This window comes from Theropithecus gelada, chromosome 20, assembly GCF_003255815.1.
Source record: "Theropithecus gelada isolate Dixy chromosome 20, Tgel_1.0, whole genome shotgun sequence".
NCBI classification, from domain to species: domain Eukaryota; kingdom Metazoa; phylum Chordata; class Mammalia; order Primates; family Cercopithecidae; genus Theropithecus; species Theropithecus gelada.
Window position 1 is genome coordinate 58128555 of NC_037688.1, and position 557954 is coordinate 58686508.

General features: G+C 42.0%; 1 protein-coding gene and 1 pseudogene across 1 annotated transcript; one reads left to right on the plus strand and one right to left on the minus strand.

The window, feature by feature from the left end:
* Positions 1-43819: 43819 nt before the first annotated feature.
* On the minus strand, positions 43820-482146 carry HS3ST4 (heparan sulfate-glucosamine 3-sulfotransferase 4). Its single transcript, XM_025370729.1, has 2 exons — positions 481030-482146; positions 43820-45897 (listed from the first exon to the last, which is right to left on the minus strand). Exons 1-2 carry the CDS (start codon positions 481764-481766, stop codon positions 45261-45263), a joined length of 1374 nt encoding a protein of 457 aa, XP_025226514.1. The 5' UTR covers positions 481767-482146; the 3' UTR covers positions 43820-45260.
* Positions 112709-113066, plus strand: LOC112614303 (annotated as a pseudogene).
* Positions 482147-557954: the final 75808 nt, after the last annotated feature.

Consider the following 557954-nt stretch of genomic DNA (forward strand, 5'->3'; position numbering starts at 1 on the left):
ACCATCTTTTCCTCTCATTATGTCTACCTGATACGCAGCAGCAGTACAACAACTATTGTTGACTAAATGAATTAAAAGCATCAAGAAAGGAAGTAGATTTTTAAATGTGGATTCAGAAGACAGAAATATGGACACAGGTAAGTGGTAGGATTCTGCTCCAAACAACAGGGAACTTGGGAAAGCATTAAACCACTGTTTTTTACCTTTTGCCAGTGATATTACCGAGAGGAACCCTGCTCTGCGCGGGGAAGGAAGAAATGGACTGATGACCTCTGAGGTTTCTTCCTATTTGGAAAGCCTATAACTCAGCTATTCTACAAAATATCTTTGGGCAGAGACATTCCTAGCATATCTTAGAGCTCGCATGTGGCTGGATTGCTAGTCGTCCTTTTCTTCCAGCATTCTCGCTAAGACGCCTGGGAAGTACGATGATTTGGAATGTGGATTTACCCTTCAAGATTGTCTTCAGTTAGGAGGGGTTAACAAGCATGCTTAAAATGAATTCAGTTATGGCAATTTATTCTTTCCAACCCTAGAAGTCATCATGACAAAATGACGTGCCTTCCGGCATTGAGAAAGGTTCCAACCATTAACAATCTCTTGCCCTAGGAATCGGGTCGGAATACAACTAGTAGCTGGTAAAATGAGATCGTCCTTTTGATTCCAGGTCTACTGGTTAAGATATAGGGCTGGGTTAAGATGAGAATCCTGGCAGACGCAGTGGCTTACACCTGTAATCCCAGCACTTTGGGAGGGTGAGGTGGGTGGATCACCTGAGGTCTGAAGTTCGAGACCAGACTGGGCAACATAGTGAAACCCCATTTCTACTAAAAATACAAAAAATTGGCCAGGTGTAGAGGCGAGCACCTGTAATCCCAGGTACTCAGGAGACTGAGGCAGGAGAATCGCTTGAACCCCAGGGGGCAGAGGTTGCAGTGAGCCGAGATTGCGCCATTGCACTGTGGCCTGCCCAACAAGAGCAAAACTCTGTCTCAAAAAAAAAAAAAAAAGAGAGAGAGAGAGAGAAAACCTAGCTTACCTACCCAATAAGTGTGGGAAATTTATAATATTCCAAGACAGTGAACCTCAATGTTTTCATCCAGAAGATGGGGAAATAAAGCCTGTCTATTCAGGAACATGGTAAGGATGAAAGGAGGTAATTTTGGTGAAAGGATTGGCAAAGAGCAGGCCACCTAGTAAGTGCTCAATATGTAAATCATTGCTGTTGTTATATAAATGGCATTAAGCTGTTTGGGCTGACTCTCTACACCTGTTTCACTGAATACTAATAATACTTATCTCACATGGTTTCGTTGAAGATTCCGTGCACTGTGGCACGTACGAGTTCCTAGCATACTGACACATTCTAAGGAAATGCTCTGATATGCTGGTTAAAATTTAATCTGATATGCAGCAACCTATACAAGAGGAAAGTTTAGGTTTTGGCAATGTGATGTTCTTTTAATTAAATTCTCAGACCAAAGATTAGCAAAATATATTTTTTTCATGCAGCTTTTCCATTTACAAATTTACAGCAGACAGGACTTAATTGAAAAATACTTCTTTCTATTTGGTTTCCAAAATAAGCAAGCAGCTAAAAAGGCCGTGACATTTTTGAATATTTCACATCAAAATGGAGAAGTATTTTTTTCATGCAAAGTGCTTTGGGCTTCTTGTTTTTACTAATGAGACTGTATGGGTGATAGGAATTGCTTTTGTGCAAATTCAGGGCTGACTTGTTCTAACCTACTTCTTCTTGTTTTTTAGACCTACTCTGTGCACAGAGTGCCCTGGATAATTCAACAGACAACTTGAAATTATACTTTAGGTTCTGTATGTCAGTGCGGGTGCCATATGTCCTTTAGATCTGATGTAATCCTTTCCCCTGCAGCAACATTTTGCATGATTTGTCAGCAGCCTGGAGTGTCCACTGTCATTGCCACTTGACTGACTTCTTGTCCTCCTGAAAAACCACTACTGTTTCAAATTCAAGCTCAAACAACTACTGACTCTCTCTCTGGTTTATCAAACTAAGTAAGAAATCTAACTACACTGTTTGAATGGGCAGGAGAGATTAATGGAATTACCAAGGATAGTGATAAATCTATATTGGAAAATGGGAAAGGGGATAGGAAGTTCGTGTTGGTGGTGGCCCATAGAGCTAACTCACACTCTCTCACAGTAGGGAGTTAATCACAATGCGTAAAGTTGGTGCATCAAAAAATTGTAGAATGAGGGTATTATTTTAAAATATAGAGATAACCACCAAGAGAATGGAGAAAAGAAGTAGTTAAAAGTGAAGGCAACATGAGAAAAAAGGTTCATCGTTGTTGTTTCTTTTTATGAACTGTCCTATTATTTTCCATCTATTTTCATCTATTGTTTTGATAAGATAGAGAAAATGAAATCACTACTTTTGTGTTCCTGGGCATTCACTCCTGAATGCCTAGATATTATAACACAATACCTAGAATTATGGTTTTTTTTTTTTAAATGTTTATCTCTTTTGTTAAACTATGAGTGCCTCAGGGGCAGGTCCTATTGCATAATTTTCTCAGTAGCCCTAATGGGTTCAGTACATAGCTAATCTACAGAAGAGGGTTGTTGAATAAATTCCAGGGTAGGGGGGTTATGGAAAGGAAGTGAAACTGACATGAAGCTTACATTTAAGAAGTCATCATACTAGTGCAACAACAAACTGATGTCAGTGCCCTGAAGAAAACGTAAATGGTGCAGGAGACCGTGGGTAGAAGGCCCACTGAGTTAGAATAGTAGGGGTGGCAGGAAGGTCAGGGAGGTCGGCAGGCCTTTCTTAAGGAAATGATGCTGGTGCTGAAACCTGAAGTATTGATAACAGGTGTTAAGGGGTGAAAATGAATAGGATCTACTCACGTACAAGTAGGGAATAAAGAAATGAACACTAGTTTAGGCTTGACATTCTGTTCATATTGCAACTTCAAGCCTTGAGACACAGAACAGGAGCCTTCAGTCAGATGTTTACTGAGTTCAAGCCAGAAAGAGATTCAGAAGTCACGCACCATGAACAGCAAATCTATCAACAACAACAAAAAAATGTACCATTTCAAAAACGTTGAAATAGGAAGGAGGCTGGTATAGGAAATGGTATGAAATGCATCATGAATGCCATTCAGAGAAAGGAGAATCGAAGAGGTGCTTACAGCTGAGTATGTTGTTATGTCTCCCATTTAAGAACAAAAGAAAAGAAAAATATGTTTTGATGCCACTTCCCCTGCCAGCTCCTGCTCTTTTTCTTTGGTCTCTTTAGCTATAAATTATGTAGTTTTCTATGGTTTCCGTCTATAATTCTTCTTTCTTTTCTCTAAACTTGCTCCTCAAAAACTTCTCTTTTCCTTATCACTAGTGACCTTTTTAGTTGCCAAATCCTGTGACAAATTATTGGTCTCATCACAAATAAGCTATCAGGTGACTTCACGTTGTTGTTCATTCCCTCCCCAAGGCATGCTTTCTTCACTTGACTTTCCTGGCTTTGCCCCATCTCCTTGGTTACTCTTTTTCAATTCGTTTTGTGGTTCTTCTTTCCGTAACTTATTAATATTGGCGTGCCAAGTCCAAGAGTACTTGCACCTCTTCTCTTCTCTTCTCTATGTTCACACACTCAGTGCCACATTCAATCTCATGACTTTCCCTAGTGATTCCACCTACTGCTGAGAATTCATTCCTAATCTTTAGACTCCTAAATCAGGCTGCTTATGCAGCATTTCTGCTAGGACGTCTAAAAGACGTCTCAAACTTACCACGTCCAAAGCCAAAATCTCGACTTGCCCAAATCCTATTCCAACCACAACCTTCCCCAATTCATGTGAGGGCAGCTCTATTCTTCCAGTTCCAAAAGCCCGAAATCTTGACATCACCCTTCTTATGTACACCCCCATCATCTCTTACTGAAAATCCTGTTTGCTTCACTTCCTGTATGTATCCAGAATCTGATTACCATTCTAGAATGAGCAACCACTAATTTATATAAGATAGTTTCTAGATTATTATAGGAGGTTTCTAACAGTTCTCCTTGCTTATAGTCATTGTGAGAGGTGACAACATGCTAGCAGCCCTTGCTTGCTCTGGCACTTCCTTGGCCTTGGCGTCCACTCTGGCAGCACTTGACAAGCCCTTCAGCCCACCGCTGCACTGTGGGAGCCCCTCTCTCGGCTGGCGGAGGCCAGAGCCGGTTCCCTCTGCTTGCGGGGAAGTGTGGAGGGAGAGACGCAGGAGGGAACGTGGCTGCGAGAGTTCCACAGGTTCCGGCCCCAGGCAATGAGGGGCTTAGTACCCTGGCCAGCAACTGCAGAGGGTGCGCTGGGTCCCCCAGCACTGCTGGTCAGCCGGCGCCACCCTCGAATTCTCCCCAGGCCTCAGCCCCACCCCTCTGCAGGGAAGGGATTGGGACCTGCAGCCAGCCGTGTCCAAGTCCCCCACTCCGTGGGCTCCTGGGCAGCCTGAGCCTCCCCTATGGGCACTGCCCCTTGCTCTGCAGCAACCGGTCCCATCTACCGTGCAAGGGCTGAGGAGTGCGGGCGTGTGGTGCAGGACTGGTGGGCAGCTTCTCTCACCGCCCCAGCATGGGATCCACTAGGGGAAGCCAGCTGTGGTCCTGAGTCAGATGAGGACTTGGAGAACTTTTATGTCTAGCTAAAGGTTTGTAAATGCACCAATCAGCACTTTGTGTCTAGCTCAAGGTTTGTAAACACACCAATCAGTGCTCTGTGTCTAGCTAATCTAGTGGGAACTTGGAGAACTTTTGTGTCTAGCTAAAGGATTGTAAATACAGCAATCAGTACTCTGTGTCTAGCTCAGGGTTTGTAAATGCACCAATCAGCACCCTGTCAAAACGGACCAATCAGCTCTCTGTAAAATGGGCCAATCAGCAGGATGTGGGTGGGGTCAGATAAGGGAATAAAAGCAAGCTGCCAGAGTCAGCAGTGGCAACCCACTTAGGTCTACTTTCCTGGTGTGGCAGCTTTTGCTCTTAGCAATAAACCTTGCTGCTGCTAACTTTGGGTGTGTCCACCTTTACAAGCTGTAACACTCATTGCGAAGGTCTGCAGTTTCACTCCTGAGGTCAGGAAGACCACGACCTCACCGGGAGGGATGAACAACTGTATACACACCATCTTAAGAGCTGTAACAACTTAAGAGCTGTAACACTCACCGGGAAGGTCTGCAGCTTTACTCCTGAAGCCAGTGAGACCACGAACCCACTAGAGGGAAGAAACTCCGAATGTGTCAGAACATCAGAAGGAACAAACTGTGGACACACCTTTTTTAAGAACTGTAACAATCACTGTGAGGGTCCATGACTTCATTCTTTAAGTCAGCAAGACCAAGAACCCACCAGTTTTGAACATAATTGATCCTATTGGTCTATTCTGAAAAAGGGCAGCATTATCATCTTAAAATGTAACTTAAGGAATGATAACTATCTTACATAAATTACTTAAGGAAATAGATGAGTGAACAATTCTCAATACACTATAAGAAGTCAGAGTTATTCTGATACCAAAATCTGACAGAAAATTTGTAATAAAATTGCAGACCAATACGCATAATAATGTAAACACTGAGATCAACTGAGAAATCAACAAATTAAATCCAATAATATATGAAAAAGATAATGCACCATAACCAAGCAGGGTTTACTTCAGGAACACAAAATTGACTTAAAATCCCAAAAGCTATTAATAATAGTCATCATAATGAAAGGATAAAGGTGAAAAGTACATGCAATCATTTTAATAAATGAAAAATAATTTGACAAAATCTAACATTCATTTGTAATTTTAAAAACTCTTAGCAAGTTATGAAAAAAAATCAACCTAATAGATGGGACCTATGTAAAACCTTCAGTGAAGATAATTTTGAAACAGTGCTTTCCTTCTGAGTTTAAAAGAACAAGACAAGGATATTTGCTCAAATCAGTTCCATTTAGTACTATTCTAGAGCCAGTGTAATATGGCAAGAAAAATATAAACGTATTGAAAAGAAGAAATAAAACAATATATTTGGCAGCTGTAGAAAATCCTAAGAAATCTGTAAAACAATTACTAAAACTAAAAATTAAACAGGTGCAGAATAAAATTTATTTTAAAAATTATATGTATATATTATTTATTTATTTATTTTGAGACAGGGACTCACTCTGTCACCTAGGCTGGAGTGCAGTGGTGCAATCTTGGCTCACTGTAACCTCTGACTCTGGGGCTCAAGCGATCCTCCCACCTCTGTTTCCCAAGTAGCTGAAACCACATGTGTGTACTGCCATGTCTGGGTACTTTTTGTGGGTTTATTTGGTAGAGATGGAATTTCACCATGTTGCACACGCTGATCTCGAACTCCTGGCTCAAGCCATCTGCCCACCTTAGCCTCCTAAAGTGCCAGGATTACAGGCACGAGCCACCGCATCTGGCCAGGATAAAATTTTATATACAAAATTTAATTTTATTTTGGGATAGCAGCAGAAATTAGATGACAATATAATTAGAACAACAATTTCATTTGTATTAGTGCAAAAAACTTAAAGGACTCAACACTAATTTTGGCAAAGAACAATTACTAAAGGAATCTATAACTCCTTCTGAGTTAAAGAACAAGACAAGGATATTTGCCAGGATAAAATTTTATATACAAAATTTAATTTTATTTTGGAATAGCAGCAGAAATTAGATGGCAATAAAATTAGAACAGCAATTTCATTCGTGTTAGTGCAAAAAATTTAAAAGACCCAACACTAATTTTAGCAGAGAACATGCAAGATTCTTCTCTGAAAACTATGGAACATTGCTAAAAGAAATTAAAGACAATGTAAATAAATGAAGAGGTATACCATGTTCATAAATGCAAAGGCTCAAAACTGTTAATAATTTATTTCTCTCCAAATATAATAGAGTTACATGAAATCCCAATAAAAATCACAGTAGCCATTTTGTAGAAAGTGTCAAGCTGATTTTAAAATGTGTATGAAAAAGTGAGGAAACTAGAATAGCCAAACGAATTTTGAAAAAAATAATAATTGGAGGACTTGTCTCACTTAATTTCAAGACTTAATATAAAACTATAATAAGCAAGACAACGTGATATTGGCAAAATAACAGATATATGTATCAATGGAAGTAGACAGAAAATCCAGAAATAGAACAGAACTACATGATCAAACAATTTTTGATGAAGTTGCACATGCAAATTAATTAGGAAATGATTGCCATTTCAAGAAATTGTGATGAACCAACTGGAAATCTATATGGAGGAAAATGAATATTGATCCTTATCTAATGCCATATACAAAAAATAAGACACATAGTCCAAAATATAAAAGAAAAAACTATTAAACTTCTGGAACAAAACATAAGAAACAATTCTTTACGATCTTGGTTTCCACAAAGATATCCTAGATAGAACACAATAACTCAAAATCTTGAGAAGCAGTGATTTAAAAGAACTGCTCATCTCAAACACTCAAAAAAAAAAAAAAAAAAAAAAGATTACCTTCCAGTTGGGATTCCCAGACAGCTTAGGAAGCAGATAGGGCTGAGATATAAATGGAACGATCTTCAGAGGAATTTAAAGAAAATATCAGCCATCCCCCAATGTCTTTTCCACTTTCATCTTGTTCCCTGAAGGTGGAACTAAGACTACTTGGGGTTACACTTGACTTCAGAGATAACACTCTCTTAGTAAGTGTCCATTCAGTTCAGTTTGGTTCAACAAATATTTAATTATGCCAATGTAGTGCTGGTGCTCTCCCAAATAAAGGTGAGGATGCACAAGAATCACCTGCACTGCTTGATAAATCACAGGTCACAAGGCTCCATGCCAGACTTTCTGATACAAGAGATCTGGGGTGGTCCCCAGTCATTTACAATTCTAACACATTCAGGGGGTGATACAATGACTTGTCTGGGAACCGCACTTAAACAACTATGGCTGTAAGCGAAGGATTGACAGCTCTTTCTCTCTCTTTCTCTCTCTCTCTTTCTTTCTTTCTTTCTCTCTTTCTTTCTTTCTTTCTTTCTTTCTTTCTTTCTTTCTTTCTTTCTCCCTTTCTTTCCTTCTTTTCTTTCTTTATTTTCTTTCTTTCTTTCTTTCTCCCTTTCTTTCCTTCTTTTCTTTCTTTATTTTCTTTCTTTCTTTCTTTCTTTCTTTCTTTCCTTCTTTTCTTTCTTTATTTTCTTTCTTTCTTTCTTTCTTTCTTTCTTTCCTTCTTTTCTTTCTTTATTTTCTTTCTTTCTTTCTTTCTTTCTTTCTTTCTTTCTTTCTTTCTTTCTTTCTTTCTTTTCTTTTCTTTTCTTTTCTTTTCTTTCATTTTGAGACAAGATCTCTCTCTGTCACCGATGCTGAATTGCAGTGATGCAAACACAGCTCACTGCAGCCTCGACCTCACAGGCTCAAGTGATCCTCCCACCTCAGCCTCCCAAATCGCTGGGATCACAGGCATGCCACAACAACCAGATTTTTTTTTTCTTTTTTCTTTTTTTTTTAGTAGAGATGAGGTCTCACTATGTTGCCCAAGCTGTTCTCAAACTCTTAGGCTCAAGCTGTCCTCCCACCTTGGCCTCCCAAAGTGTTGGGATTACAGTTGCGAGCCACCATGCCCAGCCGAGCACATGATTTCTTATCAGGTTAATTCTATGTTAATTCTAATGTTGCTTGAATTCAGCTATAATGGAAATATGTGTACCGGAGAAATTAGCAAGCTCACCAAAAGACCTATTTCTGCTTCCTAAAGAACCTGTCATTGACATGTATCAATATGCTACTAAATTGGACACACCTATGTGTGTTGAAATATTCTAGTTTTCTGTATTTGTTAATACATAAATCCTTGAGCAAGGCGTGTCACATCACTAAGTGTCAGTTTTCCCATCTGAAAACAGGCATACTTCCTACAACAAGATTGTTATCAAGATTAACTGATAATGAGGTAGAGCATTTAGCACAGTGCATGGCACATATTTATGTCCCCTTAACAGAACTATTTTTTATTTTTAGTAGGAACAAGCTGAATGTAAACCCACAATGGAGACACAGTTTGGTATATATCCTGATAGAGGGATGGCAGGGTGCAAAAGGAAAACCCCCAGCTTTCAGACTGGAGGAGGACAATCAGGGGAATTTCCCTTTCCCATTTTTTTAGAAGCCAGCAGGGTATATGTAGAGGGAAAGCTGTAAGGGACGGATCAGAGCCTGCACTATCATCCAGCAACCTTATGAAATTAGTCAGTGGGACTTGATCCCCACACAGCACAGTCCAGGTTCTGCACATTGTTAAACATGTGTCAGATTCAGTTTGTCATCTTTGATCCCATCGAGAGCCCTGTTCCTGTCAGCTCAAACTTCATAGCTGGTTGCTTTGGCATTACAGCTGTCCACTGAAGACATCAATAATGAAAATGAGTGGGATATATACAACACTTTACAGTTTGCTTAGCATTTCCACTGTCTTATCTCATTGTCACAAATAATATTATAAGACATATAGGTTTACTTATTCACTGATTTATTTATTCAAAAAGTATTCACTGAGTATCATTGGCATACCAGGCACTATCTAATGCACTGAAGATGCAGTAGTGAGCAAAGCAGATATTGTTCTTGTATTCATAGAATATATAGATTTTTTTAACCCTTCATTCATTTCCTTGTTTAATTGCTATTGGCAAAGTAGAATGTGAGCTCGTAATTAGGAAATTCATATAGTCTTAGAAAGTGACATTTACCCTGATAAATATAAAATAAAGAAGAATTAGTCAGTAGTGTTGAGTGGGAGACAGAGAAAAGGATCACACACTTAGAACTTTATAGCAAGGTAGTGAAGTAAATGAACTAAAGTAAGGGCCCTGTGGCTAGAGATCAGGAAACAGAATGGAAATGATGTGACATACGGATGGAGAGAAAAGCTGTGGTGTGATTACACAGGGCCTTCTAAGCCATGTTAAGGATTTGGGCCTTTATTCTCATAGAATTAAGAATTCAAAGCAAGGGAGTGACATGATCAGATGTGCATTTTGTAAAGCTCTTTGTAAATAAAGGAAATGTCTGAGGCAAAATTTAGATAGAGAATCTGCAAGATTGGTTAATTCTTTGGATGTAGGTGGTGAGAGAGAGGGTGAGGTCGAAGATTAATCCTAGGTTTTAGACATGAATATCTGGTTGTGTGGGACACTATATACCGAGACTCAGAACACTGGGGGAAGATCAGTTTGGGAAGTGAAGGTGTGGGGGAACTGGCATCGTGGGTTTTCTGTTGGCTATACCAGGGAACTGTGAGGTCTCTAAATGGTGATCTCAAGTAGTCAGTTAGATATGTGAGGATGGACATCAGAAGAAAGATCTGGGCAAGAACTATAGACTTTGGAGTTGTCAGCAAATAGATGACAATAAAATCCATGCATGTGGATGTTATCACCTGCCACATGGAGACCAGGAAAGGACGGCAGTAAGAACAGGTGTCTGGGATCATTCCCTAAGTAATTACAATTAAGGAGCCTGAGGGTGCTGGTGCAGTGGCTCACACTTCCAATCCCAGCACTTTGGGAAGCTGAGGCAAGACCCTATTTCTAGAAAAAATAAAAAGAACCTGAGGAGGAGGGTCAGAGAAGTAGGAGAGAAACATGGAGGGCAGTGTGGTAAAAAAAAAAAAAAAGAAGGAGAAGAAGAAGGAGAAGAAAAAAAATAAGCCACGGAAAGACAATGTTCCCACTTTCCAGAGAAAGTGATCAATTACTCCAAATAGGTTAAGCAGTAAGACAGGGGGAATAGAGAGAGCTCCTTGGGTCTAGCCAGTTGGAGTAATTAATGACTTCAGAAAGAAACTGGCTGGTGGATTGTTGAAGGCAGGAGCCAGATTGAAGGCATGCATTGTGAATGGAAGTGAAAAAATGGAGCTAACGAACTTACCAAGACTGTTCTTCTGAGTCATTTGGGTGTGAAGAGGAGGGGAATGTGAGATTCAGGGCACCTTTTGTTTTACGTTTCTATTTTGTATCAGTTACCATGCTTTCTGCATCAAGTAACTGCGGCAAATCAGTCATTCAGCGAATTGATCTTTTTTTCCCAGTTTGTCTTTCAGTGAATTGGCTTTTTGGAACTGATTTTCAGTGAATTGACCTGGAACCAAATTCAGGAGTCCATGTCAATAAGGGCTATCAACCATTGAGTACTGACTACACATCAGAAGCCTTGGTGGATACTCCGTGTTCTTTATCCCATTCATTATCTTCTCACGGATCACTAGGAAGTGGGGTGGTGTTAGCCTCACTCTACCTGCCAAAGAAAGTGAAGCCCAGGCAGGGCATATACCTCAGCCAATGTCATACAGCTAGTAAGGGATGAAGCCTGGATTTAGCTTGGATCTGCCTGCACCAAATCCAGGGCTCCTAACTACCGTCCCTCAGTTACGTTCCAGTGTATCCGAGAGGCTGTAGCATGCTGTATAAAAAAAGTATCAACCTGAACTGCAAGCAGCAAAGAGCTACTTTAGATCCTTGAGTGAGAGTTTGATCTTATAAAAGCAATATTTTAAGATTTCTTAGATCACTGAGAAGGGTGAGCTTAGATTGGGCAACTTTCCTTCCTCTTTTCACCTTTGCTTAAATACACTATTTCATCTACCAGATTTCAGTGTAACTGTCGTCTTCTCAGGAACACCTCACTTAACCTCACTAAGTATGAGAAATCCCTTTACTAGTGTGGTGTCTCATAGCTCTGTAGTTCACTCCTTTCTGGCACTTGCAGTTTTCACTGCGTATTGGTAAGAGCAACATTTCTTCTACCAATCCCCATTAGAAGATTAGATTGATAAGGCTGGGAATGGGACATTCCTACTTTGCTCACTGGTGTACCCCCAGCACATTACGCAGAGCTTGGAATATATTCTTGCTTAATAAGCATTTGTTGAATAAATGGAGGAACTGCCAATGGCTGTGGGAGTATCTCATCAGGATCACAGGGAAGGGGCTGTAGTGCCATCGCCAACTCTACCCTCATCCTGAATATACTAAAATGCTGGGATCAGCAGGACCCAAGTTCCCTGAGAGGCAGACAGTCTTGGGGATAGAAAGGAGGAGGGATGGTTCAGCCGCTTGGGCCTAGGGCTCTAAGCTGGTGAATCAAAGAAGCACAATGGCCAGGCCATGCTTTCAATACCCTGCTGAGGACTCCTGGCTGATGAAATTTGCCTTTGGATCACAAGGATATTGAAAGGGAATAATCAGAGGTTTCTACTGTGCTTTTTAAACTGAAGGACCTGTGGTATATTTGGCCAGCTCTATATAGATGTCAAATCAAGCTTGCTTGTCTCTATTTAAGCAGGCAGTGGGGAGGGCACCATTACCAGGTGTCCAAGTCATGCTAGACTTCTCCGGTGCCCTACTTCCCCTTCCCCTGCCTCCCTCTACATATATGTACAAGCTCTCAACTATGGGTTCTTTCTCACAAATCTCTTGCCAATTCATCCATTTTTCTCCAGTTCTGTTGCCTTTGTTCAGGATCTCATTATTTCTTACCTGAGCATGTAGCTCAGTGCAGCATTGGTGTCATCTGCCACTAGGCTTCAGCCATCCATTCACTCAGCAGGCATGATCTTTCTAAAACACCAGTCTGATCATGTCACTCCTCTCATAAAATGCTTCAGTGGCTCTCCATTGCCCTTAGGATAGAGTGCAAACTCTCTAGACAGGCAATAAAGTCCCCTGCAATCTAGTTTCATCAGATCCCTCCCATCTCATGTCCTGCCATTTTTCTAAAGGAGCTCCTCTGCTTTAGCCACAAAGTACGTGGTGCCTCCTGATTGTGGGCACTGTGAATATTCAAACCACTATGCCTTTAAAGAGGTTATTTTCTCCACTTAGAAAGCCAGATCTGTGTGGCAAAGTCCTGCTAATTTTTCAGGATTCAAATCAGATGTTTATTCCCTTTGTCAAGCCATCCCCAAAAGCCTAGGATAATTCAGTCATATTCAATTGATATTCCGACAATAATTCATTGTTTATGATCCTGCTGAATCTGACACAACAGTCTCAGAGCTCTTAATACTGAGACGGTTGTGTTTATCTGCATAGCTGCCTCCTGCACTCAACTATGAGAAATGAAGGGAGGTTCAAGGCAATGTAGCTCTGAGGTTGAGAGCTCACACGACGGTGTCATACAGGCTTTAATGGTGTTACACAGGTTTAAACCCAGACTATATCACAGTCTGATCCTGGGGAGAGGAGTTATTAAACTTGCTGCACTTGAGATATTTTTAATCTATAAAATGGGCACAACTGCAACCCATTAGTGTTCTTCCCATGATATGAATTAAGTGTAAAATGCTTAGCAATGCCATTTAGTGGTTTAGCATATAGCACATAGTAAGCGTACAAAGGTAATCCAATAAAAATCATGACCAGAGGCAGGTTTCATGAACACCCATCTTATCACTACAACACAGTGATCGGAACAAAAGTGGCATGAATTCTTGTTGAACGAAGGAAGTAAGTAATTGTGTTAGGTTGTTCTTACCTTGCTATAAAGGAATACCCAAGACTGGGTGATTTATGAAGAAAAGAGGTTTAATTGGCTCAAGTTTCTGCAGGCTGTACAAGCATGGCACTGCCATCTGTTCAGCTTCTCAGGGGCCTCAGGGAGCTTTCACTCATGGTAGAAGGGAAAGTGGAAACAGGCATGTCACTTGGCAAGAACAGAAGCAAGAGAGAGTGCAAGGGGGGAGGTGCCATACACTTGTGGTTTGTTTTTTTTTTTGAGACAAAATCTTGCCCTGTCACCAGGCTGGAGTGCAATGGTGTGATCTCGGCTCACTGCAACCTCTGCCTCCCAGGTTCAAGCGATCTTCCTGCCTCAGCCTCTTGAGTAGCTGGGATTATAGGTGCGCACCCCCACGCCTGGCTAATTTTTGTATCTTTAGTAGAGATGGGGTTTCACCATGTTGGCCAGGCTGGTCTCGAACTCCTGACCTCATGATCCACCCACCGCAGCCTCCCAAAGTGCTGGGATTACAGGCGTGAGCCATCGGGCCCAGCCACCACACACTTTTAAACAATCAGATCTCCAGTGAACTCACTTATCACCAAGGGGATGGCATTAAACCATTCATGAGGAATCTGCCCCCATGATCCAAACACTCCCCAACAAGCCCCACCTCCAACACTAGAGATTACATTTCAACAGGAGATTTGGAGAAGACATCCAAATTATATCAGCATTCATAGGGACGTGCAGGGACTGAGAGATAGCCCTTCATTACTTCCTTTCTGCTCACAAGCTGGAATTTTGCCATCCAGCTTTGTGTTCCCCCAAACACATTGTCTGGAAGATTTGACATCTTCCTAGTTGACCGTTATTGAGCCCTGTCTGTGTTCCACTGTGCCAGACGTGTGAGATCAATGTGAATATCCCCATTTTCCAAACAAGAAGACTGAGCCGCAGAGAAGGTGAGTCAGTAAATGGCACTGGAAGGGTCTGAACAAAGATCTGCCTGATTCCAAATTCCACACTCTATCTCCTGCAGCCAGCAGCAGTGGTATTATCCCCAACTGGAAAGCTGTCCCAGGTTTCCTAGGCAGCCCTGGCATTCCTTTCCACAAAAATGATTCAGAGGATAGTCCATTATGCCGATGCTGTTGCCTTGAAACATGAATACTCACTCACTGTAGAACTGTTTGTTATGAGGAATGCGCGGGCTGGAGAGAAGTGAGACATAAAATCATTATTTCATGCAGAAAGACATTGCCAAAGGGATGGAATTACTTACTATATTAATTCTGTCCTTCAGCCCCCAGCTCATCTCTCTGCATAATGACTTAGTCACAGAATGTATTGTTGGCAACATTTTGGGACATTTCCACTATGATTTTTGCAGAAGTTGAATAATCTAAGACTTCTCATTTCATTTCCTTTTCCTCTAACTCTCTCCTCTTTTTTTCTGCTGGTCTTTCAGCTCTGCAACTTCACCCCTCTGCCAACCCTATTTCTTCCCACTAACTGTCATTTCTTCCCATTGACTCTCATTCCTTCTACTACTCACACCCATGCCACCCTTAGTCCCCCTTCTCTTCCTGAAAACCCTTCTGCCAACCCTCAATTCATCCCTATTCATTCTCCATCCACTAAACATCTCCTTCTACAACAGAATAGAGGGGCTCCCAGTGGAAATTCTGTACTAGTCTTAAAATAAGTACCTTAATAAAGTGCTCATAGGCCATCGTTTAAAATTATCATATAAAATCATCATATAAGTCATCCTTTAACATCAACACACAGACCCATCATATAGGACTATCAGAGAGAACCACATGATGGAACCATCATATAGAATCCCAGAGTTAGAGTAACTAGGATCAGAGGGTAGGAAGATAAACACCATCCTCCTTCCTCGCTGACCCCCCTCTCTCTCTCGTCCTTTCATTTGCTTGCTCTGATGAAGCAAGCTGCTAGGCTGCAAGCTTGCCTATGGAGGAGACCACATGGCAAAGACCCAAAAGAGGCCTTTAGTCAACAGTCAGTGAGGAACTGAGACACTCACATCAACAACCTACAAGTAACGGAATTCTGCCAACAACCACATTCATGGTCTAAGAATTGGAACCTTCCCAGTCAAGCCTTGAGGTGAGACCACAGCCTGAACACCTTGATTACAGCCTACCTAGCAGAGACTCAGAGGCAGAAGACCCAGCCAAGCCACACCCAGATTCTTGACCACAGAAACTGAGAAAGAATAAATGTTGTTTTAGGCCATTAAGTTCTGGGGTAACTTGTTACACAGCAATGGATAGCTAACAAATAGCTTTATTTATAATAATACAAAATTGGGCAAAATAAAATGTTCATTAAAAAGAGATCAAGGAAACTCTGGAGGATCTGGATGATGGTATTCTGTGATAATATGAAAATATTACTTTAAATACTATTTATTGCTAAAGGAAAAAGTTTATGACACATGGCAAGGGAAAAAGCAAATGCCAAATAGTGGCGTTTCGCTCTTGTTGCCCAGACTGGAGTGCAATGGCGCGATCTTGGCTCACTGCAACCTCCGGCTCCCGGGTTCAAGTGATGGATTCTCCTGCCTTAGCCTCCTGAGTAGCTGGGATTACAGGCATGCACCACCATGCCTCGGTAAGTTTGTATTTTTAGTAGAGATGGGGTTTCTCCATGTTGGTCAGGCTGGTCTCGAACTCCCGACCTCAGGTGATCCGCCTGCCTTGGCCACCCAAAGTGCTGAGATTACAGGCATGAGCCACCGCGCTCAGCCTATGGCACTATTTTTGTAAATTAACTAAACCCATATGAAAGAAAGGGTACGGACAGAACACAAACTTTTTCCTTATCTCTTTTGGGAAGACTTTCTTTTAAAACAATAAATCTGTAGGTGGCTGGAGATAGCAAGACTCTAAAACAGTGGATCTCTCACTCATTCCTCCATTTTCATTGGACAAGCCATTGGGATAAAGTGGCCAACAAAACAAAGTCCTGTCTTCATGAATCTTACAGTTTAGAGGGAGATAAAATTAATCAATCCGTCTATAACATAAAGCCAGGAAGTCAGGAATTGGTAAGTCTATACAGTAGAATAAGGGAATATAAAATAAGGGAGGGTGCTATTTTATATAGGGGAGTTGGAAGATACTGAGATAATGTTTGTGCAGAGACCAGAGTGAAGCGAGAATGACCCACCCAAATATCTCCAGGAAGTGATTTTGAAGTGATAAGAACAGCAGGTCGGGCGCAGTGGCTCATGCCCATAATCCCAGCACTTTGGGAGGCCAAGGCTGGAGGATTGCTTGAGTCCAGGAGTTTGAGACCAGCCTGGGCAACATGACGAAACCCCGTCTCTACAAAAAATACAAAAATTATCCCATCGTGGTGGCACACACCTGTGGTCCCAGCTACTTGGGAGGCTGAAGTGGGAAGATCACATGAGCCTAGGAGGTCAAGGCTGCAGTGGGCTGTGATCACACCACTGTACTCCAGTCTAAGCAACAGAGCTTGACCTTGTCTCATAAAAACAAACAAACAAACAAACAATCAAAAACAGCAAAGGCCCTGTGGCAGAATTATGCCCCTGAAATGCAAACTTGATTTTGCTACAATAGCACACAGACTTCACAATCCCAAGCCACGAAGTAAAGCTACAGAGGCCATTGAGAGAAGCTGATCAGACAGTTTCTAAGACCCATATTTTCCTAAACTCCCAACTGCTTTTAATCTCTACTTCTTCTCCACCAGGCTCAACGTCATTGCAGGCAATTTTGACCAGCGGGAGTTTATCACTGGCAGCTGGGACCTGGAGTCATTACTGGGGACTGCAGCATGAACACAACCTGTACAGTTTCTCCCACTCACATGAGTTTATGGGACATCTCTCCTGCAGCGGATGCTGGGTGATCCAGCCCCATAGAGGGAGATCAATATTCTCCCACAGGTGATTATTGATCACTGTATGGAATTGGACTTTTAAGTCATTCTCTGTGTCCTGCACTTGACTAGCCCAATGGCCAAGCTCGTCTCTCTGAATCCAAATCTATTCAATACTGGCCGTTTATTGAGCTTTTGCTCTGTAGTGGCCCCTGGGATGAAAGCATTGTCAACATCAGCCCACGTAATCCTCTCTGCAGATGTGTGAGGTTGTGACCACGAGATCACTGAGGCCCTCTGCAGATTGAACTCATCTGGGGTCATGAGCTCATGAAGTGTCAGGACCAAGATATGAATCCAGATGTGCTCGATTTTAGAAAATTTTACCTGTCTTTCCCCCCAAAAGTCACATTTTGCTTTGCTTCTCTTTTTTCCTTCTTCCCTCATATCTCAGGGTCTGATTTTATTCTTCTGTCACCTGGCAGCTTCTTGGTGTTTTTTACTGTGCCCAGGGAGAACTGTTTCTTGATCCCTACAACACTGCAATTCCCACAGTGCTGGCCTCTCAAATGGAATCTGCTTCCCACCCCGGAACTGTCTCACTCAGGCCTTGCCTTCCTTCCTCCCCCATGGAATTGCTGTGCTATGAAATAATAGTGATGAGCTGTGCAGCAAATTGTAAAGTGACAAATACGTAAGTGTGATCCTATGGATGATGTGGAACTCTTAGGACTTCTGCCTGGGCCGCTTTTTACAGCTTCTTGTTTAGTGCACAACCTGTGCAGCCATAGGAGGTAGCCCTGCCTCTTCTGTTGTAGGTTCGGAGGCCTAAAATCCAAGTTATAACCTGAAATGTTCCTTGTTTTGTTTTGTTTTATAAAATGATCCCCTGGTCTCACTTTCAGACTCAGAGAATGAGAACTGGAGAACAGAACTGGGAATCTCTACTTTTAATAAATATTGCAAGGAAATTTCAATAAATTTTATGTGCGTAAAAGGAAATTCCTTGAAAATGTCTATGGTCAAAAATTTCCTTTGACTCAATTGGTTATGTCCATAGCACCATTCAATTGATGAGATGGCTGGGACGCAGGCTCCAAAACTAGGTTTTCAGGAGGTAAATTGTCCAGTGTCTCCTCTGTCCTCCAGCCTTCATTGCAGACTGAATGAACCACAGAGGATGAAAGTCCAAGCTCAGTTAGTGAATCTGTAGGAAGGTCATGTTACAGTGCTCAGAACTTTTGCCATTAAGGGATGACCACCGAGTAGTCTATTGGCTTTAACCTTAAGCTGATCTTGTTCCTGAGCCCAGCCAGACCTTGATTTAAATCATCCATGTTGCTTGCAGACTGTATTTGATGGCTAGGGCTGTGTTACAGGCTAATTTGTGTTCCCCCAAAATTCATGTACTAACACCCATAATAACCTCAGAATATGACTATATTCAGAGATAGGGCCTGAAAAGAGATGGTTAAGTTAAAATGAGGTCTCGAGGCTCCAAAATTCATGTATTGAAGTCCTAATACCCATAATAACCTCAGAATGGGATTATATTCAGAGATAGGGCCTGGAAAGAGATGGTCAGGTTAAAATGAGACCTTGAGGGTATGGCCCAAATACAATCTGACTTTTTTTTTTTTTGAGACGGAGTTTCACTCTTGTTGCCCAGGCTGGAGTGCAGCGGCGCAGCCTCAGCTCACTGCAACCTCCACTCACTGCAACCTCCGCCTCCCGGGTTCAAGCGATTCTCCTGCCACAGCCTCCTGAGTAGCTGGGATTACAGTCAGGTGTCACCACACCCGGCTAATTTTGTTTTTTTAGTAGAGATGGGGTTTCTCCCTGTTGGTCAGGCTGGTCTCAAACTCCTGACCTCAGGTGATCTACCCACCTCGGCCCCCCAAAGTGCTGGGATTACAGGCGTGAGTCACCGCGCCCGGCCCGGTGTCTTTTTAAGAAGAGGAAAAGATGCCAGGGATTTGTGTGCGCCTGGAGAAATAACCTTGACTTGAGGTGCTCATCTGCAAGCCAAGGACAGGAGCCTCAGAGGAAACCAACTCTGTCAAGATCTTGATCTTGCACTTCCAGCCTCCAGAACTGAGATCATAGATATCCGCTGCCAGTCACCCAGTCTGTGGTATTTTGTTATGAAAACCCTAACAGATGAATACAGGTTGCCATCACAAAATACCACAGAGATCTGATGGCTAAAACGACAGAAATGTATTGTCTCATGGTTCGGGAGGCTGGAAATCTGAAATCAAGGTGCCAGCAGGGATGGTTTCTTCTGAGGCCTCACTTCTTGGCTTGCAGGTGGCCATTGGTTCCCTGTGTCTTCCCTTCATCCTCCCTCTGTGTGTCTGGGTCTTAATCTCCCCTTCTTATAAGGACAACAGTCACATTGTAATAGAGGCCACCCCAATGACCTCATTTTAACTTAATTACCTCTTTAGAGGCTCTCTTTCCCAATACAGTCATATTTTGAGTCATAATATTTGTGGGGACACAATCCAGACCATAACATAGGCCAGGTTTGTCCAACCAGAGGCCCGCAGGCCCAGAACAGCTTGGAATGGGGCCCAACACAAATTCATAAACTTTCTTAAAACATATGAGATTATGAGATTTGGGCTGGGTGTAGTGGCTCATGCCTGTAATCCCAGCACTTTGGGAGGCCAAGGTAGGCAGATTACTTGAGGTCAGGAGTCAGGAGTTTGAGATCAGTCCCGCCAACATGGTGAAACCCCATTTCTATTAAAAATTAAAAAATTAGGTGTGCACCTGTAGTGTCAGCTATTTGGGAGGCTGAGGTACAAGAATCGCTTGAACCTGGGAAGCAGAGGTTGCAGTGAGCCGAGATCACACCACTGCACTCCAGCCTGGGTGACAGAGTGAAACTCTGTCTCAAAAAAAAAAAAAAAAAAAAAAAAAAAAAACGAAATTCTTTTGTCTTTTTATAAATTATTTTTTATTTTTAGCTCATCAGCTATTGTTGGTGTTAGTGTATTATGTGTGGCCCAAGACCCTCCTTCTTCTTCTAATGTGACCCAGGGAAGCCAAAAGATTGGACACCCCTGACATGGGCTTTAAGAAAGGTTAAGTTGAGAGAAGAGACCTGGTTTCTCTGGAGAATGTTCTTTAGGTTAAATACTGTGCTTGACCTATCTAATTCTTACAAACACACTGGGGAAAAGGTGAGAAACTGAGGCCTGGAGATTAAACATCCAGTCATCTCCCCAGGTGGGAAGGAGAGGGCAGGAGGAGTATGAATTTCTTCACAGTGTAGCCCAGGGCCACCTAATCAGCCTCTTTTCTAGCCATTTACAGCTCCCAACCTGAATGAATTTTGACAGAATTGGCCAAAATTGTGATACTAATGGAACCAAGCTCTTAGGCCTGTTACCTGTGCAGAGCACTTAGCAAAATGCTCAGAGTTGGCGAAGGCTCTAAGAAGTGATGGCTTTTCTCATCATGATGATTATGTTTACACCTTGAAAACTTTAAGTGCAGGAAAAAGAGGCTATCAAACTGGTGATGTTACCATCTGATTCCAGGTACCCAGGCCAACGCCCAGACCCTGGACCGGGGTTGTTTTCACACATATTAGCACCCCTGGGAAGAAAGCATTATTATTTTCCTCTGGGTTGAACTAGGTGGTCTTGCCGTTGCTAACGCTGTGGGAGGCCCAGAGGAAATTGAAAAGTGAAGATTTATGAGTTCACCTGAATGGGCTCATTTAAATGGAACTAACCACCAACCTCCACCATCTCCCTGCCCTCTCCGCCCTCGCACCCACTGGAATTCCAGGCTGCCCACGGTGCTGTTGCTCTGTTAATTCATATCCCTGGAAATGATAACTCACGTTAAGAGTCTTCTCATCCAAAAACACAAATCTTTCCCTCTGCCCCACCTAGAATTCTTCTTCAAATTTTCACTGGTCAAAGATTCTTGGTCTTGAAAGGTCAGGCTTACAGTTCTGTTCCAGGGGTCTGCTCCAAATCCACTAAAAATCTTCAGTATTGAGGGGAAGAGGAGACATGTGTAATAATTGTTAGGCCTATGATGGACGCTTCACACACCATATTCTTTATTGCTCCTAACTAGTGTATGATGAGGCAGTCTGGTAGGCCATAACTTTACAGTTGCAAAAACTGAGGCATAGAGAAGTTCAGTAACTTACCAGGGTTCCCTGGTCACTAAGGGCAACCTTGAGACCAGACTGACTTCTAAACACCTGCTATCAACCAATGCCTTCTGGTCCACATGCCCAGCATGTAGTAACCGACCACTGATATGGCCCAGCACATCTGTCATACACATACACAGGTAGCCCTTGAACAACATAGGCCTAAACTGCACAGGTCAACTTATATGCACTTTTCTTCCACCTCTGTCACCCCAGAGACAGCAAGACCAACCCCTTCTCTTCTTCCTCCTCCTCCTCAGCCCACTCAATGTGAAGATGATGAGGATGAAGACCTTTATGATGATCCGCTTCCACTTAATGAACACTAAATATATTTTCTCTTCCTTATGATTTTCTTAATAACATTTTCTTTCCTCCAGCTTACTATATTGTGAGATAAAGTTAGTTCTCTAGCTTACCTTATTATACAGTATATAATACCTATAACATTACAAAATATGTGTTAATCATTGTTTATGTTATCGGTAATGCTTCTAGTCAATAGTAGGCTGTTGGCAGTTATGTTTTTGGGAAGTCAAAAGTTATGCCTGGATTTTTGACTGCACAGGGAGTCACTGCCCCAACCTCCATGTTGTTCAAGGGTCAAGTGTATACGGTTCTTAAACCTTCAATGAATTTTACTGATAAAAGAACCGAGTCTTAGAGTGTTTTGATGGCTTTCCAAGGACAGTTGTCTTCCAAGGCAGAGTTTGGTTCAGAAACCAGATTTTCTAACTCTTAGCAGTCCAACAGTCCAATCAGGGGTCATTTACTTCTTCAACAAAGATAGGTGGAGCACCAGTTGTGCACCAGGTAATCTTCCAGGCAGTGGGAATTTCGTGCCGTCCCTGCCTTTTTGGTGGGTAGTGATGAATGATTAGCAATAAACATAAAAAATAAATAATCTACATATAGTAGGTTAAAATTAAAAGGTATGGTAAAATGGGAAACATGAAACAGAATACAGAGGCTTTGAAGGGCAGGAAAAGAGGCTACAGTATGAAATGCATGAGAAGGTCAACGCTGAAGGCGGTAAAGGAATGAGGCTGCAGATATCTGGGAGAAGAGCATCCCAGACAGAGGGAAGAGAGTGGGAACACTGAGGCAGAAGCAGACTGGCATGTCTGGGGAAAGCAAGGACATTCATATCAGGAAAACAAAGAGAACTGAGACTGTAAAACAGTGGAAGGAGAGGACGTCGGACAGGAGGACAAGTTGTGAAAACCATTAGAGTCATGGGAACCATTGCAAGGAGTCTGTCTTTCTAATACAAGAAACACAGGAAAACCCATAGTCAGAGACTCAGTGGCCCGCATGGGCCAAGCAAGTAATGTTATGAGCAGTGTGGTCAGAAGGGACTGGAGCACAGATGTGCCTGCCTTGTCTGAACTGGCCCAGATGTGCTTGCTTCATTGTCCTGCTCACCTCTGTTGTCCCCAAAAGAGAAGGCAGAGCCAGTGAGGCCTGATCTACCTTTTAATTTATTTTTAAATTTTAATTTAATTTTTATTTTTAGAGACAGTTTCACTCTGTTGCCCAGGCTGGAGTGCAGTGGTTCAAATACCGCTCACCACAGCCTCAAGCTCCTGGGCTTGAGCAATCTTCCTGTCTCAGCCTCCTGAGCAGCTGAGACTACAGGCATGTACCACCATTCCAGCTAATTTATGTTTTGTTTTGTTTTATTTTATTTATTTTTGTAGAGATACAGTCTTGCTATGCTGCCAGGCTAATCTTGAACTCCTGGCCTCAAGCAGTCTTCCCTTCTCAGCCACCCACAGGTGTGAACCACTGTGCTTGGCCCTGACCTGCTTTTCAAGAGGAGCCAGGAACCTGGATTTTCACATGAAGCTGCCTGATTAAAAAAAACAAATAGCAACGAATTCCATTCTATCAAATGGAATGATAGAATCATTGCCTATGCCTGTATCAAATGCCTATGCCTACCCCTTCCCCCAACCAACACCTCCGATTATAGAATTGTGACAAATGGACCCAGTTTGAGTCCTTTGCATTATACCACATTGTCATAAGGTCCTAAAATCATCAGGCCTATTTGATAGATTGTGGAACATTAAGAAGAATCGGGCCATTATCTGCATCACTTGTATTCAAACATGAGAATTAACCTCTATTAGTGCAATACCTCTTTGTGTTGCAATGATCTGTGCCTGTGTCTGTTTTATTTACTGAATTGTGAGCTCGCCAAGGCCAGGGACTGAACATTCCTTGGTTTTGACCCCCCAGCAGAAGGCTACACACATAATAGATGTCCAGTAATTTTTTATTGAATAAAGTGATGATGGTAACTTTGTAAAAATAAAAAAGCCTGCATATGTATTAGAGCTGGAAGGAAAAGAAAAGGTACAAAAATAAAATTTGAGTTGTGTTAAGGTTGATATTTAGAGCGGTCATTTTCCTGTTTTGCAAACTCCCCATACTGTTATTATATTGATTTCATAATTTTAATGGGAGAAAAATGTTATAATGAAAAAATCAATTAATCTCTGTCTGTCCTTTCATAGCTGTTTTCCCGGGAATACAGACCCTGCTGGGAAAAATTCACTACAACATTCTACCCGCTGGCCCCAAGCACTTACACCACAGAGCTCGCAACCAAGGCATTTACAACTAGATATTATGATTACCTTTGGGAATTCACATGCTCTCATTGCATTATTAAAACCAAACATCTCTCCTGCACCAAGAGCTAGGCCAGCCCAGCCCAGAATTTCCAGGCTCTTTCTGGGGGGAAAGAAAAAAAAAAGAAAGTTATGTTTAAGAAATGGTTGGAGTTCTGCAGTAAGAATCGATCAAAAGAGAAGCAGTGCCTGGGTTAAGAGACAAAAGGGATGACAGGTTGGGCTTACAGATCATTGTGGGTGATTCAAGCAATGCATCTATGATGGAACACCCAAGTCCTCATTCCAGAATTGTGTGGGAAGTCCAACTCAGCAGCTAAGGCCTGGCACAACAGAAGCCAAGAAATAATCAAACACACGGGGGGTCAGATGCACAGTAAGCATATGTCCACCCCTCTCCAAGTCTACCACTCCACACAGTCCCATCCATTGGGAAAATGATGTGAGTTGGGCTTTTGTAAATGATGCCATGCTAGGCAAATGCCCTATGCATGGTGAACACGTGGGCTCTGATGCAAGAACAGAGGACTGGTGTATTGGGCAGGGGAATTGATCAGTCCTGACTGGGAGCACCTATGATGAAATTCCATTCTGTGGATTGAGTCAAGTAGAGAAATTCTATTCTGTGGATTGAGTCAAGTAGAGAGGAGAATGAAACCAATTTGCAACGATGGACTCTGGTACCTAAGACCCATTTCTATACTGCTCCAGTGTCTGACTAAAGGAAAGAAAGAAAGGAAATGTTAGCCAAATGGGAACTTAACCGTCAACTTTATAATACTCAAACCCTTTCCTTGACCCATTCCCTCACAGAAGAAGGCCATCTGAAGAGCATGGTTTGGACCTGACTCTAGAATGGTGGTTTCCAATTCTATCCACCATGCTTTTGGGGCCATATTGTTCTGTAGAGCAGTCCCAGAGTTGACCCAAAAATGAATGGAAAGAAGCCAGAACACAGTTGATATCTCTGCCTTCAGTTCTTCTAAGAACAGACTGGTCCAGAAGAGCTAGAGACCATGGTACACATGAACAGTGAACACATCCACCAGCAAATGCTGCCCAATAGATAGCATAGCATGTTCTCATCAATTTCATGGTTACTCCATCTCACTTGGGGAGGAACACAAAAAGACAAGTGGAAGCTCCCTTTTCATGTTTTCTTAAAAGGTTAGAAGTATTGACAAAAGCTGTCTTTTTGAGACAGAGTCTCGCTCTGTCACCCAGGCTGGAGTGCAATGGTGCAATCTCGGCTCACTGCAACCTCTGCCTCCCAGGTTCTAAGCAATTCTCCTGTCTTGGCCTCCCATAGCTGGGATTGCAGGTGCGCGCCACCAGCCCGGCTAATTTTGTATTTTTAGTAGGGACACGGTTTCACCATGTTGACCAGGCTGGTCTCAAACTCCTGACCTCAGGTGATCCACCCGCCTTGGCCTCCCAAAGTGCTGGGATTACAGGCAAGAGCCACCGCGCCTGGCCAAAGTTTTCATTTCTGTGGAAACATAAAAGTAGAGAGGAACATACCTGCTGTGGATCAGATACTATGCTCTGTGCTAAACACGAAAGCTGTCACTGATGGAGCCTCTCCAGTGTTCTAGGCATCCTTTTTATATTTATTCATTTAATCCTCCCAACAATCTTACAAAGCACCTCAGATGAGATGAGAAACTGAGGCACAGTGAAGTGACGTGATATGGCTCCTAAGTGGCAGAGTCAGGCTGAGAGCCCAGAGTTTTCACATCACAGTGTGTTTTCGAACCTCTGCATCAGAGCTGAGGCATGCCAACCTCATACCCGCCCTGTGTCCCTGTTTGACAGGTGAGGAATGTGCGGTTTGCCTATGGTTTCTGGGCGCGGAACCCAGGCCTGGCTGAACCCACAGCATGTCCAATTGTATCATGAAATGAGTGCTGTAAATGAGCAGTTATAAAGACCCCAGAGCCATGTGTCTAATTCGCAGGTAGAGACCCACCAGGGAAGATCCCATGGTTAATGCTGATCCAAGGCATCGTGGCTCTGGCTTGCTACTTATTCCTAACTCCACCCAATGACAGGCACAGGAGACAGGAGGAAGACAGTGTGCTCCTACCTCTCTGATCTGGGAGGCCTGAGTCTGCCGCTGGGGGTGGCTGCAGATGTGGCTGCTATCCGTGGCTGCAACATTAGGATCACTTGGAATACATTTTAAGAGAAAAATTTAAGCTCCCAATGTAGTTAGTCTGAAAGGAGGCCCTGACAGATTTTTTTTTTTTTTAAGTTCCCAGGTGATTCTCATGCGTAGCAATGGTCGCAAAACAGTAGGCAAGGAAACGCATCCTGAACTGGCAATTAGAATTAAAATCTCCTCCTAAACTAACCTTCATCTAAGACACCTGGGACTTGACTGGGCAGTGACACTTAAAATGGAAACACTCTGCCATTATTTTTGGCACTTGGTACTAATGCTGTGTCTGTCAGGAGGGTCTGGGGAGGGGGCTGTGGGTGGGGGCTGAACTTGAATGATGAGGCCACACAGAGGGGACAAGAATCAGCAATGCACTGCCCTTGTTTGGTAAACACACCCAGTGCTTAATGGTGCCTAATGGTGCCTGTAATTGATGCCTAAAGTTATTTAAAAGTAAATTTACTAGAAAATAATTAGCAATTTTATAGCTCACTACTTCCTAATTTTATGGATAAAATTTTTTTTCCATGGTTTTATCAGGCACCACAATACAACGTGCAGTGAAATCATGTGCCCAAAATGGAGGTAAACATGGGTCTCATAAAGAGGTAAATAATTTTGAAAAAAAAAAATTGTTTGCTGATGCAGCCTCACCAATTGGAATGTAGGCCTTCCTTCTTTCCCTTCACCACCATCACCCCCCGACTCTCAATCTTCAGATTGAATCTGCAATAAATTATCCTTAATCAACATCAAGGGAAAGTTGTAGAAAGGCAGCTTGGGGATGGCTTAGCTCTCGCATTGGGCTCTCTTAACCTTAGCAGTGAGAGTAGAGAAAAAAATTGTGTTCTCATTAGCTCCGATGTGTCTTTCCTTAATGAGCTTGTAGAAATACTCATTACAACACATTAGCTCACCTCTCACTCTCCCCACCCAGCTAGCCCAGAGGTACAGGAGAAATGGAGTAATAGAAATGAATTTACCAAACATTTTGCTGAAGTTTTACTCAAGCTCGAATGGCCCTTTCTGGGGCCCTGTATTCGTGACCAGTAGAGGAATGAGTTGTTCTTTTTTGCTGTACAGAGGCTCTCAGTGTCTTTTACAAACCTTCTGTAGATGATAACCAGTGTCTGCATCTATGAAATGAGCATGATAATCTTTCCCCTGCTTGTTACTAAAGTTGTGACTTGTGAACCAAGAGCATCTGCATTCTTGAAAGCTTTTAGAAGTGCAGAATTTCAACCCTTGTCTCAAAACTATTAAAAGAGAATCTCTAGGGGTATGGAGCAGATATTTGTGTTTTAATGCATTTTCAGGTAATTCTTCTGCATGCTAGAGTTTGAGAACCAATGTCTTATAGGGATACTGTGAGCAGCCAGTAACAAAGCAAGTGAGAATATACGCTGGAAAGAAAATTGAAAGATGCGACTGAAGTTCTGGGTGTTACTGTTTCTTTTTATAAATATGAAAATTAAATATGTAAAAATATAAAATATATAAATTTTTATATTTATATATAAATTTACATTTTTATTTTATATTTGTAATTATATATTACTGCATATAATATACAAATTTACATATTATATATTTATATATTATAAATGTATGTTATAAATTTAAATTATAAATTATATATTATATAAATTTTGTGTATTTATTTATATATACATTGTGTATTTATTATATATAACATTTGTATTATGTATTACTATAATATACTATATGTAGTATACTATATATAATATACTATATACTATATATAATATCTATATTATATAGTAATATATAATACATATGTAATACATAAATTTATATATTATATATTTATATATTATATAATAATAGTATATATTACTCTATATAGTATATAAATTTTATGTATATGTATATGTAAAATTTGTATAAATTTAAGGGGTACAAGTGCAGTTTTATCACATGGATATATTGCATAGTGGTAAGGTCTGGGCTTGTAGTATAACCATTACCCAAACATTGTACATTCTACCCATTTAGCAATTTCTCATCCCTCACCTCTCCCACTCCCCCATCTTTCTGAGTCTTCAGTGTCCATTATTTCACACTCTATGTGTATGTGTATAATAGTGTATACATACACAATATATTATGTATATATGTATATATTGTGTATACATACAATATATGGTATGTACACACACACACACACACACACACACTCATCACATTTTCTGTATCCAATTATCTGTGGATGAACCCTTAGGTTAATTCCATATCTTTGCTATAGTGAATAGTGCTGCAATACACATGCGAATGCAGGCATCTTTTATATACAATGAATTCTTTTCCTTTGAATAGATACCCAGTAGCGGGCTAGCTGGATCCAATGCTAGTTCTTTTTTTTTTTTTTTTTAAGACAGTCTCACTTCTTTGCCCAGGCTGGAGTGCAGTGGTGCAATCTTGGTTCACTACAACCTCCACCTCCCAAGTTCAAGTGATTCTTGTGCCTCAGCCTCCCAAGTAGCTGGGACTACAGGCACATGCCACCATGCCCAGCTACGAATGCTGGTTCTATTTTTAATTCTATGAATGATAAACCTAGAAAACTCGTTATTTTGCTTCATCAAAACTCCCTATCTATATTATTAAATCATGAACCCTTTGGGGCAGACACATATTGTAAAGCAGGTTGGTGTAAGAATCTAAGAGCTTGTGGGGATAGGGGTAAAGTGGTAGCCTGCACCTTCCCTACAAGCAACTCAGTAGAAAAGCAACAGAATGGTGCAGGCCATACACAATAGTTCTGCAAGCTGAATTTGGTCTGAGGACAACCATTATGTACCATACAAATGTTTGGACTGTCCAACCCAAAATGTATCCCCAATATCCCTTGTATTTCTTAACTTCAATTTTTGAAAGTATTGGAATTAATTGTTTCACAGTGGTACACTCTAGTAATCTTCCTGAGTAACAGGTTATTTGGGCCATTCCCCCATGGTCTAATAAAGTCATCTCTGATAAGATGTGGTCATTTCCCTCGGGGTGATGTTCACTCTCTGAAAACCAAGTGCATAGTAAGAGCAAGGATCCAGGGAGCATTAGCTAGAATAATGTCATCTGGGGGCCTCTTCCCAAGGTCATCTTTAGCAATGCTGGCTGTCCATGAGAAATTGCCTCTCTGTTGGAATGCAATATACAATGTAATGACTGTTTGAAAGGAGGAGAAGGCATTCTGCAAATGGAATGGGCTTTATCAAGAAGGTTAAGTAAGTTAAGTACTTTCAAGAAATTCCATTGGGCAAAAATGGCCAACGGCCTGTGCCGTCTGGATGGCAGAAGCTACTGGCTCTAAGTCCCCATTGTTCCTGCACACTCCCCACTTGGCTATATGCTGTTCCCCATCTGGGAGAAAGGGGGCAAAAGGAAACCAGGCTGGGTTGGAAAACTTCCTGAGACAGATTACTTAACTCTCTATTCTGCAGAATGGGGTTCATAACCTAAATCGGAGTCAAATGACATCATGGATTGAAAAACGATTTATAAGCTTCAGGCTGCAAAGTTAAGTCAGTATCATAGCTCAGCTGTGTCAGTCCAGCAATAGCTCCGTACATCTCTTTCCTCCATGGTGACAGAGAGTGGATGGCTAGTATAATGGACAAATGTCCCACTATGCACTTGAGATGGATGCAAAATCCCATCTCTGCTTACCTAGTGAAGCCCAGAGAAGCCCCAAAGGGAGAAATGCTCAACTAGACCCTGGAATGGAGTCTTGACTCTGCCACGTCTTAGTTACGTAACCTGAAGGTGATGTCTTAACTCATGTGGTTTGCAGTTTCCTCACCTGTAAAACGGAATGACATTACAGCCTACCTCATAGAGTTGCTGGGTAAAATAGAGTTCCGTCATCCGTGTAGTGTGTGATATTCTTCATTCACTTGGCTAATATTTACAGAGTGCTTACTTTAGGCCAAGCACTACTCTAGGAGCACAGAATAGAGTGACACAAGAGCCAGTGGGTCCCTGGCCTCCTATGGCTTATGTTCTAGTGGAAGAGACACATAGTAAGCAATTTTTTTTTTTTTTAAACAGGGTCTGGCTCTGTGACCCAGGCTGGAGTGCAGTGGCATGATCATATCTCACTGTGACCTCAAACTCCTGGCCTCAAGGGATCTTCCCACCTCAGTCTCTCGAGTGTCTAGGGCTACAGTTGTGTGCCGCTATGCCTGGCTAGGTAGAAAGCAATTGAACACATAAAGGTAATGTATGCTGTGTTACAGCAACAGGTACTATGAACAAAAGTACTCCAGGTTAAAGGAACAGCTGTCCAGGGTGGAAGGGTCATGATGTTACATGGAGTCAATGGGGAAGGCCTTTCTGAGATGGGAACATTTGAACAGGAACCCGATGGGGTGAGGCAATAAGTCACAGGTATATCTGGCAGAGAGCACTTCAGGTAGAGGGAAGAGCACCTGACATTTGTTAAAGTGTTCAAGAAACCCACCTTAAGATAAAGAAGTTCTACACACTGATGGCATTTAGTTAGACATAAAGGAGTTCTTACCCATGATGATAAAATGCTAAAAGGAGCATCAAATGAGGTTGTGGAATCTCCAAAGAGTTGCAAAAAGAGACAAAAACTGTCTTTCCCAGACTGTTTATCTTACCTCTTGAGGCCTTTAATGAGGTTTTCAGATGAAAAGTCAGATGCCCATCATAACCTGGAAACATATACAGTGAAAGTAGGAAGTTTCTCATTCTTCAGAAGTGTGAGCAGCTCTTCTCTTTCATTTGTTGGTCATATTACCTCTTTATAAGAGATCAGTAAGCTCAGTGGATAAAGAGGCCACAGCTGGGAAAGCTAGATAAAGAGGTGGGAAGGAGGGCTTAAATGAAGATTGAAGACTCTGCCTGGTGCTCTCGTCATTAAATAATGCATTTACTTGATTGGTAAACCTTTCATTCGTCCCTTTGTTCAACAATTCCTGTATCAATCCCAGCGCCAGGCATCAGGGAGACAGAGATGAATGAGACATTCCTACCTCCAAGGAGCTCACAGTCTAGTGGAAAACGATGGCTCAGAGAAGTGGCGTTGCATGATCTTAAGTGGTATGGTAGAGCATTTAAAATGCAGAGGATGGGACAACCAGTTCAGCTGGGGAATCAGGGAAGGTATATTTCAGCCAGCTCTTAAAGCATTAAGGGAATCACGAAAGGTATATTTCAGCCAGGTCTTAAAGCATTAAGCATGAGTAATGTTGTGCATAGAAAGAAAGGATTGGTGTAGGGAAGATATTACAAGTACAAGTATAGCAGAAACTGTGTAGGGTACGATGAAGAATCAGTGTAGCAGGAGCATTGAGTAGGCAGTAGTTGCCAGAGAAAAGGCTGGAGGGGGATGGTTTGAGGACAGACTGTGCAAGTCCTTAAGCACTAAGCCAGGGCATTTGGAATCTATCATGCAGGAAACAAGGAATCATGAAAAATATTCCGTTGGGCAAAAATGGCCAACAGCCTGTGCCATCTGGATGGCAGAAGCTACTGGCTCTAAGTCCCCATTGTTCCTGCACACTCCCCACTTTGCTATATGCTGTTCCCCACCTGGGAGAAAGGCGGCAAAAGGAAACCAGGCTGGGTTGGAAAACTGGTTGGAAAATTGGTTTTTCCAGGATCTCCTTTTGGAATCATGCACCTCCATTCAATAATTATGTTTCCCAAGTCATAAGGATAGGGGCTGGCTCTTCCCAGTCCCTGAGGGTGACTTAAGCCAGACTCTGAGAGTGTTCCAGATCCATGGCCACAGCGATTAGTTTCTGAGTGACCACGTGACCCATTTTTTTTTTTTTTTGATGGAGCCCTTACAAAAATGCTTTCTTCTGTGGAATTGTTAGGAGTAATGCAGGTTAGACTACAAGCAGCTGTAATGATCTCATGCCAAAAAAAACGCTAAGAATGAAGTAAAAAAGAGATCATCAGAGCTAAAATGCCGAAAGACAGAGGGGGTAAAAAGGATGGGGTTGAAAAACAGAACACTTGCTGATATTATTAAATTATTAGATATAATTATACCTCAAGCCAGCCACCTTTTGTAAATCTGTTCCATGAGCCAGTCAATTCCCTTTAGTCCTGAATCGTAGTTGAGTTGTGCTGCCTGTCACTTCCACTTAAAGAAGTAAGTGACTAATATAGGTATTACACAAGTAGTGTGTTAGTAAGGGGATGATATAATCAGTTTCCCTTGTCAGTTAACACGGCCCCAGATGCAGAATAAATTACAAATAGAAAAGGGACTAAACTGGTGAAAGGTGGACCACTATGGGGAGACCTCAAAAGAACCAGGAAGATAAATGCAAATGTTTAGCATAAATATATCTTATGCAACTATTTGCAAAATCTAACAGCCCTAAATGGGAGTGATGAGAGGTAGCTGGATTCTGGACATATTTGCTTTTAAATTATATGCAAAGTATAAGTGAAAGAAAGGAGCAAGAGTGAATACAGATTTTGGCTTGGAAAGGCAAAGTAGTCATTTACTCAAATGGAGAAACATCGGGAGAAACAAGTTAGGATGATTTAGGACGTCTGAAATTTGATTTGGATGTATTAAGACTGAGATGCCTATGATATTCCCAAATGGTACTTCGATATAAGAATCTGGAGTTCAAGAGAAAGCTCTTGGCTAAAAATGTGCAATTTGTAGTCACCAGCATAGAGAGTGTCTAAAACCATGAGAATGTTTAAGGTTACCTAGTAATAAAAATGCATAAAGGACTGAAGAACCTGGAAAGTGAGGTGTAACCAGCATGCAAGGATAAAGAGTAACCAATGGTGTGGATTAGCAATACAAATAATACACGTTCTTGGAAAGTGAAGTAAGGCGGGTGTTGGAGAGATGGATGAGTGATCAACCATATAAATGCTGCTGGTAATCTAAGTACCATGACTACAGGATCACTCCAGAGATATTAGTTGTTACTCTTCTTGGTATTTGTCCTTAACTCAAGATAGAGCCTTTGGAGATTTTTTACCTTAATGGGGCTTGTTTAGAATCAGGTATTGAATAGGATTTAGGTAACCTGGGATTTCAGATGTCTTGAGCCTGAAATTTGGGAGAAGAACATCTGTAGGTTGGATGTAATATGTTCACTCTCCCAAATCTGAGAAGCCTCTGGGGGAATTTGTAACTTGCGTAACTGTGGTGGTGCAGAAAAGATGCTGGATCCAAAGATGTGTTGCGAGATGTTACTTTTAATGATAGAGGAATAGAATTGCAAGGGGATAAAGCAATGCATCGCAATGTGAAAAACGAAATAGGGTCCACATGTGTCTGAAACCAGTGCTGCTTTTTAAAAGATACGTTTGATATATGCTTGCCTGACCCCACAATGCCAGTCAACATCATGAGGTCATAATGATTTCCCCAGATGCTGAGGTCTAATATCCGTGCATTCTCTCTTCTGTCCTATGGACCTTATATATATAGTAGTTCTGGGCTAAAAATGTGCAATTTGTAGTCACCAGCATAGACAATGTCTAAAACCATGAGAATGTTTAAGTTTACCTAGTAATAAAAATAATATACATATATTTATATTTATGTATTTTATACATAGTATATATGTGTGTGTATATATATATGACAGCAAAGATTATATATATCTTTATGTATATATCTATCTATCTTTTAAAGATTATATTTCTCAGAATCTCTGAGCTGACCACTGCTCAGGCTCCACTGGCTATTAGGAGCTCACGTGAATTGCTTAGATTAGTGGCAGGTCATTCCTTGGGGATAGAGAAGAGGTCCTCTTTCCCTCCACATGTTGCCATCACTTACCAAAACAAAAGCAGGGTTCTTTAAACAAGGGAAAAGGGAGAAGATAGTTGTTGGATAGGCTATTAACACCACCTGTGTTAGGAACTATGGCCATTCACAATATAAGCTTGGGATTTAGCTGTGACATTGTTTAAACCATGGGAGTGAATGACACCATTCAGAACATCTGCATGAAGAGAACTGATCCAAAGACAGCCACCTCCCCTATTTTTTTTTAAAAGAAAGCCAGGCGCGGTGGCTCATGCTTATAATCCCAGCACTTTGGGAGGCCGAGGTGGGCAGATCACCTGAGGTCGGGAGTTTGAGACCAGCCTGACCAACATGGAGAAACCCCATCTCTATCAAAAATAGAAAATTAGCCTGGCGTGGTGGTGCATGCCTGTAATCCCAGCTACTTGGGAGGCTGAGGTAGGAGAATCGCTTGAACCCCGGAGGCGGAGGTTGTGGTGAGCCGAGATCACACCACTGCACTCCAGCCTGGGCAGTAAGAGCCAAACTCCTGTCTCAAAAAAAAAAAAAAAAAAAAAAAGAAGAGAAGGAGTCTGTAAGGGTGAGACAGGATGAGAACAGAGCTGGGAGAGGTGTCTGAGAGGGGAATGGTATGGAAACAGAAGTGGGAGAGCTTCCTTGTGTAAGGAGATGGCCAGCAGTGTCAAACACTATGGAGAGATCAAGTAGAAGAGGGCTAAAAATGCCCTCTGTATTTAGCAATTAAGACATCATTAATGGTCCTATGAAGCATTTCATTAGACTTATGGGAGCAGATATCAGGAGGCAGGTGTACGAGAAGAGGAAAGTAATTCAGAGAGTTGAGAGAGGGTAAAATCTACTTTCAAAGACTTTAGCCATGACGGTGGGATGTTGTACGGTATTTTGAAAAGTGCTCCAGAAAGGTTTTTTATTTTTGTTTTTTAAATTAAGGATGAGATGTTCTATTTTAGACTGATGTTTATAGAGACTGAGTGGAGAGGAGGATACAGGAATAAAGTCCATGATCCTGGAGGTTAAGAGAGAAGAATCTGATGCAAAAGTAGGAAATAATGAGATGTGGGTGGAGGATGAAGGATTCATGCCACAGCTAGTATTTTTAAAATTTCATAATAATAACAGCAAACCCACTGAGCTCTTTTTTTGTTGTTGTTATTCTCTCTTTTAAGCTCCTTATATATGTCATCCTATCCTCACATGTGCTATGAGGCTGGCGCTATCACTGAATACATTTAATGCATGAGGTAATCCAAGGCCAATGACAGGCGGAGAGAGACCACCTCACCTTTCTCCATGAAACCAGTTCCTTTGACCAAGAGAACAAGAGGGAGAGAACAGGGATAGGGATAGAACATTTGACAAAAGGGGGAGGTCTCAGAAACGAATACAAGGGGCCTGAAAAAATAGTTTCCCAGGGACCAATAAAAGGAATGAATAACAGAACGGAGGGCCCAGCCGAGGTTAGAAACCAGAAATTTATAAGGACCTCAATCTATATTCTCTGTTGTGAGCGCCAGACCTGAATAAATGGATAATGGGATTCATCCCAGCTTGGGGACTGGTCCGTGAGTCTGTGATTTAAACTCAGACCTCGTCCTGGTGCCTATGGCATAAACACTTCCTATTTTATTGCTTGTTCTTTCCTTTCCTCTCAGCGGGAATCCCAGGGTAACAAAAGCCCTTATTTCCAAAGGCCTTTTCCCAAGCATTCACGGAAGCAGGTCCTCTCCCCTGACACCCTTTACAGGTGCTTCCACTGGGATGAAAACTAAGAAATGTTTTCTTCCCTAAATGACAGAAAAGAAGCTATCTCCTGCTTGATCAAGCTATCTCTCGCCTTCGATTTGCAGAGTCACAGTGGAACCTGCAGCCTCACCTTCAAACACGTCCTGCTCTTTTCTCTAGGGAAAGAAGGAACCAAATTGCTAACTATTGCTTTTTCCATGAGTTGTCAGAAAGAACATCCACCACTTCTTTTTTTTTTTTTTTTCTGTTTTGCCTGTAGATTTTTGATTATCCCAAGGCTGTTCCCATGATCTTAGACACAAACTGGTGACAAAAATTCAGCCTCTAAAGACATTTAAGGGTAAATATCCTTTGTTACAGAGACACAGGTATAATTGAGTTGTAAGCAAAGATGTGGCAGAGGTAGATCTGCCAAAGAGATTGGAGCTTTTCAAAATTTGGCCGGGAAGGAAGACCATGTCCTTCCATGGTCCAGCAAAGAACCATGTTAAGGTTGCTGTGTATTAGCCCGTCTTTGCCTCTGTGGACCCACTGTAGAGGTAAGCAGGACATGAGATAATGGTCTCTTAGCCTCTCATGAACCATAATTTGTCATTTCTCCAACCTGCTTCTGGTCTAATCCTGCAATTCCAGTTCATTTCATTCTCTTTTGTTCCAGGATATTTTATGTTTCTTCCAGGTAGAAAGGAGCGGGGAAAAATAAGTTAGAAATTTTCAAAAAGCTTAATATCAAATCTCTCAAGTTGAGATATAAAGGAAGGAGATATCCAATATCTTCTACAGCCCAAGCTCCCTTTAATTATCAAATTCCAGATTTTTGTGTTTCCCAAGAAACCATCCCACCCATTCCTGCTTACTGGCTGGACAGCTCTTGTACTAACAAGAGAAAGATGGGCATCTTTCTCCTATTAAAGTTTCATGAGGACAGTTTAATGGGACTTCTTGTTCACAACCTTTCTCTAGCACCTGGCATAGTGATGATATATAAATGTTTACTCAACAATAGAGGAATGAAATAAATAAAAAGATCTCACAGCTCCTTGGTTTGGTTTAATAACTATCACTGCCTAAATATTCTTCCTTGTGCTTGTGTCTAATTTAGTTGATTCTGGATAGAGATAATTGCTCATGGCTTCCTCAGAACACCATCTTGCTCCCTATTCAAAGCAACTGCTCTAATGGTTGACAGATGAGATGTAGAGCCAGCAAAGGGCAGTAGATAACTATGAGCACTGATCCAACACATGCACAGGTCTAGGTTCACCTGCAGTTGTGTTCTCTGCAGGACTCTGAAGCACTGTCAGTCCAGCCTGTGAATATCTCATCCGTATCCTCTGACGCTTTGGGAAGGCTGTCAGAAAGAGTTGGACTACATTCCAGTGAGAGAAGCCTGGGGCCCATTCAGAATCAAGCATACACTTAACCCCTGCCTTTAGAAAAAGCCATCCTCTTAGCATGTTTAGAAACATTCCATTTCCAAGACCAATCTGTTAGGCAAAGCTACTTTTTTTTTTTGAAGGATTATTTATGAGTTGATCTTTTTAAAAATATCTTTTAATTTTACTTTAACTTCTGGGATACATGTGCTGAACGTACAGGTTTGTTACATAGGTACACATGTGCCATTGTGGGTTGCTGCACCCATCAACCCATCATCTAGGTTTCAAGCCCTGCATGCATTTGGTGTTTGTCCTAATGCTCTCCCTCCCCTTCCCGCCAACCCCACAACATGCCCTGGTGTGTGATGTTCCCTTCCCTGTGTCCATGTGTTCTCACTGTTTAACTCCCACTTATGAGTGAGAACATGCGGGGTTTGGTTCTCTGTTTCTGTGCTAGTTTGCTGAGGATGATGGTTTCCAGCTTCATCCATGTCCCTTGGAACCAACCCAAATGCCCATCATTGACAGACTGGATAAGGAAAATGTGGCACATATACACCATGGAATACTAAGCAGCCATGAAAAAGAATGAGCTCATGTCCTTTGAGGGGCAAAGCTACTTTTAAGTATAATTGAATTATCTCCTGAGTCTCTGATTTGAGGGTAGTGGGAAGTGCACAGGACTAGAAGTCAACAGATCTGGGATGGAAGCCTTGCTCTTCTGTGTTATCTTAGGCAAGACAAGGTAATTCCTAATTTTGCATCGGTACAATGAAGACATATGACATGGACTCTGAGGGTTCTTTACACCAAATTTCTCAGCCCCACTATTGACCTGCACTAGGATTCCTGCATCAACTTTTCCTGGTGCTCAGTGCTACCCTAAATGTCTTCTCTGACTTTCCATTGCTTTTTTTTTTTTTTTTTTTCCTTTTTTTCAAAATACCCTGCTCTGGAAAAAAAGAGCTATGGGACCCAGGTTCCCAAGGTTCATAGGATAGATAATCTGACATCTTTGTAAGGGGAGGCTTCTCTCAGTAGACACCATGTCATATGTGGCTCTGGAAGGAAATGGTAAAGGGGAAGAAGCTAAATACGGAGATAACCCATCCCTGAAAGGATTCATCCAGAAAACTTGCTAGGGAGCACTTCCTGGGGCCAGGTGATTAATAAGAGAAATCTCTGTTGTTCTGGGTTTCAGTTTGAATGCAGATCTCTATTTTCTCCTGGAAAAGAACCAGAGAATGGGTTTGTGATGTCTGAAACTGGCCAGATTGAGAAGTATTAACCCCAAAGAGCTCCATATCTCACAGTCAGTCCGTCTTATGCCCCACAGTTATTACAACAACAGGGATATATGAGTCCACTCACAGCCAGAAAGAAGCTGTGATGAAGATCTTTCTGATTCCCAAAAATGAAAGACTGTTGTAGTTCTAGTCTGTTCACAGCCTCATGGACGACTCCCCATGTCATTGTTGTCTGCAACTAAAACTCAGTATCAATTCTCCTGCCTATTTAAAAATAATTTTTTCCACGTGGTCCAGAATGATTAGACAGGATCACAGCTATTCAAACTGACCTTTCCTGGGCTTAGAAAAATACCCTTTTAAATCATGTTGACTACCATTATTAGGGCAGGCTGCACTGTCACTTCCTTCTCCCATTATTCTGAGCCAGCCACTTCATGGTTTTACTTCAGTCATTACCTTGCTTTGGAAGTCTGGAAAAGTCTCTTGCAAACCCAACTCCTTACAGTCCCCATCTTTAAAATACGGTCGTAACACCTGATTATCCCTGAGCTAGAGGACAAGTCTACCTTATATGTTAATTTAACTAAAGCTGTGTATTGTGCAAGTGTGTTTTACTTTGAACTATTACTGATTTTAGCACATTTTCAGAAAAGATGAATTTCAAGTGGTTTGGTGTTTCCTTCTGGATGTATGAGTCAATAGGCAGCTGACACCTAAGGGTATCATCAAAGATATCCCTTGAACTTGGACCAAAGACAATACCAAGGAAACTATAGGTGGTAGAAGGAGCCTGGGAGGATTTATGTTCCCTATTAATGGCTTGGCTATGGTCATTTAAAAAAAAGAGATAGCATCTTCCCTTCTGGGCAAATATTTTTCTTGTTAACCACGTTCTTTATGCATCTATCTCTCTCTCTCTTTCTTTCTCTCTCTCTCTCTCTGTCTCTCTCCCAAATATTTGTCTTCTTAATTACTCAATCTTATAATTGTTACCTTTTCTTTTGTTAGTGTCTACCACTTGGTGCTTTGTAAGAATTGTCTTAGAATTCGGGATGAGACTAAATGCTGCTGAGTGTGGTCTTTATTGCAACAAGTACTTGGTGGTTTTCCCTTCCCCCTAGTTGGTTATCCTCCGTATTATCTCCCCCTACCCTGCTTCATTTCATGTACACTCTGTATGTCCCTCCTCATTTAGCCTAAATCCATGTCCATCTTCCCCACTGGGCTGGGAGTGCCAAGTGTCAGGGTGAGTCAGCTTTGCTCTTCCCCATATCTCTTCCTGTTACCACTTGGTCACTCCACAGATGTGTGTGTGTGAATTAAAGACTGAATAAAATATGACAGCTTCTAGAGCAGCGTTGTTTTCCCATAGCCCAGGGACACTAGAGATTCTTGCTTATCTTCCATTCATGGACATGTATTTTATTAGCCTTGATTTCCTGCCTTGATGACAGAAAATATACTATTATTACCTCGTCATATAAGAATTTTCACAATTTGAGAAAGTGGTTCCATTTATCTCTTATGTCTGAAAATGACAAGTCTACATTCTTTTGAGAAACTGGGAAATGCATGAACTCATCTCTTTCCACCCTAATTTGTTACAGGAAGAACCTGAGGAGATCTGCCAATCCCAACTTATTTCCGGAAAGCTACGAGAGCTGCTCCTAAGGATGTGCACTGCTTCCAAACCATCTTTGTCTTCCATGTAAGCTTTTAGGATTCAGAACTTCAAGCACTGAATACATAGCCTGAAAGCTCAAAAACATCGCCCTCACCTTCATTTCAAGAGAATATGTTTGGCTCTGTATGAATGAATCTCGAAGCCTTGTTATATCTGAAAGAACTTTGAGTATGCAGCAAGGGAAAGGCCACAGTGGGGAGAACCCATCTATGAATTCGGTGGAGAAAAACCCTGTCTTTGGGTAGGGGAGAAGGTTTTGCATTTGAGTGTCTGAAATTCAGCCCATTCAGTGCCATTTATAGGGAGCTCTTCTTCTGGCCTTGACTTTAAGCACATCAATGGTGCTTCACTTTCCCTTAGCACTCTCATTATTGTTTGGTCTGAGTAAAACAGCGCTTTCACCTGAACATAGTCCCTGGAACACTGTAAAGGCATGTTGTTGTGGAAGGGGTTTGGGGAACCATTTTTTCTTCTCCTCTTCTTCCTTCTTAATCTTCTTCACAATTAACTTCTTCACCATCATCATCACCATGGTCATCTTCATCACCATCACCCCTGCAGTATGATCACCATCACCATTATTATCATGATCTTTATCACCATCAGCTCTGCATCATTATCATCATCATTGCATCCCCATCATTATCCTTATCACCATTATCTCCACAGATCATATCATCATCATCACCAACGTCACGACCATCATCATCACCATCAGCTCTGCATCATCATCATTGTCATCACCATCATCATTATCACCATCACCATCACCATCATCATTATCACCATCACCATCACTACTATCATCTTTATCACCATCAGCTCTGCATCATCACCATCATTATCATCATCATCATCCTTATCACCATTGGCTCCACAGATCATCATCATCACCATCACTACCATCACCATCACCATCATCACCATGCGCTCATCATTATCACCATCATCATCATTGTCATCACCGTCATCATCCTATCACCATCATCTCTGCAGTATCATCACATCACCGTCGTCATCTTTATTGCCATCAGCTCTGCTGCATCGTCATCATCATCACTATTCTTGTGTCAACGAAGTACTTAATTCTTTTCAAATACTTTCCCATCTATTAACTCATTTTGATCATCAGAAAAACTCTGGGTGGTATGCCAGCAGAAATTAAGTATACTCATGTTACAGATATGAAAACTAACTTTCATATTGATAAATCTAGTTGTCCAAGACACAGACAGAGGCAAGGATAAAACCCAGTGACCTCTTTCCCGACCATAGTGAGGCAATGAGAAGTTTTCTTTGTGAAATAAAGAGGTGGGTGAATGAGAGGGGGAAAGAGTTGGGGTCTTAAAGAAGTGAGGCTCAGACTGGACTCCTAGTGCTAAGGGATTGAGCAGGCCACACTCTCCTTAACTTAAAATCTGATCCGAGGGGCTCTTGAAGTTTGCAGGGAATCCCAAAGAAGGGTCACATATTTACTATTCTAAAGTCGTGACTTTCATACACAGTCCAAAAGATAAATGGGCTGCTGGATGCTTTTGATTATTATTGTTGTGTTTTGAGCTGGTAGGTCTAAGTCAAGGTTTTCACACCTTTCAGGTACAGAATGATATTGGCAGAAAGAGACGAATACAGGAGCAATGACAGCTGCACTATTTGGGAGGATGAATTCTCCTTTTCCCGTCTCTGAACCACACGCAGCAGCCTTCCCAGAGCCATGAATCATCCATTTGAGGGAAAGGAGGGGGATAGAAAATTAAACATAATTTATGCTTTGCTAATTGAAATCAAATACAAAATTCAATCTCCCGTGAGTTGCAATGCTCACGTTTAAATAGAGCGGAAGTATTATTAACCTGACTCTATTTCAGCAAGTTGACTTAGCTTTTCTGGATAGAAAATAATTCCTTCATCAAGTCTCCACATTGCAGAAGGGGACATGGCTAAGTGGTTCACTCCCAGAGTGACAAGGATCAAGCTAGAGTAGACACTGAAGAAAATGGACCTTAAACATGACAAATTTGCATTTCTCTTCAGAACCACGAGTTTTCAACTATAACACCAAACACTATTAAATATAAAAATCCCCTAGATCCCAAGGCTTAGCCCTCTGCCCTCTTTCTCCAGGGAATTTTAACCTCCTGTTGTATGCAAGGATGTATAAATAATTTAAGGGGGGTTCTCCACTTTTATTTCCCAGGTGAAATGGCTTATTCACCATTGGCTAACCACATTACAAAATGGATTTGCTTGTCATATTTTGGGGACGTATTTATGTGAGGACACATGTTTTGGAGGCAAGTCTTGATGTTCTGGGTTTTTAAAGACACATAGACAACCAGGGAGATGGAAAATGGAGAGTAGGTATGACTGAGGGTCCAAATGAATATGTGCCTGCCCAGAATGGAGGTGATGAGAGTAAGCTAGATTAATAGGTCGTTTATTTCTTTAAAGCATTGCTACAACCAGATTCTCCTTTGTCTAAGTTTTTTTTTTTTTTTTTTTTTGAGACGGAGTCTCGCTCTGCCGCCCAGGCTGGAGTGCAGTGGCCAGATCTCGGCTCACTGCAAGCTCCGCCTCCCGGGTTTACGCCATTCTCCTGCCTCAGCCTCCCGAGTAGCGGGGACTACAGGCGCCCGCCACCTCGCCCGGCTAGTTTTTTGTATTTTTTAGTAGAGACAGGGTTTCACCGTGTCAGCCAGGATGGTCTCGATCTCCTGACCTCGTGATCCGCCCGTCTCGGCCTCCCAAAGTGCTGGGATTACAGGCTTGAGCCACCGCGCCCGGCCCCTTTGTCTAAGTTATAAGGGCAACACTTAACCCTCTTGCCACTGAACTCCAAAAGAGCACACGTTTCTGCAGGGAAGCCATAACACTGTGGAGGTCACTTCCCTTGGAAATAATTCCCAGAAAAGCAAAAGCATAAAAGGAGGTAGGAGGGAGGGAGAGGAGGCAAAGAAATACACAGGAAAGTCTTTTCCTCCAGTTCCTCTCAGTTCCAGCTTCCCTAAGAATATTTTTGAAAGGATGAATTCCTGAGCCTCGCCTTAGAGTTTCTGATTCATGAACAGATCTGAAACAGAGCTCAGGAAGCTGTAAGCTTGAACAAACTCCATGGCTGACTCTGATGGGTAGGGAGGACTGAAACTCACTCACGCCTTGCTCTGCTTATGAAACCAAACCCCACATGAGTCCCACAGTTTGCCCTTCTAAAAATGAGTGCGTTTTCTTCCTTCAAATGTGTATGTATGCATTTTGATCTGTTTCTTCTTTTGCATTGATAGTGCAGGTATATGGGTTGCCTTCAGCTCAATAACTGCTTTATTATCTGGAAAAATTATTTGTAAGGCTGTTTATGAATCTGGCGTATCAGTCCATTCCTTGCTGGGATTGGTTAAGATAGGAAAAGCTGCACTCCTTTTAGGACCCACCTGCTTTGCACTATTGCAAGATTTATTGTGCTCTGCAGACAGAACCTTCTGAACATTCTTGACTCTGGGACTTTCTGGCCGTCTCAGAGAGAGGATGCTCCTGGCATTCCAGAGGAGGGGGGAAGATGGAGATGATCAACACAAACACAGCATCAAAACCCATTAATCAGGTTGCATTAAGCTTTATAATAACACAGTTTTCATTTAGCGGGAGAAATGACAGTTTAATAACAGCTGAACAGATTTAACTCCCCCCACTCATATAAATTTCCAGTTTTACTAGAACAATTCCCGGTTTTGGAGACCTGTGAACAAGTTGCTTTATGTCAAATGATGCATTTTAATTGAATCAAACTGATGGGAAGGGACACTTCATTCAGCAGCCCTTGATGGGGATGTCTGCAGACAGTCCTTGCTCACCTCAACCCCCATAAACTGGATCTGATGAATGGAGTCAGCTTTCTTGCCACTACCCCACTCTCTGCCATCTCTAAATAGAGAAAATGAAGCCCGAGGTGGTGGTGGTGGGGCAAATTGGAAGAATGATGACTGCTCCTCTCCCCATTACATGGCTAAGGATTACTCCTAATAACAGACTTGTCAACTTTCTGGTCTTTGCCCTTCTGGGGACCTAGGGGACAGAGTTCACCCCCAAAAACATGCCTCAGAACCATAGTGCTTGGGAGAGATGGGCTTCAGGTAAGGCAACCTCCCACCAAGAGGACAGGATTTCTTCTTTTACCCCCAGATATGGCCACTCATCTCTGCCAACCTCAGAGCTCTGACCTCAGTTATAATTACTTTACTCTTAGAGCAGCCCTGTGGCCCTGATCTGAACACAAGAGCATACGCTAAGCTTCTCCACAACCCAGGATACTCATGAAGAGCGAGACCCAACCCCATTAAGAGGGCTCTTGGAAAGAAGGCTTTGAGGGGTGTCAGCTTTTATCTTCCTTCGCGTGTGTGTGTGTGTGTGTGTGTGTGTGTGTGTGTGTGTGTTTGGTGAGGAACGTGCATGCCTCTGCCTTCATGATGTGGGGAGGGAGGAAGTCAGGGGTTGTGGAATGAGGCCTTTAAAGAGAAGACTACAAACACCTTAGAGGGAGGACCTTGCTCCCTAGGAGTCCTGGAGCACTCAGCCACAAAGTGCACTCTGGAGAGAAGCCCAAGCAGAGGTGTAGACAGAGTGCCCGTGACAGATACAGGGCTAGAACCCTGGCTCCCCAAGCTAAAGTGAGAACCCCCATAAAGCAGACCCTTTTTGTCACTCACATATACATTAATAGCACTGTCTCTGACATTGACAGCTATTTATCCTCTGTCTTCAGGCTATATTAACTAGCAGAAGATAAGAATGAACAGTGGGTTCTGGTGGCCATCTGGTCAACCAGAGGCTGCTGCCCAGATGGGCCTGGTTCCTCCATGGGGATGCCGTGGGATCCACCTGTTTGCCTAAGCTAACAACACTGGAGGCAATCCTGGCTGCATGAAGGAGGAGGAGATCTACTTGGCACTCCAGCAAGTGAAGCTGCAGAAGCTGGGGTATTCAAGGACTCAGGCAAGGAGCCTCCTTAGCTATTGACTAGCCTTCTTCTGCCTCTCTAGCCTCATTTATCACCCTCTTCCTGTTCCCACTGAAAATCTTGGCCAGTCATTTGGTAAAACATCATGTTGAAGGGTTTGTAGAATTTCCTCAGTCTGTGGATGACATCTGGGTCGATGCGAGGATGAGTCCGACCTTTGCTCTTGCCTAAGCACCTCGGGGCACTGCTGTCTTCCGGCTTCTTTAGGCAAGGGAACCCCTTGGTTTTGTTGAAATAGAAATGCTTCTCAGTCACAACACGTTTGAGGCCTAGAAAATCCTGTACTTTGGCCATTTCCCCGGCGGGGTCCACAATAAGCCGCTCACCACTGACAAAGAGGATCTGGGAGAGGGGGAAATACTGGAGCCAGTTTTCCAGGTGCAGAGCATAGATCCCTATTCGAATGGCACTCCAGGAAGCATCGATCAGCCCGAGGGTCCGGTTTTTGAAGGCCAGCACCTCAAAGGTGGGGATCTCGGGTTTCTTTGACAGTGTCTGCGTGTAGTCAGAGATGGCCCTGGTCACAGGGTTTCTCACCACCACAATCAGTTTGATGTCCTTGGCCATGGAGTGAATGCGCTTGGGAGCCTCGTTTGTCACAAAGTAACTTGGAGTCTTCTCCATGGTTATTTGCCCATCCAAAGTCTTGGGCATCACATTTCTAGGAGAGGGAGGAAAAGGGAAGAGAATGGTTATTCCTATCCAGAAATATCTTAACTTCTTCCTAACCAGAAATATCTTACCTTCTTTGCACAAAATGTGTGATATAAACAACCTAGTTTGCAACCACCAAATAAAATTGATAAACACTTGGAAGTTCTTCTTACCTATATCTCCCGACTATAGTCTTATCTTCACTATGTATTATCAGAAAAGGCAACATAAGGCATATGCATTCTCTCCTGGGAACGTTATATCCCTTATATATCCCTCGGTTTAAATGGCTATTCTATCTCTTACCAGTTATGTTTAACCTAGATACACCCTTGATTTCTCTACATACTAGTTGTATAATCCCTGAAATGGAGATAATGATAGCACTGACTTCACACTGTAGTATAAGGATTAAGGGAGATAATGCTTAAAAAGCATTGAGCAATGAAGCTGGCATGTGTAAGAGCTCAATACATTAAATAAATTATTATTGTTGTAGTAGTTTTTAGAAAATCTTTGAGCTCAACAAGACCTCAAAGCTTATCTAGTCCAGGATTGGCAAACTACCTCCTGCCTCCTATTTTCGTATAACTCACAGATAAGAATGATTTGTAATCACTGAATTGTTGTTGGAAAAAAAAAAAAACCAAAATGATAATAATAATAATATTTTGTGATGCATGAAAATTATATAGAAATCAAATTTCAATGTTTATAAATAAACATCCCTTGGTACACAGCCACACTCATTCATTTACATATTAATCTAGGCTGCTTTTACCGTAAAACAGCAGAGCTGAGGAGGTAACACAGAGGCCATGTGGCCCAAAGAACCTGATGTATTTACTCCTTGTTCCTTTAAGAAAGAGTCTGCTGATCCCTGACTTGGTCCAAAGGCATTATTGTGCAAATGAGAAAACTGAAGCCTAGGGATGGGGAATAAACAGACAGGCTTTGTGACCTCAGCAAATTGAATTACATCTTTGAGCCTTATTATCTTCATTTGTAAAATCCTAAAACCTACCTCAAGTCCCAGCACTTTGGGAGGCTGAGGCAGGCAGATCACGAGGTCAGGAGTTCAAGACCAGCCTGGCCAAAATGTTGAAACTCCGTCACTACTAAAAATACAAATTTAGGCCCGGTGTGGTGGTTCACGCCTGTAATTCCAGCACTTTGGGAGGCCGAGGTGGGTGGATCACCTGAAGTCAGGAGTTCAAGACCAGCCTGGCCAACATGGTGAAACCCCATCTCTACTAAAAATATAAAAACTAGCTGGGCATGGTGGCGGGCACCTGTAATCACAGCTACTCAGGAGGCTGAAGCAGGAGAATTGCTGGAACCTGGGAGGTGGAGAATGCAGTGAGCCGAGATGGAGCCATTGCACTCCAGACAACAGCGAGACTCCATCTCAAAAATAAAAAAATAAAAGAAATTAGCCAAGCGTGGTGGCACGTGCCTGTAGTCCCAGCCACTCAGGAGGCTGAGGCAGGAGAATCGCTTGAACCCAGGAGGCGGCGGTTGCAGTGAGCTGAGATGGCGCCACTGCACTCCAGCCTGGGTGACAAAGCGAGACTTCATCTAAAAATAAACAAACAAGTAAATAAATAAATAAATAAATAAATAAATTAATTAATTCAGTTGAGAATAAAACGACATATAAAATGAAATATCTAGCCTAGGTCTGGTTCATTTTATGGGATTTTATTCTTTCTTTGCTCCCAGAATTGGCCAGCGAAGCCACTGACAGATCCCATAGCAGGGTCCGTATCTCTTGGTTCCCTTGCTAAGGCTGCTCCTCCACTCCCATTCCTCCATCCAAGTTTGCCTCCAGAGTAGCCTTATCTTATTTAGGAGTTCCAAGCTATTAATATTAAAGGGGTTTAATGCCATTTTCCCCTAATCTCAATGAGGCAGGCTTATCAATAAAATGAAGCTTAGAATGCCATTATACAGTCAATTTGCTATAGGCATATGTAGACCAAAGTTAATTGACGATAAACCTGTTCAATACCTGTCAGTACAGCAGACCATCTGCCACCATGTGCTCCATTAAATCTATTCACTTCCAGCCTTGCACCAAAGTGGTACATTTAGGATTACACAAGACCTCTTTGTTATGATGACATGCTTTTAAATGTCTTAGCTAATAAAACTTAATACAGACGAAGATCCCCTAGCTTCTCCTACCATAATTAAATTTATTTACTATCGCGTGTGTGGAGAAAGAATGACTTTTCTTTTATCTCTAATTCACATGCTCTGTCAATAATTAATTGCAACTGGGTTTTGAGCTTTCTCGGCAAGCACTTTTATGAGGCAAGAGGAATGTGCCTCGTAGAGAAATTCACAAAGAGCTGGATGTCGTTAGGGTGTAATGGTTGGGCAGCGTGGTGTTTTCAGATCAAAGCAATAGCCCTGGCCATAAACAACCATGCTCATCTTGGAGTGACATATTCTCCAAAGTAGTTTGAATGCCTTTGTGTGTGTCTGTTTGGTTCTCAACAGATCAATTTGTCTAATTTGGAGCAACAGGGCTAAGGAGTGCAGCCCCTGGGAATCAGATTTGCCTGAATTAAGAGTTCTGATTACCCATGCTACCTTGATGAAGTTATTTAACCCATTTTGAACCTTAATGTTTCATCAAAGAAAACGGTTAATAAAAGGCCATGCCTCATAGAATTTTAACGAAGATAAAATGTCATAATGCAGGTAAATCACTTAGGATCGTGCCTTTTCAATGTTAGAATTTTTTTAACTTAAGCCAGCTGGCCAAAATCAGGATTATTCTTACAGCAATTCTTACAGAAGGGCAAGGAAAAAAAAAATACTGCATTTGACGAAATGGAAAAGGCTGAAAAACATGGGATCTAAGGAACTGATCTAGAAAAAAGTATACTCTAATTCATGCCAATATCATCAATTGCACTTCCAGGTCTGGAGGCTGGTGTGCAACAAGGGAGCTACCATTAGTTCAGCCTGAGTATAGGAAATATACTGACATCTTATTTTTATTTCAAGTGGAGAGATACATTCCCTTGTTTTATTAAGCAACTCATATCCGATTATAAAAATATTAGATAAATCTTGATACAAAAACACATCACCTGAAAATAGCTATTTTGACATGGCCTTTTCCAGATTTTAGTTCCTCTGATGTATTTTTGTGTGTGTATTTTGTTGCTTTTTTTTTTTTTTTTTTTTTTTTTAGTGTAGGAGCAGCTGCTTGACTTTTCTTTTCATCCATTCTTCACCTTTCCCTTCTTAGACCTCAACGTTTCTCTTTGCATTGAGTGCCATTCAAATTCATCTCCTTTACTTCAGCTGATTGACAACCTATCAAGATCTTTGTGGATCTTGAGTCTTTTATCTGAAGTGTCTGGGACAAAATGGTACCCAACGTATAAGCTGGTAGATTTAGGAGAGTAGATATGTGCCTAGCTCACTGCTTGTTGCAAAAGGAAGTAAGAGAAGGCATTGCTGAAGGCTTTGGAGATGGTAGAGGAGAGCAGAGGACCCTAAATAGCTTTGACCATCATGCTACCCATGAATGTGAAAAGTATATACTTTAGGAGAGTTTCTGCATTTGGGGCACACATGGGGAGACTCTCAGTAAGCCACGATTCAACCAATGTGGCATGAGTTATCCAGTTATTTTGTCAGTAAGAAGATAACCAGTAGGTGCTTAAAATCTGTAAAGGACAAAGCTCCCTTTCCTCAAACTGATTCTGAAACAGTTATAGTCATTCATTCATTCCATAAATGGTCACGTATAGGGAATGTAACAGTAAACAAAACCGATGCAGTCCCTTCCTCCACTAAGCTACCAGTCTAGCTCCTGCAGCTGATACATAAAGAGCTCTTTATAGCATCATACAATGAACTATTTAAATCAGCAGAGCAGGCATCATTATTAGTCCAGTTTTACAGAGAAGGAAACAGGAGCAGAAGCTAAAGATTTGTTTCAAGGTCTCACTAAATGTGTATGTTGTTTCTAAGTTGAGTGGCTGAGCAAAAGTAATTCAACACCAGGATCGGTGTCTAATACCAGGCCCTGGCAAATAACAGGTTCTCAGTGCCTATCTGTTGAGTGAATAGATGGGTGAATGACAAGCCATTAATCTCCACTCCTAAGTGTAGGCCAGTCCTAATATTAGGTTTTTGTTGTGATAGGTTTTGATGCCCCAATCTTCCTTTTCCCCACCTTCATCTCACCAGGGGTCTCACCTGGGCCTCCAATCCAGTAACTACTTCCAAACCATGCTGGTCTCCCCCTTCCTGTAAGATTAGAGGAGGCATCTCTCCTGTGGATAGGACCAAAACCCTTGCTAACCTAGGCTTTGGATCTTATTCCCTTCCAACTTTTCAGGCACTTTTGCTCTCCATTTCACTTCTCTCTTCTAGGTTTTAAGTAAGTTCATTTTAACTGCATCTGACACTGCAATATACACATGTTTTCACATTTTGGTGTGCTTGAGGAACAGAAAGAAGACCAGTAATGCTGGAGGGGAGTGAGCAAAGGTAAGAAAGTCAGAAAATAGGCTGAGAGAGACAGACAGGGAATAGACCATGGAGGGCCTTGCGGGCCATGGAAAATGTACTGGAATTGTTTTCCTTATGTGATGAGAAGCCACGGAAGAATATCTCACAGAGGAGTATGATACAATTTACACTTAATTTTCTTTTTCTGGTAACGCTGCTGAGAAAAGATAGAAGTGTGGCAGAGATAGAAGGAAAGTAACCTGCTAAGAGACCATTTTAGGACAGAAAGAGAGAGAAATGGTGGGGGTCTGGGTGTAGGTGGAGAGGGCAACACAGAAAGAAGTGCTCAGAATAGGAATAGATTTTAAAATAAGGCCAGCAGTCCTTAATGATGGGTGGGATGTATGTGCAAGAGAAAGAGAAGCATCACAGATGACACCAACATTGTTGGCCTGTGCCAGTGGCTACATGGTAGCACGGTTTACTGACGTGGACACTACTGGGAACAGGGCAGGTTTTAGGGGAAGATACCAAGCCTAATTTCAGACTTGTCATATGAGATATGTCCTACATACCCAGGTGGAGGGATTGAGTAATCATGTTGATGCAGGAGGCCGAAATCCAAGGGAGATCCCGATGAGAAGTGGACATCTATGTCATGTGCTCAAGTTCCACCTGCCAGGGAGTAGGGAGAAGAATGTCTGCCCTCTTTACCTTTGTTAGAAGAAGATGCGACTGTCCTTTGCCTATGCTGGGAGTTCCCTCAAAACTGAAAGGTGTTCAGATGCTAGGTATGCCAAAATATTTTTGTTTTATTTCATTAAAAAGATGTTCATGAACTTCTTCTAATTCCCAGAGTCCTTGTTAACCATCTGCATTACAGAGCTTAGAATAATGTCATAATATGATTTTTTTCCCATGTCCTTCAGGGCTAGTCTCAGTTCCTTGGGGACGTAGGCAAAGTTTTAATCACCTTTGTATCCCCAGTGCCAAACATAGTGTCTGACACATACTAGCTGCCCCATTACTATTTGTGGTTATCGGATGAAAGACAAATGACATTCCAATGAATACGCGGTCCCTGGAAGTCTGGAGAATTGAGGCAGTTTGCAGGACATGGCTTATCTAAGTAGGTGTTCCATGCATGGAGTTCAGCGTTTCTGAGTTTCCTCCCATCCCTGTCTGAAAGACCATGCACTTCAGCATGGACCATATGGTGAGAAAACACTGCATCTGGGCTTGGCACAGCTCGTTAACAGTATCTTGGGCGCTCAGAGCAACCGTGACATCAGCGTCAACACACAGTCCTGAAGCGCGAACCATTCTGCAAGATCACACATCTGCTCTCACAGCCCCAAATGTTTATGAGACACTCTCCAACTCACTCACCCTGTCCCCACTGCACTCTCCTGGTCCTGGTGCTTTGCTAAGAACAGCCCAGTTTCTTTTTTTAAAGAGTTAGGGTCTCACTCTGTTGCCCAGGCCGGAATGCACTGGTGCGATGATGACTCACTGCAACCTTGAATGCGTGGGGCACAGCCACTTTTGAACGCAGGTCAGCCTCTGGGGTCCTCAGAGGAAACAATAACAATAGCTAACATGCAGCCTCGACTGACACAGCTATTCGCTGAGTGCTCACTCCATGCTATGTTCTGAGGCTGAGAGTTCAAACTCTGAAGCTAGACTGACGTCTCTAAGCATTTTCAGACAATGGACTCACCAGCCCAGCAGTTAAGATCAGAGACTCCAGGAGCTAGACTTACCAAGTTTGCATCCACTGATTAACTGTGTGATCCTGGGCAAATTACTTCACTTAAGTAATATGGGTCTATTTCATTATTTGAAAACCAGGCATCATACTAATAATACACCTTCTCATGGGGAGTTTGAGAGGATGAAAGGAGTTGATATGTAGAAGAGTGATTCTCATATGGTAAGTTTTCAATGCAGTAGCAATTAATTTTTTTTTTTTTTTAGACGGAGTCTCACTCTGTCTGTCACCCAGGCTGGAGTACAGTGGCGCAATCTCGGCTCACTGCAAGCTCTGCCTTCCAGGTTCATGCCATTCTCCTGCCTCAGCCTCCCGAGTAGCTGGGACTACAGGCGTCCGCCACCACGCTCGGCTAATTTTCTTTGTATTTTTAGTAGAGATGGGGTTTCACTGTGTTAGCCAGGAAGGTCTCAATCTCCTGACCTCGTGATCCGCCCGCCTTGGCCTCCCAAAGTGCTGGGATTACAGGTGTGAGCCACTGCACCCGGCCGCAGTAGCTATTAATTTTTAAAACAACTCTTAAAAGAAGGTTTTATTATAATCCCCACTTTAGGGATCAGGAAACTGAGATCCAGTGAGATGGATTAATTTACCCAAAGCCACAAGAGGTGGAGTCGCAATTCAATCCCAAGTCTGTCTGACACCATAGCCCAAGCTCTTGGCTACTGCCTGACAATGCTTAACCAAACAGCAAAACCTCAGCAAGGTTACATGACTAGACCAAGGTCACTTGTAGGTGGCAAAGTTGAATCTTAAAAGGAGACACATCGTATGTTCTGCAAAGCTGAGCTATCCCTGACTTGCCACTGGGAGTTACAGAAACCCAGACTAGAATCCCTAGAAATTCTTGCCAGATCAAGCTACATCATTCAATTTGTGATATCTCTCTCCAGGGCCTCCTCAATTGAAGCAAATGGATACTATCATGAATGTCGAGGGAGAAAGCAATCACCCGTATTAGATATAAAGTGTTCATTCTCTCTGGAAGGGTCAGGAGTGGAGCTTGCCTTTGGCTTGCCTGAATTACAGGTGTGTGGGCATCTTACATTTTCCCAAATGCATTATCCAGTGGAACAAATGGTGCATAAATTAGCAATATTTTCTGAGCCCTGCTGATGAACCCAAGAGGATGGTGGTTAGAGCAAGGGCATGGGGTGAAGCAGGGCCAGTTCCCCTGCACAGAAGAAAGAAACTCACTTAAAATTCAATGGAGCACCTGCTTACTTGCCAAGCACTGAGGAAGGCAATTTCACATATTATCCTAGTTAAGTCTCACAAGTACCATACAATTCACTGAGCCCATTGTAGAGATGCAAAAACTTGGAGTCAGAAAGACAAAGAACCTTGTCCAGGGATGCAGAGCCGGGACCTTGCCCTGCCCAGTTATGCTGGAAAGTTCATTGTGTTTTTCAAACCAAAATTCATGAATTCTGAAAATCTGAAGGCAAAAAGTCAAACCATTTGGAGACCACATTCTTAAATAGAAACCCAAGAACAGGATCTGTACATATGGTCCTGAAGCTCTAGGGCTTTCAGTAAAATTGCAGCCAAGAAAGAAGGAATCCTGAGTTATAGTTATGACTTAATAGCTAACTTGCTGAATTAAGTAAAAACATGGACTTTTCCTCCCTGGACTTCCAATTTCTTTGCAACAAGAGGGTCAGGTTAATAGATAGTCCCTCGTTAATTCCACCGAGTATGTATTGGTGCTTATTACGTACCAACTGTGGGGTATACGTTGATGATAAAACAGGCGTGGTCCCTGCCCTTCAATAGACTGTATGTTTTTGGAGGAAAGGTCTGTATATCCCATTTAGTAACATGATCTGTGGTTCAGATGGGACATCTTTGCAGTCCCATCAAACAGAATGATATGCGCCAAATCTCAGTGGCATTGCCACATGCCTACAAGAGAGGAGACAGAAAGGAATGGACAGAGAAGAGGAAAGGAGGAAGAGGAGGAGCAAAGGATGAAGGAGGCTGGAAGGGAAAATAAGGAGAAATAAAGATAAGAGGAAGAATGGGAGGAGAAGGGGAAAGAGGAGCTGGGCTTGGAAGATGCACAAATAATTCAAATACTGAGAGAAAATGAAGGATGCATCCCAGGCTTAAATAACACATGATCACACACTGGGAGAAATTTCAAACCGAGGTCTCAAGCAATATTTGTTGTTTTAAAGTTTGTGCCAGGCAAGTACACATGTTTTAGGATGAGAAGGTTTAGGTTTGTCAGAGACATTCCACTGAGGTTATAGAGGCAATAGCCCTACTGAAGCAGGCTGAGAAGGTAGATACTCATTATTCCCCATGGTATCAATGAATAATCTGAGGCTTAGAGAAGTTAAGTGTCTTGCCTAAGATCATACAGCTCGTATGTGGCAGAGTCAGGATCTGAAACCCAGCAGAACCAATGCTCCTTAACCCTATTCAGTGTGTCAAAGGAGAGGAAGGCCCAGAACGGAAATAGAGGCAGGAGGAGGAGACAGAACAGTGACTTCAGGTGGAGAAATGAGGGTTTGTCAATATTCTTACTCTGGGAAAGAATCCCTCGTAACAACAGACATGAATTTTGTTTTATTTTGTTTTCTTTTGAGTAAGGGTCTCACTATGTTGCCCAGGTTGGTCTCAAACTTCTGGCTTCAAGCAATCCTCCTGCCTCGGCCTCCCAAAGTCCTGAGAGTACTGGCATGAGCCACGGTGACTGAAGCAGACATGAAAGTTTACCAGGTCTTAATGCATGGCAGCAGGGATGTGGTCCAGATCAAGGAGACAACGTTTAGGAATTTCCTGCTTAATGGCTTTGATTTTCCCAATGATAGAAGAGTAGGGTCGATTGCTGAGCTTAAGGACCTTGGGAGTGGGACTGAAAAGGGAACAGAATGTAGCTGAATGATATATTAACAATTTATGGATTATGACGACCTATTGAGAAATTATCTTATGTTTGATTTTGCTTCCAGAGACTCATCTGGAAGACAGAGGACTCATCACCACCCCACCCACCACCACCACCATCACACACTCCCATTGCCAAGGAGGGCAGCTATTCCCTTATGAAAAGGTCTGGCTAATTTTTATCTCCAGGGAAGGTGAACATTCTCTATTTTGTGGACTAAAAAAGATGTTACAGCATCCTAGACAAACCCACTGAGAGGTCTTCATGTTTCAAAAATCTAGGTCTTACCCAGGGTTTCTTAACTTCAGCACAGTCAACATTCTGGGATGGATAATTCTTTGTAGTGGAGGCTGTTCTGTGAATTTTAAGACGGTCAGAAGCATCCCTGGTCTCTACCCGCCAGATGCCATGGCACCCACCAGTCATGACAACCACAGATGTCTGCAGACATTGCCACATCTCCCTTGGGGGTCCAAATGAGCCCTGGTTGAGAGCCATGAGTTTAACCGATCTAACCAAACTGCCTCGACTTGTCTACCCAAACCGCCTTGATTTGAATCTATGCTGTGCCCTTCCTTACAGGTGGGGCTTTGGGTAAGTTACCTAGCCTGTCTGTGCCTAGATTTTCCCATACATAAAATGGAATGATAATAATAATTGTAACACATATCTCAGAAGGTTGTTTTAAGAATGAAATGAGTTCATGTTTATTGCATAAAACATCATAAGTGCTATTATCAGTGTCTGCTATCATTATTATGGGTGTGGTTATACCACTGAGACAACCTGCAGGCTCCATGCCAGCTCCTGAAACAGCGAATATCTGAGATTGCATAACACAGAGCTCTGGATATGGGAAAATTCCTTTGTGGATTTTTGTGTGGTTGAGCACTAAGCGTTAAGTTTTTGAAGACCTTCTGGCCAACATTGACTCAGAGGGTGTGCAGACATCTACAAAGCCAAGCCTCGGGTGACCAAGGGAAGATGAGGGACACTCTCTTATGGCCCTGGGTTGTGCCACAAGCGGCGACAGAGGCGAGTCTGAATAATGACTGGTAAAGGACTTCTGTTCAAAGTAACAACATGAGTTTCAAGCTAGGTTTAATTTGAGTTAGAACATAAGAACCTTTCTTGAAACCTAAGAGCTAAGGAGAAATTTATCTGTTCTACCAAAGATAATTAGCAACATGCACTGAGTATCTAGCTGAAGTTGGAAATTATAATTTGAACTGACAATGATCTACTCAGTGTACAGGGTCCAGGTGTACATTTAGAGGTGTGTGCCAGGCAGGTATAGCAGAATGACCGAGAGATAAGAAAACTGAAGATGCCTGTGAGTGCTCAAGCCTTGGGCCCTATTTCTGTCCCAGCCAGGTGATGAGTGTAGGAGTTTAGGAGGGAGTAGATGAACAGGAAGACAGTGAGGACTAAGGACATAGAAGGCTTGATGTAGACACTGGACATGAAGGCTTGACTGCCCCTCTGGGTATAATGTGAAGACAGAGCTGAATTATTTCCATGCCTTTCTTGATGATTCTACTAAGGCAGGGGTCCCCAACTGCTGGGCTGCAGACCAGTGCTGGTTTTAGCCTTTTAGGAATGGGGCTGCACAGCAGCAGGTTAGTGGTAGGCCAGTGAGCATGACCGCCTGAGCTCCACCTCCTGTCAGATCAGCAGTGTCATTAGATTCTCATAGGAACGTGAACCCTATTGTGAACTGCGCAAGCAAGGGATATAGGTTGCATGCTCCTTATGAGAATCTAACTAATGCCTGATGATCTGAGGTGGAACAGTTCATCCTGAAACCATCCCCACTCTACCCCCATCTGTGGAAAAACTGTCTTCCACAAAACTGGCCCATGGTGCCAAAAAGTTTGGAGACCTCTGTGCTAAAGCAAAAAACATACTGATGAATTTCTGAAGACATCATCATAAACAAATAAGGTGAGAGAGTAGACTGTCAGAAGAGCTACCAACCAGAAAGAGGAAGAGAGGGAATATGAGAATAGATTCGACTTTGAGAACTATTTCAGTGTTCTCAAATGATGTTCACGATGCTCTTCTGAGTACACCCAAGCATCACAAACTGCTTTTGGATGGACTTTATCTCAAAGGATCAGAAGTTAAGGACACTGCCTATGCCATGGGGCCAGTTCCTCTTACTTTGTGTCCAGAGACATAAGAAAAGACAAATAAAAATTAGAAAAGAGAGAGGCCCTTTTCAGGCCACTTCCACCTCTGTAGCAGGTTGGCTCATAGCTTTTCAAAGGTAGTTTTTACTCTCAAATGAGGATAAAGAGGACTTTGTAGTTCCTCATCAACTCTAATGGTGTTTCCACTCCCTCAATAGTCAAGAGCAGGTCACACGTAATAGAAGGTCCCCACATCTACGTTCTTGGGGCAGGCTCCAAAAAGAAACTGTCTTGGTGGATTCAGGACATGTCGCACTTTCTCTGTGCTCAGAAGAGTATGTAGGGGTCACAGGCATGTCTGAATACCTCATGAGAACATAGAAGTCTATCACAGAGGGTTGAAAGCCTTCTCCCCCATGCTCTTAACAGATTTCTATATTGTTCTCTTGTACTACATACGTTTTCCTTCATGGGATTTGAGCTTTGGAACCCACTTTACTTATCCAAGTAATTACAATTTTTAAAAAGTATTTTATATATCAGAACTATATACTGAAATAAATCTTAGCTTAGAGAGAAAGAGAAAAAAAAGAAAACTACAGAAAAAAACCTCTTCGTTTGTTCATTAATTTAGCAACTATAGCATGGCAGGCACTCTGCTAGTATTAGAAGATAAAACAAAGAGCAAAACCTTGCCCTTAAAAAGTTTTTGTAATCTCAACACTTTGGCAGGCCGTGACAGGTGGATCACCTGAGTTCAGGAGTTGGAGACCAGCCTGACTAACATGGAGAAACCCTGTCTCTACTAAAAATACAAAATTAGACTGGTGTGGTGGTACATGCCTGTAGTCCCAGCTCCTCGGGAGGCTGAGGCAGGAGAATCACTTGAACCCGGGAGCTGGAGGTTGCGGCGAGCAGAGATTGTGCCATTGCACTCCAGCCTGGACAACAAGAGCAAAAAAATAAAATAAAATAAAATAAAAAATAAAAAAATAAAGTCTCAAAACAAAAAAAAAAAAGAAGTTTTCATTTTCTAAAATAGTAAAGATGGTGGATATATTATCCACCATGGAATACTATGCAGACGTAAGAAGGAACAAAATAATGTCCTTTGCAGCAACTTCAATGGAGCTAGAGGTCATTATTCTAAGTGAAGTAACTCAGGAATGGAAAAGCAAATATTGTATGTTCTCACTTATAAGTCGGAGCTAAGCTATGAAGGTGCAAAGGCATAAGAATGAATAATGGACTTTGGGGACTCTGGGGGGAGGCTTGGATAGGGGAGTGAGGGATAAAAGACTACATATTGAGTATAGCATACGCTGCTCAAGTGGCAGGTGCACTAAAATCTCAGAAATCACCACTGAAGAGCTTATTCATGTACCCCAAAAATTATTGAAATAAAAAGAATTTTAAAAGAATTTTTCATTTTCTGAAATAGTACAAATTGCTTGAGAGGTCTCTCCTTATCTTCTAGGACTCACAGTGGTCAAAGACTTTCAGGGTGGGAATCACTGGCCAAGGGTCAACTGAATTCCAGAGCCCACAAACACCTCCTTTGGAGGCTGACCAGGTGCATCCTCACCTTGACAGAGGTGTGAGGCGAAGGAAGGGTTGAGTCTCTGGGTTCTGTCTCTGAACCATACTTGCTTTGAGCAACTATTTTTGTCTTTGATCCTCAGTTTTGTCCTCTGTCAAAGGGGGATAATGACATCTCTTATTTATTCATAGGAAAAGATATCAGGCATCTTGGCACGGAGAAAGTCTTGGTAATGCTCCCTCATGTTATCACTGCTAGCATAGTGGTGCACACTACGTACGTAGGTACCAACATCCCTGTCTGCTCCGTAGACAAAGGAGAAGAGCCCTGTTCAAATTCTTTTCTTTTCTTTTTTTTTCCGAGATGGAGTCTCACTCTGTCACCCAGGCTGGAGTACAGTAGCGCAACCTCAGCTCACTGCAAACTCTGCCTCCCAGGTTCAAACGATTCTCCTGCCTTAGTCTCCAGAGTAGCTGGGATTACAGGTGCCTGCCACCACGCCCAGCTAATTTTTGTATGTTTTTGTAGAGATGGGGTTTCACCGTGTTGGTCAGGCTGGTCTCGAACCCCTGACCTCAAGCGATCTGCCGCCTAGGCGTCCCAGAGTGCTGGGATTTCAGACGTGAGCCACAGCACCCGACCCTGTTCAAATTCTTAATCTACAAGACTGTTACTGGTTGCATCACACATGTGCCTTTATGTAAATGATGGCTCTGATTCACAGAAACCCACCTCTCAAAAGGACATTGATGCAACCCAGTCACACAGCACCAAAGGGCTTCAGTGCGGCATCCATCCTAGTGAATTATTAGAAATCTCTTTCTCCTTACCATATGAGGTGCCCAAGCATTTGGGAAACCTCAGTGCTGGGCAGGGCTTGGTCATTCCACTGCGCTCATGCCTCAAACTGTAGGCATTGCTTTTATTTCTTTCTGACATCCCTGACCTTTTGCAATGTGATCATGGGTTTTTAATACCAATATGACTGGTTTTTAAAATCTTTCATTGGTTTTTAATATCAATAGACCACCATATGATTAAATTAAACTCTTCTATATCATTTGATTTAGAAAGCACATATGGACAGAGAGTGACTATGAATTCAATAATCCCTTAAAATGCATTTGTGATTGAATCATCACTAAATCTACATGTTTGAAAGGTTGCCACGTGTGTGTGTGTGTGTGTGTGCATGTGTGTTGATATGTGATTTTTTAACTTAGTTTATACTCAATGTTTAGTATCCATAGGGATGTGGAGGTCTCTTACAATAATTCTTAAGTCCACACGTTGGGTAGCATGGATCTAAAAGCTAAACCATTGCCTACCTACAACCTCAGCTTCCATCATTGTCCTTACCCTGGCAACTCTCCCTCTACCCCTTTCTCTTTTGTGATTGCATTGTCTCATGCCAGGGTTCTAAGACAACATTTTCCCTGATTGTGAATTAACAACATTATGGAACAAATTTCACCTGCCTGTGACTGGGGGGGTCTCACCTGGTGTGTACTTTGCTGATACTTTATTCATAAACATTCACAGAGTGCCCCTCTGCAGAACCTCACGCACCAACATCTGTTAGCTATTTTATTGTGTTTTCTTTCCTTGGTCTTAGCGTTTTAAAGGGCAGGTGCAATAATTAAATGATGATTACTGAGGTCTCAGTGTGTCTGCACAGGCACTCGTGCTCACAGTTGAAAAGACAGTGACAACAGAGGGCTCCCCTTGGGAAGCCTGTGCTCCAGATCTTTCCACCTCACACTCCACTCTGAGCTGTGTGCCAGCTCACCACTGCCTCGGGGACGCTGCCAGCCTGCCCTCCTTCTCATCTGCATCCTGCTGCTGATCCAAGCCCTGTTTGCTTTTGCTGAGTCTTATTCTGTCACCCTTCTGTGTGTCTGAGTCCTGCAGCCTCAAACAGCAAGGACCATCACAATTCTGAGCCTAAGAGCAATAAAGACACTACTCTTTAAGAAGGTGACTGCCAATCTGCCAGGTTTTCATTCAGATCTTGCCTTTTCCTGGACCACCCTTTGCTTTGTTCTACCTGCCTTTCAAGACACTACCATATTCTCCTGATGGAAGCTCCACTAGACGCATGCCCAGAGCATCGTGCATTGACTGCTTGTAGCTGTGCCTCCTAAACTCCGTCTTTTACCTACTTGGCTGAAGATCTCTCGAACTGCCACAGCTGACTCAGTCGCTGTCTGTCCTTGGGATGCTGGCTCTGCCATCCTCTCTCTAAATAACTTTGGAAAACTTCCTTAACCACTTCAAGCCTCAGTTTCCTCATCATATACAATTCCCATTTTATACAATGATTTTACACCATTCCAGTCACCAGCAAGATCCATCTCAGAGCATGTTTTATCAGGATCAAAAGGGTTAGTGCTTAGGATGCACTTAGCAGGGTGCCTGAAAGGAATTAACTGCTCAGTACGAGTGTTAATTATTGTTGTTATTACATATGAAGCCCATTTCTTCATTGTGTATTCTCAGAGAATGTCATCTTAGGACCTGTGCTGATGGTGAGGTCATTTCATTTTTAGCCCATGTGCATCCTTAAAATGAACTTTCCTTTTTGTAAATAATTTGTACGTGTTTCTTCCTTGTGATCCAAGAGATCTGGTCAGCAAGACAGACAATGTTCAGTCAAAGCACCTGAGATTTTATTGGTGAAAGCGTTGCTGGGGTCAATCATGCCTGGCTGCAGAAACTTGTAAAATAAGTCAGTCAACATGGAAACATTCATCCATATGCATGACAGGTGTCAGTGTTCCTGTGAAGAGCAAGTGTGTTCTGCCGCACTGCCATGCACCAGTTCTAGAGTTTAGTTGCAATTGAAACTTAGTGCTGAAGGGAACTTGTACTTTCTGCTGAGTAAATTCAGCCAGAAGCCCCCTTTCCTCTATATTTGGCTAAGGTAGAAGAAGAATGACCTTTCTACAGAGTGCCCAGGCTAGAGCCTTCTATGTTGTCCTTGAACTGTTTCCTTCAGATACTTGCATCCCCAAATCAAGAGCTTCAGCTTTAATGATGTAAAATATAATCATAAATTAATTAGTACATCCTACTGTGCCTGAATTTAGACCTGGCTTTCACAGCTTGGGGTGCATGAAATACTAAACAGATTTTTAAACCAATCAGTCTGATCATACAACAGATGGAGGAATGATGGATAGACAGAAAAGGAGAGATGCATACACCTTGTGAGGTATTCACATGCATACATACTGTGCTATAAAGATTCTTATATTATCAGGCACTCATGCACACTAATTCTCTATAGAGTGTCTGTCACACACATACACACACACACATGCGTACACACACACACACACACACACACTTCCTTCAGCTTTTCCCATAATTGGCTCCTTCTCTTATTCGGGTCTCAGTGCAAACGTCACCTCCTCAGCTAGCAATCCTCCACCCCAAGAACCCCACCTAAAAACGTTCTCCTTCACATCAGCCTTTTCTGATCACTTCCTATGGCTCGTTGTTATCTGAAATTATCTTGTTCATATGTTCATTGCCTTGCGTAGAGTCCATCTGTCTCCTAAAGAATGCAAGCTCCTAAGAAGGAAGATGATTTTGCACTTTTATATAGTTTGTGTGCTCTCAGCATGTCACATAGTGCCTGGCGTCAAGTAGACCTCAATAAATACTTGTTGAATGACGGAAGAAATAATGAAAAGAAGAGAAGGAGAAGGAAAGGAGGGAGAAGAAAAAGATAGGTGAAAGAAAAATGTGACCAAATTGAGGCAGATAATTATACCCAATAGATCTCCTAACACACCACACATTGCAGCATCCCCTCCCCTCCCCCAGCCGCCAGGCCGTGCCCACTCCAGGCTCCCTAACCTCAGGAGAGGGCACCCCCATCCACTCAATTGCTCAGCCTAAAACCCAGGAATCAGCACTGATTCCTTTTTTCCTTATGCACCCTGCGGCACATCCAGTAAGTGCATCTAGTCAGCCTGTCTGCTGCCTCTATTTCTAAAACACATTCTAAATTTAACTTCTTCTTTGCATCACTCCATCATTCCTCTGCCACTTTGCTATCTACAGCACTGCTTTCTCCAGCCTCGACTACTCTAATGGCCCATCTCTCCCTGTCTTGTTCCTCTAAATGCCATTACCCACACCGAGCAAGAGTGAGTTTTCAAAAGCCCATGCTAGCTGAGAGGGAGGCAGGAAATGCATAGTGGCTGAGATCCTGGACTTTTAGTGTCAGATGCTTCGGCTTAGATACTAATTCTGCTATTTGCAGTGTATGCGATCCAGGATATTATTTAACCTCCCTGTGCTTTTAGTTTTTTAAATCAAAAATGAATAGTTTCATGATAAGAATAATGTTTCATTGATACTATTATTGTGAGGATTGAGTAAGCCAATATAAAGACCATATAATAAAACTACCTAAGCATTAGTTGTTGTTATTATTGCTATTATTACATCACTCCTGTGCTGAAATCCTTTCAAAAATGTCTCATTATGTTCCAAAAACTAAGTCCCTTCTCATGGACTACAAGCCCTATATGGTGTGTTCTCCAACCTCATACCCCGTTTCAACAGAGTCCCAGCAACACCGGCCTTCTCTGTGTCCCCAAACACTCCACATTCCTTTCCCTGCAGGGAGCTGGCATTTGATATTTCCTTATGCTGGAGTGATCTTTCCCCAGATCTTTGTACAGCTGGCTCCTCCTTGTCATTCAGCTCTTATATTAAATGTCTGGACCTGTGCCGTCCAATATGGAAGGAACTAGCCACAAGTAGCTATTAAATTTAAATTAACTAAAATTTACTAAAATTAAGAATTCAATGTCTCTGTTACACGAGCTGCATTTCAAGTGCTCAATAGCTACAAATGGCTAGTGGCTGCTGTCTTGGAGGTGCAGATATAGGATATTTTCATCATCACAGAAAGTTCTATTAGATGATGCTGATTTGGCCCATCCCTGCGGTTTTTGTGACCTCTATACGCAACCTAAAAGTCCTCTCTAGGCCAGGTGTCGTGGCTCAACCCCTGTAATCCCAGCACTTTGAACTTTGGCAGACCGAGGCAGAAGGATTGCTTGAACCCATTGCTTGAACCCAGGAATTCAAGACCAGCCTGGGCAACATGGCAAGATCTCATCTCTACAAAAATTTTAAAAATTAGCCAAGTGTGATGGTGCACGCCTGTGGTCCCAGCCACTCAGGAGGCTAAGGTGGGAGGATTGTTTGAGGCCAGAAGCTGGAGGCTATGGTGAGCCATGATCACACCACTGCACTCCAGGGTGGGCAACAGAGTGAGACCCTGTCTTTAAAATAGATCATCTCTAAGAGAGACTTTCTGTGACCATTCTACCAAAAACAGCCTCTGACCCATCGCTCTTTCCCATTGTTCCGCTTTATCTTCTTCAGCACACTTTGTGGCACTGGTCAGGATCCGGAATTATCTAATTTACTAGTTGGTTCACATTACTGCTGGCACCTCCCCACCTGAAATCAAGCACCATAATGGCAGATGTTGCCTTGTTCACTGCTGTATTGATATTACCTACAATAGAGCATGGTACATCATAGGTGCTTAATAAATGAACAAATAAATGATTAATAAATGGCTCCTTCTGGATATGCAGCTTCACATTTTCACATGCATACACACTCACTTTGTACACCCAAAGAGGCCACCAGCAGATGGGTGTGCTAAGCAGGGCTTGGGCTCCGGTAGGCCTCCATCTCATCGCTACCAGGTATTGACAAGGCAGTAAAGGCTGAGGCTGACCTGCTGAAGATGCTTCAGCATACTCTTAGCCCTGGCCGGAGCAGCAGACACAGCATTTAGTTGGATATGGAGCGACCTCAGCCATGAAATGCAGATATAACATGGAATAGCCTGTCTCCAATCTCTGGGAAGGCAAAGCAGAGGAAGAGTTGGGGCTTGAATTTTAACTGAAAGTCAATTTCAGAGTTCATGCTAGAAGGCAAGTTACAGATCAGGGATAATCTCAAAGACCAGGAACAAGAATGGGAGGTGAGTAGGGTTCAGCCTGTCTCTTCCTCAAAGTCAGCCACCTCGTTGGAGACTCTATTCCCCAGGGAAAAAAGAAGTTGAATGTGCTCGTTCATTTATGGTTGTAGGGCTTGCTGCCTGTATCTCTAACAATCCTTGTATCTGCAATTCTGCTGCAAATGGATCGATGGCCTGAAGTCACCACAACTCTGGAGGCACATTCGAATTCCCTAGTCCCCACAGGGAGGATTCTAACTCAATATATCTGTGATGGTCCCTGGTCATTGGTATTTTTTAAAAAGCTCTCCAGGGGATTTTAGTGTGCAGCCAGGATTTAGAAAGATATCACTAAGCCAAATTTCTCAAAAGACAAGAAGATATCCTGTTACAGTTGAATATACTTTATCCAAAATGCTTGGGACCAGAAGTGTTTCCGATTTGGGATTTTTTTCAGATTCTGGAATATTTGCATTATACTGGTGGAGCATCCCAAACCTCCAAAATCCCAAATCTGAAATGTTTTAATGAGCATTTCCTTTGAACATCACATTGATGCTTAAAAAGTTTCAGATTTTGGAGCATTACAGATTTTGAATTTTTGGATTTGGGATACTTACACTGTAGTTTGTGAGTACATAGATAGATGGATGAATGGATGAGCAGATAAGTAAATAAATATGTCAATAAACAACAAATAATAAATAAATAACTGTCAATGAACAAATGATTAGCATATCCTGATATCACTGAATATATATCTCAATCTCTGATGATGCTTATCATTATCAGACACTACATATATTCTTGCTATCGTGGACTCAATATTTTTCTTTAAATTTATTTTTCTTATTTGGTTAAAAAAATCTATTAAAATAGAAACTGTATATCACTAAATTGAATGAGAAAATAATTATAATTGTCACTGTAGACTCTAATGTGGTTCCCCACTTCCTGGTACTATGTCCTTGCATAACCTTCTCCCCTTGAGTGTGGGTGTGAGCAGGGACTTGCTTTGAATCAACAGAACTTGGCAATGGGAATCTGATATAATTTCACCATTTGTAACACAAAATTGTAACTTCCATCTTGCTAGCAGACCTTCTCTACTGGCTCTCTTTTTTTCTGCTGGCTTTGATGAAGAAAGTTACCCTATAGAGAGGTTCACTCGTCAAGGAACTGAGGGCAGATGTCTCTGGCCAACAGCCGGAAAGAAGCAGAGGTCCTTAGTCAATAACCCAAATGAAACTGAATCCTGCCAACAACCACACACATTTGCAAGAGGATCTTTTCCCATTCGAGCTTCAGATGAGATGCCGGTCCTGGCCAACATCTTGATTAGATCCTTGTAAGAGACCCTGAAGCAGAGGGACCATAGAAAGTATGAAATCATAAATGTGTTTTAAGCCCTTATGTTTGTTACGCAGCTATAGGGAATCACTACAATTGCCACAAACAGAAGGTAACTATAGAAGAAAGGAATGAGAATACTGTTGCCTGCCTTAGATGCTGGAATCAGAGTAGCATGTGATCTTGCCCTGGCAAGGTAAGATTCTGCTTTGGCTGAAAGATCACAGGAAGCAGGGCAGTGGCCCCAGATGATCTTGGTGCTCATCGTCTACCTGGACTTACTCTGCCAAGTCTACAGAATGTTTTGTCCCATTCCAGAGCTCAGCATATACTTTATACGCTGCCTTTGAGGCACAGGCTCCTTCTCCCTCATCAGCCTCTCTGGGTATCTTCTCAGTAAGCCTCAAACTTGTGCCCCTTGAGTGAGACTAGATATGCTACCTGGATTCCAGGTGAATAAAATACTTCTTTTTCTACATCCAAATGGATGGCTTCATGCATAGAATAACACGTACCATTGGCTTTTCTCTAAACAGGTGTTTCCCGCCCTTCCAGACCTCTCCATCAGCCATCAGAAAAGCTGTGTCCCTAACTGTCCATTGTCATTAATTTCAAAGCTGAGCACTCCTCCACAGAGCCCTGCATTGGAGTTAAAGTCTTCATTGCAAACCAATTCCCTATATCTCTATGTTACCTGAAGGAAAAACCTACTCTCGCATTTTGGTGAGTATCTTTCTGAAACATATTCATATGTGTTTATACATGTACGTGTGTTTATACATATATGTTTATACATGTCACATATGTTTATACACACATATGAATATATAATATCTTCATAGAAATTATATAGAATACATAATAGTGTTTTGGGTGAATGCCTGTGTATGTGTGGGAGTATGTTGACACAAATAATATCATACTTTATGTAGTATTCTGAAATTTGGATTTCTACTCAACAATACTTCTTGAGATCTTTCCATATCAGGGTACATATCATTTGTAAAATGAATGTTTTATTGCATATGCAAACCATTGCCATTTATAGTTAGCCATTCTCCTAGACAGAGTCCTTTAGTTTCCAAATTTGCATTATGACAAATAAGACCAAAGTGAGCGACTTTGTACATGTCTTTCTATGCGCTTTCTTGAGTGTTTCCCTAATATAGCCATAAAGAGGTTGAATTGCTGGGTCATGGGGTGTGTGTATTAAAGGTTTTCATAGATGCTGGCAAATCACCCTCTATGCTGTTATACCAAAATTATGTTCCCACTCACCATGCATGACAGTACCACATCCCTTCACCAGCTCTTAATGGTACTGAACTTCTTAATTCTACCAGTCTAGTGACTGACACTCTTCCTTCAGGACTCAGTTCAAATGACCTGTGTTCTCCAATTGATAGGACACTTCCCTGCTCTGCTCCCTGCCGCAGGGGCCTTACATTCTGCTTCCATTATTGACCCATCACACCATATGGCACATATGCATTTTTCTTCCTTCCCTGCTAGGGTGCGAGCTCTGTGGGAAAAAGTCAAAATAGACTCCTGGGAAAAGTCTGCATGGTTGGACCCAATTAACCCCCTGCCTTTTCCAGATGCTATAACATGTCTTTGCAGAGAATTCTTGTGTCCCTGGCAGCACTAGGAGTAAGTAGAGTTTCATGCCACTTTGGGTATTGAAAAATATTAATGTGGAAATAATTACATGCTGAAATCAATGTGGTTTGGTGCAACTGAGCAGAAATATGATAGGGAAAAAAACCACAAGGAAGGGACTGCTGGTCACATAAATATTAGCTAGGCCCTGTGGACCCCTGGGTTTCAGCTCCTCAGCAAGGAGCCAGGTATGTTCCAGCTACAGTCCTGCCACTTGCCCCACACCATCTGCATCTGAGCCTCTTGGAATTTCTTGCCGTCTTTTGGATATACCAGAATTTGTCATATCTTGCATTTTGCACATGACTTTCCCAGTTCTTGAAATGACCTTCCCTTCCCCACCACTGAGTCAACCAAACCTTGTTCACAGCATGCCCAATCCAAAGGTCTCCTCTGCACAGCTTCCCTGGAATACATACATATATACCTATACATTACACATGCACATATGTATGCCCACATATGCACACATATATACAAACATGAACATGAAACCCTGACCCAAACCCAAACTAAAAATTACTACTACCATTGCACCTATCTGCATGATGCTCCCCTTCATCTCAAATATCATCAGATGTCATTCCAGAGACATGGATGGGGTGTGGGTCAGGAGGAAGAGAAGGAGGAAGAGGAGGAGAGGGAAATGGAGAGCAAGTGTGTGAATATTCTGAAAAATATCACACTGACAATTACATTCTTTGCCCAGACATTATTCTCATCATCTCTGCTAAATGGTTGACCAAAATCAGTCATATCACCCACTTACCCACATGAAACCAAGAAGGCTGAGAGCTTGAAACAGCTGGAGAATCAGCTAAAACATTGCTTTCCTGAATTTTGTGTTTATCTTTTTCTTTCTCACACACACACACACACACACACACACACACGTATCATATATTGTATTTCTTTTTTTTGAGACAGAGTCTTACTCAGTTGCCCAGGCTGGAGTGCAGAGGCATGATCTCAGCTCACTGCAACCTCTGCCTCCAGGGGTTCAAGTGATTCTCTTGCCTCAGCTTCCCAAGTAGCTTAGATTACAGGTGCATGCCAACACGCCCAGCTAATTTTCTGTATTTTTAGTAGAGACAGGGTTTCACCATGTTGGCCAGGCTGGTCTCAAACTCCTATATGTTGTATTTCTAAACATATTGTTTAATTTTTTATTTAAAAATGGCATAGTGCTGTACTTAGTCTTTTGTAAATTTAAAAAATTTAAACAGAATCAATTCTTGTGTACTAATTCATTTTCACTGCTGCATTATAATCTATTGTGTGAATATGGCATTGCTTATTCATTTTTCCTATGATAGACACTGGCATGACTTCTATATTTTTGCTTCGTGAACAAGGCTGCTATGTATATTTTTGTACATGCTTCCTGGCATAAAAGAGCAAGAGTCTCTTTAGGGTATGTTCCAATTAATGGAAATACTCACCTTATAAGCTAACGCCACTTTGTTTTACAAAATCCTTGCAACAAGGTATACTCCTTCCACCTGTGCCTATGAGTTCACATTCATCTGACTCTTTGTGACTTAAAGTGTGTTTTTGCTTTAATTTGAACTTCCCTGAATTTAACAGATTTTCCCCCTTTGTTTATTGGTAATTTGTGTTCCCTCATGGGTGAAATATCTATATCATTTGCTCGTTTTTCTTTTGAATTTTTTTTAAAATTTTTATTTGTAGGAGTTCTTTGTATATTCTGAGTAGTACTCCATTCTCTTTCATATAGGTTGCAAATATCTTCTTCCAGTTTGTGGCTTAATTTATCATTTTCTTTGTCATCTTCAGATGATCAGAAGTTTTAATGTTGATGTAGTCTAATTTATTATATTTTGTCTCATAGCTAGCAGTTCAGTTTTGCTTCTTGTTTAAGACCTCCTTCTGGCCAGGAACAGTGGCTTATGCCTTTAATTCCAGCACTTTGAGAAGCCAGTACAGGAGGATCACTTGAGGCTAGGAGTTTGGGAACAGCTTGGACAATAGAGCAAGACACCATATCTACAAACATTTTTAAAAAATTAACCAGATGTGGTGGTCTGTAGTCTCAGCTATTCATGAGGCTGAGGCAGGAGGAAGATCAAGTGGGAGGATCACTTAAACCCAGGAGGTCCAGGCTTCAATAAGCCACGATTGCACACCAGCACTCTAGCCTGGGGGACAGAGCAAGACCCTGTCTCAAAAAAAAAAAAAAAAAAACCAGAAATCCTCCCCTACTTAACAAAAAAAAAAAATACATCATACCCCAAACGCGTGCACAAACACACACACACACACCCTTACAAGCATTTAAACAGACTGAAATAAGTAAAGGGACAAACTATGTGGCTCGCTAGGGGAATCCTGTTTTAAAAAGAAACAGTGAAAAGATCCTGGGATAGGAGTGATTTTGGTGGTGTGCACGCAGACAAGAAGGAGGCCGGTGTATCTGGACAGCATGAGAGAGGGAGACAGTGGCAGGAGAGATCAGAGAGGTAGCGCAAGACTAGATGATGAAACTTTATTCTGAGTGCCGTGAGGAGTCCTCAGTAGTTTCTGAGCACAGAACTGTCATGATCTGAATCACAATTTCCAAGGCCCACTGTAACTGATGCATTGGGGACTGACTGCACAGGAAAACCCACAAGGAAGCAATTGCAGAAATCCAAAGAGGGAACGATGAGAGCCGTGAAATGGGAAGATTCTTGACATATTTGGAAGAAAGGGAGAATAGAATTTGGTGTGGATATAAGAAGAAGAGGGGTGTCAGGGTAACTCCAAGGTATCAGGCCTGAGAAACTGGAAGAATAAAGTATTTACCGGCTTGAAGGAAGACATTGAGAGAAGAAGATTTGGGCATGGCGTAGGGAGGTCAGGAGCTCTGCTTCACACATGGTATGTTTGAGATGCCTCGTAGACATCCAAATGGAAATGTTCTATTAAGCAGTGAGTATATGAGTTGAAAAGAGATCTCAGCTGGGGAACTGGGCATTGACAACGTAAGACGGTGTACGCTGGAGTGTACACAGGGAAAAGAAATGATCCGAGGTTGTGTTGATCTCATAGATTAGAGGTGTGGGGTGATGGACATGCCTGGGGGAGCAGGAGCCTCCAGATGGACGGAGCATTTCTTCCCCAGCTGTGCACCAATTCTCCATCCCATCCCAGGTCCCTGATACACTGTCAGGGAACCAGTGCTGTGCCTGGTTGCTCCCGCTTTTCTCTCTCCCTACCCTCAGACGAATTACTACCACTAGTAAATGTTTGCTCTGGCTCATAAATGCATAATGCCTACCACACAAACCTCAACTGCCTGTAATCGAGACTCACGCACATGCAGAAAAGATTGCGTGCGTGGAAGACATAAATGATGCTGTCGCCTGAGGTTGCTGCAGGAAACGGGGCCACTGAAATAGAAATTGCATCCAGCTTTTACTGCCTCAACAACCTGCCTCCCTTTGCCACAGCCACCCTGGAAGGTAGAGGGAATTAGCTGTAAATATTTTACAGTTGGTAATTTGTTGGAGTAAATCACAGTTCATTTTGCCGGAGAGTGCATTGAATGAGCGTTTCTTTTTCTTCTACAGGTTATTTGTGATATCATCTTTCTGGTTTCATCCCACACTTAATTTAGGCCTCAACATGTTTGTGCCTCTATAATCTAGGTTACTCTGTGTCTCTAGGATGGGCTGAGGTGGTGGGGCAGGGTGGGACAGGATGGGGCAGGGAGGCAGAATTCCTCTTAGTGCTTCCAGAACAGGACTCATTAGGCACCAATGCTCACCATCTAACATACATTTATTCATTCCTTTGCTAAGGAATTTCCAATTAATCACTATATGCCAGATGCTCTGCTAAGTCCTAGAAGATAAAGATTTATATTACACAGTCCCTGTCATCAAGGAGTTCTTAGTCTATTTGGGAAATCCATGATAAAATCTAAAACTTACTTACACCAACAATTGCTTGACATTCACGTTTATTAAGATCTTACTATTCCAAGAGATTTACAAGAATAAACTCATTTAATCCTTAGAATGATCCTCTGGTGTGAAAATTATTTTTATTTCTATTTTACAAATAAAGAAACTGAGGTACAGGCAAGTTCAGTGGCCTGTCCAAGGTCACCCTGACTGGATTCCAGTAAGTCCACTCCTGCTCTTAACCACTACACACTTCTCCATTTTGATGTGCAACCAAAAAGGAAAAGAGGGTTGATTATGGTTAAGCATCAATTACATATGCTTTATGATGTAGTTTTGTGTTAAGTGATTTCCATGGGCAACAAATCCTTTAATTCCTATTTTTGGAAAGTGAGCTCCCTGATTCCTATCTTAGCAAGAAGAGTTAGGCTCAGAGAGTAACCCAACCAAAAATACCCAAGTAATATGCCACTAGTGCAAATGACATGAATAGACACTTCTCAAAAGAAGATGTATACATGGCCAAGAAATACATGAAAAAAGGCTCAACATCACTAACCATCAGGGAAATACAAATTAAAACCACCATCTTACCGCAGCCAGAATGGCCATTATTAAAGTCAAAAACAATAGATGTTGGCATGGATGTGGTGAAAAGGAAATGCTTATACACTGCTAATGTGAATGTAAATTCGCACAACCTCTATGGAAAACAGTGCGGAGATTTCTCAAAGAATTAAAAGCAGATCTACCATTCACTCCAGCAATCCCACTACTGACTACCTACCCAAAGGAAGACAAGTCATTATTTCAAAAAGATACCTGTGATATGTTTATCACAGCACAAATTCACAACTGCAAAGATAGGGCACCAACCTAACAGCCTATCAACCGATGAGTGAATAAAGAAAATGTGGTACCTATACACCATGCAATACTACTCAGCCATAAGGAGAATGAAATCATATCTTTTGCAGCAACTTTGATGGAGCTGGAGGCCATTATTCTATGTGCAGTAACTCAAGAATGGAAAACCAAATACCATATGTTCTCATTTATAAGTGGGAGCTATGCTATGGGTATGCAAAGGCAAACAGAGTGGTATAATGGACATTGGAGACTGAGAAAGAGGGCAAGTGGTGGGAGTGAGGGATAAAAAACTACATTTTGGCTACAATATACAATACTCCAGTGACAGGTGCACTAAAATATCAGACTTTGCCACTATACATTTCATCCATGTAACCAAAAACCACTTGTACCCCAAAAGCTATTGAAATACATATATGTGTGTATGCGTGTGTGTGTGTCTGTGTATGTATGTATATATATATGCCAATCTCAGCCTAATGGCATTACACACACACACACACACACATATAAACATATATAAAACTACATCTATCTATATACATACATGTAGTTTTGTGTTAAGCAATTTCTATGGGCCACAAATCCTTTAATTCCATATATACATATGGTGCCATTAGGCTGAGATTTGATCCAGGATTATGCAACTCCAACACCAAGCCCTTTTCATGCTAGAGGGTAATGAGAGTTGATGGAAATAAAGAACCATTCAAGGCACTGTCAGATCGGAACAGAGAACAACTCACTCCCTCAGAGAGTTGGAGAAGAGGAGGCAGCTAGCCCAAGTTGTGAAGACAGGGAAGAACATTCTAGACAGTCAAGGGCTAGAAAGGCCAGAGAGGCCACAGGACAGCAGGTGAACAGCACATGCTGATGTGAAATATCAGTTGTTGCTGTTTTGGCTTTGCCTAAGCCCTTGCCTACAGGACATGACAATTCATGCTGCACTCGGCAGATGGAGATTAATGAGAAGGTGACTCCATGAAGGATAAGGGCAGTGGGTTTTTCTGCCCTCTTCATCTGTGCTGGGGAACAGCACAGGAAGACATGGTATCTGGTTTCACTTTCCTCTTGCTCACTTTTATGCTGTGAGTTTTGGAGCAGGTCACTGAGCCTTTATTCACCACCATTGTTAAGTATTCTCAAAACAGCCCAAAGGTAGGTGGCTGAACATGTTATTCCATATTGCTAGTCTCACCAGTGGGTTGATTTGAGCTGCATGACTATAAATCAGGACACTCTGAGTTATTCAAACTGCATACTCTACAGTGTCCTTGAACATGCTCCTCTTGGCTTTTCCTTCAACTTACGCACTTGTGTTTTGGTTCACCACTTAGAACAAGTATACAAAACATCTCATTTATTAGGATCAAATAAAGTAGCCAGATAGGTTCCTTTGAAGGCATAAAGTAAATGTTCTTATAGAGAAGTTACCTTGGGCTTTAGGGAGTAGGGTGGGTGGACAAGTACTTCCTAACCAAATAGCCAGGATAACACTGTCGTGAGGCCAATGGGGAGTTTACCCCACACACATTTTCAACAAGTATCAAGAAATGCCTCTGACCAACTATTGTAAAAGGAAAATTTACTTGAATGATATATGAATGACTGATAAGGAGTGTCTTATGAATAGGCTTGGAAGAGATAAGAAATTGGGAAGCTCTGTGTACACAGGCTGCAGGACTGGGTCTGCGGTCTTAGGGAACCACCACAGGAATGAGTCAGGTTCCACTCTATCTTTTGTTTTTCATTTTGTCTTTCTTCTATTCCTTATTTATCTGTTCCTCCTCTTCCTACTCGTCTTCTTCATCTTCTCTTTCTATACCACCCTGCTAAAGATTCAAAGTCCTAGTAGAAAACATCTAATTTTCCTAGTTTAGAATCTAAGTGAGTGACAGTCCCAGACTATATACAGTGAAACAGAGGCAATTCGCTATGTGCCCACTGCAGTGATTTTAATCAGAAGACCAGGTTAGGGGTAACATCTGAACAGGGATGCAGAAGTAAGAAAGCAAGCCCCATGGGGCAAGCCTGGGGAAATAGCAGGTGCAGCACTCTGCGGTTAAATTGTGTCTGGCTTTTCCAGGGACCAGGGAGAGATTACAGTGACCAGAAAGAAGACTGGGAGAGTGGGCAGAGATGAGGGCAGAAGAGTAGCGGGGACCAGTGTAGAGTCCTGCGGGTCATTTTAAGAACTTGAGATTTTACCTTGAGTGAAATGGGAGCCACGGCCTGGATTTCAAGGTAGTGGTGAGGGGCATGGCCAGACTCACACATTGGAAAGATCACTTGTTTTTGACTTTTATGTTGGAGTCATGGGGGTATATGTGCAAGTATGTTACAAAAGTTTATTGCATGATGCTAAGATTTGGAGTATGAATAAATCAATCACCCAGGAAATGAGCGTAGTATTCAATTTTAGTTTTTTTTCAATCCTTACTCCCTTGCCTCCCCACTGTATTCACCAGTGTCTATCATTCCTATTTTTATAACTACATTTACTCAATGCTTAGCTCCCACTTACAAGTGAGAACATGCAGTATTTGGTTTTCTGTTTCTGCCTTAGTTTGCTTAGGATAATGGTTTCCAGTTGGATTCATATTGCTGCAAATGACATGATTCTGTTCTTCTCTATGGCTGCATAGTATTCCATGGTGTTTATGTACCATATTTTCTTCATCCAATCCACCACTGATGGGCACCTGGGTGGGAGACATCATTTTGATTGCTGTGGGGAGAAGAGGCTTTGGGGGAATAAGGCTTGAAGAAGGATAAGGAGGTGGGCGAAATTAGAAGATGGGTAAAATAAAGTAACAGGTGATGATGGCTTGCATGAAGATAAATGTATTGGCGATATGATGAGATGTGGCAGCATCAACAGAATTTGCTAGTAGTTTGAGTTTGAGGTGTGAGAGAAAGAGAAGAACCAAGGACTGCTCCAAGGTTCCTGCCTTAAGCAAAAGGAAGACTACAGCTGCCATTTTCAGAGAAGAAGACTCATAGAGGAATAGAGTCTTAGTTGAGACTTGAATAATTTGCTTTGGGCATTTTAATTTTGAGTTGCTTTTTGAGACATCTAAGTTGGAATGTTGAGGACAGAGTTGGATTTACAAACCTAGAGTTAATAGATCTGGATTGGGAGATATACATTGAATACAAAGGTCTTTAAAGCCATGAAACTAGCTGATTTATAAAGGGAATAGGTGAAAATAAAGAAAAACACTGTGGACTGAGTCCTGGGGCTCTCAGTGAGCACCTTAACTGACAGAGCTTCCAAAAGAGGCATCTGTGTAACTTTTAACAAGTGGAACCAGCACAGATTTTTTATTTGATCACTTACTAGAGGAAGAAGAGTGGGTCTACTTTGCAGTAGTAACTCCAATTCCCTGGACTATTGTCCTTTGTCAACCAACTCAATCGCATCCCTGTATCAAAGCTACCACAAGCAGTCAACAGCAAGCCCTAGAACTGTGGTAGAAACTGGAATAAATTGGTGGAGTTGGGGTTGGATTCCCAAGTTTCCTTTAGCACAGTCTGGTCTTTGACAGACTTAGCTAGGTTGACTGGTTAGTAGTACCAGAGGAAATACACCTTCAAACAAGCTAACACTGAGGTCTACAAAAGACTAACTGAACCAGTTTATCTAAACCCACTTCTCTTAACGAGCAACTCACCTAGTGGTTATATCATTGAAACTCATTCTTCTTTTAGGGAGTTCTAAATATAGTCAAATGCATTCTTAGTGTTTTAAAAAACATTTTTATGGCATTGTAGGAACCTAGGCAATATGTTTAAGAGCATTTCAATTTAACTTTATATTTCCTGTGTGTGTGTATGTGTGCGTGTGTATTTATTGAATTTTCACAATTTATGAAAGATGGGCTTTCTCTATATTGGTGTGGATGTTGTCTTATATTTTATCTACTTCTGAAGACTCTGAATGGCTTTTAGTGACACTGATAAAAACCCATTCTTTAAATTTGGTTTCCAGGGACCAAAACAAATGAGATACACAAATGAATGTGAAACACTCAAGGGTATTGAATTTTAAATGATATGGTCATTAACTAAATTTATCACTGGGCAAAATAGTGTTAGATTAATTAAGCTGGGGAGATTTTGATTAAATGTATACAAAACATCTCATTTATTAGGATCAAATAAAGTAGCCAGATAGGTTCCTTTGAAGGAATAAAGCAAATGTTCTTATAGAGAAGTTACTTTGGGCTGTAGGAAGTAGGGTGGGTGGACAAGTACTTCCTAACCAAATAGCCAGGGTAACACTCTTGTGAGGTCAATGGCGAGTTTACCACACACACATTTAGAATCTATTTACAGTCTTCTTGGCTACTTTCTGAGCTCCAGATCCAGATTGTTTCCTTCCCTAGAGAAGAATTGTAATTCCCTGAGAAGAAACTTAAGATGCAGTCACATGGCCCTGTGTTTGCATCAGACCCTAAAAATTCTTAGCTGTAATAGTGATGTGCTCCCTTGCAATTTACTCTGTGTTTTGGGCCTCAATTTCCTCATTAATAATGGTGATAACAACACTTTCTTTACCTTAGTGTTGTTAGGGTTAAATAAGGTAACTGTGTAAAACATCCAACTCTGGTTGGAAAGTTAGGCTAGCTGCTCTTCAAGCCCACTTTCTCCTTCTCCTGGACATATAGACTATATTTCCCAGACTCCCTTGCAATCAGATATCATCATGTGACTGAGTTCTAGCCAATGGAATATGAGCTAAAATGACATGTTCATTCCCAGGCTAGCCCCCTTAGAAGTTTCTTACTCATAATCATCCATGTTCTTTCCATTTCTGTATGGTGGTTGTTTACACCAGAAGCAGTCTTGCTAGCTTTATGTCTAAAATTTCAGAGCAGTTATCAGCTTAGGCTCTTGAATCACTGTGAGGAGCAAATCTTTCCTCCCCTTGGCCAAAAACCTGCAACACCTTTGAAAAACCGGAAGTAAAAAGTAAACTCCTATTGCATTAGCCTACTGCAACTGAAATAGACAGAATCCAACACCCAGTAAGTGCTAAATAAATGCTTCTTTTCTTATCCTCAAGAAAGAACATGAGCAAATAAGCTAAAACCCAGAGAGAGTAAATCACGTAACATTATACAAGAGAGGTGGCAGGCAGACATAATGCATGGCAATAGCGGGATGGAGGGGGAATGTATTTGTTTTGTACATACGATCTTGAACGGGATAATGAGCCTCATGTAGCCCAAGGGACAGCTGTTTCAAGGAATGGCATTTTACGTTGTGTGACTTGTTACCACGTGAGGGAGTAGATAGGAAGAAAATGGCACCAGGAAGGGAGAAAGAAAGAAATATAAATAGAGGTGGTGCTGACAAGAAAACCAGAGACATTTCCTTACAGCAATGGGGAAGACTGAAAGGACCACCTTTTGAGTGCCTGGAGGACTAATGACGAGTGTCCCAGTAGGGAAGAAATATCAGAAGTAGGGATCATGGGTGAAATGGTGCCAAATACCTTGCAGGCTGTCTTGATAAGAAAAAAAAAAAATTATTGCTGTGATTGAATCATGGGAACTTACAAGACTGGATTGTTGGATGATTTTAGGCTTTCAGGTGCCACGTGCCAGTTTTAGAATTAATGTTGTATGTGTTTTTTTAATATTGACCCCCAAATGAACCACTTGCTGTATCCGTAAATCAGAAATGCTTGTAGGTGGGACATGTTCTTGTACAATACAATGTTTTTTTCTGTTATATCTGTGAAAGAAGGGAACCAAGGCCAGCACAAACAGACGATGTAGTGCATTTGGAAAACAGCCCATGCTATTGTAGTAAGACCTTATTGTTTGGGCCACCTAAGAACCTTTTGTCTAAGGATAATATAACCCCAAAACAGTTGCAAAAGAGATAGGGAAGATATTGGAAAAGAGAAGATGGGGAGAGGGAGATTACAAAAGGAATATAAACTTGGTTATTTGGTTATAAAAATTAAAGGAAATTTAAAAGGAAAAATATGTAGAACCAAAAAGTGAAAAGCATATGTTCATCCATCCATCTATTCATTCATCCGTTCATTCACGAACCACTGATTAAGGAACTTTTATATCCAGATACTAAGCATATAAGTGCAAAATGTATCAAGAAAATTTATCAGGAATCCTATGGAAAAGAAGAAGAGGGAAATTCTGATTGTTAATACACATAACCAACTTAATGTTTCATTTCACCCATTTGTTTAAGTTTATTTATTCCCCAAGTGTTTACTGAGCACATTCCATATCCTGGACACTGGGGTGATAGACAAGTTCTCTGCCTTCATGGAGCTACACTCCAGTGGTGGCAGGAATGTGGTGGTATAGACCAGGAACACGTGGAAACATGTTACAGAAAGAGGACTGGGAAGCTCTAGCCTTTAGCAAGGGAGTAGACTGGAGATGACAGAGACGAGGATGGTCAGGAACTTCCCTACTGCATTCTGCAGGAAGAGCAAGCTAACCCCAAGAAAAGTCACAGGCAATAGCATTCTAGGTATAAGGAGCAGCTCCTCTGGGGGAAATGGATTGGAGATGGAGGGCAAAGGAGTAGGGTTGAGAGTAGTAGCCAGAAGCCCACTGAAGGGAGGAATGATGGCAGCTTGGACAAGGCAGTCTGCAGAAAAGTGAAGAGGAGTAAGAAGGTTGGAGACACCAATTGAAGTAAACGGAGTCTGTTGACAGACTGAATATTAGCGGTGAAGGGATTCCCAGGCTCTGGGCTTTAGTAACTGGGCAGATGGTAACATCCTTTTCAGAGCTGGGGAAGACTGCTGGGCGTCATCTCCTAGCTCCTTCATCTCCTGCCTTTGAGCCCTGGCTGAGATAGAGAGCTGCCATCGCCCCATCTGCAAAATGGAGATAATAATAGCTTCCTTGACTACCTCATAGGACTATTAAGAGGATCACAGAAGATAATGTAATCATGATGAAAACAGTAATGGAGTTATGGGAGGAGCGAAAGCTCTTTATGATGCCAGGTGGCAGTTCAAGTAAATTTCTTTTAGGTTTGTATTAATGACTCGGGTTTGGTTGGGGGAGATTTGTGAGGCATGAAAAAGAATGCAATGGTGCTAATTTTCATAAATCAGAGGGGAAAAGTTTCCTCATTATCAGAGAGTTGCCCCACGGATTCAGAGCAGGTGTCCAGGTGTAAATGAGTGACTCAAACATACCACAATGAGCTCTGCAGTCCTCAAAAACTAGGGCAACTAAGTCAGTCATCGTTAGAAGCTTCAGGGAACTAAGAGGACACCTGCTCATGAGCACAAATTTTGAGGGTCTGAGAGGGCCCCAAATAGCATTTGCAGCTGGCAGTGTGCAGACTTGACCCAAATTTGCTGCTGCTCTGTGACCTTGAAGGAAGCACTCAACATTTCTTATTCACTTTTCTTCTTTTTCTTCCTAATAGCAAGCTTTCCTTTATTTTGCGTAATTTCCATTTTTATTTTAGATCCAGGAGGTATATGTGCAGGTTTGTTACAGGATAATATTGTGTGATGCAGAAGTTTGAGTTTCTATTGATCTCGTCACCCAGATAGTGAGCATAGTACCCGATAGGTCGTTTTTCAGCCTTTGCCCCGCTCCTTCCCTTCCTCCTTTTTGAGTCCCTAGTGTCAGCTCTTCCCATCTGTATGTCTGTCACATTCACACCTTTTAATACCTAACACTGGCATTAATAATGCTTTCCAGGTTCCACTGTTGTGAGAATTAGGTAGGTAAGAGATGGGAAGACCCTTCCTCAAGATAGCCACACAGCCCGCTGAAGTTTCAGCCCTTTCTCCCTCTCAGGGAGCCCCTTCTCCTCTTTAGTGAAACTGGATAAACTCTAAAATCCTTGATTTTCTCTAGCCTTTCTCCCTAATACTTATCACCACTGATATGTGCAGGTGTGAGCATGCATGTGTGCGTGTGTGTGTGCATGTGTATATGTGTGTGTTTACCTACACATTGTCTACCACTCCTGCTAGAATGTAAACTCCATAAGGACAGAGATTTTTATCTGCCCTGCTCACTGCTCCATTCCCAGTACCTGGGACATATTTGGCCGCCAGTACATATTTGTTAAATGGACAAATAAATGAATGTGTACAGATTTCTCATGGAGTCTGATGATGACAGGTGTTCAGTGCCTGATGGAGTTCCTTTCATTTTAAAAGTTCTGTATTGACTGTGGGAGCAATGTTTAGCTCATCCAAGATTGGTTCTTAATCTAAAGGTTTAAATACAAGACTGAAATCTGACTCTGGATTCAAATTTCAGCTCTGGCCAGGTAAGGTGGCTCATGCCTATAAATCCAGCACTTTTTGTGGTGGAGGCATGAAGATTGCTTAAGGATTGGAGTTTGAGACCAGTCTGGGACATATAGCAAGGTTCCAACTCCACAAAAAATTTTGAAAATTAGTCCAGTATGGTGACATCCACCTGCAGTCTCAGCTACTCAGGAGGCTGAAGTAGGAGGATCACTTGAGCCCAGGAGGTTGAGGCTGCAGTGAGCTGTGACTGCACCATTGCACTGCAACCTGGGCAGCAGAGCAAGACCCTGTCTCTAAAAAAAATTAGCTCTGACATATACCAGATGTTTGACTTGTGGCAAATTATTTAACTACTGTGAGCCTCTGTTTTCTGATCTATGAAATAAGCATAATGATAGTGCCTACCTAACAGGGTGGATGTGAGTCTGGGGTTCTGTAGTCATCTGCAGGGTTTCCCAGAGGCTGATTTTGGCATATTCCTCCCATTACACCTGTCGTTTAGTGCCCTGCACCATTTGTTCTTGGACCTCTATATCACCCATTTGCCTGAACCATATCTGCAGGTTGCCTTGGACAGGATTAGCTCATGCAGCTCATTCTCAATAGTTAGGTATAGCAACACCCTCCCTTCTTTCCTCTACCCATCAATCATACCATCCATCTTCCCCCCTGCACAGCATATCCATCCATCCATCATCCACACATCCAAGCTTCCTTATGTCTGTCTTTTTATTATTATTGTTATACTTTAAGTTCTAGGGTACATGTGCACAATGTGCAGGTTTGATACATAGGTAAACATGTATCATGTGGATTTGCTGCACCCATCAACTCGTCATTTACATTAGGTATTTCTCCTAATGCCATCCCTCCCCCAGCCAGCCACCCCCTGACAGGCCCTGGTGTGTGAGGTTCCCCACCCCGTGTCCAAGTGATCTCATTGTTCAATTCCCACCTATGAGTTAGAACATGCAGTGTTTGGTTTTCTGACCTTGTGATAGATTGCTGAGAATGATGGTTTCCAGCTTCATCCATGTCCCTGCAAAGGACATGAATTCATCCTTTTTCATGGCTGCATAGTATTCCATGGTGTATATATGCCACATTTTCTTTATCCAGTCTATCATTGATGAGTTGGTTCCAAGTCTTTGCTATTGTGAATAGTGGCACAATAAACATATGGGTGTATGTGTCTTTATAGTAGCATGATTTACAATCCTTTGGGTATATACCCAGTAATGGGATTGCTGGGTCAAATGGTATTTCTAGTTCTAGATCCTTGAGGGATCACAACATTGTCTTCCACAATGGTTGAACTAATTTATACTCCCACCAACAGTGTAAAAGCGTCCCTATTTCTCCACATCCTCTCTGGCATCTGTTGTTTCCTGACTTTTTAATAATTGCTATTCTAACTGGCATGAGATGGTATCTCATTGTGGTTTTGATTTGCACTTCTCTAATGACCAGTGATAATGAGCATTATTTCATGTGTCTGTTGGCTGCATAGATGTCTTCTTTTGAGAAGCATCTGTTCATATCCTTTGCTCACTTTTTGATGGGGTTGCTTTTTTTTTTCTTGCAAATTTGTTTGAGTTCTTTGTAGATTCTGGGTATTAGCCCTTTGTTGGATGGGTAGATTGCAAAAATTTTCTCCCATTCTGTGGGTTGCTTGTTCATTCTGATGGTAGTTTCTTTTGCTGTGTGGAAGCTCTTTGGTTTAATTAGATCCCATTTGTCTATTTTGGCTTTTGTTACCATTGCTTTTGGTGTTTTAGTCATGAAATCCTTGCCCATGCCTATGTCCTGAATGGTATTATTTAGGTTTGCTTCTAGGGCTTTTACGGTTTTAGGTCTAACATTTAAGTCTTTAATCCATCTTGAATTAATTTTTGTATGAGGTGTAAGGAAGGGATCCAGTTTCAGCTTTCTACATATGGCTAGCCAGTTTTCCAAGCACCATTTATGAAATAGGGGATCCTTTCTCTATTTCTTGTTTTCGTCAGGTTTGTCAAAGATCAGATGGTTGTAGATGTGCGGTGTTATTTCTGAGGCCTCTGTTCTGTTCCATTGGTCTATATCTCTGTTTTGGTACCAGTACCATGCCGTTTTGGTTACTGTAGCCTTGTAGTATAGTTTGAAGTCAGGTAGCGTGATGCCTCCAGCTTTGATCTTTTTGCTTAGGGTCATCTTTGTAATGTGCTCAATTTTAGAATAAGTGTGATGTGGTGCTGAGAAGAATGTATATTCTGTTGATTTGGGGTGGAGAGTTCTGTAGACATCTATTAGGTCCGCTTGGTCCAGAGCTGAGTTCAAGTCCTGGATATCCTCTTGCTTTATTTCATTAATTTGATCTTCAACCACTGACACCCTTTCTTCCACTTGATCAAATCAGCTACTGAAGCTTGTGCATGCATCACGAAGTTCTCGTGCCATGATTTTCAGCTCCATCAGGTTATTTAAGATCTTCTCTACACTGTTTATTCTAGTGAGCCATTCCTCTAACCTTTTTTCAAGGTTTTTAGCTTCCTTGCAATGGGTTTGAAATGCTCCTTTAGCTTGGACAAGTTTGTAATTACTGACCTTTTGAAGCCTACTTCTGTCAACTCATCAAAGTCATTCTCCATCCAGCTTTATTCCATTGCTGGCAAGGAGCTTTGATCCTTTGCAGGAAAAGAGGTGCTCTGATTTTTAGAATTTTCTGCTTTTCTGCTCTGGTTTCTCCCCATCTTTGTGGTTTTATCTACCTTTGGTCTTTGATGTTGGTGACCTACAGATGGGGTTTTGGTGTGGATGTCATTTTTGTTGATGTTGATGTTATTCTTTTCTGTTTGTTAGTTTTCCTCCTAACAGTCAGATCCCTCAGCTGCTGGTCTATTGGGGTTTGCTGGAGGTCCACTCCAGACCATTTGCCTGGGTATCACCAGCAGAGGCTGCAGAACAGCAAATATTGCAAAACAGAAAATGTTGCTGCCTGATCCTTCCTCTGGAAGCTTTGTCCCAGAGGGGCACCTGCCTGTATCAGGTGTCTGTCGGCCCCTACTGGGAGGTGTCTCCCAGTTAGGCCACACGGGTTGGTCAGAGACCCATTTGAGGAGGCAGTCTGTCTCTTCTCAGAACTCAAACACTGTGTTGGGAGAACCACTGCTCTCTTCAGAGCTCTCAGAGAGGGACATTTAAGTCTGCAGAAGTTGTCTGCTGCCTTTTGTTCAGCTAAGCCCTGCCCACATAGGTGGAGTCTAGAGGCAGCAGGCTTTGCTGAGCTGCAGGGGGCCTCTACCCAGTTCGAACTTCCCGGCCACTTTGTTTACCTACTCAAGCCTCAGCAATGGCAGACACCCCTCCCCCAGCCAGGCTGCCACCTTGCAGTTCAATCTCAGACTGGTGCGCTAGCAGTGAGCAAGGCTCTGTGGGCATTGGACCCACCAAGCCAGGCATGGGAGAGAATCTCCTTGTCTGCCGGTTGCTAAGACCTTGGGAAAAGCACAGTATTTGGGTGGGAGTGTCCTGTTTTTCCAGGTACAGTCTGTCACAGCTTCCCTAGGCTAGGAAAGGGAAATTCTCCAACCCCTTGCACTTCCCAGGTAAGACAATGCCCCACTCTGCTTCAGCTCACCCTCTGTGGGCTGCACCCACTGTCCAACCACCCCAGTGAGATGAACCAGGTACCTCAGTTGGAAATGCAGAAATCACCTGTCTTCTGCATCAATCACACTGGGAGCTGCAGAATGGAGCTGTTCCTATTCAGTCATCTTGGAACAGATCTCCTTATGTCTGTCTTGATCATTCATCTATTTGTTCATTCATTCAATAAACATATACTAAGCACCTACTGTGTACCAAGTCTCATGTCATATCTTAAAGATCCAGAGATACATAAGACAATGTTCCCACCTTGTAGGATCTGGAGCCAAAGCCAGAGCCTCTCTCCTGCCAGGTGTGATGAATCATCAGATATACACCTTTGGGCAGTGGGGACTGGACATGGAGCAGTGGGAACCACGTTGCTTGCCTGGGGCTGGTATCTTAGTAACATCCTCATGTTTCTCTTTGGTCAAGTTCATATAATCCCCCTCTGTAAACCAAACAGAGCTAGGATTGTCCTGTGGAGAAGGCTGTTGTGGCCAATTCTCTGCCATGTTTTTTTCTGCCTAGAGAAGTGTAGACATGGACCAGGTTAGGGATGAGCCAAAGACAGAGCCTTGAACAGTGCCTCAGGAAGAGGGTTCTAGAAGTCCCAAGATGTTATGTCCTGTGAGCACCCCATTCTGACCCTTTGAGAGGATCCAGGTTGCCCGCCACCATGGTGACAGGAGAATGTAAATTGTCACTAAGGGCTCAGCTCGGCATTTCCAAATTTCACCCCGAATTTCCCACCACCTGCCTTGCTGTCACTCTATATTGTGGTCCTCCTGCAGAATTTAAGCCCCAGGAGGGAAGGAGTTTTCATATCATTGTTCACAGCTGTGTCCCTACACTAATAGCAGACCTCAGTATAGAGCAGATGCTTAATAAATATCTCTTGAAAAAGTGAATTCTTGAAGTGTTGGATTCTGCATCCAATGTATATTTAGAGTCTGTGTTTTGAATTCCCTATGAGTAAAATTCTTGGCACGTCATGGGAACTTAACAAATGCCAGCTTCTTCTCTTCCTCCCTAAGTATGCATGACATTGCAGGATGAATGGTGACTTGAATGCTCCGTTGCAAACTTCACTTTGACATCTCTTCAGGATATGATATCAATATCTATGGCTCAATGGCACTTTACTTCAGTTTACCCTTTGCCCAGAAGTCCCCAGCTAGAGAGGTAGAAGGAAAGCTGGACGCCAAGGTATATCCAGGGTATCATGAAATCAATGCTCAAGGACATGAAAATTGGGCCACAGGAGCAAATAACACCTTGGAACGGCAAGAAGCAGGTGTCCAAGCTCTTCTCTGCTACATTAGAAAACCAGTGTGTATGTGGATCTGATTGGGCAAGATTTATACTCAATAGGCATTCATTGAGTATCTATTATGTGCCACATCTTATGCTAGATGTTTTCACTGTATCTATTGATTAATCTATCTAACAACACACCTGATCACATGCATTAACGTTATAGAGCCTTAATATTATCATACATCACGGTAAACATTACAGGCAAGGAAAAACATCTCATAATTCCCCATCCATTCCTCTTCTTTACTACGGATCGGTTCATTATCTTGAAGGAAGAATGGTTTAAATGTGCAGATATCTGCATACTGACATTGCTGCTAGCTTCTTTCTTTGGTCTACCTTAGTGGTTCTCAAACTTGAGTGTGCCTAAGAAAAATTTTACAGGGTTATATAAATAAAACTGCACAGATTGCATTTTATGGGCTATTTAAGGAATTCTCCAGGGTAATATTGACTCTATACACTGGGTTAGCCTCATGTGCTCACTTCATAACCTAGCCTCATTAATTGAGACTCCATCCTGTGACCAAGGAGTCAGGCATGCACCTCATCTTCCCACTGTGGGTTTCTTGCAAGTCTCTCCATGTGCTTTCAGGGCCTGGTGAGGGGTGGGGCCAGGGTGGTGGAGAATTATCCAGCTCTTTGTGGCATTGTGTCAACCCTTCCTATAACTCAGCTTTACTGATTTTCTTTGTTGTGGCTTGGAGGCTCAGCAACTCCAAATTAAAATCTCTTATGACTATTTATGATCGCATGCCCTTTGGATGGTGGCACAAATCTTCTACATGGGCCCCCAGGGTCTCCAAGGAGAGGGCTGCTGTGTGGCAGTGGAGGATTTGCAGGTCACCTTTTTGAATCTAGCTGCTTTTATGGGCTCTGCTCTTTGGGTCTCATCAGTTCTTAAGGAAGACCCCATTCCCATGGGAAATTTTGTGCACCCTTTTCATGCCCCTCTGCAGGAATAAAAAGAATGGATGATCCTCTAGGAAGGGCCCTTGGTGCTTTCTATAGAATCATCCTCAATGTCTGTCAGTCATGTACCTTGGGTAATCTGGGCCAACGTGGACAACAGCTCAATGATTAGTGACTTCTGGCAGACAGACGAAAGGATCATAAACATCCCAACACCAAGAGATTTCACGTGATCTGCCAACTCTTAATCTCAAGGAGAATGCTGGCACTGCAGACAGATGGAGTGGGTTTCATTCCAGTCCTGCTGGTTTCAGTTGTGTGATCCTGGGAAAGTTTCTCAACTAATCTGAATCCACTTTCATTTCTTTGTAAAATTATCTACAATATAGTTGTGAAAATTAGGGGACAGAAATGGAGGAAGTGACGTTTATTAAGTACCTATAATGTGTCTGATACTTTACATAGATTACTTCATGTGAGCCCTGTTAACAAAATTATAAAGTAAAAATTAGTATAAATAATTAAAAGAGTGAAAATATATTTTTTGCTATGAGCCTGGTGTCAAGTCAACTGTTTTCTATGCATTTTCTCATGCAGTTCACAAGGCCCTACCAGGTGGGCCATGCTTTTTGTCTACAGAAGATTGAAGCACAGAGAGGTTAAGTGATTTACCCAAAGTTGCAGAGACCAAAAGTTGGTAAGCCAGAACTCAAACTCACAATTCACTGGCCACAAGCCCATGTGTGCTATATGATCTCTTAGCATCATTGTTCCAATTTTTGGATGTAAAATGAAAGCTAACAGAAGCAAAACAATAAGCCGTAAGTGACAAAGCTTTCCAATTGGTAGATCCAGGGTCTAAACAAAACTCTGGCTTTTCCTAAAGCACTCTGCCTCTGGGATTAAATAAGACCAAGTGTGTGAATGCTAACAGAGCAACTCCTGGCATGAAGAAAGCTCTCAGCACATGTGAAGCTCCCTTCTTTCGTTCAAGTGTCCTTGTCTTTCTATCTGCTCTTCAGACCTGCTCTGCAGTGACAGTTTTCCTGTTGTCTGATTTTACACCCCACCCTAACCTCTATGGCTCTTGCGTCCAATCCTTCTTCTCCATCAGGTCTGACAATGGACTGCAAAATAAAGCAGGATACAGGCTTTATCAGTACTGTCAGGGTCATAACCTGCTCTGCTCTCAGTTGCCACCGACTGAGAACTGCCCTTCCACCTCCCAGCATGAAGAAGTCAGCTTTCGCAATCTGGAGATGCAGATGGTCCTGTTTTGCTTCCTAGGGGTCCTAGGTTGTCTCCTTATATGAACCCTCTCTGTGAGGTGTTGAGGGGATCTGACAACAGGTCTTCTAGGAGCACAGTGGGACCAGGACTACCATGTGACACTTGATCAGAGAAATTGCTGTTAGGCATTCACTGGCATGTGTGCATGTACACACACACACACACACACACACACACCCCCCACTAACCCTTGAAGGAAACCTGGAGCAACTCTACAGGCAGGCAACAAGCTAGACACACATCCTCTAGGCAGACTTTTATTCAGAGACAATTAAAATGGCTGGATGGATTTTGCAGAATTTGCGAGGTATATTTTGGATGATCTGACTTAAAATATAGTCTACATGACCCATGAAAAAGTTAATGTTGGGAATCCTGTAGAGATTCCAAATAGAAATGCAATCTTCATCCAAAGCATCTGAAATTGAGAGCATAGGAGGACCTCATGATCACTAACTGGAGGAGATGTGGCATACTTGGTAAGATCCAAGGCCAGATAAGACAAGCTGTGACTTAACATATGAGTTGAAGCTCAAAGTCACAGATGTTGGTTTGCAATGAGCAGCTTCTCACATGTACAACAGGACAAGCTGCAATCTCCTACCTCGTCCAGTCATTGAGCATAACTGAAATGGACATGTTTGGGGGATGTGTGACTTAAATTAGAGCTGTGTGAACTTAACAGCCTCTATTCAGTCCGCAACCAACCATCACAAACTACCAGCCATTATCATAATCAAACAACCAACCATTGGCCACAACCAACTAGCCATTACCACAACAAACCAACCAAGCCACTGTTACAATCAACCAAACACAAATAACCACAGTGGCCAAACAACCAGTTCAAGCAATCAACACAATCATTAACCACCACAATTAATCATTCATCATTACAGCTCATCAACAGCAGCAACCAACCAAACGTCATCACATAAAACTATCACCACAGTGCCCGGGAGGACTGGAAAGCCTTCCACAAAGTCAAGTTGAACTGAGATCTGAATGATGAATGCATTACCTAGAGGAAGAGGAACATGTGTCCTGGAGAAGAATACAATACACCCACAGATTATGCAGCCATAGTGTGCCGGGCAAGGGCGAATGGCTAGTGTGGCTGGATAAAAGACAAGAATGTGGAGGCAGGAATTGAGGCTCTCAGGACCTCAGAAGAGGCCACACTCATTAGGGAACATTATCTTTTTCTGGAAAGAACTAGAAAAGCATTGCAAGCTTTTAAGCAATTGGGATGTGATGGGTATAATCAAAACTATTTTGTTTCTAAATCATCACTCTAGCTACCGTTGGAAGAACGCAGTGAGTGGAGGCAGGGTCAAAGCGAAATAATTTGGAGTAGAAACATCAGGAAACAAAGCTCAAGATTGAGCATCCCTAATCCAAAATTCCAAAATGTAAAATGCTCCAAAATCCAAAACTTTTTGGGCACCAACATAGTGCTCAAAGGGAAAGTTGATTGGAACATCTGGATTTTGAATTTTTTGATTAGGAAGGTTCAGCCAGTAAGTGTAATGCAAATATTTTTTTAAAAATCCCAAATCGAAAACACTTCTGGTCACAAGCATATCAGATAAGGGATACTCAGCCTTACTGCAATAATCCAAGCAAGAGATGTCATCAGCTTAGCCCATAGTGGTGGAGATAGTAAGAAATGGAAAGATTTCAGAGCTCCTTAAGGGTTTCAATCAGAGGACCTGCTGATGGCTTGGACGCTGAGGGAGTGAGGGAGCCACGGGTATTGAGACAAGTCAATGGAATGCCAGGTGTTCCTTGGTTCCATTAGGTTCCATTAGGAGGTCTTGGCTTGGTTGAATCCCAATCCAAGTGCCAACTTGCCCCTTAATGGGAAGAAAAAGGCCTCTCATGAGCAGGTGGTTCATTATTTACCTTCCAGCACAGCTTTGGGCTTGCTTTAACCACATCCAGATGATTGAAATCCTATTCATTGTTAAGTAAATACATCTGAGCCCCTTGGAAGTGTCCACTCTTCATGGCCAGCGATGTGTCTGCCACCTACTTTAATGGTCAAATTACATAAATCCAAGTCCCATCAGGGAAATGAAATGCCAGCAAGTTCTTAATTACCACTGCTCTTCCAGGTGTCACAAAAACAAACAGAGGTGGAACCTGGAACCCCAAACACATTTAAAGAACAATTAATCAGCACGTTCTGCATGAAAGCCTTGGAAAAAAATATCCCTGAACAATGAGGTGGTCTGGAGGAAGAAATTTTTCACTTAATGACAGCAGAGAAGTGGAGGAGAAGGGCAAGAAGGCAACAGCCCAGGCAGTGCCTCCTCCGCATCTTTAGCATCATAAATGCAGATGCTAAAGATGCAACAAAATCAAGATCAGGTTGTCAGAAAATACAGAGAAAAGATTGAGGGGTGCAATTATGGAAGACACATTCAGAGACTAATCGATGAGGACAGAAGTGAATGAAAGAAGAGACTGATATTTATTAAGGGTCAAAAGGCTTTATGCATTTCATTCATTCATCAAATATTTCTTGTGCACCTATTAAGTGACATTGTTCTAATTGTTTTGAAAACAAACACAGTCTTCACCCTCATGGTGCTGACACTCTACTGAGTGAGTCAGACAATAGTTAACAAATAAACATGTGACACACTCTCATATTTATAAGGACTATAAAACAAAACAGAACAAGGGTGCTAGAGGGCGAGTGATCACAAATAGAGCAATGGAGAGGTGACATTTGACCAAGGGACATGAGTGAATTGAGAAAACTGAGAATTAGGATGAACTGGGGAGATGGCATTCCAGGACTGCCCTAGATGAATTGCATTCAATGCTCATGACAGTACACCCCATTACCGCATTTTACACATGAGTTGATATGTCCATGTTGGTAAAGCTGGGAATTGGCAAAGCTGAGGTTTGAACGTTGGCTGGGCTGACTTTATTTTATTATTATTATTATTATTATTATTTTAAGAGACAGGGTCTTGCTCCGTCACCCAGACTAGAGTTTAGTGGTGCAATCATAGCTCACTGCAGCTTCGATCTCCTGGACTCAAGCAATCTTCCTGCCTTAGCCTCCCAAGTAGCTGAGACTATAGGAGACAATAGGTGCATGTCACCATGCCCACCTAATTTAAAAAATTTTTTTGTAGAGACAGGGTCCTGCTATGTTGTCCAGGCTGGTCTTGAACTCATGATCTCAAGAAATCCTCCCTCCTTTGCCTCCCAAAACACTGGGATTATAGGCGTGAGCCAATTTGCCTGGTCTGGTCTGACTTTAAATCAGCTGCTTTTTCACCTACACCCAACTACCTGTCAGTTATTTTATATATATATGTGTGTGTGTGTGTGTGTGTGTGTGTGTGTGTTTCATAGGACTGATTAGCTAATTCCTGTACTAGCAGAATGTGTATTCATTTCTTAATGAAGGATTTTATCATTCTTTCTGCCAGTGGCTTGGTCTATGTTGTTCACTGATAATCTATGATACTGCTGGATCTCTGGATCCCTATACAGGGCCTGGTATGTAATAGAAACTTGATAAATATTTCTTGAATGAATAAACAAATGAACTCACTTTCACATGTGCCACCTTTATTAGTGTCTACACAATACTGAGAAATGGGTGTTACTGGTGTGTTTCCATGCTTGACCAAAATTACAGAGTTGCGAGGGAAGCATCAGAATTTGAGTCCAATTTTTCTGGATCTAAATTCTGGCTTCATTTCACCAGGCTGAGATCTCTCCAGAAAGTCTCCAGAAAGCCGGATGAGCAAGAGGCTGGTAGAGACATGACTTCCCATCAGAGTCATAACTCTGATAACTTCCCATCAGAGAGGCCATGTACTCATCACCGTGGAGCCACTGGACGGAGGAGGCAATGTTCAGCCACAGGGTCTTCAGGAAGCATTAGCAACCAGGAACTAATATGCTATTAGCAACCAGGAACTCAAGGGATAAAGAACAAAGGAAATTACAACAAATTCCAACCCTTAGAAGCCTGGTGTGATGGCTCATGCCTGAAATCCCTGCACTTCGGAAGGCTGAGGCAGGGGGAACACTTGAGGTCAGAAGTTTGAGATCAGCCTGGGCAACAAAGTAAGGCCCTGTCTCAACAAAATAAAATTAAAAAAAAAACCAAAAAACTAAAATAAAATAATTAGCCAGGCATGGCGGTGTGAGCCTGTAGTCCTAGCTTGGTTTGAGCCCAGGAGTTTGAGGTTGCAGTGAGCTATGATCACGCCACTGTACTCCAGAGCCTGGGTGACAGAGCAAGATCCTGTTTCAAAAAAAAAAAAAAAAAAAAAAATTCGACCCTTTGAATGGCACAATAAGGATCTCAGGAGATAAAGATGGTGATAGAAGCATGATCGCTGTTCAGATCAGGAAACATTTAATACTTCAGTTCCTACAATCTTACAAGAAAAGAAAATGAGAGATTAGCTGGCATGTGAGCTTTGAGACTTGCATTCAGAAAGAGAACAAGTGAAAGAAGAGCTAGTGAAAGCCAGTTCCAGCAAAGAGGCTACTTCTGATGGACCTTGACGGTGTTGAGAAAAGAAATCTCCTAAAGTCTCCATAGATAGCCCATAAACCGGAGGCTCTGAAACATCAGGGAGGGATTAAACAAATTAAGTCTGTTTAGCTTGGATAAGCAATGCCCAAAGGGAGGTGTAATAACCTCTCATAGACATCTGAAGGAAGGAAATGCTCAGGAGAGACCGGCACTACAGGAGTGAGCCCATGGGGACCTGGCCAGGAATAAAGCAATAAAGCTAAGCCAAGGGAAATCAGTCAGACCATCACGGCAAACTCCAAACTTTGCAGGAAACCTTCCATCTCACCAGGAGCTTCTTGCCCTCTTTCTATTCCTCAACATGCTGTGCTCACTCCCGTCTCAGGACCCTTGTATTTGACACTCCACTGTAATTCTATAAGCCTGTGTCTGTCTAGGCCAAGGACCAGCCAAGCATTGACCATGGGTTACATGTGACCCAGCATCTGTTTTTATAGATAAAGTTTTATTAGAACACAGCAACGCCCAATCAAATTCTGTACTGCCTGTGGCCAGTTCCACTTTACACCAGAAGAATTGAGTAGCAGTGACAAGGACCTCAGGGTCTGCAAAGTCTAAAATACATACCACCTGGCCCTTTGTGGAAAAAAATTGTTGAGCCTTGGTCGAGATCAGCACTGAGTATTCAGTGCTTCAGATGCCTTTGATAAACTTAATGAATAGGATAAAATAAAGGTTTGAGTAGGGGAAACTATATAATGCTTAAGCTAGCCACAATAGCTACAGAAATATTCAAATCAATGCAGCTCACTCAACTTAATACAAAAAGATTTTTCAAATATCCACTTGATTGCAAGGCACTGTGCCTAGATCTGGGGAGTAAGTGATAGCAATAATAGGCATTCCAATTTTAGAGATTCTAAGAGCTGGTATGGGAAAGAGACTAACACAAAAACTGCTGTGATTCTATGTGCTGTCAGAGGGGAGAAGAGGGCACAGCTAATTATGTCAGGTAAGGAGACAGAAGCAGACTAGGGAGAGCATCGCTGAATCTATGACATGGCACCTTGGCCTTGAATATCATTAACAGTGGCTTCCACTCATTGAGCATTTTCTCTGTGCCTGGCACTGCATAAATGCTTATCACATCCCATTCTTATGACAAACCCCTGTGATGGATGCTTGTGTTAGAACAGGTCAAGCTATTCTGTAGCAACCACCAATCCTCATACCTCAGTGTCTTAAAACAACAAAGGTTTATTTCTTGTTTCTATAACATGGACAACGCACTTGGTAAGATGCAAGGGGATGGAGGTAAGGTTGCTCCATGAAGTCGACACCTGGAATTCCAGGATGACAGATGCTCCGCCATCTAATGAAGCCACCATTGAAATACAGAGCTCTGGGTTTGCTGCTTCAGGGTAGGGGAGAATGGAAAATCGGGTACCAGCTCTTAATATCTGTAGCATGTACCATTTTTAATTGATTTAAACAAGTCACATGACCATGCCTAATTTCAAGGAGGCTTGAAGTGTAGCAGGAGAAAACAGGAAAATATGGTATTCATGAGTAATGTCTCCCATAATATTATTTACAAATGAGGACATGACAGTGCAGAAATGTTAGGTAACGTGCCCAAGTGAGTAAGAGTGGAGTCTAGACTCAAAATCCAGTATCTCTGATCCTATTACTTGCTCCCTTAAATATGTGATGATCTAAAAAGTAGACAAGAGTGTCTCAGGAAGAGAAGGGAAAAGTTAAGACACCTTTAAATGGTTAAAGAAACAGAGGGTAAAGGCAGCAAGCCACTGAGAAATAACGGAAGACCACGTAGTTGCAACTGCAGCCTGGGAAGTGTGGCTCTATGAAGAATGGCTGTAGTCGTGTCGTGGTTTAAATAATTGTAAGGGAACATAAAGGTGATTGACAGAAGAGGATACCCAGAACACATCTCCAGAGAGGCTCTGTTGTAAGACTCCTGTGAAATTCAGTTACTTTCCACCTCCCCTCCCATTTCAAAGAATGCACTCCTGGCCATGTCTGGTGGCTCACGTCTGTAATCCCAGCACTTTGGGAAGCTGAGATGGCCTGAGGTCAGGAGTTCGAAACCAGCCTGGCCAACATGGTGAAACCGTGTCTCTACTGAAAATACAAAATTAGCCAAGCGTGGCGGTGCATCCCTATAATTCCAGCTACTCGGGAGGCTGAAGCAGGAAAACTGCTTGAACCCAGGAGGCAGAGGTTGCAGTGAGCCAAGATTGTGCCACTGCACTCCAACCTGGGCAACAAGAGCGAAACTCCATCTCAAAAAAAAAAAAAAGAATGCACTCCCTAAACTACATGGGGTCTACCACTACTAGCAGTTCCTAAGTGGCTTGTTCTCTTTCTGGCCTCCAGGTCTTGATACACATTATTTCCTCTAACTAAAACATTCTTCTAATTTCTTCACCTGGATAATTTCTCCTGGTCTTTAGGGGCTCAGCTTAGACATTGTCAATCCTGTCAGCCTGAGCAGAGTTTTATGCCCCACAGTGGATCTTGTAAGACATGATATACTTACTTTATCAATGGACAGATTGCACAGGATTTGAAATGCCTCCATTAGCACAAACTCCTCAGGGGCCCAGCCTGGGACTTTTCCATCCCTGACTCTTCAGCACCTCACAGAGTGCCTGGCACCTTGGAGATTCTCAATAAATATCTGTTGAGTGAATTACTGTATTTAGAAAAGCAAAATCCTATGGCTCAGTGCTTCTCTAACTTTGATGTGTTTAGGTATTATCTAAGGATAGTGTTCAATCAGATTTTTTTTTTTTTGAGACAGGGTTTCACTCCCATTGCCCAGGCTTGAGTGCAGTGGTGAAATCTCAGCTCACTGCAACCTCTGCCTCCAGGGCTCAAATGAGTCTCCTGCCTCAGCCTCCCAAATAGCTGGAACTATAGGTAAATGCCACAGCATCCAGCTAATTTTTGTATTTTTAGTAGAGATGGGGTCTCACCATGTTGTTCAGGCTGGTCTCAAACTCCTGAGCTCAAGTGATCTGTCTGCCTTGCCCTCCCAAAGTTGATGAGATTATAGGTGTGAGCCACTGTGCCCAGCCTAAAATCAGATTTTGACTCCGTAAGGCTGGGGTGGAGTCTGTATATTTCCAACAAGCTCTTAGCTGCTGGTCCATGGACTCACTTTGATGAGCAAGATGTAGCAGATGCTGTTGATCCACTACCCAGGTCCTCTCATCTCACCATTCCCACTAAAGCAAACCTGATCAGTAGCAACGACCAGCATTTGTAACTCTCTGCTTGAGGTCTTTCTCTGGTGGCTGGAGTATATTGGGTTTATGCAAAATGGAGGTGCCTTAGAGTTAATGCTCCCCGGAAGCAGTCATCAACCAGTGACTGAAGCATATTGTGAATAAATCCCTCAGCTCCCTCGTCCCTTGGCTGGAGTAGCCCTGAGACATTCTCCACTGTGTCTCCCCCAGTTTCTCAATGGAATTATGTTTCCGTTGCCCACACTGGTGACCTGCTTGATAGTGCATTTGCCATTTGCTTTCCTGCCTTCTCTATCTAACTTTCATGCCTCTATTTGTGTTTCCTGGGATCAGTACTTAAATACGCCACTGGTAATCACACCTTTCTGGCTGCTTTCAGGGGAAACAAGTTTAAGTCAGGTCCTTAAAACTTTAGCTGTCTGATCTGTCTGTCCTCGGGCTTTCACCACGTGTCCATTCATTCATTTATTCCCTCCACAAATGGGCAAGTAATGAAAGATCCATCAAAACTTGAAGGTAGGGACTAATTTTATTCTCTTCTGTGTTGCTGTTTTCTAGCAGCAAAGGACGCAAAAGTATGCCTCCTAAAAGTGTTGGTTGTTGAAGGAAGGAAGGAAGGAAGGAATGAAGGAAGGAAGGAAGGAAGGAAGGAAGGAAGGAAGGAAGGAAGGAAGGAAAGAAGGAAGGAAGGAAAGGAACGAAGGAAGGAAGGAGCTAACTAATCTGTCCTGACTCCTCGAACCCCACCTTGAGCAAGGTGGGTGGAGCTCTCCAAGCAGAGGTGAAGAGCATTTCTGAAGAGTAATAGTGTTTGAGCTGTCAGACAAGTTCAAATTTCCTTTCTTCCAATTTCTCCCCAGGGTACTTGAATTATCTGTGCCTCAGTGTCCTCATCTGTAAAACCAGGCTATCAGTGGGACCTCTTTTTTTGGTAGAGTTATTGTAGAGATCAAATGAGATCATGAATATTGGCTCCCCAAAACGTGCCTGACACGTTGCGCTCAGAAAGTGGCAGATCCCATTATTGTCAATGTTGACACTGACTTTCTCCATTAAGTCCGCTCCTGTGCTAAAGCCTTTAAGACTGTCTGAAATAGAGTCTAGAACAGAGATAGGTGGCAGATCTAGATGCACAGTCCCCAAAAGGAAGCTCCCCTTCCTTCCTCCTTAATGTGAATGGCTTTGCCTGTAGCATTAGAGGTTCTGCCTGAGTTCAAATCCTTGCTCAGATACTGGTAACTCTGGAAAATTACTTAACTTCTCTGCACCTCAGTTTACTGAATTTGTATAACAGGGATAATAATGGTGCCTTATAACACTAATGCGATTGTGACGTTTAAATGGCATAATGCATACAACGTGCCAGATAAATAGTAAGGGTGCAATAAATGTTTGCTGTTGTTGTTATTATCATTACCATAATTATTACTAGACCCAGGGAAGCTACAGGGCTTTCGGGCAGTCCTGCCAGAGTCTGCTCCTAAATGTATTCAAGAATACAAGCTTGACTACTTTTCCTTGACTGCCAGCTTTAAATGAGCTCTTCATTTTCAAAGGATACATTTGATACGTTTGTGCATTTGCATGCTGCCAAAAGCCCCCTGTGGCTTCTATAAGTCCAGATTATTCTGTTTATTCCTTCAGTCACAGCTGTCGTTTATCGTTCGGAGGCAGCTCCTTTATTACGTCTCGGGCATCCCAGGCGCCTGCTCAGGGTAGCCCTGTAAACTCTATCTGCCTGCCTCTGTCACCAAGTGAAATGTTGACAGTGGCACCCACAGTACTGGTCACCAGCAAAGGGGCCTGAGAAAATGTCGGGCTGAGAAATTCCTGGGAAGAGCCCTTTCTTTTCTTCCTGCCAAGCACCACAAACAGTGAGAGCCGACTGTTTCGCTATCATTTTTCTGCATTGGTACCAACAGCTGCTTTCATCCTTGTACAAGACAAACACTGTCGTTTCCCTGTTTTATTATTAACACATTCTGGCATAATTGCTTGGGCTCTCAACTGTGACCTGTTAGAGATTCACTCAGCCGTGGAATTTTCAAGGGGAATACAGCATCGTGGTTAAAGACTGCAATATGCATTTTTCCCAACCAAATCTATTTGCCTGTAAGCCCTCAAGTCAAATCTCTTGTTGAATTTGTTCAAACATAAATTAATAGTTGAATTTACATAGATTTAATGTCTTATAATCTTTCTGGTCTGGGAATCTATATTCAAGACTAGATACATGAGCTGAGATATATCGTGTTTAATGCTGAAAATAATTTTAAGCCCTCTGAAGCCCAATCCTCTTGCACATTACTAAATCAAAGCAGCCAATCCTTTCTAACAAGACCACACAAAACCTGCTCCTGCCAACTAATAAATACACATTTAGGATTTGGGCCATATGCATGGGTCTATTTTTTTTTTTTTTAAATAAAGCACACACAGGCTTGGAGTGATGGCTCATGCCTATAATCCCGGTACTTTGGGAGGCTGAGGCAGGTGGATCACGAGGTCAGGAGATCGAGACCATCCTGGCTAACACGGTGAAACCCTGTCTCTATTAAAAAATACAAAAAAATTAGCCAGGCGTGATGGTTAGTACCTGTAGTCTCAGCTACTTGGGAGGCTGAGGCAAGAGAATGGCTTGAACCCGGGAGGTGGAGCTTGCAGTGAGCCGAGATCGCGCCACTGCACTCCAGCCTGGGTGACAGAGCGAGACTCCACCTCAAAAATAACTAACTAACTAAATAAATAAAATAAAGCACAAACAGCTTTCACATCCCAGCCCAGAATGACACAGACACTGCTCATTTTTTTTACATATTTTTTGAAACCAAGTTTTGCTCTGTTACCCACACTGCAGGGCAGTGGCACAGTCATAGCTCACTGCATCCTCAACTTTCTGGGCTTAAGTGATCCTCCCACCTCAGGAGCTAGGACTACAAGTAGGTACCACCACACCTGGCTAATCTCTTTTTAAATTATTTCTAGAGATTGGGGTCTTGCTATGTTGCCCAGGCTGGTCTCAAACTCCTAGCCTCAAGCAATCCTCCTGCCTCAGCTTCCTAAAGGGTTGGAATTATAGGCATAAGCCCCTGTGCCCAGCCACATGGTTCATTTTTGAGGCTTATTGAAAGTGCTTAAGATAAACATCCCTTCAATAATATCTACATAAATGTCATTTGAATGGACCGCATTCATGCATGCTACCAATACTCACAGGGTCCCCAGGATACCATTGGCCTGGGAACTGGACATCCAGCAGTGAACAAACCAATGAAGTTTCTGCTTTCATGGAGCTGACATTCCAAAAGGGGACTGACAAGAAAATAAACACAAATAAATGTATAACATGTCAGGTGGCAATAAGCGCTTAATAAGCACAGTGGAACAAGGGGTTAACTTTTGCTCCTACAAGAAGGCATGACGGCAATACAGCCTATTGTAAAAGGTGATCAGGAGCTGAAAGACAGGGGCAGAGAGCCATGCTGATCTCCAGATACCATAAACTGTTATCAACATGATGCGGCTGTTCCTCCCAAGAGGTGGGGCCTATTTCCCTGTCTCCTTGAATCTGGGTTTGCTACTGATCAAAGCAATGTCACATAAAGTAATCATGACCAGTAAAATGCAGGAGAATGGTTTTGTGCCAGTCTCTGACCCTGGGCCCTAAATGGCCTTGCAGTTCCTGCTTTTATTCACCATCTTGGAACCCCAGGACCACCATGATGCAAAGAGACTGAGGTGTCCCAGTGAACAACTGGCACAGTGTCCAGATAAGTGAGTGAAGCACCATGGACTGTGGGAGGACTGTAGCTGCATGAATGAACCCAGGTAAGTAGAACAGAAGAGCCGCTCCACAGAGACATGTGGAATAATATATCAGTGTTGTTCTGAATCATAAAGCTTTGGGACATTTTGTTACGCAGCACTGGCTAGCCGCAACATCAAGACAAAAAATGTTCCCAGAAAAGAGAATAGTAATGTCAAGATTCTGAGGCACCTGTATTTGGTAAAGAGAGATTTAGCAAATCACAAAGTGGCCATTGTGGCTGAAAGAAAATGTGCATGAATGTATGAATCCTCAACCACTGTGAACAATTTCTAAGGAATTCAGAGTGCCTACTCTATGAACCCTTACAAGCAGTGGCTAGTTCTGTTTCCTACCATCCTCATACCCCAGTAGCTGCTATCAATTGAGGTATAATTCTTGTTACTTCAATTCATCCTCATGGCAGGATTTTCCCAGTTTAGAGATGAAGAAACTGCTAGTTTCTTTCCCAGCTAACCAAATCTATCCAGCTAGTGAGTGGAAGAACCAAAAATTGTTCTAATTCTAAAGTCTATGTTTTAATCACTATGCTTCCTTAGCTCCCAACCCTTATCCCCCACCTTATGCTCATTGGCTGGCGTAGTTTCTCCCAATCCCACTCTTTTCACTGCAGGCATTATTGTAGTAATAATGAGCCTAAGACACTCTAGAACAACACTTCAATTAATGCCAACAACTCAGCCTACCTGAATGTGATCATTCAGGCACAGCAAGTCTAGCTCAATCAGCTGGGTGGTTTGAGTCCACTCAAAGTCACTGCTTTAGCCAAGTTAACCTAAATACTGTGCTCCTACCGAATTGCCAGGATGCCTGTCTCCCTCCACATTGAACCCACACAGCTACAAGCACGTTATGCCTCTCTCTCATGTTATTCCTGCCCTTCGTTTATCGTCTGTACCTGCAAGTGCGTTGTACTTTAACAAAGCTTGTATGCTCAAGCCATAGCCGCCAATAAAACCAAGAATTCTAAGAAGGTGCAATAATTTAAAGTAGACCCATAAAATTGGCTGGTCTGGGACTGACTAGTGGTGAAGGTTGAAGAGAGTTCTTTTTTCTTTTTTCTGTGTGTCACTGATGGAGAAATGGATTATACTCAGAAAACAAAGGCTAGGGACGAACTATTAAATTTGTAGTTGACAATATATAAGCTTCATAGACATCCCAAGGAGGAATGCTGAGACTAACCAAGTTTAAGATATTGAAAATTATGTCAAAGAAGGGAATGTCCAATATTGCAGAAGATCATGTATTCTTTCTAGTACTGAAAAACCAGGCTGGCGTGGATGAATAATTGAGGCGTTTGAGAATCACAGGAATGCTCTTTGGGAATGTATCAGGCAATGTATTTAAGAAAAACAGATTCCAAGCATATTTATACCCCAGCCAGCAGAGAAAAGGATGTAAGGCTCATGATATATTATTCCCTGAGCACTTCTATCCAGTTTACTGTCACGTTCCCCAAAGTGTACAGACTATTTGTAGAAAACTACAAAAGACCACATCCTGCAATGAGGTATGCATGGCACCTGTTAGATTCATAACTAGAAATTACAAATTCCAATGGAAAATACTCTGTTATTCATTCATCATTTCAACAAACCTTTCTTGAGCATTGATTATTGGATTGGCTCCACATTGACTGCTAGAAATACAGCATTGCCCCTGTTTTCAGGTAATTACTACCTAATCAGAGAAAGAGACTTGTTAATGATGCTCATAGAGTGCTCTGAGTATTATGGGAGATATGAATGGGTGCTTTGCAACCGCCCAGGAGGTTGGCTGGCCCATATTGCAGGAGAGAGAGTCAGGAAGAGGGTTGGTCTGGAAGAGTTTTCTGAACTTAATGACACTAGGTATGAGTCTGTTTTTTGAGATGGAGTCTCGCTCTGTCGCCAGGCTGGAGTGCATTGGTACCATCTCGGCTCACTGAAACCTCTGCCTCCCGGGTTCAAGCGATTCTCCTGCCTCAGCCTCCCAAGTAGCTGGGACTACACGCGCATGCCACCATGCCCAGCTAATTTTTGTATTTTTAGTAGAGACAGGGTTTCACCATGTTGGCCAGGCTGGTCTCGATCTCTTGACCTCACGATCTGCCCGCCTCGGCCTCTCAAAGTGCTGGGATTATAGGTGTGAGCCACCATGCCCTGCTGATGTGAGTCCTAAAGTAAAATTTAGTCAGACAAAGAAAACAGGGACCGACATCCCCCAAAGTGAAAAGCTGCTTGAAGCTCAGAGTCGGGACATGTGCATTCATATATATGGAGAACATGGTAGTTACAGGAAAGCAGGCAGGAGATAAAATTAGAAAGTCAGAGTGGCCAGGTAATACACTGCATTGTGTGTCAAGCCTGGGAGATAAGGCTTTGTTTGAATGGATGCCAAACATAAAAAAATGCTAAGAATGATAGGGATATATTAAGGAATATATATAATGATAGGACACACTAAGAATGATAGGAAAATATTCGGTGAATAAACAATGTATTATAGGGAACCAGCCTCTTTCTCTTTCCCATTCCATCATTTGTAGTATGTTGGCTTTTGTCTTTGGTACCTATCACTCACTGCCAGATGGATGCTCCAGCTCCAGACATCACAGCAACATTCAAAACAAGAAGAAGGAGGGATAGATGCAAGTGGCATTGGCCCTTTACATCTCTTTATCAAGAAGTCAAAAACATTCCCAGCCCCCAACAAATGTCTGCTCACCTCTCAACATCCAGAACATGCCACAAGGTCCCTACCTAGTTTGCAAAGAAGGCTGGAAACATATTAAGCTTTTCCAGCCATAAGAAACAGAAAAAAAAAAACAATGTTTGTGAATGGTTTAGTCAGACAACTGTATCTTATGTGAAACTTACAGCAGAATTTTCATTTTGGAAGATAAAAGGGAAACACTGCCAAAAGCTGTGGGGAAGCTACAGGTTTCCTGGCCTCAGAGGGTCCTGAGTATAATGATGTGGGACGCGGCGGGAGCTGTTTGGAAATGCTCTTTCACGAAAGCAGAAGGCTTTTTGTTCAGAAACCGGAAGGCTGAGGGGGATTACTAACATACTCAGTAAGAACAATCAAACCTGGAAAAATAATGCAAGGTCTTGATGGCACAAACATGGACTTCTCTACCAATTGCTGTAATTTTATAGTAATATTCAAGTAGCACATTGGAGCTTACAACATAAAGAATTATGCTTTGTCTTATTCAGTCCTGTGGTAACCCGAGAGGTAGAGAAAACTAGACACTCAGGAACTAGAAGCAGTAAGTCTTCCACCCAAAAGTGACATGGGTAGCAACTGTCAGAAACCAAATTCAAACCCAGGATATGTGGTACCATATCCCCAGCACCACACTATCTCTGTGACAGAATAGCAAACAAATGTAATGATACCTACAGTGTGTTTGATGCTGTAAACATATTTAGATGTTAAGAGTAAAAGTTCTGACCAGGCCCGGTGGCTCACGCCTATAATGCCAACACTTTGGGAGGCTGAGGAAGGAGGATCACTTGAGCCCAGGAGTTTGAGACCAGCCTGGGCAACATAGTGAGACCCTGTCTCTACCAAAATACAAAAAATTAGCCAGGCATGATGGCACACCTGGAGTCCCAGCTAGTTGGGGGGCTATGGTGGGAGGGTCACCTGAGACTGGGAGGTCAAGGCTATAGTGAGCCAAGAACATGTCACTGCACTCCAGCCTTGGTAGCAGAGTGAGACCTTATCACACACACACAAAAAAAAAAAAAAAAAAAAAAAAGGTCTGAACTCTCGAAGCATGATAGATCTCCAAATTTGCCTAATCTTAAAAAGTTTTCAAGAGTAATTCTGACTACACAAATTTCAACCTCAGCATTGACACTAGTATCCAATGTCCCTGTAAGAGGGGGCTGCATTCTTTCTAAAGGTTGCTGTGAAGTGGACATAAAATGGTGCATCTAACATGCTCAGCACATCGCCAGGCATAGAGGAAATGCTCAATAAATGTTTGTTGATTAAAGAAACTTAAAAATAGCAAGAATGGTAATGCTGTTTACTACGTGCTAGACACTGTAGTAAGTCGTGTCATGTATTAACTCATTTAAGCTCATTAGATAATTCATCATATTTGCCCCATTTCATAAACATGCTCTCTTCTCTTTTTAAAAGATGCTTTACCTAAGTAGATTTATTTTTTTGTGGAGATTTACTTTTCTACTACAATGAACAACTTTTTGCTTAATGCGAACAAGTCATCAGAATCACCAAACTCAATGATCTTGAAAGTGTCTCTTAGTAACTAGACAATGAGAATTTTCTAAATTTTTCTGATTTTCTTCAAACTAAATGTCTTGTTTCCATGGAAAAGTTATAGGACAAAGCACTAGTGTTACATTACTATTCTAGGATCTTATCGTAAAATACACACTCTACACAAAAAAATAATTCAAAGATTTTAAAGTGTGATAACCACAAAATAAGAAATATAAAAACTGATTGTCTATCTAAAGACAACCTAAAATACCAAAGAAAAATATTTCTAAAGAGTTGTCTGGGGTGCAAAAACACACCTTTAGCCAGTGCACTGTACTGACTCTCGTGTATAATAATGGGATGTTACTCTGTTTTAGGTACCATCTTAAATTTCTAAGACTCAGACCACCACCATGTATATATCCCTGCCAATCACAGGGCTCTAGAGATTCCTAGTCTGATGCTTGGTACCAATTCTGATGCCCTGTGTCCCACACCAAAGCTATCACCAGCTCATCCGCCAGAGTACACAATTCCAGATGGCAGGTGGAAGATGGAACATCGTTCTTCTAGATTGCCTTGCTCTCCTAAAAGTTAAGACCCCCTCATGTAGAACCCTAAGGAGTCTGAATCAGAATAAGCTTAAGAAATAGTTCATTCAAATGTTTTCTGAGAGAGGAGAACACAGAGGCCCAGAAAGGAAAGGCATTTGCTGAAGGCCACACAGCATGTGAGTGGCCCCTGTGGATCCAGAACCCAAGCTTCCTGGCGCCAAAGTTTTACATGACTTTGTGCTGACTTTCTCAAACTGTTCTCCCCTTCATGTGTAATGATCCTTCCTTCAGCTGCATCAAAATCCAAAGATAGGGAAAGGCTACTTCATAGATGTGAAGGGCCCATCGGAGGAGGAGATGGGAGAGTCGTTTGGCCCAAGTCATGCACTTCCAGTTGGCTCCAATTTGAGACCTCTCATGAGTGTTCCAAATGCGGTGATGCACTTAGTTATATGCTAACATGACAGGTAGAAGAAAAGGTGCATTCCAGGGGAGGGACTAGGGTGAGGGAAGTGAAGCACCTAGGATACAAAATTGAAAGAAGCGTGATCCTGAGAGTAAGTGAGAGCCCCCTTCAATGTTATACCCTAGGAGCTTCACTTTCCTCGTTTTGGTTCCAGCCCTGGTGCGTCCTACAGCCTCACACTTGAGTCTTGCAACCGGCCTTTGGTGTGTGACTAATGCATGTATTTTAAAATAAATCTTCTAATCATCATGTAAACAGTGTGACTATATTGCATCGCATTTTTTATTAGGAAAAGCATTAAATGTAAGCAGTGGACAGATGCCACCATTTTATAACCTTGTTTTGCCATGTCATGATTTTTTAATATAACAAAAGCCTCAGAAAATGCAAGTGCCCTGAACTTCTCAAAAATTGAGATGCGTCGAAGCGCCAAAATACTTCTTTTTCCCTCTGGAGTCTGCTTTGGACTTAGATTCCTCAACCCCTTGCTTCCTGTCCTCCATCTTCAGTCCTAAAACAGCACTTTTTGCCACAACCCCGCAACCCCCGAACTCCCAATTTCCACAGCTGCTTCCCCATCATCTTCCAAATCTGACCCCTTTCTCCCTCACCCCTCACCTCCTCCCGGGGATGTTTTCATAGTGGGTTCTGTTTTATGTGCTCCCTCCTCGCACCACAAAGAATTTCTTCTACAGGGTTTGTGGAGCTCCATGTAGGGACGCCTATGGGGCTTCATGCATAATTAATGACAATTCAGCTACACATGTTTTCTATTAGCAATTCAGGCTCTTTTAGGACTTTTTAAAACATACTTTGCAATTTGCCAAAATTCTGAGAGACATTTATATAGGAAAAATTCATAAAAGCACAGAATGTCTGAGGTTTCTGGAAGGAGGCTTTAATGAAGAATTTCTCCCTAGAGGAGCATTTCCTGAAATGCTTTCTGCTCTGTACCACAGGTTTCTCCAGATGAGTAGGAGACTAAATCGCAGGTCTCCTCAAAAACAATGTCAATGGAATGCATTTTTAAAAAAATGGTCCCAGGTTACCATAACAACCAAGGTTCCAACATCATGTTGACTAACTGCAAAGTGATATGATCAGGAAGACCAGAGCAGAGAACAAAAGTATCAGGTTGCTATAGCAACTGGATATACAGAAAATGGAGTTGTTTCAATAGGGAAGTTTTCAATGCAAAAGTACATGTAAAGCATCCTTCTACGGTGAACGATCATCCAGGAAATTTTTACATTACCCAAGAGCTGTTCCATCATTTTGTTTGGATGCCAAAGCTCTAAGACGCTGTATAACATACAGTCTGAAAACTTAGTGGCTGTAAACAATAGCCATTTATTTATCTTATGAGTCTGTGGGCTGGCTGGGAAGTTTTGCTGAACTGTGCCAAGTACAGGTTATATTAGCTGGGCTATGCTCATAGGATTTCAGCTGGGCTTGTTCTGATGTCTGCAGCTGGGAGCTGGCCACTATAAGAAGGCATCAACCGCGATTACTTCACTTTGTTCCATGTAGCCTTTCATCCTCCAGCAGGTTACCCTGGATGTGCTTTTATGGAGGAGCAAGGTTCCAAAACAAAGCCAAATCTCAGAAGATCCCTTGGTGCCTAGGCTCAGAAGAACCCTTGGTACCTGGGCTCAGAACTGGTAAGTGATCACTTCCACCACCTTCTATTTGCTAAAGCAAGGAACACAGCCAGCCCAGATTTGCAAGGTATAGAAACAGACACCATTTCTTGTTGGGATAGGCTGCAACATCCTATTTTAAAGAATGTGGGCTGGGTGCAGTGGCTCATGCCTGTAATTCCAGCACTTTGGGAGGCTGAGGCAGTTCGATCACTTGAGCCCAGGAGTTTGAGACCAGTCTGGGCAACATGGAGAAACTCTGTCTCTACAAATAAATACGAAAATTAGCTGGTCATGGTGGCCTGTGCCTGTAGTCCCAGCTACCCTGGAGGCTGAAGCAGAAGGATCACTGGAACCCAGGAGGTTGAGGCTGCAGTGAGTTGTGACTGAGTCACTGCACTCCAGCCTGGGTGACACAGTAACACCCCGTCTCAAACAAAATACATAAATAAAGAATGTAGATATTGGCAGAAGTGGAGAATTGGGGTCATTTTTGCAAACATTGTATCAAGATGCCAACATTTACATATAAAACACCCTTGAAATCATACACATAAGTTGGAATGCAAAAATGAAACAATTCACCTACATATTAAAAGGCATTTGGCTTCCAGAGAGCAAAAGAGTATCAAAAAAGGCCAAAATACATCTCGTATGCTAGATACAGTTTCCAAGGATGTATTTTCAGGATTTTGTACTTGTTCTTTAATTTCAATCCCTTCCTTTAAAACTGAAAAGTCAAGCGACCACTTGAGCCCCAAAGGGCATATAATTGAGGTCGGAGATGAAATTGCCTGAAATGTTCATTCACCTACTCAATGGAGAGGGGAAGTTTAGGGAGGTGATTAAAAGTGTGGACTTCAAAGTCAGATGGCTTAGGTTCACATTTTCTTTCACACTCTGAGTGGTTATGTAAATTTGGGGAAGTCCCCTGATGTCTATGGTGCTCAGAACCCTCACCTGTAAAATGAGGCTAGAATATTATTCTATTTTATTGATCCTAAGATCTACGTTTAACTTTTTAATATAGCTGACATTTGGTGTACCACATCACTGATGTCATGTCACAGTCAAATATAAAATAGTTTTGTGTCCTACAACTGATGGCATCTTTGGGTCACTGAATGTGGCAATGCCTTCCTCAGGGGACTGGGTTAATCTGTGTGGACTGATTAGAATAATGTCTGTCCCCAGTAAGTACTCAGTAAATATGAATTAGGAGGAGGAGGAAAATACACCTTTGGAATACATGCTGAAGGGTTATAGAGGTAGATATGCAAAGTATGTGCATTCAAGTTGTACAGAGTTTGAATATTTGAAAGTGAAGCACAGTTTAAGTCTATTCCAGGATTACACTAGTCTGTTCTAATGCTGCTAATGAAGACATAGCCAAGACTGGGTAATTCATAAAGGAAAGAGCTTCAATTGTGACTCACAGTTCCACACAGTTTGGAAGGCCTCACAATCAGGGTGGAAGGCAAAGAAGGAGCAAAGTCACGTCTTACATGGTGGCAGGCAGGCAAGCGAGACCATGTGTAGGGGAACTGCCCTTTAAAAAACCATCAGATTTTGTGCCCTTTATAAAACCATCAGATTCACTACCATGAGAACAGCATGGGAAAGACCCACCCTCATGATTCAATTACCTCCCACCAGGTCCTTCCCATGACACCTGGGAATAATGGGAGCTACAATTCCAGATTTGGGTAGGGACACAGCCAAACCATATCAGGGATGTTTTCTTTTCTGGAGATGTGAATAAAGCTGAACTTCCCTAATTATTGGTTAGTGCCAGCAGCAATTTTTCTTGACTTTTTATTTAACATCAACCCTGGGAGGACAATTTCATTTTCCCAAGTTAAGAAAGAGAAAACAGAATCAGTGAGGTGGCACAGGGGTGGCTGGGAAGGAGGGGAGGGAATACCATACTTAGGGTCACAAACTCAATTAGTGGCAGAGAAAAGTTACGCCCAAATATCTTTGGCTCCAAATTGTTTTCAGTCATCTCCCTTGGGACACGACCTAGCAGAGAAGGGGACCAATGGATGACACTATTATTTTAGTGCTCAGAATGATGCATTCAAAATGAGGAGGGGCAGCAAATCAATGCTGATTCAGAACTTCTCTCTAGGAGGTGGTTGGAAGCAGCTATTTTGTTGGACTCAGGGCTGGAGACTTTGAAAATAATATTTGCACAGGAAGCATGTTTAGATATTTTATTTTTATTTCAATTGCATTTTGTTTGGAGGGTACGTGGAAATGTTGTTAAGTAGAGATGATGAGGGACAAACTACCCCTCTGGGCAACCAGTGCAGCCTAAAAAATGGTGCTTAATCCCCTCTACCTCTCAAATTCCCATGCACTTACAAGAACCTTCCCACCTGATCTAGCTCCTGGGAGTCCTCATATGACTCTATCTGTATCTGCAGTCCTGTTCCACGGCACAGACCCTGCCAATGATTATTTACTACATAAAATTTGCTGATGCCTACACAACCCCACAGGAATTCATTCCATATATAGAACTGATGTCCACAGAACAGATGTCCCTGAGCATTGCATACTGCAAAGGGATCTCCTTCCTTTGGTCATAGAAAGAATGTAGAGTGAGGCTCTCATTCTAAAGTGAGATGCAGGAAATCGTGTGGAATTCTGCGGTGCCAATTAGGCGGGAGAAATTCAGCACTTTATTCTACCTGCTCTTCTGCAAGTGCACACTGCCTTTCTGTAATTAACCTTTCGAGTGTCTCAACACTGCAGCTGCTGTTGGTGAGTCTCATTTACGTAAGCGACAGGTTTGTGTTGGAAGTCACCCAGGTTTCTTGCAGATGCTCAGAGAACGAGTAGATGGAAAGAGGAAGAAAAGAAAGAGAGGGAGAGAAGGAAAGAAGAAGGAAGGGACTGACCAGGGAACAGATTAAAACTTTTCGCCTTTGTTCATTTCTTATGTAGAATGTTTCATTTCCTCAAATAACAGATAGTACAAAATGATGCAGTGATAATAGTCTTGCTCTCAAGAACATCATTAAAATGTTCCATCTCTCTTGCAAGAGAATACTGTTCCTCCCACCTCTTTACAAATTCCTTCTTAAAAATTTTGGGCCAAGAAAAATAAGTTTTATATGATAGACATGTAGGACTTCCTTTATCTAATAATTAGCTCACACCCCTTGTATTGTTTGTAAAAACTCTTAACCATCTCTGCTTTTACCCCACATACAGGTGTTCACGTCCTAAGCAAATCACTTACAAAGCAAGTCTCCTATTGAGTTGTCTTACTCGTGCCTTGCATTTTAGGGTTCATAGTGAAGACCACTCTTCTCTATGAGATTGTAAAGATATGGCATATCATACAATGGGCAGCTGCATGGATCTCATGTCCACCTCTTTTGAGTAACATAATGTCATAAAAATGGACAGACATGTGTCTTATTAATGTATATGTGATGTGCAATTATTTTGTCGTCCTGTTTTGCTCTTTTCTATCACAACTAAGAAGCCAGTGCAAGGTTTTGGCACTTGATCTCTAATTTTCCTCTATCTGAACTTCTCCATCTAGCTTGTCAGTAGTCTAAGGTGTGATTCATTTCTTACTTATATTCAATCTCCTGTGACTAGGCTGGTGTACAGAGCTTAGAAACTAAGAATTCTCAATAAATGTTGAAATTCATGTGAATCATTTTGCCTCCTCTCCCTCTTTATCTCTTACTTTGTGGTTTACTCTATGCTGACTGTCCAACCTTACTGGACCACATTTTATTTTTATCTTTTTTTTAATTTTTATTTTGAGTTCAGGGGTACAAGTGCAGGTTTGTTACAAAGGTAAATATGTGTCATGCAGATCTGTTGTACAGATTATTTCATCACCCATTTATTAAGCCCAGTACCCATTACTTATTTTTCCTTATCCTCTCCCTCCTCCCACCCTCCAGACTCTGAAAGGCCTCAGTGTATGTCATTCCCCTGTATGTGTCCATATGTTTTCATCATTTAGCTCCCACTTATGAGTGAGAACATGTGGTATTTGGTTTTCTGTCCTGTGTTAGTTTGCTAGTGATAATGGCCTGTAGCTCCATCCAAGTCCTAGCAAAGGACATGACCTCATTCTTTTATATGGCTGCATAGTATTCTATGGTGTATATGTACCACATTTTCTTTATGCAGTCTATCATTGATGGGCATTCAGGTTGATTCCATGTCTTTGCTATTGCAAATAGTGCTGCAATGAATATATGCATGCATGTGTCTTTATAATAGTATGTTTTATGTTTCTTTGGATATATATACAGTAATGGGATTGTTGGGTCAAATGGTATTTCTGCCTTTAGGTCTTTGAAGAATCATACGAATAAAAGCTCAACATCATTGATCATTACGAAATGTAAATCAAAGCCACAACGAGATACCATCTGGAATGTATTTTAATTCAACCTCAGATTCACTTTACTGGTGATCATGGTATGAATAGCCACATAATTAAGACTACAATGCTGCTGGGCATGGTAGCTCACGCCTGTAATCCCAACTCTTTGGGAGGCTGCAGCAGGTGAATCACCTGAGGTTGGGAGTTCGAGACCAACCTGACGAATATAGGAAATCTCGTCTCCAATAAAAATACAAAATCAGCCTGGTGTGGTGGCGCATGCCTGTGATCCCAGCTACAGGAGAGGCTGAATCACTTGAACCCGGGAGGCGGAGGTTGCAGTGAGCCAAGATCACGCCATTGCACTTCAGCCTGGGCAACCAGAGCGAAACTCCATCTAAAAAAAAAAAAAAAAGACTACAATTCTAGCTCCTGCCTCTGCTTCTAAGCCTTCCCAGTCCTGGCCTCCACTATAAATGCTATCTGAACTACTCTGGCTGACTTCAAGTTTCCCCTTAATCTGGTCCTATGTACCCTGTGTTTTTCCTACCAGTCCCTAAATCTTCCGTGACATCTACATGCTTCACTCTGGCTCCTGCACGATGCTCAGTCCTCCCTCTGGGACTTTGCTGGTGGTCTACCCCACACCTAGCAAGCCTCCGTTCTGCCCTCTATACCCTAAGCACCTTGCTAAACATTAAGACAGCATTGGAAACTTTTTTTTTTTGGATAGGGATTAAAGGTAACTAACATTTAAAAACCAAGTTTAGTTTAAAAGATTTCCATCATCTCTTGCAAGGGTGGAAGATTTGGCTACATTGGGCATTCCCTCCTATATGACATCTATTGGAGAGAGATGAACAATGGCTGCTTTCTTAAAGAAGGTCTGTGCTGTCTGGCTCACCATAGTCCCTACCACGCAGACAGCACATAGGTGGACAATGGCCCCATTTACTCGTTTATGTTACCTACCTAGCTTCTTATATATTTTAGTCGTGAACCTAATCGACTCCCTAAGATCTAATTTAAGGCCATTTCCTCGAGAAAGTGGATCCTGACAGTGTTTTAGTTATCTCCCTGAGGGAGTAGAGGATGTTAATTATCAACATGAATGTCCTAATTTACTGGAGTTTACTAGTTACCCACGGCTTTATGGCATCTGGAGGTTCATGACTGGCATCCAAACAACACTCTGTGTCCCCAGCCCATGCAATCAGCTAGGATGTTCCACACAAGAGAAAGGTTGTATCAGATGCCCTTTAACATGCTTGCCAACTTAGCTTAATATGGTTCTGTGAGCATCTCCCCTACCCATTTTCTTTCTTTATTTTTTTAAGAGACAGGGTCTTCCTCTGTCACCCAGGCTAGAGTGCAGTGGTGCAAACATAGCTCACTGCAGCCTCAAACTCCTGGGCTCAAGCACTCCTCCCACCAAACCTCCCAAGTAGCTAGGACTATAGGTGTGCACCACCACACCTAGCTAATTTTTAATGTTTTTGTTTTGTTTTGTTTTTTCAGTAGAGACAAGGTCTCACTATGTTGCCCACGCTGGCCTCAAGCTTCTGGCTTCAAGTGATTCTCTCACCTCAGCCTCCCAAAGTGCTGGGATTACAGGTGTAAACTACCGTGCCCAGACTCATTTTCTCCTTATCACACATCCATGACAAGGCTGAGCATGGTCTCATTAGCTGAAAACAGATAGGACAGACAGGGAACAGACAGAGGATATAATTCAACCAATGGAAGGGGTTGGGGAAGATGCTGGAGATGATAGAAATGCTTAGATCCAGCTCTGGGTTACAAGAGAAAGTCAGACTTTCCCAGGAACTCTGGGAAGTATGGAGAGATTCATGCGATGAGCCCAGCACAGGACACCAGAGTGTCCTGGCATCAGCAGCATGAGAGCAAAGTATGAGCCTCAACAGCAGGAATCATGGCAGGGCAAGCATTTAGAAAGTTCATTCTGCTCTTTGACCAAGTATTGGTTAAAAGGAAAGCAGCTGAAACTGTAACCAAAGGAGGCATATGCTTCCAGAAATATCTCATGAAAAAATATTGCAAGCAACAGAAGTAGCTGTTGGATCGGGCTCTAAAGTGAAGGTTGAAGAGATTCAAACAGTTAGCATGAAAGTTGGTGATAAAGTTCTTCTCCAACTTTGGTGCCAGAATATGCAGTGAAAGTTGGAGACAAAGTTCTTCTCCCAGAAGATGCAGGCACCAAAGTAGTGTTAGGTGACAGGAATTATTTCTTATTTAGAGATGGTGACATTCTTGGGAAGTATGTAGACTAAAATAGATCACTATTGAAATCAACATGAGCTCGTGCATTCCATTGACGCTCTGAAATCTTTCATCATGTAAATAATTTTCATGCCTCCCTTTTATAATAAATGAATTATATCTAAACAAAAAACAAACAAAAAAAAATTAAAAAAAAACTATACCAATAGTCCATGATGCATGGCAATGAAGATGATTCCAAAACAGAGGAAGGTGGGCAAGGATGCAGGCACTGGGCCAAGGTTCAGGTACAACTGTTTCATCCCTGGGATAAAAAATGGATGAGTAAGGCAAAGTAGGTCCTCATTTGATTGACAGCACCCAATATGTTATCATGGCAGAAATCTAGGTGAGAGGAACAGGCAAGACTCCCACTGATTAAAGTTTAATGTGCCCCAATCATGTTGCCAAGCACTGTTGACAAAGTTGTGACTACCCCGTTTTATAGATGAGAAGACTAAGGCCCAGAGGACATTAAACAGCACCTCAGAACTGGATCCAAGAGTTGAACCAGCTCTGTGTCTGATTCCAAAGTGTCTTTCTCTAAATGCTTTGAGTTGGAAGAAATTCGGTTTGAATTTGGACTTAGGGAATGCAGCCCTGAGATAGAAATTTAATGGCTGAATAATGCACATGTGCTGTTTTACCCACTCAAAGCTCATTCATCTTTTTCTCCATTTTTAGCCCACATACTTCAGGTAGAACTCCATCAGCAACTCCAGATGGTGGAACACATGATGTAGCCTAGCTAGAATATTTCACTGCCCTGGCCACAGAATAATTCATTTCATGATGAGCACATGACCTAAATCAGTCCAACTAGGGTGAATCTTGACCTTTATAGAAGCCACTAGGAGAAAACAAAAACAAAAATGAAAAAAGCAAGCTTCTTTTCCCTTTTCCCTATGGAACTTGAATAGGAGAATTTGAAGATACAGTTGCTGGTTCCATCTTGCCATCATGAGATTCTATCTGGTCGGAGAATGAAGTCAACACAGATATCTGAGCCCTGAGATTAATAAAGAAAAAGAAACTGATAAACAAAGCCTGATGATGTCATGTGAGCCCCTGAGTCAAGCTACACTTAGAGATGGAATAAATTATCCTTTTCATATTCCTGAGTTAAGAAACTCCCAGCCACTTAGACTAGTTTGGTTAGGTTTTGCGTCACTTCCAATAAAAGTCCTACATTAATTCTGGACAAACAGTAAAGTCAAAAGCAGGCCAAGTTCCACAATTTCTGGCCAGGATTCTTAAATCTACCCTCCTCCTGATCATAACTGTTCCTGGTGCTTATGTGTAGCCAAGATGGTGGTGGGGGTCAAGAAGAGTTTGAAGAAAGAAGAGATGTGGAGACTTGGAACTTGGTAATCCTGGCTATTCTCTGCCATGACTAACACTGCACTGTAAGCCAGGACCACGCCATTCAGCAATAAGTATATGCTGCATAATGAGCAATCTCCTGTTAAAGGAAGACAACGTATTTTCCACAGTCATGCTCAACTAATTTATTAGTGCTTTTTAAGATGGCAAAGAGGCATCTGGCTAAAGCAGTCTATGGAAATGATTTAATTAGATTGAGAAAAAAAATAAGAAAGATAAGAAGAACTTTGACAAGTTTCTACATCAAACGCTGTTCAAAACACTGCATCACCATAGGGTTGGGATGTGTGTGCATTTTGCCATGAATTTGCTCAGAAACCGGTAATAGAGAAGAAATAAACAAGCCCTTTAGAAGATGGGAACTTGTAATAAGTGAGATTCTTCAAAGATCAAAGACAGCATTTGTCTTACTAAACATCTTTATAAAATACTGAGGATTTACTGTAAAGTAAAAAACCTCAATATGTGGATAGCAGTGAATTCTTCCAGTTAGTGAGAAGCCAGAGGAATTGGAATCCCCAGCCAATCAGTAATTAATGACCGAGGAGTTCATTACAAAATCCCAGCCAATCAATCGCAGGGTGGTACTTGAAATGTTGTGGGCATTTCTAGACCAAAGAAAACTAGAAATTGCTGCTTTATGCCTCAGTATGGTGTCTGGGAGAACACCGAACACACATGAGGTGCTCAATCATTATAAAAGTTTTTACACCAGATTTCAGATGACCTTGGCTATCTCCCACCTGAATGGGTGATTGCAGAACTATGCAGAGAAACAGTCCCAGTCCCTGTCACAGCTAAGTGTCAGTGCAAAGATTTATGAGCAATGTCTGCTATGGAAAAACAAGCAGAGGGCAATGAAAAGATGACGAGTATCTGAAGACTGTAAAATGTTGAGCTGTTGGATAGCAGGAAGCAAGGAAGTCGGACAGCAGTGTACTTCAGCAACTCAGTGGCCACCAGCAAGTCCCTGGAGCAAGGGAGTAAGACGAGCTGGTGCAGAGTTGAAGTTAATCTGGTGGCAAAGCTTTCAATGAATGTATCCTTGCTGTTCATCCTACTTTACCAGCTGTGGACATCCCAAAGACTCCAGTAAAAGGACAACATAGGTCAAGTTCAAACGACTGCACCTGCTTCCTGGGGCTCCTGAGTCCTCTTATGTCTTAGGAAGCTTGAGCAGTCATCTAATCTTTCTTCGGGGCAGGGCTGGGTTTCTCTGATTTGACCATAAGGAAACTTCTAATGCACAGACTCAGGGTTCTGACAATAATCAAAACAATCACAAGTAAAAATAATAGTCATAGGCCCGGCGCGGTGGCTCATGCCTGTAATCCCAGCACTTTGGGAGGCCAAGGTGGGCGGATCAGGAGGTCAGGAGTTTCAGACCAGCCTGGCCAACATAGTGAAACCCTGTCTCTACTAAAAATACAAAAACATTAGCTGGGCGTGGTAGCAGGCACCTGTAACCCCAGCTACTCGGGAGGCTGAGGTAAGAGAATTGCTTGAACCCAGGAGGCGGAGGTTGCAGCGAGCCAAGATTGTGCCACTGCATGCCAGCCTGGGCGACAGTGCAAGACTCCGTCTCAAAAAAATAAAAATAAAATAATAATGGTAATAATAATACTAGAGCATTTGAAAGACATTAAAATGTGTTCACCTTCCTGGAGTAACTCATTTAATCCTGTCAAAGTCCCAGTGAGGTATCATGATCATGATCTTCACAGATCAGGCTAAAAGGGTTTCTGTGTTCTGCCTACTTCACACGGTCAGAGGAGGATGGAGATGGAAACCTGGCAACTATTAGTCACGCTGTTCAATCAATGAATTAATGAATGACGTGGTTAATTTGGGTTTTCTCACCCAAGTTTTCGTACCATGCCTATTTTTCCAGTATAGGTAGCTAAGGGACCCTCTCCTCTCTACTTTATTTCATTCTTAGGCATAAAAGATAATGTTTTGTGAAAATGGTTTTGCCTTTTCTGGCTTGGTGATTTTCTGTAAGCAAATCAGACATCACACTCTGTGATCAATATTCAAGAAAAAGAGAGAGGAGAGGAGGGAAGAAGAGAGAGAAGGGGGACAATGGTAGGGAAAGAAAGGAGGAAGGAAAAAACAGCCCAAATACAGCCCCACCTCATTTGCCATCCTGAACCCCTGCACCTGCCACTCTGACATGGCCTCTCCCTCGCCTCCACTCTGCCATGGCCTTTTCCCAGGTCCCAGGTTCTGCCTATGTCTTATTCTTTGAACCTGAGGCTTAGGATCGCTTCTTTGGGTTTCTCTGCCTGATCACAACTTGAACTCATCTTTTGAATCACATTCTTTCCACCTCCCTTGGCAAGGTATGACCCTCAGGCCTCCCACCTCAGTCCAAGGCTTCAAAGCCAGAACCCACCTTCCTCCCAGCTCCCAGGTTGGAACTGGGACAATGAATGGGGCCAGGAAAATCATCGTCCCTTGAGAGTCACTTATTTGAACTGATCGTTAGGACACCACGAGCCAATTCAGCAGTTCCGCTTCTAGGACCTCACCCATTCCCTTTCCCTCTCTAGGCCTGTTTCCCTATCTGCACCAGAAGGAGATTGAGTCAGGTGTTCTGACGGTGCCTCCAAAGCCAAGATTCCAGAATATCTGCTTCCCTGTGGAACAAAGTAGAGGCAAAGGATACAACAGAATCAATTTCTAGCCGAGTAGATTCGCCTCTGCCCTGGGGAGCGAGAGGGTGCAGCGGAAATTCAGCAATTCTTTAGCACTGGCCCAAGACATGATGGACAAGAATCCTGTAATCATGAGGCAGGAGAGAGCACAATCCATTAAGACCTTTTAGCCACAGCCTCCACAGAGCCGTTCACCTCCTGCTGTGCCTGTGAGCCATGTCACCCCCAGCGTTCTCAGCCAAGGAGCTCTCTCCTGCTGGCCTCTTTAGCTCACTCGGGTTGCTGCCCTGCCCTAAAGCCCACATTTAAGTCAACCAAAAAGACTGCAGGAAGAAATGCAATCTAAAAATATTAACATCCCTTTGGGACCTGATTTCTTTTTCTTCTTTTGACAAATGGAAAATCCCCAGGGGGTGTTCTGAGCTGATGCCCAGATACTGCGCAAATAACAGGCCATGGTGCAGCCCCTGGCTCAGCCCCTTTCTCCAACAGATGAGGAAATTAAATTTCAGAAAGGTTTGGTCACTTGCTAGGAATCACACAGCCACAATTACCTAGCTCAGAGAACATGTACAATGCAAAGCTCTAATGGGGCTGTTTTCCTTGCAACAACTTGTGTTGCCTCCCGGTTGGCACCATTCAATCTGACTACTCCATCAGGACCTGATTAAATCTCAGAGCAGACTTCTCAGACTGCCATCAAACTCGATTTTAATTCTCTCTCACGTTTTCTGAGTAGGACTGTGGCCTTCTACCCTGGCCCCAGTGAGATGTTTTCTGAAACTCCTGTAATACACTTCACAGTAAGATGGAGGCTTTACCTAGCCCAGACCTGTATCTCTCTTCTTCACACAGACAGATGCAGGTTTAGCTCTACCTGCATGACCACCACAAAGGCAAGGAAAAGGAATGCTTGGCAAGAAATGCACTAGCTCACTTCTTTATTTATCCTTTGAGACAGAGCCTCACGTTGTCGCCAGGCTGCAGTGCAGTGGAGCTATCTCGAATCACTGCAACCTCCACCTCCCAGGTTCAAGCAATTCTCCTGCCTCAGCCTCCTGAGTAGCTAGGACTACACATGCATGCCACCACACTCAGCTAATTTTTATATTTTTAGTAGAGACGGAGTTTCGCCATGTTGGCCAGGATGGTCTTGATCTCTTGACCTCATGATCTGCCCACCTCGGCCTCCCAAAGTGCTGAGATTACAGGCATGAGCCACCGCACCCAACCTGCACCAGCTTTTAGAGTGATACATGTCACTTCTTCCTACATGTATTTGGTCAAAACAAGTCATATGGCCACACCTGAGTTTCAGCATGTGGGGATGATCCTACCATGTGCCCTGGGCAAGAGAACCAAGTACCTGTGAAAGACCCTACCTTTGGCCACAGAAAGGTGTTTGCTCTCCTCTTTAGCAGAGAGTCTTGGATAAGCTTAGATAAGTTACCCAACCTCCCTGAGCCTTAGTTTTCCCACCTATCAAGTGCGGGTTGAGTACCCCTTATCCAAAATGCTTGTGACCGGAAGTGTTTCTGATTTTGGACATTTTCAAATTTTGGAATATTTCCTTCATGTACTTACTGGCTGAGCATCCTAAATCCGAAAATCCAAAATCCAAAAATGCTCCAATGAGCACTTCCTTTGAGCATCACGTTGACACTCAGGAGTTCCAGATTTGGGGGCATTTGGGATTTTGAATTTGGGGATTTGGAATGCTCAACCTGGACCAATTTTACAAGGTCACAGTGAAGATTAAATATGAAAATATAATGTGAACTACTCCACAAAGTATACCTATCCAATTATAAATATGTATACATTTTATTATAATAATAATGATACAGATGTTGAACTTGTCATTGCTAGGATATTTACATAACAGAGAATGCTCAGCTGAGGATAGGTTGATCTGCATTGTCATGAAAAATTTTTAAACACAACAGATAAATAAACACCTATTTGTCATGGTTCATTATTGTGGGAAACACAATGATGTCCTTCATGATTTTTTAGGAGGTTGGGAGCAGGGCAGTGGCAGGGAGAAACTCTGTCTACTGTGTAAGAGGCCGCTAATAGCACCCACCAGTGTGCACACATTAGGTAAAGATCAGTCAGAAACATCCACCTCACACTACGGGAAAGAGCACTGTTTAAACACACAGGTTTGCTGCCTTACAATGGCTCTCAGAGCACTTCTGTGCCCTCCGCTCCTGACTATGGATTGGTGGAACCCACAGCCACAATCCCAATCCTCAGCTCAGAGACTCTCTTGAAACTTTGGACTCTGACGGGGTAATTACCACCAAAATAATGACCTGGTGCTGACGCACTCCAGTTGTCTGGACGGGGGGAGAGGACAAAAACAACTAAGATGGCGCATTTCCGGGTTCTTCATCACCAACTTACCCGCGCGCGGGAAAACGCAGCCCACGCCCAACTGCGCAGGCGCAACATGGCGTCCAATCAAGGAAACCAAAACTTAGCTGGCCGCACCTACAAGACGCCCCAACACGCCCGTGTCCCGCCTATTGCCCTCCCACTCCCAAGCCTTAAACAAAAAAGCCGATCCCGGCAGGCGCGCGGCGCGAACTTCCTCGGCCCCTCCTCATATGCGAACCTAGAAACCTGGCCCAAAAACGCCGGAGCAACTTCCTCGGCCTCCACCGTCGGAAACCGGTAAACTTCGCCCTTTCTTCCTTCACATTGGCTAGCTAATAAAGTTTCTTTTTTACCTCGCCTACTTGCCTTTTCTCTGGCGCCTGCTCTGGTGGTCGCATAAAACAAATCACCAGTACCCAGTTCTTATCTTCCCATTTCATTCTGCTGAAGACAGCCATTCTTCTTGCGCCAATGGTTTTCTGACCAATAGTTCTCAAAAACTTCCAACCTGGTCTACTGGCCACTGGTTCTGACAGCGAACCACTTACTTCCCCGGCCCCTTGATAGAAATTGAGAAGGATTCATGGGAAACAGATGTTTAGCTCTTGCCTTGTTAGGTAAACTGAGTCAATTGGAAGGGGAAGTTCATTTGAATGGAGGAGAGTTGGCTTCCTTGTGAAAAACAAGGAATCTTAATGCATTATTTTTCTTCTACTCTCTCTCTCTCTTTCTCGTGGAAGTGAGGATACATTATGACACAAATCCAGCCGGTCAGGTATGGTGTTGTGTTTATACCCTGAGGAGATACCCTTCACAAATATTTGCTTCTTTTGCCCAGGGCACCTGGTAGGATTGTCTCCATTTACTAAATCTCAGGCACGGCCATATGACCTGCTTTGACAAATGACATGTAGGAGGAAGTGATGTTTGTCACTCTAAGAGCAGGTGCATTTCCTGCCAAGCTTTCCTTTTCCTTGTCTTTGTGGTGGTAGAAGTCTGTGTTATTAAGGGAGCCTCCCCCGGCATAGATCCCTGAATGCCTCTGTGGAGTAGTGCACTTCTGCTGTCACATGATAGATATGTTTTATGAGTGAGAGATTATTTAAAATTATGGAGATTTTGTGGCGTTTGTTACTGCAACTGCCACAAAATGGTATTGTTACACTTGCAGAAGACATCCATAGTAAATAGTGATACAAGTAATGAATAAATAAGAAAATAAATACTAGACTCTGTTGTATTATATATATACACATATATACACATATGTGTGTATATATATGTAAATCGCATATACATGTTAGAGTCTGTTTTGAAGTTTCCAGGCAAGTTAATTGGGTCCAGAGTGGTGAATATTTGACCAGTGTCGTGCACAGGGACATACATGAAAGTCCCAAACCAAAAATCAGGATCTCCTTGTCCCCAGATGATCAGAACCACACTTCCTGAAGCCTTAAATTGGGTCTTCCTGAGAAAGAACAATCCCCTTCATTCTGAACTTCATTCTGAAATTCTCCATCAGGATGTTATAAACATCATCATAGGATCTGCTTTTTTTCCTGAGACCTTATTGTTTAAATTTTCTGGATGTCGCTGTTTATTTTTCTCTGTGTGATGTTTTTAGGACATTGGAGGTGCATGCTAAATAATCATTGCAGCAAGTATTAACATTAATTAGTTTTTCCAAGTGCTGTGATAAGCATTCAAAATGACTTATCTCACTTACTTCTTGTAAATTTGGAGACCCTAGACTTCCACCTGCTCTCACAGATCATTATAGAAAGACCACATAGTCATCGTGGATTGTTGAGGGGAGCGTCTTATGTATCAGGATTTACATGCAGATGGCAGAGCTGAAAGGGTCTCCGGAGAATATCTTTTACAGCTGGGAACTCTGAAGTTTAGACAGAGGAGGGGGCTTGCCTAAGGTAACACAGCAACCTAGAGACCCAGGACTGACACTAGGTGTCCTGTCCTGCGGTTCACTTCACTTTTTCCAATAAACTTCATGGAATTGTCTGAAGACAGCTAGCAACATATGTTACATAAGATGAACAGTGTTAAAGAAGCTAGACAAAGCAGACATTTAGTAAATCAGAAGTCCTCACCTTAAACCAGGAATAATCTGCAGAGATGAAGGTCCCCACATGAGAGCAAAGAAGCACAGAGAGCAAAAAAGACACAAATTTATCCCAGCTCAGAGTCAAAGGAGCATGAGACCTGGTGAGGACAGTTGGGGGCAAAGCCCTTGGCTCCCTTAAGTTCTCTGATACGAGGCAGATTCCTAGGAGAAAAGACAACACCTGCATTTAACATGTATACATGGGAGTCAGGCGTGGTATCTCATGCCTGTAATCCCAGCACGTTGGGAGGCTGAGGCAGGCGGATCACTTGAGGTCAAGAGTTCAAGACCTGGCCAACATGGTGAAACCCCGCCTCTACTAAAAATACAAAAGTTAGCCAGGTGGGGTGGTGGGGAGCTCTTGTAATCCCAGCTACTCAGGAGGCTGAGGCAGGAGAATCACTTGAACCCAGGAGGCAGAGGTTGCAGTGAGCCGAAATTGTGGCACTGCACTCCAGCCTGGGTGACAGAATGAGACTCTGTTGCAAAGGAAAATAATAATAATTAAAAAGTAATAAGAATAACTTTTTTACGTTGGAGTATTCAGAATGAAAACTCAAAGATACAGAAGAAGTTGTCCATTTTCATGCTTAGATTCAACAAAGGGTAGACAACCGAGTGGAAATAGGATTGGACATAAAGGGTCCAATGGAATGCCAATAGACTGAGTGGGGACAGGCAGCAAGGCCTCTCTGTCTAGATTTTTCTTGGCCTCTCTGAGCAGTGTTCCTTCCTTGTGAGTGTGGGACACGACCCTCTCTGGAATGGGAGTCTCATGATCTATAGTCAATGATTTCTTTATGGCCAGTACTTTACCCAGCAGGTCAGAATAATATTTTTAGAGTTCCTGGCTGACTTTAGGAAAGAGGGGTTCCGGTTTCTATGAACTGCCTTGGGGAAGAGGGCGGAAGGAAGGAAGGGAAGGAGGGAGGGAGGAAAACAGGGAGGAAGGGAGGGAGGGAGGGAGGGAGGGAGGAAGGGAGGGAGGAAGGAAAGAAAGAGAGAAAGAGATGGGAGGGAAATTGAATGGAAAGAAAGGGAGAGAGGAAAAAGAAAGAAAGAAAGTATATGGGGTGGGGAGGAAGGAGGGAGAACAGGAAACAGAGAGGGAGGCAATAAAAGAGACTAGAGAAAGACCAAAAGAGAGGGAGGGAAGATGAGAGGAGGGAGGAGGAGGGAGAGTGAGTAGGGCCCTCCACAGCTGCATGAAATCCTTGCGGTGAACCTAGGTTCTTGACCAGAGAGACTGGAGCTCTGGTCTCTCTGTGTGATCTTTGACATATTTAATATCTTTAAGCCAGTTTCCCCCTGGGTAAATAAACACTATAATATTGACCTCTCGGGGTCTGTTGTGAAGATTAAAAGGGACACCTTGTGAAAAAAAAATTATTAGTTTCGCTTGCCCTGTGAAGGTGGGCTTCCTGGAATCCTGCTCATCTTTGTCAGGAAGGCTTGTGGGAGGAGGCTGTGCTATCTGTGTGTAGACAGCCCTGAAATCTGCATATGGCTCTGGTAGTTGTCAGTCTCTGCTTGAGGTTTGCAGGGTAATTAAAGGCACAGTAGGCAGGTGTCATTAACTTGTTAAGCTAAAGTTTTCACCCCACTCCCCACCCCCACAGGAAGGGAGATTGCAAATGCGTTTGGAGGAACCAAGTCTGACTTAGAGAGTTTCCTTTCAATTATTTTCCCTGGAGCCTTGCACATTTGTTGGGCTCATTATTAAAACTCAGGGTCTGCATTGTATTAATCCACCACACCTCTCCGGATGAACACAGTGGGTGCCAGTCTCCTTAAACTCAATGCTGCCTAAAGGAGATCCCTGACCTCCTGTCCACGTGGTTCCCTCCATTCCAGCTCCGGGATGCACACAGTGTTTAACATTTCCAGCTAAATTGCTCAAGTTATGCAATTAGGCCTTCTGAGTAGAAGCTCTATTTTTCACATGCTTCTGGGGGCCATCAAAGCAAGGATTCTCTGAATGGCACTTTTGAAATTCGGAATGTAAGGCTGACAGTAATAACACTGGACGCGTGCCTTCACACAATTGGCAGTGCCTTCATACACCTCAGCTCATTTATCACCAGGGCAATATGCATGGGGTATGGCTTTGTCCGCTGGATGCATAAGAATGCTGAGGCTCAAGAAGCTCAAATCGCTCTGCAGAGGGTGCCTGGTTAGTGAGTGGTACGGAAGGAGTCACATGCGAGTCTTTGACCACTTAGCTGGGACCCCGTCTGTCTTAACCCACATGGTAGCTGCAGTACTTTCCACGGTGCCTGGCATATGAAATGTGCTCAGTAACTATTTATCATTCACTATTTGCTTCTGGAAAAACAATAATTCATGTCATTATGTAATTCATACCTAAGAGTGTGTGGACATTTCCAATCCTGCTTATAGACTGAAAACAAAGGCCTATCTAATCCTACTAATTCATCTCAGCTTATGGGATGATTTCAGGGTATGAGGACTGTGACATGGTAAAAAAAAAAATATATATATATATACACACATACACATACACACATACACACACACACACACACACACACAGTCTTCTTCCTCTTCCCTGCCATACGACTCCTAAAATTCTTAGGATCTCCAAAGTGATGTCTTTATGTATATTAATGAGAGGACTGGTGGCTGGCAGCCCCTAGGTAGCTTCAGGATGGGGCTGGTTACTGGAAAGACCAAAGCAGGACTGGAGGGTTGAACTTTCAGCCCTGCTTCCCAATCTTCAGCGGCGAGACGGCAGAAGATTAAGTTGATCACCAAGGGACAATTATGCCTATATAATACAGCCTCCTTAAAAACCCAAAGGGCAGGGTTCAGGGGCTCATGGACAGCTGGACACGTGGAAGCTCCTGGAGGACGGTGCACCCAGGGAGGGCACAGAAGCTCCTCACTCCTTCCCATATGCTTTGCCCTGAGCACCTCTTCGTCTGTATCCTTTGTAATATCCTTTCTAACAAACCAGTAAACCTAAGTATTCCCCTGAGTTCTGTGAGCTGCTCCTGCAAATAATCAGACTTAAAGGAGGGCGTTGTGAGAATCCCAATTTATAGACAACCAGTTAGAGGCACAGGTAAAATGACCTGGGGCTTGAGCTCAGCCTCAACCTGTGGAATCTGACGCTATCTCTAGGTCGAGGGTGTCAGAATGGAATTGGTGGCCGTGCAGTTGGTGTCCACTGCACAACTGATCGCTTGCTTGGTGTGTGGGGGACAACCCACATATAGGGTCACAGACCTCTTGTGGGTTGATCGTTGTGATGTGAAAGCAGAGAACAAACTGTGTTTTTCCACTCAAGGACACACACACACACACACACACACACACACACAGGCACACATTCCCCCCCGCCCCCACCCGGCAACCAGTACACATGCGCACGGGCACATCTCACAGCTACATCATTCTCCCAATGACTTCCCAGCAGGTCCACCACTTTCCTCGCCACTCACCTTGCCTTCACCCACAGCAGCCTTCTAGCTTTTCATCCCACCTTCCTAATATGTGTGTCATTACTTATAGGACTTATTGTATTTTTTTTTCAATATTTTCTTTAACTCACTTTTTAAACACATGACTACCTTTAGAAAATAAGGAAATAATAAGATAATAATTATTATGTCAATATGACAAGCAGAAGCCCAAATCATTTGCCATAGATAAAAGGCAATCATAAAAATTCAATAAGATGAAAACAAAACAGTAGTCTCCAATTTTAGCTAGATAATCATTATTTCTCAAGGCTTCTTATCTCTGTTTTTTCTCAATAGGGGACATTAACAAAGGGCAGAGAGGTATGAGAGACGTAGTATGATCAACTAACACATTCTCCTTAAAGAACTGCAAGAAAAATGGAAAGAGAATGACTTTCTTCCTGTGAATTCAATGTTTTTTTTTTTTTTTTTTAATTTTTTAGACAGGGTCTCACTCCATCACCCAGGCTGGAGTGTGGTGATGTGAACATAGCTCACTATAGCCTTGAACTCTTGGGCTCAAGCGATCCTCCCACCTCAGCTTCCCAACTAGCTGAAACTACGGGTATGCACCACCACACCTGGCTAATTTTTTTTTTAATTTTTAATAGAGATGGGGGTCTCACTGTGTTGCCCAGGCTGGTCTCAAACTCCCGGGATCCTCTCAAGGCCTAGGATCCTCTCACCTGGGCCTCCCAAATTGCTAGGATTCCAGGCATGAACCACTGCACCAAGCTGGGATTCAATGTTGTCGAACGCTGTGTCCTAGTACCACTTAAAACTGTGTCACACACACAACCACACACATATTCAGTGTTGCATGTTCCATGCAGGTAAATGGTGGCCTAGAGGAAGAATTACGTCCCAACTCCTTTAACATTCCAAGAGTTGTGCTATATGGTCGACAATCTATCCTTTTTCGTGTTGCCACCTAGGCCTGCCATTGGTTCTAGACTATTACAGACTGAATTGCTTCCTCCCTAACATTCATGTGTTGAAGTTTGTTCCTACATTCATTTGTTGTGATTGTATTTGGAGACACGGCCTTTAAAGTGGTAATTAAGTTCAAATGAGGTCATTAGGCTATGCCGGAATTCAATCTGAACAGTGTCCTTACAGAAGAGGAAATGAAGACACAGACACCCAAAGGGAAGAGGATGGAAAGACACAAGGATAAAGCAGCGATGTAACAGCCTAGAGAAAGTTCTCAGGAAATGCCAGCCCTGCCGACACCTTCATCTTGGACTTCCAGGCTCTGTGGCGCTGCCACTGCTCAGGTGGTTGCCTCACACCTGGTTGGAGCAGGAGTCATGCCTCTCCTCAAGCAATGCTCTGAGTGCCCTCATCACCAGACGTTTTCAAACCATGCACAAAAGTAGAATTTCCACTTTTGCCCAAATCCTGCAGTCTGTTCCGCCACTCATGGTCCATTATCACCGCCTTCTACCTTTGGCTTCTCATCATGAACTTCTTGAGTCCAAGGTCCAGATCTTACTCATATAATAGGAGTTCAGCAAATGAATCTTTGATAAGATTGAATTAAATACAAGGAATTAAAATGAACTGACTGGAAACTGAAGGAAATGAGTAATAGCTGAGAAAACAGGGCTTTGGAGACGAGATCCCGGCTTGCATTCTGTCTCTTTCATTTGCCAGCTGTGTGACCTGGGTGACTTCTTAAGCACTCTGGGCTCTCTCATCATCTTACCTGGAAAGCAGGGTTAATAACAGCATCCTTCAAGGCTGTTTTAAGGATTAAACTAGATAAGGGAGACTTCCTGGGCAAGACACCAACGGCCAAATGACTACCTTTCCTTTCCACCAACTTCCCACTGGAATATTCATGAACATATACACACACCAATAAATGAAAGGTTGCTGCAGACTTGGGAACAAAATAGTACTGATCGAAATCTTCTGGGCCCTCAAGGAATTTTCACTAACCAAAGAAAGGAAGAATCCCTGATGCAGAAAAATAAGGCCAGGCACTTCTGCTACAACTTCTGACCTACAGGGGCTTAGAGACCAGAACCCTGTGTCAGCCAGAGGCAGGAAGGCTTCTCCATCATGCAAGAACTCTGTGAGGAGGTGCTCATGGCAACGTAGCCCTCCATTGCCCTAATTACCCAATGAGTACTTCCTACGCTTATGCAGGACTACAATGCCCAGTGGTGGAACATAGCAATCACATGCATTCTCTCAAGCAGGAAACCACAGAAACAGGTAAATCCAGGCAGCTACAGCTTTTTACTCTTTTTTTTTTGCAAGAAAGGAATGAAGAGGAAACATATTGTACTAGTTAACAGCACAGACTTCAGCACCAGTTTGCTTACATTTAAATTTTGACTTAGACACTTACTAGTTGTACGATGTTGGATGAATTAGAGTGACTCATTTCTTCATCTGTCAAATGGGAATACTAAGAGTACTAATCTCAGAGGGTTACTGTGCAGATTAAATGAATGTAAAAGGCTTTGGAATAGTGCCTAGCACCCCAGTAAGTATTGCGTAATGTTTACACACATACACACACACACACACACACACATATATATATTTCTCAACATGAAGCTGAGATAGGAAATTCCTCCTGAGTCTTAAAGAGCCACACTGGCTAAACATCTTCCAAGATGCCAAAAATCTGGTTCAGAGTGGTAAATCTCACTGATATAAGAGACAGGTTCTAACAGCAATCAGAAGTGAAGTGAAGGGTCCACAAGTAAATAAAGAAGGGAAATAAAGGTGAATCTACAAACACTAACATAGACAAACAGCAGAACTGAGTAAAACTTTTTCCTGGGCCAGGTACCGTGGCTCATGCCTGGAATCCTAGCACTTTGGGAGGCCGAGACAGGTGGACCACCTGAGGTCAGGAGTTCGAGACCAGCCTGGCCAACATGGTGAAACCCTGTCTCTACCAAAAATACAAAGATTAGTTGGGTGTGGTGGTGAGCGCCTGTAATCCCAGCTACTCAGGAGGCTGAGGCAGGAGAATCGCTTGAACCTGTGAGGCGGAGGTTGCAGTGAGCGGAGATCATGCCGCTGCACTCCAGCCTGGGCAACAGAGTGAGACTCTGTCTCACAAAATAATAATAATAATTCCTGTCCTTACATGAGGAAATATAAGCACAGCCAAAACTTGTGCAGCAAGAAAGAAGGCTACAGAAATTGTAAAACACAGGTAGAATATGCCTATGGAGAAGATACTATAGGCAACAAGGGTAATTTTTTGAAAGTGAATGTTTTATGGTCTCCATAAAGTTTCAAAAATGTAATTTTGATGTAATATAAAATAAAGCTGAAATGATTAAAAAAAGACTGAAATGAATAAATAGTTGTTTGTGGTAAGCTAGATTGTGTAGAAAACAAATAAAGTAAAGAGAGTTAAAATATGCATTAAATGTGGTCAAGGAAAAGGTCAGCTTCAACGCATGAAAATATAACCCATGTGAGAGAAAACTTGGGATGTTATAAAAGTACAGGAAAACAGCAAAGAAGATGAAAATGTTAAGAGAGATGGAAAATTCGTGAAGAGCAGTTGTTCTTTCTTTTTTTGAGACGGAGTCTCGCTCTGTCGCCCAGGCTGGAGTGCAGTGGCCGGGTCTCAGCTCACTGCAAGCTCCGCCTCCTGGGTTTACACCATTCTCCTGCCTCAGCCTCCTGAGTAGCTGGGACCACAGGCGCCCGCCACCTCGACCGTCTAGTTTTTTGTATTTTTTTAGTAGAGATGGGGTTTCACCATGTTAGCCAGGATGGTCTCGATCTCCTGACTTCGTGATCCGCCCGTCTCGGCCTCCCAAAGTGCTGGGATTACAGGCTTGAGCCACCGTGCCCGGCCGAAGAACAGTTGTTCTTAAAGAAGGTGTCGGACATACCAAAAAAATCAACCATCAAAGGCTTAGGAAAAGCGAGTAGTGAACAAGATAGACATGGTGCCTACATTAGCAGAGCTCAGAATCTAATGTGGAGAATCCTGGGAATCAGGTAAAATCCACCAGTGTGGACAGTCTACACTGGTGAGCCTGCTCATTTTCCGCCTTCTTATGTACTGCGAGTTCTAGCGCTACATTCAACTAAATTAGTATTTCCCAAACCGACTCCCAAGGGATAATGTTTTCAATATGTTCTGGCTCTTCTGGGTAAAAGCAGTTCTTTTGTCAAATAAGTACAGGCAAGAATATATTAAATTAAACTAAAGAAGAATTCTTTACTCCAGAACGTTAATGCTAAGATGCATTATGAATTCAAAAGACAGTGATATCATGCTGCCTTTTTAAATTCAGAAAGGGTAGAGGTCAATTTTTTTCTCATACTTTTCCCCATGATGCTACCCCCTGCCTTTCTTTTTCATCTCTTGTAACAGCTACTGACATCTCTCAGACACAGCTGAGAAATGCCACGGTAGACCCTGAGCAAGCAAATGCCAGGATCGTAATATGTCAGGCTCTCTAGATGTGTTCTTAGTGCTACACCCACAGCCTTTAGAGCAGGTTGATATACAAATTACACAGTCGCATGGGCTCTTAGTGTCTTTTGCAGAATCATGGTTGCACAGACGACTGTCAGTCTCCCGGGAGAGCGTTGAGATTTGTAGACTGGTCAGCAGTCAATCCTTTCCTGGGTCTTAAGTGTCTCAGTTTACCTTCCCTGCCACTCTGGTGCCAGAGACCACAGGACATGATAAAGCTCTGGGTCCCAGCTTCCATCAGATGGTATCCTTTAATGGGACATGGATGACTGACAATGTGGTCCTACAACATCACATCTGCCTGAGTAAGCAGCCTGCTTCCTACCAGAATCCAAGCATCATCCTAACCCGGAAATGCCCCCTGCCTGGCCGCATCCAGTGGACTAGACTCCTGGAATGTTGAAATGGATGTGTATCCCTAGCTTGCCCATCCCTAATCTAGATCCCTCCTATTTTTTTTAACTTACATGTACCATGTTATTCATAAGAGACATAATAAAGGAAAGGGAGGAAGAGCCAGATGAAAAGATGCATGGGACAAGGTCTGGAAAGGACCCAAGTGCAGGAGCTTCCATCTCCATGCAGTTGGGGTGCATGATCCTGGCACTCAGATGTGTTCACCAACCCAGAAGCTATGCCAACATTCATAGTTCGGGGATATTTGTAAAGCCTTCATCACATAGGAAATATCAATTATTATTTCCACTACCAGCCCCTCTCCCCTCTCCAGAGAATGGGGGTGTGAGGCTGAAAGCTCCACGGCTTCCCCCTTTTCCTTCCCTTCTCTCTTCCTGCGCAGTGGTCCCTTGGCTACTCCTTGAAGCTCTTGCAGAATCAAGTAACAGCTCTAATGAAAGATTTGTCAATGGAGAAATCAGACTCACCAGAGGTACAAACATGAGGCCTAAAGCCACCGCTGGGTTTCTTTATCCACACAACGCAGTGAACCCACTATTCCAAAATCGAGCAGAAAATTCTGAGACCAGACTGCCTGGGTTGGGATTCCAGCGACACCACTTACCAGCTGTGTGATTTGTGGCTATTTGTCAAACTTCTCTGTGCCTCAATTTTTTATTCTGCAAAATATGGCTAGTAATGATTCATGGAGGATCCTAGCTGAAGATAGTGAAACTGGTTAAGAGGTTTTTGCATTCATCCAGATAAATGCTAGTAAGGGCCTGGGCTGAGGTAGTGGCAGGGAGGATGAAGAGGGGGAGGCAGAATTTGAAAGTTATTTGGGAGGATTAATGGCACAATTTGGGGACTAATTAATCATGGAAGGTGGGGGTGCAAGAAGGGGAGGGGTTTAAAGTACAGCTTCTCAATTTTTTACTAGCATAGCTGAGTGAATGTAGATGCTATTAACCGAGCCAGTTCATAAGGGAAGATTGTAATTGCTGTGCAAGTTGCAGAGAGGCTCCCTGGTAATGATTGCTTATCTCTTTTCCTTCTCATCATTACACTGTGGTTACAATTCTCACATGAGGAAGCTGTGTTTGATGCCTGACATCTGGGACCTCACTTAATCCCCACTAGAACGTCATGATGTGAATGTCTTCCTATTATTCCTATAATGTAACAGAGTCACTGAGCCTCAGAGAGGTAAAGCAACTTGCCCCAGATCACACAGCAGCTAGGCTGGGATTTCAACTCAACAAGAGTGGCTTCCCCATGCTATTAGCCTTCCAGTATTCAACACGTTTCTTCAAACAACTCTACCAGAGAGGTATGACAGATTTCATCATCTGTGCAATCCTCCTGCATGAAAGGGTTCAGATTCTTCTACACAATTTTTATTTGAAACCCTCCATGAATAGATTGTAGAATTTGTCCTAGCTATTGTAAAGTTGCTTTGCCATAGCGTGCACTTGTCACAGCTGCTTTACAAATCTCTGTGGGTGCATTATGCTTGCACAGTGCGGTTTCCATGTCTAATTATAATGTTGAAAGCTACTACATGCACAGGTAGGTAGGTATACAGATATTGAGAACATACAGCAATACCATTTTAACATAAAAGTGCTTGTGCTTTAGAAGAAGAATAGCAACTTTTTAACTCTTGGGTAGTATTTGTTTTGCTGATAGCTGAGTGAAATTGGGGGGGGGTGTTAGAAAGCATATTATAGGTTACCTGGGAAAAGGGATTTAAGTGTAAAATGATACTGCCAAAATCCAGCAAAAGGCTGAAAGTTCAAACCACTCTAAATATTGATTTGACTCAATTGTGCAATTGAAAACATTCCTATTTCCCAGGAGAAGAGTCATTCCTGAGGAAAACTGTGAAAACAGAATGTAAAAAGGAAAGAGAAGAAAAAGTCACACTGCAGATCTACACTGAACAGTTTGCTTTCATCTTTTGGGAAATTTATTTCCATCTCCCAAAAAAGAGAGCTGCAAATAATGATTCTCCTGATGTAACCATCCCAGTTGGATCATGTTAAAAAGCTTTTAGGAGGAAAGCAGTAAGTAAATTCAACTGTTCAGATGCATTTGGATGTAATCCTAAAGCGGTAGCCCGGGTAATCGCCAAGTCATCAACAACTAAAAGGATTGTGACTATAAGATGCGGACAACAGAGAAATAATGGATGTTAAAGAGGTCGGGAAACAGAAATGATTGCATTCAACCGCCACATAGCTTTAAAGCTGATGACAGGAGAATGGACGCTCCGTTTTACAACAACTGAAATACACACACACACACACACACACACACACACACACACAGAGAGAGATGCCAGCATCAGTTTTATTATGTAGGTGGTTAAACAGTCACTCTCTTTTCCAATGTTTTGAAATAGACAAGGACTTTGATCTTTGACTAATTTCAGAGTTAAAGTGGAGGGATAGCTTGCTTGCTTCTCTGTCAACATTCAGTCTGGGAGGGTTTGATGCTGGGGTGTGAAAGGTTTCAGAACCCTGGAGGCAGGATGCTGGAACATAAGGCAGGCGGGGGACACAGAATGTCTATCTGTGATCTTAAAGGATTTTTGAATAACAGCCAGTTCTGCTTCTTCAGCCAAGCTTTTGCTGCTTGCCAGGAACAATTATGCTTCAGTAGATCAGTGATTCTTCCAGTGTGGTTCATAAGGTCTGCTACCTACATCATAATGACCTGCATTAGAATGCAGACTCCCAGACCCAGACCCACTGAAGCAGACTCTCTCAAGATTGGGCAAGGATTCTTAAGCCATTGTCCATGGAGAACGACCATGATGCTTAATGTGATCAGAGATCACGCTTTGACTGGGACAGTCTTAAATTGCAGACTTGTTAAAGTATTATGATAGGAACTCTTGGGTGCTATTGGTTCAGAGTCCAATATTGCAGTCCATGGGCCCAATGTGGCCGTCATTTGTTTTTGTGAATAAGGTTTTATTGAAACACAACCACGCTCATTTATTTTTTTCTATGTCTCGACAGCCAAGTTCAATAGTTGCCACAGAGACTTCATGGCCTGCAAAATCTAAAATATTTACTATCTGGCCTTTCACAGAAAAAGTTTCCTTACTTCTGATGTAGACCAATGGCTCCCATTGTTTCAGTGCATCAGAATCACCTACAGGCTTTGGGGGTTTTCTTTCGTTTGTTTGTTTTTTAATGTTACTTCTGCAGACCCATTCCCTGAGATTCTGAATCAACTGGCCTAGAGTAGGGCTGGAATAAAAGAATCTTTTAAAATGATGTTTATGTAATTCTATTTTGAAAATTTATTATTTATTATTATTATTATTTTTAAAGACATAGCCTCAGTCTGTTGCCCAAGCTGGAGTGCAGGGCATGATTGTAGCTCACTGCAGCCTTGACTCCTGGGCTCAATCGATCCTCCCAGCTCAGCCTCCGGAGCAGCTGGAACCACAGGCATGCACCACCACACTTGGCTGATTTTTTAAAAATGCTTTTATAGAGACGAGGTCTCACTATGTTGCCCAGACTGCTCTAAAACCCCTGGTCTCAAGTGATCCTCCCACCTCAGCCTCCCAAAATAGTGGGATTATAGGCATGAATCACCGTGCCCAGCCTGTTTCGGTGCTTCCAGCATGTAGCCAGGATGAAGACCACGGCTGTGAAGGAGAAGCACTAGCTTCATAAGCTCACCTCTCCAGAGCTGAGTGTGCTCAGTGTACTTGGGCAGCCTAGGTAGTTTGCATCTCAGCTGCTTATCTTTAAAACAGAGATATCAGTAGTGACCATGTTGGGTGAGGTAATATGAAAATTAGGGACAGTATATGTATACCTCTTAAGGCAGTGCTTAGCATACAGTAAGTATAAATAAATGGTGACGATGATGAAGATGACAGTGACAACTATGTTAAGGGTAATACTTATGACTTCCATAACGCAACTGAACAAACATTGATTAAGCACCAGCTGTGTGTCCTGGAAGTGGGAACCTGAGGTAAATGTGATGAACACCCCACAAGTGTTCACAGTCAAGTAAGACAAACAGAGACACAGAAAGATACTGACAGCAGGCCAAACGCGGTGGCTCATGCCTGTAATCCCTGCACTTTGGGAGGCAGAGGTGGGTGGATCACCTGAGGTCAAGGGTTCGAGACCAGCCTGGCCAATGTGATGAAACCCCATCTCTACTAAAAATACAAAAAATTAGCTGGGCATGTTGGCATGCGCCTGTAATCCCAGCTACTCAGGAGGCTGAGGCAGGAGAATCGCTTGAACACAGGAAGCAGAGGTTGCAGTGAGCAGAGATCACGCCACTGCACTCCAGCCTGGGCAACAAGAGACAAGAGTAAAACTCCGTCTCGAAAAAGAAAAAGAAAGATACTGACAGCAATAGGAAAGAAAAATGAGCCTCCAAATATGGACAGACAAGTCAAAGAGGGAGAGAATCTAATTTCCGGTAAATAGACACAAACATGTTCAACTTCAGTAATAATCAGAGAAATAAAACTAAAACTTCAATGAGACATTTTCTCCCAGTAAATATGCAGACTGTAAAAACACTGGAAACATTCTGCTTTCATGGAAGTGTTGTTTCTGCAGGCTTTTTACAGGGCAAATTGGTAGATTAAAATCTGTACTCTTCAGATCCTCTATTTCCCATTTAGGTATCTAGTCTACAGAAATATATCTGCACTAAGAGACCAGTATAAGAACATTCACTGAGACGTTGTTGCAATGATAAAAACCATCTAAATATCCATAAGATGGAGAATGGCTAACTAAATCACCATGCAATTCTATGTAATTCAATGCTGAAGTTTTTTGAAATGGAGAATATATATAGGTATAAAATGTCCATGAGTTGAATTGAACTCATGGACATAGAGAGTAGAAGCATGGTTACCAGGGGATGGGAAGGGTAGTGGAAGGGTGTGGGGAGGTGGAGATGGTTAATGAGTACAAAAAGATGGAAAGAATGAATAAGACCTACTATTTTATAGAATGACAGGGTGACTCTAGTCAATAACGACATAGTTGTATGTTTCAAAATAACTAAAGTAGTGTAATTGGATTGTTTGTAACACAAAGGATAAATGATTGAGGGAATGGATACCCCACTCTCCATGATGTGGTTATTACACATTGCATGCTGGTATCAAAACATCTCGTGCACACCATAAATATATACACCTACTATGCACCCACAACAAATAAAAATAAAATAAAATGGACAGCTGTCCTAAGTATTTCATGGAGAAGTTGCAAATCCTAATAGAAAATGTAACAACACATAGATAAAAAAGCACACACACACACTCAAAATAAAACTTTGCATTTTTATTTCTATATATGTAAATAAATTCCCAGGCAAGATCACTTCTGGCAGGAAAAGATAGATTTAGAGTGTAATGGACATCTTCACTTTAGCTATGCTTAATAATATGAATGTATTCATGTACTTCTTATATACATTTTTTAAAAGAAAATAAACAGGACAGTAATTTAATAGGGTGTGCATTGTTATAGAAGTGTATGTAAAATATGACGGCAGTACCCAAAAGAAGGTGCAGAATTCTGCTGTGGTGAGATGGACAAAAAGCGATGTCAAATGGAGATAAGGTAAAAGGTGTTGCCTTATCTCTGATGTCACCAAGATCAGGCAATGCTGAGCTAGACCTTGAAGGAAGAACCATTGGAGAAGTGGATGCTGTCATCCTAGGTAGAGAGGGACCATGAGCAGAGGCTCAAGGGTGTGGGCATGCAGGCATTCATTCACTCAACATTTGGGAAATGCCTCCTCTGAGTTCAGGACCCTTCTATGCGCTTGCAGTACAGATGTGACGGCTATAGGCTCAGGTGCCCTTGTGATTTTATTCTAGTCTGTCTAGATAGACAGTATACAAATCAGCAAGTAAAATGCACAGTGTGATGACAAGTGTTATTGGGGACAATAATGCAGGGAAGGTGGAAAGAATATGCTGCTTGGGAATAGGGTTCTCCTTCTTTAGTTGAGTCATAGAAGGCATCATGAGTGGAGAGCTGAAGGAGCTGAGAACTCACCACAGGGACAATTGGGGAAGAGCATTCCAGGCACTGGGATGGCAGATCCAGAGGCTGTGCTTCACTTAGCTGAGGGACAGTGAGGAGGACCATGTGGATGGAGCAGAGGAAGCCAGAGGAGAGTGGCAGGAGAGGGGTTAGAGAGTGAGTGGGGCTGGGACACATCCATATCATGTAAGGCTTTGGGAAATACACGAAGGACTTTGACTCTTCTGAGAGATAGGGAGAGTCATTGGAGGCTTTTGACCAGGGAAGTGGCCTGATCTGTTACATGCTTAGAAAGATCCCTCTGGCTACTCTGCTGAGAAAAGACCCTAGAGGCAAGACTGGAAGCACTGGGGCAATTGAACATGTGGGAGGCAGGCCACTAGATCTGAAAAAACAGCATGTCAGTATCATGTGGACCACTCTTGTGCCCTTTCTTTAAGTAGCAGCACCCTAATTCCCTTTGACAGATCCATCTAGCACATTTGCAGGGGCCAGGGTAATGGCGCCAATGAAAGGCAATATACCACATACCTAGGTATCTGAAAATTATAAAGCAATCCAACAAACTGCTCAGTGAAACATATACTCTCCTCCTATGTTCATAATGGCCTGGAAGGTCAAATTTAGATTTAGAATCGTCTGTTTCTCAGATTTATTTGCCAAAATTGGCAGCGTGGGAAGACCTGGCTCCTAACTTATGGTTCGTAAATCCCAACCCTCTGTCTGCCCTCCACTTCTCTTCCTACTCCCAGTTCTGTCTCTTACTCTGAGTGGTTTTTTCCACGTGTGTGAGTACAACACAACACTCACACTGAAGATCAGTGGACAATAGGCTTTATATTCCTTAAACATTGACACACAGTCTCTCCTTAGGAGAAGAGGTCCAAGAAAGAGGCAACTTGAGTAGTAGAGAAGTCTGGAGTCTATGCAAGCAACATGAAGGTCCAGAGGAAGGGTTCAGGTCCCGGAAGGTATGTACCCTTGGCCTGTGGCCTCCTTATCTCATGGAAAGGCACGTGGCAGCTGAAGGACTAGAGTGGAGACCTCTTGAGGTACATGGCGCAAGACAAGGATGCTCTGTGCATGGGTTTAAGAATGGCACTGTTCTTTCTACTCAAGTGGGCCGAGCTTAGAACATTGCCTTTTACCCAAGGGAAGTGAGATACCTTGATTGGTACCCACACCAAGAAGTCACACAATGGGAGGGTTTCTATTAATTTAAGTCATAGAGGGATTGAAGGAAAAGTCTTGGAGCTGGTTCATGTTGGTCACCAGGTCTTAAAGACATTGTCTCTTCATTCCTATTTCCTGGATTTCCATCCAGTTATCCAGTTCCAGTTCTTTCTCAGGACCTCTTTGTTCAGTTTCTCCTTACATCCTATGAGCTCTTCCCAATGCTTTCTTTTTAAGGCTTTCCTTTCGTTCTAGATAGTTTCTGTGTCTGCAGCCAAGAAACCCTACAACATACAGATTATGTTACAAAGCATTTTGTATGCCACATTTGAGCATCTGAACTTTAGTCTGCAGAAAACTGGAAGCTTTTAAACAGGGGAGTGACCTGGCTTGATTGTTTAATATCTCTGGAGAGACAAGGCAGATGGAATGCACAGGAAAAAAAGTACACCTAATCTTCCTTTCTCTCTCAGAACTTCAATCAGTGGCTTAAATGGAGGCATCTATTATAAAGTTGAACTTCAAGAAAGAAAAAAACAAAAATCCAGGGCAGGTGGGTGAGAAAAACACCAGGAGATCTGATACAGACAAATGAGCTCAATTTCAGGCAAGACTAACCATCAAGGCTGGATCCCAGGAAATACAGAGTGGGCAGGGTCACATCTAACCCTAGTTCAGTTCTAGAAGGCATTATAAACAGATTGGTTTTTGAGCAGGGAGAAACCAACAGAAATTCATTATGACCAAGTCATGCCAAACTCCTGTCAGCCCTAGCTTCCCCAAATCCATGAATAGACATGCTCAGCTGCAGTGTGTATATTGAGTGCCTTGGCCTCACCAGCCAGTGTTATCTCAATGGGGCTGATATAAATTTGGTACACATGTCCTGATTCCACTCAGTTGTAGCTTTCAGTTGTAGCTTTTCTATAACTATAACTTTACCTGGCCTCCTAGTCTCTTGCTAAAATCACTATCTCAGTCCACCTGTATGGATCCTTGAACAACTGTTTATTTCTCGCAAGGTTTTCCATTTAGAGACTGCTTCCCTTGCAGAGACAGACTTTCAGTGAGCACCTGCTGTCTTTACCTACCCAGTATCCACACCTCTTATGCAGATAACAGCCCTGTATTTGGCTTTGAGAAAGGACTCTTCCTGTACTCACAGTTCCCATAATTAGTCATGGGGCGTTGACTTGACTGTCAGCTCCAAGGTGTCATCTTTATCATAGGAACAAGGAGATACCACCAAGAGATTTAAGTATGTACCTAGGAACACAGAGTCAATGGCAGGATAATGTGATCAGTTGCGCGTTAGGAAAGCATCCCTCTGGCTGCAGTGTGAGGGAGAGATTGCATGCGAGAAGACCAGTTGGGATACCCTTGAGAGTTCTGATGAAAGAAATGGGATTTTAAACTAGGGTATTGGCAGGAGATAGAAGAGAAGTAGACAGACTCAAGTGACTTTTAAAATTACAATCAATAGGTGAGTGGTTAATTATATATGGGAGACTGAGGGAGAAAGAAGCATCACAAATGATTCCTAAGTTTGTGTTTTGTGCCAAAGAATGGATATTGTTGACTTCACCGATAGAGGTAGCTCTGAAAGAGAACCAGCTTTAGCCAAGGGATTTGTGAAGAGAACAGCTTCAGTTTGGGATATTTTGAAACATCTAAGAGGAAGTATTTAGAGGTAGTTGGGTATAAAAATATAGAACACTGAAGATGTGTCTGGGCTGGAGAAGTTAGTTTACCAGTCCATGTAGAGATGAAAACTATGAAGTCAAAAACTCTCAAAATATCAGTGAGGAGAGAAGAAAGAGGTGGAGACCAAGCCAATAATTGCCACCTCTACATTTCCTTTGACAACTGTCTCTTTCCACTTCACATTTACAACATTGGTTTTCTTCCTTCTGAGAATGTAACCCACTCATGGCTTGTTCCTACCTAAACCAAATTGTACCACTGCTAATTTCTGGGGATTGTGATTTGAGTTCATTAAAATTCTTCACAGCACAGTTATATCAATGTCTTTCATAGAGATGGTCAAAGAGATATGGGCAGATGATGAGGTTAAAATCAGTTTTTTGTGTCTTTTTTCTCTTTTCAGATGGGATCTCACTCTGTTGCCCAGGCTGGAGTGCAGTGGGGCGATCATGACTCACTGCAGCATCTGCCTCCTGGGCTCAAGTGATCCTCCCACCTCACCTTCCCAAGTAGCTAGGGCTACAGGTGCACACCACCACACCCAGCTAATTCTTTATTATTATTATTATTATTATTATTATTGTTATTTTGTAGTTATGGAGTCTTGCTATTTTGCCCAGGCTGGTCTTGAACTCACATCAGTGTTTTTTTTGTTGTTGTTTTTTGTTTTTTTTTTCTTAATCGGTTCTCCTTATGGAGACAACAAACATCTGTAATCTAAAACCTTCACTCCATGCTGGTGAGACCCCCCCCACCCCTGCCACTTCATGGAGCACCTCCAGTTTTAGGGATTACACATTAACAAAGAAGTGGATGAACTAGAATATGTCTTTTGGACAAGGGTCCAGGACAGAGAGCAACTTGGAAGCCATGTTGAATGGGGAAAAGGGTAATTTGGGGTATTCTCAAGGGGTCTGGAAAGAGAAAGGAAAGCCGACTTGCTCTGTATAGCACATAGCATAAGAGCAGGATCCATGACTTGCACCTTCTCAGGCCAGCACAGGCCTAGCACAAAGTGGGCTTCAGTCACTGTGTATTGAATGAATGACTGTAGATGATGGTGAATGTAAGGCGCTGTGGTCAGGCTTCGGTGGTAGATGCCGAAGAGGCCATTCAGGCATCCACACCGATAGCTCCCTTAAATGCTGCCTCGGTCACTGGGCATCTGCAGTGATGCCCACCATATATGGTGAGAACCCACTATACTCTTGCCCTGATATTGTGATGCCCATTACCCTGCCTTCATCTAGTTGCTCTCTTGCTCTGTCCTCCTCCCAGGAACCTGTGGATGTCAGAGCCTGAGAGCAGAGACTCCAGGAAGATCCTGGAGAAAAAGCAATCAGAGGTGAGACGCTCTCATTTATTGCAGTCCACATGGACTTTCCTGGGGTCACCCAGGGCCTGAAATCTGATCGTGGAACTTCAATTGCAGATTGTGGAGGCGTGGACTGGGAGAATATTGGTTAAGCAATACTATATGCAAAGTGTTCTCTTACCAACCACATTTCCTTTCTTTGTTCACATAATCCTGACTACGCCCCAGCCTTCATACTATCTTTGGAGATGAGGGACTTGAGGCTCTGAGAGGATAGGATCACCCAGCTTGCAAGCAATGCAGCATGAAGTGAAATCCAAGCCTGCTCAATTCTACAGCCTCCCTCCCTCCCTCCCTTCCTTCCTTTCTTCCTTCCCTCCTTCTTTCCTTTCTTCTCTCTCTCTCTCTTTTTCTTTCTTTCTTATGGTCTCACTCTGTTGCCCAGTCTGGAGCACAGGGGCATGATCATGAATAACTGCAACCCCAAACTTCTGTGCTCAAGCAAGCTTCCCACCTCAGTCTCACAAGCAGCTGGAATTACAAGTGCACCATCACACCCAGCTAATATATATTTTGTTTTTTTTTTTTTTTGAGACAGAGTCTCACTCTGTCACCGATGCTGGAGTACAGTGGAGTGATCTCAGCTCACTGAAATCTCCGCCTCCCGGGTTCAAGCAATTCTCCTGCCTCAGCCTCCCGAGTAGCTGGGATTATAGGCACCTACCACCAGGCTGAGCTAATGTTTGTATTTTTAGTAGAGACAGGGTTTCACCGTGTTGGCCAGGCTGGTCTTGAACTCCTGACCTCAGGTGATCTGCTTGCCTTGGCCTCCCAAAATGCTGAGATTACAGGCGTGATCCACCGTGCCCAGCCTGCTAGACCCACCATGCCCAGTCTGCTAATATATATTTTGTTAGAAACGGGAATCGTACTATGTTGCCCAGGCTGGTCTCAAACTCCTGAGCTCAAGCAGTCCTTCTACCATGGCCTCCCCAAATGCTGGGATTAGAGGTGTGAGCCACTGCACCCAGACACCTGTATTCTTTCCACTTACCTTGGCAGTCTGTCGCTCAGATCTTAATGAGTGGGTCCCACCTCATATACACCTTCCCATGGATGTAAAGAGAATGCCTGAGCGAGGGCCACGTTTTCCTAATTTACTGTAAGAATACTTTCGGCCTGAATCTGAATCAGTCTTAAAACCACGCCTCCCTCTTTCTGCTGGGCCCTGCGGCTGGTATATCAGGCCAGAGGCTCCTATTGACATGCTTTCTAAATGATCCTTCTTCCCTTTTGGTTTTTTAATTTGGGACCAATTTGCGCCTCTCTGCTTGATTAGGATCTAACACTTGCCTAGTCAAAATAAATGCAATGATAATCAAGCTTGCCTTTGGAGTGGAGTGGAGTGTGTTTCAGTGTGTGCCAGCTTTTCCCAGCCCCCTCCCTGGCTGGAATACAAATGTCCTCCTAGAACAAGCTAAGTCATACAAAGATTTTAGGCTTATTCCGATAGAAATGAGTCAGAGCCGGGAGCCTCGTCCCGGCCCACAGGAGTGTAAGCTGGGATCCTTCCTCGTGCCACATTTCTGGGAGGTGCTGAATGATCTGTATCCATCTCTTTCTCTGGTTCTTCCTGGGGTGGAGAGTGGCAGGGCCATGTGCCTGGATTTCAGCTTCAGCTCCTCTGCTCACCCTTGCTATATAAAATCACTTCTCAACCCAGCAACATGCCCAAGGCAGGCAGTCCCGCTCTGAATGGAGCCTTGGCTGGACCCACAGCCACCTCAGTAACATCCATAGCCATGGTTTTACCCAGTGTCTGCTCTGTCGATGCCCATCTCCACACTAGGTACTTTACATAAGTCCAATACTTTCATTCTCTCAACAATTCTATCCTTCACAAATATTTCTTTTGCATGTCCTACGTGCTAGGCAATGTCTGAGGAATGCGGCAATGAATAAAGCAGACAAAACCCCCTGCTTTTATGGAGCTCATGTTTTTTGGTGGAGAAAGGATCTCTTTAAAGAGGCACTATATCTTCTTTTTAAAGGGGAAAAATAAGACTTAAAGAGTTTTCATAACTTGGAGTCTGACATAGCTGGTATGTAGAAGAGATGAAATTCAAGCTCGGGTTTCTAAGACTCAAGGCCATATTTGTTCTATGAACTGATACCATTTCCAGCAGATGCCAGATCTCACTCCTAGAATTCTTATGGTTGAAGGGAGTGAGACTCAACCTAGGTGAGTGGGTGTATGGTGCCTGGGTGAGTACAGCCAGCAAGTTCCCAGGAGAAGTACAAAACTGGTTCTGATAGGCTCTACAAGTCTTACTTAATTGGGTTATAGAAGGCTAAAAAGCGTAATATTTCTAATAATTACAAATATGACTACCTGCTATGCACCAGCCATGGCTCCACGTGCTTTGCACTGATTTATTTGCAGCTCATCATTAATCTAGGAATATAAACAATTTTAGCATTATTTCTTTCTCTTTTTTAGAGACGGTGTCTCACCTGGTACCTGGGCTAGAGTGCAATGGCACAATCATAGCTCACTGAAGCCTCTAACTTCTGAGCTTAAGTGATCTTCCTACCTTCGCCTCCAGAGTCGCTGAAACTACGGGTATGCACCACCACACCCAGCTATTTCCTTTTTACAGGTGAAGACACTAAAGGATTGAGTTTTTATGTAACTCTTGCAAAATCATGAAGCTAGAGATGGGCAGAGCTAGGATGTGAACCTAGGCAGGCTGGTCTATTCTTCATCACCATACCCAGTGATCACACGAAGATGAGACAAAAATCTACCTCACATGAAAGGAGGAAGCCTGGACCTCCAGACATCCCTAGGCCCATGCTGCCATGTCGCACACTCACAGGTTGGACAGGTCTTGCTCTCAAAGAGCGAACGATGGGGGGACTAGGAATTTGGTATTGACAGGTGCTCAGGGGACGGGTGTTTTTTCAGCAAACAGGTCAGTGTGTGCAGAGGTGTGAAGTTAAGAAAGGACATATCCTGGTTTCTCAAAAATCAAACCAGTGGATAACTCACTTCTTTTGACACTGCATGTGGAAATGGTGGTGATTTCACAACCAGGAAACAGCCCCTCATGGGCCAGCTCCTTCAGGCCAGCATCCTTCTCCTGGAACTGATGCTTCAATAAATCCGGCGGCTCTCCCAGGGAAAAATAACTACATAATTGCCAGGCGCAATGGCTCATGCCTGTAATCCCAGCACTTTGGGAGGCCAAGGCGTGTGGATCACGAGGTCAGGAGTTTGAGACCAGCCTGGCCAACATGGTGAAACCCCATCTCTACTAAAAATTCAAAAATTAGCTGGGCATGGTGGCACGTGCCTGTAACCCCAGCTACTCAGGAGACTGAGGCAGGAGAATCCACCTGAACCCAGGAATTGGAGGTTGCAGTGAGCCGAGATTGTGCCATTGCACTCCAGCCTGCTGGGTGACAGAGTGAGACTTTGTCTCAAAAAAAAAAAAAAAAAGAAAAAAAAAAGAACTACCTCTTGCAAAATAAAGTGTGGGGACCCTCGTTCAAAAATGTTTAAGAATTTGAAGATGGCAACAGTGGACCATTAAACCAAGCACGGGATGGGACCCTTCCAAGTACAGGCCCCTGCGGCTGTTCAGGCCATGTGACCATGAAACCGGTCCTGCCCCCAGGTCTCCCTGAGCTACCACAGCATCATAACTCTTAGCTCATTTTTTTCTCATGATCATTCTGGAAATAGTGTTATCAAACCCAAGTTCCCGTGACAAAAACTCTGTGGTAAAGAATGACTTGACCAAATTCTCAGAATTCGTGAATGACTGTGTCAGGATAGGAATAAAAATAAAACAACAAGTAATAGTTGATGCGTGTGGAGTCCCAGGACCGAAACCTAAAATTTTCTGATGCCAAAACCCATATTCTCCCATCCAAGTATTAACCAGGCCCGACCCTGCTTAGCTTCCAAGATCAGACGAGATCGGGCACGTTCAGGGTGGTATGGCCATAGACAAAAAAATCCATATTCTTACACACTTTACCACTCTGCCTCCTGTCTGTAGGTCAGGGCTCTGTTTAATCCAAAACTTGGATGGTTTCACAACTGGAATATAGAAAGTGGCCTGGACTAGCTAGGCTTCTGTCCGGAGATGGAATCAATATATATGTCAACAACTGTCCAATATCATGAATATCTTCCCCAACACCTAGAGAAGAAGCACACATGGAGATGTGGGATAGTTTTGGCTTTTTATAAACTGCATTGTTGCTGCCACGTCAGCCTCATCTCTGGCTGGCACAGAAACTAGCCCATCGCACTGCACTCAGCAAGCTGATCAAGAAGCCTCTCTCAGGCTGGGCACAGTGGCTTATGCTTGTAATTCCAACACTTTGGGAGGCAGGAGGATCGCTTCAGACCAGGAGTTGGAGACCAACCCGAGCAACACAATGATAAACCATCTCTACAAAATAAATAGTTTTGTTTTAAAAAGTCTCTCTTCTTGATAACTAGTCATACCCACACAAGATAATAAATTATTATCTTTATGATCATCTTTAATTTTCACAATTTTTAAAGCCGTTTAAAAATACAATACCTACCTCATCTTTGCTTACTCTCTTATTGTTGTTTTTTTTTTTTTTGAGACGGTGTCTCACTCTGTCACCCAGGCTAGAGTGCATTGGTGCCATCTTGACTCACTGCAACCTCTGCTTCCCAGGTTCAAGCAATTCTCCTGCCTCAGTCTCCCAAGTAGCTGAGATTACAGGCACCCACCACTACACCCAAGTAATTTTTGTATTTTTAGTAGAGACAGGGTTTCACCATGTTGGTCAGGCTGGTCTCGAACTCCTGAACTCAGGTGATCCACCCACCTCGGCCTCCCAAAGTGCTGGGATTATAGGCATGAGCCCCGCTCCCAGCCCTCTCTTATTCTTTTTAATCTTTACTCTGATTTAAGCAGACTCTTTGTTTTCCAGATTGTTTCTTTCCTGGGAGATGGACTGCAATCCAGCCAGATGCTTAGTTTTGCAAAGGGTTAAGACCACGGAGTCAGCCATTACTGAGTTTAGGCCCACCCGCTTGTATCACGAGATGTGTGAACTCGAACAAGTATTAAACCTCTCCTAAGCCTCAGTTTCTTCTTCTGTTACATCAGGACTAATAAGAGAATGCCTACTGTGTTTAGTTGCTGTGATTATTATAGTCCTAGAATATTGATAATGTGCTTCATGAATGTTAACAATTAGTAGTTGTATAACTGGTAGTGGTCCTAGGAAGCTGTTCTCACCTAATTCTTCTGCTGTCTCATTCACTCATTCATTCAAGGCTTCTTAGAAGAGGAAGCCTCGCCCTGGGCTTTTAAGATGGAATGTAAGTAGTTTCCTGGGTCATGTTTCAACTACTGGCCAATGAGAACCACAGAAATTTCTTATGACTGGAACTGTCTGTAGTTTCCTGACGGCTACTGGCCAATGAGAACCACAGAAATTTCTTATGAATGGAACTGTCTGTAGTTTCCTGATGGCATGGCTACAGTGCAAAGTAATCCCCAGTTCAGAGTTTTACCTTTGTTTTTGAAAAGTGAAACAGATTTTACTCTAAGTTTTATTTTAAGAAGTAAAATAGATATTTCTTCATAGTCCAAAGGTCTGCAGTTGGGACTTAGGCAGTAGATATTTATGAGCAGGGGTACTTTGAAGAAACAGGGAAAGCTCTGCCTTATGAATAAATATTCATTGCCTCAGAGGAATATCATGAGTCCCATGGGATTTTCCAAATGCTTAGCCCATGGATTCATGTGCACGCAAAAGGTTTAGCATTTATCATTTAAATGTCCCATGAGGACATCTCCCTTCCACTTTGCCTTACACAGCGGGAGGTCCTGGTGGCTCCTTCTTCTTTGATAGCTTGAGCACCAGTGCCATTTCTCATATCAGACTTACAGCATACATGTGAGTGACCCAAAACAATTAGGGCAACCCCATTTCTCTTGCCAGTGATTCATGCAGGGCTGGACATATAACCAAATTCTGGAGAAAAGACATGAGCAGAAATCAGCTGGGGAGCTTCTGGGAATGGTTTCCTTTCTCATACAAAGGGGTACCAGAAAGTGATGTCGTATCTTGTTTTTCCATATTCTTGTTCTTCTGGAGAGAGTCGATTCTGGAGGTGATGCCTAATATTGCTGTATCTATTTCATGACTATGGGGCAAAGCTAGCCTGCATGGAAAACTGACATATGATAATAGCAAAGGAGAAAGATAGGAATAACCAGGTCATTGGTGACATCATTGAGCTACTGAATTACCCAACCTTGGAGCCACTCTACCTTCCAAACTTCCTCCTAGGTGCAACAACAAACTGTTATGGTGTAAACTGATGCACCAGAGCTTTCTGTTGTGACCAAATGCATCCTTTCTGATTAAGTCCTACTATATTGGCTTTTGAAATCCAAGGATTGGTCCTGGTTATAACCTAAAGGAGAAACTAGGGAGGTTTCTCAAAAAGGATGTTGTTTCCGACCGGGCACGGTGGCTCACACCTGTAATCCCAGCACTTTGGGAGGCTGAGATGGGCGGATCACGAGGTCAAGAGATCGAGACCATCCTGGCCAACATAGTGAAACCTCATCCCTACTAAAAATACAAAAATTAGCTGGGTGTGGTGGCACGCGCCTGTAGTCCCCCAGGAGGCGGAGGTTGCAGTGAGCTGAGATCGCACCACTGCACTCCAGCCTGGCGACAGAATGAGGCTCCATCTCAAAACAAAAACAAAAACAAAGAAAAAAAAAAAGGATGTTGTTTCCAAGCCTTCCAGAGGTTCCTCGGTAAACTGAATTCCCTGTTATTGCCTCTGCTCCCATGATGTGACATCAATCGATGTTGCAGAGGCCGTAGGAGCCCATCATAGCCTTCAGCATTTGCCAAATAGTTGACTTCATCACCCCTCTTTACCCTCTAATAAAGAATCGGTGGCACATCAGCAGTCAATCAAAAACTCCGTTGAGTGGCAGCGTTCCAGTTCTTCTGAGACCTAAACTCTGATTCAAACAAAGTGGCTGGAGTTTCTGGGATTGCTGGGTTTTGTGGCCAGTAGATCTGAATAATCCCATAAAATATCCCTTCAAAAGAAGAGCACAAATGTTCTGAGGAGCATGTTGGATACCAGATGTGAGACCCAGGGTAAGAATGAAGTGGTAGTAGATGATGGAAAGCCCAAGGAGACTTGGCAATCAACAAAACCTATTAGATTGGGGCAAAAGTAGTTGTGAGTTTTGCCATTATGTTTAAAGGCAAAAACCGCAATTACTTTTGCACCAACCTAACTAGGCGCTCTCTTAACATCAGGTGATGTTACAGTCCTTTCCTCTTGGAAAAATTTGTCCTTTTAGCATGGCTTCTCATACATTACAGGTATCTTAGGAATATAATTTTTTATTCTCTGTAAATCTATATAAAAGCAACATGTACCCACATGGTCTAAGGGGATAGGATGAAATTTAGTAAAAAAAAAAAAACAAAAACAAAAGTTGGAACTTTACCCATTAGTAACTTTACTATGAATGAAATGGGATCCACAGAATAAAGATAAGTCATATTCCACAAACAAGTGCCTTGCTGGCCATGCAACTGTTAGCAGGTCACTTAGATAATCCAGCTTTTGATTTACTTGCCAAGTATGGGAGTGCTGGACTTGACCCACAGCCTGTGCTAGATTACGCTCTGTCAACTTGACTAAGGCTGGAATTGCCCAAAGGTTAACTAAAGATCATTGAAAATGTTCTATAAACCATAAAGCACTATGTAAATTGAGACTTTTTTTTTTTTTTTTTGAGATGTAGTCTTGCTCTTGCCGCCCAGGCTGGAGGGCAGTGGCACGATCTCAACTCACTGCAGCCTCTGCTTCCTGGGTTCAAGTGATTCTCCTGCCTCAGCCTCCCGAGTAGCTGGGATTACAGGCGTGTGCCACCACACCCTGCTAATTTTTGTATTTTTAGTAGAGACAGGGTTTCACCATGTTGGCCAGGCTGGTCTCGAACTCCTGACCTCAGGTGATCCGCCTGCCTCAGCCTCCCAAAGTGATGGTATTACAAGTGTGAGCTACTGTGCCCAGTCCTGAGACTTGTTTTAAAAGTAAACGAAGTGGCCGTAGGGTGCTCTTCCTACATGGACTCTTATGCCATAGTTCTAAAGGGAATATGGATTATCAAACTGGGCCATGAGGCAGCATAACTAATGAACTATTATGATAAGCAGAGATCTCACTTACTGACATGTCCTGGATACCATGCACTGAGCTAAGTGCTTTACAGACACTGCCTTTTTTTTTTTTTTTTTGAGATGGAGTCTCTCTCTCTCTGTTGCCCAGGCTGGAGTGTAATGGCATGATCTCTGCTCACTGCAACCTCCACCTCCTGGGTTCAAGAGATTCTCCTGCCTCAGCCTCCCAAGTAGCTGGGATTACAGCCGTGTGCCACCACACCAGTTAATTTTTGTATTTCTGGTAGACACAGGGTTTCAACATGTTGGCCAGGCTGGTCTCAAACTCCTGATCTCAAGTGATACACCTGCCTCAGCCTCCCAAAGTGCTGGGATTACAGGTGTGAGCCACCACACCCACTGACGTTGTCTTTAATACCCAGAATGACCTCACAGAGAAAGCATTTTCTGATGACAACGCTGAGACTCAATCTCAATAATTCTTGAGGTCACACAACTTATAAGTGACAAGCCAGGGTGCAAACTCATCTCTGTCTTCCAGCAAACCTTATGTGCATTCTACTCCACTCTGCTATATCAACCAGAAAATCAGAGATAAAGACTGGGTAGGAGAGCTCCTTTTTGCACATTAGAGTTTTGGCCAGGTGTGATGGCTCATGTCTATAATCCCAGCACATTAGGAGGCCGAGGCAGGAGGATAACTTGAGGCTGGGAGTTTGAGACCAGCCTGGCCAACATAACAAGGCCCCATCTCTACAAAAAATAAAATAAAATAATTGGCCAGGCCTGGTGGTGTGTGCCTGTAGTCCTAGCTACTTGGGAGGTAGAGATGGGAGGATCATTGGAGCTCAGGAATTTGAGATTGCAGTGAGCTATGATCGCGCCATTGCACTCCAGCCTGGGTGACAAAGACCCTGTCTTAAAAAAAAAAAATTAAGATAGTAAAAAATTGCTTTAACTCTATTCTTCTATCTATTTGAATAACCTTCTTCTTATCAGAGCAGTTGTGCCAATGTTTGAGGCAGAAATATATATATATATGTACATAAAATATATATTTATGTATATATAGTCACCATAAATATACCCTAAAGATAAAAATAGTTTTATGGGAAAGTAAGTGGCACAAATGATGCATCAAGATGACATAATCTGCAGCCATTAACAAAGAAAATCATTACGATGCTTTAAAAACATGAAAAAATGCTTAAGAAATCCAGTGAGGTAAGGAAAAAAAAGAAATAGCAAATGGTATGTACACTGAAGTGAATATGGTTGGGTTTTTTTTCTCTTTTTTTTTGAGATGGAGTTTCGCTCTTGTTTCCCCAGTTGGAGTGCAATGGCGCGATCTCGGCTCACCACAACCTCTGCCTCCTGGATTCAAGAGATTCTCCTGCCTCAGCCTCCCCAGTAGCTGGGATTACAGGCGTGCGCCACCACACCCGGCTAAGCCTGACCAACATGATGAAACCCCGTCTCTACTAAACATACAGTTATTAAAGTTGTTAAAACAGTGTTTTCACAGAATAAAAAGCACTGTCGGCCAGATATGGTGTAATCTCAGCACATGGGGAGGCCAAGGCAGGAGGATTACTTGAGTAGCCTAGGAGTTTGAGACCAGCCTGGGCAACATAGCAAGACTCTCTCTCTAACAAAACAAAAAAAAAAGGAAGAAAATTCTGCGCAAAAAGCAGACCTTTGAACTGACTGGCATCCACAAGCCAGATTTTGACCTGCTGCCTGTCTGTACAGTCTGTAAATACAGACACACTCCTCCATTTCCATATAGTCTGAGACTGCTTTCATGCTACAAAGGTAGAGCAGGTGGCCTTCTGGACCACAAAGTTTAAAATGTTCGCTATCTGCTCTTACAGAAAAAGTCTGTGGGCCCTTGATTTAGAGCACGGGATTATGAACATGTCCCCTCCCCCAATTTTCAGTAAGTGTCCACTATGTAATTGTAGATGAAGAGTGAGCCAATACAAATCACCCACCACTAACATTTTAGATTTAGATTTCTTGATTTCCACTGAGATTCACCCAAAAGGTATTTACAATTTCGCTGAGAAGAGAACTTAGCTGGTTGCCATGGTTAATGCATGGAATCCTAACACTTTGGGAGGTCGAGGCAGGAGGATAGCTTGAGGTCAGGAGTTTGACATCAGCCTGGGCAACACAGTGAGACACCATATCTACAAAAAAATAATTTTAAAAAGCTAGCCAGGCATGGTGACATGTGCCTGTAGTCCCAGCTACTTGGGAGGCTGAGGCAGGAAGATCACCGGAGCCCAGATGTTCAAGGCTGCAGTGGGCTAAGAAAGTACCATTGCACTCCAGCCTGGGTGATGTAGCAAGGCCCTGTCCCTAAAAAAATAGTAATTGTAGCCGGGGCGTGGTGGCTCACACCTGTAATCCCAGCACTTTGGGAAGCCAAGGTGGGCAGATCACGAGGTCAGGAGATCAATACCAACTTGGCCAACATGGTGAAACCCCGTCTCTACTAAAAACACAAAAATTAGCTGGGCGTGGCGACGCGTGCCTGTAATCCCAGCTACTCAGGAGGCTGAGGCAGGAGAATCGCTTGAACCTGGGAAGTGGAGGTTGCATTGAGCTGAGATCACACCACTGCACTCCAGCCTGGTGACAGAGCTAGACTCCATCTCAATAATAATAATAATAATAGAACTTAGATTGGAAGTGCTTAGAGGTTGTGTTTGTATGGGAAGGGGCTGCATGTCTGATGTGTGAGACTTGTACGCAGCTGGGCATCCTCACAGCCTTACATCTCTGTGGGTCTCTGTTGCATTCATGAGTTACCACATCTTATCTTTTTCAGTGAAACTACATAATAGGATGCAGCAATTGCTACCTCAAATATCTACAATGGCCAAACGGGTAACACAAATGAGTAAAGTGGGTTGAGTGTAAGATAATAGAGAATGGGGAGGACAGAAGTCAACAGGAAAGAATGTCTATCCCATCTCATCCATCTAATGATGCAGGCTGATCACTCCTGGGCAGGGATGCAGGTCCAGTGTGGACAGATCTTTTAACTTTTCAAAGGAAGATGAAAATCAGATACATATGTAAAATTACCCATATATAAAAACTGACAACACACTCCTTTTTTAAAATCAACACATAAAATAAATCTGCCAGACAAATTTGGCCTATAGCTGACTACGGTGCAACACTACTAAAATTAAATTCACCATGTATGTGTTTGCAGTGATCAGTACCTCACTTGGGGCTATTTTGATGTTTCAAAGCTCCAAATGTTCAAATATTAACAATCACATTTAAGAAGTACTTACAGCATAACAGGAACTGTGGAAAGGGCTTTATATGCATGAACACATCTATTCCTTTAATGAGGCAAGAACCATTCTTACCAACCATCCCCATTTTACATATATGGAAACTGAGACATAGACCATTAATTCACCAAAATTGGCAAAACTAATACATGTAGAGATTGCGTTTGAACCTAAGTAATGTGGGTCCTGGAGTTTGTGTTCTCAGCCCAGGCTTCTCACACTTGAACCTGCACATGGATCACCTAAAGATCTATTTGAAGGCAGATTCTGGTTTAGAAGGTCTGGGATGAGGCTTGAGATCCATTTCCAACAAACTCTCAGGTGATGCTGATGTTGCTGGTGCATGAACCATACCTTGAGAGTAGCAAAGCTCTTAATCATGACATGAGAGGTTCCTGAAGTGTGTTTCCTAGAGCTGCAGCACCAGCATCACCTGGGGTGCCTTCGACATGCAGTTCCAAAAAAACTGTGTTTGTGAAGCCCTGCAGATGATTCTGATGCAGGTTCAAGCTCTTAGAAATGCAAAGCCTCAGTCCTCAGGCTGTCACAGCCCTGCTCTTTCTGATCATCGCTAGTTTGGCTGTGGGAATGGTCAGAGCTTTTTCTCTGTCTTAGGACACTGATTTTTGCTTAGGTAGGGGAGACACAATGTACTAATGGCTCTTCGTATATCTATAATTCTGGTGCCCCAATAGACAGCAGCACTTCTCTAAACAGATGCAAGAGCTGTGGCCCTAGACACTCTCCTTTTTGCACATTTACCTTCCACTAAGGCCAAGATCAAGCAATATAAAATTATCCCAGTTTGACTCAAGTCATCTCTTTGTTCCCACTGCCAACTGTCAAAGGTGACTGCCATTGTGTTCTCTGGGCTTGGCACCTTTTTCCAGAAGCTCTGCATGCCCTAGGCTTTAGACATGCAAATCCTTTGGAAGGCAAGACGGGTGGGAGCCGAGTGTATTTGGTGGGGGGCGGTGTTTAGGGGAAGCACAGAAACCACACAGCTGTTATCTGGAGGACCAGAAGTGTTTTGACAGTTTTCAAGATGGACATTAAATCACTTGCTGGAGAGAAAGTGAAGTGGGTGTCAGTCAGGCTAGGGATGGGGTAGGCAGCTGGCAAGTAGCAATTGCGGTGGCTGTGTGATGCGAGTCAGAATGAGAATCATAAATCTTGATTATTCTCTGTCTCAGCTGATTTGAACCAAACGCCTTGGACAGGGATAGAGTTCACATCTCACTGAAAATTGCAAAAAAAACTGATTAAATATACAAACTGATATAAATAGCCCTCGATCCATGTTAATGTTCAAACCATCACCACTGGGGGAAAGAGGTCACACTGTGCAGATCTGGGATCTGTTTTGATAAGAAGCAGCATTCTAGATCCCAGAAGCCAGAGGGACCCGCCGCCCTCCCTGTGTGTTTTCAATCCAGTGCCAGTCCCCATCACTCTGTTGCCAGAATGCTAGCTGTTCTTATAATGAAGGCAATTAGTACAGCCAGCCCTTCTTATTCTGATTGCCCTCCTGTTAAAATTAGGCGCCCTATAGAAAAATGAAAATGCAGAGTCGTTACCATAAAGCAATAATAAAGTAAACCATTCAATTACAGATGTAAAAAAGGCACTTGGATTAATAAGAATATTGTATGCTTAAGAGCATTAAAATACCAGCATATTACCATTTTTGCATACATAATGAATGAACTTAGAGACCAGAATGATTGGGACATGAAAATACTAAATGATGGTGCCCTTCCTTATAAGTCAATGCTGCTACTTGGGGTTTGGGGGTGCAGGGATGCATGAACCCCACTGGACCCCTGGACATTTATATCACTGTTTGGAAGCAGGAATTGATTGAGGGGGTGGATGTGGGGGTAACAGATGAGAGAAAAAAGATGAGTAACCAACAGCATCCACTTGCAGGATGGGAATATGATGTTTTTCATCCTCTGTTAGAAGGCTTGAAGAATCCTCAGCATTAAGATGAGGAAATTAAAGGTAACAGAGTGTAGAGCAGGGACTGCAAAGTCACATAGTGGCAGGAGCCAGGCAGGTAACAAAAACAAATGAGCTGGGCCAACTGAAAGGTGATCAAGAACAGAGTGACTGTATTGAAACTAAACCACTGCCTGCTACTTAGCTTCAGCCAATTTGTATTGTTTGTTTGGTAGTGATTTTTTTTTTTCCATGAGGAGGCTTGGGTTGCCAGATCTTCTGGTGATTTTCAGAAACTAAAGTTGATGTTTGTGGTTTCCCAATTTTTGAAATACTGTAAGGCAAACACAATGTTGTGAGGACCCAATTTGGCTCCAGGATCACTGCTTGTGATCCTTGGTGTAATGTTAAATGCTCAAAAGTCGGGAGTCAGGATATGTTCTCCTTTCCTGACTTTGTCGATATTTGACTCTGTTGCCCTAGAAAAATCTCATAGCCTCTCTGTGATTCAGTTTTCTCACGTGTAAAATAAAGTCTTCTAGGCTGCAAGTGCTATGAGGGCAACCATGATGTCTCTTTGGCTCATCACGATAGCCCCAGAATGTAGGACAATGCCTGGTACACAGTAAGTGCTGAGAAAAAGTGTTCATTGAATGACTGAAAAAAAATGGAAGAATGAATGAAAGTCCTCTGAATTCCCACAACCAGTCTCCTGGTTTCTTACTGTTAGTTCCGACCAATCCTGCCCCCCCGCCACAACTCCCCTTTCTGTTGACAAGATACAAACCCTGGTCCCTGACTCTGCCACTTGGTCAATTTATACTTCTTTCATTCACTTCCATTCATTTAGTTATTCATCTTTGGAACTATAACGCAGCCCCACTATGCTGGATGAGGTCCTGTGCTGGGAACTGGCCACACAGAGATAAAAAGGCAGTAGCCCTGCTTTCAAGTGATATCCAAACCAGAGTGGTTGTACAAGTGAGTACAAAAATGGGATGCAGTGTGATAGTCAGCTCTCTACTGGAGACATGTGCAATGGGCCATCTTGGTTTATCTCTTTGACCCATGCATCCAACTCACCTATAATCCTTCCTAATGAAACAGATTCTACCTGAATCTGTTGCTGTTACCTGAATTATGAAACTTCATGTTGGAAGTTCCTCTCTGCCCTGCATAGACAGTCCTTGTCATAACTCTGGCTGTCCCAAATCTCCCATTGGTACCATTTGTGGGGTCTGCCTCTCCTTCCAAATTTGTTCCAGGCTATTCCCTCTCAGATCTTCATGGCTAAACATCCTAACCCTACCTTCTATCCCTGTTCATCAGGGGACTGCAAAATCAGTCCCTTGAGGACTTTTTCCCTCTTGAAGATCCCATAATTCTGATTCAAGATGAACTCCATGAACACATTAATGACTGATATTGAAGAAATATCTTCCTGATGCAGGAGGATTTTCATTTAACAGTAAATCCTCATTAGAAAGTGCTGCTTTGGTACAGTGCTACCATGAAAGTGTTTCATTTTTTTGCCAGATCTAGATATCTCTCGTTCTATCACTGCAAACAATTTCTGGAAGCTCTCTGTTTTCTTTCATTTCTGACTGCAAACTGGCCAATTTTTTCCTAGCTCATTGCTTTCATGTAATGTATTGCCACATGCAGCCAATATCAACCAACACACACTCCTAATGTTGCATTTTCCAACTTTTCCCCTAGAGCTACAAGTTAATCAGACATGTGGCCTGCCTCCAAAGTTATCGCAAAGGACAGTTTTATCAAGCATTTGCTAAACAGATCACCATGTTCATAGCCTTTAGTAGAAGTTTCCTTTCTCCTCACCTACCCTGCTAAGTGAATGCTAAATGTTTTAGGATTTTGTTATAAAATCACCCCACTCCTGATACTAATTTCTTGTTACAAAGAAGGCTAGATTACTCTGGGATAACAAATTAGTCCAGAAGTGTCAGTTGCTGAATGCAAGTGTTTTGTTTATTGTTCGTGCCACATGTCCACTCTTGGTTGGCAGGAGGCTCTGCTGTATATAGTCCCTCAAGGAAACTCTACCAGAATGGGAAGCAATTATCTCAACACACAACTTCTTGATTGACTGTGGCTGAATAATAATAAATAGCTGGGAGGTCATATGGGCTTTTTCTTGCCTGCAGCCTTTTAGCCAGGAATAATGTCAAGTTCTGTCTAACTCTAAGGAATATGAGAAATACAGTCCTCTTGAGTGCCCAGAAGGAAGGAAAGAACCGAATATGGGTGAGCACTAGACATTTGTATAACACTCACTTAATATCTTCTTTACATTGAATGATTTTTATATAAAAAGTTATCATTTAAAGTAGAGCATATACTCCCTGAGAAAAAATATTTGAATAAGGAGACTTGCTGTATCTTCCATAAAGAGATCACTGGAACCACTGCCATAAACTGATGGTAAGCACAAATTATGTCAGAAACAGAAACAAAACACATTTTAAAAAATTTAATGCAGATATTATTGTGAATGAAGGGTCTAAGTCTGATACTCACTTTCCCTTTATAAAAAAGAGGATGGTATGCTAATGATAGAGAGGTATTAAAGCTATATTAGCCAAATGGAAACATTCTCCTTGGTATACTCAGACGGAAAGAGAAGTAACATGTGAAAAGCTTCTTTATTATGTGATTCAGTGTTAGTTAATGCCCTGTTCATGTAGCTTCTAAAATAACTGAGTATACACCAGTAGCACTTTTTTACCTATGAGTTACTCTGGCCTAGAGGGTGTCAGGGTGGACAACATTAGATATTTGGAGCCTGGTGTGACAACCACATTTATAAGCAGATTCTTGGAGAGTTTATCCATAAGAACAGCCTCATCAGAGCACACTTAGTTTACAGGAACAAAACAGCATGCAAGAGGATAAAATCCATCTGCATATATTCTGATCTATGCAAGCCATACATGTCTATGCTGATTTCTGGATTTCCTCTAACACAGGGTTTTTTGGCCTCACCAGTACTGATACTTTGAGGCAGCTATCTCTTTGTTGTTGGAGGAAGGAGGTTGCCTTGTGCATTGTATAATATCTAGCAGCATCTCTGACGTCATCCACTAGATTTCAGTAGCACACCCCACCCCAAGCTGTGACAACCAAAAATGTCTCTACACCTTGATAAATGCCTCTGGGTGGGAGTCAAATCACTCCTAGTTAAAAAGTACGACTTTAATTTAAATCCCCCCAAATTGGAGAGATATCTTGTGAAGTAAGGAATTTGGCCTCTAAAGAAGAGAGGCCTAACTTTTACTCTGGCTCCTGAGAAGTAACACCTAGATCCTTAGAATTTCCTGAATGATAGGAATTTGCGCCGGGACCCTAGATGACACTTGATAGTTTATCTTAACGAGATGGTTCAAGGTGGGAATTGGGAATTGGCCATGCCACAAAGACCAACCATGCAATCAGAGGGCTGGAGCTTTGACTATCATGTTAGCCTAACCTCTAGGGAGGAAAGGAAAACCAGAATTTGAGTTCAGCCATGTGGGCATTAATTCATTCAGTCATGCTTAAGTTATTGACCCCAATAAAAGTCCCAATAAAAACTCTGGACATAGAGACTTGGGTGAGCTTCCCGGATTGGCAATAATGCACACATATTGGCATATATTGATGCTGGGAGGATAAGACATCTCTAAAAATGACAGAAGCTCTGCATTTGGGACCCCCATCCCCCACCAGATTCTGCCTCTGCATTTCTTCCTTGGTTGGTTGTAATATGTATCATTTCACTATAATCAAACATAATTATAAGTATTACTCTTTCCTGAGTTTTGCAAGTCCCTCTGGTACTGCACCTGAGGGTGACCTTGGGAGCTCCCAAATTTGTAGCCAGCTGATCTGAAATGAGGATGGGGTTAAGGGCCCCCAAACTTGTAGCTGGTGTCAGAAGTCTTAGGTCGACTTGGCAGCCTAAAAGACTACATTCTTAACCTCTAGCTTGGCTAACTCCAAATACGAGTCTAACAAGGTCATCTATTTTTACTATCAATTTCATTAATTCTGCCTTTAAAACCTTTTCTTCAGCAATTTGCCACAGCTCCTTGTGCAAAAGGTCTGTATTCGATTAGCTCTAATTCACCATATTAGCCAGAAGAAGTCTCTAAATATTTAACCACAAAGGTGTGGTGGAAAGAGCTCTGGACCTCTCCATCATGAGTTCAAATCCTAATTCAACTCCTTTTGCTTGTATATTATAGTCATCAAGTCTCTTCAGTCTTTTGAGACTTGCTATCCCCACATGTAAAATGGTGATGATACAATAGCAAAGACATGGAATCCACTTAAATACCCATCAGTGATGGACTGGATAAAGAAAATATGATACATATACACCATGGAATACTATCCAGTCATAAAAAAGATCATGTTCTTTACAGCCACATGAATAGAGCTGAAGGCCATTATCCTAGGTGAACTAACACAGGTGCAGAAAATGAAATACAGCATGCTCTCGCTAATAAGTGGGAGTGAAATACTGAATACACGGGGACACAAAGAAGGGAGCAATAGACACCAGGACCTATGTGAGGATGGAGAGTGGGAGGAGGGTGTGAAATGAGAAACCACCTATAGGGTACTATGCTTATAACCTGGGTGACGAAATAATTTGAACACCAAACCCCCAGCACTGAATTTACCTATATAACAAACCTGCACATGTACCCTGAACCTAAAATAAAAGTTAAAAATTTAAAAATAAATTAAGTAAAATGGTGATGATAGAATGTTCATTGTTTCATTTGTTAAATATTCATGGAATGCCCACAACGTGTCAGGCACTGATTTAGCCCCAAGGATACAACAGTGAACGAGATGAGGTCCCTGCCCTCATAGAGTTTACATACTAGTAGGATAGACAGAAAACAATCATGCCACTATTTCATATTATTTCAGATGAGAAGTGCCACAAAGGAAAATAAAGCAGAATAGCGGAAGAGAAAGGGAGAGTAGGAGTGGTAGGAGTGCGTGCTTTTTAAAAATTTTTTATTTTTGTTTTATTTATTTATTTATTTAAGACAGAGTTGCTTTCTGTCTCCAGGCTGGAATGTGGTGGTGCGATGTCAGCTTACTGCAACCTCTGCCTCCTGGGTTCAAGAGATTCTCTTGCCTCAGCCACCCGAGTATCTGGGACTACAGGTGCGTCACCACACCCAGCTAATTTTTTTGTAGTTTTAGTAGAGATGGTTTCACTATGTTGGCCAGGATGGTCTCGATCTCCTGACCTCGTGATCTGCCCACCTTAGCCTCCCAAAGTGCTGGGATTACAGGCGTGAGCCACCACGCCCAGCTGGAGTGGGCGCTTTTTAACAGTGTAGTTTGAGAACATCTCTCTGAGAAGGAAGCATTTACGCGAAGGCACTGAGGTGAAAACACGTTCGACGTATTTGAAATATTTAAAAAATGGTCATCCAGGATTAAATGAAATGAAGCCTATGAAATTGATGAGCTTAGTCACTGGTACTAAAATAAAAATTGAAGCATCTATTGGGTGAATCTGTATAAATGCATGTTGAGTGTTTTTGGAAAACATCCCTAGGAGTAATAACGGTGAAATTCTATGTGTGCTGATCATATATTTTATATTAATTGCTTTATTTGCTCCTCATAACAACCTCTTGAGCTAGATAATGTTGTCTTCGCCATTTTTATAGATGAGGAAATTAAGGCAAAGGCATTAAGTAAATTGCTCAAATTCACACAGCTCTTAAGTGGTAAAACCAGGAATGGTACTGGGCAGTTGTTTTTTGAGCACCTTATCCCTAACTATTCTGTCACACCACATTTTTTTTGTGAGCTTTGGTTTTTTTGTTTGTTTGTTTGTTTATTTTGACAGAATCTTGCTCTGTCACCAGGCTAGAGTGCAGTGGCACGATCTTGGCTCATTGCAACCTCTTGCCTCTTGGGTTCAAGCAATTCTCCTGCTTCAGCCTCCCGAGTAGCTGGGATTACAGGTGTGAGCCACCACACCTGGCTAATTTTTGTATTTTTAGTAGAGACAGGGTTTCACCATATTGGCCAGGATGGTCTCAATCTCTTGACCTCGTGATCTGCCCGCCTTGGCCTCCCAAAGTGCTGGGATTACAGGCATGAGCCACTACGCTCGGCCACATGTTTTAACAATAATGGCTCCAGCTCATTGTTCAGTCCCCTTTTTCTGACCTCTCAAAATACAATTGAACTTTTACTGTGAATTTCTTATTTAATAAATCTATGTTTTCAATGAGCATTTATCAAACACCTGTCAAGTTCCTGGCCCCTGAACAGGCACTGAGAATATGAAGAATGTGGCCCAGCTTCTATACATTCTGGAATGTGGGGGTAGAGACAACAACACAATTATAACGCACTATTTCAAGCCTTGAAACACCATTTAACTCTCTCACGTGTCTTCAGCTCATCTCCCCAAGAGGGATATGTCAGCAGAGGTTGTGATGTGTAAAAATTATTGCTGATGTATCTGGACATTTTCATAAACAATGGAAAAAACATTAGTGTCTTCTGAGAAACAAAAGCTACAGAAGCAGTATTACAAAGTTCAGGAAATCTTCAGTTCCAGAGTCTCTACTGATTGGGTCTTCTCAGCTGCCTAAATCTTGATTTTACTCTCTCGATCTTTCCTCTTTGTCAGAATATTTGGCTGATTGAGGAGCAAACCTTCCCTTTCTTTTTTGTATTGTTGCATATAATTTCCTCTTTCTCGGACCCTCAAGCTCATACACTTTGACAGGAAGCTCTGTTGAGCCCTTTTCCCATATGCCACATGTGTGGAGATTAAACATGGATCACTGTCTCCTTGTTTTATCGTAAAATAGGATCGCCTGCAAACCACACCCTGCTGACTTATCTACTGAGGCACGGGGCCCTGTTGCCTGGTTGGTTAATTCTTGAGATAGATTTGGAATTTGTGCATACTGCCTTCACAATCATTAAAGGGGCATTAATTGATTATTCAGGTATAGAATCCATTCTTTTCCCCAACTTTATAGCCCTTTCAATCTTTTCCAGAAACTGTAAAGGCCATTTGGCCCTAACCTGGCTTTCATTAATCTTGGCTTGGGTAATACTTAGGAAGGCAAGCCTACAATCCGTAGACTTCATATCCTCATTTCTATGTCATAGATCTCAACCTCATATATCCTTCCTAGTATTCCTAACAGATTAGTGAAACAGGGATGTCTTTTCTCTTTCTGTTATAACCACAACGGTGTCTTCATTCTAACCCCACTTCCTACACACACGCACGCACACACACAAACATATACCTGTTATGACATTGTCACTGGCAGCTCACCAACCAAATGCAGCCTGAGATTGTGTTTTATTGTACATGGTCATGTATTTTAAGCAGTTAAAATTGAATGCTTTTTTTTTTTTGAGATAGAGTATTGCTCTGTCTCCCAGGCTGGCGTGCAGTGGCACAATCTCAGCTCACTGCAACTTCCGCCTCCTGCGTTCAAACGATTCTAGTGTCTCAGCCTCCCGAATAGCCAGGATTACAGATGTGCACCACCACGCCTGGCTAATTTTTGTCTTTTTAGTAGAGATGGGGTTTCACCATGTTGGCCAGGCTGGTCTCGAACGCCTGACCTCAGGTGATCTGCCTGCCTCAGCCTCCCAAAGTGCTGGGATTACAGGTGTGAGCCACCATGCTCGGCCAAAATTGAATGCTTTTAAGTAATATCTGAGTGTTCCAATTTTGCCATAATCTCCATCCATCTTTATTCTCTAGTTTCACGTATTTATCTCACCAGCTTGGCTCTGGAGGAACTTGAATTTGCAATCCTCTCTCTAGTCCAGTTTCCTAACCATGCCAAGCTGTGTCCTGGGTTTATGTAAGTGCAGTGCTACTATCCAGACTTGGACTTGTTTTCCTTCCCGAGTTATTAACAATAGCTGCGCTTGAGGTATAGGCAGAATGCTGTGCTGAGCACTCTCATACATTAGCTCATTTATTTATTCCTCAAAACTACCCTTAGGAGAGAGAAACTATTGTCATTCCCATTTTAGAGAAGAGAAAACTGAGGCTGAGAGAAATTAAGATAATTGTTTCATATAAGATAGTAAATCCCAGATTTGAAATCAAGCCATTAGCTTTAAAACAGACTTTCTTTTCTAATAAGTTATCTCAATAATTTTCCCTTATTCTTCAATGCTCAATTGAGACATAGCCTCCTCTGTGAAGCCTTCTTTGAGTTGCCACAAGCAGTATTAGTTATTTTCTCTTGATGATTCTCTCAGCGCTATGCAGAACATCGCTTTGCAAAGTTATCAATTTGGTAACTTTGCATTGATTTGATTCCAGGTAAATATCCCTCTAGAGCAGTATTTCTCTGACTTGAAAATTATGGACAACCAATATATGCATAGGTTCCCAGGTTTCCATAAACCTCAATTTAAAATCCCTATCTTAACAAACAAAAACGTATTTAAAAATTACATTTTCACTTTTTTTTTTTTTTGAGATGGAGTCTCACTCTGTCTCCCAGGCTACAGTGCAGTGGTGCGATCTCAGCTCACTGCAAGCTCTGCCTCTAGGGTTCAAGCCATTCTCCTACCTCAGCCTCACCAGGAGCTGGGATTACAGGAGCATGCCACTATACCCAGCTAATTTTTGTATTTTCAGTAGAGATGGGGTTTTGCCATGTTGGCCAGGCTGGTCTCAAACTCCTGACTTCAGGTGATCCACCCTTCTCAGCCTCCACAGTGCTGGGATTACAGGCGTGAGTCACTGCGCCCGGCCACATTCTCACATTTTAATGCCACTTAGACTACGTAAACATTGAAAACCCACACCCATCCTAGTCTATAGACCTCTTAGAGACCTGTTACTCATCTTTGGATCCTTATTGCTTAGACTTAGACCTGGCCCAGAACACAGATTCTTAAAACGTGAGTTGAATGAATGAATGATAATCTAGTCCCTAAGAATAAAGGAGATGTGGCCCGTGTTGCTAGGAAAACTTAGGCTACAATGAAAAGCTGACTTTACAGAGTTGATTCCCCAAGGTCAGTGACCACAGTTCATTCAGGTCCTAGAGCTAAGACAGTGGAATGAGTGTTAAGCCACATCTGCAGTTCTCCTGCAACATAGGATTATTGTACTTCCCAGCTCCATTGAGGTTAGGCAAGGGCAAGTGAACTGCTTTAGCTAATAAAATGTGAGTGGGAGGGAAATAGGTTATTTCTGGATATAAGACTGTAAGAGCTTGTGTACAACTGGCCATTTTCCTTTGCTTGACCACAATTCTCCATGCAACATTTCAGATGGCAGAGCTTGCATCCCCCTGCACACCCAAGTAAGTTGTGACAGAGGCTGGAGTTTATTGCTGTGGGCAGGAAGCATGGATAGGCAGTGCCTCTTTACTGTGTTAAGTCACTGGTATTTGAGGATCATATTGCAGCAAAGCCTAGCCTATCCTGACTGATACAAAAACCAACATGCACCCATTAACTCACTCACTTCACAAATATTTACTGAGCCGTCAGTATGTTTCAGGAGCAACGCTAGAGGCTAGGGATAGAACAACAAGTAAAATCAGATATGGTCCTTGACTTCATAGAAGGCAGAGTCTATTGGGAAAGACAAATATTTATTAAAGAAAGACATACATTTACATTTCTAACAGTGACAAATGCTTTGAGATGAGGAACCTGATGTAATGAAATTAACTGAAGGAATCATGTGATCAGAGATCAGAGAAGACCTCCCTGAGGAATTCCTGATAGAGCAGAAAATAAAGAAAGAGAAATATTAATTAGGCAAAAGATCTGGGGAAGAAAAGAAGAACATGTAAGGCGAAAGAAAACGTGTGCTAAGACCCCATGACAATAACCCACTGGGTTTAAGGAACTGAATGAAGGCCTGTGTCGCTCTGATGAGACTAGCTTGGAACTTCCCTAGTTTCTCTGACCTCCAGCAGGATGGAAGCACCGGCAGGCTAGGCATGGGTGCTGCTAACTAAGATGGTAAATGTGAAATGACTTAGACCCTGAAATTGACTAGTGAAGGAGTGAAGACGTGTCATCCAAAAATATGTTCTATTGGTATCTTGGTTTTTTTTTTTTTTTCCCCTGGAGACATGGTCTCACTCTGTCACCCAGGCTGGAGTGTAGTGATGTGATCTTAGATCACTGCAGCTTCCGCCTCCTGGGTTCAAGCGATTCTCGTGCCTCAGCCTCCCAAGTAGCTGGGATTACAGGCACACACCACCACACCTGGCTGATTTTTGTATTTTTAGTAGAGACAGGCTTTCACCATGTTGGTCAGGCTGGTCTTGAACTCCTGACCTCAAGTGATCCACCTGCCTTGGCCTCCCAAAGTGCTGGGATTACAGGCATGAGCCAACATGCCTGACCCTGGATTGGTATCTTGATTATTTCAAGTTGAAAACATTGGAGAAGTTGTAGTTTCAAAAAGTGCTGGCTTACCTATATCTTCCTGCATGTGGCAAGTTATAAATATCCCTCTGGGAGGGGTACCCTTCCTGTGTCAGGGTGAAAAAACAGCCTTCATCACCAGAGACTAGGAACGGGTGGCCGCAGTGGACCTGAATAAACAGACATAATGAAGTAGGCCTTATCTTCTACCTGTTTTACACCCCACAATATATCTCCAAGTGACTCCCCTAAAAATTTATTATTCCTAGCCAGATCTCCTTTGTCCTGTCATTTCTTCTCAAATTTTTCATTCTTTGTCTAAAAAGTATAAAAGCATCTTGCTTTGGCCACTTTGGACTTCATTCTCTTTTGAAGAGTCCTGTGTACATGTACAGCTAATATAATAGATATGCCTTTCTCTTGTTAATCTGCCTGATGTCTGTTTGGTTTCTGGATCCAGCCAAAGAGCTCACTAGGAATAGGAGGTGATCTTTGGCTCTCTTATACTAGAACCTAGTGGGTGCTTAATACATGCCAGATGACCCGGAATCTATGGCTGCATGTACTGAATTCCTGCTTTTTAAAACAAAACAGTGGCCATGTGTCTAACTGCCTTGGGCCCCAGAAGTTTATGTCCTTGGATTGTAGGGGGATAGGGGGTGGGCGGAGGAAGAAAGGCTGGATGGTGAAGCAGCTTTCCTTGATATTGCCTCATAAGCCCCCATTTCTACTCATAGTTCATGAAAACAGAGCATAATGTCTCCTGAAGGACAATGGCATCTGATGAGTGAAGGCTTCCGTCTTCATTGCCTGAAAGCACAAATCAGGAAGGGAGGAAATGGCCTCATCTTGTGAGCCTGTGCACTTTGTCAGCAGGGAACTGAACGGAAGCTGAGGATGAAGGTGGATATGAAACAAACAGGAGGGGGCAGCAATATGTATTGAATTCCAGGACACTTTCAGATAGTGTTCCTTTTAATCCCCTAACTTCCCTGAAATGCAGATGTTAACATTCCCATTTCACAAGTGAATAACGAAACTGAGGCACAGGGCTGTTACAAAGTTGGTAACCGGTGCAGCCAAGACCCGAGACCATTTCCATATGATCCTGAATCCTCTTTTGCCTTCCTGGTGCTAAGGAGTAAGCTTCCTAATTTGCAAAATTTAAAGCAGGAGTTTTAAAAGCAGATACCTCCAGAAGCCTGTGCAGGGTTGATGGAGAAAGCCAACTGAGAAAAAATAAAGAGAGGTGAAGATCAAGGAGACCTGAAGAGTATGTGCCTTTCTGTAAAGGTGCAACTACTAATTAGCTCCTAATGGTAACTGTCATGTGTCAGTGAGGACATATTTGTCAGATCTCCCAATATTTCAAGAGAATCCCCAAATCCACATAGCATATGAAATCTCCAAGCTATTAAAATGCTCTTGAAACTGCCTTTGCAAAAGTTATAACAGAAAATGATGACAGTGACAGAGATCTGATCTAACCAACCCTCATGGTGCCTTTAACCTCCAAGCTGCCCTTAGGCATTTCTGGGCTTGGGCCAAACTAATTTTGGGAAAAATTTAATTTATAGTTTAAATGATAATAGCCCTTCCCCAAAACTGAACCATGTCTGTAAAGTTAGCAAAAGACTTCCAGGTTAGGAGGATGAGAGGAGCCTGAATTCTGCCAAGGTATAGATATAAATAATTACCAGTCATTATTCTGGAGCTCACAAGATTTGCAACTTCTCCAATTACTCCTGTAGATGAAATCACTATTGTAGAACCTAAAATTGGCTTTTTGAGATGTCTTTTCAGGTTATTGTGTCTCTGGCCACCAATGGTGCACCAAGGATCATTTTCTACACCTCTATGATTGAATGCCCAACCAACCAGCAACACCCATTTCCTTGCCTGCCAAACCATCCTTGAAAAATCCTAGCCCCTACATTTTCAGGGAGGCTTATTTGAGTAATAGCAAAACTCTGGCCTCTCACTCAGCTGGCTCTGCGTGAGTTAAACTCATTCTCTATTGCAGCTCCCCTGTCTTGGTAAATTGGCTCTATCTGGGCAGCAGGCAAAATGAACCCTTTGGGCAGTTTACACTCTCACCTTAAAAAAAGCCAACAAACAAACAAACTGAAAAACAATTTCTGCAAATACCAAACAAAACTGTATTTGAGCCTCCTTTTTTTTTTTTGATGGAGTCTCACTCTGTCACCCAGGCTAGAGTGCAATGGTGCAATCTCGCCTCACTGCAACCTCCGCCTCCTGCGTTCAAGCAATTCTCCTGCCCCAGCCTCCCAAGTAGCTGGGACTACAGGTGTGCACAACCATGCCTGGCTAATTTTTGTATTTTTAGTAGAGATGGGGTTTTGCCATGTTATCCAGGCTGGTCTTGAACTCCTGACCTCAGATAATCCACACACCTCAGCCTCCCAAAGTACTGGGATTACAGGCATGAGCCACCACTCCCGGCCACTTGAGCCTCATTTAACCCAGTGATGCTCAACCAGTTGTGATTTTTCCTTAAAAAAAAAGCCAACAAACAAACAAAATGAAAAACAACCTCTGCATGCACCAAACAAAACTGTACTTGAGCCTCATTTAACACAGTGATTCTCAACTGGTTGTGATTTTCCCCTAAAGAGACATTTGGGGATGTCTGGAGACTTGCTTGTTTGTCACAATTGGGAGCAGGGGATGCTACTATGATCTGGCCATGGATGCTTCTAAATATCCTACAATGGACAGGACAGCCTCCACAATGAATAATTATCCAGCCCCAAATGGTAATAGTGTCAGAGTTGAGAAACCCTGGTCAGAGACCAAGTTCTGATCTCTGGTTTAAAGGGTTTTTTTTTTTTTTTTCCCCCCACACAGCAAAGTCTTCCCTAGATCTTATTATCCCCTCATGGCTATCCTCTGCCAGAGACGCCATGATGGTATTTATTTGCTTCTCATTTGGTTTGCCTTGTTCCAGACCTGAGTTAATTCTCACTAATGCTGAAGGTCTTGAGTTATACTTGCAAATCCAGCTTAACGTTCAAGTGTATAAGAAACAGAAACAATTCAACTCCAGTCAATAATGTAAACAAATCCTGGTTTAGATAAACCCTATTACCAAGCTGAAGTGGCCCAGGGCACCTCTGCTACTGCTGATTAGCGTAAATGCTAAACACAAACCAATTAACACACTCTAAGGCTGCTTATCTCCTGTCACTTAGTGTGGAAATGAAGCCCAACACTAAATACACATATTGATTTAGCCATTAAATCCAGCATCACTCAAAATAAAACTCATTATATTATTGAGCAAAAACAAAGTCACCTTAGTTTTCAGGATGGGCTATATTATTTAAAAATTTCACTTTTACACTTTTCCATTGATTTCCCAAACTGGCCTGAGTATCTCCTCCTACTGCGGATTTTTGCTAGCTCTAGGACAAATCCAGAAAGTAGAGTTTTGCATTCACTTTAACATGATCTTTGCTTTTAGTGCTAAAAGTGCACACATATGTGAGAATCCTTTTCCTTTAAGACACTATTTTAGCTTAGAAGAGGAAATTTAATGCTTGGAAGAAAGGTTATTAAATGGAAAGGTGAACTAGGATATTAAAACAACAACAAGTACAAAAACCACAGGCAATGTAATAAAAATGGGTTAACTCTGAACATTAAGCATAGGCACTGATTCAATGCATATGGAGACAAAATCCAGAAATATCTTTCCAGTTCAGGCGTAAACGAGTGACCGAGGAGTCTGAGAAAATGAAATCATAAAAACCACTTCAAATGGGTGCTTTAATTTATTCTTCATGAGGTACCATGTGTCACATCACACATTGCCCATTCTACCATGATGGCAGTCATCATATTTAACCAAAATGATTTAAGTCTCCCCAGTTGGAAACTGAGCCCCAGTGAAGACTTTATCTTATTGAACTTCATATTTCCATAAGCCAGCCCAGGATATGGGCATGGGGATGACACTATTGCATATGTGTAACACAGAGACATTGGCCTCTAGCTGTCTTATGAAATGCTTGCTTCTAGAAGTGCCTGTAGCATTTAAGTGCCTGCTTCTTGTGTTGTGTTTTTCCATAGATTTCATTTGAGGGCCCTTTTACCTTTATTTCTGATTGATAGGGTTGCACTTTAATGGACACATGATCTTAACCCTTGTAAATCTCTCCACCAAATGCTCTCCTTACCACACCATCTTGGTAGAGTACTTAAAAATAGGTTCATTTATCAGCAGCTATTAAAACACAGTTCTGGTGTGCTACAGATCAATGTTAGGGAAAAAAAGTGTACCTGCTGCTCAGAGAAGTGCATACAATCCACAGTATTTTCTGTTTATCCAACACACATTACTGCTGGATATCTGTTATACTCAAGAATATTATTTGTCAGGATGGCAAGAACAACTGCCTTAAGAAAACCTTTTTCAGGGACTTAGGACTACAAGGTGGCACGAACTGTGCATTTATCTCCTTTCCCTCTAAAAAGATCACTGAAACGACTGTAAGTATATGTCAAACAGTAGAAATACACATGAACAAACAGAAGTAGAGAGGGGACAAGAGTAGGTGAAGAAATGGACTTGGCAGGATGGGAAAAGTTGGGATCAGGCACTCACAGTGATGGACACCAAAATGAGGAATGCAAACCTGTTCCAAAGAAACATGGAAGACCCAGGACTTGGAGGTGCCAGGCACCAGCACACAGGGGTAGGCACATGGCATGGTGTTGGTTGAAGTCTACTTTTCCCATCCTGCAAGGCCAAGAAATTCCTACTTCCCTGACTCCAGCCCGCCTTCTCAAGTGCCATGCTGAAACACTCCAACATGAAAGACATGGAAACAAACACAGCTCTTGGCTCCAAAACAGAAAAATGATCACTCCAGTTTATCCACTGACCATAGTGGCCAGTTCAGGGCAGCTTTTTAACTTAGTTGTTCTGCCGAAAGTCACAGTTGGAACTTTTGCTGCAAATATTAGGCAAAAGACATAGTCCTGATATACCAGTTTCTGGTGGTCATCTTTCCCCATGGGGGAACTTGCCTGTGAATAATGTCAACAGGAAAGACAGTCCAAAATATGAGACAGGCAGATTTGTGATAGACATTCCTCGAGTACCAGGATCCAACCATCCCTGAAACTCATTATCCCTGGAGAAAATTAGCTAACATTTCTTGAGCAGTTACCATGTGTCAGACCCTGTTCTAAGAGATTTACTTATATTAAATCAATTAACCTTCATTGCAGCCCTATGATGTAGGTATTATAATTATCTCTGTTTACTGATGAGAAAACTGAACAAGCTAAGTAAGTAGTGAAACCAGGATTCTAACTCAGGTCTAGCTGTACAGCCTGCAAGTTAAAACATTGTATTATATAACCCCTGGCTGTTAGTTCTGTGAGCCAATATATTCATTTAAGTCAATTGGAGCTAGATTTCCATCCCTTCTATCTGACAGAGATTTAACCAATCTATGTCTTGTCTACCCAACATTACTGATGAGAACCTGTCAAGTATGTCAAAACTATTTGAGGAAAAGGCAGAAATTGGTGCCTTTATACGCCCTTCCCCTGTGACTTGTTTTCAAATAAAAAAAATTGTAAGAATGCATCTTGGAAGCTAAAGTTTTTTTTTCTTGAAACTTCTGGAGGGGATGACAAATATCAAATACTGAATAACCCAAACTTTGTGCTTTTTCTAAAATCTACATTTTCTTTTCCTTCCTTCCTTTTTTCCTTCTTTCTTTCTTTTTTTTCTTTCTCTCTCTTTCCCTCCCTCCCTCCCTCTCTCCCTTCCTTCCTTCCTTTCTTTCTTTTCTCTCTCTCTCTCTCTCTCCCTTCCTTCCTTCCTTTTTCTCTCTCTCTTTTTCTTTCCCTCTCTTTCTCTTTCTTCCCTTTCCTCCCTTTCTTTCTGTCTTTCTTTTTACTATTTGACAGTGTCTCGCTCAACCACCCAGGCTGGAGTGCAGTGGCGCAATCATAGGCACATCCTTCCACCATTTATCTGGATTTGTCAGCTAGTCAGATTTCCGGTCAGCAAGGAATTTGAGTGTCAACCTCTTCCCCTATTTCTGGTTTATTTCCTCTATAATAAACCAACTAGAACTTGGTCCAACGATGCCCCACTTGGCCTCATCACATATATTTCCATTGTGAATATCTGTTGTCTCAGGTGCTCTGGGGTAATCCATTAAAAAAGTGTTCCCAGAATCTTAAGTTAGTATCCCTCTCTTTGTACGCCCTTACGTTTCCTGAGTAATACCAGCCATTCCCAAAACATTAATGACCACCTCCGCAAAAAACGATCCTCAGAATTCTTCTGAATACCACCTCTGTAATTCCAATTTCCTACCAAATATGTGAAACTGAAAATCCTATAGAACCATCAATGGTCAAACAATTCATTCTCTTCCATGCTTCTCCAGAGTTCCCTATTCACCTACTCCTCTACCTATGTTTTATTTTCACAGAAGGCATTATCATCCACTCAGGATTCTAAAGCAATGTGACTTGTTCATCTTCCTTGCCCTGGCCCCCATGTTCAATTAGTTACCAAGTCCTGACAAGTCCCACTTTAAACACCTCTCAGATACATCCTTTCTTGTCTTCTCGTTATTTCTTGGCTGAGCTATTGCAATACCCCCCTAAATATTCTTCCCCACTCCAGGTTGTCTCCCTCCCAAACTGCCCTCTCCATTGTAACCAGTGAGATCTTTCTTCAAAAGACACTGACACTTCAGAGCCTCAGAGAAAATGCTACAGTAGGTGCAAACACTGAGGAAACCCTTTGTCAAATTTCCTTTAAAATGCCCTCAAAAAACCCAATGAAAGAATGATGTGAAATCTCTGCTAACAGGATAAAATCAATTGCATTCTGAATCAGGGATGATTTATATTAATTGCAGTGTCTTTCAAAACAGACTTAAAACATTATTTATCATAAGCTTGTTGAAAAACATCAATTACCTTTTATGGCCTATAAGATAAACCCAAATATTTTTTAAGCTTTGTATTTGTAAATAATTTCAAACTTACAGAAAGGTTGCAAGAATAAAGTAATACAAAAAAACCTTTATATGTTTTATCTAGATTTACCTATTATTAACATTTCATTAAAGCCAAATACTTCATCATTTGCCCTTTATGTATATTCTCATAGACATGCATGCATTTATTTTTCAGAGCCATTTTAGAGTACACTGCATATATCCTGACCTTTTACCCCTAAATACTTGTATGTATTTTTTTATTATACTTTAAGTTCTGGGGTACATGTGCACAACGTGCAGGTTTGTTACATAAGTATACATGTGCCATGTTGGTGTGCTGCACCCATTAACTCGTCATTTACATTAGGTATTTCTCCTAATGCTATCCCTCCCCACTCCCCCTACCCCACAACAGGCCCCAGTGTGTGACGTTCCCCACCCTGTGTCCATGTGTGTCCAAGTGTTCTCATTGATCAATTCCCTCCTATGAGTGAGAACACGCAGTGTTTGGTTTTCTGTCCTTGCGAGAGTTTGCTCAGAATGATGGTGCTCAGAATGATGGTTTCCAGCTTCATCCATGTCCCTACAAAGGACATGAAACTGGCTAGCCATATGTAGAAAGCTGAAACTGGATCCCTTCCTTACACCTTATACAAAAATTAATTCAAGATGGATTAAAAACTTAAATATTAGACCTAAAACCATAAAAACCCTAGAAGAAAACCTAGGCAATACCATTCAGGACATAGGCATGGGCAAGGACTTCATGACTAAAACACCAAAAGCAATGGCAACAAAAGCCAAAATAGACAAATGGATCTAATTAAACTAAAGAGCTTCTGCACAGCAAAAGAAACTACCATCAGAGTGAACAGGCAACCCACAGAATGGGAGATGTTTACCCATCTGACAAAGGGCTAATATCCAGAATCTACAAAGAACTTAAACAAATTTACAAGAAAAAATCAAACAACCCCATCGAAAAGTGGGCAAAGGATATGAATAGACACTTCTCAAAAGAAGACACTTATGCAGCCAACAGACACATGAAAAAAATGTTCATCATCACTGGCCATCAGAGAAATGCAAATCAAAACCACAATGAGATACCATCTCATACCAGTTAGAATGGCGATCATTAAAAAGTCAGGAAACAACAGGTGCTGGAGAGGATGTGGAGAAATAGGAACGCTTTTACACTGTTGGTGGGACTGTAAACTAGTTCAACCATTGTGGAAGAGAGTGTGGTGATTTCTCAAGGATCTAGAACTAGAAATACCATTTGACCCAGCCATCCCATTACGGGGTATATACCCAAAGGATTATAAATTATGCTGCTATAAAGACACATGCACACATATGTTTATTGCAGCACTATTCATGATACTTGTATGTATTTCTAAGAATGAGATGCTTTTCTATAACCACAGTAGTTATCCTCTTTGTTGAATTTAATACTGACTCAAACTTTTGTCTACTTTACCATCCCAATTCCAATATTGTAAATTGACCTAAAATATGACATAAATTTGTCATAAAAATTATGTCATAAAAATTGACTAAAATAATGTCTTTTATTGCTTTTTTTTCCCCTCTAGTACGGGACCCTTTGAGAATCAGAGATTGCACTTCATTGCTATGCCTCTTCAGTCTCCTTTAATCTGGAACATTTCCACAATCTTTCTTTATCTTTTATCACTTTGACATTTTTGAAAAATACGGTAATTCTTTAAAAAACAAAACTTTCCCCAGCTGGGGTTCATCTGATGTTTTCTCATGATTAGATTTAAATTAATGGTTACCCAATGGAATACCACATAAGTAATACCCTGTCCTTCTCAGGGTGAGACATCTATGAAATTCACATATTTACAATGTGGCATTCAATGCCCTTAAATTTTGGCTCTTCCTAGAGTATACACACTCCTTTTGATATTCCTTATTGAACCTTGACTGTCTGACCTCCCAAGGACCAGCCTCTTTAAAAGCTGTTTGCCTGTCCAATAACCATTCCTATGAAGGACATACCTTTCTCCCTTCCTTACTAATGCTACTCAATCCTAGTGGCTTGCATGGAGCAGATCCCACTTCTCTGGTTTCAAGGATATCATTAAGGACCAGGGCTGGCCAATATAAGTCCTTTGTTTCCTTAGTCACGGAAATGCAATCAAGGATAGATACATATTCCAAGTTTTGCCATCCTGGACTTTCTTTGGTCCTCTCAAGATAGATCTCTTTTCTTTGAGCTCTTTTAATTATGAAGAGCATATATATTTGAATCTGTGGAGGTAGGGCATTTTATCACAATGTAGAGAGATCGTTCTGAGAATGTGGAAAAACTTAGCTATAATTTGAAGTGCATGTGAGAGGGAGAAGAGAAGAAGAGATAGCTGATGATGTCATTTAAGCACCTGATTCCAGTCATGCCTGAAGCCTTCATTGTTCATGACTTCTTAGTTGCATAAGCTGGTAAATTCTTCTGTTACTTAAGCTAAAATGGAGTGTCTATGTCTTACAAATAGCAAGGGCTTAATTTTCATCTCTTTTATCTGAGCTGTGTTGCTGAAGCCTCAGCATGATAACAGATTGGGCAAAAATACAGATAATTACTTTTCAACATGTACACATTTATCTACAGAACAGAAAAACATTTGTTGGATTCTAAACTCATACATTGCTGTACAGACTGTTAAACCTTGCTCATGAGTGGTCTAACAGGAAAACAGACATATATATATAACCATTCTTATATATATACAATACATATATACAATTATTTAAAATTGTACTTTAATAGAAAGTACAATGTGAATTTTTGAGAACCCATAGTATGTGTCTAAAGTAGTCCTCAGAGGAAAATTCATAGTTCTAAATGTTATGGATTTTAAATTACATAAATGAAAATAAATCAATTATATTTAACTTGAGGACCTACAAAAACTAACAAGATATATGGCAATTTACAAAGATAAAAGCAAAAATTACTAGATTACAGAATAGAAAAAAAAGTAGTTGAAATGATCAGTACAACCCCAAACATAAATGATTATATTTTCTGAGAAAACATCTGCTCATAATCAAGAAAATAAGAACAAAATTCAAATGTGTAACATTGAAATGAAAATGGAGAAATAATCTCAGATACAGAAGCAATCCCACAGCTAACCCTAGCAGCACCAATGTGCAGTGAAGAAAAACACACCCCATTCTCAAGTCATTTTACTGCCAAATGCTAAAAAAATACAATGATGAAATTAGTACTACAATATACAAAATCACTACAAAAATAAATGGTGTCCGTTAGAATTAAATAGTGGACAACCTACCTCATCTGCCTAAGGTGAACCTACGCCTTTTGCATAGGTTCTAAGAATACTGCTCAATTTTATGTAAATTAATAGAAACTCAAGATGAAATGGATTAGCTAGGGAAAATATAAATAATCAGAACTGCCAGAAGAGATATTTTAAAGTCTAAACACATTATTTATTATAAAAAATTAAAAATAATTTTAAAACTTAAAAAAATACATTCCCAGAAAGCTTCAGAAGTGAATTCCATCAAACCTTTAAGAAACAGAAATGCTTATGTCATTTAACCTGTTATATGGCATTCTTCCAAAGCACAGCATAATAACTGCTCAAAGAGAAATATTGAAAACTTATATGGACAGTTTAGCAGGGACATTTTGCTAGTTCTCAAATTTTGACTATGAATTCATCAAATGCAGAAGAGAGGAAAATTCATCCCAGGAAGTGAGAATTTTTTAGCAAGTCTTAGAAGTATGAATACATAGATAAACTATTCATCAAATGGTATAAGCCTGGGAAAAGTGAAAAAAGAAATAAATGATAAGATCAATAATGGAAAATACTCTGATGATCTGGAATGATGGAGCTAATTCTAAAAATACCTAAATATGGCACTAAAGTTTCATAGTTAAGGCCAGGAAAGTAGTCACACCTGTGATAACAGCTATTCAATGACTAACTCAATATGACTCCAAAGTGTGATATGGTTAGCAAAAATGTGAAGCAATCCTTAGTAACAGAAGTATACTACCTAGAATGAAGATGATAATCTCTCTCTACACTACTGTATCCAAATGTACTTTGATACTGTGCTCAGTTTTATAAGAATATTCTCTCTTTTTTTGAGACAGGGTCTTGCTTTGTTGCCCAGGCTGGAGTACAGTGGCGCAATCTCAGCTCACTGCATCCTTCACTTCCCAGGCTCCAGTGATCCTCTCACTTCAGCCTACTGAGTAACTGGGACTACAGGGACTACAGTAGGTGCATGCTACCATACCTGGTTAATGTTTTAAGGTTTTTTGTTTGTTTGTTTGTTTGTTTTGCTTTTTGTAGAAATGTGGTTTCACTATGTTGCCCAGGCTGGTCTCGAGCTCCTGGTCTCAACTGATCCACCCTCATCGGCATCACAACATGCTGGGATTACTGGCATGAACCATCACGCCTGGCTGAATATTCATTATTTAAAAAGACAGAAAAGATATCTGGAGGAAGACAAGGATAATGAGGAGCCACTTGGTGGATTCTTCTGTTTTGCCTATCCCTATTCTTTAGGGAATAATTTATTTCTCCTTAAGGAAGCATTTACTCCCCATTCTAAGCCCATCTTAGGTCTCAAATTCAGCCAGAGCGTGGGGCACTTGATCCAGGAAGGTCCAATCACAGTCGTTAATCCTTCTGGAAAAAGTGACTAATTTGATTTTAGGTTCATGATAACCAAATCAAGTTAGGACTTCAGTTGGAACTACTGGAAACATAAAACACTTTCCGCTGAGGTTGCTGAGTTGACAGGTGGTAAATCCAGGGTTAATAGGGACATCATGACCATGAAGCCAGTGAAAAATTATCACAAATAAGAGATGAAAAGATATAGGTTGTTGATGCCATTGAATGAGAACCTTGGTTCAGTCTTTCCTGAAGTAGTCTGAACTTTTCAGTTACGTGAATCTACAAATGCTCTTTAACTCATTTGAGTTCAGTTTCTGCCATTTGCCCACCAAAAGATTTCTAGCTAATTCAGCATCAAAAACATGCTGTATGAAAAACGAATAAAATAACTGTTGATTTTGAAATTAAAATGACACATGGAGATCCTGACAGCTCTCTTTAAACTCTTAAACATTACTTCACTGAAATCAGAAACAAAGCAAAGGATGACCTGCATCAATGGTATTATTTTGCAATTTTCTGGAAGTTTTATAAAATATAATAAGACAACAAAAGGAGAAAACTTTTTTTTCTCTTTGTTGATATTATTGTAAGTCTAGAACTTACAAGAGGCTCCAGTTAAAACCCATTTTATTTTGACAAAGTGTCTGGATGTGAGATAAATATACAAAAATCAATACTTTTTTAAATCAAGCACTCACTAGCTAGAAAAGGAAAAGAAATATTTTATTCATAAACATGATAAAAGCTAAACATACTTAAAATGCATTAAACCTCAGAGACATGGGACTTATGTAAAGAAACCTATAAAATTGTGTTAAGAGTACCAATCAAGATATCAATAAATGGGAAGATCTATTATGTCTATGTATGGGATAATTTAATGGCTTAAAATATCAATTACATCAAAATTATCATATTAATGCAATGTAATTTTAAATAGAATCCCACATTTTTGTTAATTTTATAAAATAATGCTAATTTTAATGTAAAAGAATAAGTTTCCCCAAATAGCCAAATAGAGAATAATAGTGAAAAATGACTTGGCTTGGCAGATATTAAAACATACTATGAAATTACCATAAAACAGTAGACATGGATGACATGTGAATAAATAGATCAGGGGAAAATTAACCTTGAGATAAGTTGCATAATATAAGACAATTGTGTATATAATAAAATGACAGTAACTAAAGCATAGTTTTATTTAATAAATCATGCTGGCACAATGGCCTATCATTTGGTAAAAAAATAATAATAAAATGGAGTCCATTAACTTATACTATATATTAAATTTCAGCTAGATTAAAATCTAAATGTAAAGGAAAAATGAGACAGTTAAAATCCTAGGTTATAATTTAAAATTATATGCATTTGTCTAGATATGTAAAGCATGCAAAATACCCAAAAGCTATAAAATTTTCTCCTAGCAATCTAACTTGTCCTCAGTCTTACCCTGGCCCTCTGGTGGAGGAGGAAGGGTACACAGAAATCACATTTAACAAATGGAGGATCCTGAGTCTAAGAAGATATCAGGTATAGGGCTGTCACCACCAATGCCTGCAGAGAATTGCTACAATCAACAATTAGAAGGTGCTTTGGTCTCAAATCTTATCTGGTTTCTCATTGCGTTTGCTAGTTTTCAGCCAAGGAAAGAATTTCCTGTATTATTATTTGTACTGATTATCTCCTGGTCCATCTTATCTACAAATGCTACGTGTTTTTTTGTTTTTTTGTTTTTTTCCAAGGAGGAAGAACAAAACAACTGAAGTGAATATACTTCTTAGCAAGGTGACACACAGTCGCTGTTCCAATACACAGCCTGGTGAGTTTGGAGAAAATGGAAGTGAAAGCATCAGAGAAAGACAGGGATAACAACTCACGTTTATTGTTTACCTACTATGTGCAAAGTACTTTCAACATCTCAACTAAAAGACAACCAGAGTAAGTATGTGTTTTTATTTCTCCCTTACAAATGAGGAGACTAAGGTTCAGCAAGTCTAAATAACTTGCTCAAGATCACTGTAGTAGGTATCCTGATGGGTTTTCCTGCCTGTTCTTTCCCTTCCACACTCAGATTTCTTCTTGGGAAACCACTCCACCCCCATTCACAGTTCTTGTGCATTCAGGATGGGCACATGGTTGAGGCACAGCCAATCACTCTGTTTCATCTCCTGGTTGGTTCAGCGATAGGCATGAAACCCTGGTTGCTCCTAGTACAGTCCTTTTAAAGTTTTCAGTGGATTTGTTGGGAAACCAATGTTTTTTCCTCTTGTTAGTTAACCTGGAAGCATAGGGCTGCCAGAGGCCATCTTGTGCACAGAGCCAACCTGAGAATTATGCAGGATAGATAAAAAGCATAACCAAGAGCTGGGACAAGAGACAGAATCTTAACTGCATAGATTGAGTCCCTGGATATAGCCATACCAGCAGCGAATGCTACACTTGGAATTTGCAGATATATGGACCAATACATTCTCTTATTTACTTAAATCAATTCATGTTGGGCTGCTATCCTCTGCACAGGAAACATCTTGATTAATGTTTCACAGAGATAAGAAGCGATAAGGCCAAGATGAAGGCCATGCTTTCTGGAAAAGGACCATTTATCAGCCAGAGGAATAGTACAATTCACAAAAGAACCTGCTGTGATTCCTGACACATTCTCAGCCTGCTACAAACTTTATGTCTTTCATGCATGGGATTAGGGAAGAACATGCTGGGGACATTGATGAAAATCAGTTTTAAATTGTATTGGGAAAAAAAATGAAATCCAGTTCCCAGGGATTTGGCTTTATTCAGTAGGTGCATGGTATTCAGGGAAATGGACATATTGAAGTGAAAAGAAAAATCCATCTGAGTTAAAAGAGCAGAAAGACAGTTCTGGTTCCACCATTCAGCTGTATGTTTTCAGGCAAGAGAGCATAATTCTCTGAGCCTTCTTTCTCTTACTCTTAAGAGATAGAAGAGCTTTCGTGAGATACAAATGAGATTGTGGCTGCTAAAGTACTTACATTTGTTTTAGTTGCAAAGGGCATAATATAGTATCATTAAATGTTGCCGAGGTATTTGGGTACAGTTTAGATTTTCTGTGCCTTTAACAACAACATATAAAAGGTGAGTCTTTAGACTCAGCATTAAAAACAAATAACATATTTAAAGACATAAATACTGCTTAAAAATAAATAAGTGGGATCAAGTTAATTGCATTTACCAATATCAGAAATTAGCCAAAAGGCAGTATTGGAAAGCCAAAAACGGTGACTCATAAATAAACAGTATATATTATGTGCTCTTTACAGTACTGTATGAAATGGTAGGGAATGTAGCTAATATAAAGATGAAATGAGAAAATAAAGAGAATAAATAAGTTATAATCAGATAGAAAAGATACATCTAAAGGATTAAAAATACCAAACAAGACTTTACAGAACAAAATAAAAATAAAAGTGTGAGAAGCAAATAGCAACGAAAAGAAAAAAGTGTTATAAAGCTGAGAGAGTTAAATAAAATAAGGCACTAAGAGGAATGGGGGTGTTATGGACTGAATATTTGTGTCTCCCCATGATTCAAATTTGAAGCCTTAACCCCCAAATGTGATGGTATTTGGAGATGGAGCCTTTGGGATGTAATTAGATTTAGATGAGGTCATGAGGGATGGTTACCCATGATGGGATGAGTGTTCTTCTAAGAAGAGGAAGACAGATTCTCTCTCTCTCTCTCTCCACACACACACACATGCACACACATGCACACACACACACACACAAGGTTATGTGAGCACAGGCGAGATGGAAGCAGTCTGCAAACCAGAAAGATGCACCCTCACCAAGAATTGAATTTGCCAGCACCCTGATCTTGGACTTCCCAGCCTGTACAACTGTGAGAAATAAACGGCTCCTATTTAAGCCACTCAGTTTGCAGTATTTAGTTATAGCAGCCTGAGCTGACTAAGACAAGAGAGATTCCAGTTGTCAGTCAGCAACCCAATCTGACATTTATCAAGTGCATAGTATGTGCCACGTGCCAGGTGTTTTATATCTAGTATCTCATTGGATCCTAATAATCACAGTATGAGTTTGGTATTAACATCCCCATTTTTAAAGAAGGACGCTGAGTCCCAGAGTGGTTAAATGATGAGTCCCAGGTCTCACAGTAAGTAAAAGTGGAACTTAGATAGGAATTCCACTCTTTTGGTTCCCAAAGCTTACCTGCTTTCCCCTACACTTCCTCTAAAAGAAACTAGGGATGCCCCACAGCTGCCACACTCCCACACCTCCAAAGTCCAGTGCTTTCTCTGAGGGTCATTGGAATTTCAAGACAGGATGGATGTGAAGTAAAGGCTAGATGGAGCACAGGGTCCACTCCATATTATTTCAGTAATAGCCCCATTTCTCCTTGGAAATCAACCCCTACCATATTCTCAGGACAGAAACCCTGAATAACACCTCATCCCCAGCTCTGGGGTGGAGCACAGAACCCAGACTCAACCCATCAGCTTATGGCATTCCATGACAACAACGATTGTGATGGAATCCTGGGTGAGCAGGTGAGCCAAGCCTGCCAATCAAAGTCAGCAATTCTAGATTGCAGACCTTTGGTCTGAACTCACAGACAATTAGATTTTCACCCCCATCCTTCATCCCACATCCATCCAGCTGGACCCAAAGTGAAAGGAGGCAGTTCCACAATGGTGGCAGTACACTATGAAGCAGAGACCCTGCCTAAGAATGGGCTCCATTATGCAAGCAAGGCAGAGCTGTGCAGAAAGGAGAGAACAACCACGTCCCAGTGGCATCGCTCCACCCTCAACCAAGCCAAAGCTGCAGCAAAATTACTCACTGCACCATAAAAGTGCTGGAGCAAGTGTGGCTTGGGGTTTCTTTTCCTCATAGCCTCAAATTTACAAACTGAGACACAAACTTGAAGCCTTACATCCCTATTCGAGTGAGCCCTAGAGAAAGCCAACAATGCTTTTCACCCCTAGCCTCAAAGTTTCGCCAAGGAGCTTTGTCTTCAACATGGCACACAGGTGGCACTGTCAGAAGACCTGGACAGCCCTTGCTGGGAGCTCCCAGCATACCCCAAAACATGTGGGCGTTTCCTTTGAAGATTGTATATTTTGAATATGTGCAGAAGAAGACCAAAGATACCCTTCTGTGTTGGTTTCAGTACAAAGAGTCAGATAAGCCTGGATTCAAATATTAGCTTTGTCATATCTTAGACACAACATCCTTGGGAAGTTAGTGGCTTTCCTCTACCTCTGTGCCATGATATATACTGTTTCCTCTACCTGGAATACTCTTCCATCTCCCCCATTTACCTGGCTAATTGCTGCACATCATCCATGTCTCAGCTTAGAACATCAATCTCTCCAGGAAGTCCTCTTTCTCACCCTAAGGTCTAAATCAGTTTCATCTTTTCCAAGTTTCCAAATAACTTCCATTCTTCCCTTGTCCTAACATCAATCTCACTATTATAATCATACGAATCATAATCAAAGGGTAGTCATAAATATCTTTGTTTGTTCACCAGAATACAAACTCCATGAGGGCAGGGAATGTGTCAGAGTATTCATCATCAAAGCCCTAGGACTTAGCACCGTGCACCTGGTAGATACTTTACAAACCTTGCCATTTTCTAATCTGCATAATGGACATAATTTTAGCCAGTCTCATGAGATTGCCTGGAGATTTAATTCTGTAGATAGCCCAGCACATTCCTAGTACCCACTGGGTGCTCCATAAATATTAATTCCCTTCTACTTAATTCACCTTTTCCAAGAAATTTGAAGTATATTCTTTGCTAATCACTAACTTAATCTCCCTGATTACCATTAATAAAGCTAATAAAATCCTCACTATTTCCTCAAGAGACTATGGCAACTCAGGGGTTAATGGTAATCTGTCTCAGTTTGACAGAAATATTTGGCTCACAATCACTAAGAGGAGCTCTTTTTTTTTTCTCTCAGTGGGTGTCAGCACAGAAATAAAGTGATTAAACGTGTTAAATATCATATATAATAAATGGCACCAATATAAAACTTAATGCTCCTAATATTTCCTTTGAGTTGCTACCTTTTGCATTAATTGAAGCAAGAAATGTTCCACTTAGTTAAAATATCTACTTAGTATCCTGCTTATAAACACATCTGCTGCCCGAGTTCCCTGGTTCGGTGGATTTAAATTAGTTGGTATCGATGTTATTGATGATAAGAGGACTTGGAGAGCATTCTGAGGTCCTGGTGAGGCGGGTGATGCTCTGGGTTTCTGTATTCTCCAACAACCATCGAATCAGGGCTCTGTTGAGGACTGGGGGTGAGCTGACTGCAGGTTTTGTAGCAAAAGCTATAAGAAGGAAGATAACAAGCCTTGTGGTGACAGACAAAAAGTCACACTACTTTATAAAGATGCTGTCATCATAATAAATGCCTTTGCTGAAATGAATGGAAACTGCCCTCTTGTGTGTCTAGGGCAGAAGAACATGAAAATCGACCATTGATTATACATGAGACAGTGTGTAGCACAGTGTTAAGGTCATCGGCCTCAAGAGTCAGGCAGGTTTGGGTTTGAATTGAGTTCTGACACACCCTGCATATCCTTGGACATAGCTCTTACTCACTCTAATCTGCTATTTCTTTATCTGCAAAATAGGGATAAAAATAGCCCCTGAATCATGGGTTACTATGAAGGTTAATTCCTGCCAAGTCACTTAGCACAGTGCCTGGCACATGCCAAGTTAGGTATTTTCACTATTGGAATATGTGCATGATGTCACTTAATCCTCACACTCGTCTCTTTGGACATGCATTATTATCCTACTAGAAGGCTCCCTGAGCTGAAACATCTGGGTTCTAAAGCTATTTAAAATGGTCAAAATTCAAAATACTGACAACACTAAAAGTTGGCAAGGATGTGGAGCAACAACCACTCTCATTCGTTGCTGGTGGGAATGCAAAATGGTGCAGTCACTTTGGAAGACAGTTTGGCAGTTTCTCACAAAGCTCATCATTCTCTTACCATATAACCCAGCAATCACACTGCTTGATATATACCCAAAGGAGCTGAAAACATATGTCCACACAAAAAACCTGCAAACAGATGTTCATAGCAGCTAAAGCATTCATTGCCAAAATTTGGAAGCAACCAGGATGTCCTTCAGTAGGTGAATGTAATACATTCAGGAGATGGACTATTATTCAGCACTAAAAAGAAATGAGCTATCAAGCCATGAGAAGATGTGGAGAAACCTTAAATGTATATAACTAAGTAAAAGATGCCAATCTGAAAGTGCTATATACTCTATGATTCCAACTATGTCATTCTGTGAAAGGTAAAACCATGGAAACAGAAAAAAAAAATCAGTGGTTGTCAGGGGTTGGGGATAGGGAGGGTTGAATAAGTGGAACACGAGGATTTTAGGGCATTCTGCCACAATGGTAGGTATATACCATTATATATTTGTCAAAACCCATAGCATGTACAAACACCAAGAATTAACCCTAAGCTAAACTATGGACTTTGGGTTGTAACAAACTGATTACTTTACAGCGACCCTGGTATCACAATGGGTGTCTTTGCTGAATTGAATGCAAACTGCTCTCTTATGTGCCTGAGGCAGAACAGTTTTGTTTTGCTTTTTAATTGAGCATCTATTAATATATGGACTTCGGGTGCGAAAACAAACAAACAGAAGTAAATTAAAATGGAGACTAGACCCAAAGAACCCCTGAGCAGACAAAGTCAGTTAGGCCTCATACGGGACCTTAACTTTGCTTGATTTGCAAACATAGGAAACTTATGTTGAGCTATTGTTTGTAAATGCCTATGTTAAAGAAAAATAAAATGTAAGGCTAACTAATCAGAAGCCACCAACTAATTTATATAGCCAAGGACCTTCCAGCAGGATGGACCAAACGAGGCAACCATGCCACGGAAATCCATCAGACCTTTCCTTTGCTTTACTCTGTGTTTGCCCATAAAGGTCTTCCCATGTATGTCCCCCCAGTGGCATCCCCAAATCACTCCTATTAATAGATTCACTTCATAAATCGCTCTTTGCTCAAAGAAACTCCTTAACCTTGTATTGTGCCTCAGTTTACTTTTGTTACATTAAGTTTAGCCTAAAGCTGCCTCTTTATGTATTGTAAAGGTTTCTCCATACACAGTGAACTGCAACTTAACTGGAGGTGTAAACAGACTGTAACCTACTCTTATGCCAATCACAGAGTTTTGGCAAATCAGAGGTGGCCCACTGTTCAAGCCAGGTTCAAATAAGCCAAACGCTAAGCTGTAACCATTCCGGCTGTTTCTGTCCCTTGCTTCCGTTTTCTGTCTGTGACTTTCCTTTCTCTGTCCAGAAATCTTCAACCACGTCATAGCAGCGGAGCTTTCATTCTGGGAGCTGCCTGATTTGCAAATTGTTCTTTACTCAATTAAATTCTGTGAAATTTACCTTGTCTAAGGTTTTTCTTTTAACACTTTTTTAAACATTTAATTTTTAATTCTTAAAATTTTTTTTTCTTTTATTAAGTTCAGGGGTACATGTGCAGGTTTGTTACATAGGTAAATTTGTGTCATGAGGGTTTGATGTACAGATTATTTCATCACTCAGGTATTAAGCCTACGACCCATTTGTTATTTTTCCTGATTCTCTCCCTCCCTCCACCCTCCACCCTCCACTCTCTGATGGACCCCAGTGTGTGTTGTTCCCCTCTGTGTCCATGTGTTCTTATCATGTAGCTCCCACTCATAAGTGAGAACATGTGCTTTAGTGTTCTGTTCCTACTTTTAACAACAAAAACAAAATAAAAAGCTGTCCCAGAGATAACTTAGCTGTGTCACCTCAGATCATGTGTTCAATCTCTCCAAAGGCCTGCGTTTTCGCCTGGAAGATAGAAATACACAGCCCAGGTGAGGTCACCGTGAATTTAAATGAGGCTATGCAGTAGAAAGCTTTTGGCTCAGAATAAGGGATCTGCCCAGGACCAAAAAGCATCCACAGTCCCACCTGGCTTCAGCTTGAGGGAGGGCATCTGTTTCAGGAGGTACAGCCTAGGAGGAGGTGGGATTTGGAGGTAGGCACTGAGCCAGCACCGAAGGGAGGAAGCCGGAGATGTTTACATTCCTAATTACAGGAAGCAAGGCTTCAGCACAGCCAGGTGTCATTCCAACAGACAAGGTTAATAAGATGTGAGTGGGCCCAGCTGCCACCTCTCTGCTCATGGAAGACAGGCATGCAGACGAAGTCAGATGAATTAGCCAGCAGCCTGGCCACGCTGGTCAACTTCAGATGTCTGGAGACATAGGTTAAAATTCAATCTTGGTCAGGCACTGTGGCTCATGCCTGTAATCCCAGCACTTTGGGAAGCTGAGGCAGGCGGATCATGAGGTCAGGAGTTTGAGACCAGCCTGGCCAATATTGTGAAACCCTCTCTGTACTAAAAATACAAAAATTAGCCAGGCATGGTGGGGCATGCCTGTAGTCCCAGCTACTCAGGAGGCTGAGGCAGAAGAATCTCTTGAACCCAGGAAGCGGAAGTTGCCGTGAGCCGGGATCCTGCCACTGCACTCCAGCCCATGGGGCAGAGTGAGACTCTGCCTCAAAAAAAAAAAAAAAAAAAAAAATCATTCGATCAATCAATTTTGCAGATTCCAAGTTTCTCCCAAAACCTCCTGAAGGTCCAGGTGGGACTCCACAGAATGACACTACTATGGGAACACTGGCGGCCACGTCAGACACTTGGCCACTGGTTCTGAGCACTGTCCCCTTTGACTCCCAAGAGTGAAGTTGAAAAGAGAGAAATGCATGTAGCCAGCAAAGAGTGCCAGCTTCAGAGTCCAAATCTTTGAGTTTGGATCCTATCTCTGCCACATTCAAATTATGCAAACTTCAGCCAGCCATTTATCCATTTCAGAATTCAATTTTCTCATCTGTAATATGGGAACAGTCCCTTTTAGGGTTGCTGTAAGGATAAAGTACTTACAGGCACAAAAAAAATCTAACTCCATAAATAATAAAAATTATTAGAAGGATTGCTTTTTTGTTGTTTTTTTTGAGTTGGAGTTTTGCTCTTGTTACCCAGGCTGGAGTGCAATGGCGTGATCTTGGCTCACTGCAACCTCTGCCTCCCGGTTCAAGTGATTCTCCTGCCTCAGCCTCCCAAGTAGCTGGGATTACAGGCATGCGCCACCACGCCTGGCTAATTTTGTATTTTTAGTAGAGACAGGGTTTCTCCATGTTGGTCAGGCTGGTCTTGAACTCCTGACCTCAGGTGATCCACCTGCTTCGGCCTCCCAAAGTGCTGGGATGACAGGCGTGAGCCACTGCGCCTGGCCAGCAGTGTTGCTTTAATGGGCTACCTGGGCAAGTTGTGGGTCCAGGCATCCATCAATGTGAAGTCCCTGCCCTTGCCAGCCGGCAGATGCTTTAACCAGACCGATTAACAACCTGTTTCTGATCAATGATTTATGGCTTATGTTTCCCTGTTAATGAAATGTAATTGCCAAGCCTGAGATGTAGCGCAGTGGCAAAACAAACTGCCATCTGAAAATTACATCCCAGGTCCCATAAGAAAAGCTACAGCCACATGCTGGAACATCTTATGAGCAGAGTCAAGCACCACCAGGCCTCCCTTTGAGAATCTTGGTCTGTTTGAAGGCAGAGAAGGAGCTCCTTGCCAGTGAATTCTTCTCCATAAAAATTAATGCTGTAACAGAACGCCAAATGGCCTCAGTTAATGTGCTTTTGAATGAGGACTAAATTTTATTCATAAGCATCAGTGTCAGGACTAAAACAACATTTTTATGGACACTGCGAGCATAAGCAGCAGTGCGAAGTCAACCAGGGTTGCCACTGAATTGACTTGTTTCCCCTGGATGTAGCTGCTTAGATAGCAGAGGACTGGACCCAAGAGAGTTTGGGCTTAGGTCACACTTCAGGCCTTCCCTGTTCTGTGATATTGAGGGCAAATTAACTAAAAACTAATGAAAATAAAACACTCGCCTGATTCTCAGTCTTATCACCTATAAAGTGGGGGTGACAATAAACCCAACCTAATAGAAGTGTTGCAAATATCAAGTTCATTGATTCATCCATCCATAAGGCCAGTTTCCATGCCTGGTTCTGGGGATACGGCAGTAATAAAAACAGAAGCCACCTGCTCTCCTGGAACTCACATTCTAGTAGGAGAAGGTAGAGAATGAGTAAGTATGCTGTACATTTTGTTAGGTAGAGATAATTATTGAGAAAAATAAATTAGAAGGAGATTGGGTGATAGAGGTTGCTGGCAATTTTAAATAGTGTGGTCGGAGCTGAGACTAAAACCAAGAGGATGGGTAGAATTTATGAAAAAGAAGGAAAAGAATGAAAACCAAGAACTGCGTCTTAACTAATGTAGGCTTTAAGGGGAAAGGAAGGGCCAGGTATGGTGAGCCATGCCTGTAATCCCAGAACTTTGGGAGGCAAAGGCAGGAAGATCCCATGAAGAGACAGGAGTTTGAGACCAGCCTGGGCTACATAGTGAGACCCCATTTCTACAAAATATTAAGAAATGTCCTGGCATGCTGACATGCACCTGTAGTCCCAGGTAATTGAGAGGCAGAGGTGGGAGGATCACTTGAGCCCAGTGGTTGAGGCTGTAGTGAACCATTATCATGCCACTGCACTCCACCTTGGGCAACAGAGCAAGACCCTGTCTCTAAAAATAAATAAATAAATAAAATTTGAAAAATAATGATAAAAATAAGTAATAAGTAATACATTTTTTAAAGGAGGGGAGGAGAAATAAGTGGACACAAAGAATAGCCAGAGAGTAGGAAGGGAAACAGTCAAGAGCTGCACTGTATTATGGAAACGTAATGGTGAAAATGAACTGAACGTAAGAGAACCCTCTTTCCACCCAAGCTCCGTCTTCCACCATTACCAAGTTTGTGATCTCAAGCAAGCTGCTTTGCATCTCTGGGATATTTTTCGTACCCTACCACTTCACTGGACTCACTCTCTATAGAACTGCAAGCAATCTCCTAATGCCCAAATCATCTCCCATTCTCCTAGCTTCTCTGAAACTCATCCTTCACATTGTCTCAATTCACCTGCATTGAACAACTCTCCAATGCCAGGCACTCAACTGGGTATTTTCATGTGTCAGGTCTCGTACAGTTCCCAATGCAACCCTGTGAGGTAAGCCAGAGATACCATCCTACTTAAACAAGGAAACAGATGCAGAGAACATTCAAGTAACTTGTCCAATGTTGTAAAATTAGTAATTGGTGAACTGGAAATGTCAACTCCGTAGGCTAATTTCAGAGTCAGCACTCTTCATAACCACATTCTACTTCTACCATAAGATGGCCTACATGGTGCTAAGACCACCAAGCCTGAGGCTCAGAGTTTCTCTCTCCAGCGACCAGGCTGAGAGGTTAGAGGAGTTCATCTGCCACACCTTGCCATCTTGGAAGGATCTGAGCTGCTGCTGCAGTTCTCTGTGAAACATTGCGTGTCTCCCTTGGATCAAGAATCACTGCAGGGCTAAAGATAAGAGAATAGATGAATGGGTTAAGAAAATGTGGTGTATATGCACAATGGAATATTATGCAGCCATAAAAAAGTATGAAGTCCTGTCATTCATGGTAATGTGGATGGAACTGGAGGGCGTTATATTTAGTGAAATAAACCAGGAACAGAAAGTTCCTGCATGTTTTCACTTACACAAGGAAGCTAAAAATAGGTGATCTCCTAGAAGTAAAAAGTAGGACAGAGGATATTAGAGGATGGAAGGGCAAGGAGGAAGGAGAGTTAGGGAGGGATGTGTTAAAGCAGGCCATAGGCTGGTATCAGCCAGTGGCCTGTTAGAAACTTGGCCACACAGCAGGTGAACCGCAGACGAGTGGGCATTACCCCCTGAGCTCTGCCTCCTGTTAGATCAGCAGTGGCATTAGGAGCATGGACCCTGCTGTGAACTGCGCATGAGAGGGATCTAGGTTGCCTGCTCCTTATGAGAATCTAATGCCTGATGATCTGAGGTGGAACAGTTTCCACCAGTCCCAGGTTCCAAAAAGGTTGGGGACCACTGTCTTAAAACATACAAAATTATAGTAAGAGAGGAGAAATAAGTTCTAGTGTTCTATAGCACTGCAGGATGACTATATTTACAATAGTAATTACCTCATTTCAAATAGCTACAAGGAGGACCCTGAACATTCCCAACAGGAAGAAATGACACATGTTGGAGATGATGGATATGCAAACTACCCTGATCCGGTACATTGTATGTATCAAAACATCACTGCCTCATGAATATACACAATTATCATTAGTCAATTTAACAAAATAAAAATAAATAAAAAATAAAATAAACTGAAATAGATCTAAACACACACAAGAAATGGTAAAAGAAGCTGCCATGCAACCCCCACAGCCCCACGCTGTCCTTCAATAAACCACCAACCCCGAAATCACTATCTGTGTGAGTCCATGCTTCTGGGTTTTCAGAAACCTGACTCACAGGCTGGTGAATGATGTACCTTACACAACCCGCACTTCACACTTTCATTCATTCATTCAACTCACTTAAACAGAACCAAGCTATGTGTATCTGCCATGGGCTGGGGAATCACAGCTGAGTAAGACAGAGTTGAATCTGGCCTCCAGGGACTCAGGCATCCACCATGAACGATGACACACAGAGGTAAGTGTGACCAGGAAAATAGTAAAAGGATGTTTAGAAGCTTCACAGGAGAGAATGATTACCCAAGGGAGATGGGGTTGCTGCAAACGGAAGCAGAACAGGGGAGAAGAGGATTCCAGGCACAGGGAACATGAATACTGTGTGCAAACCACAGGGCAAGTCTTGCCCTAAGGGTCGTATGCATGTCACCCATTTGATGTCCACACAAAAATCCTGAGATGTAGGTGTTATTATCTTCATTTTATAGCTGAGATTAAGCCTAAGGTCATATTTAGCAAGGGGTCTGTTCCACCTCAATCTGGGACCTGGACACACGTAGGGAAGAGCAAAAAAGATGCTAGGGCTAGAGTAGAAGCAGGTTGGGATGGAAAGTGAGCCTGAAGAAGAAGGCTGGGCTTCTATAGTGGAGGGATCTGAAAGCAACCTCACCTCATTCCCCACCCCATCACTCTCCCTTCATTGCACTCACTCTCCTCCTAGCACTTACCACCATACACACAGTAAAGATTTACTTACTTATTGGACATCACTTACTTCCTTCCACGAGAATGTAGGCTCCATGAGGGTAGGGATGCTACCTGTTTCCTTCACTATTATACCCTCAGCGCCCAGAACAGTGCCTGTCACCCAACTAGTGTTCAATAAATATTTGTTAAATAAGTAAGAGGTTGTTTCAGACTGTGGACTAGGACTTTAGCCTGGAGACACAAGTTTTTAAAGAATTATAGAGATTTTTTTCTTCTTGTTGTTTGAAACAGGATCTTGCTCTGTGGCCCTGGCTGGAGTGCAGTGGTGTGATCTTGGTTCACTGCAGCCTTGAAATCCTGGCCTCAAGTGATCCTCCTGCCTCAGCTTCCCAAGTAGCTAGGACTATGGGCATATACCACCATACCCTACTGGTTTAAAAAAAAAAATTCATAGAGATGTGGTCTCACTATGTTGACGAGGCTGGTCTCAAACTCCAGGCCTTGTCTGGATCCCCTTGTCTCGACCTTCCAAAGTGTTGGCTCACAGCCTGAGCCACTGTGCCTGACAACATTGAAGCTTTTAAACCAGGAAACACCATGGTCTGTTCTATTTTATTAAGAGAGCTGTGGCTGGGGAAGCATTTGGCCCCAGAAGGTAAATCCAGACACCTGCTTGTGACAAAGGAAGAGAGATTGAGGCAAAATAGTCGGGATGATCCTACACAGGTTGCCAGATGGTGCTCTGACTCAAGGCGTTTTAACAAACATGGTCCAACTTTCTTCCTGGGGCTTTTGGAAGGCACGGGGATGGCTATTTGTCAAAGGGAACGATTAGAACGTCAAAGAATTCAAAACCCAGCTGGGTGAGTGAAGGGCAGAGAACACAATGAAGATGGGACCAGCAATTCGTCTCTCTCTCCATCCTCCAGCAGCCGGGGATGCATCCCAGGCCAAGCTGGATGCTCTCTATTCTCCTGGAGAAGCTTTCCCAAAGGTGGAACCTGTTGGTGTAAATGAGGGCCACTGGGCACGTGGACAGAAACCCTGTGCATGTGTGTGTGTGTCACTATGTGAACATACACACACATGCTGCTGCACACGCATACACAATCTCCTAAATTCCCCATTGCAAGTGACTACAGCTGTTAAGGAGGTTTCATGAGGCCAGGGGCCATTTGTTGAGCACCAAATTCATGTTACAGCCACGCAGAGTGTGTTCCATTTGTGATCGGAAATGTAGGTATTCTTGTTACCCCTATTCTCCTGATAAGAGATTGAGTCTCCCAGATCAAGCAGTTCATTTAACAGGTCTTATATTGAGTGTCTCTCATGTGCTAGGCTGGAAATACAATGAAGAGAAATACTCATGTCTCTGTCCACTTAGGCTTATCTAGTCCAAAGGTTTGTGGGACACAAAGGTTTATTCTAAGAACTCCACCATTACATCAGCAGTATGATGAAAAGGTGTAGTGTTCCAGGTGTGATTAATAAGGTAGCCCGAGGAAGAGCTCTGAGCTCAGGTGTGAAATGAGGGCAGGTGTATTAAGCGTGTCTTTCTATTTTGATGCTTTATCTTGGGGCCTTGCCTCTCCAAAAGTAAGCTAATTCCTAAAGATAGCAAATAACTTGCAATTTTCTTTTTTTTTTTTTTTTTTTTTTTTTGAGACGGAGTCTCGCTCTGTCGCCCAGGCTGGAGTGCAGTGGCCGGATCTCAGCTCACTGCAAGCTCCGCCTCCCGGGTTCACGCCATTCTCCAGCCTCAGCCTCCCGAGTAGCTGGGACTACAGGCGCCCGCCACCTCGCCCGGCTAGTTTTTTGTATTTCTTAGTAGAGACGGAGTTTCACCGTGTTAGCCAGGATGGTCTTGATCTCCTGACCTCGTGATCCACCCGTCTCGGCCTCCCAAAGTGCTGGGATTACAGGCTTGAGCCACCGCGCCCGGCTATAACTTGCAATTTTCATATGGAAACTAACCAATCCCAATCCCAAATCCCTGAACTACCTACCTTCTTTTTTTTTTTTCTTTTTTTTTTTTTTTTGAGTTGGAGTTTTGCTCTTGTCCTCCAGGCTGGAGTGTAATGGCGCAATCTCAGCTCACTGCAACCTCCGCCTCCTGGGTTCAAGCAATTTCCTGTGAGATTACAGGCAAGCGCCACCATGCCTGGTGAATTTTTGTATTTTTGTGATTTTGTATTTTGTAGAGATGGGGTTTCACCATGTTAGCCAGGCTGTTCTCAAACTCCTGAACTCAAGTGATCCGCCAAAGTGCTAGGATTACAGGCCTGAGGCACCGCACCGGGCCTCTAAACTACCTTCTTTATGGAACCCTCACATGCCAAGACACTATTCCTCTACCCTAATCATCCTACAGCCAGATACCAGACAATAACCCTTATGGCCCAGAGCCTGCTGAAATTATTCAAATTAGCCAATCCTAAACTTGCTGAGCTGCCTGCCCTGCCTCACCCATTCCTTCCCATGAAAACCACAATAAAAGCACTCACCCATGTTTTCCTCTTGCTCTGTCCACCTCCTGCCTGACCCTGGTGCTTCCCCATAGGGCCCTGAGTGGCGTGGTGTGCTTCCTGTGTCTAGGGATCTGTGAGTGTAAGCATCTGCCTTCATGACAGTCATTTCCTTGTCTGTGTTTTATCATACCTGATTAAAACAAATCTGGGTGCATTTTAAGGCAGCAGGAGTTTTGCTACATGGGCAAGTGCGAAAGTGGAGAGATACCATGGGATGGCGGACAACAAGAAGACTTTGCCTGAATCTTCCTGGCTGGTTCTGCTCAATCTAGTAAATTTCAGTTTCCAGGAATCATAGGAGATAGTCACCATGCCAAGCATATGGAGAATACAGCAGTAGCTGGTTTTGTGGAACTCACTGGATAATACATGGTAATAAATGCTGTGGTCAGGGAGTACAGGGTGTCAAGAGATCAAAAAGAGGAAAACTTGATCCAGGCTTAGAGGAAAAAAGAGTAGGAGAGAAAGTTTCCCAGCTGAAATGACATCCACAGTGAGTTCTGAAGGATAAGGAGACATTATCCAGGAGAAGCAGGGAAAGATAGGGAATAGGTATGTCCCAGGATGAGGGCTGACAGCATGTTGTGATTAGGAAACTACTATTCACAGTACATGTTAGGAATGACCCAGATGAAGCTGGACACAGGGCCTGGAAGGTCACTCCTAGGAGGTTCAGACTTCATCCTAGAGACAACCTCGAGCCATTGAACAGTCTTAAGCTAGGAGCTCCAGGTCACAATTTTGTTTTAGAAACATGGCCACATTTGCCGTGTGAAGAACAGATTGGGGGAGGACATGACCAGAGGCAGGAAGACCAGGACGGAGGTAGTGAGATGATCCAAGGGAGAGGTGATAGGATCCGAAGTGGTTGCAATGAAAATGGAATGGAGGTAGCAGAGTTGAGAGAGAGGCATGGACAAAGGGTGAGGGGTCAAGGGTGACATTAGGTTTACGATTTGCATAGCAGGGTAGGTGGCGTTACCATTCACTGAAGAAGAGAAGCAGCCACTTCTAGGTAAGGGGAGGAGAAGTGCCCAGGTCAGTTTAAGAGTCTAACAGGACAGCAGTTCCCAACTTTTTGGCACCAGAGACTTGTTTTGTAGAAGACAGTCTTTTCATGTTGAGGAATGGTTTTGGGATGATTCAAGTGCATTACACTGATTGTGCACTTTATTTCTATTAGCATTACATTGTAATATATAATGAAATAATTATACAACTCACTGTAATATAGAATCAGTGGGAGCCCTGAGCTTGTTTTCCTGCAGCTGGGTGGTCCTATCTGGGGATGATGGGAGACAGTGACAGATCATGGGGCATTTGAGTCTCATAAGGAGCCTGTAACCTAGATCCCATGCATGCAAAATTCACAATAGTGTTCACGTTCCTATGAGAATCTAATGTCTCCACTGATCTGACAGGAGGCAAAGCTCAGGTGGTAATGTGAACAATAGGGAGAGGCTGTAAATACAAATGAAGCATCGCTCACTCACCAGCCACTCACCTCCTGTGGTGTGGCCAGGCTCCTAATAGGCCATGGAAAGGTACTGGGTTGGGTCCATGGCCTGAGGGTTGGAGACCCCTGTTATAAAATATCCAAGAAGAGACATCCAGTGCAAAGCTGGAAGCAAGATCAAAAGCTTAAGAGAGAGAACAACTCGGCCAGATGCGGTGGCTCATGTCTGTAATCACAGCACTTGGGAGGCTGAGGCAGGTGGATCGCCTGAGGTCGGGAGTTCGAGACCAGCCTGGCCAACATGGAGAAACCCCATCTCTACTGAAAATGCAAAATTAGCCGGGCAGGTGGTGCATGCCTGTAATCCCAGCTACTCGGGAAGCTGAGGCAGGAGAATCGCTTGAACCCGGGAGGCGGAGGTTGCAGAGCAAAACTCCATCTCAAAAAAAAAAAAAAAAAGAGAAAAAGAATAAGTCAAAGATGGCATTTGGTCGAGTTGTAGCTCCCACATCATCACTATCCCGTGGCTAGTTATGTCTTCAGGTCACAGCTCCTCTCATTCAGGGCTTCCTCCTCGCCTTGCCTGAGGCTTGCTATGGTTTTTCTGCCTTTCTCTGCATTTTCTGTTTCTGATCGTTAGGAAGTCAGCCATGCAAGCCATAAAAAGAATGTTGTGACTTGGTGGCTGCATCAATCTGAATTTTGGCTCACTGTTCATAAAGAAGACAGTAACTTATGCTCATTTTCAGATGAGAAAATTGAGGTTTGACTTGCTCCAGATCACCCATTGACCAACAAAGCACAGGAGATATAGACACTGTTCTGTTCACACTGGGTTCTGGACTTTGGTTACTACTCCACATGCCACATGGTCTAGATCAGAGGCTGGTGAGCTACGGCCCCTGACCAAATCCAGTCACCATGTGTCTTTGTCATACAGTTTTATTGTAACACAGACATGCACATTTGGTATTGTCTATGGCTATTTTCCACTTCAAGGATAGAGCTGAGTAGTTACAACAGAGACTGTAGGGTCTACCAATACTAAAATGTTTACTCTTGGATCCTTTACAGAAAGTAAGTTTGCTGGCCCTTGCTCTAGAAAATAACACCATCCTTTCTTCTAATAGTTGGGATTTCTGAGACTGGGAGAACCACGTGTCACTGTCCCAGGTCACTGCATATTATATGGCAACCCACACCCCCATCCTTAATGCAAAGCCAGCTCTGGCTGAAACAATACAGTTAGTGGCTACCAGGCTCAGTACCTATTTTGTGTCAGAAACGTTGAAGGTAACATTGTTTTCCTCTACCACAATCTTGCATGGCAGACATTTTTATCTCCATTTTGCAGATGAAGAAATAGAGATTCAAAAATGTGACTGTACTTGCTTGAGGTTAGGGCCGATTGCACACCTGGGTCAGCCTCTCTCCAAAAGCCTTGATTTTTTTTTTCCATTATAACTTGCCCATCTCCAAGAAAGATCTCCAGCTGAGGGCTCCAGGCAGGGGGTGGCAATCTGTGCCTGGCAGTACTGGACACAGCAGGGCACCCACTCAGAAGTGCTTGGTGTTCCACTTCGTCCCCACAGAGGAGCTTACATCAGACTGTCAACAGCTGTTGTTGCTACGGCTTTAATTAAAGAATAAACAATGTCCTTCTACTTTCCTTTTATAGGCCAAGTATCTTGGGACTGGGGATTTGAATTCCAAAGAAACCACCAACTTGCTGTGGTGTTAATAGTGTTATGTTTGGGAATGGGGTTTTCAAAATCATTCAAGGGCAAGTTCAGAAAACGTGGATGTGATTCTATGGGGGAAACCATTTAAAAAGAAACTTCGAATTGTATATTACAAGGATAGATGTGTAAAGACCTTTGAGGTCCTAGGGGTCTGTATTATTCATTGTTTTAGTATTGAGAGGAAACAGATCGGGACATGTTTAAAGAATTAAGATGTAGGTATGATGAGAATTTAAAGGGGAAAGAGGGCATGGTGTGCTCAGAGAACTAAAAGGGTTTCAGTGCAATTGGAGCACCGAATGAAGTTGGGAAGAGTGAGGTACGAGGCCTATTATCCCCATTTACACAAGGCAAGGGAAACAAAAGCATTAAATGCCTATGATGGACCGAGGATGTCCACACAGATTACATCATTCAAGTCATACTCCAGCGAGCATGCAAAGTAAGAATTAGTCCTCATTTTAAAAATGACAACTCTGGTAATATATTTAAAAATTATAATAACATGATAAGAACAATAATGACACATGATAAGCACTTAGTCTGTGCCATGTAACAGTCAACTTACTTACAAATATCTTCTCATTTCATCCCAAGCAAGACATTGGGAGAGGGGTCCACACACTGTAGCCCATGGGCCAAATCCTACCTGTGAACTCAGGGTGGTTTTTACATTATTAAATAGTTTAAACATTTTTTTTAAAGACAAATATTTTGCAACATGTGAAAATTACATGTAATTCACATTTCAGAGAAAAGTTTCTTGAAACACAGCCACACCCCCTCATTTACATGCCATCTACGGCTCCTCCTGCACTGCAGGGGCAGAGTTGAGTTGTTGGAATGGTAGCCTTCAAAGCCAATAATATATATTATCGCTGGTCATTTACAAAAAGATTTTGCCAATTCTGACTCCAGAAGATAAGAAAGTACTGTTCCCAGACTCATTTTACCAGTATGGAAGCAAAACTTCAGATAGTACCCTCTGCGGACTAGTTTGCCCAGCTGGTATGCAGCAGAGCTGTGGATAGAAGCTGTCACTCTGTTCCAGACACTGCACGCCTAAATAAAATTCCCACCGCCATGCACCAACCACGCTTTCCACAAACATGTGTTTGCAGGAAGCACCAAAGATCTTCTGAAGATTCCATGATGAGGACAGTCAAGAAATAAACTGAGATGGGCATGGTGGTACGCATCTGTAGTCCCAGCTACTACGGAAGCAGAGGTGACAAGGTTGCTTGAGTCCTGGAATTTGAGGCTGCAGTGAGCCATGATGGCACCACTACACTCCGGTCTGGGTGACAGAGTGAGACCCTGTCTCAAAAAAAGACTAGAAATAAACTGACATCTCTGGAGAAATATAAGCAGATAACAACCAACAATCCACAAATAACCAACGAGAATTTTAAAGCAAGGAATATGAGACACTTGTAATACAAGAAATTCAAGTTAAAAAGTCATATACAGGATCATGTTTTTAATCTAATTAATACTGGACAAATGTTTAAAATTCACTGCTGTTGAGGGTACAGTGTTACAAGTACTCTCAGAAATATTTGGTGGCACTGTGAACTGGGACAAACTTTGAAGAAATTAAGCTGGCAACATTATTCAACTTATTTCCTTCCTAAAATAACATTAATTCTACCTCTAAGGATTCATCTTAGATAAATCATCTGAGATGCAGAGGATCCATGTTTCTGTGCATCCCAGTGTACTAACAAACAGGAATGGGGGGGTCCAACAATTGGTAAATAATTAAATAAATTATGGTGTATCATGCAAGCTAGCCACTGTATCCATTTGCAAGAATCACGCTTTTGAAGAACATTTAATATGTGAATTTTATTCTGAGGGAGATGAGAAGCTCTTGAAGAGATTTGACAGAGAAGTGGCATGCTTGGACTTAACATTTTAAGAGGATTTTTCTTCCTATGAGAAGAGTGAATTGGAGGAGGGGCAAGATGACCAGTGAAGAGGCAACTGCAATATTCTGGGCGAGAAATGATGCTGGCTCAGACTAGTGAGGTTATGATGGAAAGACGTCATCTGGATATTTTTCTTTTCTTTTTTTATTTCACCCTTTCCTTTAGATTCACGGCATACATGTGCAGGTTTTCCAAATTACAGAATGACATGAAAGTTCTATAATGTTTGGACTTAATGTATCCAAGCCAGATGTTTATTTTCTTTTGCTCTTCCCAAACTTACCAATATACCCAATATGTGGGTATATTGTGTGGCACTGACGTTTGGGGTATGAATGCTCCTGCTACCCAGGTAGTCAGTATGGTACCCAATAGGCAATTTTTCCGTCCTTAACCCCCTCCCTCCTGCCCTTCCCCCTCTAATAGGCACCGGTGTCCATTGTTCCCTTCTTTGTGTCCAGTGTTTAGCTCCTGCTTGTAAGTAAGAACATGCAGTATTTGATCTTCTGTTCCTGCATTAATTAGCATGGGATTGTGGCCTCCAGCTGCATCCATATCACTGTACAGGACAGGATTTCATTCTTTTTTACAGGTTTGTAGTATTCTAGGGTGATATTTTTCAAAATATCAGGATTTGCTGCTGTATTACTGGATGTAAATGGTAAGAGCAGAAGTGGAAGATGATTTCATGGAATTTAACCCGAGGAATTGGATGATTGGATCAGCTATTTACTGAGATGGGTAAGTCAGCATCAGAGAAAGTTTTGGAAGAGCGAAAGGAAATAAGTGTCTGGCTTGCATACACTAAGTCCAAATATTATGGCACTTTCATGTCATTCTGTAATTTGGAATACGTCGATGCTCTCCTATTACAAGTTATTTAAGAACCAGAAGTGTGTCATTTCTTAAAATGACATGTTTATCGAAACATGGTTTCTTGTAAAAATGATACTTTCATTATAGAAAATTCAGAAAATAAAGAAAAATATACAAAGGAGTTATCTCACAGATAACTCCTGTTATTTCCTACCCTTGGAGGATACATTCCACACTATGCTTTTGGAATATCGTCTTCAGAGGCCCTCAAGCACCCTCTAAAGGAGAGAGCTTCTTTGCTGTCATGAGGTTTAAGGATCTAGTGTCTTCCTTTGCTGACTTTTCAACCAGGACATGTTTATCATCCTCAAATCCAGATTAAAGGACCTCTTTGGGGGAATTTGCATCATTTAGTTTTTAAGCCTCAATTTCAACACAATTTTCATAACAGAGGCCTTCCCAGGATGTGGTGTTGAAAAATAGCTAAGCAGCTTAGCACCTCCATGTCCCATAATACTACGTAAGACGTCACAGAGGGGACATTAAAAATAGCTTCAGAGACAAATGATCCTGGAGACCATGGAGGGCTTTCTGATGATTTGCAAAATCTAGTGTTGGATAAAAGAGTAACAAATGGCTTGATAGCTGATAAAAGCATATTAGATAAATACAGCTAAGAGAAATGTAAAGGTGAGCTCTCAGAAAGAGAGGTTGGTGGATTATGAAGAACTATAGATAATGTATAAATCTGAAATTCTTTCAATCGTGTAAGAAGTATATGTAAGAGCCTCGTCTCTGGTCAGAGTTGGGCAGGAAGCTGAGCTAAATGTGACCTGCCCCTGTTTACGAGCATGTGTCTTGTATGTATAATTCTCATGCAGACATACGGACATTTAGTTTACTCTGATAGCTTGTTTGCAGAGGGAGAGGAGCCATTTATTAAGCATTTAGACATTGGACACTATAGCAGAGTGTTTAGGCACACGGGCTATAAAGTCAAATAGCTTGGGGTTGTGTTCTGCCAATTATTAGCAGGTCAAATAACCTTTCTGAGTCTCAGTTTCCTCACCTGTATAATGGGGGTAAGAAAAGCTCATAACACTGTTAAGTTCTTTAAAAGTATCCGATTAATAGCAGCATTTGTGTGGGGGTATGGGCACATGTGTGTAATTGTCAAAGTATTCAAGTCCAGAAAAATCATTTCGTTTTCAAATGAGGAAACTGAGGTGCCAAAGGTTAAACAACACGCCCAAGGTCACAGAACTAAGTGCTAGGATAGGGCTTATTAACATTAGCTCCGAGTTCTTGTGATTATTTTCCAGTGGCAAAGAAACAGACTGGGAAGAAAAGAATGGTGAACTCTTTATGAGTACATCTTGGAGAAGGGTCTTGAAGAAAAAACGCTTGGGTTTCTCACACTGGATTGTCTTCTGCCACATTGTTATGAGCAGGAAAGATATCTTCTTTTCTGAGCTTTAATATTAGGGCCTCCCATCTTGTCCCCTTTCTTCTATGTCATACATCTATGCCAACTGCATTCCTCATCATAAAAATCCTTCCTGGTTTCCCACTTCATAGGAGATGAACTCCAGACTCCTGTCACAATCTGGCACTAACCTAATTTTCCAACCTTCAAGTGTCCTGCTTTCCAGCCCAATTGAACAATTGCTAATCCCTGTGCACATCCAGGACCTTAGAGCTCTGCATCTCTGACTTCCCCTGACAGCACAACCACCATTGCCAACTCTATGGTCTCTATTTTTTAAATGACCATCCATCCCCCAATGCATAGGGAGCTCTTTGAGGAAGAACCCACTTATAATTCACCTGTTCCCAGTCATTCCTCTAATAATTCCCAACAGCAATGAGAAGGGTATATTTGATCTAGTAGGAAACTCAATAAATATTTGCTGGGAAAAATGGCATAAGTAATAATCAGAGTAGTAGTAACAAGAATAGCTAATAGGGTTATTGAGTACAAACTATGTTCCTGATACTCTTCTAAATGCATTCCACACATAACTCATTTGATTCTCACAGCCACCGTGGCTGGCAGCATTGATGGCTCCTAAGGATCCCCCTTCCTCCTCACATTCACACCCTCCATAATCCCCTCCTGTTGAATGTGGGCTGGACCTAAAGACTTACTTCTAATAAATAGAATATGCAAAAGTGATGGGATGTCATCCCCAAGATTAGGTTACAAAAGCCTGGATCTTCTTTCTGGTGATCTCTCTCATCCTCTCACTTGCTTGCTCTGACGAATCAAGTTGACATGTTGGGAGCCGCCCTATGCAGACACTCATGTGGAGAGACACCAAGTAAAGTCTCCAGCCAACAGCCTGGGAGTAACTGAGACCCTCAGACCAACAACCCACAAGGAAGGCAACACACTGTTGAGCGAGCTTGGAAGCAGCTCTGCTTCAAGCTCTAAAATAACTGCACTGGTTAGCACCTTGAATGCAGCCTAAGAGAGACCTACAAGTAGTGCCTGGCTTCCTGACCCACAGAAACTGTGTGATGATAAATGTTGTTGTTTCAACCCACCAAGTTTTGGGGTAATTTGTTACACAGCTAAAATAACCACCTGTTATGCAGCAATAGCTAGCCCATACAACCACCTGTTACAGAGCAATAGCTAGCTAATACAGCCACCTGTTAAACAGCAATACTAGCTACTACAACCACCTGTTACACAACAATAGTTAACTAATAAAGCCACCTGTCACAGAGCAACAATAGCTAATACAACCACTCTTACCACCTCACTTTGTAGATTAGGAAACCGAGGCCCAGCTCAGGAATTTCATGAAAGTCCTGTAGCTAGTAAGTGGCAGAGCCAGGATTTGAACCTCAGCAGTCCAGCTCCAGAATCTCTACTCTTTTTTTTTTTTCTTTTTAGAGATGGAGTCTCACTCTGTAGCCCAGGCTGGAGTGCAGTGGCACCATCTTGGTTCACTGCAACCTCCGCCTCCCAGGTTCAAGTGATTCTCACGCCTCAGCCTCCCGAGTAGCTGGGATTACAGGCGCCCGCCACTACGCCCAGCTAACTTTTTGTATTTTTAGCAGAGACGGGGTTTCACCATGTTGGCCAGGCTGGTCTCGAACTCCTGACTTTGTCATTAGCCCGCCTCGACCTCCCAAAGTTCTGGGATTACAGGTGTGAGCCACCACGCCCAGCCCAGAATCTGTACTCTTGACCATTCATGCTACAATAATAACAAAGGATGGATGGAAGGGTTGATGAATGAACAGTTACTTTTCTCCCTTCCCTCACTGAAGGGGTCTATTGCTGATCTCTGAGGGAGCCAAGAAACACGGTGAGCTCACTATTAAGCTCACCAATTGAACCATCAGCCCCAGACACAGCATTTTACTAAAAAGTAGCCTCTGCAAGAAAGTCTGTGTCTTGCCGAAGGCAATGTTTGGGTGGGAGGAGGATAAACAATGAGTGAAAAACAGATTGCATGAGTTGAGAAATGACGCAATTATGCCCCAGCTGCGAGGTTACAGCAGGCTTCCATCAGATACATCACCTTATCAAGTGATGTTGTATGTGACTGTTTTCTTTATGGCTCAAAAGAATGTAAAGTCCTCAAGTAACAAATGTTGTTGGTATTATTTATTTTCATATCCCCAGCACCACGAAGAGGGATTGTTTGTCATAGAAAGGATGTTTGTGGCCGCGCGCAGTGGCTCCCACCTGTAATCCCAGCACTCTGGGAGACCGAGGTGGGTGAATCACTTGAGGGCAGGAGTTCAAGACCAGCCTAGTCAACATGGTGAAACCCCGTCTCTAATGAAAATACAAAAATTAGCCAGGCATGGTGGCGGGCTGTAATCACAGCTACTTGGGAGGCTGAGACAGAAGAATCACTGGAACCCAGGAAGCGGAGGTTGCAGTGAGCGAAGATCATGCCATTGTACTCCAGCCTGAGCGAGAGAGTGAGACTCCATCTCAAAAAAAGAAAGAAAGGATGCTTGTACAAAAGGTGTCATATAAAGGGTGCCCCTGTGAAAGGAATGAATGAGTAAATGAGAGAAAAAAAAAATGGGTGAAGGCAGGAGGATCATTTGAGGCCAGGAGTTCGAGACCAACCTAGACAAAAAGCAAGGCTCCATCTCTACCAAAATTTTTTTTAAATTAAAAACTTAGAGAGGCATGGTGGCATGTTCCTGTAGCCCTAGCAACTAGGAGGTTAAGACAAGAGGATTGCCTGAGCCCAGGGGATTCAGGCTGCAGTGAATTATAATCATATCACTGCACACCAGCCTGGGCAACAGAGCTAGACCCTGAAAAAAAAAAAGAGAGAGGAAAAAAATGGATGAATGAATGAATGATTGAATGAAATGAATTTATGAGGATTATCACAGGGACATATTCAACCATGAGTTCTTTACTAATTCATGTATAGAAATGATTATTCATAGGCCACAACTCTCCTTTCACTTTAAAACAAGAGGGAGGGGGAAAGGAAACCAATATTTATTGAGCACTTATTATGTTCAAGGTCTTGTCCCAAAATCACGTTTAATCCCCACAACGGTTTGGTTGTCCCATTTCCATCTTGCAGAACCAAAAGTGAGGCTTGGACAGGTAATGTGGCCCATGCAATTCACACAGAGTGGAAACTTCAGAATTCATTGCTTTAGATTCCAAAGGCCATTTCTTGGCCTGTCCTTGCATTTGCGCCTGCTGTATAAATGGTTGGAGAAGGGAGTTGTGCTCACATTTAGAATTAGGGTGTTTTGTCCTGTCTACTGCTGACACTAATGGTACTATCCATTTACTTCCCCATGCATTCATTTAGTGCACAATTACCGACTGTGCCAGCCACTGCTCTAGGCACTAGGAGCAGCATTCGTGTTTGCGGCCAGGGTTGGACACAAAGCTTTGTACCTGGGAAAGCCCCAAACTGCTGTCTGGACTCAGAGCACATGACCATAACAGAGCTCACACTGAATAACCAGCTCATCTTCCCAGACTCCTGGATGATCTGAAATGGGGACCGTCTGCTCTTTATCAGAAGATGACAAAGTCGAGTTCAAGTTCATGCCATGGCCGGCCCTTCAATTTCCCTTAGGAAACAGGAAAAGGGGCACCAAACTGCCACATCTGCAGTGTGCCAGCCTCCTACACACATGCACCTTATTCAACACTGACATGAGCCCGCAAGGTACCCGTGCCTTCATTTCACTCATGAAAAAAACTGACCCTCAGAGATGCTAAGAGAGTTGTCCCAGGCCATATCCCAGATAAAGATAATTGAGTAAAGGTCTACAGCCCAGTTAACCACAATGGTGTGATGTTCACTGACTGTTTTGCAAAGAACTACGCACACTTCAGACTATGCCTCCACCCCCATGAGCTCTGTACAAGTGGATTGCTAGGACCCCCACCAGCAGCACGGATAGGACTACTCTTGAATCAGTTAAGCTGGAATCCTCGACGTGGCCAGGATCCGAGAAAACTGCCTGTCTCAAGGAATAAAATGTCTATTCCATCAAGGAAACTGTCCCATGTTTTACTCCAAAAACACTGGGCCCACGGTATGGGAGCAAAAGAGAAACACTGAAAGACACTAAATCAGTAGTCAGTAACTCAAATATTCACATAGAAGGGATATAAGGCAATGTATTATACGTAGTGGATAGCAGTAGTAATAGTTATCGCTAGCAGTGACAATTAAAACCTTTGTTGGGTTGGGCATGGTGGCTCACACCTGTAATCCCAGCTACTCAGGAGATTGAGGAAGGAGAATTGCTTGAACCCGGGAGGCAGAGGTTGCAGTGAGCCAAGATCATGCCACTGCACTCCAGCCTGCGCAAGAGAGCAAGACTCCATCTTGGGGAAAAAAACAAAACAAAACAACAAAACGAACACAAAAAAATTGTGTTGATGATAACTGACTAGCACTGTTCTGTGCACCTTACCTGTATTAAGACATCAACTCCTCCTCCTGGCAAGCTTGTTTTATGAATTTTAAAGTTGAGGGAATACAATGTGCAGAGAGATGAACTAACTAGCCCAATGTTACACAGTCTGTAAGGGACAGAGACAGCCTGTGAATCCAGGCAAACCGGATCTCGAATCCATTCTCTTAAGTACTACATTATGCTACTTATTGATACAGATACATGAAGGAGGCTGAATGTAGGAAAATAAAAACACATAGGAAATGATCACTGGCACTTGTCACTCAGTGTCAGCATCACGGAAATAAGAGCAAATGGTGGGGGCAGCAAATTGGAGTGCATGTGCCTCATCTAAGGGGCAGCCACGGCTCAACCGCCATGGTGTGTGCCTCATGGAAAGATGACAGTTGGGTTTCCAGAGGTCCTGATTGTCCAGAGACACCAGACATCCGGATTTTAGGTGAAATTTCCAGATTTAAATGTTGCACTGTGTTGGCCATACAGAGCACACCTGCAGCCACATTTGCTGGCATGATGTTCGTCTGCAACTCATCCTCAGGAAGAGCAGGTCTCGGGCCAGGGGCTCCATCCACTTCTGCCCGTCAGCGGTTCATTCTGACTGCAAGGACTCTCTCTGGCCCTGAGTTAAAATCTGCCCCAGCCAACATCCTTCCCTCTCCCTTCCCTCCCCTGAAAGAGTCTCCCACTTCTCCTGTGATCACTAAGAGAATAATCCCTCTCCCCCATGACAACCCTTCACATATTTTGATCATTGGGATGATTTCTGAGCTGACATTAATCTTATCCCATCTAACAAGAATGATAGAGAGGGTAACATAGTCACAGGCAGATTAGAGCTTCTGATGTCACTGCCTTTAGGGCAGCTTTGCAAGCACCTCCTGACTCCAGGGCTCTATCCAATTCCTCTCCCACCCACAAGCCCACGGCTGGCACAGGAACTCTCAGAGTCACAAACTCCACCCTCCTCTCCCAGGGGTTCCAGCTGCACCACCAGGCAGGTACCTCACCCTTGCCTCCTTCCTTCTCTTCTCACTTGAGTCCAGGAGGTGATTCTCAGATCAACTCATTGAAATTAAGGCAAACTAGTGATAACCTTATTATGATTTCCATAGGAAATGGTTTAGAGAGAAACATAACAAAAACCTAATCACGAATACCTTCCTCTAAGAAATAAGACTGATGGACAATTTTGTAAAAAATTATTTTTGCAGATCCTAATTTTTCTAGAAGAACATTGCATGATTTATAAAATAAAAAGCAAAATATTTTGGATTTCTGAATTTAAAATAAGAATTAGGCCAGGCGTGGTGGCTCAACCTGTAATTCCAATACTTTGGGAGGCTGAGGTGGGCGGATCACGAGGTCAAGAGAACAAGACCATCCTGGCCAACATGGTGAAACTCCATCTCTACTAAAACAATGCAAAAATTAGCTGGATGTGGTGGCGTGCACCTGTAGCCCCAGCTATTCGGGAGACTGAGGCAGGAGAATCACTTGAACCCGGGAGGCGGACGTTGCAGTGAGCCGAGATTGCGCCACTGCACTTCAGCCTGGAGACAAAGCAAGACTCCATCTCAAAAAAAAAAAAAAAAAAAAAAAAGAATTATAGAATACATGTCTTGCTTTGGATCAGTGGTTCTCAAACATATGTCTGCACTAGAATCACCTAGAGGGTTTCTTATATCTCAGATGGCTGGATCCCATCCTCAGAGTTCCTCAATCTGTAGGTCCAGACTGAGGCCCAAGAAATTATGTTTCTAACAAGTTCCAGGTGAGGCTGATGCTGCAGGCCTGGATATCATGTGCTGAGACCTCCTGATCTAGAACATTTTAAATATACCCATCCAAGTGATGTGGATGCATCTTCTGCCTCCAGTGTCTGCCCAGCCACTTCATCTCAGAACTGGAGCTTTTACTGAGCTGCTGCTTCTACAGGGCCCTACGCAACATGTTCCAGGTATATCTCCCATCTCCACTGCCCACCAAGACCATCAGACATTCAGTAGAAATGGGCAAAGGTATGCTGCAAGAGTATCACCCTGTCACCAAGCTATGCAGAGCAGAAACAGAGAATAGTGATATAATTCTCACCACCACTCAAAGTGAAACTTTGAGATGAGCAACTTTCAGATGCTCATCTTCCTGTTTACTCCCTAGTCAAAAGTCAGTCTGCCCCAGCTGCTGGTCAATATCTGAAAGAGCTCATGGTACCTATGAAGAAGAAAGAATCCAGTGGCAAGCAATAGAGCACCTCAGGTCGCTTCAGGTCACAGCCTGTGGGTGGGAATACCAGGCAAAGTCTTCCAAGGGAGGAGAGCAGGCTTGATGCGTGGCAAGGTACAGCCACCCTAATGGGCTGTACCAGGAGTCACAGTATGATTTCTAGGGCTTATTCCAGGGATATATACTGGTCCCCAGCAGCCTTCTAATAGGGAAGAACTATAATATCATTACCTAGTGAGAGGCAGACATACATAATGGTCAAGTGTGCAGGCACTGAAGTCAGAACTGCATGAGTTTTAAACAGCCAGCTCTATTGTTTCCCAGCCATATGACCGTGGGCATCTGCCTTAACCTCTGTGGGCCTCAGTTTCTTCACCTGTGAAGTAGGAACAATAATCATGCCATCTTAGTGGACTACTATGAAAATTAAATGAGATACTCCATATAACGCATTTAGAATAGTGTCATGATATGGTATATGAAGGCATTTAATACATGTTAGCTACCATTTTTCAAAGTAGAGACACAATGTTAAATTAAACAACATGGGGCCAGGTGCAATGGTTCACACCTGTAATCCCAGCACTTTGGGAGGCCAAGGTAGGAGGATCACTTGAGCCTCGGAGTTCGAGACCAGCCTGGGAAACACAGCAAGACCCTGTCTCCAAAAACATTAATTAATTAATTAATTATGTGCAGAGGAGGTCCCTGTGAAGAGTTCTATATGTTAAAAGATATAATGTTGCAATCAAGTATATTTGTAAGTATTTTGTTCATTATGATTCTGGGTAAACAATAAAATGTCTTAAGTCAGTACAGATAGGTGAACATGACATGGGACGTGAGAAGGAAATTTTTCAGTTCATAAGATGTGTGAAGACACACGAATGATAAAACGGAATGGACTTGCAAGGTCGAGTTTTGCAGAAGACAGTGATGAAGATCAGAGGCAGAAGAGTCCATTACCCACAGAAGGAAATGCATGAGGCTGCAGACTCAATAAATTCTTGGGAACAAAATACCAAACATTGAGAATTCACACAACCTCAGCTGTCCTGACTGACGAAACTCCTCCCACTGTAGTCCCCAAGATCTGTTTTTCCCATTTACAGGAACTTATTATTATTATTATTATTTGATACGCAATTTCACTGTTGTCACCCAATGGCGCGATCTTGGCTCACTGCAACCTCCGCCTCCCAGGTTCAAGTGATTCTCCTGTCCTCTTCTGGCCCTGGCAACAGCAGAGCCCCCTCTGCTCATGGCTTCATGAGTGGACTTGCCTTACCAGGGATCCTGAACGCTGAGGCCAATGTTCCACTCACTCTGCCTGCACCTTCCCTGAAAGGAACCAGATGTTTAGAGACTGTAGGGTAGGGATCCTCCCACCCACAGCTCCCGAGCTCCTTTTCTTCATAGAATACTTGGTGTGCAGCTCTAGAACTGAACTCATTACCCCTTTTTATCTGTTACAATGTCCCACATGAACCTGTGAATGCCTTTAGAAAAGAGAGTATGCCTAATTTATTTTTATGGACCTAGTACCTAGCCTATTGCCTGGCATATAGGAGGTACTTATTAAATGTCTGCAGAATAAATGAGATGAAATGAATAAATGGCTAAGTAACCATTTAAGTAAAATTACATGTATATAATATACTTAAATATATATAGTTATTACTTTTATATATATACATTTAGAACATCACTTAATCATTATATCACCAAGATAATTAACAGCATGAAATAATGTTTATAAAATAATGTTAAGTAAAATTACAGGAAACAAAATGATGTGTACACTGTGATTGAATTGATGAGGAAATGTTTACTTCTGGGCCGGAACTGGAAGAAAAATATACAAGAAGCATTGTACTGATTAATTGTTCTTAACTGAGTGGCAGGACTCACAGGGACTGAGCACAAAGGCTTTGGAGCCAGCCTTGTCTGGGATCAAAACCCAGCTCCATCATTTCCTAGCTGGGGACTTTAGGCAGGTATTTAAAGACGCCTCAGTTTTCTCCTCTGCAAAATGAGAATAACAATAGGACCTACATTATACGATTGCCCCGTGCATTATATAGGTTGAAACACATCAAGTATCTCACATGGTAAGTACTCAATGGTATGTACACTTTCATGATGAGAGGGTTTGGGACATATTTTTATTATTTATTTACTTATATCTATATATTTATATTTCAACTCTTAGATTCTGGGTGTACATGTGCAGGGTATAGTGTGTGTCACTGAGGTTTGGAGTACAATTGAACTCGTCACCCAGACAGTGAGCACAGTAACCAACAGGTGGTTTTTCAACCTTCATCCCCCACACTCCTCCCCTTGTCATCCCCAGTATCTATTTTTCCCCTTTCAAGGGGCCTTTTTTTTTTTTATGGGATGGGTTTTCACTCTTGTCGCTTAGGCTGAAGTGCAATGGTGCGATCTTGGCTCCCTGCAACCTCTGCTTCCTGGGTTCAAGTGATTCTCCTGTTTCAGCCTCCCGAGTGGCTGGGATTACAGGCATCTGCCACCATGCCCAGCTAATTTTTGTACTTTTTTAAAGTAGAGACAGGGTTTCACCAGGTTGGCTAGGCTGGTCTCGAACTCCTGACCTCACATGATCTGCCCTCCTTGGCCTCCCAAAGCACTGGGATTACAGGCGTGAGCCACCGTGCCCAGCCTTAGAGACTTTTTAAAAAATGTGTGCTTTAATTTTGTTATTTTGAATGGTCCAGTTTCATTGAATCCTGCCCACAATGAACACCACATCTCCCGGCCAGCTCGTCCCCTCTCACCACAAGATTAGTTGATCTTCGGCAAAGCTGTCCTGATTCAGCTAAAATACCTGCAGGTCTGCAAAGGACAAGAATATAGAGCTAAGAGGAGGAACGTTTGCCTCCAGCATTACAGGACTAAATTCTTTGATGATGAGAGTAAAATGCTGATGAATTCCCTTTGGGAGTACATGCTGTTGTGTCAAAATCATTGAAGATATTCGTTCTGTCGAGGAATGGGAAACTCAGGCCAGGAAGAGAGTAAAAATAGGACAGGAAGTCAGAAGGGCAAGTTTGAGGTTTAGCTGTACCAATAGTTGGCTGAAGTTTCTTTCTTATAGTGAGAATATTCCCAATATTCCAGAGCCACACAGCCAAGACTATCAATGGGAACAATATTTGGATAGTCAGTCTAAGACACACAAGAAGGAGGGCATGAAAAAGTAGAAGTTGGGGGAGAAGGTAAATCACTGCAGACTTGCCATTCAGCTATCAGGGGCATGACGAACTAGAGTTAGTCAAGAAAAAAAAGACAGATGTGGCTAACCCTTGCACTGGGGAGAGCATGGGTTCATGAGTGGAGTTCGGATGTTCAAGAATCAGGCTGTTAAATCTCTCTGCCTACAATTTGGGATACAGGGATGATGTCAATGTGACATCAAGTAAGTGATTCTACATTTGCTCAGAAGTTCACCATTGCTTTCTAGACTGGATTTAACTTGATTTAGTTAATTTAATTATTTAATTTTTTTCTTCTGCTACCCCTGCCTCAGAATTTAACCCTGGCATTCTCTTTGTTTTGATATAAATATACCTTCCTCTACATCTTGGGTGGCAGTAGGTAGTGGCAGTAGGAGGAGTAATAGCACTCGTAATAATAGGATTGGCTGAGTTGTTATTAGGTGCTGGACACTGTTCCAAGTGATCGTACACACATTAATTCATTTAATTACAATAAACTTATGAGAAAGTACAGGAGAGTCTCTTGGTGTTTGCAAATGGCACCTCCACATCTCCCAGCCTGCCTTGGTTTGGTTGGCTAGGTATCTTATTCCGAATGGAACAGAACAAAGTGTGTAACTCCAGGTTGAGAGGGCTAAGTATCCACCTCACCTACGTGCTATTTTCAAGGCTGAACTTCAAGGCTAAAGATTCCAAAATAGTGGAGCCAAATGATGAATGGGTTGGATCCCTGAGTTACTGCTTGGAAGAGAGCCACGCTGGAAAAATGTGAGACACCCATCAGTTAGTATAAGCAAGAAATTTTTACTACGGTTAGACACAAATATTTTTGGCTTGTTTTTTACAGAAGCTGGCACGAATTCATTACCCTGACTAAAATGTAGTCATTATGCCCACTTTAAAGATGAGAACACTGAGGCAGAAGTAGATAAGCAATGTATCCCAGGTTATACCAGTGAATGGCATACATGGGATTTGAACTCAGGTCTATCCAGCTCCAGAATTTATGTTCTTTCACCCTGTCCCATGACTTCACCCTGCACTCTTCAATAAATCAACAATCTCCACACTTTGGCTCACTCAAAAAACCCTTAAAAATGCTAACCCTAAATTCCTTGAGGAGGTGAATTTGAGATTCCCTCCCATCTCCTCACTTGGTGACCTTATGATTAAACCTCTTTCTCTACTGCAACCCATGTCTCAGTGCATTGACTTGTTGTGTGCATTGTGCAATGAACTTACTATGGTTATAATAGAATGTGGTGGACGTGACATTCTGGGATGCTGGAGGTCACACATTTTGAAGGCTTGGCACCATCTGCTTTTGTGCATTGGAGGAAGTCAGCCACCATGTAAGACTTCTGATGACCCTGAAACCAGCACGCTGTGAGGCGCCAACACCAGCCATGGGGAGAAGCTCCGTGGGAGAGAACTACCCTCCAACAGCTGAGCTCCCAGCTGAAAGCCAGTACTGGCTTGTCATCCTGTGAGTGAGACCCTTAGAAGTAGATCCTCCAGCCCCAGAAGGACTGTTTCCATTGACACCACACAGAACAAAGAAAAGCCTTTTTGGCCAGGCGCAGTGGCTCATGCCTGTAATCCCAGCACTTTGGGAGGCCAAGGCCGGTGGATCACCTGAGGTCAGGAGTTCGAGACCAGCCTGGTCAACATGATGAAACCCCGTCTCTACTGAAAATACAAAAATTAGCCAGGCATGGTGGTGCACGCCTGTAGTCCCAGCTACTTGGGAGGCTGAGGTGGGAGAACCGCTTGAATTCGAGAGGTCTATTGCAGTGAGCCAAGATCACACCACTGCACTCCAGCCTGGGTGACAGGGAAAGACTCCATCTCGAGGAAAACAGAAAAAAGAAAAAAGTCTTCCTCACTTCACTCTGCTCCAATTGCAGAATCATCAACAAAAATATGATTGTTATTATGTGAGATAGTAAGTTTCAGGGTGATTTCTTATGCAGCAAAGGTAACCAAAGTTTCCGTGGCATCTGCCTCATAACAACAGTTATTAATCTGAACATTTATTATTGCCACAATATTTCTCTATCTTCCTAGTGCAAGTCCCAGAGCTTAGTCCTTGTGGAGTACCCAGAGTCTAGAACAGTGGTTGGCACACAGTAGGTGTGCAAAGAATCCTAGTGGAAAGAAGTGTGCAGTGACCTTGAGCAAGTTTCACTCCACCTGACCTGTAGCACACACACCTGCAACAACCCTTCCTGGTTGGAGAGTGGTGTGAGACCTCCTTACAAGAAGAGTCTAAGGAAACACAAGCACCTGCTGATCCCCATACAGCCAACAGCCACCTGTCTGTCTCCACATCTGTCTGTATCTCAAGAATTCATAGCAGGCTCCCAGAAAACACCAAACTGAGCCAAACAACAAGTCCCCTTTATTCAAGGTAGAAGTTTTGTGATTTAAAGTGCATGCATTAAGAGAGCTATGAAGGGCCAGGTGTGGTCACTCACGCCTGTAATGCCAGCATTTTGGGAGGCCAAGGCGGGCAGATCACCTGAGGTCAGGAGTTCAAGACCAGCCTGGCCAACACGGTGAAACCCCATCTCTACTAAAAATACAAAAAATGAGTGTGGCGTGGTGGCAGGCGCCTGTAATCCCAGCTACAGGCTATAGAAGGAGAATTGCTTGAATCCAAGAGGCAGAGGTTGCAGTGAGTGGAGATCACGCTATTGCAGTCCAGCCTGGGCAACAAGAGCAAAACTCCGTCTCAAAAAAAAAAAAAAAAAAGAGAGAGAGAGAGAGAGAGAGCTATGAAGGTTCACTGATCTTTCATAGGCTACACTGCTGCAGATAAAATTTAATTAAACAAATCTGTGCCGTAATGTGTTCACTGCTCTGAATCACATACAACTATTTTCCTTTCCGGGCCTTTGCCAGAGAAGAGGCAGGGGAAGGGGTTCAAGCTGGTGTTGTGCTTTGTGACTGAGACATGGGGGAGGTTTTTCTAAAGCGGGAATCAGAAGGCCTTTGGAAAAGCCATCAGTGAGCAACTGTGACCAGCTCTGACCACAACACATTGGAGTCATCATTCTCCAGCCTCGCGTCTTCCCGCCTTCACCACTCTCTTTGGGCTCTGATCGTCTCTCCACTGAAATGTTGTAGTAGCCTTCTTGTCTCCAGATCCAACCAGACTCAACACAAAACCCGTCATTTCTTTTTCCGCAGCTGAGAATTTATTGCCCAAGTGCAGCCATATAAAAGCGTAAGTTATGATTTGTAACATTAGACTTTACTGAATTCATTTATCAAATCTACACATCTTTTGGAGGAATCTGTTGAGTTTTCTAGGTATAAAATCATACTATTGGAAATAGGAGTAGTTTGACTTCCTCTTTCCCAATTTGGATGCCCTTTATTTCTTTCTCTTGCCTGGTTACTCTGCCTGGGACTTTGAGTACTAGGTTGAATAGAAGTGGTAAAAAGGGTCCTCCTTGTTTTGTGCCCTAAACAAGATTCTATCACCATAGAGCAAACAAGAACAACTTCTGGGTAGGTTACCAACATGGGCTGCTGTAGCCTTGAGGTATGAATAAAACTTTGCTGAGACAGCAGTGAAGAGAAGGTGTCTAGGGCGAGGGACCAATATGAACGAAAGCATGGAGGCATTTGAAAAATGGCGAACAATGTTTCATATTGTTGAAGCATAAGATGAAAGGATGCTTCTCGAAATTTCAGGTGAACTTAGTCACTCTTTTCTCTGCATACCTTTAAAAAGTACACATTGGCTGGGCACGGTGGCTCACACCTATAATCCCGGCACTTTGGGAGGCTGAGGCGGGTGGATCATTTGAGGTCAGGAGTTCGAGACCAGCTTGACCTACATAGTGAAACCCCATCTCAACTAAAATACAAAATAATTAGCCAGGCATGGTGGCAGGCACTTGTAATCCCAGCTGCTTGGGAGGCTGAGGCAGGAGAATTGCTTGAACCCAGGAGGCGGAGGTTGCAGTGAACCAAGATCGCACCACTGCACTCCAACCTGGGAGACAGAGCAAGACTCCCACTTAAAAAAAATAAAAGTGTACATCACATTGTAATATAATCGAGCGTATTTCTCCCAAAACACTGCAAGCTACAGGACCATGTCTTACTCACATTGGTATCATTTTCTACCATCTAGTGCCTAAAACACACTAACCACTCCTATAAATGCTTGTTGAATGAATACATGAATTATATTATATTATTTGAAGTGCCCTGGGAACACAGATGCCACTGAGAAACTTGCGGTCAAGCTCTCAGAGCATGGGGGTTAGCAAGATGCCCACAGATCCATATAATTTGCATACTCATATATTTGCAGAACTATCATAAAGGTTCCTACTGGGAAATTCACTGGAAGTGTTAGCAGTAAAGGCAATTGCTTAAAACTCTAGACTTTTATGGGTTTCCCGGAGACCAACTGTCAGGAATGAAAACTTGCACTAAGAAAAAAAAGGTGCTTGCCAATTGTGGATTAGAAACTCATTCTGAAGGCTATAAAGCAACTGATGAGGTTTATTACGCCTTTAGGACATTCTGCAGAGGCTGTCTTGTCTTGTCCCCTAGCCTAGTGACATATCCCTCTACAGCATCCCTGACCCATTGCCAACTAGCCTCTCTTTGAACAATTGTAGGGTAAATGCCACTGCACCAGAGGTCCAGGGTACCTATAAGGTTTTCTGGTCACAGATTCAGCAACTCATGAGGAGCTTTGAGTGACAAGGGAGGGATGTAGTAGAGTTTACAGAAATATCTTGTTCCCAGAGTCACCCTGCTAGACACCAATAGCCTGCAGAGGACCACCCATTCTCTCGGTTAGCACTGACCTTTACAGAGCTTCTAGGTGAAAAGCTGCCACTGACCTTTGTTTCAAGTCTCTAACTCAACTCTTTATGTTGACTTTTTATGAAAATTATTTCATAAGCATATTCATTGGTCCCTCTCATCCCAGGCTTCTGTCTTTACCAAGACTCAGGCTCTCTGGCATTAGACAGGTTGAGAATCTCTTATATGAAACGACTGGGATAAGAAGTAGTTCAGATTTTTTTTTTATTTTGGAATACTTCCATTATACTTACCAGCCAAGCATCCCAAATCCAAAATTCTGAACTCCAAAATGCTCTAAAGAGCATTTCCCTTGAGAGTCACCTTGGTGCTCAAAAAGTTTCAGATTTTGAAGCATTTTGGATTTTGGAGTTTTGGATTTGGGATGCTTCACTTTTACTGGGTTCTTTCAACTAATTACAGAATAAGATCTCTAAATTTTCACCATAACATAGCGGTTAAGAGGTGAAAAACTGGAATCAGACAGATCAGCATTAAATCTTGGCTTTTTTTCTTTTATATTTTGTTCTTTTGTTGCTTATTTATTCATTTATTAATAAATATTTTCTGAGTGGTTTCCATGTATCAGACACCCTATTAAGGAGTGGGAGGTGTGATCAAGCAGCTAGAAACAATTCTGTCTCTTCTGTTGTAAAGCTCACCTTTGGCAGGGGTAGAAAGGGAGGAGAAAGAAGGATAATAAACAGGTAAGCAGATTCAAGCTAGTTGCCTTTACTATCATTATTACTATGTGATAGAGCATTTGGGATTAGGTTTGGCTTTGAGTGACAGAAAACCGAACAATGGCTTTTAAAAAGATAATTTTTTTTCTTTGACACAAAGTCTAAAGATAAGCCATCCAAGCCTGGGGTGATGGTCTCACAGTCAGCAAGGAGCAAAGCACCCTCTTTTATTTTGCTCTGCATGCTCAACCTCTTGGTCTGTAGCAATTGCTGCCAGTTCTCCTATATCCCCTAAGTATTCACCATTTCTAAACATTCAGACAGCTCCTTTTTGCAAGCACCTGAGACTCTTCCCCTTTCTGTGCTGAGCTGGATGTTCAGTCCACAAAAAGCAAACTGGAAGTGCCAGGGAGGTAGCACCCCCAGGAGCACCCCTCAATCAATGGTAGACAGAACTGGGTGTATAAATACCCCAGCTCCCTCACCTTTCAAGGTGGACAATTCTGAAGTACGTGCTGCACAGTTTGCCAGAGTTCCCCAGCAGGAAGAATCCAACATAATTTCTTCATGAACATACCCATAATTGGCATCCTTCCCTTCTTGTTTCACTTTCTCACTCCTGACCTTACCAATGCTTCCCGGAACCACTTGGCAAATAAATCACTTGGTCTTAAAGCTCTAGAGTCTGCTCTTCAGAGGGAATCCAATCTATGACATGGTCTAAGATGGCCACTCATGCTCCACCCATCTCATCCACATTCCACCCAGGAGGACAGACAAAGCAATTAAAAGGAGTGGGTCCCCTCCCTTTAAAGAACATTTTTAGGGAGTTTCCCAGGATACCTTTGTTTATACCCTATTGGGCAGAACTTACATGGCCTCACTGGGTAGCAAAGGATGCTAGAAGATGTAGTTCTTATTCTGAATGGTCACATGCCCTGTGAGGTCAGGCTTTCTAGTACTAAGGAAGAAGGAGATAATGGCTATAATAAGTCAGCTCGTCAGTGTTCAAGAAATAGGCCAAAGCTTTGTGGAGTACGCTGAGGACTTATGAGCAGTTGTTTGGGTTCCTGATGAAGCATAAATAGCATTTCACAAAGATCTTCCCTGGCAGCCCCTGAAGCCATCACACCTTGGTGCCTGCCTCCCCACCTGCTCCTCGACACAAGCTAAGCATAACTTACTCAGTCTCTCCAATCCTGGGAGACAAGCCAGGGCTCAGCTACATCAAACCGTGCCAGGATGCAATTTGTATATTAAAGTCACTGGAGCTGGCTGTTACTTCACCTTAATTTTAGATAACTAAGAAGGGCCTTACAAAAACCTAGCCCTCAAAAGGTCTAGATGATTCACACAGAGGCGTGACAGATGCATTGGAAAGATGTAGGATGGCACATGGCTTGTGACAAATGAAGGGTCCAGAGGTGAAAGCCACACTGGGAAGCTCCAAGGACACTGCAAACTCATAGAATTTCAGTGTCGCAGGGAAGTGGGGAGGTTTAAGGAAGCATCTGTTGAATGCTTACTGCATGCAGAAATGCACTATCCATGAAGACATTTAAAATTCCCAAGACCTGTATGAGGTGGGTTTCGTGATTGGCACCGTTTTAAAGATGAAGAAACTGAGGCTTTGGTGGATGGGATAACTCACCCTTGCTCACATGGCAGGCAGGAGACAGACTGAAAATGATAGTAATAACAATATTAATAATAATGCATATTTAAATTCTTTTTATGTGTCAGGCCCTGTGCTGAGTACCTGTGATGCTTAAGCCACTCAAGCCTCACAATAACCCTTGAGGTAAGCGCTGTTATAATTTCCTTCTTACAAATGAAGAAACTGAGACTGAGAGAAGTTAAGAGCTCATAAAAAATAACACCAGGACTTAAGAGATGATCCTGTCCAATCAGATGCTTGAATCCCCTTGATGGAGTTGCCTACCTGTGGCCACATGGCCATCATCTAAAAATGTTCAAGGTCAGAGATTGCATAGCCCCCAATATTAGTCCATTTCTTTCCTGGAGGAAACCAACTGAACAGTCACTGTTTCGAGGCCCTGGACTCTTGCGCCCCATGGGAAGGACCATTACTTACACTGAATGACCCAAATGAAAGCGTGCCCTTGGACTGAGCCTGGAAAACTTTTTCTGTAAAGGATCAGACAATAAATCTTTCCAGCTTTATGACCCATGCTGTCTCTGCTACCACTACTCAGCTCTGTCATTGTGGCTCAAATGCAGCCACAGACACGACTACATAAACAACTGGGCGTGAATGTGTTCTAACAATATTTCATTTATGGACAATGAAGTATGAGTTTTATATGATTTTCATGTTCATGTACCACAAAATATTTTTTCTTTTTTTTTTCCTTTTACTTTTTGATTTAATTCTTTTTTTTTAAGTTCTGGGGTACCTGAGCAGGATGCGCAGGTTTGTTACATAGGTAAATAGGTGCCATGGTGGTTTTCAACCATTTAGAAATGTAAAAATCATTCTTAGCTCGCGGGCTGTACAAAATCAGGTGGCAGACTAAATGTGACTCACAGACTATAGTTTGCCAACTCTTGGTCTAGGGTCTAGAAAAATGCCTGGGAAAACTGGTGCTCAGGAGCCCTAGTTTTCTTTCCCACTTAAAAAGCTGCTAAAGGATATGGCAGTGAATTGTTTTTGTTATAAAGCAGCAAGAAGACAACTGGAGTATAGTTTGGGGCTCGCACACCTCAACCGCAAGGACTGAAGTACTGATGTCTGCAACATAGAGAGTAGAAAGCAAAGTGGGATACAGATAGGATGCATGGGCTTTGCTAAGTAGGTTGGACATTCTTTAAATTGCCATTTGGGTGTATAGTACCAGGTGACAGTTCCTGCAATTAGTATAATGTGTTAGTGTTTTAGTATCTTGTATCTTCATGAAGACACATTTAGGAATGTATTATTATCTCCATTTCATAGGTAACGGAACCAAAACTCAGAGAGGTTAAGTGATGTACCCAATATCTACCCGGTTGTAGAAGGAACTCACACCCAAGGTTGCCTAACTCCAGTTTCTATGCACTGTGCATTCTGTAGAGGATGAGCAGAGACACCAAACCAAGGTCAACTTCCCTTTGGAAAAATTGGCAGTGGCTGCAGGCTGGCCTGCTGCATATTCATTGCTTTGGGCCTCATCTAGGAATACCTGCTGCTGACTTCAGCCTCTGATCTAAATCCCCTCTGAGCTTCCAGTTCCGCCCAGCACCAAATGATGCTAGGAGGCCTACGCCCTAGCAGCAGGTGGAGGTCAGTGTTTACAGAAGGAAGGATTAATTTCAAGACCCAGTGGGGTGCCCCTGGATATAATCCCTGCTTCCTACAAAGCTGGGAGTCTACATGTTGTTTAGGACAAGGAGTGCCCAGTGGGGTGTGGACCGAGGAGTTGATCCACAGGCTGTGTTTTCAATAATAATAGGAAGAGTGATCAAAGCTGGCATCCTGGAGTGCCCATCCCATGCTGAGCCTTGGTCAAGGGGCATCACATATGTTATTTGACTTAATCCTCATGACAACCCCAGAAGGTGGGGCTTATTGCATTTACTTTGCAGATGAAGGAACTCAAGCTCAGCTGATCAATGCAACATGCTGTGCAAGTCTGTGGGACTCCAAAGTCGATGCTCTTTTACCTACTGGGCTCAGGAATGCAGTCTCCAGGTGTCAAACCTAGATCTTTATCCTCTTCAGCTTGAGATGGTGCAAAAACTACTGTCTCGGGTGTTTGAAATGACTCAACAGAACTGGTTGAAAATAAACATTTCAGGCAAAAAATAGTTAGATCTGTATGGCATCAAACAAGCAGTCTGACAGTCACCATTCATTCATTCATCTATTCATTCATCCATCCGACCATCCATTCATCCAAAGATCTATCCATCCATCCAATGAATGAATTATTCATTTAAAGAAATCATCATCATTGCCTGAGTGTACCCTGTGAGCCAGGCCCTATAATAATTCTGGGGAGGGAAAGCACAAAAATAACTAAGATCCAGTCTCTGTTCATTTGCAGGAGTTAACATTGGAGCGATGTGATGTCTCTGACTGTGTTGATGGGAGTAAGCTATGGAAAAGAAGGCAGATGAAGACCCAGGCCAAAGGACCACTCAAGGCCAGGGAGCAGATGTGTCATCTAACTGGGCATTGATGAGTCTGTGTCCCTTGATAGTCTCCATTTTTTTTCCTCCAGCCCACTGCCCTCACTGATGCCAAAGCTGTCCTTCTCCAAAATTTGGGTCAGGGAATAGCTGTCACAAGCTGGCACAACACAGGTAATTTGTGAATTTGTGAAGCATTCTCAATCTGAACTGTCCTTCTGCAAGGGGTGTGCACTAGGAGGTACTGGGTGCACTGGGGCTGTTCAAGGAGACCCTGATGACCGTCTCCAAGGGACAAGATTTTCTCCTTCAACAAACTTCGGCTAGCATCCTCTGAGCTCCATTTTTTAGTAGGCTTGCTTTGGGGCTCTGTCCTTGACCCATTTAGTCTAGTTTTAGCAAGAATCCTGCTTGGTCAATTTAGTGAAAATCCTCCACCCTTGATATGTGATCAAATTCCTTATCCCCCATCCTTGATATCCAATCACCCTGTCCCACCTTCAACAAGAATCCTGCTGAGTCCGTTTAGCCAGAATTCCCCTTATTCATGATCTTTCATTGACCCCTCACCTTGCTCCTTGGCCACAAATCTCCACTTCCCTCTGCTGTAGCCATAATAAAGCCCAATTCTACACTGAAGTCTCTCTTCCCCTATTGCAATAGTTCCCAAATCAAAACTGCCTTCACCACTTCAACCTCTGTCCAGTTCTGGTTTCCTCTGACACACAGATGCCATAAAAGAAAGGTCCCCAGTGGAAAAGAATATTCATTTGTTCATTCAAAAACATCACTAGAACTCATGGACATAGTAGAAGGAGGTTACCAGAGGCTGGGAAGGGCAGTGGTGGGGCTGTTGTGGGGATAAGGTGGGGATGGTTAATGGGCACCAAAAATAGTTAGAAGGAATGAAAAATACCTAGTATTTGAGAGCACCATAGAATGACTATAGTCATGATAAATTAATTGTACATTTTAAAATAACTTAAAGAGTGTAATTGGATTGTTTGTAACTTGAAGGATAAATGCTTGAGGGGTTGGATACCCCATCCTCTACAATGTGTAATAAACATATTGCATGCTTTTATCAAAACATCTCTTTTACCCCATAAATACATATACCTACTATGTACCCACAAAAACTAAAAATACTTTTTTAAAAAATGCATTACCAGATGACACTTGCTCCAAAAAGCAGTGCGACCCAGCTGTTCTGCATCTAAGGGGGTATTAAATATCATCTACAAAGTCCCTGGGCTGACTGTTAGTTCAATGCTGTCATCCTCAGACTCCACAATTTATGAATTGGCAAGATATTAAGTCTTGCTTTGCTTCAGTCTCCTCATCTGTAAAATAAGCCTAACCACAGCATTGCTGCACAGAGCCATGGAAGTCAGGTCAGGTGATGAGCGTCAGTGCTCCTTATAGTGGTGACATCACTGTAAGTGCTCAGTAGGTACCACGATGGTGACGACTGTAGCAGCCATCAGTATTAGGCATAAGAAAAGAAACTAGGTGATAGTGGCATTTAGTATCAGAGTCAAAGAACATTTTATGGAATGCCTGGAGTTTTACACCATACCTAAACTCAAGAATCAATACAAGTAATTAGAACAAGGGGGTACAGACTGATCAACAGTGTGAGAATGCAGCAACAGGAGAAATTATTTCCAGCTTGGGGGATGAGAGATGTTCAAGGAAAGCAGTGATGCGGGGACCATGTATGACCAGAATTTATACATGAAGAGAGATCCAGAGGGCATTTCAAGAGGAGAACACACACAGGGGAAGATGCATGGCCCCAGCACATTACAAAGCTAACACCAGCCAACAACTTCATCCAGAAGCCTAAAATCCAAAATGCTCTGGAAAAAAAAAATTATATATAACTAGTTTTTGTCCCTAACCAGAGCTGTTCTGATTTAAACATGTATACAAATTTTATTTTCCTATTTTTAATTTTGTATGATCATGTTTTATTTTCCCATTTTGAATGACCATGTTTCATAGCAGAATATACAAGAGTCTGGTTGTGGGCTGTTGCCTCAGAATCAGGTCAGTAGCTGTTGCACCGTCTCAAGCTGAAGAAGGATAAAGACCTGGGTTTGACACCTTAAGACTGTCGGAGCTGTTCCGTATTATATGGTGCATGTACCTCATTGACTTTCTAAAGTAGGAATAGTTCAAACTTTCAAAACATGTCTGGGTTAAAATAAGAAGATATGAATGTATATTAATACCACCTAATATTTACTAAGCACTTATATTCCAGGCAGTTCTCAAAGCACTTAACCAAATTAATCCTCCTGATGGAGGTAGGCACTGGTATTATCTTTTTTTTTGCATGGATCATGAAACTGATGTACCAGAAGATTAATTATTTGCCCATACCTGCACAGCTGGGAAGTTTTAAAGCCAGGACTCAAAGCCACAAAGCATTGCCTCAAAGCCTGCACTCCTAAATATTACACTTGACCACCCACATATACTATGATTTAAGTAAGAGCAAGTGCAATTGGTTGTATCATTAATTCAAAATTCTTCCATCCTTCCTCTCTTTTTCCAAAAACACTGTACTTCTCACTGCACTGAAACAGGGCTTGCTTTAGCCAATGAAGCGCTAACAAAGGTGACGTGAGCAGAAACTATAAATGGGCATTTGTGGTTTGGCTTAGCTGTTCATACTTGTGATTTTGCGTTTAAAAAAAAAAAAAACTAAAAATGACCTGGGTGACTGCATGGATTCCAGAATAAGAAACAAATAAATGAGACCTGAACGCAGTCCACAATCAGAAGCAGCACTTCCAGAGCCAACTCACAGACTCGTGAAGGAGAAAAAATGAATGCTTGTGTGGGCCACTGAGATTTGGAGTTTTTGTGGGGGTTGTTACACAGCATTATCAGAGCAATCATTGATTAATACAACAAGTTGTTAGACTTGCTGGGCATGACATGGATAATGGAGCATTTTCTGAGATGAGGATTTAAAATTAACATTAGCCATATTGGGTCATGTCCTAAAAACAATGTTAAAGATTTTTAATTTCATCCTGATAGCAATGGAGAGCCTTCAAATGCTTTTATGGAGTACTATGAAATGATATGCCTTTGATTTCCTACATTGCAATCAGATTCATCTTTTCAAAATATAAATGGAGTCATTACCTCCGTTCCCCATCACCACACACACTTGCTTAATACCTTTCTAATGTATTCCATTGTTCTTAGGACAAAACCCCAAACCCTTCACAGAATCCAAGGCCCCTCTGCTTGGACCCTGCTCAGCTCCCCAACCACATTGGGACATTGGGTGTTATGCTTTCCCTTGCCTGCTGCTCCCAATCACACTGCCCTTCAGTTCCTTGAGTGTGCACTACCTTTTTGCCACAGGACTTTTGCACCTGCCTTCCTTGCTGCTAGAAGTGATTTTTTTTTTCCACTAACTCTTTGCCTACTTACCTCTCACTTGCATTGTAACTTCCTCCCAGAAGCCTTTCCCGATCTGTTTGGTTAAGTAAATTGCCCCTGTTACCTATGCTCTTCGCACCATACACTTCTGTTACATTTCACTTATGGCAGTTGCAATTTCACATTTGTGCATAAAATTTGATTTGCATCCATGTCTGCCACTAAATCGTCTGCTTCCTGAGAGCAGCTACAGGATCCTTTTTTCCCCTTGTCTTTGTATCCACGGCATTTGCACACTCCCTGGCGCATTGCTGATGCTCAGTGAAATCTGTGGAGTGAAAGGATGCTGTGGGATGACAGCTTAGATAGCAGAGAGGACAATGGATTATTCTGGTTGCTCAAAGCACACAAGAACATAACTAATCCTTCTTCCTTACATCAGCCCTTTCAACTCCCCCTTGATTTCTCTGAGACTTTGCCAAGACAGATCTCTCACAAAGCAGCAGTGTGGTGTGAATGCATTATCAATCTGTTACTACCCACCAGGAAATATGACCTTAACACACTGCAATATGGCCAATCTATGTGACAGGTGTTCATCCCGTGTCCCTCAACATCTGCACTGTAATTTTACAATCCAAAAGCCTCCTGTAATTGGAAGAGGATGAAAACATCTGGATGTTGCAAACTCTCTCGACAGGTTGTCTATACCATCACCTTCAAAATCGATGCACAAGAAATGAGAGTTTCTTGAACGGCAGAAAGAGTGGCTGGCGGCAGAACATACTGTTTAAGCCTCTTCATAGTATTAAGCCAAGACTGTCTGGATTTCCTTCGGGAGTGACTAGAATTGGGATCTGGCAACAAAAGGGACCATGGGTAGGACAGAATGATAACTTCATTTTGAATGGGTGCTAGGGAAAAAGGGAATCCATCATTCATGTAATATTTGTGAAATGAAAAAGTGAATTCAGTAAATAATCAATAAGCTAAGTTCATTTTGGTCAAAAGATGGAAGCCTGTATCTGAATGAAAGTGGAATGGAATGGTGGGTTGTTACACATGGGCATGATGGCAACATGGAGAAACTGAGTTTTGGAAAATGGGCAGTAGGCAAGTAGAGTGCCAAGGTATATGATCTCATTTCATTACAATCCCAAAATCAACTGCAGTGGTATCACAGACTGAATAAATTTTGCAGCACAGAAAAACCAAGTTGTTGATAACAAAAGTTGGCGAAGACATTGCAGGAGTAGAAATTGTACTGACTGCTTTGAGAAGCACCTTGGCATTATCTTTTAAAAATTATGACACATGTTTACTGTGATGCAGCAATTACTATTTTCAGAGTATATCAAAGGAAACACCCAGGTACAAAAGAAGGTGTATAATGAGAAGTTAACTACAGTGTGTTCATCATGGCAAAAGCCTGGGAACCAAATTCGGTACTAGTGGACTGACTAAATAAACTCTGGTGTAGTCATCTATGGAACATTATGCAATCACGAAAAATGCATTAACATGTAAATACTTCCAAGATACATTATTGAGAAAGGGGGGGAAAACCAATTTATCAAATTACATGGCTAGTATAACTTTCTTAAGTATACACACTCAATATGAACAATAATATACAATATACACAATAATTATATTGTATGTGGTGCATTTTCGGCAGCCATATATTTGCCAGCAGGTAGGAGATGGTCTGATACATTATACTATAAATTGTTAACAGTAGTCATGTTTGGGGATGGAGTGGGAACTGGAATTAGATATAGGAGATCAGTGGGAATTTTAGCGCTGTCTAATATTCTGTTTTATTTTGTTTTGTTTTTCACAGAGGATAATATAGTAACACTTTATGAAATTAAAAGAATTTTTTTAAGTCAAGTTGTTCAAATAAGCATGAATGAATAACATGGAAGCTAAGGAACTCAGCTGAGTGAAATCACAGATGAAAAGGGAGATTCCCTCAGAAAGAGACCCAGGTTTCCAGATGCCTGGATAAGGCTTCTGGAGGCTTTTACTGATGACTGGTCATTGGGCACATGAACATTCCTAGCCCTGTGCTACCTCCAGATATCAAGGAACTTATAATGAAAGAGGAGGCAGTCAGAGACCGGGTAGGAAGATAGAGAGGGAGAGTTTTGGGAGAAGAAAAACACCCATGGGACCGCACCTGCACCACACCTGTTAAGTAGCTCGTGGGGTGAAATGTAGTTAAGAACTTCCTCTTATGCCAGGACGTTTGCTCAGAAGGGACTGTCTCAACTTAGGCACAGGCACAATAAATCAATGGAAATGTCCTTAACCCAGCTCATTACAATATCATTAACAAACATCAGCATTGTGGTTTTCGTGCCCACCCCCCAGGGGATTTTGCTTAGGCATTCATAGGTAATAACCAAGATGGAGTTACTATGGCCAACCCCAACCATGTGCAGGTGCAACATTCCCAGGGGGGAATTTTACCCCTTTCATTAAGGCAGAATCCAAAGAAAACTTCCTTGTTTCTGCCACATACAAGACCCAGAACTTTGCCCCATTCCTGGCAACCCACTTTGAGGTCCCCTCTTGCTGTTGAGAGCTTTTCTGTCACTTAATAAATCCTACTCTGCCTTACTCATTCTCCGGTGTCTGCATACCTTATTCTTCTTGGTTGTGGGACAGGAACTCAGACCTGGCTGAACTAGGGAGTGAGGAAACTGCAGCACTAACAAATGTAGAAAAAGAGGCTCTTTCATTGTGGATCAGCAACTGGGGACAAGAGAGGGGAGGGGAGGAGAAGGAAAGTAACAAGAAGTAGGGAAATTTACCACATCTCTTAAGGAAATATTTCCCAAGAATCATTGCTGACACTAGGCATATTTAAAGAGTTTATACATCATCTGAAAGTGATTTATAGTTAAATGTCTAAATATACAAAGTACTTTTAAGCTCTGGTGTAGGAAAATGCCAAGCAGAGAAGGATAAACAAGCCACGGAGCAGAAACAATCATAGGTCTTACCCAGTCCAATAATTCTTAAATCTCACCACGTTGTTGTGAGGATTAAATATGACCGCTCATGAAAATGCCCTTGGAAAATTGTAAAATGGTATACAAATGTTGCTTATTACCATGATTATGTCATAGTTGGTTTTACATCAGAATTTGATAACAGAGCTAAAAATGGAACTCATAATGGAGTTTGGTATTCTATTCAGCCATCCGCCCTGACTGTGAGCACTTTAGAAGAATGATTTTGCTTTTACAAGAAATCATCCTCAGTTTTTTTTTTAAACAGAAGTGCTATACCCACATTTAAAAGTTTTGGTAATAGAACAGACATAAAGCCACCCATATTTTCAACAGCCCCAAAATGTCATCCAGCATTTGCCATTAGACTTTTTCTGCCTTCCTTTTGAGTCTTTTCTCATTAGTGCCTTTTACATAGCCGTTAAGCACTGTGGGATTCTACACTTCGTAACCTGCACTTACCACTGATACTATAAACAGCACCTCATGTTGCTCCAGAGTATTCAGAACTAGGCAATATTTGCTGGATTCAATGTATTACAATCTATTTAATCCATCCTTCATGTTGGAACACATGTTATGTCCTCCATATATATTTCCAGGGGATATCTTGGCACAAAAAGTTTCCATGCCCCTGATGCTTAAGAATATCTCAGCTTTTAAAATATGGTTGGTGAGAAAAATAAAATAATAAAATAAAATATAGTTGATAAGTGGCAATTGGCAGGGGCTCAATTTTCCAGATTTTTATTATTAGAATTATGGTTATGGTTAGTGTTATCATTTTGCTTTAACGAAGAGGATTGGTTTTTGAACTGCTTGTTTATTAATGTTTTAAGATAAAGAAATAAAACACTCTCTAGGTATTACAGAGTTTATTTTAAAAACAAGACAGGGAGGTTGGGCATGATGGCTTGCACCTGTCATCCCAGCACTTTGAGAGGCTGAAGTGGAAGGATTGCTTGAGGCCAAGAGTTTAAGACCAGCCTGGGCAACATAGCAAAATTCTGTCTCTACAGGAAAGTTTTTTAAAAATCAGCTAGAGATGGCGGTGGATGACTGTCATCCTAGCTAACTGGGAGGCTGAGGCAGGAGGATCTCTAGAACCCAGGCGTTCGAGATTGTAGTGAGCCACAATCGCACCACGGCACTCCAGTCTGGGCAACAGAGAAAGACCCTGCCTCTAAAAAAATATAAAAGAAAAGGAAAAAAAAGGGAAGTGATAACACAGTAGAATAATAGAAAATAAAGGGCCCAAGGACCTAAGGAAATAATTCTATGAAGAGACAGCCTGTTTTACACAGTAAGCCAGCCTGGGGTGATGAAAGTCCTGTTTTTCAGTACTCTTTGAGAAAGGATTTTGAATGGCAGAGGACCTCTCTATACTTCCAGATGACCCTTCTCTCTAAGGCTGTCAAACAGGAGGAAATATAAGAAGATATGTGATTATAACCCTGAGAGACTCATTGCTCCACAAACATTCAGAACTCGTCACTGGTTGGTGACTCACTTCTTCCAAGAATTCTATTGACCAGATTGTTCAGAATCCACTCTTTATATCATTCATTGTGCAATGGATATCCCATCATCTCTTGTTTCTCCTCCCCCAGTCTCCAAGTTAGGAGCCTCAGGACTGACAACACGCCTGAGTTCTGAAATCCATCAATTGGTACAGGCCCCACTATCTGTGTCTTGCTGCCAACAGACGCAGGTCCAAGTGATGCGAGCTGATTCTATTCATCCCCCAAATTCTTTCAACCCCTACATTAAATGAGCTAATTCTATCCTACGGTCCAAGCTGTTGTTCCTTTGTTGAGTCATTAAACAAATATTGAATGAGCCCCTGTCATGCATCATGCATAGTTATAACTGAGGATAAAAGAAAGGACGATCAGACAAAGATCCTGCCCACACAGAATTCTATTCTAGTTCTGGGAGATAGAAAATAAAGAAGTTGGCCAGGCATGGTGGCTCATGCCCGTAATCCCAGAACTTTGGGAGGCTGAGGTGGGAGGATCACAAGGTCAGGAGATCAAGACCAACATGGCCAACATAGTGAAACGCCATCTCTACTAAAAATACAAAAAATTAGCCGGTTGTGGTGGCGTGTGCCTGTAATCCCAGCTAGTCAAGAGGCTTAGGCAGGAGAATGGTGTGAACCCGGGAGGCAGAGCTTGCAGTGAGCCAAAATTGCACCACTGCCCCTCCAGCCTGGGCGACAGCAAGTTTTGTTCTGTCTCAAAACAAAAACAAAAACAAAAACAAAACAAAACAAAAAATAAAGAAAATAAAGAAGTTCACAAATAACAGTGCAAGTCTGGGTATGCTACAAAGGATAAAAAACTGGGTATTGGCCAGGCACAGTGGCTCATGCCTATAATCCTAGCACTTCGAGTGGCCAAGAAAGGGGGGATCACCTGAGGTTGGGAGTTCAAGAGCAGCCTGACCAACATGAAGAAACCTTGTCTCTAAATTAATACAAAATTAGCCCGATGTGGTCATGCATGCCTGTAATCCCAGCTACTCAGGAGGCTGAGGCAGGATAATTGCTTGAACCTGGGAGGCAGAGGTTGTGGTGAGCCAAGATCGCACCATTGCACTCCAGCCTGGGAAACAAGGGCGAAACTCCGTCTCAAGAAAAACAAACAAACAAAAAACAAAACAAAACAACAACAACAACAACAACAAAAAACAGAGTATTGGGTTTTGAGTACCTAGCGGTGGGGAGAAACTATTTTGGTCTCAAAGTTGCAGGAAGGCCTTGGTGAGAAACTAACAGCTGAGATGAGACTTACATGAAAAAGAGCCAGACAAGTGAAAATCTACCAATTTAACATAAGAGTGTCCCAGGCAGGACAGCAAGGGCAAACAGCCCTGGGACAGAAATGAACCAGATGTGCTCAAGAAACAGAAAGAAAACCATTGGTTGGATTTTCCGGCTAAAGTTCAGAAAACAAGGGAGAGAGTCGGTGGGGAGATGAAGATGAAGAGAAAGCCAGAAAACACATCACTTGGGCAGTGAAGGACTTGGTAAGGAGTTTTATGTTCACTCTGAACGCAAACCTTCTGCCTGGATTGGCACTTTCATCCGTATGGTCAACCTACTTCATGCTCCGACCTCAATTATGATCTGTGCATACTTCTTGCAAATCTTCTTCTCTAGGAGTTTGGCTTTGCTGTCCATGCCCCTGGTCAAGGCTTGCAGAGTTGCCTAAACATGAGAGCTCTCCCAGCTCTCAGCATAGCTGGAACGAACTCCAGCATTCTGGTTCATTCTGCAAATCCCTGCTCATGTTATAAATCCCTTCTGACCTTCTGAACCATGTTCAGTTATGCTTTGCCTTGACATCTTGGGCATTTTGGAACTAGGTAAGTATAGCCTAAACCCATACGAAGCAGGATTCTACTTGGTACCGTCTCTTTTCTCCTCCTCTTTGGCCTGGTGCCTAACCCTAGCATGCCTTATCCTGACCACGCTCTTATTAAGGCTTAATCATACATCACAGGGGCCCCAGAATAGTACTGGTAAGCTTAATCATCAGACTAATTCACTGGACTTAGCTCCAAATAACTCTTAGCTGTTTCAAAAAAAAAAAAAAAAATCAAATCTGGAGATTTCTCACAATTGAGGACATTTAAAAATTATGTTCAGGCTCTGATGGCAATTTCCAAACAGCAGTTCCCAGAATAGCTGGGAAATTGCCATGTAATTGAAATAAAGCTCTGACCTCCTCTGAGGTCTGCTTGGGAGAGGAATCACATCCATGTGGGTGCATAAGAACCAATGTATTTGTGAATAATCAGTCTTATTACCTACCTACCATCTCATGTGTTTACGGTTGTAACTCTTGGGGCACCTTGGGGTCCAGAGTCTTATCCGGTAAATTAGGCACCAAACTAGGAGAGCCAGGCAGCAAAGCTGAAGAGTCACATTAAATATCTGCATTTGGGGCCACAGCTCCCTTCATGGCATAATTTCCAAACCTTCCTCATTCTAGCTGCCCTATTTTTGCCTGTGGTTTCCAGTGAACACGTTTTAAAATGGCACTGAGGACAGAATGCTCCCCTCCCAGTGCAGCCTGAGCAGTGCAAAGAGGCAAGTATGGCAAGCATCTCTCCAGAGAAAGCAAGCTGACAAATAGGACGTTTACCTTTTAAAACTAATGTTGGCCAGGTGTGATGGCTCATACCTGTAATCCCAACACTTTGGGAGGCCGAGGCAGGTGGATTATCTGAAGTTGGGAGTTCGAGATCAGCCTGACCAACACGGTAAAACCCCATCTTTACTAAAAAATACAAAAATTAGCTGGTCAAAGTAGTGGATACTTGTAATCCCAGCTACTCGAGAGGCTGAGGCAGAAGAATTGCTTGAACCCAGCAGGCGGAGGTTGTGGTGACACGAGATCACACCATTGCACTCCAGTCTGGGCAACAAGAGTGAAACTCTGCCTCAATAATAATAATAATAATAACAACAACAACAACAATAAATGTTGTCAGCATTTAAAAGTTGAAAGAGTACTCATAAAATCAAGGTCTCAAAACTTTCCTTAAAAACCTGTAAGATCTGGTTAGTTTGGGTCTACATTGCTTGTAAGGCATAGTCCATGCGGTGTAGCATCTATCTATACCCTTAGGGAAAGGGTATGAGCTCCTGCTCACCACCTTCCCCACCTGGCCCAATAAGGTATGTGTGTTTCTGGTCTCTGCATGCAGGAACTACCAGCCAAACAATTAACAGTGGTTAAACGATTCTAATTTGGAGTCAGAGGGCCAAATTTATGCATTCAGCCATCACTGGTCATCGCTGATCACTTACTAAGTGTCACTTACGAGACATCGCACTAGATTCTAGGTACACAGCATGAGACAGACATTCCTTTTGCAGAATGTCTGGTTTAGCAGGAGAAAGGGGGTATAAGCCAGTAGTTACCTCATTTGCTTATGAAGTGCAAAGGTGAGAAGTGCTTCCAAAGAAAATCAGAGAGCACCATTAAAACAAGAAATAGAAAAACCTGCCCTGTCCAAGAGATCAAGGAAGACTTCCCTGATAATGTAACATTTAAGCTGAGCCTGCAGTAAAAGGGGAAGTAGACAGGGGACATGGAAAACGGAAGCAGGAGAGTTCAAGGCCAAGGAAATACCAGACGCACTGGCCTTGAGGCAGGAAGGAGGTTAGCACATGGGAATTAAAAAATAGCCTTTTGCTTTTCTTCTCCTTTTTTTTTTTTAATACCATAGATAAAACCTTGGGAGTATTTTATTTCTGTTTATTTCTTAAGAACAGGTACCAGCTCCCTATCACAGCTGCAATCTTTCCAATATACTCAGTATGGTTGAGCAAGAGATAGGTGTGAGAGCTCCTGCCTGTGTTTTTACACAGATGCATGGATCCCAGGCAGAAGATGCACACTTATTTTTTTCCTAAAAAGACAATGAAATATATGTAACTCGAAAGTCCCCAACCTCATCTGCCTGCAACTACAAAATGAGATTACGCTCTTCTTGCAGACACAAATTATTATGGCCTGAGGTCCTCCAACTGTCTCCCAGCTGTTCCAGAGAGCTTCCCTGGGCCTCCTGTGTGTCCAGAATTATGTTCTTGGTTTCGGTTTGCTCTGATCTTCTTGTCTTGCTGGGCCCAGCTGTCCTCATTGGTAACAACTGCTGACGCTGTGCTTGGCTTTGGGGAAAGGATACAGTTGTTTGGGTCAGGTTTGGTATATTTCAACATCTGCTAGTAGAATCTGAACTCAGAAGCACTTGTGGAGCTGAAGAACTTTTCCATTGCTGAACCCAAAGCTTTCTGATTGCCCCAGAAAGCCCAGCTGGATGTCTCCAACCCTGTGCATTTCCCTCCTACTGCCTTGCGGTCAGCACGCCACTCATGTCCACCAACAGAGCCCCTCAACACTGCAGAGCTTGGAATCTTCACTAGGTAACTTTGGGCTAATTGCTGAATCTGCTCATTCCTGCTTCTGCAGCTGCAAAACAGATATACTTACCAACTTCCCTGTGTCAATGGGAAGATACAAGGGGTAAACGAGTATAGAAGCATTCTGTACATTCTGAAAACACTTGCACAGCACATCAGAGCTACGACCCAATCAAAAGCTGTAATAAGCTTCTCATTGTCAACCAGGCAACATGAAACAGTGAACTCCAGAAAGTCCTCAGGCTCATCATAATCCAGCTTCCACCTAGCTCCCCAGCTGCACCTCTCGCCAGGACACTCTACAAAACCAGTGAGACCACGACTCGGGGTTTCATGAACCCACTGGCTTTCCTACGCTTCTGAGCACGGGCTTTCCTACGCTCCTGTTCCTCTGCCTGGAATGCCCTTTCTTTGCTACAACCACTACAGGTAAATACGATCACATAGGAGTCCCTTTATTAGAAATGAGAAAATATTCAGCTTAAGTGATATAAGAAAAAGAGAATTAACAGGTTTGTATAAATTAATAGTCTATGGGCAAGATTTCAAGCACAACTTGGTCTAAGGTTGAACTAATAATAGTAGGACAGAATTTCCGTTTCTTCATTTCTGTATTTCCTTAATATTGGTGCCATTCTTACCCCCCATCAACTCATCCCACAGTTACATTAGTTCTTCCCCCTACTTTCTCTTTTGTTGGCAACCAGTTGGACAGATGTTCAATTTTTCTATTGACTAAAAAAACCAAAATAGTCCCAGAAAGGTATGACCTTGTCCCTAATTGATCCCAACTTGAGTGGCCAAAAGATAGCATGCCCTGACTGTCTGAGCCAATCATGCATTCCATGGATCTGAACCAATCTCATCCAAAGCACAAAAACTGAGAGATGTCTACAGTCTTCTAATGCCAAATGCCAAATACTCGGTGGTACAAAGACAAATATCTACTACCACTACCCCTGCAACTGTACTTTCCATTTCCATTCTTCCTTCCAAAACTCTATCTTGCCTGCTATGTGAAATTATATTATGCTAGAAAAGCAGTTACTGTATTTCCTAGAGTCCCACAGTTTTCTGCAGAAACCTCATCTGTAGAATTTATGCCGTTGGGCTACAATGCATCCTAATCTGTTGCTGTGAGTTCCCCAAGGTGTATCAAGGGCCAGAACCAGCCTTATTCATCCCTTTATTCCCTGCATGGAGCACATTCCCTGACACAGAGAAAATGCTGTTTAACAGCTGATGAATGGGTAACTATCTATGTATTTTCAGCTTTAACCTTTTTTATGATCTTTATTAATTACTGGCTAAATTCATCTTGTGATCAGACAACACTTCTTAGATCTTATTTGTTTTTCTCTTTTTACATGAACACATTCCAAGTTGGCTTTTCTTCTCATTTGGTGAGGAAGTAACTCATACTTTAGACCTAACACAAGATTTTTGCATGAGCTCCTACTAAATGTCAACTTACTGGTGTCTCTCTAGAGTTTTAACTTGATCAGATGGTTCTGAATCCTGATTTCACATGTCTCAGTAATTACCACACCCAGCCTTGTATCATCTGCATATCTGATTAGTGGGTCTTCTAGGTCCCCACCAAATCACTTAGTAGGACAGAACTGAACATAGAATCCCACAGATCATTAATGGATTTCTCTCTCCAGGTGCTGAAAGAAATATCCATTCCAGCTGGAAATCCACATAATGGTATCATTATCACCTAAATACATCCCTGTCTTGTCAAAAGGACCATCATGGAGATTATCCCTCAGTTACTCAGCAGAAGTCAAGAGATTCTAGTATCTCGGCTGGATGCGATAGCTCATGCTGTAATCCCAGCACTTTGGGAGGCCAAGGTAAGAGAATGACTTAAACTCAGAAGTTCAGCTTAGGAGACAAGCCTGGGAAACATGGCAAGACCTCATCCCTATTTTTAAAGTTAGTTTTCAAAAATTAAAAAAAAAAAAAAAAAAGATTCTGGTATCTCAGTATACTTTTTTCAGTCCCAGAAATTATTTTTTTAACTTGACATTTTTTTACATGGGAGATTTCACATAAATGTCTCAATGTCTATCTTTTTAAAAAGGCCAAATATGCTATAAACATATAAACATTATAGCAGCTTTACTCATAATTTGCCAAAACTGGGAAACAACCAGGTGTCATTTAGCAGATAAATGGATAAACAAACTGTGTCACATCCAGATAATGGAATACTATTCAGCACTAAAAAGGAATGAGTGATCAAGCCACAAAGACACAGAGAAACCTTTACTGCATATGACTCCGTGAGAGAAGCCAATCTGAAAATGCCAACATACTGTATGCTTCCAACCATATGACATTCTGGAAGAGGAAAAACTATGAATAAAGTAAAAATATCAGTGATTTCCAGGAGTTGGGGGAGGGAAGAATGAAAAGGCAGAGCACAGAGGATTTTTAGGACACTGAAAATACTCTGTGTGATGCTGTTGGGGTCCGCGTGTTTCCTAAACAAAGGAATGAACACACAAGACAACACAAGACAAGACAAACATGGCGGCTGCCTCGAATGGCACGCTCTGCTTTATTTTATACAGTCGTTTGTGGAATGTTGCCAAGTCACAAGACACATTGTTGTTTTTCTGACCTTTCCCTGACTTTCTGGATTTTCAAGATGTTTACACATAAACAAGCCCCCAACGCCCTGCTTCGCTTGCAAGAGCAGGACTTACCGGGAACTCCCTGCTTCGTTTGCAAGAGCAAGACTTATCGGGAACATCTCGTTTGCAAGCACGTAGTCCTCTACAGATGCTATAATGATGGACACAAGCCATTATACATTTGTCTGAACCTATACAATGGACAACATCAAGAGTGAACCCTAATGTAAACTACGGACTCTGGGTGATAATGGTGAGTTAGTGTAGGTTCATCAGTTGCAAGCAATGTACCACTCTGGTGGGGGATGTTGATCATGGGGGAGTGTATTAGTCCATTTTCACACTGCTATAAAGAAATACCTGAGACTGGGTAATTTATCAAGGAAAGAGGTTTAATTGACTCACAGTTCCATACGGCTGGGGAGGCCTCAGGAAATTTATAATCGTGGTGGAAGGTGATTAGACCTTCTCACACTGCGGCAGGAGAGAGAGGAAGCAAGCAGGGGAAATGCCAGACACTTATAAAACGATCAGATCTCATGAGAATTCACTTACTATCATGAGAACAGGAGTGGGGAACCACCCTCATGATCCAATCACTTCCCTCCCTCAACATGCGGAGATTACAAGGATTACAATTCAAGATGAGATTTGGGTAGGGACACAGCCAAACTATATCAAGGAGGCTATGCATGGTTGAGGGGGCAGGGGAATACAAGAGACATCTCTGTATCTTCCACTCAATTTTGCAGTGAACCTGGAATTTCTCTAAAACATAAAATCTACATTAAAAAATCCCAAATACCTGGCAACATCGGGCCCACGTTACCAACTTACAGCAACCAGCAGAGGCTCAGTATGGAGAGAAAGTGTTCTCCGGTTTGGCACAGTCCACATGCAGCCTCATTCACAAACCCTGCTGTCTTCTGCATTTCTCTAAGACGCTAAGTCAACTGCCCAGGGCTACAAGATCACCACATCCAAATGCCCTTATATACACCTCTATGAGGCTTCAACAGAAAAGCACCTCAGCCTGCATATCCCCAGTACCCAGGAGCCCACAGTGCTGCAAAGCTGTCTTTCCTGACAAAGCCAGTCATTAATGTTCTTTCTCAAGGAGTCAAAATTGCCCATTAACCTCCCTTTGTTGTCCATTAGACCCGATTCTGTCCTCTGGAACCACACAGAAGCGTAATGGCCACTTCTGTCTCATGTTGGGACATCTGTGCTATGAGGCCTTTGCCTCTTATTTCTCCTTAGGGGAGACAGAGTGTTTTCCTTCCCCATATCAACAACCTCAGCTTCTTCAACCCCTTCTAATGGGTAATGGTTTCTAGATCCTACATCTCAGCCTGGTTATCTACTCGTAATGCGCTAATGTTTGCCAGTATTCAGAGGACCAACAGGCTAAAAGAGCCAAGGAAGAAGCAGACACTTACCAACAAGTCAAAACATATCTGTCTGAGAAGCAGGAACCTCCTCCCCAAATTACCAAAGGCCTCAAGGTTGAAAGGCATCTCAGGATTCGCCTGACCCTTCCTAAGATAGAGGTGAAGATATTCACAGGCACTGGGAAAACCAGCTGATATGGTTCCCTCTCCAAATCTCATATTCAAATGCGACCTCCAATGCTGGAGATGGGGCCTGGTGGGAGGTGTTTGAGTTATGGGGGCGGATTCCTCCTGAATGGCTTGGTGTTGGCCTTGCGGTAGTGAGTGGGTGCTCGCTGTATGAGTTCCCAGGAGATCTGGTTGTTTAAAAGAGCCCAGCACCTCCTCCTTCTCGCCCTCTCTCCCCATGTGACACACTGTCTCCTTTCATCTTCTGCCATGGTTGGAAGCTTCCTGAGGCCTCACCGGACACATACGCCAGCACCATGCATCATGAGCAGCCTGCAAAACCATGAGCCAAATAAACCTCTTTCCTTTATAAATTCCCAGTCTCAGATATTCCTTTATAGCCATGCAAAGCCAATACACCAGCTGTGATTTACCCTTCTAGTAAACGGGGAGAAAATACAAGCAGATAAAATCTGACAACTGCCAGAGAGTTCATAACGCGAGACCTACCCTCACCGTGGCATCTAAAATTTTGTGTTCCACCCCGAGAAATGGTGGAAATCCAGATTTTTCAGCTGTGCTAAACTTCACTTCAAATGCAATGGAAGGTGGAAAGCCGGTTCAAGACGCCTCTGTTTGAGATTATGTTTCACCTGGGAACCAATTATCACCAGGAAGAGTGTTAGAGAATTAGGGAAACTAACCTTTTCTAAAATCCGCTGTCTAACAGAAACCTCTCGGCAGCCAATCAATAATGGCTGTGGCAAAGAGGCATATCGGAAGTCTTTCTCTTTGCCTCCACATAAGTAATTAAAGCCAGTTTAATGAGATTGCCCGAGAGCTGGGTGTCTGAGTGCAGGAGAATTAGACAGCAGCATTGACGGAGAGCAGCTTTTCAGAAGGAAACAGATACTGATGAAGCCAAATATGAGTTTCAACTGTTGGGTGTGAATCACCCCAAGTCTCTCTGGCAAAATGTGGGACAGAGAAATCTGGAAGCAGACACCAGAATAAACAGAAAGGCTACGATTACCTGCCATCATTGACAGCGAAGGGAGGGAGGAAGTGAAAATGATCTACCGTGTCTGAGATCCGCTCTCTCTTCCTCCCACTTCTGGAGAAACCTCAGCACCTAAATCTCACCTTCCCTTTCTGGGAAATGCCTAGGTTTAGAAACCAAGCTGAACTGAGTTTAAAGGCCAGGTCTGCCACTGAGGAGCTGCTCTGCCTGGAAGAAGTCCTTTCCCCTTCTTAAGCCTCAGATGCTTCTTCTGTAAAATGGGATAATAGCAGTTAAGTACCTCTGAAGGATTTTGTGAAGGGTACGTAGGATCATGCATTTAAAGTGCTAAGCACAGTGTCTGGCTTGCAGTGAGCATCCGCTATACCAGGTATTGTCATTAGTTTTTGTGGTCCATCAGAGTATGAGACAGTACCTTCAGGTAGTGGGGGTAATAACATGTCACACGGGGCTGTTGTTGGGTTGACATGAGATCCAGAGTGTGAAGGTCTCAACTAGACTTCACAAGAGGCAGGTGCAAAAAAATGGCAGTTACCACTCCTCCCCTAGGCTAAAAAATGGAGACAGGGTATCAGCAAGGAAGTAATAAGCAGCAAACTGCTTTATGGAGCTCTTCTACTGCCCCATTGCAATTTGTGGGAATAGAAAGTACCAAGTACAGAGTACAGAGATGAACTTTTTTTTTTTTTTTTTTTTTTTTGTGAGACAAGGTCCTGCCCTGCAGCCAGGCTGCAGTGCTGTGGCACAATCACGACTCACTGCAGCCTTGACCTCCTGGCCTCAAGCGATCCTCCCACCTCAGCATCCCAAGCAGCTGGGACCACAGGCACCTGCCACAACACCCAGCAAATGTTTGTATTTTTTGTAGAGACAGGGTCTCACTATATTGCCCAGGCTGGTCTTGAACTCCTAAGCTCAAGCGATCTTCTTCTTTGGCCTCTCAAAGTGCTGGGATTACAGGTGTGAGCAACTGTGCCCGACCAAGATGAACTTTCAATGTAGAGTTTTGCTCCTTTCCTTTAAAAAACCTCCAGCCCAGGGAAACGCAGCCTTTGGGAACCATGTCCCTTTCAATAGAATTATTTCCCCCATAAGCCGCCTTTGGGAAGCAGGGAGGCGGCCCTCTGCCATGTGACCCCTCTGAGCTGGGAAGCCTGGAAGGAAGAGCAGGCGCAGCCCTCAGACACAGCCATATGGCTTGCTACACGTTACACATAAATTACCTTTTGGCAACGCGCTAAATAAAAGGACTTAAATGAATTCTGCATTTTAATAACAGACTCCCTTTCTGCAGCACCGCTTCCCACCAAACAGAATCTATCTGCATAGACCTGTGCCAAGTGCATCCTGGTCAGTGGCCCTGTGATTTAAGATCAGCTATTTCTTGTCTCCATCCTGCATAATGAAGTCAGTCACATTTTATTGCCAAATGGGCCTGGTAATGCCTCCATAACTGCCCATTGAAGGTGCTTTTGCTTTCGGGAATAAAGAGCGAATCTGAATTTCACCAAGATAAACTCATAGCTGGGTCAATACATCGAATGGTTATTGTTTGTGCCCTGTACTTTATCTATTTTTAGGCCTTGTTCCTGCAAAGAAATAAAAATGCATCCCCTAAGTGCATGAAAGCCATGGGCCTGGCAGAAGGCAGCGTCGGGGGGACATTTGCTCACCGTTTTCTGTAGGGAGGGGAAGCACAGAGAACAAGGACTCCATGGCTGGTAGAAAAGAAATGCAGCAGGGCTGGGCTGCGCCTGCTCTTCCTTGCAGTCTTCCCAGCTTGGAGGGGTCACGTGGCAGAGGGCTGCCTCCCTGCTTCCCAAAGGCAGCTTGTGGGGGAAACAATTCTATTGAAAGGGACGTGCTTCCCAAAGGCTGCGTTTCCCTGGGGTGGAGGTTTTTTACAGGGAAGGAGCAAAACTCTATATTGAAAGTTCATCTTGGTTGGGCACAGTTGGGATTACACACCTGTAATCCCAGCACTTTGAGAAGCCAAAGCAGAAGATCACTTGAGCTTAGGAGTTCGAGACCAGCCTGGGCAACACAGTGAGATCCTGTCTCTACAACAAATACAAAAATTAGCTGAGTTTTCCTTTTTTTTTTTTTTTTTTTCAGAGGAAAGACTCACGGTCATTGGATCAGGAATGGAAATACATGACCCAGGTTGTCCTCTGAGAGCCAGCACCCGGACATTTGCTGGTGCCGTTGGAAAAGAAGTCCTCTCATTCTGCTGGGATCCCTACACTGGTGGGACATAAATCTGGAGTGGCTAATATATCTTTATCAATATTTAAGGAGGACCAGGCTGAGGATGAAACAAGGAGACAGGAAAAGACAGGCAAGAGATGGAGAAAGAATGATTTCCGTTGACATGCTCTTGGTCGCAGTCAGACTGAATTATACTGGATCTAGCCATGCCTGAAGCCATTATTACACCTTGAACTTTTTTAGATAATTGAGAACGTTTTTGCTTATGCCAGTGCTTGAATGGGTGTCTGTCACTTGCAAATAAAAGAACTCTAAAGCACTAGGCAAAGAAAGAGGAAGTAGAAAGTTCTGTGAAGAGAGATTAACCTTTCTCCATCTGGGACTTGGCAGATCTCATATGGGTTTTGTGATTGAATTTCACTTCAGCGTTTTAGAACAAAAGGAGTAAGAGTGGCTGGAGTTTAGACAGGGCTGGCCTAGAGAGGTCTGAGAGAGGTGAAGGCCCCATCCAGGACTCATCTAGAAACAGTTATCTCCTTTAGGTGAGGCCACTTCCGTGCAGCTTTGCAAATTTCCACAACCAGAAGCATGTTTTTCATACGCCTAGATAAAGAAAATGTGGTACATATACACCATGGAATACTATGCAGCCATAAAAAAGAATAAGACTATGTCCTTTGCAGGAACATGGATGGAGCTGGAGGCCATTATCCTCAGCAAACTCACGCAGGAACAGAAAACCAAAATACCACATGTTCTCGCTTATAAGTGGTAGCTAAATGATGAGAACACATGGACACATAGTGGGGAATAACAGACACTGGGGCCAACTTAAGGGTGGAGGACAGAAGGAGGGAGAGGATCAGAAAAAATAACTGTTGGGTACTGGCCTCAGTACCAAGGTGACAAAATAATCCATACAACAAATGCCCATGATGCAAGTTTACCTATATAACAAACCTGCCCATGTACCCCAATTCTAAAATAAAAGTTTTAAAATATAAAATAAAGAAATATATTTTTTAAAAGAATCATGTTTTTGCCTTCTTCTCAGATAAGCTGAACATAGCTGTCTCTTTTCTCTCCTTCCCTGCTGCCAACCTTCTAGATGGTTACCTTTGCCAAGCCCTTGAGACTCTAATACTGAAAACTGAGCCTCCAAATGCTTCCACAGAGTTGAGCCCAAATCACCTTAGAGTATGGACTCAGAGACAGACCAATTATTTTGTGGGCATGTTCTTTCCAAAGCACTCTTGCTGGTGTTCCTGTCTTTGGTCTTCACACGGGGCAAGGGATCCAGACAGTAGTGGGCTGGGATATGAGAGTAGGAAACCTGGAGGATAGTACTGGCTCCCTCTATGTGCCCCTGAAGATAACCTTGAACCTTTCTTTTCTTTCTTTTTTTGTTTTTGTTTTTGTTTCTGTTTGTTTGTTTGAGACAGAGTCTCTCTATGGCCAGGCTGGAGTGCAGTGGTGTGATCTTGGCTCACCGACTTCCAGCGATTGTCCTGCCTCAGCCTCCTGAGTAGCTGGGACTACAGGTGCGCACCACCATGCCCGGCTAATTTTTGTATTTTTAGTAGAGACGGGGTTTCACCATGTTGGCCAGGATGGTCTCGATCTCTTGACCTCATGATCCACCTGCCTCGGCCTCCCAAAGTGCTGGGATTACAGGCGTGAGCCACCACGCCCGTCCACCTTTCTGAGACTCAGTCTCTTTACTTGTCATCTGCCAAACAGGGTTGCTTTCACCATCTTTCTCCTTTCTAGTTTTTCTACACGTGTTTCCTGTGTTCACTCTTGGACACCTTGGATCAAAGCCCTTTCTGAATTACATACAGTTCTCTACATGCTCTCTCCCAGTTCCCATGCTCAGATACAACGTAAAGCATCCCACAGTGCCCACCCCCGCCACAGCAGCAGCTTTGCACTTGAACTTCTCAGGTGCTTTCAGGGCTACAGGTAGAAGAGGCTTGGGCTGCATCGATTCTGGTAATTCAAGAAGGCTCATGTCCCACGGTGGGTCATGAGGAACCCCAACCTCACAGCCCTGTGGAAAAGCCAGTGGAGAGGGTTCAGGGAAAATGTTTTGTTTGGCCCTGAGACAGTGGACCCAGAACCTTTCAAAAGAAAGGGCAATTATTGCTCCCAAGTTCTTAAGGAGATGACGAAGAAAGTGGGGCACATGTGAGGGGAGATTTTGAGGTTACTAAGGTGACAGTGCTCTGTCTTGGAAGCAAAGCATAGGAGGCCACATGAATTCTACACGAGGTGGTCTGGAGGTGTGCTTGTTAGATTGGAAGATATCCCATTTAGAATTCTGCATCTGCATTTATAATTAAGGGTACTTTCGTGATTTTGTTGTTGACTTTGTTTTTCCTTGGTGACCTGAAAATATGATCCATTTGGTCTACATGTTTCCTCCTATTTTTTTTTTAATAAAGATCGGGTCTTGCTCTGTTGCCCAGGCTGGAGTGCAATGGTACAATCATAGCTCACTGTAGACTTGAACTCATGGGCTCAAGTGATCCTCCTGCCTCAGCCTCCCAAGTAGCTAGAACTACGGGCACAGGCCACAATGCCTGGCTAAATTTGTTTTTTGTAAAGATGGAGTCTTGCTGTATTGCCCAGGCTGGAGTGCAATGGTGTAATCATAGCTTACTGCAGCCTCAAACATCCAGGCACAAGCAATCCTCCTGCCTCAGCCTTTCAAGTAGCAAGCACCAGCATGCCTGGTTACTTTTTTTTTTTTTTTTTTGTAGGATGGGGTATCTCCATGTTACCCAGGCTTGTGTCTAACTCCTGTCCTCAAGCAATCCTCCCACCTTGGCCTCACAAAATACTGAGATTACAGGCATGAGTCACTGCACCCAGCCTATTTCGCATATTTCTAAATGATTAATCAGAACAGACACTGTGTTCTGATCACAGTTACATCCTCAATGCCTAGAACAGGATCTGGAACACAGTAGGTGCTCAATAGCCACTTTCTGGATTGATGGATGAATGGAGAAAGGAATGGAGGGGTTTTCAATAGACATCCAGGTGTCTAGCTTCTTTTTAGACATCTGAAAAATTGGGGGGAAGAAAAACAGTAAAACAGCGAGCTGGGGCTGAGGAGCAGCTGCCTCTTGAAACGGGAGCTGTTCTCTCCAGTTTACCATGCTCCTCACCACTCCTTATTGCCTTATGTTGGGTCCACTTCATTTCTATCGATCTTCTGCCAGCACAAAGGCATTTAAGTTCCTTGACCACGATCAAAGCTGTCATGGGAATTTTCCACGTTAAGTCAGCCCTAGTCCCTAAAGAGAATGCAGGCAGAAGAGTTAGAATTATCGCTCTCATTGTTGGTCCCTTTGGCATTCCTCCCAAGAGAGACGGGGCCTCATTTCTGCCAGTGTCTGAGGGCCACGGAAGGTCAAAATGTCACAAGCCCATCCTACATCTTCCTCTTTCTTTGCTTCCAACATTCCCTAAAGGCTGAACATGAATCTGTCAAAATTCAAAAGAATCCAGTTCAGTTTTTCTAGTAAGCTCTCCGGCAATTTTTTTCTCCCCAAATGCTTTATAAATGCAAAGTTTATTATTACTTCATATTCCCTGGGCCATTGCCTGTAAGGAATCAATGTGGAAAGAAAGCATGCAGTTGATTTAGCTGATCAGTAAAATCAAACAGTTTCACGCTAAGTTAGTCAAAGACCTTAAAGTATTCTTTTTTTTTTTTTTTTTTTTTTTTTTTTTTTGAGACGGAGTCTGGCTCTGTCGCCCGGGCTGGAGTGCAGTGGCCGGATCTCAGCTCACTGCAAGCTCCGCCCCCCGGGTTTACGCCATTCTCCTGCCTCAGCCTCCCGAGTAGCTGGGACTACAGGCGCCCGCCGCCTCGCCCGGCTAGTTTTTTGTATTTTTTAGTAGAGACGGGGTTTCACCGTGTTCGCCAGGATGGTCTCGATCTCCTGACCTCGTGATCCGCCCGTCTCGGCCTCCCAAAGTGCTGGGATTACAGGCTTGAGCCACCGCGCCCGGCCTTTTTTTTTTTTTTAACGGAGTTTCGCTCTTGTCGCCCAGGCTGGAGTGCAATGGCACAATCTCGGCTCACTGCAGCCTCCACCTCCCAGGTTCAAGCGATTCTCCTGACCTTGAAGTATTCTGAACAGTCCCACCCCTTCAGAGGGAACTCACAGTGGATGCAAAACGGGGGTGCTTGCTAACCAAAACACGAACTGAGATCTAAAGGATACAGACCTACTGAGATCATAGGAAAACCATTAGGCATGGGTCTTATGGGCAAACCATCAGTGGCTGGAAGGCACTGAAGTGTTGTTGTTAACAGAATGGATTTCTAGGCTAAACAGAACCAGACCTAAGGTCTGGTCCTGCAACTTACCATCTAAAAGTTCTTCTCTTAGCCTCAGTCTCCTCATCTACAAATGCCGATCATAAATTACTATCTCTTCAATTTAAATAAAGATTAAATAAGGATTGTGAGGTCTCAGAATTAAGTTCAACACTGAGCAGGGCATCCGGCACATAGTAAATGCTCAATAAAAGTTAGCTATGCTATTTTAGCAGAGAAATGGTATAAAAGTTTGTTCTAGATCAAGTGAATTTAACTCATGCCTGTGCTCAGTCATACATAGACTGTTCTGGTCTACCTCCCACATGCAGAGGTTCTGCTAAGTCTCCTCAGTAACAAAGTGGCCTCGGTAAACTGTAGTTGGAGAAACATACACGTAAATAATAAATGCCAGATTATTTTGCAAATGCTTACGAAGGATGGTGAAAGCCCACAGGGCAGAATTACTCTGCCAGGGGGAGTATCCAGTGTTCAGGGAGGTGAACACTGAGAGATTAGTGGTTGTTTGGGGCTTGGAGTCGGAATAGGGATTGATTGACAGAATGGCATGAAAGATCTTTTGGGGGAGAAGGTAATGTTCCAAGTTGGATTGTAGTGATGGCTGCACAATGATGTAAATTTTCTAACAACCCTGGAATTGTACATTTAATGCAGTAAAGTTTTTATGACATATAAATTATAACCTCGATTAACTTTTTTTTTAACGGTGCCATTTCAATCAACCCTTCAGGATGGTTGATGTTCACTATACAGATGGGAAGGATTTGGCTTCTGCCCAGACAGAGGGTCTGGCATAGGAGCGGAGGCAGAGAAGGGGTAGAACTTGCCTGAGAGGGATCAGCAACATTGCAGGTAGAAGGAGAGACACAAGTGTGAGTGAAAGGACGGTGGAGGCATTCCACCTAGTGTCAAGCCACGAGGCATGGGGTTTCCAGGCACAGGGGCACTGCTGCACTACCCCACCCTCAGCGACATTGGCCCTCTGCTATTAGACTCTATCTCCTGTGCTAATGGAGGGCTTTGGCTTTGCGAAAGACACATCCGCGCTTACGGTTTGAAACCACAAATCCCCTCATAGGACATGAGAGCAGAGTGAAGTGTTTGATTTCTCTGATGTTTCCCGAGTCAAAGCCTCCCCTTCACTGGCACTTAGGGGATTTGCAGCTTCTTTGCTGAGACGACACGAGAGGTTTCTCTGCTTAATCCCCAGATCTTTAGAGTTGGGGCTGCATTGGGTTTGGGTTTCAACAGCGTTTCAACAGCGTCGCGGCGTGATCTGTGACACTGAGCTTCAAGCTCTCTGCGCAGGGAGCGAGCTGGGGAAAAATCAAGGTGCCCAGAAAGCTTTTAAAGATGAGAAAACTGAGGCCAAGAGCAGCACCTTTCCGGGTTCCTGGCCAGGTCACTGTTTCCCTTCAAGCTGCCCCCACCTTCCTCTTTAACAGGCAGGGTTAGAGTCTGTGACCTAATGTTGCTGGCTGATGATGACTGGATCCCTGGCACCAGCTGGGCCAATCAGAGGAGCTCTTTACAGAGCTCAGAACCAAGGAGAAGAATGTTAATTCATCTAGGATGCTCACTGAACCTTAGCCCATGTAGAAGTAGGAGCTGAGTGTACTGAAAACATTTACACCAGCCTGGAGAGAGAAAGATGCCGTTGATTTCCAACCTCCACTCTGACTGCTGTCTGGTACCTGCATTTAGCCCTCTGTGAGGCTGAGTCCACTTTGCTCTACCCGTGGGATTTATTACATGCCCTGTATGCTTCCAAGAAATTCCTAATGTTACTTAAGCAAGATGAAAATGAATACACTTGTTATCAAAGCACCCTGACGGAGTCAGAGGGTGGCTAGCCCAAATCACAATGTAAAATTGGCACCAGAACCCTGCTGCCCTGCCAGACCAGGGGGCTTGATGTTCATGACCCAAAACCACAGAGGTTAGTGACTCATCAGTCCAGGCACCAACACAGATATCAGGTGATTGTTTCCAGAAGCAAGTGCACTTCAAATCCAGCCTGAGAAGGGACTGCATTTTATAATAGAGGAGAAAGTTGTAGTGAAGAAACTGCACATGCTAAGACAAGCCAGGAGAAGCAAGTAGAGGTCATATTTGTGGGACTTTACAGCCATTGCAAAGATTTCAATTTTGCTTAAATGGGGTAATATATGAAAATGGGTTAAAATGTGTAAAACACTTAGGGTAGTACCTGGTATACAACAAGTACCAATTACCACTAGTAAATAATAGTTAATATTATTACCCTGAAGACAATAGACACCTAAAGGATTTCTAGCAGAGCTATAGCATCAGTTTTGGATTTTCAAAGGTCCTCCAGATGTGGGGAGGAAAATGGATTGGTGCAGAGCCTCAGAGGACAGAGGAGGTAGATGAAAGGCTGTGTCCATCTTTAAAAAGAGAGGGGCTATTATTTTTTAGCTAGAGTGGTATCAGTAGATATACAGAAAAGCTAACAGATTAAAGAGATATTTAAGGGGTAAAATTGTCAGGACTTGGTGACAGATTGGCCATACGGAATAAATAAACAAGCAGCTCCAAGACAAATCTCAGAATTTGGACTGAACAACTAAACAGCTCTTTATGTCATTTAACTGAGACAGTGGACTCAGTTGCATGGGAAAGGTTGTGAGTCTAGTCTTTGGGTGTGTGGAATGCAAGGTGAATGTAAAACAGCCAAGTGAAGATGTCAAGTAAGCATTTGAATATTGATGGCCAAAGCACAGAGGAGAAACCTAAAAATGAAACCTTTTGAGTCATCATTGTTCTGAAATTGAAGCCACAGGTAGGCATGAGATGCTCCAAAGGGAGTATCCAGGGTCACAGTCCCAGAAAATGCCAATGGGATCCACTTAAGCATGATGGATGTTACAGCTCACCAAGAATGCTCCCCACAACCCAATGCCTCAAGCCCAGCTCAGTAAATATTGACTTATTGGAAAAAACAAATCAATCAATCAATTCATGAACAGGATTGAAAGCTAGAGCTGCACATCAGATCTTTCTATGCAGGCAGTGAGAGGGGACAATGGCCTGCCACCAAATTTTATTTCCTGAATTCTAGACTCTCTTTCACACACACACACACACACACACACACACACACACACACATATATATATATATTTTAATTTGGAGGGAAAATGTAGAGCCAGAAGTTGCAGGTAAATACAGTATAATGAAGCCTCATCCCCCAAAACAAACAAACAAAAAAGCTAATTTAGTCACAGAAACCTGTTCACTCCTATTCTGCCAACATTCCCTCCTTTTTGATAGATGCCTCAAGTGTCAGGCAATAGAACTTCCTGGGGTAGTCTCTGTTAAGTAGTCCTAGAAACGCTTGACAAGCCAAGCCCTGAGCGTGCCAGCTTGGACATTGAGAAACAGAAAAGAATAAGGCGATCGTGGCCGAGGGCGTGCATTTAATAACTTTGTTTAATACAAAGTATAGCCTTGAGTATTGTGGGTGTCTTCCAATTAGCATCAGCTTTTCCTCCCAATTCAAAAACCTCACAAGAAACCCTGCAACCTCTTCAGAAGTTCCAGAGAAGAGAAAACTACAATTTGAACAGGGTCATCCTAGAATGTCTTGTTTGAAATTCTCTCTGTATATGGATTTGTAAAACAATGGCTAAAAATGGAAGAAGCAAGAGTAATAAAAACAAGGTTGGTAAACTTTAAGGAGTAGAGGAAGAAAACCTAATTTCTAAGGGTAACTGCTGTGCTCATCAAACAACTGTGTTTTCATCAGATAAGTTTATATTATGTTCTAGATGCTTGCCGCTCCAACAGCCCCTTCAGAGGAAAACTGACCAATGGCCCTGACCTTCTGCCATAGCTGAGTGAGCCAGGTTGAGGCACACAGCTCAAGAAAAGGCATTCGATATGGCAAAGGTTCTTAAAGGTTGACGGACACAAGAAGCATCCGAAAAGCTTAAGGCACAGCTTCCTGGGACACATGCTCAGAGACTGGAATTCGGTAGGTTTAGGTGCATCCCATGAATTTGCATTTCTAACAAGCTTCCAGTAATTCTAATGTTGCTGTCCCCAAGACTAGTGTAAGCATATGGCTTGACAGCTGTTATCTCTGCAAGGGCAATGACACTCAGGTATCCAATGTGCCTGGAACAGTGCCAAGCCATAGTAACTGCTCAACAAATCTCTGTTGAATAAATAATCCTCTCTCTTGAGGAGTTCCAATATTTAGTGCTGACCAGTGTCTTAGTCAGTTCAGGCTGCTATAACAAAATAGCACAGCCTGGGTAGCTTGTAAACAGCAGAAATGTATTTCTCATAGTTCTGGAGGCCTGGAAGCCCAAGATCAAGGGGTCAGCAGATTCAGTGTCTAGGGAGGATCTGTTTACCGGTTCACAGATGATGTTTTCTTGCTGTGTTCTTACATGGTACAAAGAGCAAGGCAGCTTTCTGGGGACTCTTTGCTAAGGGTACTAATCCCATTCATAAAGGCTCTACCCTCAGGAGCCTTAATCAACTACCAGTGGCCCCACCCCCTAATACCATCACACCAGGGATCAGGTTTCAACCTATAGATTTTAGGGAGACACAATTTTCAGACCATAGCAGCAGTTAGCAGAAGAGAGAAAGCCAAATGTCACAAAGAGAGAAGGCAGTAGGAAGAAGCCATAAGTTAGCCTGTGGCCATTAGCTTGTTCTAGCCATGAGTGAGTCAAAACTTAGAAGACACCAGGTGCCATGGTTCACGCCTGTAATTGCAGTACTTTGAGAGGCCAAGGCAGGAGAATCACTTGAGCCCAGGAGTTTGAGACCAGCCTGGGTAACATGGCAAAATCCCATCTCTACAAAAAAATACAAAAATTAGCCAGGCAAGGCAGCATACACCTGTAGTCCCAGCTACTTGGAAGGCTGAGGTGGGAAGTTTGCTTGAGCCCGGGAGGTTGAGGCTGCAGTGAGCTGTGATTGAGAGACTGTATTCCAGCCTGGGTGACAGAGCAGAACCCTGTCTCAAAAAAAAAAAAAAAAAAAAAAAAGGACTTAGAAGAGAAAAATTAATCAATTAATCAATGGTACCCAGGCTAGTGAGCAAAGGCTAAGGTTTGTTGGGTTCCTTTACATCCAGAGAACTAGAAGAGGCACCAAAAAGTTGTCCTGCTGATGAACTGACAAGAAAACCGTATTGCACTAGCTTCTGCTCTTTGAAAATCCTTCAGTCTCCATAAAGGAACATAATGCTGCTTTCTGCCTTCCTTCTTTCTCCATTTCCTCACCATTCTCCCCTCCTGGTAATGAGAAAAGGCCTCCTATCAACTCAACTTAAATCTGATTTCCAAGCCTGACCTCGTGGCTTGTTTCTTGGCCAATAAGGAAAAATCATTAAAATCTCTGAATCACACATTCCTCATCTATGAAACAGATAGGATTATCCCCTTACAGGAATAATGGATAAACTTAAAATTGCCAGATACACTAACTGACACATAGTGAGAGCTCAGTAAATTTGTATGGATGCTGAATCTCTTTCCTCAACTTTGGGCAACCTTGGGAATTTGAGACTGTATTGTAATTAACACATCATTCCATCCATTCATTCTACAACTGTTCTTTGAGCATCAGCTACGCATGGAGCCCCATTCTGGGCACTAGGGACATAGTAGTAAACAAGAGAAACAAAGACCTCTGCTCTTATGAAGCTTACATTAAAGTGGGGAGAAAATAAATACGACAAAGATTATGGTAAAATATACAGTGTTATTAAATAGTGTTATGTGTCCCAGATAGAGTGTCAAGAGGAGTGGGTTACAGTTTCAGATACGACACCCCAGATAGGTATGACTACATAAACAAAGACATAAAAAAGTGAAGAATTTCAGGCCAGGCGTGGTGGCTCACACCTGTAATCCCAGCACTTTGGGAGGCTAAGGCAGGCAGATCACTTGAGCCCAGGTGTTTGAGACCAGCCTGGGCAACATGGTGAAATCCTGTCTCTACCGAAAAAAAAAAAATAGAACACAAAAATTAGCCAGGTATGCTGGTGCACACCTGCAGTCCCAACTACTCAGAGACTGAGGTGGGAGGATCTAGAAACTCGAGCCTAGAAACTTGAGGCTGCAGTGAGCCATGACCGCACCACTGCACTCCAGCCCCAGTGACAGAGTGAGACCCTGTTTCAAAAAAAAAAAAAAAAAGAGGGGGTGGGAGGAAGGATTTCCACTTGTGGACATTTAAGAACAAACATTTCAGATGCGGATGACTTCAGAGACTGAAGTTCCTGGGACCTGCGAGGGCCAGAGTGTTTGAGAAACAGCAAGGAGACCAGTGTATTCATTCTTCTGAAGAATGAAGCAAGTGTGGTAGGAGATAAAATCAAAGATAAATTGACATCAAAAAATGAGTTGCAGATCATGGAGGGCCCTGTAGGGTATGATCATGAGTATGGCTTTGGTGGAGCCAGATGAGAGACCATAGTTTAGTCTTGAGAAAAACATGGTACAGTATAACTTACCTGTAAGGGATCAATCTATTGATTGACTCAATTTATAGCTGCTGGATTGAAATCAAGGCAAGGGTTGAAAGAGAGAGCAGCTTAGGTTACTGCAATATTCCAGACACAATAGGATGGGGGCCTAGATTAAGGCTGAGCAATGAGACCAGAAGAATCCTATCACCAACATTGACATTAGCAGAGAATTATATGAAGCAAAAGACTCAGATCCATACCCTCTGCGTCCTGGACTCATAGCCTGTGGCTCCACTCATAGCTTAGGGAGGAGGATTGGGTGGTTTTTCTCTGGCCCCCTGTAAATCCAAGCTTCTTTAAAAACTGTTTGCATACTGATTTTGATTCCTCTCCTCCATTTCATTTTTTAGCCCTCTCAAATATGAATTCTTTCCTTGTCGCTCCTCTAGCATTATTTCCAACTCAACAAGACACGTTTAAGACCCCATCTTATTCCACCTCTCAGCAGAGTTTAGGCAAAGTTGACTATTTCTTTTTAAACACTATCTTGTCTTTGGTGACAACCATTTTCCTAATTCTTCCTCAAAGCATCTGGCCACTTTTGCTCAGTCTCCAATCTGGGTCTTCCTACTCTCCCTGCTATTTTAAGATTTGCCATGGCTCAGGCCTGGACATATTTTCTCACTCAACCTTATCTCCCTAGGTGATGTCACCAAGTCCCCCAGCTTACAATACCAGCTATTGCCAGTGACTCCCCAAATTAACTAGTGCTATGACCTCAGACTAATACATACAACTGCCTTCTCAACCACTCTATTTGGGTATCTAATAGGCATTTCAAATTTAACATTTCCAAAGAGGATTCTTGATGTTTCCCCCCACCCCCAATGTCCTAAATTTTCTACTTTGTTCCTATAATGATAACTTTTAAAATGCATTACTGGCTGAGTGCAGTGGCTCTCAACTGTAATCCCAACAATTTGGGAGGCCTAGGCTGGAGGATCACTTAAGGCCAGGAGTTCAAGACCAGCCCTGGCAACTTAGCAAGACCTTGCCTCTACAAAAAAATTTAAAAATTAGCCAGGAGTGGTGGCATGCACCTGTAGTGTCCCAGCTACACAAGAGGCTGAGGGAGGAGAATCACTTAAGCCCAGGAGTTTGAGGCTACAGTGAACTATGTTCACACCACTGCACTCCAGCCTGGGGGACAAAGAGAGGCTTTGTCTCAAAAAAGTAAAATAAAATAAAATGCATTGCCAACCTTTAACAGCCAAGAAAATTCCTGGAAAACATGGAAAGATTCGTTAACACAAAGCTCCTATCCCACAGGGTGATAGTCTGTCATAAGAGGCACAAGGATGCAGCCTGGCTGTTTCATGTCACACACATCACACACATATACTACCTATGTGACCGCTACAAGGCATATGGCAACCCCTCCAGCAGGCTTCTCTTGCATCTGTGTTTTGTTTTGTTTTGTTTTGTTTTTTTGAGACGGAGTCTTGGCTCTGTCGCCTAGGCTGGAGTGCGGTGGCGCAATCTCGGCTCACTGCAACCTCTGCCTCCCAGGTTCAAGCGATTCTCCAGCCTCAGCCTCAGCACTCTGAGATCCATCCACACTGGCTGGTGCCTTATTCCTCCGATGAACCAGGTGCTTTTCTGCCAAAGCACCTTCTCTCTTCGTGGAGACCTGCTTTCATCCTTTACCAAACCACACCTACTCATCCTTCAGATTTCAGTCCACTGGCCTCACTGCCAGCGCCCCTCTAAACTATTCATGCTATATGCTCCTTTGGACCACTCCCTATTTTTTCTAATTCTTGTGCACATGCATGCTTAACCATGTGGTGCTATCTCCCCTCTTGTAGGCTGCAAACTCCATACATCCATGACGTGCAATATTCATCACTTGAGACCTAGTGCCCAGCATACATGAATTATACAATCAATATTGCTTGAGTGAATGAATGAATGTCATCTGCTTTATGATAGGCTGAGGGTCAGTTTCCTCATCTACAACATGGTAACAATAAGATGTGACCTTCCTTGTGCATGCATTGCTTGATGGACCAAATAAAACCATTAGGCAGCATACTGTTTTATTACAGTTTTTATTCTCCAGGAAGAAAAAAAGATTATTCTACCCATATTTGTATCACCAAGACCTACTGTCCAACAAATGTGTGTTGAATTGAATTGTTATTATTATATGTCTGCAGAAAGGTAAAACAAATGTTGATGTCAGCTCCCTGGCCCACAGATGATGCTGCCATCCACCCTATCTCAAAAAGATGATCATAAGGTTTGGAGATATTAAAGAAAGCATGGTTGGGGTGAATCAATAAATTTATAGCCCAGGGCAAGCTTTGCCCTGAACAAGTCTCTGTTTCTTAACTGTTTGTTTTACTTTTTGAAAGGCGTCTGAAGTTTGTCAATAAAGGTGAAGCTTATTGCTTGAAGGTTTGGCCAGCAAAAGGAAACAGTCGCAGATTACAGGAAGTCTGTCTTCTCCCAAAGAAGCTTAATAATTTCAAATGTCTATTTCACATGTATAGCAGAAGAAAAAGCTAAGGTGTCCAATGGTGTGGAGGAGAGGCGTGCGACTTGTCTGTCAGTGAGATCAGTGTAAGGATACTCAAATTCGTCTGAAAGGCTCCGAACATTGCCTCCATAACTCTCCAACACACGTACAATGGAAAAACACACTTCCTCACTCCACATAGTCCACCTATGGCTTCCCTATCCAATTCACATCCTGGTCTGTTTAGAAAGAGCGATAGGCCGGGCATGGTGGTTCACGCCTATAATCTCAGCACTTTGGGTGGCCGAGGTGGGTGGATCAGGAGGTCAGGAGTTCAAGACCAGTCTGGTCAATGTCGTGAAACCCCATCTGTACTAAAAACACAAAAATTAGCCAGGCATGGTGGCACGCACCTGTAATCCCCGCTACTTGGGAGAGTGAGGCAGGAGAATCGCTTGAACCCAGTAGGTGGAGGTTGCAGCGAGCTGAGATTTCACCACTGCATTCTGGCCTGGGTGACAGAGCAAGACTCCATCTCAAAAACAATCAAACAAAAAATAGAAAGACTGATAATAGAATGAATATTTATTAAGCCCCTAGTATGTGCTAGAACTAGGCTAGGCAACCCCATCTACAATAACAGATTTGATGCCTACATAGAGAAATTGTTACCTCTTTTACCTATTGTTTCCTTCCTTCCCTCCTTCCTTCCTTCCTTCCTTCCTTCCTTCCTTCCTTCCTTCCTTCCTTCCTTCCTTCCTTCCTTCCTTCCTTCCTTTCTTTTTCTTTCTTTCTCTTTCTCTTTCTCCCTTCTTTCTTTCTTTCAGTTTAGAAACTGAGGCTCAGGTAGGTTGAAGCACTTGCCCAAGGTAATAAAATTGACAAGTGGTGGGAGACAGTGGCACATGCACTTAAGAATGCATTCGAGGCTGGGTGTCGTAGCTCGTGCCTGTAATCCCAGCATTTTGGGAGCCTGAGGTGGGCAGATCATCTGAGGTCAGGAGTTCAGGACCAGCCTGACCAACATGAAGAAACCCTGTCTCCACTAAAAATACAAAATTAGCTGGGCGTGGTGGCGGATGCCTGTAATTCCAGCTACTCGGGAGGCTGAGGCAACTTTGGGTTCCCTCTGAAGGGGTGGGACTGTTGAGAATACTTTAAGGTCAGGAGAATCACTTGAACCCAGAAGGTGGAGGTTGCAGTGAGCCGAGATAGCGCCATTGCACTCCAGCCTGGAAACAAGAGTGAAACTCCGTCTCAACAACAACAACAAAAATGCATTCGAATATAAACCCAACACAACAAAGAAAGTAATGAATCAGGCCCCTGTAAATTTCTGGGTGGGAAATCTCCAACTGTGTGTTACTTGAGCCTGCACGGCCACGTCTTCAGTACAGAGCATGACGTTGTTGAATAACCTGAGCTCTGGAGTCAGATCTAGATTTGAATTCTTCCTCTGCACTGATGACATATGTGATGTCAGGGGATTTGCTAAATATTAATAATATCTCTGTACCACTGGCCAAATGGTCATGTGTTTTGTGGTTGTCTGGTACATCACTGATGCATAATGAATGACAACTTCCCTTATCCTTCCCCCGTCTCAGGCAAGTAAGGACCACTATGATGTTTACTATAAAAACTGATACTGATCATCTTCCTTTTCGGAGGGCTTGCTACGTGCCAGGCACCCAGGTAAGACCTTAACATGCCGCATTTCACTTAATCCTCCAACAAACTCTTTTTCTTCCAGATCATGACACTGAGTCTTAGAGAAGTTAAACAGCTTGTTGATCTTAATACAGAAGCTGAGTCTATTTCAAGCTGAAGCCCAAGCTATTGAACCGCTATGCTGTACTGCCACCCTGTCTACACTCCAAGACAATAAATATTGAGAGGTGTAAGCTTTCTTGCTCATTCATATTTTCACAATCGTATTTCCTAAGCTGGTGTTTTATGTGCATGTATAATCATCAGGAAAACTTAAAAGATAGAAGATGGGAGACGTCAGCTGAGGCCATGTAAAAATCAGCCAGCCTGGTCTGATATGATGATGGACAGGAAATTACTAGGAGTTCAATATCATCTGTGGGAGTTTACTTTTGGTATTATTTTACCTTAAAAGTATTCTTAGAAATCCAAATGCATCCTCAGATGTTATGCTCTTGGAATTTTCATTTTGTTACTGTATGTTCCTCAACAACTTCAAGAAGAGGAAAAGGGCCAAGAAATGGAAGGAAGAGGCAAATAATTTTATTAGTTTTAAAACAGAATTTATGAGCAGGTATGTTTGTGTTTCTCACTCCAGGCCAAGATTCTCTCCTCGCTGCTGTTCAGAGACAGCGAGCAGATCAATCGGGCTCAGAGGGGACGCTCCGCGGCAGAACCCACGCCCCGAGTCTTGGGGGCTGCTGAATATTTGAAGGGTCTGGGCTTCCATGAAGTGAATACAAAGAAGAATGAAGTATTTCCTAGAGCACTGGTCCTCCACTGCCAGCAATCCTGCGCCCCAGTAGACACGTGGCCACATCTAGAGTCGTTTTTGGTTGTCATGAGGGGCGATCAGGGGCCTGAGTGAATGCCACTGGCATCCAACCGGTAGAGGCTACTAAACACGTCTCTATGCACAGCACAGCTGCCATAACCAAGATTTCCTGGTGAAATGTCCACGGTGCCAGGGTTGAGAAACCGGTTTTAGAGGGAGTGTCTTTTTTAAAAAACTTTATCTTTTAAAAAGCAAATTACTGTCAGCCTATCAAAAAAATGATCTTTCCAAAACCTACTCCTTTAGATTATTTCCTTAATGAGCCTCCAGGGCTCCCTGTTTCTCACAAAGGGGTGAGAATCCCTCAGCACAGCAGGCTCCAAGCTCCAGACCCGCCCTCCACGGCCCTTCCGCTCTCATCTCCCTCTGGCTAAGTCTGTGCAGTAGCACAGGACTTCTGCAGGCGCTTTCACACACACAAGCACACACAGTCCACACACCCACACACATGCACACACGCACACCACGCACGCCCCACACACCCTACACACACCATACACATACTCCCCACACACACCACATTCAACCACATAAACATACATCCCACACACATACACACACATATACATGCACACCGCACCTTCTCTGCCTCCCCCGACACACATGCATTGCTTACACACCCCACAAACATGAACACACAATACACTACGCCATGTACACACCCTACACATACCACACATACCCCACACATTCTAAAGCCTCATGCACATACTCCCTACACAAACATCACACCCAACCCCATAAACATACACCTCCCACACACATACATCACACCACATACACCCCTACACACACACACACACACATGCACACCCCACCCACACACACCCCACACATGCACACACACACATACCACATCAATTACCCCTCACACACCACACCCTACACACACACACTTCACACACACACCATACCCTCCACACCACCCCACATATACACATCACACCACGCCACAAACACCACACACATATACCCTCTCCCTACATACACATGCACATACACACACATACACCCCAAACATCCGCACACACACACACCCTCCCTCTACATCCACATCCGCACACATACACCTCCCACACACACACACCCCACACACATATACACCCTCCACATCCACATCCACCCCACATATACACACACACACCCCATACACATCACTTACACACACATACCACACATACACACCTCCCCCTACATACACATGCACACACACTCTCCAAATATGCCATATCCCACACACACACCCCACACACACCCTCCCTCCACATCCACATACACACACATACACTCCACACATACACATACATATACACACACATACACCTCCCTCCACGCACACACCCCACACACATATACACCCTCCCTCCACATCCACATACAACCCACACATACACACACACATCTACCACATCACTTACATACACACGTACACCACACCACACATCTACCACATCACTTACATACACACGTACACCACACCACACACACATGCCCTCTACCTTTGCATTCCATTTTCTCTCAGCCTAGTAACCCTTCCTTTCTTCTCTACCCTGCAAAACACTATTCACCTTTCAAGAGTTAACATGTCACTTTCTTTCAAACCTTTCTGAAAACCTTCACTACTTAAACTGGGATTCATGGAATGCTTTAGTCCACTGGAGCTGCTATAACCAAAGGCCATAAACTGTGTGGCTAATAAACAACACACATGGATTTCTCACAGTTCTGGAGGCCGAGAAGTCCAAGATCAAGGCCGATTCCGTGCTCTCTGCTTTCTGGAAGGTGGCCTCTCACTGTGTCCTCAGGTGGTGGAAGGGGTGCACAACCTCCCTCAGGCTTTCATAAAAGGGCACGAATCCCATTCATGGAGGCTCTGTCCTCGTGACCTAATAGCCTCCCAAAGGCCCCATCTTTTAACCATCCCCTCGGGGGGTTAGGCTTCAGCACATGAGTTTCAGCATATGAACACAAACATTCAGCCACAGCATTGATCAACAGCATCAGCATCACGGAATTTATCAGAAGAGCAGAATCAGGCCCTCCCCTGGACCAGCCCCATCAGAATCTGTCTTTCAGTGGAGCCCAAAGCTCCATTTGCTCACCAAGACTTGAGAAACACTATCGTAAACAGCGCAAGTTGGCGCATCTTTTACACTCCCAGAACCTCCCAAATAGACCCCCATTCACAGATTACCTACTATCAAGTAATCGTCTTGTTTGTGCGTCTGTCTTTGCCTCCACTTTGTGATTCTGATTTGGGGAAGGATGTCATTTGATTCATCTTTCTATCACCGGCATCAAAATAGAACTGACACATAGCAGATACCCAATGTATTATGGCTAAATAGATGAATTATCTATCCGCCCATACATCTCCAGTTCCTGCCACATACAAACACTATGTCCTTCTCCAGACAGTTGAGGTCAGCGTTGGTTCCAGGCCAGCCACAGGGGTACGTTAACATCTTCAGCACCCGCAGTCAGTGGTGTTCAGAATTAAGCTGACCCAGGACTCACGCTGTCCAATTCCACTAGAGCTTACTATGTAAAGAAGCACAGAAATTGGCAGTAAGGATGTAGTGATAAAGAAGGGAGACCTGGCCCCTACTTTCGCTGGAGCTGACGTTCTGGGGAGGAAGTCAGTAAATGAAGAAGTAACCTCAGACAGGCTTGAGATGCTAAGTCAGCAGGTGTGTGGGGCAGGGGCGGTGCTCCTGCTGACTCAGCCTTCCTCCTCGAAGGAGTGACATTTTAGCTTGGGAGTGAAGAGTGAATAAGGGTTAGCCAGGAGAAATGAGGTAAAAAGTCTTGCAGGATGACAGAACACAGTCAAAATGGGGTAAAAGGTCTTCCAGGATGAGGGAACACAGTCATTGAAGACCCAAAGATGACACCGAGAGCATAATGAATTTGCAGCTGAGCCTTGAGATGCCGGGGACAAGAGTGAGCAAGACCTGAGGCTATTGGTAGATTCCAGACCCAAGAGGGTTTTACCACAGAGAAATGGACAATATCCTATTTATGACTATCTCTACACCCACTTCTGCCCCTTCTGAGCTTGTTAGTAAGAACGTAGATGTGCTTTATCTCCTTTATTCAACTACTGCTATCTTTTTCAGATGGACTTAAGACTTTCTAAATCAGCAGGTCTCTTAGTCAAGGCCTCCACACTCTTTCTGGTCTCTAAGAAAGCTGGATCTTGCTTTACCCAAACCTCATCTTTTTCCCGTTCCGTGCTGCATTTAGATAGGTGTCTCATATCATTCACTCATTCGCTCACTCTTATTCAATATATTTATTGAGTCCTTCTATATGGCAAGCCCCGAGGACACAGAGGTGAATACAGACATGAGAAAAACAAAGACAAAAACAACATCCAAGTCAGCCACAATGGCTCATACCTGTAATCCCAGCGCTTTGGGAGGCCAAGGCAGGAGGATCGCTCAAGCCCAAGACTTCAAGAACAGCCTGGGCAACACAGAGAGATCCCACCTCTACAAAAAAGTAAAAATGAGCCAGGTATGTTGGTGCCTGCCAGTAGTAGTCCCAGCTACTCAGGAGGCTGAGGCAGGAGGATCACTTGAGGCCAGGGGTTGGAGGCTGCAGTGAGCTATGATTGCACAACTGCACTCCAGCCTGGGCGACAGAGTGAGATCATGTCTCAAAAATAAAACAAACAAAAACAAAAAAACGGAACACCACCTCCCTCTGCACTCTGCCAGGTGCTGGGGAATGGGAGATGGAGACGAGGAGGAGAGAACCCCCAGGGTTTCCCTGACAGGCTGGTTTGGCCTCTATGCTGAAAACTGAGTGGCCCACAGTCAGGACACTCAGATTTCCCACGACCTCTTTCAACACCTGCTGCAGAGACGCAATGTCTTCATGCACCTGTTAATAAACAGGGGTGGGCAGGCCCTCTCTAAGGGGGCCCACTTTTGTGACTGCTTAAGGTAATATCAGGCCTAAGAACCACCCAGGATGGAGCAGCCTTCCTGGACTGATAACCATGATCTGATTGACTCCACCTCAGAGAGGTTCATTCTGCAATTTTGGGGGCCTCTGAGGTAATGTCTTCATATTTCTCAATACAATAAACTGCAGCAATGTCACTATTTATTGGCCCTTACAGCTCCATTGCCAAAGAGTCCAATCTTACCAGACATTAAGTTACTTACAATTATTTTGTTTTATTCTCCATTCTGGTGAGATAAGCCTTTCAGACTGGGCAGGGCTGGAGCACTATTTGCTATTTGTTTGTGAGTCAAACAAAGCTCCTGGGACAGAATGAAACCTTACCTATACCCCTTCCTAGGCTGTCCCATCTGACCTCCTGCTGTGCCTTCTTAGCAATAACATTACCATAAAAATGCTCTATAACAGAGGATGGAGAATGACATCCTGTGGACCAAACCTGATCTGCCATCTGTTTTTGTAGGTGGAATTTTAGTGGAAAATGGCCATACCCATTTGTTTACTTATTGTCTATGCTGCTTTCATAGACTTGTTTCTTTTTAAATTTATTTATTTATTTATTTTTTTGAGACGGAGTCTCTCTCTTGTTGCCCAAGCTGGAATGGGTGCAATAGCACAATCTTGGCTCACTGCAACCTCTGCCTCCTGGGTTCAAGCAATTCTCCTCCCTCAGCCTCCCGAGTAGCTGGGATTACTGGCACCCACCACTACACCTGGCTAAATTCTTTGTATTTTTAGTAGAGATAGGGTTTCACCATGTTGGCCAGGCTGGTCTCGAACTCCCGACGTCAGGTGATCTGCCCACCTCGACCTCCCAAACTGCTGGGATTACAGGCATGAGCTACCATGTCCGGCTGACTGTGATGTTTTATAAACCCCAATGTTTCAGGGACTCTGATGTAACATCGGAGCTGAGCAGCTGCAACAGAGACCTTAAGACCCCCAAAGCCCAAAATATTTATTATTTCGGCCTTACAGACAGCTGCCAACTCCTGCCAAATAACCACTGTTTTTAGAGCATAAGCCCCGTGCAAAATACTTTACATGGTTCTTTGTGTCCTTTAATCTACATGAGATCCCATTTTACAGACGAGACAATCAAGTCTCAGAATCACGTTCCAGCCTATTGTTGCATCAGCTCTATCTGACTGATGCCTCCAGCTGGCATCTTTGGCCACTGCACATCTTTGGTACAGCGACTCCTGCCTGAAATCCCAGTATTTAAGGAGGCCAAGCAGGGAGGATCACCTTGGCCCAGGAGTTCAAGGCTTCAGTGAACTATGATCAAGCCATTGCACTCCAGCCTGGGCAATACAGTAAGACTCCTTCCCTAAAAAACACAACTAAACTAAACTAACAAACAAAAAATAAATCATCTTTATTTAGCATCTTCATATCTGAGGCTGCATTGACCCTCACAAGTTAAGGGATCTCATTAAATAAAGCAAGACAATTTGCCTAATTTTGCACATTTGTTCAAAGGGACTCATGATAAAGACTAGTTGGCAGTGTTGTTGTGAACGTTAAATGAGATACAGCAAGTAGAAACTTGCTGGATCTCAGTTAAACATTCACCCCAGTGGTTACTTACATCCCAGGGGAACACATATCCATGTGTAGATGGCAGGCTAGGTCCCCTAGCTCCTCCCAACTGTATCTCTTTGGAGAAGACTCCTGTGCTCCCTCACTTCTCAAAGTTGGTCCAAAGACCACTTGGGAGCTCCGTAGACATGCAGCATCTCATTGGGGCATGGGAGGATGATGCCTGTCATCCTAATACTTTGGGAGGCCTAGGGCGGGTGGATCGCTTGAGCCCAGGAGCTCGAGACCAGCCTGGGCAACATGGCTAAACCCTGTGTCCACAAAAAATATAAAAATTAGCTGGGTGTGTTAGTGCACACCTGTAGTCCCAGTTACTCAGGAGGCTGAGGAAGGAGAATCGCTCGAGTCCTGGAGGTGGAGGTTGCAGTGAGCTGAGATTGCGCCACTGCACTCCAGCCTGGGCTGCAGAGGAAGAGCCCATCTCAAAAAGAAAAAGAAATGCAGAATCTCCAGCCCCATCGCAGACCTACTAAATCAGAACATGCATTTTAATAACATCCCTAGGTGACTAGTGTGCATATTAGGGTTGGAGATGCTCTGCTCTAATCCCCATCATTGTGAAATCCTGACCAGGGCAGGATGATGCCATCAGCCTCAGCCAGCAATGATAGAACAACGACTCATGTGGAATGTGAGACTGTGTGCCCAGCACAGTCCTGGGCACCAAGGGACATCGCTATAATGTCACTGTATTGTCCAAATGGACTTCTGTCCTAGTTTTCTCTCCTTAAAACTTTCAAAAGGGGCACTCCATTCTGTTGCCAAGACCACTTGGTTGGACTCTGATGCCTTCCTTGGTTGTTAAGGCTTCTTTTCCTAAGGATTTGCTCCTTACACCTTTTGCTACCTCGCCTGCAGCTTCTGTGCTGTGATTCCTGACACTGAACTGATAACACACTCTTGTTATTAAATATTGTTCTATGTCATGCAAGCAAGGTATGCCCACACTGGACACTCACAGCTATCCACACTTGACCTTGAGGGTTTGTCCTCACCCCGACTCATTCCTGATGCCCCAGCCAGCCTCATGCCTGAAATGTGACACTCAGTCATTCCTCACTGGACAATGTAAAGAGTGTTTGACCTCACCTTTAGGGTGGGACGCCTTGTTTGTAAGGATCTGGACCATGTCCCACACAGCTCAGTCTTCCAGCACAGGGCTGCGCATACAACAGATGTTCAGTCATGACTTGTGGATCAACCAACTGATCTCCTCACTCTATGAATCCTATAGCTAAATTTCTGATCTCTGGTCTGCTCCCCACATTCACCACCATGCCTTTTAAGCATGTAAGAAAGGAAGGGTCAGTTCGTGGCCTGAGCAATTCATGGGTGATGCTGCTAGAAAACACATCACTCCATGATGTTGACCCCTCCCTGCTCATTATTTCATATTTTCGCTTTTTTGGTACTCATCTGTGGCAGATGTCATTAGGTCCAAGCAGACCCAGCCAGGCTGAGCCCGCGCTGTTTTCCAAGCTCCGAAAATCAGCCAGACATTCTACTGCAGATGCCAGTTTCTCATCTCTCTCTCCACACCTATGATTCATTCTCCCCCTCCCCTCTTCTATCACAAACACACATCTGTTCCGACTTAGGATAACTAAAGGAAAATTAAATGAATCTGTTCCGTGTGTCTCTAAGGTTATTTATAGGGCTTTAATACAGGCTGATACAAAATAAAGAAATAAAGAGAGAAATAAAAATAAGTTATCTTCCCAGGAAGCCAAGGAAAGTTCAAGGAAGAGGAAAATAAGTCATGTCCTTTGGGCTGACGAAGCTGTACGCGTCTTTGGTTTATCACAGTCTTTCTTCCAGGTTCTGTGAAAAATCAATGAAGCCCGTTGGATTTGGAGAGATCAATATTAAAAATACGCACTTTGCAATGCAGAACATGTGCACCGTGTGTGTGTTTCAGGGGGCCCGGGTGCTGATGGAACAATCCTAATCAAGCACTTTGAGTAGGGTAAATATTGACTGTTGGGATAAGGGTATCTTTGGGTCCTTCTCTGAGCTGCCCCTTTGACTTCATTTTGTGTGCTTTGAGCTGTCCAGCCATGGCAGGCGGCTAAGTCTCTGGGTCACTGATGAAGCTTCAGCTTTCTTTACTACCTGCATTTGATTATATCTTTTAGAAATAGGTAGAGACAAAATTATACGCACTAAGGTGCATGGCTGGAATGTCATGATCAATGTGACCTCTAATTTGGAAAAAAAGGTAACATGTCCAACACCTAGATACCTTTGACTCCCCTACCCTGCCTCCCCACGTCCCCGTCACCATTTAATCACTAAGCTTTCTTCCTGAAGCCCTCCTGGAATTAGCCCTCAAGTCTCAGTCTTTCCATCCCTTCCATCATGGTCTTGGCTATGCCCATGTCTCTCAGCTGCCAACATAATCTTTTTTCATTTTAATTTTAGTTTTTTTAGAGACAGGTCTCACTCTGTCACCCAGGCTGGAGTGCAGTGGTGCCATCATAGCTCACTGTAACCACAAACTCACGAGCTCAAGCAAATTTGTGCCCCTACCTCTCTTGTCGCTAGGACTACAAGCATGTGCCACCATACCTGACTAATTTTTAAAACATTTTTTATAGAGATGGGGTCTTGCTATGTTGCCCAAGTTGGTCTCAAGCTCTTGGCCTCATGCAGTCCTCCTGCCTAGGCTTCCCAAAGCACTAGGATTACAGGTGTGAGCCACTGTACCCAGGCCCAGCATAATCTTTAATCTTATCCTATCTCACTACTGCTTGAAATCTAAAATTGTTGGCAGTTTATTAGGAATCCACTTAATTTTACCTTCCTTAAGCACTATCTCCAAACATGCTTCCTAGATACTGGTCACATTGGCATATACATATCTTGTATTTTCACACCTTCATGCATTTGCCCAACAAACTAGTTATCAACACTAAGTTCTAGTGTGTTCTCTCTGTCCTCATTTCCTGATTTTCTTAAATAGGTATAATGTTTCCTTTTGTGACCCCACAAGAAATATCTCTATTTCAGCATTCATTTTGCAGTATTATATTTTATATTTATCTGCTTAACTGTTTTATTGACTTTCTTCCCTCAGTGGAATATAAGCTTTTTGAGGGCAGGGACTTTCTTATGATTACTGCTCTAAGCCAGCATCCTGGATCCTGGAATTAGTGCCAGGCATGTAATAAGCATTTAAAATATCATTTTTTAATGAATGAGCAAATGAAAGTCTACGCAGGGTAGAATTTCTTGTTCATTCTGTATTCTAGATACATAGGGTAAGAATTAAAAAACAATGTTTTGTTGAATTGAGTTTGCTTGAAAAGCACTTTTCAGGGGAGCTTATCAAGGAGGGGCTTCAAAATTACTTCATCTCTGTATACAAAGCCAGATTAAAAGTGAAAAAGTGAGACTGCCTCCTACATAAAGAGAAGGAAGTCTTCAGTTAGGACCAAGGACAAAAGATTCCCAAATCTCAACACCCCAAATTGCCAGTTACGCCTCTCAGGCTTCAAGATTCTATTTATGAACGTAAATCCTCACCTTATCTCAAGGAAACATGCTGCAACGTCAACTCAATTTTAAAAGACCTTTACAGTCGCCACCACTTTGATATATACGTTTTACTGTGGCACCATTTGCACCGCTAAAGTTAAGGGTGACTCAGCACTTCCAGGAAGAAATCCATGTTCTGGGGATTTATAACTCAGCCATAAACACTTAGCTACGGCTTTGGTGATAAAGGAACGAAACCTGCCCTGATTGCACAAAGATATATGCTTGAAGCCTCTGGAGCTGTCACCCCAAGGGGCTCAAGGAGAAACCAAGGGTTTGTCTCTCTTTCATAACACTAATCCTAAATTAGTACCAAGGAACAAAAATCATGAATGAGGTATATAACCGTCCGCCATCTCTCGAAAAGGCAAGTCTAGCATGTGTGTTTGATTTTTGTGGACATTCTAGTTCCTGATTAATTATTTTCCTTTTCACCTCACATCCAGGTGGGTACCAAATCCTACTGAGTCTGTGTGCTGTCTTTCATGAGCCATCATGCCCATACAAATCACCCAGGGATCCTGCTGATGTGTAGATCCAGGAGGTCTCAGGTGGAGTCTGAAGGTCTGCACAATTTCACAAGTTCTCAGGTAACCCCGGTGCTGCTAGCCCAACTCCACTCTTTGAGAAACAAGGTATTAGAGAGTCCTGCCAACATGTTGCGTCTGCTACATCCACCTTCTTCCTCAGTGCCAAACCCCCTCTTTTCACACCTAACCTGTTTAACACCTGACCCACCCTCCACCCCAATCTAATTTTTTTTGCAATCCCACCTATCTTTATTTTGTCCTCCACCCTGCTGCCAAGGAAATTTTAGGAGAGGAGTCCAGTCTTATCACATCCTAGCTTAAAACATTTTGATAATCCCAGCATGGCCTTTCCTGCATAATTTGGCCAGAGCTTTTTAGCTGTTCCCTGCCATGCCACCCAGCTCCTCATAGAGAGGAGTCCTTCCCTTCTAGATCTTGCCATTTTCTATACTCCAGCATTAAATCTGTCAGAGAGTTCCTAACAACTGACCCACGCCTCCATCAAATCAACTGACAGTGAGGTCTTAAAAGGTAGAAAGCAAAGTTTACTCAGCTCAGAGTCTGCTACTCAATGAGTTCAATAAACATTTGAGGACAGGAGGAATTCACATATGAGAAAATTTATAATAAGGGCTAACATTTATTGACCATTGACTCTGTACCAGGCACTGTCCAAAATGCTTCACATTTATTCACTCATATAATGCTCAAAACAACTCTACAGTTAAACACTTTTTTTTACACATGAGCCCTGCTTTATACAGGAACCAGGTGTGGTTCAGAAAAGATACATAACTGTCCCAGAGATGCACAGTTACTAACTGGCAAATAGAATCAGAATTAGGTTTTATTAAAATCTCAAAATTCTTTCTCTTGATTACCAAGCTATATTGAAAGACTGATTGAAAAAATGAATTAAGATAGGAATAAATGCATGAATCACTTTCATTGCCCTTGGATATCCGGGAAGCCAAGCAACCTGTCCCCACAAGCCATGAAAGTGCCCTGTTCTGACGGCCAGTGCTCATGTATAAAAACTAAAGAGGTGATTTATGCTTCCCATTTACTAATCTCATCTCTGGCAGCTCAAAATTACATTTGATTTTAAAACGCAAATGCTGCCACCTGTTATTTTAATGCTTTGACACCAAGACGAAAGACATGGAAATGCTTGACCAGCATGATGAACTCAAAGAAGTTGAAGAGCAGTGAATATTTTTACTTATATTTATCACTAAGACACGAGAGGTTAGAAATGACAAACATCAGTCACTCATCCATCCATTAATCCAGCCATCCATCCATTCGTTCATCTATTCATCCATCCATCCATTCATCTATTCATCCATCCATTCATCCATTAATCCATCCATCCATCCATTAATCCATCCATCCATCCATTAATCCATCCATCCATCCATCCATCCATCCATCCATTCATCCACCCATTCATCCTTTCATCCATCCATCCAACCATCCATCCATCCATCCATCCATCCATCCATCCATTCATCCACCCATTCATCCTTTCATCCATCCATCCATCCTTTCATCACTCATCTATCCATGCATGTATTCACTCACTTATTCATTTATCCACCCATTGGTTCATTTCAATGTTCTCTCATTCACCAATATTTATTAAGCTGTAGTACATTTTAGAAACTATTTAGGTGCTGGAAATAGGTCAAGTTTGGAAAACAGCAGTCAAATGAATTTTCCTAAAACATGAAAAATGACCTCTGAACCATGGCTTGAAGGACATACAAAAATTATTCAGGCAAAAAAGTGTGTATTGTTTAGAGAATGTGGGAGCTGAGTATAGAAGCAGTTCTACACATCAGTAACAACAGGTGTGCAAGCTGTGTGTGAGAGAGAGCCTAGCATGCGTGAAGCCCTGGAGGAAGTTCAAGATGGCAGAACAGAAATGAGACTATAGAGTGACAGGCATAAGGAAGAAAGAAGAGATAAAGATGTGGACTGGTATGCTCAATCCTCCCTTTTGCTTCTAATAAGTAAGGAACATCAGTTGCTATGTGTATCTACAAGGGATATCCTGAGAACGGACTGTGCAAAGTTGAAAGGCACTTAATTTAACCATATCCATATCAATACCCATATTGTTGGAGGTAATGATGAAATGAATCAGGCATGAATTACAGCATTCAAACATGAGAGTCCAAATTGTGTGTGTGATGTGTGATTTTATATATATATATATATATTCTTCATCTTCCTGCAAAACAACTTCAGTTCTTATCCTAAGTCTCTATTTTTCAAGGTATAGTGGGAGAAAAAAATCACTACTTCTCCCTGAGGTCTAATGTCACAGTGCCAGGAGTTTGGGGGTAAGATGCTGTAGACTCCAGCAATCTATCCAGCCAATGTGGATGTTTTACCATTGCCCTGCAGCCTCAACAGCTCTCTGCTTCTTTATCAAGCTTACCACCATGCAATTTTTTTTTTTTTATTTTGAGACAGAGTCTCACTCTGTCACCCAGGCTAGAGTGCAGTGACACGATCTCATGCCACCATGCCCAGCCAATTTTTGTATTTTTTGTATAGACAGGGTCTCACCATGTTGCCCAGGCTGGTCTTGAACTCCTGGGCTCAAGCAATGCGTCTGCGTCAGCCTCCTAAGGTGCTGGAATTACAGGCATGAGCCATTGCACCCAGGCATCCACCAGATGTTGTTTGTTTTTTTGTTTTTGTTTTTAATGCTGTCTGGAGCTCCATTTGCCTAGAACTACCACATTGCCACCTTCTTGTGATTTTATGGGTTCCCGTACATGAGTCCATGAGGTGTAGCCTGGGTCACCTCTCTTCTGTACCCAGAGATCTCTCTCTCAACCTTCTTCACTCATCCTTCAACTGATGGGTTGAAGGCAGCAAACCTCTTTCTAGGGTTATGAGGAGGGGACCCACACCCCTCCCATGATGCTACTTCATATCCAAAATAATTGCCTTTTCTAGGGTTTTGTCTTTTTTATTTCATTTTTTTGAGATAGGATCTCACTCTGTTGCCCAGGTCGGAGTGTAGTCATGATCACAACTCACTGCAGCTTCAACCTCGAGCAATCCTCCCACCTCAGCCTCCAGAGTAGCTGAGACCACAGATGTGCACCACCACACCCAGTTAATTTTTTCAAATTTTTGGTAGAGACGGGGTCTCAAACTCCTGGGCTCAAGCGATCCTCTCACCTTGTTCTCACAACATGTGGGATTGCAGGCATGAACCACCGTGATGCTGGGCTTCATCTTTTGAATATGAAAGCCAGGAGGAAAGTGTAGGGGTGACAACATCAGTTTTCTTCCTATCATATCCCCTCTCAAGGCCATGGACAGTGAGCTGATTATCAATTTCGCTGGGGACAGGAGTAGGAGATAGGTGAGGAAGAAACAGGGAAATGCAGAAAAAAAGAACCATAGATGAACACCCATATCATGGTGGAGATGTGATGTGGAGGTAGATATAAGTAGAGACCCAGCAACAGACCTCGTAGATGGGAGACAAAGACACATGATAAGATACAATGGTTACACATGTTTCCAAACTTTCCTTGCAAGTGAAACTGATTTTTTTCCCCATTTTCCAAAACTCAAAGGAAGGCCCTGCCTTGCCAGACAGTGTTTTGGGAGAATTTTGTAATGGAAAAAATGAAAGAAGTGCTGAGAGGACAAGAAAAAGACAAGAGGAAGCAAGGATGGAGGAAGAGTAGTAGGTAGCTTGAGGAAAGAGGGGCTGAAACAGCTCTTCTGTGTGAGAACAGAGAATGGAAGAAGAAAGAGATGAAAGAGCATTTTTTTTCTTTTTTTTTCTTTTGAGACAAAGTCTCGCTGTATCACCCAGGCTGGAGTGCAGTGGCGCAATCTCGGCTCACTGCAACCTCTGCCTCCTGGGATCAACCGATTCTCCTCCTCAGCCTCCTGAGTAGCTGGGATTACAAATGTGCACCACCACGCCTGGTTAATTTTTGCATTTTTAATAGAGACAGGGTTTCACCATGTTGGCCAGGCTGGTCTCGAACTCCCGACCTCCAGTGATCCGCCCACCTCAGCCTCCCAAGGTGCTGGGATTACAGGCGTGAGCCACCTCTCCTGGTCTAAAAGAGCATTTTAAAAATGGTTGCTGAAGATTCTCTAGAACTCCCTGGAGCTGGACGTGGGATATTGCACAGACAGTCTTCATGAGATTGGCTAAGTTTCTACAGATGCGGAGAGCCACTCTCAGACATTCTTACAAAGCCCTGGGACCCCATGGACCACAGCTACTAAGTCTTAGGGCAGAAACAGAGAAAAGTACTCAGGGGCAAGGGAGAAGTTTGTCACAGGTATCTTCACCAGGAAACTGCAGAGGAGATGAGAGAATAACTACTAGCTAAGGAGGATTCAATGCATATGAGCTCAGGGAAGCCAGAGACCCTCCCTTAATACCACACAGGTCAGTATTCAACTCTTTCTCTCCAAGGATGCACCAAGGGGTTCCACGGCCTTGACTTTCCAGAATAAAAGATCAATGTCAATTGCAGAGTATCATGGCGGCTTCTCAAGCAGGTGCTGGGTAACAGAGTAGGAAGAACATGGGATCTAGAGTTTCCTAGGACTACATTAAAATCTTCAACTCTCTTTATTTTGCAGGGTATAGTGGGAGAAAAAAGTCCCTAGTTCTCCCTAAGGTCCCATGTCACAGTGCCGGGAGTTTGCAGGTAAGATGCTGTAGACTCCAGCAATCTACCCAGCCATTGTGGATGTTTTACCATTGCCCTGCAGGCTGAACAGCTGTCTGCTTCTTTATCAAGCTTACTCAAGTCTATCATTCCTCGGCTAATAAGGGAGCAACAACAGCTACATCCCAATGTTGTTGTATTGCATTAACCCGCACACATAACACACCTGGCACATGTGAGGATCCAAATACACCCTGACTGTCTCCCTTAAATGCCTCCCTGAAAGCTCAAGAATGTAAATTCTTATGGGTTAGGATACAAAAAGCAAAAAATAAAAATAAATCAAAAACAAAATAAATACAGAACAAATAACAGAGCCTCACTTTTTTCATTATAATATAAATTCTAATAAAGTTGTTAAATAAAGGTGGCATAAAAAGCATTTTTCTTGCCAATCCTCCTGCTGGTAAGTTATTCATTCATTTTTTCATTCATTCCACTTTCATTAATGACATTAATAACAATAGTGATTAAGGATCCAAGCTCAGGAAACAGAAGAACATAGAGTTTGAATAAATATAAGCTGTTTTGTAGATAATAATAACAATACTAAATATTACCATGTACCCTATTTGAATGACAAGATTACCAAGCTAAATGTTACACACCTACCTTAGAATTACACAAAATCCAGTAAGGAACGGAGACCAGTTAAACTATCTGTTAAGAATGCTTTCAACTACGCATGACAGAACTTCTAGCTAACAATGGCTCAAACCACGAGGACATTTATCACTTATTTAACCAGGAGTTTGAAAGCTGCTGGTCCCACGGTTGGCCTGGCAGCTTCATGATTTCCTAATGGGATGTGTGTTCCTTTCTATTCTTCCCTCCTTGTTATATTGATCCATCTTTCTTATGTTTGTTACTGTGTGATCACAGCAGGCTGCCACTGAAGGAGTTCTTACACTTGCCTTTAAGACAGGAAGAGAGAAGAAGGAGAAGTCCTCATGGGGTTTTCACCATGCTTTTCCTTACCACCAAGAAGCAAAACACCTTTTTAGAAGTCAATCAGCCAGCCTGATCAATGTGGTAAAGCCCCACCTCTACTAAAAATACCAAAAAAAAAAAAAAAAAAAAAAATAGCCAAGCGTGGTGGCACGCGCCTATAATCCCAGCTACTTGGGAGGCTGAGGCAGGAGAATTGCTTGAACACACAAGGCAGAGGTTGCAGTGAGCTGAGATGGCGCCACTGCACTCCAGCCTGGGCAACAGAGTGAGACTCCGCTGACTGAACAAAGGAGTTCAATCAGCATACCTGTCCTGACATTGCATTGGACAGAACTGGGTCATAGGCCCTTCCTCTGTAGGTTCAAGGGAAGCTGGTAAAGTATATCTCAAGCTTTTTAGCTTCTACAGAGAAAGGAGCAAGGGAGAAGATGGAAGTTAATGCCTGTTGGGTTAGCCACCTAATAATGTCTCCCTCAGAAACCTTCAGTATATAGCAACAACTAATATGGGGGGAACATTTAACGCTGTTAACAGAGGAGAGGTTGACTTACTGTGCTTTGGGGTTTGAGGAAGACTTTATACAGAAGGCAACACTGGAGTAACATTTGAAATAAATGCATGGACGTGTGCCATTTGCAATTAAGGACAGGACCTTTTAGTCATGGAGAACAGCAGATGCAAAAACACAGAGATTGGAAAGAGAAAGACATCGAGGAAGAAAGGTGAGATTGCAGTTGGTAGACCAAGTAACTGTGCCATGGTGTGAAAGAGATCTAGACAGTGAAACAAGTTAGGGTCCATCTTGTCCACCAGTATTTCCCAAAATAAGATGCTGCTTTTAGCCAATAGGAGAGCATTTTAGGAGGCAGACGAAAACAGCGCTAAAGAGCACTGAGTTGCATGAAGAAAGTATTCCCTTATAAATTCTCACTTAAGTCTTGTTTTTGCACCAAGGAGAAAGTCTTGGTTTGGTGTTGCTCTGTCTTCAACATCTCCCTCTCTTATTCATGTCCCATTTCTAGCACAAAGAGAGCAAGCCTCAGGCAGAGTGCCTTGTCAACAGCTCCCAGAGAGGATTGAATAACACTGTTTGGTTTTGTTCTGTTTTCATCATATTTATGCTTCTGGTGACCTTATAGAGATGGCAAAGGGCAGTGTGCATTTGAAGGAAAGCTATAATTTATTGTATTATAATCTATGTAAATATTTCCCAAAGTGAGTTAATTTACAGGAAAAGCTTGCATAAATATGGCATAGGTGGTACACCATATGACAGCAGTCATGAAGATCATCCACAGTGTAAAACCACGAAGTTGATCTGCAAGAAGGGAAAGTTTGGGAAATCTTGTTCCGGTGTGCGGGAAGCCAGTCATATGTCTGCAGGAAGGGAGGAAAATGATCAGATCGGTCTCACAAAGACTCGCTGTTAACAAATGAGTAAATGGCATGCAAGGAGCTCAGGATCCTGCCAGGCACATGAAATAAATATTAACTATGTGAGTGCCATTAGCACTACTAATGTCATTTTCAGTTTGCAGGCAAGTTGGGTTTGAGGGTGGGAGATTGGGAGATTGGACATAGGCAGTGAGTCAAGAGGTTGTTAGTTTGATAGAAGCTAAGCCAACTCCAGGGACAGTGGAAAGACATAGAGCAAGAAAGATTCTGCAGTTCTCTGTACGACAGAGGCCCGGGATGAATTCCTCCTTTCCCCCGGTTGGAGCTTAAAGCTGTCTGAGTCCCAGGCGGCTCACTGTGACCCACTGCCAGGGCTCCCCTGTGCAGATCTACTCAGAAGAATGCTGTGCACACACAGATAAAAATCCCCAAGCACATTCTGTCCCAAATGAGGCACCTTGTCATTTTCAGAATATCAGCTGTCACACATAGCGAGAGTCCTCATCTGCTAAAATGAGAAAGAGGGCGGGGGAAAAGCAAAGCACCTGAACATAAACTAAAAAAAGATTTGAAACCTTGCTCTAAAGAACATCTCATCAGCCAGAGTCTTTCCAGTGAGGCAGCCTCGCCAGGAACACAATCCAGCACCTCCCCGAGGCAGAACGAGGGGGAGAGAAGAAGGGGGAGAGGGAGGAAGCTGTGGGTGGGTTCTACTGCCCCCCTACCACCACACACACACTCCCCCGTGTGTTATCCAATTCAATCCTTATCACAGTTCTGTAAAGAGGCCAGAGCTCAGAGGATTAGGTGACTTGCCAATGGTCACACAGCCACCAAAGGATCCCCTCTGGGACCCGAACCATGTGTAGCCAGCCCTTCTGTGTCCAAAGTGCCCCTGTGGGCTAATTTTATATTATTATTCTTATTTTTGAGACAGGATCTCTCTCTATTGCCCAGGCTGGAGTGCAGCAGCACAATCCTGGCTCACTGCAGCCTCGACCTCTTGAGCTCAAGTGATCCTCCTGCCTCAGCCTCCCAAGTAGCTGGGACTACAGGCTTACCACCATCCCTGGCTAATTTTTGTATTTTTTGTAGAGATAGGGCTTTACCATGTTGCCCAGACTGGTCTCAAACTCCTGAGTTCAAGTGAGCCACCTGCCTTGGCCTTCCAAAGTGCTGGGATTACGGGTGTGAGCTACTGCACCTGACCCCCAGTATTTTTTTCATCTTTTATTTTAGACTCTGGGGGTACATGTGCAGGTGTGCTACAAAGGTATATTACATAAGGCTGAGGTTTGTAGTACAATTGAACCCATCACTCAGCAAGTGAACACAGTACCCAGTAGGCAATTTTTCAACCCTTGTTCCCTTCCACCCTCCTCCGTCTTGTATTCCCCAGTGTCTACTGTTCCCATCTTTACTCCATAAGCACCCAATGTTAAGCTCCCACTGATAAGTGAGAACACGTGATATTTGCTTTTCTGTTTCTGCATTAATTCACTTAGGATAATGGCCTCCAAGTGCATCCCTGTTGCTGCAAAAGATATGATTTCGTTCTTGTTTTACGGCTGTGGAGTATTCTATGGTGTATATATACCACATTTTCTTTATAAAATCCACTGTGGATGGACAGCTTGGTTAATTCCATGTCTTTGCTATTCACACTGTGAATAGTGCCGCGATGAACATATGGGTGCATGTACCTTTTTGGTAGAGTGATTTCTTGTCCTTTGGGCAGGTGCCCAGTAATGGGATTGCTGGGTTGAATAATAGTTCAGCTCAGTTCTTCTAGAAATCTCTCCTCTCCACAGTGGCTGAAATACTTAACATTCCCACCAGCAGTGTATAAATGTTGCCTTTTCTCCACAGCCCTGTCAACATCTGTTACTTTTTTACTTTTTAACAAAAGCCATTCTGACTGGTGTGACATGGTATCTTATTGTGCTTTTGATATGCATTTCTCTGATGATTTATGATGATGAGCATTTTTTCATATGTTTGTTACCTGCCTGTATGTCTTCTTCTGAGAAGTGTCTGTTCAGTCCCTTGCCCTACAGGTCAATATTTAAGGAAACCTAAAGGTTAAGCAAAATGGGGGTTGAAGGTTATTAGAACCCTGTAGTATTATTTTTGACTTGGCTCTGTTGAATCACTCAAGACACATCACTCCGCCTGTTCCCAGACAATCCCAGCATCCTTTAGTACTTTCATAGTCATGTTTGTGGTAGAAGTAACAAACAACAGAGCTGGAGTCAGGGGACATGGCTTTAAATCCCAGGAGAATCTTTAAGAAGAGACCGAGATTCTGTCGGTCAGGGGTGGGGTCCAGAGGCACATGATGTGGAGCCTCGCCCAGCACCTCCCAGTCCCAAAACCAGTCACTCACCAGGGCTGTGGACATTAGTTCCCCGCATCTCCCACCAGGTCTCCTCCATCCCCGGCCCTCTGACCCCTTGTCCACTGTTACAGACTGAATGTCTGTGTCCCCTCGAAATTCAGATGCTGAAGCCTGATTCCCAATGCAGTGTTGTCAGAAGATGAGGCTTTGGGGAAGTGATTAGGTCATGGGGGCCTTCATGAATGACATCTGTGCCCTTATAAGAAGAGACACAAGGAAGATGATATTTCTCTCCCTCTCTCTCTCTTTCTCTCTCTCTCTCGCTCCCTCTCTCTCTCCCTCCACTGTGTGATTATACAGCAAGCAGAAGCCATCGGCAAATCAGGAAGCAGGCCCTACCAGGTCTCAAATCTTCCAGGGCCTTAACCTAGGACTTCCTGCCTCCAGAACATGAGACATAAATTCTTGCTGGTGAAGTCGCCCAGTCCACAGCATCCAGTTACAGTAGCCCAGCCGACCGAGACAGCCACAGTCTCGGCTCCGGTTTCCATTCCTTCTCTGGTCCACTGCCTGCTCATCGAGCTCCTGACACCTCTCCTGTGACCACCCCAGCATCCATCCACCCTCTACAAATCTGTCAGAGTGATCTTTCTAAAACAACCCTCATCGCATCACCGCCCGTGACCAAAACATTCAGTCATTCTCCAACGCCCTCATATGCCGTCCCCACACCTACATTGTCTGATCCTTGTCTACCAAGCAAGCTTTATATCCAGCCATATCCCATTGATCCTTCCACCTGGTCATACATTAACTCACATCACCCTCTTCTCCCAAGCCTTGGGGCCTTTGTACGCATGGTTACCATGATCCAGAACTGCCACACACACACACACACACACACTCATGAGCACACACACACATCCTGCCTCACCCATCTGCCCTTCCTTCTAAGCCCTGGTTCCAGGTAGTTCCTAGAGGGACCCCACTAACATATACTCTTGTTAGAACTCTCATCACACTTCCTTGCCATTACCATTTTTCTCACCTGTCTCCCGCACCAAACTAAAACCAGGATTTTTACTTGCTCATCTCCCCATCACTATTGTCCAGTGCCTGGTATACAGTAAGTGCTCAATAAGTGTTTGCTGAATGAATACATAATTGCTAAATATGACACATTCCATAGTGGAGGTAAATATGGAATGATAGGAGAAGGAATGTTCCTACCAACCTTACTGCTCTAAATAAAAAGAGGCCACCGAGTGTGGTGGTTCACGCCTGTAACCCCAGCACTTTGGGAGACGGAAGCAGGTGGATCACTTGAGGTCAGGAGTTCAAGACCAGCCTGGCCAACATGATGAAACCCCATCTCTAGTAACAATAAAAAAATTAACTGGGCATGGTGTCAGGCGCCTGTAATCCCAACTACTGGGCAGGCTGAGGCAGGAGAGTCACTTGAAACTGGGAGGTGGAGGTTGCAGCGAGCCGAGATGGCGCCATTGCACAGGTGACAAGAGCAAAACTCCATCTCAAAAAAAAAAAAAAAGAAAGAAAAAGAGGCCTACGCCACAGGATGCCACAGTATTACAGAAATCCCAGAGACGCCCGGGAATATTTTCCTCCTAGCAACTTCCCACTCTGCTTTGGGATCTGCTTTTTTGCTCACCTTGCCTCCCACAACATCAATGATTTATTAACTAGTGACTTCTTTGCGTATATCTGGGAACAACTTCATTTGCATACTAGACTGTTTTATTGCAGCCAAATCAGGCTGAAACTAAGAAATTGCTCCTGGTAAACTAGGAATCCCCCCCCCCCCCCGCCCCCTTCACAGAACACAGCATCTGAAAATCTGATGAAGTTCAAAGGAAAGCCACTAGAATGGCAATGGAACCATGTCCTGAGCAAAGAAAGGAATGAACTGAGGTTATTTAGGGTAAGAAAATAGCTACCTGAGGGAGATGTTCCTGTTCTGTTCAAAAGGACTACAGGAAATAATATTTGGGCTCACCTGACATGCATTAGTACAAGGATGACATAGGTAGAAACTGCCCTGGTTTAAAACCTGGAAGAAATGCTTCACCACCCAAGCAATTCTCTACTGACTGGCCTGATAAGTGGTGAAGAAGGCAAGGTAGAGAAAGGAACTCCAAGGACATCCTGGGGTGTCACTGGATATCCTAAACAGGGATGGGATGTTCACAGTTCAGGGATATTATTCCAGGTGAGGCACGGAGGACATATGTTATTTTCACCTGTCTAATGCCCATCACCTTGTTTAAGTAGACTCCACAATTTTCATTTGAAAAATTACCCTTTCATGCTCAGTGGATAGAATGGAGCTGCCCCCATTTCCAGGCTCTAAACATAGGTATATGACCACAACTGGGCCATTCAAAATACCACAACACCATGGCCACAGCGATTGGCCCATGAATTTGCATGTGGCTCAAAGTTGGCCAATGGGACCCCTCCCTGGTCCATGAATTGCATGTGACCCAAGGCTGACCAACAGTATCCTTCCCTGGTTCATGAATTTGCATGTGACCCAAGGCCAGTGGGATCCCTCCCTGGTCCAAAAATTTGTATGTGGCTCAAGGCTGACCAGTGGGATCCCTTCCTGGGACTTTGTACACAGAAGCTGCTAATTGGGAAGCATGTCAGCTTTGAGTGAAGGCAAATACGATCATATCATTCTCCTACTTTAAAATCTCCAACAGTTTCCCATTAGGCTTAAAATAGAACCTAGACTCTTTATCATGGCCATGATCCCAGCACCATCCTTCATCGACTTCTCACAGTTCTCACATGACTTTCCTCTTGATCACTAAGCCACAGCCATCCTAGTCTCCTTTTATTTATTCAAACACAGCAAAATCATCCCTGCCTCAGGTCTTTTCAGGCACTGTTCCTTCTGCCTGGCACACTATTCCCCACATCCACACATGGTGGGCTGCCTCCCTCCACCTGTGCCTTCACACACAGTAACAGCTCAAACAGATTTTCTGTGATTACTTCTTTGCTCTCACTCTTTATTCCCTCACTCAGATCTATTCTCCTTATTATACTATTAACTAAAATTATACATCTGTTTTCATTTGTCTACTTATTTATCGTCTCCCTCTGGATATAAAAGTTCCGTGAGGTCAAGGACTTTGCTGTCTGGTTCACTGTTATATGCCTAGTTCCTGAAACATGCCCAGTACATAGCAGCCCCTACTAAGTATCTTATGGATGAGTTAAGAAGGGAATAGATTTATTCCCTGAAAAAGGAGGGTGGGTAATGGCTCTGAAAGATAGAGACAGAATTCCTCACAACATCATTGAGGAATGTGGACACAGCTGAGGCTATCTCCCCCAGGACTTTTCAGTGAAGTGAACAAATAAATTTCCTTTTTAGTGTATGCTGGTTGGAACTAGGTTTCTGTCACCTGCAACCAGAGATGGATACCAGGCAGTGGAGCCTAATCTTGTAAGTTCTGTCTTCCGTTTCAACTCATCCATTCTCTCAACATATTTGAACAAGCCTTTGTCACAATGGCGTAGGCTGCTGTCCTCTGTCACTCACTGTTGACTTAACATGGCTTAGTTCCAGACCTTTTACCTGGCAAGTAAGATGAGGCTCAATGAGACACAGGGGAGGTTAAATTGAAAAAAGTGAAAGAAAGTGTGTTCGGGGTCATCATGTTTTAGATGTGACAGAATCAGCTCCTCTACTCTTGCTGTGCCTGGGGCCTCCTCATTCCCGCAGGCACCACTTCAGCTTGCCCCAGGCCTACCCGTAAAACACAGGCCTTCTCTCCGGGATCAGCTCTGACCCCAAGGAGAAACAACGCATCATCTCTAGTCTCACATTCTTTTCAGGTCAGATCTTCTCATAGGTTGGCCTGAACTTTGATTCCATCACTTTGGCCACTAAATTCCTTGCTTGTTCCCTAAGCCTGAGTCTCTGTATTGAGAACCTACTTAGTGATGATAATAATAGTAAACCCCTGCCTTGAGTTGGGATTTACAAGGTGCCAGGCTCTGTTCTGAGTACCTGCTATGAGTTCATGTAATATTCATAATAATAATCCAATCAGATAGGTACAACTAGTAGTCCCATTTCATAGATGAGGAGGCAAAAGCACAGAGTTTAAATGACTCGCGCAACGTCACACAGTGAGGAAGTGGTGAAGTCGCGATGTGAAGCATGGAGTCTGACTCCACAGTAGCACTGACTCCATAGCCTGTGCTACTAACAATAACACTATCGTAATAATTTCATAAGACTGCACCACTTGTGGCAGACTAGAGTCCCCAAAGATGGAGGCAACAAATCTTCCATCCCGCAGCTTTCTTACAACATCACTTTAACACCCCTTTCATTTGAGGGCTGGAGCTTATGTTTCCTCCCCTTGAACCTAGAGTACGTGATGTTATGTGGCTTTGAGATTCAATAATAAAAATGCCATCCATTTCTGTCTTGTTCTCATGGGACACTCAGTCTCGACACAGAGACCACGTGATGATACCACATGTAAGTGTTCTACCTGGCAGCTCAGCTGAAGTCCCAGAGAAAAGCCAGCATCACCACAAAACATGTAAGTAAAGATATCTCCAAGGGTTCCTGCTTCCCATCAGTGAGTTACCCCTAGCCTTTAAGTTTGCCCAGCTGAAGCCCCAGACATCAGGAAGCAGAGAAGCCCTCCTAAATGCCTGACGCACAGAATATGTAAGCCTAAAAAAAATGGTCATTTCAACCCAGTAGGTTTCGTACTGGTTTGTCACACAGCAAGAGTAACTGGAATATCATCTGCTACCCACAACCTTATATATACTCAGTCTATAGAAATCAGCCTCTGAACAGTATCTGGTTCAGTCCCTAATACCTGGTGACAGGTTCATCGTAGTCTGCAAGCCTGAAACGTTACCCCATCACTTCTTGTTGGGCTTCCTGGATGCCCACAGCCAACCTCAATTACCACTTCTTGTCTGTAGCCGGATCCTCACATCACCAAGTGCTACCAGCTAGACTGAACTTGCTTCCCTTCCTGAAGCTGTTTCTGACCCCTCAGAGCTCGCCCATAGATCTCTCAGTTACCCGTCTCATTCCCTTCCCAGCCAGCCCCATTCATTTTCAAATGATGCAATTATGGTTCAGAAATGGAGTTGATCCACCTTCTTCATTTGAGAGATGCAAAAATGGAAACCAAGCAAAATAAAACAAAATAGTAGTAACTGACATCTCTTGATTCCTTACTGTATATTACTCCACCTAACCTTAACACGTTATTCTACATATTTAACAATATTGACAGTATTATACAAATGAATATCCCAAGATTCAAAAAGAATAAACTATGTTTGGTCATGCAGTTAGGTTAAGCTGGCTCAGTGTCCCCAGAGAGGTCAGATCTTGGAAGACTGAAGATAAGATAGATCATAGATTCCATGATGGAAAAGCCATTGGGATTCACTCTAGCCAAAAAGTGTACCTGATGTCCCAACAAGACAACAGCCCTGGTCTAAATTTTCCCTTCCTTGCAAACACATTCATGTCATCAATGCCTCTAGGAAATAAAGATGGTCCTTCTCCATGAGCTAATGTAGCAGGTGTGGCTAAGAAGACAGGCATTGGCCAGAACTTTCCAGTTTTTATTCTGTCTCTATGTCACATTCCAAGACCTAACAATGTAACGTCATCTGGGTCCTTACCATAGGAGATAATAACAAATCCATCCTTGATGGGTGTGTGATGCCTCCCTATGGAAGGAAATATATAGTGGTGGCTAAGAGGACAACCTTTGGAGTCAGACAAAGGTATAAATACAGGCTCTGCTACTTACCATATTATTTGTGTGACTTGGGGCAAACTGTGTAACCTCCATGAATCGCCATGCCTTCACCAGTAGAGAGGGAATAATAATATAATAATAGGATTAATCTCATGGGGTTGTTGTGAGGTCTAAGTGAGATAATGCAGGGTATTAAAACAGTGTATCTGTTCTTATGCTGCTAACGAAGACACACCCAAGACTGGGTAATTTATGAAAGAAAGAGGTTGAGTGGACTCACAGTTCCACATGGCTGGGGAGGCCTCACAATCATGGTGGAAGGAGAAAGGCACGTTTTACATGGCAGCAGACGAGAGAGAGCATGTATAGGAGAATTCCCCCAATAAAACCATCAGATCTCATGAGGATTATTCACTGTCAGAGAACAGCACAGGAAAAACCTACCCCAATGATTCAATTACCTCCTACCAAGTCCGCCCCATGACATGTGGGGGACTTACAATTCAAGGTGAGATTTGGGTAGGGGCACAGAGCCAAGTCATATCAAGCAGAGAGCCTAGCACACAATAAAAGCCAAATGTTGCTATATATGAAAATGGCATGGGTCCTTGCTAAACAGACATAAGCAGAATCTCACTGCATTCTAGAAAAACCACTCTGAAATCTCAACTTACAGCAGGAAGAATGCCTAAAATCCCACTAAGAATCAAGAATACCAGTCCTCAGATTTCTAACTGTTCATTCACATGGTTTCAACCACTTATTGCTTATTGATTTTGTCTAAATGTTGCTAAGAAACATTTAGACACCATCACCCTTAGCAATCATAAGACACTAATTCCTAAATTTCAGTCTTCTCTAGCAAGTCTGGGGATTGAAAGTCCCTGCTTGTGACCTAGGGGCTGGAGAGGAGAGCCCTGACTTTCTTGGTCTCCAGTGTAAGAAACAATTAGGCAAATGATGAGCTCAGAGTCCCACCCTTCTGGCCAAGGAGAGAGTCGCTCAGAGCGAGCAAGGAAAGATTCAATTGTAATCCAGCTAATGCATCTCCGGAAGGGTTGCTATCTGCTGCGGAGCACTCCCCATTAAAGAAATCAATTTCGCATTCGACTTCTCCTCCTGTGGCGCATATTGAAGTGGGATCTGACAAGGATGGAAAACAGATTTGCGTTAAATACTGCCAATAAAGCCTGTAGCTCAAGGTTATAGCAGTCAATGGAAATCCAGTGTCTTGGAAACCCTGACACCCTCATCCATCAGTTAGTGTCAGCAGCTCTGAAAGGAAGCGGTAGGTCTGGCTCAGGAAGGGGGATGGTTGTCATGACTGGGAATTTGGAACCATGGAAGCTGATTTCATGGATGTGCTAATTTCATAATAGGCCCTTGAAATAGGCCGGAGCTTCCAGGCCTCCAAGCATCTGAGCATCTTTTCAGAGTTTTTGTTGTTGTTGTTGTGGATACCTCTTGTACTTCCTTGCCCAACATCTACTCTCTCTTCTTTTTCTATCCAATAGTACCCACTTTATCTCAGGGCATAGCTCCTCTACTACTTTGTCTAGAAGAATAAGGAGGAATTTAACCCAACTCCAGCTCCAAGGGTAGGCAGGCATGTGAGCTCGGCCTGCCAGATCAGAGCAGAGCAGCATCCTGCCCTCAGTGAGAGGTTTGGGTTTGTGCACGTGTCCCAAGGAAGGTCAGACAGAGCCAATGCTGCTCAATCTTGGAAGTCATTGTAATACGTTTTGTTAAAAGGAGTCATCTTTCTATTGGGGTGGCTAGAGAGAAAGGATGCAACCTGAAGCTTCTGAAAACTATCTTATCACAATAAGAAGTGAATAAAATCAGGCCAGAGAAAGGCAGAGATAAGAGAGAGAGAGAGAGAGGTAACCCAAAATCCAATTAGATCATTTGAGCGTCTAGATCAAACTTCTCCTGAAGACCATCAACCAGACGTTTTCATTCCAAGATCCAACACCTTTTGTTTTTCTTGGTTGCAAGCCAATTTGAGCTGGATTTTTGTCATGCAACTAAGAAAGACCCAGCCATTCCAGTGTAGCAGTATAGCCCAGATGAAGCAGGCCTGCTCTCTCTGTGGAGGCCAACTGAAGTCTACATTCAGCAATTAGTCACATCTCCCAATCAGATTCAACTTTCATGGCATGAACAACATACAGGCATATTATGGAAGATGTCACATGATTGATGGAAAAGTGGATACACACCCCAAATCAAGTGTAGAGGGCCAGGCGTGGTGGCTCACGCCTGTAATCCCAGCACTTTGGGAGGCTGAGGAGGGCAGATCATGAGGTCAGGAGATCGAGAACATCCTGGTTAACATGGTGAAACCCCGTCTCTACTAAAAATACAAAAAATTAGCCAGGCGTGGTGGCAGGCGCCTGTAGTCCCAGCTACTCGCAAAGCTGAGGCAGGAGAATGACTTGAACCTGGGAGGTGGAGTTGGCAGTGAGCCAAGATCATGCTACTGCACTCCAGCCGGGGTGACAGAGTGAGACTCCATCTCAAAAAAAAAAAAAATCAGATGTAGCGGATGCTAGGGATGCTCCACCCATAGCCATCCGGATGTCTTACCATTTCCATGCTCGACATTCTGACTTCCAAACTTCAGAGCCTCCAGCTTTGTGAGAAGGCTGTTCTCAGTTGCAGAAGCTAGCTGTGCCCATCATAAGTCAGTAATTAATATCTGGGAATTTATTTCTCTCTGGTAATTAATATGTGAAAATTAATATCTCCCTGTAGACAACTCTTTCCCATTGACTAAGAGGGTGGGGGTTAAAATACTCCACCTCTCTAGCCCTTTAGTGAGGACGACTGTGAGGCATATTTTTAACCATGGGATAAAGCTTTAGACACCCCCCGGGATAGCTGTCTTACTAACGCACCCTTAATGTCCCTTCCCTGTCTCACCTTCCTACTTCCTCAAAGGTGTAAGTAAACTATATCCCTTCTGAATAAACGATATATCCTCATCTCAGTGTCCACTTCTGCCTAAAGAACAGAAACTTCCTCAACTTCCCCATCAGCTTTCTGTTATTCCCCCAATGGACATTCCTTTCACAAACAGCCTTTTCCCCCCACCCCCAGGTCACTCAACCTTCTACAAATCCCCTTTTATGATCCCTTACACATTCCTCTCTCCCTTAGTCTGTATATCCCACGAAGCAAAACAAAATCCTAGAAGCCCTCACACCCCTTCCACCCACTCCAAAAACTTATCAATACAGTCACACAGCAAAAATAGATTTCTTCCAGAAGGAAATGCCGTTGCCACCCAAATATAATTTACCTCTAAATACCAGAGCAAAGGAGAAGCAGTCAGCCCCATGCTGGTGCCAAAGCTGAAACTGAGAGACAGAAGCACCACCTGCGGGGTTCTCCAGGGTCAGGCTCCCGCCTGCCTCACCTCCCACCTCTCGTCTCACCCCTCTCCGCCTTCCTTTCGACATTTAATGCAGATCCAGCCGTGCTGAATGAACTACTTGCGGTTCCCCTAAAATAGGCCATGCTGTCTCTTTCCTTTTGCCTTTTTAAATGCTGTTCCATCTGCCTGAAATATCTTGTCTACTCAGAGGCTCTTAAAGAAATGGTTTCCTTCTCACCCCACCCAAGCTCATGTGTTGCAGAACTCTGTCACCCTAAAGAGAGAGAACTTGGAGTGAGTTGCTTCGGGAAACTGAGCTTCCTTCTCTCTGAGCAGATGATCAAGCCAGGCCTGATGATAACTCAGCCAGATGTTACAAATGGGAATGCAGATTTGGTTAATGAAGTGGTTCCCCAAATTCAGGACAAGCCCACCATTATTTTAGGTGTTCTGCCAGTTGACTTTACGTGATACACAAATACTGCATTAGATAATATTAAAATACACAGTAAGGGCTGGGCATGGTAGCTCACTACTGTAATCCCTGAACTTTGGGAGGCCGAGGCAGGAGGGTCAGGAGTTCGAGACCAGCCTGGCCAACATGATGAAACCTCATCTGTACTAAAAGTACAAAAATTAGCCAGGCATGGTGGCACACACCTGTAATCCTGGCTACTCAGAAGGCTGAGGCAGGAGAATGGCATGAACCCAGGAGGCAGATACTGCAGTGAGCTGAGCTCATGCCCCTGTACTCTAGCCTGGGTGAAAGAGTGAGACTGTCTCAAAAAAAACATAAATAAATTATATATACATATATATATATATATCTCACAGTAAGAAAGGTACTCCCATTGCAATTCTTCTTCATTCTTTTTGATTACTTACAAAAGAGAAAGTCTAATTTCTATTATTTCTTTGTCTTTAGCACCTAACTTTTCCTAATCTCTCATGTTGGACAGGCAAAAGAAAGTGTAATTCTTTTTCTTCTCGTTGTATTATGTTAATAATTTCCTTCTACTTACAGAAGGGTAGACATTTTGTTTCTTTTCCATTTATACTCATGATGGAAAGTTTTCATTTAAGTGCAGAGTCAAACTAAAGATACTAAGAAAATGTTTACACACATATATATATGTGTGATACTCTGTGTGTGTGTGTGTGTGTATATATATATAATGTTACATACATTTAATATTAATCATAGCTGGTGTTTGGCTATGACACAAATTTGTGAAGGTGACCATCAAATGAATCAAGTTTGTGGCTGGGGGACAGATAGGGTTGTTGAGGGGTTGGAACCACAATGGGCTGGAGTAGCTAAACCTTAAGACTCTTTCCTTTTTTGAAACTGAATCAGTGTATGCAGCGTTTGATGGGGAGTGTCTCAAATAAGGTATCCTAAATTGCAGAACTCGACACACTGGCTGAAGCTGATCTTCCCAGCTTCCTAGAAGGTTTTAGAAACCAGGTAATAATGTGAACTTTTCTCCTTGGTCCCCTCCTCTGAAGGTCTTGAAACCGAATTTTCACATTCCTGGATTATTGCAGAGCTGAGAAACCGCTGTTTTCGCTACACACAGCTACTCTGAAGTACAAGGCAGAGGAAGTCCCCATCCTGCTGAATCCCAGCTGTGATGTAGGACAAAGGCTTTTCTGCCTTTGATAAACAAATGAAGTTAGACATTAAAGGTACTTTCTGATCCTCATTTAAGCAGGTAGCCCCAAAAGCAAACCAACCAGACCTTCCTAAGCAGCTTTGGACATCAAGGTTGAAAAGCAGTGAGTGGTTAAGCTTGTCGTTTTTTATTGTGAAATGGTTACGCTTGTCATTTTTATTCCGAAATGGGGCTTTTCTCCTCCTAACCTTCCTGACTGCTCCTTCTCACTCAACCAAATACATTCAAGTCTATTTCTTAAGTAACCTTTATGAAGCAGGCACTGTTCTGGACACTTAGGGGTAAACAAAAAGTCAGAATCTACAAAATACCTCGGCCGGGAGCGGTGGCTGTCGCCTGTAATCCTAGCACTTTGGGTGGCTCAGGTGGGTGGATCAACTGAGGTCAGGAGTTCGAGACCACCTTGACCAACATGGTGAAACCCTGTCACTACTGAAAATACAAAAATTAGCCAGGCTTGGTGGTGCACGCTTGTAATCCCAACTACTCGGGAGGCTGAGGCAGGAGAATCACTTGAACCCGGGAGCTGAGGGTTACTGTGAGTTGAGATCACGCCATTGCACTCCAGCCTGGGAGATACAGTAAGACTCCATCTCAAAAACAAACAAACAAACAAACAAGGTACTTAACCTCAAAAGCCTATGCTGTAAAGATGCTACAAAGAGGAAACAGACGATAAATATATAAGAACATAAGTAAACAAAATGATAACTCCAGAAAAGGTGACGCTATTTTAAAAATTAAACAGGATTTGAAATGTGTCTACGGGCATGTGTGTGTGTGCATGCCGTGGGAGGACAGCCATGGTGGCCAGTGATGACCTCGGTAATATTTTGATCTGTGACTTGAATCATGCATGAAAGAAGCAGCCTTAAAAGATCTGAGGCAAAGGCATCCCTGGTAAAGTGACAGCATGTACAATAGCCATGCCACGGAAGTCCTTCAATTCATCTCCTTTTTATTTACTTTCCTCGAATATTGAACCTTCTTTATGCACCTTCCACTTGTTTTTCCATGACTTAGAGACATGGCTCTGAACTGGATTGGATTCTTTTTTTTTTTTTTCTTTGAGATGGAGTCTTGCTCTTGTCGCCCAGGCTGGAGTTCAGTGGCATGATCTCAGCTCACTGCAACCTCAGTCTCCCCAGTTCAAGCGAGTCTGCCACCTCAGCCTCCCAAGTAGCTGGGATTATAGGCACCTGCCACCACAGTTGGCTAATTTTTGTGTTTTTAGTAGAGACGGGGTTTCTCCATGTTGGCCAGGCTGGTCTTGAACTCCGGACCCCAAATGATCCACCAGCCTTGGCCTCCCAAAGTGCTGAGATTGCAGGCATGAGCTACCTTGTAGAAATGGGCTGGATTCTTAACAGCATCACTCGTTAATGACAGACTAATCTTGTTGGAGTCTCCGTTTTCCCATCTACAAAATGGTAACAAGAATAAAAACACTATCTTATAGGATTGCCGTGAAAATTAGATGATGGATATAAAATGCTCAGCTTATTTCTGGGTAAACACTCCACACCATGGTTACTGATCCCTGAAATGTTACTGCTTTCCTTGGACAAATTCCAGAAGACACATAGGTTCCCATGGTCTATACACCTCGTCCTCTCCAAAAGCTGACCTGACTTTGTGTTCTGAACCTTTTCCTGTTTGAATGAGTTTGGGATTATTACAAAACAGAAACTGATATCATTTATTTCTTTATTTTGGTTTTAGGTACTTCCTGCTACTCCGTCAATAGCTAGAGCATTCTCTGCCCACTGTCTTCAGTGTGGAGTTCTTTTTGTTTTTTCAGCAGGGATCCAAAGAGAGAAAGAGTCAGTACTTGGCCTTTGAGGTTCAAAACAGGCCTTTGAAACTCAAGGCAGGGACTACAGTCTTGAGCAAAAAGGCTTTTTGAGTTTCGAGAGCCTATGTCTTTTGAGTTTCAAAAGAACAAAATCCTAAGCTAACTAATAGGCGTAGAAAAATATGCTCATTGATCTGTGAGAATGAGATTTTTGTCTGAAAAAAAAAAAAAAAAAAATTCCTACTGGCCAGAAAGCAGCAGCAGAGAAGAAACAAGAAAGTTAGAATCTGGTCTGGGTGCCTGGTTTAGCCAAGGCCAGTGGAATATGAGTTGATAATAAAAATACAGAGAGGAGGGAAAGGAGAGCTTCTTTTCACATCTCAAGTGGAGACCAGGAAAGTGAGCAAGATCCATGAGTTCTCTGTCACCCTCCCAGAGGTCAGAGCAGTAGAATAGGAATGACAGCTGGTGGGATGAGGGGAAGAGGCTGGGTCCCCCGGATCTGCAGAAAGAAGTGAGTTTGCCTGCCTTCCATCATTCACATGAGCATGGTTCATCACCATGTTAATTATTCTTGTGGGCATCTGGTGAAGACAGGGACCAGCATGTCTCAACAAAGAGAAATCTGTCTGTGCCCCAAGACTTTGCTTCATGCCATCTGAATTACCCACGTGGAAAAATCCCCTTTACAATCTTTCAGAGTAGTCATAAGTCCTCAAGATGGAACAGTGGCTTGAAAAATCTAGGTGAACAAGCCTCAGTAATGATAGCTTCAGTAGAACTAAAAGGAACCAGTTTGACTTCTCCCTAGAGCTGGAAGGACACTAAAACATGCCTTCATTATACAGTTGCAATCAAAAAAGCCTTGCTGGAAAGACAATCCACCATCAACACACTAATGGCCCAGAGAAAAAGCGCCTGAAACTGCCTGCCATGAAGCTGCCATAGCCCTCTGCTCCCCTACCCTCCAACTCATTTCCTCTCCTGGAACCAAAAGGAAATTTCAGGAACATAAACTTCTGCAAAGTGGTGCTAGACTGGAGGGACTATGTCCCAAAGTCTCCCAAGCTCTTCCCTTTCACTTTCCAGACTCCATACTCCAGAAATCTTTTACAGCAGCTCTAACAACTAACTTGACCAAGAAGGGCTAGAGGAGGCTTCTCAAAGGCGTATTCACTCCAGGGAATGTGTTCATCCTGGGTTGCCCTCTGGACTCTGTAGCAGATGAAACAGAAGCCACTCATCACTAGCTTACCTGAATTTCCAATGACTTTGTTCACATTTAGACCAATGAGGGAGGGACAGAGGGTAACTGCCTCAGTTTCCCCAAGAGGCTTAGCCTTTGGAGCTCTGAAAGCAAAGCCACCTGAAGCTACCAAAATCAAAGCTATAAGAAGCAAAGGTGAATTGGCTGCCTTCACTCAAAAAAAATTTTCCATCAATATTGTCCCTAAAAAAGAATGATTAGAATCCAGACTACAAATCTAAAGCTTTTTTAAATTTTTAATAAAATCAACTGCATAGTCAATGTGACTTGCACTCAGTGTGAGAAACCCCTGTGGGTCACCGAGCTGGCTAAAATCCCCTCCCCTGAGACTCACCATTTTCTGATTCCTGTCCCCTCCACTCTGGCCAGTCCTACACCAACCCAGAATGGCCACCTAGGAAGCCAGATGACCACCTACCATAGTGAAGGATGGTGCTTTCATCACCCACAACAAATCCTTCTGATAAGAACCCCACGATGATGAGAGGTTGCAGGAGCTCTCTATCTGCATGCCAAACACCAAGAAGCAGCTCTCATCCCATTTCACCCAAATAACCACTTCACCTGGAGTTTGCCCCTCAACCCCTTTTGAATGTCTATCCAAGCATCCAGGTGTCCTTTATTGCCTTTCTCTGATATCGAAGGATTTTATTTTAAACTAATTTGTCTAAGGACAGTCTCATTTTAATTTTACATGTCTAATAAACACTGAACAAATCCCAAGTGCAGTTTAGGAATGTTCTATGTCCTAAGGGATTTATTTCTCTAACTTTTTTTTTAACTACGAAATTTCTAAAGAGTTGAGTTTTGGTTAAATTATTTTCTTCAAAATTTGTTTTAATTTATATTGACAGACCAAAAACCAAAAGGAAACAATGAAAATGATCAAAATGAAGCTGAATGTCTTGGTCAGTAAATGAAATGGTTTAGATAAATTTGCCTACAAGGGGTTCTCATTTCTGTCTCCTACCATTCTTGTTTATTTATTTTTTCCACTAGGACATCCCCTCCCTAAATTTCCGGCGTGTTCTTAAATGATTATTGAAAAGGCATTATCATCATTGTTTTACTCTTGCTCATGGAGCCAGCTGGTTCTTCTCATTTGTCTCCTTGACGGGTGAGCCATCCATACTCAAATCAGTATAAGAAAACTAACCTTTCATAGAGTATCAGGCAGAACTAGAGGAGACCACCTGTCAAATACATCCTCCCACAAAACCACTGAACTACCCCAAAGTCTATAAAAATCCAGTCTTGCAATCTTAACTGGAGTCACCCTCTTTATTTAAAAGACATACAAGCAAGAAAATCCTCTGTATTAGGATGTCTCTATTCATTCTACATGCCTGTTCCTATTTTCCCTCTATTATTTCATTTCTGAATTTAGCAACCCAAGCACTCCATGAGTTATGTAGCAATTACTGGGGTACGCACAGGTCTAACGCACTGTTGCAGCAGGGAGGGAGAGGTGACAAATGCCCATTAGTGCCAGGACCAATAATGGCCCTATAATGCTACCTTACACTTAGCCAGAGGAAAGCGGCTATATATTGTAAGGGATTTTAAAAGATGTCACAAACCTTAATTAATTCTCAGTGTGCTGGGAGGAAAGTATTTACTCCCCATTTGGGACTCCAAGAACTACTAGACAGAGATGGCTGCATGTCAAAATAAAAAACCCTAAATCAAGTTCACCTTATACTTCATAGAAGTGGTTGAAAGCGTATTTGCATCTGCCACTCTGAGTTCATTCAATAAATATTTAGTGAGTGTTAACCACGGTGTCAGGCACTGTGCTAGACTCTGGAAGGGACACTAAATGACAAGGTCCCTGGCCAAATGGAACTTAGAGTCTTAGGGATGAAATAGCCATTAATCCAACATATTTCATGAATTCATTAATCACACAAACAACCTACTGACTAATATAAAGAAAAATTGCTTGGTACTAAGAGAGAAGCTGTTATAACCTTAAGTCTCAGGAAAAAGAGGTCTGGGTTTGAATAACTGTACTACCAATTATTAGCTACCCATTTGATATAGTTTGGCTGTGTCCCCACCCAAATCTCACTTGAATTGTAATAATCCCCACATGTCAAGGGTGGGGCCAGGTGGAGATAATTTAATCATGGGGGCAGTTTCCCCCATACTGTTCTCGTGGCAGTGAATAAGTCTCATGAGACCTGATGGTTTTATAAAGGGGAGTTCCCCTGCTCATGCTCTCTTGCCTGCCCCCATGTAAGATGTGCCTTTGCTTTTCCTTTGCCTTCTGCCATGATTGTGAGGCCTCCCCAGCCATGTGGAACTGTGAATCCATTAAACCTCTTTCCTTTATAAATTACCCAGTCTTAGGTATGTGTTTATTAGCAACTTGAGAACAGACTAATACATCACCCTTAGATTTGTTCTTCTTTGGTTCAGTTTCCTCATCTAGCAAATAGTGCCCAATATGGTTTGGCTCTGTGTCCCCACCCAAATCTAATCTTGTGGCTCCCATAATTCCCATGTGTTGTGGGAGGGACCCAGTGGGAGATGACTGAATCATGGCAGTGGGTCTTTCCCATGCTGTTCTCGTGATAGTGAGTAAGTCTCAGGAGATCTGATGGTTTTAAAAATGGAAATTTCCCTGCACAAGTTCTCTTCTCTTGTGCGTGATTGTGAGGCCTCCCCTGCCACGTGGAACTGTAAGTACAATAAACCTCTTTCTTTTGTAAATTGTCCAGTCTCAGGTATGTCTTCATCAGCAGCATGAAAACAGACTAATACAGTAAGTTGGTACCCATAGAGTGGGGTTTTGCTGAAAAGATACCGATAATGTGGAAGCAACTTTGGAACTGGGTAACAGGCAGAAGTGGGAACAGTTTGCAGGGCTCAGAAGAAGACAGGAAAATGTGGGAAAGTTTGGAACTTCCTAGAGACTTGTTGAATGGATTTGACAAAAAAGCTGGTAGTGATATAAATAATAAGGTCCAGAATGAGGTGGTCTCAGATGGAGATGAGGAACTTGTTGGGAACTGGAGCAAAAGTGGCTCTTGTTACGTTTTAGAAAAGAGACTGGAGGCATTTAGCCCCTGCCCTAGAGATTTGTGGAACTTTGAACTTGAGGGAGATGATTTAGGGTATCTGGTGGAAGAAATTTCTAAGCAGCAAAGCATTCGAGAGGTGACTTGGGCACTGTTAAAAGTAGACAGTTTTAAAAGGGAAACAGAGCATAAAAGTTCAGAAAATTTGCAGCCTGACAATGCGATAGAAAAGAAAAATCCCTTTGCTGAGGAGAAATTCAAGCTGGCTACAGAAATGTGCATAAGTAACAAGGACACGATTGTTAATCCCCAAGGCAATGGGGAAAATGTCTCCAGGGCATGTCAGAGGTCTTCACAGCAGCCCTCTCATCACAGGCCTAGGGAGAAAAAATGGTTGTGTGGGCCAAGCCCAGGGTCCCTGTGTTGTGTGCAGTCTAGGGACTTGGTGCCCTGCATCTCAGCTACTCCAGTCATGACTAAAAGAGACCAAAGTACATCTCAGGCTGTTGTTTCAGAGGATGGAAGCCCCAAACCTTGGCGGTTTCCACATGATGTTGAGCCTGCAAGTGCACAGAAGTCAAGAATTGGGGCTTGGGAACCTCTACCTAGATTTCAGAGGATGTATGGAAATGCCTGGATGCCCAGGCAGAAGTTTGCTCCAGGGGTGGGGCTCTCATGGAGAACCTCTGCAGAAGGGAAATACGCAGTCAGAGCCCCCACACAGAGTTAACCACTGGGGCACTGCCTAGTGGAGCTGTGACATAGAGGGCCGCTGTCCTCCAGAACCCAGAATGGTAGATCCACCAATGGCTTGCACTGTGCATCTGGAAAAGCCAAAGACACTCAATGCCAGCCCATGAAAGCATCCAGGCAGCAGACTGTACCCTGCAAAGCTACAGGAGTGGAGCTACCCAAGATCATGGGAACTCACCTCTTGCATCAGCATGACTCAGATGTGAAACGTGGAGTCAAAGGAGATCTTTTTGGAACTTTTAGATTTGATTGCCCTGCTAGATTTCAGACTTGCATGGGGCCTGTAGCCCCTTTGTTTTGGCCAATTTCTTCCATTCAAAATGGCTGTATTTACACAATTCCTGTACCCCCATTGTATCTAGAAGTAACAAACTTGCTTTTGATTTTACAGGGTCACAGGCAAAAGGGTCTTGCCTTGTCTCAGATGAGACTTTGAACTGTGGACTTTTGAGTTAATGCTAAAATGAGTTAAGACTATGATTTATTCTGAAATGTGAGGACATGAAATTTGGGAGGGGACAGGAGTGGAATGATACGGTTTGATTCTGTGTGCCCACACAAATTTCATCTTGTAGCTTCCATAATTCCCACGTGTTGTGGGAGGGACCCAGTGGGAGGTAACTGAATCATGGGGACAGGTCTTTCCCATGCTGTTCTCGTGATAGTGAATAAGTCTCAGAAGATCTGACGGTTTTAAAAATTGGAATTTCCCCGCACAAGCTCTCTTCTCTTGTCTGCTGCCATGTAAGACATGCCTTTCACCTTCTGCCATGATGTGTGGCCTCCCCTGCCACGTGGAACTTTAAGTCCAATAAATCTCTTTCTTTTGTAAATTGCCCAGTCTTGAGTATGTCGGTATCAGCCAAGTGCAAATGGACTAATACAGTGCTCAACATCAAAATTTTTGTTGAAAGGATTAAGTGAGACAGTGCATTCTTTCTACCCAAAGCAATTGCTCAGTAAAGGTGAGCAATTATAGCTATGAATATTATTTTCCAGTAGCCTCCTAAATTGTGGGTTCATTGCTCATCCAAAGACATATCAGATCTATAACAAGTACTGGAATCATTCAGAATTAAATGGACCTCTAAAGGTTCGCTATGTGCAGTGTGTTAGAGTTAACCCTAGGGAATTTGGCTCAGATGCTTCAGTCAGTGATACCCTCATTTCCTCCAGCTGCCTGGAGTTTTCCTGAGTACTAGCTACGACAAAGAGGTATAAGGAACTGTTTTATCCTGAAGCAGACAGAGCACAGAGCTTCCTTTAGCCCTTTCGAGAACCCACCACCAGGAACCATAAGATATTGTTTACCACTTTAACCAAAAGAGAGGAAAATCTCAGCCCCTGGCCTGATATCTGGTATTTTTATCAAAGGTTTGAATAAAGGTTGATAAAAGTCTGCGTGCAATACAAAATTGGGACTTATCTTGCAGGCGGTATGCTACATAATGGAATAAGTATCCCAGAAGACCTCCAGCAGCTGCTGTGGAAGGCTGAATTACATAACATGAAATTTAACAGCGGTAAACACAAGGTCCTGCCCTTGGGTCCCAACAACCATCTGGACAAGTCCTTAGTGGGGAAGCAGGTGCAAAGGCACCTGGCTTGTTTTCATTCCCTACAAGCTCAATACTAGTCACAGTGTGATGTGGCTTTCAAAGACAGCTGGATCATTTTTGGTGGTATTACTTGAAGTAGAATTCTAGAGTGATGGAGGTGAGATTTCTGTTCTGCTTTGCTTTTCGCTGTAAGTCTGGGTACCATTCTGATAGATATTAGCACTTCTGAGCATCATTAAACACATGTAATGAGAGAAGTGATGGGAATTTAGAATCACACCCCTGGTGGTTGAAGAATCTGGGAGTGATTAACATAGAAGACTGGGGGTGACTGGAAGACTTGGAAGATCTCTCTTGCCAAAATCTTAAGAAGCTACAAAAAACAGTAACTTATTTGGACCAGACAATAGGCTGAAAAGGTAGCATGCATCAACTCATTTGGTCCTCATCACAATGCCATTGTTATCCACAATTAAAATGAGGAAATTGAAACTGGTGAGGTTAAAAGACAATTTGCCATAGTTCATTAAGTGGTGAATGGTGGATCTAGGACATGAGTTTAGGTCTGTCTGACTCCATATTCAGCACTTTAACCACAATCTATAAGCTCTGAGGAAGACAGATTCCTTCCACAAAGACACATCCTACATAAGGCAAATCGATGAAATGCCCGTTTACCTGTCTGCTTTTGCACTAGACTGGAAGCTCCTGAGAGAATAGGACACTGTTTTGATCATTACCACATCTCCAGTGCCTAGCACACAGTAAATATCTAGCAAATATCTGCTGAAGAAATGATGAAATCAGCGAACAAAGACAAGCTACAGTGTTATACAAGGAAGAACTCTCTGTAGTAAGAATTATCATGGTTATCTATTTCCTAGAGCTGCTACAGCAAAGAACCACAAACTGGGTGACTTAAAACAATAGACATTTCTTGTCTCATAGCTCTGGGGGTTACAAGTCTGAAATCAAAGTGTCAGCAGGGGCTATGCTTCCTCTAAAGGTTCTAGGGAAGAATCCTCCCTTGCCATTTCCAGCTTCTGGTGGCTTCCAGCATTCCTTGGCTTGCAGGTGCATTATGCAAATCTCTGTCTCTGTTGTCATATGAGCACTCTTGAGCATCATGAAACAAATATAACCAGAGAGGTGATGGAGATTTTGAATGACACCTTCGGTGGTTGAAGAAACTGGGAGTGATTAACAGAGAGATGACTTGGGGTGGCATGATTCCTCTTTTTAAAATCTTTGCTATGTGTCTGTCCCTGTGTCTCCAAATAATCTCTTTCATCATAAGTACACCAGTCATTGGATTTAGGGGCCAATCTAACTCATTATGACCTCATCTTAATTTTATTGTATCTGCAAAGACCTTACTTCCAAATAAGCTCACATTCACAGACTCTGGGGAGACATGAATTTGGGGTTTGGGGACACATTTCAACACAGTACAATCCCTGAGTAGGATGAGCCATGTTAGGATTTAGGGCATGGATTAATCCTAGGAATGGTCAGGCAGGGGGTTTAGAATTTAATAGCAAAGAAAGATTCAGGCAATAAAATTAAAGGCCCATCTAGAATGACATCTTTTCATTCAATAAACATTTACTGACACTGTATACCGAGCACAAAGTCATGTAGCTAGGGTTTTCTGATATGAGGAAGACACAGTTGTTCTTCTGGTGAGTCTCAAAGCCTGGTATGGGAGACAAACCTGCAAAGGAACAACCAAAACATGATACAAGAAAGTTCAATCTGAAGAGCTATGGAAGCACAGAGGTTAAATGAGTTAGCTCAGCTTGGAGAGGAGATAGGAGAGAATAATTGAAGTGTCAATAATGAGTGGAGTTCTCCAGGCAGAAAGATCACGGCAAAAATATGTAGTCTCCAGCCTAGGGTTCATCCCTCCTCTTTCCAATAAAAGTAGAAAATTTCCTTTACAAGACCACTGCTCCATTCCCAGTACTGCTGACTGAGTGGGATGACCCCACCCCCAGCTCCAGAGGGTTTAGGCCAGTCCACATATTCCATTTTCTTGACTAATTAGAACCAATGAGAGATGAGGGAACAGTTGCTTGGGTTTTATGAAAGAGAAGTATGAATTCCACTGAATTCAGTGCTGTAAGAATGTGAGGCTTGCAGCTGCTAGAACCATCTTGCAATCCTAATGGGAGAAACTTGGAACAGCCAAGAACAACAGCAGATCCTGGGAACGGTGCCACTCATAAGAAGCACGCCAAAGGCTGGATCCTGTTGGCATTATTTATGCCCTGAATCCAGCCATACCTGAAGGCAGAGCTACCCGTGGACCTTCATTATGTAAGTCAATAGTTATATTTTATTTTGCTTAAGCCAGTGTGAAATTGGATTTCCTGGCACCTACCGCAAAAGGATTCTTAATTGAAATAGCAGTCCAGATTGCAAAAATGGCATGTCAGAAGTCACAGAGACAAAAAGATCAGGTTGCATTCTGGGAATGCTCAAGAATTTAGTGCAGTTGATGAGTGGGGAATGAATGAATAGACTGGTAGAGGTCTCATTGGGAGGAACTTTAGGTCAAATTAGGTTTGCACATCATCGTGGATGTTATGTTCCTTCCAATTCTGAAATTCCTTGGTTTTCTGAGTCTATGTTCCAGAAATCTTTGTAAGAAAAAGGGAACACTAGCCCAAGAGAAGCAGCCTTGCCTGAGTTATGGCCTCAGATCCTAATATACCTATTGTTGGGCATTTTATCTGTATCCATCAATCTGGTGGGAAGCAGGGAATCAGGGGCAAGAATTATTGCCCTCAGCTGGAGGAGCCCATGGTCCTTGGGTTTCTGAATCGCACACCTGGCAATAGTCTTCACAGACTGTATGGCCCATGGCCAAGTCGCCCAACCTCAGGTATTTGCAATTCAATTACACTTAGGGCTACCGGAAATTCCCACTTCTGGACTCCAGATCATTTCTAAGAGTGGGAAATAGAACTGAAATTTGAAGTCACAGCTTAATATGCATACGACCCTGAACTTCATATTGGACTTAACAGCTGTGACAGATATCGAGGGGTAAGATGGACCAGGGACTGCTAGAAATTGATTCTACTCATTTCACACAGGGAATGTGATGGACCAGGGATTGCTAGAAATTCATTCAACTCATTTCACACAGGGAATGTAGGTGCATCTCTCTGTGTCTTGGAAGGAAATGAGGTCTACAGAGTCAGCATAGACCTGCAGCCTGGACCAGCCACATGAGCACATGGACATGAAGACTGTTTGGCATTCTCATCAGTGCCATGAATGACCAATGCCACACAGAAAGAGCACTGCCCCCTCTCTCCTCAAACGGGACCAAGTAAAAGAGTAGCAGGGCTCCTAGTACCACTGGGTTCATATCCAGGTATACAAGTAACAGGAACAAGGGAATGATTTCAGATAAAGCTGAAACTATAGAAAAGTTTGCTTATCTGGACTTGTCTTGGTTGCCTGGTTATTCAGCTGTTAATTATCTGTCTCATACTCTAAAATGTAGTCTCTGTCAGAGTAGTGACCTTGTCTGCAGGGATCAACACTGTATCCCATTTATTTAGTGATAATAAACGAGTAACACTACAAAGGAACTACAATGGGCAAGGCAATATTCTAAACATGTGTGTGTAAGTATGTGTGTGTAAGTATGTGTGTGTAATTGTGTTTAATTCTTTTAATAATCCCAAGAGGTAGGCACTATTATTAATCCCATGTACAGATGAGTAAACTGAAGCAGAGGCTAAATAACTTGCACAAGGCCACACAGCTAGTATATAGTGGAGCCAGGATTTGAATCCAAAACTACATGGCTCCAGAGTCCATGCTCTCATTGTCACTATACTTATGCTACCTTCCAACTATCTGGGACAAATATTAATTGAGTACCTACTATATGCCAGCCACATTTCTAGCTACTTGGGATCAATTTATGAATAAACAGAAGTCACAGGCTCATTACACATTCAATGGATGGATGGATGGATGGATGGATGGATGGATGGATGGATAGATGGATGGATGAATGAATGGATGGAAGAGTGGATAGGTGGACAGCTGGATAGGTGGATGAATTGATGTATGGATAAGTTGGTGGATGGAAGAATCGACGGATGGGTGGGATTCAAATATGTGGAAAAGGCCTGTTAAATGTCATGGGAGAGTCATCAATAGAAGAGGCCATGAGTCTCTCTCTGTTTTTTTCCTGCATCCAATGGTAATTTGTCAGTGGAACTCATGCGGGCTCCAGGATTAGAAGTCTGGCTCCATCCCTTTACCATCTGTGTGATTTGGAGCAAACCACTTAACCCTTCTGGACCTGTTTCTTCACTTAGAAAATGAGAATAACCCCAACTACTCACACAGTTGCTGTGGATTAAATGTTATTTGCTATTGTTTGGAGCCCAGTTCAAATGTCATCTTTTTTTCTGTAGCTTTCAATTCAATTCAATTCAACAAATATTTATAAAATGTGTTCTTTATGCAGACTTTGTGCTAGGGGTAAGGATACAACAGTAAATTAGACAAATATGCCCTTTGTATTCAAAGAAATACTGGTAAAGCAGGAGGACAGGGGAATTAAAACATACAGATAGATGAGTGTTTGGAAGAGGAAAGTGTGAGGTGCTACGAGAGTGTTTGACAAGGGTATAATTCGCTTTTCCTCCTTGATGTTCCCATATTGCTTCACTTGGGCTGGCTACTATTGTACGTGTTGGTCCCCACTGTCAAACTTGGCTTTTAAAAAGATGTCCACATAACCCTTAAAGAGGAAACAATTGTACTAAAGAGGTATAAGGGTGGATGTAGGGAAGGATAGATGGATGGATGGATGGATGGATGGATGGATGGATGGATTAATGGATGGATGGACAAATGGATGGATGGATGGATGACTGGATGGCTTGCTAGGTGGACGGATGGATAGATGGATGAAAGGATGATGGATGGATGGATGGATGGATAGGTGGATGGATGGACATATGGTCTAATAAGTAGGTGGATGGATAGATGGGTGGGTGAATGGGTGTGTGGGTGATGGGTGGATGGACAGATAGAAAGAAAGAAAGAAAGAAAGAAAGAAAGAAAGAAAGAAAGAGCTGAAGCAATGGTCTACGTGGGAACAGTTAGAACTCCACAAAAGCCAAATCTAGGTGCACAGCCAGTGCATTCTGAGCCAATGTCAACATATTTAAGAACTGGATGAAATAGGAGCATCAGGGCAGAACTGGACAAAGCCAGAAACTTAAACTGAGATTACATGAGAAAGATGAGAAAGAGTGCCCAGCCACAGGAGATACTTCTGGTAAAAAAAAAAAAATAGCTAGACCCACAGAGAAACTTGTAGTATGTTGCAGAAATGACCACAATGTCTCTCACTCCTATAGATGCATCCTTTTAAAATATGCTTTTGTAGATCTTCCCATCAAGTGGTGGATTTTATTAATCTACTCTTTGAATCTAGCCCTGCCCATGTGACTTGCTTTGGTCGATGGGGCATGAGCAATGTGAACCCAGCAGAGGCTGAAAAGTGCTTGCATTTTAGGGCTGGCTCTTTTGTTGCCTTGGGAAACTTACATCCACTGTTATGTGAACACTCAGGCTAATGAAGCCTGCTAGATACTGAGAGACACATGGGTGAGCCCTGCTTACTGCCTCAGGTGACGCTGATCCAACTGCCAAACATGAATGGGACCATCCTAGCACAGAAGCCCCTGCCCCTTGGCAGCTGACTGCAGAGATCAGCTGAATCTGCCCACAAACAGAAGAACTACCCAACCAGCACAGAATTATGCAAAATTATAAAATGGTTATCATTGTAAGCCACAAAGTTTAGGATGGTGTGTTATGCTCTGAAAGCTCACTGAAAAACGGAGAATCACGAGTAGCCACAACCCTCCAGCAGACTAAGTGAACACACTGGTGTGGACAAAGCCATTTCTTTCTGTTGGTAGCCCTTAAGGTGGAGGGATAATTTCAGCAAAACCGCGTCTCATCAGTATAAGCACATAAGCTGACCACTCTCTGGGATCTGAGAAACAGCTTTCATGTACATATTCATTCAGTCACTTTTTAAATAATTTATTCAGCAGGACATTGATTAAGCATCCATATGGGAAAGTCCCACAAGCAGAGTGGAAGGTAAGATAGGGGTCCTCCCCCTACATGGCTAAGTGGTTGTCTCAGGAGGTGGAATGAGGTTAGGGGAAACTGGACCTACACCCAGCCACTACCCTCCATCACCATTACACTTTCAGCCCCTCAAAGATAGGGACTACAGTCTCATATTCTTGTTCCCATACAACAGAGTGAAAAATCATGTTGTCTTCATGTTGCCGGTGAAGAGTTTTCAGTAGAAAATGGCATTCTGACAATTGTCGGGCCTGATCCAGGGCCTTTACCCAAAAAAATCCACCCACGCACTGCTTGACAGTACCCAGTAAGATAGAAAGACAGCTACCAGAACTGTTAACATAACGTGTGAGGGGACAGGTTCTGGAGGTCCACTGCCTGAGTCTGAATCCAGGAGTTATTATTTGTGTTAATTAATCTCTCTGTACTTCAGTTTTCTTTTTTTGAAAAATGAGACAAATAATAGTTGCTACTTGCTAGGGTTATTGTAAGGATTAAATAAGGTAATACACATACGTACAAGTACCGGGTTCACCACCATAAGCACTATATATGTTATTATTTTTTATTATCCTTCCTTGCTCCTGTCATCCAACCTCTCTCCTGAATCTATCAAACTCCCGAAATGTGGCTCTGATTTTTCTACACCAATGTTGATTTTTCTTCCCTGATTTAGACCTTGTGCTCCTTCTCTGTGGCAACCACAAAAATATGCCTCTTGGATCTGCTGCAGCTGGAAGAACAATGATGGGCAGCTCTGGCTTAACGACTCTCCACTGGGCTGGCAAAACCTTTTGTAGAACTGTGTCTGCAACCCTTCCTACACAATCTGCCTTCCTTTGCCCTCTCTCTTGCAGGTGTCAGACCCGCAATGCAACTTGAAGACTGTCCCTGCCACCTCCATCACCCCGCTGCCTTTTTCCTTCACAGGCATTCCTCCAAAAATTCTTATATGTCTCATCCTGTATTGTCATCTGCTTCTGCATCTTGGAGGACCCAAACTAATATACCCTTGGGCAATGTATTCTACCCAATGTATTCTACCTATGTGATTTGACTTCCTCTGCTTATTGCTACCCCAGGAAATATCCTATTAAACAACTAGAGTCCAAGATCTAGAGCATTTGTCTCCTTTCTTTGTGGACCAAGATAGATTGGAACAGGCATCATCTCTCTTACGTGCCCTACATCCTGGTTTCCTCTACCTTAAAATACATCTGGAATCTCACCACTCCTTACCACCTACACCACTACCATCTTGGTCCTTGGGCCATCACCCTCTCTTGCCTGAACTATTGCAAGAGTTTCCTAGCCGGTGTCCCTGTGTCTGTACCAGTTTCTTTTCAATTTGCTTGGTTAAAATTAAGTGATCCTTTTAAAACCAAGTCAGATGATGTAACATCTCTACTTATGTCTTTGAATACCTTTCCATCTCAGACTAAAAATTCCGCACAATAGTCTAAAAGACATGTTCCCACCTGACACCCTGCCACTGGCTCATTTCACTCTGTCTACACTGGCTTCTTTTCTCTTCTGAAGCTTCCACCTCAGGGACTTCCCATTTGCTGTTCCTTCTGTCTGTACAGTTTTTCCTAAGGACAGCCATTTGATTCACTCCCTGGCCTCTTGAATCTTTATGCAGATGTCACCTTCTTAGTGAGGGAGCTTTTGTTTTACTCCCTAACGCTCATGACTGTGTAATGTAAAATATCAATATAGTTGATATTTTACTTATTTTATCTTAGGTATTGTCCATCCATCCTTAACTATAAGTTCCATGACAGTAGGTAATTTTATTTGTTTTGTTCACTGTTGTATCCACAGCACCTAGAAAGCGCATATATGGATGGATAGATAGGGGATAGATGGATGGATGGATGGATGGATGGATGGATGGATGGATGGATGGACGGACGGATGGATGGGAAAATGATGGATAGATGGATGGATGAGTAGGTGAATGGGTGGATGAATGATGGGTGGATGGATGGACGGATGGAGGAACGAATGCATGAGTGGATGAATGATGGAGTTGAGTGAGACAACAGAAGGTTGGGTGTCCTGTGATTTCAACCTTTGAATATTTGAAAGATAGAGATGAACACTCCAGGATGACCTGAAGCTTGAGAGTGAGACATACAGAGATGTGAACCTTGGTCCTATGCATTTTGGCCAAGTTACTTAACCTCTCTGAGTCTTACTTTCTTCATCTCTAAAACTAAGATAACAATATGGTTATAGTAGGATAGCAACAGAGGTGTTCTAAGAATTGAACAACACATGTAAATGCCCTAGCACAGAGCCCATAATTTAATAAATGCCAACTACTCCCAGGGATAAGTTATTCTGTGTCTTAGTTTTCCCATCTGGTTAATAACACCACCTACTGATAGAGTTTCTGGGAGGATCATATGAATTGATACTGGGCTTAGAAGAGATGATGACTCAATAAATGTCAGCAGTGCTGTCTCTCCCTCTGTGGTTGAACAGTGGATTTTGCAGACATTTGATGTCTGTTCAAGGTCCCACAGCAAGACAGGGGTAAGCAACTGAACTCCTGATCCCTCCTTGCATGACTTGTGAGACGTGTATAGAGTATTCACGTCGTTTGCATTCAAAAAAAGTCAAAAAGACATCAAATAATACGCCCAAAGCCACAATGTTTACGTGTGGCAAAACTCGGATCTGAACCCAAGGGGTCTTCCTTCAGCACCTAAGGAAGGTGCTTCCTAAGCCCCTGAGCCCTCTTTGACCATTCCCACTCCCTACATGGGGAAAGTCGTCACAACCTGTCCTTTTCTTGTTGAGAGAGTGATATTATTTCACAGACTTTCCAGACTCTCTCTTCCTCTAGGGGAAGCTGTGAACCCACACCACCAGTGCTGTTTCTCCACGGAGAGCAAATCGCCAGCCCGGTCCCTGAGGCTGTGACTTGGATGCCAGCCCCTCCCACTCCCCAGTAGCAGATGGCTGCCTCTGAAGCCATTTCTCATTGAGCTCCTTCCCGGTACCCCAGGATCCTTTGGTAATTACTGCTATCAGTCTTACATTAAATACAATTTAACAAAATCAGGATTCCAAAGGTAGGGCAGAAAAGGTAAATACGTAGACACACACGTGGTACACATACATGCACACAGACACACATACACACAAGCACTTAAATGCTACAGGGATTTTTACTGGCTGCGACACAGACAAAGAAACTCTAGGAGCATCATCCTACCAGGGAACCTGCCTACATAGAAATCTTTTAATCTGGTTTTCTCTTACAGAGAAGATGCCGTGTTTATTAACCACCTCAGCCCCACTTTCCCTGCGAGGAACGCAGCAGGGATTCAGCAATGACTACAGGTTAACGAGGGCAATCTCTGTTTCTCTTGAATCCTAACCAGTTTTTAGGTTAGTTGACAGTCCGAATTACATTTGCTCCTTAAAATATTACTCACAAGGAGTTTAGCTGCCGGAGGGAACCCGGGGTTTCTCTTCTGTTTGTTTGCATGGTGAACCTTTGCAAAGGGAGGTCTCACCAAATGGTCTCTGTTTACACAATATTTTCTTCTCCAACGTAAACAGTGGTTGCATTTCTTTTTCTTTTAAGACGGCCCTGAAATCTAGCAGCCTGTTCCTCCGTGTCAAGGTGCTACTGGGCGTCTGCTGCAGGCTGATGGAAGGGACATCTGTTATCAGGACCGGGGACTCCTACGGAGGGAAGGGGGAAGGGGGAGGAGAAAGAAGCAGGTTGTGATGCCTGCTGTTGCATCCGGATTTAGTATCTTACAATGAATCTTCAATGTTTTTTTAAAAAGCAGCATTTTGGCATAGAAGTCGCTGCAGCCGCCAAAGTTCTAAGTCTGTTCATTCCCTTCACAGGATTCCAGAGAAAGTGGCTGGGTCCTGGCTGTTCCCATCCTGGCAGCACCTCACTTCCTTCAGGTGGGAGGCAGGCAGAAGAAGGAGATGCAGCAGAAGAAAGAAGACAAGCAAGGTGGGCATAGATTTGGACTGAGCAAACACGTGTGCGTCTGACGTGCATTATTATCCTAGGGTCTTTATTGTCTTATTTTCCTACTGCCTTAAAAGAACACTCTGAAGGAGAAACATACATATCTAGTCTGCATACCCATACCTACATAATACCTACCACCTGCCTGTCTGCCTGTCTGTCATCTGTCTATCTTCCTACCTAGTATCTATCGACTTCTTTATCTACCTGTGTATCTGTGTGTGTATATTTCACAACTGGGTAAACTGAGGCCCAACAAAGACTAACCTACATGAGATTCACTCAGTGCTTTCGACTTCACTCCCAATAGTCTTAGCCAGAATCCCACTAATTTAATAACTCTTAATCTTGACTATAAATGATGTCAACATTCATTCAACCTACATCATTTTTTGAGCACCCAATATGTGCTAAGCCCTGAAGCTATTAAGAGAGATACTAGTCAAGTCCCAGGAATTAAAACCTACACAGAAAATACCTTAGTAGCCTTGTATGTATTGAGCAATTGTGTGTGTGTGTGTGTGTGAGAGAGAGAGAGAGAGAGTGTGTGTGTGTGTGTGACTGTTTATTGAAGGCTAAGATAGAGGATGTACAACTTTAAAACAGATGGATGGCATTGTAGCAGGTATTTGGTAAAGGAAATCAGTCTTACTAGCACGGGATTCTAAAGCCACGCAAGGACCATTCTAGGGACAGCAGTCCCTCCTCCTAGGGAGAGTTTCAAATCTAGGAGTTGACCTAATTTCTCCCCTTCCAGCTCAACGACACAGGAGAAATGGCTACATTTGCTGCTCCTATCAGCGGGGTTTTAACTTCCTCATTACCCTCCTCCTGCCAGCCCCTCTCCAGAGATCGTCCTCTCTGAATCCTCCTTAAGCCTTTGGGGAATTTCCTAAAGAGAGTGCTATTGCTCTGTAAAACAGCCCTGGATCCGGGGTGGACGTAAGGTTTAGGCTGTGACAGGTCTTTAAACTCAATAGATGGTAGGATTTTAAGCATAGATTTTATTTTGAAGTTGTTTTAATTCTATCAAAGTAAAAGATGGCCTAAGTTGGATATTATTTCTATGGTCTGATAAGATTCAGGCCCACCCTTCTTTTAGGTGAACTGGGTAGGTCTTCCAGGATTCCCTAACTACTCACAAAGTAGTGAATATAAGACTTGGAGAGGCCCATGAAATAGAGATGCTGACTGTTACAATTCCTCTGCAAGTTCCCAGTTCATGGAAGAATAAACCTTACTGATTCCTCAGTAATAAGTGCTGTTTTTGTTTTTTTCCTAAATAGGCAAATGTTTCTTTTTTTAAATTTACTTTACTTTAAGTTCTGGGATGCATGTGCAGAATGTACAGGTTTGTTACCTAGGTATACATGTGCCATGGTGGTTTGCTGCACCCATCAACCCGTCATCTAGGTTTTAAGCCCCTCATGCATTAGGTATTTGTCCTAATGCTCTCTCTCCCCTTGCCCCCAACCCCCACGAGAGATCCCAGTGTGTGATGTTTCCCTCCTTGTGTCCATGGGTTCTCATTGTTCAACTCCCACTTATGAGTGAGAATATGCAGTGTTGGTTTTCTGCTCCTGTGTTAGTCTGCTGAGAGTGATGGTTTCCAGCTTCATCCATGTCTCTGCAAAGGACATGAACTCATCCTTTTTTATGGCTGCATAGTATTCCACAGTGTATATGTACCACATTTTCTTTATCCAGTCTATCATTGATGAGCATTTGGGTTGGTTTCAGGTCTTTGCTATTGTGAATAGTGCTGCAATAAATGCTGTTTTTAATAGAGAAGAATAAACTCTTTAAGCAAAAGATCTGTCTCTAATCCTTCAATCAGATCTGTACCTTACTTAGAAGTGCAAGTGAACTTACACTAATACATGACACATATAAAGTCTGGGTCATTAGTCTCTATTATGGGCTGAATTTTGGTCCCCTGAAATCCATGTATTGGAGCCCCCACTGCAGAGTGTGACTGTATTTGTAGACAGAACCTACAAAGAGGTAATTCGGGAATTAAGTCGAGTTTTATACAATTTGGATATATTGCAAATGGGTAGTTTGCAAATAGCTTCCCTCATTCCAAAGGTTATTTCCTCACTGTTGACTGTTTTCTTGGCTGTGCAGAGGACTTTTAGTTGGATGCAATCTCATTTGTATATTTTTGCTTCTGTTGCTTGTGCTTTGGGAGTTATATTTTTTTTTAAATTGCCCATAGAGATGTCAAGAAACTTTTCTCCTGTTTTCTTCCAGTGGTTTTAGACTTTTGGGTCTTACATTTAAGTATTTAATCCCTTTTGAGTTGATTTTTGCGTATAATGTCAGCTAAGGGTTTGATTTAATCTTTCTGCATGTGGATATCCAGTTTTCCCAACATAATTTATTGAAGAGACTGTCCTTTCCTTATTACGTGTTCTTGGCAACTTTGTCAAGGATCAACTGACCATAAATTGATTGATTTACTTCTGAGTTTTCTATTATGTTTCCTTGGTCCATATGTCTATTTTTATGCTCAGTACCATGCAGATTTGATTACTCTAGCTTTGTGGTATGTTTTTAAATCAGGTAGTGTGATACCTCTAGCGTTGTCCTAACAGCCCGATAGCAGGAAAGCAACCTGATTTTTAAAATGGGCAAAGGACCTGAAGAGACATTTCTTAAAAGAAGACATACAAATGGCCAACAGTTATACGAAAAAGTGCTCAACATCACTAATCATCAGAGAAGTGCAAATAAAAACCACAATGAAATATCACCTCACACCTGTCAGAGTGGCTACTATTACCCAAAAGATAAAATATATCAAGTGTTAGTGAGGAGCTGAAGAAAAGGGAACCCTTGTGCATTGTTGCTGTGAATGTAAATTGGTATAGCCATTACGGAAAAAAGTATAGAAAACAGTTCCTCAACAAAATTAAAAATACAACTATCATTTGATTCAGCAATCTCACTTCTGGGCATATATCCAAAGGAAATGAAACCGTGTTAAAGAGATATTTGCATTCTCATGCTCATACCAGCATTGTTCACAATAGCCAAGATGTGAAATCAGCCTAAGTGTCCACTGACGGAACAATGGGCAAAGAAAATGTGGTGTATATACATATATGTGTGTGTGAGAGTGTGTGTGTATGTGTGTATATATGTATATGTGTGTGTGTACATATATATAACATTCCATTGTGTATGTGTATATATATTACATATATATTCCATTGTGTGTGTGTGTGTGTATATATATTCAGGATTGCATATATACACATAAAATGCAGGATTTTATTTATAAATATGTACATAATAGAATATATATATGGAATATATATACAACATATATATACACACACACAGTAAATATATATACACATAATGGAATATTATTCAACCACAAACAAGAAGGAAACTGTTACTTGAGATGACATGGATGAACCTGGAAAATATTACATGAACTATGTTAGGCACAGAAAGACAAATACTTCACGACTTCCCTTACATGTGGAATTTTACAATGTGGAACCCATAGAAGAGGAGAGTAGAGTGGCAGTTCCCAGAGGAAAGGGAGTGGGAGGGGAAATGAGGAGACAGTCAGCTAAAGAGGACCAAGTGTCAGCTATGCAGAATGAGTAAGTTCTGGAGACCTAATGCACAGCAGGATAACTATAGTAGTTACAGGTTGGTGCAAAAGTAATTTCTGTTTGGTCACTACTTTTAAATGGCAAAAAACCACAATTACTTTTGCACCAACCTAACAATAATGACACACTGCACACTTAAAAGTTGTTAAAAGTATAGATCTTAAATGTTCTGACCACAAAACATAAGTATCTAAGGCGATGGATGTGTTAACTAGCTTGATTTAATAATTTCACATTGGATATGCATATCAAGACATCATGTTGCACACCGTAAATACATGCAATTTTTATTTGTTAATTTTTCCTTAATAAAGCTGGGAGAAAAAAAGAGAAGAGTTTGATATGAGGTCATTAGGGTGGGCCCTAGCCCAGCCTGAGTGGTGTCGCTTTAAGAAGAGGAGATCAGGACACACACACAGAGAGAAGAGGGCATGTGCACAGAGGATGCCAACAAGAAGAGGCGGTAGACAGCAGGAAGGTGGCTCTCTGCACCTTAAAGAGAGAGGCCACACAATAAACCAACCCTGCCCACACCTTGATCTTGGACTTCCAGCCTCCAGAACTGTAAGAGCATTAATTTCTTTTGTTTAAACCATCCAGTCTGTGATATTTTGTTATTGGCAGCACTGGCAGACTCAGCAGCCACTCAAACACTGGACTTCCTGGGAAGCACGATGTTCAAGGATTAGAGAGGAATTTTACACAATGTTTCTTTGTTCAATTGACATTAAAGGAAATAGATGTTAAAATCTATAACTACCCAGATTAAGTATTAAAACACACACACACAACACATAACACCTGTCTGTAAAATCAAAACAGCACTTATTTCTAATAAGTGTCTGGATCTCTTCAAGCAAGATAGAGTATTTCTTTAATTCAATTAGTCAAAACTATAAGACTTTTAGAGGATCACGTAGAATACCTTCATGCCCTCATAGTGGAGAGAGAAATAATTTTGGAAAGGTAAAGAATAACAAATGTGATCACACTTAAATCATTCTATTTATCATAAAACATCATGAAGAGAGAGAAAAGTCAAGCCACAGAGCAGAACACATAAAACTTCAAACACGGCCAGGCACGGTGGCTCATGCCTGTAATCTCAGCACTTTGGGAAGCCGAAGAGGGCAGATCAGGAGGTCAAGAGATTGAGACCATCCTGGCCAACATGCTGAAACCCCACTCTACTAGAAATAGAAAAATTAGCCAGGCGTGGTGGCGCACATCTGTAGTCCCAGCTACTCAGGAGGCTGAGGCAGGAGAATCACTTGAACCCAGGAGGCAGAAGTTGCAGTGAGTCAAGTTTGCACCATTGCACTCCAACCTGGTGACAGAGTGAGACTGTCAAAAAAGAAAAAAAAAAAAAACTTCATATAAAACTAACAAAGGATTTCAAGATATGCAAATCCATTAGAAAATAGATTACAGGATAGAAAAATGAGTTAACTGCTGGATCATGCAACCAAAAGAAGAAATCCAAATAGCCAAATGAAATGCCTAATTCCATTACTAATGAGGGAAATGCAAATCAAAGACATAATAAGCCCACACTACACATATTTGACAAAGATGAAAAATTCTAAAATCAAAAATAATCAAGAATAGGAGGCAATAGGAATGCTCAGACACAGTGGGTGGGGCGAAAACTGGTGGAAAAATGCTGCACTGGTGGAAAGCAGTGTAGCATTATTAATTGAAGTTCAAGATATGAATAACCAGTGATACAGCATTTTCACTTCTGTACAAGAGAAAGCCATGTGCACATGCACCAAATAAAGGTACAAGAATATTCATAGCTACATCACTCATAATTGTCATAAACTGGAAATAATGCAAATGTCTGTGAGTACTAAACGGTATCGTTAAACAATGGAATACTTACTGTACGACAGGGGTTCCCAACCCTCAGGCCAGGGACCATTAACTGTTGGCGGACTGTTAGGGACCTGGCCACACAGCAGGAAGTGAGCGGGAGCGAGCATTACTGGCCTGAGCTCTGACTCCTGTCATATCAGCATCGGCATTCAATTCTCATAGGAAGGCCAGGCGAGGCGGCTCACGCCTGTAATCCCAGCACTTCGGGAGGCCCAGCCTGGCCTACATAGTGAAACCCCGTTTCTACTAAAACTACAAAAATTAATCAGGCATGGTGGCATGTGCCCATAATCCCAGTTGCTCGGGTGGCTGAGGCAGGAGAATCGCTTAAATCTGAGAGGTGGAGGATGCAGTGAGCTGAGATGGCACCACTGCACTCCAGCCTGGGCAACAGAGTAATTGAGGCTCTGTCTCAAAAATAAATAAATAAATAAATAAATAAATAAATAAATAAATAATTCTTATAGGAGAATCAAGGGATCTAGGTCGTATGCTCCTTATGAGAATCTAATGCCTGATGATTTGAGGTGGAATGGAATAGGTTTATCCTGAAGCCGTCTCCTCCCACCCCATTTCATCCATGGAAAAATTGTCTTCCATAAGAGAAACCCATCCCTGGTGCCAAAACGGTTGGGGACTGCTGCTATATGACAAGGAAAATGACCAAACTATAGCTATGCACAAAAATTAGTGATGCTTACAAACACAATGTTGAGTGAAATGAGCAAGACATAAAATCATGCATAAAGTTATAGTATAACTTTGCTCATGTAAATTTCAAAAACTAACAAAACTAAACCCTACTGTTAAGGGAGGATAAGTGATAAAATTACAAAGCAAAGGAGGAAATAAATGACTATAACTTTAGATGGTTTTTGTTTTTCCTGAGAGAAAGGGAAGGAACTGTGGTTTTGATGGAGTTATTTGAGGGAGTGTAAAGGGGAGATTGGGGAGATTTCTCTATCATCTTACTGGCCTGAGTTGCTGTTGCCTGTATGTTGCATTACCCTCATTCATTATTCTTTCTGGTGTGCTTTTTCATAAACGTTTTATTTTACACACAAAAAAAGAGAAAGTTGAGAACAAACAGAAAGTGTTCACATAGGCCAATGATTTAAGTCATAAAATATTACAGTAAGTCTAGGCCTTCGCTACTGGTCAGGATATTCAATTGTAAATAACAGGATTGGCTCTAATTAGTGTAAGCAGAATAGAATTTTTCATAGCAGACAGCTCAGAGAGTCATTGAAACAGCTGAAGAAACAGACTCTAAGCTGAACTTGCAGAACCACATAACAGAACCGAACCCACAAAGAAGCTGCTGCCATCAGGGAACTCCTGTATCAAAAGCCACTGCTGCAGCGACAGACACCAGAACCTCACTGCCTCTGCTGTGACTGACACTAGGAAGATGGATGCCATTGACTCTGTTCAAATCAGTATCTCACACAGGGGCATCTGATTAGCCACACAGAAATCACATTTGCACCCTAACGTAAGACAGGCTGGGGAAACTAAGATTGTTGCTGTGTATTTGTTCGTTTTTAAGACTTTACCTTTTTTACAGGAGTTTTAGGTTCACAGAAAAATTAAGAGGAAGGAACAGGGTTTTCCCATTTCCTCCCTGTCCCCCTCCACATACAGCCTCCTGCATTATCAGCATCCCCCAGCAGAGTGGTGCATTTATTATGACAGATAAACCTACACTGACACATCGTTATCACCCAAAGTCCATAGTTTACATTGGAGTTCATTCTTGGTGTTGTATATCCTATGTGTCTGGGCAAATTTATAATGCCATGTATCCACCATCATAGTATCATACAGAGTAATTTCATGGCCCTAAAAATACCCTGTGCTCCACTTGTTCAACCTTCCCTATCCCCAGACCTTGGCAACCACTGATCATTTTACTGTCTCTATAGTTTTGCCATATCCAGAATGTCATGCAGTCAGATCACAGAGTATGTAGCCTTAGATAGGCTTCCTTCACTTATTAGTATGCATTTAAGGTTCCTTCGTATCTTTTTATGGCTCAATGGCTTGTTTCTTTTCAGCACTGAATAATAGTCCATTGCCTGGATGTACCAGTTTATGTATCCATTCACCTACTGAAGGGCATACTGGCTGCTTCCAAGCTTTGGCAATTATGAATAAAGCTGTTATAAACATTCATGTGCAGGTTTTTGTGTGGACATACGTTTTCATCTCCTTCGGATAAATACCAAGGAGCATGATGGCTGCATCATATGGTAAGAGTATATTTAGTTTTGTAAGAAACTGCCAAACTGTCCTCCAAAGTGGCTGTACTATTTGCATTCCCACCAGCAAGGAATGAGAGTTCCTGTTGCTCCACATCCTCGCCAGCATTTGGTGTTGTCAGTGTTCTGGATTTTGGTCATTCTAACAGCAGCGGTCTCAACCCTTTTTGGCACCAGGGATTGGTCTCATGGAAGACAATTTTTCCAGGAATGGGGTAGGAGGATGGTTTTGGGATGAAACTGTACCACCTCAAGTCGATTAGATTCTCGTAAAGAGCTCACAACCTAGATCCCTCGCATGCACAGTTTACATACAATAGAGTCTGCACTCCTAGGAGAATCTAATGTCGCCACTGATCTGCCAGGAGGTGGAGCTCAGGCAGCAAAGCTCCCTTGCCTGCCACTCACCTTCCGCTGTGCGGCTGGATCCTAACAGGCCACAGACTCCTACTGGGTCCATGGCCTGGGAGTCGGGGACCCCTGCTAATAGGTGTGTAGTGATAGCTCGTTGTTTTAATCTGCATTTCCCAGATTCCTGAATGACATATGATGGGGAACATCTGTTCCATCCACTTATTTGCCATCTGTATGTTTTCTTTGGTGAGGTGTCTTTTAAGGTCTTTGGTCCTGTTTTTTGCTTGTTTGTTTGTTTTTGCTTTTTCTTTTAAATTCTATCCAGAGAAGGCAAGATTTATACCATGGGATATTATCGAGACAGGATGCTCAAAATACTACGGGCAGCCATGAGGGCAGATATTCTCAGCACAGACTATGTAATTTAGTGTTATTATTTCACAGGTTGATGAAATGTCACCGGATAAACAAAATAACTTAGCTGTCTACAGGAAAGCACATACTTTGTAGGGCACATCAAAAAAACTGATTTTGAAACTGATTTTAAGTTCTGGCCCTGCACTTCTTAGGTGAATTATTTACCTCTCGGTGCCTTGGTTTGCTCAGCTACAGCTGATGGCATGATGCTATAGTAAACTCATAGTACAACTATGAGAATTAAATGAGATAATACATGTGAAATAGCCTGATGTAGTGTGTGCTCATTTAATTTCCGTTTGCTGCTGTCTGCTTCAGAAATTTTCCAAGAAGTTCATTGTATTTTTATTTTCTGTCTTGCCAAACATACCTTTTCTTAAAACTGCTAATCCGTTAGAAATACACAGAGAGGATTGAATTCATATGTGATTTTTAGAACAAGTGTCTGCTTTCTCCCTCCAAAATTCCAAGAAATTACCAAAAAAGCACTTTTAAATAATAAACTCATAAAAACCCAAAGAAGTGTGGGGTGGGAGGGATGTTGGAGTAACCACCGCATTTCAGGAAATGACTGCTGCAGAGGAAAGAGAAGGTTTGAATTTCAAACCCAAACTAAAGAAAGACAAAAAGTTGTAGGTTTCTGGTGTACTCTCGAGTTAAATAATTGGGAAATTACATTCAGAGAAACCAGACAAAAAAATGAAGGACACATACGAAGCGTTCAGAGCTCCACAGAGATGGGGGAAATTTTTTAAAATCACAAAAAGAATTCTATGTAAAATTTGTACCACTAATTTTGAAAATCCATGCAAAGCGAATGACTTCCTGAGAAAATATAACTTACTGAAATTGACTTAAGAAGAGGTAGAAAGCATGAATAGACAAATAACCATTGAAAATGTTGGAAATGCTCTAAAAAACCTACTCAAAATGAGGTATCAGTGAAAGTAATTTGGAAATAGCTATTAAAATTAAAAACAAGCATACATTGCAACTCAGAAATCCCACTCTTGGGAGTTTATCAAATAGAAATAAAAGGACCAGTACCATAGGATATGTGTTAACTTTGTTAATGCAGAATCATTTGTAAAAGAAAAGTAAAGGAGGAGACAAAGTGAATGCCTTAACATAGAAAATTATACCGTTGAAAAGTGAGCTAGATCTTTATCGGCTGATTTGAAACAATTTACAGAATGTATTGATAATAAGAAAAGCAAGATGCAGCAGACTACATGCATGTGTATTCTAATTTTTGCAAAATAATAATCATAATACATATTTATATGAACGAGTGAAGTGCGTGTGTGTGAGATTATATATGTGCATGCAAGTTTGTATAATTTTATGAATGTCGTAGAAGACTGCAGAAAGCTACATACTGAGCTGTAAGCATTGATTATAGAGGGAGGTTTGCGGAATGAGTTGGAAGGGAATGTGAAGGAAAGAGTTTAGCAAAAAAGAAAGAAAGAATAAATGAAAGAGAAAACAAAAGAAAGCAAGAAAGAAAGAAAGAGAAAGACAGGAAGGAAGGAAAGAAGGAANGATTATAGAGGGAGGTTTGCGGAATGAGTTGGAAGGGAATGTGAAGGAAAGAGTTTAGCAAAAAAGAAAGAAAGAATAAATGAAAGAGAAAACAAAAGAAAGCAAGAAAGAAAGAAAGAGAAAGACAGGAAGGAAGGAAAGAAGGAAAGAAGGCAGGAAGGCAGGCAGGCAGGCAAAGAGAGAGAGAGAGAGAGAGAGAGAGAGAGAGAGAGAGAGAGAGACAGAAAGAAAGAAAGAAAGAAAGAAAGAAAGAAAGAAAGAAAGAAAGAAAGAAAGAAAGAAAGAAAGGAAGGAAGGAAGGAAGGAAGGAAGGAAGGAAGGAAGGAAGGAAAGAAAAGAAAAGAAAAGAAAAGAAAGAAAGAAAGAAAGAAAGAAAGAAAGAAAGAAAGAAAAGAAAAGAAAGGAAAGAAAGGAAGGAAGAAAGAAAGAAAGGAAGAAAGGAAGAAAGAAAGAAAGAAAGAGAAAGAAAGAAAGAGAAAGAAAGAAAGAAAGAAAGAAAGAGAGAGAAAGAAAGAAGGAAAGAAAGAAAGAAAAAGAAAGAAAGAAACAAAGAAAGAAAGAAGAGAAAGAAAGACAGACACAGAGAAAGAAAGAGAAAGAGAAAGAGAGGAGAAAGAGAAAGAAAGAAAGAAAGAAAGAAAGAAAGAAAGAAAGAAAGAAAGAAAGAAAGAAAGAAAGAAAGAAAAGAAAGAAAGAAAAAGAAACAAAGAAAGAAAGAGGGAGGGAGGGAGGGAAGAAGGAAGGAAGGAAAGGAAGGAAAGAATTTCATGTATATTAAGGAATCTATGACAAATTAAGGATTCCAGGACAAAATGCTTTCATGCTATGAGTACTTCTATGTAGAATTATATATGTGTATGTTTGTGTATGCATGTATATGTGTGTTATATGTATTCATAAGTGTAAAACGTAAAAAAAAAAAAAAGCTTAAATAAAAGAAAAAGATATCAACCCAGATATTTGACAGACAGTCCTGTCAAACCTTTAAGACACAATAGAAAGCCCTAAAACTAAAAAGCTAGAATGTTTCTCAGTTCTTTCTGTGAATCCCTGTACAAACATAATAAACACCCCAGTAAAAAACTACAGCCTCGTCTCATGTAGGGACACAGAAGCAAACTATAAGCCAATCATATGCAGAAGTGTATAATAGCATAATATATCATGACCATATAGGGCTCATTCAGACAATGTAAGGTTTCAGTTACAGCATGTAAAGACCTTAGACATCCCATCACTCCCATTCTTCCAACAACAAAAAAAGTTGAACAAACTGATAATGTCTTTTCTTAGATCCTTCAGAGAGCTGAAGCCACCAGGCAAACCGCCACCTTGTAATTAGGAGAGACAGGTGATGAATTCAGAGTTAGAGTCAAGATCTGCCCACCTGGAGAAGCAGCTCCTGGAGGCATACACTGACAGGAACACTTACATGGTAATTCTGACAAATTATCATTTAAAAGAAGAATTAGTGTGGACTAATGTGAGAGTGAGCAACTTCTAAGGGCCCCAGACTTAGGGAGTCTCTGATTCTTTGACATCAACTGGGTGTTCAACAACACAATTCAATTCTGCCACCAAGTACTCAAAGCACAAACCCAACAGGTTAAGTCCAACAAAACTGTGACTTGCTTCAGATCCTGGCTGCAAATGTGGTGTCAAGTTTGCCCATATTCCTGCCCACTCAACTACGAATTCAGGAGTTCCCATGACCATCCCTCGGGCTTGATCATTTGGTAGCTAGAATGGCTCACAGAACTCAGGAAGGCACTTTACTTAATATTACTAGTTTATTTTAAAGAATAGGACTCAGGAATAGCCAAATGGAAGAGTAGCCAAATGGGTAAAGTATGGGGGTTGAAAGTATTCCAAATAGTAGGAATAGCCAAATGGGTAAAGTCTGGGGGTTGAAAGATGACATACAGCAAGCTTGTCCAACCCATGGTTCAGGACTGCTTTGAATGCAGCCCAACACAAATTCATAAACATTCTTAAAACATTTGAGATTTTTTGTGTGTGATTTTTTATAGCTCATTATCTATTGTTAGTGTTAGTGTATTTTATGTATGGCCCAAGGCAATTCTTCTTCTTCCAATGTGGCCCAGGAAGTCAAAAGATTGGATACCCCTGGTGTAAAGCTTCCAAGTCTTCTCTGGACGTAGCATTCTCCTGGCACATTAATATGTCACCAACCCAAGAGTTCCCCAAACCCCGCTGTCATTTAGGGATTTTGTTATGCAGGTTTCCTAATGCAGGCATAACTGATGAAATCATTGGCCACTAGTGACTGAACTCAGTCTCCCAGCCCCTTTCCCCTTCCTGGAGGTTGGAAGGTGGGGATGAAAGTTGAGCCCCCTAACTGTAGATTAGTCTTTCTGGTGATCCCATCTTGAAGCTATCTAGGAGCCTCTTTTCTGGAGTAATCTCATCGGCGTACAAAAGACAGTAAATTCCAAAGGTTTTAGGAGTGTTGTGCCAAAACACAGACCAAATATTTACATTTTTATTATACCACAGCGCATCCACCACACTTTAGTCAGCTCTACCTCCAGACACTCCACCAGCTTTTCCCCATGAAAAGCAGAGGAAGGTCCCTTGTGGCTCTGGTGGTGAATTGGAGAGAACAGACCTATCCAGGGTGGAAAATACCCAGGTAGGTCCAGAGCATTCTCCATAACAAAGGGCTACTCTCCAGGGCATAAGATGTTACCAGAGCCTTATTCAGCTGGGGAAAGGGCATTCCCTCACTCCAGGCCCCTCTATCCTTTCTGTCCCCACCTAAGGGAGGGAAGAAAGTTTAAAAAAACACTATTAAGCTCTCAGCCCAGGCAGTCAAGCCCACCAAAAGACTGAAACTTAACTATAAGATTAAAGAAAGTGAAAAACAAAAATAAAATACTAAGCCCCCACAAACAACTAAACACACACACACACACACACACACACACACACACACACACACACACTGCCCCTTGGTGAAGAGGAGCCCAGGGTAACCGGAAAAACTAAATTCCAAGACATTATGGGAAGGGAGGTCATGAGGAAAGAGAGAGACCCTCTCATATTGTTTTATACTCAGCACCTGTTTTAAGAAAAAAACAAGGAAGTAAAACCAAAGACAGGTAGCCCGGCGCCAGGCCCGAAACCAGGCCTGGGCCTGCCTGGCCTAAACCTAGTAGTTAAAAATCAACTCATAACTTAGAAACCGATGTTATTCATAGATTCCAGACATTGTATAGAAGAACATTGTGGAACTCCCTGCCCTGTTCTGTTTCTCTCTGACTATCAGTGCATGAAACCCCCGTCACATATCCCCTAGATGGCTCAATCAATCACAACCCTTTCATATGAAATCTTTAGTGTTGTGAGCCCTTAAAAGGGACAGAAATTGTGCATTTGGGGAGCTCGGATTTTAAGGCAGTAGCTTGCTGATGCTCCCAGCTGAATAAAGCCCTTCCTTCTACAACTTGGTGTCTGAGAGGTTTTGTCTGCGGCCCGTCCTGCTACAGTCAAACATACCTTATTACACTCCTCGCCTTTCGGAGTTTAGTCACTACTGACCAACACTAACATTAAAATAGTGATTATAAGACTGACAAAACAGACTCTTTGGCAATAAGATACCAAATTCCAATCTGACTCTCGTATAGCATCACATAACAGATAGCAGACTTTGAAGGAAATCAAAATATTTCACTCTAAAACATATTTCTTTGACATATTTTGAAATGGCCCTGCAAAGCCATCTTTAGGGAGAAAATTTGCATTTGTAGAGAATCTCTATTAATGCAGCCAGGCCTTTCCCGAATCTAAGAGAAATTACCTAAGAGTCTGACACCTTTAAGGCCCAAAAGGAGGTATTTACCACCTATTCTCTCTGAAGTCTGCTATGTGGAGGCTTCATCTACATAAGAAGAACTTTGACTTCCACACCCATCCCCCTTTGCTTAACTCAAGAATTTTTTTCTAACATCTTCAAGTCTTTAGCTTAACTCTTTCAACCAATTGCCAATCAGAAAATCTTGAAATCCACCCATCAATCAAAAACTGTTTGAAATCCACCTACTGGCTCCCCACCACCCTTTTGACCCATTTGAGAGATCTCACCTTCCCAGGCTGAGCAAATGTGTACCTTACATGTACTGATTTATGTCTTCACCTGTATTTCTATCTCCCTAAAATGTATAAAGACAAGCTATAACTCAACCAACTTGGACACATTTTCTGAGGATCCTGAGATTGTTCCCCAGGCCAACCCACAGCTCAGGATGGCTTTGAATGTGGCCCAACACAAATTCATAAACTTTCACTCATATTGACTCAGAATAAACCTCTTTAAATATTTTACAGTTTGCATTTTTTGTCAACAAACACCTACCCCGCTTACCACCACACCAAGGGCTCCAGTAAAATAATAGTGGATTATAACAGAAAGAGCCACAAGATGTAGTCTCTTTCTGAGAAAGAGTATTTAAGGAAGTTTAAAGTCAATAGGAGAGGTAAAAATGTCAGAGGCGTTTGAACCAGAGCAACTCTGTCTTGTAGAGGGGCTGGTCAAATAAGGTTGAGTCCTACTGGGCTGCAGTCCCAGGAGGTTAGGCATTCTAAGTCACAGGATGAGATAGGAGGTCGGCACAGGATACAGGTCACAAAGACCTTGCTGATGAGACAGGTTGCAATAAAGAAGGCAGCCAAAACTCACCAAAACCAAGATGGTGATGAAAGTGACCTCAGATCATCCTCACTGCTCATTATATGCTAATTACAATTCTTTAGCATGCTTAAAGTCACTCCCACTGGCACCGTGACAGTTTACAAATGCTATGGCAACATCAGGAAGTTACTCTATATGGTCTAAAAAGGGAAGGAACCCTCAGTTCCAGGAAGTAGCCAGGCTTATTGGTAAGTGCCTGTGGTCCCAGCCACCGGGGAGGCTGAGTCAGGAGGATCGTTTGAGCCTGCAGTGAGCTATCATTGTGCCACTGCACTCCAAACTTGGCAACAAAGACCCTGTCTCAAAAAAGAGACACAGAGTGGCTAAACAGATGGACAAAGACGAAATCCATACAACCTACAAAGCCTGGATCATAAAGAAATAGAAAATCTGAATAGGCCAATATCGAATAGGAAGATCAAATCAGTAATTAAATACTTCTCAACAATGATAAGCCAGCTACACTGGTGAATTCCACCAAACATTTAAAGAAGAATTTACCTAAATCCTTCTCACACTTTTTCAAAAACTTGAAGAGGAGGGAACTCTTCTAAACTCATTTTTACAAGGCTAGCACCACCCTGATACTAAAGCCAGACAAGAATACTGCAAGAAAAGAAAACTACAAGAGGACTGTAAAATACTTAACATTTCTAATGAACACCAATGCAAAAATCCTAGCAAACCAATTCCTACAGCAAATTAAAAGAATTATAAACCATGATGAAGTGGGATTTACCCCTGGGATGGTTCAATATATGCAAATCAATAAACGTGATACATCACATTAACAAAATGCAAGGGCAGAAAAAAGCATTTGATAAAACTCTACATCCTTTCATGATAAAAACTTTCAACAATATAGGTATAGAAGAAATGTACCTCCACATACTATAGGTCGTATATGACAAATACACAACTAACCTCAAACTCAACAGTGAAAAGCTGAAAGCTTTCCCTCCAAAATCAGGAATAAAACAAGAATGCCACTCTTGCTACTTTTATTCAGCATAATACTGGAAATCCTAGCAAGAGAAATTATGCCAGAGAAAGAAAGAAATTAAAGGCATCCAAATTGGAAAGAAAGAAGTTAAACTGTCTCTGTTTGCAGAGGACTCTCTATATATATCATATATATGCATATATATGACGTATATAGTAATTATTGATTATATATGATATATATATAGTAATTCTCGACTATATATAATAATATAATAATCTTATTATATATATTATGTTATATATTTATATAATATATAATATATATTTTATATATAATAATATAAATATATTATCATAGTCAAAAATTACTATATATATCATATATATTTTATTATATATAGTCGAGAATTACACACACAGCCCCTTGGTGAAGAGGAGCCCAGGGTAACCTGAAGAACTACATTCCAAGACATTATTGAATAATATACACACACACACACACACACACACACACATACACAAAGATTTCACCAAAAATCTGTCAGAACTAATGAAAAAATGCAGTAAAGTTGCAGGACATGAAATAAATATACGAAAATCAGTTGCATTTCTTTACATGAACAACTCGAGAAGAAATTAAGAAAACAATTTAATTTCCAAAAGCATCTTATAAGGTAAAATACTAAGGTAGAATTTAACCAAGGAGGTGAAAGATCTATACATTGATAATAACGCTGGGGAAAACACGTTATGAAGCTAAAGTAATTTTACAAGTGTTGAGGCAAGAGCAGATAAATGCATTTGTAGGACAGAAGGGAACTGTTAAGCAACAGAAAATCAGAGAAGTCTAGTGGAATTAACTTTAAAAACTGGGGCTGATACAACTGAGTATACATTTGGAAATTTTTCAATAGTACAAGTTTCATCCTTCACACTGCACACACAAAATTAAACTGGAGATGAATTTAAAACTTCAACGTTAAAAATTCAAAATGATTAAAGAAGAATATAGGATAATACCTTTATAATCTTAGAATGGTGAAATATGAAGCATGAAGCAAAACAATCAAGGGAAATACTGCTTGATTTCATGTAATTAATTTAAAACACCTGTTTGACAAAAGATTCTGCAAAGGAAGCTACAGAGATAAGTCACAATCTAGGAGAAATTTTTTCCATCCTATATGACAGAAATAGGATTGAAATCCAGAATGTATCGGAGCTCTCACAAAGAGCTTTCAAAAGAAAAAAAAAAAGATTGACCATTTTTTAAAAAATGGGAAATAATGTGCATGTGAAATTCAGAATAAAGAAATATAAATAGCTAATATTTAAAAAGAACTTCAAGTTTACTAGTAATTAGGGAAATGGATTTAAATCTCAAAGCATAGCCAGGTGCATGCTGGACTTAATACCTAGGTGATGGGTTAACAGATGCAGCAAACCACCATGACACACATTTACCTATGTAACAAACCTGCACATCCTACACATGTACCCCAGAACTTAAAAATAATTAAAATTAATTTTTTAAAAAAGAAATAAAGACCAGAATTTCAGAAGCACTTAAGGACTTTAATTGGAAAAGGAATTAAAGAAGAGATGGACAGAATATTCCAAGAGAATCAAGTAAAACTAAGAGGGAGTAGGACTCTATTTGTCATGAGAGACCCTGCTGACTTTCTCACTTGGAGACATCTAGCCTTAGTGTATTGGAATGAGACATGATTCAAATCTCAACTCCGCTACCTACTCACCCAGTTTTGGATGGGTCATTTAATTCCTCTAGATGTCACCTTTCTCATCTATAAAATCAGATGGTATAGAACCCATACGATACCTCTGTCACCGAGCGTATAAAATTGCACAGGGCAGGACCTGAAGCACATGGTCCTTAACTATCTGCCATTGTTGTCGTAGCATGGCGGGATCCATTAATAAATTTTCGAAAGTGTTGTTAGGCATTTCTCAAGAAGAGATCCCATAACACTGTCAAAATTGAACAACAGAATGCTGCCTTTTGGAAGTAGTGTCAACATAGGATGAATTCTTGGTTGTTTGCTACGTCTAGTGTATTTCAAGGCTATTAGTTCCTGACATGCCCCCTCCTGCCCCACAGTTCACCCACCTGACTCCACTTTCCTCTACTGAGGCAACAAAGATTGTATATCCAGGTTCTCTAACTGTGCTGCACCAGCTTTGCCAAAGCTTTCTTTCCAAAGAACGTTGAGTTTCAACTACCTCTGGTCACTAAAATGTGCAGGGACAGACAGTGTGTGGAGCTGAAGGGTGGTCTTGAGTAACCAAAAACGGTAATGGCGGTGGAAATCATTTAGGAAGAAAATCAGGCAATGGCAGGAGTGGGCATGCAACGGAGACCTGGGAAGGTGGCTCTATGGACAGAGGGCAAATGGAAGGCCCTACTCGAAGAGCCCGCTCTGTAATATCACATAAGAAGGAATGCTCATAGAGATAGGAATGACTGGAAACAGTGATGACAGCCACTTGCAACATGCCGTCCTCACTGGAATCAGAAATGGTGAGCGAATAATAAATAGAAAATGAAACAGCTTGGGCATGGTGACCAACCTGCCAGGCATCCATCTGTATGGAAAAGCAAACACATAATCTAAACCTCCAGTAGATCCCAGCGCTAGTACAGGATGGGGCAGAAACATGGGAACGTCCAGCATTATTTATTTATCAGTGCCGCAAGTCTTGGTCATGTCTCAGTTTCATTGGAAAACTTTTCCTTGAGTGATTTCTCCAAATTAAGCTTCACTCTTTAGGACGCCAACCACTTAGAATTGCCAGCCACTAAACTCTGGAAGTAAAATGGGAAATTACTGGGTAAAAGGTCCAAGTTGAGTCTCAAAGACTTTGTAATGGGCCAATAGGCACAGTATCTCCTTGTGCATGAAAAGAATGTTTCCACATGACAATCTGTTCCTTTTTCACCCTCTCCTACCATACTCCCTGTTCCCTCCTAAACACAGAATAGTTTACAGACACAACGACCTAGTAAAGCCCCCAAAAAGGGCAGTGCTTTTCTCTTTGTGCCTTTGTATGAAGCACTCTTTTCTTTCTCAACTTTGAAATCCTTCCAGATGCATCAGGAATAACCTTGGAGACCCCCGAGTCTCTGCAGGAAGTTGCAGAACCAAGAATAGCGACAGCAATTGTTCTGGGGAGAGCTGTGGGAGCTTGGAGAATACGAAGCAAAGAAATTTGAATTTTGTTTTCTTTTCCATGAATCCAGGAAAAAATGAGTTAAGCAGATACTTCCCATACAATGTGCTAAGAGCCAGAATTTAGATGTAACGAAGTAACTTAGACATAAAGAGGAAGAATATGCTTATTTGGGGGGCTAGGAATTTCTAGAAAAGTTTCACATAAGAGGTTACTTATTTGAACTTCATCTTAAAGACTGGTTGGAGTTTTTGAAGGCAGTCAAGATGGATGTGGGGCTTTTTTTCCAGCCCATACAGAATTTTCAAACATTTGATGCCACAAATGAGTGTTTAAAAATTTAGGGGCCAGGCGCAGTGGCTCATGCCTGCAATCCCAGCACTTTGGGAGGCCAAGGCAGGCTGATCACCTGAGATCGGGGTTCAAGACCAGCCTGACCAACATGGAGAAACTCCATCTCTACAAAAAACACAAAATTAGCCAGGTATGGTGGCGCATGCTTGTAATCCCAGCTACTTGAGAGGCTGAGGCAGGAAAATCGCTTGAACCATGGAGGCGGAGGTTGTAGTGAGCCGAGATTGCACCACTGCACTCCAGACTGGGCAACAAGAGGGGAACTCAGTCTCAAAAAAAAAAAAAAAAAAAAAAAAAAAAAAGGCATCTATATATTCATTATAAGACATAAAGCAAAGTAATCCAAAAAGATTGAAAAGGGGAAAAAAGAAAATGAAATTAGCAACGTAAACATCAGAAAAAAAATAGAATTCAGGTGAGAGATGTCATAAGAGACAGAGGAGAATACTTTATTAATAAAACGTGATACATTAAGAAGCTGTAAGTTAGGCAAGGTGGCTCACACCCTGTAGTCCCAGCACTTTGGGAGGCCAAGGCAGGCAGATTGCTTGAGCTCAGGAGTTCAAGACCAGCCTGGGCAACATTGTGAGACCCCGTCTCTACAAAACATACATAATATTAGCTGGGTGTGACAGCACACACTGGTAATCCCAGCTACCCTGGAGGCTGAGGTGCAAAGATGGGAGGATGGCTTGAGCCCGGGAGATCGAGGCTGCAGTGAGCCATGACTGCCTAGATGACTAGCCTAGGTGACAGACTGAGACCCTGTCTGAAAAATAAACATGAAAAAAGAAAAAGAAGCTCTAAAGGAAGCTATGAAAAGTTATCCATCAAATAACAGGACTTCAAAATAAATACACCAAAATGATTCAGAATTTCAAAGAGAAAGTGACACATTTCTTGCTCAGAGATTCACCAATCAAAAGAAGGATTTTAATGATGACAGTTAACAAGTCTGATTGAACACAGACACGTTCATGTATACACAAACATGTATATAAATAAATGTCTACATGTATATGTATATTTTGTACCCAGAAAATATATATCCTTTAAAAATACATTTATCAAAAATTTCAATGTTTATTAGGCCATAAACAGAATCTCGATAAATTTCAAAAAGAAGTCAAAAATGTTAAAGCTACATGGAAGAATTATCACAGTAAATGTAGACATTATTAACAAATAGATGGCCAAGAACCAAAAAGAAGTAACACCAGCACAAAACCATCTATTTGGAAATTTAAAACAGTTTTTTAAGTAACTCGTGGATTAAACAGAAATTCAAAACCAAAATTACAACTTGTTTAGAAATGAACAACTAGAACACTACATATCTAAATTATGGAATGCAGCAGTACTCGGATGAAAATTTACAACTTTAAATGCTTGTATTAGAAGACAAGGAAGACTGAAAATAAATGAACTAAACATTCAACTCAGGAAGCTGGATAAGGAACCATGAAAACCATAATTAAAAAACTGAAGAAAGTTAAAAAAAAAAGAGAGAGAGAATGAATAAAGATAAAAGCAGAAATAAATGAAAAAGAAAACAAAAGAAAAATAGGAATTTGCAGCAATAAAACTAAAAGCTAGCTATGTAAAAAGAGCAATAAAATAAACAAACTTCTGTAAGAGCTGGCAAGAAATAAAGAGAGCACAAATAACAATCTTCAGAATGATGAAGAGGGCATAACTACAAATGTGGGAGAGGTTTATACTAGATATAAATTTACATCAATAAATCTGAACATCTAGATTAAATGGATCATTATTAAGGATTTTTAAATTACCAAAGTAAACTCAAAAAGCACTTAGAAAAAGCAATTTTTTTTTTTTTTTAAATTGGAAGTTAGGCTAGGTGCGGTGGTTCACTCCTGTAATCCCAGCACTTTGGGAGGCTGAGGTGAGTGGATCACTTGATGTCAGGAGTTTGAGACCAGCCTGGCCCACATGGTGAAACCCCATCTCTACTAAAGATACAAAAAATTAGCCAGACGTGGTGGCAGGTGCTTGTAATCCCAGCTACTCAGGAGACTGAGGCAGGAGAAACGCTTCAACTCGGGAGGCATAGGTTGCAGTGAGCCTTTATCGTGCCACTGCATTCCAGCCTGGGCAACAGAGCAAGACTCTGTCTCAAAAAAAAAAAAAAAAAGTTAGCAAATACCTAACCCTCCCAAATCAGCAGACCCATATAGTTTTATGGATGAGTTCTACTAACATTCTTACAACATGTAATCTGTACTTTATTGTGATTATTTTAGAGCACTGAAAAAGATAGAAAGTTTTTGAAATCATTCTCAAAGACAAACATAAAACTGATACAAAAACAAAACTGTATTTTACCAGAAGACCCTCAAAAAATAATTTAAATACATAAATATAAATCCCCCAAATTGTAATAAATTTAATAAATAAGTAATTTCAATTTAGCAATGTCTTAACCAAATGAGACAGAACCAAATAGGATTTTCTCAGGAATGCTATAAATGATTCCTCATTAGGATTTCTGAAATTAGTCACCTTCTTTTTTTAAAGAGGAGAACCCTAAATGTTCACCTTAATACATGTTCAAAATCTTGACAAAGAGCTACCTGAATTCCCAGAAAGAGTTCACAGCAAGCTAGAAACAGATTTTATTTTGTCTGATAAAGAGTATTAGCAGAAATCTACTACAAATATATATTCAGGACTGACACACTATAAGCATTTCAATTAAAGAATTAGATTAAAAAGTTGATTATCACTGTTAACATTCCACATTGTCTTAGACATTCTAGACATTGCACCAAGTCAAAAACAAACAAATACACAAAACTGAAGGGAGTTAAATTGTAAAGAAAGCCACAAACTGTAATTATTTGCATGTGTTATAATTCTTGACCTAACAGAAACTACTAAACTCCACTTAATTTTTGAAATTAATAGCAAAATAATTTAAGGTAGCCGACTGCAGACAAAAATCAATAGTTCTCCTAAGCACTAATAACAATTTACATGGGGGGGATATCCCAATTATGAATGAGGTATAATATAAAATATCTAGTTATAAACCTAACAAAAATGTATAGGATGTAAGAAAAACTACACAAATTTACTAAAGCACATTTAACAATAAGTAAGTTAAAAGACACGCCATGTTCCTTGACTGGAACATCATACATTAATCTACTGTCTTAATGTAATCCCACTAAGAATTCCAATGTGATGTTCCAATGTGATGTTTTAATGTAAGCTAATAAACTGCCTGTAAAATTTATCTGGTAAATGTGAAAAAAAAAAGCCAAAAAAAAAAAAAAATACTAGTGTTGATGGGAGAGCAAAATAGGACGGGTATGTGCTATCTTAGACATTAGCATTGGACTATATGAGAAGCTGTAGTAATTAAAAGGATAGGATTCTAGTAGAGAGATGAATGAGTGGAACACAACAGATAATACCGAAACAGTTCGTGCAGTGCACATGTGGAAAACTTGACGATGGTATTGAGAAAACTTATTCTCCACTGTTAGGGACAATGAGAAGTATTTTCCCATGTTAGACTGTACATAAAAATACAGATCAATTAAAATATATATATATGTGTATATATATAATCAAAACTATGGATATATTAGAAAAATTTTTAAATGTTCTTTAATAGAAAGAATGAACACTCAAATTATAAACAAATACAAAAACAATTCACTGCCTTCAAGATGTAAATACCTGTGGGCTGAAAGATACTACAAACTTAATTAAGATATTGATGGCAAACTGGGGAAAAATATATACAACTTTTTTGTTTTTAAGAGATGGGGTCTCACTTTGTTGCCCAGGCTGGAGTGCAGTGGTGTGATCACAGCTCATTGCAGCCTCGAACTCCTGGGCTCAAGCAATCCTCCCACCTCAGCCTCCTGAGTAGCTGGAACTATAGGTTACTTGTCACTGCACCCAGCTACGTTTTTTATTTTTTGTAGAGACAGTGTCTTACTGTGTTGCCCAGGTTACAAAACACAATTTAACAAATAACACAAGGTATTAATACCAAAATTGCAAGAACTGCTGGTTAGTCAACTCAAAACTCCTCACCAATTTATTTTGACTTTTCCTACCTCCATTCCAGGCATAAACTTCCTTGCAGCTTCTGGGAATGCTTTAGCTTTCTGATAAAAAGGACAGATGCCACTGGCACTGCTACTTTATGATCAAGAGGAAAAAGCCAAGAAAGAGACCGCAGTGCTGACAAGCCTGAGCTACAGAGCAAATGCCAACAGCCTCCTACCTCTAGGCTTCTCACTGTGGAAGAAAAATAAATCCTTATTTGTTTAAGTCACTGTTAATCCAGTTCTTTGTTCCTTGCAGGGGACAATTCCAAATACGAACAGTAACATAATAAGAGCAAAACAGGGTTCCTAACACAAAGACAAACCACCCAATAGAAAAATGAGTAAAAGTCAGAATAGATAATGCAGAGAAAAAGAGGAACAAATAAATGTGCACTAAATTTATAAGAATAAACTTATTAGGACAAATAAAACAGTGAGATAGCATTTTTCAGCCTCCAGATTGGCAAAAATGAAGGGAGACAATGAGAAAGAAAAAGAGAATGAAAGAAAAAAATACAATATCCAGGCTTTGAGAGAGTAGGGAATCATTATTATTATTATTATTACATGCTGTTCCTTGGCACAACCATTTTGAAAGTCAATTTTTCAACACCAATTAATCAAAATTTTAAATGGGTCTTCTCTTTGACCCAGCATTTCCTCTTCTTAGATTCTTACATGTGGTGTTGTTGTTGTTGTTGTTGTTGTTGTTGTTGTTTTGAAATGAAGGCTCACTCTGTCACCCAGGCTAGAGTGCAGTGGCGCGATCTCAGCTCCCCACAACCTCTGCCTCCCAGGTTCAAGCCATTCTCCTGCCTCAGCCTCCTCCAGAATAGCTGGGATTACAGGTGCCCATCACCGTGCCCAGGTAATTTTTGTATTTTTACTACAACGGGGTTTCACCATGTTGGCCAGGCTGGTCTTAAACTCCTGACCTCAGGCAATCTGCCGGCCTCAGCCTCCCAAAGTGCTATGATTACAGGCACGAGTCACCGCACCTGGCCTACATTTATTTTTTATTTTTTATTTTTATTTTTATTTTAAGTTCCAGGGTACATGTGCAGGTTTGTTACATAGGTAACAAACGTGTGCCATGGTGGTTTGCTGCATCTATCAACCCATCACCTAGATATTAAGTCCAGCATGCATTAGCTATTTTTACCAATGCTCTTCCTCCCCAATCCCACCCGCTAACAGGCCTCAGTGTGTGATATTCCCCTCCCTGTGTCCATGTGTTCTCATTGTTCAGCTCCCACTTGTGAGAACATGCAGTGTTTGGGTTTCTGTTCTCGCATTAGTTTGCAGAGGATAATGGCTTTCACCTTCATCCATGTCTTGCAAAGAACACAATCTCGTTCCTATTTATGGCTGCATAGTATTCCATGGTGTATATGTACCACATTTTCTTTATCCAGTCTATCATTGATGGCATTTGGGTTGATTCCATTTCTTTGCTATTGTGAATAGCACTGCAAAGAACATACACATGCATGTATCTTTGTAATAGAATAATTTATATTCCTTTGGATATATACCCAGTAATGGGATTGCAAGGTCAAATGGTATTTCTGGTTCTAGATCTTTGAGGAATCGCCACACCATCTTCCACAATGGTTGAACTAATTTACATTCCCCCCAAGAGTGTAAAAGCGTTCCTACTGTGTGTGTGCCCAAAGATACATGTTCAAAAATGATCACTACTGGATTGTTTGTAAGATGAAAAAATGGAAATGCTTTTCATGAACATCATTAGAGAAATGGCTACATGAATAATCACTAGCAGAAATTAAAAGGACTAACAGCAACTATATGGACTAATGTAGAAAACTGGCCAACATATGTTATTTTAAAATAAAATAAAATTTCAGATAAACTAGCATTCAGTAAAGAATCCCTGGAAGAATAAAAATAAATTTCTAGTTGAATGAATATATGATCCCAATTTTGTTTAATAAGCAACGAAACTATAAATGTATCTTTGCAAAAGTATAAATGATCTTAGAGGACAGATACCAAGGCATTAAAAATGGATACATCTAAGGAGAATGATAGTGAATCAGGGAGGGGACGACATGGTTCTCTGTTTTTACACTTCTATTTTATTTTATTGTTTAATAAACATATATTTATTTGGGAGATTTAAAAAATAAACATGTGAAAAATCTGCCTTGCCTGTTCAGCAGTTGTAAGTCACTCCTTTAACTCATTTGCAAATGTGCTCAAGAATTACAACATAAAGTTTACATTGGAGCAAAATATTGTCTACTATCTCAAGTTGAATCCAGGGTACAAACTTTAGGAGACTGGGGCAACATGAGAGAGGCCATTCAAAACCCGTTAAAGGCCGGGCGCGGTGGCTCACGCCTGTAATCCCAGCACTTTGGGAGGCCGACGCGGGCGGATCACGTGGTCAGGAGATCGAGACTATCCTGGCTAACACGGTGAAACCCCGTCTCTACTAAAAATGCAAAAAATTAGCCAGGCGAGGCGGCGGGAGCCTGTAGTCCCAGCTACTCCGGAGGCTGAGGCAGGAGAATGGCGTGAACCCGGGAGGCGGAGCTTGCAGTGAGCCGAGATCGCGCCACTGCACTCCAGCCTGGGCGACTAAGCGAGACTCTGTCTCAAAAAAAAAAAAAAAGAAAGAAAGAAAAAAAACAAAACCCGTTAAAATGAAGTTCAAGCAGTGTCAAAGCTGATCACCTTGCATCAAGCAATCCCAGTTCTTCCAATGATAACGCAGTCTAAGACTTGCATGATAATAAGAGAATCCTGCATGCAATGCCGCAGGCTGTTACCATATATGTAACAGCACCCATTAATAGCCATGAATGAAAGATTAGAGCTGATTACAGTTGTTAAATGTAGACGGTCATTAGACAGATACCACACCACATTCATTTCCAAAGTCTCTTTTCCAGAAGAGGTGGGGTCCCTTGGTAGTTGGTCTCCAAAGATAGCCTTCTTTCCATCCCTTTTTCCCTGCAATGAACCATGCCTCCTGGTATTCATGCCCAAATATAGCTTCCTTCTTTCAAATCAGGACTGGCCGTGGGATTTATATTTGGCTGACAGAATATTGTGGAAGTGATGCAGGTCTGAGGTTAGGTCATGAACAGCCCCCAAGACGAGGTCAGGAAGGTTTACAGTTTCCACGGGGTCTTTTGGAATGCTTCCTCTAGGAAATCAGCTGCCTTGTAAAAGGGCAGTGTCCCTGAGACCACCGTGCTGTAAGAATCCCAGGCCATATGGAGTGGCCACATGTGACAGCTCCAGTGGTCAGCTCCCAGCTGATAGCATCGTCTGTCTGCAGAGTAAACCCAGGCAGAACCGCTTCAGAGGCTACACGTGAGAACTGCCCAACCGAGCCAAATTAACCCACACAACTGTGAAAAATAATAGTTATCAGACAAAGAATAATAAACTGTTATTTTAACTCACTAAATTTGGGGGTGGTTCATATGCAGCAATAGATAATCAGGACACTTATCCATTTTCCAAGAAGAAAATAGTCCTATGGGAATAAAATGTAAGCTGTAGAAGCACAGGGAAGACTCCATGCTTTCTGCCCAAACTTAGTAAATAACTTATGTTTATTGGTTATATTGCTCATATTTTTCAATGCTCCACTTAATAAAATCCACTATCTCAGAGTTAGCCAGTATTATTACTCTCATTTTATGGGTGCAAAAGTAAGGTTTTTGAGAGTCAATATAACTTGTTCAAGATCACGTAGCTAGGAAACAGCGGAGCCAGTACATCTGCACAATCACTCACCCAGGAATAGAGTGATTATATGATCAGATGGAGTGTCTATAGGATCAGATACCTAGAAAGGGGCACTAAGCTTCTTGAGTTCAAAATAGCTATTGGTCCCTGAAGTTCCTAATTTCTAGGATTCTAGTGGTGGACCCATACTTTCTAATTACTTCCTAATAATGGGATTAATAAAGCACAAACACAAAGAAAGATTTCAGGGTTAATTCAATTAATTTACTGGGTATCTAAAGTGTGCCAGTCCAGGTCCGTGATTCTGGGAAGAAAAAAGATGAAAAAGCCAGCTTCTTCCTTCCAAATCGTCACAGTCCGTGGCCTAAAGAGAAGCAGGAATAATTAAAAAAATCACAGTACAGTGGGGCATATACGATCACTGAAATCTGTGGGAAGTTTTTAAGAGCAGATTGGAAAAAGTCTACATTGTTTGACTGCATCAGTTATCTCAGTGTGTGTTAACATAAATGCAGATCTTTCCATGTGAAATTTTTAGATGTTAATATCAGGACCACAAGTATTTATCTCGACCTGGAAGAAGTGGTTCATAGTGCCATGTGTAATTCCAAAAATTTAAGCTAAAGCTTTAAGACTCCTTAAGGTGACCTTTTCTTCAACAAAAAGCAACCTCAACTGGGCCACTTCTCTGCCCACTGGAAAAGGGCATGCTCTGCAGCTGGACTTGCCATACGATAAAAAGTCCAAAATGTCAAGAAGCCATTGACTTGCGTGTTTGTGCCAATATATTGCAAATATGGTTTTTTTGCAGTGGTAGGGCTGGGCTCAGCCCCAAAGTGCCAGATGGTGCTGAGTACTCAAGAATAAAGCCATCTGCAGAACAGCTCCTTCTACGGCCGTTACAATTTGTACTGATTATAAGCCTCTATCAGAATGTCTTTAGGACTTTTATCTATGGATAATCCCACACTGTTCATTACAGCTCTGGGTTTAAGACTATAATGACAGTTATAAGAATGGGAAAACATATCGAAGGAATAGTCTCCACACCACCCACAGATGCAGGTTCTAGTTTCCATTATGCCATCTTCATTGGAAACTCACAGACTGGAAAACAATTGAGATCCACTCGGGAAAGTGAATCTAATGACACAAGGAGCTCCATGAGACTGTCTCTGGTTTTGAATTAAATCTGAAGGAATAAAATATTAGAAGATTATTTAATATTAAAAAAATATTAAAATTAAATACAGGCCAGGTACAGTGGATTATACCTGTAATCCCAGAACTTTTAGAGGCCAAGGTAGGCAGATCGTTTGGGCCCAGGAATTCTAGACCAGCTAGGGCAACATGGTGAAACCACATCTATACAAAAAATACAAAAATTAGCTGCCTATACTCCCAGTGATCCAGGAGGCTGAAGTGGGAGGATCATCTGAGCCTGGGGAGGTCGAGGCTGCAATAAGTCATGATCATGCCATTGCACTCCAGCCTGGGTAACACAGTAAAACCCTGTTTCGAAAAAATAAATTAAAGTAAAGTAAATACAAATCTCATTTGGCCAACTATGAGATTCTTCTGTCTCAGACCAATTAAGCTTACTTGACCACAGATGACCCATGGATTGGGTTTGGCATCCCAGGCTCTTTCATGTGTAATATTTGGGTGCTGCTTCTACCAATAAAAACTCCACAGTGTTTATTTGATCCAAGCTGTAAGAATGTGTGATACCTTTATCAGAGGATGTTTTGTAGGTGATTAAATTCTTTGCTGAATCAATTTTGGCCCTAGTAGGTTGATACTTTATTTCTTCACAGTGCTCAAAACATTAAGGTCCTCATAAAATGAGTTAATGATCCATTTTAAAATGCCCTTTATGGAAAAAAATCACTTTTCTATTCCAGGAAACTGATATTACATTATCTTTACCATCATAATACGATAGCATCTAAGAACTATTTGCATAGAAACACTAGCTAGGCTGGAAGATACATGATGACCAACAACTTATTTGACATTAGGAGTAAAATAAATTATGAGAGTTATTTAACTTAACCTATCGAAACACTCTTTGGTGGAACAGTCAAGATACCAAAAGACTTCACAGATCCACATGTCATGTGAGTTTCTGGATTGTAGTTGTTGCGTCTCAAAATGCTCAAAGGAATCCTAAACCTGTTTTAAATTCCTACTGCCATAACTGAAACTTTCTGTCAGCTGTTTGCAACAAAAGGCTTCCCAGAAATAAATTTTAGGGCATTCATGTCAAAGAGATTTAAGGAAAATTGTCGACAGGAACCTTATCTGAACTGTCTCTATCACTCTCCAATCATGCACCAGTGAATATCAGTACACCTTATGGTGTTGTAAGAAGAGATCAACCAGAAAGAACATTTTGGTTTCCATTGATTGACACGCCATGGGAAGTATAACTCAACCATATCATTCTGGACTTAACCACTGTCTTATAATACAAATATTTCATGATAAAAGCACATATGGTTTCTTCTCGGCCTATACTTTCTTCCTTTTGACCATTAGTGTTAATCTTTTTTCAGCAAAGGGATTGGACCTGCCTTAAAATGGAGCCTAAGTCCAATGCCACATAAAGTTTGTAGTGCTGACTGGCTTTTGTGATCATCACTTCACCAACAAAATTAAATGTTCTTCCAACAGTGGGGCATGTCAAGGCAGAAAATCCATCCCAGAGCCTCTTATGACTCTCCTAGACTCTCACGCTGAAAATTTATCATAGACAAAACGTTGAAGAGCAATATTGACTCATCACTGTTGTGAGACCCTGGCATTTTTATAAACACTAGAATATAACACAAAACCCCATTGTCAGGAAAAGAAAAAGACCATGTAAATAACTGAAAGAGAAGTCTCCTGTTATCAGAAATTGGAGATCACTCAAGGGGAATGCTAGTACGGAGGGTGCAGAGGATGTTTTTATTTTCCTGATAAACGTAACAGCTGAGAAACCACTACTAACTGTCTTAAAGATAGAAAATTATGGGAATATTCTAAAACAAAAATGGGGGAAGGGAAGATCCAATGGGTAATTTTACATTTTATCTCTGAGTGTGAGTTTCTGCTTCCTTTTGTCTTTCAAAGAGAAGGCCACCAGCAAGACAGACAAGTCTTCTTTTGTGAGATTTCCTTTGCTTTCTTTATGAGGTCTTCATAAAATCAGATACATCTTCCCAAACAGCTACATAAATAATAAAGTGATACACTCCCTACATTCCATAAATACATTATCTTTGTTCCAAGAAGTTTATCTTTAGAGATCTGTTTTTAAAGGATCAATACCAAGGAGGATATATACAGAGTCCTGGATTTACACGTGTCGGATACTTTAATTTCAAGGCTTTTTACTCAGGGTTGGTTCCTGTACTGTAGCCAGTCTTTAGGTGGCAGTGATGGTTATCTGACAACTTCAAAATGAAGAGGTGCCTAAACCTGCCAGATCCCTTTAACCAAAGGCCAAATTCCACAGTGCCAAGACCAATTTGGTTTCGTTTTATTTATGTAGAACAGTGACACCTAGTGGCAGGGAAGGCAAATCACAAAAGAGAATTCTCTGGTGGCACCTCCCCCATCTCATCGGGATTAGTGAAAAAAGTGACCCAAAAAGGGCTTCGCTCTTTTCTCGGCTGAGTGTTGGCCTTATTTTGAAAGTATGCAGTGATTCGTGGTTAAGAGCCATCTCAGTGGGCTGGACCTATTCTAGCTTCTCTGGAAAGATGCAAACCCAGTTATAGATCTCAAGAGTGGGCGGGTCTAGGAAAAGACTTAGAAGGGACTGGTGTTCTAAAGACAGAGCATGAGAAATAAACCCACCCCAGATCCTAAATAGCCAACTAAGGACACTGTGGAATTATCCAAAGACTCCAGGGTAAATAGCATGCTGAGCAAATTTCACCAGTAACAGAGAGATGGAAGAATGAACTGCAAATATGAATCACAATCCTATACTCATTGGTTTTCTGCCATTAGAATGAGCTCCTTGAGAGCTGAAACTATTATCTTTGCCTTTTGTTAGAACCAGCCACATATGTCTGACAAATGGCAGGTGCATAAGTAAATGTTGAATGAAAGAGAGAGAGAGAGAGAGCGTGCAATAAAGAGAATGAATCGGGTCAGATAAGTACTTCTGGGAAGACTATCTAAGATAAGAAGCCTGCACTGTAGTCCCACTAAAGCTAAGACAGCTTTTAGCAAACTTGATGTAGTTAAATAACAGCAGTAGTCGTTAATATCCACTGAATAAGTAGGATACACGGTTCCAACGTATTTCTCTATTAGTATTCCTGTTTAGCATCTGGAAACCAAAGCAAGTTTACACAGCTGAGGTGCTGCAGAGTCGGGGTTCTAACCCAGGCAATCTGGTTCCAGCATCCGTTCTCTGCACCTTCATGCTGGGCTGCCTCCCTTCCATTAAAGTGGTTATTCATTGGGAAAACATGAACATCAAGACGACAACAGTAGACACTGGGGACTACAAGAGGGAGAAGTGGGGGAGGAGGAGGTGGGTTCAAAAACTACCTATCAGGTACTATGCTCACTACCTGGGTGATGGGACCATTCCTACACCCAACCTCAGTGACATGCAATTTACCCATAAAACAAACCTACTCATGTAGCCCCTGAACCTAAAATAAATCTAAAAAAAAAATAAAGGGACGATTTAAGTCCCAAAAGAAGTATTTAATATGCAACAGGATATTTTCTTTTAAAGAGTGAGACCTATCAGTGCATTGAAAATAAGATTTTCACATATTTCTTCAGTGATTCTGTTATATAGAAGGACCTTTACCTTAACATGTGCCTTACAAAGGACTATCCTAGTTGGAATACTCACATATCCCAATCAGATAGATAGTCACAGGTAGGCACTGAGCTCTCCCCTGTCTTAAAGACATTTGGCTACTATCACGTCAGCATATCTGACATGAGAAAGCGCTCTTATCCTCTGCTCTCTCCCCAGGCCCTAGTCTTTAAAAACAAGATTCTTTCATCCCTTAAGAGTTCCTGGAAAATTTCTGGAAACGAATCCTCATCATTTTTTTTTCACATATTCCTTATTCAGCAAAAACCACTTACCCCTGAGTCTGCACGTAACCTTGGTTTGCCTACCTAGGGCCTTGTTCATCCAAAATGAGAGGAAAGCAGGATGTGGGTGTGGGTTCACACTCAGGATCCGCATGTGATTCCTCTGAACATGAATGAGCTGAATGACATCCAATGAGTTTTTTGACCCAACGATCGTCTGCAGCGGAAATTTCATTGCTGACTCTAGTCCCTAAGGTCAGGTCAGCTGTTATGCTGGAGAAGGGGATCTGTCATCGCCTAACTCCATTGGAAATCATCCATGAACTGCAGATAGGAAAATCAACCATGACTGGTCTCAACCCATACTGACCTGAGAAGATGTGGGGACAAAAAGAGTCCCAAGAGAAGAGGTGCGCACAAAACCACATAACAATGCCTCCCTGAATGTCCTTTCTCATTATCATGGCCAGTGTGACTGATGAAGCAGTTGTCGAGTCCATTTTGGGAGGTACCATATCCATAGTCCTGAAGTCACCTTAACTATAAATTGTGTAGACTTCCTTTAATATGAATTCTTGCTACCTTGGGCTTTCTGTTCCTCCTACCCTTTATTCAAGAATTATGCAAGGTTATATTCTGGGTCTATTGTAATTTAACATTTATAGTCCATAGTGCCTCTGGGACTAGATTACCTCCCTGCATGATATTGTTTTTCATTTCTGCGCTGACAAACATGCCATTTCAACTGTCACTTAAGCAGCCAGTTCAAGCTCTACTGTTATTTTAGCTCCATATTGTCAAACAGGTGGATTTATAAATGTGTTACCTGAAGGAAACATTCCCCTAAATAGCAGAAGTGGAGACTTTGTTTATTTATAATTATTTGTTAGATTTGTAAAAATGTTCCTGTTGCTAAAAAGCCTCTGGCTAAATACAAATTAAAACACTTTGAATGTAGTAAAATCAGCAGTGGCATCATTTTAATTACCCATTGGGGGACGCCAGGCAGCAAAGATGTATTTACTTTTTTCCTTTCTTGGTTAATGGGACTGCCTGCTTAGGGATATGAACCTGTCTACATGTCTATGACACAGACTGCCTGGCCCCCAATCCGTCTTCATGTAATGCAGCATCTATTTGAACCCCTATGCGTGGGTAGGGGTCCAAAAGAAGACAGAAGGCACAGAAGAAATTTATTTTGTTGTAATTTTGGCTCCCTTGCACTCCTTTACCCCTTCCTAGTCATATCCTGATTTGGCGGGGGGGAGGCCAGCTGGGAATGTCATGCCCTTCCATTCTGGAGGCTTGGGAGGAAAATAATTCAGGATGATCATCTCCCAACTCAGAAGAGACCAACTTGTTCCCCTTCTGGTCTGGACATGACTATGGTTTCTGCTACCCAGCCCTCCAGAATGCCCTTGGTTTCTGTCCATTTCCAAGTGTGGTCTCCTATTTCCCTTTCCTCAGTCCCTTTAATTTCCCGCTAAGTTCTCTTCTGCTTAAGCGAGGCAGCGTCAATTTCTGTTGCTTGCAAGCAAGAAGCCTGACTTTCTATAGAGATGGTTAAAACAAAAACAAAACAGTGTGGCTCACCCTGTGGGGTGAGAGAGAAAATGCAGAGCCGTTTCCAAACCCAACCAGCCCTTGTCAAGTCACAGCACCACATTTTCCTTCAGGGAAAAGAAACAGCACAGAATAGCTCTTATGCAGACCTGATTTTGACTTCTGACTTCGCCACTTACTGGACCTGAGCAAGTTCCTCAACCTCTCTATGCCTCCGTTTCCTCATCTGTCAAATGGGATTACTGTGAGCGGATTCCTGGGAAGTGCATGTAAAGCATTTTTCTCTATTGATGGCACATGGTAGGTACAGTGTTCAATCAACGTTAGCCAACTTGATTTTTTTTTTCATCATCTGTCAACTGAGGAATAATAATATCCCCACTCACTCACAGAGTTATTTTCAGGATGAAATGTGTGAGACAATACTTTGAAATATATAAAGAGCCTACAAGTAGGAAACCAGGAAAAAATAGAGAAGCTGCCCTCTGGCTCATGCACAGAACTGAACTGACTCATATGGCAAGGCAATGTTTGCTCAGCAATTCCTCTAGCAGGGGATGTTTAGCGAGTAGTTGGGAGTTTTGATGTTCAAACAACGATGGGGGAAGGAAAGCTGCCCTGGAGACTAAGAGGCATATTTTAGGAAAGCCTCTCTTTTTAAAATTAATTAGTGATGATACATTTTAGACATTAAATAGGCATAAAGAATCTTAGAATGAAAACCGACACACCTATCACTTAGCTAAAGAAATAAAACCTAGCTCATGGTTATGAAACCCCTTGTGTAGTTTCTATCACATTCCTTCCTTTCTCCTCTAATTTCTTTTGGGTTTTTTGTTGTTGTTTGGTTGGTGGGTTGGTTGGGTTTTTGTGCTTTTTGTTTGTTTGTTTGTTTGTTTTTTGAGATGGAGTCTCATTCTGTCGCCCAGGCTGGAGTGCAGTGGCGTGATCTCTGCTCACTGCAAGCTCCCCCTCCCGGGTTCACGGCATTCTCCTGCCTCAACCTCCCAAGTAGCTGGGACTACTGACGCCCGCCACCACGCCCGTCTAATTTTTAGTATTTTTAGTAGAGACGGGGTTTCACCGTGTTAGCCAGGATGGTCTCCATCTCTTGACCTCATGATCCACCCGTCTCGGCCTCCCAAAGTGCTGGGACTACAGGTGTGAGCCACCCACCACGCCCGGCCGTTTTGTGTTTTTTTGTTTTGTTTTGTTTTGGAGACAGGGTCTCACTCTGCTGCTCAGGCTGGAGTGCAGTGGTGCGATCTCAGCTCACTGCAACCTCTGCCTCCCAGGTTCAAGTGATTCTTGTGCCTCAGCCTCCCAAGTAGCTGGGACTACAGGCACGTGCCTCCGTGCCCAGCTAACTTTTGTATTTTTTGGTAGAGACAGAGCTTCGCCATGTTGGCCAGGATGGTCTCAAACTCCTGATCTCAAGTGATCCACCTGCCTCAGCCTCTTAAAGTTCTGGGATTACAGGCGTGAGCCACCACGCCTGGCCTTCTCCTCTAATTTCTTATAAGTATTCATCCCTAAACAATATGCAACTATATACATATATATAGCATTGTTTTATATATTTTTAAATTATACTATAAATGGCGACACATTACACAGATACTTATGCAACTTGCTTTTCTTTTTATCTCCCAACATTGATTTTGCCACACCACCATGGCAGCGTGTAGTCTCGTTCATTGTAAGAATATATCACAATTCACTGGTGAAGGGCCTTTAGATTCCTTCCCATCCAACATTCTTTCATCATTCTTTTTGCACCTCAATGCCAGAATTTCTCTAGACCAGTAATTCTGAAACTTGAAACTCCATTTACATCACCTAGAGGACTTCTTAAAACAAAGATTGAAGATTGCTGAGCCCCCTCCTAGAGTTATTTTATTTAGGAAATGTGAGATAAGACCCAAGAATGTTTACACATTTCCAAGTGATGCTGATGTTGCTGGTTTAGGGGCTACCCTTTGACAACCATTGCTGCAAGATATATTTAAGAGAATTGGTAGGTCACAAAATAAATAACACCTTCAGCTTTGCTAAAGATCAGTAAATTGCTTCCTAAAGCAGTTGAACTGACAATGTTAAGTGTTCCCATTTTGATTTTCACATCCACCCCGAAAACCAATCTTGGCCATTTATTTTTCCAAATTTTCCAATTAATCTTCCCCACCAAGCATCACTTATTAGTTTCATCAGACCTAGCACACAGCACACATTGCCAAGTTTGTTATGAATGGGTGAATGGCTAGCCAGTTATCTGGATTCTCCCACAACATTCTTATCCTGGGGATGGAAAAGATTCAGGTCTCTGAGGCAAGAACTAAAACTCCTTCTGTGATTAGGACATGCTGTGTGACTCTACTTATTGATTTCCTTGGATTTCAAATTATTCTTGTTCTTCCAGTAATCCTTGCTGCATATCCAAAATGGAGTTCATGCAGGCTGAGACTCCCCTGTCCCTAAGGGTTCATATTACGTGAGCACTCAGGGGACGCGGCATCAGAGAAGAAGCAGGAAATGTACATCTATCAGTTTCCACCACATGTGGGGCACTTAATCTCACTTCATATTCACAGAAGTATATGTTACAAGCATTATTGCCTCCAATTCATAGAGCAATAGTAATAATAATATCAGTACTAATGATAACAACAGCCAAAGTTATTAAGTGCTTATCATATATTGGGTACTGTTCTAAGATCCTTACATGGTTGACTCACTTAATCCTCACAGCAAACCATGGTATGAATACTACCATTCTTGCCACTTAATGGATAAAGTAAAGGTTTAGCGCCATTCAATAACATTATCCCAGTCACCCTGTCAGTCCATGAAATCCAGATTTGGTTGACTCCAAGATCAAGATTGACTCCAAGATCAATCTTGGATCAAGAATTCAAGATTCCTTTCTTTTTCCAACTGATCGATATCAGTCACTTGCCTTCTTCCTATACAAAATGGAATCCTAACTTTAGGGGCATGCATCTTCCATGTGATTTCTATCAATTCAGCTGAAATTGGTCCTAAAAATCCCAAGCTATTAAGGCAAAACACACAGAAAATTATTTGAACAGTCTATGGTTTTTTTCCAGGGGAAACTAGCTAGGTTTAGTGGACCAAATCTCCAACTGAAAAGCTGAAAATAAACAGGAAATTTAATTTAAAAATATATTTACTGATACCTCTCTGTGAATCAGATGCCCACCTGGCGTATGCCCCAGTACAAAGGATGCGAACTTCAGTCAAAGAGGGGCTTTCTACAACCAGCCAGACCCAGACCATTCACATTCAGAAGCCATTGCCTTTTCTGTACCTTATTTTTTGTTTGGGGAAATATTGAGAGAGTTTTTGCTGCAAATTGTGCTATCAGACAAGATAAATGATCATCAAAATACAGTCAGCAAAATTTTAAAATATGGATAAAGGAAAGATATTAATATCCTTTCTAAGGTAATCAGTACTTTTTGTTTGACAAAGAAATTGCCCACTGTTTATGGTTTATGCAAATAATGTATGTTAATGTCGAGGCTGCACAGTATATAGCTTTGCATATAAGTGTTTGTAGAAAACACATGCCAATACATTTTAAACCTCTTCCTCATATAAACACGATTTCATAAATATACAGCACCTTGTTCTTAAAAACATTTATTATAATTTTATGCAATGCAAATCACATTAGAATAAATTATTTTCTGCCAAAATGGCAAAGTCAGCAAAACTACAGGGAAAAATAAAGTCCGAACCATTGTGTGCTTTTCAATTACATCAAAGTGAGCTGACACCTCCATGGTGGCATTCACTGGGATGCGCTGAGCCAGTGGGGCCCGAGCCTCTCCGCCAGCCCAGGGACTCTCTGTGTTCATGGCATCAAGTCTCGTTTCTGCACCTGAGAACAATCTTTCTTTATTATGGATGAATAACAAGTACTGGCAGCCATGATGTTTTTGTTTTTAGATGAGAATCAGCCCCGGTTGACTAAGGAACAAGACCCTGATGGAGACCCTGATGCTCTTAAAAGGATCAATAAGAAGACATAAGTGAAAAAGAGGATATATGTGACTCTATTTTTATTTTTATTTATTTTTTGAAACAGGGTCTCACTCTGTCACCCAGGCTGAAGTGCAATGGTATGATCAAGGGGCACTGCAGCCTCAACCATCCTGGGTCCAAGTGATCCTCCTACCTCAGCCTCCTGAGTAGCTGGAACCACAGACGTGCACCACCACACACAGCTAATTTTTTAATTCATTGTAGAGTCAGGGTCTCCCTATGTTGCCCAGGCTGGTCTTAAACTCCTGGACTCAAGCAATCCTCCCGCCTTGACCTCTCAAAAGGCTGGGATTATAGGTGTGAGTGACTGTACCCAGCCTGTGTGATTATAAATATTCATTCATATCCTAACCAAATCTTCACTCACGTATTTGTGCACTCATTGATTCAACAAATTTTTACTAAGCACCTACTATGTGCCAGGAATGATTTTATCATTAGAACAATGGGCATAACAGACAGGGCCCATGTTCTTGTGGAATTTATAGGAGGTGAATATAGAGCATGGGTCAATATGCAAAATTTTTATTTTTATTTTTTTGGACAGGGTCTCACTCTGTTACCTAGGCTGGAATACAGTGGCATGGTCATAGTTCATTGCAGCCTCAATCTCCAGGGCTAAAGCAATCCTCCCACCTCAGCCTCCTAAGTAGCTGGGACTACATGCGAATGTGACCACGTCAGGTTAGTGTGTGAGTGTGTATGTGTGTGTGTGTGTGTAGAGACAAGGCCTCATTATGTTGTCCAGGCTGGTCTCAAACCCTGGCTTCCAGCCATCCTCCCAACGTGGCCTGCCAAGGTGCTGGGATTACAGGTGTGATCTACCTTGCCCGGCCAGTATGCAAATAAGTAAGGGTGATTATTTCAGATATTGGTGAGTGACATGCCTCTGATGAGTGAACCAGTGGGGAGCATGTGGAGAAAGCACCCTGGATGGGGTGGTAAGGGAACACTTCTCTGAAGAGATGACATTTGAGGCAAAATGTAAATGAGGAGACACAGCCAAGCATGGCAAGATGAGGGGAAGGTGTTCAAGCCACAACAGAGGCAACAGCCTGAAGGAGGAAAGAAGACTAAAGTCAGGTGGCTGAAGTGCAGGGAGGAAGAGGAAGAGCAGCAGAATGTGGGGCCAGGTTGGCGAGAGTCCTGGAGGCCACAATATGGAGTTTAGAGTTGATCCTGAGAAGCGTGAGAAGCCACTGTGTGCTTACACAAGGCATTGGCACATTCTGAAATGTCCCTGTATGAACGGATTAAAAATGAGAAAGGGGAGTCCAGCTGCAAGGTCGTCACTGTACTCAGGATAAGAGACAGAGGTGGGTTGGACCAGTGACTGAGCTGTGATCATATAGATGTAGACCAATTGGGGATAGAGCTGAGAGCTAAAAAGAAAAAAAAAAAGACAGGAATTGCTGGTGGATTGAAGGTGGAGAATGAATGGAAAGAAAGAATCAAGACTAATCTCTCAGTGTTTGATGTCAGCTGGTCAGAGAATGAAGTCCCATTGACAGGGAAAGCAGATTTGGGGGAAATCAAGACATCCATTTCAGGACATTGGGGACACTGGGGACATCTTTAAGTCAACTTAGTCATTGGATATAGAAGGATGAACTCAGAGAAGTGGTCAGAGGGGTCAGAGCTCTAATCTGGGGTTCTGAGAAGAACAGGTGATGCCTCCCACTGCAGAGGAGAGAACCTGTGAGCAGAAGACGTGGGCAAGACGGAGGCTCAGGACACATCGTATGATTCTTCAAACAAGAAATCTCCAATGTGTGACAAAATTTACACAAGCCAAGATGGTGAAAGAGGATAAAGAAAGAAAAGAAAAGCCATGTAAATGTGGCATCATGAAACGTGCACTGATCTTTCATTGATAACTACTTTGGTTCTGTTTCTAGCTAACTTTTATTGTCTGCTATCTTCTAGGCACTATAAAAAAGTAAGCTTATCTCTTTAACTAAGGCTTTTTGCCCATGTGGAAGGGCTCATTTAATGTATTTTAGGCTGGGCGCAGTGGCTCATGTCTGCAATCTCAGCATTTGGAAGGCTGAAGAAGGCGGATTGTCTGAACTCCGGAGTTCGAGACCAGCCTGGGCAACATGCAGAAACCACGTCTCTACTAAAAATACAAAAAAATTAGCCAGGCATGGTGGTGTGTGCCTGTAGTCCCAGCTACTTGGGAGGCTGAGGTGGGAGTCTCGCTTGAACCCCAGAGGCAGAGGTTTCATTGAGCTGAGATTGCACCACTGCAGTTCAGCCTGGGCGACAGAGCAAGACTCTGACTCAAAAATAAATAAATAAATAAATAAATAAATAAATACTTTTTAAAAATAGTGTATTTTACACCATGGAATATTATGCAGCCATAAAAAAGAATGAGCTCATGTTCTTTGTAGGGACATGGATGAAACTGGAAGCCATCATCTTCAGCAAACTAACACAGGAACAGAAAACTAAACACTGCACGTTCTCACATGTAAGTGGGAGTTGAAAAATGAGAACACACAGACACAAGGAGGGGAACATCACACACTGGGGCCTCTTGCAGGGTGGGGACAAGGGGAGGGAGAGCATTAGGACAAATAACTAATGCATTCAGGGTTCAAAACCTAGATGACGGGTTGACAGGAGCAGCAAACCACCATGGCAAATGTATACCTATGTAACAAACCTGCACATTCTGCACATATATGCTGGAACTTAAAGTAAAACTAAAAAATAAAAATGAAATAGTGTATTTTAAATACTCCTGGCTTCTACCCGTGTGCCTACTCTGCTTTAATAGAAATGAAGTGATTTTCCTGATTGTCACACTTAGGGTAAAATGTATTTTCTTCTCTAGGAAGCAAGCTGCCCAAAGGATGTAGGGGTTCCCCTCTGCTCCTTCATAAAGTAAATTCTTATTCTAGGCAAGTCTCCATGAAGGGAGGCTTGTCCCAATCAAGTGTTATCTGTCTGTGCCTGATAGGCAACAACCTTAATGTTAATGTGGGAATTCAGCCAAGAGACACACTTGTTGCACACGAAGCTGTATTCCCCACTTGCCCTTGGTCAGTAAATAAAGATAACATGATTGCTTCCGCCTGTCACTTCTTGGTCTTTATTTAGAACTCAGGCAAAAGAGAGGAATGCTATTTATCGCTCAACCCAAGCTGCCTTGAAAACCCCAACAGGCACTTTCACGTGCATTAAATTCTCACATCAACCTTATAGCATTCTTCATATGATCCACCATAAAGATGGGAAAACCAATGCTCAAGTAAGTTTAATCTCTTGTCCAAGTTTACAAAGCTGACTAGTAAAAAAGCTTCTCTAGCTAGAGGTCATTACCCTAAGCAAACTAACACAAGAACAGAAATGCAAATAGCACATGTTCTCACTTACAAGTAGGAGCTAACATCAAGTATGTTTGCACATGGATACCGGGGCCTACTGGAGGGCAGAGGGTAGGAAGAGGGTAAGCATCAAAAAACTACTTATCTGGGGCCAGGCACAGTGGCTGACACCGATAATCCCAGCACTTTGGGAGACTAAAGCAGGTGGATTGCTTGAGCCCACAAGGTCGAGACCAACCTGGCCAACAAGATGAAACCCTGTCTCTACTAAAAATATAAAAATTAGCCAAGTGTGGTGGCAGGTGCCTGTAGTCCCAGCTATTCAGCAGGCTGAGGCAGGAGAATTGTTTGAACCCAGGAGGCGGAGGTTGCAGTGAGCTGAGATCACGACACTGCACTCCAGGCTGAATGACAGAGCAAGACTCCATCAAGGAAGAAAGAAGAAAGAAGGAAAGTAAGAAAGAAAGAGAGAAAGAGAGGAAGGAAGGAAGGAAGGAAGGAAGGAAGGAAGGAAGGAAGGAAGGCTTATGAGGTACTATGCTTAAATTATCTAGGTGAAAAAGTAATTCGTACACCAAATCTGTACATCCTGCAGCACATAATTTACCTCTATAACAAACGTGCTCATGTGCCCCGACCCTAAAATAGAAGTTAAAAAAAAGAAACTTCCCCCTCTTCAAAAAGAAGCTTTCCTCACTTAGTATCTTCTGAATCTGAAACTTGGTTTCAACACGAGCTCTGCTGATTGCTAGCTCCATAGCTTGTGATAAGCTTCCTCATCTGTTAACATGGAGGATAATTTCACAGAAGCTTCTTGTGAATATTAAATGAGCTAAAATTCACAAATCAATCTGGCACATAGTAGGCCAGATTGACTCTTGAAAGAAATTTCTACAAATTAGGAAACTTTAAAACTTTACAATTTTAAAGTTTAAACTTTAAAATTATCTAATGTAAGGGAGAAACGAGAATATGCTAAATGTAGCATCCTTGGTGATTTTTATTCTAAGAACTTCTTTTTGGGACTTTATGTCCAAATGATTCCTTCAGTAAATAACTAATTTTCGCCAAGATAGAAACCAAAAGCTTGCTTTTTTTTTTTGTGAACACAGCATTATTCTGTTTATTACATTGACAATTAACAGTAAGTTTGAAAGACAAAAGTCTTCAAAGGAATTTGGAGAACTGCAGTGTATTCCGACTTGTCAGTGAATGTTGTGGCCTTCCCTGTTCCACCTAGATGACATCTGCGTGGGTCATAGACACCTGTAGGTGTAGATCAGGTTATGGATGGCAGTCACTCTCTGCTTATTGTTTGAAGGAATTGCAAACTCTGAGACAATTATGGAGCTGATCCTGTACTGGCTTGGACAAGGAGAAAGCCAGTTTGTAGGACTGTGTGGCTTTCTATGCAACTGACACACAGAAAGACCAAATGGCTCCAAGAAAGAGTCTGAGAGTAGCTACGTTGGATCTCAATGGCTTTCTGATTATTGGTCCTGGTGTCTCATCCCTGCTGGGTTTTCAATTTCTGGTTCTAGCCTCTTGAGAAGTCTGGCTCTATTTCTTATTAACTTCCATTTTCTATCTTTGAGTCCATATAATAAAGTGCCCTTTCTTTTCTTTTTTTATTTTTTTCTGTAGCCTAGTTTGAATGATCCTCTGTTACTTGCAAACAAAGGCACACCAATGACTGCAGCTTTTCACGGAGGTTGGAGGTAATACTGCGGATCATCACTGTCTTGAAAATGGCACATTCTGGAAGGCTTGAAAAGGGCAGGCATGTCTATGATTTATAAAGAGATAAACCCACTCATGGAAATTATATACCATGAAAGCTATTAAAATCACCCTGGAAATTACTAAAATAATCATGCCTCCCTTCAGCCACAGGCTCCTATCCCTCCAACTTGCCTATTCAACTGCTTCCTTTTTTGACCTCACTAAGACATTTTGTCACTGGTTCCTAGACTATCTTCCTTTCTTTTATAGTGCCCCCAGCCCCACCCCTCTCCTCACATGTTCATTTCCCTCACTAGGTGCATTTGGTCCATGGTCCTTACTTTTGCAGTTTCCTTGATAATATCCTTGATTTCCTTGATATCCTTGATTTCCTCAGTAATATCCTTGCCACCCAACCCCTTTCCCATTTCACTGGACCCACCAGTGGGAAATTCCAAGCCTGAATAAGCCACATCCTCCCTTTATCCACATGCCATGGACTGAATTGTGTCTCTCAACCAAAGGAAAAATTATGTGTTTAAGTCCTAACCTCCAGTACCTCAGAACGTGACTGTAGTTGGAGACACTCCAAGTATGGGTGCAAGTTTCTGAGGAACAGACACCTATAAGAGGCACCTGTGCCTATACTTGAAGCTATGCTTCTCTGAAGCCTGAAGTTCTTGAGGTCCAGAAGGAAATTCTGTAGCAGAAAAAAGGCCATTTCTATAAGAGGCACGTGGCCAGCAGGAGCAAGAGATCACCTTTCTGAGCTCCACAATGAGCAAGTTCTAGGGAAAAAAAAAAAGCCATCTGGAGAATAAGTTCACCTCGCATTTGTCATAATGCATGAAATCCCAAGACTCAGCAAAGACACTACAGAGCTCTTGTGGGACGTGCCCAAGCTGAATGATGAACTATCCCAGGGGATACACAGGGGGATCCTAAGATTCTAAGACCCTAGAGACTTTAAAGGGCAAAGAATTTCTGGTGGGACACCAGGACACCATCTGTCACAACTATTCCATGAGTGATCTACTCTTCAGCGGTTCATCTAAAACATCAAAGTATGGAACTCGTTTACCATCTCCAGTGACAGAATACGCTAGAAGAAATGCTAGCATCATGATGAAACTTTGCATCCAGAGACCAAACCCTAGAGCAGTTCTGCAGATGATCATCATCATCTGGGACATCCAGGGCCTGAATAAGGTGAACACAGTTAGCACACATGGCAGTCTTATGTTCACACTGGTCTCTGCACACAGTGCTCTTGAGTGGGTTCCAAAAGAACAAAAATTCTGGAATATGATGAATACCAATGTGGAGCTAAAGGAGTTGAACAGCCTCAAGCAGTGGGCTCAGAACCCAGTGTTGGCCCACAGCAACATGAACAGTGCCTCCTACTAGACCATCAAGATCTGAAACACCCAGACCCTCAACTGTTTGCATGTCCTGCAGACATCCAGCTGCAACATCTACACCATCACCATCACAAACCATTGCACCATCTATGCAACTAGGGGAACCTCAGTATGTTAGGTTCCTACGTTTGCCATAACAAAGTACCACAATCTAGTGACTGACAACAGCAGCAATTTATTCTCTCACAGTTCCGGAGGTGAGAAGTACAAAATCAAGGTGTAAGCAGAGTCGTACCCTGAAGGTTTCAGGAGAGGATTCTTCCTTGCCTCTTCCTAACTTCTGGTGGTTGCTGAAATCCTTGACATTCTCTGAGTTGCAGATGCATCAGTGCAATCTCGGCTTCTGTTGTCACATGGGATTCAGTCCGTTTGTCTCTTTTGTTTTGGTGTCTTCACATAGAATTCTTCTCTCAGTGTGTCTGTGTCCAGATATCCCTCTTATAATGACAACGATCGTTGGATTAGGGCTCATCCTATCCAACATGACCTCATCTTAACTTGATCACATCTGCAGAGACCCTGTTTCCAAATGAGGCCACATTCACTGATTCTGGGTGTTAGGAATTCAACATATTTTGAGAGAGGCATAATTCTGCTTGTAACACTCATCTACATGTGAAACATCAAACACAAGAAGAAGATGCAGAACTGATAACCAGTAGGGCATTAGGTATGACCTGACAGTCATCTCCATTCTAGAACAGACCACAGACTTCTGTATGTGGCACCTCTGGACCTGGGACATGGACAGCTGGATCTGCACACAAGACCTTCTTATGCTGATATGGTTTGGCTGTGTCCCCACCCAAATCTCACCTTGAACTGTAGCTCCCATAATTCTCACGTGTCATGGGAGGGACCTGGTGGGAGGTAACTGAATCATGGGGGCGGGTTTTCTCCATGCTGTTCTCTTGATAGTGAACACGTCTCATAAGATCTGACGATTTTATAAGGGGAGTTCCCCTGCAAAAGCTCCCTTGCCGGCCGCCATGTAAGATGTGACTCTGCTCCTCCTTTGCCTTCTGCCATGATTGTGAGGCTTCCCCAGCCATGTGGAACTGTGAGTCCATTAGGCCTCTTTCCCTAATTTACAAATTTAATTTATTAATTTGTAAAATTACCCAGTCTCGGATATATCTTTATTAGCAAGGTGAGAATAGACTAATACACATGGCAACTGGAGAGTGCTGTGCTGCCAGTGTCCCACATCTGCCCATAAACAGGACGTGGAAGGACTGGGTTTGCCCACTGAGTATTCAGGCCAGGTCTTGGTTCTCCCTGGAGGTATCCCGAGTCTGCCTGAGTCAGGCCTCCCTATCAGCAGACCTCCCTGTTTTTGTGTCTTCCTTTCAGGGACATGTGACTCAGCCAGGGCCCTCTCAGCCCAGGCTCAGTGAGTTGCACTCCACATTCAGCCCTGTTTCTCCCAGGGCTGCCAAGACAAATGACTCTCACTGTTGCCAGGCACAACGTTTCCTCAGCTCAGTCCACTCTTGTTTGTCTCTCCAAACAGACTTCACATCACTTTATTCAAGTTTTCTACTACTTTTTTGGTTGTTAGTAAATTTTACTACTTTCTGATTCAAATCAAAATAAGGCAAAAAATAAGCGAATATATAAAAACAGTGGCCTTAGGCTGGGCACAGTGGCTCAAGTCTGCAATCTCATCACTTTGAGAGGCCAAGGTGGGCAGATCACCTGAGGTCAGGAGTTCAAGACTAGCCTGGCCAACATGGTGAAACCCTGTCTCTACTAAAAATACAAAAAAATCTTAGCTGGACATCATGGTGCAGGCCCGTAATCCCAGCTATTCGGGAGGCTGAGGCACGAGAATCACTTAACCTGGGAGGTGGAGGTTGCAGTGAGCTGAGATCATGCCACTGTACTCCAGCCTGGGCAATAGAGCAAAACTCCATCTCAAAAAATAAAAAATTAAATTAAATTAAAAACTGTCCTTGGAGAAGACTTCCTCAAACTCTTATAATTCCATTAAATAATAAATCATCCTAGATGGTGAAAGGAAAAGTAAGGTGGGGAGGAGTTGTGTAATGAACTACATACCTCGTCCCTGTAATTCGTTTTACCTGGGGCTCTTCCTCCTTTTGGACAAACAAGTAGCCATTATCTTAGGGAAAGGGTGGCAGAAACAGAGAGAAACAAGTCTTTCTCTTGCTTTTGTCTTTGAGAAGTTTAGATCTCTGTGTTTCACAAACCTAAGTCCTGAGGGAAATCAAGAAGCAGAAAACACAATGTGTAAGAGCATCCCTGAACAGAAAGAGTTCCCTGGGCTAAAGAAATCCCCTTTTCTGAAATGGCACAATTATGGCCACTTGGCACATATTTCTGGGAATCTTTCCTAAACATAGCAGGTGCAAAACTAAGTGTAAAGAAGAAGCTGGGGCCTGAATTGCAAGTCCCTTTCTAAGAAAACAGCGTGCTGTTATTAAAAGCAACCCTGGGGGCTGGGTGTGGTGGTTCACTCCTATAATCCCAGCCCCCTTTAGGAGGCAGAGGCGGGCAGATCACTTGAGGCCAGGAGTTCGAGACCAGCCTGGCCAACACGGGGAAATCCCGTCTCTACTAAAAATACAAAAATTAGTCAGGGATGGTGGTGCATGCCTGTAGTCCCAGCTACTCGGGAGGCTGAAGCAGGAGAATCAGTTGAACCTGGGAGGTGGAGGTTGCAGTGAGCTGAAATCGCACCACTGCACTCCAGCCTGGGTGACAGAGAAAGACCCTGTCTCAAAAGAACAAAAAAAGTACTCCTAGGGGAACACACAGCTCAGCTTCTTCCCCCACCCACCCTCCACATGTGAAGGAACAAATGCTGAAGAAAAAAGCACACTATCAGGGACCTGAAGGGTTCTCCTTAACCCAGTGGTCCTCAGCAGAGGGCAACCTTACTTTCCCACAAAGGGACACTTGGCACTATCTGCACACATTTCTGGTTTCAAAACTGGGAAGTCCTTGTATCATCACAAGATCAAGAGGCCATTCCCATCCCCAAGAGAAAAATTAAAGTCTAGGAGTAGCTGGGTGCTATGGTCTGACTGAATGTTTGTGTCCCCCCAAAATTCATATGTTGAAATCCACCTCCCCAAGGTGGTGGTATTAAGAGGTGAGCCCTTTGTGAGGAAAGGAGGTCATGAAGGTAGAGCACTCATAAATGGGATCAATGCTCTTCTAAAAGAAGCTCAAGAGAGACCCCTCACTCCTTCCACTAAGTGAGGCAAGAGTGAGAAGCAGGCTCTCACCAGACACCAAATCTGCTGGCACCTTGATCTTGGACTTCCCAGCCTCCAAAAAGGTGCGAAATAAATTTCCATTGTTTACAAGTCACAAGGTTTACCGTGTTTTGTTATAAGAACCCCAATGAACTAAGACGCTGGACTTCCCAGAACAGTCCTTTCTCACCTACAGAGGTTTCAAAGAAGAGACTGGGCCTAGACATACCGGGCATCACAAATACAGGAAAGGATGAAAAACAAGACACGTAGATGCAGAAAGCCAGTCTCTGAGACATCTGATTCATTAAACTAAAGGAGAAGTCTCAAATATGCAAAGCTCCTCTGCTGTGACTGCAAGGAGCGAAAGCCTTTTTTTTTTTTTTTTTTTTTTTTTTCTTTAAGAGATGGAGCCAGCTAGAGGGCAGTGGCATGATCCTCGGGTCACTGCAACCTCCACATCCTGGGTTCTAGCAATTCTCCTGCCTCAGTGCACGCCCCTATGCCCAGATAATTTTTTTTATATTTGAGTCGATACAGGGTTTCACCGTGTTGCCCAGACTGGTCTCAAACTCCTGAGCTCAGGCAATCCACCCTCCTCATCCTCCCAAAATGCTAGGATTACAGGCATGAGCCACCACGCCCAGCTGCAAAAGCCTTTCTAAAAGGAATTTTACAAAGAAAGAAAGCATATGGAAAAAACTGATAGATTTACTCACATAAAAATAAAAACAATCTATAAAATAAGTAGCTTTAAAAAGAAAATGATCATAGAGTAAAAGCTATTGCAACAGACCAAACAAATGCAGAGCTAGGAATATTACTATGTGAAGAATTCTTATAAATCAATATGAGGAAAACACAATAGAAAAAATGGGCAAAGGACATAAGCAGACCTGTCAATCCCCCTAATCCCCCTAAAAATGCAAATGTCATAATCAAATGACTGATAACAGATTTAGCATCACTAAAAAATTCAAAGGTGCAAATGAATGTCAATGTCTGCTGATAAATCTACATATCGATAGGAGATTTCTGGGCGTCAAAAAACAATAGCAAAGCCCTAAAATGAGTAAACTCTTCATTCATCAATTCCACTTATTTGAGTTGGTCCTAAGGACCAATTATCAAGCTGAAAAATGAATTTAAAAAAAAAATAGTAGGCCAGGTGCAGTGGCTCATGCCTGTAATCTCAACACTTTGGGAGGCCAAGGCAGGAAGATCACTTGAGCCTAGAAGCTCAAGATAAGCCTAGGCAACATAGCCAAACCCCGTCTCTACAAAAATTTTAAAAAATTAGCCACGTGTGGTGCTGCTTGCTTGTAGTCCCAGCTACTCACAAGGCTGAGGCAGGAAGACCACTTGAGGCCAAGAGTTTGAAACCAGCCTTGGCAATATAAAGAAATCTGTCTCTTAAAAAATTTTAAAAATAAAAAAAACTTGTATTAATTAGCCGGGCATGGTGGCATGCACCTGTAGTCCTAGCTACTCAGGAGGCTGAGGAAGGAGGATAGCTTGAGCCCAGGAGGTCGAGGCTACAGTGAGCTATGACTGCACCACTGCAGAATAGCCTGGACCACAAGAGAAAGGCCCTGCCTTTAAAAAAAAAAAAAAAAGAAAATAGTAAAAACGTTTCATGTCACACAAATAACAAGGTCAAAGAGCTGTCCTAACTTGCCCAAGTTCCTTCAGCTGTGAAGTAGCAAAACAGCATTTGAACTCAGATTTGCCTTCTTCAGAGCCCCTACCCAGGCATGTCAACAGTGAATCACTGAAAGACAATACAGGTGGTCAGTAAGTAATTGTCTATCAGTCAAACTCAGATCAGTCAAACTCAGGGCCTGGACCACAGCTCCCTCTGTACTTGACATGAGAATCATCGTGAGTTGGTGTAATGGGAAAAGAACATGTTTCTAGAGATCTACACATTCACACGAGAAGGAAAATACTTTAAATCCTTTCCTTTCTTTTTCTGTTGTTTGTTTGTTTGTTTGTTTGTTTGTTTGTTTGTTTGTTTTGAGACAGAATATCACTCTGTTGCCCAGTCTAGAGTGCAGTGGTACGATCTCGGCTCACTGTAGCCTCTGCCTCCGGGGTTCAAGTTTTTCTCCTGTCTCAACCTCTTGAGTAGCTAGAGTTACAGGCGTCCACCACCATGCCCGGCTAATTTTTGTATTTTTAGTAGAGACGGGGTTTCATCATGTTGGCCAGACTGAAATTCTTGCCTCTTAATGGGCATTTCCTGAGGATTCCAGTCTAGGAGAAGACAGGCCAATGAATGTCAAATCCCTCAGCCTGTCTGTTCAACAGACAGACAACCCATAGCATGACTGGAAAACATCCCTCCCACTATTAAAGAGTCTTTGTCTTATGAATGACAAAGCACTTCCTCCCGGAGCATCTCTGGGAGCACGTGTTAGCGGAGTTGAAATTTCACGTGGGACCACGGTTCTGTGAGTGATCACTGAATTCCGTGGATTAATGACTGTAGAACCACCAGCGCAAAACAGATGGCCGTGCATTTTTGCTGGCAGAAGCAAGTCTGACAATCCCACTGAATTAGGAAGGAAGGAGCATAAGACTTCCAGGGGGAAATCTGTGATCTCTGAGTGCATTTCATCCATGGAAAGCTGCCTTTCTGCAGACCAGTCACGTGTCAACATAAACTACACAGGGCCGTGGTGGGATCGTGACCTTTTGAGGATTAAGATGTTGCCTGGGGAAACTTCCCTTGGATGTTGTAGGAGAATGAAGGCCCAGGCTGCAGTGGAATGATGAAAGTAAACTCTGTGTGCTATAACATATTATATGTGTTATGTGTGTGCATCTATTCTGGTTCTTCACAAACTTACAGGATCGCAGACTCAGAGGCCCCCAGCAATGGATCTACCCTACCATGTTTTTCAAACCTAATCTTCCTAGGAAGAGAATGGTGGTCCAGTCAGCAAAGAGCTAGGAATTGGGTGACCCTGGGGTAATCCCTTTCTGACTCCCTTTCTTCTGCCTCCGTTTCCCTGACTTCCATGCAAGCCCTGTAGAATCTGGGGTCCTGCATGGAACCCCAGTCTATATACCCGGCAAGTTTGTACCCTGCACAGTTCTTTGAAATAATACCTTTTCACAGTTTGAGCTCTAGCCTCTCTGTCTCTATCTCTGAATCCATCCTCTGTCTTCAGATATCACCACTACTGAGAATATCAATGAATATAAAAGAAAAAAAAAGTGGGAATAAAAACAGAAAGAAATGAAGACTGAAACGAACAATCAAACATCAGGTTAAGAGCTTTACAGTGTCACATGGTAACTAAATGTAGACGTTCAGGTTCTTTATTTTCTCACTTGCTTTTACTTTCTAACTTTCCTAACTTTATCAAAGGCCTTCAGAGAAGCAAATGTTTTTTCCTATCTCATGATATAGAGCTGACATTTCTCGTGGGAAATAAGTATGTTCTCTCCTTGGCCAGCAAGAAAATAAATGTCACATTAAGACAAAAAAAAAAACAAAGATGTTTTGCAACCTTAGTGACACTTTAGACTTGTAGTGTCTTAGTCTGTTTGGGTTGCTATAAAAAATACCAGAATCTGATATTTCGCATGGTTCTGGAGGCTGGGAAGTCCAAAATTAAGGGGCTGGTGGATTCAGTGTCTAGCAAGGGCCCACTTTCTGGTTTATAGATGACACCTTCTAGCAGTGTCCTCACTTGATGGAAGGGAACAACTCTGGTCCCTTTGGCTCCTTATTAGGGCACTAATCCAGTTTATGAGAACTTCACTCTCATGATCTAATCACTCCACCTCCTAATACCAGCATATTGGAGATTAAGTTTCAACATATGGATTTGGGGGGATACACAAACTTTTAGCCCATAGCATAGAACATTTGCTTTGCAGTTTCCAAAGCCTTCTACAAACATTAGGTCATGTACCCCTCACACTATTCCATCTGGATCTGTATTTACTGGTGAACAAACCTTGGCTAGAAGAAGTAGACTGACTTGCCTCAGGATGGTGGTGTCAAGACAAGGATTTTATGACTCCCAAGTTTCAGGCATGTGCTTAAGAGTACACACTAATTCCTGCCTTCCAGAGACATACAGTCTGGTGGGGGAAAAGTATTACATAAATGACAGAGCAAATATGTGACTGTGAACCACAATAAGCAAAACTGGATCTAAATCCCTAGCCACAGAGGCACAGCTAAAATCATGGTTCATCCACATACAATGAATTACTAGTGTAGGCAATAAAAATGAGGCCGTATAAATACAGTTATTTACCTAAAATATGTCCTCTGTATGTTAATAAAAACAAAATAGGATGCAGAACAGATTGCAAAATATAATCCTATTTTTATTAAAAGATAAAAGAAAAGGCATAGAAACATCACTCAGGCTTTTAACTGCCATGTTATACTTTCTCTCTTCTGGGTACAGTGCATCTTGTTATCTGATCCTTTAGTACAGCTGTGAGCCAACGACAGTCCACAGCCAAGTATGGCTTGCTGCTTACTTTTGCAAATAAAGTTTTATTAGAACACAGACATATTCATTCGTTTACATATTATCTGTGGCTGCTTTTACACTATAACAGCAGAGTTAAGTAGCTGCAACTAGGTTGTATGACCCTCAAAATCTAAAATACTTACTGTCTGGCCCTTTTCATAAGAAGTCTGCCAACCTCTGTAGTAGTCTATCCAAGAATCTTGGAGTACTGGCATTCTGAAACCACAGCCATATGAACTAAGCATTTACATACGTGCCAGTCCATGCAAGCACTTTGCAAGCCTCTCTCATTTACTCTATCAACAGCCCCATTGGGCAGGTACTGTTATTAACTCTAGGGTTGAGGAAACTGAGGAGTGAGAAGGTTAAGTAACCTGCCAAGGCCATGCAGCTAGTAAAGGAAAGAGCTAAGACTCAAATTGCAGCTTTGAAATGCAATGCAACTTACTATAGTTTGAATCTTTGTCCCCTGCAAAACTCACGTTGAAATCTAATTCCCAGTGTGGCAGTATTGAGAGGTGAGGCCTTTAAGGTGTGGATAATAAAGACTCTGCCTTCATGAATGGACAATCCATTCATGGGTTAATGGATTAATGGGTTATCTCAGGAGTGGGATTGGAGGCTTTATAAGAGGAAAGGAGACCTAAGCTAGAACACTCAGCCCCCTCACCATGTGATGCCCTGTGTCACCTCTTGGGACTCTGGGGAGAGAACCCACCAGCAAGAAAGCCCTCACCAGGTGTGGCTCCTCAACCTCTGACTTCTTAGCCTGTAAACCTGTAACTGTAAGAGATAAATTCCTTTTATTTATAAATTACCCAGTTTGGGGTACTCTGTTACAAGCAAAAAAAAAAAAAAAAAAAAGACTAAGACACTTCTGAAATCAACATGAGAGATTCATACTCTTAGTTCAGATTCCCTTTATATTCTAGCCTCTTGGAATCGTAAGTAGAGACAATTCTAGCCTTATCTCTGCCTGAAGTCCCAGAATTCTGCCACTACCTCTACCTTTGGACAAAAATAATTAATCACATGAAGCAGATCAGACATCAGTAGAAATGATGTGGTACAGCTAAGACAGTCCACGAGACAGTCCACACGTCTGGACAGGTGCTGGAGGTATGGACAGCAAAGGTATCAATCACCTCTGGCTGTCAATGGAAGCTTTAGGAAGCAATGAGATGAGGGCCACTGCCTACACCTTGCGTCTGGAGGATTTTAGAAGATAAGACAGTCAGGGAAAGGTAGCCCAGAATGGAGGTACACGGTATGCTAAAATTAGAGTCAGAAATGGTCTCATGCAGCTTTCCAACTAGGAAGGCACCATGCCCTGCAAAGCCACGGAGGGTGAGTAGTAAATCATGGTCACATGATTGGGATTTTGGTATAAATCATGACCAAGTGCTTTACATAGGATATATATGTATACTATTTTATAATAAATTCCTTTTATTTTATTTCTCCTTTATATTTTTAAAAGCAAGCAAATATAAGATCATTACAATTAGATCATTATTTCAATTTTTAGTTATACATGTGAATTGGTTATATTATCTATGAATTTCATTTGGGAGGTCCTCCAAAATATTTGTTATAAAAAGGGACATTGGGCCAAATGGATATTGAAAATCATTAGCTTAGAGAATTCAGGGAGCAGTGGAAAGTTCCATGAGCCTGGAGCTGGGTGGAGGCTTGAGGGTAGGAGTTACCAGGTGATGAGTTGAGCAAGTTAATAAAGATGTAGATTATGTAAAAATCCTTGGGCAAAAGTTGACCATGAAACTAATGAAGCTGAAGTTTCAGTTAGCCCCTCACAGGCCTGGGACCCATCCAAGGCCCTAGGAGGGTTCATACAGTCATATGTTTGCTTGCTTTTAAAAATATAATACTTGTGGCCGGGCACAGTGGCTCATGCCTGGAATTCCAGCACTGTGGGGGACCGAGGGGGGTGGATCACCTGAGGTCAGGAGTTCGAAACCAGCCTAGCCAACATGGTGAAACCCCGTGTCTACTAAAAGTATAAAAATTAGCTGGGCGTGGTGGCACATGCTTATAATCCCAGCTACTTGCGAGGCTGAGGCAGGAGAATCGCTTGAACTTAGGAGGTAGAGGTTGCAGTGAGTCGAGACGGAGCCACTGCACTTCAGCCTGGGCGATAAAGTGAGACTCCAAAAGTATGTCCTTTGTGCTTAAAGAAAGACTCCAAAATTGTATATAGAGGGCCCCACAAACCCTGCAACCAGCCCCACTGGGGTGAAATTCATGCTTCAATGATGCGGAATGTATGGGTGTGATTAAGCAAAGAAGTGACACAACCCCCTGTGTACAAAAGTCACGGAACACTCTTCCTCCCTCAAGAACAAACTTTCCTGTTTGCCATTTCCTATTCCAAAGCAGTGAAATCTGTTCAGATTTGCTTTCTGCACAGTCCACGTATGGACACAGACATGTTGCCGCATGGTCACTGGGTCCCATCCACCGTCACCATCAGATTCAATCCAGCAAATCCTGCAGGTCTGATTTCTCCAGGCACACTTCGCTCACAGACAAATGCACTAGTCCCGAGATGGGTGTGCGAAGGCTGGCCTTTGCACCAACACTAGCGTGAAGATGCGTCTCTATATTTCTTACGCCTTCCTGAATGTGTGGCTCCATTATCTGGACAAGGTGCAACTACACCAGAAATCATTGCAAATGCATTCATTTACTCCACAGCCATAGAGCAGATCTTGTGGACGTGGAAAAGATGGGGTACCACGGTGGTTAATGTGGAGCTGTTGCATTCTCACTCTCCCACTGACTATGTGAACTTGTGCAAGCCATTTGGCCTGAGTCCAAACTTATCTCTACTAAAAAACAGACATAGGCTGGGTGCGGTGGTTCCCGCCTGTAATCCCAGCGCTTTGGGAGGTGAGGCAGGGGGATCACAAGGTCAGGACTTCCAGACCAGCCTGACCAACATGGTGAAACCCCGTCTCTACTAAAGATAGAAAAATTAGCTAGGCATGGTGGTGTGCACCTGTAATCCCAGCTACTCAGGAGGCTGAGGCAGACGAATCACTTGAATCCAGGAAGCAGAGGCTGCAGTGAGCTGATATCGCACCACTGCACTCCAGCCTGGGTGACAGAGCAAGACTCCATCCCACACACACAAAAAAAAACCCAGACACAACAACATCAGTGAGCGTGTTCTATTTCTGCCCATCCCACAAGTTTTTCTTTCTTGTTTAATTTTCTGCTGCATTCCGTAATTATTTGTATTGACATATTGTTTCCATCCAGTAAAATTCGCAGTTGTTCAGTGTTCAATTTGATGAAGCCATGTAATTCCATTTAACCTCCACTGAAAAAAAGATATAGAAGAGTTCCATCACTCCCAGAAATTCCCTTCTTCCCCCTGTCGGACCAATTCTGTGCCCTACAGAAACAATCATTTCCTGACTTTATTCATCATAGGTAGTATCAGTTATAACTATGTTTTTGGGTCTGGCTTCATTTGATCAACATAATGTTTCCTGAGCTGCATCCATGCCATTGTATCATCAGCAGCTTGTCTTTTTGTTGTTGTTAATATTCCACTGTATGAATGGAATATTCCTATCTCACCACAATTTATTTATCCAGTCACCCGATAATGGACATTTGGGTTGTTTCCAGGTGTTAGCTATTGCAAATAAAGCTGCTGTGAACATTTGTGTGCAAGTCTTTTTGTGGACACATGATTACATTTTTCTTGGGTAAATATCTAGGAGTGGAATTTCTGGGTCATTGGGTTAATGGATGTTTAACTTTATAGGAAATTAACGAACAGTTCTCCAAAGTGATTGTACCACTTGACACCTCCCCCAGCAAGCAATGTTTTTGTTTGTTTATTTGTTTGAGATGGAGTTTCGCTGTTGTTGCCCAGGCTAGACTGCAATGGCGCGACCTCAGCTCACCACAACCTCTACCTCCCAGGTTCAAGCGATTCCCCTCCCGCAGCCTCCTGAGTAGCTGAGATAACAGGCACGCGCCACCTCGCCCGGCTAATTTTGTATTTTTAGTGGAGACGGAGTTTCTCCATGCCTCAAGTGATCTGCCCGCCTCAGCCCCACAAAGTGCTGGGATTACAGGTGTGAGCCACCACACCCGGCCCAAGCAATGTTAATGTTCCACCCAGTTGCTCCACATCCGAACACTTGTTTTGTTAATTTTGTTGGTTGGCTTGTGCTTGCCATTTTAGTGGCTGTAGAATGGTATCTCATGATTTTAATGTGCATTTCCTTAATGACTAATTATATTGAACATCTTTTCATCCACTTATTAGCCATGTGTAGACCTTCTTTTGTAAAGTGTCTGGTCAAGCCTTCTGCTCATTTTAATGTGCTTGTGTATTTGTATTGTAGATATGTAGGTGTACTTTATACATTCTGGACATGAGCCCTTTGTCAGATAGATGTACTGTCAGTGTTTATCTAGTCTGTGAGTTGAGCCACATATGTAACCACACCTACCCCCAGGAGTTTTCAGTTACATGAACCAATAAAATTCTTTCTGTAAGAGGTACATTGAACTGAGTTTCTTATACCTTAAAAGTGGGAATCCTGATGAACAATTTAAGAAATACCAGCTGGGCAAGGTGGTGCACACCTAGAGTCCCAGCTACTCGAGAGACAGAGGTGGAGGGATTGCTTGAGACTAGGAAGTCGAGGCTGCAGTGAGCTATGATCACTCCACTGTATTCCAACTTGGGTAACAGCAAAACTCTGTCTCAAGGAAAAACAAGAAAGAAAAAACAAAAACAAAAAAAAAGAAAAGAAAAGGAAATACTTTGCAGAGTCTCAAAATAGAAGTGACGATTAAATGAGATTGAGTGGGATACTGCATGGGAAGGACTTTAACACAGTACCTAGCACACAACAAGCTGGTCTTCATTGTCCTTACTAATATTTTTTAAAGCAACATTTTCTATTGTCAAGGACAGAAAATCTCTATAGAAGAAGAGAGGTATGAAGAATTTGGTGCTATGGAAATTTATAGGAAAAGCTCTTAATCAAACCAGAAAAGGCATGTCAAATAAACTTTCCAAAAAAGACTAGAAGATTATTAGGCAATAGTAAGACTTGAAAGGGAAATGGCAGAGAAGATAGAGTTGCTAGACAGTAGGAAGGACATGTACAGTGTTCACCAAGATGTAAATCCTTTGGGCATTTAGGCCATGCTGCAGCATGTGGTGTGGGCTGGGACGCAATGGAAAATGAGGCTAGGGATGTAGCTGAGGTTAGATATTTGTGATATTTGCCACATGGAGTGTGTGTTCCTTGTCCTGCAGACTTAGCTTCTCAAAGTGTGATCCTCAGATCAGCAACTTCAACCTCACCTAGGAGCTGGTTAGAAACGATCCAAATGAAATCTGTATTTTGACAATATCTCATGTGATTCATATGAAAACAAAATCTGATCGGATCAACCTCAATGCCCATCAACAGTAGAGTGGATAAAGAAAATGCAGTACATATGCACCACGGAATACGACACAGCACTAAAAAAAAGAACAAAATCATGTCCTTTGCGGTAATTTGGATGCAGCTGTGGGCCAACTGTTGACCCTTGAACAACACTGGGCTTAGGGGGGCCAACCCCACACACAGTCAGAAATCTGCATACAACTTTTGACTCCCTAAAAACTTAACTACTAATACTCTACCATTGACTGGAAGTCTTACCAATAACATAAACAGTTGATTAACACACGTATTGTATGTTATTTTTATTATATATTGTATTATCACAATAAAGTAAGCTAAACCAAAAAAATGTTATTAAGAAAGTCATGCAGAAGAGAAAACATATTTACTATTCAGTAAGTGTAAATGGATCATCAGAAAGGTCTTCATTTTCCTCGTCTTCACGTTGAGTAGGCTGAGGAGGAGGAGGAAGAAGAAGATGAGGGGTTGGTCTTGCTGTCTTGGGGTTGGCAGAGGTGGAAGAGGTGGAGCAGATGGAAGGGGAGGCAGGAGAGGCAGGTATTTTATTGAAAAAAAAAATCCACATGTAAGCAAACTCACGCATTTCAAGCCCATGCTGTTAAAGACCAACTGTAGTCACTTCTGAAATTTTTCTGTTAAATAAACCAATTTTTTGTTGTTTTTTAAGTGTAGCTCGCCACCAACCATTTCTTAATTAATCGAGTGCCATGATTTTCATTCTCCAAATGAAGAAGGTGAAGATTAAAGATAAATTATCTGTTTGGTCACATAGCTGATATTTAACATCAAATCTGTCTCATTCAAAAGCCCATGTTTTTTCTACCGAGTTTTGCTTCTTCTCACACTTAAAAATGTTCAAATCAAAGCTAAAAAACATAAATGAGAAAATAAGAAAAATTAATTGAAAACTATACGATGCATAATTTATACAACCAGGGGGAAAAGCACAGCTTGAGAAAGTGAAATCATTCCTATCTTTCATTTATGTACTTATTTAATTTTAACTTGCTAAGTCATTCAGGGAATATTTACTGAAAGCCCGTATTATATGCTAGGCACTGCATTAGCAATATAAAAATGAGTAAAAGAACGGTTCTAAATGTGTACTCACCAAACAACAGAACCTGAAAAGAATGAAGCAAAAACTGACAATGCTGAAAGGAGAAACTGGGGGCGTCAACACCCTATTCTCAGCAAATGACAGAACTACTAGACAGAAACGCAACAGAGAAGTAGAACTCAACAAAACAAGCAGCCCACAGGATCTCGCCGGCCTATATGTAGCACTCCACCCAACAACAGCAGAATATATATTTTTTCAACCACCACAGAACATTCATTACGATAGGGCATACCCTGGGATGTAAAATAAACTTCAACACATTTAAAAGAATGGAACTCATACAAACTATCTTCTCCACCACAATGGAACCAAACTACAAATCAATAGCAGAAAGACAACAGGAGAAACCTCTCACCATTTAGAAATTAAACACCACACATCTAAATAATGTAACAGTCCAAGACAAAGTCTCAAAAAATATAGAGGACTAAATAAAAATGAAAGTACATTATAACTACCTATGTTAGATGCAGCTAAACTAGTACTGACAAGGAAATTTACACACTAAATTCTTACTTTAGAATAGAGGAAAGATCTCAAATCAATAATGTAAGTTATAACTCAAGAAACCAGATGAAGAAGAAGAATCTATACCCAAAGCAAGCAGAAGAAACAATAATGAGACGCAGTCAATGAAATTGAAAACAGGAAAAAATCAATGAAACAAATAGCTGGTTCTTTGGAAAAAAAGTCGATATATTTGATAAAATTACAGCAAAACCTACAAAAATAAAAAGAAGACACAAGTCATCAATAAGAGGAATGGAACAGGGTATCTCAGTGCAGGTCCTGGGATCATTAAAAAGGTAAAGAAATACCACGAACAACTATACACTTGTAAATTCGACAACTTAGAAGAAATGAACCAATTCCTCAAAAGCCACTAACAAAACTCAAAAATGAAACAAAAAAAAATTGAATAGTCCTATAACCAAAAAAGAAACTGAATTCATAGTTTTAACATTCCAAAAAAAAAATTCTTCAGATCCAGATGGTTTCACTGGAGAATTCTACCAAACATTTCAACAAGAATATACATCAATTGGACACAGTCTCTTCCCAAATATAGAAGAGGAGGAACCACTTTCACACCATTTTATTATCTGGTTACAAAAACCAGATGAAGACAGTACAAAAGAGAAAATACCCACCAATACTTCACATGAACTAGATGCAAAAATCCTTAACAAAATATTAGCAAATCCAACAATGTATAAAAAGAATTATACATCATGACCAAGTAGGATTTGTTCCAGGTATGCAAAGCAGATTCAAACGTCAATCAATGTAATCCACCATATCAGCAAGCTAATGATTTTTTTAAATGATGCATCAAAACCATTTGACAAAATCAAGTTAGGAACAGAGGGTAACTAAATCTTCCCAATAAAGACAATCCACAAAAACCTATACCTAACATCATACTTAATGGTGAAAAACTATTTACTTTCTCACTAATATCAGAAACAAGGCAAGGATGTCCACTCTCACCACTCTTATTCAATATAGTACTAGACGTTGTAGGCATGCAATAAGGCAAGGAAAAGAAAAAAAGGCTATAGATATCTGAAAGGAAGAACCAAAACTAGCCCTATTTGCAGATAATATGCTTGTAACGTAGATTCCTACTTCCAAAAACCTTATAAAACTAATAAGTGTGTCCACCAAGGTTGCAGGATACAAAGTCAATACACAAAAGTCATTTGCATGTCTATAGACTAACAATGAGCATGTAGAAACCAAAATTAATCACACTGTAATTTACAACTGCTCCCAAGAAAATAAAATAGTTATAAGCTTAATAAGACAGGTATAGTATCTGTAAGTTAAAAGTTATAAAATCCTGGCCAGGCATGGTGGCTCACGCCTGTAATCCCAGCACTTTGGGAGGCTGAGGCAGGCGGATCACGAGGTCAGCAGATCGAGACCATCCTGGCTAACAAGGTGAAACCCTGTCTCTACTAAAAATACAAAAAATTAGCCGGGCGTGGTGGCGGGCACCTGTGGTCCCAGCTACGCGGGAGGCTGAGGCAGGAGAATGGCATGAACCTGGGAGGCAGAGCTTGCAGTGAGCCGAGATTGCCCCACTGCACTCCAGCCTGGGCGACAGAGCGAGACTCCCTCTCAAAAAAAAAAAGTTGTAAAATGCCAATAAAAGTAATCAAACAAGAACTAAATAAATGAAGGGACATGCCATGTTCAGGAATTAGAAGACTCAGCAGCACAGTAAAGATGTCAAGTCTCCCCATAGTGATCTATAGATTTAATGTATTCCTACAAAAATCTGCACAAGGTTGTTGTAGAGGTAAACAAATGCATTCTAAAATTTATATGGCAAGGCACAGGCCCTAGAATGTTTAAAACAATCTTGAAAAAGAAAAATAAGAGTAATCCATTCACTTTAAGTCCTACTATACAGCCACAGTAATAAGGATAGTGTGGTATCAGTAGAAGGATAAACACTTAAATCAATGGAAGAGAAAACATAAGCTAGAGATACACCCACACAAATTTTTGACAAAAGTATCAAAACAACACAAAAAAGGAAACATAGCCTTTGAAATAAATCATTTGGCCAAACAGACAATTTGCATAGGCAAAATACAAACATAGACCTAAACCTCAAACCTTAGAGGAAAGTTAACTCAAAATGGATTGTGCACTTAAATGTAAAACATAAAATTATGACACTTTTAGAATAAAAATAGATGAAAGTCTTTGGGATCTGGGCTAGGCAAAGAATTCTTAGACTTGACACCAAAAGCATGATCCATAAAATAAAATTTTGGTAACTGTAATTTCATCAAAATTAAAAACTTTTGCTGTGTGAGAGATCCTAATAAGAGCATAAAAAGACAAGCTCCAGACTAGAAGGAAATATTTACAAATCACACATCTGAAAAAGGATTAGTATCTAGAATAAAGAACTCTCAGAACTCAATGTTAAAAATCAAACAATCCAAATAGAAAATATACACAAGACATGAACACACCAAAGAAAATATACAAATGGAAAATAAGCACATGAAGAGATGTTCAACTGCATTAGCCATTAGAAAAACGCAAATTAAAACCACAATGAGATACTACTACTCACCTATTTAAATGGTTAATATTAAAAATCATGACAACTGCAATACTGGCAAGATTGCAGAGAGCCTAGATCACTCAGACACTGCTAGTACCACCATTCTGGAAAAGTTTGACATTTTCTCAGAAAACTAAACATGGAAACACACCAATTGCACTCTTGGGCATTTATTCTAGAAAAAACATAGAAATGTATGTTTACCAAAAAAATTGTAAATAAATTTTCACAGCAGCCTTATTTCTAATAAAGCTGGAAACGCTCAGAAGTCTTTCAACAGATGAATGTTTAAACAAACTGGGCTACATCAATATTATGGAATACCACTCAGTAATAAAATGAAGTAACTACGATACATATAACAACTTGAATGTATCACCAGGGAATTATGTTGAATAAAAAAAAGCTAGAGTCCAGAGGTTTCATATCTTATGGCATCATTTACATAACATTTTTGCAATGGCGAAATTATAGAAATTGAAAACAGATTCATAGTTGCCAGGGATTAGACTGAGGTGGAGAGTGTTCAAAAAGAAGTGGGTGTAGCTATAAAAAGGCAACCAGAGGCCGGGCGCAGTGGTTCTCACCTGTAATCCCAGTACTTTGGGAGGCCGAGGTAGGTGGATCACCTGAGGTCAGGAGTCCGAGACCAGCCTGGTCAACATGGTGAAACCCCATCTGTACCAAAAATATTTAAAAATTAGCCAGGTGGGGTAGCAGGCACCTGTAATCCCAGCTACTCAGGAGGCTGGCGCAGGAGAATCGCTAGTACCTGGGAGGTCAAGGTTGCAGTGAGTTGAGACTGCGCCATTGCACTCCAGCCTGGGCAACAAGAGCGAAACTCCGTCTCAAAACAAAACAAAACCAAAAAGGCGACAAGAGGGGTCCCTGTGGTAATGGAAACTTTTGTGTCTCGACTGTGGTGATGGATTCATGAACCTATGCATGTGAGAAAACTGCACAGAACTAAATACTCATGCACACACACGCACCCATATGCACACATACGCATGTGTATGCACACACACACAAATGAGTACAACTGGAAACATCTCAATAAAATTGGTGGATTTTATCTATGCCAATATCCTGATTGTGACATTAAGCTGTAGTTTTGCAATATGTTACCATTAGGGAAAAACTGCATGAGGAATGTATGCTATCTCTCCACATTATTTCTTACCACTGTATGTGAACTTGCAACTATTTCAAAATAAAAAGTTCAATTCAAAAAAAAAAACGAGCAAGAGAAGACGCCACACTAGAGAAGACGATAGAAGCTGGAGAAGACAAACACTTTAAATAAATATAAAATTGAGTGTGTTCACTATCACAGTACAAGTGTATACAGCTGGCATAGGGATTTGGTGGATGTAACTCCCACTTCTCCCTGGACTGTCTGGGAGAACATTTGCAGGAGGAATGGCCACTGAGCTGGCACTTCACGAGTAGGCGACTTGAGGAAAACGGAGGCACGAGGATTGGACTAATGTCCTGCCTCCACGTAGACACATACACACACACATACACACACATTTGCACTCACATACGCAGATGAATTAACCAGAGAAAAATCAAAATCAAAATGGCAAACCGTTGTGCCTGTGCTGAATTAAGAAAACAGTGCCATCTACTTACCAATACTCTGAGAGATGTAGGCAATGTGCACTGCAGAGGTAAGTACCTGGAAGTAAATTACTGTGGGCACACTATTCACAATAGCAAAGATACGGAATCAATCCAAATGCCCACCAATAATAGACTAAAGAAAACGTGGCACACATACACCATGAAATACTATGTAGTCATAAAAAGGAATGAAATCGCGTCCTTTGCAGGGACATGGATGCAGCTAGAAGCCATTATCCTCAGCAAACTAACCCAGGAAGAGAAAACCAAACACTGCATGTTCTCACTTGTAAGTGGGAGCTGAACAATGAGAACACATGGACTCAGAAAGGGGAAAAACACACACTGGGGTCCATCAGGGAATGGGGTGGGGAGGGGAGGGAGCATTAGGAAGAATAGCTAATGCATGCTGGACTTAGTACCTAGGTCACGGGTTGATAGGTGCAGCAAACCAGCATGGCACACATTTACCTGTATAACAAACCTGCACATCCTGCACATGTACCCCGGAACTTAAAATAAAAATTTAAAAAAAGAAGAAATTTGAGGCAAATTGAACAGAATCCCATAAGGATCTTCTTAGAGTCACAAAGATAGGAGGCCGGAGTCAGGCACAGCCCAGCTCAGGAGCCAGCACATCAAGGAAGAGGGCTGACTCAGTCATCCCACTGTGAAAGTTGCAGGTACCAGGGTGAAATCACTTTTTGTCAGAACCAATCAAATTAGAGCCAGGAAAGCATGAAGTGGGAGAGCTCTTGCTCATGTATCTGAGACAAAGATTGTCTCAAGGACTTTCTAAGGTAACCCCACAAGAAATTTCTTCTTTAGGATTGTAGTAACTCAGATAAGACGCCTCCGAAAGAATACCTGTCCAGTAACGGCATCTCCACCAATGAACTGATACCAGCTATGGCTTTGAGGCTCCAAAACCAATGAACTCTGTTTCTAAGCAGCTTATGTGAACTTCTCCTTTTGCCAACTAAAGCTTCCCTTTGACCTCTCCTCCTCAAGTGAATCTGTGGCTTGCTACAGCCGCGCGTCTCAGATTATAATCCCTTTTTACTGGTGAATAAATGTATCCTATTAGGAGATATTTTTCTCTGAAATTTTTTTAGGTTGACACCACTCATCCTAGCATTCAACCAAACATACACAAGCTCTGGGGTCTTAACACAGTTGGAGGAGAAGATGATGCAACTGCTGTGGTCTCAAGCTCCTGTGCACTCCACCTGAGGTCGGGGTACCCTTGATCTGCTGATGCCAACCTAGATCAACCTTCTCTTCAGCTTGAGAAAATACTGTAATAACAAGAACAGACAATAATAGTAACTAAACAATTATTAAGTGTTAATACTAAGTGTTAGCCAATGGGTTAAGCTCTTTAAACACATTATCTCATTTCATCATACAATTGTCTTACAAGGTCTAAGATAAGGCTCCCAATGGCATAAGGGAGAACAGGATAAAACCCTGGAAAAAAAAGGTTGTGCGGTTTTGGGGGCAAATAACAAGCTAGTATATGGCTGTCCACATCCAAGGATACATTTAAAGAACAAACACCACCTCCACCACCACAAGAGGCCTAGGAAAAGAACTTGCGACTTTGAAAAAGGATTTAAACATAACATACAACAAGCAGAGGAGGATCATATTTCCAAGCAAAATTGCTCAGGAAATTTTAGATACCATCTGTTTTCCACTCTCAAGGAAATCATAGAAAACAGAGACTTTGTAAAATAAGAGGAAATAATGAGGCAATTTGCTGAATGGGGAAAGGGAAAGCTGACAGAGTTAAGGAATTAATTCAAGGAACTGAAGAATGACTTATGGAGTTAAAACATGAAAGGTGGTGAGGAGCGGAACTGACAATACGGGAAGTTTCATCACCGCGTTGAGCAAAACAAATTTGCAGAGCTCTTTCTGGATGCAGAAGAAAAAATGAAAAAGGTTAAAATTATTTAGAAATTGCTGTTATCGTGGTTTCTATAGATGATATGTTGATAATGCTCCTAGAAATGACAAACTAGAAATCTTGAGATATAAAATATATTCACATTAACAGGACTACAACTAGCACTATCACGCTGAATTCTCACGTCTTATCTATGAGGAAGATACCATTTCATACTAATTCTAAAGATGATGAAACTGAGGGCTAGAAAAGGAAGTAACCTACTCAGTCTGTGATAACCTCAGGGGACAGAGGTGGAATTTACACCCAGAATTTATACCCAGAGGCTACTGGACTCTCGAGGTGAGGAGGAGAGGGAAGGAGAGATGGGAGGGGGAAGCAAAACATGAAAGATGAAAGGACTCATCGATTACCGAAGGAAGAAAGGGAAAACAAAGTACTTCTGGACACACATTGTGATTTTCAGTTCTACCGAGGAGCAGGGGTGCCAATCACAAACCAAGAAGCAGAGACTGAACTGGTCCCCATCTCCCGCGCCCTGCTGCACCGGATGTCAGAAACAACGAAACAAAGCATGTCCTTTCGATGGGAAACAGTTGTAACCCAGGAATTTAATATGTGAACAAGTGGAAACTCCTTTATGAAAGTCACAAAAAAATTATCTGACACAAAAAGAACCAAAGAAACGAAGTCTTCATTAACTTCTCATGAAAAACTAAAAAGTCTACAAGAAAAATTCGGTAAAATAAGGCATGAATTTAAAAATAATAATAATTGGGAAAAAAATCTCATTTTGGGGTGAGGCAAGTCACAAAAACATCAAAGCATGAGAGATGAGTGCTGAAAACATTACATCTTCTATTCTCCTGGCTCCGGTGCTCAGATCAATGCACGGCAAAGAAAAGAACAAGTGCTCAAGAAATGTCTACTCTGCCATGTTTATGAATGATGAGACAGGGAGGAATTCTCACTAAAGTCAAGTGCAAGAAAAGAAAATTGTCTCAGTTTTTATTTAACATCATTCTGGAAATTATAGGGAATGTGAAAACACAAGATGAAGTAATACTATACAAATATTGAGAAGGAAGAGACAGCTGTATCATTATTTGTGGATCACACAATAACACTCAGAAATCCGAGAGGCCACTGCAAACGTATTACAATTACAATCAGTCAATAGAGTGTACAGGCACTACATATATATACACACACACATATATATATGAGACAAGAGACAGAGAAAGAGAAATATATATGTAAATATATATATGAGAAAAGAGACATAGATATATACATATATATACACATACACACACACACACACATATAACTTAAAAGCTACTACCTTCCTTATAAGGCAATAATATCCAACTAAAAATATAATATGTAATGATCACATTCACAAGAGCAACAAAAGTATAAGACACCTTGAAATAACTTCAGAGAAAAATACATGCAACCCAGATGGAAACGATTTACAACATTTTGATGGAGAATATAAACATAACGAATACATTGCTAAACAAGCCATGTCCCTAGATGGGACAACTCAATACTGTATTGATTTTAAGTCCTTAAACAGTAATCTACAAATGTAATATTATTAAATAAAATTCTAAAGTGATTTCATTTGGAATTTGACAACATGATTCCAAAATTAATCTGCAAGTATAAGCAGATCAGAATAGCCCAAAATATACTGAGAAAGAATGACAAGGAAGGAGAGACTCCAGTATTAAAGAATAAACTATAACATAAGGGAACAGTAAAACATTGTTGTATTTGCTGCTGTATACTGAAACCATAACAGAATTAGATCAACAGAATACAATAAAAAGGAAAGAAAACAGACCCAAATATGTAAGTATTTAGTGAGCCCAGAAATTGATACTTCAGATATGTAGGGAAAGAATAACAGTCAATAAACAAATTTAGATAAAAAGGTTTGAACTGCACCTCAGTTATTTCACCAATATAATATGTAAATGAATAAAAATTCTAAAGTTGAAAAATGTATAAAATTCTCTTTACAGAGTTAAATCTAAATAAACACTCCTAGCATCCTTCCCTATTTGTTTATCTCCACAGCACTCATCAGCTTCTAAAATATCATATCCATTTTTTAATATGTTGTTTGCTGTCTGTCTCATGTTGTTTTCTGTCTGTCTCTCCACATTAGAGTGTAAGATCCACGAAGACAGAATTTTTAACTGCTTATCCCCAGTGTCTGGGATACCTTCTAATACATAGTAGCTAAGCAAAAAGAAAAAAAATATTTGGGTAAATGAATAAATAAACATGACCAGACTGCAAAACATTTGTTTAAGTATAAAATCCAAGAGGACAGTATAAAGAAACAAAAATATATATAAAATATAAAGGAAATTAAATTTTTGTCTACATCAAAAAAAGCAACAAAATAATGTGACAGATTGTAAACATATTTGTAACCTATATTGTAAGAGGCTGAATATTTATGATTACATAAATAGCCTTTATAAAATGATCAGAATGAAAAATGGACAAAGATGATGTCCAAAAGAAAAATGTTAAGGGCAAGTAAGCATTTAACATGTATAACATCACCAAAATAATTAAAACTAAATAAAAGTGAAATATAATTCATCTCCTCACTGACTGGCAAAGTCTGACCAGAGCTTATCTTCCTCCAGGGTATGAGAAAACAGGAACTCTAACACTCAGTAAACAGTAAGTAGTTATTTTAGTCCAATCTTTCCAGAGAACATTAAAATGTGTCCAAATTTCATTTGTCAATGCGTGTTTACCAGAAATTCCACTTCTAAGCAGCTGCCTCACAGAAAGACCTGCACAAGTACACAGACATACAGGAGCTCTTGCTATTATGATGCATTGCTATCATAATAATATTAAAAACTGCAAGGAACTTACACATCTATGATCATAAATTAGGGTGCACCAACACAATGGAATGCCATGCACTCTGTTGCATACCAGCATAGGTCAGAACTTCATGAAATACTACCCTTGATAAATTAAGCAAAAGATGCCAAGTTACCAGGCAGCATGAGTGTCCTGCCTGTGACCGTATATAACAGAGGTTCTCCAAATGAATCCCCCAGACCAGCAGCATCAACGTTACCCGGGAGCTTGTCAGAAATGCAGATTTTCAGGCCTCACCCCTACCCTACTGAATCATAAACTTCAGTATGGAACCCAGGAATCTGTTTTCACAAGCCCTCTGTCTTAGTCTGTTCAGGTTGCTATAACAAAATACCTTGGACTGGGTGATTTATAAATAATAGAAAGGTCTTTTTTTGCAGTTTTGAAAGCTGGGAAATCCAAGATCAAGGTGCCAGCAAATTCAGTGTCTGGTGAGGGCTCACTTTCTGCTTTGAGGACAGCACACTTCTTGCTCCATCCTCAAAAGGTAGAAGAGGTAATCAGTGACTTTGCACCTCTTCTATAAGGTCACTAATACCATTCATGAGGGCTCTGCCCTCCTTACTTAATCACCTCCTAAAGGGCCCACCTCTTCACATTATCCCACTGAAGATCAAGTTTCAACATATGAATTTGAGAGGAACACACTGAGACAACAGCATCATCTAAGAGATTCTCATGCACACTAACTTTGAGAACCATTGCCAAATCTTGAAAAAGAGACACTAAATTGTTTATAAGAGTGGTCTTAGGGTATAGTTTCAGAGGAAAACTCATTTTCTGCTTTAAATACTTCTGTATTCCAACTGCCATGTATTGCATTTGAAGTTAATAACAAAGAAAAAAGTAGATGTATCTCCATCAGAGAGAAAGAGGTGGAAGAGAAAGCAGGGGGAAGGGAGAGAGAAAAAGAGAGGGAGAGAGAAAAAAAGACAGAGAGAAATAAAAAGGGAAGAAGAAAAGTGTTACCAGCTAACAGAAAAATAAACAAGATACTTAAGTGGGTGATTCCACTCCCATAAACAGGCCAGAATTGCTCAATAATGGTAGGTTTCAAATATTCTATTCAACCAAGGTTAAAAGAAAATTGTATTAAAATTTGACAACTATTTCTACTTATCAAATAAATAGCATTAAGAAAAATAATAAAACCAATGAAGGAAGGAAGGCGAAACAAAAATATAGCTATCAGATCATGGGTAGTGGTGCACACCTGGAGTCCCAGCTATGCAGAAGGATCACTTGACCCAGAGGTTCAAGGTCATGCTATGACCATGCTTCTGAATAGGCATGCACTCCAGCCTGACCAACACAGTGAGATACCCATTTCTAAATAGATACCCATTTCTAGATAGATAGACAGATAGATAGATAGATAGATAGATAGATAGATAGATAGATAGACAGACAGACAGGCAGACAGAACTATCAACATTAAGCACTTAATACATGGCAGGCAGAATTCTAAGAACGTTATAAAAAATAATTCACTTAGTCCTAACAACCATATTAGAAAAGTGAAATTACCATTTCACAGGTGAGAAAACATGTGAGAGTGTCAATCATATGCCCAAGACCACCAAAGTAGTGAGTAGTGGGGCCAGCTTGTGATCCCATGTCTATGTCTCCAGAGTTCACATTGGTAATAATTGTGCTGAGAGCAGCAGGTATAATACGATATCATTTAAATTGTTAATGATGGATCACAGAGAAAAGGCTGAAAGGTTAGACACTGAAACATTAACAATGGTTTATCTCTGGGTCATAGAATTAAAAGTAATTTAACTTTTGTTTTCTCTTCATTTATGTCTATAATTTCTCTTGTCTCTGAAGATTATATATTACTTGGGCAATGTGAGTGATAAATATTTAATTGGGGACTTTTTGTTCTATTAATAAAAATGAGTAAGAACTCACTAAGAGGACAAGCTCTACAAAATCCAACCAGCAGAGAAGAACCTTTGAAAGCATGGAGTTTTGAAAAAACATGGTACTTCAAGGTAACAATGGGAATTTGAATGTGGGTGACACGGAAATCACTTACAACACCATCATCCACTTCCAGACTGCAGTTGCCAACCAAAAAATAAATAAGTGAAAGCTCAGAAAAATTTTAGCTCAAACTTTCAGTCTGTTTAATGAAAACGAACATGCGCCTTTTCCTCACTGAAGAGACTTTGACAACCGGGGTATTCAAGTAGCACAACCATTCTTGCTGCTTATATACCAACAAGAATACTGGACTTGGATTCATTAAGGAAATCTTTATTTGCCCATTAGAGAGAGCACACATGTAATGTGTGTTCCTCACTGCCAACAATGATAACTCAATGTCCAAGGAGGTGCTGGAAGGACAAACTCATGGCTAGAACGGGCAAATGGACATTTCTGATGAATCAAGGTCTTTAGGTTGGAATATGTTGTACTGGGACTACAGGCTCCAGGAGAGGATTAGAGACAAACATCTAAAGAATGAGGGTGCTGTGAAGCCCCCACATGGCTTAATGCTCCCCACTGCCAGTGCTTAAAATTCAGATTTTCTCCTGCCGTATCAACCTAGGGCATCCTATCCCTTTCCTTGTGGATGGACTTTTCCTTGTGCTAGATTTTATTATTGTTCAAAATATTCACTGCCTCTACATATGGAGGGATTATTTTCCACCACCCCACCAGCAACAGAATTGTCCATGTGGCTTTCGTTAGCCAATTAAATAAAAATGAAAGTTTCATGTACACATTTCTAATTAGAAGCTTTAAGAGTCATTGTATGACTGCCATATTCAGCTATGCTCTCTTTTCTGTCATAAAATCATTAACATCCCAGATGAGGGGAGCTCTACTAGCCTGAATCCCAGAATAAATAAGTTGTGTAGGATAATTACAGCTGACCCAACATAAACATGAAATGTGAGTGAGAAATGAACTTTTGTGGTTGTAAGTCAGAGATTTGGGGCTGATTTGTTACTGCAGCATATCTTAGCCTAAACTGACTGATACACTATTGTATCCTGGTTTTCATACTCCAGACCCACCTAACACCAGGAATCACTTCCTTCTAGAAGCTCTGCAACAATTCTCTGCATTCTTAGAGATAGAAAAGTTGGCCTGAGTGCATCTTTCTCTTTGAAAGTGAGGGAATTTTTTACTCCCTTTTGGATATGGTCCCTCTCTGGAGTAGACTGACAGACTGACTCCCTCAAGCCCTCCTTCTACCCGACACTCAACACATACTTACATCAAAAATCTCCTTTCTTCCAGCTTGTCATATGGCCTCTCCCATGCAAGTGATAACAGTATGAAAAGCAATGAAGAGCTTGACCAGTGGAGAATGAAGCCGGCCTTCAGACAGCAGCCAAAAGATGATGAAACAAAAAACCTCATTCTAGCCAGTATCCTTGAGGGCTCTTGATTTCTCCGGCATAAAGAAACTTCCAGATTGAGTAGTGCCGATTTCCAAGAGTCCAGGATTCTAACTGTTATCCATTGCTCTAGACATTAACAAAGCATAGCTGTCACTGGCAATAAAGGGCAAGCATCTGCTTTGTAAATGGTTTATGAGCAGTACCTTTGGACCTCTGCAAACATATCACTTGATTATTACAGAGGAAGCTTCGGAAGGAAATGAAAATACAAGGAGTGTTTGGAATGGTCAAGAGGCATTAGTAACAACAATAGCAACAACAATGACATTATTATTAAATATAACAGCTAACATGTGCCCTTGCTAGCTGTCTTTGGTGTCCTAAGCCCCTTACATGTATTAATTCATTTGCCATTCCTAACTAACCTGAGAATAAGGTGCAATTTGTTCTCCATACCTTAAAGATGAGATGATAGACGATTTAAAAGGTAGCTTGCAAAAAGCCATATCACAATTCAATGCAATACCGTGATTTTGAATTCAAATCTCTTAACTTCAGAGCTCAAGTACCTAATCATCCTACCATACTGCCTGAGATTAAGGATATAAGTACATGGAAATATTTGGGAGTTCTTTCCCATGTAGAATCTTCTTCCAAGAGACATTACATGGATAAAGCTGAAAAACTGTCTACGTGGTTTTTTCTAAATTCCAAACAATGGCATTTCTTCACTGTGATATTTTGAATGCGGCACACAACCACTCCTGAAAAACCAGTTACTTCGTTTATAAAATGAAAACAATAATTCTCATTTTATAGGGCTACAGGGAGGACAGAAAATGGTAGTGAGGTAGAAGGGCAGGAGGACTTCTCTCTGGACCGGAATGAAGACTGGCCGAAACCCAAAAGAGGCCGGGAAAATACCTCTGGCTCTAACTGCCCATCACCCTAAGACACTCCCACCAGCACCATGACAGTTTACCAATGCCATGGCAACGCCCGGAAATTCCCACCCCTTGCCATGGCGGAAGTTACCTCCCATTTTCTATTTCTGAATTACCCACCCCTTAATTAGCATGTCATTAAAAGTGAGTCCAAATATGACTGCAAACCATCCATATACTGCTACTCTTAGTGCACTGCCTATCGGCTAGTGCTGCTAGGCAGGAGCCTTCACAGAACTCTAGCACTGCAGCTGCCTCAGTAAAGCTGCTTTCTTCCATCACCGACTCGTTCTTGAATTCCTTCCTGAGCAAAGCCAAGAACCTGCCCTGCATCAGTAGTGATTGAAAAACCCAAAATGCTAAATGTTATTTATAATTTTTTTTTGCAATGCCATACTCGGTTGCTCAGTGGCAACAATGAACTGATAGTGACAAGTACTATAAACCAGAAGACAGACATGAGTGTCATATCAAATCTGAGCATGCGGTTTCTTCCAAAGTTGAGTCGCTGGTAGAGAACCTGCACTCCCACCACAAGCAATAATAAAAGCCAGGAACACATCAAAATTCATCCGTTTGAAAACATCCAGGGAGTTTAAGAGGCAGCTGGGATTTAAAAGCCAGACCCCCAAAAGAAAGGGACGCTCACCCAAGGTGAGCTCAATTTTCTGCATGTTGATATTTTCCACAGGGCATTGATCAATGACTAGAACAGGTGAAGAAGCTGAAAGGATAGGCAGGGACAATTGTTACAAGGGATAGAAACAAGTAAAGAGATAGGCAATTGCATGAAGGTGGAGGCAAAGTAAATGGGTTCGGGGCTGCCAAATTAGCAAGGGCTTGAGGAGCAAATATCCAAGACAGAAGGAAAGAACAGGTCAGCGAGACCAGCATTCAACACCAATTTTCCTCTTGGCATTTATCTATGAAGTATTACAGGGCAGAAGACTAAGAAACCAAACTAAAAGGGATTTTAAAAAACAAGAGTTTTGACAGTCTCACAGTGATGAAGAGACAAAAATTAGACAGAAATAACCACCAAGGAGAAGTGTTCTGGGAAATACCACAAAGTCTAAGTTGGGACACCTAGAAGGTGATGCACTGCGATTGGCATCGAACAAAAGATAGACTGAGCCACACAAAGAATGCAAGCCACCCTCAAATCAGCTCTATCCTTGATGGTCTGAGATGCCTGTGCCCCTGCTGCCTGCCATAGAAAAGGTCAAACCCACACAGGAGGCCAATAATAGCCTCCAGAAACCCTACAGTTTGACATACATAATCTCCAACATCCAATTGAAATTACCATATATATCAAAAAGTAGCATCAATGGGAAAAGGAACAAACAGTAAAAAGAGACCCACAGTTGACTCTGTTACTGGATTTATGAGACTCACACTTTGAACTTTGATTTAAATGTTTGATAAAATAGATGAGAAGTTAGAAAGCTTGACCACATAACTGAAATTAAATAAAAAAGGAATAAAATTGAAATCCTAGAACTGAAAACTACAATAACTGAAATTAAGAATTCAGTATATAAGTTAAGCAGTGGGTTGGACAATGGTGAAGAGAGCTGGAATATGCATGGGTAGAAAGACCCAGACTAAAGCATAAAAAGTAAAAAAAAAAAAAAAAATGGGGCCAGGTGCGGTGGCTCACGCCTGTAATCCCAGCACTTTGGGAGGCCTAGGCAGGTGGATCACGAGATCAGCAGTTCAAGACCAGCCTGGCCAACACAGTGAAACCCCGTCTCTACTAAAAATACAAAATATTAGCCAGGCATGGTGGTGGGTGCCTGTAATCTCAGCTACTACGGAGGCTGAGAAAGGAGAATCAATTGAACCTGGGAGGCAGAGGATGCAGTAAACGCCATTGCACTCCAGCCTGGGCGACAGTGAGAGACTGTATCTCAAAAAAAAAAAAAAAAAAAAAAGGGTAAAGGAAAAAAAGGTGAAAATTATGAATATATATGTGTGTGTGTCTGTGTGTGTATATATATGTATAAATATATACATATATATACATGTATATATGTCTTCTTGAGTAAAGGTTTACCATATATAGAATTTGCATCCTAAATAAAGAGTAGAAAGAATGGGACCAGGTCAATATTTGAATAGATAATAACTCAGAATTTTCTAACACTGGTGAACATCAAGGTATGGATTCAGGAAGTAAAACAACTCCCAGTAAGAATTCATGGAAAACAATTACACCTAAATACCTCATAGATAAACTGCTGAAAATGAAACCGAGAAAACAGAAAACAGAGAAAAATTTCAAAGCATCTGGAGGAAAAGATAAAGCTTCAAAGGAGCAAAAATTAGACTAATGAGTGATTTTTCAAGAAAACACTGGAAGCCAGAACACAACAAAATGACATCTTTACAGTGGTGGGAAAGATAATCACCAGTCTAAAATTCTATACTGAGAGAAAACATTTCTCGCTAGTGGGGGGGAAAAAAAAAAGGACATTTTTGAACAGATAAAACCCGAGATAATTCATTGCCAGGGATCTGTGCTAAGGAAATACTACAGAGAATTCTTCAGGAAGGAGGAAAATGATCCCATATACAAATAGGAAATGCAAGAAGAAGTAAAGAAAGATTAAATATGAGAGTGAATATAATGAAATACTGACTTGACAGAAAAGTATCATGTTTTATAATGCATAAAATAATGAAGAATTAAAATGCATGACAATGATAATGCAAAAGTCTAGAAGAGATAGAAGTTAAAATGTTCTACATTCCTAGCATTATTTGTGAATTGGTTAATATTAAGCAGTAATAATTCAAAAATTCATACCTTAATTCGTAAAAGAAGAGAAATAGCATAAATTACAATATCAAGAATCAAAGGACCAACATCGGTACAAATCCTACAAATATTTAAAAGATAGCACAAGAATATTAAGAACTTTATTCCAGCACATTTAAAAATTCAGATCAATGAAAACAAATCCTAGAAAAACTGATACAGGAAGACATGGAAAACTAAAAATCTAAAAAAAAAAAAAAAAAAAAAAGAGTCAATAAGGTTGGCAATAGTGAGAGTTGCCTTTTCTGATGAAGGATTTCTGATGAAGGAATTCTAGATTAGTTGGCAATAAATGTGCAAGAAATGCTTTAATCAAATATAAAAAAAAAAAACCAAATAGAGAGGAAAAATAAAGTAATAAAAAATGTTTAACCAAACTGAAAGCAAAAACAGGGAGGAAGATACAAAACAGTGTAAAAAGGTAAAAAAGAAATGTTTATATAATATTTATAAATCCCAGCATATCATTAATTAAATACAGTCCAAATGCCATATAGTCCAATTGAAATGTAGTCCAATTGAAAGTATCAAACTGAATTAAAATTAAAACTATATGCTGATCTTGTAAGAGACACAACTTAAATATAAGAACACATAAAGGTTGATAGTAAGGGATTGGAAAAACTATACCTTGCAAACACTGAACAAAATTAAGTTGATACAGGTATACTAATATAAAGCAAAGTAGCCTTTAAGGAAAGAAACATAATTAAAGATAAAGAAGAACGTTTCATATCGATGTAAGGGTCAATCGTTCTGGAAAATATAAACACTCTAATTCTGTCTGCAACTAATAACATGTCAAGTATATAAACCATAAAATGACACAACTAAAAAAGAACTAAATAAATGCACAAACATAATAGAAGACTTCAATAAACTCTCCCAGTAACTCACAGTAACTGGTAGAACAAGCAGAGCAAAATATCCAAAAAAATCATGTTAATCAATAAGATTAACGATGTTTATCTAATTGAAATATATAGAATGCTGCACTTAACAATAATAAACAAAATTTTCAAGTGTATCTGAATGTTTATTAAAACTTGCCATACTCTGGATTATAAAGTAAAATTACAAAGTAAATTCAAACATCAAAGACTGAAACTATTCAGACTACACCGTTTGATTATATTAGAATTAAGCCACAGGTTGATAGCCAAAAGAAAACTAGAAAAAAACTAAAATATCCAAAATGTTTGGAAACTAAGTAACACAATTGTTAGTAACCACGAGTAAAACAAAAAACACCATAAAAATTAGAAAATTTTAATCTATTAATGAAAATATAGTTGGTAGAATGCAGCTAAAGTTGTAATTAGAGGGAAATGTATAGCTTTTAATGCACCTATTAGAAAAGAAGATAAGTTAAAAACAATTATCTAGCTCAAAAATTTGGAAAACAGCTAAATACACTAAAAAGTAGAAGAAGATAAATAATATGAGGGCAAACCTAATAAGAAAACAAGGAAAATCAAAGAAGTAAAATTTGGCTCTTTGAAAAGACATACAAAATTGATAAACACCTAATAAAACTGGTCAAGAAAAAAAGAGAAACTGCATAAATTACAATATCAAGAATCAGGGGAGTGATAACATTACAAATCCTACAGATATTTTAAAGGTGGCATAAGAATATTTAGAACTTTATTCCCATACATTTGAAAATTCAAATCAATAAAAAATATTCCAGAAAAACACAATTTAGCAAAACTAATGCAGGAAGATGTAGTGAGTCTCAACAGTCCTCTATAAATAAAGGAAATTATACATGTGAATAAAAACTTCCAAACAGACATTTCCAGGCCCTGAGAGCTTCATCGGCAAATTTTTCTGTATATTTAAATTATATTATTTAACACCAGTTTTTCACAAAACGTTCCTGAAGGGAGAAAAATAACAGGAATATTTCCCATCTAGTTCTATGAGGCAAGCATTAATTTAATGCCAAAACTTGACATGACTGGTACAAGAAAGAAACACTACAGATCAATCTCTTTAATATACATGAATAAACAAATTTTAAATAAAATTAAAAATATGTCTAATAAGTGAATTAATAACATATCCCAATAATTCAAAAAACAATCAAAGTAACTCACCATGTTAATAAAAAAGGGTGACAAAATTATACCAACAGATGCATAAGCATAAGATATAATATCCATTCGTAATCATTTGAAGCAAATTGTTTATGAAATGAAATGTTCTTAAAATGTAACAAAAAATCAACTAAAAACCCTAGAGCAATGATCATAACTAAATTTAAAATATTGCAAGTTTCCTCTCTGAAATAACAGACAAGTAAAGATGTCTGCTGTCCTCACTGGTACCCAACAGTATATCAGACATACAGTGCCATAAGACAAGAAAATGAAATAAGAACATTAAAAAGGAAAAAGTAAAACTGTCGTTATTCACCACTCACTGACTTATATATGGGAAATACAAAAGAATATACAGTCAAATTACTAAAAGTAGAAGTCAATCTGGCCAATATCCAAATAATTAATTGTATTTCTACCCATCGGTAACAATTCAAAAATGAAAGCATTTTAAAGATACCATTTGCAATATTGTCAAATACTTAGGACTAAATCTAAGGAAAGATACATAAAACTCTATACAAAAATCTATAAAATATTTTTGAGATAAATTAAAAGACACTTTAATAAGTGAAAGGTTATACCACATTCTTAGACTAAAAGATCAATTAAGTAAATATGCCAATTGTCCCCCAAATCAGGCTGTAAATTTGGGGGTAATTCCAATCAAATTGGATGTAATTCCAATCAAAAGCCAATATTTTGTTTTGTGGAAATTAACAAGATGATTCTAAAATATAAATGGAAACACAGAGTCAGGAATAGACAAGACAACCATAAAGAAAATGAACAAACCTAAAGGGCTTAGACTTGCTGATATCCAGCTATTCTAAAGCCACAGGAACTAAAATAGTGTGAAACTGGCTCAAAGTCAGACAAATAGTCTAGCAAAACAGAATACAGAGAACAGATATAGCCCCACAAATATACAATCACTTGATTTGTGACAAAAGTAACATTATACCGCAATGGGGGGAAAGTGGATTTTTAATAAATGATTCTATATCACATGGATATCGTATCAGGAAAAAAAAAGATTCTTTGCCTCCACTTCAAGCCTTATAAAAAGAAATCAATCATATATAAATTGGAGCTCTGTTTGAAAAATACAAAATAAACCTTTAAGAAGAAAAAGGAGAATACTTTCAACACCTTGAGATAAAGTCTTAATTTTTAAGCAGGATGAAAAATCTCTTACTATAAAGAAAGATATTGATTAACTAGGCTATATAAAAATTAAGAATTACTACTCAGAAAGACCATAAAGTATGTGAAAAAGCATGGCACAGACTTGTTGAAGATATTTTCAATAATCATATCCAACAAAGGACTTTTACCCAGAATACGTAAAGAACATCCATAACCCAATAAGAGAGGAAAAAAGCAAATCAATTTTTTTAATGGACAAAAAACTTAAAAATGCACCTCATGAGAGAGTACATTGTGTAGCCAAGTGTTCAACAAGTACATGAAAGAGTGGTCAATCTTATCCGTGGTCAGAACAATGCAAATTAAAACCACATGATACACTTCAACCACTGGAAAAGCTAAAACATTAAAACAATTGACAATACCAAGTGCTGGTGAAGATGTGTTACATCTTGAACTCACAAACATTGCTGGTGGGAATTTAAATTGTTAACAAAATTCAGAAAACTTCTTATAATATCAACTAAATTTGGTTTTTATTTGTTTGTTTCTCTTTATGTTTTTGTTTTTGAGAGGGAGTCTTGCTCTGTTGCCCAGGCTGGAGTGCAATGCTGCCATCTTGGCTCACTGCAACCTCCACCTCCTAGGTTCAAGCAATTCTCCCGCCTCAGCCTCCCAAGTTGCTGGGATTACAGGCACCTGCCATCACGCCCAGCTAATTTTTGTAGTTTTGTAGAGACGGGGTTTCACCATGTTGGCCAGGCTGGTCTTGAACTCCTGACCTCAGGTGATCTGCCCGCCTCAGCATCCCAAAGCGCTGGGATTACAGGTGTGAACCACAGCATCCAGCCAAAATTTAAAGGTAAATATGCATTATGACCAAGGAATTCCACTATTTGAATATACTCAAAAGGAATGTGTATATATGACCCTAAAGGAATGTTTAAGAATTTCCATAGCAGCACTGTTTATAATAGCCAAAAGCTAGAAGCATTCTAAGCATTCATCAATAGTAGAATGGACACCTTATTTTCAGTATATTCATTCATACTACTTGGTGATGAAAAAGAACACACTACAACGGGATGTATCTCACAAACAATGTGGGACTATTAAAACCTGACATAAGAATTACATAATTTACGATTCCATATATGTGAAGTTCAAATAGGCAGTATTAATCTGTGGAAATAGAAGCAACAATAGTCCTAGTGATTGGAGGGTAGTGACTATGAGCAGCACAGGTGGAGGACCTTCTGGGCAGTGTTCTGGATCTAGGTGGTGACTACATGGGTGTATTCCCTTTGTGATGATTCATCACGCTGTACACTTAAGATTTAGGCACATTCTCGTATATGTTGTATTTACATTAAAATTACTTTAGAAAAATCCGGTTCTATTCATTATTATGTTTTCATGAGACAAAATAAGAACAAAGAGGAGGAGGGGAGGAAAGAAAAGAAAAGAAAGAGAGGGAAGGAAGGGAGGGAGGGAGGGAGGGAGAGAGGGAGGAAGGAAGGAAGGAAGGAAAGAAAGAAAAGAAAAAAAAGAAGGAGAGAGGGAAAGAAGAAAGAAAGAAAAGAAAGAAAGAAAGAAAAGAAAGAAAGAAAGAAAAGAAAGAAAGAGAGAGAGGAAGGAAGGAAGGAAGGAAGGAAGGGGAGAAGGAGGAGAAGATGGAGGAGGAGGAGAAAGAAGGAAGAGGAGATGGAGGAGGAAGAGGAACAGAAGGAGGAGGAAGAAGAAGACCGGTTGGAGGAGGAGGAGAAGGTGATGGACCTGGAACCATCTATCAGTAAAATGAGGAATTAAGACTACATAATATCCTTTGTGACTCTCATTTCATGTTCTTCTGGTGGGAAACACACATCATCCACTCACAGACGAGGAAGCTGAGGTAAAATTGACTTCCAACCCCACACGACCCAGGCCTGCTCAATCAGAGCATTCTATCTCCTGGCCCCACCATGGATTCACTAAGAAATGCACATGTAACCCAAATTGGGCCAATGAGACTTGATTTTAGGACAGCTTTTTGATGTAACTATCTGAAAAGAACAACAAAGTTCACCATCGAGATTGATAACTCACCTGTGAACATAATCTTGGCATTGCTATCACACTGACAATCCTGCGTAAGAATCAAGCAAAAACAGAGGAAGTCAGGCATGATGGCTCATACCTGGAGTCCCAACACTTTGTGGGAGTGAGGTGGGAGGATTACTTGAGCCCAGGGATTCAAGACCAGCCTGGGCAACACACAAGACCCCATCTCTACAAAAAGAAAGAAATTATTTAACCAGGTGTGGTGGTGGATGCCTATAGTCCCAACTACTTGGGAGGCAGAGGTGGGAGGATCACTTGAGCCCAGGAGTTTGAGGCTGCAGTGAGCTAGGATCATGCCACTGCACTCCAGCCTGGGCAACTGAGCAAGACCCTGTCAAAAAAAAAAAGAAAGAAAGAAAGAAGAGAAGAAAAGAAAGAAAAAGAAAAAAATATATAGGAAAGTAGAGAAGAAGAAGATAATGATGAGAGAGTGAGAGAAAGTAAAATAATAAGTAGATTATTCACAGAGACTTACTAAATTGTAACGGCATTTTTTTTTTGAGACAGAATTTCACTCTTGTTACCCAGGGTGGAGTGCAGTGGCACAGCCTTGGCTCACTGCAACTTCCACCTCCCAGGTTCAAGCGATTCTCCTGCCTCAGCCTCCAGAGTAGCTGGGATTACAGGTGCCCATCACCTACGCATGGCTAATTTTTTGTATTTTTAGTAAAGACAGGGTTTCGCCATGTTGGCCAGGCTGGTCTCGAACTCCTGACCTCAGGTGATCCATACTTCTCAGGCTCCCAAAGTGCTGGGATTCCAGGTGTGAGCCACTGCACCTGGCCTGGCATCTTTTGTGAGAACCTGAATATAATCACATACACTCTTGGACTTTTCAACTTTGCAAGCCAATAAATTCCCACTTTTGCTTGAGGTGATAAGTTGGGATTTTGTCACTTGTAACTAACAGCCCTGACTGTTCAAATGTCCAGGGCCACTTCCAGCTTTAACATTCTATGACTTACACAATGCATTCCAAACTTTGCCAACTAAGCATGCATTATGGGCTAAGAATAACAAGCAGTATACTCAGGGGTTACGTTCCTCCACCAGCAACCTTGACATTTCTTTGAAGTCTCATATCGCATCTTATAAAACAGAAAATCATGTGAATTTTCTAACCTATTCTGTAATATTTTGTTTCTCTTAATATAACTATTTCCTCCAAATTGTCACATAAAATCGATAGTCCAAGGAGCCCCTGGGCTCAAGCAATACTTCTACCTCAGGACCACAAAGGTGTGAGCCTTCACGCCTGGCTTCCTCTATTTTTTATTTATTCTTAGGCAGGACCTAAGTGTGCAGGTGGCAGGTGACCCAGGCCATCTGCATTCTATCATTATGGTGCTCCCAGCAGCAGCATATCCCTATTTTAGAGGAACAGATTTAGGGAGGGGTTACAAACTCAAATCCCTGCAAGGGTCAAGCAGATACGTTATAATGGGCCAGTTGCAAGACGAGAGTGTACACAAGGAAGCCAGCACAAGCCCCGTTCAAGGTGGGCAGCTCCACTCAACTGTATGTTCTTTTCATCCCCATGCTGGTCAAACACATCTGCAAGATGAATACAGTGTGGACACAACCACTTCCTCAGCTCTGATTTTGAACATACATTCTTGTATTTCCCACCTAACATATGGGCAACACTTACACTGTTGCTAACACCCATTCCCCAAATAACCAGCATTTTTCTTCTTATGAAACATTTTTCTTTCAAACAGAGATCAGGCACAGAAGCCTTGGCATATATTTATTTAGTGAAACTATATTATATATTCTGAAAATCAGATGGCTTTACCTATGCAATCTCTAGAAGGAAAATTACCCTTTTCCAATAGATACACTCACATTTTATGTGACATTTTTAACAGCCTCGAAGTTTCAACCTCAACCAGCAATATCTGAATTGCTTTAATTTAGCAACTATGCAGAAGAGAATAATTTGGCAGCTACTTCTTGATACATGTCAGAAGCTGGGGGTCCTCCCATGAGAATCTGCTGTTCATAAAAAGTAATTTTTTCCATTCATGTTGCTGACAGCATCCGCCTCCTGAAGTCACAGTCATGTGGCTGTCACTCTTGAGGCAGTACCATACTCTGAAATTATAGGGTATTTTTTTAAATAGTATAATCAAGCATTTGATCTGAACTATTAAAGAAAGGGAAAAATTAATTTAAAACTGACACTAGTGACCTTTCCAATGATGTGCTATGGTTCTTGTACAACATGCATTCAAAGGCTACTGTTTGTCTGATTTACTCGTAATAAAATGTCCTTTATGGAGAACAAGATCACATTGTTCAGGGGAGTCCATTGTTAAGTGAAGAAGAAGATTTAATTGGGATATAGTGAAAGGGTAAAGAGTTATCTCCTCTGTCACCCAGAAGTCCTTTAGAATTTTAGTTACAAATCATTTTAGAATAATAACAATAGTGATAATGATAATGATCTTGGTAACCTGATTGAGTACTTACTATCTGCAGAACACTTGGCCTGAATGTTGCATGCACATTTGCTGCTTAATCCTCTCAACCCTTTAAGCAGGTATTGATAATATCCTAAGAGGAGATTGAGACTCACAGAAGTCACTGTCAGCTGCTGTCAGTTTCAGAGCATGGACTCTACTCCATATCTGATAACAGGGACTATGTTTTTAACCACCCAACCATTCACTGCCTGTAAAGTTGGATGGTTTTTAGGAAATCAACAACCCAGCCTTTTACCCTGAGCAATAATGCCCATTTCCTCATTTTCCCCCAGACCTAGTCATTTTCCAGTCTTCCCTGGTTTAGTGAGTGTCACAATGTCACCAATTTTCCATTGAGCTGCTCAACCTGGAATTCAGGAAACAGTTTTATTCATATTCTCCCTACTTCCCTACCCAAATTAAATGCCTCTCAGAGACCTGTTGATTCTACCTCTTCAAGAGCAATTCTATCAATGTACATCTCCCCATCTTCACCACTGCCAGTCTTGTCCAAGCCACCATCATTTCTTCAAATATGGCAGCTTTCTTCACCTTCCAGTCCGGGCCATGTCCAGTTTGTTCTCACTGAAGGTACCTTGCCTGCCTGCCCTGAACCACCCATTACCACCCCTCTCCCGGCTTGGGTCACTCACTTCCCCTCTTCTTCTCTGTGCTTTACACAAATGGACTTTTGAGTTACTGGAAGCTGTAAGGTCCCTCTAATCACAACTTTGGCTCATAGTGTTCCCTCTGCTCAGAAGTCTCTTCCTCTTTACCTGCATAACTCTCATTCACCCTTCAAATCTCTACTCATTATCACCGCCTCAGGGAAGCTGAGGCAGAAAAGCTGAGGGATGGCTGAGACCATGCCAATCTTCTGACATAAAACCACTTATCTCTCCATTGAAATACTTGCCACAATTTACGTTTGTAGCTCCGTGACTCCTAGGTCATTTCTTTGGACTAATTAGAACGAAATTCTTTCTGAATGATTGGAATTCCTGAATTAACAGACAATAAGAGACCATGTGCTAAAATGGTAATGGCACATGCTTCAAGGTCAGGGAGCTGAGTTGAATCCTGACTCTACTTACCACTATTTACACTCTACTTACACTCACCTCTAGCTGAGTGACCTTTTTAAATAATAAGACTTGGAAGTCCAAATTACTCCTCTATCCATGGGCCGCAAAAGGGATATTGTGTTAGCATACTGAAAACATTCATCTCCTTGTACATTTTTATCAGTGCTCTTGGGTGACCAACAGCCTTGAGTAGGAGAAGCAATATTTTCAAAGGAATATTTTTTAAAGAGCAGTAGGTCTTAACAGTGGGCTTATAATATTCAGTAAACCACACTGTAAACAGATGTGCTGTCAACCAGGCTTTGTCATTCCATTTCTAGAGCACAGGCAGAATAGCTTTAGCATAAATCTTAAGGGCTCTAGGATTTTCAGAATGGTGAATGAGCTTCAACTTAAAGTCACCAGCTGCATTACTTCCTAACAAGAGTTAGCCTGTCATCTGAGGCGTTGAAGCCAGGCATTGACTTCTCCTTTCTAGCCATGAAAGTTCTAGATGGCATCTTCTTCCAATAGAATGACTGTTTCATCTACATTGAAAATCTGTTGTTTAGTGTAGCCACCTTCATCAATTACTTTATCTAGATCTTCTGGATAACTTGCTGCAGCTTCTACATCAACACTTGCTGCTTTAACTTGCACTTTTATGTTATGGAGATGGCTTCTTTCCTTCAGCCTCATGAAACAACCCATGCTAGATTCCAACTTTTCTTCTACAGCTTTCTCACCTCATTTAGCCTTCATAGAACTGAAGGGAGTTAGGGATTTACTCTAGATTAGACTTAGACTTAAAAGAATTCTGTAGCTGATTTGATCTTCTATCGAGACCACTAAAACTTCCTCCATATCAGCAATAAAGCTGTGCTGCTTTCTTATCATTCATGTGTTCACTGGAGTGGCACTTTTAATTTCCTTCAAAAACTTTCCTTTAGCACTCACAACTTGGCTAATTGTTTGGTGCAAGAGGTCTAGCTTCTGGCCTATCTCAGCTGTAGACGTGCGTTTCTCACTAAGCTTCATCAATTCTAGTTTCTGACTTAAAGTGAGAGACATGAGATTCTTCCTTTCACATGAACACTTTAGAGGTCATTGCAGGGTTATGAACTGGCCTAATTTGAATATTGTTGTGTCTCAAAGAATTGGGAGTCCCAAGTACAGGGAGAGAGGTAAGGGCACGTCCAGTCAGCAGAGCAGTCAGGACACAACAATTTATCGATTAGTTTTGCTGTCTTACGTGGCCAAGGTTCATGATGCCCCAAAATAATTACAATGGTAACATCAAAGATCACTGATCACAGATCATCATAATAGATATAAGAATAATGAAAAAGTTTCAAATATTGCAAGAATTACCAAAATATGACACACAGACATGAAGTGAGCACACACTGTCGAAAAAATGGCGCCTACAGACTTGCTCAATGCAATCGCCAGAAACCCTCAATGTGTAAACAAATAAATAAAAACACAATATCTGCAAAATGCAATACAGTGAAGCACAATAAAATAAAGTATGCCTGTATATACCTTAAAGTGTTTAAGAAATTTGGTTACCCAAGTATTTTGAAATCTCTAAAATCTCCAAGAGTTCTGGAAAAGGACAGTGGTGATGGTTGTATTGTGACTGTGCCCTTAGAAATGATTTAAATGGTAAATTTAATCTTATGTATATTTTACCATGATAAAAAAGTTCAGAAACATCTTTTTTCTGAGTGTAAAAAAAAAAATTAACCTCAGTGGCTGAATAAGCACAAATTCTACCTTAATCATATTTTTTGCTGTTACCTTGCCCTATCCTTCAATATAACAGATTTCTCCCCAAGAGTAGCTAAAGCATCAAAGCAGCTCAAGTGTCTGGAAAGCAGGAAATTGTCATTATGCCACTGGCAGAAAAAAAAATAACTAGAATTGGCTTCATTACCAAAACTCTGGTGAAAAGCAGAAAAGTGATTTTCAATGACAACTGACATCGATGCAGTGACTGTTAAAACAGAGGGCAGGGAAGTTAAACCCCCGTGGTTCTAACTGCAAAAACTAGAGATATGGGCAATCAGCAGTAGATTTAAAAATGGAACCATTCTGGAAAATATTCAAAGATTTGGAGGAGGAGTCCCAATCTATAAATAAAAGCAATGGTTAAAGTGATAATTAGATCGGTGAAAAGAAACATAGTAGAAAATTGAATAGACTGCTTTCACTGACAATGACATCTTCAGATATATTTGCAGTCCACAAAATATAAAGACAAAAAAAAGAACAGCTTCCTCTGATGTGATAAATTGGAGCCAGGCAGATTGGCGACATGGCTCCCAACTCTCTTCTTTTTTTCAAAGAAAGCAGCAAAACGAGGGTGGATTAGATTTTCTTTGTGTTAAGTGGGGAAAGAAAACGCCGATTACAATGAAAGCCTTTGACAAGAGACCCAAGACCATTAAAACAGACAAGCTGTTACCACAAGAGAAGTAAAATCTATGAAAAGGAGTTTTTAAACTATTAAGCCAATAAGACGGGCATTTCATATGCCCATGTTTGCAAACATAGATGAATCCATTTTATTTTAACTTATTTGGAGATTTGAATTTAATAAAATTTAATAAAATCTCATTAATTTTAAAAGAGGTTAGAAAATTAATAAAATAAGCTGATACTTGAGTTGCTTCCTTCAGATTATCCAATATTTTATTAAAGAGCAACAGGCTATCCAAGGAGCTGTTAGGTGCATCTGACTTTAACTAATCTAGCACTGCCTTAATCAGGTTTGCTATAAAATAATCCTGAGACACCAGAGACATTGGTAAACAGATACAGAGGGTATCCAGTGTAACCTGATCAAGTGCAATAGATTTTTCTTATAAATTGAATTCTGAACCATATGGCTAAAATCCAACGGTGGAGAAAATGCAAGTGTGAGCTAGAGAGAGCTATCATGAAACACACAGAAAAAGCAAGAGGTAAAAAGACAAGTTGGGGGAAGGAGACAATCCACAGGACCAAGTTCTAAAAAGTCAAACAAACCAACCCAAGCAAGAGTAAGAGCCAGGAGGTACCTCCATTTGGTGGCTGAGTGACATGGTTTAGCTTTGTGTCCTCACCCAAATCTCATCTTGAATTGTAATCCCCAGGTGTTAAGGGAGGAACCTGGTGGGAAGTGATTGGATTATGGGGGCGGTTTCTCCACACTGTTCTCATGATAGTGACTGAATTCTCACAAGATCTGATGGTTTTATAAATGATAGTTTTTCCTGTGCCCTCACACACTTCTCCTTCCTGCCGACTTGTAAAGAAGGTGCCTTGCTTCCCCTTCCCCTTCTGCCATGATTGTAAGTTTCCTGAGGCCTCCCCAGCCATGCTGAACTGTGAGTCAATTAAACCTCTTTCCTTTATAAATTACTCAGTCTTGGGCAGTTCTTTTTAGCAGTATGAAAACAAACTAATATACTGAGTTTGTTTTTGTTTTTCTGTACAGTAAGGTTTTTTGGAGTGGAGAAGCAAGAAGTGAGGAAACATTCGATGAAGATGAATAGAAGTTTTCAGCCCCACACAACCACTCAAAAGAGAAGAAAGATCATTGTGCGTCATCTTCAAACATCTTTCCTCAGACAGTAAAGGAAATAATACTGCGAAACTTTCAGTTAGGCAGTACAGTGTGGGTGGTCCAAACCTTGGACTCTGGATCAGTCCACTGGGATAAAGATCCCAACTTTATACCCTACCAGCTGTGGGGTCTTGGGTAAGTTACACAGATATTCAAGGTCTCAGGTTGTTTCTCCTTCAAATGCAAGTAATGGCAGCTTCTATCACATAAGGGGGGTGAGGATTAAATTAGTTTGTACAGAAGCTCATGTGTCCACGGTCCAGATGTGAGTTATGTGTGTGAGAGAGGAGATTCTATCCAAGATAATGCTTTTGAAGAGAATCGAAATTTCGGTAGAAAGAGAATGAAAATGAAATTCTCCTTTCCTAAGGGCCAAAGAAGTCATAAGTGACAATGCAGAAATAGAAGTACAATTACTGCCCTCAAAAGAACCGCTGGTGAGGGACCTCTAGCAACTAAGCGTCCTGGTGTGTATGGGAATCTCCAAAGAAACTCATCAGCAGTCATGAGCAAAAGATCCTACTTTAAACTTCTGCCAAGTCCAGAAAGCGCTGATACCAGTTCCAGTCAAGTAAACACTTTTATGTCCTCCTTTCCTCTCCTTCTTGACCCAGCTTCAACCCTGGAGAGGACAGAAGGTAGATGAGGTAGAAGACAGAGAGAAGTCAGCCACCTCCCTTTTATAATAACAAGCTGCCCTGTATGTTGCAAGCAAGGCCAATAAACCAAGTCCAACGTCTTGGTCATTGCACAGACTTCCATATTTTAATTACTAATGTGCAACTGTGTTTTGCAACTTACTGGGGGTGTGGGGCCAGCCTCCTACTACTGAATAGATACCAGTAAGTCAGTGGGGCCTTCCAGAATTTTCAACCCAAAGCAACAACAGACAAGCTCCACTGAGTAAATATAAAGAGACAATAGAAGACAAAAATGAAGTCAGTTTAGGATGACATCACAGAAATCATGCTCATTTAACCTAGTGGTTAAATGTCTTACGTTTCATAGCAATAGTTAAAAACAATTATTTCCATTAGGCAGTTTACTGAGTTCCAGGGACTGACTGTGGTCAACAGTTTATATGCAACACCTCAATTTACCAACACAACAGATCAGGTATGCACTGTTATTGTCCCCACTTTATACACAAGAAAAACTGATAATTAGCCTAAGGTCATGAGAGTTAGTGACAAAGTGGGGATTTCAAGTCACTATGCCAATTCTTTGCTTCTCTTCCTTCTTTAGGGATGGCTTAAATAATAAAAATAATAATGAACTTTTATTTAGGGCTTACTCCGATTTGCATGAATTAGCTCAAATTATTCTCAATGAGAGACCCCTATGATCACCCAAACTTTACCGATTCAGAGAGAGAGAGAGAGAGAGAGAGAGAGAGAGAGTCAGTGGCACAAGATTGTCAAGCTATGGAGGCTAAACTGGGATTTGAACCCAGGCAGTTTAGCTCCAAAGACCATGCTCCTAACCAGTGTGATCTACTGCAAACGTCAAATGGGACCATTATTATTACAGCTCGGCCATATGGAAAGGTCGGGGCTTGACCTGACCTAAAATAACAGAGAGGGCATGTCAGGCAAAGGCAAGAGCCAGAGCCCAGAGGTAGGATTGAACATGGTGCATCCTAGGAGCTACAAGCCCAGGAATTACTCTCACTGAGGAGCTCATTCACAGGGGCAGCTAGGGAAGTGAATCAAGTGGAGAATAAACAATAAATCCATGAAACAACTGTTCGCACTTGTGCGCCCGCTTGCCTCCTAGGACACTCTCATCACTCACGTTAAGAAGAAATGGAGCAATAACCAACCTGGGGACCTCGGAATGAAATCAGTGGAAATGGACTCCTCCTTTGACGATGCCAGTGCCATAAATCCGCAGCGCGCCAAGATGCCAAGCCAGCTCTGGCACAGAGGCGCCGTACATCTTCCTCTCACCCATCAGGAATGTTTCCCTCTTGTAAACAGCAGTGGGTGTTGTTGTTATTATTGTTTTTGCCTTCCTGTTTCTCTGCCTGGCTTTATGGAGTGAATTAAAAACAAGTGAGGTTGCTGGAGAAAAGAATTTGTATTCATCTCTGAAGACCAATCAGGATTTAAGTGTGCCTGCTCTGTGAAGCTCAAGAAAAGTGGATTTTGTTCAGAATATCTTAAAAGTGGTCTGTAGCACAGGAAATGTTTTATCCTGCAAGGGACACTTTTGAGGTTAGACGGTTTAGATTCCTCAGGGTCTGACACACTCCAAGTGTCAGTGGACAAGTAGTAAATGTTACTTTAATGCTAATTGGTTGGTTGATAAAACAAATAAAGGAGCAAATGAATGAAATGTTTGGTACAAAGGAAAGAATATGGGCTTCAAGACCAGACTTGAATATGGGCTTCAAGATAGTCTTGGATCCTACTCAGTCACCAACTTCCTGTGTAACTTGGCCAAGCCACTTGACCTCTCTGAGCCTGTTAACACATTTGTAAAAAAGAGATAATGATAGCTACAGTGATGGTTTTCCATTCACTGTTTAGCTTTGTTTTCTTACAGCCTCCATTGATCTTACTCCCTGTAACACCCTGATTTTCTTTTGGTGACCCACCTTTCTCCCACCCTCAGTAGCATGGTGATGTAGGTGGATCCAATCTCACCCACAGTCCCAGAAGTGCACTTACATTTTTAGCCCAAGCCACTCCTGTGTTGTATTCTTACAGAGAGAAGGACTGCATTAGTCAGGCCAATCACAGTTTTAAGAGTCAGGGTTTTCCATAAAAACAGAACCAGTAGGGTGTGTGTGTGTGTGTGTGTGTGTGTGTGTGTAGAGACACAGAGAGATTTAAGACTTTGGCTCACATGATATGGGGGCTGGTAAATCCAAAATCCATGGGGTAAACTAACAGTCTGGAGAATCAAGTAAGATTTGATTTGCAATCGTGAGTCCAAAATCTGTAGGACCAGGTAGAAAGCTGGAAACTCAGGGTTTCTGTGTTGCAGTCTTCAAGTAAAATTTCTTCTTCTTCTCCTTCTCCTTCTTCTCCTTCTTCTCCTCCTCCTGCTTCTCCTACTCCTCCTGCTTCTCCTACTCCTCCTGCTTCTCCTCCTCCTCGTTCTTCTTCTTCAAGAACTCTCCTTCTTCGCTCTTAAGGCCGTCAACTGATTGGATGAGGCCCACTCATATTATGAAGGATCAGCTGCTCCACTCAAAGTCTACTGATTTCAACGCTAATCACATCTTTAAAAATGCCTTCACAGCAACATCTAGACTGGTGTTCGGCCAAACAAATGGGCACCATTGCCCAGTCAAGCTGACATCAAATTAGCCATGACAGCAATCAACAAGATTCAGTCCTAGTACTTGTTTCAGCTGTAAGAGAAGCCGACTTTCTCCTTCCTGCTGTACCTAAGCCTGAAAGGATGTGAGGACAGAAACTCAGGGCAGGAGGCAGGTGGCTCAAAGTGGAACGATAAGGTGAGGCACTGAATTGTTGCAAACTCAGGAGCCAGTCTACCCATGCAGAGCTGAGACCCTCTGCCATGGCTGTCCCAGATCAAATGGCCAGTGTCTCTGGAGATAGGTGAGGCCAACTAGGTCTGAGAAGGTGATAAAAGATGTCAGTCACACCTGCGAAGCACTTTTTATTATCCAAATTTTGTAGGAAAAAAAATAAAAATATATTTTAGTATGTATGTGTGTATATGAATAATCACACTTTTTAAAATATCAAACAGCGTAAAAGAAATATTGAAAAATAAGTCATCCACCCACATGGATCCCCAATCCACCTGGCCCAACCCAGCAATCAAACACTCTTTCCAATTTCTCATCCCTCTCCAGAACCCTCCTAAGCATACACCATGTGTGTCTATCTATTTCTCTCTCTATGCAAATGGAAACAAACTATACATAGTGTGCTTCATTTTACCTATTTTCTCTTAAAATGTTCCCAGAAGGCATTCTATATTGGGATATTGGAGGTCTACACAATTTCTTTTCAGTACAATATACTTCTTTTTTGTTGTTTCGATTTTTTTGTTTGTTTGTTTGGTTTGAGACTGAGTCTCACTCTGTCACCCAGGCTGGAGTGCAGTGGTGCGATCTCAGCTCACTTCAACTTCCATCTCCTGGGTTCAAGTGATTCTCCTGCCCCAGCCTCCCGAGTAGCTTGGACTACAGGTGCCTGGCACCATGCCTGGATAATTTTTGTATATTTAGTAGAGACAGGGTTTCGCCATGTTGGCCAGGCTCGTCTGGAACTCCTGACCTCAGGTGATCCACCTGCCTCAGCCTCCCAATGTGCTGGGATTATAGGCGTGAGTCACCACGCCCAGCCTTGTATAACGTACATCTTACACACACACAAACGTACGTGTGTGTGTGCGTGCATACACACACACACACACTTTGGTGTGCTTTCCACTGTATCTCCAGTGCCTAGAGCTGTCTTGGACACACAGAAAGCACACAACAAATGTTTGCTGAATAAATGAGTGATTACTAAATCCTGACAAAGTTATGGAGGTGTGAGGGATATTGGCAGATATCAAGAAAAGCAGAAGTTTAGAGAAACAAACAAAATGCATAAGGAATACAGGCAATGTTGATTCTAAGATGGTATCGATTCCAACATGAGTCACTCACTTATGTGGAGAGACTAATGTGTGTGAGTCAAGAGAGAACCCCTACTCACATTTCAGGGGAGCATTGTGGACACCTAATGCTTTTCAGGGAGAAAGCACTATGGGAAGAGACATGGATTAAAATGAAGAGAAAATACTGGATAAATAGTAACCATGGAAAAAAAGTATCCTGTAATGGAGAAAAATATCCTGTAACGAGGGCATGCATATTAGGGATATCTCTGTTATATTTTGTTAGTAAAAACAGAATGTATTGAATCAATAGAATGTATTGAATCAGTAGAATTAGACAAACATGACTTAGTCAGCAAGAACATGACATCTCAGTCTCCAAGATACGTAGAAACTTAGAAATAACACAGAGAAAGAGATTTTGGAGTTTAAACATTCTTGAGGCCATGAGAGAAAAGATGGAACAAGGAAAGAACTGAAGAACATTTGTGGAAAGGTTTGAGCTTCAGATAAAAGGGAACGTGTTGAGTGTATCTGAGTATATACTAAGCATAGTATCTGATCATTTTTTCTCCTGCAGGCATGATCATCCTCAAAAATTTGACACAGGCCTCAGTTAATTTAGAAAGTTTGTTTTGCCAAGGTTGAGGATGCACACCCGTGACACAGCCTCAGGAGGTCCTGACAACATTTGCCCAAGATGGCCCATGATGGTCAGAGCACAGTTTGGTTTTTTACCTTTTAAGGAGACATGAGACATCAATCAACATATTAAGATGAATATTGATTCGGCCTGGAAAAGTAGGACAACTCAAAGTGGGGAAGGGGCTTCCAGGTCGTAGGTAGATAAGAGACAAATGGTTGCATTCTTTTGAGCTTCTGATTAGCCTCTCCAAAGGAGGCAATCAGATATGTATTCATCTCAGTGAGCAGCGGGGTGACTTTGAGGAGAATGGGAGGCAGGTTTGCTCTAAGCAGTTCCCAGGTTAACTTTTCCCTTTAGTTTAGTGATTTTGGGGGCCCAACATATGTTCCTTTCACAGTCATAGCCAGTGTGACTGAGCCAAGCATTTGAGGAATGAGATTATGTCACCTGCTTCACGTTCCTACATCACTATGCAGAAAAACTCCAAGCCCAAACAAGGTACAGGAGTCAAGAGGAGGAACCAGCCATCAGTACTAAGGTTGTAAGACAACCAAAGGCCAGACCCCTGGACTGAGAGCAGGAGGCTAACTTCTTTGGCAAAATACCACTGCTGGACCCAAAGCTGAGCTTCGCCAAGTATGCCTGGCCCTGCAGAAACCAGACTTCAAACCAGGACTTCTAACTCATTTTTCATTACTGTCAAGAAAACACAGGACTAAGACCACATCAGGAGTTCCAAGATAAATGGTCTGTGCCATCATGGAATTTGATCTGATGGAGAGACATAACAAAAAGAAAGTGAATTCACAGTCACAGCAGAGAAGAGAATGGAGGAACATGACAGAAGAGAGGGCAAGTGTTGGGGTTTAGAGGCTTTGCAGAAGCATGTTGCTATGGGAGTTGGGTTTTGAAGAATAAGTAGGAGTTTGCCATTGGCAAAGAGGAGGAAGAACAGTCAGAAAAAAGAAGAACATGTGCACAGACTAAAGTTGTGGATAATTGTAAGCTATGTGGAGACCAGTCAAGAAATTCAAGGGAAAGTGATTATGAGGTGCATGTGGTAGGGATGGAGTGACTTTTCAGACACAACAGATGTGGGGCACTTGAGATCATAAAGTCCTTAGATGTCATGCTAAGGGGTTTGGAGTTCATTTTGTACTTAACAGGCCAACAAGTGAGTAGGTGAGATGCTTGAATTGGCACAGGAAGGGCTTTTCCTAGTAAACCATATAACAAGCTCTGATGTCTTTTAATGACAGAATCAGTGTCCCTTCAGCTGCAGAGCATTCTGCAGTCATGTGCTATCTTTTTTTATGGGAGGGCAAAAGGCAGGCAATAACTGCTCATCCTGCAGACACATGCCAACAACACTTATTGTCCAAATCCATTCTCTAGAATCCTCAGTATTGATGTCCTGTAAGCCAGGGGCCCTTAGCAAACCATCCTCCGACACATCAAACAGACAGCGTCGCCAAGGTCTTCATAGAATAACAGAATGAAATGCACTTCTGCTCCTGGAACCCTTGATGGATCAATCTGCCAGTTCACGAACTATACATAAACGCGGTGGGTGCGACAGCAACTCAGTCACCAAGGCCTCTGCATAAATAACACTCTATTTAATCAATGCTAAAAGAGAAATCCCTGAGATGCATAATCTTGCAGAAGAAAAATACCAAAGCCACCAGATGCCATGCTACAAGCTGGGGCATTATGAAGCGAAGGTGCCTGTGTCCCTGGAAATTCAGTGCTGCTGGGGACAGGGACAGTGGGTGAAGAGTGCATTATGGATTGCAAGCAGACGGCTGTCAGTCAGTTGGCCCATCAAGATTCTGAAGGTGAAACTACACAACTAATAAATCATGTAGGCACTGCATGTAGAAGAAGTGGTCCAATGTAATCATAATGAATACTTACACAGTGCCTACTGTATGCCATGCACTCTTAGCGCTTCCTATACATTGCATGATTTCATCCACACAGTAGGGTAGAAGCTATTACTATCCTCACTTTTTGCAGAAGGAAAGTGAAGTATAGACATATTAAGTAACTTGTCCAAGGTCACACAGTTCATAAGCAACAGAGTCTGAATTAAAGCCCAGGCAGTCCGGCCTTAGGGTTCTTGGTCTAAACCACCATTGTAGCAGCAAGTGAAGAGACTGCTTCTTGAAGGCAGAAGACTTGAGTTTGAATTTTAGTTGCTCCAGGCCTTGAGCTGTAAGTCTTGGGATAGCTGCTTAAACTTCTGAACCTTGGTTTTACCAACCATAAAATGAAAAGAATAGTAATGTTTATCTCAGAAGTGCCTGGCACATAGGCAGCTGGTCAATGTTTGCTAAATCCCAAACTGTGAAGCCATCCAAAGCACTCTCACTGTGGCTGCTTACCCTGATTTAATAGCTCATGCTTACTGAATAGTAACTACTTTCCACAAAGTACTTCATTTAACTCATTCATCCTGTTGTCCAATCACACTACCTCTTACTTATTTATCTGCATGGCCAGGGACTAGTTCTTAGCAACAAAACTTTCAGAAACTGGGGTATTTCTGGAGGGGCTGCTGTCTTCCTAGGAGCTCCCACAAGAAAGTGCCAGAAAACAGACATTTGGAATGACAATGATACAACCAATTGCAACAAGTCTCTGGTGATGTTGCTTTGGTCACCGAGATACTCAGATTCATCAAGGGTTTAGGTGGGCTGGTTTAAAGGGATAGGTCACCCTGTTCTGAAGTCAGCACAAAATCTGTTTTGCACAGGGGCATACAGCGTAGTATAATGGACACGGGAGACTCAGAAGAGAGGAGGATGGCAGGGGGTGAAGAATGAAAACTTACCTATTGGGTACAATGTACAATATCCGGTGACAAGTACATGGAAAGCCCAGAGTCCACCTCTATACAATTCATCCATGTCACCAAAAACCACTTTCATCTCCAAAGCTATTGAATTTTCTTTTAACCTGTTTTCCTGCATGGCCAGCATTTCAAGATGTTTTCAGTTTGTCAATTTGAAAGTGTCTCCAAATTGATAAATAACTTCCTATTTTCAAATTCAGCAACACTCATCAAACCTTTAGTAAGTGCCACACACCACGCTAGGGATGAGAGTTAAAGGGGTTTATGAGGCACGACCCCTGTCTTCAAGGAGCTTTTCATCTATTAGGGAGGCAAATTCACAACCATGGCAAATTCAAGTTTTAAGTGTTCTGCAGTATTAGGAACCAAAAACGATGGGACTGGACAGGAAGGAGCATCTCAATCCGCCAAGCCACGGTAGACCCCACTCCCAGGACATAAATATGGAAGACCACCAAAGTTCAGCAGTAAAAATATGGAGGTGCCGGAGCTGAGGAACATAGAAATCAGCCTGAACTGAACAGAGACATTTGAGAACGCCCTGCAGAGATCCTGTCTGGGAACAAAACTGGGGAAGTGTGGGTAGATGAGGAACCAGACAGCAGCAGTTTTGTGTGACATTTAGTTGCTGTAAGCCGCACACAAGTCCTTGAGGAATGTATATATGTATGGTATGTGGCAGGTATCGCTATGTATGGTGGTCTGATCCAATTTCTTCTTTTTCCTACTGGAGAATCTCAATACTTCCTCCTTCCCATCCCAGAATTTTCATAAGAATCCCTTTGACAGCTTACAGTTTCAGAGGTTCCTGCCTAGCAGAGCTGAACGTGGCATCTTCCACCATGGTCTGTCCAGTGCCTACCCTGCCATGGCCGTTTCTCCATCCCTCTACGTCATAGCCACCTTTGATTCCCAGGCTTGCATTAGACTTGTAACATTACAGGTGTGAAAATGAAATGTCAAACTTTTCTCACCCTCTCTCTCAAAGAGAATGGTGAGACAGTTAGAAGTGCTGAATTCCTCAGACTTAAATGTCTCTCACTTTTCAAAGACTCTTTCTAGAATCCTATAGACATGGGGACCTTTCTGAGCTCCACTGACTTTTACAGTGTGTATTTCCATGTTTCAGTGGAAAGGTTAAGGTTCTGAATAAAAGTCCATAAGAAGATAAAGTAACTAATATTTGCTCAATCCCTAAACACACTGAAAAGCACTGAATATTTTCACTTGGATCAACCCATTAAAACTCTTGGAGATAAGTATGCTGACCTAAGGCCAGTATCACGGATGACAAAAGAGAGGATCAGAGAGGCTCTGTAACTTACCCAGGATCACACAGCACAAACACAGAATCCTAACCAAATATAGTGGACTCCAAAACATAACCATAACTCTACTGTAATTCTCTAGGAAGATGTCAGCTAAATGGGCTATCAATGATGCATTCAGAGAAACACTATGCATGACAAGAAACAGAGAAGACTTTCTTCAAGGCCCAGTTTAAGACTTTGGTTTAGGTAACTAAGATAAGGTTGATTGTGATAAGAGAAGCCTAAATACCATCTTCCAGTAATTGTCATGACAAGAATACTCTACAATAAGGGTCCACGAGCTACAGCTTGTGCTCCAAATCTAGCCTGCTTCCTTGTTTTGTATATAGAGTTTTATTTCATGCTACAAGGGCAGAGTTGAGTAGGTGTGACAGAGACCATATGGCCCATGAAGCCTAAATTCTTCTTATCTTTACAGAACGTTCTCCTATCTTCCACTAAATGCTGTTTGGAACCAGAAGATAAAAAGAGGTAAGAGAGGGAACAGAAAGATAAGAAGCCATCCATAAAAATGTATTGAGCTCCTACAGTATGTACTCAATGTTCTACTCTCCTCCAGCCAAGGCACTAGGAACACAGACTCATTCACTCAACAAATATTTATTAAGCCTGTGAGCATCTACTCTGCTCCAGTCATTGGACTAGGTATTGAGGATATTGCAATACATATAAACTGGAAGTGTTAGTGAGATAGCTCCCTTATATTCTCTGCTTCGAAGAATTGACAACTACATGGGGCATACAAGTCATGACACCAACGTCTAAGAAGAGCAATGAGAAGTCCTCAGAGAAAAAAGCAACCAGTTCTTTCTGCAGAAGATAAGGAAGGCTTCCCACTGTAACATCTGAACTAGGTCTTGAAGTGTGGTTTGCCAAGGGGAGAGGAGGAGGAAACGTACGCCAAGCAGAGAGAAGAGTCTGTGCAAAGGCCCTGGGGTAGGAAATCACTTAGCATGTTAAAGCCACAGCAGGAAGCTGTCCTGTGGCTGGAGCAGACAGAGCACCGGATGGAGAACAGCAGAAAATGAAGTTGCAACATGGTGGCCAGATGGTAGGTTCTAAGAACAGGCTACAGAGGTTTGGCCCTACTCGACCCAGTCCTGGTTCAAATCCTGGCTGTTGAAACTAACACAGGAACAGGAAAACCAAACACCACATGTTCTCACTCATAAGTGGGAGTTGAACAATGAAAACACATGGACACAGGGAGGGGAGCATCACATACCGGGGCCTGTTGGGGGGTAGGGGGCAAGAGGAGGGAGAGCACTAGGACAAATAGCTAATGCATGTGGGCTTAAAACCTAGAGGACAGGTTGATAGGTGCAGCCAACCACCATGGCATGTGTATACCTATGTAACAAACCTGCACGTTCTGCACATGTGTCCCAGAACTTAAAGTTAAAAAAAAAATCCTGGCTGTTGGACCAAAATAAGTGACTTCTGTAGCCACGTCCAAGGATCATCCTGAGGACCCAAAGTGACAATGTGTATAAAACACTTAACGTGGTTCCCAACACGTCATAAGCACTGAATAAATATTCACCGTTATGATTAGTAGTATGATATGGAGGCCGATCAGAAATGTCATCCAAACTAATGGCTTTTCATCAATTGCAACATTCAGCTTCCATCGAAGCTTTCATTGGTTGAGAGAAATGTATCAGGAAGCAAGCAGCCCAAATGAAATGCATCAATATATGTACAAAAAGCAGGGCAGCCATTCAGGCCGTACAGCTCCAGATGCGGAGTTACCCTAGGTAGCTCACTCACAGGACTGGCAGGCCCCGTTCCGCTCCACACGTCTGGTCTGCAAAATGTCCCATCTGCATCCCTCAGCCATGGTAGAGTGTGTTAGGCTTAAAAGAGTGAGCTGAGCTCAAGTTCAGGCACCATCCCTTCCTCAATGTGTGGCCTGAGAGAGGTTGCCTGCCCTCTTGTGTGTTAGTCTCTCGATCTATAAGCTAGAGGTGATGAAAGAACCAAATTCCTAAGCTGGTTGAGAAAACGAAATGAGATGATCATGTAAGGTACTCAGCCCAGGATCCAGCACAAAGGGAGCAGTGGGTAACTGCTAGCTATTCTACTTATCATCTCTAAGGCCATCATTACTTGAAGGAAAGGAGAATATGTTTTCTCACTCTTTAGGAAGTCCTGGTGGAGGAGCAGGGACTTTTATTCATCTCTTGTTGAAAGCATTTTAAATTCTAGGCATCCCTAGAAAAAGCAGAGAAATATATTCACCGAGTGGGAGGCAACTGTGAATTTTGAAACTTTTAAGTTCTGTTGCAATTTTAAGCACTCGGTCCCACAATCTTGACTGGAAATCCCACAAGATTAACAACCAAACAATACATCCTAGTCTGCATTTTGCACTTAGAAGTGGGGTAAAAAATATCCTTGCAGTGACCCCCAAAAATATGGTGACAGAACTAGAAAGGGGGAGAAGGGGCTAGACAGACGTCTAAGGAGAAAGGATGGAGAGAGGAGGGAGGGTTCTCCCCCTGCCTTTGCTTCTTGTTGTCTCCCCACGGCCCCTGTGTTGGCTACAACCTTGTAAATATCAGGTTCATCTCTGGCATCTACACAAAGGGAGGCTGCTGCAGAATTACCCGCAGACACCCTGCGTTCATTATCTAGGAGTGGAATCAATTAAAACACTGTTTGCTAGCTGGATGAATATAATACAGCCTGTACTTCAAGTACTAACAGCTAAATATGTGCTTATTAAAAAATCAATAGAAAGTCAAGGTTTCCTTTTCAAATCCTTTCCTTAGGAAGGGCTCTGGTGCCGGAACAGAGGGATAAAGCCCTGCCTGGGACCACCTGCTGAGCACGCATCTCTCAAGGAGATGGCTACAGATTTCAGAGCATCACAAACGGAAAACTATTGTGACAGGCAAACAACAGGTAAAATGCCTAGATGGACAGCCACTCAAAGGGCCCTGCGGTGAGAGTGAAGACCCCTGGTCCTCCCTGCCCTGTCAGCCAGGGACTGCTTTACCAAACCTGAGAGCCAGTGCTGAAGACTGCAGAGATAACTGTGTAGTGGGAAAGAGAGATGGATGAAGAGGTGAGAAAGATCAAACCTCCATGACATGGTGGGCACACACAGACACACACCCACCCACCCACACACCCTCCCCACCCCTACACACACACAGAGAGATCTTCACCTTCCACCCCAAACAAATCTTGAGGTAGCACGATTCCAGCAGGCCTGACTTTGCCCTTGCAAGCTGTCTCCTGCGTGGCGAAGGCTCGAACTCTGATTCTGGCCGCCAATCCACACTGACTCCAGGTGCGTATGTGTGCCCTGGGTTTCAGGTTCTGACCCGACACAGTTTTGAACCCAGGATCACAAACTCAAATGCTTTTATGATGCCAGAAAGATCGCACCAGTGAGTGAAGTGGACCAAAGGTCAACAACGGAGAGTGGTGGGGACTGTGGCAAACTAGAGCGCACCTAACAGCTTAAACGGACTGCTACCAACCAGAGCCAGCGGGCTGCAGCTGGGTGGGATCCAGTGCTGTTCCACCTTTTTATTTTCTTTAAAGAAGCCAGAAATCCAGATTTTTAATGTGACATCTCCCAGTTTTAAAGCATTAGCCACTGATTCAAAATTGTCTTAAAACCATCTGGGCCAAAGAAATCAAACCTGATTTCTGATGTATACCCATCTTTCCACTCCACTGAGACAGGGAGGACTTTTACAATACAGAATGCAGGCAGGCTAATCAGACCGTACAGCTTTAGATCCAAAGTTACCCCAAGGAGGCCACTCACAAGACCAGCAGGCCCTGCTCCACTCCACATGTGGTCTGCAAAATGTCCTATCTGCACCTCTAAGCCACGTTCTGGCTTCTCAGCTCCTGGCCTGCTCACACCTAGTGAGATCCCCTGCCCCGAATTCCTATCATCCAGAAGCTCATCTATGTGTCTGTTCACCAAGCAAAACAAAGAGAGAGCGCGAAAGGAATGCGGGGAGAGAAGACAGAGATCTAACGCAGATGCCCTACTAGGGCCTCTGAATCAGTCTGATTTCCCCAAGAGAGACACTCCCTGTTCAAGCAAACAGCAAGGTTATGTCAATTTTTTTTTTAAATAAGCAAATAAATGAGTCTGGAAGGGTAGGCTCTGATGAATGTGTGTGCACACACATATTGATTTAGACATGCATTGGGGAGAAAAGATAGAAATAGCACAAATGTTGGGCATTAGAAGGAGCAGTGGCCTGCAAAACTGATGACCCAATTCGGCATCTTGCTCCGCCCCAGACATTCATAGGACCAGTGACGTTCATAGGACCAGTCCCTTTCTCTGCTGGGCTTCTGGTCCCCCGCACCCCCCTGCCGTCCCCCGTAAAATGGGAAGCTTGAGCTTTAAGTTTCAAATTTCTCATCTCCACCATGAGTTCCACGATGAAAAGATGTGACTCTACTTGTTCATATACCCACCCTTAAGGGTGGCAGAGTGCCAGGGACACAGCATATTGGGAATGAACTAATTGACTGGGGCACCATTAAGAAACCAAAGAGAACACGTCCAGATGCAGCTGAGGGGCAGCTTTGGCACTCACTAGCTGTGCAACCCTGAATATGGGACTTTGCCTCTTTGAATTTCCCTTCCCGTTGGGAAATCTCTCTTGAGCGTTTGCCATGTGCCAGAGATCGCTGAGTACTCGAGCGCATAGTGGGTGCTCAGAAGTTATCAGTACCCCATAACCAGGAACTGCCGTAATCCAGAGACCAAAAACTCTCAGCCTATGGTCCAACACGGCCTGCCACTGTGTTGGGCTCGGCCCACACTGTGAGTTTTGTTCTGTTTTGTTGAATCTGAGCTAAAACTTAAAATGAAGATGTTACACAAAAATGTTTGTCTTACGTTTGTCTTTCAAAATGAGAAGTTCTGACAATACTGAGGACTGTCATCCCCCACCTCCCATGGGAACTGGATGGAGTTGAGACTCAGCCACCTCCCTGAGGAGACATATTCGCTTGGGTTCACAATATTCCCACCTGGCCCCCTTCACTAATTTGACGCATCTGATTGCACTGGGTATTTGCATTGCAGTCCCTGGGCTAATCCAAGAAGAAAGGAGGCAACTCCTCAAGAACACTGCATGATAAAACCCCAGAGTGATGGGGAGACTTTCTTTAGCACGACCATGCAGATGACTATGGCATGGCCTTATCCATATAAACAAATATTTGCCTGGCAAAACAGGAAGCTAAAGTCCCCCGAAACACTTCAGAGGAAGTGTGCTATGGGAATTTAAAGCCAGAAATAAAAATAGAAGGAACTGAGTGAGCTATTTTTCCCCTTTGCAATTCACGGTACTTCTTAAGGTACATTTACAAGCTCATATTTTGAAAATCTTCCTTTTTCTTTGTCAGTTTTCATTTCTTCCTTCCTCCCAGAAGTTAGATTACGGGGAAGTCAAAAGAACGCAGGATTTGGAAGTGGGAGGCTCTTGCCCAGACTAGGTGCGTGCATCTGGTAAAATCCATGCATTTTTTTCAGTTTTGCTTTTCTTGTCTTTAAAATAGAGATGACAAGACTCTCTCACTTCACAGAGATGTCTTAAGGGTAAACTGAGGCAGTGCCTGTGGTTGCCCATGACACTGTCGTTACAGGCATCTGCAGTGATTTTGCTTGTATCGCCTGCTTGCACCCCCATCCAAAAAATGTAAGCTTTATGAAGTCAGGGTATTTGAGTGTGTTTCACCCCTGTATCGCCAATGTTTATTACAGTGTCTGACACATAACAGACATTCAGTAAATATTTCTTGGTTTTAAAATGATGTGTGTGCACACAGATGACTAATAGATGAAATAATTGATAATATATAAACAAATAGATTAAATAAAGTCAAACAGTGAGTGAGTGGAAATGAAAAACAGACAGAATTATCACCAGCTAACACCATCTAAATTCCCTTCTCTCTGGATACTGACCTAGAAAGTTTGGCCATAGTCTACCAAACTCTTTTAACTTCAATAACTAAAATCTCTGCAAGTTATATTCCTCTCATTTGTCGCTTGGTAGAAATGCTCCTTCTACAATTCCTTCTATACTGAATGGCCACTTGTATTTCACTGGAAGGAGGCTAACTTTATTCCATGCCTCCTGGATGCCAGGAGATGGGGCAGATACCTTCATCTCACTTCATCCTCACTACCCTGGAAGATAGGCCTCGTTGCTAGCCCAGTTCACAACGTAAGACACTGAGGCTCTGTCTGATTAACCAAGCTCCCTAACACCACACAGCTACCAGATGGTGGTGCCTATTTCTGAGCCGTGCTCTTTGACACAAGTCCAGAGATGTCATCACATCTCTGACAGAGTAGAATAGATGAGCCTAAGAAGTGTTTGTACCATTCTGGGATTTTTCTGACTTGCTAATCAATGCACTGTGCTCTTCCGGGACCTCTCCCTAACCTCAGTGACCAGCTAACACACCAACCAGGCTGGCAACTCAGCCTTGAGCCAAGCCTTCTCCCTTGACTAGAGACGCTGGCAAGTCAGCCACGGTCCAACCACATCCAAACCCCCTCCCAGTGCAGCCCCCTCAGCAAAGTGACATGCTTTGTCTGACTTGGCCCCCTGCTTGGACTACGTGGGGCACCTGACTCAAGAAGATAGGTCTACAGGTTGGCCAACAATTGCATGAGGTTTGTTGTAGAGGGCTCTGCCCACTAGGGGGTGATGCTACTTAGTTAAGCAGATGAGGGTGTTCCCCTGGGACTGGTAGGAGCAAATTAACAAAGAAATGCTCTGAAGCCAGGAGCCCAGGCAGGGCATAAAAGAGGGTCCAAGATTGTCACAGCCCTTAGTTGAGGAGGTGCCCCAGTCCTGAGTCCCACTCACAGAAGGCGGCAATCAGCCTCCGCTGAATCTCTCTGACCAATGCAATGGCAGCCCCTCCTGCCTCTGGATCTGATTGAGAATCCAGGTCCACGTACCCTAATCCCAGCTCTAATCCCATTCTGAATTGGCCCTTGATTCAGGGGCATTCGGGGATTCAGCAGAAGCGGCGAGCGGCTCCTGGCGATTGGGTCTTGACAATCTGAATCCCTTAGAAATGGCTTCCCAGCGGCATCTCTGGATTTTCATAACACCTTGGCCCACTGAACAGGAGTATCTTTGAGAATAAATTCAGAGGAACAGAATTTCACGCCAGGATTCGTTTCCTTTTCACATTCAAAAAAAAGGGTCTGCTTCTAAGGATCAAAACATAACTTTAAATAAGGCTGCGGCCTCTGGAAGCCCAGTGGCTGTGGTCTTGCTCTCTGCTATTTCTTGAAATGTTTCACACAGACTCTCCCTCTGCCATGCTCCAATGGTCAAGAGAGCTCAAAAACATGGCTGTGCTACCAGCCTGGGCTATTTATTTCTTCCGCTCACCTCCACGTCTTCTTAAGCCATTTCTCTTCTTTTATGTCTAAGCTTTTTTTCCAGGTAGAGGAGGTAGCTAGCAGGATCAGAAGGTAGCCTCTTGCCAGGTTACTCTTACTGCAAATAATACCACAGCAAGTTCATGCACACACAGTACCGAGCTGAATTCTTTTCTGATCTTCAGTAGAAAAGGATTTCACCAAGATCTATGTTCATGGCCATGGTAGTGGCCCATATGGCAGGGTACAAAAAAGAACCTTCTAAATCTAGCATTCACCACTCATGGTCACATTATTCTCTCTTCATTTTCCTATCCATCAAGCTAGCACTGATTTGGATCCCAAGCTGTGGTATCAATGTGCCATCCCTATTCTAGGGGCAGTCAAAGCTAGATGTCCTGTAGAATTAAGCCAGTGAGATGTGCCAAGCTGGCAAAAGCAACTATGATATTTTCAAACAGTGGCTGGCACAGGAAAGAGTGATGACAGCATTGCCTTTTGGGGAAAAAACATGCACATACACATGCAGGTGCACACTGTTGCAGGCACACACACGTACACACACACACAGGGAGCGGTTCAAATCTAAGCTTTGATATGTCCTGGCTGTATGTCATCCTTAGCCTTTTCGTGCCTCTGCTTCCTCATCTGTGAAATGGGGTTGTACTGTGAATGCTAAACTAAAAGACATTGATAAATGCGTCTGCCCTAGATTAGGTGCAAATACGCCCTTTCTCACCCTCTTTTTCCTGCAGCTCTGCAAGTCATCCCCGGTCCAGATCGACTGCTGAGTTCCAGACCTCTGCGTCTGACTGCCTGTGGGCACCTCCCTGCAATGTCCCAACATGTCCCAAAAAGAATCCATCATCTTCCCTCACACACCTGCTCCTCCTTCTGTGCTCCCTGCATCACCGCCTGGGACCACCTTCCACCCAGTTGCCTAAGCCAGGAATCAGCTGGGATGCCGCATTCTCCTTCATCAACTCCTTTAGAAACGACCCCTCCATTTGTCAATCCACTTCTCCCCGTTCTTGCTTCTGTCTCCCTAATTCAGTGCAGGCCACTACCTACAACAGTTCTTAACTGCTCTCCGGGCACCCTTTCCTGTCCCCCATCTAACCCGTTCTCCAACCCCACAGCTAGAGAAATGTTTCTAAATAGTCAAATCTAAACAAGTCTCTTGCTTGCCTTCAAATCTTCCACAGCTCATCACTGCCCTCAACAAAAAATACAATCTGTTTACAGGTGGTGGCATCTGAAGCCTTCATTGTCTTGAGCCACACCTTTTGCCCCTCTTGCTTTTGGGTCCACAGTGAATTTCTTTCCATCTCCTGAATGCATGTCCAGAGTCCAGCACATATTCCCTCCCTCAGCCTGCAATATTCCATCTCTCTCCCCTAGCCACACTTCACATGGCTAACCCTTCTGCATCCTTCAGATATTTAACTTAGACAGTGTCTATTCCTGCACACAATTTCATCCCGGCACCCGCCACAGTGCCTGGTGATCTTTGGTAAATGCAAGAATAATTTGACACTCAAGGGTTTGCCTAGACATGGCAGGAAAACGTCTAACCTGCACTCCCCAAGAGCCCTGCATGTGTTTACTTTTGCAAACCCCATTCTCATAATCTGGTTGAAGTCTGCTAGGGGGAGACTTGGGAGACAGCCATCAGGTGGCATTTCCTTCTGCCTGGGCTGTCTTCCATCCTGGAGACGCAGTTGGGGAGAAAGCAAAACAGCCGTTGAAATCAAAAGCTGCTGCAGCTTCCCCAAAGGCAAGTTTCTCCTATAAACCTGAAGTTTTCCTGCCATAACTCTTAGACCTCACATGACCTTGCCTGGGGTAGTGGCAGCCTTCTTAGCAGGCAGCCTGCTACCTGAGTGGATTGCTGCTCTGAGGTGGAACTGGTGCAGCCGCCAGAGGGGTTAGGGTGTGGGAAATAATCAAAATCAGGTAGACGAGACCAGCTCTTTGGCTTCCTGACTCCTGGGTACCTTGGTGTCTGTCTCTTGTCTCCAACATGCATTTCACAAGCTAGGTGCTGAGCAGATTTGGGTCTGTGCCTGGGCCTGGGCACCTGGCCCTTCTGGTTGAGCCTTTTCTTTTTCTTTTCTTTTCTCTTCTCTTCTTTTCTCTCTCTCTCTCTCTCTCTCTCTCTCTCTCTCTCTCTCTATATATATATATATATATATATATATATCTCCCCACCTCTTCCTCTCCCTCTCTCTCTCTGTCTCTTTTTTTTTTTTTTTTTGACAGGGTCTTGCTCTGTCACCCAGGCTGGAGTATAGTGGTGCAAGCACATCTCACTGAAGTCTCAACCTCCTGGGGTCAAGGGATCCTCTCATCTCAAGCTCCCAAGCAGCTGGGATTAGAGATGCATGCCAGGTTTTTTTTTTTAAGTAAGGACAGGGTTTCTCCATGTTGCCCAGACTGATCTCAACCTCCTGAGCTCAAACGATCCTCCTGCCTCAGCCTCCCAAGTGCTAGGACTGCAGGTGTGCTGGGGTTGCAGGTGTGAGCCACCATGCCTGGCCACATTTGGCATTTTCACAGTCAGCTTCCCTCTGGCTTTTGCTGGAATTAAATCCCTTGCCAATGCCTCTGAAAGCCTTGCCCCAGCATCCTCCTCCTGTCGGCTGGTCTAGCGAGTAACAGCATCTCCAGAAGTCAACAAGATGTTCTGGTTCTTCCTTTGCTCTTCAAAGAACTGCCCAGCCCATGACCATCACCCACACTCCCTCTCCAGTGGGAAATTCCAAAGAAGTACTTTGATGATGAGTATGAGCTCTGGAATCAGACTGACCCAGGTTCAAATCCTGCCTCTCCCAAGTACCTGGGTGTTTCAGTCAGCTGGGCTGCTATAACGGAATACCACAGACTCTGTTGGCTTAAACAACCAACATTTATTTCTCATGGTCTGGAGGCTAGAAGATCAGGGTGCCAGCATGGTCAGTTCCTCAATGAGGGCCCCCTTTCCCGGTTACATCCTCATATAGCTTCATGGATCCTCCTCTTCTCAGAAGTACACTAATTCTATCATGGGGACTCCACCCTTATGAGTTCATCTAAACCTAAGTAACTCCCCAAGGCTATATCTCCCATCACCTTTGCCCTGAGTGGGGTGAGGGCTTCAAACTATGAATTTTGGGGAACACAAACATTCAGTCCATATCACTGAGAAAGTCACTCAACCTCTCCAAAACCCACTTTCCCCTGTTGTAAAATGAGAAAGGTAATATCTAGGTAATATCTACCTCAGGGGATCGCCATGAGGATTAAATGAGTACATTATAGAAAGAGTGTGTAGCTGGCATGTGGCGACCCCTCTGTTAATGTTATAATCAGATCAGGATTATTATGCCCATGGGGCACAACAGAGGTGTCAGAGCAGAGACACAGAGGAGGCAGGCAGGAAATCTCTGTTGGATGAATGAGTGTGCAAATGCCCCACCTTTTGTTTAGAAGGGGAAATTGGAGAACTGACTCTCAAGATCTGGTTCCCATCCGTTTCTCAGCTCAACCTTCATATTAAGCTGATGTGGACGACTTTCTCCATCCAACAGTCAACTCCCAGCCTGGCTGATGGAGATGCCAAACCTCTCCTGGCTGACCTGCCAATCAGTTTAGGCTGAGGTTGACTGTCCAGGACTATGCTCTCCAAGATGGTAGCTGCTAGGTACACGTGACCTTTTAAATAATATAATTGTATTAACTCTTCAGTAAAACTAAAAGTCAACCCTCAGTCACACTAAACACATTTCAAGGACTCAGCATCCTCCTGGCACCAGTGGCCACCATTTTAGACAGCACATTTCCATCATCACAGAATGTCCTATTGAGCAGGGCAGGTTCAGATCCCCCTGAGTTGGATGGCAGCTATGCAATGATGCACGGTGATGGACTTGATTGGAAATTATGGGCAAGATATGACTGAAGCAGATCCACCAGGTGGGTCCTGACCAGGCCCTGGTGTCCCCAAGACCTGAGCCTCACCCAGCTTGCCCCTGATTCCGATCTTACTCCTTTTGGCTCTGGGGTCTGACGGGGAGGTCGGTCTCCATGCATGCATTCACCCTGGCGAGCTGCAATCACTCTCTCTCTGCCATCTGGCTTGCCTTTTGTTATTTGCTACACACCCTTGCCCTGAGTCCTTTATCAGGGGCTTATGCAGTTGTTCTACCTGGGTTCTGCCTCAGCATTAACTTCCTTCAGCCCTGCTCCACTTCCTTAGAATATTCCAAGCCTCTTTTAGAGAAGGTCACTGCTATGGGCCAAATTATATCTCCCCACAAAATAAACATTGTATGTTGAAGTCCTGACCCCCAGTACCTCAGAATGTGACTGTATTTAGAGACAGAACCTTTAAAGAAGGAATTAAGGTTAAAACGGGGTCATTAGGGCCCGTTGCTGTGGTTCACACCTGTAATCCTAGCAGTTTGGGAGGCCAGGGCGGGGGCGGATCATTTGAGGTCACGAGTTCGACACCAGCCTAACCAACATGATGAAACCCCATCTCTACTAAAAATACAAAAATTAGCTAGGTGTGGTGGCAGGTGCCTGGAATCCCAGCTACTTGGGAGACTGAGGCGGGAGAATTGCTTGAATCAGGGAGGTGGAGGTTGCAGTGAGCCCAGATTGCTCCACTGCACTCCAGCCTGGGTGACAGAGTGAGACTCCATCTCAAAAAAAAAAAAAAAAAATGGGGTCATTAGGGTGGGTCCTAATCCAACAGACAGATGTTCTTATAAGAAAAGGGATTAGACGGAGAAAACACAGACCAATGGATGACCAAGTGAGGACACAGTGAGAAGGCATCATCTGTAAGCCAAGGAGAGAGGCCTCCGAAGAAACCAACCTCTCTGAGACTCTGATCTTGAGCTTGCATCCTCCGGAACTGTGAGAAAATTAATTTCTGCTTTTTAAGACACCCAGTGGCTTTAACAGCGTTGCTGAGCCCTAAACAAAGGGTTAGGGTTAGGGTAAGAGTTAGAGTTAGAGTTAGGGTTAGGGTTAGGGTTAGGGTTAGGGCTATGGCAGCCACTCACACAGTCTCCCAGATTGAAGTTCAAGTCTGGGAGATGCCATTGACCTTCACCTTCATCTCTATTGGCCTCAGTTTTCCTGTTTATAAGCCAGGGAAATACTACACCCTATCTCACAGGGTTTTACTCCTTCATACTCATCATTCTCTTGCTCTGCAGCTATTTCCTTTTTTTCCTCTTTATTATTTTTAAGACAGTATCTTGCTTTGTCACCCAAGCTGGAGTGTAGTGGTGTCATCATAGCTCACTGCAACCTCCCAAGTAGCTGGGACTACAGGAGCCCACCACCATGTCTGGTTAATTTTTTAAATTTTTTCATAGAGAGGGCATCTCGCTATGTTGCCTAGGCTGTTCTCAATCTCCTGGCCTCAAGCGATCCTCCCCCTCTCAGCCTCCGAAGTGCTGGAATGACAGGCATGGGCCACTGAGCCTCGCTGGCTGTTTCCTTTTCTAAGGAAGCCTCTTCCTCCTCTCTTCTAACACGGAACTCCATCCTTCGCCTCTCAGCTAACAGTCACAACTCGAACCTCTTGATAGGGTCAACCCCCACTCCACTGTTATAATCTCTGCTATCCCTGTGGCCCTCGCCTTTCCTGGCACCTGTCCACATGGTGTGTGTGGTCATTTCATTTCAAGTTTGCATCACTAGACTGCAAGCTACTCAAGGCAGAAGCACTGTTTTCTTTGGCTCATCTTAGCATCCCAGCACCTAGCACTGTGCCTGGAAGATGAACAGAAGCTATTATGTGACAACATGGAAGGATGGAAGGACTATTGGGAAGATTAAGCTAGAGTTTTCATACATAGCCCTCAACACAGTGCCCAGGGCAGAGTAAGTTCTTTCTAATTGCAAGCTATTGTCATTTTTATTAAATTGCTTTAATTAAAAGGGCTCTGATTATTTGTCAGTCACCTGAATGACTGCAGCCCCTCCATTCCTATTCTAAACAAACTATCTCTGAGCCATGCTCACCTTTCTAGGTTCTTCATTTGCACCTGGAAGGCCCCTCTGTTTCCCTGGCTACAACTATTTAGATCACCCACGTCAAACACTTTCATTTTGGGTTTTTTGTTTTCGTTTTTTTGTTTTTTGGTTTTTTTTGAGACAGAGTCTCACTCTGTCACCCAGGCTACAGGGCAGTGGCGTGATCTCAGCTCACTGCAACCTCCACCTCCTGGGTTCCAGTGATTCTCATGCCTCAGCCTCCCAAGTAGCTGGGATTACAGGCATGCACCACCAGGCCTGGCTAATTTTTGTATTTGTAGTAGAGACGGGGTTTCACCATGTTGGTCAGGCTTGTCTTGAACTCCCAACCTCAAGTGATCTGCCTGCCTCAGCCTCCTAAAGTGCTGGGATTACAGGCTTGAGCCACCAAGCCTGAAATCAAACACTTTCTATCTGCCTTCACATGGCATAAAAGAGGCGGCATAGGTGGCTGTGGTGCTGTGAGCCAAGGTGGTCTTTTTATCCTTGTAGGGGATGGAGGGTCAGTCAATGAATTACCCGTTTCTGAAGTTCAGATAAATGAGAAAACCCAGGCCTAAGCACCCCTGAGGCCCCAGGCAGTTACACCCACATGGAAAGAAGGACCATAAAGGGAGCTAACTTGATTCAATGATGTAAGAGACTGCAAGATGGGGTGCGCTCAATAGTCTTGACAATGGGTTAAAACTACAAAGCTATGGCAATTTGAGCACAGGTATTGATAACAGAAACAATCTGTTAGGCAGAGAGACCATGATTAACATTTGTAACCAATTAGAAATAACTAAAAAGACAATCAATGGCAGGATCAATACTAGTATCGAATGGGAATGATATAATGGTTAGAGCAAAGACATTGTTTAAGTGGATAAGAAAGAAGCAGGAAGTGCCTCTTCTGTTCAGAACTTATTTCTCTCTCCTGTTTGAGGGTGGAGAGAATTAGAGGAAATGGAGAACAGAGGTAACCAAGGTATCTTCCTTATCTCATCGTAGGTGCAGGAGGAATCTTTTTGTGACAGACTGATAATGCTGCAAGTTATTCTGGGGGCTCCGGAGAGAGGCAGGGGAGAAGACGTACACAGGGACTGTGTGCCGCTTAGAAGATAACATCTTTCTACAGAACTACAGTTACCTTCCATTCAAAGGCCCAACCCAGGAACATAAGTACTAAATGCTTACTGTGATTCTTCAATGTACCAGGTGCCATGATGGGAGCCCCGAACTCTACGGTTTACAAGACAGGCTCAGTCCTTGACCCCTAGAGGTTCTGATTCTCTAAAAGCCCCACCCGACGAGATACCTGCACCTAGATGGCCCCCATGGTAGCCTTCAGGAAGAAAAGCTGCAGAGTTTGATCTTCCCTCGAAGTTAGACACCTGACCAGATGAAAAGGAAGAGGGATGGAAATTCCAGAACATATGACTAGGGCATGGTGGGAGGACACATTCGTTATTTTTACACTATCTCTATTATATATATTATATATTACTATATTATATGTTATATATAATAATACTGAAAAGTTTTACAGTATTGCAAGATTACTAAAATGTGACACAGAGACATAAAGTGAGCACCCGTTGCTAGAAAAATGGTGCCTACAGACTTGCTCAGTGCAGGGTTGCCATAAATCTTCAACTTGTAAAAAATGCAATATCTGCATAGTGCAATAAAGTGAAGTGTGATAAAATGAGGTATGCCTATAAAGATAAGGAACATAAGGCTCAAAGTAGTTAAATAACACACCCAGTGTCACATAACATAAGTGTAAGGGCTGAGGTTTGAACCAAGGTTTTTTAAAGTTTTATTAGAACAAGTTTGGAGATCTCACAACTCCCAATTTCAAAATATACTACAAAGCTATAGTAATCAAAATAATGTCATACTGGGATCTAGTCTAATAAGGCTGTCAAGTACAGTTACACAGGCTGAACCACGGCAAAAATCTAGAGAACACTATTCACAATGATATCTATGTAAACAGTGTCCTCCTAGGGTTGTGCAGTGCACAACCTGCTCAGCCTTACATGCCAGTTCTGCATCAGAAAACTGATTTTATTTAACTATAAACATAGGTACAGGATTATTAAAATAAGCTAGGAGACACATAGCTAGGTACCATCCCTCGGGTTGCTCTTAGTCATATTAAAGAGATAAGGCATATGTATAGCACGAATTGAAGGGAGTTACTGTAACAAATTTCACTTCAGTTTTTTCCATGAAGTATGAAGTTTCACAGGTTTTCACTGTCAGGTGCGGAAAAAATATGTAGCTTCAAAGCAGTTTTGCTTCTTTGCTGTGCTATGCTGTTAGGTCTTTTATTTTTTTAACAGTGTTTTCAACTCCACTGTAATTCTTTATCTTTCCTCATCTCTCTGCGCCAGCACCAGTGACATCTGTTTCACACAGGGATCATTTTTATCAACAAAGCAGTTTCACTGCAAGGATGTACTGTAGGTTTCAAGAGGCTGCAGATGCCTCTACTTCCGCAGGAAGGTTTGTGGTCAATATTGAATTTGAAGATCTGCGATCTTCTTTGGGGTGAAATCAGAGCATGGGAAGGGACTCAAATGATTGTCAGGTGATTCATCACTTTCATGCACGGTCTACATTTTCAGTCTCACCCTTGCTCTCAACTCCTCCGGCCACTATCTTGTCTTGATCATCCCTCAAATGGATCATTGCAACAACCTTTCTATTTAACAGTTCAGCTTTTAGATGTACCCTCCACCCTCATCTCCCATTGCAAAATCATCATCATCTTCTGCAGCCCTCCTCACTGCCACCAGAGCGATTTTACCAAACCGCTGATCAAACAATATTTGTAACTCTCCCCTGCTTAAAATCCTTCAAGATTCTCTAGTCCTCGCAGTAATGGTCACAGACTCACACGTGTTTGAAGGCCAACCATGTAACAGAAAGGAATAAAGCAGGGTGTGTGTGTCTGTGTGTGTGCGTGTCTATAACACCACCTAGAGTTGTATCCTTCCCACACTGACATACTTTGTTTGCATGTTAAAGATGAAGGAATATTCTTCACTTCCACAAAAAAAGAGTATTTTCTCTCTTACTGTTCTTGAATCAGCTTTTGTTTGCCTCCTTTTGTGTATGATGAAGACATAAGTCAAAGAAATATTTCACTTTCCTCTTTTCTATAAGACAAGAGTGCAAGTGTGATGATGAAAGAAAACTGATACTCAGCATCAATTTCGGGAATATAGTTGGAAAGGGCAGGGATCATGGAAAATTAGGAAACATATGCCCCAGTTGAAGAGGGCAGTTTTGCTTTGATGGTCAGCCCATTGTAACCTTACAGAAATATGAGTGCAGTGTGGCCAAATTTTCTGATTTTTCCAAGAGAAGCTAAAAATCTAAGTAATGTAAAATATGTCCTAATTAAAAATTAAGAAATTGATGTATTCTTTTGAAACCTCAGGCCAAGGTAAAGAAAGCACACCTGCAAGCCAAAAAGGCTACAGCCTTTTACTTCTATTTCATGACCTCTGACCTAGAACCAGATGATCTACAAGGTTCTCCATCCTCACCTCCCAGCACTACCGTCTCTTCCATTCCCCTCAGACCTCTCTATGCACGCCATGGGTTTCCCAAAATCTGGGTCCTTGGGCCTGCTATTTCCTCTTCTTTTTCTATCTGGAAATACTCCTTCTCCAAAGCATGCCCAGAGTGTCACCTCCTCAGTGTAGCCTTCCCTGACTCCCCTGGCACAGTTTATTGTTGCCTCTCTCAGGCTCCTTTAGTCTCCTGAGCATTACATTATGAACACACTTTCATATTACTTGTATTAATTTCTGACTCTTTTGATAGTATGGAGTTTCTTAAAGGCAAGAAGTATACCCTATTAATCTCTGTGATTTCCATGTTAGCAAGGGGACTTGTGGAGTAGGCCTGTGTGAATGCTTGTTGAATGGATGGATGTGTGGGTGGAGGGGTGGATGGATGAATGGATGGACAGATTAATGGATAAATGAATGGATGGATAGTTGGCTGAGTGGATGGATAGGTGGATGGATGGGTGGGCAGATGGATGGATAGATGGATGGATGATGGATAGATGGATGGATGACTGGGTGGGTGGATGAATGGTTACCTGGATGGGTAGGTAGACAGATGGATGGATGGATGGGCAGGCTGATGGGTAGGTGGATAGATGGATGGGTGGAGGAATGGATGGATGGATGGCGATATGGTTTGGTTAGGTCCCCACCCAAATCTCATCTTGAATTGTAGTTCCCATAATCCCCATGTGTTGTGGGAGGGACCAGGTGGAGATAATTTAATCATGGGGGTGGTTTCCCCCATCCTGTTCTTGTGATAATGATAGTTCTCACTAGTAGTTCTCAGGAAATTTGAGGGTTTTATAAAGGGCTTTCCCCTTCACTGGAAACTCATTCTCTCTCCTGTCACTCTATGCAAAAGTGCCTTTTGCCATGATTGTAAGTTTCCTGAGGGTTCCCCAACAATGCAGAATTGTGAGTCAATTAAAACCTCTCTCCTTTATAAATTACCAAGTCTTGGGTATGTCTTTATTAACAGCATGAGAATGGGCTAGTACAGATGGGTAGGTGGATGTGTGGTTGGATGGGTACATGGATGGATGGATAGATGGATGGGTGGTAGGTGAATGAATACACGGATACGTGGGTGGGTGGATGGATGCGTAAGTGAATGGATGGGTGGGTGGGTGAATGGATGGAGAAGTGGATGGGTAGATGTATGGAGTGTGTGATTGGAGGCTCCGTACCAGGGCCTTAAATATAGCTGCCACGGATTAGTCTAGACACTCTGGCTTTATTTAAGTTCTATCTTAGCTAGAATATGCAAAGCTCATTTCATTACTAAAAACTTTGAACTTGCCCTTTCCCCAGCTCTTTGTAAGACCGGCTCCTTCTCATGATTCAGGCTTCAACTCAGGTAAAACTTCCTCAGAAAAATCTTGTTCAACCATCCCCATCACAAGAACCACAACCAAGTCAATAATCATTACATTATTGTCCTTGTTAGTGATTCTGGCTGTCTTAAATTACGTTGTATATTTCTGTTTATCTGTTTATTTTATGCCTCCCACTTGCCTCCACTAGCAAATTTCATGAAGGCATTGCTATAGACCTATACCTACCATTGTGTCGGACACATTGTAGATGCTGAATAAATATGGGAAAATTTAATAAACTTATTGATTTGTAACAGAAGAAATAAGCAATTAAAAAATAAGAGGAACCCATTTCGTTGGTGCTTTTATTGGCCTGTGGCATAAAAGACAACACTGGGAATAAGAAATCTCCTTTCCTTATTAAGATTCAGGCAACTGTACATTACTGTTGTTAAAAGCCAGGGGGTTACAGCCAGAGAGGCCTGGGCTTGAGACTAGGACTCATTACTTGATGTCACTAAGTGATCTTGAACACACCACCACTTAACTTTGCTAAGCCTCTGTTTCCTCACCTTTCAAATGAAAATAATAACACAAATGCCTAAAGAGCTTCTCAGGACTAAATGAGATAATCATGCATGAATGACACATAGCACAGTATCTCCCACAAACCAAACACCCAACAGAAACGCACCAGCACCAGGGAGCTGTGAGGCCATTCTGGCCATCAATCACTAATGTTATGAGACCTGGACTATGAAAGAAAGGTATCAACACATCTGACTCCTTCCCAGAGCAATTTACTTCCCAGGGCTTTGCAAACCATCAGCCCCGTGAAAATGTCTCAAGTTGGACAAACGTCATGAATCATGAATTATGATAATGTTCTGCCATTGAATCGGCTTTGAAGAAAGCTACAAGGTTTACCACCACTGTAGCAGAGAGGAAAGGGTGTCACCCATACCTAGTGCCATTCTCATCAGAAGCAACCCAGGCCAGGGCAGCTCTTATTTACAGACTGACTTCCCCTTGGCAGAGCCATTCTCCCGGGAGGCCTCTACTCAGCCGTCACATTGTTGAGCACAATTTTCTTGGAGGTCAGGTCACCATCTAACTGAATCTTCTTTGTGGGTCCAACATATGCCAACATGGCATTTTGCTAAGAAAAGTCATAAAGAGGATTGCTGCCTGCAATACGACACTCCCTCTATAATACCGTCAGTCTAATTGTTTCCAGAAGCAAACAATTAAACAGTTTATGAGAAAAACTCTATCTGTAATTGTAGGGCCCCAGCACAGCTGCTTCCCAAGTAAAGCAGTTGAAGACTAGCTGGTGCAGATATTAAAGTACAGTATGTAGTTAGCAATATGGCAGCTAAACGCATCATAGCAGACCTATCGGGGAAATAAACAACATTCAAGTGTATTTTTGGAAGACAAATACTCAATACTTTGTTTAATGTATGGTTTGCCGTTAGTGGTTAATCTAAGACAATGAAGAGAGAGCTGTGTTTCACGTGGCTATTGAGAAAATGTAGAATTGATTGTAAGAATGATTGAGAATTTTCAAAGAGCACAATTCCGAAGCCAGCAATGTCCTTTGTTGCCTTTTTTTTTACTCCCTCTTTTAAATTTGCCTATAATCCGTTCAGACAAATCCTTTTATCATGTTGATTTCCTCTCCTCATTATGACGAATGTGATTAATTACTAAAATTTTCCCTCATTCTTACACAACTCTAAGGCCTCATTTTTCATGAGCAAAATGGCCTTTCTTGTCCAAGTACACATATCCACACCCCCTCCCAAAGCATTTCCATTTTATGTCTTCATGTTATGAATAAGAGTTTTCAATTGGCCCGTTCAGTTGGCCACTTGCTATTGTGAAACGTATCTAAAGCTAAAGAGCCCAACACCTTGACTTGATAATTGGTTGGCATAATCAGTGACTGTGACCCCAGAGTCTGTCATGAAACTTCTCTTTCTATGACATATTTATTCATCAAATAATGAATGGAGAGGTACCTTCCTAGTCCAATCTCCACCCGTATTCCAAAGCTGGTCTGATCCATTCTTCAGTTTGAAAGCTTTCAGACAGTCCCAGATTTAATCTCAGGATGAGAAAAAATAAAGGGGGGGAAATGGAAGCAGTTGAGTAGATTTACAACTTACTAGTCACAGAAATGCAGCAGGAAGGCCATTTTTTAAAAAACAATCTAATGTACAACAACATCGGGACCTCCTTTCATCCACTGTGGTCTGGGATAGCTCCCGATTGCCCCAATACCAGCCTTTCCTCCTTGTACCTTCCAGCAAGCAAACTAATCCTCATTTCCCACAAATACTACCACTGTGTGTAAGCCAAATAGCAGTGGAAAACAGGAAAGGCAATTAGATTTAAATCTAGTCCTGCTTACTCCGCACCAGCCCTTTTTATTTTTTCCACTAAGATGCTCTTCAGCGTAGTAACAAATACGATTCCTGTTTAGCGCAGTGTGAAGCAGGAATAAAATGCAGGTCTGTTAGCACTATTCAGCTACATGATGACATTTCAAACTCCTGAAAAGGGACTCTAAACACAGATTACTAACAAAAACCCGGAGTGCTTTGTAATTATTTATATGTCATTCCTACATAATCAATGTCACTCCAGCACTCACAGAGCTTAATTCCTTGCTTTGTGTAACGTCCTCTGACATTCTGTGAGTCAAATTACAAGGATACTAAGCGCAGTCTCTGCCTGCTACTGCATTTTCCCAGTGATGGCCATAGTGAAAGAACATCTCCATAACAGGAGTGTGTAGAGGCAAACTAAATGAAGCCAAGTGCATACATACACACATGAGCACACATAAACACACATATCCATCCACATCTGCACACACACACTTTCAGAGGAAATATCTCTATTCAAAAAGCAAAAGGAGTTGTGGCAATCAGCCATTGCAAACCAGGCCATGGTCAGAACCTGCGCAACTGCTCTCTCCTGCAAGGTCATGGGTCTCAGCATGAGCAGACACAGGAGTTGTGCAGTTTTAAGCATCCCTTATCAATTATTTATGTATCTATGAGTACATCAAGTGGCAGCTTCTTGGCTCCTGTTCCACAGCACTTCCACCACACAATGGGGACTCCCTGCAAATTAACATTCCTTTCCTCCTGCCTGCCCTGCCCTCAAGTTTTCAAACATAACAACAATCTAAATGAAATAATGAGAGAGACTCATTCAAATGCTGTGGAGGGAACTGTTTTATTGCTAAGGCAGCAAAGAGAACTAATTGAATCCACTGGAAAGAAAGAAGTAGAAGGGAAAAGCGGGGAAGGAGAATGAAGTAGGAGGGTGGAATAATGAAGACAGAAGAGGCTGATACTATGCAGGCATACACGTTCACATGCACACACATAGGCACACACAGGCCCAGGCAAGTGAGTGGGAACCTGAATATTCATGGGAGAGAAATTGCATAAGTGTGAATGCAAATAGCTTCCAAGATGGCAATGCTGCCAAGGGCTGGTCTCCCAAGTTCTGAGAAAGTGCCTCAAGTAGTTCATACTCTGAGCTTTGAGCTTTTCAAGAGCCACATTGTACTCTTGATGGAGTAAGTAACAGCTGTCAACTTCCAGACACAAAGGTAGCATCAGGTCTAACAGTATAAGTGTTGGCTATAAAGCATAGCTGCAAAGTCCATGACATTTCTTCCATGGAAAATGGCTCTATGTCTTCTTCCCTTGAATCAAGTTGGGCTAGTGACTGCTTTGACCACTAGAGTATGAAATGATGGAATGCGATGTCCAAGGTTAGGTTGTAAAGATCACGCAGCTTCTACCTTTATCACTAGAACATTAATTTTTGGAGCTCTGAGCTGCTCTAAGAAGCTGGACTACTCTGAGGTCTCCACGCTGTGAGGAAGCCCAAGCCATATAGAGAGGCCACATGTAGAAACTCCAATCAACCATCCCAGGTGACCCAGTTTTTGTTTCATACCAGCCTAGATCCAAAACATATAAATTAAAAAGACTCCATAGGATTTCAGTGGCAACCATTTGGGATTTTCCATCTAAGACACCAGATACCATGGAGCAAAACAACCTTTTTGCATAGTGCTCTTGTCCTTCCCCCACGGAATATATGAGCATAATAAAATTGTGGTTGTTTAATGGTATAAAACTTTGTGAATTTGTTATACCACTTTGCCAGCCAGAATAGTAGGTGTTATAAACACCTACTGTTACTTCTGTGAATCATCAATTTCTACATTATTAGTTTTAGCATCTAGAAAATGGGACTAAGGCTAATAATAACTACCACAGAAGGTTCCTTGAATAATTATCAAAGTAAAATGATAATAAAAACAAAAACAAACAATTATTTAGAGCTGTCTATGTTTCCGGACCCATTTTACAAGTATTACATAATTCAAATCACTTAATCTCCTGAGGTAGAAAGTTGCTATTATCCCTTTTACAAATGGGAAACTGAGGCAAAGACAGGACAACAGCTTGCCCAAACTCACCTAGTGAGAGGGACCAAGGCAGTCTTGTTCCAGCTGCTGCTGCTTTTTCTTCTTCTTTTTCTTCTTTTTTTTTTTTTTTTTTTTTTGATATGGGATCTCACTCCCATTGCCCAGGTTGGAATACAGTGGTGCAACGACCAACGACAGCTCACAGCGGCCTCAACTTCACAGGTTCAGGTGATCCTCCTACCTCAGCCTCCCAATTAACTGGAACTACAGGTGAATGTCACCACGCCCAGCAAATTTTTTGTATCTTTAGTAGAGACCAGGTTTCCTCATGTTGCCCAGGCTAGTCTTGAACTCCCAGGCTCAAGCAATTTGCCCACCTAGGCCTCCCAAAGTGCTGGGATTACAGGTGTGAGCCACTGCACCTGGCCACAGCCCCAGCTTCTTAATCAGCCTAAAAAATATGTCTAAAGATGAGCAACCATATAAGAGTGCCTGGTGTATATCTAAACTTAAGAAATGTTTATTGCTGCTGCTGTTGTTATTATTATTATTTAAGAGTCTGACCACTAATAGACACACACTTGGGAAATACCAAGATGGGCTTTTCCAACCTCTCTTGCTTTAGCATCTACAGGCAAACTCTGGAATGGTTTGTCCAGTCTTCACAATCCCCTGGCTATCGGAAAATGGGAAGAATATTCATATTGCACATTTCCCATGCCAACAAAGATTTCAATTTCATGCTGTACTGAATCTAAGAAATGCCCCCTTTAATCCTGTTTTTATTCTAAACCAGTAGAAAAACTTTAATATTTCCTAATAGAGTGTACATTTATTCATTCCTACCAATCTAATGGCAATTTATGAGAAGTCAGGCAATAGCCAGTAAGATAAGCTTGAAGCATTTGTTCCAAAAGTTCAATCAGTTAACCTAGGACAGCAATCATTTCTCCAGAATGAATAATGATATGGAATAATATTTGGATGGAGATAAACCCTTTTTGCATAGAAAATTGCATTATCATGTACAGTATCTCAGCTGGATATGTACGTTTAACAATAAGGACATTGCTTCATGCATTTTTATCATGAAGCTTTTTGATTCTGAGATTTCCAGAGGATTCTGCATTGAGGGAGGAATTCTTAATGTTTGCATAATATGTGATGCTCTCTGAGCTGCAGGTGTGGGGGTGGGAAGGTAGGAGCCGGGCTCTGCAGTTTCTGAAAAGCTGCCACTACACTTTCCCAGGGGTTCTTCATTCCACTTAGCAAAGGGAAAAAGCTAGCAATGCACAGTGAGACTGAGTTCTTTAAAGAAATGGCATTGAAAATAACCATCATGTCAATTTCAGCTAATGGGGCACAGTATGGGCTCATTTTAAAGGGGGGGAGGGGAGCAGCATGCAACCATTAAGAAAGAAATGCTTATGCCATATGTGAGCATGCCCACCCAAGCACAGCCAGGATGCAGCAGACCTGGGGAGAGCTCAATACATCTCCCCTGCAGACATTGAGATGGACCTCCCAATGCCCAGGTCCCAGACAATCATTAGGGAAGTATAATTATAAATAAAATTAGTGAGAAAGTAGCCATTACATCCATGCAACCACCACCAACAACAACTGCAGCTTCAGTGACTTCTGTTGGTGAGAGAGATACTTAATTTCTGAATTTCACTAACTTCCCTTTCACAGGTGCAATTGCCAGAACATTTCAGGAGCACACACCTGCTTGCCAGATGACACATTAAGCTGAGAGCACCCTTTCAAACTCAGGAGGGGGTGAGCTAGGAAAAGTCTTCTCTCCTCCTATCCCTCCCAGGACTGCTGAGTTTGCTCTAGTAAGACTCCAGCTATGAATTGTCTGCAATGCTAGAGAAGACATCCATGCTTGGGCATCTGAGAGGCAGTGGAGACCTCTGTAAGAGTCTGCTAGTGCTCACTAGAAAACAAGCGCAGGGACTGAGAGCACAGCCGGTGTCAGAAAGAACCAGGCTTGAGTTCTGGATCTTCCACTCATCTCTTCTATCTGTGCTTCAGTTTTCTCTGCAGAAGAGGAATAAAAATAACATCTGCCTGATAAGAGTCGTGAGGATTAAATGAGGAAATGCTGAAGCTATGCCAGTGAGGGTAGCTGCTACTTCTTGGTTCTGATATGTTGAATGCTCTGCCACCACAGGTTGTGAGTTCTGGGCTGCCACATGCCCTGCATGGAGACAACCCAAATGGCTGGACCTACAGAAGGTAGCAAAAGCTTAGCTTTGCCTGGGGAGCTCTCCACGACCAGTGGTGCTGAAGACAAGCCATTTCTGTGTCTTCCGAAATAGCATATCTGTATGCCTATGGCGTCCCCAGCCTGTAATAGCCAGCAATCTATGGAAAGAGGAGTAGTCACCAGGATCAAGGAATAATGATGAAGATATTTTTCCATGCCAACTATCAAGTTTCTCTCACTTCTTTCTGATTGTGATGGCTGTGTGCAGTGTCTGTCACCTGTCATGCCAACACTTTGAGAGGCTGAGGCAGGAGGATTGTTTGAAGCCAGGAGTTCAAGACAAGTCTGAAAAACACAGCAGCATCCATCTCTACAAAAAAATTAAAAATAAAAAAAACCAAGCTGGTGTGATGGTGCACGCCTGTGGTCTCAGCTACTTGGCAGACTGAGGCGGGAGGATTGCTTGAGCCCTGGAGTTCCAGGCTTCAGTGAGCTATGATTATGCCACTGCATTTTAGCATAGGTGATGGAGCAAGAACTCCTCTCTATAAAAATAATTGTGGGCTAGGAGCAGTGGCTCACGCTTAATTCCATCATTTTGGGAGGCCAAGGCGGGAGGATCATGAGGTCAGGAGTTTGAGACCAGCCTGGCCAGCATGGTGAAACCCCGTCTCTACTAAAGATACAAAAAATTAGCCGGAAGTGGTGGCTCGCACCTGTAATCCCAGCTACTCAGAAGGCTGAGGGAGGAGAATGACTTGAACCTGGCAGGCAGAGGTTGCAGTGAGCCAACAACCCACCATTGCACTCCAGACTGGACGACAGGGTGAGACTCTGTCTCCAAAAAAAAGAAAAGAAAAGAAAAAAATTGTGATGGCTGACATCAATTTTTGACTCAGTTTATCCCCTTCTTTTTGGCTACACACCGTGTGCTCTAATCACTTGCAACTCTTTCTTCCTCTGCAGACTCCTCATATCCAGTCATGTCTCCATGCCTTTGCCCACATAGATGGCTTTACTCAAGATGTTGTAATCCCATTACTTGTTTGGAAAAACTCCTTCAAGATCCAGATTATGACCTGAAAATCATTCTCTGAATCTCCTCAGCCATATTCCCTCGCTGATCCATCACCTTTAATATCACATTATAACACTTATAACACTATTTTGTACTCAATTAATTCACTTGAAAATGTTTTCCAAGTACTTTCAATTAAACACAGTCAAGGCACTGGGGATTCAATGACAAGCAAGGAATAAATGCTGCCCTTCAGAAGCTCACAGTCTAATGAGAAGACTTAGGGTGAGGTGAGAATCAATAGGTAAATCCATGGAACAATGGTAGCATATAGACAAAGCACCTGATGCACAATGGGAGAACTGCAGAAGAATTTCCAATAGAAGGAAAATCTATGCTAAGATCTGGAGGATAACTTAATCAGGTGAAAATGAAGGGAGGAAGGCTTTATGCAGTGGAAATCGTGTTTCCATATTTGCCAAACATAACATCTGACAAACTGCCCCATGATACTATAGAGACCAGATGAAGAAATCAAATCCAAGTGAAAAAATGGTTAGGACAAGTCAGAGCTTATTTTTATCCAAAACATGTAGACTGGTGAATTTCAAATTTTAATGATATGCAAAAGACTACACACTATATGATTCTTTTTATATAAAACTTTAGACAAGATAAACACAAACTGACATAAAGCATATTTCTAGGAGCCAGAGTAGGGGAGAGGTCTTCAAAGGGACACAGTGGAATTTTTCTGGGTAATACAAATGTTTTATGCCTTGACAGTTGTGGTAGTTACATGACTGTGTGCATTCATCAAAATCTACCAATTTAACACTTAAATTTTGTGAATGTTATTGAACGGAGAGTAATAAAATATTTACTAGGTTTAAAAACATAGGACATGGCCCAGGATTCTGCGTCTTTAATAAGCACCCCTGCAAATCTAACAAGGATGGTCTGAAAACAACTATTTCAGAAATGGTTGTTCTAATTACTGATTCTAAGCTTGCTCTAAGCATTCAGTAATGCTTAGAATCAATGTGTAAGTCCACAGAACAATGGTAGCACATGGACCAAGCACATGATGCTCAATGGGAGGACAAGATCCTTGCTCTTATTCAAAATATTATCACCAAAAATGTGTGGCCAAGACTGCCAGTGACCCAACTCGCCAAGTATTCTCTCCTTCATCTTTAGTAACAGAACACTTATTTTTATCTGCACATGTAATTACCCAGCCAAAAGACTATCTTTTCCAGGCCCTCTTGCAACTGAGCATGTGACTAAGTCCTGGACAATATGACTAAGTCCTGGCCATTGAGAAGCATTTTTCAAGGCTTTCATGAAAATTTCCTTAAAAGGAAGAGATGTGCCTTCTTTATCTCTTCTCCATTCCTCCCATTTAGGTTGTATAATAGTACGTTTTCACAATGCTCATAGAGACATATCCAAGCCTGGGCATTTTACAAAGGAAAGCAGTTTAATTGGACTTACAGTTCCACGTGACTGGGGAAGCCCCACAATCATGGTGGAAGGCAAGGAGGAGCAAGTTACATCTTACATGGATAGCAGCAGGCATTGTGCAGGGAGATCCCCGTTTTTCAAAACCATCAGATCTCATGAGACTTCACTATATGGGAAAGACCTGCCCTGTGATTCAATTATCTCCCACCAGGTCCTTCCCACAATACATGGGAATTTAAGATGAGATTTGGGTGGGGACACAGCCAAACTGTATCAGAATGTAAATGCAATGGCTGGAGTCCCAGTAGCCATCTTGATCCCTGAGGCTTCATATTGATGATGATGATGATGATAATGATGATAATGATGATAGAAAAATGATGGCCATGTTACACCATGCCTAATTCTGGACTTTTTTTTATATCTAAGAGAAAAACAAACTTCAGTGATATTTAAGCCACTGCTATTTGGGATGTTTCCACTACATGCAGTGGAACCTGGGCTGAACTCATACATGCAGCTTATTAACTTCGAATCTCTCACACCAAGCTGATTTGATTATCCAGTGTACTGGGTGACAGCATCAAACGTCAGGAAGATTTTTAGACCCATTAAAAAATGAAGATATGAAAAGCATCTAGCTGAAATCAGGATGAATTTAAAAAGTTATGTCTCTCCAGGATCTTTGTTAACCACAATACTCAATATTAGTCAACCTTGTATTGCAGCGGATTTTAAAAAGCGGATTCAATATCAGGTTATATTAATAAAGGTAGAGGATAAGGAACAGATAAGATAAATTTTCTAATATGCTTTTTAGACAACAGCTGGAATAGTGAATTCATTCCTGAGCACTTCATTTGAAGAAAAATGCCGATAAAATTGAGGCAGTTCAGAATGGAGTCAAGTGTAATCAAAGGCCTTGAACAATGTCAACTGAAAAATCTAGGCTATTTAAACTGCAGAAGAGAATACCGAGATGTGTGATAAAGACTATGGGAAATATATGAAAAGCCAACATGTTCTAGAACAGTAAGACTCATTCCATGTTGCTACAGAAGGAGCAAGGGGAACAAGATGTGAGAGTCAAAGGAAATCAGCATAAGATCCATCAAACAGCCAAGGGCAGGGGCTCACACCTGTAATCCCAGTGCTTTGGTAGGCATAGGTGGGCAGATAACTTGAGGACAAGAGTTCAAGACCAGCCTGGCCAACATGGTGAAAACCCATTTCTACTAAAAATACAGAAATTAGATGGTCATGGTGAAGCACACCTGTAATCCTAGCTACTCAGGAGGCTAAGGCAGAAGAATCACTTGAACCAGGGAGGCACATGTTTTAGTGAGCTGAGATCGCACCACTGCACTGCAGCCTGGGTGTCAGAGTGAGACTCTATCTCAAAAAAAAAAAAAAAAAAAAAAAAAAAAAAACCCATCAAACAAAAAGCAAGCTGCCTCATGCAATCCAGCCTCCTCTGATATGCTGATTGATTAATTGACTTACACCTCAACTTGTTCCCAAAATAAATACCTAACATTTTAAAGTCATTATGTGGTAACACTATTCTGAGTGCTTTATATGTTTAATTCATTTCATTCACAGGACTCTCTAAAGTAAGTACTATTATTATCCCTACTTGTATAGATAAGCAAATTGAGAAAGAAAGGTTTAATCACTTGCCCAAGGTCACACAGATAAGAAGATGCGTGCACAGCCAAGATTCCAGTGTTCTGGTCCTCCCAGCCCACACACTCATCACCAGGAGGCTACACTGCCTCTTCCTCACTGAAACATGCAAGGTTTCCCATGACTGCCCTGTTACTGGAAGAGACTTTGATAGCTAACTCTCTGGAATGTTGAGGTTGCAGTTAGGTATTCTGGACCTCTCTGATATCTTCAATGACTAGGGGCTTTGGGGAAGTTCAATGGGATTCCGGTTTTGTGAAGCAGTGGGTATGCTGGGTTTGTCTAATAACATGTGGAGTACCATGGGAAGGTAACACAACTGGAAGGAAGTTCGAGAGACATGTTAGAAATCAGAGGCATACATTTGTCAGAATGGTCAAGGCTACAGAGAAAGGATTTGAAATCCACCCTCGGATACGTGACAACAGAAGTTATGAAGCATTCATATTTGAGAAGGTTGAAAGCAGAGGATGGCAGATACTAAGCTCAACCCATGAAACATGCACTGCATGCTGAGAGTAAAACAAAAGGTCGGCGGCAGCTAAGCATGGAAATAGCCAAATGCTACAGAAGACAGGGCATGGCACTTTCAAAAGGCTGACTGATCCAGAAGAGTCAGAGACCTCTGTTGCTTTCACTTGCCCAGAATCTATTCACCCTTATTCTTCTAATAGCACCCCATTGCCCTCTGGGAACCATGCCTCTCCATCATGTTTACCTGGTGGGATTTACCCTGGATTTACCCTGGCATTACTCCCCTGAATCCAAGGTTCCCATGTTTCTGACCTGGCTGATAGCCACAGTCTATTCCCCTGATCACTGTTGACCACTGTGGCTGGTTTAGAGTGAACAGATGACCTAAATGGGTCCAGTGAGAATCAACACTGAGATTTTTGGTGGAATTATTAGAAAGAAGGCTTTCTCTTTACCACCCAGGTACCTAAGCTAGTAAGATTAATACATGGAGCTTCTAGGTACCATTTCTGGGACTATGTGAGGAGAGCTTGTCCATAAATGAAGCCAATGTGAAAGAAAGCAGTATCAAGGCACTGGTTTGGTGGTGAGGTGGGGGGTGTGGATTTGCGCACTCAGATCCAGCACTTTGAATAGTTACATATATTCCCCGGATTTTTCAATTATGCCAGCAAAAAATAAATTCTTTCCAGTATGTCTCTGTCATTTGCCTCTGAGAATAATGATCACTATTCATTACAATTTCCCAGTAATGAGAAACACTCACTATGTCTTTCAACTGTATTTACTCACATACTCTTTTTTTTAACCATGAATCTTAGCAAAAAGATTAAAAAGTAAATAACAGGGGAGCTCTATCCACTTAGCAATTAAGAATGTAGGTTTGGAGGGCCAGAGAACATGTGAGTCCCTGGTTCTAGCACTGTGTGGCCTTGGGCAAGTGACTCCATCCCTCTGAGCCTTGGTGTCCTCACCGGTATAAGGGATCATGATAATAGTGTCAACGAGACCTCTGTCACAGCATGGACTCCTGTATACCTCCATGCCTTTTTATTACACTCAAGAGTAACATATGTGGTCTCCTCCATGGGCCAGAAACTAGCACAGGGCCGGGTACATTAACAACAGAAACAAACCTCACTGAAATTATTTGAATCAACTAAATGAAATATCGCAGACAAGAGGGTTTTATAAGCTCCAGAGTATTCTAGATTATCATCTCACAGATGATACAATAGGCCCTCTTTTTTAAAGAAAACTTATTGAATCTGAAGTTCAACCAAGTTCAACAAGAAGCAGAACCCTCAAAGTACTTTGTACAGCTATGTATAATCCTAGAAATCTGGCCCCGTTGCTTCCCCTCCTTCCCCTGCCCCCCTTTTGGTTTTTTTTTTTTACCTTTAATTCAAACTCATCCTTTAAGAAATGCAGTGCTGGTACTTAAAATGAAATCTTGGCAAGGTAAATGCATTTCTTTATGCAAAAACAAAACAAAACAAAAAAGACTGAGGAGTACATCATTTAAAGCAATAAAAAAAAAATTTATGATCCATCTCAGATTTTCAAATGTAAAACAGGATACAAAAAAAAGTCTGTGTATAATAAATGTTTCAAGATTTGTTAAAGTCCTGCATGGGAAGGAAAGAAGACAAGTAATTCAAAAAAAGAAATCCCTTCAAACATTTTTTGCAAAAGTGAAGTACACACACAGACACACACTTTATGTAGTATCATTAAAAATGTAATAGTAGCAGATGCTAGATAGAAACTAAAAATCTATGCTAGGCCCAGTAATGAGAAATTTCACTACGTCTTTCAACTATATTTACTCACATACTCCTTTTTTCCATGGATCTTAGCAAACAACATTAAAAAGTAAATAATTAGGGGAACTCCATCCACTTAGTAATTAGGAATGTGAGTTTTGAGGGGCAGAGGATATGTGAACCCCTGGTTCTGGCACTGTGTGACCCTAGGCAAGTGACTCCAACTCTCTGAGCCTCAGTTTGCTTATGAGTATCAGGGATTGTGATAACAGTGTCCTCATAGGTTGTTGGGATTGGTGAGACAAGGGCATAGAAAGTGGTTACCATAAAGAAGTGATCATTCTTTTAATGATCCTTTTATTTTGCATGGTTTAAATTAGCCACCACAAAATCAAAATGATTCCCCCTGCAAGTAGGAAGCTACAACCAGAATACCGGGTTGTTATTCATTGCTGTCCTTCTACTTGTCTCACCTGGACCAAGTTAATTAACCTTCTGTTAAAGGAGTCACTTGGAACTAAGATCTTTGGGGCTCAGTCCATCCAAGAAACTGAACCTATTCGGAGCAGACAAATATTTACACTAAAGAAACAGGCGGACATCTACTCAAACTCAATGGTGTCACAATTTATCTCAAACTATCCTTTCTTCTATCAGATTAGAAACTTGGAAGTCATTTTTGACTTTTTTCTCCTTTTAAATCCCCTCTAGTCAACCTATCATCAATTTCTCTGTTTATTTAAGATGTCATTCAACTGCAAATAGTCCTTTCTACTGCCATTGCCACGACTCTAGTCCAGTGCCTCATGAACCCAATCCTAGAATGATGCAGTAGGCTCTCAGCTCAGAGCTTTGCAAATCCTGGATGCAGATGACAATCATCTAAGAGAACTTAGCAAAACTACAGATTCTCAGGCCACCCCAGGCATATCAAGTCAGAATCCTTGGGGGCTAAAAAAATAAGGAAAGAAAGAAAAAAAGGAAGAAAAAGAAACAGGCAGAAACAGGTCCTTGGCTTTGAAGGAACACTGAGCACCGGCTAACGAGTCTCACCCAGGTCTCATCTCTACCTTTCTGGAAAAAGCCTTCAAGAGATGCTCTTTCTTTAATCACTTCAACCACAGGAAGATGTCAAAGCCAGAATGGCATTTTTCCCTTACAAGGAAAAGATCTGAAAACCCAAACTTGGAATCTCAGAGAAAGCGTAAGTGGAAAGGACATCTTTCAATAACCAACATCATCATCTTTCCCATGTGCTACCATCCCAGACAGACAGAGACATCCAGGGAGTCCTGCTCTGCAAAGCACTTTTCAGGAAACAATCAGCTTAAGACATCACCCATCCAATTCACTTTGACTCTGATGAACAGTGTCATCGTTCCTTAGAAAAATGAAGCAGGAGTGGCAGACAGTCATGATGACAGCCAGCTAACCAGTGGGGAGTCTTTCGAGCTTCTTGTTTGTTTGTTTTTAAGTATTTCAGGCACAGAAAAGGAGACAGCAAAAGTAGGCAGGTAGAAGTTGCCATGTAACCGGAGGCGTAGGGCAATTAGCAGACAATTCTAAGCCTTCATTCATTCACTCGGCAAGTTCTTTTGTTTGTTTGTTTGTTTTTGTTTTTTGAGACAAGAGTTTCACTCTGTCGCCCAGGCGGGAGTGCAGGGGCGTGATCTTGGCTCACTGAAACCTCCACTTCCCGGGCTCAAGCAATTCTCCTGCCTCAACCTCCCCAGTAGCTGGGATTACAGGCGCCCACCACCACACCCAGCTAATTTTTGTATTTTTAGTTGAGACGGGGTTTCACCATGTTGGCCAGGCTGATCTTGAACTCCTGACCTCAGGTGATCCACCCGCCTCAGCCTCCCAAAGTGTTGGGATTACAGGCATAAGCCACCGCACCCAACCTCAACAAGTATTTATAAAGTGCACAGTTCTGTTCTGGGGACTGAAGATAGAGCAGTAAATCAAACAGGCCAGGTTCCTGCTCTTATGGAGTATACGTATTAGTAGAAGGACACAAACGAAAAGTGAATGACGTATGCAAATAAACGAAGAAGATAATACTAGGCAGTGGCAAGTGCTATGAAGGTTATTAAACTGAATGGAGTGACAGATATTATAAGAAATTACAAAAGACCCTGAATAGCCAAGTCAATCTTGAGCAAGAACAAAGCTGGAAGCATCATACTGCCTCACTTCAAGTTATATTACAAAGCTAAAGTAATCAGAGAGTATGGTTCTGGGACAAAAACAGACACACAGACAAGCTGGAGGGAGGTGAGTTGGAGGGAGAAACCTAAGAACATAGGCTGTACTCTGACACTTAGAGCAGACGTCATCCACACTGCGAATAAATGACCAGGCAGAAAGCCAGGCAAAACTAAGGGAAACGGGTAGGTTTCCTCAAAGGGGATGCTACTGTCACTTGAAGTGGGATTGCTTTTCTTCTGTGGGTCTGTCCTGAGCATTGTGGGACATTTAGCAACCCTTGACACCCCACCCCACCTAACATCTGTAGGGTCCCTTCTCTTGGCACTAGGGCAGCCAAAAATGCCCATTTCCCAAAAGGACAGGCAATAACTCCCTGTTTGAGAACTAGGGAGAACTGGGGTGGAGGCCCTGAGTTAGAAACAAGACTGGACTATTCAAAGAAGAGAGAGAAGGCAGGGTGCCTGGCATGTACAGAGTGATGGGGAAAGAGGTAAGAGCTGCATTGATAGTCATAAATGCTTAGCTGTGGTTTACTGGATCTCCACGCCATCAGCATAGGAAAGCTTCCTGTAGGAGACAGAGGACAGGCAAGCCATAGAAGCTACAGGTATCGCCTGGGTGCGGTGGCTCACGCCTGTAATCCCAGCACTTTGGGAGGCCGAGAAGGGTAGATCACGAGGTCAGGAGATACAGGCCATCCTGGCTAACACGGTGAAACCCCATCTCTACTAAAAATACAAAAAATTAGCTGAGCGTGGTGGCGGGCGCCTGTAATCCCAGCTACTCGTGAGGTTGAGGCAGGAGAACTGCTTGAACCCTGGAAGTGGAGGTTGCAGTGAGCTGAGATCACAACATGAACTCCAGGCTGGGCGGCAGAATGAGACTCCGTATCAAAAAAAAAAAAAAAGCTACAGGTATCTAGACGGTTTCCTCACAAAATCAGGAAATGGGACACAATTAGATTAAGTTTTGCTGCCCTGATACTGCTATTAACAAAGATGGGAGAAGGGAGAGGGAAGGGAGCAAATTGCCTTGTTTCATTATCCTAAAATGTATACATTGTTTCTTTATTTGTATAATTGTAAGGGGTACAAGCACAGTTGTGTTACATGGATATATTGCATAGTGGTGACTTCTGGGCTTTTGGTGTAACCGTTACTCAAATAATGTACATGGTACCCATTAAGTAATATCTCACCTCCCTCCCGCTCTCCTACCCTTCGCAGCCTCCAGTATCTATCATTACACGCTCTATGTCCATGTGCACACACTACTTGGCTCCCACTTACAAGTGAGAAAATGCAGTATTTGACTTTCTGTTTATGAGATGTTTCACCTAAAATCATGACCTCTGATTTTACTCACATTGCTGTAAAAGATATGTTTTCATTCTTTTTATGGCTGAATAGTATTCCAGTGAGTGTGTGTTTGTGTTTGTGGGGGGGGGGGTCACTTAAAATATATACTTTTATTCACATTTTAATCTACATCAAACCAGAACGTGTCTCACAAGTGTCACCACCAACCAAGTAATGGTGTAGTCATGACGTATGGTCATCACCAGAGCATACGTATCAAAATGTGCATCAAAACCAGCAGCATCCATCTCCACCCCTGTTCCCATGAAGGACACGATCTCATACTTTTTTATGGCTGTAGAGTATTCCATGATGCACATGTACCACATTTTCTTTATGCAATCTGTTATCAACTTACTTATATAACAAACCTGCACATGTACCCCCAAATCTAAAAAAAAAGTTAAAAAAAAATCTGTACAAAAATACAAAAATTAACCAGGCATGATGGCAGATGCCTGTAATCCCAGCTACTCGGGAGGCTGAAGCAGAAGAATCCCTTGAACCCAGGAGGTGGAGGTTGCAGAGAGCCAAGATCGCACCTCTGCACTCCAGCCTGGGTGACAGTGTGAGACTCCGTCTCAAAAAAGAAAAAACAAGGAAAGAAAAAAGAAAAACCAGCAGCATCTTGGAAGAAAATCCTGGGGACAATAATGGAGCACTCTTTAGAAACCCTGCAAGAGATGTGATGAAACAATGAAGGACACCACGGGGAGGGGAGGAGGACACTGGGAACTGGAGGTGATTTAGGAGGGTCAATTTGAATAGGAAATCGTTGGAATACTGGAATCAATTTATTTTTTCTGATGATTGAATACACAAGAGTCATAGAAGATAAATGTCTTAGTATGAGGATGTTCTTTCTATGAACATAAAATGTTAAAGCTCTAAATGTAAAAGTATTGTCATGCTTTAATTAGCAATGTTTTATTCTTAGGAATCACATGAATAAGAGTGCATCTTACAGATTCGAGGAAATCTGAGAACATTTACAGAGCATCCAGTGAGTGCCAAGAATTTTACACGTGCCGTATAGCACGTAATCGCCACAGTCACAGTCTCAAAATCCATATTATAAACTCCACCTCACAGATGTTAATAAATAACTTCATATGGCAAGATTTGTTTTCTCGCTTCAAATGAACCACATCCAGCAGGTAAGGGCCAAAGCCACTCTGCAGTGACATGACGACAAAGGGTGGTCATAGCCTCAAAAACATGTTCTTCCAACGTTGTTATGAATGCCATTCCAATGAGCTTCCCCACTATTCCCTGGAAAAAATATCCTTTGACCTCTGCTCAGACAACATGGGAAGCCCTGTTTTGAAGCAAATCTGTGGCATGAGGAGATGAAAACCCAGCCTAGGACAGATGGGCACACACAGTGGGATTCTTGAGAAGTATTGCAAAGTTAGGTAGAACTTGGTGATCGAGTAAAATAAAACTGACAAGATCATAAACAAAGAATTTGATCCCTCAGACCCTCTCTGCTTATCTTTTTTTTCTATCTTCTGGTAATTAGTGCCTCAATTTTCCTTTGGGGGCCATCTCTTCCTCCTCCAGTTCTGCATTGTCTGAGGCAGGCGATGCCACCCCCTAGCTCCTGGTCTGTGTCATTAGGTTCACAGTGGTAGGCTCAGGGATGAGTACGTAGCTGAATCTGGGCCAATGAGAGTCAGCCTTAGAACTTCTGCTGAAACTGTTTGGAAAGCAGCGTTCCCTTTCCTCTGCTGTGGTTGAGCCATTTTAAAAGTACACCTGGGCTGGGCACGGTGGCTCACACCTGTAATCCCAGCACTTAGGGAGGCTATGGCAGGAGAACTGCTTGAGACCAAGAGTTCGAGACCAGCCTTGGCAACACAGTGAAACCCTGTCTCTACAAAACAACTTTTCAAAGAAGCCCATTGTGATGGTGCGCACCTGTAGTCCCAGCTACTCAGGAGGCTGAGGGTGGAGGGTTGCTTGAGTCCAGGAGTTCAAGGCTGCAGTAAGCCATGACTGCACTACTGCACTGTAGTCTGGGTGACAAATAAAGACCCCCATCTCAAAAAAAAAAAAAAAGTACACGTGAGAACAGAGTCAACACAGAGCAGAGCAAATAATTGGAAAGAAACAGATCCCTGATGATTTGAGTCTCTGGATCCAGTTTTTCCTGAAGGTTCTGGATGATGCTAGATGTTTCAGTTAGTTGAGCAAATAAATTATTGCATGGGGAAGCATGATGTCAGAGTCCTGACTTACATGACACTATGTACTGCTACATCTTACAGTGCTCACTACCTAAACATTCAGGTAGGTAGACCATGCTGGCCTCTTACCCAAGCTTTGAAGGCAACGTCTTCTATTAGAGAACAAGGAGCTGGTGGTCAAACCCTTCAATGCACAGACATCTGAAGTGTGCTCCTAAGGAGTCAGTTCCTTGACCAAGGGTTTTCTAAACTAAACTTAGCTTCAGAATCCACAAAACACACTCCTCTGTAGAGAACACTCCAGGGTGGGTGAGCTGACTCACAGCCTGGCACAGGTGTCCCCAGGAGGAATGATGTGGGAAGCACCAGAACACTACCCTGGGCCAATGTAGGCTTTGGTCGCCCCACCGTCCCAAAATAAATCCTGAAATCCCCACCATCAGATGGTTCCTTTGGCTTCTAGCACTCTCTCTTTCCCTCTCAAAGGCTTCTGTTGGAATACATCTGTGTCACACAGAGGGGCACCTGAACCCACCAGCTCATCTTCATATCACCCAGCTCATTACATGAGCTGACAGTGTCCTAGGGAAATCACACACGCCTGGGATTGTCTGCTTGATTGTGGCCAGAGTGTTCCACTACACCGTAAATTCCATAAAAGGGAGGAATTACAGCTTCCTGAGCTCCATCATACCCCAGCACCTCACACAGCGCCCGGAACAGAAATCCACAATAAATATTTGTTGGATGACTGATTTGTGGTAGACAGCCCTGGAGGTGGGAGTTAGGAGTGGTAGTTCTGCCCAAGTCTACACACTCCCATTCACGCAATGCCTCTCTAGGAACCTGGGTCCTCATCCCAAAGAAATGAGGAGGTGGACCCCTGAAATTTAAGATCCAAGCTGGAAGACCTGTACAGATGGATGCATTTAGCACATTCTGCAATTTTTACATACTTGTGGCAAAATGTAAAGAGTTGGGAAACTTTATATAAAAATTCAGATTTCTGGCTTTTGTTACAAAACGGATGTTCTGGCAAAACTGAATCCACATTGCACATGGCAGCATGAGCTGGAAAAGAGAAGCACACCCAGTATATGTCGCTATAATGTGTTTTTGTTTTGTTTTGTTTTGTTTTGTTTGAGATGGAGTCTCGCTCTGTTACCCAGGCTGGAGTGCAGTGGCACGATCTCTGCTCACTGCAACCTCTGCCTCCTGGGTTCAAGCGATTCTTCTACCTCAGCTTCCCGAGTAGCTGGGACTACAGGTGCACGCCACCATGCCCGACTAATTTTTGTATTTTTAGTTGAGACGGGGTTTCATCATATTGGTCAGGCTGGTCTCGAACTCCTGACCTCATGATCTGCCTGCCTCGGCCTCCCAAAGTGTTGGGATTACAGGCGTCAGCCACTGCACCCGGCCCCCATTGTGTTTTTGAGCTGAAAGAATCCAGCCCAACTCACACCCTGTCTGCTGCACTCAGCTGTTAACTAATATCCCCTAATTCCACACCATTTCTTAGACAGGAAAGTTGAGATCCAGAGAAAGAAAGCGATGTCTTTCCCTCCACTCCCCAGACTCATACAGCAAATTTGGGACAGGGCAGGGGACAGGACAGAATCCAAGCAAATCTGGGACAGGACAGAATCCAAGCCTCCTCATATTCAGGCCCATGGTCTTTTCCGCACCATGATTTTTAATCCTGCAACCTGTACTAGGTTTAAACTCTCATGTTCCTTCTTTCTGAACCAAGATAACTGAGTCATTTTACAGAGTCTCACTCACTACTTTGTAAAACATGATGCCTCATGACGGGGCTAGATGCTCAAGTGAATGTGGCCACAGACCTGAATACAGAGGAATGTCCAGTGTGGGCTTGTGCACAGGGGTCTACTAGCAAACAGGGGACTTTCAGTGAACCTGTTATCCTCCACCAAGATGTTCACAAGTGGGGGCTAACAAATCCAGTTAGACCAGAAGGAAAATAAAGAATCAAGATTATTCAGATAAATAATAACCAAAGATAGAAAAAGCGTGTCTCACATCACCAATTTCTTGGCACATAAAAAAAATAAGATGCATGTGTTTGCATCTTGATAATCTCTAAAATACATTTTCCCATGTTTCCATTTCTCTGCATCCCAGAGGAAGAGAAAGCCTAGGTATAAAGTTCTAGAAAGACCCTACATTAGCTGGACCTCGGAGATTGTCTTCTTGGGAAGGCACCTCCAACCCATAAATCTACAGGGTAGGTAGCGAGATCCTGAATGTGTTGTTTTTATTATTACTACTAATGATGATGACACGTGTTGCCATTTTATGGATGTGTAGCAGGGCTAGGCACAGGGCTATAAGCCTGACACGTTCCATCCTGCTCATCAGCACAGCAATACCAAGAAGGAGGAACTATTGTGACCCTCATGTGACAAACGAGAAAATGAAAAGCCTCAAGGATTGGTCGACAACGTCCAAAGTCCCACAGCTAGTAAGTAGCAGGGAGAAAGAAACCAGCAATGAAACTATAGGACTTCCGATAATCCATGCTATACTGCCTCCTTCCAGAAATTTACTTGGTTCCATCCAAGTCGCGGAATGCTTTTTTATCATTGTTGCTGCTGTTAAATCAGTCAAGACTGCATGATAGGATGATTGCTAAAAGCCATTTTTTGATACTCTTTAGGGTATCAAGAGCTCCACAGGCTCTGACCACTCACTGTGGCACCCAGAACACCAGCTGAAGGTGACGGGGTGTCATTGTGAAAAGCTGGAAAAGGAAAAGCTTGCTGCTCTACACAGCTTGTTAGCATGAAAATAATCATGCACTTCTTACTGTTTGGTGGTAGAGCTACAGAGGTCAGCCTCAGAGATGGCATATCAACGTGGCTCACCAAATGAGCCAGTCAAGATGGGAATATCAATTTATTTTTGCAAGCGTGCGTCAATAGAATTCATACAATGTAAAAAGGTAGCCGGTCTAAACCGCCCCCAAAAAGTACTACCAACTTGTCTATTTTTACCAATGCTCATTTGATGCCAAGGGTTTGGGGGGTAGGGATGGGCAGAAAAGAGAGAGAAAGTGGAAAAGGGGAAAAATCACAATATGTGTTCTAGACAATATTGGTTTAGATTTTTTAAAGATCTAAAATTCAGTTACGGAAAGCCAGCAGCCTGATCCGGTTACTGTGACTGAAGCAATTGTCAGACCATCTCTGGTCAACCCCTTAAGGGTTTTGCAATGTTTCTACCCCAATTTTGGATCAGGAAGGGTCAAACGGAAATACAGCAATGTGATTAAACTGCTCCTTTGCAAACAATATGAAAAGGTTTATTCTTCCAAAGTAGATTCTAACAAATCGTTTGCTCACTGTGGGATAGCAACGGGAGAAAAGCAAATCTTTCTATTAGTCTCAAGCAAGTCTTCAGATTTGCACACAATCTAACGAAGCATCTTTATTTTCCCAGCAGCTTGCACTTGTCTGAGCTGGAGTCTGTATGAGTGTGGCAGTATGCTATAAAGGGTTTATTCAGCAGGCTAAGGATGTCCAAACCCCGCACATTCCAAAGAAAGGACCAACTTTTGACCAACTCCTGGAAGATAATCTCTGAACCCTTGGAATATCCTACCTCATAAGAGTGTCTCTGTAGGCCAAGTGTGGTGGCTCACACCTGCAATTCCAGCACTTTGAGAAGCCAAGGTGGGAAGATCACCTGAGTCCAGAAGCTCAAGATGAGCTTGGGCAACATAGCAAGACCCAATCTCTAAAAAATATACAAAAATTAGTTGAGTATGCTGTTGCGTGCCTGTAATCCAAGCTGCACAAGAGGCTGAGGTGGGAGGATTGCTTGAGCCCAGGAGGTTGAGGCTGCAGTGAACCATAATTACGCCTGGGCAACAGGAGGAAGCCTTGTCTCAAAAAGAAAAAAGAAAAAAACAGAGTGTCTTTGTATACCTGAAAACTTAGGCCATACCAAATACTTTATGCTAACAATGTGATGTACAGTGAACAGCTATTTTTGTTGGTGTAGGGCCCTGGGCCATGCCATTTCAATTTGACCTCCAATGGCAGGAGGCTGAAGACTGATAGTTAATACCAGTCATGTGGGTGCCCCATGCCTACGTGACAAACCTTCAATCAAATTTCTGGACACCAAGCCTGACAAGTGTCCTCAGCAGGCAGCACTGGGCACGTGTTCTCACACCTTGTTGCTGGGAGGATCAAGCGCTGCCCAGGTGCGTTGGCTGGGGAGGGCACCTGGAAGCTCGTGTCTGGTTTCTCCTGGACTCTGCCTTGTATGTGTCTTTGGCCTTTGCTGATTTTAACGTGTATCCTTTCATTGTAATAAGCCATAAATGCAAATATGTCAACTTTTCTGAGTTCCGTGAGTCCTTCTGTTAAATCACAGAACACAAAGGTGGTGTTGGAGACCCTCAACTCAGGCAGGCAGGGAGGAGGGATAGAAGGGTGGGAGGAAGTAAAGGAGGAAGAGAAGAAAGAAGGGAGGAAAAGAGGAAAAAGAAGGAGGAAAAAGGGAGGGAGAGAAGGAAGGAAGAAAGGAAGGAAGGGAGGGAGGGAGGGAGGGAAGAAGGAAAGAAGGAAGGAATGGAGGTAGGGAGGGAAGGAGGGAAGGAAGGAGGGAAGGAAGGAAGGAAGGACGGAAGGGAGGGAGGAAAGAAGGAAGAAGGGAGAGAGAGGAAGAGAGGGAGAGAAGGAAGAGAGAGAGAAGGAGGAAGGAGGGGAGGAAGAAAGGAAGGAAGGAGAAGGAAGGAAAGAAGGAAGGAAGAAAGGAAAGAAGGAAGGAAGGGAAGGAAGGAAAGAAGGAAGGAAGGACATATAAAATGAAACAAGATGAAAACAACCCAAGGAGTTGGTCTAGTACCAATTTTCTTACTGTTTAGGCTCAAAGTACCAACAGAAAAAAAAAAAGTCACGTATACAAGAGCCTTGAAAAACACCAAAAAATAGATAAAAACCAGAGGCTACCAGAGCAAGACCCAGGACATAATTTAACACTCCACCATGCCGTCATTGAGATTGCATTGTCTAACCATTTCCCTAGTACACCTTTGAGAAGTAATAACTATTCCTTCTTTGATAAAACCATCCAGTTTCAGAAATAAAATAAAACTTTCAAAAGTGACCTGGAAGAGATTTAAACAGATTATAGCATTAAATACTGCCCTTTTCTCTTTGTGGTTAGACAAGGGAATCAAACAGATTGCTGCCTGTGTATGAGCCACCAGGGCAATTGGACAGCTCTCATTTAGTGCTCTGGAAAGGCGGAGGGTACAAACTCCATACCTGTACCCGAGGCTGGAAACTCGATCCTCTTATCCTTCTCAATTCATTGAAAACCACTTCAAGCAAAAATCATTTGAAAGAAATTACCTCTGCGTATTATACCACGAGCAGTGAAAAACGTCCCACATGAGACTCGATGGTCCCGAAGCAATAAAATTTTTGCCGAAGTGCAAGATGTAATAACTCAGGGAAAAGAAGTCCCCATGACAACAAGAAGGGAAAGGAAATGAGTGAAAAATCAGAGGATGCAAGTCTGTTACAATACAAGGCATCACTAATTTGTACTTGAAAATCTGTCTTTGCGATTGCGGTCCCAGAAAGGAACTTCCTCTCTATTGCTGTTCTGCCTGCCCAGGCGGTAGCGTGAAACCTAACTACATTTCATCAAAAGAGGATGGGGATCCAGGCACTAGGATGGAACCTGAATCTACTCCATGCTTTCTGCCAGTCTCAAATCAGAAGGATGTGGGCGTGCTGTGGCATTTCCAGCAAGGCTGGGATTTCACAAGATTCCATATGCATATATTTAGAACTTGTGGCCAATGCAGGAAACCACGAGATTTTCATACCATTAGATGTCTAGGGTCATCTTCCAAACACTGTGTCTCATTTCTTTTTCAGGAAGAAATTCCTACTTTTCCCCACTGCATTTCTTGGTTTGCTGCTCTCAGCCCAGCTCCTAAGTGGGGCCCCATCTATCCAGACTCCTTGATGTACTCTAAAATTACATAGGACTAAAACTATTTTTTTTCTTTCCTTTTTTCTTTCTTTTCAAGATAAGGTCTTGTTCTGTCGCCCAGGATGGAGTGCAGTGGTGCAGTCATAGCTCGAACTCCTGGGCTCAAGAGATCCTCCCACCTCAGCCTCCCAAGGAGCTGGGACTACACTCACAGGCCACCACACTCGACTAATTCTAATATTTTTTGTAGAAATTGGGGTCTCACTATGTTGCCCTAGCTGATCTCAAACTCCTGGGTTGTGCATGAGATCCTTCTGCCTTGGCCTCCCAAAGTGTTGGGATTATAGCCATGAACCCCTGTGTTTTGCCAAGACTACAACTTTTTAAGGGTGTTACTAGTTATCATCACTGAGAAACAGAAGATGTAAGGAAACAAACACTGGAGACTCTCCCGGAGTGTTGGTTTGTATCGTTGCCACTATCCCACTGAGTCCCTGATTCCTTATTACTGCGGGTGCTCTTGGTTGCTCTGATCCTGCTTGCCCTACTCTGCCCCAGGGCTTTCTTTAATTCCCACGAGTACTTCCCTTACCTAAAGTCTCTCTTTCCTAAGCATCACCATCATCATAAACAGTTATCAGTTATTCAGTCCCTATGAAGGGTCTGCCGTCGGGCTAGGCTCTTTATATACTTTATTTCATTTAATCCAATCAACAGCAATATGGCAAAAGTATTATACGTTCTTTGCAAAATCAAAATAATAAGCACAGAGAAGCCAAGCTAGTGGGCCAAGGTCACACAGACCTGATATTTGAGCCAGAGCCAGAATTACTCTAAAAGCTGAATATAAGCTTACTGGAAAAATACAGGCTGGGCACAGTGGCTCACACCTGTGATCCCAACACTTTGGGAGGCCAAGGCAGGCAGATCACGAGGTCGGGAGATCGAGACCATCCTGGCCAACATGGTGAAACCTCGTCTCTACTAAAAATACAAAAATTAGCTGGGCATAGTGGTGCGTGCCTGTAATCCCAGCTACTCGGGAGGCTGAGGCAGGAGAATTGCTTGAACCAGGGAGTCGAAGGTTGCAGTGAGCCAAGATCGCACCACTGCACTCCACCCAGGATGACAGAGTGAAACTCTGTCTCAAAAAAAATTAATAATAATAATAATAATCAGAACAAGAGTAGGTTAAATTCAAGTGATAACTTTTCTGGACCTCCACACTAAGCCAAACCTATTTTCTTCAAGCTCACCCCAATATTTCCACGAGGTCCGTAATGTTGAAATCATACATATCGACTTTATGATCTTAATGCATGTGTGCACATGGGTGTTTTTTTCCTAGTTTTAGTCTTCATAAAACACTTGAATGATCAGCCACCCTAGAAGCCCATCATAATTCTACTCATGAGGTGTACCGAATGGCATAATTCAGCATCAAAAATTCACCCTGTAAATGGATTCAGTATGACTGAATAATGCGGGTTCTCCCTGGGTGTAAACGGGGTGGAAGCCATGGAGGCGAATGGGGCTTTGTGGGAGGAGGAGTTAACTCTTTCCAAGTGTCTGTTAGATTTTCTCCACTCTGGCAGAACTCAGTTCAAAATCCTCAACCAGAAACAACACACTATCAATATTAGACGATTGAGTGTTATTTTTTCCCTGATGGATGTCTTTTTCTAAAGTATCTTATACTTGCCAACCTTTTTCCCCATTATCTATTTTAATTAAAGTCACACAAGCATATTTGTAAAGGGAAACTCGCGGTGTAAAGGATGTATACTACACGTCACTCTGCATCTTGTTTTTCTCTTCCACAGCAGATCCTGGAGATTGCGTCATCTCTCTACATACCGCTCTGTCTCATTCTTTTCCGCAACTGCATGGCACCCCTTCTGCAGATATGCCATAATGTTTTTAACCAGTTTCTGATACAGATGGACAGTCAGGTGGTTTCCAGTCTTTTGCTATTAATAATAAAATAGGTCTCATATATACGGATCCTTTTTGCTAGATAATTGAGATTTTGCAAATAATGCTGAGTCACAGCTGCTCTAAATGTAAGTACGTACCTGTTCTTACAGAGATGATATTCTCCAACTCCAAAGTAGGGATACCAAGTAAGAAATGTATGTGGACCTATGGAGAGTTTAAGCATTTGAAGTGAGGCGTGTCCTGAAAATTGTGCCATGTGGGGTTGCCAAATCCACACCCCTTCTGAGAATCAGTGAATCCACCACCACTGAGAATGGAAAATAGAAAGGATCTACAAGGCATCATGAAATTCTTAAAGTACGTATTTAGTTTTGGTAGCATATATGAGAAATGTAAATGCTAAACATCACCTGCAGAGCATGTTGCATGGGGCATTAACATAATACAATTTAGGCACAATAGCAATTTCAGTCACATATCAAAGCAATCACTGCTGAAAACATTTCTTCCTTCGCTATTGAGTGATGCCACGAATTTCATCTGTGACTGAGATTCTAAGTTAACTCAAAGAATATGGTTTTCTTATGTGAGGGCAGGGAGAACAGAGCATACCCAGACAAAGCTGGCCAGAGTGTAAATATTTATATCAGCTTCCTAGAGAAAAATTTAGCAATGTGTACCAAAAGCCTTTAAATCATTTTAACTGCTCACCCTTTAACCCAGTGATAAATGCCCAGATATTTATTCAAAGAAAATGTGTGTGTGTGTGTGTGTGTGTGTGTGTTTCACACCCATTTGTTCATTGCAATGTTTTAGGACTAGAAAAACATTGAAAGCAATTTACATGTTCAACTGTATAACATCAGGTAAATACATTATAATACACCTATTTCATACAATGAACACTACACAGCCAATAAAGTTAATGCAGTAACAAAGCAGTTTTCAAACTGTGGGTCACAAATCATTAATGGACCAGGAAACCAATTTAGTGGGCCTTGGTCAGCCTTTTAAATAGAATGAAAGAACAGAAAATATAAGAGTCCATTACTCGTGGGAATCATGGTTTCGTGAAACTTTTTTTCTAATGCATGTGTGTTTATACCAGGTCATTATATAAAATGCATTTCTGACTGCGGGACACAGTAAAAGAAAAATTGAAAGCCACTGTTGTGACAGAATATTCAGAAGCATGAGACTATGACAATATTCTATGTGTGAGTGGAAAACATAGGTAAAAACTATAGTATAATCCCAAATTTGAGATAATACCAATAATTAAATAGATGTATTATTTAACTATATGCATATATGCATATATTTAATTGTATTCATTATGTGCAAATTATATTTATTTGCATTATAATGTGCAATCTATATGTTTAAATTATATACAAATTGTAATATATAAATTCTAAACACAATATAGAATTTGCAATTAAATATAATTTTCAAATTACATCCAACTGTTTGCATTATATGCAAATTAATATACGCATATATATTTAATTATTGGTATTACCTCAAATTTGGGATTATACTATAGCTTTTAATAAATTCTGGCATATATCGTTGGGTTACAGGGTGAGCAGTTAGAATGATTTAAAGGCTTTTGGCACAGAAAAGACATCCTCTGGATGGTAGGATTATGGGAGAATGTAATTTTTCTCTATGTACTTTTGGTATTTTCTAAACTTCTTATAATGTACAATGTTTGTGTTAAAAACCGGGGGCTAAGGGGGAAGGCTATTGTTCAGCTATGGTTGTGGTAAGTAAATCACAACCTTTAGACGGCTCCTAAGAGCAAGTCAATGGTGACGGAATAAATAAATGAGATGACCAGGAAGCCATTCTATCCTCTGATATACTCGTATGAAAAATCATCTTTCAGAAATGCTGCATGCCCATGCATTTAGGGAAGCAGCATTTCCGGAAAAGGGTGCCTGTGAAAAACAAAAATAGTAGTAGAATTAAAAGCATCCTGTCCCATGGTGTAATAACACACAGAAGTGACTGCTGTTCCTATTTAAAAAAAAAAAAAGAGGGAGGAAGGAAGGAAGAGAATGAAATAGAAGAGGGAGAAAAGGCAAGAAAGTACAAAAAAAAACCTAATCTCTCCAGGAGACAAAAGGAAAGCCTGTCTTTGAAAAATAGCAGCAAAAAAAAAAAAAAACTTGATGAGGCTTTCCCGTAATGACTATAGAGATTTCAGTCACCAAATATCTTTCTAAAGTGATTAAATTTTAAAATGTCCACGAACTCAACAAACTCATTGTTTCAATTCATTACGAGTTAACGAAGTGGCCAGTGACCTGACCTCCTTTAATATTGGATGAGGAATTTTATGAGCCACCTCTACTTTGGGTTCAGGTGATGACTTCGCTGTTAGATGAACAGAGTTACATTTAAAAAAAAAGTTGAGGGGGCCAAGTGCGGTGGCTCACGCCTGTAATCCCAGCACTTTGGGAGGCCAAGGTGTGTGGATCATGAGTTCAGGAGTTTGAGACCAGCCTGGCCAATACAGTGAAACCCCATCTCTGAAAATACAAAAATTAGCCAGGTGTGGTGGCGCACACTTGTTGTCCCAGCTACTCGGGAGGCTGGGGCAGGAGAATCGCTTGAACCTGCAAGGTGGAGGCTGCAGTGAGCTGAGATGGCACCATCGTACTCCAGCCTGGGTGACAGAGCAAGACCCCATCTCAAAAAAAAAAAAAAAAAAAAAAAAAGTTGAGGGGCGCTTTAGTATGGAAATATAATCATTAGTGACTTTATTTAAACTTCTGCTTCACCCCAGTGTGGCAGGTGTCTGCTGAAATTGCTCAGCATTGAACAAGAAAAAGATGGCTCTTCTGTATTCATTCTACTCCTTTATTTTCCAAACCTTTCTTGAATATAGACACTACCCTGGCCTCAAAATGTTTATATTTTTTGTGGGAGCGGGGGAAACAATGGCAGCTGGTAACTTTTTGGTTTTTTTGTTTGAGATGGAGTCTGTCACCAGGCTGGAGTGCAATGGCACGATCTCGGCTCACTGCAACCTCCACCTCCCAGGTTCAAGCGATTCTGCTGCCTCAGCCTCCCGCATAGCTGTGATTGCAGATGCCCACCGACACACCCAGCTAATTTTTTTGTATTTTTAGTAAAGACAGGGTTTCACCATGTTGGCCAAGATAGTCTTGATCTCTTGACCTCATGATCTACCCGCCTCGGCCTCCCAAAATGCTGGGATTACAGGCATGAACCACTGCGCCTGGTCAGCAGCTGGTAGATTTCTATTTAGCAGGTGATTTAGAATAATGCTCTGAATGGAAGAGAATGCTTGTTGATGGAAATGATGGGTAAGGAGGGTTAAAACCACGCTTACTGCCATTCAGACAAGACATAAATATAAAGAACATAAATATAAGGAGAAAAGTATGATAACCGTAGAACAGTAGTAAATCACTTCTAGGCTGAAGAAGCAAAGCATCTGAGCTTCATCAATGATATTTTGAGTACAAGAGGTAAAAAATTGTTAAGCAAATGGACAAATCCATTCTTTCAGATGTTACTGCAAAAATGTGGGCCCAAACTAAGATGGCATCATTGATCACATGTGATTTTCAAAGGGTATACTGGTCAAATTTGTACCACTTTTTCATGGCTTATGATTTATTTGCATATTCCTAGAACCCTGAACAGTACTAGAATTAGCAGACGGTTATAAATAACCATCCAATATTAGATAAATATGGTTGCTTGGTTGAAATCCAATGAAGATTTGAGGAAAGAAACAAACATGCTAAAGGAACATACATAGCAGGTTTAAAAAACTACCAAAGGCATCTCAATTAACCTGTTCATATATTCTGTATTTATATTGATAACTGACTTCTTAATTAAAAAACAAATCCACATCTTCTTCCTTTATTGTATTTATTTTCTAGAGCTTTGCATGTTGATATGGTTTGGCTGCGTCACCACCCAAATCTGATCTTGAATTGTAGCTCCCATAATTCCCTCCTGTGGAGAGGGACTCAGGGAGATAACTGAATCATAAGGGTGATTTCCCCAATATTGTTCTTGTGGTAGAGAATAAGTCTCACAAGATCTGATGGTTTTATAAGGGGAAACCTCTTTTACTTGTTTCTCATTCTGTCGTCTTCTGCCATGTAAGACATGCCTTTCCCCTTCAACCGTGATTGTAAGGCCTCCTCAGCCATGTGGAACTGTGAGTCCATTAAACCTCTTTTTCTTTATAAAGTACCCATTCTTGGGTATGTCTTTCTCAGCAGCATGAAAACAGACTAATACACATGTGCTGTCTCATTTAATCCTTACAACTACCCCCAGGAAGTCTGAGCTATTAGTAGTCCCATTTTACATATAAGCAAACTGAGTCACATACTAGGTCAGTAACTCATTCCAGGCCCACAGCCAGCAGGTCATGCAGTCAATAACCACAGCCAAGCAGCTGGCTCCAGAGCCCAAGATGCCTCATTGCCCTGTGTTTTCAAGGCTGTATAAATGTTCAGTGACTGTACCACATCATTTCTTCCAAAATCCACTTGAAATAGCCTGCTAAAATATTGTGACCTTTCCCAGGTGACTCTGTATCCATATGCCCTGGCCAGGTATTGTCTGAGAAATCAGGTTAGGTTCCCATAAGGCCAGCGTCATTCCTCAGTAGATGAAAAGCAAATCAAAATCAAACAAAAGAAAAGGAGTATGAGGGTCGTTGGGCAGTGTGTGTATTGGACCTATACAAATAAAATGGTGTTAGTAAAATGATAAGCGAGAACACGTATCTACCTTTGGTAGACCAGATAACCCTTCTCACGGAGTCTCCAAGATATGCAGGAAGACAGCTCTGTCAGTTCTGGGGTTTGTACCCTCTGAGATCTGGTAGAGCCCTCTAGGTTTTCATGAAAACCATTTGCACTGTAAGGTGCACAAAGTAGCAGGTTAATTTTAGGACAGAATTAATTGAGTAGTTTTATTCTTTGAAAAAATCCTAAGTATGTCAACCCACTCCCAATAGAATCCTCCAGGCAGTTATCTAATAAATGGAAGTTTCCTGAATGGGCTACACGCTGCCAAAACAGAACACTGACTACAAAGGATCGAAATCTTCTTTTAGAGTTTAATAAAATAGGGTGCACTAGAGAAATCCAATCACGGTTGAGCAGGAAGATGTATAAAAGCCTCCCCACATGTTCTATGTCTTCCTTGCAGCTTTATGTGTCTTGCACAGAGAAGGGAACTTTTGGCATACATATGCATTTGAATCATGAAACGAATGCACCCAATACTCTTTCAGGAACAGAGGCTGCAGGACAAATATTTAGGCAGAAACTATAAAATGGAAATGCATTTGCCTCTCTTTCCCTCATGACGTCCTTTCCCTCCTTCTCTTTCATTCTCCTCTTACGCTGGGCAGTATCCCACATACACGCTTTGCAGAATGTCAGGTGTAATCCAACAGATGTCATTGTGAAAATGGAAGGAAAAACAACGAGGCAACAGCCTCTCAAGAACTGTCTGTGCATAAATACGCTGACGGGCTTTCGCTTTCAGTGTGGTGGTCAACTGGGCCATCCCACATGTGGGCAGGCAAACATGTTCTGCCAAGTGAGTCAGACAAGCTGGGAATGTTAATTCCTTTGAATGCAATTTGTGAAAAATACTGCTTTATGGGAAAGAAGGATATTTCATTATTATGCAGGCATGTGCCATCAGAGGGGAAAAAAGAAAAGGAAAAAAAATGCAAAAAAAGACTAAGGCTAGCCCACCAAAGATAGTTCTGCAAGGCAACCCTCAATTCAAAGTGAGTGAGTGTTCCCTGGGATCCCTAAGGTTAGACAGGAGTTACAGCCCCCCTAAAGCCCCATCTGTAATAACACGCACTGCAGGCACACTTAAAGAGAAGAATCATTTCATTTCACCATGGGACGTTTATGTACCACATCCTCTCCTCCTCCAAGCCTTTGCACACTCTGTTCCTTATGTCCCAGCACTCTTCCCTCACCACTAACTCTTAGTCTCTGACTAATTCCTACAAAACTCTCACTTCTCAGTTGAAGTGTCACTTCCTTTGGGTCACTGTGGTAGGTGCTGTTACTTGCCTACCTAACAGGCATCCCCTTCTTTTCTTGCTAATGGAACTCATCTTTTGTTTGGGCAACAATGTGCCCAGCTCTAGAAGATGACTCATGGTTGGACTAAGACAGTCTGTTCTTTTTTGCCAAAGGCTGAGTGGTCCAAGATTAGACAGACTCGTTCATCCAACTGTCCACTTAGAAGTCTAATGGGGCTGGGCGCGGTGGCTCACGCCTGTAATCCCAGCACTTTGGGAGGCCGAGGCGGGCGGATCACAAGGTCAGGAGATCGAGACCATGGTGAAACCCCATCTCTACTAAAAATACAAAAAATTAGCCGGGTGCGGTGGCGGGCGCCTGTAGTCCCAGCTACTCAGGAGGCTGAGGCAGGAGAATGGCATGATCCCGGGAGACGGAGCTTGCAGTGAGCCGAGATCGCGCCACTGCACTCCAGCCAGGGGGACAGAGCGAGACTCTGTCTCAAAAAAAAAAAAAAAAAAAGAAGTCTAATGGGCATCTCATGTCCAATATGAAAGTCCTGATCTTTCCCCGTAAAACTGCTCCTCTTTGGTAAATAGAAACTCCACTCTTCCAGCTGTCCAGCCATAAATCTACGATCCATCCATGATTTCTCATTTTGTCCAGTAACCCACACATTACCTTTCAGATATGTTCCAAACACTGTATTTTAGTGTGGTGATGTGATTGGTGCAGGTATTGGATTAGTGACCCCGGCTTGCACAATGAGATTCTTTTTCATGGATTTTTTAAGGTTGGAGGTGAAAATGAAGGGAACTCATCTTTGGAGCCTTGGAGCAGGAAGAACCAACTCTTAGCAATTCTTACCAGTCCTATGCTCACCAGCCAGTTCAAACAACCATCACCTCTCATTTGGGGTCTTAGGTAACCTTGTCATCTGTTTCCCTGCATTCTCTCTTGTCTCCCTATAAATGATTCTTCACCAGCACATGCATATATCATATCATGGACACCTTCTGTTCAATCCCACCACGGCTCCCATCTCACTAGAGGTCTCATAGGATCTGGCTCCTACCTATCTAGCTGACTTCATGCCTTAACTCTCCTGTTTCTTCACTGTGTCCCAGTCTCACTGGCCTCCCTGCAGCCTTTCAAACAGGCCAATCACAGCCATGCATTAAGGCTATTCCATCTGCTGTAATGTCCTTTCCCAGATTTCTACATGACTCCTCACTTATGTCCTTCAGTGGTCTATCCAACAAGCTTCCCCTAACTACCTTCTTTAATTTTCCATTATTTTCTCTCCTCTGCCTTATTTTCCTGCATTTCATTTACCATCACCTGACATATTACACATTTACCTGTTTATTATCTGTCTTCCCCCATAGAATATAAGTTCCGTGAAATCATATATAACACTCACAGAAAGAACCTTTACTATGGGCCAGACACTAAAATGAGCATTTTCCCACACGGACTTATTTAAGAAGGAAGTTTGTTTTATTCACTGGTGCATACTCTATATCCACAACACTGTCTGTTGAACAGACTTTTTAAAAATAAATGGATAATAGGATAAATGAATGTGATCCAGTTGTGGGCAGCAGCATGTAGAGCGAATACACTGTTGTCTTCTGCAAGGAATTCTCTGCTCCATAAAAGGTAAGGGCTGCCCGAAGAAAAAGTCTTTTCGCTACTTTTCCTCTCCTCTTTCTTCACATACTCTTATGCTGGCATACGATGCCCAGAGCTGCAGCTACCACCTTGAGTTCATGCTGCAACAAACTACAGTTCAAAATCCAACAGGTAACAGTGGCCAAATTGAAGGATATAAGCAGCCTTCCCTTCCTATACTGATAAACTGCTGGATCCATCCCAGCACCACCTATCTGGATTTCTTGCTAAGTGAAATCTAAGTGTCCTAAGTCACTATTCATTAAGTTTCCTCTTGCTTACAGCCAAAAGTATTCAAATTGACACATTCTGCATGTATTAAGCTAAATTGTAATTGTCACTTGTTTGTCTGTCTTCTTATTTAGACCAAGTTTCACAAGGATAAAAGTGCCTTGTTATTTACCATCTCCCTGGCATCTCGTACAACACCTGGTAAAGAACGGATGCCTTAAATATTTGTTAAACAAGCAATTCATTTCCCTCCCTTTGCCCCAGCAAGTTCCTGAGAACTAAAACTAAATGCTGACCCATTTCTATCTTTCTGAACCTTTAGAGATATCTTTAATATTACACTTGGCATCTCCTAGCTCTCAGGATGCTAAGACATATCTTTAAAAAGTCAACTCTCTCTCCAGTTACATCTAAACTAAGTGGACATTTTTCAGACTTCAGTGCAGAAGATCTTTTAGTGACATCCAACATGGTTGATCACTCCCTCCCTTTTAAAACCCTTACTTCCGGCCGGGCGCGGTGGCTCAAGCCTGTAATCCCAGCACTTTGGGAGGCCGAGACGGGCGGATCACGAAGTCAGGAGATCGAGACCATCCTGGCTAACACGGTGAAACTCCATCTCTACTAAAAAATACAAAAAACTAGCCGGGCGAGTTGGCGGACGCCTGTGGTCCCAGCTACTCGGGAGGCTGAGGCAGGAGAATGGCGTGAACCCGGGAGGCGGAGCTTGCAGTGAGCTGAGATCCGGCCACTGCACTCCAGCCTGGGCGACAGAGCGAGACTCCGTCTCAAAAAAAAAAAAAAAAAAAAACCCTTACTTCCATCAAACTACGTCTTCTTTCTTATTGTCCCCCTACGTCTCTGCATCCTTTGCAAGCTCTTCTTTCTATATTCTCCAATTTCAAAGTCCAATCCTAAATCCTCTTCTCTTACCAGCATATACTTACTGCCTGTGCAAAATCACCATGGACCATGGCTTCGATTATTGCCTTTATGCCAATAATTCCCAAATCTATATCTCCTATCCCTGTCCTCTCCTCTGAGCTCAGATACATCCATCCCACTGCCTATTCGATATCTATACATAGATGTCTCAAAACCATCTGAAACTCAACATTTTTGAAGGCTCGTTATCATACCTGACTAATCGGAGCCCTGAAGAAAGTACCAGAAACTCACCTCAAACTGGGTTGAGACTTAAAAGGAAATATATTGGCTTAAGTAACTAGAAATGTCTTGGATAGAGTTAGTCTTGAGCATGCCTAGATTTAGGAATTTAAACAACCAAAGAAAGTCTCTCTCTCTCTCTCTCTCTCTTCATCTCTCATTTCTGCTCACCTCTATCTACCTTCTCTCCTACTGCAACCTACTTTTCTCCATAGGTAAGAAACGTGACCAGAAAGCAGCTCCAATACCCCATCCTTGCTGCTCCAAGACTCTAAAGATAAGTCCCATTCGTTTTTACTTTCAACCTTAAACATTCATGAAAAGGAATCTCATTGTGCAAGCCTGGGTCACTAAGCCGCCGCCTGCACCAACACTGACAGCACACTGAAGCACGGTGCACTACAGCCAGGTCACAGGGTTTTCTGAAGGTAAATCTAACCAAAAACTGTATGACTGGATTAGCAGTTCTTCAAAGCAAGTGGGTATAGGGTGTGCTGAACAGATTAAGTCAGCAAAGGTCCTCTACTCCCAACCCTGTTCCTGTCCTTATGGTTTGTCTTGGTGAATAAAACCATCATTCTCCCATCCTGTTACAGAAGCCAGTCAGAAACCTTGAAGTTCCTGCTGACTTTCCTCTCTCTCACCCCTCAAAGGCAAGTCAATGACATAGCCATTCAGTTTTACCTCCCAGATATCATTCAAAGTCAGCCACTTCTTTCCATCATCACTGCCATCTCCCTAGTCTAAGCCACCAGAAATGTTTTTCCTGGACTACTGGAAGAACTTCCTAGAGGTACATACTCTTGTCCCTCTGATCTATTGCCCACATGGCAATCAGGCTGATCATTTCAAAGAATACACCTGAACGTGCCACCTCTCTGCTAAAACCATTAAACAGTTCTCCATCTTTCCTAGGACAAAAGCCTAACTCTTTAACATGGCCTACAAGTCCTTGCACGTCTTTCCTCTCCAGCTTCATCCTAAGTCATGCTTCTCCCTGTCTCCCTGAGCGCCCGCATTCTGAGCTTTTACTTTTTCCATGCACTCTCCCACTGTGAGGTTTTTGCACGTGCTATTTCCTCTGCTTGGATTGCCACACACACACACACCCCTTCACCTTCTACTCATCCTTCAGATCTCATCTCAAATGCCACTTATTCAGAGGAATCTCCCCGGTCCTTCAATAGGTGAGATTTCTCACTAAATATGCTCAAATTGCAGCCTTTATGATATTATCTTACAGTACTGGGTGTTGTTCCTTCAGAGTAGTCATTATGCTTGTAATTTTCACCTTATTTACTTTAATTGATTATATCTTTCTTCTCTACTGGAAGGTAAATGCCACAGGAACAAGATTCCATTGCTTCTGTGTACCCTTGTGTTTCCAACACCAACCACAGTGCCTGGCACATTGCAAAGCACATCACGAAGCACTCAATATGGGTTGCAAAATAAATGTCTGAATAATTTCTGGAAGGCACGGAGATTAAAAGTACAGATTCTGGAGCCAAATCTAAGGTCAGTCAAGGTTCCTCTTCTTTAAGTTGATTTGTGTGTGTCACTCTGGAAAAGTCACATGTAATTTCCCCCCCACTCTTTTTTTTTTGAGACAAAGTTTTGCTCTTGTTGCCCAGGCTGGAGTGCAATGGCCTGATCTCTGCTCACTGTGACCTCCACCTCCCAGGTTCAAGTGATTCTCCTGCCTCCGCCTCCCGAGTAGCTGGAATTACAGGTACGCACCATTGTGCCCAGCTAATTTTTGCATTTTTAGTAGAGATGGGGTTTCACCATGTCGGCCAGGCTGGTCTCAAACTCCTAACCTCAGATGATCCACCTGCCTCAGCCTCCCAAAGTTCTGGGATTACAGACGTGAGCCACCGCATCAGACCTAATTCCCCTTCTTTAAGTTTCTTTATCTGCAAAATGTAGATAACAGCAAAGTTTCTCACGAGGGCTTCATAAGATGCTCTACCTAAAACCCTTAGCATGACGCCTGGAACAGAGAAGGCAGATGTATCCATTACAATTAAGTTTAGCTAAGAGCAACTGAAACCCCAAGATGATACAGCTTAAGCAATGCAGAAATGTATGCCTGTCTTAGCCAAAGGACTTCCACTGGGCTCTTTTTATCTGGTTGCCTCAGCATTTTTAAGATGCGGTTTTCTCTACATGGCACCTACTGACTGTTCAAGCTTCAACCATCATGTTCTCCCTTTCACCAACAGCAAAGAGGGGAGCTTCCTCATAAGGGCGTTTCCCAGAAGTTGTAAACAGCATCTACTCTCGAATCCCATTGGTCCAAAGTTAACCTCATGAAGCCACATTAGCCAGAAAGCAGACTGGGAAATGTAGTCTTTATTCCGGATTGTCAGGTGCCCAAGAAAAATGGAGACACAAGAAACAACCTCTACCTCAGCAAGACAACGAAAAGAGAATCCTTCTGTGAACACTGGGGATTTTATGTCAAGGAGTATCTCCACAAAAGATTATATGGGGAAAAAAAGTCTACAGAAGCACCATCTGCAGCAACTCACCTTGTCGCAGTAAGCAGAACGTAAGTGTATTTGTTGAATTTTAAGAAAAACCACTACCAACGCCGCACCAAATGTGAACCTTCTTAATCCACGGGACATGCTTCACAGGGAAGCTGTCCACCTCTGGTCTTGCTCAAGATCCCCCTGACCTCTTTCCCTGTCACAATGGGAGAGGAGCTTTGAGAGGTCCTTGGCATTGGCACTGTGCTATGACTACAGGGGGAATTGCTCTCTGGATAAATGCAAGGTGCTGACAGGTGCCAACCTGGACTTCTCAGGAAGCCCGAAGGCAGTCTTCTGCCCACAGAATCCCCCTATAGGGCAAATCATGGACAGACGGACTCCGGCTTTGTTGTACCTGCACACTGAAGGCATCCCCATCTGTCACTAACCACTGCTTCAGAAACTTAATCTTGCTTCAGAGCTAAAGCCTTCCTGTCACTCAGCTCCAGTTCACTTGGGAAAAGTTTAAAAAAGGAATCTTTGGCCTCACGGTGAATCCCAAAGTCTTACAGAAAAATGATTCCGCAGCAGTTCAAAGACAGAAGAGAAGTATTTACTTTTTTCCCTTTCATGCAGAAGAGAAAGGAGCATTGAGTATTATTTTGATAACAGAAACTAAACTCTAAATAATAGCATCCAAGAGCAATAACCACACACAAACCACATGTTTTCTTTCATCTCATGGTAATTGTATATGGAATCACCATCCTTATCATTAAAAGCTTTTATCCAGTGCCAGTAGGTACCTGGGGCACAAAAGGTGCTGAGTTTTACTAAATCTGTATCTATCAGTACACAGGGGAATACATGGAGGTCTCTCCCAAGAATTTAGAAATAAGATTGTCTTCTGACCACTTATCAAAATGCATCCACAATTTTGAAGTGCATACTCCTTCCGTTTTCTATACAAACATTTCCAGAGCACAAGAATACAGAAAGCCTTGTTTGTAAAAGGATGGAAACTACAGAGATGTCCATCAGGAAAGAAGTGGTTAAGTAAAGCACGACGACCCATCCCCACGGAAAAATACAACGTAGAAATTACAAAATAACGAGCTAGACTTCTCTGCCATGTCAGGGAAAAGTGTTCACCATCTCATGACAAAAAAACAAAGCAAACAAAACAGGCAAACAAGTAAACAAAGCCATCAACATATAACAAACAAGGAGACAAAACAGATGCAGGCTCTGAAGTTAATCAGGGTGACTTAAATACTTCCCAGCTCAGCGACTGTGGACAAGTTATGCATCGTGTCTAATCCACAATGTCTTCATCTAATAAAATGAGGTAACAACAGGACTATCTCATAGGATCTTGTGAGGTTTAAACACACCAACTAGTCTAGTAGGTCAGCATGGCGTGTTAAGTAGAGGGATCAGCAGCCGTGTTCATTCTAGATAACTTCTAGTCGGTGTCATAGTATTCTATCAATGACCACATCTTAACCTACTGTTTAATCACACAAAGGGGAGGAGACACAGCCGGCTCTAGGTAGTAGCTACCGTCTGGCGAATGAGGTTGGCAGTGCGGGAAGGAGGATGATGAGCCGTGGAGAGAGTCTTCATTTTATTTTCATTTATTTGTTAGTTGCCTTTTTTCTTTTACAATGAGCTCATGTTACTTTCATAATAAAGGGTGGTTTTTTTTTTTTTTTTTTGGTGGAGGCGGGGTGGGGGGTTCTTTAACAATTGGCCTCTAACAATTAAACCTGAATAGCACCTTGTAATGGATTAGTACAGAGATCTGCAAAATTCCCAGAGGAGACTCAGCCCCAGGACTTGCTGGTAACTTCACTGGAAACAGAAACATGTCTAAAGAATGTGACTACAGATGGGCTGGGGGGTGGAGACGCCACAGAGTCCTAGCAGCTCAGGAGGAATAGAAACAACAGAGGTGGCAAGGCCATCCAAGCAACAGGCAGGGCCAAGGGAATTGGATCCCTTAGACCCATCTTTTCAGATGAGTCCCCCAGGCTCCTCACACGGTATTTGTTCTGTGTTATGGACGAGTTGTGTTCTCTCTGTGGTGGGCATGTCTTGCCAGCCAGCAAGAACTCAAGCATACCCTGAGAATGACCCTGTGATCTTTGGTGAGTGTTTGTTCAGTGTTCCGAGCCATGGAATGGCCAACCTGGATGTTTACGCCATACCTATGAACACTGGACCCTGGCCTATTTCTTGGAACTCAGGTCATGCAAGGAACCAAGGCCTTTTGTGTTGAGCTGAGGAGACAGGATATTTGTTTGTTTGTTTGTTTGTTTGTTCGTTTGTTTTTGAGACAGGGTCTTGCCTAGTCACCCAGGCTGGAGTGCAGTGGTGCAATCACAGCTCACTGCAGCCTTGACGTCCCAGGTTCAGGCGATCCTCTCACCTCAGCCTCCCTAGTAGCTGGGACCACAGGCACACACCACCACACCAGGCTCATTTTTGTATTTTTTGTAGAGACAGGGTCTCACTATGTTGCCCAGGCTGGTCTCAAACTCCTGTGCTCAAGTGATCCTCCCACCCCAGCCACGCAAAGTGCTGGGATGACAGAAGTGAGCCACCACACCTGACCTTGGAGACAGGATCTTTCAAGAGGTGATTGATTTAAAATGAGGTCATATAGCAAATGCCTAAGGGATCCGGGGCTTAAAACCTAGATGACAGGTTGATAGGTGCAGCAAACCACCATGGCACATGTACACCTAGGAAACCAACCTGCACGTGTATCCCAGAACTTACAAAAAATAAATAAATAAAAATGTTTTTTAAATTTAAATGAGGTCCAATGGGTGAAATATGATAGCTGTCCTTATAAGAAGAGATTAGGACACAAACACACAGAGGCAAGACCACGTGAAGACACAGGGAGGAGACAGCCGTCTGCAAGCCAAGGAGAGAGGCCTCAGAAGAAACTAACTTTCCAACTCTAGTCTCAGGCTTCCAGCCTCCAGAACTGGGAGAAAATCTATTTCTGTTGTTTGTTACCCAGGCTGTTGTGTTCTGTTACAGCAGCCTAGCAAGTGAATACACTCTGTTGAGGATTCCTTTCTCATATAAAAGAATTTTACCTTTTCTATGTGCAAATCCATCAATCTTTCCCTTTTCTCTTTACAGCTTTTTTTTTTTAAATAATCTTGATTTGAAAGGATTTTGCCATCCCAATATTATTAAGATATATCCGTACTGCCTTCTAATATTCTTACCAATTTTTGTTGTTGTCACTGTTGATGTTCTTGTCTTATGGTGCTTCTTTTGTTTCGTTATTTTTATTTTTTTATAGATACAGGGTCTCACTCTGTCACCCAGGCTGGAGTGCAGTGGCATGATCACAGCTCACTGCAGCCACCAGTTCCTGGGCTCAAGGAATCCTCTCACCTCAGCCTCCCGAGTAACTGGGACTAAAGGCATGCACCACCACACAGGCTAATTTTTGTATTTTTAGTAGAGATGGGGTTTCGCTATGTTGCCCAAGCTGGTCTCAAACCCCTTGACTTATGCAATCTGCCTGCCCTCGCCTCCCAAAGTGCTGGGATTACAGATGTGAGCCACCGCACCTGGCCTTTCATTTCCTTCTTTACCTGCGATTTATTTCTGTAATTCATGTGTGGTCAGGCTCAAAATTTGGATTTTTTTTTTTTTCCCCAAAAGAATAGTCTCTTGTCTATATTACTGTTTTCCCAGCTTTATTAAGGTATGACTGACAAAAATCTCTATCATTTTTATAAACATAAAAGCATTAAATTATGTTAAGGAAGTATATTTTTGACACAAAAAGATGGTCATAATATACTTTTAAGTGAAAGAAGCAAATTATTTTAAAATACACATTTTTGAAAGAAATTATATATACTTTATAAGTATTAAAAATTTATAGAAGAGGCTGGGCACAGTGGCTCACGTCTGGAATCCCAGAACTTTGGGAGGCCGAGGCGAGCAGGTCACTTGAGGCCAGGAGTTCAAGACTAGTCTGGGTAAAATCTGCTCTGATAGTACAGGAATAAGTGAAGCAATAAATAAACTCAGACAGCGAGGAGAAAGGCTTTGTAAGCTTTTCCACTCCAGACCAGGTACTTTGCACCTTATAAAGTCAGGAAGTGTTTGTGTGACAGAGCTTCATAACAAGAGAGTGATATAACCACTAAAATTCTAGCTACGTACTACTCATGAGAACACTTTTCTAAAGGCAGGTGTCAATTTTGGCGGGGGTGGCTAAAAACAATTCTTCACCATGAAATAAGAGGTGGCGGTGATGTCACTGTGTCACTGAGCAAACACCTGAGGTCTCTGCCACCAGCTCTTCTTTACAGAGCCACCACACCACCAAGGCAGCGGGGTCAGGAGCATTTCTAAGCCAGGTGGCAGAGAAGGGTTGCTTTCCATCCTTCATGCTGCCTTGAAATAGCCTAGGCTGAAGGGATTTTTTTGTCTCCCTTTCCTTTTAAAGAATACACAGCCCAGGGCAACTCTCCTACCTCAGCTGCCCCACATTGGGAAAGGGCAGCTAAGCATGTGGTCTCTGAAACTGCCAAATCACAGCAGGGCTCAGAAAATCAATACCTCTCTCTGAAGTTACCCAAAGTGCTAAGACCTTTGAAACAAACGACAGTACGTAGACCTCACCAACAGTCTTTCATGGAATTAGAAGATGGGTTTACTTCCCTAGAAGCCTCAAAATGTGAGCTGGACACAGTGGCTCATGCCTGTAATCCCAGCCCTTTGGGAGACTGAGGCAAGAAGATCTCTTGAGGCCAGGAGTTCAAGACCAGCCTACGCAAAAAAAGCAAGACCCCATCACTACACAAAAATAAAAACAAAAAATTAGCTGGGCATGGTGGTGCATGTCTGCAGTCCCAGGTACTCAGGAGGCTGAGGCTGGAGGACCACTTGAGCCCAGGAGTTCTAGGCTGCAGTGAGCTATGATCGTGCTACTGTGCTCCAGCCTGAGTGACAAAGCAAGACCCTGTCATTAAAAATATATATTTTTTATATATACATAAAATATATTATATATAAATATATATAGATATATACATAACATATACAATATATTTTATGTATATAGATATATACATAATATATACATATTTTATGTATGTATACGTAATATATTATATATAAAATATATATACATATACACATTATATAAGTGTATATATTATGCATATATTATGTGTATATACATAATATATATTTTATATATGCAATATATAATATATTATGTATATACACATATATTATGTGTATATATGTGTATATACAATATATAAAATATATTATGTATATACACATAATATATGTGTATATATTTTATATCTATAAAACATATATACACTATACATACATAATATATTTTATAGATATAAAATATATGTACACTATATATACATAATATATTTTATAGATATAAAATATATATATTATGCAAAAGCACAATTGCTGGAAATTAGAAATCACAGAAGTTAACTTCCTGTACAATCTCTGTGTTTTTAAATTTTGCCTTTTTCTGAAATAAAATAAACTTCTGAAGCAGTCTTCAGAATCTTAAAATAAGTAGCAAGAAACCAGGAAAAGATATCTCTTTATGAAAAGAAGCATTCTAGTACATAGGCCTAATAGCGACTGGAGGAGCAATATGAAGTCTTTCTATTTCTACTCCTAGTTTCTCCATCTTGGGGGAAATAAGGAATGAGCCAGACTCCAACCTGCTCCACAGCCAGGACGGGGGAAGGACACTAAGGCAAAAAGGATGGTCAGACGGCAGAGGTAAAAATAGAGGATCAGGCCCTGGAGCCATCAAAAGTCCATAGGAAATTGGCCTGGACCTAATCAATGACCCTGGGGCTTAACAAGTCCAAGGTCCTCAGGCTACCCAGGAAATTGCTGCTGAAGAACCTTCAACAGTATCCTCTAGGATACAATTTTCTCACACACACACACACACACACACACACACACACAAGCTGACGAAGAAAACATCCTTGTGTGCTAATAAGAATACCCCAAACCACAAACAAGGGGGATATAGATATATATATATTTTAAGTCAAAACACTAGATTGGACAAGGGAAATTTTCTTCTCCAGGACACTGATTTATTTTCCTAAAACATCTTACAGAAGCAGAAAAAATCAAATCATACTTAATTCTATACTGTGAGGCTCACTTTAAATGAAAAGAATAAAATGGCATAAAATCAAAGATTTTCTAGAAATTCTAGGCTATCTAGTTGTTAAATTAAGACTGATCAAATGCCAAATCATTTCTCCCTCTCCACTTGAAGCGAATCCGGGCAGGAAGGCTTCATGTGATGAAACTATTTTGCTTGCTATTTGAAGAAGTCTCTTGTAAGATATACAATTCCTTTAAAATTTTCTAGGCAGCTGCTAGGGGTTGCTAAGGAAGGGATGAAAACAGAAAATATTCTAAATAAATAATTAGTGATTTCTGAGGGGCAGATTCCATAGACACTTTTTTCAGGATGTAACACATCTTAGGTTTAGAGACTGGATGCGTCTTCTTTCTTGCATAGCCTCCCTCTCTCTTTTCTTCCCTTCCTTCCGTTCTTCCCCTCTGGGTTAAAGAAAAGATGCAGAATCTTCAAGCAGAGAACTAGAGAGGGAGATTTGGAGCTGCTCCGTTTGTGTCCACCTTGGTAGAAAGACACAACAGAACCTAGGTCCTCTATCTCCATGCAAGCTGGTGGAACCTCACTGTCTGTTTCATTCGGTTGTACTTCGGGGAAAGATTGCATTTGAACAGAGGAGTGTCTAGAAACAGACATCTGTTGTTTTGGCAGCAGCATTCATTTCCTGTCTTTGGTAACCAGATCCAGGGGCCTCCGGGGAAACTAACTCCTCCCTAGGCTCCGGGGAGGCAGTGCCTCAAGCCTCACACCCCGCTGGCAACAGAAACCACTTGATGGATGTGTGCATGACCCCTAAGAACTAATGAGCTACCACGAGGCTTCAGCAAAGACTTCTGGGACAGAGATATCAAGCTTCTCTACCTACACTTGGGGAAAGAGAAACAGGCTAGCACCCACTTCACAGCCACAAGGAGAGAAGACTTGAGAACGCAGTCAACCATCTCAGCGGCAATAGAGAATCCAGAAGTAGAGATCTGGAGACATTGTTTAAACAATAATTAAGCCAAAAAAAAAAGAAAAAGATATCTCCAATTCCTGGGACTTCTCAGATACATGAGCCATTAAATTCCTTTTTGATTTATGCTCGGTTCAGATTTTACCTGGGATTTCTGTGTTATAACCAGAAGAATTCTAGCCAATAGAGTGCTGGAGCTGAAATGAAGTTTTGAACCACTGAAAATGATTTTCCTTAAAGGTGTTCTAACATATTGTGATTTGGGGCAATTTCTTTCTCCTAGTGGATGAAAAATGGAAGGATGGGAAAGGGGAATCCCAGGAAAATTGAAAAGTCTCAAGGCCAAGAGTTGAAAGTAAACTAAAAGAAAGAAGGAACTTTTGACACAGAGATACACAGGCTAGTGAGAACCAATAAATACAGAAGAAACTCATTGTTTTGTTCTAAATAAGAAAATCCATAGTTCTCACTGAAGTCAAGGGGTTTCTAGGTTGAAATCACCAGGCAATGTTCAAATTCTAAATGGATAATGTACCCATTTAATATATGGCATATGTGTTATAATAATATTTCTTAATATTAATTGCTTTAAGATATACTTATGGTAACATGGTATTTTCATTTTTGTCCATATTTAGATAGTCATAAGAATGCTAAGAAGGAAAGAAAAATTCCACCTGCCAAGATTTTTCTATATCTAAACACAAATGAAGACATTGGCTCAGAAGGGGGAAGAGAAAAAACAAATACACAACTGTATCTGAGTATGTTTTACACACGGCTTTACACATCTGTTTCGATACCTGCTTATTGTTTACTGAAAGTGAATATTTTATAAAGCCTCTTATTTTATGATATAAGAACAAAATAGGCAGGGTTGGTCCAAATTGGAAGGAGCAAGGAGCCACTCATTTTGTATCTCAGGAAATGCCTGACTTTGGACCCAACCTATGTCCCACAACCACCACCTGGTGGCAGCGTACTTAAATAGCAGGGATAGCTGAGAGTTACATAAACATCTTTTAAATTTTGACTCCAGCAACATTAAGGTCATTTTGTGGTACCAGATCAATGACTAGATCCTCTCTCCAGAATGGGGGAAATTAAAAAACAGGAAATTAGGATACCAGAAACCTGGGTGGATGTGGAGTAACTATGGAATACAGGCATATGTCAGTGATGACACTATTCACCAGCATTTTCCAATAAGTGATGTTCTTACCACTAGCAGGAGAATCCAGGTGGTAGAAGAAAAAGCCACCCTGAGGATAAGATGCTTGAGCAGAGACCCGAATGAAGGGAGGATGCCAGCCATGCAATTACCTAATGCAAAGAAACACTGCAGGTGGTGGAAGCAGGAAGTGCAAAGGCCCTGGGGCAGGGCCATGTTTGACTTCTCAGGTGCAGCAACGAGGCTAGCAAAGCTCAAGCAGAGGAACAAAGAAAATAGGGCAAATGAATGCGGCTGAAGCAGTGAATAGGGGTCATATCCTTGCCTTTTCTCCAATTTCTAGAAGCTGCCCGCATTGGCTCATAGCCTTTTCCTCTATTGCCAAAGCCAGCAATAGTGATCGAGTCCTTCTCACGCTACCTTCTGGTTCTCTCTCTGCCTCCCTCTTCCACTTACAATAGTGCCCCCTTATCTACAGAGGATATGCCTCCAAGACCCCCAGTGACTGCCTGAAACCATGGGTAATACGAAACCCTACAGATACTATGTTATTTCTTATACATACATAGCTAGGATAAAGTTAAATTTATAAATTAGGCACAGTGAGAGATTAACAACAACTCATAATAAGATAGAATGATTATAACAATATATCATAATAAACGTTAGGTTGATATGGTCTCTCTCTCAAAATATTTTATTGTACTATACTAACCCTTTCTAAATGGGAAAGTTTTGCCTTTTCACTTAAAAGAAGCACTTCATGGGTTCGCTTTGGCATATCTGAATTACCAGCACCACTGCTCTTGTACTCTTGGGCCATCACCAAGTAAAGTAAAGGTTACTTGCACACAAGCACTGAGATACCACGACAGTCAATCTGATAACCAAGACGGCTGCAGAGTGACTCATGGATGGGCAGAGTCTACAGGGTGCACATGCTGGACAGCTGGACAAAGGAATAATTCACATCCTAGGTGGCACAGAGCGGGACTGCGCGAGATGTCACCACACTACTCAGAATGGTGGGCAACTTAAAACCTGTGAACATTTATTTCTGAAATTTTCCATTAATATTTGCAGAGCGCAGTTAACCATGGGTGACTGAAACCTCAGAAAGTGAAACTGTGGGTAAGAGAAGCCTTCTGTATACAATTCCTTGGAATGACACTGGCTCCATCCAAATAATTCAAGACAATCTCCCATTTAAAGTCAGTTGGTTCGCAATCTTCGTTCCATCTGCAACCTGATTCCCCTTTGCTAGCTACTCTAACATATTTGCAGGTTCCAGGGATTAGGATGTGGGCATGTCAGGGAGGTCATTATTCTGCCTAGTACAGAGGGTTAGAAAGCAGGTTAGGCCACCGCACGTTCTCACTCATAAGTGAGGGTTGAACAACGAGAACACAAGGATACAGGGAGGGGACCATCACACACCGGGGCCTGTCGGCGGGTAGGGAGCAATGAGAGAGAGAGCATTAGGACAAATACCTAGTGCATTCTGGGCTTAAAACCTAGATGATGGGTTGATGGGTGCAGCAAACCACCATGGCACATGTATACCTACATAACAAACCTGCACGTTCTGCACATGTATCCCAGAACTTAAAGTAAAATTAAAAAAATAAAAATAAAAAGTATAAAAAAAAAAAAGAAAAAAGAAAGCAGTTTAGGCAGGCAACTAGAAGGTAGAAAGTTGATACACCAACCTGGGAAACAGTTACACAGTCTGAAATTGTACAGAAATTCTCCAGATCTTTAGGCAGTCTGCCCTGAGAACGTTTGATATCCATGCTATAAAATAGTTTCTGTAAATTAAACCTCTTAATCTAACTTTATGATAAGAGTGCTTGTCCTGTATTTCAGGTACTCCCTGGAGTGCAACATTCCAGAAAACCAATAACCTGGGGGAATTCATGAAAACGTGCATGGATTAATAACAACAAACGTGTGTAGACGAAGTCGATCCCAACACACAGTCACTCTTCCACCCCTGCAAAATCACTGAGGAGTTAGTAGAGATTGTTACCTGCAAAATCACTGTGGAGTTAGTAGAGATTTGTTATTCCCATTTTAGAGATGAGAAAACAAAGGCTCTAAACACTACTGTATGCACACAAAACAAGGAAGGTGCAAAACTCAGACTGAAATTCTTAATTTCCGATTCCAGCTTCAGCTTCCTTTTCTTTCTTTCTTTTTTTTTTTTTTTTTTTTTTGAGACAGAGTCTGGCTTTGTCACCAGGCTGCAGTGCAGTGGTACGATCTCAGTTCGCTGCAACCTCTGCCTCTGGGTTCAAGCAATTCTCCTGCTGCAGCCTCCCCAGTAGCTGGGACTACAGGCACCCGCCACCACATTCGGCTAATTTTTTGTATTTTTAGTAGAGATGGGGTTTCACCATGTTAGCCAGATGGTCTCAACCTCCTGACCTTGTGATCTGCCTGCCTCGGCCTCCCAAAGTGCTGGGATTACAGGCATGAGCCACCGCGCCCGGCCCAGCTTCCTTTTCAAAATGCCACATAGCTCCAAGCAATCAAACTGTCCTATGACAGAGGTGCCCAGGTAGCTTGACTCAAATATTTCCTCATCTCCAGGGGCTCCCAAATCTCTAACCCTCTGCAGAAGCTTTAACCTGGAGGGAATGGTGTGCTGACACCTATAGAAGGTAACACGAGTCAAACAGGGGAGCCTCTGTGTCATGGACTGATTATTACATGGCAATTAGATACTTTTGATAATACATCCAGAGAAAGACGATCCAACTACTCAGAGAGCACAATGGCCTATCAGGAATAATCTGTGCTCATCTCCTACAACTTTGCTACAGCAACACAGACCAGGAATGCTAGGAAGGCACCCGAGGCCAGGTGCGGTAGCTCACAAGTAATCCCAGCCTTAGGCAAGCCTTGGCAGTAGCATTATTTGAGTGCAGGAGTTTGAGACTAGCCTGGGCAACCAACACAGCAAGACGTCTTCTCTACAATTTTATTTATTTTTTTAGTTTATTTTATTTTATCTTATTTTATTTTATTTTATTTTATTTCATTTTTTGGAGACAGAGTTTTGCTCTTGTTGCCCAGGCTGGAGTGCAATGGCATGATCTCAGCTCACTGTAACCTCTGCCTTCGGGTTCAAGCGATTCTCCTGCCTCAGCCTCCCGAGTAGCTGGGATTACAGGCGCCTGTCACCACGCCTGGCTAATTTTTTGTGTTTTTAGTAGAGACGGGATCTCATCATGTTGGCCAGGCTGGTCTCAAACTCCTGACCTCAGGTGATCCACCTGCTTTGGCCTCCCAAAGCAATTTTTTTTTAAATTAACCAGGCATAGTGGTGCACCTATATAGTCCAGCTACTAGAGGCAGGAGAATCACTTGAGCCCAGGAGCTCAAAGCTGCAGTGAGCTATGATCATGCCACTGTACTCCAGGCTGGGCAACAGAGTGGGACACTATCTCTAAAAATAAATAAATAAATAAGACATCCAGCTCAGGACATCCTGCTGTGGGACCTCAGGAATGTCACTTGCCCTTCTAAAGTCTCAATCTCTCTGTATGAAAACATCCACTTTATGAGGCCACTGTGAGGAATAAATGAAATAATGTTGTGTGCTATGGGAACCTCTGGGGGAGACTAGCTAGCCCACACAGCTTATTTGAGTGGGTTTCTCTTTCTGCACCTAAAATAGTCTTGCAAAAGAAAGAGTATGTGAAAAAGCTGAGAAACAATTCTTAGCTAGACTTCTCAAGAAATGTAAGGGTTCTTTCTTTCCAGAAGCCTGGAGTATTGTACATACAAGGTACTCTTTTTGTTCATGAATTCACTGATTCATCGTTGGTGATTAATAAATCACCAGGTATTGAGCGTCTACTCTCTGCCAGGCACTGTTCTGGGCTCTGGCTCGAAACAAAATGGACAAGATCGATTTCTGGTCCTATGCAGTTTACCTTCTAGTGAGGGGGAGATAAGTAATGAGGATAAATTTGGAGAGCAATAGATGTGCTGGAGAAAATAAAACAGCCTAACAAGCTCAGAAGTGGAAGAAGTTATCTAAATTAGGTAGTCAGGAAAGGCCTTTTTGAGGAGCTGAAATTTCAGCCAACACCTAAAGGAAAGATAAGGAGATACCAGTAGTTTAGGGATCTGGGGACAGAATATTCCAGGAGGAGGGAAACGAGAATAAAATGGCCCTAAAGTGGGAATGAGCTTGGCATAGTCCCTGAACAGAAAGAAAACCACTTCCACTGTTTGCTGTGAGGGCAAGCCTCCTACAGCAGCCTGTCCATCTGCACACTGGAACTCAAAAGCAGGGAAATGCTGACGCTTATTATTTACTCCCATGAGGCTGGAAGACACCACGTCCAGTGGAAATGAGCTCTGAGACAAACAAAGTGAAGAACGTATGTTTGAGGCCACACACCTGGGTTTGAATCCTAACTCCACAGTTTGAGCGAGTGACTTACCAGCACCGTGCCTCAGTTCCCTCGCCTGTAAGGCGTGGGTAATATCAGTGCCTACCTCACGAGGTGCCAGTGAAGCCTGAAGGAATTCAACACTTGGAGCCAAGGCTGGCACACACGATACAATATCGTCTACCACCAGTGCTGCCACTATCACGGCGACTGTTATTCCATTGGATCCGAATCTCCATCTCCCTGTCCCATCCTAAAATAACCATGGTTTGTCTCTGATTTGCTTTTTGCTATATGGCAGCATGAGTGCATCCACACTGACTAAAGTGCACCAGTTCAACTCTTTTTTTTTTTTTTTTTTTTTTTGAGATGGACTCTCGCTCTGTCACCAGGCTGGCTGGAGTGTAGTGGCACAATCTCGGCTCACTGCAACCTCCACCTCCCGGGTTCAAGCGATTCTCCTGCCTCAGCCTCCTGAGTAGCTGGGATTACAGGCATGCGCCACCACGCCCAGCTAATTTTTGTATTTTTAGTAGAGACGGGGTTTCACCATGTTGGCTAGGATGGTCTCGATCTCTTGACCTCGTGATCCATCTGACGCGGGCTCCCAAAATGCTGGGGTTACAAGTATGAGCTGCCGCACTCAACTCTTGAGAGTCAAGTTGAGCCATCAGCACAACTCTTAATCCACTCCTTGAGCATGGTCCTTCTACCCCTGAATTGGGTGTGTAAGGCAGTCAAGCCCCTCTGCAAGGGATTATAATAGTTTATGAATCTAAACAGTGACAGTTGTTTTGCTACCCTTTCCTCTGTCAGATAAAATGTGCAAAGTAAGGAAATCCCATATATGAAGTACATTTTGGTCAAGTTTATATAAACAGTATTTTCAGATCACCCTCAAACACATCTGATCTCAATTTAGGCAGCAATGACTTAGACAAACAAACAAGAATGGGAAAGAAAAGGGAGAGAGGAAAGGGGAGGAGGCGGGAAGGAAAAGAAAGAAATGCCACCCTAGAGAAGGATATCTCTCCATTTACTCCTGTCCTCTCCAGCGCCCCTTGGCAGAGTATTAATATTTTGTTTTTACAAGTCCCTTGCAATTTCTGCTAAATTAATTCCTCATTATTTTGTCTCTCTGGTTGGTTCTATACACATAGTATTTTTTCCCATTATATTTTCGCAATGGGTGGCATAAGCATATAGGAAATCTATAAATTTTACATTGTTTTTTCCTTACCAGCCACCTTAATGAATTCTATTATTATTTCTAGTAGATTCAAAGGAGGATTGGTAATCTTAGGTTTTCCAAAAAGAAAAAGTTAAAATTACTTGCAAACAGTAATAATTCTACCTCCCCGCTTTCTTCTTTTGCTCTTCTAATTGTATTATCTAATAACTACTGAACAATGGTTAAATAATAGTAACAATAATGAGCATTTCAGGCTTGTTCTGGATTTAGTGGAAATGCTTCTAGTGTTAAACCACTAAAGATGATGCTGGCTTTAGGTATGACCCTATTTTAATAGCAGATTGTTCTGAAAATCAGAAATACGTATTTCTTTTTATAAGATATCTTTTTAGCATCCATAAAATAAATCACAGATTTTTCTCATTTGCCCATATTAACAATAAATCACATTACTACATTCCCCAAGATTGAACCATCCTTCCATTCTTAGAATAAATCCCATTCTGTCAAGACTGATAACACCTTTCAATGTGATCATTTATATGTCCATTTCTCCATTCTGTGAGTTATTTCAGATCACTGGCCATGATTGGTTCATGTTTCAGCCCAGCACATAGCACATGATTGATAATACATGTTTAACGAATAAATACATGAATGAATAACTAAATAACAGCTGCAGAGAATTAATAACTAAATAACAAGTCCCCAGACACCCTTTGCACCTCCTCCAGTCTCTCTAATCCCTCTAATCCCTTTTCTAAAAATAGCACCCTTGAACCCCTCTTTCTCTATAGGGAAACTATTTCATGTGGCTGCAATAGGGCAGTTACATGGAACAGTTTCACCATAAAGAACAGAGAACCCCGCTTCTCTACTCTCACCACCACCCCAAGCCAAAGGGCTGGCTACATCTCCTAGGCCCGATTAGAATCCCACACAAATATTGCTTTAGGAATGGGGCACAGGACCCAACCTGGGCCCAAGGCATCTCTAGGAATTTCCTACAGAAGCTCTTAAGAAAAACTGTTTCCAAAAAGATCAATAAACATAAAATATGTTTGTCTAGGAATGCTTCTTACCATCTTGCCTAAACTGTGGTGAGACAGCCTGTCTGAGAATGAAGTCAGGTAGAGGCAAACATGGCAAAGAATGGAAAGAGACAGGGGCTTAGTGACATCATTTGACCCCCTGGATCCAGTTTTTCCTGAAGCCAACTTATCCACAGACTTCTCAATCACATAAGGCAATCAATCGTCTTTTTTTGTTGTTTACAATAGTGTAAGTTCAATTTCTGTCATTTGCAACTGAATAAAACATTGTCTAATTCACATGTTGCTTTGTTTCCTTGTATACTCTTAAATATTAAGGTTGAAAAAAAATTTGAAGGCAAGTAAGTCCTAAGTAGTGAGTATAAACAGCAACAACAAAAAAGCAAACCACCTTCTTTTAATTAATGTCAGGATGGGTTGAAAAGCTCCCTTAGTGAATTATAATTTCAGAATGAAATTCCCAAGACAGTTATAGAGGAGCTTGTTAAACCGCAAAAACCAATGAAATCAGGAGATTACTTTAACGGGGCGGTGGTTCAATCCGTTCCAGAGAGATCATCCATTATGCAAAACCAAAACCCTTAAAATTTTCTGACAAACAACCGTAGCAATCTTTCATTCATCTAAAGTCTCGAGGCCTCTCTCCCGACTTGATTTAAAAGTGAAAATGCCTGGTATGATTTACAAAAATAAAAAATAAAAATAAATAAATCATGTTAGGATGTCTAGAGAACACCGGTGAAAGCAGCCAAATCTCAAAACAGAGAGTTTCACAGGGTCTTGGTGAGCAATCCTGCATTCCCAAACACCTTCCGTTCTGCAGAAGCACCAAAGGCAAACAGGCTCCTGGCATCCTAAATGCCTCTGAACTTACCCGGGGCAAGTGGCATCCATTCCTACTGGAGGCTCAAGAGAATGTCAGCGTGGAAGTCCACAGAACCTGTCCACCTCCTTACCCCATTTCTTTTGTGGAGAATTCTGGCTACAGTTAGCTCATGAAATCATACTTTTTTCCTCCTTCAGCTCAAGTTACAATAGACCAAATTCTGGAATCCGGTTCTGATTATTCTCTGGAGAGCTACTTAAGAGCTGCTTCAGGGTTTAAAATCCCTCATTCAGACATAATCTTGAAATAAAAGACTATATTCAAATGAACAATGCATTACAGCTTTCTCTTTAGGGCCTTCAGTACTGATGGCCCCAAGTACTGATGCTCAGGATAAAGGAAGGCATTGAAGGAAAATGAAGGAGAAGAGTAAGAGAGAAGAGAAAAATGGGAGAGAGAAGAAAGAAGAGGAGTGAGACATTTAATCTGTCACAAGCTCTACGTAAGGCACTTTGAAAGCCATTTCATATCATCCTCATGTAATCCTTTGGCAGCGGGTAATATTGAGCTCATTCTGCAGATGGAGAAATTGAGGCTTAGTTATATTAAATAATTTGTCCAATAGATTCTGGCTCAGACATACAAAATGTGCTCCAAACCATGTTGCTTCTATTCTATAGCTTCCTCTTTCTGCAGGGTCTAATACAGAAAGGTGTTTTGGAATCAAAGTCTTTTCATAGGTGAATGGACCCTACGGAGTTAACACACCTTCATCACCTAAGAAACAGATTAATATAAGTAACCCTGTTGTCCAAGAAAACTAGTATGTGGCAAAGCCAAGTCTGGAATCCAATTTTTCTAAATCTATGATCTTAATCCACCTGAGCATAATCTATTTTATAAGTGCAAGTTATCAATAAAGATCAAATACAAGCACTCCTGATTAACGAGTGAAAAATTGAGAATTTCCCCAGTTTCAAGAGAACGTTAATTGAGAACAGAGAGGAATGTATTCGCGAATTTTCTTTTTTCTGCCTCAATGTTCTTGCTTATATCAGGCTTTTGTGGTTGTTGCAATATATCCGGGAGGTATTTCCCCCATGCTGTTGCAAAATCTGTAAAGGAAGAAAAAGAAAAAACCCTACACTAAAATAGCACACGTAAGCCACGATTCTGGCCACTGTACAGGGTACACAGGGTATGGGCATGCCAGTTGTTTTCTGAAATGAGTTTAAACAGGAGGTCACAAACCGGTAGCCAGCTGGCTGTATCCAGCCCGCAGATGTATTTTGTTTGTCACACAATGTTGGCCCCCACTGGGCTTTTAAGAAACTTAAATCTGTTGCCAATATTAAAAATCAAAAGATTTCAAATCAAAACCCGGATTTCCAGTTTCTCTTACAAAGGGGATGATCTCATAACCCCAATGCCACGTTTGCACATTGGAAAAAAAGTAGCTGGACTGCAGCAGTGGCTTTCCCTTCAGCCAGAGCACAGGCAGCCACTTCAGTTTCTCTCCACCTAAGCTACCTCACTCATTCATACGACCTGCCTGAGCCCTGAAGTTATGTGACCTTTGGTTTAAAAGGGTAAGGAGGTGCATACTGCAAAGCCAATCATTATTTGGGTTTTCCCAAACCATCCCAAGTTACAGACTATCTGGTCAATATTATGACAGCTGTGATAGAAAGGAGAGCATATATGACACTAAAATGGTTTGAGAAATGGACAAATTCAGTAGTTGAGACTATATTTGGATATCTGCTCTAGGATACTCATGTTGTTTAGAAAATACATTCACTTTTATTATTTCATTTATTCCTCCCAACAATCCAAAAGGAAGTAATTACCCTCAGATAAACAACTGAAGCTAAGTGATGTCAGATAAGTTATCCAGCCAAGATCGTCCAATTTATAAGTCTCAAAGCCACATTTTGAACCCAGATTTGTCCAGCGACAAAAACAGTGCTTTTGGAATCATAAAAGAACATTCTGTAGGGCCATGAAGCTTGTTTCCACCCCAGGGCCTTGGCACTTGCTGTTCCCTCCAAGTGGAGACCTCTCCACCCAGGTCTTCACACGGAAGGGTCTTACTCTGTTACTCCATTTACATAACCTCCAAAGAGAGGTTTTTCCCTAATCATCCTACTTAATATAACCCGTATGTTGTCCTGGCATCATGGTACACGCCCATAATCCCAGCACTTTGGGAGGCTGAGATCAAAGGATTCCTTGAGGCCAGGAGTTTGAGACCAGCCTGGGCAACAACGTGAGACTCCTGTCTTAAAGAAAATTTTTTTTTTAATAATAATAACCAACATGCACACACACATTCCCCAATTACTTTCCAGGACTTTGCTACTCAAAGTGAGATCCAGACAGCAGCAGCAGCAACAGCAGCATCAGCATCTAGTAACCTTTTAGAAATGTGGACTCCTGAGCCGGGCACGGTGGCTGACGCCTCTAATCCCAGCACTTTGGGGAGACCGAGGCAGGCAGATCACAAGGTCAAGAGATCGAGACCATCCTGGCCAACATGGTGAAACTCCGTCTCTACTAAAAATACAAAAATTGGCTGGGTGTGGTGGCACACACCTGTAGTCCCAGCTACTCAGGAGGCTGAGACAGGCAAATCGCTTGAAGCAGAGATCGCACCACTGCACTCCAACCTGGCAACAGAGCAAGAGTCTGTCTCAAAAAAAGGAGAAGAAAGAGAAATATGGACTCCCAGGCCCCTCTTCAGACTGGCTGAATCCAAATCTACATGTTAACAAGATCCCCAGATGATCCTAAACTTTACAAAACACTACACCACACAGGTGCTGTCCAACAGAAATATAATGTGAGTCACAAGTGTAATTTTAAATTTTCTAGTAGCCACATTGAAAAGGTAAAAAGAGGCGGACTTAATTGCAAGACATTTTACTTGATCTGAGTATAATTTCAACATGTAGTCAATCTAAAATTACTGAGTAATTTAGTATTCTGTGTATCTTATACTTACAGCACATTTCAATTTGGACATTTTACCCATTCAATAGCCACAGACAGACAGTAGCTACCATACTGGACAAAACAGCTCTGGGCCATGCATTACTTTGTTTTTCTTTGTAGTCTTTATCACCACCAGAATTTGTATTACATGTCATTTGGCTCTTTGTTTGCTGTCTCTACAACCCTCCTACTAAAATGTTAGTTCCAGGAGAACAGGTGCTTCATCTATCTTATTCATCACTTTATCCCCAGTACCTAATACAGTGCAGGGCATATGGTACATGTTTTTTAAATAATTGAAGGAATGAATGAACGAACACAGGATATATGCTTCCTAGTACTTGATGTGTGGCAGTGTGGTACAGGGGAAGACATCAGCACTTTGAAATTAGACAGCAGGTTCAAATCTCAGCGCAGGCACTGAATAGTCAAGCAACCCTGAGCTAATCATTTACCCTCTCGGAGCCACCTGTAAAGCGGAAATGCTGCTACATATATCACCATATCATCACAATGCTCAAATGAAATAACAGGTTTATAATGGTAGGTAGCACCAATTGCCACAATAGCTGGCACTCAATAAACACCAATGAAATTCTATCCTTCTCCATTCTCTCCCCAGTTGTCACATGCAAAATATGCTGCTGAACACTGACCATTTTCCTCTGGGTAGCATAAGCATGACTTTGTAGAGTGTTTTCCTGAGTTACTTTCCCCTAGCCAATGGAATGGGTGACAGTGAAGACAACTTAAAACCATGGAAGAGCTCCCAGCTACTCAGGAGGCTGAGTCAGGAGAATCGCCTGAACCCAGGAGGCAGAGGTTTCAGTGAGCCGAGATCATGCCACTGTACTCCAGCCCGGGTGACAGAGCAAGACTCCATCTCAAAATGAAAAAAGCAAACAAACAAACAAACAAAAACCATGGAAGATCACTTCCCATTGCCCTGGGGCTGGATGGCTTCCATTGTAAAGTGGTCACGGTTACTGCACGCTCTGTAAACCATGAGAGACAAAACAGCTCATGTCATCTCTGTCACCTTGATGAGATCTGCAGTGGCAGCCCGTTGGCCTGGCTCAAGGTCCTATCCCTCGGAAGAGTTTAAAGTCTTTGCCTAGAGAGCTTATAATAAGCTCATTCTGAAAACTGCACTGTGTGGCTTTGCCTGTTTTTGGAAAGGGAGAGGGAAGAGGGCATGGAGGGTTTAAGCTCACCCGATTTATTAATCCTGGCCTGTGTCAATTCACCAAGTGAGGCTTGCTTCTTCGTAGATTTTAACACATGCATCCCAATCCATTAGTCTATCTTGCCCTGAAAATCTGATGCACACGTTCTAATCTCAGATTATTTTTATACCACATTAGATCAACAGCATAGGAGGAAAGCAAAACCCGGATTTAGACATAACTGAAGTGACACTGAGGAAGTGAACCTGCCAGGGCTGTTGAGTTGAATATGAGAAAATCCCAAGCCAGCTGTGCAGAGAGCAGCCCCAGTTTCTTCTTGGCTCTCCCTCTTGCTGAAAACACAAAAACCAGAAACACACACAGAATTCATAGGCTACTGGAAGCACATTTAAACAAAATAACAATAAATAAACAGGGGAAAAAATAAAACTTTTAATTAATCCGTGGATCTCTAATAAGTCCAATAGATTCCAGCTAGCATACCCGGTATAGGAAGGAATTACACCGTTTAGGTACAGATGCCACCATTTATTTTATTTTATTTTATTTTATTTTATTTTATTTTATTTTATTTTATTTTATTTTATTTTATTTTATTTTATTTTATTTTATTTTATTTTATTTTATTTTATTTTATTTTATTTTATTTTATTTTATTTTATTTTATTTTATTTTATTTTATTTTATTTTATTTTATTTTATTTTATTTTATTTTATTTTATTTTATTTTATTTTATTTTATTTTATTTTATTTTATTTTATTTTATTTGAGACGGAGTCTCACTGACTCCCAGGCTGGAGTGCAGTGGCGCAATCTCGGCTCACTGCAAGCTCCACCTCCCAGGTTCACGCCATTCTCCTGCCTCAGCCTCCCGAGTAGCTGGGACCACAGGCGCCCGCCAGCACGCCCGGCTAATTTTTTGTATTTTTAGTAGAGACGGGGTTTCACTGTGTTACCCAGGATGGTCTCGGTCTCCTGACCTCGTGATCCACCCTCCTCGGCCTCCCAAAGTGCTGGGATTACAGGTGTGAGATGCCACCATTTAAAAGATGAAGAGTCAGACTAGGAAACCAGGAGAAAGCGTTTCTGACACTGGAATCAATGCCACTGATCAGTGCCATCTGATACCGAATCAATGCCACTGTTTCCTTTTCTACCATACAGTGAGAATGCTGCCTCTATTTCTATACGGGAGTGAGACAGGAGTCTGAAGAGATAGATGGAACTGATGAAAATTTCACAAACGCCTCAAAGCACTGCTGTCTGTGGTAAGGCTAGAGAGCCGTCCAAAGCAGTCCCAGCACACTCAGATCCTGTGGGTCCAACTGGTCTTCCCAAAAGCAGAGCTGGGGGGCTAATGATTCCCTCTGTGTTAGACAGACACGTATTGGCAGGCAGCTTGTTCGTAAGAGAATTTTGTGTCCAACGCTTTCAATCAGCACCACGGGGCTAGATGCTGGGGTGGGGATGAAGGACACAGAGACATCACATGGTCCCCTTAAGTGAGGATCAGGGGAATCTTGTTCTATCCACACCTCTTCACCTTCACAGTTCTGTGAGTGGCTACCAAATATTGACACCGAGCCCCAAATACCACGAGCATTGGTTAGGAGTAGGAGGCTGGGCATACCACAGCGCTGGAATAATATGTTCCGGAGCCACGTCAAGCAAGGTAGTTTCTATACTTTCTCTTCCTAACACCAGCAAAAAGGAATCTAGGAAATCTGGCATCTTCTATTCTCTCATTCAGAACACTCTCCAGACCCGGTGATGGGACTTCCTGATACACATTCCACCACACACCCTTCATTCACTTTATTTTAAATCACCCAAATAAAACACTCCCCCCCCCCCCCATTTCCAGCTGCCACAAACCCAACCACCTCAGATCTTGGAAAGATTTGATCTTTCTGCCTCCCTGAAAGGGCATTTGACAATTCTCATAATTCTAAAATTAGAAGTGGAAAAAAAAAAAAAAAAAAAAAACGCAATTACCCTCATAAGGCCAAAGCTACCCCACAGAAGAAACCAGAACATTCCTACAACCAGCAATTAAACAACTAAAACCTTCCCAGACATCATGCCCCTTCTTTATTTTGCTGTTGCTGCATTAATCATCCTAACACCTTTTTAATTATGATCACAAACTGGAAGCCATGGCTTCTGATGTTATAAATACTGATTTTCCAGTTAAATTGGGCATTTGCTGTTTTATGTTTTGATAGGAAAGGGCTGTTTGAAGCCTCCTAAAATACTGCAATTAGTTTTCTCTGTTGAAACAGACAAGACATTAACAGACACATTTGCTGCTTCTCTGTAATGTGCTGGAATGTTTATGCCTAAGTGTACTTCTCTCAAGCTTTTAAAGCGTAAGGCATATTTTTTAAAGTGGAAGAAATCAATCATAATACACACATTTATTATATATCTCTGAAGTTAAGTTATTTCTAAAACTTTCCCAGGCTGTAATTTAAACCTAGAAAGCACATCCCTTCAACGGGCAGGCAACCTGTCAGGAAACAATCTTTATTCTACCTATTGGCTCTGCTAAGATGATAACATCACTTTAGCTGACAAAGGCTGTGTTTCTGTTTGACAATCGCAATTAATTACCGAAATGGAATGGAGATGGAGCCAGCCATGCAGATCTCTTTCCCAGAAAGATATAAAACAGGAGGAGAGAGAGAAAGAGGAAAAAACAAAGGCGAAGGAGGTTTGCGTTTGGGGCATCTGCACCAGTGCCGTTTAAAATGTTATGGCTGGCAGGAAAGCTGGAGTATTAATTTATTTTACCTGCACTTAACTTTCTAGTCCTCTCTTCTCCCTTTCTCTCACCACCGGCAGACGGTGGGAAAGGAGGGAGATGAACATCTCACAAAACAGAAGCTCCAATCTGTTGCGAAGGAGGCGGAGATTAGACAGGGCACGGTCTGGGGCATAAAAACTCTCAGGGCACCAACTGTCATGCAGACATTGAGGCTTCTGGTGCAAAATCAACTCCGTGCTCATTCAGCCAAGGGGGATGGAAAGTTATGGAGGTGGGAGGCATCCTTTCTTTACTAGAAAGCCAAAACGCCAGCATGATCTTTGTAACTGTTCCCTATTCATTTTGCTCTGACCTTAACACACTCAAGTTGAATTCCAGCCACGCAAATGCATGTGAGGGTGATTTTAAGAGATTGCAGGGGACCTCAAATCCCCTTAGTCAATTTAGCCATCCTGTCTCACTCCTCAGCGTCCTCAGCCCAGAATCCCAGAATCCCGCAAGAGCCTGGGTTCGGAAACACCCAGCAGGCACGAGGGCTGGGGATTCCCAGGCTGGGAGTTGGGCAGATTCAGACAGCACCTCCTTGGATGAGGAGCGCGGGAGGCAGGGCAGGGTGACACCTCCTCTCCTCGCCCTGAAATAAAGTGATCTTTCGCTGGAGTCCAGCCCTCTCAGCCGATCCCCCTGAGCAAAGCCGCCAGGGTTTGCAGAGCCCTCGCGGGGGCTCGGGCCTCTCGGGACGGTGCCTGGATGCTCGAAGGGTGTGGAAAGCCGCGGCTTCCCCTCCGCGTCTCCCCCACGCGTCTCCACCAGCCCGCGGAGCCCAGAGTCCTACCTGTACCACTCCAACCCCTTTTCGTAGTTCCTGTCGAAGAAGTGGGGCTCTACGCCCACCGCCCGCACGTCCGGGTGTACGCGGATCGCCTCCAGCAGCGCGCGAGTCCCTCCTTTCTTGACCCCGATGATGAGCGCCTGTGGCAGCTTCTTCTCCCCATAGTCAGGGGTGCTGACGGCGCCGCCCCTCTCGCTGCTCCCGTTGGCCGCTCTCCGGCCTGCGAGATCCTCGTCGGTGGTGCTAGACTCCTGCGCTTCCCTCTCTGGCAGCGCGCTCTGAGCCGTGATCATCTCGCTGGGGGCCAGCGGGGTCCGGAGCCAGGGGTCCCGGGCGCCTCCGCCGCCGCTCGGCAGCCCCCAGCCGTCGGTCCCGGGAGCGGCGGGCTGCTCGGGGGGCTCGGGCGGCTCCCCGCGGCTCGCGTTGTCCAGCGGCGGCGGCGCGGGTGGCTGCGAGGGGGCGCCGAGGCGCACGGGGGGAGGCAGCAGAGAGGGTGGCGGCGGGCTCGGCGGGGGCTCGGCGGCGGCGCCCGGCGACTCCTGCAGCGCCAGGGGGAATTGCAGGGAGCCCGAGCCGCCCAGGAGGCTGTAGCACAGGTAGGTGACAGACAGGGACAAGGTGCACATAAAAAGCAGCTTGCGCGCCGGCGGCCCCTTAGCAGAGGCGCCGGGCGGCGGCGGCGGCGCGGCCAGAGGTGGAGGCGGAGGCGGAGGCGGAAGAGGTGCGGGCCACCGGGCCATCGCGGCTCCCGGCTCGCGGCGGCGGCGGCGGCGGCGGCAGCCCCCGGCGCTGCCCGGACATGGTTTCAGCCGCCGCCCCCGCCGCCGCCGCCGCCGCCGCTGCCCAGCCGCCCCGGCTGCATGAAGCGACGCCGCTGCGCCCCCGGCCCTGGCCGCTGTCCCGCTGCGCCAGGGGGGAGCCCGGCCGCATGGCCCCCCGCCCCAGGCTGCCCGCCGAGTCCGGGTGGCCCCCGCACCAGTGCCCCCCCCTCAGCCTCAGGCAAGGGGACCGAGGGGGGCGCGTGGACCCGCCGGCGGCACCTGCTCCGTCTGCAGCGCCCCCGCTTCCCCAGCTCCGCTGCGGCTCCTGCTTCAGCCTCTGCCGCCGCCGCCGCGCGCTGTTGCAGCCCCGAGTTCCTTCCCCGCTGCTAACTTTCTGCCGGGAGAGAGGAGACGCGCGGAGGGGAGGAGGAGGGGGCCGGGCGCGCGCCCGGCGCCGCCGAGGGAAGGGGGGTGCGCCTCGCGCGCGCCTGCGAAGGGGGGCGCAGGAGCGGAGGCGTGCGCTAGGGCTGGGGCACCCGGGAGAGCGGAGATCGTGCCCCCCAGCCCCCCAGCATACACTCACTTGGGTGTTACCCACCCCACCTCGCGTACTCCCCTCCCTTGGGAGCTCGGGACGCCGTGTTCTCCATTCCTTTGCCCCAGTACTTTTAGAGAGGTAGAGCCCAACGCCAGCCGCCGGTGCCGCGCACCGGGAGCTGGAAGACAGCAAGCGGGTGACGAAGCTCTCGCTTCCGCTTTTCCCCTGGGACTCCAACTCAGCCCATCCCCGACCCTCCCTTCTCTCGCCCGGGATATCCTCCTGCCTTCGGCCCAGAAGTGAATCCTTCTCTACAACCGCTTTCCATCCCAACTTCCATCTTTCCAGCCACCCCCCCCACCCCCATCTTCTCTTGAAGCTCCTGATGGGTGGAGCTTTGACACAAGCCCCCAGGTTTCCGAGCCCCAGAGCTTTTCCCTCTGTCCCATCACCAGGTGACAACAGTTTCTGCTCCAAGAGATGAGGCTTAATCACTTAATCCTCGACACACTTAATCACAGGTGCACACACCTGCGCCTCTTCGGGGGCATTGCCACTAACGGAGTTCATGGTTTCCTGGACTGAAATAGTGTGGGACCATTGTCGCTCTGAACACCTAATAAGCAGAGACAAGCTGGGTTGCAGGGTGTCTGTGCATCGCCTCGCTGAAATTTTTTAAGTGTATTTTCTTTGCAGAGAGATCTCCACCCCTCACCTCCCTCTCCTGGGGGAAAATGGTAAACATCAGAAGGCTTTGGAAGATTCACAACTAGGCTTTGCTTCCTGTTGCATCTTGCTCAGGGAAGTGAGGGAAATGGGAGAAAGAGACAAAGTGATCAACTGAGGCACTCCAGCAAACTCTGCTTTCCGCAACAGGGGCTGACTCTGCACAGATCTCCGCCAGGTGCCTCCTGGGGGTGGCTCTAGTGAGTCCCATTTGCCCCCCAGCCACAGCTGGGTGCCTGACGGGGCTGCTTTCCCCTTGTTGGCTGTTGTGACTGGCATCTGTGATTTTGTTTGATCACGTAACAGGAAAACCAGTTGAAAGATAATGTATATAATGTCTAAATATTAACGAGATACCTAGTGCCAAAGAGAAAAAAAAATATTAATCAAATAAGATGAAGAACACGGACTTTTCCCTGAGTGAACAAAAGCTCACTGCTGCTCTCAGCTGGACACGAGTTTCCTTCACTGCAGCTTTAGTTCAGATAAAGATTATTCCTTTATAATATATTTTTTATGGTACACTGGAGACCTCTGAAATGCAGAGTCTGGTGTCCTGTAAATCATTCTGTGTAACTAGGGATGCTTTTTCAAACAGCACACAACTGCGTTACTGTAATGTCAATGGGAAGGGGCCAACTGGAACGGAGAGAAACACAAGCACTGCCCAGCCCTTGTTGTGCTCGGAGGGGTGCTCCAAGGTGGTCGTCCAGGAAGCCTGGGTTGCAACAGATATTGCCATGTCAGCGGCCAGTCTCCCTTTGAAGGCCCAGGCACTAGATGTCCGGCATATGGCCCAGGTCCTCCTTGCAGTTCCTGCCTAACACCCAAACTTTTCTATCGCCCCTCTCAGCAATCCAAACGAATCAGCTCCATGCCCAGTTTTACTAAAGATGGCTCTCAAATTTGGAAAGGTTTTGGTAAAATGGCATCAAAACCAACAGTGGCAAATGGAGATCTGAATGTGGCCAGCACGGTGATATTAAAAAATGTAAACAGGCTGCAATAGTTTAAATTGGGGGTTTTCCCAAAAGAGAGAAAAAAAAAAAAACCTTGGAGAGGACATTACTGTTGAAAAATCAGCAGATCCAGGACTTTGAGCCCCTCCCTCAGAGCCAAGAAGCTGCTACCCCTTTAGATAGAGCGAATATGCTGACGTTTTCACAGTGTCGTACAAGTTGCCCCACACACATTTATGTCACTTGCCTTGACACTGCTAGTAGGGACATTTCTCAGTATTCCTTTTGCCTCCGATCCTCAGATAGTCACGCTTTAATAACAAACTCTTGAAAGAATAGAGCCCCTTTGGTAAAGTGTCAGGCCCACAAGTGATGGAGAGGAGGTGGGCTCTTTTGGAGAGGTACTTTGTAAATTTCACACTTAAGCAGTTGCCTATTTTTTATCTACTTTTGCGCCAGGCTTTTTCTAGGAGCAAGTCCTTGAGAAACCTACAATGAAAAGTGGCAGCTACCTACACAGGGCGAACTCGACGTCATCCAGCCATTCCCAATGGATCTGAAGACTCGATGGAAGATAGTTTTCTGTTTCCCCTGCCAACACCCACAGAATTCCTCTAACTGGTCACCTGGCCTCACTCTGCCTCATTTCTATTCATCCTAGACAACAATAGCAGATCAATGTTTCTGAGGCAATGTTTCTTAGCTCTACCAATGTCCCCTCTGACTCGAAAAACCATTATCTCACTACCTAACTAATAAACTCCAACCTCTTTACCTTGGTACTCAAGGTTCCCCCTACCTTTGGTGTATCTCACAGTCCTGCCAAACCAAACGGTGCATGCTGTCCAAACACACACGCTACATTCTTCTCTTCTGTCTCCGTAGTATCATATGATAACGTTCGAGCAAAGCTGTCATTTGCTAGCTAAGTGGCTTTTGGACAGGTCATTTTACCTCCCTCAGCCTAGGTTTCTGCATATATAAATAATGGATAAGACTCACCTCAAATTGTTTTTATAAAGAATTAAATTGAATTAGCTAGAATATGCAAAAATCCCTGGCTCACTGCCCAACATGGGGAGGCTATCAATAATTATTCAAATCTAAATATTGGCCCATGCCATGCTCTGCTTCCTTTTCCTATTAAAACTTTATTCTTGAAAAATATGTGTGTACTCTTTCTTTAAAACTATCCCAGTGTATCAGCTAAAGTTCACTGTCCTAAGATGTTCTGTTTGTAGCATTTGTAATGTCAAGTCTAATGCCTTCTGGAATATTGGTAAAGTTTTAGGTTTTTTTGTTTGCTTATTTTCTATAAAATAAAATCACTGGAAGGATTCCTAGTAACTGAAATAACTAAAGGGAATTTTAAAAAATCAACAAACAGCAAAAACTGGCTTTGGAAAGGACAGTACAGTGTGTGGTGGTCATTCTGACATTCGTCCAATATTGTCCAGTCTCCTTGTGGACATCTGGTAGGGATGTACTTCCCTGGCCCCTTAAAGTTAGGTGTGACTATGGGCTGCTTTGGCTACTGAAACGTGAACGGAAGTGAAGTTTGTCCCTTCCAGGCAGAAGCCTTGAGAGCCAGAAGGAGATTTGCCAGGGTCTGTTTTCCCTCCCTAGCAATTGCAGAAGAAAAGGGTTGAATACAGGGTCTTAGCTTCTGCATTAGGCCTTTTTCTTACCGCTATAAATAAATACCTGAGTCTGGGTAATTTGTAAAGAGAAGAGGTTTACTTGGCTCACGGTTCTGCAGGCTGCACAGGAAGCATTATGTTGCCATCTGCTTGGCTTCCGGGAGGCCTCAGGAACTTACAATCATGGTGGAAGGTGAAAGGGCAACAGTCACATCGCATGGCCAGAGCAAGAGCAAGAGAGCAAGGCATGAGATGATATGGACCTCAGAGAACTCACTCATTGTCACTAGAATATTACCAAGGGGGTGGTGCTAAACCATTCATGAGAAATCTGCCCCCATGATCCATTTACCTCCCACCAGGCCCCACCTCCAACACTGGGGATTACAATTCAATATGAGATTTGGGCAGAGACACACATCCAAACTATTTCAGTACCCAACTACTCAATCCCGCACATTGATTAAGGATAATACAGATCCAGCCCCTCGTGACAGGTACATGATCAAGAAATAGATCTGTGTTGTTTTCAGCTCCTGAGACTTACGGCTTGGTCATTACCACAGCACGACCTAGACTACCTGACTGATTAAAGCACGCATGCTATTAATTTTCCGTGCTGTTGACCAAGATGGCTTCATTGCTCCAATATTAGAAATCCCCTTCACAAAAGTAGATAAATGAAAGATTAAAAGCCCCATCAGTTACAAAAGAAAAGTCTCCTGGAAATATAGGCAGCACTCTTGTCTCATGTATAGCAACTATATCTCCTCGGTTCATCTTTCACCTGTTGATTAAAAAGTATATCTGTAAGCTGGACATAGTGGCTGATGCCTGCAATCCCAGCACTTAAAGAAGCTGAGGTAAGAAGATCACTTGAGCCCAGTAGTTCAAGAGCAGCCTGAGCAAACTAGTGAAACCCCATCTCTACAAAAAAACAAACAAACAAATCAAAGTATCTCTACGGAAATCTGGAGGTAAGCCTCCAGACGAGGCCAACATGGTGATAAAGGACAACATTGTACACTTGTAAAAAGATTTAAAACAGAATAATAGTGGCCATGAACATACAAGACCTTACATTGAAAAGACCTTGCGCTTACATAGGAAATAGAAATTGCTTAGAGCTGAAAGCACAACAGGACAAAATCTGGTGGATAGAATTGAGCAACACTCATAGGAAAGATTATAGATTCAAATATACTTTCCCCCCAAAACAAAATTTTAAAACAAATGAGCTACATGTTCAACTCAAGAAGTTAGAAAAAGAGCAAGAGTCAGGAAGTAAGGAAATAATAAAGATAAGAGCCAAGCATATGTTTATATTTATTTGCTGTTTATTCCTTGTTATGGACTGAATTGTGCCCCCCTCTCCCTGCCTCCGAATTCAAAATGCTGAAGCCCTAACCTCCAATGTGACTGTATTGGAAGACAGGGTCTTTAGGAGGTGATTAAGGTTAAATGAGGTCATACATGTAGAATCCTAATTAGATAGGACTGTAGCTGGAGAAGAAGAAATGATCTCTATTCCACTCCCTCTCTTTCTCCCTCTCCATGTGAAGACACAGTAAGAAGGTCGCCATCTGCAAGACAAAAAGAGAGCCTGTGCCGGAACTGGACCACGCTGGACACCTGATCTTGGACTTCCAGTTTTCAGAACTGTGAGAAAATAAATTTCCTAGGCCGGGCGCAGTGGCTCACGCCTGTACTCCTGGCACTTTGGGAGGCCGAGGTGGGCAGATTACGAGGTCAGGAGATCAAGAACATCCTGGCTAACACGGTGAAACCCTGTCTGTACTGAAAATACAAAAAATTAGCCGGGCGTGGTGGCAAGCGCCTGAGGTCCCAGCTACTCTGGAGGCTGAGGCAGCAGAATCACTTGAACCTGAGTGGCGGAGATTGCAGTGAGCCAAGATAGTGCCACTGCACTCCAGCCTGGGGCACAGAGCAAGACTCCATGTCAAAAAAAAAAAGAGGAAGAAAGAAAGAAAGAGAGAGAGACAGAAAGAAAAAGAGAGACAGAGAGAGAAAGAAAGAAAGAGAGAAAGAGAGAAGGGAAGGGAAGGGAAGGGAAGGGAAGGGAGGGGCGGGGAGGGAAGGGAAGGGAAGGGAAGGGAAGGGAAGGGAAGGGAAGGGAAGGGAAGGGAAATTTCCTTTGTTTAGAAACGCCACCTAATCTATTATATTTTGTTACAGCAGCTTGAGATGACATTTACCTTTCATGTTTTATGTTTATTTGCATGTTTATCATATTTTTATAAGTTTTCTATTGCTTGCTTGCTATCTTATTGATTCAAAAAAGTCTCTTATTATTAGAGGTATCTGGTTTTCTTTCTATCATATATCTTCCAATTATTGAATTACCAATTTGCCTTTACCAATTAACTGGTTGTAGTGTTTCTGATGACATATGTTTTTCATTATTATGTAGTCAATGTCTCAATGATGTTTCTTGTGTATTTTACCTTTGCTGGAAAAAGGCATCCCTCAAACTATGTAAATATTCATCTATATTTTCTTCTGGGACATTTTTGTTTATTGTCTACACATAAATGTTTAAACCATCTGAAATTCATGTTTGTGTATAGTTTTACCAAGCTATCTAAGTATTTGTTTTTTCCTAGCAGTAGTTATTTCCCAATGGTTTGAAACTCCAATGTCGTAATAAACCCGTAATGTTGGAATTTTCCCATCTAGAAACATATGGGGCCAATCGCCATTAATTCAAATCTTTTCTCATATTGGACCTTCTATAATTTCATTGACATAAACCCTGCACAAACCTGGAACTGGATTAGTGTTTTGACGTCTAATTCTTCTTTGTTCAGTTTTATAAATCTCTTTCTATCCTTTTGTTTCACTCATGTATTCACTCTTTCAATTGTCAGTTTTAAACGACTAGTATATTCCTGGCCCTGAATTAGACATGGAGGATAAAGTAGTGAGACGGACAGCAAGACCTCTGTCCTCACTAAAGTTTAATAAAATGAGATGAGTACTAACAGGGAGAAAATACAGTTAGGCATGGTGGCTCACGCCTGTAATCCCAGTGCTCTGGGAGGTCGAGATGAGAAGATCCCTTGATACCGGGAGTTTCAGACCAGCCTGGGCAACATAGTAAGACCACCATCTCTACAAAATATTTTAAAAATTAGCCTGGTGCAGTGGTGCACGCCTGTAGTCCTAACTTATCAAGAGTTTGAGGGAGAAGGATCACTTGAGCCTGGGAGTTGGAGGCTGCAGAGAGCTATGATCACGCCATTGCATTCCAACCTGGATGACAGAGAAAGATGCTGTCTCTAAAACAAGAGAGAGAGAGAGAGAATACAGAATGCCAGATGCTGTGGAAGCACATTTTATTATTATTATTATTATATTATTATTATTATACTTTAAGTTCTAGGGTACATGTGCACAATGTGCAGGTTTGTTACATATGTATACATGTGCCATGTTGGTGTGCTGCACCCATTAACTTGTCATTTACATTGGGTATATCTCCTAATGCTATCCCTTCCTACTCCCCCAACCCCACGACAGACCCCGGTGTGTGATGTTCCCCACCCTGTGTCAAAGTGTTCTCATTGTTCAGTTCCCGCCTATGAGTGAGAACATGTGGTGTTTGATTTTCTGTCCTTGTGATAGTTTGCTCAGAATGATGATTTCCAGTTTCATCCATGTCCCTACAAAGGACACAAACTCATCCTTTTTTATGGCTGCATAGTATTCCATAGTGTATATGTGCCACATTTTCTTAATCCAGTCTATCATTGATGGACATTTGGGTTGGTTCCAAGTCTTTGCTATTGTGAATAGTGCCGCAATAAACATACATGTGCATGTGTCTTTATAGCAGCATGATTTATAATCCTTTGGGTATACACCCAGTAATGGGATGGCTGGGTCAAATGGTATTTCTAGTGCTAGATCCTTGAGGAATCGCCACACTGTCTTCCACAATGGTTGAACTAGTTTACAGTCCCACCAACAGTGTAAAGGAAGCACATCATTAAAGCACCTAACCTAGAGTACAGGCATGAGAGAACCCTTCACAGAGGAAGGGACATGTATGTCCATATGCAGTATAAGGAAAAAATGGGATTAAGCCAGATAAAGCAAGAAGGAGATTATTTTTAGTATGTGCAACATCCACCCATTTCACTCATTATACATACACATAGCAACTTAAATTGAAGGCAACTTCCCTAAGAGAAAACAAGTATTTGCCAAAAACAACAGCAAACATTATGACAAAACATGATGAAATATTAAAACCAAACTATTTAATGGAAGGAACAATGCAAGTGTGCCTTCCAGTGTAGCTTCTATTCATCAGTCTACTGGCATCTGCAGTTAATGCAATAAGATAAGAAAACATAATAAAGACATGACAGTTGGGAAAAAATAAACCAACTATTATTTGCCAACTGTATGTTTATTGGCCAAAGAAAATCTACCAACAAAAAAGCTTGGCAAAGCTGGTGAATAAAATTCAAAATACAGGTCAGGTGCAGAGGCTCACACCTATAATCCCAGCACTTTGGGAGGCTAAAGCAGGAGGATCACTTGAGGCCAGGAGTTCGAGACCAGCCTGGGCAACATTGCAAGACCCCATCTCTACCAAAACAAATTAAAAACAAAAACTTAAAATTGAAAGAGTAACCACATTTCTATATACAATCAGGATACAACTTGAAAATATAACTGTAAAAGAATATCTTATTCAGAACTACAATCAATTCCAATAAGTACTTAGAAATAAACTTAATAAATGGCAAGCAAACTAATACTTATTTAACAACAGAAATTTATTGTCACACAGTTCTGGAAGCTAGATGTCTGAAATCAAGGTGTCAGTGTGTTATGTTGCCTCTGAGACTCTGGAGAAAATCCTTCTTTGCCTCTGCCTAGCTTCTGGTAGTGGCCAGTTCTTGGTGTTCTTGCAGCTCTGTCACTCCGATTTCTGTTTCTGTCATCACAGGGAATTTTTCCTGTGGGTCTCTACCTTTCTTTCTTTCCTTCCTTCCTTCCTTCCTTCCTTCCTTCCTTCCTTCCTTCCTTCCTTCCTTCCTTCCTTCCTTCCCTCTCTCTCTCTCTCTCTCTCTCTCTCTCTTTCTTTTTCTTTTTGAGACTGAGTCTCATTCTGTCGCCCAGGCTGGAGTGCAGTGGCATTATCTAGGCTCACTGCAACCTCCACCTCCCAGGTTCGTGCAATTCTCCTGCCTCAGCTTCCCAAGTAGCTGGGATTACAGGCACCCGCCTTGGTCTTCTTGTAAGGTCACCTGTCGTAGTGGGCGAGGTCATAACCTAACAACCTTATCCTAACTTGATTTCATCTACAATGACCCTATTTCTAAATAGGGTCCCACTCACAGGTACTGAGGGTTAGGCCTTCAACTTACCTTTTTGGGGGACACAATTCAACCCAGAACACATATAAAAACATACAAATATGTAAATAAATAAAACCTACACATTTATGTATGTATCATATTGATGAATTAAATATTAAGATTGTAAAAATACAATTCTCACCATTAATCAATCAGTTCCAAATAATTTCAAACAAAACCCCAACAGAGTTGGGTGTGGGTTTGGATTGTGTATAATTTGATACATTGATTCTAAATTTCACATGGAAGTATGGAAGTAGTACTAACTGCTCTTCGAGAAAAGTCACAGAAACGACTCTCCGTCTAAGAAGGAAATGGGGTTTTAATTAACATTAAAGCAAACATTCCAATAAATTTCTTAGCCCAAAAAGTATGTTGTTTATGCAGGTGCAATGATGTAAATCTGTGTTCTGATAAAGCCGAATTTACAATCTCGTGGAATAATCAAGGAGTTTGGGGTCTTTGAGATTAAAATGAAGCTCCATATAAATGTTTTCTAAGGAGGAATAAATGTAACTACATACTCTAATGTCTATTATCAGTGAGAAAAAATGAGCTATTTAATAAGGCATTAGGCAAATTATAAGCAAGAAGAGAAAATCAGTTTCCCCCTGCCCCCATAAAGAAAAGAAAATCTGGACAGATTAAATACCTAAGTATGAAAAGAAAAGCTTATGGTTGGGTGCGGTGGCTCACACCTGTAATTCCAACACTTTGGGAGACCAAAACAAGAGAATTGTTTAGGCCCAGGAGTTCAAGATCAGCCTGGGCAACATAGGGGTACCCTGTCTCTACAAAAAATAAATGGGCATGGTGGCTTGGGTCTGCAGTCCCAGCCACTTAGAAGGTTGAGGCTGCAGTGAGCCATTAATTGCAGTCCAGCCTGAGCAACAGAACAAGACCCTGTCTGAAAAGAAAAGAAAAGAAAAAAAAAAAAAAAGCTTTTTCAGTTTTGTAAGAAAACATAGGATATTATCCCTATAACATTCAGGTAGGAGTGTCATAAACAGAAAACAAAAAGCATATGTCATAGAGGAAAAGACTAACAAAGACTGAATTTGCCTATGTTTTAAATTTAATTAAAGGATGCCATTAAAAGAATGAAAGAAAAAATAACCCACAAGAATGCCTTAATATTCAGAATATATACAAAAGGGGCTGGGCATGGTGGCTCACGCCTGTAATTCCAGCACTTTGGGAAGCCAAGGCTGGCAGATCACTTGAGGTCAGGAGTTCAAGACCAGCCTGGTCAACATGGTGAAACCCCTTCTCTACTAAAAAAAAAAAAAAAAAAATACAAAAATTAGCCAGGCGTGGTGGTGCGTGCGTCTGTAGTCCCAGCTACTTGTGAGGCTGAGGCAGGAGAATCACTTGAACCCAGGAGGCGGAGTTTGCAGTAAGCCGAGATAGCACCACTGCACTCCAGCCTGGGGGACAGAGCAAGACTCTGTTTCAAAAAACAAGCAAACAAAAAACCAAAGCAAAGCAATATATACAAAAAAACTCCAAAGAGTAACTTGAAAATCACTAAAACAATGAAAAGGATATAAACAGGCAGCTCACCAAGGAGAAAATCTGGATGGCAAATAATCATAAGAGATTATATTCAACCTCGCTATTAATCAGAATAGTGAAAATTAAAACATAGGTGATATTCCATGTCATGCTCATTAGATTGGCAAAAAGTAATGTATTTTAGCTTCAAATCTTAGCAAGAATGTAGGGGAAAATAATATCACGTATTTCTGAAGGAAATGTAAATAGGCACAACTCCTGTGGAGAAGAAATACCTGTAACAGTATCAGGTCAAAGTAAACATGGGTCATTGTATGAGCAAATACCACTTCCTGGTGTCTTCACTATAAAACACTCACTTCTAAACACAAGACATATGTAGAGTGTTGTTTTGCATAGTATAAAGGGAAATAATTGTTCCATCAGTAAGGAAATGGATTACTGCAGTTTATTCATTCATTGGAATATGATTCTGCAGTTAAAGAGAACAAACTAGTTCTAGTTCTACACATCTTTTTTTTTTTTTTTTTTTTTTTAATCACCCAGGCTGGAGTGCAGTGGCGCGATCTCGGCTCACTGCAAGCTCTGCTTCCCAGGTTCGTGCCATGCTCTGGCCTCAGCCTCCCGAGTACCTGGGACTACAGGCGCCCGCCACCACGTCGGGCTAATTTTTTTTTTTTCAGTAGAGATGGAGTTTCACCATGTTAGCCAGGATGGTCTCAATCTCCTGACCTTGTGATCCACCTGTCTCAGCCTCCCAAAGTGCTGGGATTACAGGCATGAGCCACCGCACCCAGCCTACATATCTTAACATGGATACAGCTCAGAAAGCTGATTGGTTGAAAAGAGGTGATCACAGAAGGATGCGTGCAGCGTGATGCCATTTGCGTAAATTTTAAAAATGCATAAAATTATAATAGTTTGTTAATATCCTATACATACACATATGTATTCTCAGAATATTTCATATTAATTTCAGGGCATTCATACCTAGGATGAAAGATAATGGACTGGAAAAATGAAGCTGGAGGTGTAACTGCAATATTTTACTCTTTAAAAACAAAGACTTCTTTATGAGCTGAATTGTATCTCCCCAAAATTCGTATGTTGAAGTTGTAACCCCAGTATCTCAGCATGTGACCGTATTTGGAGACAGGGCCTTTGGGTGATTAAGGTAAAATGAAGTCATACGGGTGGGCCCTAATCCAATATGAATGATATCCTTGTAGAAGATCAGGATGATGGCCATCTACATACCAAGAAGAGGGACCTCAGTAGAAACCAGCCCTGCCAACACCTTGACCTCAGACTTCTGGCCTCCAGCATTGTGAGAATATATGTTTCTGTGGTTTAAGCCACTTGGTCTGTGGGATTTTGTCAGGGATGCTTTAGTAAACCAATACAACATGTGAAGCAAATATGGTAAAAGGTAACATCTGTATATTTTAGGTATTAGGACCACAAATATAGGTAACATCATATTTTTGTGTGTTTAAATATGCCTATGTTAGTTAAGAAAATGACCAGGCATGGTGGCTCACACCTGTAATCCCAGCACTTTGGGAGGCTGAAGTAGGAGTATCACTTGAGGCCAGGAGTTCAAGACCAGCCCAGGCAACATAGTGAGACCCTGTCTCCACAGAAAAATGAAAGATAAAAAAAATAAATAAATAACAAGCAGGTTCTCTAAAGACAATGGCTCAAATGCAATAAAAATGTATATTTGGTCACCTTATAGGCCAAGGTGGGCATGGCAGTTTTGTCAGAGGCCTTTGAACCAGAGCAACCCCATCTGGAATAGGGGCTGGGGAAAATGAGGCTAAGACCTACTGGGCTACATTCCCAGGAGGTTAGGCAGTCTAAGTCACAGGATGAGATAGGAGATCGGCACAAGATACAGGTCATGAAGACCTTGCTGATTAGACAGCTTACAGTAAAAACATCGGCCAAAACCAAGATAGCAACGAAAGTAACCTGTAGTCGTCCTCACTGCTTGTTATATGCTAATGTAATGCATTAGCATGCTAAGCGACACTCCCACCAGCGCCATGACACTTTATAAATACCATGGCAATGTCAGGAAGTTACCCTATATGGTCTAAAAAGGGGAGGGACACTCAGTTTTGGGAACTGCCCACCCCTTTCTTGGAAAACTCATGAATAATCCACATCTTGTTGATTATATGTGGAATAATCCACATATAATCAAGAAATAACCACAAAAATGGTCAACCAGCAGCCTCCGACTATTGGAGTAACTATTCTTTTGTTTCTTTACTTCTCTAATAAACTTGCTTTCACTTTACAGATTCACCTCAAATTCTTTCTTGCAGGAGATCCAAGAATCCTCTCTTGGGGTACGGATCAAGACCCCTTTCCCGTAACAGTTTGGCAGACGGCTGTCCTTCAGAGACTGTGTCAGTTGCCCAGAACCTTGTCTCTTTGGGCTGTGGCACTCCTGAGGGCATTACACCTGTAATCATTGCCTGAAACCAAGCTGCACAAGGAGAAAAAGGATACAGACAGAAGACACACCTGCTTTTCAGAAGTTCCAGCCTGGAAAAGGTGCACATCGTTTTCACTCCCATACCATTAAGGAGCCAACGGAAAGTTAGTCCCACACCACACCTCACTGCAAACAGCTGGGCCACTGAGCTTAGCTGTGTGCCCAGGACTGGGAGGAAAATGTGGATTTGGACAAACAGCTAGTAGTCTGCCTCCTAGAGTCATAACTAAGACTTACAGATAATTAAATTTAAACATCATAAATAAAAGAACATTAACTCCTCTTATATTAGGATTCTCCAGAAAAAAAACAACCGATAGGACATATGTCAAGTAATTTATTTTGAGGAAGTGGCTCATATGATTATAAAGGCTGACAAGCCCCCAAGATCTGTGGTTCACAAGAAGGCTGATGGTGTAGATCCAGTTCAAGTTCAAAGTTCTGGGAATGACGACAGCTAATTTTTCAGTTCCAATCTGAAGACAGGGAAAATGAAAATTCCTCCTTACTCAAGGGAAGGTGAGCCTTTTTGTTCTATTCAGGCCTCCAACAGATTGGATCAAATCTCTACCTCAGTCCAGCAACTCAATTATTAATCAACCCGGAAACACCCTCTCAGACACACCCAGAATGTTTGTCCAAATGTGTGGGCATCTCGTAAACAGTCAACTTGACACATAAAATTACTCATTGGGCCAGGCTCAGTGGCTTACGCCTGTAATCCCAGCACTTTGGGAGGCCGAGGTGGACAGATCGCTTCAGTCCAGGAGTTCAAGACCAACCGGGACAACACAGCAAGACCTCATCTCTACAAAAGATACAGAAGTTAGGTGGATGTGGTGGTGTGTACCTGCAGTCTCAGCTACTCAGGAGGCTGAGGTGGGAGGATTACCTGAGCTTGGGGAGGTTGAGGCTGCAGTGAGCCGTGATCATACCACTGTACCCCAGCCTAGATGACAGAATGAGACCTGTCTCTAAAAAAAAAAAAAAAAAAAAATTGCCCATCACACCTTCCACATAAAATAAATTACCCAGTTTTTACTCTCAACTCCTTGCAACATTTTCGTCACCTAATCTTTGGTGTTCACCTTTAAATTCTAGATTTATTGTTTCTAAATCAATATTTTAACATGATATATCTTTCTTTATTAGAAACAGTTCTTTTATATGTGCATGTGTTTTCAACCTACATTTATATAATCACTTATTCACTTCTTTTTTCTTTTCAGACAGAGTCTCACTCTATCGCTCAGGCTGGAGTGCAGTGGCACCATCTTGGCTCACTGCAACCTCTGTCTTCCAGGTCCAAGCGATTCTTGTGTCTCAGCCTCCGAAGTAGCTGGGATTACAGGTGCATGCCACGACACCTGGCTAATATTTGTATTTTTAGTAGAGATGGAGTTTCACCATGCTGGCCAGGCTGGTCTGGAATTCCTGACCTCAAGTGATCTGCCTGCCTCAGCCTCCCAAAGTACCGATATTACAAGTGTGAGCCACTGCACACAGCCATAATCACTTATTCTTAATGCATACCATATGAAACTCTTTCAATTGTTTTACCTTTTTACAGTCCCTTGAGGTGTTCTGATTTGGCTCAGTTTTCTAGAATATATCTCTCCACAGGGTTAGGGCTTCTAACTGGGGCCAGAACTTGGCAGGGCCCCCAATTAAACAGTGTTATTTTACATAAAAGACAAGAGTCAGTTGTATTTCTGGACACAAAGGACTCTCCAACCATGATTAGATCAAAACAAACAAACAAGAAACCAAAAACATTTTTCACAAGGGAATAAAAATGCACAGAAATGCAATTCTGCCTGCCAGTAAATAACACAATTATAAGCTATCTTCCTTTCTTTTTTATTTTCTGCTTTTGTAATTACAAAATAAAATATGAATACATATTAGTAAGTCAAACAAAAAATAAATCCAAGAATACAGATGAAATTGGAAGCTCCTCTATTAAGAAATATTGAGCTTACAAACTCTTGCAGATATAATGAAAGCTACTCTTCAAAGTAAAAGCGCATCAAGTTGGCCACTGACCCTACGGTCCTGTTCACCCTGGTCTTCCTGCAGTGGCTCAGTTTGTAGTGTATATGCCACGCTTACCCTTAGTGTTCAGATATCTTACAAGTATTATTGACAGAAGTGAAACAGCAGCAAGGATATTGGCCAAGTTACCAGGAAAGGGAGCAGGAATAAAAAGGAAACAAATGAGAGATGTATAGAAATGAAAGGGGAGAGAATGAGGAATGTGGCACATGTATCCTGTGCAAATTATAGGAGAGTATGGAAGATTTGGAAGTAAGAATGAATTGCATAAGACCAGAAGAGTATTGTAGCAATGAAATCTGCCATATTCATCAAGAACTGGGAAAAAATAAAAATAAAAATTAGCTAAGTGAAGGGGCGAAAAAAAAAACCCACCTTGAGTCTATGGCAATAGGATCAACATCAAAGTCAGATGCCCATCCATTCACCTGGTGTTAACTGATTCAGAGATTTTAAAAATCAGTAGGTTGTAAAAGGTGGCCTCTGACTGCTCTGTCACACAGACGATTCCCACCTGGGTTTCAGATGTATGTGAATCCACACACCATCAATGTGAATGGCAAACTAGCACATGTAGACTTCAAACTGCTGGAGAATAATGAATGTATGGCACTAGCAAAGATTATGCAGGAGGAGACAAATACCTGCCTTAACTGATTTCCAAGGAAGACAAAATTTATCTATTTGAGGAAAATAAATCTGCTAGAAAATATATGTGTAAGAAGGCAAAGAATATGCCTGCTTTTCAAGCTTCAAAGGAATTGATTCACATTCCTGTTAGGCAGAAATGCAATGGGGACCACAAGTTTAAATCTGTCTTAGTTACTTTGGACTTAATAACATATGGGACTTACAAACATCCATTCAGAACCAAATCTATCCCAAAGTATAAACTTGCCTTAAGTTACCATGGTTATCAGTTTGATAGGCACTACCTTTTTTTTTCTGTTATAAATACAAATCAGGTTATATAATACATAATATTATTTACTAAATTCTTTTTGTTCCAAATATTTAGGAGACTTTTCCTATTAGTACACACAGATCTACCCTACTCCTTTTAATGACTACAGAGTATCACAGAGGCTGCATCTGTAATAAGATAATAAATAATTCCTCGACTGATAGACATATAGGTTATTTTCAATTTGGGAGTGCATGTGTGAGTATACACATATATACGTGTATACATGTATATATATGTGTGTGTTTGGATGTGTTTGGATGTATATGTAAAAGCAGAATAATTGCTCTGTCAACTAGTACATGCATTTCCTAATTTCAAAAGTTGACATCAGTGCCAATTTATAATTTTACCCACAGTTATTTTTAACTTTTAAATTTTGAGAAAGTAATAGATTGTCAGAACATTTGTAAGATTGATGCATAAAACTCCCAAACATCTTTTAATAAGATTTACCAGTTTTTCACATTTTACCATGCCACATTCATTTTATCATTCGTTTTTCTCTCCTCCTGTTTTTCTTTTTTTTTCTTTTCTTTTTTTTCCTTTTATTATTATTATTATACTTTAAGTTCTAGGGTACTCCTCCTGTTTTTCTAATTCTTTCTGATTTCAGAAGTTTGCATATATTATACAAATTTATCCCCTAGTATTTACTGTGTGTTTTTTCAAAACAGGGATATTCTCATGTGTTATTATGTTTCAGTTATCAAGGTTAGGAATTTTAACATTGATATATCACTTTTATCTACTTCACAATGTAAGTTAATTTTGCCAGTTGTCCTAATAATGTCTTCTAAGACATTTTTTTCCTTCCAATATAGGATCCAGTTCAGAGTCACATATTACCTTTAATTGTTATAACTCTTTAGTCTCCTTTAATCTGGAAACAGTTCTTAGCATTTTATTTCTCATAACAAACATTTTTATAAAACTTGGCAAGTATAGATCCTCCCTCAATTTGGGTTGGCCTGATGTTTCCTTGTGATTAGATTCATGTTATACATTCCTGGATGAAATATTGTAAACATGACGTGTTCTCAGAAAAGTGCAGCTGGGGTCACGTGATGTGGTTCTGTCCCCTCATCGATGATTTTCATTTTGCTCACATGATAAAGGCATTGTTCAATTTCTCTGTGTAATCGCTATCATCCGCTTGTAACTATTACATTATTTGAAGGGAGACACTTTCATCTCATGCATCCTGTTGCTAACCAGACTTTCATCTCCTTCCATAGAATCTACTGACAATTATTATCTGAACAAGTCTTTCATATACTGAGTTTCAAATTATGACTTTCCAACCCTATCACTCCCTCCACATTTATCAATTGGCCATTTACTGAAGGAATAATATTTTCCCTTTATCAATTTATTTATCTATCTATATTTTTATCTTTCTTTCCATCTTTCTATCCATCTATTCATCCATCCACTGATCTGTTTACTCTCAGTGTAGATTCATTGATTACTATTTTATTTAATGAGTTATAATACATTATTATCCTTATTTGTTTTGATTTTCAATTTTTACCAGGTCTGACCAGTGACATGCCCTTTAAGCAGGCTTGTGTCCTTTTGGTAAGTCTCTGTAAGTTGTTTTAGTACTTCCATTTCAGCACTACAAGATGATCCAAGTTCTGGAACCTTTACTGTCCCAGCCCTGGAAATAGTCATTTCTCCAAGTTTCTCCAAAACTCATTTCCTAAGTTTATTTAGCTTAAGGTCCTGCAGACTGGGAAGTTCAAGGGCGTGGCCCTGGCTTCTGGCAAGGATTTCCCTGCTGAGTCATGACATCGCAGAAAAGATCAAAGGAGAAGCAAAACCCAAGGGGCATTCTGGCTTTATAACTCACTCTCAGGAGAACTAGTCTGTTCCCACCAGAACTAATCCAGTCTTTCCAGAGCAAGAACTCACTCACTAGCACAAGAAGAGCACCAACTCCTTCATAAGGGACCTACCCCCAGGGCCCAAGCAACTCCCACTGAGTCCCATCTCCCAATACCACCACTTTGGAAATCAAATTTCAACATAGGTTTTGGTGGGGACAAACTCAAATTACGGCTGAATTCTGTGCCCGTTATTTAACTGGGCTTTTTTTCTTGCTATTGAATTGTCTGAACTCCTTATATACTTCGGATATTAACCTCGTATCCAATGTACAGTCTGCAAATATTTCCCCCATTCTGTAGATTGTCTCTTCACTCTGTTGATTGTTTCCATTGCTGTGCAGAAGCTTTTAAATTTGCTATTTTTGCTTTTTTAGTCTGTGCTTTTGGGGTCATATCTCTAAAAATCATTGCCCAGACCAATGTCACGGAATTTTTCCCCATATCGTCTTTTAGTAGTTTCATGACTTAGTTCTTACATTAAATCTTCAATCCATTTTGAGTTAATTTGTGCCTATGGTGTTGAGATAATTTTATTTTTCTGCATGTGGATATCCAGTTTTCCCAACACCATTTATTGAAGAGACTCTTCCCCCCATTGTGTGTGCTGAGTGCCTTTGACAAAAATCGATTGGCTATAAATGAACAGGTTCATTTCTGGGTTTTGTATTCTGTTCCATTGCTGTACATTTCTATTTTTATGCCAGTTTCTGTTTTTATACTGCTTTGGTTACTGTAACTTTGCAGTATATTTTCAAGTCAGGTAATGTGATGAATCCAGATTTGTTTTTTCTGTTGTTGCTTGTTTGTTTACTCAGATTGCTTTGGCTGTTCAGAGTCTTTTGTGGTTTCATATCAGTTTTAGGGTTTTTCTTTTTCCTATTTCTGTGAAGAATGTCATTGGTATTTTGATAGGGATTGCATTCAATCTATACAACACTTAGGGTAGAATGAACATTTTAACAATATTAATTCTTCCCATTCAGGAACATAGAATATCTTTCCATTTTTCCTGTCTTCTTTCATTTATTTTATAAATGTTTTGTACTTATCAGTGTAGAGATCTTTCACCTCTTTGGTTAAATTTATACCCAAGGTTTTCTTGTAGCTACTATAAATGAGATTTATTTTTATTTCTTTTTCAAATACTTTGCTGTTAGTGTACAGAAATATTATTTGTTTTTATATATTGATCTTGTATCCTGCAACTTTAGTGAATTTGTTTATAACAATCTTTTAGTGGAGTCTTTAGAGTTTTCGATACATAGAATTATCTCATCTGCAAACAGGCACAATTTAACTTTTTCTTTTCCAATTTGGATGGCTTTGATTTCTTCCTCTTGACAAATTGGTCTGGCTAGGACCCTCAGTACTATATTGGATGGAGGTGGTAAGAATAGGTATTCTCGTCTTGCTCCAATTTTTGTTTTCTTTTAGAGACAAGGTCTCACCCTGTTACCTATGCTGGAGTGCAAGTGGCAACCTCATAGCTCACTGCAGCCTGAAACTACAGGGCTCAAGAGATCCTCCCACCTCAGTCTCCCAAGTAGCTGGGACTATAGGTATGCACAACTATGCCCAGTTAATTTTTTTATTTCTTTTTGTGTGTGTGGAGATAGGGTCTCACTATGTTGCCCAGGCTGGTCTCAAGCTCCCAGCCTCAAGTAAACCTCCCACCACAGCCTCCCAAAGCACTAGGATTACAGGCATGGGCCATTACACCCAGCCATTTTCTAGATTTTAAAGGGAAAAACTTTCATTTCCCCTTTGAATATGACGTTAGCTGTGGATTTGTCATATATGATCTTTATTGTGTTGAGAGGTATGCTTCTATACCTAATTTCTTGAGAATTTTTAGCATAAAAGATGCTGAATTTTGTCAAATGCACTTTCTGCATCTATTGAAATGATTATGTGGTTTTTGTCCTTCATTCTGTTAATGTGACCTATCACATCTATTGATTACGTATGTTGAAACATCCTTGCATCCCTGGGATGAATCCTACTTGATCATGGTGAATGATATTTTTAATGTACTGTTAAATTTGGTTTGCTAGGCCATACACAGTGGCTCACCTCTCTAATCCCAGCACTTTGGGAGGCCAAGGCAGGCAAATCACCTAAGGTCAGAAGTTCCAGACCAGCCTGGCCAATGTGGCGAAACCCTGTCTCTACTAAAATACAAAAATTAGCTGGGTGTGGTGGTGTATGCCTATAATCCCAGGTCCTCTGGAGCCTGAGGCAGGAGAATCACTTGAACCCAGGAGGCAGAGGTTGGCGTTAGCCAAGATCACGAAAAAAAAAAAAGAAAAAAATAATGGTTTGCTAGTATCAAGGTGATGCTGACCTTGTAAAATGAGTTTGGAGGTTTTCTTTCTTCTTCAATTTTTTTGAAGAGGCTTCAGAAGAATTGATATTAGTTCTGTAAAAGTTTGGTAGGATTCAGCAGTAAAACCTGGACTTTGTGATGGGACACTGTTTATTACTGATTTGATCTGATTAATCCTTATTGATAGGTTGAGATTTTCTATTTCTTCACAATTCAGTGTCGGTAGGTTGCATGTGTCAAGAAATTAACCCATTTCCTCTTGATTACACAATGTGTGGCTATATAATTTTTTGTAAAACAGGCAAATCTCAGAGATATTGCCAGTTCAGTTCTTCAGTTCCAGATCACAGCAATAAAGCAAATATTGCAATAAAGTGAGTCTCACAGATTTTTTGTTTTCCCAGTGCATATAGAAGTTATGTTTGCACTATACTATAGCATATTAAGTGAGCAAGAGCATTATAACTAAAAAAGCAGTTAACTTTAAAATACTTTATTGTTAAAATGCTAATGATGATCGGAGCCTTCAGTGAGTTGTAACCTTTTTACTGCTGGAGGGCCTTCCCTTGATATTGATAGTTAGTGACGTATCAGGATAATGGTTGTTGAACTTTGAGGTGGCGATAGCAATTTCTTAAAATGAGACAATGAAGTTTGCTGCATCAGCTGACTCTCTGTTTCACGAAAGATTTCTACGTAGCATGTGATACCATTTGATAGCCTTCCACTCACAGCAGAATTTCTTGCAAAATTGGAGCCAATCCTCTCAACCCCTGTCACTATTATCAACAAATTTACATAATATTCTAAATCCTTTGTTGTCATGTCAACAGTGTTCACAGAATCTTCACCAGGAGTAGATTCCATCTTAACAAACCATGTTCTTCGTTCATCCAGAAGAAACAACTCCTTGTCTGTTCAAGTTTGATCATGAGATTACAGCAATTCAGTCACATCTCTAGGCTCCCCTTCTAATTCTGGTTTTCTTAACTATTTTCACCACACCTGAAGTTTCTTCATCCACTGAAGTCTTGAACCCCTCAAAGTCATCCGTGAGGGTTGGAATCAACTTCTTCCAAACTCCTGTTCATGTTGATATTTTGACTTCCTCCCATGAATCATGAATTTTCTTAAAGGCATCAAGCATGGGGACTTCTTTCCAGAAGATTTTCAATTTACTATGCCCAGATCCAACAGAGGAATCACTATCTATGACAGCTATAGCCTTACAAGATGTATTTCTTAAATAATAAGGCTTTAAAGTCAAAGTAACTCTTTGAACCATGGACTGCAGAATGAATGTTGTGTTAGCAGACATGAAAACAATATTAATGTCTTTGAACATCTCCATCAAACCTCTTGGGTGACCAGGTGCATTGCCAATAAACAGTAATATTTTGAGAGGAATCTTTGTTCCTGGGCATGAGGTCTCAATAGTGGGCTTAAAATACTTGGCAAACCATGCTGTAAGTACATGTGCTGTCATCCAGGATTTGCTGTTCCATTTCTAGGGCACAGGTAGAGTAAATTTAGCATAATTCTCAAGCATCCTAAGAATTTCAGAACAGTAAATAAACACTGGCTTCAACTTAAAGTCACCAGCTGCATTATCCCCTAACAAGAGAGTCAACCTGTGCTTTGAAGCTTTGAAGTCAGGCATTGACTTCTCCTCTCTAGCTATGAAAGTCCTAGAAGCATCTTCTCCCAATAGAAGGCAGTTTCATCTTCACTGAAATTCTGTTCTTTAGTATAGCCACCTTCATCAGTATCTTAGCTAGATCTTCCAGATAACTGGATTCAACTTCTATTATCAGCAATTGCTGCTTCACCCTGCACTTTAATGTTACGAAGATGGCTTCTTTCCTTAAACTTCATGAACCCACCTCTGCTAGCTTCCAACTTTTCTTCTACAGCCTCTTCAATTCTCTCAGCCTTCATAGAAAGAAAAAGAGTTAGGGGCTTACTCTGGATTCAGCTTTGGCTTAAGGGAATGTTGTGACTTGGTTTGATCTCCTATCCAGACAACCAAAACTTTCTCCATATGTGCAATAATGCTGTTTCGCTTTCCTATCATTCATGCGTTCACTGCAGTCACACTTTTAATTTCCTTCAAAAACACTTTCTTCACATACACAATTTGGCTATTGGGTGCCAGAGGCCTACCTTTCAGCCTAGCTTGGCTTTTGACATGCCTTCCTCACTAAGATTTATAATTTCTAGATTTTTAGAGAGATCTACAACTCTTCCTTTCACTTGAATACTTAGATGCCGTTGTAGGGCTTTTAATTGGCCTAATTTCAATACTGTCGTGTCTCAAGAAATACGAATGCCCAAGGAAAGGGAGAGAGTTGGGGAAATGGCCAGTTGTTGGAGCACTCAGAACACACACATTTACTGAGTAAGTTTGCCATCCTAGGTAGGCACAGTTTGTGGCGCTCCCAAGAAATTACAGTAGTAACATCAAAGATTACTGATCACAGATTACCATAACAGATACAATAATCATTTAAAAGTTTGAATTATGAGAATTATGAAAATGTGACACAGAGACATGAAGTGAGCACATGCTGTTGGAAAACTGACACTGATAGACTTGTTTTTGTTTGTTTGCTTGTTTTGGTTTTGTTTTATTTTGAGACAGAGTCTCGCTGTATTGCCCAGGCTTGAGTGCAGTGGTGTGATCTTGGCTCACTGCAACCTCCGCCTCCCAGGTTCAAACGATTCTCCTGACTCAGCCTCCCAAGCAGCTGGGACCACAGGCGTGCGCTACCACGCCCAGCTAATTTTTGTATTTTTAGTAGAGATGGGGTTTCACCATGTTGCCCAGGATGGTCTTGATCTCTTGACCTCATGATCCGCCTGTCTCGGCCTCCCAAAGTGCTGGGATTACAGGCATGAGCCACCACGCCCGGCCAATAGACTTGTTTTATGAAGGGTTATCAAACCTTCAATTTGTAAAAACCCAACATCTGTGCAGTAAAGTATAGGGCAATAAAATGAGGTATGTTTGTATTCTCTTACTACCCTTTATATTTCTGTTGCATCAGCTGTAATGTCTCCTTTTTTTATCTGATTTTATTTATTTGAGTCTTTTCTTTGTTTCTCAATCTAGCTAAAAAAAATTTCATTTCATTAGTCCTTTAAAAAAAGCCACTCTTAGTTTAGGTAATCTTGCCTATTAGTTTTCTAGTCTCTGTTTCATTTACTTCTGCTCTGATCTTAACTCCTTCTACTAAGTTTGAACTTAGCTGTTTCTTGTTTTTCTAGTTCTTTGAGGTGCAATATTAGGCTGCTTATTTTTTTATCTTTCTTTTCTTTTAATATAGGTGTTTACTGCTATAAATTTCCCTCTGAGAACTGATTTTGCTTTATCACATAGGTTTTGTATGTTGTGTTTCCATTTTCATTTGTCTCAAGAAATTTGTTAGTTTCTTCATTTACCCATTGGTTGTTCACGAACATGTTTAATTTCTACATATTAGTATTTTCCAAAGTTCTTTCTGTTATTGATTTCTAGTTTGATACCATTGTGGTCAGAAAAAATATTTGATATGATTTTCATCTTTCTTAAATTATTTGACTTTATTTTTGACCTATGATTTATCCCAGAGAATCTTCCTTGTGCTGTGGAGAAGAATGTGCATTCTGCATTTGTTGGATGGAATGTTTTGCATGTGTCTGTTAGGTCCATTTGATTTTATTGTAGTTTAAGTTCCATGTTTTCATTTTGATTTTCTGTCTGGATGATCTGCCCATTACTGAAAGTGGAGTATGTTGAAGTACTCTACTATTACTGCATTTTAGTCTGTCTTCGGAACTTAGATGTGAAGAGAGAGAGAATAAAATGCAATAATAGTTGAAGATCTTAAGCCTGAAGAGGGAGACTCTCTTTAGATATGTTTCAGGTCCTTCAATGTTGAGCACATATGCATTTATAATTGTTGCATCCTCTTGCTGAATTTACTAGTTTATCATTCTATAATGACCTTCTTTTTCTCTTTTTAGTGTTTGACTTAAAGTCTATTTTATCTGATACAAGTATAGCTACTCCTGCTCTATTTTGTTTTGCATTTGCAAAGAATACATTTCTTTTTCTCTTCACTTTCAGCCATGTATATTTACAGGTGAAATGAAGTTCTTGTTGGCAGTATAGTGTTTTTTGTTGTTGTTGTTGTTGTTTGTTTTTGCTTTTGTCCGTTCAGTCACTCTGTGTCTTTTGATTAGAGATTTTAACCCATTTACATTCAAGGCAATACTTGACAGGTAAAGACTTACTACTGCCATTTTGTAAATTGTTTTCTAATTGATTTGTTGATCCTTTGTTCCTTTTTTCCTCTCTTACTATCTTTCTTTGTGGTTAAGTGACTTTTCGTAGTCATATGTTTTGATATCTTGCTTTTAATTTTTTGTGAATCTACTAAAGGATTTTCTTTGTGGCTACCATGAGCCGTACAAAAAACACCTTATAATTACATATAACAGATTATTTTAAGCTAATAACAACTTAAATTTGATTGCAAAAAAAAAAAAAAAAAAAACCTCTATGCTTTTACTCCACCTCCCCACAGTCTGAATTTATAGTTGACAATTCACATCTTTTTATATTGTGTATCTTTTAAGAAATTATTGTAGTTTTTATTTTTTAAACAGTTGTGTATTTTAACCTTCGTATTAAAAATATAAGTGACTCACACGCCATTACACCATTAGAGTATTCTGAATTTGGTTGTCCTTTTACTTTTACTAGTGAGTTTTACACTTTCAGGTGTTTTTACATTACTCATTAGCATGCTTTCCTTCTGGCTTGTAGAACTCCTTTTAGCATTTTTGTTTTGTTTTGTTATTTTTAAGAAATGGGTCTTGCTCTATCACCTAGGCTGGAGTGCAGTGGCACAATCATTGCTCACTGCAGCCTCAAACTCCTGGGCTCAAGTGATCCTCTCACCTTAGCCTCCCCAAGTGGCTGGAACTACAGGTATGCAACACCATTCCTGGCAAAAACCTTTCATCATTTCTTGTAAGAAGAGTCTAGTGGTAGTGAACTCTCTCAGCTTTTGTTTGTCTTTGAAAGTCTTTATCTCTCCTTATTTCTGCAGGACAGTTTTGCTTAGTATTTGGTAGTTTCTTTTTTTTTTTTTTCCTTCAGCAGTTTGAATATATCATTGCACTCTCTTGGCCTGTAAGCTTTCTGCTGAGAAGTCTTCTGTTAGCCATTTTGGAACTCCCTTATGTTTTTTGCTGCTTTCAGGATCCTCTTGGTTTTATATTTTCAACAGTTTGATTATAATATGTCTTGAGGTAATCTTATTTGCACTGAATCTGACTAGAAATTTTTGACTTTTTTGTACCTGGATATTTATATCTTTCTCCACGTATGGGATGTTTTCTGCTCTTTTTTTTCCTAAACAAACTTTCTATCCATTTATCTTTCTCTACTCTATCTCGAACACCAGTGACTCATATATTGGCTCTTTTGCTGCCCACCTGTAAATCCTGTAAGCTGTCTTTATTCCTTTCTATTCTTTTTTATTTTTCTCTTCTGACTCTATATTTTCAAATAACTTGTTTCTGAGTTCACAGATTCTTTCTTCTGTATGATTAATTCAGCTATTGATGTTCACTGTTGAATTTTTCATTTCATTCATTGTGTATTTCAGCTCCAGGATTTCTGTTTGATTTTTCTCTTATTATTTCAATCTCTCTAATACTTTTTTTGTTCTGGTCACCAATTATCTCCATCATTTTGTTGAATTGTTTATCTGTTTATCTATATTTGCTTAAAGTTTGCTGAGCTTCCTTAAAACAGTTCTTTTGAATTGTTTGTCAAGTAGTTTATATTCTATTTCTTTAGGGCCAGTCACTGGCACTTATTTTGTCCTTTTGGTGACATCATGTTTCCATGACTGTTCTTAATGCTTGTGGTTGTGTGTCAGTGTCTGCGTATTTGAAGAAGTAGGTACTTATTCCAGTCTTCACAGAATGACTTTGCCTAGGAAAGCCTTTGGCAGGCATGGCCCTGGGACACACCAGAAACCAGAGGGAGCTGAGTCCTGGGATGCATCAGAAGCCCAGGGCCCACTATGGCAGGTATGGCACTGGGGCAGGCCAGAAGCCTCGTGCAGATACAGCCAGCATAACGCTGGGGCACACCAAAAGCTCTGGGCTACCGAGGGCTGCCTGCCACAGAGAGCTATCAGGAGCCTGGACCACCGAAGTAGGCTTGACTTGGATGTGACACAGAAATGGAGTCTACCACACAAGCCTGAAGCCCGGGGCTGCATGGTCATGCCTGATTGCCAGGACAGGTCCAGCTGCTCAGTCCACAGACAGCAACTTGAAATATGGGTCAGCAAGGGGTTGCCTGGTTGTTCTTATTTCCACTTCGGCCTGTTCAGTGAGGAATAAGAAATATAGCCTTCTCCTATTTGCGATATACATAATTTCTCTTCAGTTCCCGGAATGCCCATCAGGTTGCTAAGTGGTCCATTACTTCTTCCTGCTCTGAGGCTGAAGAATTATTTTATATGCACAGCCTTTAGCCAACTTTCTGGTTAAAACAGATAATTATCATGAAACCTTCTAGTTTAGCCAACTATCATTAAATTTGCTAGTTTAAAAAAGCCAACTATTCCTTAAAATAATAATGTGGTGTTCTAAGAAGGGATATCTTGATACCACCACCTGATTGTCTTTCTACAATATTTAGAATTTATTTCTGGATAGGCTATTTCTGCATTCATGTTAAAAAATCTACAACCTCCACTATATCCTACTGCTACAGCTCTTATAGCTCATTTTCTTCCAAATGCAGATTTCAGATTACAACTGATGCTTAGTAAGGGTGTTAAATGACTCTCACTACCCTTGTAAACAGTTTCCATATTGAAGAAAATTTAAATTTCTTTAACCCTGATGGATGAAATCTTGTCAAATTTCTTGAGATATTTTTTCCACTCATGGTTCTACCATTTTATCTGTAGGCTTTGAAGAGTTAAGTCATGAAAGTTCTTTCTGTTTTATAGCAAGTGATCATTTAATATTCCTAGGAATATTAAAATTATTCCCCTCCTCTTAAATGTTTCTATCTATATGAGTACGGGGAATGGCCAATCCAAAGGCACTAGCTTTCTATCATCATAACTCAGAATTAAGTAGGTTCTGATTATGTCATTAGGGCACATAAAATCTTTCAAAGGTTTCCAACTATATGTAGTGCAAGGTAAAAACTTTCAGAATACCATGTGAACTCTTAACAGTCTGGTACCAATTTATCTTTCCAACTTCATATTCACTTCTTGCCATATATCTCAAACTCTCACCACACTAAATTATTAATTTTTCTTCCAACATGCCTTGTAATTTCAAACCTATTTTTCCTTCTACTTTTGTTCCCTCTGCCTGAAATGCCCTGGCTCTTCTGGCTCAGTGGGAAATTCCCATTTACTCTTCAAAGTGGAACAGAAAAAAGCATCTCCACTTTGTATTATTCCCAATGCCCAAGGCAAGTTAATTGCACCATTCTCTGTGGCCCCATAGAACATGGTACAAAGCTGTATTGTAACTTTATTCTATTGTGTTTCATTTAGTTGTGCCTGTGTTTCTCTCTCCTACTCAGTTTGACCTATTTGACACATATAGTGGGTTTTTCCATCTTCATATCTCACCAGGATTATCAAATAAATATGTCCAATAAAGGCTTTTTGTCTTTTGTAAAGTGGTGAATGAATGAATGGATGAAAAATTATAAATATCAGAAATATTTATTCAAAAATAGCATTTTAAACATGGACTTTTAGATGTCTTTTTTCTTCCTTCTAACTACTAAACTTTACATTTTTTTCTGAAAACAATTTTTTAGAGTTTTCGTGCTTAGTATTCATACTTTTCACCTTAACATAGTGGGTCTTAATTGTTACCCTAATCAACCCCTACATATTTAACTTTTACCTCATGTGCTTATCCTTCATTTATATTTCTTTGAAAACTGTAACAACTTTCAATCTTTTATTTTAAATTTCATCACTTATATCTTTTAAAAAGCTTTCAAGCTTTTAAATTTTTGATTTAATAATTTTTTATGTCACTTCTCAGTTTTGTTTTAAATTTGTATTTGTTTGATTTTAGCCTTCTGTTATCTTAACTCTTCTGAAACTATTACAGTTCTCACTGAAGGTTTATCAAGTTGTATGATTGGTAAACTTTATTTACAAATTCATTATTCTATTGCTTTAAATAATTTTTAATCAAAAAATACCTGCATATAGAAACAAATAAAATAAAAAGTTATTTTGGGCCAGGAGCAGTGGCTCACCCATGTAATTTCAACACTTTGGGAGGCTGAGGCAGGAGGATCACTTGAGACCAGGGGTTCAAGACCAGCATGAGCAACATAGTAAGATTCTGTCTCTACAAAAAGCCAGGCTTCATGATGTATACCTGTAGTCACAGCTATTCAAGAGGCTGAGGCAGGAGGATCTCTTGAGCCCAGGAATCCAAGGCTGCAATGAGTTATGATCATGCCACTGCACTCCAGCCTCAGCAGCCAGAGAGATCCTATACCCCACCCTACCCACCCCCGAGGATCATTCCACTCATAAAGAAGTCTGAAATGAAAAGTGAAAATCTTGCTAACCAATCTTCAACCTTTCCAGACCTATTTCGTAGAAACAGCTAATTGAAGAGTTTCCGTTGTTTAATTATCTTAGTGGTCACCATTATAATTTAAAATTGTATGCTTATATTTCTTTTTAAAAATTTTACTAACTTTAGATACCATCCTTTGACTTCCTGCTTATGATAGATAAGAAATTTAGCTTCTTTGCATTACCACCATCTTCCTGTCCAGTCCAAGGTTTTATTAGTTTTACTGTTTTTATATTGACAAGTTTATAACTTTTATATCATTTTCTATATATCTAATTAAGTGTTCTGTGCTTTGTCTATACATTAATAATAAAAACTGAAAATAAATTTAAAAACCCCAGTAATTTTCAGGTTGCAATTATATAAAATTATTAAGTATCAAGTAATGTGAATAGATTCATTAAGAAGATATTCAGTGTCATTAACATCCTTATGCTTAAGAGAGAATTTCTCAAATCCCAGGGTTCAAATATACCCTCTTTTTAAAGTCTTTTTAATTTTCTTTGCTTCTTCTCCATGATATTCAGCTATTAATTTCTTATGTTCTTTTTGTTGTTGTTGTTTTGCTGGAGCATCTCCTTGAGCATGTTTTTCTGTGAGGTCCTTGAATGAATCCTGAATTTCTGTACATGTCTTTAAACTGCTCCTTTAGAGTTTGACTAAGTATTGAATACTAGATATAAGATCATATACCCTCAAAAATTTAAGGGTATATTTCACTATCTTCTGGCATCCGAGATCGCTAATGAGAATTTAGTCTGACTCCCCTGTCACTGCAAGTGAACTGTCTGGAAGCTTTTAGTATTTCTTCTTTCTCCTTAAAGTCCAGAACTTTTTCTAGATATGGATTTTTTTAATGTATACGGATTCTCTTCGAAATTCTTTTCAAACTGAATTCTTATGACTTTGTCTCAGGGAAATTATGTTATAGTAGATCACTGAATTTTTCTTCCCTTTACTGACTCTTTTCTCTGCCTCTAGAACCCCAATAAAAGAAATGGCAGACACCTATGCTGCTTAATATTTCTCTCAGACTTCTCATTATTTTGCCTTTTGCTCAGGGCTGCATGATTCCATTGAATTTTATCATCAGATCACTGATGTGATCATTAACTACATCCGTTTTCTTACCCAGTCTGCCTGTAGAATTTTCTCTGTAGTGCCACACATATTTTTAATTACCAGGGACTCTTGTTCTTGCTCTTCGGTTTGTCTGTTTTCACAGCAGCCGCCTGTATTTTATTTATTAATGTTAACGTTTCTCATGTGCAATTTCTTTTCCTTACATGTTTGTTGACTCTGTTGTTGGTTCATGTTTATGAATAAAGATCTAGGCTGTGAAGTAAGGAGGGTTTCATTTGCATTTGCGTAGCTCTGTTCACCAAGACACTTCTCCTTGGGATGCCTCTGTTAGTGAGTAGGGTGTGATAACTAAAAAACTTCTTTTATGAGATGTGGATAAGGGGTAGGCAGGCTGTAGACAATGACTCAAAAAAAGGAGGACTTTATTCTTAGCAGTGGGATACTTTGATATATTCCTTTTTGAGCAAACCTGCCTTGCCTTTCTTTTTCTATGATATGCCTGTTGTGTGTTTCAGAGTTTCCTCAAACTCTGCTTTGCTTCTCGTTCACGGTTTTACACTCAAATGAGGGGGCATCTCTGTGTAGCTAGAATTATTTTTTCTTCAGAGTACACAGCTTGGATTCTTATGTGGGACCAAAAACTTCTGTTCACTGTTGTATATATTCAGGGAGGAAGGTAGAAGGGGCCCAACTAACCCCACCTTCCAAGACTCAGTCCTTTAAGTCAAATATATTCAGCATATATTTACTGAGTACTATGATAAGAATGCAAAAATGGCTATAAATTGTGCTTAGCTCTGTATCCACCTCTCTTTGCAATGTGACTTTAAAGCTCCTCTTAACAAGAGGTGGGGTCTATTTCTTCACCTCTTTGAACTTGGGTGTGGCCATGTGACCTGCTTTGTTCAATAGCACTATGGAAAAGTGACTTGAAACAGACATGAAAATCACTTGCACGTTGTGGTTACTTACTTTCTCTTGATGCTCTTGGAGCCCTACAACTCTGTGAAGAAGCCCAAGTAAGCCTGCTGGATAATGAAGGGTATGTGATCCAGATACCTCTGTTGCCCTGATAAACAGCCAACTAGACACTAGACATGTGGAAAAGACTTCCTGGATGATCCAACCACCAGCCAACCTACAAGCAGACTAAGGATGCTTGAAAGAGTTCCGCAGAGATTAGCTGAACTCATGCAGATAAGAACTGCCTAGCTGACCCAAATCATTAACTAAATAAAGTGTTGTGGTTTGAGGCCATTAAGTTTTGGGGTCTTTTGTCACACAGCAAAAGCTAACTGATACAAGCACCACACTGTATTAATGTTCCAGATGTTGTGGATACTCTGATAAATCAGATAGATAAGGCCCTTGCTTACAGATAATAATAAAGAAATAAATGAATAAGACAATCTCAGAGACTAATAAGTGCTGGGAAGGAAAGGAATCAGGGTAATATGACAGAGTGACAGGCTAGGGTTAGGATCTAATGTAGATATTGTGATCAGAGAAGTTGTTTTTGCATAGATGAGGTTTGAACTAAGATCTAAATGACAAGGAAGAGCCAACCATGTCAGGGTCTATAGATAGATTGTTCCAGAAAGAGGAAATAGTAAGTGCAAAGGCATTGAGGTAGGAACATATTTTACATAAAGGGACATAAAGAAGGCCCATGGAGCTGGAGTATTTTTTTTTTTTTTTTTTTTTTTACTTGGTTAAACAAAGCACTGATAATTCTTTTTTTTTTATTTTTATTTTTTTTAATTTATTTATTATTATTATACTGTAAGTTGTAGGGTACATGTGCATAACGTGCAGGTTTGTTACATATGTATACTTGTGCCTTGTTGGTGTGCTGCACCCATCAACTCGTCATTTACATCAGGTATAACTCCCAATGCAATCCCTCCCCCCGCCCCCCTCCCCATGATAGGCCCCGGTGTGTGATGTTCCCCTTGCCGAGTCCAAGTGATCTCATTGTTCAGTTCCCACCTATGAGTGAGAACATGCGGTGTTTGGTTTTCTGTTCTTGTGATAGTTTGCTAAGAATGATGGATTCCAGCTGCATCCATGTCCCTACAAAGGACACAAACTCATCCTTTTTTATGGCTGCATAGTATTCCATGGTGTATATATGCCACATTTTCTTAATCCAATCTGTCACTGATGGACATTTGGGTTGATTCCAAGTCTTTGCTATTGTGAATAGTGCTGCAATAAACATACGTGTGCATGTGTCTTTATAGCAGCATAATTTATAATCCTTTGGGTATATACCCAGTAATGGGATGGCTGGGTCATATGGTACATCTAGTTCTAGATCCTTGAGGAATCGCCATACTGTTTTCCATAATGGTTGAACTAGTTTACAATCCCACCAACAGTGTAAAAGTGTTCCTATTTCTCCACATCCTCTCCAGCACCTGTTGTTTCCTGACTTTTGAATGATCGCCATTCTAACTGGTGTGAGATGGTATCTCATTGTGGTTTTGATTTGCATTTCTCTGATGGCCAGTGATGATGAGCATTTTTTCATGTGTTTGTTGGCTGTATGAATGTCTTCTTTTGAGAAATGTCTATTCATATCCTTTGCCCACTTTTTGATGGGGTTGTTTGTTTTTTTCTTGTAAATTTGTTGGAGTTCTTTGTAGGTTCTGGATATTAGCCCTTTGTCAGATGAGTAGATTGCAAAAATTTTCTCCCATTCTGTAGGTTGCCTGTTCACTCTGATGGTAGTTTCTTTTGCTGTGCAGAAGCTCTTTAGTTTAATGAGATCCCATTTGTCAATTTTGGCTTTTGCTGCCGTTGCTTTTGGTGTTTTAGACATGAAGTCTTTGCCCATGCCTATGTCCTGAATGGTACTACCTAGATTTTCCTCTAGGATTTTTATGGTATTAGGTCTAACATTTAAGTCTCTAATCCATCTTGAATTAATTTTCGTATAAGGAGTAAGGAAAGGATCCAGTTTCAGCTTTCTACTTATGGCTAGCCAATTTTCCCAGCACCATTTATTAAATAGGGAATCCTTTCCCCATTTCTTGTTTCTCTCAGGTTTGTCAAAGATCAGATGGCTGTAGATGTGTGGTATTATTTCTGAGGACTCTGTTCTGTTCCATTGGTCTATATCTCTGTTTTGGTACCAGTACCATGCTGTTTTGGTTACTGTAGCCTTGTAGTATAGTTTGAAGTCAGGTAGCGTGATGCCTCCAGCTTTGTTCTTTTGACTTAGGATTGTCTTGGAGATGCGGGCTCTTTTTTGGTTCCATATGAACTTTAAAGCAGTTTTTTCCAGTTCTGTGAAGAAACTCATTGGTAGCTTGATGGGGATGGCATTGAATCTATAAATTACCTTGGGCAGTATGGCCATTTTCACGATATTGATTCTTCCTATCCATGAGCATGGTATGTTCTTCCATTTGTTTGTGTCCTCTTTTATTTCACTGAGCAGTGGTTTGTAGTTCTCCTTGAAGAGGTCCTTTACATCCCTTGTAAGTTGGATTCCTAGGTATTTGATTCTCTTTGAAGCAATTGTGAATGGAAGTTCATTCATGATTTGGCTCTCTGTTTGTCTGTTACTAGTGTATAAGAATGCTTGTGATTTTTGCACATTAATTTTGTATCCTGAGACTTTGCTGAAGTTGCTTATCAGCTTAAGGAGATTTTGGGCTGAGACAATGGGGTTTTCTAAATATACAATCATGTCATCTGCAAAGAGGGACAATTTGACTTCTTCTTTTCCTAACTGAATACCCTTGATTTCTTTCTCTTGCCTGATTGCCCTAGCCAGAACTTCCAACACTATGTTGAATAGGAGTGGTGAGAGAGGGCATCCCTGTCTTGTGCCAGTTTTCAAAGGGAATTTTTCCAGTTTTTGCCCATTCAGTATGATATTGGCTGTGGGTTTGTCATAAATAGCTCTTATTATTTTGAGGTACGTTCCATCAATACCGAATTTATTGAGCGTTTTTAGCATGAAGGGCTGTTGAATTTTGTCAAAAGCCTTTTCTGCATCTATTGAAATAATCATGTGGTTCTTGTCTTTGGTTCTGTTTATATGCTGGATTATGTTTATTGATTTGCGAATGTTGAACCAGCCTTGCATCCCAGGGATGAAGCCCACTTGATCATGGTGGATAAGCTTTTTGATGTGTTGCTGAATCCGGTTTGCCAGTATTTTATTGAGGATTTTTGCATCGATGTTCATCAGGGATATTGGTCTAAAATTCTCTTTTTTTGTTGTATCTCTGCCAGGCTTTGGTATCAGGATGATGTTGGCCTCATAAAATGAGTTAGGGAGGATTCCCTCTTTTTCTATTGATTGGAATAGTTTCAGAAGGAATGGTACCAACTCCTCCTTGTACCTCTGGTAGAATTCAGCTGTGAATCCATCTGGTCCTGGACTTTTTTTGGTTGGTAGGCTATTAATTGTTGCCTCGATTTCAGAGCCTGCTATTGGTCTATTCAGGGATTCAACTTCTTCCTGGTTTAGTCTTGGAAGAGTGTAAGTGTCCAGGAAATTATCCATTTCTTCTAGATTTTCCAGTTTATTTGCGTAGAGGTGTTTATAGTATTCTCTGATGGTAGTTTGTATTTCTGTGGGGTCGGTGGTGATATCCCCTTTATCATTTTTAATTGCGTCGATTTGATTCTTCTCTCTTTTCTTCTTTATTAGTCTTGCTAGTGGTCTGTCAATTTTGTTGATCTTTTCAAAAAACCAACTCCTGGATTCATTGATTTTTTTGGAGGGTTTTTTGTGTCTCTATCTCCTTCAGTTCTGCTCTGATCTTAGTTATTTCTAGCCTTCTGCTAGCTTTCGAATGTGTTTGCTCTTGCTTCTCTAGTTCTTTTAATTGCGATGTTAGAGTGTCAATTTTAGATCTTTCCTGCTTTCTCTTGTGGGCATTTCGTGCTATAAATTTCCCTCTACACACTGCTTTAAATGTGTCCCAGAGATTCTGGTATGTTGTATCTTTGTTCTCATTGGTTTCAAAGAACATCTTTATTTCTGCCTTCATTTCGTTATGTACCCAGTAGTCATTCAGGAGCAGGTTGTTCAGTTTCCATGTAGTTGAGCGGTTTTGATTGAGTTTCTTAGTCCTGAGTTCTAGTTTGATTGCACTGTGGTCTGAGAGACAGTTTGTTATAATTTCTGTTCTTGTACATTTGCTGAGGAGTGCTTTACTTCCAATTACGTGGTCAATTTTGGAATAAGTACGATGTGGTGCTGAGAAGAATGTATATTCTGTTGATTTGGGGTGGAGAGTTCTATAGATGTCTATTAGGTCTGCTTGCTGCAGAGATGAGTTCAATTCCTGGATATCCTTGTTCACTTTCTGTCTCGTTGATCTGTCTAATGTTGACAATGGAGTGTTGAAGTCTCCCATTATTATTGTATGGGAGTCTAAGTCTCTTTGTAAGTCTCTAAGGACTTGCTTTATGAATCTGGGTGCTCCTGTATTGGGTGCATATATATTTAGGATAGTTAGCTCTTCCTGTTGAATTGATCCCTTTACCATTATGTAATGGCCTTCTTTGTCTCTTTTGATCTTTGATGGTTTAAAGTCTGTTTTATCAGAGACTAGTATTGCAACCCCCGCTTTTTTTTGTTCTCCATTTGCTTGGTAAATCTTCCTCCATCCCTTTATTTTGAGCCTATGTATGTCTCTGCGTGTGAGATGGGTCTCCTGAATACAGCAGACTGATGGGTCTTGACTCTTTATCCAGTTTGCCAGTCTGTGTCTCTTAATTGGAGCATTTAGTCCATTTACATTTAAGGTTAAGATTGTTATGTGTGAACTTGATCCTGCCATTATGATATTAACTGGTTATTTTGCTCATTAGTTGATGCAGTTTCTTCCTAGCCTCGATGGTCTTTACATTTTGGCATGTTTTTGAGATGGCTGGTACCGGTTGTTCCTTTCCATGTTGAGTGCTTCCTTCAGGGTCTCTTGTAAGGCAGGCCTAGTGGTGACAAAATCTCTAAGCATTTGCTTATCTGTAAAGGATTTTATTTCTCCTTCACTTATGAAACTTAGTTTGGCTGGATATGAAATTCTGGGTTTAAAATTCTTTTCTTTAAGAATGTTGAATATTGGCCCCCACTCTCTTCTGGCTTGTAGAGTTTCTGCCGAGAGATCTGCTGTGAGTCTGATGGGCTTCCCTTTGTGGGTAACCCGACCTTTCTCTCTGGCTGCCCTTAAGATTTTTTCCTTCATTTCAACTTTGGTGAATCTGGCAATTATGTGTCTTGGAGTTGCTCTTCTCGAGGAGTATCTTTGTGGCGTTCTCTGTATTTCCTGGATTTGAATGTTGGCCTGCCCTACTAGGTTGGGGAAGTTCTCCTGGATGATATCCTGAAGAGTGTTTTCCAACTTGGTTCCATTTTCCCCCTCACTTTCAGGCACCCCAATCAGACGTAGATTTGGTCTTTTTACATAATCCCATACTTCTTGCAGGCTTTGTTCATTTCTTTTTCTTCTTTTTTCTTTTGGTTTCTCTTCTCGCTTCATTTCATTCATTTGATCCTCAATTGCTGATACTCTTTCTTCCAGTTGATCGAGTCGGTTACTAAAGCTTGTGCATTTGTCACGTATTTCTCGTGTCATGGTTTTCATCTCTTTCATTTCGTTTATGACCTTCTCTGCATTAATTAGTCCAGCCGTCAATTCTTCCACTTTTTTTTCAAGATTTTTAGTTTCTTTGCGCTGGGTACGTAATTCCTCCTTTAGCTCTGAGAAATTTGATGGACTGAAGCCTTCTTCTCTCATCTCGTCAAAGTCATTCTCCGTCCAGCTTTGATCCGTTGCTGGCGATGAGCTGCGCTCCTTTGCCGGGGGAGATGCGCTCTTGTTTTTTGAATTTCCAGCTTTTCTGCCCTGCTTTTTCCCCATCTTTGTGGTTTGATCTGCCTCTGGTCTTTGATGATGGTGATGTACTGATGGGGTTTTGGTGTAGGTGTCCTTCCTGTTTGATAGTTTTCCTTCTAACAGTCAGGACCCTCAGCTGTAGGTCTGTTGGAGATTGCTTGAGGTCCACTCCAGACCCTGTTTGCCTGGGTAACAGCAGCAGAGGCTGCAGAAGATAGAATATTTCTGAACAGCAAGTGTACCTGTCTGATTCTTGCTTTGGAAGCTTCCTCTCAGGGGTGTACTCCACCCTGTGAGGTGTGGGGTGTCAGACTGCCCCTAGTGGGGGATGTCTCCCAGTTAGGCTACTCAGGGGTCAGGGACCCGCTTGAGCAGGGAGTCTGTCCCTTCTCAGATCTCAACCTCCATGTTGGGAGATCCACTGCTCTCTTCAAAGCTGTCAGACAGAGTCGTTTGCGTCTGCAGAGGTGTCTGCTGCTTTGTTATTGTTTTCTGTGCCCTGCCCCCAGAGGTGGAGTCTACAGAGACAGGCAGGTTTCCTTGAGCTGCTGTGAGCTCCACCCAGTTCGAGCTTCCCAGCAGCTTTGTTTACCTACTTAAGCCTCAGCAATGGCGGGCGCCCCTCCCCCAGCCTCGCTGCTGCCTTGCCGGTAGATCACAGACTGCTGTAATAGCAATGAGGGAGGCTCCGTGGGTGTGGGACCCTCCCGGCCAGGTGTGGGATATGATCTCCTGGTGTGCCTGTTTGCTCAAAGCGCAGTATTGGGGTGGGAGTTACCCGATTCTCCAGGTGTTGTGTGTCTCAGTTCCCCTGGCTAGGAAAAGGGATTCCCTTCCCCCTTGCGCTTCTCAGGTGAGGCAATGCCTCGCCCTGCTTCAGCTCTCGCTGGTCGGGCTGCAGCAGCTGACCAGTACCGATCGTCCGGCACTCCCCAGTGAGATGAACCCAGTACCTCAGTTGAAAATGCCGAAATCACCGGTCTTCTGTGTCGCTGGCGCTGGGAGTTGAAGACTGGAGCTGCTCCTATTCGGCCATCTTGCTCCGCCCCCGGAGCTGGAGTATTACATACAAGGACAGAGAGTGAGTAGGATGCAAATTCAATGAAATAGACCATGTGGACTCAAACTATAATTAATGTATTAATCACCTTGATACTTGTTCCATATCCTGTCCTTTATAGTCGTGGAGTAGGAGGTTGGAAGGTTTTATCCATTTATTTATTTATTTATTTATTTTTTTTTTTAATTTAATTTTTTAGAGACAAGATCTCACTCTGTCACTCAGGTTGGAGTGCAGTGGCACAATCATAGCTCACTGTAGCCTCAAACTCCTGGACTCAAGTGATCCTCCCTCTTGAATCTTCTGAGTAGCCAGGGATACAGGTGCGTGCCACCATGCCTAGTTAATTTTTTTTTTTTTTTTTTTTTTTTAGTTTTTATAGAGACAGGATCTTACTATGTTGCTCAGGCTGGCCTCGAACTCCTGGCCTCAAGCACGGGAGCTTGGAGTTTGTAAAGGACTCCTTTGGGAAGGATTCCTCTTCCTTCTGGAATTTTGGGTTACACCTTCCCATGATCTGTTTTATTCATTAATCAGATCCCATCTGTGTTCTGTTTTCTAAGATTTCTTCGAAATGTTCTTCTCCAGTTACTTGCCTCTTTAGTTCTCTAGCATTGTTGTGGACTCATTCTTTTAAAAATGCAGGGTTTTTTTTTGTTTGTTTGTTTGTTTTAACATTTTTAAGGACCTTGGTATATGTCTGTCCTCAGTTCACCATCTTTAGTTGAAATTCTCTTGTCTCATTTTAAAATGTGTGGCTCTATGCTCATCTTAATCTGTTATGTTTCTTTTGTTATTCTGTCTTTTTTTTCTCTTTGTTTATTCTCTTTCACAGCTTGTCTTTAGCGTGGCTGGTAGGAGATGAGGCCTCATTAGGATATTCATTCACTATCCAATACATATTTATGGAGCACCTTTTATCTGCAATCACAACCGAAGCCCTTCTTCCCTACCAGTTGCCCTTGCATCCACCTGCCTTGCTCAGCTCCAGCTGAGTTGAATATAGCTTATCAAAATACCTCATACTGGGACACTGCGGAGATAGGGTTAATTATTCTCCCTGCTGTAACCTTCATGGGATAGTTAACACATTATTTTTTGGCTTTTGATAATTCCAAATTCATGCAAAAATTTTTATTTTTAACTCCCTGGTGATCTATCTATCTCTCTATCTTTCTTTCTTTTTATCGTCATTGAATTTCGTGTGCCTTAAGTCAGTAGGGGATGGCACATAGGATGTCCTACCTGGGAGGGATAGACCATGTTACCCCACAGACCATAGAAGATCCTTCACTCTTCTAGACCAAGGGCTTGAGCTTGGTAGGCATTTGTAAAGTTTCCAGGCACAGGAACCTTCACTCATCCCTCTAAAGCAGATACATATACATATTTTTTTTTTTTTTTTGACAGCGTCTCGCTCTGTTGCCCAGGCTGGAGTGCAGTGGTGCTATTTTGGCTCACTGCAACTTCTGCCTCCCAGGTTCAAGCAATTCTCCTGCCTCAGCCTCCTGAGTAGCTGGGATCACAGTCACCCGCCATCATGCCCAGCTAATTTTTGTACTTTCAGTAGAGATGAGATTTTGCCATGTTGGCCAGGCTGGTCTCGAACTCCTGACTTCAAGTGATCCACCCGCCTCGGTCCCCCAAAGTGCTGAGATTACAGGCATGAGCCACTGCACCCGGCTTCAATATGCTTTTATACAGAGGTTAAAGTACTTGAAAAGTGATACTAGCAGTCTTCAGAGCCCAGCCCATGCTCATCATATTTTCTTTCACAAATCTGTTGGACCCCTTCTAGAACCCCGTAAGTACAAAACTCTACCCGCGCTGCTGTTTCTTTATGGCAGTACCACTTCACCCATTCCTTCAATCCCAGAATCAGGAGGCCAGAACACCCAGAACAAAGAGCAAGGGACGCCACCTGCCCCAAAGCCATTGCATTGCGGTTCCCTTTGCCTGGGACACCTTTCTCCCTGCTTCTCCTCTAAGCCTCTTACCCTGATTCTCACTCATCACCCAGTCTCAGCTTATAAGCTAGTCACCCACAGAGAGTCCTTCCCTTCTTTCCTAGCCTTCTCTTCCCTCTCCAAGTGTAGTGGATGCTGTTAGTGCCATGCCCAGGTCCCTTAACCGGTGGTGCACTCGTTCTTCAGTTGCTATGAGTATTGGTTGCTAAGGTGACACTGCTTTCCCTGGGAAGTTACTCCCCACCACAGGGGGCGGCCAGTGTCCAGTGACTATCTGGGGTACAAAAGGCCAGTGCCTGGTCTCAAGATGGGCCAGAGTTTCCTGGGGTATCAGGCTGAAGTGAGCCTCCAGCTGAGACCACAGTCTTGCTGAGTTTTTCTCTCCCATTTGCCTCACATCCTCTCTCCAGAGAGCGTTTCTCCAATAAAGCATTGGAGCAAAGAATATTTCTTCTTTTCACAACAATCTTCATCTCTGGCCCTGGAAACTGACCTACAACACCAGGAAAGCTTTCTTTAAGAGGTTTCCTATATTTATTTCCATAACTAAGAACTTCTCTCCCTGTTCCCTGCACTTCCGACTGTGAGGCAGCTTCACATGGTCAGACTGCCACGTGATCAGTGCCCCCTGGTCACACAGTAGCGCTGTGCCTGAGACCCCTGAAGAGCTTCTCCCTTTTAGGAAGTGAAAGAGGGAGAGGAGAAAAGACACCGCACCAGCCTTCTGCCTGGAAGGCTGTGCCGACATTTCTGAAGCAAAGCCATCTTTTGTCTGAACCAATAAAAAGGGTTATATTTTAGAGGCTTTAATAAAACCATTTAATCAAAAATTCAATATAAATATTACTCTGCGTTAATCTTCAAGAACCAACAAGTCAATCTCAGATCTATTCATTCCCTGAAGTGAAACTAATTTGGTTCAGGGTGGGACTTTTGGGGACGTTTAGTTTCCAAAAAGTTCCAAGTTGAAAGCCATGATTCAGTATTTTTTCCCAAATGTAACCTCTTAGGGGACCACAATAATAGCACAAAGAAATAAAACAGAATTAACTTATGTTTGAAGAGCCTATAGAGATATTAACTAATGGCACGAGATCCAGAGGATGGTTTAGAAATTAGTTCATATGCAAATATATTTAAACACCAGTCCCTTGGCACTTGCACGTTCAGTACTTACAATTTAGATTATTTGCAAGTGACTCTGAGATGAACGATCGTAAATTTTGTCAAGGCATGAGCTCAACTCACACATATTATGAAGTTAGAATGCGGAAGTTGGTAGATGGTGAACCAGTAAACTTAGCACTCAGCACTGACTTGTGGGTGCAGTAACTCACATGCAGGCATTTCTCATTTTTCCAGGTGTTAGTGTTGCTCCCAGAAGTGCAGATGTGAAAGAAAGCTATGGCAAGCACGGATGGAGAGTACCTGATGCTAAAGCTCTTGCACCTGTCAAGTGATCACCATAGTCCGTCTATGTCAACCACCATGACGGCTACCTTAGGAACTGATTTTCTGAATGTGCAGTTAAGAAAATGGAAGCACTAATGTTCAGTCTTAGGGAAGAAGATGGAGCTTGGGCTTCTGTTAAATTGGAATTTGAAGGTGGTTTAAGTGACCATTCCCTTACTGTTTCCCCAACTTCTCCCAACTGCAGTTCAAAAAGCCATCACTGGACAGGGCACAGTGACTCACCTATAATCCCAGCACTTTGGGAGGCTGAGGTGGGAGGATAGCTTGGAGCTGGGAGTTAGAAACCAGTATGGGCAACAAACCAAGACCCCATCTCTTCTAAAAATAAAATAAAATAAAAATTAGCTGGGAGTGGTGACATATACCTGTGGTCCCAGCTACTTGGGAGGCTGAGGCAGAAGAGTCACTTGAGCCCAAGAGTTCAAGGTTGCAATGAGCTATGATTGCACCACTGCACTCCAGCCTGAGCAACAGTGAGACACGATCTCTAAAAGTACATTAATTAATTAAAATTTAAATAAAAAAGAAGCCATCAGTTTATAGCCTCAGGTTAGTTGCATCCAATCCCTTATTCACAGAGTAGGTTTGCTTTCACTTAGGTCATCTTTATTTTCTGTTGCATCATCATCATTTTAGTTGCTGAAGTTTGAAACCTTGGTCTTTGGCCCCTATACCATGATCCTTCTTATCTTGCCTCCTGCTGGTATCCTCAGGGCCATCACCATCCATCATCTTTTGGCTTTGATTCCTTGGCCTTCTCATGGGATGTGGCCATCACTTCTAAACCACTTGAGTTACTTAAAGGCCTGGCCACAAGTTGGATCTTTATGTATTACTCTGAGTCCCTCCTCCTCCAAGACAGCATCATTACAGGGACCCATCGGGAAAATCCTCTACTTCGGCTCTGCTACCAGCATCTCCCCCTATGCCAGCTTCTGCTGATTTTTCTTTATCATACGAAGCATGTGAGATTAACTGTTTTGACTCTTTTCTCTTGTTTTAAAGACAGCAACACCAAGATCTGTGCTGCCTCCCAGAAAGCACAGAAATATGAAACCAGAACAGGGAAAATGTGTCTGCAAATTCATAGCTTAAAGCCCCATGTATTTAAAAATCATTCTTATTTGCTTTGTATATTTTTTTAAAAATGTGTAGACACTCTTATCCCTTGGTGTTCTAAGTAAGATTAAAGAAACGGGCCGGGTGGCTCAAGTCTGAAATCCCAGCACTTTCGGTGGCTGAGGCAGGTGGCTCACTTGAGGTCAGGAGGTCGAGACCAGCCTGGCCAACATGGTGAATCCCTCTCTACTAAAAATACAAAACTTAGCCAGACATGATGGAGGGTGCCTGTACTCCTAGCTGCTTGGGAGGCTGAGGCAGGAGGGTCACTTGAGCCCAGAAGGCAGAGGTGGCAGTGAGCCAAGATAGCACCACTGCACTCCAGCCTGGGTGACACAGCGAGAAACTCCATCTCGACAAAAAAAAAAAAAAAAAAAAAGAAGCCTGCTTTTGGATAGCACCAATAAGAGAAGGGGAAATCTTCTCTCCCTGATGATCTTGGACAGAGGTTCAGCCACAAGCTAGGACAATCACTCTGAAACCCCCTCCATCATCAAATGAACTACAGCATGCCTGGGGCCCAGGGCTGCCCTGACTAGTGGGAAATTTCTCCTTCAGCTACACGGCAGGAACTGTGCAGGTTCTCACACCTGAATAGCAGTTGGCACTGAATTTGATAGACAGTGAAGGGATTGATAAACCCTTTAACCAGTTTTTATTCTTTTGATGTTTTATAATTTTTATTTCATTTTCATCAATGGAATGGGATGAAAACGATTTTGCCCAGCGAGGAAGATGTAACCCTAATGTTGACCTACTCTAAACCTGGTGTGAATTCTGAAACCCTCCCCACTTGTCATATTAATTTCTCCTTCCACCTCTTCATTTCTGTTTTCCCCCAGAACCTGTTGTCTGCCATGACCAGGGGCTCCATTCTCACACCTCTCTTTCTGGCCTCGCTCATCTCAACCCATGGTAAGCCATATCACTGATTCTCATAAGCATTCTTGATGCCTTTACCTTCGTGAAATTCCATTACCTCTGCCTTCCTGGTTCCCAGATGCATCATCCATTACCCGCTTCAGTTCTTAGACTGTCAGGCAATGCTAAGTAAAGGCACAAGGGTTATTTGCTTTTTTATCTACTGGGTCCTTTGATGCCTTTAGTGTCTTTGATCCTCCCCTGGTTGACTACAAAACGCATTCTTTGAGGACTTCAAATTTATTCCACTCTGATCAGGGTTTTTATTCTGTCCCAATTGCCAAACCCTTCAAAATTTCTATTTTGTAGGGATCAAGTCCAGCCAGTGTGAATTTTCTCAAAACCTCTCTTATTTAGACCAAATTTATATCTGTATGGGCCTCCCCATTTTTCCTTCTTGTCTCAAGAAATTTTCTTTGGCATTATTCAATAAAGTTGCAAATGTACATGGTACATAACTCGACATTTTTTTCTATCTCTTCGTCTTTTTGTCCATTTTCACATTGACTTATTCTGTTTATTTTTTAGAAGATCTCTTTTACTTCTTGAGGAGATTAAACTTTAATGAAAGCCATGCTGATTATCTATTTCCCTTTTCTCCAGAATGTAAGCCCACTGAAAAACAGACACAAGGGTAAGCCGCTGTCATTGTGCAGCTCAGAGTTCAATGGGGAAGGTAGAGTACAAATAAATAATTCCAGTGCTGTATATGCGCTATGATGGATGTCTACTCAAGGTATAGTTGCGGGACTAAGAAACAGATTAACTCACAGGGGAGTAGAAGCAGGAAAGCATTTCAGACAAGCTATAGCTGAGCCAGGTATTAAAGAACTAGTAGTTCAGTAGACCTGAATTAGTAGTTCTGGTGGGAAGGTATCCTTTATCCTTTAAATATCTGTTAATTTAGTGAAGGAAGGGTCCATCACACAGAGAAAATAATGTGCTCAGAAAGAGTCTCAAAATTAAAAAAGCTCAGCCTCCTTAAGAAAATGCCGGTGCAGTATAGCTAAATCAGGTAGGAGGGAGAAAGTGATGTCAAATAAGCCCAAGAGCTCAAAAAAATAAAAACAAGGCCCTCTCCAGATGCCCAGTCTTGAACTTCCCAGCCACTGGGATTAGGATCCAAATAAACTTTTTTTCTTTACAAATTACCCAACTTCTTGTATTCCTTTATAGCAACATAAAACAGATTAAGACAGAAGTCCAGCCAGAGTGAAGGTCTTGAGGTAGGAAGGAACATGGCCAAGTTCACATAACTGGAAGAAAGTCAGTGAGGCTGGAGCAAACAAAGGAAGCAGAGAGTTACAAGACAGACGGGCAAGGGGCCCAACACTCCTGGTTTGGCCAGGATTGAGGGGTGGTAGATTTGGGGATGTGGGACTTTCCATTTTAAAACTGGACCACTCCTGGGAAACCCTGGATGAATTGGTCACCCTGTTTACAGGCCTCATTTAAGATTTAGGACCTTAACAGAAGAACAATATGGTAGTCATAAGTAGGGCAAGAGTAGTGAGGATGGAGAGAAGTGGATGGATTCAAAAAATATTTAGGAGTAAAGTGATAGAAGCTGGTGACTAAATGACAGTTAGGGAAAGGGGGTGAAGCTGGAGGAACAATCAAGAATGACCTCAGATTTTTCTGTCTTTGGAAACTGGGGGATATGCATTAAAAAAGGAAGGAATGCACAATAAATGACACTTAATTTGTCCTTTGGCATCAACTGTCAAATCAGAGCTCCAGATTTGATCATCATTGGTTACACAGAAGTAAATGTTGGCACCCTCCATCTCTTCCATCCATGGAGTGCAAATAGATACTGGGCCTGGTAGCAGCCAATATGTGCTTAAGAAGGAATTTGGAAGTTAGTTCCAAATTTTAAAGATGGGGAGTGCTCCTCGCCTAATAAGGGGGTATGACTTAATATAATGGAAAGAAGAAAAGCAGGCAGCGTTTGTTACTGACTCCATCCATCCTGCATTCAGATGGCATGTCAAGAAATGCATGGCTCTCACTCGCCTACCCCCAAGTCTCAGACTCCAATATTTAACCCAGAGGAAATCGTAACTGAATTATGAAGTCCTTTCAAAGCTAGACATTTGACACATCTGTTATAGGAGCCTTATAAAAAGCACACTGGATGCTTGTAAATTTTATAATTAGGTTAATTCAAATTCAAAGACGTTCCCATGAATTTTTTAAAAAATATTTCCAACTCAAATCACAGAGTTTGTTCTGCCTACCATTGAGATGTGGGGAATATTTGCCGTATGCACTAAATTCTCTTCTTTAACTGCTCATGTCAGGAGAGCAGAGGACTAGAATGAAGATGAGCACAGTAGACTGAAGATGTAAGTTTATTGAATATGTAGGCTTAATCCAGGTCCAAAAACACTATCCCAGTGATAGTCAGGTATCTAGATAGGCGGGAACTTGCTTTCCAATACTCCTGCATCCTAAACGGAAAGATGCTTTTCTTGGGTATGGGAGCAGAATGGTAGGATTGGGATGGGCCATTAAAATCATTCAGCCCAATAGTATGCCTGTGTTTGGTTTCTCAAGATTCTTTTCCTCATTCATTAATTCAACAAATATTGAATGAGGACCTATTGTATACAAGGCACTCTTCTTAGGAACTTGGGATATGTGAGTGAGCGAAATGAGCACAGATCCCTCCTCTCATTGATTTTACATTCTAAATGGAGAACTCAGGTAGTGAACAATGAAAATCAGCAATAAACATGACAAATTAGTAACTTATACAGTACAGTACAGCATGTTAGAAGGTGAAAACAATTCTGTAAGAAAATAAGAAAAAGAGGAGGAGGGAAGAACTCCAAGTGATGATGGAGGGTAGGCAGGCTGCAGTTTAAATAAGGTGGTCCAGTAGCTCTCGCAGTAAAGACAACATTTCAAAAGGTTTGAAGGAGGTGAAGGGGTTAACCATGGGGATCTCTAGAAGGAAAACCTGGTTGATTGTTTTCTCCTTTTTCCTCCAAAACAGGCCAATATAATTTAAAATGAGATATTTAGCAAAACACTCCACTAGGTTCAGAAGCCAGACTATGCTTAGTTCTCACCCCGTAAGTCATATGTCCTAATTTATTTGCTTTCTAATACTCTGCATAAAATTAGCCCACCCACATCACAACCCCCACGGTCCCAGAGCCTCTACTGCAGTTCTGACCATATCATAGCATGATAGAAGGGTGTGGAATTGTCTGTTTAGGTGTTCAGCATATGTATGTGGTAGAATAGCAGCTCAAAGACCAGAACAGACAGGGTCAGAACCTCACTCTGCCACTTAATAGCTGTCTGTCCTATGCCAAGTTATTTAATCTCTATGAGTCTCAATTTTCTTATCTGTAACGTAGGTGAAGATAATAATGTCTACTAAATGCGATGTTCATTGGTATTACCAGAGAAATCATACGTACAGCACTTAGCATAGTGCTTGGCACATAATAGACACTTATCAAAGTGAACACTTTTTAGTGACGCCCAATTGATGCCATCCGTTTTGTCACAAGACTCTCTTGTCTAGTTTGCTAGCACCTAGCATAGAGGCCAGCGCATATAATTAGGGTTATAGGTAATGGGGTACAATGTGTCCAAAAATACCCAGAAAAACAAGACCCACTGGATAACTCGGCCTTCTTGTCTATTTGGTAAAGAGCCATCCATTCATTCACCAGATGAAAAGTATAAACACACACACCAAAATCTGATTTTATCTCCATTTTTTTCTGAACTTACTGTCCTGGGAAGAGGAGAGTAACTAAGTAAGGGAAAAATGTGTGACAAAGTTGTTTCTTATTTTCTTGCAACACTCTACTAAACAAGCCTGTTCTTTATTCAAAGTATATTATTTCCTGTCCCTTCTTTCTTTCAAAATATATTCTTTGTCTAAAATTAAAACATAATAACAATAAAATTAATTCTCTGGTGTGTTAGGCTGCAAGAGAAAAGTAGAATGTGATTCTATATATAGAAGGGCTTCATAAAGAGAATCAAAACTCTGATCCCAAATGCCCCGCTGTGTGGATAAAAAGTTAGGTATCAAATTGAAAAGACTATTTCCAAATCTCTTTGTTCACTGCATTTTCAAGTTTAAGGACTAACATCAGTGGTGCACAGATTCTGTTTGTGCATTAGACCCTGATGGCTAGTGCATAAAACCTATCATCACCCAGCCCTTCTGGCCATCCCATCAGAAACTAAGTGGTTATGACCTCTGAGCATCCCTGAGCCTCTTATGGTTGAGGAGCTGCTGGTGGCAACCACGTTCTGATCCAAGGAAAATTCGCAATATGATCATTCTTGCTGTGAACTGGTTTGGATACAGGTGTTAAGTAAAAGCATAATCTGACACTGTTTTATATCCGGGATTAGTAAACTATGGTTTGTGAGCCAAATCCAGTCTATTGCCTAGTTTTGTAAACAAAATTTTGTAAATACTGTATGTGGTTGATTGATCTCCCCTTGTTCTGCAGTTTTCTCCTGGCCTGTTAAATGTGTCCATGACTACATAGAAAATCCTGCCTATTGCCTGCTTTCCTGATGGAGAAGTTCACGATCTAAAATAATAATCAGTGAACTGCAGCCTTTATGCCAATTCTGGCCCACTGCTTGTTTTTTTCAATAAAGTTTTATTGGAACACAGCCATGCCCATTCATTTATATATTGTATGTGGATGCTTTCCAGTTACAATGGCAGAGTTGAGTAGTTGCCACAGGGGTCCCAAAACTGAAAGTATTTGTTATCTGACCCTTTACAGAAAATTTTGCTGATCATTGTTCTGTGTGAATGAAGGTTTCTGAAGCATTTGCACCCAGAGAAGTTTGTGAGATAATTAAGTCATCAACCAGATCATGGTGGTGGACACCTGCCTTCACACTCAAGTAAACCTAGTGACCAGCATTGGGCCTAGAAACAGAAATCTTGATGTCGTAAAAAAACTCATTTGTCACGTTAAATTAAAGATATTAAGAAATTGACTGGTCCTGTAGTTTTATTTGTATTTAATTTTTAGTTTTGTTTTGGTTTTAGAGTTAATGTAATAGCTTTAAAAAAGGGGGGGGTTTTTTGTTTTGTTTTTTTTTTTTGAGACGGAGTCTTGCTCTGTCACCCAGGCTGGAGTGCAGTGGCGCGATCTCGACTCACTGCAAGCTCCGCCTCCTGTGTTCAAGCAATTCTCCTGCCTCAGTCTTCTGAGTAGCTGGGATTACAGGTGCCTGCCACCATGCCCAGCTATCTTTTATATTTTTAGTAGAGACAGGGTTTCACCATGTTGGCCAGCCTGGTCTCGAACTTCTGACCTCAAGTGATCTGCCCCCCCTCAGTCTCTCAAAGTGCTGGGATTACAGGTGTGAGCCACCATGCCCAGGCAAAAAGGGGAATTTTACCAAGAAAATCTGTCTGTAAGTATTTATTTTACTTTTGAATAAAATAATTTCAGTTGCACCAGAGCTCCTGGAGAAGTTTCATAAGAAGCCTACATATAACTTGGGTTTGAGAAACACTGGTGAAGCGTCCCTTCCCTCAGGCCTTAGCACGCATCTTCCTGCCTTCCCCTTTTCCCCTGCTCTAACGTATATCCTTCAACCAGGACCCAGCCAAACTTTTCTTTAAATAGTAGATTGTAAATATTTTAGACAGTCTCTGTGGCAGCCACTCATCTCTGCTGTTGTGGCACAAAGGCAACCATAGACAAGGCAAAAGCAAATGGGCGTGGTTATACACCATTAAACTTCATTTACAGACACTGAAATTTGGATATTCTATCATTTTCATGTTCTGTGAAATAGTATCTTTGGATGGACTTCCAATTATATAAAAATGCAATAATTATTCTTAGCTCATGAGGAGGACTGGATTTGACCCACGGGCCATAGTTTGCCAACCTCTGTCCTTCACTATTAATGAATGTCTTTTTCTAAACAGTAATTTTTTTTTGTAGTCCCTGTTTGTATCAGTCCATTTCACACTGCTGTAAAGATACTACCCAAGACTGGGTAATTTATAAACAAAGGAGGTTTAATTAACTCACAGTTCTGCGTGGCTAGGGAGGCCTCAGGAAACTTACAATCATGAAGCTTACAAGTAGGAACCTTCTCACAAAACAGCAGGAGAGAGAGTGCATGTGAAGGAGGAACTGTCAGACACTTATAAAGCCATCAGATTTCATGAAAACTCACTCACTATCGTGAGAACGGCATAGGGGAATCACCCCCATGATCCAATCACCTCCCACCACGTCCCTCCCTTGACACCTGGGGATTATGGGGATGACAGTTCAAGATGAGATTTGGGTGGGGACACAGAGCTTATCACTGCTTAAAAACCTGTACTTGGCCCACTGCTTGTTTGTGTCAATAAGGTTTTATTAGAACACAACAATACCCATTCATTTATGTATTATTCATGGGTCCCTTACTTCTTGTAAGATTAAGTTTATTCATCTCTTAAGAAGTGAATTCAATTATTTAGGATATTTTCTTCTATGCCATTTTCCTTTACATCTCTCCATAAAAATCACGATCTGAACACGGTGGACTAATGAACAGTGGTCCCCCCATTATTCTATTGTGCTGTTTTCAAGTCATTTTGCTTTTTCCTAAATGGACTTTATCTCTCTAAAATACCCTTCCCCTCATTCTGCATCTGTCAAAGCCCTAAATGTTTTTCCTGGCCTGTCTCTTCCATACAGTGTCTCCTGTCTTGCACAAGCCCAACTGGCTGCATGATCCTCCATTGTGACACAGTGCTCAATTCCTCTACTACGAATAACATTTATTATGTTAAATTCTAATTATTTGTCCGAGTGTTTTATTACCCTGATTACCTCAGGTTTCTGAGAGGAGAAATTACAGCAATCCATCTCTGTATCTCTATCTAGTATAGTATCCTGACACCAACTAGATGCTCAACAAAGATTTGCTTCATGAATGCTGCAGCAATTATTAGTAATAGAAATAACAGCTCCTATTTATTGAGTACTCTCCATGCTCCAGACGCTGTAATGAGTACTTTGCGTACATGATCTGAGTTCATATATCAGATCTAGTACATTTTCCCTCCCACTCAGTTTTTTTTAATTAGGTCACAACTCCTTAATTTCACAAGGCACTGTATATTCAACAGTAGATTGGGCATCAGAGACAGGTCGATGGGAGAAGTATTTGGGTCCCTGAATCACACAAACTCTGCCTTACAATTAAGTAAGTTCCATCTACTTGCCCTATGGCAGCCCTGGGCCCTACACAAAAGAAAAGCTTACCAAATTCTTACTAGAGAAAAGATAAAAATAAAGTCTTGGCACTTCAGCAGAATTCGGCTTCATCTTTGTCACTGGGCAAAATTAGGGGTACGTCCTGCGTTAGTGGAGTGGCTAGAACATAAACGAAGCCCAAGTTGAGTCAAAGAGGACCCCAGAGACCTGACACTGCATTGTCCTCCCGGCTGAAGCGAGAAGAGAGTCGCTTTGTTTGGCAGTGGAGGCTTTCCAAATTTAGAGAGTTCTTAATGACTCTTCAACTGCATCACATCCTGAGGATAATTAGTAATGTTGCTGCTTGGCTGTTCAGCACCAATCAATCAAAGAAGATACACAGAACTTGCAATAAATCCAGAATCTGAAATCCATTCCAGGGAGGAAAAGGTGTCTCCTTCAAGGTTCAATAAAATAAGTTCATCATTCTGGTAAATATATTTAGAGGGGCAAAAATGAATAAATGAATAAGCTTTTGTGCAGTTACAATTCAGTTTTGTCTTGTTCTTCAATGGTTGGGGAAGACTAGCAAAAAGATCTTTATGGGGAGATATCATAAAAGAAGAAAAACAGGTGAGATAGTGAATTTCTCTGAAAATGGGAGAGCACTATCATCTCTTCTAGCTACCTGTGTCAATGCTACTTTCCAGAAGTGTCTACTCGGGTTTTTCCTACACTGCAGCCTGAACTGTGCTAGATACTGGGGCAACTACAGGAAGACTCAAGCACAGTATTTGCTCCTGCACTGTCTAAGCAGGAAGACCGGTTCTTAAATTAAGTGAAGAGGGGAGATTCAACCCTTTTGGGGAAGCTGTTGAGCAAGGTTGAGGAAGATGAGTACAGAGAAATACCCATTGGATTTAATAAGATGAAAGTATGAGTGATGTTGGACAAGGGGTGAATGGAAGGAGAGGTAGTAGAGAAAATGGGTGTCGACAATTGTTTTTATAAAATTTCCTGTGAAAATGAGAGCAATATTGCAAAGTTTAAAGGGGACACAAGAATCCAAATTGCCTTTTCTTTCTGTCACATTGTTGTGTTTCTTAATGTGGGAGAAGCTTATCTATTTAAATTGTAAAAAGGATTTTTTATGTCGACCCCGATCTGTTTTCTGTCCTTATAATTTTGACTTTTCCAAAATGTCATAAAAATGGAATCATAGTGTGTCACTTTTTGAGTCTGTCTTCTTTCACTTGACATAATGCATTTCAGATTCATCTATACTGTTGTATATATCAATAGTTTATTCTTTTTTATCACTGTGTAGTATTCCATTGTATGAATACATTACAATTTCTTTTTCTGCTCACCAGTTAACTTGTATTGTTTCCAGTTTTGGGCGATTTTGAAGAGAACTGCAGTAAACATTCACACACAAGTTTTATATGAGCCTAAGTTTTCCTTTGTCTTGGGTAAATACCCAGGAATGGGATTGCTGGGTCCTATGTTAAACGTATAGTTAACCAAAAAAGTGTTCTCTAAAGTGGCTGTACCATTTTTCTGAATGTAGGTTTTTCAGAAATTAGTGAATGAAATTAAAATGTATTAAAAGCCAAAAGTGAGGACCTAGTAAAAGGGGGGAAAGACCAAGATACAGAGTGGAACAGATACAGGCAAATCCTAACATTCCCAGAAAGAAGAAGAAGGTGGGATCCAGGGCACAGGCACAGAGACTGGCCTCACACAAGAAAACACCCCCTTTCTCACTGAGGCAGGAGAAAAGGTGGAAAGGCTTGGTGCAGATGTCAGTTTAGTAGCAGGGGGTTGAGAGGAAGTTTCCATCTTTAAGGCAGAAACAAGCAAAAGGAAAAAGGAAGTAGAAGTTTGAGGACAGTGGAGATTTAAGACAGATTGCAGAGCATGGAGAAACAATTTGCCTAGAGGAATGTAGTAAGACTTACAGGCAGTTTTGGGCTTGTATTGGTGGTGCAATTTGCTTGTTTGAAGCAAATGAATTTATGACATCAGTGAGAGAGTCACTGAAATTCTAGGTAGTTAATCTTAAGCTGGAAAGACAAAAAAGTGGGAATAGTGGATAGAAAGAAAGTAAAAGAGTTGTTCCAGTTATTAAGCTCTTGTCTCTTGGCTTCAAACCCACATGGCGCCAGGGTTGATACTCAGCAAAATTACACTTCTATGACATTTGACACATGACATTTCTTTCCTTCTTTCTTTCTTTCTTTCTTTCTTTCTTTCTTTCTCTTTCTTTCTTTCTTTCTCTTTCTTTCTTTCTTTCTTTCTTTCTTTCTTTCTTTCTTCCTTTTCTTCCTTCCTTCCTTCCTTCCTTTCTTTCCTTCTTTCTTTCTCTCTTTCTCTCTCTCTCTCTTTCTTTCCCTTTCTTTCTCTCTCTCTCTCTTTCTTTTCTTTCTCTTTTTTTTTTTGACAGAGTTTCACTCTTGTTGCCCAGGCTGGAGTGCAATGGCATGATCTTGGCTCACTGCAACCTCCGCCTCCTGGGTTCAAGCGATTCTTCCACCTCAGCCTCCCAAGTAGCTGGGATTACAGGTGCCCACCACCATGCCCAGCTAATTTTTTGTATTTTTGGTAGAGATGGGGTTTCATCATGTTGGCCAGACTGGTCTCAAACTCCTGACCTCAGGTGATCCACCTGCCTCGGCCAACAAATGACACTTCTATATGGGTCTCCAGCTGCCTAGTCCCATTAGGCTTTACCAACATAGAACACTAGAGGGTCACCACAAGGCTGGAAGTGGGAGGAGGAACCTGCTCCTTCCTGTCTGCCTGTGATTCCTGTGACCAACACCTAACAGTGCTTGTTCGTGTTGCAGCAGGACTTCCTTCTTGAACCAACCTCCTGGCACCTTCGCAAAGACAGTAGTACCTGCCAAGCAGTGTTCCTGCTCAGAGGTTTGAGACCTAGCCCTGGGGCTTTTCCTTTAAGCTTCTGTGTCATAGTCATTCCAACTTTCCCCCTTTGTTTCTTCCTTTCTAGTCATAGTAGCTGCTTCTTGCAGTCATTACCTCCATGATGCCTTAAAGTTACAGAGTTTTGCCTTTTCAGTTCAACAGCTGCTCACACCTTTTTTTTTTTTTTTTTTTGAGACGGAGTCTCACTCTTGTCACCTAGGCTGGAGTGTAGTGGCACAATCTCTGCTCACTGAAACTGCCTCCTGGGTTCAAGTGATTCTCCTGCCTCAGCCTCCTGAGTAGCTGGGATTATAGGCACCTGCCACCATGCCTGGCTAATTTGTATACTTTTAGTAGAGACAAGGTTTCACCACGTTGGCCAGGCTGGTCTCGAACTCCTTATCTCAGGTGATTCGCCCACCTTGGCCTCCCAAAGTGCTGGGATTACAGGTGGGAGCCACTGTGCCCAGCCAACACTTTTTAATATGAAATTCTCTCTGTTGAAATAGCTTGTGTGATTTCTTTTAAATGGGCCTGGTTTGATATAGGGATCATAGCAAACTGGAGATAACTAAGCAGTGAAAGAACAGTAGTAACAATGATATATGAGCAAGTAAGTTGGAAGAATAGGAGGATTGCATGCTAGCATTACAGACTCGGAGTGGAACAGTTTAGAGAGATGATAAGGTGGAGGGTACTTTGGTCACAGTGGGTGGCTGAGATACAAAGAAAGGTAAGGGTATTAGAGATGAGGAAATCACAGCTCTGAGATGCATTGCATAGGTTGACTACTTGGCCATTGAAGGCAACCCAGATGATGGCAGCCACTAGAGTGAAAAGGAAAAATGTGACCAAGAATTACATAAAGAAACAGGGTTTTGAATGTCGTTAGAGGAAAAGGATGGAATCCATTTTAGAGTTAAGAGGCTTGAGCTTCAGAACAGTTTTTGGTTTGGTTTGGTCTTGTTTTTTTGTTTTTTTTTTAATGAGATGGAACAATGGTATCAAAGCACAGAGTGAAATAACAAGGACCACAATAACCATACTTTCTGCCCATTTGAGGCATGTGGGTTTGAGAAAATAAGTTACTTTCCCCTGTGGGATTGCAAGGGATGTGGTGTCCTCAGAGAACTGCCAGCTTAAGGCAAAGGAGTATTTGCTATCAAATGCGAAACAGTAAAGGCTGCTATGAATGTGGCAAATGCTTTAAAATGAAGTTGTATGTTGTTAATCACATTTATGCACATCTGTGAAATTTATGTCAAGACACGTTTGCTTTTCTGCATAAAAGGCCTGGTATGTATATGAATTCCAGGAGCTCATTGCAATGAATTTAAGGGACACAGGGAGTCACAACTCACAGGTTACAGGATGGTTCTGGAAGGCTCTGTGACCTCTGGCATTCCCAGGTCCTCTTCACCTCTTCACTGGTGAGGTGCCTGAGACAGCTAGGGATTCACGCTTCTAAAACAGCAGCTGGATGTGTGCTGGAAGAGATAATCCTGAAGTACACGTGTGTGTTCCCAGAGCCCTGGTTCAACAAGGGTATCAACGCAGCAGTGTACGAGCTTCTATTGGACTGAACAATCCAGTGAAGCAGCTATATCTGAGGACTGATCATACTCCCCAATTCTTCTTCTGCTCAAAGTTTAAAAGCAGGACAACTCCTTTCGGAACGAACAAGCCTCTGAACTTATATGGCATATAGTGGGGGTAGGCACCTGTGGGAGTAATAAACCTACTAAGTGAGATGTGTGGCCACTCAAACAAATAAGTTGAAAAATAACTGATGTATTTATTTCTGTATCCCACATTTGTCAAACAGGTCAATGAACAAATAAATATAAATTTTATAAATTATACTTCTCTATGTACAGAAGTACAACTAATAAATTGTTGCTAAAGGGGAAAGCCACAGTGATCATTTTTCTTTTTTTCACTTATTTGTAAAATGATCACGTTCGCAAATGAACTGTGGGTAGTCAGTTTATCTCTCTCTAATTATCTATTCACTGAGCTTTCTCATCATCAATAATTATTATTTAATGAGGTCCACCGTACCAGAAATAACTGATGAGAAGAGTGCATTGTGTGATAGGTTCCATTCTTAAGAAAAAGAATATGTAATAACAAATAATCAACTGGACAAAGAATGTACCCTACCTGTATGAGTGATGTTATACAATTTTACTGAGGGGTATTCCAAGATTTGAATAAAATGAAAAAAAAAAACCACCAGAATCCTGAACGGAAAGAGTCAACATGGTGTCTCCAATTATCTCTAATCTTAGTCCCAATAGGACTTCTTCGGATCTTGACAGTAAGTTTCTAATTCTCATCTAGAAGAAATCATGCTGGAAATAGAGAATAGAACTTTGAGGGGGGAAAAAGCATAATGAGAATTCAATACCTATTAATATGTATTATAAAGCTGTAATTGTTAAAACAGCAAAATGATGGTACAGGGATACACGGTTCAATGGGACAGACTGTCCAGAAACAGATCAAAGAAAAGCATATGGAAGTTCAGAATATGATAGAAGGTGGCCTTTCACATTTGTGGGGATAATGATTTACAGATCACTGCTTAATCATCTGGGAAAAAAATTGACTTATATAGTTGAATACATAAAGGAAAAAACTTTCTTATTAAGCCCCAAAAGCAAGTTCCTCCAAAGGTAACATAAAGAATATTTCAAAAATTGTATAAAATATGAATGCCTTTAATGTCCAAAGGGATCTTACAAATAAATGTAAAAGGATAAATACTCTTAGAAAAGAGAGTGTCAATACAACAACAGAAAAATGTTTACACAGGAGGACACATAAACGGTTGAAGATGAAAAGAGATTCAACTGCATTCGTAATTAAAGAAGCGCAAGTTACAGAGTTAACATGTCACACGCATTATCTTATTCAACCCTAACATCAATGGATATTATTTTGAACTCTCTGAATTATGGTACTCCCTATCTCTACCACATTATGGTAGCCTCAGAAGAGCCTACCTCTATTTTCTCCCCTGCAACTACCACATGTTGCCATGGTAGGTGGAGCAGGGAGGCTATGTACTTTCCTCATATGCCCTTCAGTGACTGGCTTCCTGTGTTCAGTGGATTGGTTGCTCAGAACCATGCTTTGCAGTAGAATTTCAAGTATAGACACTACTTAGGTTCCTGCTCTACATGTACCCTACCCCTACAACCACCACCACCACCACCACCACCACATTAGCCCCTTTTCATGCTGATATGTGCCTGAATGATGTCTGCCCTGGCCATGGCCTTTGATATTTTGGCAATTGATCACTAGCCTGTCCTCTCTACTAGATCCTCCTGCCCTGTCTGGACCCAGATTCCTGTCCTCCCTGCTGGACTCTGTTGCTGAGACTCCACGCCTGAATCCCCCGTGTAATTCCTTGTGATTCAGGTGCCTATGGATGCATTTACAGGAACTCTGAGCTGATTTGACCTCAGATCTCAGTTCACATGTCTCATAGACACCTTTCTGCAGACAATGTAGTTATTAGCACTGTGAACAGAACAGAACAGAACGGAACAGAAGGTATCCATCAATCATGGTGGCTTATGGTGTTAGTCCCCGTCTTCTCCAATCATACACTTATATAGTTTAGATATGTGTCCCCTCCAAAGCTCATGTTGAAATGTGATCCCCAGTGTTGGAGGTGGGGCCTACTGGCAGGTATTTAGGTTATGGGGGCAGATTCCTCATGAATGGTTTGGGGCTCTCCCTGCGGTAATGAGTTCACATGAGATCTGGTTGTTAAAAAGAGTCTTGGACCTCCCCTCTCTCTCTTCCCTCTTACCATATGATACACTTGTTCCCCCTTTGCTTTCCACCATAAGTTAAAGCCTTCTGAAACCTCACGAGAGGCAGAGCAGATACTGGTGCCAGGCTTCTCGTACAGCCTGCAGAGCTGTGAGCCAAATAAACCTCTTATCTTTATAAAGAAACCAGCCTCAGGTGTTCTTTTATAGCAACGCAAAGCAGACTAATACAGGCACCTAAGTTCTTCTGTCTGAAAGTCCAGTACAGTGCCCAAGAGAACCAGCAGATTAGAATCCTCACCTCTACAAACTGGTGAAAACTGACTCCGTCATGCTACCTTGAGCCTGATATTGTATGTGTCCTGAGTGGGCCCTTGACCACAGGTACGACATCTAAAGCCAGACATTTGGTCAGGACTTACGAAGTTACAAAAGAAAGAAAACTAAAGTCGAGTTCTAGCCTAAGACAAAAAGGGAATTTGACATATGCAACTTTAAAAGGGTGTATTAGTCCATTTTCACATGTATTAGTCCATTTTCACACTGCTAATAAAGACGTACCCAAGACTGAGTAATCTATAAAGGAAAGAGGTTTAATCGACTCGCAGTTCCACATGGCTGGGGAGGCCTCACAATCATGGCAGAAGGCAAGAAGGAGCAAAACAACGTCTCACATGATGGCCGGCAGAGAGCGTGAGAGGCAAGCGAAAGGGGAAACCCCTTATAAAATCATCAGTTCTCATGAGACATATTCACTACCATGATCACAGTAAGGAGGAACCCCCCTCCCATGATTCAATTATGTCCCACCAGATCCCTCCCACAACATGTGGGAATTGTGGGAGTTACAATTCAAGATGAGATTTGGGTGAGGACACAGCCAAACCATATCAAGGGGGATATGGCCTCATTGAGAGTCTGAATTATGTTCTCAGAACTCTGTTTCTTATGCTGTCCAACCTCTGACTTCATTCTGTTGGCTTCATTCTCAGTTCTACCAATTGATGGCAAGACAGATGACAAAACTTCTGGAGCCAACTTCTCCCAGGCTCAAGTGCAGCAGAAAACAGGGCAAGTTCTCTTCCAGCATGGTAGCAAAAGTCCTACTGAATCTCACCGGCTCTGACTGGGTCACTTGCCTTGAATCTCACTGGCTCTGACTGGGTCACTTGCCCATTTCGGAACAAATCACTGTTGCCAGGAGAACACAGAGCTTCTATTGACCAGGTCTGGGGCACCTGTCCTTCCCAGGATGCAGAGGCAGAGAGCTCTCTTTATTCAAATCATACAGACAAAGAAGAAAAGGATGGTTTTCCAATGTAACTCAGGGAACTATTACTAAAAGAAAAAGGGGAAAATAACAGATAGCCCGCAAAAGAACAGAGGTCTCCTACACACCCTGACATGGTTGAGGCTCTTCTCTTACTTATGACGGTCCTGCACTTCCTAGGGGTCTGATAACCTTTGCCTGCCTACTGATGCTAGGATGTGTCTGTCCCTAGCCTTCTATGACTGAATGACGTCCTTCTTTATCTATAAACACCAGCAAACATAAGACCCAACTCCTCTGTAGGAACAATCTAGAGAAGTGGAGTGCCATGATTATTAGTTACAGGCTAAATCAACATTTTTTCATTCAATAGATATGTATCAAACATATTGTATGTGCAGGAACTGAGCAAACAGTGGTGAGAACAAAGCAGATGGGAGGAGGATGGGGGGATTAATTCAAATGGTACATAGAAACTACAGGTTGTACTGATGTGTATTTCCTTTGGTGACCAGCCTTCCTTACCTCCAAGAATACCCCTGGTTTATTGCTGTGTCTTCATTGGTTCACTGTTAAAGTTCTGTTACGCATTGTTCTTGAGTCCACGTAGGTGTTAATCATTCCACACCACTCTGAACTGTCCAGCTCTACCAGTACTTCAAACTAATTTGCCTCTCGAGTTTCCATCCATCCTTCTCACAGACCTGATTCTCCGGGCCAAAAACAAGAAAACTGCATGTTGGCTGGAATTGAATAAAAGTCAATTTATCAGCCATGTGGCTTCTGAGTGAGCGGCATTCATCCCCCAAACATTTATGGGGCTCCTGCAGTGACCAAAGGATTGTGTGCAAGGAGGAAGAGGAATAAAATGTGAGCCCAGCGTTCCAGGAGCTTGCCATCTGGTCAGAAAGAAAGGCATGTCTGCAAATGGCTGCACAACAAGGATTAATATAGTAAAAGCAATACGGTGGCACAAACCAGAAGTTATAGAAATGGAGGCATTTTCTGGAGGTGTCAGAGACTGGAGAGCTGCTTTTGGTAAGTAGGTCCTGTGTGCTTGCAAAATGGCTGTCGTGCTTTATCATTTATCCTGAACGCTTCACTCCTCTTTGCTAGTCCTCTATAAAGCCTGAGCTTTCAGCTCTGAAATACTGACTGCCGATGTACATTGAAGACACAAGGTATTCTCGTGCCAGTATTAGTATCTGTTGCTGTGTAACAAATTATCCCAAAAGTTAGTGGCTTAAGACAACCCACATTTATTTTCCCACAGTATCTGTGAGTCAAGAATTTGAACTAGTTTAGTTATTGATTTGGAGGATGTTGCAATCAAAATGTTGCTTAAGGTTGAAGTCATCTGAAGGTTTGACTGGGACTGGGGAATCAGCTTCTAAGCTCACTTATGTGATTGTGGGCAGGAGGCCTCACTCAGTTCCTGGCTGGCTGTTGGCCAGACACACGGTGAGGGGTTCTCATCATATAGACCTCTCCAGGGGGCTTCTTGAGTGTCTTCACAACATGGCGGCTGGCATTCCCCTAGTGAGGAATCTGAGGAAGAGAGGGAGGAGACAGCCACACTGTTGTTTATGACCTAGTCTCCAAAGCCATACACTTGTCACTTCTAATATTTTTTACAGAAAGCAAGACACTAAGCCCAGCCCATACTTAAGGAGAGGGAAATGAGACTCCAGCTAAAATAGAAAAAAAAAATCAAAAAATCTGGACATATTTTGAAACCACCACAATGCCTCCTTACCTTTTATTACACAGATCCAGTTGCTTTTTCTGGCAGAATGGCGACGAGGCTGAGAACATAAGCTCTGAAATAAAAATGTCTAAGTGGAATTCCAGGTCTACCACATGCTTGAAGTGTGACCTTAGGCAAATAATTTAACCTCTTTGGGCCTCAGTCTCCTTATCTGTAAAATGGGAGTAATATTAGCACCCACTTCATATGGCTGCTGTGAGGATTAAAGAAATGTAATAACATGTAAATATTATATAATTAATACACGTAATACATGTCAAACACCTAGAACCATGAGTGGCACACAATAAGTGTTCAATAAATGTTAACTTTTTTTCTTTTTTCCTTTTTGAGATAGAGTCTCGCAGTGGTGTGATCTCGGCTCACTGCAACCTCCACCTCTCAGGTTCAAGTGATTCTCCTGCCTCAGTCTCCTGAGTAGCTGGGACTACAGGTGCTCAGCGTGCCACCACACCCAGCTAATTTTTTAATTTTAATTTTTTTTTTTATTTTTAGTAGTGACAGGGTTTCACCTCGTTAGCCAGGATGGTCTCGATCTCCTGACCTCGTGATCTGCCCCTTGACAAACTCCTGTTCTTCAAGACTGAATTTGACAGCTTCCTCTATCCCTAAGTTTTCTAGATTTCCTGGGCAAATTTTTCTCCTCCTTCTCCTAAGATTCTCTATCATTTTGATTAGTCTTAGAATTGGTACTTTTCAAACTGTATCATCATGACTTAATTGCACCTCTGTGTCCCCCACCAAATGGTGTGGCCCATAAAGATAGATTTGGGACCCCTTAGAGACAGGTTCTATGGAAGGCGAAGGAAAGCAGATTCTGACCAGCCTAAAAGAGACCCAATTTTATATTACAGAATAGGGGCCTTGAGGAAAAAGAGGATTGAGTTCTAACACAAAGTGGTTTCCTGACCACAGCAGCCTGGAGTTAACACCAACTGCTCCCCAGGGTCGCTTGGTGGAAGTTCTTGGAGGGAACGCTGCCTTGGGGAGAGAATCCTCTCCATCACAGATCTGACACCGGGAGCCTGGGCACTCATTATATGTTCAAACACTTCTCAAGGGAACTGTTAGCAGGTTTTGCATACAAGGAAGTACATTTTCAGGAGCATGTGACATTCTGAAAATGTTTTTATCCGGAAGAAGAACATGTTAGGGGAAGGATGAGTTGATGTTTCCTGAACACCTAGGGACAGTTGTTTTTGCTTAGTGGGATTTTAGAAGGGCCTGAATGAAATCACAACTGGCTCTCCTTGTTCCAGGATGCTATGGGGGAGAGGGATTGGCTCTGCCTAAGTGGACCAGGCTGCTGTCAACAGAAAGCTTCCAGATATTGCACAATAGCAGGTGTGTCATCAACCTTCACTCCCCCAAAGTGACAGACTATGATGCTGCTATTAAAAATGATACTTAAAAGGCATTTTCATACATTGTTCTTACGGTTGTTCCAGGCACAAACTATCACTGCCATTGACTCCACCTCTTGGATATAGCAGACCAGTCCATTCTTTCCCTAGCCTGTAAAGTTGTGCCATTGGAAATTGTAGCCTAGATTCTAGAAGACATATGAAATGAAAATTATTAGGTTGGTGCAAAAGTAATTGTGCTTTTTGCCACTATACAAGTGGAAATCTTCAAACAGTTTGAACTGTTTCAAAAGCAGCTTCTACCCAGTTGAAGGATGTCCTGAAGCCCCCATGTTTGTAAGATGGGCTTGTGGTCATATGCTTTGACTTGCCCACTCCATCTCCATTAAAAAACCATAACTTTCCCAAGTCAGATAGCTTGGAGTGGGTGGAGACATGAAATTTCCCTCTATATCTGTCTCCAACATGGAGGACATTGAACAAAACTGACTTGACCATTCAGAACTTTCAACCACTGGGTTGAGGTGGGGTTGAAGAGTAGATGTGTATATCCTGATTGACATCATCAAGACCCAGGATCCAGCCACACCTGAAATCACACTACTTTATAGATTTACGAGTTTCATGCCCTTATAAACTATTTTTACTGACTTCAGCCAGTTTGAAATGGATTCTTTCCCTCGTAAACCCAGAGTTCTGACTAACATGGTAGAATATATAGTCAGGATGGCAAGTACCAATCTCCTTTGCCCTCTCACTCTACATTTGAGGCATTCATCTGAATTTTATGTACTAGAAATTCCTGAAAGATAGCAAAACTAATGATTTTCACTTCCCCTTGAAACTTGGTACCTTTGAGAATACATTTTTATAAGCATTTTAATTAGAAGGTGGGAGAGAGTAAATTTATACATTTTTTGAAAAGTAATGTAGCAATATGTGTCAAGAACCCAAAAAAATTAAACTTGTATAATGTGTCTGAAGAATTTCTCTTTTAGGCATCCAGCCTAAAGAAATCATTAGCAGTAGATGTTCGTGATAAGGATACTTCAGAAATTAGGAAAGACAAAAATATCAATTGCCAAACTGCCAGTTCTCACAGAGACAAAATATTGTTCAGGAATTAGATCGCTCAGGATTCAATGCTTCTATATACACTTGGCTGTCTTGCCACCCTCTCAGAAACATTGTTGCCTACCCTATTATGATGGTAGCTTACTTATTCCCTATACTATTGATACTATTATAACTAAGTGCTCTCCACTCAACTTCTTGCTACTTTTTAGCTTTTGTTCAATCATAGCTTCCATTACCTTTTGGCATCAGTCACCTTCAAATCTAGCACTGCCATCTTTCTGTGTGTCTTTTCTCCTCTTCCCCCACTACCTGAGTCTCCCTGGTGATGTATGGTTCCTACTGAGAATGAGTCCCATGACCCATAGCCCCTGGTAACCCAAGGTGCCCAGAAAAGTTTCTGCAGGGCCTGGTGCAGTGGCTCATACCTGTCATCTCAGCACTTTGGGAGCCTGAGGTAGGAGGATCCCTTGAACCCAGGAGTTTAGACAAGCCTGAGCAACATAGCAAGACACTGTCTCTACAAATAAAACAAAAAATTAGCCTGGCATGGTGGTACACACCTGTAGTCCCAGCTTTTCAGGAGGCTGAACCAGAAGAATCAGTTGAGCCCAGGAGTTCGAGTCTGCACTGAGCTATGATCACACCACTGCACTCCACTCCAGGTGACAAAGTGAGACCTTGTCTGAAAAGAAAAAAAAAAAATGCTGAACCATGTTTCTTGCTGACCTGTGGCAGCTGACGAATCTTGGCTCATGCTGACTCATGGTTTCTACAGATTCATAGTTCTATCTGAACCACAGTTTCTCTTGACCCCTTGTTCCTGCTGATCCATGGGTCGTGCTGACCCATGGCTCCTGGTGACTCACAGCCACCTCTGACTCACGGCTGCAGCCGACTCATGGCTCCTGCTGATCCATGGATCTTGCTGACGTGTGTTCTGCAGACCCGTGTCCTTTGGTAAAAATGATGCCTGCTAATCCATGCCTTCTGTTCACCTATAACCTCTAGCAGGAGGAAGAGAAGGCTAACCCCTCAGAAGACCTAGGGTTTCAGAAAGTTGGATCTCAGTTCAGGGTAAGCCTGAAATTTCAACAAAGATCTATAAAACCAATTATGAACACTGCCTAGGAATACAACACTTCCCCCTCACACACCCCATATATTAATATATCTGTTGTGCTCCCCGCCCCTACCTTACTGAATGGACTCCTTTGATTATTCTCAACAATACGGTACAGAGAACGTGAAGAATGTTACGGCTCTGGGGTAGTGGAAATAGCATTTAGTTTTGCAGGAAACCCCTAACTCAAATGATTTAAAGCGTCTTTCTAGAACCTCCTAGAAGGTAGACTACGTGTGATGATTTTTGAACGCTCTAGAAGTTTGCCTTTGGTTTTAAAATAAGTAAGCTCCTCAAGCAGAAATACTACCTGAAGCTGAAATAGTTTAAAGGAAAGGCATCAAGACACACAGATTTCTAGAATTTCAGTGATTAAAAGCTACTTTGAAACTTTGGATGACCCATCTTTCGTACGAGCAGCTTGTACAACATCCTGCGTAAGAAGAACCCAGTCTCTCCTTGAAGGCCTCCAGTGAATAGGAGCTCATTGATTCTGGGGGAAGACCCTTCTATCTTTGCACAGTTTTCATTATGACAGAGATTTCTCGCACAGATCCCAATATCTTTCTCTGAAATTAATTTAGCCCCATGGACCAACAGGAAAAATAAGGGTGAATTTCTCATATCACAATTCTTCAAACATTTAAATGTGACTATTGGATCATGTATGCATTCATTTATTCATTCATTCTTTAGTCCCTAACAACAGAGCATCACCTGGTCCAAGTGTCAATAGTTCCAAGATTGAAAAACACTACCCTAGCCTTTTCCAATACATAGAAAGAAATTTTTTTGTCCCCAAATAAGGAACTTAACAAAGGGTTATTTTTCCTCAAAATGAAACATTTCTTGAGTATTGAGAAGGGGACTACATCAGGCCTCATAGCATTTTGCTTGTTTCAAATTTAACAAAAAAGATGCAATGAAGTTCCCGTGAAGTTTCAATTAAACAGCCTTTAAACAAAGTTGTTATGATATTGTTTGTTGTCTTCTTGCATTTATCTGAAAGAGTGGTCAGGTAACTAATGCCTGTGGCTGTCTGCAGAACGAAGACAGCCCTTCTGTCCTCAGCCTCAAAAGCTACTCTCTGTATCACCTGGCTACCTCATCCGGGCTAATTTCTACCCTGAAGTTTCATGCATGAAAGTGCATCCCAGCAAGTGTGCACTCTGTAGCAGAGATCTGGGAGAAACTGTTAAGCTTCTATGCCTGTGATTTCTAGCCACCTGGTAAATTCTACTCATGGAAATAGAAGTTGCACTTAAAGACACAGAATACTTGTGCTACTTCTCTGGCTGCTCAGTTTGTGAAATGCGAATGAATGAGTATCCATTGCTATGAATAAGATGACAAGTAAATAGAGATGAGTTATTTTCCTGTTAAAGGCAAATATAAACCGCAAAGTAATATTTGCCAAAAAAAAACTATTAGTATTCTGTATATATAAAGAGCTCTGACAAATCAATAAAAAACACTGAAACCTTGCTACTTGTCAATAAAAAGCAAGGTAAAACTGCACATTTTAACTACCCAGCCATTAAAGGATAACAAAATAAGTTCTTTTGCAAGAACTTGGTTGGAACTGGAAGTCATTATTCTAAGTGAAGTAACTCGGGAATCAAAAACAAAACACCACATATTCTCACTTATAAGTGAGAGCTAAGCTATGGGTATGCAAAGGCATATAGAGTGGTACAATAGACATTGGAGACAGAAAATAAGAGGGCAGAAGTGGGGTGAAGATGAAAACTACCTATTAGGTACAGTGTACACTAATGGAGTGGTGTACAGGTGCACTAAAATACTAGACTTTACCACTAAACAATTCATCCATGTAACCAAAAACAACTTGAACCCTTAAAATTGTTGCAACTGTTTTTAAAATTTTAATGATAATATTTTAATCCATAAAATTATCATAATTTTAAAAATCATTGTTGATTTTAGGGTAAGGTAAATCTAACTTACTGAAAGAAATAAAGATTAGCAAAAATTTCTAAAATATGCAATCTGAAATTGTGTAAAGATCTTTAAAAATAATTAAAACCCTTTGGAGCAATAATTATCCTTCCTGAAATTTATTGTAGGGAAATAATTAGGATTCAGACGGAGATTTATATACGAGAATGTAACCAAATTTCAAATAAACAATATGTTATTATTACTATAGTCACCATTGTGTACATGTTATATTGAATCTCCAGAGCTCATTCATTTTATAGCTGAATGTTTGTTCTCTTTGACCAACATGTCCCCATTTCCCCAGCCCCCAGCCCTTGATAACCACTGTTCCACTCTCTGTTTCTACAAGTTAGTGTCTCACCACACACACACACACACACACACACACACACGCACACACAATGGTAACTATGGGCAGAGATGAATGTGTTAATTAATTTGATTGTGGTAAATCATTATACAATGTATACATATATCAAATCATTATACTGTACACCTTAAGTACATACAATTATTATGTTTAAGTTAAGTATTTTTTAGAAGAATGTAATCAAAGCATTTATGATACACTTTGGGAGGCCGAGGCGGGCAGATCACCTAAGGTTAGGAGTTAAGGACCAACCAGCCTAGCCAACATGGTGAAACCCTATCTCTACTAAAAATACAAAAATTAGCTGGTCAAGGTGGCACGTGCCTGTAGTCCCAGCTACATGGGAGGCTAAGGCAGGAGAATCACTTGAACACAGGAGACAGAGGTTGCAGTGAGCTAAGATCAAGACACTGCATTCCAGCCTGGTGACAGGTGACAGAGCGAGACTCCATCTCAAAAAAAAAAAAAAAAAAAAAGCATTTATGATAGAAGAAAAGGACCCACATTATTTAAATTATATTATATCTTATGACTGAAACTATGCTGTCATAAAAATGGTACTTTTATTAAAATTTTAGAAGATAATGTTTCCCTTCTAATGTGATAAGTAACAAATATATAAAATATATTATTTAGTATGTAATTGTGTGAGATAAATAATCATGGATCAAAACAGAAGAAAAGTATCTGATTAGTGGCAGAGATTGATTTTGGAGCGTGGATCATGAGTGATCCTTTATCATTGTCTTTATGATTATTTCAATTCCTCTGCAAGAAACATGTATTGCTTTGAGAATTCAAGAATCGTTCAAGACTTTTTAGATCTGGAGGTAAGATGGTCTGGAAGGGAGGTCACTGAACTTACAGAGTCCAGCGTTTGACTGTCAGCTCAGCTTTTTACTAAGGATGGACTTTGAGGCTGGGAATAGCTGGCTAGCCGTATGCAGAAGAAGGAAACTAGACCCCTACCTTTCACCATATAAAAAAAAATTAACTTAAGATGCATTAAAGATTTAAATTTAAACCTCGAACTATAAGAATCCTAGAAGACAACCTAGGAAACACCTTTCTGGACATCAACCTTGGGAAACAATTTATGACTAAGTCCTCGAAAGCAATTACTTTTGCAACAAAAACAAAAATTGACAAGCAAGATCTAATTAAACTAAAGAGCTTCTGCACAACAAAAGAAACTATCAACATAGTAAAAAGACAACCTACAGAATGGGAGAAAATATTCTCAAACTACACATCTGACAAAGGTCTAATATGCCAAATCTATAAAAAACTTAAACAATTTAAAAAGCAAAAAACAAACAACCTTATTAAAAAGTAGGCAAAAGACATGAACAAACACTTCTCAAAGGACGACATACAAGCAACCAACAAATGTATGAAAAAAATCCTCCTCATGACTCAAGATCAGAGAAATCCAAATCAAAACCACAGTGAGACATCATCTCACAACAGTCAGACTGGCTATTATTTAAAAGTCAAAAAACAACAGATGCTGGCGAGCCTGTGAGAAAAGAGAACATTTATACACTGTTGGTGGGAATGTAAATTAGTTCAGTCACTGTGGAAAGCAGTTTGGAGATTTCTCAAAGAACCTAAAATGAGCTACCACTTGACCCAGAAATCCCATTACTGGGTATATATCCAAAAGAAAATAAATTGTTCTACCAAAAAGGCACCTGAACTCACATTTTCATCACAGTACTACTCACAATAAGAAATAAAAGGAAACAACCTAGACGCCCTTCAATGATGTATTGGGATAAAGAAAATGTGATACACATACACCATGGAGTACTACACAGCCACGAAAAAGAATGATATCATGTTCCTTGCCGCAACATGGATGCAGCTGGAGGCCATTATCCTAAGTGAACTAACACAGGCACAGAAAACCAAATACTGCATGTTCTCACTTGTAAGTGAGATCTACACGTTGGTTACTCATGGACATAAAGATGAAAACAATAGAAACTGGAGACTACTAGACAACGGAGAGAGGGATGGAGGGGCAAGGGTTGAAAAACTAACTGTAGGGTATTATGCTCAGTACCTGGCTGATGGGATTATTCTCACCCCAAACCTCAGCATCACACAATATATCCAGGTAACAAACCTGCACATGCAGCCTCTAAATCTAAAATAAAAGTTGAAAAACATTTTTTAAATGGACGTTGAGAATCGTGCTTCATCCTCTGTACATCTGGCCCTCAGTGGGCATAGTAGTAGCTACCTCATGCACCTATTCTGATGGTTAAGTGAGATGACACATATGAAAAGACTAGGCCAGGGGCAGTGGCTCATGCCTGTAATCCCAGCACATTGGGAGGCCAATGTGGGAAGATCATTCGAGGTCAGGAGTTCGAGACCAGCGTGGCCAACATGGTGAAACCCCATCTCTACTAAAAATACAAAAAATTAGCTGGGTGTGGTGGCAGGCCCCTGTAATCCCAGCTACTTGGGAGGCTGAGGCAGGAGACTTGCTTGAACCTGGGAGGTGGAGGTTGCAGTGGGCTGAGATGGTGCCACTGCACTCCAGCCTGGGCGACAGAGTAAAACTCCATCCTAGAGAGGAAAAAAAAAAAAAAAAAAAGACCAAGCAGCATAGCAGGTACCTTGAGGCTGCTCAATAAATATTAAGTAACCAAAGAATTGAATATGCAGCACAGGGAATCACAGTAATGTTATAGGACCAATGGGTTTGTATGTCTGCTGCATTGTAACAGATCCATTACACTGAGACAGCAGGGTTGGCAGCAGAGCAAGAGTTTAACGATTGCAGGGCACCAAGCAAGGAGATGACAGGAGACCCTCAAATCTATCTCCCTGAGGAGTTCTGATGGGGACCATGGCAGGTAAGGGGCTGGAAAATTGGGGTCATTGATTGGTTGGGGTAAGGAGGATGAAATCATCAGGATGTGAAAACTGCCCTCTTTGGTGAGTCAGTTTTTTATAGAATCCTTTAGACCAGCTGGCATCAGTAGTTTCACTGGCATGCAGAACCTGAAAAAATATCTCAAAAGAAAAACGTAATGTTTTATAACATTCACATTCTTATCTATGGGACAGTTAAGGGGAACTATAATCTTGTAACAATATTGATATGGTTTGGATCCGTGTCCCCGTTCAAATCTTTTTTTTTTTTTTTTTTTTTTTTTGAGACGGAGTCTTGCTCTGTCACCCAGGCTGGAGTGCAGTGGCCGAATCTCAGCTCACTGCAAGCTCCACCTCCCAGGTTTACGCCATTCTCCTGCCTCAGCCTCCCAAGTAGCTGGGACTATAGGCGCCTGCCACCTCGCCCGGCTATTTTTTTGTATTTTTTTAGTTAGAGATGGGGTTTCATTGTGTTAGCCAGGATGGTCTCGATCTCCCGACCTCGTGATCCTCCCGTCTCGGCCTCCCAAAGTGCTGGGATTACAGGCTTGAGCCACTGCGCCCGGCCCCCATTCAAATCTTAAGTCCTGAGCTGGACTCCTGGACCTGCCACATGCTGTCGGATCTCACGTAAGCTGCTCAACCCCTCCAAGATTCAGTTTCCTTATCTGTGAAATGGAGATATACTAGATATACTCTTAGAAGCCTGTGAGTGCCCAGGGCTCAGAGCAGGTAATTCAAATCCCCAGTGTTGGAGGTAGAGCCTGGTGGGGTAATTGGATCATAGGGGCAAATTTCTCATGAATGGTTAGTAACACCTCCTTGGTACCGTCCTTGCAATAGTGAGTGAGTTCTCATGAGATCTGACTGTTTAAAAGTGTGTGGCACCTCCTCCCTCCCTGTCTTGCTCCTGCTTTCCATGTGACGTGCCTGCCCCCCTTCCACTTTCTGCCACGATTGGAAGCTTTCTGAGGCCTCCCCAGAGGCCAAGCATATGCCAGTGTCATGATTCCTATAAAACCTGCAGAACTGTGAGCCAATTAAATCTCTTTTCTTTATAAGTTACCCAGTCTCAGGTATTTCTTTACAGCAATGCAAGAACAGCCTAATACAAAGATCTACATGATCCTAGGAAAATTGGTGTAAGAGTTAAAGAAACAAGAGAAATAAACCTGAGAGGGGCTTCTGGCTGATTTTGTTCAGATTTTGGTCTTTAGCTCTTGCAATTGGCACCAAAAAACTCTAAGGAAGTAGATCAGAGAGCATGCTGACCTCATAATTAAGGCTGTGTGTGCTGAAAGCTTGGTTTAATTTTATTTCTCCCCCTCCTTCTTCCCTGATTACTTTCATAAAGTTTATAGGGATGGTTTCAATGAGGAGACCCGTCTCGTGACAGAAGGGTTCACTCAGACAGAATAGCTTAGGAGATCCTGAGCTGGACTCCTGGGCCTGCCACATGCTGTTGGATCTCACGCAAGCTGCTCAATCCTTCCAAGACTCAGTTTCCTTATTTGTGAAATGGAGAATACAAGTACCTACTTCCCAGTATCATGAAGGTCAATGCGATAATACTGGAGTTTGCAAACTGGAGCTCGTGGGCCAAATTCGGCCTGCCACCTGTTTTTGTAAATAACATTTTATTGGAACACAGGCAAACCCATTTGTTTACTTGTTGTCTATGGCAGCTTTCTAGCAATAAGAGCAGACTGAAGAATTGTTTCGGCAGAGATCATGTGGCCCACAAAGCTGGAAATATTTACTATCTGGCCCTTAACAGCAGAGAGTTTGCTGACTCCTGAGATAATGTATAAAAACTATCAATAAAAATACCTGTCACTCAAAAGATAATTGCCATTGTTATCATTACTATCATTATTATCGAATAATTCCTCTGCTTAGAAGCAATCCTGAAAAATCACAGTCCAGCCCTATTTTCATCACTATTAAACCTAATTCATCCCAGATGGATGAGTCATTCTTGCTAAGTCACTTTTTAAAAACTACCAGAGCAAGAGCTCCTATGGAATGTGTCTGTAATCCATCCCAATGTATTCATCATCACCTTTGCAAAAATACTTTATCTCCTCACCTTCCTTTTCACTGCTGTTTCAATGCATGTTCTATTCCCAATCAAGACAAAGAAGTTTCCAGTGTGAAGTTTCTGTACCGCACCTTCTCTTGCCTTAAGAATAGCATGTAGTCACTTCACAATTTCCTCCCCTAAGTGTCATTTGACCCCAATTACCTTTTGCTATTCCTCAGGCAGATGCTAGTTACAGCCATCCTGGACTTTAGAAATTCAGCCAGTGTAGACAGGGAGAGAGTCGGAGAGCAAAGAAACTGACCTCACTACAGAACTGGCCCATATGATGTCTAAAACGGGGCAGCACTTTCAGGCCAGGTTTAGGAGACATCATGACCTGATGAGGTCCAATCCAATGGGTGTGATGAAGTTAGGGAAGCCCAGACCACAGGCAGAACCTGGAGTCAGCACAGGCAGATGGCAATAGCATTGGCTGTGGACCTGTCCTTTAGAACTCAAATGCCTGCTAGGTGAACTGAGACAAAAGGCCCTTTGTCTGGATTGGAGCAATGTGGTGAAACCAGATACACTCTTAGAAGCCTGCGAGTGCCCAGGGCTCAGAGCAGGTAACCCAGACACCAAGTCTCAGTCCAGCTGGAGCTGAGATGAATAATAAGTCTCTATCTCACCCAACATTGGCTCATTGGCTCATGACGGAGCATAGAGGAGCCTGCAGGTAGCAGGTAAGAGGGATTCTAGAGAAAAAGCAGTGAGAAAGCGCCATCCTGAAACTCTAACCTTTCCTCCTGGTCTCTCTCACCTGCAAAACTTCAACCACTTGTGAGTCTTGATTGTCTCAATTCTCCATATAAATGATGGCATTTATGATGGGATTTTGATCATGGTAAAATCCATGCAAAATTCCACTTCGATAAATTCTGGATACAGGAATATTTCATTGGTAAAGCAGAGGTATGCAACTTAAAGCATGATCTCCATCTCCATTTAATCTTTACCAGAACCCTGAATAGGTGATATCAATCCATTTTACAGATGAATAGAGAAAATTCCCGGGATAAAATGGGATGGCTCAAGATACAATGCTTGAGACCAGTTGGATTTTCGACCTTAGAACAGGTGAAGGGGTGAGGGTGTAAACTAGCTGCAAACTTAAATGCCTGCAGAGGCCATGAAGCTATCATATAGAGAATGAAATCGTTTCTGTAGCAGCTTTTAGCACATGTATTCTGTCTTCAGTTCTTATCACATGAGAACAGAGGCCCAGTATTTGTAGAAGGGTTCTTCCAGTTTTCCAAGAGAAGCCCCAATCTCAATTTTTAAGCATTGCCACTCTAAATGTCAAAAACATACTGTGTGCAAGTCATATAATACACATTTGCTGGCTAAGTTTGACCCAGGTGCTGCAAATTTGCGCTCTTCATGTATTACCGTTTCCCAGTCCTTGGTGAGCATACAATTTGCCCTAAAGCAAAGCTCTAGAACAGAGCTACTCATTGTGTGGGGTTTGTAGACAGGCAGCAACAACAGCACCCAGGAGCTTCAGAAATGTATATTCTTGGGCCCCACTCTAGAAATCACTGAATCCAAATTTCTTTTTTTTTTTTTCAGAGAACCATTTATTATTGCAGCCAGAATTAAATGTTCTCTTTTTTGTCTTATTTTTTATTACTATTATTATTATTTCAATAGTATTGGGGGGACTGGTGGTGTTTGGTTACATGGGTAAGTTCTTTAGTGGTGATTTCTGAGATTTGGGTGCACCCATCACCCAAGCAGTGTATGCTGTACCCAATGTCCCAATGTGTAGTCTTCTTTTTTTTTTTTTTTTTTTGAGACAGAGTCTTGCTCTATTGCCCAGGCTGAAGTGCAGTGGCGCCATCTCAGCTAACAGAAACCTCTGCCTCCCGGATTCAAGTGATTTTCCTGCCTCAGCCTCCTGAGTAGCTGGGATTACAGGTGCCCACAACCACGCCCAGCTAATTTTTGTATTTTTAGTAGAGATGGGGTTTCACCATGTTGGCCAGGATGGTCTCGATCTCTTGACCTCATGATCCACCTGCTTCAGCCTCCCCAAGTGCTGGGATTACAGGCGTGAGCCACCGTGCCTGGCCAATGTGTAGTCATACGTCCCTCACTCTCCTCCTACCCTTTTCCCCCAAGTCCCCAAGGTCCATTATATCACATTCTTATGCTTCTGCATCCTCATAGCTTAGCTCCCACTTACAAGTGCGAACATACGATGTTTGGTTTTCCATTCCCAAGGGACTTCACGAAGAATAATGGCCTCAAACTCCATCTAGGTTGCTATAAATGCCATTACTTCATTCCTTTTTATGGCTGAGTAGTGCTGAATCCAAATTTCTGTAGCTAGGGCTTGGGAATCTGTGTTTAACATGTTCCACAGATTATTCTTATGCACATTCTGGTTTGAGAAACACTGTCCTAGATCAATGGTTCTCTGCCTTGAGACACACTGAAATTTCTCTAGGAGCTTTGAAAATATGGTAACTTTCCTGAATATGTATATGGAGGAGAGAGGTGCTTGGATTTTTTTTTAACTCCCCAACTTGTTCTAATATGCAGTCAAGGTTGAAGTTCCTATCAGATTCTTCTTTGTGTTTTGTCCAAAATACATACAGTAGCTCGTATGCCTAGGAGGAAAATGCCAAGAGGCTACTTGGGATGCAGACCCTGACTCCATCCCAGGCCCCAAGAAACTAACACACAAGAAACCTCTTTCCGTGGTACTTCATAATTCTTCCTACAGCCAAGACCCTGCCAGACAATAAAGCCACCACTACACTTGGCCACGTGGAAGATGATAACCATCCAGGGCCTGGAGTGGCCAATGGCCAAAGTGACTGATCCACAAATGGCCCATCTGGTCAGGCACAGAGGCCTGGCGTTAGTGCCTTGCCTGGTTGTGTAGTTAAAATGCAGGCCACTCTGCTTTCTGGTTTTATAAGTGAATTGGTGACCAGTTAAATGTCCTAAACAGCAATAATCATCACAGTGGGGAATGACTCTCTGACTTCCTTTCCTGAGTGATGTCCAAAGGCTGTGGGCTCTAAAGACCAGCAGAGCACGGGAGAAAGTGAGGCCAGCACACAGAGAAAAGAACCGATATCAGAATCCCAGGGGAGGATGGGCTTGTTTCCAGTGGCAGAGCAGGGAGCAAAGGAGTGGAGCAATAGAATCGTTAGGTCCATCAAGCATACGAAGAGAAAGAATTGTGGACAATCAGCAACAGAGAGGAAGCAAAACAAAGCAAGTGGGTTCTGGAGGCAGAATTTGGAAAGCACCTCAGAGGACCATAGGATGCAGGTGGAGGCATTGGTGGATGGGAGGATGCCCATGGCTGAATTGATAGGCTGGAAAGGAGATATTGAGGGCAGGAAGCCTGTTTGGACTGCATCCCTCATTACCTCCTTCCATATCTGTCAGCTGGTCAACAAATATTTATGAAACCGCTAGTATGGGCCAGGCAATAGGGGGAGTTGGACTGAGGTTTCCTAATTTTACTGATGCATAGCTTTAACTTAAATAAGCATTTTCTAAAGGTTCACTTCTACATTTTGAAATATTTGTTGAGTATCTTTTGTATTCCAGGTACTGGGTTCAACACTAGGAATGTAATAGTAAAGAAAACAGACTCTATGATTACTGACCTCATGGAGAAAACATGCTAGTGGTGAAAGGCAGATCATAATCAAGCAAAAGAACAATATAAATAAATATACTTGAGTCCTTTGAGGAAAACTCTAGGTTACCAATGGGAACACCCTTCTTAGAGAAAACTTGTATTTCAAGGGTATGGAAAGGTTCCCTGATGAAGTGACATTTGAGTTGATATCTGAAGGGAGAGTAAGAGTTCATTAAGGCAAAGCTATGAGCCCCCAGCAAAAGGAACAGAATGTGCAAAGGCCCAGAGGCAGGAAGGAGCATGGTGCTTTCAAAAAAATGGGAAGGAGATGGGGCGCAGTGGCTCATGCCTGTAATCCCAGCACTTTGGGAGGCCGAGGTGGGTGGATCATTTGAGGTCAGGAGTTCAAGACCAGCCTGACGAACATGGTGAAATCCTGTCTCTACTAGAAACATATAAAAATTAGCCAGGAGTGGTGGTGCATGCCTGTACTCCCAGTTACTTGGGAGACTGAGGCAGGAGAATCGCTTGAACCTGGGAGGCAGAGGTTGCTGTGAGCTGAGATTGCACCACTACACTCTATCCTGGGTGACACAGTGACGTTCTGCTGAAAGAAAGAAAGAAAGAAAGAAAGAAAGAAAGAAAGAAAGAAAGAGAGAGAGAGAGAGAGAGAAAGAAAGAAAGAAAGAAAGAAAGAAAGAAAGAAAGAAAGAAAGAAAGAAAGAAAGAAAGAAAGAAAGAAAGAAAGAGAGAAGGAAAGAAAGAAAGAAAGAAAGAGAGAGAGAGAGGAAGGGAGGAAGGGAGGAAGGGAGGAAGAGAGGAAGAGAGGAAGAGAGGAAGAAGGAAAGAGAGAGAGAGAGGGAGGGAGGGAGGAAAGAAGGAAGGAAGGAAGGAAGGAAGGAAGGAAGGAAGGAAGGAAGGAAAGAAGGAAGGGAGGGAGGGAGGGAGGGAGGGAAGGAAGGAAGGAAGGAAGAAAGGAAGGAAGGAAGGAAGGAAGGAAAGGAAGGAAGGAAGGAAGAAGGAAAGAGAGAGAGGGAGGGAGGGAAGGAAGGAAGGAAGGAAGGAAGAAAGGAAGGAAGGAAGGAAGGAAGGA

What these genes read in the sequence shown, in the direction of transcription:
- HS3ST4 (XM_025370729.1), bottom strand. Translation starts at nt 481,766, where the DNA reads ATGGCCCGGTGGCCCGCACCTCTTCCGCCTCCGCCTCCGCCTCCACCT. An exon ending in AAGGGGTTGGAGTGGTACAG is followed by an intron (nt 45,898 to 481,029) that starts GTAGGACTCTGG and finishes TCCCTCTCCTAG; the next exon opens with AAATGTGATGCCCAAGACTT.